The 555391-nt window shown below is 52.9% G+C and overlaps 30 protein-coding genes and 2 long non-coding RNA genes across 83 annotated transcripts; 13 read left to right on the forward strand and 19 right to left on the reverse strand.

Annotated features, from left to right (window-relative positions):
* Nucleotides 1-21439: 21439 nt before the first annotated feature.
* Nucleotides 21440-53272, reverse strand: C2CD2L (C2CD2 like). Of its 5 annotated transcripts, none has more exons than XM_041125334.1 (17): nucleotides 51499-51856; nucleotides 43517-43612; nucleotides 42906-43025; nucleotides 40920-41030; nucleotides 39917-40030; nucleotides 39165-39282; nucleotides 38876-38999; nucleotides 38266-38330; nucleotides 37535-37662; nucleotides 37067-37238; nucleotides 36206-36307; nucleotides 35462-35595; nucleotides 34676-34958; nucleotides 33014-33223; nucleotides 25071-25192; nucleotides 24765-24882; nucleotides 21440-22028 (listed from the first exon to the last, which is right to left on the reverse strand). In XM_041125334.1, the coding sequence occupies exons 1-15, from the start codon at nucleotides 51739-51741 to the stop codon at nucleotides 25188-25190; spliced, it is 2025 nt and encodes a 674-aa protein (XP_040981268.1). In that variant the 5' UTR covers nucleotides 51742-51856; the 3' UTR covers nucleotides 21440-22028; nucleotides 24765-24882; nucleotides 25071-25187. The 5 variants fall into 5 exon arrangements, with proteins under 5 accessions (XP_040981268.1, XP_040981267.1, XP_040981269.1 ...); XM_041125333.1 differs by having other exon boundaries at nucleotides 25011-25192; XM_041125335.1 differs by lacking the exon at nucleotides 33014-33223 and having other exon boundaries at nucleotides 25011-25192.
* On the forward strand, nucleotides 52626-58804 carry DPAGT1 (dolichyl-phosphate N-acetylglucosaminephosphotransferase 1). Of its 2 annotated transcripts, XR_005932997.1 has the most exons (10): nucleotides 52626-53731; nucleotides 53845-53965; nucleotides 54051-54264; nucleotides 54786-54932; nucleotides 55067-55151; nucleotides 55602-55790; nucleotides 56434-56521; nucleotides 56885-57075; nucleotides 57150-57878; nucleotides 58222-58804. XR_005932997.1 is itself a non-coding variant. In XM_030021921.2 (9 exons), the coding sequence occupies exons 1-9, from the start codon at nucleotides 53577-53579 to the stop codon at nucleotides 58285-58287; spliced, it is 1221 nt and encodes a 406-aa protein (XP_029877781.1). In that variant the 5' UTR covers nucleotides 52627-53576; the 3' UTR covers nucleotides 58288-58804. The 2 variants fall into 2 exon arrangements, 1 of the variants encoding a protein (XP_029877781.1); XM_030021921.2 differs by lacking the exon at nucleotides 57150-57878 and having other exon boundaries at nucleotides 52627-53731; nucleotides 56885-57040.
* A 2381-nt stretch (nucleotides 58805-61185) lies between these two features.
* LOC115344505 (histone H2A) lies at nucleotides 61186-62085 on the forward strand. Its single transcript, XM_030021924.1, has one exon. It carries the CDS (start codon nucleotides 61262-61264, stop codon nucleotides 61694-61696), a length of 435 nt encoding a protein of 144 aa, XP_029877784.1. The 5' UTR covers nucleotides 61186-61261; the 3' UTR covers nucleotides 61697-62085.
* HMBS (hydroxymethylbilane synthase) lies at nucleotides 62005-73339 on the reverse strand. 2 transcript variants are annotated; one of them, XM_030021920.2, is made up of 14 exons: nucleotides 72998-73339; nucleotides 72848-72901; nucleotides 70703-70775; nucleotides 69966-70015; nucleotides 69811-69866; nucleotides 68608-68685; nucleotides 68203-68280; nucleotides 66914-66989; nucleotides 66079-66192; nucleotides 65493-65531; nucleotides 64317-64436; nucleotides 64038-64091; nucleotides 63335-63421; nucleotides 62005-63113 (listed from the first exon to the last, which is right to left on the reverse strand). In XM_030021920.2, the coding sequence occupies exons 1-14, from the start codon at nucleotides 73337-73339 to the stop codon at nucleotides 62940-62942; spliced, it is 1395 nt and encodes a 464-aa protein (XP_029877780.1). In that variant the 3' UTR covers nucleotides 62005-62939. The 2 variants fall into 2 exon arrangements, with proteins under 2 accessions (XP_029877780.1, XP_029877779.1); XM_030021919.2 differs by having other exon boundaries at nucleotides 72848-73339.
* VPS11 (VPS11 core subunit of CORVET and HOPS complexes) lies at nucleotides 73202-82983 on the reverse strand. Its single transcript, XM_030021915.2, has 16 exons — nucleotides 82792-82983; nucleotides 82260-82408; nucleotides 81936-82071; nucleotides 80713-80876; nucleotides 80364-80611; nucleotides 79758-79959; nucleotides 79325-79476; nucleotides 78178-78364; nucleotides 77629-77772; nucleotides 76948-77136; nucleotides 76395-76556; nucleotides 75777-75916; nucleotides 75262-75464; nucleotides 74557-74728; nucleotides 74224-74446; nucleotides 73202-73484 (listed from the first exon to the last, which is right to left on the reverse strand). Exons 1-16 carry the CDS (start codon nucleotides 82943-82945, stop codon nucleotides 73320-73322), a joined length of 2790 nt encoding a protein of 929 aa, XP_029877775.1. The 5' UTR covers nucleotides 82946-82983; the 3' UTR covers nucleotides 73202-73319.
* Nucleotides 82984-86345: 3362 nt separating this feature from the next.
* Nucleotides 86346-104938, reverse strand: DDX6 (DEAD-box helicase 6). Its single transcript, XM_030022279.2, has 14 exons — nucleotides 104801-104938; nucleotides 102141-102604; nucleotides 100590-100653; nucleotides 100007-100111; nucleotides 98628-98757; nucleotides 98004-98150; nucleotides 97668-97762; nucleotides 96795-96917; nucleotides 96243-96371; nucleotides 95792-95908; nucleotides 94122-94185; nucleotides 93102-93203; nucleotides 92103-92282; nucleotides 86346-90758 (listed from the first exon to the last, which is right to left on the reverse strand). The coding sequence occupies exons 2-13, from the start codon at nucleotides 102338-102340 to the stop codon at nucleotides 92107-92109; spliced, it is 1452 nt and encodes a 483-aa protein (XP_029878139.1). The 5' UTR covers nucleotides 102341-102604; nucleotides 104801-104938; the 3' UTR covers nucleotides 86346-90758; nucleotides 92103-92106.
* A 2708-nt stretch (nucleotides 104939-107646) lies between these two features.
* Nucleotides 107647-117849, forward strand: CXCR5 (C-X-C motif chemokine receptor 5). The gene is made up of 2 exons (XM_030022614.2): nucleotides 107647-108979; nucleotides 114606-117849. Exons 1-2 carry the CDS (start codon nucleotides 108941-108943, stop codon nucleotides 115680-115682), a joined length of 1116 nt encoding a protein of 371 aa, XP_029878474.1. The 5' UTR covers nucleotides 107647-108940; the 3' UTR covers nucleotides 115683-117849.
* A 2665-nt stretch (nucleotides 117850-120514) lies between these two features.
* Nucleotides 120515-192387, reverse strand: BCL9L (BCL9 like). 3 transcript variants are annotated; one of them, XM_030023727.2, is made up of 10 exons: nucleotides 192204-192387; nucleotides 190859-190901; nucleotides 190068-190248; nucleotides 134456-134819; nucleotides 132619-132741; nucleotides 130906-131116; nucleotides 130072-130156; nucleotides 127258-129649; nucleotides 126510-126674; nucleotides 120515-125211 (listed from the first exon to the last, which is right to left on the reverse strand). In XM_030023727.2, exons 4-10 carry the CDS (start codon nucleotides 134754-134756, stop codon nucleotides 124052-124054), a joined length of 4437 nt encoding a protein of 1478 aa, XP_029879587.1. In that variant the 5' UTR covers nucleotides 134757-134819; nucleotides 190068-190248; nucleotides 190859-190901; nucleotides 192204-192387; the 3' UTR covers nucleotides 120515-124051. The 3 variants fall into 3 exon arrangements, with proteins under 3 accessions (XP_029879587.1, XP_029879585.1, XP_029879586.1); XM_030023725.2 differs by having other exon boundaries at nucleotides 126510-126770; XM_030023726.2 differs by lacking the exons at nucleotides 190068-190248; nucleotides 190859-190901; nucleotides 192204-192387 and adding an exon at nucleotides 170980-171019 and having other exon boundaries at nucleotides 126510-126770.
* Nucleotides 192388-193425: 1038 nt separating this feature from the next.
* Nucleotides 193426-196738, forward strand: FOXR1 (forkhead box R1). The gene is made up of 6 exons (XM_030021170.1): nucleotides 193426-193474; nucleotides 193752-193847; nucleotides 194377-194591; nucleotides 194909-195177; nucleotides 195565-195797; nucleotides 196674-196738. The coding sequence occupies exons 1-6, from the start codon at nucleotides 193426-193428 to the stop codon at nucleotides 196736-196738; spliced, it is 927 nt and encodes a 308-aa protein (XP_029877030.1).
* Nucleotides 196739-198109: 1371 nt separating this feature from the next.
* On the forward strand, nucleotides 198110-201943 carry CENATAC (centrosomal AT-AC splicing factor). Its single transcript, XM_030023730.2, has 9 exons — nucleotides 198110-198473; nucleotides 198549-198714; nucleotides 198794-198856; nucleotides 199024-199088; nucleotides 199520-199625; nucleotides 199980-200010; nucleotides 200421-200510; nucleotides 200619-200751; nucleotides 201243-201943. The coding sequence occupies exons 1-9, from the start codon at nucleotides 198151-198153 to the stop codon at nucleotides 201286-201288; spliced, it is 1023 nt and encodes a 340-aa protein (XP_029879590.1). The 5' UTR covers nucleotides 198110-198150; the 3' UTR covers nucleotides 201289-201943.
* A 378-nt stretch (nucleotides 201944-202321) lies between these two features.
* RPS25 (ribosomal protein S25) lies at nucleotides 202322-204393 on the reverse strand. Its single transcript, XM_030023732.2, has 5 exons — nucleotides 204283-204393; nucleotides 203997-204092; nucleotides 203267-203450; nucleotides 202781-202879; nucleotides 202322-202386 (listed from the first exon to the last, which is right to left on the reverse strand). The coding sequence occupies exons 1-4, from the start codon at nucleotides 204283-204285 to the stop codon at nucleotides 202785-202787; spliced, it is 378 nt and encodes a 125-aa protein (XP_029879592.1). The 5' UTR covers nucleotides 204286-204393; the 3' UTR covers nucleotides 202322-202386; nucleotides 202781-202784.
* Nucleotides 204393-206219, forward strand: TRAPPC4 (trafficking protein particle complex subunit 4). The gene is made up of 5 exons (XM_030023731.1): nucleotides 204393-204597; nucleotides 204695-204869; nucleotides 204952-205055; nucleotides 205150-205276; nucleotides 205744-206219. Exons 1-5 carry the CDS (start codon nucleotides 204423-204425, stop codon nucleotides 205820-205822), a joined length of 660 nt encoding a protein of 219 aa, XP_029879591.1. The 5' UTR covers nucleotides 204393-204422; the 3' UTR covers nucleotides 205823-206219.
* A 121-nt stretch (nucleotides 206220-206340) lies between these two features.
* SLC37A4 (solute carrier family 37 member 4) lies at nucleotides 206341-214943 on the reverse strand. 2 transcript variants are annotated; one of them, XM_030023728.2, is made up of 9 exons: nucleotides 214664-214943; nucleotides 214301-214533; nucleotides 212727-212970; nucleotides 211249-211407; nucleotides 210777-210862; nucleotides 209688-209801; nucleotides 209343-209408; nucleotides 208135-208273; nucleotides 206341-207843 (listed from the first exon to the last, which is right to left on the reverse strand). In XM_030023728.2, the coding sequence occupies exons 1-9, from the start codon at nucleotides 214809-214811 to the stop codon at nucleotides 207677-207679; spliced, it is 1356 nt and encodes a 451-aa protein (XP_029879588.1). In that variant the 5' UTR covers nucleotides 214812-214943; the 3' UTR covers nucleotides 206341-207676. The 2 variants fall into 2 exon arrangements, with proteins under 2 accessions (XP_029879588.1, XP_029879589.1); XM_030023729.2 differs by lacking the exon at nucleotides 209343-209408 and having other exon boundaries at nucleotides 214664-214942.
* Nucleotides 214944-215115: 172 nt separating this feature from the next.
* On the reverse strand, nucleotides 215116-230678 carry HYOU1 (hypoxia up-regulated 1). The gene is given in 25 exon segments (XM_030023013.1): nucleotides 215116-216187; nucleotides 216730-216813; nucleotides 217672-217924; nucleotides 218341-218425; nucleotides 218944-219077; nucleotides 219443-219565; nucleotides 220186-220273; nucleotides 220443-220642; nucleotides 220824-221012; nucleotides 221631-221713; nucleotides 222485-222545; nucleotides 222658-222796; nucleotides 223073-223260; nucleotides 223510-223642; nucleotides 223742-223824; nucleotides 224722-224856; nucleotides 225300-225483; nucleotides 226249-226364; nucleotides 226969-227150; nucleotides 228096-228172; nucleotides 228278-228432; nucleotides 228717-228795; nucleotides 230092-230185; nucleotides 230407-230549; nucleotides 230551-230678. Coding segments are annotated over 25 exon segments (3171 nt in total). The 5' UTR covers nucleotides 230652-230678; the 3' UTR covers nucleotides 215116-216125.
* Nucleotides 230679-231214: 536 nt separating this feature from the next.
* PHLDB1 (pleckstrin homology like domain family B member 1) lies at nucleotides 231215-253655 on the reverse strand. 22 transcript variants are annotated; one of them, XM_030023093.2, is made up of 26 exons: nucleotides 253592-253655; nucleotides 248889-248990; nucleotides 248308-248431; nucleotides 248059-248229; nucleotides 245936-246061; nucleotides 243411-244510; nucleotides 242385-242627; nucleotides 242170-242307; nucleotides 241906-242043; nucleotides 239770-239898; nucleotides 238359-238514; nucleotides 238136-238246; nucleotides 237866-237955; nucleotides 237055-237177; nucleotides 236088-236225; nucleotides 235406-235564; nucleotides 234791-234958; nucleotides 234329-234445; nucleotides 234113-234230; nucleotides 233865-233909; nucleotides 233159-233450; nucleotides 232966-233056; nucleotides 232738-232884; nucleotides 232372-232591; nucleotides 232181-232266; nucleotides 231215-231910 (listed from the first exon to the last, which is right to left on the reverse strand). In XM_030023093.2, the coding sequence occupies exons 2-26, from the start codon at nucleotides 248946-248948 to the stop codon at nucleotides 231770-231772; spliced, it is 4431 nt and encodes a 1476-aa protein (XP_029878953.1). In that variant the 5' UTR covers nucleotides 248949-248990; nucleotides 253592-253655; the 3' UTR covers nucleotides 231215-231769. The 22 variants fall into 22 exon arrangements, with proteins under 22 accessions (XP_029878953.1, XP_029878954.1, XP_029878962.1 ...); XM_030023094.2 differs by having other exon boundaries at nucleotides 248889-248987; nucleotides 253592-253650; XM_030023102.2 differs by lacking the exon at nucleotides 253592-253655 and adding an exon at nucleotides 250755-250999.
* Nucleotides 253656-253786: 131 nt separating this feature from the next.
* Nucleotides 253787-263320, reverse strand: ARCN1 (archain 1). 2 transcript variants are annotated; one of them, XM_030022935.2, is made up of 10 exons: nucleotides 263221-263320; nucleotides 261352-261615; nucleotides 260474-260653; nucleotides 260012-260217; nucleotides 259294-259455; nucleotides 258428-258593; nucleotides 256946-257093; nucleotides 256515-256623; nucleotides 256146-256350; nucleotides 253787-255558 (listed from the first exon to the last, which is right to left on the reverse strand). In XM_030022935.2, the coding sequence occupies exons 1-10, from the start codon at nucleotides 263221-263223 to the stop codon at nucleotides 255469-255471; spliced, it is 1533 nt and encodes a 510-aa protein (XP_029878795.1). In that variant the 5' UTR covers nucleotides 263224-263320; the 3' UTR covers nucleotides 253787-255468. The 2 variants fall into 2 exon arrangements, with proteins under 2 accessions (XP_029878795.1, XP_040981378.1); XM_041125444.1 differs by lacking the exon at nucleotides 263221-263320 and adding an exon at nucleotides 262862-262981.
* An 87-nt stretch (nucleotides 263321-263407) lies between these two features.
* On the forward strand, nucleotides 263408-268029 carry IFT46 (intraflagellar transport 46). The gene is given in 12 exon segments (XM_030022885.1): nucleotides 263408-263524; nucleotides 263598-263717; nucleotides 263719-263808; nucleotides 263882-264015; nucleotides 264738-264812; nucleotides 264924-265017; nucleotides 265444-265572; nucleotides 266001-266122; nucleotides 266547-266613; nucleotides 266896-266956; nucleotides 267239-267324; nucleotides 267696-268029. Coding segments are annotated over 12 exon segments (1131 nt in total). The 5' UTR covers nucleotides 263408-263467; the 3' UTR covers nucleotides 267792-268029.
* TMEM25 (transmembrane protein 25) lies at nucleotides 265687-270891 on the reverse strand. Of its 6 annotated transcripts, XR_003924671.1 has the most exons (8): nucleotides 270578-270891; nucleotides 270368-270471; nucleotides 270001-270285; nucleotides 269448-269738; nucleotides 269070-269170; nucleotides 268880-268966; nucleotides 268658-268773; nucleotides 265687-265897 (listed from the first exon to the last, which is right to left on the reverse strand). XR_003924671.1 is itself a non-coding variant. In XM_030022882.1 (7 exons), the coding sequence occupies exons 1-6, from the start codon at nucleotides 270655-270657 to the stop codon at nucleotides 268700-268702; spliced, it is 1119 nt and encodes a 372-aa protein (XP_029878742.1). In that variant the 5' UTR covers nucleotides 270658-270891; the 3' UTR covers nucleotides 265687-265897; nucleotides 268658-268699. The 6 variants fall into 6 exon arrangements, 5 of the variants coding, with proteins under 5 accessions (XP_029878742.1, XP_029878740.1, XP_029878744.1 ...); XM_030022882.1 differs by lacking the exon at nucleotides 268880-268966 and having other exon boundaries at nucleotides 269070-269354; XM_030022880.1 differs by lacking the exon at nucleotides 265687-265897 and having other exon boundaries at nucleotides 268271-268773; nucleotides 269070-269354; nucleotides 270040-270285.
* Nucleotides 270892-271010: 119 nt separating this feature from the next.
* On the reverse strand, nucleotides 271011-272143 carry TTC36 (tetratricopeptide repeat domain 36). Its single transcript, XM_030022889.1, has 3 exons — nucleotides 271977-272143; nucleotides 271627-271815; nucleotides 271011-271500 (listed from the first exon to the last, which is right to left on the reverse strand). The coding sequence occupies exons 1-3, from the start codon at nucleotides 272086-272088 to the stop codon at nucleotides 271232-271234; spliced, it is 570 nt and encodes a 189-aa protein (XP_029878749.1). The 5' UTR covers nucleotides 272089-272143; the 3' UTR covers nucleotides 271011-271231.
* A 1407-nt stretch (nucleotides 272144-273550) lies between these two features.
* On the reverse strand, nucleotides 273551-322207 carry KMT2A (lysine methyltransferase 2A). Of its 7 annotated transcripts, none has more exons than XM_030022872.2 (36): nucleotides 321576-322203; nucleotides 309757-309826; nucleotides 305815-308483; nucleotides 304334-304511; nucleotides 303698-303932; nucleotides 302302-302366; nucleotides 301125-301496; nucleotides 300435-300508; nucleotides 299633-299761; nucleotides 298659-298772; nucleotides 297315-297461; nucleotides 296944-297036; nucleotides 296031-296151; nucleotides 295111-295224; nucleotides 294581-294765; nucleotides 293829-294002; nucleotides 292896-293006; nucleotides 292574-292647; nucleotides 291860-292053; nucleotides 291361-291467; nucleotides 291079-291216; nucleotides 289690-289848; nucleotides 289287-289404; nucleotides 289124-289202; nucleotides 288708-288868; nucleotides 287738-287923; nucleotides 282762-287073; nucleotides 281308-281388; nucleotides 280713-280777; nucleotides 280160-280330; nucleotides 279444-279518; nucleotides 278957-279131; nucleotides 278448-278555; nucleotides 277932-278015; nucleotides 277416-277545; nucleotides 273551-277020 (listed from the first exon to the last, which is right to left on the reverse strand). In XM_030022872.2, the coding sequence occupies exons 1-36, from the start codon at nucleotides 322191-322193 to the stop codon at nucleotides 276745-276747; spliced, it is 12162 nt and encodes a 4053-aa protein (XP_029878732.2). In that variant the 5' UTR covers nucleotides 322194-322203; the 3' UTR covers nucleotides 273551-276744. The 7 variants fall into 7 exon arrangements, 6 of the variants coding, with proteins under 6 accessions (XP_029878732.2, XP_029878731.2, XP_029878730.2 ...); XM_030022871.2 differs by having other exon boundaries at nucleotides 291860-292050; nucleotides 296944-297039; XM_030022870.2 differs by having other exon boundaries at nucleotides 296944-297039.
* Nucleotides 322208-322246: 39 nt separating this feature from the next.
* On the forward strand, nucleotides 322247-324882 carry LOC115344891. The gene is made up of 2 exons (XR_003924672.2): nucleotides 322247-324084; nucleotides 324289-324882. It is a non-coding gene; the product is annotated as an uncharacterized LOC115344891 (long non-coding RNA).
* A 297-nt stretch (nucleotides 324883-325179) lies between these two features.
* Nucleotides 325180-327600, reverse strand: ATP5MG (ATP synthase membrane subunit g). Its single transcript, XM_030022886.2, has 3 exons — nucleotides 327179-327600; nucleotides 326890-327050; nucleotides 325180-325360 (listed from the first exon to the last, which is right to left on the reverse strand). The coding sequence occupies exons 1-3, from the start codon at nucleotides 327594-327596 to the stop codon at nucleotides 325262-325264; spliced, it is 678 nt and encodes a 225-aa protein (XP_029878746.1). The 5' UTR covers nucleotides 327597-327600; the 3' UTR covers nucleotides 325180-325261.
* UBE4A (ubiquitination factor E4A) lies at nucleotides 327588-340782 on the reverse strand. The gene is made up of 20 exons (XM_030022876.2): nucleotides 340663-340782; nucleotides 340346-340516; nucleotides 340083-340259; nucleotides 339721-339833; nucleotides 338920-339072; nucleotides 338630-338789; nucleotides 338230-338432; nucleotides 337818-338009; nucleotides 336579-336912; nucleotides 336185-336311; nucleotides 333736-334043; nucleotides 332686-332818; nucleotides 331577-331764; nucleotides 331055-331155; nucleotides 330823-330936; nucleotides 329780-329954; nucleotides 329457-329637; nucleotides 328857-329004; nucleotides 328429-328586; nucleotides 327588-328261 (listed from the first exon to the last, which is right to left on the reverse strand). Exons 2-20 carry the CDS (start codon nucleotides 340467-340469, stop codon nucleotides 328123-328125), a joined length of 3228 nt encoding a protein of 1075 aa, XP_029878736.1. The 5' UTR covers nucleotides 340470-340516; nucleotides 340663-340782; the 3' UTR covers nucleotides 327588-328122.
* A 1286-nt stretch (nucleotides 340783-342068) lies between these two features.
* LOC115344884 (G protein-activated inward rectifier potassium channel 4-like) lies at nucleotides 342069-346225 on the reverse strand. Of its 2 annotated transcripts, XM_030022877.1 has the most exons (4): nucleotides 346096-346225; nucleotides 345178-345396; nucleotides 343885-345070; nucleotides 342069-343637 (listed from the first exon to the last, which is right to left on the reverse strand). In XM_030022877.1, the coding sequence occupies exons 2-4, from the start codon at nucleotides 345349-345351 to the stop codon at nucleotides 343288-343290; spliced, it is 1710 nt and encodes a 569-aa protein (XP_029878737.1). In that variant the 5' UTR covers nucleotides 345352-345396; nucleotides 346096-346225; the 3' UTR covers nucleotides 342069-343287. The 2 variants fall into 2 exon arrangements, with proteins under 2 accessions (XP_029878737.1, XP_029878738.1); XM_030022878.1 differs by lacking the exon at nucleotides 345178-345396 and having other exon boundaries at nucleotides 346096-346204.
* A 1240-nt stretch (nucleotides 346226-347465) lies between these two features.
* CLDN25 (claudin 25) lies at nucleotides 347466-348319 on the forward strand. The gene has a single exon (XM_030022888.2). The coding sequence runs from the start codon at nucleotides 347487-347489 to the stop codon at nucleotides 348159-348161; it is 675 nt and encodes a 224-aa protein (XP_029878748.1). The 5' UTR covers nucleotides 347466-347486; the 3' UTR covers nucleotides 348162-348319.
* A 3273-nt stretch (nucleotides 348320-351592) lies between these two features.
* On the reverse strand, nucleotides 351593-382161 carry USP28 (ubiquitin specific peptidase 28). 8 transcript variants are annotated; one of them, XM_030023623.1, is made up of 27 exons: nucleotides 381889-382161; nucleotides 380856-380999; nucleotides 374691-374768; nucleotides 373220-373352; nucleotides 371854-371965; nucleotides 371013-371175; nucleotides 370022-370108; nucleotides 369044-369181; nucleotides 368529-368602; nucleotides 367916-367992; nucleotides 367388-367536; nucleotides 365120-365247; nucleotides 364854-364949; nucleotides 363796-363975; nucleotides 362894-363108; nucleotides 362581-362651; nucleotides 362030-362258; nucleotides 360397-360600; nucleotides 359702-359841; nucleotides 359330-359515; nucleotides 358300-358395; nucleotides 357112-357290; nucleotides 356939-357017; nucleotides 356486-356565; nucleotides 355333-355456; nucleotides 354296-354494; nucleotides 351593-352839 (listed from the first exon to the last, which is right to left on the reverse strand). In XM_030023623.1, the coding sequence occupies exons 1-27, from the start codon at nucleotides 382144-382146 to the stop codon at nucleotides 352664-352666; spliced, it is 3795 nt and encodes a 1264-aa protein (XP_029879483.1). In that variant the 5' UTR covers nucleotides 382147-382161; the 3' UTR covers nucleotides 351593-352663. The 8 variants fall into 8 exon arrangements, with proteins under 8 accessions (XP_029879483.1, XP_029879488.1, XP_029879486.1 ...); XM_030023628.1 differs by having other exon boundaries at nucleotides 380856-380994; nucleotides 381889-381973; XM_030023626.1 differs by lacking the exons at nucleotides 380856-380999; nucleotides 381889-382161 and adding exons at nucleotides 379201-379265; nucleotides 380151-380292.
* Nucleotides 382162-385284: 3123 nt separating this feature from the next.
* LOC115345204 (5-hydroxytryptamine receptor 3A-like) lies at nucleotides 385285-391061 on the forward strand. 2 transcript variants are annotated; one of them, XM_030023635.1, is made up of 9 exons: nucleotides 385285-385443; nucleotides 387446-387609; nucleotides 387793-387837; nucleotides 388192-388301; nucleotides 388888-389057; nucleotides 389284-389444; nucleotides 389694-389904; nucleotides 390084-390317; nucleotides 390482-391061. In XM_030023635.1, exons 1-9 carry the CDS (start codon nucleotides 385377-385379, stop codon nucleotides 390778-390780), a joined length of 1461 nt encoding a protein of 486 aa, XP_029879495.1. In that variant the 5' UTR covers nucleotides 385285-385376; the 3' UTR covers nucleotides 390781-391061. The 2 variants fall into 2 exon arrangements, with proteins under 2 accessions (XP_029879495.1, XP_029879496.1); XM_030023636.1 differs by lacking the exon at nucleotides 385285-385443 and adding an exon at nucleotides 387164-387327.
* Nucleotides 391062-393777: 2716 nt separating this feature from the next.
* On the reverse strand, nucleotides 393778-458618 carry ZBTB16 (zinc finger and BTB domain containing 16). The gene is given in 8 exon segments (XM_030023633.1): nucleotides 393778-396842; nucleotides 397131-397298; nucleotides 399431-399601; nucleotides 416969-417055; nucleotides 426165-426262; nucleotides 456672-457231; nucleotides 457233-458010; nucleotides 458493-458618. Coding segments are annotated over 7 exon segments (2022 nt in total). The 5' UTR covers nucleotides 457941-458010; nucleotides 458493-458618; the 3' UTR covers nucleotides 393778-396612.
* Nucleotides 420938-423022, reverse strand: LOC115345205. The gene is made up of 2 exons (XR_003924752.2): nucleotides 422745-423022; nucleotides 420938-422503 (listed from the first exon to the last, which is right to left on the reverse strand). It is a non-coding gene; the product is annotated as an uncharacterized LOC115345205 (long non-coding RNA).
* A 21907-nt stretch (nucleotides 458619-480525) lies between the features above and the next one.
* On the forward strand, nucleotides 480526-481849 carry NNMT (nicotinamide N-methyltransferase). The gene is given in 5 exon segments (XM_030021171.1): nucleotides 480526-480565; nucleotides 481089-481160; nucleotides 481163-481267; nucleotides 481389-481613; nucleotides 481616-481849. Coding segments are annotated over 5 exon segments (666 nt in total). The 3' UTR covers nucleotides 481840-481849.
* A 4504-nt stretch (nucleotides 481850-486353) lies between these two features.
* On the forward strand, nucleotides 486354-488966 carry RBM7 (RNA binding motif protein 7). The gene is made up of 5 exons (XM_030022630.2): nucleotides 486354-486516; nucleotides 486737-486899; nucleotides 487491-487593; nucleotides 487919-488012; nucleotides 488463-488966. Exons 1-5 carry the CDS (start codon nucleotides 486421-486423, stop codon nucleotides 488790-488792), a joined length of 786 nt encoding a protein of 261 aa, XP_029878490.1. The 5' UTR covers nucleotides 486354-486420; the 3' UTR covers nucleotides 488793-488966.
* A 695-nt stretch (nucleotides 488967-489661) lies between these two features.
* On the forward strand, nucleotides 489662-495692 carry REXO2 (RNA exonuclease 2). Its single transcript, XM_030022631.2, has 7 exons — nucleotides 489662-489828; nucleotides 489941-490024; nucleotides 490460-490537; nucleotides 492579-492690; nucleotides 493465-493573; nucleotides 493930-493983; nucleotides 495267-495692. Exons 1-7 carry the CDS (start codon nucleotides 489697-489699, stop codon nucleotides 495394-495396), a joined length of 699 nt encoding a protein of 232 aa, XP_029878491.1. The 5' UTR covers nucleotides 489662-489696; the 3' UTR covers nucleotides 495397-495692.
* The last annotated feature ends 59699 nt before the right edge of the window (nucleotides 495693-555391 follow it).

Genomic DNA, 555391 nt, shown 5'->3' on the forward strand with positions numbered 1-555391 from the left:
TGTGGATGCAGTAGATGTAGCTGTAGTACAAGAGAGGTGTGTGGATTGTCAGGCTCATAGTTCACAAACAAGTTTCACCATGTCTAGTGCACACAGACAACTCATGGGGGGTTACAAAAGCCACCCAGCCTTGGATTGCCTTGAGGCCTTGTCTCTCCGCAGAGACAACTCACAGGGAGCTCTGTAGACAGCTTAGCCCTGGGTTGTCTGATAAACCCTAAACTAAACAGGGCGGTGGCTGTGCCATTCAAAGAACCAAAACCTGAACTGAGCCTTGAAATCCCTTAACAAATAGTATGCCCTGATGCAGCGATGAAAGAGGCACTCGGGATGACAACGAGATGGTGATGAAGCAATGGCAAAAAGACCTCTTTATTGTATCTTACAGCATACTTCTATGTTACTAAAACAGGAGCGCATATATGGCTCGGCTGGGTTGTTTGCCAGTCCTCAGAACAGTTAAAGATAAAAACATTCCATACACATACTCGTGACTGTCTTCAGCCACATCTTCCCAGGCATACACCGTGCCATCCTCTGACCTGACCTTGTATAACTAGTTCTTCAAAGGCTTGGCAAACATGTAGCACAACAAATTCTAACATTCACTCTTGAAAACAAATGCCAGGTGTTCCGAGCTGCTCCCACATCTCCCCCTTTTTTGTTTAGGAACATCAGATTCACGAGGAAGGCAGCGAGGACTCTAGCTTCGAACCGATGCAATCCTCGTACTGCTCCTCAGATGATTCTGATGATTGGTGCAAACACACAAATGATTAATAACCCTCCAATAGCAATATAAATTTGGATACACAGATTTAAACCTTCAAACCATGTTTTTGGATTTAATCATTTAACACTACTAGACAATTCTTCAAAAAACATTTTGTTCTGCTAATTTTGTATATTTCCCATTTGATCTTGTGATATCTGTGCAAGATCTTAGATCTCTCCTGCAATATTAGTAGCAAACGCACCTTGTAAATGCACCTTCACCTGATTCCAATCACATACACTTTCATTGCATTGTAAAGGAGTTACATACAGCCCTTGTTTTTGAAATTCCCAATCACAATGTAATTTCATTCTATTTTGCAATGCACTTTTTGTCTATCTCCATGTGATGGGTTGACCCTGGCTGGACACCAGACACCCACCAAAGCTATTCTATCACTCCTCTCTCCTCAGCTGGACAGGGTGACGGGAAATGAGGTCTGCGGTCAGTTCATCACGTTATCTCTGTCGCTTCATCCTCCTCAGTGGCAGCACTCATCACACTCTTCCCCTACTCCAGCGTGGGATCTCTCCCATGGGAGACAGTCCTCTACGAACTTCTCCAGCATGGGTCCTTTCCGCGGCGTGCAGTCCTTTAGGAGCATACCACTTCAGTGTGCATCTCCCATGGGGTCATAGGTCCTGCCAGAAAACCCGCTCCGTAGGCTCCTCTCTCCACAGATCTGCAGGTCCTGCCAGGAGCCTGCTCCAGCACGGGCTTCCCATGGGGTCACAGCCTCCTTCGGGCACCCACCTGCTCCAGCGTGGGGTCCTCCCCGGGCTGCAGGTGGAGATCTGCTCCACCGTGGACCTCCCTGGGCTGCAGGGGGACAGCCTGCCTCACCATGGTCTTCCCCACGGGCTGCAGGGGAATCTCTGCTCCAGCACCTGGAGCATCTCCTCCCCCTCCTTCTGCACTGACCTTGGGGTCTGCAGGGTTGTTTCTCTTGCATGTTCTCACTCTTCTCTTCAGCTGCCGTTTCTGTGTGCCGCAACCCCTTTCCCCTTCCCCCTCTCCAGCTTTTTTTTTGTGTGTGTGTGTGTGTGTACACAGAGGCACTACCACTACCACTGATGGGCTCGGCTTTGGCCGGCGGTGGGTCCGTCTTAGAGCCGGCTGGCATTGGCTCCGTCGGACACAGGGGAAGCCTCCAGCAGCCCCCACAGAAGCCACCCCTGTAAGCCCCCGCTACCAAAACCTTGCCACACAAACCCAATACACTCCAAGCTAAATTACCACTGCTTCTAAAGCGTCCAGTCGTGCTAGTATTTGTTGATCAATTTGTACCTGGGTATTCATTTCAGCTGTAACATTTTCTAATACATTAGCTACTGTGTGAGCAGTCTGAATGGATTTCACAAGCGCTGTGGTAGCAACAGCAGCAGTAGTTGCAATAAGGATAGCTGATATTATAAAGGCAATTAGCCATCCTATAAATTGTTTTGGGCGACTAATTGTCTGCTTTAAAAGCCTTGATAATTGACTTAACCCTTATTCCCCTTCCCACAATTTGGTCATATTTATAGGGATCCACAATTCAGCACAATGTCTCATTGGCATGATTGCTGTAAGATTTAGTTCAGATATTTTCTTATGAGTAAAACAGCTAAAATACCAAGGTTAACTCAGATTAGTTTCAAAAGCATGGTTACTTAAAGTGATATGTATAGAGTGAGCTGCTACAAAAACATAAGGATGTGAAATATACATATCATCACCAAATCTTTGTGATTCTGTGTTAGGTTCAAACTTATACAAGGAATTGTTCTTTCGATAATCACCATAAGCTATTTGTCATTTTATAAATGGTATACCTATCACCCATGACTTCATGAAAAAAGGTCCGGTATTATTATTATACTGAGCTTGTAATACTGGCCAAGACAATCCTCCCTCGGACCATTTCAGGAAATACTAAGTATGTGTGTCATTGACATGGATCCATTCTTTCTTTTCTTCTAGTGGGCCAGGAGGTAGTAACCATACCCCTCCCGTCCACTTTTGTGTCATTACTAGAGACAAGAATCTCTGAATCCCACCATGTTACTGGCCTAAACAAGGGAGGGTCAGTAACATGGGCCCGATAAAAATGTTGCCTGAGCCATGGTGACTATTTAAAGAAAAAGGATCAGAATTCTTACAGGACTGTTGCTGGCCACTATTGCCAGGTATGCTAAAAAAGGTGGTCTTTGGAGCAGGATACACGTTGCATCATCACGCTAGCTTGTTGCTGCATTCTCTTCAAATCTCCCCACACGATAGCTTTTTCATTCTCGATGCGCCACTTCCTCCTGATTCATTTCTCCTCTTTCAAATTCAGAGTCTTCATCTGCGGGATTGGGTTGTTCGAGTGGTTTTGCCAGCTCATGATAGGGTTTGACGTGACGAGTGGGCAGCCACCTAGGTCCTGCTGGTAGAAGAACACACACATACCCTCTTCCCCAAGTTATTAGTTCAATAGGATCAAGCCATGAGTTACTTACTAATGGATCTCGATATAATACTTCTAGTCATTCTGTAAACTTCCCGTGTTCACCAGAATAATGCTTTTCCATGGGTGTGACAGATTGTTGAGAATTCACATTTTAAAAATTTAAGGTATAAATTGCATTGTCTAATTGTTCCTGTGGGCTCACATTCCCCCTTTTTTGTTTTAACAGCATATTTTTTAAGGTTGCATGGCTGCATTCAATTATACCTTGTCCTTGTGGGTTATAGGGTAGCCCTGTGACGTGAGCTATACCCCATTGTTGCAGAAACAATTGTGTGCTTTTAGCGGTGTAGCCAGGCCCGTTGTCTGTTTTTATCATTTTAGGAACCCTGAGAGTTGCAAAACAATGGATCCAATGTTTTTTAATATCTTTTACCTTCTCCCCTGTGTGTGCAGACGCACACAGTGCTCCAGAAAAGGTATCTACAGATATGTGTACATGCTTAAGACGGCCAAAAGAATTTACATGGGTAACATCTGTTCGCCATATTTCATTAGCTTGTAGGCCTCGAGGTGTAACACCACTAGGAAAACTGTGTGGTGTCAGTCACTGACAATCAGGGCAAGAGCGAATAATGTCCTTGGTTTGAAATAAAGAAATCTTAAATTGTTTGTGCAAGCCAGCAGCATTTTGGTGAAAAAAAGAATGAGATGCTCTTGCATAATCAAATTGTAATACAGCTACTGTCAATGAATCTGCTATTGCATTACCTTTTGTCAAGGGTCCTGGTAAATTGGCATGAGATCGAGAGTGAACAATAAATAATGGATGTTTTCGATGGGAAATCAAAGACTGAATTTGAAAAAGCAAATCAAACAACTCTCATTAATTTCTTTCAGAAAAGCACCATTAATACGTTGGACAATATTAACAGCATACTCAGGGTCGCATACTATATTTAGGGGCTTATGTGAAAACAATGTGAGGGCATGCAAAACTGACCGGAGTTCAATTTTCTGAGTAGATCCGTCATGTTTTGTTACTGAATGTTTCCACTCATTGCTGTCATGCCACACTACAGCTGCTTTTCCTGTCTTTCTGGAGCCATCTACAAAAACAGTTTTAGCATCATTAATAGGTTTCCATTGAACAATTACATCTTCAGCTAGAGGTAAATATATTAAGTTATGTAAGAATTTATGGGGTGGATAGGAAAATGTAATTCTGTCTACAAAATCAGCCAATGCAATCTGAAACTGTTCGGAATTTTCTAAAAGGAATTGATAATTAGAGGTAGTGAGTGGCAAATGAATTATTTCTGGATCATAACCTGTAATACTTTGCACCTGAGTACGACCTTTCATTATAAGAACAGCATACAGTTCAGCTGGAGTAGTGATTGTTTTCTTTAGCGTGTTGGGGAGAAAAATCTATTCCAAATAAAATACTTTGTTTGTAATTTCTAGCTGTCCTATTAATCCAATTGGTTGATGCTCTGTCCTGAGAACAAAGGAACAGACAGGCAAAGAACTCCTTATGCGATCTGCTTTCATCTTTGAAATGTGTTCCGTAACTAATTTCAGCTCTTGCTCTGCAGCAGAGGTCAATGTTCACTTCAAAGAGATCGGAATCACCCTTTAATAAATTAAAGAGATTACACAGTTGATGATTAGCTAATCCAAGCATAGGGCGAACCCAATTAATAGCTCCTAACAGTTTTTGTGCATCATTGAGGGTGCTGATTTGTACATTTAGTTTTAGTGTCTGAGGCTTAACATGTCGTTCAGATAAAACCCACCCTAGATACTCCCAGCACGGCATGGACTGAGTTTTCTCTTTTGCAATTTGCAATCCATGAGCTTGAAGTGCTATCAGTAATTGTTCTAAGGTTTGATCAATATATGTTTGTTCTTTAGCACTGATGAGAATATCATCCATATAGTGATAAATAATACTAGAAGGGAACTGTTGTCGAACGGGTGCCAGAACAGCAGCAACTTACAGTTGACAAATTGTAGGGCTATTCATCATTCCTTGTGGCAACACAGTCCCATGATATCTATCCATTGGCTGTGCATTATTTACAGGAGGCACAGAAAAAAGCAAAATGTTCACAATCTTCAGGATGGAGATAGTGAAAAAGCAATCTTTTAAATCAATTATAAAAGGTTCCAGGGGTAGGTAAAAGGGTAGGATTTGGGATCCCTTTTCCTGTGCTGGTAAAAGGGTAGGATTTGGGATTCCTGGTTGTAAAGATCCCATTGGTTGCATTACTGCATTAATAGCTCTCAAATAATGCAATAGTCTCCATTTCCCTGATTTTTTAGGAATAACAAAAATGGGTGTATTCCATGAGCTATTAGACCGAACAATGATGTGCCCTGTTTGAAGCTGTTCCTGGACTAGTTGTATGGCATGAGTTAATTCTTCACCTTTTAATGGCCACTGATCAACCCAAAGTGGTTTTTCTGTTAACCATTTCAGTTTGAGCAGGGGGTTTAATGTCAGTGACTGCTACAATAAATTTGACTTTTCTGTGGTTAAAGTCATGTCCCATTGCTGCAACAAGTCTCGTCCCCATAGATTCATGGATGTTTGTATTACATAAGGTTGAATCCATGTCCCCTTTTTTCAGGGCCTGTTACTGCTAACAAATGAACGCTCCAAAGTGGTATTTGCAATCCCCCTATTCCTGTGATGGTAGCATGTACTGGTTCTAAAGGCCAATCAGGTGGCCAAACATTTAGAGAAATAATGGAAACATTGGCTCCTGTATCTACTAGTCCCGAAAACGTTTTTCCCTGCATTTGAATTTCTAATGTGGGCTGTTTTGTAGTAATAGCTTTTGTCCAAAAGACAATTTCATTTGTGCTACCAAAGTTCCCTTCACCTCGGAGAACTTGTTTTAAATTTGGAACCCAATATGGAAATAAAAGAAGCTGAGCAACTTCTTGTCCTGGCTGCAGAACGTGATAGCCAAACAGGATGATAATCCTAATTTTTAAATCTCCTTGATAATCAGAATCAATAATGCCTGGTTGTACTAATATACCTTGTTTGGAAGTACTAGAGCGTCCTAATATTAAGCCAACCATGCCTTTTGGAAGGGGACCCCAAATTCCAGTACTAACTACTTTTATTTCTTTCAGTGTATTTAATACTACTTCTGTGGCAACTGCCAAGTCCAACCCAGCACTTGCTGAGGTTGCTGAGCATAGGTCTGTGACTCTGTATTGTTTAAGTTGGCTAACAACTGATTCGTCTGCACCATATGAGGCAGGGCCCTGTAATTTTGAGGGGCGCAGGACCGGATGCCCCTCCTCCCATTTCCCGAGAATGGGCGACCATGTTTATTAAATTTTGAGCAGCACTGATTGCTCCAATAATAACCCTTTTGGCATTTAGGACATAATTGAGTTGGCTTTTTGTCTCCTGATGTTTGTCGTTTTTTGGGACAGTTTTTACTGATATGTCCCTCTTTTCCACAATTGAAACATTTCGGAGAAGTCTTGTAATAGAAGTTGTGATATCGCAGCCGCTAATGTGGACGCACGGTGAATTTCTGTGCCTATATTTTGACATACCTTTATATATTCACCTACGTCAGTAGCCGTGCCTTTAATGGGCATTAGTGGCGCCTGATAATCGCTGTCAGCATTTTCAAATGCCAATGGGAGTAACAGTGCATTAGCAGCTTCAGCATTATCCACTTGTCTTTGAATTGCATTCTGCAATTTGTCAATAAAGGACACATAAGATTCTTGTGAACCCTGTCGAATTGTAGCAAAAGATCCTGCTCGGTTTCCTGTCTCAGGCACTCGCTTCCAGGATCGAGTGGCAATCTGGGAAGCTTGTGTAAAAAGTTGATGATCTCGTACGACTTGATTTTGGGGGGCAGTAAATTGCCTTGTTCCCATTAACATATCAATACCCACAGGAACACCATTTGCTAGATTTTTCCGTTGCCTGCACGGTACTTAGTTCTTGGTATTCTAATTTCCAGAGTACTGTGCCGAGGTAAGCACTGTTTTCATTAATGCAAACCAGTCCCAAGGTATCATTATATAAGAATTCGAGATAGCATCTACAATTCCAACTGTAAACATGCTCTGTAAACCATTTTCCTGTATGGACTCTCTTAATTCTTTAAAAACCTGATAAGGCAAGCCACCGTGAACAGGGTTTTGATTCTGGTGAAATATTACAGGGAAAGGGAAAGTAGCAAGATCTCCTTGTGACACAGCCTCTTCCCTGCACCGCTGTAAGGCAGAAGCGACAGGACTAGACAGGGGCATAGAGGCAGAGGGATTAGCAGGAGAAAGAGACACAGGCAATGCAGCAAAGCCAGGTTCTGGTTTAAGTTCTGCAAACCCTGCAGGGGGAGTACCGGGGGGTCGGGGTGGGGGGGGCAGCGGGGACCCGCATGCAGTGGTGGGGGGCCAGCAACCCCGTGAAGCTGGGTGGGCTGCCTGCCCACCGGCAGGGTGTGTGCGTTAACAGTGGTGGGAAAGGCAGCAGTGGAGGTAATGGGGGATATAAATCTGTTTCTTGTTCGGGGGTCCACTGGAGCCGATGGAATAACATCATTAGAGTCATGGTTATTACCACCATCAGCCTCAGGTTTTTGTTCCACATCAGTCTCAGAAGCCTTTAACAGTTGTGAAGCGGCAAAAAGGAATTTCCACATTATAATAGCTCAATCAGGAATTGCAAGCCCCACTCTTTCCCAAAGCGTTGCATCAAAGGTACCATTCTGTGGAAACCAATTACAATGTTCTTTTACCAAGAGCAGTAACTGCTCTAGTTGCTTTTCAGTAAGCTTATATCCCGCTGCACGTACTATTTGTTGCAAAACCCTTTTAAGTATAAACAATGCTCCTGTGATACAGCTTGTCCCATAGCGCTATCCTACACAACCCTGTAGCTTTTCCGTTCAACGGACGCTACTGTTCCTTATTTTTAAGGAATTGTGGCCACAATTACTCACCCATCAGGTTGCGGGTCGCTGGAAAGTTCGTCTGAGCTTTCTGCAGTCTGCTGGAGCCTCACACGGGGCACCAAAAATGTGGTGATGAAAGACGCACTCGAGATGACAAGAAGATGATTCCGAAGCAACGGCAAAAAGACCTCTCTATTGTCTCTTACCGCACATTTATATGTTACTAAAACAGGAGCGCATACCTGGCTCTGCTGGGATGTTTGCCAGTCCTCAGAACGCTTAAAGATAAACACACTCCACACACATACTCGTGACTGTCTTCAGCCACATCTTCCCAGGCACACACCAGGCAGTCCTCCGACCTGACCTTCTAAAACTAGTTCTTCAAAGGCTTGGTAAACATGCAGCACAAGAAGTTCTAACGTTCACTCTTGATTCAAATGCCAGGTGTTCCGAGCTGCTCCCACAATAGACAAAAAATTTAAAAAGCGAAGGCACTAAAGAAATGCAAGAAATAATAAAAAATAAAGACGGTGAACTGGATAAAAGCAGACATAGAAAGAAAATTTAAAGTGACATGCTAAACGACAGCCAGGAAAGAATTAAAAAGTAAGGATAGGCATGTTGATAAAAGTGGTCATGGAAAGAAAATTATAAAAGCAATGAGGTACAGTACAGACAGGAGAAAAATTAAAATAGGGACACCAAAGTAGGTAAAAGTAGATATAGAAACAAAATTTTAAAGGCCAAGGGATTAAGAGAAGAAAACATTAAAAAATAGGGACAGCAAACTAGAATGGAGACGTAGAAATAAAATCTAAAAAAAATGCGGCACTAAGGAAGGACAAGAAATAATTCAGAACTAAAGACATCAAACAGGATAAAAGCACACAGAACATTTTAAAATAAACAAGGACTAGGAGAAGTAAACAAAAAAATTAAAAATAGGGACAACAAACTAAATAAATGGAGACATACAAAGGACATTTTCAAAGCAATGGGCTACATGTCAGGCAGGAAAGAATTAAAAAATAGGGAGAGGGAGCTTGACAAAAGTAGGCATAGAAGGAAAATTTAAAAAGCAATAAGGTACAGAACAGACAGGAAAGAACTAAAAATAGGGAGAGCCAATTAGATAAAAGTACACATAGAAGCAACATTTAAAAAACCTAAAGGATTAAGAAAGGAAAGAATTAAACAATATTGATAGCAAATGAAAATGCAGAAATAGAAAGAAAATTTTAAAAGCGAGGGCACTGAGGAAAGACAAAAAATAATGAAGAAAAAACAGCAAACAGGATAAATGTAGGGGGGAAAAAAAAACTTAAAAAGCAACAGGGATTAAGGAAATAAGGAAAAAATTAAGAAATAGCCATGGTGAACTAAAACAGGTGCAGAATAAAAATTTTAAAAGGAAGGGCACTAAGGACAGACAAGAAATAATTAAAAGAAAACACACTGAAATAAAAGTGTAAAAGTGAACAGAATAAAAGTAGACAATTTAAGAAGTGAGGGGGATTAGGGAAAAATTCAAAAATAGGAACAGCGAACTAAACCAGAGACACAGAAAGAATATTTTAAAAGCAACGGCACTATGAAAAGACAAGATATAATTTTAAAAAGGCAGCAAAGGGAATAAACATAGGCATAGCGAGAACATACAAAAAGTGGTAGGCATTAGGGAAATAAGGAGAAAAATTAAATAATAGCCACATTGAACTAAAAAGAAATAGAAAACAAATTTTAAAAAGCAATGGCACTAAGGAAAACCAAGGGGAAAAATAAAAAACAAAGACCGTGAACAAGTTAAAAGTAGAAAATTTTAAAAGCCAAGGGATTAAGAGTGGAAAGAACTAAAAAAAATAGCATCAACAAACTAAAACACAGACATAGACAGAAAATTTTAAAAGCAAGGGCACTAAGGAAAGACAAGAAATAATTAAAAAATAAAGACAGTGAACAGAATAAAAGTAGTCAGAAAAATTTAAAAGCAATGGGGATTAAGGAAATAAGGAAAAAATGAAGAAACACCCACAGCAAACTAAAATGAGGCTACACGACAGGAAAAACTTAAAATATAAAGAAAGCGGATAGGTCAAAGTAGACATAGAAAGAAACTGTAAAAAGTGATAGAGTACAGGACAGACAGGAAAGAATTAAAAAATAAAGATAGCAAACTAAAACCGAGAAATAGAAAGGAAATTTTAGAAGCTATGTGGTACAGGACTGTTAAAGAATTTTCAAACGTGTGTTTCTCTAGGTTTGCTTTATTAACAACTGAGAGTTGGGTCACCACTGCAGTGAATGGCAACCTTCCAAAAATTTCCCAATCTTATATACCTTTTTACCACCCATTGTCCCAGTCCAAAGTCTTTGTGATTTTCCAGTTGATCTCTGTTCCCATGTCGTTATCATTCATCATCTTATCTCATCAGTTCTTGTGTCCCGGTTCTTCTGAAGTTAGTGGTCGTAGGCAGAAGGTCTTCGGTCACCACAATCACTTATCTTCTTACACATCAAAGATGACCTTTGAATTTCTGAAAATCACTCAGGCTGCTCTATTAATTTATCTTAGTCTAAAGTTAATCACTTACTCCCATGTTGAGGAGATTGAAGTAGACAGACGCCTGTAAAGTTGAAAGCAGACGACCCTTTATTGCTAAAACACACACATATTTATAGTCACATATTCTGCAAAGTCACTGTACACGCGCACAAGCATAAACTATGATTGGTTATATCAACTCTGTACACGCGCATAAACATAAGATATAATTGGTTATACCAACTCTGTACACGCGCATAAGCATAAGATATAATTGGTTATATCAACTTAAACATGCGAAGCTTGTCTCAGTCTAATCGGTCGAGATAAACTGCTGAATTGAGGTTTTTTGTGCCAAGTGCCCTTTACCGTGGAATGCACACCTGTGTTCTTCTAATTGGCTTTATTATCATCTTTCTTTTTTTGTCTTCTTGTTTATTCTGTTCAAGGTCTTCTAAAGGCATCTGCAATGCTCTTGCGACCGACATTAGCTAAATATGTGTGCACAATTCCCCCTTTTTGTTTTTTGACAATTAACACCTGCTGTATTGCCCTTTGCAAAGACCTATGAACACAATTAATTAAACACGGTAAAAGCAACATTATACCTAATAAAATACATAAAAATAAAAGCCCGATTTTTAACAAAGATACAAACCAACTCCCAAGTCCCCATCCTGCAGCTAAATGCTCTAAGCCAAAAAAACCATCATCTTCTTGCAATTTCTTTGTCTGATCCATTAACTTCTGAATACTTTTATGTATTGATTCTGAATGATCTGACAAATTCATACAACACATTACTTTGAAATCCTGACATCCATGCCCGTGAGCTAACAGCAAAAAATCAATAGCAGCCCAATTCTGTAAAGTGGCGTGTCTGATCGATTGAATGTCAGATGCCAAATCACTCGGTATTCTTGCAGTTTGATCTGTCTGTTTGCCTAACCAATATGACAGCTTTCTTAATTGCATTAAAGCTCCTGCGGCTGCTGCACCAGGGGTTAATAGGCTAGCTGCAGTGATCTCTCCCCTATTCCATAAATCCACATTATCATCACACTTGTTGGTTAAAATATGTCACTTATATCTATGTAAATGAGTATGATTTAAAATCATGCTAACATTTGGAGTAAGCAAAGTTAATCGTCCCAATGTACAAGGCCCTCCCCTCCCGCCAGAAGGGAGTCCAGGCCAAGCTCTATCTCCACATATCAAAAACACTCCCGGAGGCAGTTTTCGAGGTTCTGCAACTCCTAGGGGCTTATTAGTGGCTGTTTTGTTACACCAAAGAGATGCATTTTTAAACAAAGGCTTTTCAGGAGTTACATCTTGTCCTTCTGTTCCATAAGGAGGTTTAAAGTAAATACACTCTGGGGTTCCCAGACTTCCTAAAATGTTCAATTCCTGGTGTTCATTGGGCTGCCTTAGGCAGCAAGTCCTTCCATGTGTCCCAATTTTCTATGCATTGTTCTGTAGTGCTACAGAGGCACCCACATGACTCTGTAGTATTACAGGCCCGATTGCGGGTAGCTGATCTGGACCCATTGACACCCTGGAGCACCATTGCACTGTTCTTTAACGGTACTCCTACCAAACACGTATGAAAAGGCTGTTCAGGTAATGCCAATGACACACAAAAAGAGGTTTGGTTAATAGCTTTAGCCAGTGTCACCCAAACATTCTTACTGTCCCATGGCGTTAAACGATGTGGATCAATCACGTGTGTCACTGTCACGCTGCTTACTACAGTCAGTGTGTTCCATATCAATCTCAGCATAAGGTTTCGTCCATTTAGTTGGAATCCACTTTGGCCCATTTTCTGAGAGTTCCATAGTAGAATGGTTTCTATTGTTGAGACATCCACTCCGGCACTTCCAGCTGTTTGGGCTGGCAATTCTGCCAGACATCCTTCTTGGCGCCATTCTGGGATCCTTTCGGAGCTGTTGGGGTCATCGCACTCCTCCTCGCACTCTTCTTGTGGTTTCCTGGCGATGGGGTACCTCGAGGTGGCAGAGCTACACCTTTCTTTGTGAAACGAGATCTACATTGGTTAGCATAATGTCTCCCTTTATGACAACGAGGGCATATATTAGGCCCAACTTCCACTTTGTTTCGCCCCTCTTTACACTGAAATTGCAAATGTCCCGGTTGTCCACATTTATAGCATTTCTTAACATTTTTTGTATCCATTCGCATGGCTACAGCAAAAGCCTTGGCCATTAATGTAGTTTTATGCTCCAAAGACCCAACTTTGTTACAGGCCTCTATCATATCTACTAGCGTCACTCTTCCTGGCATCGATTGTAGTATTTTTCTACAGTCTGCATTTGCATTTTCCACGGCCAGTTTTATTATCAATGCTTCTTTGGCATCAGCATTATCTATTTGCTTTTCAATAGCATCTCGCAGACGATCAATAAAGGACATATAAGGTTCCGTATTACCCTGCCTTATACTTGTAAATGATTGTTCTGGCTTTCCAGCTTCAGGCAAGGTTAACATTGCCTTCAGAGCTAAGGAAGCTGATTCTTGTAATGCTTCCACTGGTAGCCTTGCTTGCCTATTAACATCTGCAAAGTCACCAGTCCCCATCATTTGTGCAGTAGTGATCATATACCGCGGATCTCCTTCTGGGCGGTCCAAATTTCTCAGTGCCGCTAAATCACATAATTCTGCCCATTTCACCTTCCATAATAGACGCTGAGTCGGGGTTAAAATCAGTGTAGCCAATTGTGTACAGTCAAAGCCCGTTAAAATTTGACCAGAAAATATATTCTCCAATAACACCTGACTAAATGGAGCAGACAGTCCATTAGCCATTACTGTTTTCTGTACTTCTTTTATTAAATCCCAATTGAAAGGTTGCCACACGTTTGGGGCATTCTGCCTGACTGTAACTGGAAAAGCCACAGGATTTAGACCTTCGGTTAACATTTTATCATTTATGTCCTTCCATCGCTTTTTTATAGCTTCTCCTGGGGCTGTATCTGCCTCATAGGGAGGTGCAGAGGGGATAGGTCCCTGCTTGAGAGGCAGATTACTTAAAGGTTGATCGTTGCCTCCATTAGTGACATCTCCCTCGGTGTTTAATTCCTCATCACTGTCCGAATTATTTACCACCTCGCCACACACGCTTTTCTTTTTTTCCGGGGCTTCTTCAATTGAAATTTTTGCAGCGGCAGCCACCTCCTCTTCTGCCTTAAGGGCTTTCAACGTTTCCAGCACCAATCTCCACATAGCGGAGATTTTCTGAGCCTTTGCATCCCCACGCGATACAAAGTCCCAAATTGTTTTTCCCATTTCTTCCCAATTTTTAACCTCAAAGACTTCTACATTCGACGTGGGGGCACCGTGGTCCTTAAGCCACTTCAGCATCATACATAAAGTATTTAAATCATACTTAATCCCTCTCACGGAGAGGATACGCAAAAGCATTCGTACAATTGCCCCTTCTTCCGCAGACATCTGGGCACCCATTTTAATCCTTCTAGCCGCTCACCTTACTTCCAAACGAACAGGGTGATTGATCTCCCGGGAGAAGGTTGTCCGCTCAGTCCGGCTGGCTAGACGATCATTCGGCTAGAGTCTCCTCCGGACGCACTTCCAGCAATTCCAGCGTTTTCTCGGCCCACAATCACGTCAGGGTCACCATTTGAGGAGATTGAAGTAGACAGACGCCTGTAAAGTTGAAAGCAGACGACCCTTTATTGCTAAAACACACACATATTTATAGTCACATATTCTGCAAAGTCACTGTACACGCGCACAAGCATAAACTATGATTGGTTATATCAACTCTGTACACGCGCATAAACATAAGATATAATTGGTTATACCAACTCTGTACACGCGCATAAGCATAAGATATAATTGGTTATATCAACTTAAACACGCGAAGCTTGTCTCAGTCTAATTGGTCGAGATAAACTGCCGAATTGAGGTTTTTTGTGCCAAGTGCCCTTTACCGTGGAATGCACACCTGTGTTCTTCTAATTGGCTTTATTATCATCTTTCTTTTTTTGTCTTCTTGTTTGTTCTGTTCAAGGTCTTCTAAAGGCATCTGCAATGCTCTTGCGACCGACGTTAGCTAAGTATGTGTCCACACCATGTCTTAGGTCTAAGATGTATGATCCTTCTTCTGTTGATTCAGCTTGACTGGGTTTTCAAGCCAGCCATGGAAGGGGAGACACATAGGATAAATAAGGAGCTTATGCATATTGTTTTATAAGCACCTGCATTCTATTAATCATATCTAAAACAATTTCTAATCATTAGTTATATGTCTAATATGAATAGTCTTAGAAACAATAAGGCTTAAGGCCTAGTTCCTTTTACAGGACAGAGAAGAAAAAAATTAAAAACAAAGACAGTGAACTAGATAAAAATAGACAGAATATTTTAAAAGCAACAGGGCAGAAGACAGGAAAACATTAAGAAGTAGGGACAGCAACACAATAAAAGTTGACACGGAAAAAAAAATTTAAGCGATGCCATTAAAGAAAGGCAAGAAAAAATTACAAACTAAGGACAGGGTGAAAAATAGACACACGTACAAAGTAAATTTTAAAAAGCAACAGGCTACATGACAGAGACAAAAGAATTAAAAAATAGGGACAGCAGACCAAAACAGAGGCATAGAAAGAAAATTTTAAAAACAATGGAGTGTAAGACAAAGGAAAAAGTTAAAAAATATTGATAGGCTGAAAAAGAGAGAGATACATAGAAAGTAAATTTTTAAAGTGATGTGGTATATGACAGACAGGAAAGAATTAAAAACCAGTAATATGCAGGTTCATAAAAGTAGACATAGAAGGAAAATTTTAAAAGTGATGGGGTACAGGACAGGAAAGAATTAAAAAAATAGGGACAGAGAACTGGTTAACAGAGATAGAAAGAAAATTTTAAAAAGTGATGGGAATAAGGAAAAATGGAAAAAAATGAAAAATAGGGACAGCGAACTAAAGAAATGAAGATGTAGAAACACAATCTAAAAAGCAACAGGCTACGGGACAGACAAAGTATTAAAAAATAGTGACAGCAAACTAAAACAGAGAAATAGAAAGGAAATTTAAAAATGATGAAGTGCAAGACAGGAAAAAATTAAAAAACAATGTGAACTGGATAAGAGGTGACATAGAAAGAAAATTTTAACAGCGACGGCATTAAAGAAAGGCTAGGGAAAAAAATTTAAAAATAAGGATAAGGTGAATAATAGAGAGACACATAGAAAGAAAATGTAAGAAGTGACAGGGTACACAGCAGCCAGGAAAGAATCAAAAATCTGGGATACACTGCTCGATAAAAGTAGACATAGAAGGAAAATATAAAAAATGATGGCATACAGGACAGACAAAAATTAAAAAATGGGGAGAGAAAACTAGATAAACAGATATGGAAAGAAAATTTAAAAAACGATGGGGTACAAGACAGAGATGAAAAAACCTAAAAATATATAGACAGTGAACTGGATAAAAGTAGCCATAGAAAGAAAATTTAAAAAGCAACAGGGTACACAACAGACAGGAGATAATTAAAAACAGCAATAGGCAGCTCCATAGAAGCAGATGTAGCATTGTGGTTTAACCCTGGCTGGCAACTAAGTACCATACAGCTGCTCACTTACTCCCCCACAGTGGGATGGGGGGAGAATTGGGAGCGTAAATGTGAGAAACTCATGGGTTGATACAAAAACTGTTTAATAATTAAAAGGACATTTTTTAAAAAGTTGTAAGACAAAAAAAAAAAAAAAAAAAAAAAAAAACAGAGAGAGAGGAAAAGAAAACCCAAGAAAAACAAGCAATGCAAACAAAAACAATTGCTCACCACCAACTGAGTGATGCCCAGCCAGTCCCAAGCAACTGGGTACAGGACAGAGAGGGAGGAATTAAAGTATAGGGTCAGGGAGACAGATAGGGGAAGACATAGAAATTAAATTTAAAAAGTAGCAGGGTATAAGCTGGTGCGGAAAAAATAAAAAACAGGGAGAAGCTGGTTAGAGAGAGACATACTAAAAATTTAAAAGGCAACAGGGTACTGGGCAGAGTTGGCAGAAGAATAACAAGTTTTGAGGAACCATACACGTAGGTGGGCAGGCAGACACCTGAAGAAGGGTGGCAGAGATGGGCCAGGACATAGAGGAGAGGACGTGCAACTCGCCACAGCTCCCGGCGCCGGCAGGAGACCTTCACCACCCCAACGCTTCTCTCTCTGCCTCTTCCTCCTCCCTAGCGCCAGCGGCCCGACCCTCACCCACTCGGCAGCACGCGGCGGACGCCTCAGCGCTGCAGGGGGACAGCCTGCCTCACCACGGTCTTCCCCACGGGCTGCAGGGGAATCTCTGCTCCAGCACCTGGATCACCTCCCCCCTCTCCTTCTGCACTGACCTGGGGGTCTGCAGGGCTGTGTCACACTCCCATTTTCTCTATCCCAGCTTCTGCACGGCATTTTTTCAGCCGTTCTTAAATATCACAGAGGGGCTACCAGCGTTGCCGGTTGGCTCAGCTTTGACCCGTAGCAGATCCATCTTGGAGCTGGAACTGGCTGTGCCCAACACGGGGGCGAGTCCCGGTGTCTCCTCACGGAACCCAGCCCTGCAGCCCCTGCCCGCTCCCCCGCCCCCGCTTGCCGCACAAACCCACTGCAACAGCGATCGGCTGCAGGGCAGAGAGGGGGGACTGAAAAACAGGGAAAGGGAGACAGAGAGAGGCAGGGCGGGGGGGGGGGAATAGCCATGGGCTACAGGACAGAGAGGAGGAACTAATAAAACAGGAGAGGGTGCCAGACAGAGAGATGGAGAAAAACAAAGATTAGTGATGGGCCACAGGGCAGAAGGAGGAATTAAAAAAGGGAACAGTGAAGTGGACAAGAAAGACTGAGAAATACCAAAACCATTGATGATCTAAAGGGGAGAGAGAGGGGAAATAAAGAATAGGGACTGGGAGCCAGACAGGGAGAGAATGATAAAGACAAAAGTGGGCTATGGGACAGTGAGGGAAGAAGTTAAAACATAGGGACAGGGACCTGGAACAAGAGAATCTGAGAAAGTAAAAGTGTATCGAGAATACAGGGCAGAGAAAGAGGAATTTAAAAATAGAGACACCACGTCAGACAGGTGAGAGCAGTGGGAATTGTGAAGGGCTAAAGGGCAGACAGGGAGGAATTAGCAAGATTGGGATAGGAAGACAGACAGATAGATGGAGAAAGACAAAGTAGTGATGGGCTGTAGGGCAGAGACAGAGGATGAAAAAAAAAAAGAGGGATGGGACAGGACAGAAGTGCAGAGAGGAAAAAGAAAACGGAGAGGCAGAACAACAGAGAAAGAGGGGGACTTGGAGAACAAGAGAAGAAGAGGTGCAGGAAGCAAAAAAACAAAAAGACAGCAGTGAGAGAAAGAGAAGGAAGGGGCAGGGAGGGACTGGGATGCAGAAGAGGGGTGACAGCCCCGGGGGTCCAGGACTCACTGCAGCTCCCGCTCTCGGAGCTGCTCGGAGAATTGGACAGTTCAGACACGTCTGTCTCTCCCCTTCTCCCTTCCTCCTCTATAGCTCCGGTCATTTGACCGTCTTCCACCTAAGAGAACAGATTGGTGTCTTACAGCTCTTGCAATATGAGGCTTCCTAGAAACGCAGCCTCACACGCGCACACACTACATGGCTGTACTGTGCTTTTGGTTATGTGTACAGACCCTGCCGTGCACGTCGGTGATGGGATCTGCCGAGGACTACGCCAAGAAGGATCCTTTCTCACCTGGAGAGGCAGGCTGTCTCCTGTCTGCAGCTGCTGGCTGGATCCCCTTTATTTTATTCTTCGGCAGCTTTACCTTTCTCTGGCCTCTCCAGCTTCAGCTGCAGCAGCTCCTGTCCACAGCCACTAATTGCTCTGCCTGTCCCCGCTGCAGCAGCAGCAAATGTGTGGGGAAAAAGGCTTCGGTGGGGAAAAACTCGCAGGGGGGGAACTTGCGGGGAGACGGGAAACACGGATGGGGGTCGGGGGGAAAGACATGGACCCGGGTGGAGAGGGGGGTGAAGGAGCGGGGAAGCCACGGAGCCTGGGCTGGGGAGGGGACGGGACAGTACACGGTCCCGGGGGGGTGCAGGGAGAGACAGACAGGGACCATGTATGTGTGGGTAAAAAGATGCATGGGGGCACATGTGTGGGGATGAGCTACACCAGGAAGTCCACCCAGGATAATCCACAGCGGAGAACTCACCTGGGATAACCCCCAACAGATAATCTGCTCCGGATAGCTGATCCACACTGGATAATCCACAGCAACACCTCTGAAACTGCCCGTGTTTCACTCCAAGATTTCCCCAAAGTGAGGGGTTTTTTGCTTTTACATATTGTAAACATTGGGGTTTTTTGCTCCTTCCATACATTCAATCTGGGGTTTTTTTATCGCTTTTCCACAACATAAAAACTCGTGATTTTTGCTTTTGTGCATGAAAATGGGGGGTTTTTTGCTTTCCAGCTGCACATATCCAGGCAGATTTGTCATTCCCGGGACTCCCAAATTGTTGGGTTTTTTTCCCGTTGCAGACCCAGAATTGGGGAGTTTGGGGTATTTTTGTGCCATGGCCCGGGCTCCCGCTATGTGTGCCTGGCTTCACAGGGGAAAGTCCCTGTTTGGGGGAATGGGCTCAAAATCAGAATGGAAAAAGGGGGAAAAGCAGAAGGAAGATGGGGCAGCTTTTGAAAGCACTTTTCTATCTTCAATAGAGAGATTTTTAGAGGGGGGGTCAAGGTTTTAAATCTTTTCTATAAACAGGGCTTCTTTACATTTTAAAAACTTCATATATCGTAGACATTTCCACTTACGTATCTGCTTACACATATATATTCCCTAATATATCTATGTTCTATATATATTATCTATTTCCACTTATAATGACATATTTACATATATATCTATCTTTTGACATGTATATAGTACCTGCATAGACTTAAATATATTATCTCTATTTACACTTATGATATATTTTGATGGTTACATGTATGTAGACTTAGATATCTATTTACAATTATATCTACTTGGACTTAGATATCTATTTACATTTATATATAATCTCTATTTATAAATATTATTTATAATCTCTAGATTACATATAATATCTATTTAGACTTACTGTGTAACACATATTAGATGTGGATAGCTCTATCCAGACTTTTTTCTATTTTAAATTCCTTCATATATAAAATATACCTTTTTTTTGGTTTAGTGTCCTTTTTTTTTATTTTATATATACACAGGAGCGATAGCTGAACAATGCTAGAGGTCTTGTTCCCATCTAGGAATACCATCTAGATCCCAACTGCAGCCTGCCATTAAACTAAAAAACGAAACAAAACAAAACAAAAACAAACCACAAAACCACCCTAACACTAAGCCCTACACATTCAAGCCTTAACAGCTTGGATACCCAATCTGCTCAACAACCGCTTGAGCAGCCTCTCCCAGAAGGCTCCAGCCACCCCTTCAGCACCTACAAATCACTATGGAAGTGACCACCCTTGCCCGCTGCAGAAAGCTACTTGACCTGAAATGCACCGCACGGTCAGTGCCTCAACAGTCATAGATTGCAGATCAAGGTTAAGCAGAGGCTCTCGTTGCTATTCTTCCCCTGGCCCCGCCATTGCTACGCCCCCCAGACAGAGGAGCTGCTACCCGGACACACACAAACACCACAAATGCTGCAACACAGAGATAAGAGAAAACTCTCAGCAAGAAAAATGACTCCCGGACTGCAGACGCTGTCAGGCAGCGAGACCTACCGGGCTGCAAGCACAAAATGGGGAGGCCCTAAGGCGGCCCCAGAGAAAGAGTCAAACGTCATGATCCATGACAAGATGTTATGGTCAAAACTGAGATGACAGATGTGCAAGAAGCATGGCTCTAAGACCTAAGAACACAAGGATGCAGGGAAGAAGGCTCAGAAAAAGGGCTCTGTGTAAAACAAACGGCTTGAGAGTGGAGCTGACAACGGACCGGAATGCCACCACGGAAGAGACGGTGAAAGACACGGGAAACTTCCGAGACGCAAGACCGATCCGTGCTTTGAGCTTGTAACACAAGTGAAGCGGCCCTTGATTGGTGCTATGCCGATGAGTCGACATGTGCAAGACCCTAGGGATGGCTAGCTACATGCCCGCCGGGCACAAAGAACAACAGGAACATCATGAATTGATAAAGGTATGGCATAGAACACAGGAGACAGACTACACAAACTACACAACAACAGAGACACAGGCAGGAACTGCCCTGCCCATCAGATGCACATATTTTGTGGAAAGGAACATGGACCCTCTCTCTGCCCAAGCGTGTCCTGTTCCAAACTGCCCTCTCCACTGCACTGAATGTAAAACCCCTTCCTGCCACCCCACGTGTGGATAGCGTTGGTACCTCAACTTAGCTTTGAGCGGCCTGGGAATCAGAATCCGTCCTCGACAAAGACCACCCAAGCTAACTAGGATGTCACTGCAATCGCACGGTTCCTCTTCCTCATCTGCAGACAGAGTGCTGGTCAGTCGATTTCACGCCAGTCGACACCGATGACAGCCCCCTCGGAAGCGCCGTGGCGCTCCGCTCACCTGCTCTGCTCCCAATTAACATTGGATGTTGCAGCCAACATCACGAGATGAAACAGGCTATACGCATCTGGATCTGGCTTAGCGTGTGGGCCTGCAGCGGAGCCCGGAGTCAGTGGGAAGACAGCCAACGCTGTACGTATCCAACAATCCAAAGAATGCGTCGATCTTGCAATTTTTTGCAAGAGATTGTACTAAGAATTACACCGCCCTAAAGCACATCCCTCTTACAGCGCAGGGCAAAGATGTAACAGGCAGTATCTCCATAGTATTTTAAAACCTGACAGTGGTTCACAATGAGTATTATGAAAAATAACGTTACAAACAGAAAAGAGACCAGAAATCTCAGTAAGATCTCTAAGTCAGTATAACTTTCCCAATTATACTGTTCGCTAGAGTAATTCACTAGACTATTTCCTTTTCAACATCAGTTTGAGAGGTGTACACTCTCCTATTTCCCAGTCCATATTTGACCTTGAGGGAAACGGTCTGCTTTGTACCATTCCCCGCTTCTGGCTCGGGGCTAGTTCCCGTCGCGACAATGTACTTCTTTTACAATGTGCCACCCGTATCCAGGCTTTCGTTCCTTCCACGTTCTCTGCCGTCTGTGAGGTTAACAGTACTTGAAATGGACCCTTCCACTGAGGTGCAAGAGGATTCTTCCTCTGGTGGTGTTTCACATGTACCCAGCCTCCGGCTTCCAGAGTGACATCGCTCCAGATACGGATGGGTCGAGAAGGCTTCTTTCATCTGCAAATGAGATTCTGCTGTAACTTTCATTGATGTTTGACAAAAGGTTACTGTAACAGTAACAGCAAGACCCGAGAGTCGATACCAATCTCCTTAGTCAGCCAGTAATTATTTGATAGGGACTTAAGTTACTGCTGCCAATACCCTCTGCCTCCATACCCTCCCCACATCTCTGTTGTCAACCGGGATGGCTCCAGCCCTGCCCAATCCCACTGCTCTCGGGAAACACCCTCTGCACCAAACCGGGGACACCGCGCGGCTCCTGGCGACTCATGGAGCTGGGTGTGAGCAGCACATGGTGGCAAGGAACAGACATGCGAAGGCTTCGTCATGGGGTGAGAAGACACTGGCACCCGAATAGAGTTCCAGGCGTGCCACAGAGCACTGCATACCGGATTGAAAACCTGGCAGAGAACTACACGTCCCAGCCTGCACTAGAAACTAATGTGGCATGCCACAGGCTGCAGCATTCTCAGAGTTCTGACCCTGTGGGGACGCCGTTCCCCCCCACCACGGAGCCCAGAGTCCCCAACATGGCCACAGGGCTCTACCGCGACCGCTCTGGTTCCGGTACGACATGTCATGCCCACCCCCATCCCCAGAACCTCTCCACGACCGCACTGCTACCCCCCACACACGCCGTGGCCTTCCCTGGGACCTGCTCTTCGCGCACAGCCCCCCCCCCCCCCCCCCGAGCTGACCCAGAGCCTTCCCCACCCTTCAGTGTCCTTCTGCTACACACCAAACCGCGACTCCCCAGTCCCATGCCACCCACACCCCCACACAGCCCCCACCCCCCCTTTCCCGGCCGCAGGATGCTTTTCCCTGAGCCTCGTGCCTGGGTGCCGCTCCTGTGGGGGGCAGGATGGGACAGGTAACGCGACAGAGAGATAAAGACAGAAAAGACAGGGGGAGGAAGCAGGGCAGAGGGATGACGAGAGGAAAAACAGACAGGGAGCAGGACAGAGATGGAGAAAGAAGCAGGAGGGACAAAGAGACAGAGAGAGAAAAAGACAGGAAGAAGGACAGAGTAAGAAAAAGAAGGGACGGGAAGCAGGACAGGGTGACAGATAAGAAAAAAGGAGAAGGAGCAGGAAAAAACTAGAGGGGGGAAGGATAGAGAACAGAGAAAGAGAGGGACAGGGAGGCAGACAAAGAAGCGGAGAACACAAAAACAGTAACACACAGCAGGACAGACATATGGAGCATGAAAAAATAAAGATGGGGAGCAGGAGAGAGAAATAGAGGGAGAAAGATGATGGAAGCAGGAGCATAGCTGCAGAAGGAAAAACTACTGATGCGGACTGGGATGGGGGGGAGGAGAGAGATGGGACATAGAGATGGAGAGAGAAACCAAAGAAAGGGAACAGGAGAAAAGGTTTGAAAACAGAGAGAAGGTATGCAGGACAGGACAAAAAGGCAGAGAAAGAAAAACTGCAGGGCTGCAACAGAGGAAGAGCAAAAAGGTCCAAGAAGCTGGACAGACAACAAGGAGGGGCGGGAGGGGTAGGGGGGGTGGTAAGGGGACAGCCAGCTGGACAGGGGATACAGCAAGAAACAATGGGACAGGCAGCGGGGCAAAGAAAGCTGGAAAAGATAGGGACAAGAAGATGGACAGAATGACAAAAAGAAAAAAGGGACACAGAGCAGGATAAAGATGAAGAAAGAAGCAGAAGGAACAAAGGAATAGTGAGAGAGAAAGGAAGAAGGAGAGTGGAAGAGAGACAGAAAGGGACAGGGACCGTGACAGAGAAAGAAGAAAAGACTTACAGGAAGCAGGACTGTCAGAGAAAGGGATCAGGATAGAGTAACAGAAAAAAACAGGGCTAGGGAACAGGACAGAAATGGATTTAAAAAACAGCAATGTGCAGCAGGACAGAGTAAGAAAAAAATAGGGACAGAGAGCAGAGCAGAGCGATATAGCAAGAAACAATGGGACTGGAAGCAGTACCAAGCGATGGAGAGAACAGAAAAAGAAACGGGGGGTGAGGGGAAAGAACAAGAAGAACAGAGAGAAAAAGAGGGACGGGGAGTAGGACACTGGGACAGAAAAAGAGGCACACTGACAGGACAGAGAAAATAAAAATACTGACAGGAGGCAGGACAGAATGATATTGAGAGAAAGAGAGGGACAGGCACAGGAACAGAGGAATAGCGAAAAAGGAGGACAAGACATATAAAAAAAGCTGAAGGACAGGCAGCAAGAAAATGAAATACAGAAAAAAGAGAGGGACAGTGAGCAGGACGGGCAGGGGAGAGATGGCAGCAGCAGGCAGGCAGGGAGAACAACAGAGAATTGGAGCGGGGGGGGAAGGACAGGGGCATAGAACAGCACAGAGACACAAAAAGAGGGACGGGGAGCAGGGAAAGAAAAATAGGGACGGGGAGAAGGACAGAGAGGTGGGGAGACAGAAAGAGCAACAGGGACCAGGACTGAGGGATAAAGAGAGGGACAGGGAGCTGGGCACAAGAATAGAGAGAACAGGAGTATGGGTAAGTGGAAAAAACTACAGAGAGGAAAAGAGAGAAGGTCAGGGAGCCAGACAGAGGGACAGGGAGCCAGGCGTACAGACCAAAAGAGAACAACAGAAGAATGAAGGACAGTGCAACAGAGAGACGGAGGCAGGGAAAAGCAAAGATGGGCAGGGACCTGGGAGGGGTGGGGGATGCAGAGAGGGCGGGGAGGAACCGGGACGTGGAAGAAGGGGGACGCATGCCCAAGGGCCTGGGACTCACCGCAGCTCCCACTTTTGGCACCACCTGGAGAAACATACAGTTCAGACACTTCTCTCTCTCCATCTCGCTCTCTCCCCCCTTCCTCTTCTGTAGCGCCGGTTACTCAACTGTCATCTGTCTAAGAGAGTACAGACAGTGTCTTACAGCTCTTTAAATGTGAGGGTTAATAGATACACAGCATCTCACTCACATACACACACACACAACACGTAGATGTACTGTATATATTTGGATACATATACAGACCCTGCGTTATACGTTAGTGATGTAATCTGCCGAGATCTATTAATTAGGAGCGTTCCTCACTCAAAGAGGCAGGGTTTCTCTATTCTGCAGATGGAGGCAGCTTCCAGCTGGATCTGCTTTGCTTCATTCTTCAGCTGGTTCGCCTTTTTCTGTTCTCTTCAGCTTCAGCAACAGCAGCTAGTCTAAAAAGACAAATATTAGACCCTTCCCTTTTCACCCACCCTGCTACAATAACAAAGCAAGCCAGGGACGACGCGAGCAAACCTAAGCCTGACGCAGTCAACGACACCCCCAGAGGAGGATCGGGCAACTCAGTCCTCGGGGCCGCCCCAAGAGACACCCCCGAGCCTGCGACCGCCGAAAGGTCTCCCTCGCCACACCGCTGGTCCCGGCCCTCGCCCGCCGCCGCAAGGAAGGGCGCCGCCATGCTGCTCCCGGCCACCGCGCATGCGCCGCCCGCCGCGCGGGAGGGGCCGGAGGCCGCTCGCGGGACAATGCGCATGCGCGAGCGCCGGGCTCATGCTCACGCTCCTCCTACCACTCCACGGGAGGCAGCAGGGAGGACGGCAGCGCTACTGCGCACGCGCAATCTGCACGCTGCGCTACCGCCCTTCGCCAAGGGGCGGCCGTACCACATTGGCGTCATAAGGCGGCGGCGGCAGCACCATAGTACGTCATAAGGCGGCAGCGACGGCAAAGCCGGTGCGCCACCAGGCCCGCAGTACCGACTGTCGGGACACCGGGGTGGCGGCAGCGAAGGCGGCGGCTCGATCGAGTTGCCGCGTTCCGCTGAACGGGGGCGGCGCGGGCCTCCCGCGAAAAAGCTGCAAAGCGACGGCAGGAAACCGCACCTCCCGCGCGGGCAGCGGCTGGAAGAAAGCCTACGCGTCGCCGCAAGCCCCAAAAACGACTGCTGCCGCCCGGAAGGCCGGTGCCGGAAGACTACCGCTCCCGGCTTGCTCCGCCGGCCGACGGCTCCAAGGCCGCGTTCTCCGTGTCCTGACGCCTCGATCCCCCCCTTTGCCGTGCCCCTGCCAGCGGCAGGCCGCAATTGTTCATTCACCCTCTTACACACAGCCCCACATCCGTCTCCCAGCCCCTCACAGCCCTTCTGCCGCTCAGAACGCGCGGATTACGGCTGTCGGACATCTCACGCTACAGAAACCGTGTGGGAGACGAGCCCCCCGCCCCAGGCAGCAAGGCCAGCGTCTTGGCCCGACTCCACTTCCTTCCCCGCAGGATGAGCCCTTCCTGGAACAGAAACGTGAAGCCACCGCCTCTCTGGCCTGCCTTGACTTTGCAGCTGGAACTATTGGCCCTGCAACAAAGCCAGGACAAGAAACAAAGGAAAGCAGGGCAGGCTAAGGGAGAAGAAAATACCAAAGCAGGCACTAATGAGGGAGAGGGCAGGGCTCTCCCCACTCCGCTAGGGTGCCCCGAGAAGCTGTAACTGACCCTCCCAGGGTACTGCCATATATCCAGGGTCAGCCAAAGGTTTCGGCACCACTCATGCCTTCCGGGGCTGATGTCGCTGTCTCGGTGCTTCTAGAAGGCAAGGGATTCCCACTAAGGCTACAGTCGTTGCCGTGGTCTTACAGACTGTAAACCCGTGTATCTGCATCTGGCAAAAAGGGCTGCTGCGAGATGACAGTGTTACAAAAGAGGGCTACAAATCACAGCTACCTCCCTGAACGTCTAGAAAGCCAAAGCCCAGCTCACCACACTCCAGCAGATATGAAGTCAGACTCAGGGTCAGGTTTTGATTTCCACGTGGTTTAATAAGTTAACAGGTTCAGCCATTACACAGCAATGGAATTCTTCTTCAACATTTACAAAGGTGCAAAAACTTCATTCATTTAGTCCGAATTAAGTAATTTTATTCTCATCTCTTAAATAGCTACAGTTCCTATTTTTTTCCTCTAAACAATCTGGGGTTAAAATAATCCACCCAGAGAGAAGGCATCAAAGTACAAAAGAGCACGCACAAGGAGGGGTGCTAATTCAAATTCAGCGTGGGTATTTGGTCCGTTACCTGTACGAGCAAGGAAAGGTGGTATAGATCAGTCATGCCTGTAGAAGGAGCTGTGATATCGCAAGTACACAAAGACCTTTTCCAGAAGTTTGACCACCACTGGGATTGTTACTCTACCATGACACTCACCGTGACGTAGGGGGGGGGGAGAGAAGAACAATGCAAAAGATCCCAAAACACGCAAATGCCAGCCACCCAGCATTCAAGCATCTCACCACCTACCCAGAAATGACTTCTCTGTAGGTTTAGCAAACAATGAACTGAGAGAAACCGTCACAGGGAGGAAACTGCATCGCTAAAGACAAAAAAGCGGAACGAAAACATTTCTAAGCGTATGCTTTGCTGTGCGCCTGCTTCTAGTCTAGAAACAGTGCATGCCTGTGGCCCTCATATTGGTTTGAAGAAGTTTTCATTACGCTCTCCTCCACTGAACTGTTTTCTGACTAGCTCTCTACCCTAGTAGTCTCCCCTCGCTCTCCCCCACTTCAGCCAATCTGCCTAAAAACCCATCCTCAACTACATAAGCAGCGTGAGGGTGCTTGCAGGGGCACAAGCTGGACTTGCTTGCTCAAGTCTGCCCCTGCGGAGGTCCATGTAAGAATATTTTGTGGATGCCACAGAAGCTAGTAAGGCGGCTCTCCCGACCCACCAATCGGCCCTGTTGTCCTCAGGCACTTTGCAGCATGACCACTACAGGCATTCAGAGAGCATGCAAACACACGTGCACGCGTGCAATCCCTCTGCCCTCAAATACGTGTGGCCTTTGAGCACCCTCTCCAAGTATCAGGCCTCAGTCAGACATCCATCATGCTACAGCCTACAGCACCCCCAAAACACTGAGGCTTTGCGGTTCCCTCCATTTCTTCCCACGCCCGTTTTCTCTCGCCACAAGAGGATACCCTTCACGGGCTGACACCGAGGGCTTTTTCAACAGGGAGGCTCTTAAACAGCCTTACCAAAACACAAGGAGAGGATGTATCCAGACAGAAATATACTTACAAGCAGACTTAGAGCTAGAGAAATCTATTTTCTTTGGAGAAGTAAAAATACACGGCATAGGAAAGTTCTAGTAACTCTGTTCAGCCAAAATAGGAAAAAAAAACCCCAAAAAACAACCCCCCCCCCCCCCAAACCCAAACAAACCCAAAACCCACAAAAAAAAAAAAAAAAAAAAACAACCCAAACCCAAAATGTATACTTTGGCTTCGTTTACCAGTCACTGTTTCTACTTCTGTAGCTGGCAGCAAAACACAGGATTTGGAACGCAGGCCCTCATAAGCAGGTTGAACTCCTTCAGAAGCCTCCGTGCATTCAAGCTTGCTGCTCTGCCGCTCCTCTTCCCCCATACATTCGGTCAAGGACCGATTTCACAAGGTGCAAATATTGAGCCTACCCTGAGACAGCAATCTGGCAACTGCAGACCATTCGAGTCCAAAAAGTTCAATGGCGGCCTGCGCCGCACACTGGGGTCGCTCTGTGGTCCCAGGCATTATGAAATGCCACAGACCCCGCAAGGGCACCGAGGTGAGGCTATGGGTATCCAGAAGAAGTTAAAGAGGGATTTCAAATAGCATTTCTTCTGTCATAAAGCCAGAAGCACAAGCAGGTATTAAATACAAAAGAGATTTCTTTAAGCAGCACTTCTATGGGGGGAAACCTCCCTGGAACTGTCTTTACAGTTTCTGGAGGCCAAACACCTGCGTGACTTTCCCTTTCTTTCTGAGGAGATTAGGATAGAAGAATTGTTTCTCACAGCAATAATCACACCTCCCCCACAAAGCGGATTCATTACCATTCTTAGCTTCCTGAAGCTGGGAGTCACCTGTGCTCGCATAGCTGGGACTAACAAAACCAGCCGCCTGCTACTTGGGGGATGAAAACAACTGTGCGTGTGAGAAAGGAAGCCATGTACGGATACAAAGAGAAAGGATCAACACGTTAATTGGGAGCGTATCAGAACTAAAAAACTCCCAGTGCACACAGCTGAGCCATTCCCCCCTACCCCTCTGTCCCTCAAAGAGCCGTTTACCCAAACACTCTGAAAAACATTCTGCACTTACCGAGAACGTTTAGAAGAAGATAAAAGGTTACGATCAGTCCTATGCTATAGGACTTTGAGAAGAAATGAAATGGCAGAAAGTACATCTCCGCTAGGAAACACAAGCGGGTGCAGGAATTAATGTTTGGGGATGCACTCTGTCAGCACTTCACAATATCCTTTTCCTTTGCAATCTGTCTAACCAGACACAAACTTCCATAGCAATTTACTGCCCCTGATAAAAAGCGCTGCCAGAAATTCAAGGGAAGATAGACACCAACTGCCATGCGTCCCATGTGCCGTTCGTTCCACAGGCCGCAGTGCAGGCGATTCCCAGATGAGACTTCTGCCAGGTCAAAGCTCAAAATCAAAAGCAGTACCTCCGCTGCAATTCATCAATAGCCCGGAGCCAACAAACTGGGAACAAATTCAGGAAAGCCCATGGACATGTGGCAGAAATTGCCCATTTAACACGGCCAGAAAGGGATCCTCGGTCCCCAGGGCCAGTGAGGAATGCAAGTTTTGGTTTTACTCCTAGCTTTCCTATCGCCTCCTTCCTCTGAGCCAGGCTGAAATATTCTGATTGAAATCTAGTATGTGTTTGTCAGACAAGAACCTCGCTCGCCTTTTCTGCCTCTGGTCTACAGCAACAAGGACAACACTCACTAGCCCTCACAGACCTCCTCATGTACATGAGCCCCAGACTCACGCTGCGGAAGCACGGGTGGGAGCCTCAGGCATTCGCCTCCAGCTGCTCTGCACTGAGACAGCTCGAGCTGCTCTTACTGTGTAGAGAAAAGAATACAGGACTCTTAAACGAGACTTGTGGAAGGTGATAAAGCCGCAACTGAAGAGCTGCTGGCTCTTCTCAAAGTTCCTTTCCATTCAAACCAGCGTTTCTGATGGAAGGTTTCACAGCCATCCCACTAGAGAAGAGGTGCTGTCTGGGCTCAGCCAGCACTTCTCATTCAAAGCAGCTGTGCTGGTTTTGGCTGGGGTAGAGTTAATTTTCTTCACAGTAGCTAGTACGAGGCTATGTTTTGGATTTGTGCTGAAAACAATGTTGATAACACAGGGATGTTTTAGTTATTGCTGAGCAGTGCTTACACAGCGTCAAGGCCTTTTTTGCTTCTCACCCCACCCCACCAGCGAGTACACTGGGGGTGCACACGAAGTTGGGAGAGGACAGAGCTGGGACAGCTGACCCCAACTGACCCAAGGGATATTCCAGACCATATGACATCATGCTCAGCATATAAACCTGTGGGAAGGAGAAGGAAGGGGGGATGTTCAGAGGGATGGCATTTGTCTTCCCGAGTAACCCTTACTCATGATGGAGCCCTGCTTTCCTGGAGATAGCTGAACACCTGCCTGCCGATGGGAAGGAGCAAATGAATTCCTTGTTTTGCTTCACTTGTGCACATGGCTTTTGCTTTACCTATTAAACCATCTTTATCTCAGCCCACAAGTTTTCTCATTTTTACTCTTCCGATTCTCTCCTCCATCCCACTGGAGGGAGTGAGCGAGCAGCCATGTGGTGCTTAGTTGCCAGCTGGGGTTAAACCACAACAGCAACCTTGACATTGTATTAAAAAAGAATAAACAAAAACTGAAAACAGAGCATCAAGTACTGTTAGCAACAGAGGCGGAGTCACAGCAGGGATGGTGCAAGAGAGAATGCCAAACTGGAACCAAACCCCAAGGCTCTGGGAGCAAGGCCGTGCCTGCAAAGGACAGCGCTGCATCAGACGCCGCACCAACCCAGCAAAGGAAGGCTACGTCAAACCGGTGGCCGGATTGTTAGAGGCGAGCCACAGATTGCCAACTTCCACCAGTGCTGCAGCACGAACCGGTCACTTCCATCAAGGAAAATGATTTTCAGTGAGAAACAGCTAGTGCTCCGACATCTGCAGCGCATGGAGCTGCAAACAAAGCCACAGAACCGTGCAGACGAGGAAAGAAACAAAGGATAAAAGACATGAAAGAGCTCGGGGATGACGGAAAGACTCCCGGACCAAAACAAACAGATGGAGAAGAGATTCCTGGTCAGCCAGCTGGACCAGTCCAATTTCTCACGCATGCCCAACCTCTCAGGGAATCAGCAGGAAAAACAGGAAATAGAGTCCCTCCTGCTGGCACACACTGGCATTTTCAATCCAAGCCCTGGGTGACTCTGGCCTTCGCTACCTCCGGACACTTTCAAGAGATGCCCCGAAATTCCCAGCTGCGAATCCTTCCACAGCGGCATACCAAACACATTCCAGTCTTTGGAAATGGCACACGACAGCCGTATCTGTAAGCCAGGATTTGTCCTTCTGAAGAACACAACATGTTGTTTTATGTGCACCATCAAGAGAACAACTGCTTTTTCAGTTGGTCGCATCCTGCGTAAAGCGGGGCGACAGCCCCCACCTCAGGAGGTACCGTAACAGGAGGGCAGAGCTAGCGAATCCAGTCAGGCCCAGACGACTGCTCTTCAGTGAGGTGTTTCCTCCCCTTTGCCCTATCTCCTTAATTCTACAACTCACAGGAGAGCAGGAGTTTCCATTGAAACCAGGCACGCTGACAGGGCATGAGTGTTTCTCCAAAGAGCATCATTACGCTATCCGAACCGGGCCTCTGGGGTTATTCACAATGCGTGCGCGTCAGGAGACCAGAAAGTGGTTCGTCTGGAAGAGCAGTCTCCTCCTGTGCAAGGAGTCGATTTTCCCCTGCGTGCCTCTCCCTCGGCAAATACCCGCTGTGGAAATGCCCACTGCTTGAACATGGTGGATCAGGTTTGCTAGAAGAAAGGAAATACCAGATGCAATCAAGAAAGGCTCCTTCTAGAAGCTACAGGAAACCCTTTCATCAAGTGAAAACATGTAAACTCTTGCCTCTTTCCATCACATGGATTCAGGCTCCACGTCGCTTCAGGCTCCATGTCAGACTCCCCTTTCGCTAGCATCACCACGTTCCTCGCCATCCATCCCCAGCATAGTGCCGGTCCTCAGCGCGAGAACCGCAAGAGGCCAGGTGCTCCGCAGGTCCGGAAGACAGCCTGATGCCCCATCGGGAATGCCCCCCAGGGAAACGGTTCCGCTCGTACAACGGCTGGTGCGCACATGCAGCAGGGACCCTTCCCCGTTCAAGAACATGGATGCAGAAGGAGAGCTGCGTCACAGCATGGCAGCACCGACCAGCCATTCTTGCAAGGGCCTGGGCTTCTACAAAAACTCGCCCAGTGGTTAAAACTTCCTTCTTCTTTGTGATTCCTTCTTTCATCAGCATAGCACAGAAAGCAGGCATCCGTCAGTGCTGTCCGACCCAGAGACTGTTCCAACGGCAGAGCCAGGTGGAGAACATGCAGCTTGCTCTCCCGCCAGCTCACAGCCCAGGAACGCATTGCCCCCCACCACGCCTCAGTCAGGTTACAGCCTCTGCACCAAGCAGAAGCAACAAGAGCATTTAGATGGCCAGTGACCACGTCACACTCTCTCGCTGGAAGAGCCAAGTGAGGCTACAGCCCACACTTCTTGGCAACGTAGCTAACCCAGTAGTTTCTCGATCTTTAACTCTGATGGTCGCCACCTGAGAGCTGCCCCCCACCCCTTTCCAGGACACACCAGCAATGCCAGACAGCTACACAGGCAGAGTCGCTCCTGCAGCTCCCAGGACCCCCGCGGGGATTAGCACGCCACCTGAATTTTTCTGGGAGAGCACGGTGGGGTACGACAGTCGGAGAAGGATAAGCCAAGGCAGACGAGCAGCCTAAGCCCCAGGTTCGCCACCTCCACTCCCCAAACGGCATAAAGCACTGGGGTGTCTTCCCTCAGCCAAGGTTGGAAGGAACTGGACAGCAGGTCACAGATACCGCGGAGTGGGAAGACAAGAGACTAGAAAAAGATCTCTGCGCAATCTTTCTGACGGGCTTCTCCTTCCTTCAGTTCTCACCTGCTGTTGTGCTGTCACTAGCTTTGGGTTTGGATTTAGACTTGAAGGAGAAGCGTTTGATGAGGCGGCGGGAGAAGCTGCCGGTTTTCTTCCTGGCGGCGGAGTTGGCGGTGACATTGGACAAGTCATCGTGTGACTGGCTCAGGCCCGCTTCCTTCTGCTTGCTCCTTCTCCGGAAGATGAGCTTGGTACCACTCCGAAGAAAGCTAACTGCAGAGACAGAAAGGAAGGAGACGGAAACCACGATAGTATCCTCCCCTGGCGAGTCTCCGGGGTGGCAATGCCCCCAGCCGCTCTCAAATGAGCTCTCAAAGACCTCTTCCGCCCCAAGTGGCGGAAGTGCACAGCAGGTCGGCAACCAACCGCAAGACAAAGTCTACGTTCAGGACAGACTCCAACACCAACAAGCTGCTTCACTAAGCACACCGTCACGCGTCCCCTCTGCGTAAACTTCCTTTTACAGAACAATGTCCTCCCTTCGCTGGAAGTGTGCAGAATTGTAATAGAAAGCTAAGACTTGTATGAATGGAAAACAAGTGAGAATGTCTCCACATGGAGACACCAGGAGGAAAACACACCAGGGAAGAGGCCTCTCAGACTAGCCTGTCTCAAGGGCACCCAGATTAGCCAGTCATCAAGCCCCCGGAACAACTGCCCGTGGTTTTCACATGATGCCCAAATCTGGAGACAAATAACGGCAATGACTCCGGAGCGGGCAAGACAGGATGGAGATGCCAATCGCCGTCAGCCCCAAACAGGTGCAAAAAGGCGTATCCAAAACCTGCACGCCATACAAAGCTACAACAGTATTACAGGGGGCTTGCTTTCTGTTTTCTTCCTTCTCTTCCCCACCCGCCATGTCTCTCAAGAATCTGGGCTACACACCTTTCTACCCACTGACGTGCAAACAGGGGGCCACCACAGTTCAAACCGTACCTGGTTGTACCAGGGTACAACCACCACAAAACTCGTCCCACTCCTGTATTCTGAGCAATTGAGATTTTGGCTTGCGCTTGTTTATATAAGTTTGTAGCTAACAGAAACCGTCATAGCTACAAGCAGACAAATCCAAGGTGCACCATCCTCGTAATTAATGCAAGCCTAGAAAGTCCAGAACAGCAGGTCCATCGGGGCAGGCCCACTCCATCATTTAGAAGCAGGGAATTTGTGTGGACATCCTACGATACGACAGGTCAGAGGCGCTAGCTGCTTTGATGCTAACAGACAAAGAGGGAGGACATCGAGGCCTGTACAATCCACACTGTCGGGCAGCCTCCCTTTCCACGCCAGAGGCAGCCAAATTCAGAGGAAGGATCATTATTTATGGACATGTGCCTGATCTGCGGACCCAGAGGCCAGGGAGAGAAAACAGGTTCTCGGGAACATGCAAGCTGCGCAGGGCTCCCATCTAAGAGAGCACAGAAACTGAAAAGGCCGCAGGAATCGGACACCTGCAAATAGAGGAGTTTGGAAACGCTCCAGTGGGAAGCATGGGAGAGAGACAGGCTCTTCCAGGCCCCAGCAGAAGCCACTCTTTGCCATGTCAAAAGCTAGCTGCAGCCCCCACGCTCAGGCAAGGAACTCAAACGTCCCTTTGTCCTCAAGCACCACAGGCTAACACCACAGGCTAACGTTAGCTACCGTTTAACAGTTCATCCTTACCTTTGTGATCTTTTAAGCTCCTCGTCTCAAGGGCTCCCGTGGAGCCAGTTTCAGACTCAACATCTTCCACTGATGGTCTCTCAGAGACATCTGATCGCGTCGTCTCATCCAGCTCCTGGCTGGCCCTTTGTCCTGATGGCAACGCTTCCAGCAGCTGTGACGATTCAGTAGAATCGTGCATCCGGTCAGTCACACCCTCTGCCGCAGAATCCCCATATGCCGTGGCCTCCAGAGATGCAGCATAACCCAGAGAAAGTGCCATTTCATCTTGAGCAATAGGTACCTGGAGGGGGGTCAGACACACAGGGTCTAAAGGATCACATTCATCTCCCGTCTTCCATCCATACCTACATATGGATGCTCCGGTTCCGATCATCAGTGCTAGACAGCACCGATGCGTGATCATCATGCTTTTGCTGAAACACACTGGAACGTGGCAGATTCCAAAGCATTCTGCAGCACCTCCCTCACTCCCGTAAGCAAGTCCAAGGAGAACTCCTTTAGATTCTCCACAAGGTTCCCAACCGGCTACGGCAGCAGCCTCCCTTTCTGTGGCTGCCCTTTGTGAACTCCCACTGGCAGCTGCCCTGCAGACTGGCAAGGTACCTTTGACACTCACTGGGAAGCAGCAACAAGCTGCAAGGAAGCAGCGAGAGCGTTCTGCCAAGCAAGTCGTCTGTGCTAGAACCTTCCCACACTGGTCCCTACGGGACAGGGTGTTTTCACGCACACATCCCTAGAAACAACCTCCCAGATTGGAAATGGAGCCCCCTAACTACCAGAGACCTTGGAAACTCCTGAGATGATCAGCGTGCTACGTTTTGTTGGGGTCTTCTTGGCGGTCTTGTTATTCGTCTCGGTTAGCTGCCTGATCGCCGTCTCAGCCACCGGATCCAAGCCATTGGGCATACGGCTATCCCCTGAGCACAAGAAAGATACCAATGCTTGAAGTAGCAACCTTCAGCACGGGCAAGAGGTCGCTTGCTGATCGTGATGCTTGTAATAGGCAACTACACACGCACAAAGGTAGAGAACAGAATTTATTATGGACTTGCCCGAATAAACCAAAGGAAGGAAGCTCCATATAGGTCTCGGCTCTTTTAGGCACCTGAAAAGTTTCGTTTCCCACCAGGCATAACATTAAAATGTCCTTCCCTCTCAACAAAGACTTCCAAAGACTCCCAAGAGTTTGGGCAGCCTTGGCCATAAACCGTCAACGCAGCTGCAGCACTCTGTCCTGGAGACAATGAGAGCCCCGAGTACATGGTGAGCGAAGCTCTTTGGGTCCGGATAGCCCAGAATGTTCTTGTCAAGCAAGGAAACACCCAGAGTCATGAACTGGATAGCCAAAGTGGAATTTCTTTTACCTGTCCCCACCCGCCACCACCCCTCCACCCCACCTTCACTTGGGCATTCTCTTCTGCAGCAAACGCAGATGAGTTCAGTGACCCACATTCAGACTCCTACTCTCCAAAAAAGGCTAAGGAACACAGTCGCTCCGGTAAGAGCCTCGGATTTCCAAGCACTTACGGCTACTGCTGGGCAAGGGGCTGCGAGGGCAGCCACTCTCCAAAAGCACTGTTGTCTTCTTTTCAGTCACTTCCACCTTGGAAGGAGACCTCGATGGTGAATCTTCATGGCAAAAGAAAGGCAAAGACACAGAGACACCAGTAAGCAGAGGCGAATCTTAGGCAACTTCGCTACCATATCGTGGCCCTCTACACGCACCCCCCAAAAAGCCTTGAGCGCACACTGAGAGCCTGCAGAGGCTGGCTCCATGAGGCTTTGCAGCAACAAAGTAGTAAGAAGCCTATTGGAAAAAGACACATGAAGCAGCCCCATCGCAAGACCCCGTTCATGCCATTTCCCAGCCCCACCTCGTGGAACATCCAGCACCACATTCATCAGGACATCAGACTGCAAGCAGCAACAACCGCTAGTAAGCAAGGTCAACATGCTTTCGGCTCCGCATTGAGAACATACAGCATAACTTCTTCAGCAGTGAAGAAAATAGAGGAAGAGCGGCACAACGCTTAGCTCGACACCATGCAGAGGTTACGCAGTGGCATACACGTTAGAGTTGGGACCTCCCACCACCAAAGGGTATCAGAGAGGCTCATCCCTCTCTCACCTCCCCCCAAACAGAGGGTTGTATCAATTCCCGCCCCCCAAGGCCACGCACAAGTCTCCAGCCAGCCACAAGACGCTAAGGGAACGGCGACAATGCCCACGTTCAGACCCAGAAGCCAAAAGCACCACACAAGGTGCAAGTCTGCAACAACCCCAACAGTTTTGCTACCACCAGCACAAGCGGCCTTGGGAATATCGCAGCTGAGTCTGCACCCCCATAGCGGCCACCCGTACAAGACGCCTGTTGCAGGGCAGCCTCACCCAGTTTGCAGTCTGCCTTGGGCCGGGACTGAATTGTGGTGACAGTAGTCACGATGGTGCCGTCGGGCATGATGGTCCGGTCCATCTCCACCTTCTTCGTGGGAGTAATGCTGGTTCGCAGAGATGTGGCGTGCTGAGCACTCAATGATGTGGGAGACTCCTGGAATAGCAGCTACAAAGAGTAAAGCACAGCTCAGAGAGGCTTTACTCCTCCCAGATGGAAAGGCAGGCATACGGGTGACAAAAGCTACTGCTCTGGGCACCGAGGAGCCATCCCCGCTACAACGTCAGTTGAACAGAGGGAGGGTCAGGGACCGAGGGCCTGGCGACACCCCTCCTTGGTCTAAGGGTCTGCCAGTCCCCTGTGATGAGCCCAGGCCCAATCAGGCTCGTCTCCAGCTAGAGGCTCACATCGTGAACGCTTTCAGAGCACACATTTGGGCCCAGCTTACAGAGTAGTGAGCTCACCTCCAATATAACAGTAGCTTCAGCTGCCAGTGACCGCCCAGCTCCTGGGGCCAGGGAGCAGACCTGTCTCCCAGACGGTTGTTTGGCCAAAGAATCAAGCAAAAGTGTGGCATGTGCCAGCAGCACATCTGCAAGAACGAACAGGAAAACAAAACACACCACATGACCTCGGCACCTCAGATGTCTCCCAGGCAACCTCTGCTTTTGGGAAGCAGCCCTGTGGGCCAACGAAGCAGATCCCCACAACTCCGGTAGCTCCCAGGTTTGAGGCAGGGAGGGGGCAGGCAGCGCTCCTCCGCTCCTCTTCACCAATCCAGAAATTGACTGCCTTAAAGAGGTGGCCATTGCGCAGCCTTCCTAAAACACAGGTGCTGTGCTTAGTCCCCAACTGAGGATAAACGAACAGAGTTAAGAGCCTTCTACAACATTCTTCCAATACACAGGGACAAATCCTCACATCCCTCTCCCCGTTTCAGAGTGGAGACAGGCGGGCCACAGGAACCTCCCGGCTACCAAAAAGGTCAGAGTAAGAGCGTTTCACTAAGGAGAACGGACTCCAGAGTTACTTCACGCAGTCAGAGGCTCACATAAAGACAGGTATGAAAAATCCCTTGCAGAGTTCATCATGCATTGTACTGACACAGAACTACCACAGGCTCAAAGCACAGAAAGTCCCTTAGGCATTTTTGTCTCCCCGTCTTACAATGCATCTTACGGTGGTCCGTACTCACTTCCCCCTCCATCACTGTTCCCCAGGACCTGTAGCTTCAGCTCTTTACTTCTAGGTCCCAACTCCCTGCAGAATCAGAAAAAGACAGGCTGGTATTAGGCAATCTTTGCAAAACGGCCCCAGAGCAAACAACCTCATTCTGTATCTTCCCTCTTTCAAATCTCACACGCTTCGTCACCTTTCCCAAAGCTCCGGCATATGCATGCTACTTTGGAGGACACGACAAGGGGCAGCAAACTACACAGAAGAGGAGAACTCTGGTTCATGTCCCCTGCAGGGCTGTGTAGGCTGCCAGGGGAAGCTGAGAGGGGAATCTGTCTGAAAGGCCAAGATTTACACTCCAGGCCTTCTGCACACACTGCCCACGATTGGTGCTTCTGCCCATCCAGTTAAAGGGGATGGCATCCCAAGGAGCGGGAAATACATATGCAAGCTGGGGCCAATCACCAGAATCGGTAGCCCGGCATGCAGGCAGCACAAACACATGATGCCCTGCAGCACAGACTTCACCTCTGCGCCATCCGCATCAGTTACTGTGGCACGGTAACAACACCCAGAGACCGTGCCAGTCTGCCTCTGCCATGCTGGTCAGAAAGATGGCAAACACTTACAGAAAGAGCTCCTCATTCCACTCCATCTCTGCTGCAGCACCCGCAGTGCCAGCTGTCACCGGCCTCGTCTGCTTCTGCTGTGGTGGGCTGTCCAGTTCTGCCACGCAGCGTATCTCCCCAACTCCTGCAACAGAGGGACAGAGCCCACACATGAGCTCATCAATACTAGGCAGCGGCTTGGTGGACACATGCCCCTCTTTTCCGTTCAAACCCACCCAAAACATACCCTGGCTCCAATCTCACCGCCTGCATGCTCGCCCCTGCAGATCAGCAAAGTTTTCACGCTTACCTTCCTTCTCCTGGCAGCCCAAGTTCAGCACTCGAAGATTCCGGAGCACCAGCTTAGAACCCAGAGGGGCTGCTGCTACTCCGGACGGGGACTCTCGAGTCAACTTATTGCTGGGTACCTGAGGAATGACGAGAGCGAGACAGATGCCTTTATTGTTCACTCGGCAGCACACAGCAGCAAGACATGTGACGTTTGTCCTTGCATCTACCAGGTAGCTCCTCACACAAACATACGTGAATACCCACAGAGCCATCAAGAGATGCTACAGGTTCCCCAAGCTATCAACCTCCAGTGGGCGCCCATGTTATTTCAGATGGAAAATTTAAGGCAGACGGGAAAAGAGACAGACAAGAACAAGCTTGCTGGCTGCCAGTCAGACAACTGAAGACAACAAACCACGGACCATTCCATGTCTGCAAAGGCTGCCCTGGGCGGAGCCTTGGCGTTCAGAGCAACAGAGAGACTGCCGAAACAGAGATGCGTCCCAGGCAGTCCAGCTCCACCTCAACACAAGCGGCACTCAGCATTCAGGAAACAAGATACAAACAGAGCTGCCCTTCGGAGCAGTTTCTAATTATCCCTACTCCCCACGCCACAATAACCCAACTCCTATGACAGCGCAAGCCAGGATGCGTCTGTCACCCAGAAGCGAGTAGTCTCAACCCTTGGACTCCTGCCTGAGCCTCAGCCCTCAGAAGAGCCCTGGGGCACAGTGTTTGAGGCACAAGAAGAACATGAGGAGAGAGCCTTACCGCACCAGCTCCAGTGGTGCAGGCCTTCAGATTCACCATCATGGCTGGCTGCGTGCTGACAATGGTATCCTCGATCAGATCCTTTATGGTGGACAGATCCACTCTCCCTTCATTCTTCTCTCCGCAAATCAAGAGAAAATGCAGGAAAGTCATAACGAGGCACACACATTCTCTCCTTATACAGCCCCAACTGCCTCTCGAACCTCTAAGATGCTACACAGTCTTCCTCCCAGTAATAATGTCCCAGGTACTCTTCCCATATCCTGTACTCGCTCTCCCCAGTGCTTAAAGTTTCCATGTAACAACTGCAGGCAAATGTAAGTTGTCTAAATGAAGCAAACTAAGCCTCCACATCTGTAGTCTGTCCATGGCAAATTTTGACAATACAGCTTTTACAGTTTGCCACCTCCTCACCACCTCGTGAGACAGTACTACCGCACTTTCAGGAGAACAGCCAAAATCCTACATCTACTCAGGGTAAAGCAACAAGGGTGTCAATAAAACAAACAAATCAACCAACCTATTTGGATCACAGAAGCACAAGCATGCCCACCTTCAGATCGTTAAACCTCTAATACCCACGGGTTCCCCACACTAACCTCTGAAAAAAAACCCAAACAAACAAAAGAAACAAACTAACAAACAAACAAAAAAAACCCCTAACCAACCCAGCTCATTTTGCAGCTCTACACCTGACACCGGCAGGAGGACCTACATAGACAGACGGCCTTTTTTGCTATGCAGACTCCCCTTCAGATATTATGCCAGACTCGGACAACAGACATGAGAACCTGCTTCAGCCCTCTTGAGGATGCACTGTTTTGACAGAGCTGAGCTAGTATCGATTCCAGGGCGAAAGAATCCCCTTCCTCGCCCTAAAGGGCCACAACAGTGAGTTGCCAACCTCTCCCCTCTGCATCAGCTTTCCTCCTGGCTCGGTGCTGTTTCTGCCCTTCCCGCCCTTCCTCCACTCGAGACCAGTCTCCCACTCTTTGCCGCTCACCTCGCGAAGCTGAAGTCTCGGAAGAACCGAAAGGTTCAAGTCTGGTCTGTCCTTGAACATCCACGACACCAGGAGACCTTCGTTCTGTATCTCCTCCAAGTGGATCTCCACCTGGCACAGAACAAATACCCATAGTCAAGAACAGTTTCCGTTTCCATTAGGTGCTTTTTGCTCTGCTTCAAATTCAGCAACTGAAAGGCCCTCACACCAGTGCAACAATAAGAGACAGAATGTAAGAACACAAGTGGTCCCGGGCCTACGGGAAGAAGCAGCTGCAGAAGCCTCATCGCTCTGTAGCAAGATCTGGCTTCCTCTCTGCCTTTGGATGCCCACGTGCCATCAGAGGGAAAAATAATAGGTTATTTCTACGGCTGAAGCAGCAGCCTGCAGGACAACCCAAAAGAACGAGCTGAGCACTGACACGGGGTGTTTACTGAGCTACGTCAATTAACCATCGGCAAACCTAAGTACGGCCATTTGTAAGTTAGCAATGAGTCTCTAGGAGATCATTCTCAGATTGAAAACTCATCCAGGCCACCAATAGTCTGCCACCAGCAACAAACCAGACTGTACACCATCCCGTAGTTCAGCTGAAAAGTTGCACACCCATACACCTGACAGGCATCGTTAACGCAACAGACAGAAACAGAACCACACAGAAAGATCTCCTGACCTGGTATCTCTAGTAAAAACAGGGGAGTTAAATTTAACATAGTTCTAAAGCAATTGACAGACTGACATTTATTTACCATGAACACAGAAGGTCGTCAGTCGAAAGTGACAGATCTGGGACACGGTAGCCAGGTAAGCAACCAACACGATGTGCATAAAAAAGACAAGGCACAACTGGGGATACAGCACTCAAAGCATTCCGACCAACAGGCATACGGTAACCTTAGCAGCATTTCACAATGCAGCAGCAAGACCTCAATTAGAATACCACATGCAATTCTCTACAAGAACAACCAACCCAAAACTTCAGCAGGCGCAGACAAGGAGACCTAGAAAATGGCAGTGAGTAGAGGAGCAACTTGATGAGATGTGACAAAGGCCACCTGGCTCCCAGAGACTACACAAAGATGAAAAGCGATGGCAGTTGCCACCCACAACTACATCGGCAGCAGGCATGCCAAATGCCGAGGAGAGAGAGAGAAGCTATTTAAATGACCGTGGAACAGAGGCACAAAACCAAACTGGGATGATCTGATAAACATTGGTTGAAAATTTCACTAAAGCTTCTGAGAGCAAAGGCATCCTAGGAACAACGTTCCGACTGCAATAGCATGGGATAGGCTTCTGCTACCACAGAGTTACTTCTAATTTTGCCATGTCTCCCTACAGCACAGACGAGCGCGTGGTCTCCAAGCGAGATACCGTCTCCAGCATCAAGCCCTTCTTCACAATGGGAACAAAATCACATTCCAGAGAAGCAAATCCAGCCACAAAGTGACTGCGGAGCTACCACCCATTGCAATTTCACAGAACTTCTGTTCTGGAAGAAGCATCTCACACAGAAAAAGTCTGTATCACACTCTTGTGAATGTACTAAGGGGAGCACTGACAAGCAAACCATTCCTCACTGTGGATTTCTTTTTCACACCAACAACCAGGACAACACCATAATCGTACATATGCACAGGACATATCTTTCCCTATCCATCACACCGCAAGGGGAATTGAAATCTGTGGACCTTTTGCTTCTCAAACACGCCCTTAAAAACACAGTATAGAACGCTGCCATGCCTCAAATCTCTCTGGATTTTGTTATGGCTACGTTACATGGCCAAGATCTGCAAAACAAGACTCAGAAAACGGGACTCGGCACAGAGATCAGGAATATTTGCCACCCCACCACACATTAGCGACAGCACACTCCTCCTTCTGGCACAACAAGGCCTTTATTTGCACTAAATCAGGTCCTCTTTCCTCGATCAGCATGGGGCCGGGTGAAAGAACAAGTTCAATGGCTAACTTTACAACTGTTACCTGAGCCTGCAGCACAGCCAAAGTGACATGATAGGTGTCCACAGAAACAGCAACCGGGGACTGCTGAGTAACAGAGACAGGGAATTTCACAGCTTCAGCTGACAGATGGCAGTACAGCACCTAGAGAGAAAAGGAAGATGAGTTTATATCCTCGGTGAGAGGCAGCCGTGCAATGGCAAAACCTCTAAAAGCAATGGGCAAGGTTGACCCATTGTGGCAGGAAAGAAACTTACTCCCAGACTCCCAGACCCAGTTCCACACTGCCAACCTGCCATTTCAGACTCAGTACATGAGGCAGTAAAGACCTATTGGTGACAGAAGCTCTCTCCTCCTCTCCACTGTAGGACCCCAATATTCAGGCTTGGCATCCATACGCCCCAGCTCCAGCAACACATCTGCCACCGGGGCTCTCCCAGAGCACACCGATGCGCAGTCCCAGAGCCGCAATCTCACGAGCTCGTCAACAGACCTCCGAAGTCTACAACAGACCTCGCCCAAAATTTCCCTGGTTCCACCATCCCCATTGCGCAGGCCTCCGCAATCTCCATAGAACACACCCTCAGTTGATGGAAAAACCCCACACCGTACAATTCAGAACAGCAAAGCCTTACCATGCTGTGGTCCGACTGTCCCTTGCATGTCACGCGACTTATATTTGCGGCTGGTGGTAACTGAGGACCCTCTTCAAATGTGATCTGCACTGAACTCTATGAAAAAAAGAAGTCTGTTAGTTCCCAGTGGTCAAGGTATTCCAGATCGTTTCAAAGAGGACAAATGATTCTTATGTGGGGCCCTAGAGACACTCCAGTCCATTTCCATGAACCCGGCCAGCACGCAGAACCATCACACACTGCAATTCTACCCACCTCGGCTTGTCCATACAGAGAAAGGAAACAAGGTCTCCAGTCAAGGCTTAGAGTCGCAAACACTAAGTTAATCTCAGACAGGCAAGCCCAAATGAGAATGGAAAATTGTTCTGGATAGCAGTCAGCTATAAGTCAAGTGTGTGAACCCTTCTTCATTGCAAAAGCTTTGCTGTTTCTTCTCTCTATATCTCTCTCTCTCTCCCCTCTCTGTGTTAATCCTGCCCCAACTCAAAAAAAAAAACCCCAAAACAACAACCCCACACACACACCACAATACCAATCAACAACAATAAAATCCACCCTCAGCTTATGGTACATCAGCTCCTGTGCTTGACCCGTTCCCTTTTTCCACCCTGTCCTGGTTTATTAGATTACAATCTCCACTGCAGAAGCATCCCTATTCTTCGTTTGAGGATTTCCCCATATAACAGGACCAGTTCTCTACAGAGAACCCTTCTCAAGAAATACAAGACCAAGATAAAGAGTTGAGAGCATGCTTGCAGAAAACCTACCCCCCAAAGATTCCCTCTGCTCACAAGGGGCAAGAAGAGAGAGACAGCAGGCAATCCGAGCACAAGGACACGACCGTTTGCCGAGCTGCTCTTGTTTTAGGGCCAGGGTGACCGAAAGGGAGAATAAAGGTGTGGGAAACCACACTCTTTTTCTCAAGTGAACGAGACTGTGCACTGTCACCTCTGCAACAGACTGACCCAGGTGACAGGCGGAAGGTGGGTGGAAAGGGCTCTCGGGCACTAATCTGATTGACATACATACTACAACCTGAAGAGCCGTTTGCCCACCAAAAACTAGTCTGGACGCCTGCCCTCCTCTCAACACAGACACGAGGCAGCTCTCCCAGTGACCAAACTTCAAAACTGAAAGACTCAATGGAGAAACAATGTCAGATCACTCCCTGCTCTTCATGCTATTAATGCTTGCTGTTTCTTCTTCTCGCAAGCCTCCTCCACCAGAGCTGTGCATTCACCCACCTGGGTCAGTCCAGATTATCAGGACAGCCCTTTCTCTCCACAGCCAGAACCTCTGCCCAATGACTCAAGTATATAATCATCAGCAGCAAGCTGTTGCCCTGTTCTTCCCAATACGTCACAGTCTCACCAAACTGGGCGGCATTGGCCAACTTCAAAAGATCTCATTACTCAGCCCACTCGGAATGAACTGCATGCACAAGGCAGCACAAATCTAGAATTACGCCAAGGCAGGGAAAAAACACAGAAGAAAAATAAAATGAGGAGCATAGCATGCACTTGAGAGGCAACTCAATTCTTTCCAAGTCTTTGCCGGTTTTAAGGCAAGTAACTTGAAATCCCAACAGGAAATATGAAATACCAGCTGCTAACATTTAAAGATCTACAGAAAAAAGTGAGACCTTGTGACCGAAGCCATTCTCTGGAGTACCAAACACGAGAATGAGACACATCCAGGAGGCAGACCGACCCTCACTTGCCCACTGCCAGCTCCCTCAGATCACGCTCCTAGCAGAATCTGCCCAAATTCAGATGCTGGCGTGCTCTGACCACAAACACGCTGCTATAAAGCTCCCACCGCGCGTATTACATTCTCACGTTCACCGTGATTCAGAAACACAAGGAAGCGTGGGCAAGTCTATACCTGAATGAGATTAGGACGTGTTCTTTTTAAATTCACCAAGGTGGAAGAACCCATGCAGAAACAACAAAACCACAGAAGGAAACAGACTATCAAGAGGGAAGCAACTGAACAGTGTTCCTCCAGGACTAGGACTCAGGAACGCTAGCCTCGCTCTATCATCCTTTTATGGAAAACCATGAGACTTCCACCCCATTTTCAGCATTTTCCTTTCCCTTTCTTGGGACTATGCACAAGGGAAAATGCGACAGCACACCCAGAGGATGGTAAAGACAGCTCTCGAACAGGCAATCAAGACAGGAATCTACGGTTCTTCCCCAGCCATACCAACAAGCCTGCGGAATCTGAGAGCCAAGACCCTCCGCTGTTCTGAGTTCACGCCGACAGCCTGACGTACTCACAACCATCGGCTCCTCCACAACAATTCCACTATTAAACCCAGCTTTGCAGAGCTGCATTTCCTTATGGCTTTTTGTCAGTTGATAAGCTAAAATGAAAAAAATGTGACAGCAAAAGGAGCTAAGAATAAGTCTACCTGGGGAGAAAGCGAGATCACTCGCTTCTAAGCGTAAATCTATCCGCAACTGCCCTCGGGACTTAAAAGGAGAGCAGGGGTGGAGTCAGACTGGGAGTGGGGAAGGAGGCACTGTCAATTGCAATGAGCCCCATCAGGCCTTATGTCCCTTCCGTTGACCGGATTCAAGAATAATTTCGTAGGAGACAGGGACTGGGGGGGGGCCAGGGCAGAGGGGGCCACAGGGGAATACAAGGCTAGCGCATTTTCAATGATGGAATTATTTTCAACAACGAAATTGCCATCAGTTCTAAACTGAGGTTTACCTGAGAACTACAATGCACCGCAAAAAAGGAGATGCAGCTTCTCCTTCAAGACCTCAGCAGACGGCAGAACTATCCTTTATGCAACATCATCACAACGACAAAACAAAGAATCCTAACACACACTGAGCCCAGAACAAGTCTGTTCTGCACTCTTCAGAAGGTGTGCATGGACTACATGGAGGAGACTGTAGTCAACCTGAGGCTGACTTCCCTTAATCGCATCAAACTTTTAAAAGACCAGAGGAGTATTGCTTAAAAAAAATTCTCAGTTACAGTTAGCACTTTCATATTATTAAGTCCCTACCCTCTTCTCATTCAGCAGCCCCCTAGATCACCTGAAAACATAATTCCTCAGGGCATGGCACGGCACGAAAAGTCACTCAGCCTTGCAATATGTTAGCGAAGTTGCAACGGAGACTAAAACGGTCTTACTTCTTCTTCTACTGGTACAGCCGCCCAGCACTACAGGCTGTAACATGAAAGTTCTCATATAAGTCAGCGAGGAGCTCCTCAGCAGAACGCATCTTGCAAAAACTCAACACCGAAGCGCCAGCTAAAAGACAAAATGCTAATTTTCAGTTGTTTTATTGCCTGACAAACAGATACCTCAAACATAACTGTGTTATACAGGACCGTTGTGAGTCTAGGCCAAACATTGCAACACCCTAACTTTCTATATGGATTGCAAAGTGACTGAAATCATTACGTAAGTAGTCATCTTGAGCAACAATTACATATCTCCGTGGCTTTGTCAGCATTACTTGGATTCATGGCCCACACTAACTCTTCCACCTCTATTCCTGATCGAAGTCTGTGCCATTTCTTCCACATGTCCAAAAGAATTTCCATGTCTTAATTCCAAGGCACAAGGAAGAAACACTAGCAAAAAGATCATTGTTATCTCTTTCCCAGTTACATGATCGGTCACTTTATCCCATTTTATGAGGACCAGGGGGCTGAGCACTGGACTTCTACGGCTCAAAAGCAAGGCATTGGCAGGAATGGGACACCTGAGGGGTGTGAGAAGAAAAGGGTCCGAGATGGAGTATTTTTCCCAGTTAAACACATGTAAGCAGCTCCAGGTAACTCCCGATCTTATCCAGAAACCCACATAAGACACAGCCCGCCAGGGTAACCACCAGGCCCCACTTCAGAGAACAGCTTTTAGACCCAGCAACTCACTACAGCAACGCCGCTTTCTGAGGAACGACTGCAGCTGAAACCGAAGCATGGCCCTCCAGGGGCCTCTGTGCCATTTCAGCCATCAGGTAATCTTCACCTTACAGGAGTTCTAAATTCTGGAACATAGAAATTCAGGTCATTTTGTGAGAATCTGAGGAATTCGGCACACAACGGAAGAGTGCAGCGCATCAGATACAGGTGACTGCTGACATTTGGCCACCATGGCCACAGCGTTCTGACAAGAGGGGCACGGGACGAGAGGGTGCGTTTCTACGGGGTGGGGTGGAGGGGGATTTCACAGATCTTCTCACTTCTGTTCGGTCCCTCTCTCCGAAGAGGGACGGCCTCTGCCTGTGCGTGCTCTGTCCCAGAGAAAGGCCCTCAACTTTCCTGTCAGGTCTTGAAAAGACAAGAAGCAGTTGCTGTGCACTGTACTGAGCCAACTGCAGGGGAGCCACTAAGTGTCACTCACAGCAGCGGATCCCCTCAATACAATATGCATCGTATCAGAACGAACTTACTTTCCATCACAAAATAAAGAGCTGGCTTTGAGGGTTCAACACGAGCAGGATCTGCAGGGTTTTGGCTTCCGTACGATAAATCGGCTGAGCGTATCCTGACACTCAGAAGTTTTCCGCAGCAAAAACGACAGCTTTTTCAGGATGCGGATCTCGGGTTCAATGCTGCAGCTGGCTATTTGCAAGACCAGGGGAAGGCGGGGAGGAGGAGGGAGGGAGAAAGGAATGGAGTCAGGCAGGCAGAAGAACTTTAGCAGCTGACATGTTAAACACCAGACCAAGTTTCTCACATCTTACCCAGTGTAACTATCAAGAGCATAATCTTACGCTACATAATCTAGTCTCGTTTAGTTCCAGACAAAAGATTCAGTTCCAACAGCCTGCAGCAGGTAGTAGTCCCACATCCGCCTTATACAGTGCCACCCTCTCAATCTTCTTGTACCTCATCGTGTAAAATCAAGAACATAGCCCGGTTAGGCTACTCGTTAGGCTACTACTCGTAATCAGTCCTACCATCTCTCAGAGGAGTCAGGCCCCCACTCTGGACTCCTCCTGCCCTTGGACTGTTTTCTAACTCTCTTTTAGAGTACGATGAAGGCTTCTGAACTCGTTCAAGTAACCAGTACAAGAAATGGGACTTGAACACAACAACAGGGCCAGTCGATTTTTCCCCCCACTGCCAGCTATGAAAACTTCTTACCCTATTTTGGAACGGGCACCTTACCGTTTTCTCAGTTGTTGACAACTAAGCACAAGCAATTCATGACATTAAAGGAAATTAAAAGACAAAGAATCACCAGAGAAGTAACAGCCAAATTCACAAAAGCAGGCACAGCTTACGGTTTGATGGTTAACCTGATCTTTATCCCCATATCTGGCAGACCAACTGCGCCTTTGTGGAAAGATCCATTTTTCCACCGACCTCTTGGGAACAGAGCACTCAGTCTCTTGAAAACCTGTCAGAGGATAAGCTCACGCTAAAACCAATGAACAACTTTGAATACCCTGTCCTTCGACACCATCAGAGCCTGCACGGGGATACAAACATCCATTCCCATTTTCTAATGCTAGCCAGCTAGATCTAAGGTGGGAAAGAGAGACCGGGTGCGGCTACATTTCTGTTAAAAAGGACAATTTCACTTATCGCAAGTAGCAATGAAGGAGAAACTGTGCCAACTTTTCCAAGTCAATCTAACGTTTGGTAAGTCAATCTAACAAGGCAAAGTAAGGAGGAGGTGAGAAGTCATGCCACGCATGGAGCAGAGAGAACTACAGGTGGGAAAGCAAAGGACTGAACACAATGGAACAAGGAACAAAAACTTAGTTTCTTCAAAAGGAAAACAATAAAAACTAGCTGGGGAGCATCAGTGAGGCAGGTCCAATGAACCAAATCTGTGCAAAACGGTGGCAATAAGCAACACCCAGCTTCACGAGCAGGGTCTCTGACACACCTCAACATCGGAAGACGAGACATACATAAGACAAGCATTAAGAAAGGTAAGGTTCGGAACAAGTCAATTCCCCCATCCATCTGTAATAGGCAGAAGATACAATTTAGCAGTTAAATCAGCCGGGGAACAGGGGTACACAATCGTACGCGGACAGCCCATCTGCATTCATACCTGCACAATACTTGTAAAGGCTGATTCTATGCATTTCTTACAAGTACAAAACTCGCCTTGAGACACGCTGCTCTTCCAAGTAGTAACACTCAACCATCTCGCCTCGTAGAAGCGACAGACAACAAAGTCTCTCAGAAAACTCACCGCTCCCCCACGGCCAACATACAGGGTACCAGCACCAAGCAGTACCGGCTATGGCTTTCTTTACAAAACCTGTGACAGTCTGTGCTCTAAATCCACGTTACCTGGTCTTATGTGACTTTGTACATCCTTTCAAAAGGAGTGGCGGACAACACTTTTAAATATTCTCTGCCCTACAATACTTGACACCGGTAAAACAAAAACATACCCAGTCTGAGGCCAGAAAAGGAATGCAAAAGGGGGCTCATCACGCACAAATATCCCAATTCTGGTCGTTTTGCACTTCCTAATGCCAGGAGGCAACCATCATCCAAAAATAATCACAGCTCTCGCTCTGCGCTTTGAAGGAGATTGTTTGATTAAATCCTTTCAAAAAGGGTTCTGCTCCGCTACCATTAAGGACTACGGAACTTCAAGAACACCGCGCTTGACCTACGTGATTAAGATTTGTTCTGTCTTGTGCAGTTACTTTCAAGTACAACTGCTTAACAAGCCTTATTAACCCTTCTGCTCTCAAGATGCCAGACAACGCTATCTAATTGAAGCAGGAAAACAAAAGGCCGAAACCGAACTGCCCTGTACTTGCCAATGAAGTTAAGCCCTCCTTCGGTCAAACCGCAGAGGACACTCATTCAGGTTCTGCAGCCTTTATGTAAATGGCTGTATCGCACGGGTGCAACTTCCACTCCTTGTAACTGAAAAGGACTTGCCCGAAAAAAGACAGGTACCATGCAGGCGACACATAACAAAACCAAGCATTTCTTCCTAAGTCACCTCCCTCAAAGATCCAATTTCTTCTCATCCCAGCGAGTTATTATCAAGGGATTACACTGAGGCAAACAAAAATACAGAGAAATGAAGAGCTACAGAAGGTATGCTGGAAAAACTGCTATGCAAACATTCCCAAAGGAGCCAAAGCCATGACAGTACCTACAGGGTTAGACTTTACAAAGCCTATTACGTTGATACACCTAACAACAGTCGGGGGCAGGGGGAGTAATAATTTCTCATTCCTCCCCGCCTTCATCAATCGCCTGACTTTTTCACGTGGTCGTGCTGCACTCAGAGATCTGCTTTTCTGTCCTGCCTCTAGTCCACAACTTAAGTCACTTTGTCAAAAGGGGAGAGACTTTTCCAGTCTCGTTGGAAAACTCAAACACAAGTTCGCATTGCATTCTTCAAGATTTTAACCTCATTTTCTTCAAACACATTAGCTTCACGCTAACCTTTTTCGGCTCTTGATCTTCCCGTGCAACTTAGCAGAAAGGCCCTTCCTTCCTGTTCACACGACAGAAAAAAAGGAGACTATGACAGACTCGGATCGTAGCTGTTGCAGGCAAAAGCACCTGCCTTGCAAGCAACGCGAGCTACCGTGGAATTATTTCCATACGGAATCAGCGAGGCATAGTCTCCTTCGCGAACCTCAAAACTACAGATCGATACAACGGTAACGCTAGGAGATTAAAGGGAATAAAGACCAGCGAAGTCGGAAGAGGTTGCTGTGGAAACCTCGAAGCGGCTACACCAGCCGGTTTCATCGACACCTACCTTCCCCCGCTTTTACAAGGCGGCATACTCACGTCGAGTTACGCTCCCGTCCCACCAGGCCGGCGCGAAGCTGCTCGAAAAGCGGCGCCGGCTTCCGTCGGCCAAGACCTCGCCGCCCCCGACAGCGCCCGGCGGCGGACGCTTCCCCGGAGCCCGAGAACAAAGGGCAGCCGGCACCGCCCGCCCAGAAGCCGCCGCCGCTCCCCCCACCTCACGGCGCCCGCCCCCGCCCGCCCGGGCCCCGCCGTACCCCGTGCCGGCGCGCCTGGCTGTTGAGGGCTCGCACCCAGGCCCGCTGCCACTGCTCTCGTAGGGACCGGAGGGCGAGCAGCGCGGCGAGCAGCGCCCGGGCCCCGGCCTCCTCCGCCGCCCCGCGCCGCCGCGGCGCCCGCAGGGCCGCGGACCGCCAGTACTGGAGCAGCCAGGCCGCGACGGTGAGCAGCGAGGCGGCGAAGAGCAGCACCAGCGCGGCCCAGCCCGGATCCGGCCCCATGGCGCCGCGCGCAGCGACTCACGGCGGGCCGGCAGGCATGACGGGCCGGCGCCGGCCCAGCCGCCGCCGCCGCCACCTCCCGCCGGGGGAGGGGAAGGCCGCGCCGCCGCCCTCCTCCCGGCCCCGCGGCGCACGTGGGCCCGGCCCGGCCCCCGCCGCGCGCCGCCGCAGCCCGGCCCCAGCGGCGCGCCCGCCTGCGCACAACCGCCGCCCCGGCCCGCGCACGGCGGCGGGGGCGGCGGCGGCCGCCTTCTTCCGGCGCTGGGGCGCCGCGGGGCGCGCGCCCCCGCGCGGCCTGGCGGGGCGGCCCGAAGGGGGCAGGGGGTCTGCCCCGCGGCCCGACCCCCCCCCCCCCCCCCCCCCCGGGCGCAGCTTACGGCCCGGTTCTCCGCGCCTTCCCCTCCCGAGGCCGCTCCCGTCGTTGTGGCCCCCCCCGTCCGGGTCTGCGCGTCGTCGACGGGCGGCCGCCCGTCCGGGCAACCTCGTAGCTGCTGCCGCCGCGAGCCTTCTCTTCCGGCGGTCTGAAGCAGCAGCGCGGCCGCGCCCTGGAAGCCGAGCTCCCCGCCGGCCTTCGGAGCCCCGATTAAGAAGGCTTTTCTCGTAACGCCGCCGTCTTTTTCGCCGACAGCGACTGCCCGCCCTACGCCAGGCACGCAGGACACACCAGCACGTGGAAGCCTGCCCTGCGCCCGCTGCCAGCTCGGGCCCCCTGCGCTGCGGAGGGCAGGTAAGAGGAGCTTCGACCACCTCTCCTCGCAACGGCCGCGACCCAAGGTAGCAGCGGCCGGCTGGTGCCGATTCCTGGCTCTGCCGGAGGGTCTCTGGCCACCTCCCCAGCCCCCCCCCCCCCCCCCCCCCGCCCGAGCAGCAGCACGGGAAAAGCCGTCTGAAGGCACCTCGGGTCACCACGGGCAAGCCCTGCTGGCTGCTACCGCACCCTCTGCCGCTTCTCGCCTCTGCCCGCCGACTCGCACCCAAACGCGACATCTGTGGAGAGAAACTGCGCCTATCCCGACTCCCTCCCCCCCCCAGGAATAATCCCCTGGGGCTCCAATAGCTGTTACAGATCGCCTGGCGACTGAAGAGCTCGAGTAAGACGTTTTATTGGGGTGGTTTTTTTTTCCCCAGCATCTGAGGAAACGCGTGGCGCGAGGAGACCGACGGTCGCTCCGTTTTTCACTCCCGCGCATCCCGCCAGCGCTAGACGCGGGAGGGCCACCCCCACCCCCCGTAACCCGGCTCCCCGCCCCGGAGGCTGGCAGTGCTGCCCTGCTCGGGGGTCGCCGGCAGCCGCCCGCAAGCGCCGCTTCCCAGACCTGGGCACAAAAGGCGGTGCCGGCCGCCGGGAGGGAGGCCGGCCGGGCGGGCGCCGCCGCTGCGCCGCGCACCCCTCAGCTGCGGCTTGCCCGCTCCCCGCCGGGAAGGAAGTGACGTACCTGGAGGCGGAATAGAGCCGGTTCGAGGGGCGCCGAGGCGGCCATGGCGGTTGCGGGCGCTGCGGGGCGGAGCCCGTCGCGGGGCCGCGCCCGGGCCGGGGCGAGCGCCGCTTCCCGCGCGGATCCACGCGGGCTCCAGCGCCGGGCACGGGGGCTTACGGACGCCCTCAGAGCAGCCGAAAGCGGTACCGGCCCCGGCCGGTCTCCGCGCAGAGCCCCACGCCGGCAGGCGGCTCGCGCCAGGGCCAAAGATGGCGCGCCCCTCGCCGGTGGGCCGGAGGGCGCATCCGGTGCCTCCTCAGTAGCCTCCGGCTGGAAACACGCGGCGGGAGGCGGCGAGCGGCGCTCCGCGCCCGGCCCCGCTCTTTGCCCTTGGCAGGGGCAGCGCCCGCCGCGGCCATGGCGGCCTGGCCCGCCGTGCCCCTCCTCATCAACCTCGGCGGGTCGCTGCTGGGCTTCGTGGCCACGCTCACGCTGATCCCGGCCTTCAAGGACCACTTCCTCGCCGCGCGGCTCTTCGGCCAAGACCTCAACAAGGCCTCGCGGCACCCCGTGTGAGTAGCGCTGCCCCGCTGAACTGTGCGCCGCGGGGCCGGACCGGCACCGGCCCCGAGACCGGGATCGGGATCGGCCGCCGGGCTGACTCCCCACCTTGCCTTCGTTTCAGCCCCGAAGCACAGGGTGTGATCAGCGGGGCCGTGTTCCTGATCACCCTCTTCTGCTTCATCCCCGTGCCCTTCCTGAGATGCTTCGTGGAGGAGCAGTGCGCGGCCTTTCCTTATGACGAGGTGAGGCTTGCCTGGCCTGGCGCTGGGCGCGTGGTGGGCACGGGCAGGGAGTGGCCGCTGGTAATCGGGGTCCTCTGTTCTGCAGTTCGTGGAGCTCATCGGTTCGCTCCTCGCCATCTGCTGCATGATTTTCCTGGGCTTTGCCGATGACGTTCTGAACCTGCGCTGGCGCCACAAGCTCCTTCTTCCTACCATGGCTTCCCTCCCGCTGCTCATGGTTTACTTCACCAACTTTGGGAACACGACCATTGTGGTGCCTAAGCCCTTCCGGGTGCTGCTGGGCATGCACTTGGACCTGGGTAAGTTATGAATCACCCGAAGCCATCATCCAAGCGGCGAGCAATCAGCAGAAAGGGTCACCTGATGGTACTCTGTGCTGCAGGGGGAACACACGAAGGATTTGCTTAAGTAACCAAAGAGAGGGCACAACCCCACCAAGTTTTAAGCTGGAAAGAACATCCAGAAACCCAGCACGCGTTCAACCACACATAGATAGGCACTGATCATTTTTCCAGGATTCTGGCAATAGTTGAGCACTCGGCTGCCAATACCAGAATGACCAAAGGACAGAAACGGAGCGCTACAGTCTGCTGCCGTGTCGAAACGGTTTGCTGCCATCACTGTGTTGTACATACGTGTACACATGAGGGCTGTTCACAGGACAGGGAGTGATTTATTAGTAAGCTACCGCTATCAAAACTCACTGAGAGCGCTAGGTAATGGATTGTTGTACAAAGCAGGAAGCGAGAGCTTTGGTGAACTGGACCGGGGCCTGCTTCGCCTATGAATACTAAAGCGCTTGGTTCACTCTGATCTGCAGGTATCCTCTACTATGTGTACATGGGCATGCTAGCAGTGTTCTGCACCAACGCCATCAACATTCTTGCTGGAATTAATGGAATTGAAGCAGGGCAGTCTCTGGTGATAGCTGCTTCCATCATCGTATTCAACATTGTAGAGTTAAATGGTAAGGAAGATAACATATATGTTTGCGTGTGCAAAAAGCAAAGGGAGATAGAATCCTAGATTTCAATATCTGGTATTACTAAAAATCAACCAGTCCTGTCTTATCACAAATGCATTTTTTTCTTGTTTCTATAGGGGATTATCGAGATGATCACATTTTTTCCCTCTACTTCATGATTCCCTTTTTTTTTACCACGCTGGGGCTGTTTTACCACAACTGGTAAGAGGACAGACATTCAGAGTTTCTTCAGAAGCATCCTTTCCCTTTACTTTCTTCCTTTTCAAACAAACCAAACCACTTACCAATGTGCAGGTGGGACACTGGAGCGTAGACAGGCTTCTTCCTAGAACCAAGAGTGCAAAGCATCAATGCACTGGTAGCTTTTGTTTCTATTAGAACAATTCCAGTCACGCCGGCTCACCAAAATGCACAGAATACGCTCCCCCAAATGTCTCGCTAGCTGTTTTTTCATACCATATTCTCTGAAAGTCAGGTTGTGTGTCCCAGTCCCGCAGTTCTTAGCGTAAATATCTGCAATTGTTTTTTACGGTGTAGATCCCCTCTTGGCCCCTAACCTGCCATGTGGGAATACATTCAGTGGTTATAAAGTCATTTTCATGGCAACAGCAATTGTGACAGACCTTTGCTTTTCTGCCCTGTGGATTGCAGGTACCCATCTCGAGTGTTTGTTGGGGACACCTTCTGCTACTTTGCTGGCATGACCTTTGCAGTGGTGGGGATCTTGGGGCACTTTAGCAAAACAATGCTGCTTTTTTTCATCCCACAAGTGCTCAACTTCCTCTACTCGTTGCCTCAACTGTTCCACATCATTCCTTGTCCCCGTCACCGGCTGCCGAGGTAATGTACCAGAGTGACCCATAACGGTACCACAGATTGTGCCTTTTATCTCCAACACCAGCTGAGAAAGGTGATGGTAGGTGCTCTTTTTAAAAGCCATCAAAGTAAATTTTATAGTTAAAAGTTAGCTGGCTCGCTCTGCCAGCTACAAGTGAGTCACACAGTAGAGGTTTCTCAAAGAAGTTAACTCTTCCGACTACGCCCCTCCCCCAGCTAAAGAAGAGTGATTTTTAACAATGTTAGAATGTGATTATTCTCAGCTACAAGATTGAGGGAAATTGATACAGGCCACTTTTAATGCTGTTGCAGTAGGATCTGCTAAGATTTCATAGTAGCAGACATTCTGTGGCACTATGCCATATCAACAATTGTCTCTGCAGCTGTTAGATTCTTCTATTTTATTTTTAAAACTATATAGCTTTATGCATATATTGGGGGTGCAGTGGGGAGGAACCTCCTCCTGACTCTGCCCAATCTGAGGGATGAGGTATCAGCAGCTGTTGTTAAGCATACCGGATTATTCCTGCTTTTTCCACCAGTGGATTTCTTCCTCAGCTACTCAGCTAGGGATCTAAGTCTGCTTACATAGGGATCTCTCTGTCTCCTTGCTCTATCCAGACTAAAATTTTAATGTTTCTTTTAGGCTCAATCCTAGTACAGGGAAGTTGGAGATGAGCTACTCCAAATTCAAAACTAAGAGCCTCTCTGCCCTGGGAACAAACATTCTGAAGGTAATACCTGGAAAACATTCAAAATCCAGACTCATTTTAAGGCAGTGATCAAATGTGAGAGGAACAGGATGGGAGGGAATGCCTAACTTCTGGGTTCACTAGTTATTTCCTGGCTCAAATCCAGAAGAAAATATTCTGCTTAGCATGTCACCCTCCCTAGCAGTCAGTCAAATGTGTTACTAATCAGTCTTTCAGAACAGCACGCGTAGCCATGTCCCAGGACCATCATAAGCCTGTCCTGTCTTTTCAGTAAGAGCATGAGCGAGACTTCAGGGATGGTACAGCAAAAGGGATCTAGAGCAAAACCAGCCGGTGAGCACCAAACATACCTGGTGAAATAGTGTGCAACATTTCTTTCCCCAGGCAGTCAAGATCTTGCACATAGTAGATGTGAGGAGTGGAACAGATGAAGATGGCGAATACACCGAGTGCAATAATATGACACTTATTAACTTTGTTATAAAGCTGATTGGACCCACCCACGAGCGAAATCTCACTCTCCTGTTGCTACTCATTCAGGTCAGACAAATGGTTCCTCCAGTAGAAAGACGTACTTTGCAATAGAAACAGATCCAAATTGGTCTCCAGAGTTGAAAGGGGGAAGTAGAGTATCATGCTCTTCACACAAGATGCAGTTGAGCTGTGCAAATTGAGGAGAATCAGAGGTTTACACAGCTCAAGGAGGAAACAGATTCCTCCCCCCTCCCCGCCCCATTCATTGGGAGCTAATAAATATAAAGTCCCTAAGTTAGCTTGAAAAGAGTCCCAAGGCACAAATCGCTGGCTGCTAGAAAAACATTAGGAAAGCAGAGTGCCTTGTCACTCTGATCCGATACAGCCTTTTTTCCACATTCGTTTTTCAGTCACACCAAATAATAGTCCCGGAGTTATCTCCAGTCAGCGGACTTGCGTAAGCGTGGCAGGCAGCTCAGCGGTATCTGAAATCTGAGTGGGGTGCAGGAGTGTTTTGAAGCAACTTGGAGCACAAGGATAACGTGCCTCTCAGATACTGCCGCTACCTCCATTCAGCACATGAACTCGCCTCCATAATATAGTAGAAACACTGCTTTTGGAAAGGCCTGCATTGTTTAGTTGCCCACAATAAAATTATTTTTTCATCCTCAGATCAAAGATAAGAGATTCTTACTAGGAAAGAGAAGAGACACTTAGCCAAATTCCCATTGGTGAGGAAGGACTTCCAGCAAACAAACCTGGAGACTGAGCAGGGCTTAGGCAGGCTACATCGGGGATGGGAGAGGACGGGAAGTACATACTGCTTGATCTTGAGCCCAGTCACAGCAGAGAAGTCTTGTCAGCACCTTCTTGTAAGGATGCTGAATTGCAGCTTTGACATGAGGTATTTTCTGTCACAAACCATAGGGTTTACGTTTCCTCCTTAAGGAGGAAAGAGTTGTTCCCAACCGTTCATCTCGTCCACTTGTTCTCACAATGCGACTGCGCGCAGGCACACGCAGAAGTCTCCTGCAGATAGCTACAGTTCTCGGACAAAGAACCGAGGACTTTGGCTAGACTTCTGCCTTTCGTCTTTCTATACCTAAAAAATGTAGCCTAAGTGGTGTTATTTAGTGAAATGAGGCACGCTCGGAAGCGCAGCAAATCCGTCTGGAAAGGAGGAATCTGCCAGCCTGTAAACTACTTAACACTATAACGTTTCTGTTGTCTGTCTCATTTTTACCTAGGTCCTGGGTAGCACAATTGCTTTTTCAATCCGGTACCAACTAGTGCGCTTGTTTTACGATGTATGACTGGGCTGTCGGGAGCAGGGGAAAGAGTTGTACCTGCCAGTCAATTTTCTCCAGTTGCTGACCAAATGATTCAACTGATCTTACTCCGGCCCTCCGAGAACCTCAGGACATCCGTCAGAATGCAAGCAACTACTCTGCGTGGGCCAGTCTTGAACTGTAATCATCTTTTTTTGTGCACAGAAGGCTTTTGTCCGATTCTGCTGACAGAAAAGATTCACTGCTACTTGGACATCATTGTTACTGGGAATACCTTTCAGAGGGGAAGTAAATGACCCAAATGTTTACTCACAGCAAAGTGGGAAGGATGAAATCTCTATACATCTAGCAACCATGTTACTGTTCCCCAAGAGAGGAAACGGGAACTTCCATTTCCATGAGACTCTGTACAGCAGAGCAAGTAAACCAGAATCCTCTCCTGGCTTCTCCAATCCTGCCTTTGGTCCATGGACATAGAGTGACATGTTATAAACCATACCCAAAACTCAAGAGCGCTCTGAGAATAAAATAACTCATGGTACCCTTTCCTCTTCGTGCTTTGCCTCGAGAATATTGACATGTAGTGAAACTAGGTTACACGATGCATCTCTGTGGCTTTCTACCCTGCTAGGGGGCTGATCGTTTCTGCAGCAGACTCCCTTCTCTTTCACAGCTACGGGGTATGTTCCCACCAAAGGCCTTTTATTTCTGAACATCTTTATCATCTGCCTTCCTACCTTGCTTCGTGGAATAGGACATGTCTGGACCAGGCTAGCAGAGTAAGGATGGCTGTGTCCTTGCGTAACAGAGGACTTCCATAAAAGCCTTAGATTAATGTGGAAGTAAGACCCTGCAGGCTGCAATTACCTCTTCCTCAAATACAAATCGTTATTTATATAGCAGTAGCTGGCACCGTAGTTCACCACAGAATTGCTGCCTTCCTGACAGATAAACACACACAGCCTTGGAGTACCAGGTTAAAGAGTCTGCACAAGATTAATGGGAGTGAAAAGCGAAATAATCCAACAGCAAAAACAGGGACGCTGAGATGGGTGACAGTAGAAGTTGCCGAGTCCAGTACCTTAATAGATGCAAGGCTGCCACACCTCCACACACCCAAGTCCAGCCAGTAGCGAGGCTGAGAACGTATTCCTGGTAGGCAGAAATGCATGTGTCCAGCAACACTGATCAACACAGAAAATACACAGCACTCAAACGTGAACGGTACAAGTGGCCAAATCTTCTTCCTCCTCTCCAGCTGATGAGTTTGGAAGTCTGCTAGTAGAGTGTATTCATATAAACATATACATGTACACACACAAATGTTAACAAATCCTTTCAGTAGCTGGCCGTAAACACTCAGTCTGTCCAGCAACTAGCCCCTGGATTTCCTGGCACCGGGGCATATGAACACCTGAGGTCCACGGTACTATACTACTTGCTCTTACTCAAATCTTCTCTCCTAGAGAGGGGGGGGAGAGAGAGGAATTAGTCTCTCTGCTAGCTGATCCAGACGTATGGCCTTCAAGTAGCCAACTCGCAGATGCCTACCCCGTTTTATCCAGTAAGCTGGCTCAGACCTACCTCCAGTAAGCAACCTGCTGACCCCAATGGCTCCCATATCTGGTCCTGGATACCTGGCGCCAAAGTCTGTTACCTTGCTCGCTAGTCTGGCTCATTCACTAGTGATCGCACACACTGGCATTCCACCGTAGCCCCGGCTCCCCTCTGCACATGCTCCAGTCTTCCCATTCGCCAGTACGACATATACACTGGCCCCTTTGACCTGTGGCCTGATGCCAGTTGCTGGCACTTAGACATCCAGACATTCACATGCACACAGAGTAGACAGTCCCCTCACGGTGGAAAAAAAAATCTAGAAATGGAGTTGAGCGAGACAGGACAGACTGCAGAGATAAAGGCTACCAATCAGCAATTTGTTCACACTCGACCACCTTCTTCACCCTGCTGCTCCTCCCATGTTTTTTTCCTCCTGGTCCTCTTTGACGCCTTCTCCACCTTTGGTGCTTCCCTTCACGCATTCCCAGAATCCCCTAAAAAGGATTTCACAGTAGGTTTTACACATCCCTGAACATTCTTCCCCCATATGCCACCGTAAGCCCAATACCCTCACGGGCAGGGATCCCGCTCAGTCTGCAGGGATCCTGGGAGCCCCCCTGCCTCAGTCTGGAGGGGAGCTGGGCCAAGACCAGGGCCCGGGGGCCGACCCCACTCCTCAAAAAGCTGTGGGAGCAGCCCAGCCGGGGTGGCATCTTGCCGGTGCGGTCATCGGAGTGCCCCATCGCCTCTGCCCCTTTGGGTTACCCCCACCAGCCCTCGCTCACGTAACCTAAGGGGTGACACAGGCAAAGCTCCTCACACAGAGCTGATCTCGAAGCGTTACCACCTCCTGTCAGGAGTACTAGCGCTCGCGCGGTGGGTGCTTTGCCTGCCCGCGGGTGGACGGGAAGCACGAGGGGCCCTCTGCGAGACGGTCAGCTCGTCCCGAGCGCAGCCGACACAGGTCCGCCGCTGCCAGCGCCCGGCTCCGCCGCTGCCAGCTGCGCCGGCAGCAGCTCCCTGACGAGCAGGCAGGCCCGCCACCGCGCAAGCCCTGCCGCGGGGGCCGGCGGCCGCAGTCCGGGCGGCGGCGGCGGCGGCGGCGCCGCGCTTCCCCTTCCCCTTCCCCTTCCCCCCCCGGCGGCGGCGCGCACCGGTATGCCTCAGCACGGTATGAATTTGGCGCCTTACCTTCTCATTGGCCGGCCTCCGTCGCCAATAGACTCGGGGCAAGCGCGGTGGTATCGCACAGGCGACCAGTCAGCAAAAAGCTTCTTCCGGCAGACGCACCAATAGCGAGGCGCGGCGGCCCCGTCCAATGAGCTGAGCCGTACTTCGCGGAAGGCTATAAAAAGGCTGGGTGCGGGGCCTCCCGCCCCACTTCGCCGCAGAGCTCCGGAGGGGGGAGGCGGCGGTGCCCAGAGCGTAGCGAGGCGCCATGTCTGGCCGTGGCAAGAGCGGCGGTAAGGCCCGAGCTAAGGCCAAGTCTCGCTCCTCCCGGGCTGGGCTGCAGTTCCCGGTCGGGCGCGTTCACCGGCTGCTGCGGCGCGGGCACTACGCGGAGCGGGTGGGGGCCGGCGCGCCCGTTTACCTGGCCGCCGTGCTGGAGTACCTGACGGCCGAGATCCTGGAGCTGGCGGGCAACGCGGCGCGCGACAACAAGAAGACGCGCATCATCCCCCGCCACCTGCAGCTGGCGGTGCGCAACGACGAGGAGCTCAACAAGCTGCTGGGCGGCGTCACCATCGCGCAGGGCGGCGTTCTGCCCAACATCCAGGCCGTGCTGCTGCCCAAGAAGACGGGCGGCGGCGGCGGCGCGGGCCCCGCCAAGGCCGGCAAGAAGGGCAGCGGGCAGCAGTCGCAGGAGTACTAGGCCGGCCGGCCACCCCCGGCACCACACAAAGGCCCTTTTCAGGGCCACCCCCATTGCTCACCGGGAGAGCTGCGATCCGCGGGGGGGAGGGGGCGCGTCTCTGTCCCGCCGGCGGGCCCGGAGGCGGCGCCGGGCCCCGCCCCGCCGGGGCTGGCGGCGGGCAGGCTGCCTGCCTGGCGGCTGGGCGGCGCTGCGGGGCCCCGGAGCGCCGGCTGTGAAGCGGCGGCGAGGAGCCTGCCCGCGCAAGTCCTGTCAGAACTGCGAACAGAAGAGCCGCTCCGCCGTAAAGACTTAGACTTACGCCGGGGTGCTTGTCATTCAGCTGTATTTATCGTCTGTTACATTCAGTGGACGTTGCATAGAGAATAAACGATGCTTCGTTTCCAAAACGGGACCCCTGCAAGGTGCCGTTTCAGTGTTTCTACAAGGCACTGTAACGCACGAGCCCCGCCGAGAGGCTGGCGACCCCACAGCGAGTGCAAGGAGCCTCAGTAAAAGGAAAGGGCTAGCAGTTACAGGGAAGGGCACGATAGCCCAAATCGGGGCTTCCTCTTCAGCTCCTGGCTGACAGGTTAGTGTAGGTGAATGACTGTCTCAGACTACCCTCGTAGACAAGCGTACAAGGGAAACCAGACTGGCTGTCCGCTTACTTCCTAATTTATTACTGGCCAACTGACAGATTTGCATCTGGTAACTGCAAACTTAATTCCTTACCTTAACTGAGCCCTACGAACATGGCATGTGTGTTACTTGACTAGGAGGAGCCCGGTATTAGGAACCTAACAGCAGTCTTCCTCTCCAGCGTTCTGATGAGTGAACAGTCCCAAATAATATTAATGACTACTGAAAGTACTTTGGTACTGTCAGCACAGTACAGCACTTCAGTACCATCCCAGCCGAGTCTCTGATGATAATGTCATGAGTGCCTTGTTCCTAAACGGAATAGGAATAGATCGGGGGGGGGGAGGGGGGTTAATTATTTTTTTAACCTTCCTAGCTACAAAAATTGTTGAAAAACCTTCACAGAGACACTTCGCAATTTAGAGAAATGCAGAGAGGGATGAAAACCCTGAACAGCGTAAACTACTCAAGTTAGTTAACTTAGTATTTCAAGTTTTTGTGCCCAAACATCGGGTAAGACCGGTCTGAGCATTTAAATAAATCTCTTCCTCCAAAGGAGGATGACAGCATAGCTGCAAAGACTTGCTAGAGTTCTAGCAGTCATGCAGAGCACACCACAGGTTTAGCGGGCATCATTGAGCTGCCTTGCCACGCTAAGGATATGCTTAGCTCCCTTGCTCAGAAGTAAACTAGCTAGTTCAACACCAAGGTTCTCTGCAGCTTCCTGGGCCTGACCAGGGACATTCTTGGCTGTGATGCCAACATGCTGCACGTCATCATTTGGTCCATCTTCATTCTGCAAATATAAACACCTCAACGTAAGGCAGCGGGAAGGAGCGGGCAATGAATAGTGTAAGCCACATGTGAAGCGGGGTAAAATCTGTGGTCTGAGGAGCCTTGAGAACAGTACGCTGTTACTGTTTCCAAGGAACCAGACCAAAAGTAACAGATTTCAAAAGATCTGGTTTTGTCATTCAGCTTCAGGTTTGGATTTTGAAGCCACTGTGGTTCACGTACCTTTTGGGGATAATTAACACTGGTCTGCATAGTCTCCTTCAGGCTATCAGATCCATCCAAACTGTAGACTGCTCCTGTCAAATACAACTTGGGAAGACATACAGAAGGGATTAATACCACGTTAACAAATAAACAGAAAGCCAGCTACCCCCTTTCTAAAACAAAACAAACAAACAAACAAAAAAAAAAACCCAAACAAACAAAAAAACCCAACCACACAACATATGAAACCAAGTCTGGAAGGGAAGGCTTTTGTAGTGCAGTGGGATCAGCAAGAACAGCAGTACAATAAAACTAAGAAAAATAATCCGTGTTAGGGAAGATGTGACTCCCCAAGAAGAAAGCTGAACTCTTTTCTTGCCTCCCACCTCCTTAATTGCACTCTGTTGTGTAAAACCACTGCTTTTCTGGGGTCAGAAGCGAGACTTTCCGATCTCAGGGCAACACTACCTTTAAAGAAGGGGGGGTGGAAATCTGGTCCTTATAATAAGGATTTTTCTAGAAGACTGAGCTTCGGTAGCCAGACCCACTCTCGTACTCCTGCTTTGAACACAAACCCAGAAGGCTCGAGTCAGGAGCCAACCTGCCCTAATTGGCTATACAAGTACCTGCTGGAGTTACCTTCAGGGTAGGGTCAGAGAACATGCACACACTGGAATAGGTTTTCAGAAATAATTCCAGATAAATACAAAGTACTCCTCACCTGGCCATCTTTCAGCATGGTGTTGACGGCAACAGGGACGCTACATCCACCCTCCTGAAACAGAAAGCAGCTGACACCGAGGCTCCTACCTGACACGTTCAAAGCAGAGGCCTCTGAAAAGTTTAGGCTGCACGCAACCCCGCCTATCGCTCAATTCAGAAGTAATCTCTACTTCACAGCTTTAGGAAAGCGTAACAGATTTCCCATACTATGGCGTCATGTCAACTAGCAGAGCAGTATTTACTGCTGCAGGTGGAAGAGCAAGAACACCACACCTACCAAACGTTTCATAAAGGCTCTCTCAGCAATGCAGCGTAACACGGTGTCTGCATCATGCAGGGCAGATACCATATTCAGTATCTCTTGGTCTTTGGCACGAACTTCCACTGCTAAGGCACCCTATAAGAAGAAGAAGAAAAAGAAACACACAACATAATAATCATAGTAATTTCTCAACTTCACGCATCTCTCTGTGCACTCAGCATTGGTCATGAAACACAAATCACGGGCTTAGATGCATTTCATAAGGGAGCAATGTTTACATTGACATTTACAGAAATGAATTACAAAACGATCCACTGGTTGCAGAAACATCCTATAACAGCTACTGTAAAGGGAAGATCAGAACTTACTTCAGCCAAGTGTTCAAGATCATGCTGTCACCTCAAACCGTTCTAGAACCTCAGTTATGACTGCATATATAGAAACACACACCCCAGTGTCCCTTCATGATGAGAAGCCTGGATAAATCCAAGCTTCCCAACATTTCTCAAGATAAAGATGAAGTGCTGAATGAGTAACAGCAACAAAATTCTTTCCTAAAAAACTGGAAATGTGACAGGGGGCTGGGGGGAGGGGAACCACACAGTACCTGACAAACGCATGATCAAAATCACTATTTCAGACTAAATTTGCAGATTGATCACTTGCAATCACTAATGTATTGCCAGCTCGGGTTTAGCAAGTTTGATACCCACTCTGCAACACTGTAAACTCAGCTGCATGGCCAGCATGGGCTGGAATGGTTTGCCTGCCTGGAAACAAGAGCACTAAGAATGTGCTCCAAGGCAGGTGTTTCAGCTCCACCCTACAGGCACGGTGCATAAGGGAGGAGGGAGCATCACAGGGCAAAGATACTGTGGTGGCTCTGCACGATCATCTTGGTACAGCACAACACTGACCCTCCCAGAGCCTGCCCCATATCTGCCGCATCACCCCACTGTAGTTGTGCCACACGCACACCTTTATTGTTTTTCCATTACTAGTGGCAACCACCCCCCACCACACCAGGTAACAGCTGACTACCTTTCTTCCCACAAGCTGTACCTAAAACAGCACAATGGCCAACAAACCAACACACAAGAAGTATTCGGCATAATTAACTACTCTGACAGACCGTACTGCTGCTGGCTTTCAATACACAGTACGGCTTAAGATACAAAAGTTGTAACGCACCTGTCCAACAGCATACAGACAATCTTCAGGGCTTAGGAGCTGGAAGAAAGTAAAATCAGAGTTAACTCAAGTTGCACCATTCGGAATACAGGAAGTGAGAGCCCAATTTTATGCTCACCTCTTAACCGCAGCTGATTTTGTGCCTGACCAAAGAACTATCACCTCCCCCTTCCCGTGCCTCAGTGTTTCCACCGCTAAAGTGAGATAATGCACCTTCCTTCACCTGGACTGTAACACTTCATAAATTAGCTGATCAGAAAAATCTTACTCATGCAGATTGCTGCATTGCTAGACAGAAGTATTGTGAAATGCTGGGAGACGATCAGATTACAAACTGTTACTGCACCATGGAAAGCTGAACAGTATAGATTTCTGTGTGAAGAAAACAAAACCAACCAACCAACCAACAAAAAAAAAAAAAAAAAAAAAAAAGAAAACAAGAAATCCTCCCCAAAGCGCATCAAATCACAAGCTAACATGGCAATGGATTCAGCAGACTGCATGCTTGTCTTTGACAGGACAACCGCAAGGTCTGAAAGGCAAGCAGTTGACAGTTTGGCAGAGAATGGTATTTGCTGCACCTCACCTGGCCAATGCGATTCTCCCAGCCCATTCTCTTCAGCCCAGCAGCAGCCAGGATGATGGCACTGAAGTCTTCCTTCTCATCTAGCTTCTTTAAGCGGGTATTTAAATTCCCTCTCTGTAGAAGTGATTAAGCAAGCATAGAAACAGCAGGCAAACAGTCCTATAACCGCTTAACATTCACTTGAGTGCATTTACAGAATGTACAGAATCCAACAGCCTCCAAATGAGAATCAGTCAGAGTACCGTCCTGAAAGAAGTGTTAAATATGGACAATTGTTTCTTTAAATAGAATTTTGCTGAGCATTATGGATTAATTCAAGCACTGACTCTCAAAAGATATGCATGTAATTAAAGTACATTATTAACACTCGACACCAACTCCTTTTGCATAGCAAAGAACTACTTTACTAGGACTGAAGTAACGGTGCCTTTTACCACTAGTTGACTGGCCCACATCGGAACCAGTGGCCCAGATCGCATCTGGGGTATTGGAAACCAATTGGGATTTGGGCACACCACCACAACAAACACACAGTAGGCACCCATCAAGCAGTTTTACAAACATTCCTTAACGTAAAATTCATCTGCATACCGAATCTCAGCTAGGTTAAGGCTGGCCACTTTTTTACAGCCTCGTCAAAAAGTAGAGGACAGAATGGGCTATGGTACACTATACACCCCTCTCAGAATAGGTTAGTGGAGGGCAGCCTTTGAGGAAGCAGTTTGTTCTTGTAGGTCAGGTGGTACAAATCAGCCCTGAATCTAGATTTCGCATTAAGTTATATTTTTCTGTTTGGAGCTTTACCCAGCTCCCACATTTTGCCAGGAAAGGATACGATATCCCTGAATTCTAACTGAGGGAACTTCTTTTTGAGCTGGGCTGCTCTCCGAAGTGAGCTGGTTCCAATCACACTGTGGGGAAAATAATATCAATGAAATCCAGAATACTCCTACACTTACCTCCAGCCAGAGATATGTGAGAACTTGCAAGGAAACAAATGATGACTTTTTTTTTTTTTTAATTGAAATGAAGATCCAAGAACCTGCCAATGATTTGTATCTCCTTAGAAGAAAGAAAACCATTCTTTGAGGTTTACTATAAAGCCTGGCTGAAGCTAGATGCAGGCAAGCCACTCCCAAGGAACCGATTTACAGGAGATGCTTCTGGAGGGCTGCCCCTAGCCACCGTCAAGGACTGATGAAACTGCATTTAAAGACCACAATACTTGTCACAGAAAAATAAAGACTCAGCTGCCCCAAACTGAACCAGACATAGCCAGATGACTGAAGTTACTAAAATGGAGGGACTTCATCAATGATAGAAAGGCAGTGGGAGGAGGACCTTTGGAAACAGTTGGATGCATAACTGGAAATGACAGAAAACTGCCAGTCTGCGCAGTAAGTATTTCCTTTCTGGAGATGTATACTATTCACTTTTCTCGGTACCCTGGAACCTAAACCAGATGCGATTTTCCTGCTATCCAGACGCACAGAAGCATGAGTCCACGTTTGTGTCACAGCTAGTTTGTTTCTTTTACTTTAACACAGGAAAAAAATAATCTTTCTAATAGTTACCTTAATCTGAGTAATTTCACTCAGCCGTCTCAGACAAAAGACTCCAATAACCTCTATGAAAAGGCAGGTAATTCAAAATGAAGAAACTGCTCATGCTCTCAGCAGAACCGTAAGAAAGCAATGCCAAAAAAACAACGAAGAATTTGGAACCAGCTGGGTGAGAACAAGAGCATAGTTCAGGCCCAAGCAAGCTAAAATACTGCACCGGACACCCTGTCTCCATTGTATGCATTCCCCTGCAGTAAGCTCAATACAAAGGAGCAGGAATTCACTCTGGAGACTGCGATAAGAAAGGGTCTAACTTGAGAAAACATTGCAACTCAAGAGTGGCTCGAGAGATCCAACCTCACTGAGTGTGCAGCGCTCCCATGAGACAGCATTGCTCTTCTCAGCAAGTGGGTTTGGTGTAATGTCTATGGAAAGCTAATGGAACGCAGCGTAAAACCACTACAGGATAAAGCAAGGAGCTCATTGACTTGCTGCTGGGAAGTATCAACTGACTGCTCCCTTTCATTTTTACACCTGTCTTCCCCTTCCTCTCCCCACTCACCTCTTTTCAGGAAGGAGGCTCAGTGTTTTCCCACAGTTTTTGGGATGAAAGACAACAGCATCGAGTGGGTTTTCCCTTCTGTAAAACAATGCAAGTGCAGAACAGCTGATACATCATTTAACGGAAGGCTGTTACGTTTAACAGTTCTGCTATCGGTCCCCAGAGGAACTGCCTCTGCCTCCAAAACACCCCATCATCGTTGTAAAAGCAACAATTGCCAGCAAACCTGCTGGCTATGGAACACTGGGACAGCTCTAGTGCTTCCACCGCTTCAGAGATTAATCAGAGGGTGGTCAAACTTTGAACACCTACCTAAAAGGCCCTGAGCTGACTTTGCTTTCCTACCACTACCAACACTGTAAAATGCAAGTCCCCTGGAGAATCGAGCCTTGCGTCCACACTTACTTGCAGACAGCGCCGATGGTAAAGCCAGGAGGAAGAGAAGTTGGCAGGTCCTTCAAGGAGTGAACCACGAGGTCAACTCTAAAAATTAGAGGACAGTAGTCACTGAACAGATGGTTGAGCTCACACGGTACCTACCAGAGGCCTGCAGGTCATCTACAGGAAAGTGTTGAATCCACCCTGGGAATTAATTTGGAGAAGAGGGAGGGATTTCAGGATTCTAGAGCCAGAATTACTATGCAATTCTAGTGTTACTCCAGAAAAGCCACTTCACCTTTCTCTGTCTCTCTTTTCCCACCTGTAAAATTAAGACAATGCCTTCCTCCCAGCAGTGATGCAAGACACATTACAACAATCAGGTTGAAGGAAGGGAAGATGCTGGAGATGTTCACACGGAGAGACTCATCGTATCAATATGCAACCAGTACGTTGTCTGGTATTACACTTCAAACTGAAAATAATAGCTAGCCAAAGTAAAAGCTATCTGCTTCTTTACAAAGCAAATGAACATCATCGTAAACGCTCGAGTCTCCGGTATTTTTTCACCAACTTTACTCGAAGATGCAGTATCACGTGCCTATGTGTCAGAGATGCAGAAGAATATCTTTGTTTTTAAACCTACTTTAACCAAGGCACAAGCACCACTGAAACCCTCCTCAGGATACTGAAAAAGAAAAAAAGATGGAAAAAAGCCCCACTAATCTCTCTCTGCCTCAGCCAGAGCCTGAACTGAGTTTTTCTGTAGAAAGAAGTTACCCAGAAAGCAGCACAACTTGCCCATGCCCAGTTCTCCTGCATAATTAGCAGGCAATATGTTAATACACATTAATGTGATAACACTAAATATGTTATGCAATATGTTAATGCCACCAAGCAAAGTATTTTTCAAAGAATGTACTTGTAAACAGGAATTTGATTAGATTACATCCTCTCTGATGCACGTGTAACACACAAATCACAGGAGAAAAAAACCTAACTGGGGCAGACCAAGTGACACAACTACTCCACTTCAAAATACATGGCCTAAACCCAGGGCAGAGAGGAGAAAGAAAAAAAGAAAAAGACAATGACTTATCAAAGGACTTCTTTCTTAGCCAGAGAGGTACCAGAACAGAATGAAACTAGATCATGTATGCAGTAAGCCAAAAATGTCCAAAGAGCACCACTAATGCCACAGGAGGGAGAGAGAAAACAACAAGCTCTTACTCATTTCTTTCAAGTGCGTTTTCCAGCTCTTTGGTGAAGAGGCTCTTCTCCCCGATCTACACAGGAATGGAGGAACATGAATCACAGAAGAAACATCTGTAAATGTACCGTCAAATACAATTACTTATTGCATAGAGCAAGAAGAGATCCTTTACCTTGGAAAGTGCTGTATCCAAGATCTTGTCTCCGGTTGTCGACATGGCAACTGCTCAGAGGGAGAGCACAGGTAAAAAAATGTGAGGCTCCATCAAAGCACCTACGCCTAGACTGGAAATATCTACATAACACCTAACGAGCAGTACAGCGTCACATGCTACTGCATGAACACAGACTCAAGGTAAATATAAGAGCAGCTCACTTCTAGAAATACACTGCGCTCAAGACAAGTGAAATTGAGACTTTCTTCACTGTCCTCAAAAAGTGAACAAGGGGAAAGAGGGCAGGTTTTGGGAAGAGCTGGCCCAACGGAAACTGCCACAGTCTTTCTCTGCAGTGCCAGTAAACAGGTACTCGGCAGCTCTCTTCAGTGCAAGGCTGGAATCCCATTACTCCTGTTGAATGCCTCAAGCCCCAGGCAGGAAAATGTCCCTAAGGCACAGTGGGATGCAGCCAGAGCGATACCAGGTTCTCAAATGGAGCAACAATAACACCATCTACATGACGTACTCAGAGCTTCAATCATCAAGAGCTTATGAAATCCATCTTTCTCCCCTAGAAGAAACCAGCGGCAGTTGCTCAGCCACACAACCTAACTAAATTCAGATGGTGCTCTTAGATAAGCGGGTCGAATCCTCCTCCTCGTGACAGCACCCTACACACACCTCTTGCACATAAAGATAAGCGGCTGGCTCCTGCTGCCGTCTACCTCAGGGCAGCATCCAAAAAAACTTACCAATCTCAAAGGAGAGGTCAGGGTATAGCTCACGGAGCATCTCGACTACGCTGTCGGTCTGAATCCGGGCCAGCTGCAACGAAGCAGAAAACATAGCCCTAAACAAAGAGCACATAGTCCATACAGTACCTAGAGAGGACTTTGCCATTCTTCAACAGTCAGGCATGCGTGACCGCTACATTCTCTAAATCAAAAGTATTAGAAATAAGTAGCCCCAAGTAAAATCTCTCATAGGTACAAACTCCTTCAACCATGTGAACTCCTATCATGACCACAGCATTTCACCAAATAACTTATTTTATCAACTAAGCAGCAGAATAACATCTCCCCGTGTCCAGCGCCATTGTGATCCAAGCACTGACAAGCCAAAACAAAGACTTTATCGAGTTAGGAAGAGCGACTAGAGCAGAAGCCTACATGTCAGGATCCGCATGCCCTACTTCCAGCTGTGTTACTAAGGTCATTAGCTGTCCCCCAGTCAGAAATTCCATTTCTCTATATCAGCTCGGCACCCTTATTCATAGACAGCATCTACCTACCTACCTTTGAGCCGCTTGGTTTCACCTCTGCAGAACACGACTGCTGAAAGATGCCCGCTCATCGGCAAGCAGGCAGAAAGGTAAGCAAAAACCATCCTCCTGTTGCTCAGTGATGAAAGGACAAGTCGTACCACACGCTTAGTACCCTCTGCTTTTTCTAAGAGCGTGAATTTTACCAATTATGCAAGTTCTGGGAGAAGCGAATAGGATTTCACCGTGCCACTGGAAAAATCTATAGTTACTGGCAAATATGAGTTATTTATACTCTGTAAGATCAGAGCTCTATTTAGAGGTTCTATGGACAAAAAAAAGTAACAGCTCAGGTCTGCATGCACAACAAGCAACAGATCTTAAAGCAGTAAAGGGTGAAAAGAACGTTCCCTTGCATAAGAATGGCCCATGCTAAAGATGAGTTGGGTTAGAAGGTTAAGTTAGACTTCCTGAAAGGAAGCCCATCTGCTGCTTTTGCACTTAGTTCAACTTTGAGGAAGAATTGATACTCTTCAAATATCAAATCCTTTTGGCTCTCCATAATCTTTCTTTTCGAGAATGTGTCAGATAATGGCAGTGAAATAGATATAAGCTCTTGCAAGTCAGACCCCGGTCCAGCTTCAGGACATGGTTTAGTGGGCATGGTTGATGGTTGGACTTGATGATCCTGAAGGTCTTTTCCAACCTAAATGATTCTATGATTCTATGGAGATTCACCCACCGCCTGGAGCTTCTCGCATGAGCATAAGCCGAAGCAAGCAAAATCAAACCAGAATTACACTAGCAGAGGATCATTCCACACATGCAAGCAGCAGCAGACTCAAGCAACCGCAGGTGAGTTTCAGCTTTTCTCCCACTGATGAGCTGTGTAGCCTGGGGCAATTAACTTTCTTCTCAGGACTGTACTTTCCCTACAGGTAAAACGAGTATAAGTAGCCGCTTCCCTTTGTAAAGGGCCACAAGAGCCTCAGGTTAGAAAAAGAGGTGGCAAGCACGCACAGCTATGCCCCTTGCCCCAATGTCTACGCCAAACGCCTCCTTGAAAGTACAGAATTCTTCCTAGAACGTGCTACCAGAACGAAGGAGATTATCTCTGAAGAAACAAAGGCCTGCAGGACGTTTATCTCCCTCGGCGAGTCTGCTCCTCCCTGCTGCTCGCAGCTGGCGAGAGATACCCACCGCCCCTCTAGAGGCGTCCCCTTCCCCGTCCTTCGCGCGGCCCGAAGCCACGAGTAGTTGGGGGTTTCGCCGGGCTGTGGCTTTCCCGCCTCCCTGGAAGAGCTGCACGAGCCGTGCGAGTCAAGAAGTCCCCAGAGAAAGCCCTTCCACCGCTGACCCTCGGAGTCCCGAGAACGGCAGCGGAACGCGGGCCCTCTCCCTCCCGCGGGCTCTCCCACCGGGCAGCTCGGCGCCTCTGAGCCGGAGCGCCGGCAGCGGCAGCCGCCGCGGTGCCCGACCCCCTCCCCTCCGACTCCCCACTCGAACGTGCCTCCCGGGCCGCGGAACTGCCGGGACCCCGAGGGACGAACGCCTTCGCTCCCGCCCGGCGCCGCCGCCTCGGGCTTCCCCCCGCACCTCCGCGGGCGCCGAGGACGGGAGCCCCGCCGCTGCCTACCTGGCTCCGGCGGGTGCCCACGCGGACCGCTCTGCCGCCCACGCCGTTCTCGCCCTGCGGCAACAACCGGGTCAGCGGCCGCCCCGTTACGCCGCGCCCGCCCCTGCCCCCGCCGCGCGCGCCCCCAGCCCCCGCGAGACCCCGACTCACGGCGGCCGCGCCCGGCTCGGCCATGACGCCGCCTCGCCCCTCAGCGCGCACCGCTCCGCGGCTCGGTCCGGCCCCGCCCCCGGACGTCACGTCCGGATGCCCACGTGACCCTCCGGCGCCGGTAACGGCCGCGGCGCTGCAGAAGGCCGCCCGCTCCCGGAGGCCCCGCCCTTCCCCGCGCGCCCGGTACTCTCGGCGCACTGCCCGGCTGCTAGTCCGGTTTATTGGGGGGGAGCGGAGGGACAGCAGAGGGCGAAGAAGCCCGAGCGCACACGGGGATGCCCGTACAACCCGAGAGGGCGCGCGGTGGCGCGGGCCGGCGTCAGGTGCTGCGCTTGGCATGGATGAGCAGCTCCCGCTGCAGGCCCGCCTCGATCGTCGTAGCCGCCTTTCCCGAGGGCAGGTCCGTGATGAGGGTGAGCTTATTGAAGACGCCTCGGCCAAAGTAGTCGGCGACAACGGAGAAGCCGTCGTTGGAACACTTGAGCTGCCGGAGACAAAGCAGCAGCATCAGGAAGAGCCTCCCGAGCCCCCGGCCCCCTTCCTTTCAGCCCCTGCCCCGCAGCCTCGTTCTTCGAGACACAGCAGCCCAAGCCTCTCCTTGACTATTCTGCTAGTTCGAGGCCAGTGCTGCCCCAGCAGCTTCCACCGCTAAGGTTTTCTGCCGCCGGCCCTTCCACCTCTTGTTCCAATCCTACGTTTTGAGCCACGCGCTCGAAAGGTAATGGACAATTATCTTAAGCAGGAAAGCGACTGCCTCAGCTACTCGAGCTTCCACCTACATTAACGTGTTCCAGCTGATGCCCCGCTCTCAACTTCGCCACTTCATCCTTGGGGAGCACGACGCAGACGCGACGCTTTTGGCGTACCCCGCCTGCACCATCCTGTCCCCGTTCCGATTCACGCTACTTTTTTTTTTTCTCCTTTCTCCTCAATTTGTTCTATGCAACTTGTGGACCAGCTGTCACACGGACCGGTACGTCTCGATCCGTTTCAGGGTCTGGTGAGAATAGTTTCTCTTTCACCTTTGGAGAGCATCAAGGACTCGTTATGCCCTATACCTAATGCAGTCAACCCAAGGGCTTAATGCCTCATTATTCGCAGTCAGCATAACCTCCTTTACAAAATACTTTCACCCTTACCCTTCTCTACCAGCCTCTGGGGATCTGTAAATGAATCTAAACCCTACTTATTTAAACTTGGTATGACGGGCCACGTTACCCTACCTGATGCTGAAACTGGTCGTGCAGATCTCTCTTCTGCTCCTGGGCTCGGATCATGTCCATCACTTTGCGATTTTCTGGCATGCAAGTAGGACATTCTGAATCGCTCTCGGAGTAGCTTTCAAAGCAATGCTGGTGGAAGGAATGGCCGCACAGGAAGTGGACTGAAGGCAGCTCCAGGGCACTGGTGCAAATGCTACACTTGGTCTTCTGAAAGATCTTGGGACTGAGAGAGAGAGGAGGCAGAAGGGTGAGAAAGACAAAGTATGTTTTTCCTTAATAAAAGAGAACAACGGTTCTATCCCCTATAAGACAAGACAGCACGCAGTCCTGCACCTTGCTTTTAGCTCTTCGATCTCCTGGCGGATCCTTGTAGTTTCTTCTCGGTATTTTTGAATTCTCTGCTCATCCTGCTCTATCTGGCGGCTCTGCTTCTGCAGCTTGTTGACAAGATAATCCTTAATCACAGACAGTGTGGCTGTGGAGTTATGAGCCAGCGTCTGCACAACTGAGAGCAACCGAGATGTTAGTTTAAACACAAGCAAAAAAACTGCAGCTACACTAGTCAGTCCTACCTGGACAGACCGGTTTCCTGTAAAAGGCCACTTACAGACAAAGGCAGTCAGCATTCTTACTGAATCGGAGAGCTCATTTAAATACTCGATTTCAGTTTGACCTCTTCCAGAAATGGGTGACTGGGAGCATGTTTGGATAGCTCAGACCAAAAAGGGCAAAGCAAGGATCTAGTGGATTGGATTCCATTTCAACTTCTCCACCAAGGCATAGCAGGAGTTTCAGCAAGCCCTTCACCTCCCCACACTGACAGAAGTCATGTACAGACATCTCTACGACTGATACTGCACATCTTTCTTCCTAATTAGGGACCTGTGACCGGCATCGCTTTTCCCTATAGAGCACGTTATTACTTCCAATGGTGGGCTCAAACTTCGTTGATACTTCTCTCAAATTTCTAATCTACAGAGAGTGCTATAAACTAGTTTGGTGGTTGGGGTTTTTTGGGGGTGCCCATGTTGTTATTACCAAGCAGCGGAGGCATAAGGTTCTTGCTCTCAATGTGTTTCAGCACCGCAGCAATATACTCTTTGCAGTCCTCCTCCTTCCGTGCAAAGTAGCCGAGAGCCTGTTCCCAGAGACAAGCCTCTTGGTCTCCATACAACTCGCACACCTCGATCACCTTCTTGTACTGCTCGTTCTGCATGTGGTAGTGCATGATCTGTTGGAAACTACGGGAGAAAGAGACCCATCAGCTGCAACAATCCATCTTTCCTTTGGAGTTGTTACAGGGACCTCTGTTTTTCACCCAGCCGTGCAATCCCGAGACATTCACACAGAAGCCAAGGCAGATCTGTCATTCACTCTCTACGTAACTGCCCTGCTCTATCAACAAGGTATTTTCAGCTGAGCAACAATCTACAGTTCCCATCTTGAGATACTAAAGAGGTCGTTACCATTGTAAGGCAGGGACATTTATGGCTCAGAAATCCCTGCAGTGGGGGCAGGGGGGACAGGACCCTACAGACAAGAGCAACACTCACAGTTTGCCCTGCTCATATAGGTAGAGGACACCATCCTTGAAATTGTGCATCTGACATAAGACCAAGGCCTTATCAAAGACTGTTTTGAACCTTCCACTCTTCAGGAGGGTGAGGGCTTCATTGTGCAGCTTCTCCTTGATCTACAGAGAAGGGTGAGAGGTCGGGGAGAGCAACACACGCGCAGAGAACATTTTGCACTAAGACCTGACAACAATTTGCAGGTCCCTTTCAAAGAGGAGGACAGTTTTGCTGTTTGCCCTCTATCTCTTTTAAGCAAACAGGACATGATTTCTTCCGCCCAAACAGCCAGCACCCTCAGAGATCTAGGCAAGCAAATAGAGCTACTCTTGTGGGAGAAGCATCTGCCCACAGAGGTTGTATTGTCTAGAATCTGTTCTTAAATGAGATTCATACAAAACAAGCTCAGCCTCACTGAAAGGCGTATTCTCCCAGCTAGCGGGCCACTTTCCCATTTATGTGCCATTTGTCCAGCACAGCATATGTATTGCCTCATGTTACCGAGGCCCATCTGGACAGGTTAAGGGCTGGCAAGAATGCAAATCGGATTCAAAGACACAAAATGTCCCTCTCAAAACACAAAGCTGGAGGAGCTCAAACCTGCTCATCTTGTTCATGTGCCCAGTTCTGGAGCCGAAGTTCCAGTAAAGTGTCATAGACACCCTGCGGAGAGTCAGCCTGCACCTCAGTCATGTGCTCCAGAAAAGCCTTCAGTTCTCGGGAGTTGTTCGCAAAGACCGGAATGAACTCCTCTGAATTAGCCTGTAACACAGCCAGAAAAAGTCAAGCACCCAGATCAGTCTTGGCCAGACTGGCGCTTCCTCCTCGCCGCACCAAGTGGTCATTCCCAGAGTCTATGACGTGATGGATACAGCACGATACGGGATGCCGATCACGGCAGGAATCAGTTCTGAGCAATAGCTTTAAGCAGTCTCTTATGTCTGGGACTACCAGTACACTAGGATGGGGCTTCTCATTATACCTAAAACATCAGGCCTGCACTGCAAGGCACGCAGGAGCACTCGCTTGCTGCAAAGTTGAGTTGCCTCATGTTATCAGTGCCCACCTGGAAAGGTTACGGGTTGGGAGGAATGCAAATGGGATTCAAAGACACCACTCAAGAGCAACAACTCTCAGTCAACGCAAACCGTACCTTTTTTCCTTCCAGCATCCCAGGGCCTTCGTTGTCTCCCGACGGCCGGTAATCAGTGCAAAGGATCTTCAGCAATTCTGTGGTTTCATTAGGGACATGGTGCATCAGGATTTTACCGTACCGCTTCATGTTACTCTCTGCCTGATCAAAAGGCAGTTTTCCAATGTAGCACAAAGCCTCTTGGTAGTTCTGTGGAGGCAGCCAGCAAAATAATCACATGACAATGGCCTCCGCTCTCCGCTTCGAGGTTAGGACAGAAAGCACTGAAGACACGCTGCGAGTATGCCACAAACACCGTTTGCTCTGAATTATCACCTGGTTCACTATTCCTGCTTGTTTTCTTCCTCAAAGAGGAAGACCGGCTGTGGCCCAGGGGAAAGAGAGCACGATTTAGATCAGTCTCTCACTAATGACCCTCCTTCCTTTTAAAGGGCACTGTAAAAAGCCACATCTGAAACAGAACAAGACGCTCTGATTTCCACCCCTAGTCTACCGCAGAAGCCAAAAGTGGAAAGCCAACACACAAGCAGCAGCAGCAGGTGTTGTTACTGCTGCCTCAGCAGTCCTGTCAGCACGCTAGCTGCAGGGAAGAGGTCAGTGAAATGGTATTCTCACTGAAGGGGAGGCTAGAGAAGTGGTATTCTCCCCAGTAAGAACATGGGAGCAATAACGTCTCCTCACCTTGATGTCCTCTAGCTGGATTTTGAGGTACCATTCATGATGCGCGTGCTTCTCTGCCAGGTATACAGCATGGGAGTAATAACCCGCTTGACGAAGCACCTTGATCGCCGTTTCCACATCAAAGCGGACCTCGCTCTCACTCGTCTACAAGAACAAAAGCAGAAATATGGTCCCTCAGCAACGTTCCCACAGTCCACAAGCAGCAATCGTTTATGGAAGAGGAGGAAAGCCGGAGCAGGGACAACTTAGTACCTCTCACACACGGGAAAGATCACACGTGCAGAAAGGAAGTGGTCTAACCGCCTCTCATTAGCTTGCCAGTCACACTGGCAAAAGCCAGCACGCTCCAGACTCAGAGAGCAAGCCAGTCAAACTGAGAACATAACCAAGAGCTTGGAAATACAGGAGCAAAGACAGGGGTACGGAGGGACAAATCCATGCTCTCTCTCTCAAATGCCCCACAGGAGCCAATTTATAATGTCACCGCTACCCCTTCTTAATTATGATGGTGACATAACTACTTTGCATGATTTCACCTTCCCCCAATACCTTAATGAACTCCTCCAGTTTGGAGCTGTCTTTGAGTTTGGTATAGCAATTCAGCAGAAGTGTAGTATGGTCTGCATTGGCCAGGGACTGCAGGTGGAGCGTCTGCAGATAAGCAGTGAGGTTGTGGATACGCTGAGCGTCCAGGAATTTCCGAATAACGTAAGACGGTTCCAACTTCCCTATAGTTCTGGGAGGGGAAGAGTCATGTTACAAGAGACCATATACTCAGGAAGTCAAAATAAATGGAGAAATTAACAGAGCACGGAGAAGCCTTAACTTCAGCAGGCGCTAACCCACTTGGGACCACTCAGCTACGCATCAGAAGTAACAGCTAGGTGTGGTATAAGACCACCCATTCATCTGCACGCACAGTGAAACAAACAACCCTCTACAAAAGCTGCCATTGGGACGACACTTGACAGCACACAGAGTTAAGCCTCCTTTAAAGGAGGCAGTGAGAAGATGGACTACGCTCTGACCACAGCTAACTGCGAAGCCCAAAAAAAGGGGAACAAAAGCTACATTTTCCTTCATTTCAGTCGCATAACTCAAAGTCAGCTTTAAACACTCATGCCCACACGGAGCAGTTTAGCCACAGTTATCCTGACACTTAATGCAAGTTGACAATAAAATACATGCCAACTCTCGCTAGATGTCCGGACTCCAAAGTTTCAGTTCTACAGGAACATAACACTTTGTGGCATTTTAAAAAGACCGAACATGAAGCCCCAAAACAAGCTGCTCCAAGTTTTAAAAAACCCAAGACATTTTAAAACTGACATTAAACTGTTTGAGCATTTTCCAAGAAGACTGCCATACACGGTCAAATCACACCACCCATCTCACCTAGAGCGATCCCTTGTTTATAATGATGTCATCAGGCCCCACTCCATCCCAATGTGCCTTCATTATTCATGTTAAAATATGATCAAAGAGGGGAACTTAAGGTGTACAGAGCAATTTTCAAGCAACTTTTTCAGAGACTTTTAATCTCACTGACATGTTTCTCTCTACTGTTAAAGTTTTCACCTCAAGCCATGCTTTTTTTGTCTTGGTTTGGTTTTATTCCTGGGCTGAAACAGAAACCAAGGCCTCCGTAGCTCCTATCTGGACTACACCGTCATGGCTCCGTGAGACCCCCGCTTACCGGATATACTGCTGGATGGCTCCATCGTGGTTCCCCTTGTTATACAGATGATCACCATACTGCCGGAAAATCTCTGACAGACCATCGCTGTCCAAGTGGTGGCTCTTGGCCAGGTTAATGGCCATTTCAAATAAGTTCTTTCTGAATAGCATCTGTTAAATACACGGCAAGAGCAGTGTGAGGGAAATAGCACCGCACAAAACAAGTTCAAACCCGCCTGGAAGACAACTCGTTTCTTCTTTTGGGTGCCGTACACACACACATGCTCGGGCTTTTAAATACCAAATGCCTTATAACACTGGTTACGCTGAAAAGCTGTCGGGTCACTTGCTATGTAACTCACTTACCTGAATGGTTCAACTTTTCAATCTGCACAGCCAGTACAATCTTGCAGACATAAGGCAGAGACTAATAACAAAACAGATTTACATGCCTCGAGTTTGGTTTGCGTGTCCTTCTCCTGCAGTACATGAATCTTCCCATCTCTGGTCAGTACATACAGAGAACCCCACTCTGCTAAGACATCCACTATATCATCGAAGATCGAGCTGTATGCAATGAACTTGTTGCACAAGTCATAGATATTCAGGACTTGTTTGTCCGAATTCTGTGCCTCATTCCCAGCAAACTCTGACCTGGAAAGCAGAAGAAAGTTTTGGAAAACAAGGAGACCGTAACTTGAATTCTTGATACCTATGCAAACTAGGGATGTCCAGAGAGCAAGACAAATGCAGGTCCATTTGGGCAATTAAACTAAGCGGACCTAGAGGCAAAACACCAGGTATTTATACACAAATTCCATCTATGCGTTAGACTGAGAAATTCATAGGACTGGGAAAAAATCCCACTCATTCAGCATGCTTAACTGCACTACTCTCACAACGCAAGTTAATCGATATATGGGTCCAGATGAATCTTAACAACCTCTGAGAAAGTTGCAGTCAGCCCCAAGAGCAAAGCTTCACAGGGAAGAAGGAAAGAGGGGGAAAGCAGGAAGCTGCAAGAGCAAAAAGAACTCGTCTGTTCCGAGGAGCCCTACTTTGGAGAAGTCTTTCGGTCCTTGGAGACAATGATGAGGTACCCCCGATACCAGTGAACAATCAGCTTTTGTCCCTCGAAGGCAAAGCAGGGGCCACGTTCGTCTGGCTGATAAAGGTACACACAGTCATTTCCCGCCACAATGAACTGGAGATCCTGGGAGGGGTCGCTGAGAGATGAACAGCGCAATCCACAACCATGAGTGTCCAGCTCCAGGTGAGGATAGTCTTTCACTGAAAGCATGTAAGACTAGAGAGGAAACGCAAGGTTTTGGGGATCGCTCTGAACTAGACTCTGACGCCAATGCAATTTGCAAGTTAGAGTCTCATTTTTTCCAATTAACTTCCCACCTGGATATTCTCCGTGGTCACCACAAATAGGTGTGTAGTTTTGCCAGACTGTCGGAAAGCCAGGCCAGTAACCGGGTAACTGCCTTCATGTAGGATCTGGGTCTTACTATGCCGGTCTCGAGTGATGTCTCCTTTTGTAAGTACAACACTCCCATCTGCAAAACCTGGTGAAGGGGACACACTAAACTGTTACTTATATGGTACACCTGAAATATTATCCAGCATAAGTTAGGGCAGCTCCAGTCAGTGACAACACCTTGCTCGCCAGCAAGTTATTACGTAAAAGGATTGCCGCAGGTTCTCGTGTCAAGAAGTAGGCGCCAAACAACCCCCGATTACTCCTGTTATGGTTCGGAGCTGTCATCCGACTGCACACAGGGTGTTGCGGTTCAGCAAGGTTCAACTTGCTTTCCACACGCAAACTTCACTGCGGGTTTTTTTTTTGTTTGAGTCTGTCTGTACTTTGTTTTACAAATAGCTTTCTCATCCACCAATGGTAACTATCGTTTTAATTCACTTGCTTGTTCGAAACATACTACACACCGTTACACTAGAGGAAGATTTCCTAAGAGCGAGTAAAACGTGCTGTTTTCACAGCTTGCCAGCAGCCCCAGTCCTGCAAGTTGTGCCAGGGTGGAAAGCCACAAGACACATACGGAAAGCTTTTGGATTTCAGTGCAGGGGTCAACTCACTGAAAGCGCTTGTAACCTCACAGCATTACTGCTCTCACTCTGTCAGAAGTTAAGCAAGAAATATTACAAAGGAATGGTTAAATCCAAAAAAGGAAATTGGCTTTTCTTTTAAAAAAGGTTTCTACACAGTGCTTGAAAAAAATATCTCTGTAACATTAGGTATCAGAAAACCTATGTTTTTTCCCCGTACTACAACAAAAGCTAAATTTCGTACAAAGTTTGATAAATGCATAATCTTACTGACTGGCGGGGAAAGATGACATCAACTAAAAATATGTGCTTCCCTTTTAAGTATCAAAGTTATTACTGTAATATACACAGACTCAGGCTAAATTTATGTATTTATCTTCTCAAGCTCTCCGACAGCACAAAATAGACTTATCTCCCTGTGAGGATAACACGAAAACTGCACGAGTATAAAAACTGTCAGGAGGTTCTGTGCTGGTTTTTGTGCTATCTATTCATTTTCCTTACATCTGAGTCAGGACCATAACATTTTTCTTAAGCTATTACAGTTTAGTTTTACTTACCAATAGCCATGAAATTAAGATTCTCATGGACAGTTAGGCAGGATACGACTGTGGGCTTGTTACCCGGTATCGCTGGAAAAATTCGTGTGCAAAGAGGATTGCCACCATCTCGTTTCTCCAGGTTCCAGACTTTAACCTACAAACGACCATGATCTGGCATAAGCGAAACGTGAGGTGTTAGGCGAGACCCAGCATCAAATGTAACAGTGGCCAGACTGAGCAAGCTACTTTAGGTAAGAAAGGCCAACCAAGGTAATCGCAGTAGTCTTAAGAAAGACCCCCCCCAATGCAAATGCATTTTCCTCTCTTGTTTGTTTGACTTACCAAGGGGTTAATACCCTCTTCGTCCTCACCAACAGAAACCAAGATACTGTGCTGCTTCAGCTGGTACAGATGTGTTACCCTTAGCTTGTAAGCTTGGAAGCTACTGAGTTGAAGGGAGCGAGGCAAAAACCAAATCTGACCTTCCATATGTAGATCACGGTTAAGGCACACAAAGGGGGGGGGCGGGGGGGAACCCAAACCCACCCCTCCAATCGCATCAAAAACCTTAACGCTTGCTTCTTGCTGACCTCTACAGTAAACCCACGTCTGCAGAGCAACCCGAGAGCACCAAAACACCCAGCGGCCGGGGTTTTTTTAACAGGCAAAGGACAGCCGAGTGCAGGAAGCCGCCGCACTCCCACGGCTGGAGAGGCCCCAAGCCCACGCGGGAGCCGTGCCAGCGCCAGGCACTCGCCTGCGGCGCAGACCCGACCCGACCCGACCCGACCGGCCGCGGCTCCCGGCCCCACCGAGCCCCACGCAGGCCAAAGCGCCGGGCGCCGCCGCCTCCCGCCGCCGCCGTGCAGGATATCCCCGAAGACGAGGCTTCCCCGGCCCGAGTCGCAGACCGCGATGCCCGGCGGCAGCGCGAAGGGCTTCCCACCGGCCCCATCCGGCCCCGGCGGCTCCTTCACCGTCTCTCTGTCAAAGAAGACGAAGCGGCGCCACTGCAGGTAGGCCGCCATGTTGGGGACGGGCCCAGCCCTCTCCCCCCGCCCTCGCTTCTCACGTGACCGCTTCCCCCGCCCCTTCGGGTCCCGACCGCGGGCCTCGGTGGCGGCGGGGCGCGTCTGCCGGTGCTGTCCCGCTTTCGGTACCGCGCCGGGCTCTCACCTGCGTGGGCGCGTCCGCACACGCAGGCCGCCGCCACCGAGGGGGCAGGGGGTGCTTCAAGAGGGGAATTACCGGCAAGCGCCTAGCACGGCACGGCCTTGTTGTGATTGCCGGTCCCGCGCCTGCGCCCCCGTTTGATTTTTCTGCCGCTGCAAAAGCCGCTGCTCGCGCGTGGCTTTGGCCGGCAGCTCTTCACTACCTGCGGGAAACCGCGCCGCGAACGGGTCTCCGGGCAGGACCGGTGCTGCCCAGGGCGGGGGAGTTTGGCCCTGGGACGTGGCGGGGGGCAAGGGCTCGTGCCTCGACGGCGCTTTGCACAGGCGGTGCCGCTCGGGACTCTGTAGGCTCTGACCCGGCATTGCCTACAGCCCCTGCTCCTCCCCTGCGTCAAGAGGTCCCCTGCCAAAGGACAAGCATTGACGCCAGCTTGGTTTCACAGCTGTGTCTGGCTTTACCGATGCCACGTGTGGCCCAGCGGCAAGGTCTGACCGCGTTCGTTTGCCTGTCGCCACCTCTACAAGCTCAGCAGAGGCGGCGGGGGAAAAGGAGGGGAGGCACGTGTCAAAACCCTGTGCTGTAGCGTCCAAGGAGCCTGAAGCAGCATCGGCCACAGGCCCTGCCTTGAGACACCCACCTCGCTCGTGTGCCTGCGTGGTAGGGTCACTCTGGCCAGCAGCTCAGCTCCCCCTACCCCACAGCAGAAGAGGGGAGATACTTGGAAGAGCAAAAGCTGAAAACTTGTGGATCAAAATAAAGACAGTTTAATAAGTGAAGCAAAGCTGCATGCACAAGCAAAGTAAGGAACTTGTTCGCTACCTCCCATTGGCAGGCTGCTTCCTGGAAAGCAGGGCCTCGGTACACATAACAGTTCCTTGGGAAGACACACAAACCGTAACTGCAAATGCCTTCCCCCCCTTCTCACAGCTTTTACTGATGAGCACGACATCATACAGTATAGAATATCCCTGTTGTCAGCTGAGGTCAGCTGTCCCAGCTGCATCCCGTCCCAAGTTCTCGTGCACCCCCAGCCTACTTGCTGATGGGAGGGGAAAAAAAAGAGACAAAAGAAAACGTCAGCACCGTGCAAGTGCAAGTGCTGCTTAGCAGCCGCCAAAGCACTGCTGTGTTACCAACAGTGTTTTAGTCCCAAATCCAAAACACAGTATGGGCTGCTATGGAGAACATTAACTGTTACAGCCAGACCCAGTACAGTGTGGCCCGTGTCTGCAGCCTGGCATAGCACAGCCCATCGGCCCTGTGGGCAGCCGGGCCTTGCAGTGGCCATGCACCTTGCAGAGGGCGGGTGGGAAGGGGGGGTTGCTGGCCACAGGGACACAACCCCACCGGGTACTACTAAAGAGGCACAGGATCACAGCACAGCATGCAATCCCCAACAGCACCTTCCCCCTGTCACTTGCAGGGAAGCAGCGGCCCCCCCTGGTCCCGCCAGCCCACAAGCAGTCCAGTCCCGCTGCAGGCACTGCTCCTCATTTTCCGGCAGCAGCGCCAGGCAGGGCTGACACACCGGGGTCCTGCACAGTCCCAGGCCTGTCCCAGGAGCGGGCTGCAGCAGGAAGGACAGAGGCTCCCAGGCCAGCAGCACCCTTCCTTGCTGCACATCATCGAGTCCCGCTTTCAGCCTCCGCTTCTAGCACTACCTGCTGTGCTGTCCTCTGCACAATGCCACATCTGGGGCCGGCCACAGCCTTCCCAATGATACTGGTACATCCCAGCCCTCCAGCAGCACTGGCTTTTTTTCTGCCACTGCCCAATACAGACATGTGAGCTCCTAAGATGGTGGAGATGTCAGTTTACGCTTCTAAACCAGACTAAAAGTACTTAATTTATCACTAGACTTTCATTTGGGCAGATTTCAAGGGCTCACCCATGCTTTGGTCTATGGAATTTTTGACTGAGAGCAGGTGACAGCAAAGCCACCTGAAACTAATACCTCACAGAAAAAGCCTGCAAAAGTCACTGTCCTTCATAATTACTTTATTTCCAGTGTTCATTCCCTTTTCTTCACTGACCAGCAGAGAAAATGTCTCGAGTTTTATGCAACCCTGCTTGCTGCTCAAGCACAGCATTGCTTGGCCTATGAGGCCAACTCTAGCTAAAGAATCCAATAGATGGAAGAACTCCAGGACCTACTGAATCAGAAACTCGGCATACACAATTACTGCTGGGTTTATGCTGGACAATTACCCGTGAGGTTTTCGGATAGCAGCCGTCAAGTTCCAGTCTCAGGAAGGTCTTGCACCATTCCCTGTCACATAGCCTTGGTCACAGCTTACAAACTCTTTTCAGAGCTTTCACAGCACTGCTGCGTTAAGGTTCAAGAAGTGCTCTGAACAGGACAACCCTCTTCCCTCCCCCAATGACTTCAAGAGCTCTCTGATGAAAAGCTGCAGCCTCGCTTTCTACATTTGCCATGAAATTTTCACACTGCGCTTCAGCTGTGTGCACCCTGTATGTTTTATAAGGCCTCTGCCACAAGGATACCCAAATAGTTTTTACCTTCCTCCTTGTTTTAACTGCTGATGGCGCTCAGCTACTCTGGCTGCAAGAAGAGAACTGACCATAGGTTGGGAACGTAGTATTAATATATATACTGAAGCGTGGCAGCAGCTTTCCCTCCCTTTCTAGCCAGCTCTCCCATCACTGCGAGAAAAAGCAGTACGCTTTTCACAGATACTTCAGCTGAGAACCACAAGTCACTCTGGTCACAAGAGCCCAGCACATCCCATGCCCTCTGTTTAGCCTTGGAAGAGAAACTCACACAGCTGCCCTGCCCCTGAACTAACGTGACCAGAGACACAGCACACACAAGAGGTTTCCTGCAGCACAAGCAGCCAGCGAGGCAGAGCTCAGGGGTGACTCTTGATGAAAGATGTAAAGACACAGGTCCAGCCAACTCTTGCAGCACTGCTCCAGCCCCTTACAGAAACTCTTGTTGCCAAAGTTGGCTAATTTGGCACTGCAAGCAGATCCCAGGTAAAGTCTACTAGTCTAGTTGAGATGAGCCTGCAGAGCATCAGACCCTGGAAGAGCATATGACACCTAGGCTGGAGGGTCTGTACAGCAAGAGAACGCCTCTTGTGGCTGCAGGTCACTCTGGAGGGCAGACAGCCTTTCCATTTATCAAGACTGGCTTCTCTCCAAAGCTCGTTGCGAGCGTCCAACATATGCCAAGGTTCTCTAGATCAGCACACTTTTTGCTCAGCAGTTAAAAGAAAAAAGACGAGACCAAACTGGAGGTCCAGGGAGCTTTTATTGAGTTTAATCAACAAAATCAGGATTTTACCATTCATCTTTTTTGCACTCGGAACTCATGAAACTCTTCACAAGTTAGTGCAGCAACGCACATACAGCCAGAGAAAATACACTCTCAACAAAATCTGAGCTCCACTGGAGAGTTTGCCAATTACCGATTTAACAGAAAGCCAATTTTCCCCTCCCTCCCCTGAATGTTTTCAAGGACTACTCCATGTTCTTTGCTGGTTAACAGTAAGAATACCAACCTCTTGACTAGGGACCAGTGGATTACGATATTCCACCTGAATTGCAAGTAATTTTTTTTCTTGAAATAAAAGTTCCAGTTTCTTTCAATAAAGGGAACAGTGACTATTTTCTTCTCCTGACACCCCTTCCCCGTAATTATTGGTTAAAATACAGCAAAGGCTGTATCTTAATAAACCCATCCCTCCCCCCACCCCTCCTTACCCTTCCCTAACTTGTCTACAGCAGAATTTAACAATGCTTCCACATAGGGACATTTTAGCAACACAACGGTGAACTGAGCAAAACCTATAAGATAATCTGCCAAAGCCTCATTTTGAAGATCAGATGCCTGCTCTTTGGTCCGGAGACCTGGTTTATTATGAAGATAAACTGCGATTCACAAAAGATGGACCAGAAGTTCACAGCAATCGGAAAACTCCCTGCGCGGACTGCTGTTGCCCACCCTTTACCATGGCAGCCATACCACTGGAGTTCCTGGGAACAAAATTCACTTCGTCCTCAGAAAGCAGCAGCTGCTCGGCCCCAGAGGCATTACAAAGTCCAGCACTGGGACAAGAACCACCGCAACAGCAGCTCGGGAGACATGGCAAGGCATCTCCGTAACCTCTAGAACAGAAACCGAGGCAGGACAGCCGTCTGCTCAGGTTTGTGTCCTATCAGTCATTTGGGGAAAAAAAAAAAAAAAAAAAAAAAAACAAAAAAAAAAAAAAACACCAAAAAACCAAAACAAAAAGCACCAAAAAAACCCCCACAACCCCCGCCAAACCACAAACAAACCCCCCCCAAAAAAGTGTGTGAAGCATTTTTAAATCCTGAGAGCAGACACCCTCCCCCATCCCAAGTAAAAATAAAGAACAAAAGATCAGAATGAGATGATTTGATACCAACATGTACACAACATGAATTCATGTTGAGCTTCCCTGTTCTTATCCACAAAAAAAGTCACAGAGGGCAAAGGAAAGATGCTCCCATCTCATTCTGGAAATTGAAACATGTATTTGCAACCAACCCACCCCCCTCCCTTGGGGAAAAGCCCTCCAGCAACTGTAGTGCACTCCTGACAGTGCACACCCAGAGACCAGCCTACAGTTTCTCTCGAGTACGCTGGCCAAAGATGCGCATCACCCTCTTCACAGCCACTTCACCCAGCTGTGAAGCTCCATTTCATCAGATTCACGGAGTGATGCTTCTAGACTTCTGAGGGGAAAAGTGCAGAATACATCAGATTCTCATTCACGTCACCTTTGTCAGAGGAAGTATTTGACCTAGGGCTCATGACTGAAGGCTCCAACTAACACATAAATGCACAGGCTGGTACGTGACCAGCAAAAACAGGAGCTCACAAGGAATCTCAGGAAACCAAGATTTATACACACTCCTTACTCCTGGGTAGGGAAAAAAACAACAGAAAACAAAACAATAATAAAAAACAAAAACAAAACAAACCCAAAAAAACAAAAAAACTAGGATTATCCTAGTCCTTTGGAGCATCTTTCCATTTGCAAGACTGCATCTGTTAGAGATAGCCTACTAGCACCAAAAATAGGCTGCTTCCTTCTTGACAAGAAGCCACCTAAAAATGGTGCCCCCGATAGTTTAGGTAAGTGCCAATCCTCAATTAGAGGCCAAGTTTAAAGTAATACTTTCAAAAATTCTGTGCTTCAAGAGGGACCATCAACACATGGCACCAGGCTAACCTACCACAAATCCAAGCAGAGCACACACGTCTGACTCGACATTGCTATCCTGTTCTTGTTACATGTGCATGCCCTGGTAAGATACAAAACTTTTATTTACATTTTTCATGTCTTTGTTGCACTAAAATGATCCCTCTTCTGTCTCTCTGGAAAAATCATAAGCTGGCTGCAGTACAAGAGCAAGATTTTACTTTTGGTCAAAGTTACCACCCACAAACTCCCACCCCCCACCCCCAAAAAGCACCCCAAAATTGTTTACATTTAGTACCTGCCAGTCAGATGTAAGCTGTGTGGCTCACAGAGTGTCTGTGACCAAGCTCTTGAGTTTGTACTCTAGTGCAGCATTTGCTACAATTACGGAGTCACTGCTGACAAAAGGAAAAAAAAAAAAAAAATCCCAAACACAAAAACCTTTCCATCTTGTAAAGTTGTTGTCAGGAGGCACCTGGCTTCTATTTATGATCCTCAAGGAAACGGATGGGTAAGTCCGCCTTGTAGTTCCAAACAATTTTACTCAAATTTAAAAAAAAGGGTCAAAATGGGGAGAAATTAAGACAATTAATTTCTGCCTCAAAGGTAAGCAAGCGTGGTGTGAGTGCAGCATCTGTATACGCAATAAACAACTGAGCAAAAGGGACTGCATTCATCCAGGTGCCTCCTGCCAGTGTTGGTGAACAGGCTAAAAGGGAATTTAAAAAGAGTACGGTTTTTGATTTGTCTCACTCCTTTTGCCTGTATATCAGGCCAAACATCAAGCATGTTGGGAGGGGCACAATTTAAAGCAACACTACTTGACCAGAAAGCACTTTTCAGCAATATACAATGCAAAATGACAGACAGCAATTCATGCCAAACAGAGGAGATGGCAAGCAGCTTTCTGCAGCTTCTGACATTAACAGGGGTTTGCCCTTACCTGCTCACAAGTCTGTATAGAGGCCACTCTGGGCAGAAAATGCACAATGCTGCAGGAAGTCAATCAATCCCACAAAGCTCCAGAACTGTCAGTTTATGCATGTAAATTGGTTTTCTATGGTCTCTCAAACCCAAATCCACGCCTTACGCATATACTGCTCAGCAACACTGACACGCACTGGATTTCCCTCATGCCATGGTGGAACACAGGTCATGGCCCCCTTCAGAGCTTGTCAAGTTCCTGAAGTTTCTAGGGGGGAAATCGAAGAGCATCTCCAAACAGGTTGAGCTACAGATTTTGAGGCCTTGCGGACCCAAAAGTGATCTCTTCTATACAAGCGGTACAGGACAGTGTTGCTAGCACCAGGGCAAACCCACCCTGACAAGGGACACTTGTAGAGGCCTGCTCTTCACAGAGGTCAGAGCCCTTCTCATTGTTTAGTGTTGCAGAAAACTGAGCCCCTCTCATCTTTAGCTGCTCCCATAATCAGTCTAATCCCTTTAACCCCAGCAACCTTCATCACAAAAGAAAAAGTTATATATGAACCCAAACAGAAAAAAAAAAATCATATTTACAAAGTTTGTACAATATACACATCTGATTTTCTATGGGACACACTGCACCAGAGGAAAGAGGGCCATGGCTCTGAAACAAGTCTACATATCAAGTGCTGTAACTACTAATGGAGACTCTTATGGAAACCAGTCTTTAGTGTTCTGCTAGAGCATAGGGCTTTTCTTATGGCTCCTGCAAAGGATGACAGGCTACTCTTTCCTTCTGGAGCTATGATGCTGCACCTAATCAGCCCAGACTTTAAGTTGGTTTCATTTTAAATACAGGTATTTACAGTGTGGGTGAACTGCAGATGCATATCAACTCCTCCAATTAAAAAAAAAAAAAAAAAAAAAAGTTGAAGAAAAAAGTAGTATTACCAATACGTTTCACCTCCCAGCCCTGGGCTTGAGTACTTGGGGAGGAGGAGAGGGGGAAGAAAGGGGAACTTTGACCTGAAACCAAAAACGGCTGTCGATTCCTTGGGCTGTGTCGGAAAGGTGATATTCTGAATGGTCTCATAGCATAAGGCACTTTGCACGAATAAGTAACAAGCTCTTTAGCTTAAAAACAGATGAGTAACCAGGGAGAAGTTGAAATGCACTCAGTCGATGGTTGAAGAATTTGAAATAGCAGACAAGCTCGTGTTCATCAAGATTCTTCTCTTTTCAGGGTTTCTCTTCTTCCCTTGCTGCCCCTCCCACCCAAAGAAAAAAAAATTTAAAACCAGCAGTTAGTGCAACTAATGTTCAATCAGCACACAGTGCAAACAAGTGGAAAAACAAAAAGACATTCCTCTTTTTATCTTCTTTCTTCCTTGCTGCCAAATTTAAAAAGAAAAAAAGGCCGAGCTCTTTAGTCTTCATAGTTCCGAAATGAAAAGACGAAGAAAAACCCACAAAGAGAAGGGTATCCCCAAAGAAACGATGTGTCACAGATCTGGATCAAAGGGCTTCACCTTCTGGCATGTGTAATCAAAGCCTGAAAAAAACAAACCAAAAAAACAACCACAACACCCACAGTTAAATCAATTCTATGCAAAACCAGAACGTAAGTAATGAATCACACTGACTGTGCAGCAGCTCTGGAAAAGCAAAGGGCATTTGGAACAGCTCAACCTCAACCACAGCTTCGCAGAAAGAGGTGCTGCAAACGCCTGACTATACCCATGGAGCACGACTACCTACTGGTTTCTTATCCTTTAGGAAGTGGCAAACAGTTCTCAGGCAAGGTCACAGCATTCCCCTTAAGGAAGCCACCCTAGAGCCTTTTTCAAGTTCATCACCTAGGGCAGGGAGGTATTTATTTAGAAAACATGGAGAAAGCTCAGCCAGCAAAGCAGAGGCTGCAAGTCAGCTTGGTGTGACTGGCTAGGGCCCTCCTTGCATAATTTCAAAGGGACATAGGTTCATCTTAATGCTATCTAGCACTCTGCTGCTATGGCCACTTTTCTTTTTTTTTTTTGTCACCCAAGAATAATTTCAGCAGCTTTGTTGGGATTCACTTTCTAATTCATGATCTCTGAGAAGAGCACACAAAAGAATGCATTTCCAACCCAAACTGTACGGTGTCTCATCTTGCACAATATAGCACCTTAACTAAAACCAGATCAAACATCATCCTGTAGCTGTCTTGCCTGACTCCAATCCAGGGCCAGTTTTCTTCTTACAAAAGGACTCGACTTAGCAGTTTTTCCTCAGACAACGATCAGAAAAAGCACACTTGGGAGTCTCCGACAGTGAAACCTCATCTTCTCTTAAAGCTATGCAGACGACCTCAAGTGGCAGCAAAGATGAATTACAGCTTTGTTACCAACTTTGTTTACTCGCAAGAGTTCTATGAACCAAAGGATGCACCTTTAGCTTGAACCTGTTCCTTCTTAACTGGTGAGGTGCTTTGGCTCTTCTGTTAGTGCTCTGTTCCCAAAGCTATCCGTTTTCTCTCCTCACCTTTTTGAGAGCCACCTTCCTCTCTGCCCCTCACAAATTTCTCATGTTAGCTAAGCAATACAGAAAGAATTCCTTAGGCTACTAGTAGCCACCCTGGCCTCTCCATACACCCTTCCCTGCTTCCTCTTTTACCCCGTTTTTGGTCTCCTTAACATGGTCAGCATTTCAATTAAAACAACTAAATATTACTCATCCTCCACTCCCAGCTTCAGCACATCCACAAAATTCCTTGCACTATCTATTTCAAACCCTTGTTCCCACATTCAGAGCCTCTTCAGCACATCAGTTTCCCTCTTCCCCTGGGATAACATTCACACATCAGCTCTTCTTTCATCCAACACAACTCCTCTATTTGGAAAGGCATTTACATACGCACATGTTTATTGTTTCTCATCTTCTACAGGTTCACTGTGGTATTCTGCCACATACAGGCTCTTGTCAATGTTGCTTGGTATGGGTTTAATTTCAGTTCCCAACTGCTCCTCAATACTTTTCAGGTTGAATCGATCATCATAGGTGATCAAGTTGATGGCCAGGCCAAGATGACCAAAGCGACCTTGATGATGAAAAAAAAACCAAACCAAACAAAAAAAAAAAAAAAAAAAAAAAAAAAAAAAACCCAAAAAAAAAAAAAAAAACAACCGAACTGAGTAATAGAAGGCTGATTGAAAAAGTCTGCAGACTGTGGAGTTATTAACATCAGTCTCTGATGATAAAAGCAAATCCAGAACCCGCCACAGGTCTCTACAACTTTCACATCACTTTTTGGTAAGGAGTTTCATACTGCTATAGGAACAAGAAAACCCAGGAGGTTCAAAATGCTCTGACCAAACCTCCTCATTAATTACCCATGAAAAGTCTTCCAGTACTGCATTATGCACATCCAGCCTTTCTTCAATAACAGAGTTCTTGAACAAGTCTAAACTACAAAGTTCAAGTACAGTGAGTTCCTTTGTTTACTGCCTTCCTTAAGGGTGTATTTTGCTGATGTCCAGACATTAGAAACATACCTTGGAACACACACAGAAGAAAACCACGCTTAAGACACCACGGAAGCCAAGTTTTCAGTAAATAATTTTCCCAAACTGCAAACAGGAGCATCTGTAAGTCTCCTGAGATTAAAGCAAAATATGCTTCCCCACCCCCCCACCCCCCCCCATTAGGCTGTTCAGGCCAGTTTCAAGAGAACAGCCCTTTATTCAGATATTTGTGAGGATAACCATCTGAGATGATACCCAAAAATAAATTTCTTAGAAAAATCAAAGCTACCTAAAGTAGTTCTCAGATACACTAATAAAAACCAGAAGCCAACTGAAGCCTAAGAAACATCACAGTCATCAGCAACGTTGTACCTAAAAGATGTTTTTCCTCTCACCTGATCTGCCAATACGATGGAGATAAGTCTCTGCCAGCTTTGGAAAATCAAAGTTTATCACCACATTCACAGCTTGGATATCAATACCTCGGGTAAACAGATCTGAAAGACAATCCAGGTCATGAAGAAAGTTAATTTCAATGAGATCAATTGCTGACAGTATTTAGGGTGAAAAGATTAACAATGATTAACATTGGCTTGCACTAGGTTCCACATATAAGCTCCCCTTGTATCAAGGACAGTTTACATACAATTCTGTTATGGCTGCTTCTTGCTCTTTATCCATTATAACCACGATTAATACAAGAAGAATGACCAAAACACCAGATCTGCACATCTATGCCGAAAAAGTAATTAGAACGAGCTAGTTTTTTCCACGTTAGACTACTTCTGAGCAGGTCGTCTCACACAAGCGTCTCCTCACACATGACTGTGCATTGCCAATGTCGCAACAGACTTGAGAGCTGAACTACATCCCACTAGCTCAACTATTTTTATTCCGCTTCTAGTGATTTTTGTTAAGAGGACCCAGACACATGTAGTGATCAGCAGACACTGCCACAATACTGCCCAAACAGGCCATACAATGGAGAACTCGGATCATACACAGGCCAATCGAAACTGTAAAAATATTTAGAAAAGGCAAGCTGTAAACATTTAAAGAATCGCCAAAACTCACTTGGGTGATCCTAGCCACAGTTCTACTGATATTTTGTAAAGCTTACAGCCCAACAACTCAGAGAGCACTCACATGAAAATATGCAGAAAACAGAACTAGTGCAGAAAATACTATCACGGTAAAACTATTTGTCAGCAAGCTGCACCTTCAGTTTGTCACAAAAGACAAAAATCTACATGCCTAAAGCAGTGCCGCACCCTGCTACATGCAGGCTTGACAAAGACATCTTATCAAAACATATGATTTTATTACAAATCACGCGATCTATTATACCGGGGCTAACAGCTAATCCGCTTTCTATCACAACCTTTAGAAACAGGAAGATGTTTAGGAACTCTTACCAGTGCAAACAAGATTGCGGCATAAGCCATTTCGGAAATCGTGGAACACACGATTGCGGTGCTCCTGGAAATAAATAAATAAATAAACAAACAAACAAACAAAGGGGGGAACCAAACAACAACACCCAAACCCCACCAAAACCAAACAACTGGCTGTGACTTTGAGGTATATTCAAGTTACAAACACTGAACTTCAATCATATGAATTCCTCCTCGTCATTAGAGAACAGCTGAGTCAAACAAAACTGCTAGTACATATTTTTTAGCACTTCTTACCCACATATTCTAAAGAACTTACCAGAGGGGCCCTTGGTGCCACTTTTAGATACTTAACTGACTGTGTTTTAAAGCCTCCTACAGTTGCATCAAAGCCACCTCAGAATAGGAGTATCTTGTTATAATTATGTGAAACACACATCAAGGAAGTTAAACTGGTAGCTTGACCATCGTCTTCCCCCAGCCCCCTGCCACATGCAATGCATGTTTTATTCATTCCCTTAAAAACTGACATCGGCAGTAACTTCATTCTCCAGTATAGAGTATTTTTCGCTACCAATTCAGAATTAGAGGTGGGATGAGACAATTCTCTGTGAAGACTCTCCTCTCAAACAATTCGCTTTGGGCCACACAAAGATCAAGGAATATCACTGTTAAGGAGCGAAATTAACAGCAGGAATGAACAAGTTGAAGGTTTCCACACAAACATACCTGCATCTCACCACAAAGATCGTCTATGGACTGGTCAAAAGCATATAAAATTCAGACTTCAAGGAACCCATTTGCATATCTCTGTTCTCAATACTGACACCACTTCTATTTCTGCTTAATTAATTACCGGTCTGCATATGGCCCAGCAAACATTACCATTACCTGTCAGTTCGATGAACAGCAAGCTAGGTTTCCTCTAAAGCTGTCATTTGAATTTATTCTAGCTTGCTTATAAAATTTAAAAAAAAAATTTCACAGTACTGCTGTTTTACATGCGTCACTTCAACCTTCTGATATCTTTTAGTACACTTACTGAAAACAAGGATATTACAAGCATGAAGCTCGAGGACATGTGAGCTAACATACAATTAACAGAAACCTCTGCACCAGCAAAGCTGCACTGGCATTTTTTTACCATCTACACCAAGACCACAGGTGCTCAGTCGCCGTACACCAGTCGCGGCTTTCACCAAGACGTTTGATCAAAGCCACCTCCCCAACTTCTCAGATTCCCCTGCAGTCACAGTGCAAGATTTACTGTTTGCAAAGCCACGCAGAGCGCTCAATCGGCTGAGTAGTGGGGGTTTTGTTGTTTGTTTTAAATCAGGCTTGTTTTCATCTCTGTCAGTTACACTGTGTGGTCTACCATGGCTCCCCATGCTGGCAAAAGCGAGGCAGCAAGCACTAAGAACTGTGCCTTCTGGCTGCAGTCTGTGCTTACACTGGACTAATTAACCTGACCTGAAGTACTCTTAAGTATCAACTGACCAGCTAACACTGAACAGTCTGGAAAGGGGGGGGGGGGGGGGGGGGGGGGCAGTCTAAAACCAAATCCACAGCAAAGCAAGACATGTTTCAGTTTTCAAAGAATATGCAACTTTAAAGCAAGCACAAGACTTAATTCAGCTATGCAGTAAAGCTTGGGGTGGTGTGGAATAAACCGCTGTAGACTTCATACTCACCTGCCTCATTTTAGCATGGATATAGAAGCAGGAATAGCCCAGCTGGGAGATCTTTTTGGCTAGCAATTCAACCCGTTGAGAGGAGTTGCAGAAAATGATCGACTGGTTAATCTGGAGCTGAACATATAAGTAGCATGCTCAGTAAATGCAGAATTTTACTAACAAATGATCCAAGACATTAAGTCTAAATCCCTTCCAGAAAGAAAGCAAAGCAGGTATGCTGCTGGTAAGTTACACAGTACATATTTTTGTACAAGAGGGGAAAAAAATTAACAAAGGTCTGTACCACAAAGGTGTGCAGGACAAGAAGCACGCTTTTTTAGCTTCAGCTAAAGAGCACTTTTTGACAAGCAAAAAGTGTTGTTACGCCATCTTTGCCACCCTCAGTCCTATTCTTGGTTCCGAAAGCAAAAAAGCTTCTGCATGTTCTTGACCCAGCCCTACTGCTTACCCTGGAAAACAGCGTATTGAGGCAGTGTACTTTCTGACGCTCAGTTACATAGGCATAGTACTGGGTAACTCCCTTCAAGGTCAGCTCCTCCATCAGATTAATCTCGTAGGGTTTCTGCAAATGGGAATTCTGAAAAATAAAGATAAGGATAAAGCAGGCATATCTACATGCAGAACAACATAAGTACTTCCCACCCTCCAGCACATTTAACTTCCTCCACTGCAAGGATGCACTACCTAGCCACTGGCTCTTCATGCTATACACAGAACAGACAGAGTGAGTAAAATTTCACAAAGGATTACTTATAAATCCAAGGTGACCAAGCAGGCCAAACAGGAGCACCTTCTGGAAGCAAATCAGTGCAGATGGCATATAGCTGATGTACAAAGTGGAAAACAGTACCTTATAGGCAAGAACTGTGCATACCTAGCTTTCCTATGAATGCTACTGTGGGTCAAAAATTATTTTCAAACTTCTGCCCTAGATTTAGGCTGATTTACTTCACATGCAATGTCACCACCATCATATGTATATGATTACATCTGCACTCACCATGAACTTCTGTACACTCAAAGGGAAAGTGGCTGAGTAGAGCAAAATCTGTCTGTTTTTAGGTAGCGTGAGAATAATGTCTTCCATTATTTGAACAAAATCTTGAGACAGCAACTTATCTGCCTGTAACAACAGAAGTAATAAAGAGTAAGTTAAATTAATGGGGCAAGATATCAGTCTTCTGGTAGTACCACATGGCAGGGGGCAGGGTTGGCGAACAACAAACAAAACACCAGGAGCATTCTCCCTGCCCTTATGATGGGACCGTCCCCTTTGGAGCACACACCACGCTCCAAAAGATATGCGATTTAGCTGCTGGAGACAGGATTGGTCAGTAAAAGGAAGTTTACTGTCTCCTGGTTTTCAAGACTTTGATTTAAACAGAATCAAATTCAGGAAAAATAAATGGAATCCAAATTGAAAAGTTATCAGGGTTCCTATCAGAGTCACCCAAGAGCTTTCACACAACAATTTTTCTCAACCTCTCACTCAGAAGCCTGTATGCTATTGGGATGTTCATAAACCAGTTTTATAGACAATTATGTGGTAAGCACAGCTCACTCATTATAAACTGAAACCAAATGAAATGCATTGCTTCATTTCAGAATAGACTGTTAATCTATTCTCCAGGAATTGCAAAGACAACAGGAAAGGCAAATCTTCCTAGGCTGTTTTCTTAAGAGATTCACGTGCAGAACAATTCTTCTGCCAAAGTACCTTCTCAAAAATACTGAGAAATGGATGAGCTATAACCTTATAGTGTCTCTAAGCAAAGTTTGATTTGTTGCTGTGCATAATGAGGAGACTCGCCAAAACACATCACTGCTTTAACCTAGTGTTAAAATCCCAAGACATTTAACAGGAGCAACTTGCCTCATCCAATACTATCATCTGGACATGCTCAACTTTTGCTACTCCTTTCTTGATGAGATCGAGAATTCTCCCAGGGGTAGCTATCACCACATGCACTGTAAGGTTAGAAGAGCAAAAAAAAAAAATGGTTAAGGCGACTAAACCAATGTTTCTGGCATTCACGGCCACATTTCATACGAACAGTTTTAGAGAACAACAACAGCATACAAACAGCAAACAAGACATACCACAGCCTGTCCTGTAACAGGCAAACAGTAACAACAAGCAGAAGTTCTACTGCCACACTGTAAAAGCCACGAACAAACAACAACTGTAGTGTAGCAGAAGTGCTCCAACCTGTATCATCAAGCCTCATTATGTCATCTCGCAAATTGGTTCCTCCCGTTGTTGCCATCACTTTGGCACCTCCCATGTGTTTGCTGACTTGGATACAGATTTGACTGACCTGCAGGGCTAGTTCACGGGTGGGAACGATCACCATTGCTGAAAGTTAAAAGTGTCAGCATGAGTTACTAGTAACACACTGTATCGTAAATAGTAATCCTTAGAGGAGACAGAGACTTTACGAAAGCTGTACTTCTATGGGGTTGGAGTTCCACTCTGGATATCCTGAACGAGACCTAGAAACTGCTTACAAGGCAAATTCTGTGAAAGGGTTCTCCGTCCCTTGATACTCCCTCTGTGCAAGTCCCCCAGCCAGCATGCTTCCTTATTACTCCAAATCCACTTTCCAGGGCAAGACGGTAAAGTCCAGAAGATGTCGTCCATTTCAGGCTTTCAAAAGTAACTCTGGGACTTTTAAAATTCCACCTCCCCTCCATCACTCCCCATTAACTTTCTTTGAAAGTAAAAGCAGATAACCTACGCTGCTCAAGTTCCTTGACCAGTTTTAGATTCAAGTCTGCAACGTAGTGACTGATACCATTACCCGGTATGCAACTGAGATCTCTTTCAACTAACCTTGTATATTGTCCTTCTTTAAGTCTAGCCGTTCAAGTAAAGGAATGAGGTAGGCTCCGCTCTTGCCTGTTCCATTTTTCGCTCTAGCCAAGATATCCCTACCAGATAAAGCAATGGGGATGCTCTCCTCCTGAAACGCAATGACAAACAGTACATGAGCAATCATAAGCCATGCTCGCTCAAGAGGCTGGCCAAATTTAACTCTCCTCACTAACAGTACCACGGGAAATCCGATTGTTTCATGAGCAGAATATCCTGCAACTGCAAGCAGCACAGACGCGCAGCAGGAAGGAGTTAAACCTATCATTAAAGAGTTCCCCAACAAAGCAATAGCTCTGCTCCTCATATCCCACTTAAAAGTCCTTAATTTGCCGGGTCATAAGAGAACCAGGGCTCAGGCACCACAGAACGGTAAATCCGTACTGACACATTAGGAAAAAAAGTGAAAAATTAGGGAAAAAAAGTGAAGAGACAATGACAGTTACTAGCAAACTCCTGCTACAGAAAAAGATACCCACGTATATCTTTAACATCAGAACCACGTCAGGCCGTGTAATTCAAACCTGCACGCTCTTGTGATATACTTTGCATAAAACCAGCAGGCTTTCCTTTTGAAACTTCAGCCATTCAAACACAGGCCCCAAGTATTTTTTGTTTCGCTGTCTTTTACAGCAACAGCTAAAGAACCCTCAGCCTTTTGGAAAGGCAGCACAGTTAGAATCTGTTTTAAAGCAGAAAAATTACCTAAAAGCCACAGTTTTCTCATGCAGAAAGGAGATACAGTGGCAGAGCTATGTCAACGATAATCCTCCAAAGAGCAATTAAATGAGGGTTCAACCTCCCCACCCCCCTGAAGTTTACACATCAACAGTTCTTAACAGAACAAGCCTTAAAAGCTAAAGCAAGATGGAGGGACAAAAAAGTAAACTTGCTAACATATTAATCTCTCTCCCATAATCTCCATTACACTCCTTCCAGATGCTTATGATAAAAAAAACAAGACTGCATAATAAAGCCATAGTTATCTTTGTAACAACTAAAGGCATGCAGCCTATGGTAACTCAGTTTTTGGGAAAATTTACAGAACAGCCCTGTTCTCACTAGGACTACTTATGTGAAGGGTGTTACTGAACAAAGGATTAACACACTAATGCCTCCAGAATGAAAAGGAAAATCCAAGTTAACTTCTCTAAAGCGTAAGTCAGTCCCATCTCTAAGTCACCCACTGCATGGCTTTGTGATTTATTCAGGTAATAGAAATTCTCAACCCCAGTTTTCCGAAATCCTGACATAAGTATCCGACATTTAAGCATGAATAAGAATTACAATAAATTTGTAAAAATTAAATACTGCTTGTAAGTAGTCTGTTTGTAAACAACCTGAATAGGAGATGGTTTTTCCCAGCCCATTTCAAAAATTCCCATCAGCAACTCCCGTTTCAAACAGTAATCTTCAAACTCGTTTCCTTTTGTGGAGGTCACGTCCTGAATAATCAAAAAAGCACATCCATAAGATTAGGTCATACAACCCGCAGCTGTAGATTGGTCTCACTCCATGAGAGACTGCCTATGCAGGAAGACCACAAAGTGCATTCCATTACTATACAGGAGTTCCCACTAATCTGTGCAATACCATTCAGTGGAGAAGGAAGCATTTGCTTTCGCATAACCAAATACAGTACTGTAAACATACACTGACATCTTTCAATCTGCCTTGCAAGAGACACTGACAATCAGTCCCATGCCATAACACGAATAAAGTAAGAAATTCACAGCAAACACTGTTTTTGAGCTTTCCAAGAGAAGCATCTCCGCCAAGCATTTGTAGAACAAATTAATTCTTCATTTAAAACAGCAGGAGCTGAACTGCTTTTGAATTGTTGTTTAGGACAAATATTTTGCCACTGCAGCTTCTCCTCCCTCTTTTATTTAATATTTATTCCTACAATTCAACCATCCTTACCGAAGTTTTGATTCTCAAATCCTTTGGAGGGAGTTTTAAAGTCTTCTTCCAGTCATCACCAGGTCTATAGCAAAAATAAAATAAATTTAAAAAGTTTAATAATTTTATTTTGCATTTTTAGCCTCTTAGATACAGATTACACGTCTCTCAGAACATGTAATATTTTCACCTCCTGAAAGCTAAAAGCGCCTACGCATACGAGCTCAAGTCTTCTCTGAGCTAAGCAGGATGCAACAGGCAGGAAACTGTAAACACAGAAAACCAGCAATCTGCCAAGCGCACAGAAAATTTGTGAAATCTTTATCCAGTCATAATTCAAGTCCCATTTTTAGGGCACTGAATCAATCCAGTAGAACACAGATTTAAAACTGAGCACTGACTTAGTCATATGACAGAAACTGGCTATAATAAATCCACATGAGAATATTTCATCACTTTAAAAAAAAACAAAAACAAAAAAACACCAAAAAAAATCTCTTGTCCAGGGAACATCCATTCTTAATCCGTGAGTAATATAAGATAAAAAACACTTTTGGGGAGAAAATTAAGCAAGCACACACTCCGCTTGTTGATCAAATGTTGTCTTTTGCTCTCAACGAGATTTAGACACCCATCCTCTCTTGAAAGCCACTGTACAGAGGAGAGTAAGGCCTTCTCTCCCCCAGTCCCAGGAAGTCACAAGTGAATTTTGATGAGTTTAACTCATCAGTTTCATTAGAGTAACTCATTAAAAAAAAAAGGGAGGGGGGAACAAGTTAGGCAAACTTTAAGAACCTGAGTACTCCATTACGCACTCTCTGACGACAGCTGGCATCTCCTTTGCAAATAATCAAGTAACAAAATAAAAGCGAATGTTGTTCAGGGGGAGGAGGAACCACAGGGAAAAAAAGAAAAGGAACACGTTACCATACCATCCAAGTCTTTTACATCTTTCAGAATTTCCAACCAGCCCACTCATGTTTTATTAGCACACTTCCAAAACCAGTTTGATGGTAGTAGAGTATCACAGTGGTACCACGTTATCTCAGCTCAGGCTTTCATGAATTAAAGCCAGAGTATCACACCGAGGAGAGCAAGGGCTACTGTTTAAGATCGATGACAGAAGATAACCGACTTCAAAGAATTTTCCACCATAAGAAAGAACTGCAACAAACAACTGAAAAGCATACACAACTGGACTGAGACTAGGTGGTGTTTCCTCCTCTGTCTTAAATTTCAGTTCAGATCCTTCCCACTCCCCAACTTCCCTCTCATACTACTTGCAATGAGCAAAGAAAACAGGATGCTGCTGCTGCTCAGTGCGCTACCTCTGACAAGCAGCTACACATTCTGAAAAGCAAAGCACCACATTCAATTTTCACAACAAACACTCTCAGAGAGAAACTCGCACAGGGAAATACAGCTTTCTTTTCATAATGCACGTCACAGGACACTTCTAACTGCCAGTGTCATCAAACAACAGAAGAAAACTTTTTAAAATGGGAACCCAAGAACGCTTTCCATACGTGACTTTTAAACATTACGTTTGTGGCAGCCGATACAAACACTTACTTAATAGCGGTGGTCATAGTCTGTGCTTGCTGTTGAGTGCCGTTATTGATTGTGTTGGCATTTTTCAGCTGGTTCATCTGTTGCTGAGTTTGTGTGCCTCCACCTCCTGGGCCCCCGCTGGGTTTTACAGGGCCTCTCAACTGCCCATTCTGACTGGATAGACCCATTATAACAGGGTTCTCTGTTCTGGCCGTGCTCATGTTTTTATTTTTAAAGATGTCTTTTTAGACTTCAAAACTTTGAAAGTCAGTACAGAAACTGTAATAACAGTTTATTAGACTCTCCAAAACGAAGAGATAAATAAGTCTTGCTCAATATATGAGTCCTTTATTGCAATGCAGGCAAGCACCTGTAAGTCACTCAAAAGTAAAGTAGTAACTTGCTCTGATGCACTGTGGATCAACTTTTTTTTAAAAAAAGCCCTCTAACAAAGTTGAGTTATATCAGAATTCACTTGCTTCAATCTGAAAGAGAAGCAGACGATAACAATTAGTATGTGGATTTTTATCTACATAAGTCACATCAGTTTACCTCTGCATTTTAAGAACCACTTCTTCACAGGCACTGTGCAACAACAGTACTTGCTTTTCTGTTTTCTCGGTGATTATTACCAAGACACGTGTCAAATTTTTTTCCCCTTTCTATAAAGCTGTGCCCACCACCTTCAGTCACCAAAGATAATTTTCTGAACAGCTGTATTTTCAGCAGCCTTCTAGTGAGTAACCACTTGAAATACACTACCTGTTCTTCCCCCCACCCTGTAAAGTAAGCATGAATTATATCAATTGCTTTGCCAGTTCTTGAGGTTCCCTCACTTCTGGGACACAGCAAAACAGCCCTAAAATGCTAAGCAACAACGTTATGCACAAGTTTGTGACAGGAAGCAAGACCACAATATCAAGTGGTCATTCCTGTTAGAACTGACAAAACCCTTAAATTACGCTGATCGCCCTTTGCACTTTGAAAGGGAAATAGAAACAATCTTTTTTTTATGGAAATAAACAAACAAAAAAAGCCCCCAAAAACCAGCTTACCCTCCTCCAACCCAAAAATTAGTTCAACCAGCTTACTCAAACTTTTAAATTGGGTATTGATTTAACACCATTCAGAATAGCGAAACTAATGATATCATCAAGCTGAACTGACAGTAGCTTCCTGTTTTGTTAAGTCTAAGTGACGGAGCCTAAACTGAAGCAGTGAGTAATATACATTTACACTAGATATCTAGCTTCCTGCTTAGGTCTTCCACATGACGTTACCTTCCAGCTGTCAGTAACAACCCCTATTGCGCTCACTCAAAGGATAACATTTGGTACACATGACCTAATGCTGACACCGTATTTAACACAAAGATGCACCTTACATAAAGCAAGCACGGACCATAGCCGAAGAACTCAATATTAGGGAGCCAAGACACTCCTAGTCTGAAACCTTTCAGAAGCAGCAGAAAATAGGCTTGCCTGTACAATTTCTCATCACGATGTGTCCATATCTTGGGAAAATGCAAAGGAAAAACTAGCAGACTACTGCTTCCTAACTTCAGCATCCACAAAAAACGTGCGCTTCCCCAGTGAATAAAAGGCACATTCAAGAGCATTTCAAGAGGACGGGGAAAAGGAATTCAGACTCTTTCCAGACCTCCCAGCTGTTTCCACGGGTGGCAATCCTAGCTTCACAGCAGAACTTCAAAGTTTGCGGAACTAGGATTTTCCTGCTAGTTATCCTCCTGACTGGAAACACTCTTTCAAGGCATTTTTGAAAGGAGACTGCTCCTGCCCACTGACTTTCTGAAAACCGGACGAGTCACACAAGTAACCAGGGCCGCCTAAAAGGCCTGGACACCAACGGCGAGGAGCTCCCCGATATTGTAGGAGATGGATCCTCTCAGTCCCTCGCTCCTAACTACCCCTTACGAGGAGAGAGATTAAAGGAGAACACGCACAGCCTCGCCGAACCCGACAAACCTCCCCGTTCCGAGACGAGAAGCGCCACCATTTCGCAAACCGGCGGTCCAACGGAAGAAAGCCCCCCCCCCCCCTCCGCCCCGCACCACGACTCTCCTCTCCAGGCGCAGACCAGGTCGGCGGGCGGCCGGGCTGGCGGTCAGGGCAGCCGCCGCTAGACCCTTCCCCTCTTCTGCCGGCAGCCGGCCCCGCCGCGCCTCAGCAGGGCCGGGCCGGGCCGAGCCGAGCCGGCCCCTGCACAAAGCGGCCGCGCAGCTCGCCCGGCCGCCGGAGCCCCCGCGGTGCCCATTGTTTCCGCCGAGCCCGGGCCGCACTGCGGCGTCGCCCCCGCCGCGGCAGAGGGCGGCGCGGCCGCCGGGGCCCTGCGGCGGGGCCGCCGCCGCCCGCGAAACGCAGCTGCGCCACACCGGCACCTCCCGCCCGCGAACAATGGAGCGGCCCCCGCCCGCCGCCCCGCCGCTCGGGCCGGCGGCGAGCGCCGCCGCGGCCCCGCCCCGCGGGCCAGCCGCTCACCGCCGCGGCCCGGCCCGGCCCGGCCGCCCCCGCCCCGCTCGCGGCTCCTCGGCGCCGCCAGGCCCCGCCGCTCCCGCGGCCCGCCGCAGGCCGCGAGGCTCGGCCGGGCGGCGGCGGCGACCCCCCCTCCCCGCCCCGCTCCCGCGGACCCGCGCCCGCCCCGGCGCCCTGGCCCGTCCTCACCGCCACCAGCCGCGCTCCCCCCCTCGCCCAGGTATAAAATCCTCTCGCTCCCCCTTGGTGCCTTGTTATGGCGACTCGACGCTCCAAGATGGCGGCTTCCTCCTTCCTCCCGTGCGCCCTCCCCCTCCCGGCAGGGCAGGCCGGCCCCGCCCCGCACGCACGCACGCACGCACGCACGCACGGCGCGCGCCACGCGCCACGCCCGGCCCCGGGTGGGATCCCCGGCCCCGCGCTCCGCCGGCCACGTGAGCGCGCCGGCGCCGTTCTTCCGCCCCTGCGCGCGGTCCCGGTTGAGCCCGCGGCCGGTCCTCCGGCGGCGACCGGGGCCGAAAAGCCCGAGGGCGGCGGCGGCGGGGGAAGCGGTCCCAGAAGGGCCGCAGAAGGAATAAAGGCTTCGGAGCGGGGGCAGCCCCGTCCTCCGTTGGCGGTGGGGCGGGCACCGCTCCCGCAGCTATGGAAGCGTTTTTGGCCATTTACGTCTCCCGAAGACAGAGGGGGACGCGTAGCGACAAAGGTACTGGCTCGGAAGCAGCACGTGGCGTGGACCTCGTCACAAAAGATACCGGGAACACTCCTGTTTCCCGAGAAGAAGCCTGCAAAGCTAACGCGACGTCGTTGCGTAGTCACTAAAACACAGCTGACACAAACATAAGAATAAAAGACTGACCCGCGGCCTGCAGGAGCCGTAACCGCCGATGGTGGCGGGGTGCAAGTCACCGTTTCCTTTTTCAGATAGCTGTGGCGTAGACGAGGATCTTGCCGAACTGAGGCACAACAGGGATGTAATCTTCAACACCGGCCTAAAAATGCTGGTAATTCCCAAACTGCTTTGCAGACAAATTTTTGTCCAAATGTTTTTTCCGAAATGGGCACAATGAAACAGGGAAGCCCGTTTGTTTCCTCTCACCTTGCCATTTTCTCCTAGTTCCTCCCATCTTACAGCCGTCCTGAGATCGCTCTTTATCCCTGCCCTCTGTGGCAAAACGCGCACCCGGGGCCAGCACTGCGGTGCGTGAGGTGCGCGTGCCCGCCCGTAGCGCCACGAGAGGTCCACGGGTCGCAGCCGGAGGAAGACGCCACGCCGTTCCCTCCTCTGCCAGCCACAGCCCCACCACCTCCATCAGGCCTGGCGACCCTTCCGCTGCAATAATTTCACATATTCCTGCCCGACTTTCATGGGAAATGAGATCGGCACAGCCTCGTCCTTAATTTCTTTCTTCCGTTCGCTCCCAGGCTACCTGTGGCTCCACTGTGGGGCTGCTGCCGTGTCCTGAAGTGGTCCCTGGCACCGAGCTCCCTTGTCAGCCTCTCGCCCGCCTGATGCGTCCCTCTTTCTTCTTAAAGCTTCTATTCCAAGTGTGGCAAGCAAAAAAGGAACCTGAAAAGACAGGCGTTGTGCCTTCAAATGCCAGGGGAGCGGAAAAGCTGCATCTCACCTGTTTCTTGCTCTGCCAGCTCAGTGTGCCGCTTGTTGGTGGGAGGGCGCAGCAGTTATGGCTGGAGAAGCTTCAACGCCCCCATTCCCGCAGTCAGAGGCACACGCTGGGCACGACCTTCGTTCTCCGGTGCCTGCTGCTGCTGCTCTGGCCCTGCTGTGTGGGGACCGGCGTTTCATCTCAACTCTTCACAGGCCTAAGCATCGCACTTCACACCGAGATGTACAGGAAATTGCATGCTCTAACCTTAAAAGAACAAATGACAACAGAAATTAACAGATTAGTAAATATGACTAACATCTGTAGGCAGCACATGCATCACAAAGCTTTAGTTATGGTAACAGCAAATAAGACAAACGGAAAACATTAGAGGTGAGAAGATTCAGGAGCCAGAAGTGATCTGGCTTTTCTCAAGCAGAGCTCAGAAAGTCAGTGCAGCGTCAAACTGGTCAGTAGTTGTGCTTGTTAGGCACACAGTTATATAGAACAGAGCAACTTCATACACAAGTAGCACATTTTTTCATCCTTACATAAAACTGATTAATTTCCTATTACCAGAATACTTTGCACAAGTTAACAAAATTTTATGTTCCTGACAAAACAAGAACGTATCTCCAGTGAGAGTGTGCACCCGTGGCAGAAAACCAGAGTTCAGCCAGGAATTCCCATATACAGACACCCAAACAATCCCCAAATATTTATCGTTGAATTTTGCGAAGATTTTCTTCCATAGTCGGTTCCTTACCTGCCTGTGAAGTGACATTCTTTTTCATTTAAATCTCTTTTCTCCCCATTTATTTTTCTCCCATGCTCGTCTCTCTCATTATCATCTTTCTCACATTTCACATTACAACAACTCATGGATCCCGTAGGTCATGTCTGTACAGTAGCAGTCATTTCCTCGGTGTAGTATGTGTTTGCAAGTGAACTCATTTGTGTGTATTGCTTTGGAGTGGGCTCCCTGAACCCCTGTCACTCCCATGCCACGTCTGAGGGCCAGGCTTGCAGCCTAGGAGGTGTTTCCAGCCTACAGTTCCCCGTAGCCGCATCCTGCAGACTGTCCCTCTGACCCGAGAGGTTCTGCGGCATCACCGTCACCCATGGACTCGCAGTACCTTACTTTGCACGGTACTTCTGCTTTGCTCACGGTGGGGCGGCGGGGGGGGCGGGGGGGAGCATTTGTTGAAGGTCACAAGCTGTCTCACAGACAGAGCTGGTCCCAAACGTGCCCTGCTGTGGGGAGCAGCACCCTCGTTGCCGGCCCTTAAAGGAAGTCCCCGATGCTGAGTGCTCCACCCTCCAGTTCTAGCTGAGTGAAAACATCCTTCCTAACCTCTCCCAGGCACAGCAGTACCCCACTTCTCACCTCACCCCACAGCCCTGGCAGCGCAGGGCCTCGGGACAGCCAAGCCGTGTGGGACAGGGCTTGCTCAGTTTGTACTCCCCCCATGAGGCAGGGGATGTGAGGCACAGCGCGAGCTCCCCATGCCCTCCCTCCGGCTTTGCTGCTCTCCGTCCTCTCACTTTTGGGAGCAGGGGTGCCCAGAGGCTGGTGTGTCAGGTGGGCACGTGCAGGTGCACATGAAGGTCCTCAGGGCAGGGGAGGACAGTGAACATCCTCAGGGCAGCAGGTCCAGGTCCCCGTCAAGCTGGGAGCACCAGGCTCCAGCTAAGAAGCATAAGGAGCAGATGAAATCGAACAGCGCTTATCAGAGTAACACCACCTCCTTCTTCGCCAGGCTGAGTCCCAACAGACTCCTTGCTGGTACGGAGGCTTTGGTGCAGCTGTGCCCAGAAAAGAGGAGGACAGGCACGGCGCTTGTCAAACCGCTGCTGCTCCTCACAGAGGAAAAGCTTTCTGCCAAAATGCCAGCTGCGATGCCGTCCTATCCTGCTGACCCAGCCTGGGGTTTTCACACCGTGAATCCGCTGCTGTGACATGACTGGACAAAACGCCCATTTCCCTGAGCAGAGGAAATCTTGATTTCCCATCTTTGTTACGGGCAAGGCAAGCACTGCAGGAAGGTGTCTAATCAAGGGGCCTCTCTGTGTGTTGTACAGCGGTCCAGCCTCTGCTAGCTAGCAACCTTGTGCTGAGGTTGTGCTTTCCCGTGCAAGCCACTGCACATGCCCCTGAGCCAAGGCAAGGGGCAAAGCAGCGGGAGAAAGAGCAGAAGATGTCCGCAGGTCACTGAGGTTAAAGTAGCCAGGAGGACCTCGAGGTGGAGGGCGATGATCATACAGACCGGACCCATGCATTTCATCTCAGGTGTCTTCACAGTCTTGTGCAGCTCCAGAGAGGCACCCGGATCCGGGGAGATTTCTGGTAATTGTGTCCCTTGGCACAGAGCTTTCCAAAGCCTTTTGGACCACCTGGGACGAAGATGGCCGCAGGCAAGAGCCCTGGAGGTTTCCAGGGAAGACCTACAGACGTTCTGGATCTTCTCTGGTACAGACCAAAGGAATGTGGATTTTTCAAACCGTACTTTAAAAATCAACTTACAGCACTGAAAAATAAGATGATAAAGCTAGATGCTAATCTTTACATCAACTAGGTCACTCTATGCCTGGAGCTCATTTGCCTTGCAAATACTCTATTGTTACATGATGGGTCCCTCCCTACTCACTTAAATGATTAACTCCACCCCAAAAAAGAACTTCTGCTGAAACTGCTGGAGGAGAGACGGATCCTGCCCCTGAAACTATGGGCCCTGTCAGCTACTCATCAGAGACCTATGACTTGGTGAGTCAGGCCTGGATTTGCTTGCTGATGGGGAGAGCAGGTAGAGCTGGGGTGGGCTGAAAGACCTGGTTTCTATGTGTCCATCTTCTCACCCTCTGGTTGGCTGAGGGAGAGCTTGAGCGATTTCTTACGCCAGCGCAATCAGCCCTCGCATCCCTTAAGTCCAGACTTGACCAACAAGGGGACTGCAGGTGACAGCGCTGTGCTTGCGGAGAGCCGGCGTAACATGGCTGTAGCCGTTGTGATCCAACGGTGCCAGGTATTCCCTTGGGGACAGCTGCTTAACTACCAGGACCTCGTGCGCTGATGTTCTGGCGAGCGCTGAGCCCGAGCACCGTCCTTGCACAGGGACCAACACCACAGCCGCTGCCAAAGGGCCAGGCGGCTCGCTGGGAGAGCCGGGCTGCTGCCGCAGCCCCGTCCCGCACTGCCAGCCTGTCCCAGTCTCTGCTCCCTGCTGCCCTGCTCTCTGCACAGCCATTGACTCAACGTGGGTGTAAAACACTTGTTCTGAGTCAGGGGCCTTTTGCACCAGCCTTCGGTGGTATAAATGACTGTGCGCACAGCGTGCAAAGCCCTGGAAATCTCATCTAGTAGCTTTACATAACAGGAATACCCAGGCAAACCCAATGCTGTCTCGCCACCTGTGAAAACCCTTGGTACCACCACACACGCTCCTACCCCTGCTTGCCTTCTCCACGAAGAAGCTGCCGTAGACTCTGCTGAAAGGGGAATACGCATTATATTTACAAGAGGGGAATTTTTAAAAGGGGAAGATGAATTGCAAGTACTTCTTCTAATAGGGAGTGATGACAGTATGTATTCTGCCCCGTAGTTCTCTCCCCTGCGTCTGCAAGTGAAAGATGGCAGCTGCACCTTTTAGAGTACGTTGTGCTATCCAAGAAGTCCACAGCAGCGCTATCATTAGCCTGGTTTTCAAATGTTGAAGCTCAGCATTTGTTTTTTAATACAGTGGCTCTCTGCAGCGGACCTCAGGGGTTGTTTAGTTTCTCTAAAGAGAGAAATGCTGGATTTAATTTTTACCAATTTTTCTGTCCCTCCTTTGTCCCGTACACCAGGGAAGAGAGGAGATGGGGGGCAAGCCCTACCCTCCTTATTTCTTCTGATTCATCCAGTATAAAAATCATTTGCGAGTGGTGGTTGTTCCTTTAGAACTTTTTTGCAGAAGACACTTCTCTCACTGACCTCTGCTGAAGTTCAGTGGCAGCACTGATGCTTGCTGAGAGGTTAAAACCAAACTCAAACCTTTTTCATCTCCATGCTGGTTCGTTCCTCCAGCTGAACTCTCCATTGGAAATCTGTCCCACCACCAGAAAACCAGCAAAGTTGAAGTGTGCCGTCCACCTGCCCGCAGCATGTCACGTGCTATCAGCAAGCGGCTGCTTGTGGCAAAACTGCGTTGTTTTTAATGCAAGGGGGATTAAGCAGCACTGGGATTTGTTCTTTGTATGCAATACTTTCCAGAACCTTAGCTTAGCAATTTTACCTCTGCTGTGAATTATTTTAAGTTATAAGGAGACCCCGTGTGGGGGGTGGGGGGAACTCAGCTAACATTGGGGCTGAGCGCCAACAGTCAGGTGCCACAGCAAGAACAGTTTTATACCTTTTCTCAGACTTCCCACAGTTGGGAGTTTGTGACACACGTTTCCCACCTCTGTCTCCTGGGAGCTTACCAGGTTTGGCTCCCTCCCTCGAACAGGCCACAGATCTCACACAAGCAATGCCACATTTGCTTTGGTGGTGCCATATGTTGCTTTACTTATACTTGCCGCTTGTTCGCAGCAACCTACCCACAGAGATTTGCAAAAAAGGCCTCAGTGGTGTCCTGTCAAAGCAGTGACAAACCTCGCCCTGTGCACTCACCAGTGAGGATCGCTTGACCGATTGAGCGAGCGTGGAAGTAAAAATTATGAGAACATTTGCACCAAAAGGGCATTTATCTCAGTATTGCCCACTGAGTGCAGCGAGGGCCTCACCTAAACTTTGATACCGTAGGAGACCACTCGTCTCTGTAACCTTGTGGCAAAGTAATGTGCCCAAAACAGTAACTCCGTTTCTCCATAGCAAGAAAGCTTTGCTCACTTAACCTTCCTCAGCTGCAGACTAGAGAAACAAAAACACGGCTGCAGAAAGACCACTGAGATCTCCACCAGGTCTCCTGAGGCGCTGCAGGCCAGTTTTCATTGTAATGGGACCAATGTGACTCAAGAGCCATAAAGGCAGCTGCGCTACAGTAATGTGGCATTTCCACAGGCTTTGTTTGCTCTTATTCATGGGTTTCCCTAGTTCAGCACCCAGAGAGAGGATGAGCAGAAGCTCTGTCAGTAACTTGCACTGATATGGGCAATTTCAGTTTTAAAGCTTTGGGAATGAAATGTGCTTCTCCCAGCCCTGGCATGGGCTAGAAGGGAATGACTCACGTGGAAAATCCCTAATAGTGCACAAGCTGCTTCTCTTCTGCAGCCAAATGTTTTGATCGCTGGCAGTTGTAGGGAACTGAGAAAAGCAGCTGACATGCGGAGACCAGAATAACTCTGAGATGTGGGTTAGAGGGGAAAAGGGATCCCTGAACAAAAGGCGCACAGGAACGGGCTTCCCAGCCATGCACTTGACTGCTCAGTTACAGAAAAAGACACCACTTAATCGCCCACCCCCAAATCTGGCTGCAATTGTATTGCAGGAGACCTCTACAAAGGTCTCCCTGTGCGCACACTGTTGACTTCTCCCATCCCAGATCAGGCAGCCACCTCCTTCCAGTCCTAGAAATGGGAATCGCAGCAGAGTCCCCAAAAGCCTCGGCTTGTGACATTCAGCGCATCTCCTGCAGCTCTGGTCCCTGCCCTTCCTGTCTCAGCCCGGACTCTGACTTTTCATCCTCTTCTATTTGTTTCCAACTCATCTCTGTCCGCTCCCACCCACACTCGCTGCTCTGCTCAGAGATGCACATGAGAGGACGCCTGAGACACAGCTCAGCGCACGCTTCCCCTGCCCGCGGCGAGTGGCTTACAGTAAGAGCCCTACCTGCCGTCTTATCAGCAATCAGATGGTGTCTGATAGTAGCACTCAGCCTCCGCACCTCCGGCTCCGAATGCAAGGTGATGCTGGAAACCGTTCAGCAGCCAAAGCTGTTGAACACCGCGCAGGCTGCCCATCCGCTGTCATCGATGGCGCTGGTGGGGCTCCAGGCAGTGCTCTGACACGCCGACCAGCAAACCCATCCATTTCCCATGTTTTCCTTTTTTCCTTTAGAGCTGGAACCCTCCAACCTGTCCCCAGTGAAGTTTCCCATTCCAACACATGTTCTCTTTGGAGTTTTCAGCATGGTCACCCATGCATCCTGAGCAGCCTGGTTTGGTTGCTGTACCAAATTGCAAAGGTTTTTGGTTTGGTTTTGTTTTTTTGGGGGAGATTGAAGGATCTGGCCCTGGCCAACACATCACAGGTTTCTGTGCACGTTGGTAACCCCCTGACACAGGGTCCAGGTATGGACTGGGCAGGAAATGTTTTCAAGCCAGGGAGAAAACAAACTGGGAGGGATTTTTAAAGGCTTTTGTCTTTAGCAGTAATCTCCAGTCTCCAGGATCATACCCTAAACAGGAAAAATAATTGTTCTTTGGGAATATGAATGCTTCTCACCAAAGGCTTGCAGCCCCACCATTACGCGAGGGGAAGACAGTTGCGTGCGTTTGAGGTTTTGGGCAGGGAGGAGGACTCCTGGCCCCCAAGAGGACTGGCTCTCACCCGTTCGGGAGGAAGCACCGTGGCATCACAGCACAGCGGCAGCACTGCTGGGTACAGAGCCGGTGGGGAACGGGACTGTGGCAAGACCAAGAGTAACTTGGGTCAGACCAAAGTCTGTCTGGCTCAACGCTCTTTCTGGCAGTAGCCAAAGGTAGAGGCCCAGGGAAGAGGGCAAGAGCTGGGCAAGCTTATTCCGCGCCTTCCCCAAGGGCTCGTTCGCCCTCCTGCTGTCCGCTGCTCGGGGACCACCTGCGCCAGCTGCCTGCTCCGCACATTCGATAATGCTCCGTGCACTTCTTCCCCATCAACATGCCCGGGCTCCCATTGGAGCCATGCAGATGGTTTCAGCAGCACAGCAGTTCAAGATGAGCGCTGCTGCTGCGAAGTCACCTCCTCACCCCAGACAGTCGTGTGTGGAGGCACCCCGTGCGTCGCCCAGGGAAGGCTGCCCGAGAGAGGAGAAACATAAATCACCCTTCTCTAGCTAGGCACAATGCAGGACTCAAGGCTGGTCACGGTCATTTGGCTTAGCGGCACATGGGGGGAGCAAAAACCCCAAAAATTAGCTCTAAAACTGTTTAAAGCAGGGCTAGTATTTTTAGATGGGAACTTCGGCTGACAAGGGAAGGAGCAGCAGGTGCAAACGGCTACAGCTGGCAGTGAAAGGTATGAAAGCAGCGAGCAGAGACTTCCGCTGTGGTTGACACTGAAGTCTCGGCACTGGTCTCCAGAGACGGTGTGGGTGGGGGAGCTCAGGGTAACTGCTGCCGAGCTCTTCCCAGTTGTCACTGATTTCTCAGCTTGCCACGAGCCTGCTGTGCCACTCTCTTTTTGCGCTTGTCTGCATCCGAGCCCTTTGTGTTTGTGAACGCCCAGCTTCTGCAAGGTGCCTGAGGCCAGCCGGAGCATGCCCACCGTCCAGGGGGCTCGTCCCGAGCACGGCTCCAGCTTCCTGGCAGTCGGGACTTGCCCGCAGTCTCAGCCCGAATATAGGCTGCTCACCTGGGCAGGACCTACAGCAGGCCAAGGACGAATCACACCTGCGGTGCCTCTATCACACTTTCTTTACCCGGGTATCAGCCTGGGGTCCGAGTGGTGTTTTCAGATTCCCTTTCCTGCTCTGACTGCAATTAATTCAGAACCGCAAGGTTTACCAACAGAACAGATTTCTCTCTCCAGCGTCCATCCCCATAGCTGTGGCACGGTGGCGCCTCAGAGGTGTTCCTCTGGTCGGTCGTGCTTGAACACCCGCCCCACACCTTTCTCTGAGCACATGGAAAGCCATCCCAAGCACAGCCGCTGCTGTCCCCACCTCACCTTGCTCTGCCCCGGGCAGCTCTGAGGTCTCCGAGGAGGAGAGGCAGAAAGGGACAGGATCAGTGCACATAAGTTGAGGTACAGATGTGCTGTGTGGTGAATCCCACCACCTTCATACCTGACAGCAGACAACACAGGGACAGTTTGTGTCAGAAATGGGTGGAAAAATTGGGAAAGCTGGTAGAGGAGGGGTCTGTGCTGTGTGAGAAAGCAAAAGCCACCAGCAGGTAACTCAACAAGAACCAGAAGATGAAACTGGTCATTTGCCTGGACACCAGAACATCCCCAAATACGCTAGTTAAAGATTACAGAGTGAGCAGCCCTCGCAATCGGAGACAGGACAACCTTCTCCCTGTGCTGCTGCACCTCCTGGCACCCGAGGGGCCTCCCAGGTCATCAGGCTGCAGACAGGCAGCACCTCCTCCTGACACAGGCGGGCTGTGGGACATGGGGATGCTCCGCTCCAGGTCTGCCAGGTGTGGCTGAGGGACTGGGTTCTAGTGTTCGGAAACTCCCCTCCGGTAACCAGACTCTCTCTGTTCCCCAGAGCCAGGTGGAGCTGAGCGGTTACTACGAAGACGAGAACACCACCCCTTCTTTGGAAGGCTACTTTTGCTTCAACCCAGCCTCATCTGTGGTTGGCAACCAGAGAGACCCCTTCAGAAAGGTCTTCATGCCCCTCATCTATCTGCTGATGTTCGTGTTGGGGACTGTGGGCAATGCCCTGGTCCTGGTCATTTTAGAGCGGTTCAAGCGGTCTCGCACTACCACTGAAAACTTCCTTTTCCACCTCACCCTGGCCAACCTGGCACTGTTGCTCACCTTCCCGTTCAGTGTGGTGGAGAGCTTGGCTGGGTGGGTATTTGGGAAGTTCCTCTGCAAGATCCTCAGTGCTGTCCACAAGATCAATTTCTACTGCAGTAGCATGCTGCTGGGGTGCATCGCGGTGGACCGATACCTGGCCATCGTCTATGCAATCCACACCTACCGCAAACGCAGAGCTCGCTCCATCCACCTCACCTGCACAGCTGTCTGGCTCTGCTCACTGCTTTTGACCTTACCCGATCTCATCTTCATGGAAGTCTGGACAGATGACAGCAACCGCAGCATTTGCTATTTTCCAGAGGTTGGGATCGATGGCAACAACGCCTGGCTGGCAACCCGCTTCCTCTACCACACCGTGGGCTTCTTTGTGCCCCTGCTAGTCATGTGTTACTGCTACACGGCCATTGTCCGGGCTCTGTGTCAGTCCCAGCGCCTGCAGAGGCAAAAAGCTGTCCGTGTGGCTATCCTGGTCACAGGCGTCTTCCTGCTCTGCTGGAGCCCATACCACATCGTCATCTTCCTGAACACACTTACCAAGCTAGAAGCCTTCACCAAGAACTGCCTCCTGGAAGACCAGCTGGACACGGCCATCATGGTGACAGAGGCCATCGGCTTCACGCACTGCTGCCTCAACCCCATCCTCTACGCCTTCATTGGAGTCAAGTTCCGTAACGACTTCTTCCGAATCCTGCAGGAGCTCGGCTGCATAAGCCAGGAGACCCTGCAGGAGATCCTGGAGGTGACGAGGAAGGGCAGCGGGATTGAGTCTGACAACACCACCTCTATCTCCACTTTCTAGCTAGGAAAGGCTGCCTGCAGGGCAGAACCGGTCTGGGGCTTGCCTTCCCAGTGGCACACGTGCTGTGGCCTCAGTCCCAAGTTTCACAAGTGTCCCCGCCACTTCCTTCACTTCTCAGGAAACTGAGGTCCGATAGCCACCGAACACCCAAATCCCACCAGATACCTTCCCTGGCTCCTCCTGGTTCTCATACCTGTAGAAATCCGCCTGGCAGCTGTTGGTGAACACTGGCTGGCTGATGGTCACTCTGGTGGGGCCGGATGAACCCGAGTGGGTTGAACCCGATGTTTCCACCTCTCCCTCGAAAAACTGACTGCAGGCATCCTGCGCACAGAGTCAGGCACGAGACTGGGGTGCCAGGGGCAAGGAAAAAAGTGCAGCCAAGTAAATGTGGAGTTGTGTCAGTGAGTGAGGACTGAGGACGAAAGCTAAGCAGGTCTCCATTTCACCGGTACAGGTTGGTAGAGACATGCCCGAAGGAAGCAGTGGGACTCACTGGCCACGGCAACTGGAACGAGAGATACAGATAAGACCGCTGGGGGATGCAGAGCTTGCTCCAATAGCAGGCGCACACGGTGCTGGACAGTCTCTGGCTGCAATATTACTCCTCCTGCTGTACAACGTAGCCCCGGCCAGCCACGGCAAGTTGATCTTCCCAAGACGGCTCGTGCCAGGAGGTCCTGCCACGGACTGAAAGATTTGACTGTCACAGATTCCTTTCCTGACACCAGCCGCATCCTTTCCAGCTCATTTGATCTGTTTTACTGCTGTTAAGAGTGCCAGCAAGTGACTGCCGAACTGAATGCCTGACTATGCAAAAGCTTTCCTTTAAGGAAGAAAGCTGTCTGTAGAGACGGCTTCTGCATAGTGACTGGGCACGGGGGAGATGAACCACACAGCTTTGTGAGGCTGAAGGTGTAACTTTTTTTTTTTTTTGCAGCTAGCTGTACAGCAATTTGTGGGTTCTGAGAGCAAGGAGAGCCACTGCCCCCAAGTAAGGAAAAGAGCTCATTTGCATAATTTCTGTTTGGTTTTAGCGGGCTGAAAGGGACCATAGTGTTTTGCTTCGCACTGTGCTTTCTGATATTTTTGCTCCACCTGCACCTATGGGTCTTTCAGAGGTTTAGAACATCTAGTTTTTACACAGAACAAACCGGGGCGCTGATCTTGCTCTGAACCACGAGTATCCAGCAACTGCTCGGATCAGGGCTGCTTGATAACAATTTGGCCCAAACTAAGAGCGGCGGCTTTCACCGTCATTAATGATTGCACCGCAAGCTGGCGTGCAGGGCAGCCCTAGCAGACTTAGGCAGCCCGCCTCCTCCCAGTGGGTTTTGTCATAGTATAACATTGCAGCGCATACACAGCATTGCTCCATTGCATCTCCCTCGCCAGCTAAGCAGTGCTGTGGCCTGAACTGTATGAGAGCCATACGTACCAACTGCCACAGGAGCACAACCTTAATCACGAGCACACTTTAAAATCCACTCTACTATTCACCTCGCTTTTTAAGTGAAGTCGGAACAACATCAGTTCTCCTGCTGCAGCAGGAATTTTGTGCTAAAGTCACTTCTGAAGTTCAACCCACTAACAAAGGGCTCGGTTGCAGCTGAACTTCACCGTACCCAAGGGCCCTGCTAAAAAGACCAGTCATTATGGAAGGGGTCACATTACATCAGTCCAGCTCAGGCAGAGATCTCAATAGCTTGTTCTCAAATTGTGACTCGAGGAGAAAACTCCCCAAGCATAAGGCTTTTATACAAAGAGCAGTCCACCATTTCCTGCAGTGCTGCATCTTCAAAGCTGAAACCTGCAGGTAATGGCGACCGTAGTTGTCCAAGCACGTATGTGCAGCAGAGGAAGAGCAGCTCTCTGAAGCCTGCCCTTGCTATCTCCACGGTTGTACTGGTGCGCAAACCCATCGCAGACGCATTGTAAACACCTCCCCAGCCCTGGTTCTGATGGAAGCTGTATTCCCCCACAAAAATGTTACTGAAGAAATGAACAGAGTGTAAAATTCCTACAGTGTTCACAATGTAAAAAGAAAATCTGCACGCAAAATAAGAGTGAACAGATTACGCATCTATAGTTACTATAGTTTTTAGTACCGGTATGTTGGTAAACTTTTAGAAAGTTTTGATGTGAGCTGTAATAAACAGTTAAAAAAAAGACCATCTTCCCGTGTATAGTGCTTGTAAGCAGTTGTCTGCAGTTGTGTCACTTTTGCAAGGGAAATGTATCAGAGAGGTCTATGTGGGTTGATGGCACCCTTCTGACAAGTGTTGCTGTTCGCACACGGAGGCCACAGGCTCGTAAGAGCGCCTTGCTCAGACTTCCCTTCACCAGTGCCGCAGAAGGCTCTGCTGTGTTCGGAGCCAATCCAGACTTACGTTAGCTCCCTGCTTTACAGGGCCTCTTCCACTGACAGCAGCACCTCCTACCCCAGCTTTACAGCAGCTGCTAACCCAAGCGGAAAGCCGCCCTTGCACCCGTGTTTGGCTCAGCCAGCCTGGGGAAGTCTTGGCTCAGAGCTGGCAGACCCTTCCCCAGAGAGCAGACATTGCTCCTCCTGCAGCTGCCTGCAGCCAGCCTGCTGAATGGTGACGAGAAGAAAGCAAGAGGAACTCTCCTTCACCGCAGAGGAAGCTGGGCTTTCCACTCTGTGAAATCCTCCCCATCTCCCTGAGGTTTGCATGGCCGTCACATGCCTTGGCCCAGAGCGGGCTTCCCTGCTAAGGGCTCACGCTGCTAGAGCCACCCCCGGACACTGCAGCCCTCGGGCAGACCTTCAGGCTCCCTGGGGAGCTCTGCTCGGCCCCCAGCCCACGGGCTCTGCCCCCCCACCCCGCGCTGCCGGGAAGGGGGACTGAGCCGAGGGGAGCTCCGAGGTCGCTCCTGCAGGGAGTGGGGAGGTGGCGTGCGGGCAGGCCACGTCACCACCCCCACGGCGCACGCTCTGCGCCCCTGGCCGTGGGCTGTGCTCTGCAAACAAGGCTGGAGCAGACACCCCAGAGAAAGCCGTGGTCCCCAACCCAAAGGCAATCCCAATGAAGGGGACACAAAGGCCCCCACCGCAGCATGCTGCTCTGCATTTCCTACGGGGCGACTGAGTCTCCCAGGAGACAGCGCTGGGCTTTTTCAGCAGAGCATCCTGCCCCACACACGCAGAGATCACGGGGCCGTGGCAGGCAGCGGAGCGTGCACGGACAAGTGCGAGCCAGCGAACGCATGAATGAACGCGTGCCTGGGAGTGCTGCAGAGAAGGGGCTCTCCCTACGCCCTCGCACCCCTCCTAGCAGCTCTAGCACCCCCTGCCCCGCTGTGACTCACACACAGGGTTTCATTTTCCTTATCAAGAAGACGACCTACTTCCTCACCCCGATCTCCCAGAACCAAACGGATGCTCAAGCGCTTCAGTGTCTGCACTGCTGCCTGCTGCATCTTTCTTATTTTGAGCGCAGGTGGCTCTGGACATATGACACCACGGCCACTGAGGCCCATGAACTTGGGTCCTGGGCAGCATGCCACGCGCACCACCCTGGCTCTGCGCACGGACGGCAGCACAACCCCTTTCTTTCTCTGAGCCCCCAGAACCGGCCTCTCGCCTTGCTGCCATCACAGCGTGCTCCGCATTGGCTCTGCCTCCCCACAACCACGCAGCAGCTATGGCACACGTGAGCTTTGCTAGGCCACAAGATGCCCAGAACAACAGGGAACCGTGGGGCTCCGGGCAAGTCCCTGCTCTAGGTCACCTTTCCACTCTGCAGTCTGCCCAAGGACTTGAGGCGTCCAGGGTGGCCCTGCCTGGCCCCCCCATCAGCCCTGTGCATGCTCCTCCACCTACCTGGGAGGATTGTCCTGTCCCACGTCCTGCAAAGGCAGCTCCCTGATCCCGGCCCGGCTCCCACCGCCCATAAGCAGCAGGTCGCAATCCCTGCCCGCTGCGGGCAGGGCGCAGCCTCGTGGCAGGGGCGCACGCAGGTCTGCACCAAGCGCAGGTGGTCCCAGCTCCACCAAGGAGCTCGCAGCCATCTCGCGAAGGGCAGGAGCTTCACTTCAGACGGAGGCATGCAGCGACTGCTTCAAAGTCGCGGGAGATGGGACCTGCAGCACTGGAAGCCGCGCTTGCAGCTCAGGCAGCAGGACCCTCTCCCTCACCTACCCCTGCCCGGGGGGCCTGCAGCTCTCCTGTCAGGCATGAGTGGCTGGGAGCAGTTGTGCTCAGGAACAGCCATGGAGGCAGGGGACCCACAGCAGGCAGGAGGGGAAAATGAGGCTGTTCACCTCGTGACTGTTACTTGTTTGCAGCAGCTAAAAAAGATGATACATTTCAAGCCACAGGAGCTAAAGGATGGGCTGGCACGGCAGAGGATGGGAGAGAACAGCCAGCACGGTGTGGACTAAGGCAGCAAAATCCACGCTACGGTAACGAACCGCTCCGAGCTGCGCGGTTGGGTCTCGTTCGATCACAGGGAGCCAGCACGCAAGCGGACAAGGAGGGCCAAATCATCCACCCCGCGCAGACTGTGGCAGGCACTAAACAGCTGACCCCGCTACGAGAGGGGGCTGCCCAAATTTCACAGGAAGAAAACTCCAACTGCAGCCATGTCTCAGCATACCTTAGGCACCGATGACCCCCACAACCCAGAAGAGCTTCTCTCCTCTCAGAGTCCCCACCTGACGTAAGGCATTTATAGCAGGGCCAGCTGAGCCCCTCAGAGTGGCCCCAGCCTGCCATGGGTGATGCTGGCTGAGCCCCCGGAGGCTGGGCTGAGCCCCCGTGCTTGCAGCCCTGCAGAAAATCACGCAGCCCACTGAAGACAGGTACAGGGTCAGGTTTTGAAATTTGTCTTTTTAATAAAAAGGCACCTATAAAACAGGTCAATACATTACAGGCAGCACAGATACCCAAAAACAAGCCTAAAAATTGTTTCAAATAAAAACCAATAAGATGTCTTCACATATTGTATTTATATATTTATATTTATATATATATTTATATAATGGTACAAAATGACTGGGGAAGTTTCTCCATGGGATGACAGAGAACAGGTCAGTCACCATTACCTCAACGTGAAAGCTAATTCCGGGTGTGTGATTATCTGACATACTGAAAGATGCGGTTTCCCAGCATTCGCTTTTTTGGAGCTGGAAAAACATGGCGAAGTCATGGCTAAAACATGGGCAAACCTTTTACTGTGATTAGGTGGAGTCAGTACACAGAACTCAAGCTGAGAAGCCGAGCAATAAACTACAAGACACGAGACTAGACACAGCTCACGGCAGTGGGCAACCGGCTGATGGCAAACCCTGCCCAGGTCTAACAAGGACTGGCTGTTACTGAGCTTCCAGAGAAGCTCCTGCCATATTGCTGTTCGCGGACACGGTTGGGAGCGGCGCCCGGGGCAGGGGGGTGTTAGGCAGCACTACTTCTCCCCGTTGGTCAGGCATCGCAGCGGTAGGGGTAGGGCTGGCTCCAGGGAGGTGGGATTTTGCGGAAGAGCGCCGACCGTTGCTCTAAAGTCCCTAGCTCTGACCTAGGGTCAGGATTTCCCTTTTGTATCCAGGGCTGCTGAGTCAAAAGGCTTTACTTCTTACTCATTTGTCACCGAAGGACAGGTCTTCCTCCTGCCACCAGGCAGAAATAGTATTGCGCTGCCCTGTCCCTGCGAGTGGGCAGCGCCAACCTCCCCAGCACTGCACTGCGGTGCGCCGCAGCCAGCGGGCTCCGGCTGACACAGGGACAAACGTGCTGCCGACAGAGCGAGGACCGCAAGCCCCAGGGAAGCCCTCAGTCGGGCTGGGCAAAAGGGATAACAGGGAAGGTACGGACATGTGAAGGTCTCAACTGGGCTAAAACAACAGCTGTCTACAGACAAACAAAAAAACTTCCGTATAGAAAATATTATGGCTTCAAATTAACTGAGACTAGCTGGTGGGTGATGAGCAAGGTTTGGGGCTGGCATTGGTATTTGGATGTTTACAAGAAACTACCAGCAGCCAACACCCCGAAGTGCAGCCAAGAGAAGCCACAGCCTTTCAGGCAAGTCAAGCTTAGAAAGAGCTACATCTGTTCAAGCCACATCCTCCCACGTGAAACGCACACTCTGAAAGGATGGAGAATCCAACCAGCTAACACGTCAGATCCAAAGCACTCTTCGTTAGCCTGGGCTGAAGATTATTCCTCTGCTCCCACTGCCAAGGCAGGGATGAACACTTCCCAGGATCAGTCCTGTTTTGCCATCTCCGAAAATGCTGCTCGCTCACATTGTACGCAACAAAACCACACAAAGCAGGAGACCAGAGTGAAATCCTTCCTCGAATCCAGACCTGTGCTTCCTGCCCAGTACTGCTCACTACAAAATGCCCCAAAGCTTCAAGGTATTCCTAACTGGACTTTGTTAGGACTGGCTCCACCTTCTCACAGATTGGATCAAGGCAGCTGCTGGGCTGACATTTCAGCACCTGCCGGCCTTTCCGAAGAGCTTGCAACGTGATAAAAAGCGTTGCTGTTCGCTCGCTACTTGACAATCTCCCTTTCCGAAAGCCCTCTCCTCCCTGCAGTAGCAAGTAGGGAAAGGTGAGCTCTGTTAGAAGAGAGGTAGTATGCTAAGTCTGGCTCTGCAGAGATAATCCTCCAACTGGTGTTCCTCCGGCAATCGCGTGCCCCGAGTTCACCGTTGGATACCCATAGGGTACACCATGCTGGAATGCGGTCCCCGCGGAGGTCCAGAGAAACTGCGGTGTGTGCGGAAGTGCATGCGCATCACCCCACAGTCCCCTCTGTGAACAAACACAGGAAAGACCCATCAGCACCGCGTGCAGGAAGACCTTACGGAGTGGAGGATGGGGAGGGTGGAGCGCATCCAGAAAAGCCCGAGATGTTCGAACTGCATGCTTCCGCCAGCCTAGGAATGAGGGGCTGCAACGCAACCTCAGCCTCTTCTGTCCGAAGCACAGGATGGCCGCACCGCTGACACCGTACAAGACAACTCTTATACCGAGGTGGAGTATCGCACGCAGGGACAGGTCCTTTTCAGCAGCTGGACCTCTATTGTGCAGTAGGGCAGGGCTGCTGCCAGTAGCTCAGGGCTAGATGGAGCAAAGACTGCCTGTGAAACTCCGGAGAAGGAGGACCAACAAGTGTGAGGAAGACCTGGGAGAGCGTTCAACGGCAGAGGTAGAGGGGGTGCAGCACAGTTGCGGAGGGCGATGGATGGGTAAAAGACTGGTGTAGGAAGGCTGCAAAAGAGCAGGGTTCCCAGGTAGCCTCTCCCGGAAGCACAGGAATGCATCGCCTCGCTCTTCTCGGAGCCCATCTACCCCTCCACACTGCACTACCCTGCCCACAGGTGACGCAGCGTGAAGGGAAGGGACTAGAGGTGACACGGCTGGTCGAGACCTTCGGGTCCAGCATGTTATCATCTGCGAAGCCCAGATCCTCGCCGCTTCTCCAGCCGAAGGGCCGGCATCCTCCCAGTCCCAGCCACGGCAGCTTCACCACGGAGCAGCGACAGCTGTATCCTGTGAAGCTGTGGCCCCTGCCCTGCTGGACGAGGACTGCTCCGGCAGCGTTTCACTGGGGCCACAGCTCTGACCTCCCCGACGGTCCTCGGTCGTTGGTTGTGTTCATGTACTCGGCACAGCCTCCACAGGGGCCTAAGATCTGCGTGAAACTATACACCCCGCACATGCAAACCGTTCAGACGCGTGAACAACACAGGTTTGACACAGAGTCACTCTACAATGGGATCTCTCAATGCCCTGTGCACCCTGGGGGATCCTCCTGCCTCCCCCAAGGAGAGTTTTCAATCCTTGTACACTGTTGCCTTTAGCATGTTTTTTGTTTCTGTTTTTTTAAAACATGTTTTGAGGCTTCTATTAAAACACAGAAATACAGAACAATTAAAAACCAGCACAAGTTTTGCCTTTCCCAGCGACCTATTTACAGCTAGTTCCAAAAACCCTCTTGCACATTTTGGTTGCTTAAAAAGAAAAAAAAAAAGAAAAAGGAAAAGAGAGGAAAAAAAAGGGAAAGAAAAACACTTGACGGAGGAAAACCATAAATGAAAACTTTACAAACTGCCGCAGGGTCTGGATGTCCCTGGTCACCACGCAGGGTTCAAAGTAACAGCCCCACTCCCAGCCCCTCCACCCTCCCCTTCCCCCAAAAAAGAAAGAAAAAAGAAACCCAATTCACATCAAGTTTACTGCACATCTGGTTTTCTGTGTAGAGGCGAATCCGATACGAAAAGCATCCCCCGTGGTGTCCTCCACCGGCGTTGCCCCCAACCCTCCCCCGAAGAAAGGTTTAAAAATGTTTGTACAGGCAGCCCCGTCCCCTCCCCACCCCTGAGCACCAGCCGGGGTTAGAAAGGCAGGTTCGCCATGTTCCCAGGCCCAGGGATGTAACTCATCTGGCTGTCCAGGGAGACACTCCTCTGCCTCATCTGGTGCGTGACCATGAGGTTCTGCTGAGGCGGGGGCCCCATGAGAGAGCCCTGAGGTGACATCATGTGTCCTGTCTGGGCATACATCTCCCCCGACACGGACATGCTCCTCTGCTTGGCCTGCATCAGCATGAAATTCTGCTGGGCCATCAGGCTCTGCTGTGGAGACATCATGCCCTGGTGCATGCTGTTGCCCATCATGCCTTGCTGGGGCGGTATGCCTGTCCTGCCCAGCATGGGCACTTGTCCGGGATGGCACATGGGCATGCTGAGTCCCCTCTGCACGCCCTGCTGCCCGGGGAGGCTGGGGGCATTCATACCTGGCCGCACCGGGGGCTGGTCAGCCATCATGTTCTGCAGGTTCATGAGGTGGAGGTTGGAAGGCTGCGATTTGGGCGCTTGGCTGTCACTCTTGGGGAAATACTGCAAGGTGCTACTTGGCTTCTCCGACGGGATGATCCTGGACAGGTCAAACTCGGGGATACCTGTGGGCGTGGGGCGGATGACCTCGCTGAGCTCGGGGTCGTTCAGCACCGACGCCACCCCGGGAAGCACGGGGGGGTAGGGCTCGCCAATCCGAGGTGGGATGTTCTTGCCCATCATGTGCTGCTGAGGGGGTATCTGGCCGGGCTGCTGGGAGGGAAGGTCCTCAGGCGGCAAGGGCATCCCCGGTGGGTAATGCTGCTGCATCCCAGGGCCACCTCCCCCACCGGGGGCCATGGGCATGCCTCCGGCAGGAGATGGCATGGCGTTGTGGGGCTGCTGCATGCGGGGGAACACGAGCTGGTTGGAAGGAATCATCTGCGAACTGTTGGGCACGGGGCCGCACTGCTGGTTCAACGAGTCCTGGGGCCCCGGGGGCAGCATCATGGGGTTCTGGGGGGGCACACCCGCCCCTGGCGCACTCGGGTGCATAGGAATGTTGGAGCCCAGAGGGTTCGGGGAGGACATCATGGAGGTGGGGGGTGGTTCGTGGGAGAGGGGTTGCTGACCGGGCAGGTTCATTCCCATGGGGCTCTGAGAAGATCCAGGTCCCACAGAGTTCAAGTGCAGTTGATTCGGCTGGTTCCCTGTCACGCCTATGGAGGGGAAAACAAAGGAAGGATTAATTCTGCCCACAGACCTCTCAGGGCTGCAAAATCCACACCCTGGAAGCCTGCTGAGCACTCCTGCTCAGAAAGCCCTGAGAACGGAGCGTGTTGCTCAGTAAGCAGCTGCAAGATGGGCTTGTAGAGCACCAACGTCAGGAAAAAGCGCCCCAGACTCCAGCTCCCCAAGCCCACAAGCAGCAGAGAACCATTCCAGCTTCATCCTGTCCCACGCCGGATTTGTAGTTCCTTACAGCCCACTGATTTTAGAGTTCCGGCTGGCTCTGCGTGTTGGGACAGCCCTACACCGTGATCTCAGCAGAGTGCTCAGCTGCCTGGAAGGCACCGACAGTGACCTTTCACCACTGCCTGCCTGCAGGGTTAGCCACCTGGCGAGCTCCCGTGACCACACGACCTTGGGCGGCGAGGAGAAAAAAAGCAAACGAGTCGACAGCCTGACACGACACAGGTGCTGTCCGGGGAGGGAGGGAGGACTGTGCTCATCAGTACAGCAGAGCTATCAGTGCCTGTGGAGGGGTTCGGGTTAGGAGGGAGCCAATGCATTTGCATGCCTGTGGTCAACCTAAGTGACTACTCAGCAGTAAAAGAGTCAAAAAATTGATTTTTCATTTTGAAAACTGCCAAAAATATTTATCAGACAGCTTTAAACCCCTAAATCAAGTGGCACTGCGTGCTGGAATTCCCCTTCGGGCTGGTCATCAAGTGACAAAAAACACTCATTTGCCTAGCTGTCCCCACCAGTGCCACTGGCTAGTGGAGCGTATCTGGCTGTCGCCTGCTGAAATCAGAACTATGCTACGACATAGCCTTGCCTGTGCAGGCACCTGGGCTCCACTCAAAACACCAGACTCCCAAACCCTGTTCAGAGCGTCCCTGTCCCGCTGCACAAGAACACAAGGGCTCCAAGCAGCAGACCTCTGCCTGCAAGTCCTGGGCCTGAGACAACTCCAGGAGCCATGAAAATCCATGCCACGCAGGGTAAAGGTAGTTCCAAAAACTCACAGAGCTCGTGGAAGAAGGCTGCCTCAAATGCCAGACTGGCTCACGTCCTTCCAGACAGCACACCCAAGCCAAAAGCTGACGGACAGCCTGGGCACAGGGTGGCGCAGTGAGCAGACTGTTACAAACCAGGGCAAATTTAAGCTATTTGACATGGCAGCCGGTGGGAGAACAGTTTCTAATGCCTCCTCCACCACCTAGTGCCTCAGGCCTGCTGGCAGCCACCAGATGGTCTGACCCCTTGCAAGCCCAGCCCCAGAAATATGTACCTGACATGCTTCCAGGCGGGAGCATAGGCCTGTCCGGCAGCAGCTCATCATCAGAGGTGGCGATGGTTTTGATGGCATTGTGGTAAAGCGGTGTGGAGCTGGGCATGGCATACTTGGACATCTGGGACATCATCAGCGAGAGGGGGTTCTGGGAGGGGGATGGATCTGGAGAGGAAGTAAAAGGCATGTTGGGATTCATGGTGCTGGAGGTGTTACTGGCTGGTGCGGAAGAGCTGCTCCGAGGCCCAGAAGGGAGAGAACCTGCAAGCAAGAGAGAGACCAGCTTAGTACCACCCGCACACCATGGCTTGCTCCCATCAGACAGCAGCCCCATCCCCTCCTTCCAACAGCAGCAACCAGAGGAGGCTGCAAAACGCAAAGCTGGCGCAGCCCAGCACCCTCCGGACCCTGAGGAGGCTCATGCAGACACCCTGCTCCAGAACGGTGATGGACTTCCAATTCAAACTGCCCCTGACTGCCCACCACAGACACATCTTTTGCTGCCTGTATCACAGAGCGTGAGCCAGGGCTGAAGTAAAAGCTGCTCTGTTCGCCCTCCCATCACCCTGAAAAGGCCCTGTTTGGACTCCCGGGAAAAAAAAGACTTGCTCCATGAGATCTAAGGGCACACACAGGCACGACTGTCTCCCCACTCCTGCGAGAGCACGCGGGCTGGAGAGCAACACTGTCCACACACGCACCAAAACCGAGCACACGCACGCACTCGCACACAAGATACCCGGCATACCCTGATCCAGTCCTCCCATGGAAGCAGACGAGTTCATGCTGAGAGTCTGCTTGCTCTGGTTGACTCCTGGGCTGGGCATGGTGGCTTTGGGAGACGGCACCCAGCCGGGGGAAGGAACAGCCATAGAAGGGGACTTCAGGCGGCTTGGTGAGCCAGTTGGAGACCGGACGTTAAGCGAGGAGCTCATCACCTGGGGGGACTTGAGGGGTCCAGACTGGTTTGAAGGTGGCATGCTGACCATCTGCGAGGGCGTCTGTGGGGACTTGAGGTTGGCAGAGGGGGAGGTGACCAGTGGCGAGTGCACCTGGCTGAGGGTGGGAGACTTGAGGTGACCCATGCTGGGGGAGTTCATCTGGCTGATGTTGATGGTGAGGTCAGAGGGCCGGCGGCCCAGCCCCCGGGAAGGTGCTGGGTGCATGTTGGCCAGGTTGCCCCCTTGTGTGGGAGTGGGATTGGAGGCCGGCGGCAGAGGGATGTGGCTGAGCCTGGTGGTGCCACTGATGCTCCCAACAGGCAGGGTGCCCTGCTCAGGGCTGAACATGTCCGAGCTGCTGCCCATCTCCTGGGGCATGTTGGGGTAAGGCCCTTGCCCGCTCGAGAAGCCTTGCTGTCCTTGGTTGGGGAACTGGGAGGGAATCATCATTTTCTGGGGTCCCCCCAGCATTGCACTGCCATTGCCATTCTGAGCCCTCGCCCTGGCCAGCTCCTCAGGGCTCACGCCCTGGTGGGCCATCATATCAGGGCCCCTCATCTTCTGTGACATCATCATCTGCTGCTGCGGGGTCATCTGGACATTGAGGTTCATGTTCATGTTCATGTTGACATTCATGTTCATGTTGAGGTTGCCAGGGCCCATAGGTGCGTCCATGTCCCGAAGGCCCGACTGACTCATAGGGGGGCTCAGCATCCCCCGGGTGCCTGCAAAATCCATTCCCATTGGGGCACTGCTCAGGCTGTCCCCCGTTATCTGCCCAGCAAACATGGATGGATCCATCTGCCTGTGAGCCTGTATCATCCTCTCCATTTCCATGCCCTGGCTCATGGAGTTGCCGGACATCCCCATGGGCCTCTGCATTGCCACTGGGCGTTTCTCCATCAGCTGATGCCGCAGGATCTCCTCCCTGGCACGGGGATTCATGAACCTTTCGGGGTCCCCTTGCCCTGACGGGTAGGGCAGGGTGCCTTGCGGAAAGTTCCCAGGGCCTCCCATAGGAGGCATATCATCGCTCCATCCCATGCCAGGCCTGACTGGCCTCTGCATGGCATTCATGGGCCCAAGAGCATCCAAGGGCATGTTCTGCATCCCTCCAAAGCCAGAGACTCTCTGCATTTGATTCCCAGGGAACCGCGGCCCTGGGAAGGGTGGCCCTCCCCGCAGCTGCATAGGGTCCTGCACATCTATGGGTCCCCGCAGCTGGCTGCCCATCCCTGGCGGCCACTGCTCTCCAGGCTTGCTGTGGTAGGGTGGTGGGGGCCCACGCATCATCATGCTCCCCATCGACTGCGGGATCATGATCTCCTGCATGGGCCGGCCGTGGATGCTGATCTGCTCCTCTTTCCGTCGCTTTTCCTCATAGTACTCTTCCTGCAACTTCCTCCAGGCCACTTGCTCAGGTGTCAGGCTGTCCTGGTTCAGCCGCTGCATCATCATGTTCATCTGCTGCCCCATGTCAGCACCTGGGTGGTGGGGCACTTCGTGTTCCAGGCTGGGCCCACCAAGACTCTGGGTCTGGGAGATCATGGACTGCAGAGGCTCTTCATACTTCTTCATGCTGGCGGGGGGCACGGGGGGCTGGGCAGGGGGAGCCTGCGGCTGAGGGGCAGTCCCGCCCTCACCTGCGTTTTGGCTGGACTTCATGAAGGGCTCGGCCTCCCCGCTGCGCAGCAGCAGACGCTCAATGTCCCGCAGGGTCTGCAGAGAGCGCTCTCGGTGCTCCAGCTGCTCCTTCGAGAGCCCTTCTGAGTTCATGGGGTTCCTGGGGCCCAGGCCTGCCTGCCCGTTCCCCGGCATCCCTGGGCCCGGGCCCTCTGCGAGGAGGCTGGAGCTGGACGTGGCGGAAGAGTCCACTTGCCCAGGTTGCATGGTGTTGGCAGATGCGGTGGGCGTATTTGGGTGGTTACTTCCAGGCTGGTTGCTGCCGCTGTTGTTCCCCAAAGAGTTAGGAGTCAGATCTCTCCGGACATCTTCACTTGTCCCTTCCTGGGGCAGGCTGCTGGGCGCAGGCAAAGGTGTTTGACTGATGGGCTGAGGTGGGGGTGGAGGCTGCGGCGGGGGAGGCTGCGGCTGTGGCTGACTCGCTTGAGGGGCCGGTGGCTGGGACTGTGGAGTGTTGGCAGCAGGAGGGTTAATCGGAAGCGGCTCAGCGACCCCCAGCACTTTAGGAGCTGGCGCCTGGCAGAGAAAAGGGAAATAAACCTGAGCAGGAAAAACCCTAGGTAGGTATTCTTCCCAGCACCCTGCAGGAGACCCCTCTGTCCCCAAAACATGCCCCGTGGCAGTTCACCTTCACTCCTTGTGGGGAAGACGCAGGCCCTATTACACACCCTGGAAACGCACAGCCGGGTACTCTGCCCACATGGCTGCAGGACCACGTGCTGTGCCCCATCCCAAACTTTTCACAGGTGACAGCAGCCAGGACTCACTCCCAGGAGGTTCCACAGCAAAGCAGCTTCCCACCCCACTGGAAGGGCATTCTGACAACCCCTTCCTCCACAGCTGAGCCAGGAGCTGGGGGAGAATGGCCACGTCGGAAGGGAAGGGTCAGCAGTCCGCAGCACGTGCCGACAGGAGCATTTGGTTCATAGCTGGTATACCTGGTCTAGCTTTGCCCGTGGGACGTTCTGCTGATGGTAGGCCAGAATGGAGTCAGCTCGGCCCTGCAGCACAGCTTCTGCAGCTCTGGGGAGAGAGCACAAACCGCTTGAGAACAGGCATTGTGCCCCATCCCACCCATACCAGGCCCCAGGTGCCACCTCCTCTCTTCAGTTCTGCGGGAAGAGGGAAATCTCTGGAGGTCACCAAGAAGTGGGGATATTCTCAGAGTCCTCCCACCTGTCCTACACAGGCCCCAGTGAGGTTCCCCAACTGATCATCACTTGCCCTGGATCTTCCCTCTTCCCATGTCCTGTGATGGGCACTCGGCTCTGCCTTTTGCCAGCTACCCTAAGCTCACCAAGATGCTCTGGGATCTGCTGCACCGAACCTGTGCTACAGCAGAGCTCTAAAACTAAATGGCCTCGCTAAGAGTCCACGGCTGAGACAATGCAGGACAGAAAGGAAGAATTGAGTGGAGAACACCAAGCATTACATGGCACTCCCCAGGACACCCAGCCCCTTAGAAACTTCCAAATCAGACCAGCAGTCCACACTGCTTTGGGTCAATCTTTTCATTGGATGCTGACCAAACGTACTCTACGTCGCAGAACGCAGCGCTGGGCATCGCTGGGAGGAAGCGTGCATTTCAGACCAAGTTTGCCCACCAGCAGTAGCTGCCAGCAAACTTCCTGAACCTCGGGGGGGGACCCGCTCTGTGCAACCTAAGAGACGCAGGTCTGTCCGGCTCTCATGTACTCAAGTGCAGCCTGCAGCAGGCAGGTGTGACAAGCCGGCCCTATACCAGCGGAGGACGGACAGGGTTTGCTGCTTACGTGTTAGCAAGGTGCGTTGTAAAGACGTAAACGAACTGCGAAGGCTGCTTTCCCGTTCCGCCGCCTCCGCCTCCTGCAGCATCTGACCGTAAGCCGGGGGCAGCACCATGAGGCACGCTGGAGGAACTGGTCTCATTCAGGTTCGGCAGCGGGTTGGACCCTGGGCCAAGCTGTGAGGCCGTGGACATCGCAGGATCTGCTACATTACAATCTGCGGCAGCACGGGAGACAAGCTCCTGAAGCCGGCGCGGCAGGAGACCCCGAGAGGCGGCTGCGGCCTGCGCCACGGGAAGGAACGGGCCGGAGAGCGGGAGGGAGCCGGGGGCCGGGGCAGAGACCGGCGGGGCTGGGCACGGCTGGGCACGGCCCCGGGGCAGGGGAAGAGCCGCCGCCCGCCCGCGCCACCGGCAGGTGGCAGCACCCGCCCGGCCGTCTCCGCCGCCTGGGTGGCCACTGGCCCGGGGCGGCGCGGCCGCCTCCTCCCGGTCCCCCGGCACCGGGGCCTCTCCCGGGCCGCGGCCGCGGGACGGGCACCGCGGGAGCCGGGGGGGAAGGAGGGATGCCGTCCACGGGAGCGGTGCCTGTCAATCGTCAGCCTTTACGAAATAATATTCCTAATTAACGTTAGTAAGCATTGCCATTACCAGGAGCACGCGGTGCCCTTCTCTTGCCTAGCTCCTCACCTGCGCACCCACGCACACGCGTGCACACACGGACACGCACCCCCCACACTGCATCCCCCAAGGCAGGCTCACCTGCTCTCCTCCCGGCAGACCCACTGAACACCAGCCCCAGCAGCCCAACCCCGGCACAGCAGTGTTTAAAGAGAAGAGACATCACTGGCGATCTGGCATCACACGACGACGACGTCCTGCCTCGCTTGCCAGCCCTTGCCCCTGGACAGCCCCACCCTGACCTGCTCTAATTAGGCAGATCTTGGCCCGGGCTGCGACAGGGAGGTGGCACTATCCCTTCCCACCACGGCTGTGGACTGCGCAGAGGAGCACAAGGGAACGTCCTGGAGAGGATGGCTACAGTGCACTGGCAGGTACAAAGGCTGCCCTCTACTTGGTTTTATACACTTCCATGCTCTCCATCAGCTGCGGCCCTTGGGCCCCACAGGACCTTGTCCTGTTCTCTCAGATATTCTCCCTGTTGCAACCTGAAACTGAATTCTAGATGCCAAAACTCAAAGAGTTTTGATGCTTTTGGAAAACAGGAGAGACCTACAGTTTGTTGCCCCAAATGGTGCACACCTTGGCCAGCTCAGCCCTGCCTGACCCACTGTCAAGACCCTGAGAGCCTCTTTAGACTCAGTTGCCTTTAAAGCACAGCTGCGGAGAGCCAGGTGGATGGCCTGGCACAGACTTAGCTGCTGCAACAAGGGCAACGCGTGTTGTATGGTCTGGCTGCCTGGTAATTCTGGTGCTAGTGTGGCCAGAGCAAAGTACAGCAGGAACGTTCAACCTCAACGCCTTCTCCTCCAGCATCTCGGCAGCATCTCCTCAAAGCAGGTCCCACACCTCACTGCGTGGCCGCAAACATTCTCCCAGCACAATGACCGCCAACTGCAATGGCCCACCACGCCACACACCCAGCTAAGTCAGCACACAAAGGCAAAGCGAGAGGTGCCAGTGCCATCTGCCCTGCTGAGCTGCAGGAAGGACCTGGCTTTATTCAAGCTTCTGAGCTGGTAAGGAGGTAGACACTCACTGTGTGCACTGCTGATGGGCTTGTCGTCTTCCTCGCTGTCTGGCCCAGAGCACCATTCGTCCCCACTGTACGGCTGCTTCCTTTCCAGCACGCACCGTCGCTTGCTACGAGGAGCCACCTCACCTGCAAAGGGACAGAGCCATCAGAAGAGCTGAGGAGACCTGGCAGGGGCTGGGAACACTGGGGCCGTGCTCAGCTGCGTGCTGCACGCTGGCACTGCCAACCCAGCCAGGATGCACTGGGCAAGAAGCCTTACACCGACATCTGCCCAACCCTGGTAAAGATCCTGAAGCATCTGCTCAGTCTGGGCTCCTTGACTTTGCAGCCAGACCTGGTGAGACTCCCCTGTGAGAGCTAGCCATTCAGAATGAGATGTATTTCTTACCATCTGAAAGGAGTCTGCAAACACAGGACATGTCCAACTGCTGTTCCAAACTGGAGAGCTTTGGACATTAACCCTAAATTTAAGGGGTCTGTGATTTAGCAATTAAAACCTGAAAATAGAACGGGAGGGCATGTTCACATCCTTTGTAGGACAAGAGACAGAGAGCCTCTGCCCCTGGCAGATATCAATCAGGCAGGGGCCTTTAGGCCCTCTGTAAACTCGGACGCTCCCTCTGTTTCTCAGATGGGGCTGATGCAGCTCAGAGAGGAGGTGGCTTGCCTAAAGGCACCCAGGGACTCAGGGAAAGGAATCAGACACAGGGTGGGTATCTTCCAGTCCTGTGCTTTAACTCTAATATAATGCTGTCTGGCCTCCCTTTTTTACATCATCTAGTAGTTTCCAGGCCACATTCACAAGATCTATCAGTGCACTGCAGCAGGAACATAGGAGATTTGGGCATTCCTGATGAAGCTGTTTTAATAATTTTCCTGCGGAAGTCTGGGCTACAAGACAGTACTGGGATAAAGCTACAAATGCTCATGATCGGTGGCATACAGTAACCTCCCAAGACAATGGGGAGAAAGCTTTCCTGGGGACAGGAGGTCTGTTCAGGTATGTTCTACCCATTCTTCCCAGGCACGGCTCTGGCCTAAGCCAGTCTGGCAACAAAGCTTTGGCTGTGAAACTAAACGCTTAGGGGCACGAGCCAGAACAGTGTCTCTGTGTTTGGGGACCAGGTGCGAGTCTTGGTTGGAACCAAGGGCACAGCCGGGATTTCTCCTTTGACAACCCCCTGCAAGATGCTCAAGCATCCCATGCAGCCGTTGAACATGGAGCTCAGTGGAACGCAAGAGGCTACAGGGAAGGCTGGTGAGGACAGGGAAGCCAGAGGGTTTGGAAGCACTGACTCAGCCCTTTTCCAGAAGCCACGTGCTGTAACACAAGAGTCATCCATTGCTGACGAAACCACAGAACTGTTCAGACAGCAAGCCTCGCAGCACCTCCTCGCTAACCACGACTGAGTCGTCGGGCAGCTGCAAGAACACCACAAAGGCAGCTCTTTGCCAACAGCAAGGAGACGGAAAACAACTCAACTTGGTCCCAAGTTGAAAGTCTGCACATTGCAAAGCAGAGCTATTTGGTGCAGTTTCAGCGAGCCACGCTCTTGCTTAGCTGGCCTCACTAGCCCGTGGAAACCAGAGTCCCAGAATCTCAGTGCAGCACACAGGTTAGGGGATGAAATGTAAAGACAATGCTCATCCACTCCGGTCTCAAAACCACGGATGTGACAAGCAGTGATGCAAAGACGCACAGGCAGCCAGGACAAGCCCAGACAGAAGCCACAGCACAGAAAACCAAGATGCTCACAGCTGCTCCCATCCCAGGTCCCGCCAGGACGCTTGGAGCAACTGCGAGGAGGACGTGCTGAGGCAAGGTTTAGGAGAGTATTACCTTTTGATTCTGCGTCCTGTGAAGGGGTGCTGGCTTCTCGCTGTTCTCCGGAGTCCACCGAGATGCTTCGTTCCCGTTTCACCTTGCCCTTCAAGGAGCTGAAGTTTGGGACAGTGTTCTGGCTGTTTTTCAGTCCAGAGTTGCCAGGGGAGATCTGAGTGGCCTTGCTGCCATGGCTGCCCACCCCCACACCCTTAGAGCCCAGGTTGCAGGTGGGTGCTTGGCTCACGTTGTGGTGCTGGGCCGGGGCACCGCTGCTGCCTGCCTTGCCATGGCTGGGCAGTTTGTTGTCAGGGTGCATTGGATTGGCTAAAGCTTCCCACAGCGCCAGTGGAGGGAGCTCCCAGGCCCTTCGGTCAGAAACCTGCAAGAGAAGAGGGCAGGGAGTGAGCACGGTGCCCCTTGCACGGGCACAGCTGCCAGGGGCACTGCCCAGGACCAGGGCGCTGGGGTTGCTGCTTGGTCGCAGGGCCAGACAAAACCTGCGGCAGGGCACAACCCTGAGCTGCTCGTGCTGGGAATTAGCCCTGGCCCCTTCGAGCAAAGGATCCTGCTCCACAGTTAGCTGCGTGCGGAGAAGCGGCAAACTCCCACCCAGGCCTGGCAGGCTTGCCAGCGCTCCAAGGCACAGGCACGGACATGAGAGCCCTCGTTTCCGAGGCCATGACGAGAATGGGGTGCCCCATGCCAGCCGGGCCCTTTGGTGAGCGGAAGGACCCTTAGAGCTATTTTGCAGGTGTTCCCAGAGCTCAGACAACTTTGCGACTATGAACAGAAATCTGGGGCCCTACTGGTTTCGGGGATCCCTTCTGCTGCTAAGTTTCCTCTGCTCTGCAAAACAGGCAGGAGACAACTGAGCAGACAGAAAATGGTCCCGATGCAAGCCTATAAGGAGAAAGCTGGGATGGGGCAGGGGAGGACTAAGAAGGTAGAGGCAGATGAGGAGAAGGAGGGAGTGGGTTGCAGGGCAAGGGCAGAGCTGGGAAGTGCAGGCACTCATCAGCTAAGCGGTATCCCCGTCTCTCCCAGGGGCCTGAGGGACAGTTCCGGCTCCTGCTCCAAGGCCCTGAGTGAGGGAACGTCCAATTCAGTGGCAGCTTCCAGCCCAGCAGGATGATGCAACGTGCCACGGGCTTGCCGGGATAGCAGGGTGAGGCTCTCCTGCTCCAGACCCAACCCAGCTTCCTGAATAGCCCCGCAGGCTGAGGCAGAGCGTTTCAGGGAAGAGGCTGTTAGGGCAGAGCGCGCAGGCTTCTGGGCCGGAGGACGTGCACACAGCTGAGCAATGCTGCAGCAGCCCTCCTTGCAGGATCTATTTGCCTTGGCAGAGTCTCTTAGGCTCGCGCTGGGATTCTTCCCCTCGGAGCTCTGCATGGACATTAGAGATGACTGGGATGCAGCTCCACAGTACCTGAGCACATTGCGTGTTCTGGAAGGCTGCTACCAACCCTCAGTTCAACAGACAAGCCTGGTAACTGCGGGGTTCATCCCTCCTGGCCTACAAGTACCTCCTACTTGCAGCAAGTAGCCTTCTTCAGCATGGCACAGGCAGTGTGTGACATCAGCCAGCCTCACCTCAGGGGCTACCGGAGCAGGCAGAGGACGTCCCTGACCTTCGGACACGGACAGCTCTTACACACCGACTTCCTGGCCTGAACCACATTCACTGCTAAGCCCTCAGAGGCAGTCCCAGCTCAGAAAGATGCACGCCCCCATGAGAACTACTCCTGGCTTGCTTTCGTCTAGAGCACGTAACTCTTCCTGCATCAGGGGCCCCACATTCCTCTGCTACAGCCTCCTCACTACCCCCAGCCAGTGCCCCCAAAGCTGCAGAGACCCCCACTGCCTGTCACAGCCTGCTCTACTTCTCAGGGAGCAGGGGGGAAGAAGAGTAAACCACGTGTCCATGGAAGTTGAGGTATTACTCTCTGTTTGCTTACATCTGCTATGTGGTTTGCATGACACCCCCACAACGCACTCAAGAACCTTTCCTGTGTGCAGGCAAATAAATTTCCCAGCACACGGGGGTTCTGGGCCTGTGGTCTGCTTCTCCCATCTGGACCGTGCAGGCCAGATGCTGCGCACAGATTTCTTCTGCCACCCAGGGACAGGAAGCACCGGCTCCAGACCAAACCCCGCATCTCTAAATAGCGCCGCAAGAGCTCAGCAGCAGTACGCACGCTGCTCCTGGCTTGCCGAAGGCGGGCCTGAAGACATACCACTGGCAAAAGCCAAGCGCTCGCTCCGCTAGGGTGAAACACCGCACCCAGAACAGCACGCAAGCAAAGAGCAAAGCACACTTGGCAGACCCGTAATCCCCCAAAGACGGCGATCGCCACAAGGCGCAGGCTGCAGCTTGCCATCCACCGCCAGCGAGTGCCCTGCCTGCAAGAAGGACTTCTCGGCACCTGCCTCCCTGCAAGGCAAGGCTGAGCCGGTGGCTGGCTGGCACGCCACAGCGGCCGACCAAGGGCAGCCTGCACAAACAGCACTATCGCACAGCCCGCCCAGGCATTCCTAGTTAGTTAGTGGGATCATTCGTGCACAGCTTGGCCTATCACCGTTTCCTAACTAGCGAGTCGTTAGTTGCTCCCTCCTCCTCCTCCGCCTCCTCCCCACGCACCTCGGCGAGGGCTCTGCTCTAGCCTGGAGGAAGATGGTGAGCCACAGCGCTGATTAATTTTCACAGCGCATAAGGGAGTTGCTAGCCCTTTAAGTGTCAGCCAGTCTCGCTCGCTCGCTCTTGTTCTCCAGGGACCTATTAATAGCAGCTGGAAAGATCACATCACTCTCTGGATATTTATACCCCTCATTCCACACCAGGAGAGATTTATGTCAGAGCTGCCGTCCCAGTGCCTGCCCAATTGCTCTGTCAAACCACTCGCAGGGGGAGGGGAGCAGAGCGGGGAAGGAGACACGGAGAGGGCAAGCGGGGAGGAGGAGAAGGTCCATATGGCACAAGCTGCAGCGTTAAGCACACACGCTGCCTGCAGCCGCTGGCTGGCCAGCCGCAGGGAGCCTTCAGCCCTGCTGGAAGAGGCTGCTGCCAGACAGCATTCCAGAAAGCAAGCCCTGCAGCAGCTCCCGCTGCTGGTGGCCCAGAGCCCCCGCCTGCTGCGCCGCACTCAGCGAGCTTTGCAACACATCGCACCGCAATCCTGAGGGTCACAAACCCACTGACACCAGGGCTCGGCTAGAGCAGCCGAGGAGGTGCTACCGCCGCCATCCATAACGACGATAGGCTGGGAGATGCAGGTCTGCCTGTGGCACGTCCGCACCGACACGATACTGCATTCAAAAGAGATCCCAAGGTGCTTCACCGAAAATGTGAACGCTCAGCAGCATTGCAGCACAACCCTAGTACAGCACAGCATGGGCATGCAAATACCCTGGGGAGGGAGGAAGGAAACCTGGGCCCCGCTAAGACCATGCCTGCAGAGTCCAGAGACTAACGCTTGAGATGCACCCCCTACCCCTCTAGTTCTCAGGTCAGATTGCAGGGAACACACGCATCGATCCCAAAGGACCTGGCAGCCACCACGACGAAACCTTCAGATGCTGCCTGCAGCATGGATAAGTCTCACTGGCTGCGAGGTCCCTCCAGAACGTTACATTTTTGGGGCATCTTGATCTTCCTTCCTTTCGGGAGTAGGCTGGTGCTCCAGGGAGGACATCCAATGCCTTGCCTCGGCTAGCCACAGGGTGGAAAGCCACCCTGGGCTGGTGGGAGGCCCTGGCTCAACCTTAGGAAGCCCTCCTCTTCCAGTCTTCACTGAGACCGACCTCGCAGTTCCTAATGGGAGAAATGCCAGAAGCAGCTGCCTGCGGATTCTGCTCTGCTTTCGGGGGTAGCAACAGTTGGATCCTGTTGCAGATGCATAGTGGGGATCCACCCTGGCCTCCCATCTGTCTGGTTGCAGCATGCCGATAGGCATCTCGATTGCTGTAAACTCCTTGCACACGCCCCTAGATTCAAACTAGATTCCAGCAGGCATGCCACACATCTGGGCCACAGAAGAGAATTAATTAGAAAGTAGATACACTGACACGGGGAGACAAACGATCCAAAACATCTTGAAAAGAACATGACAAAAAGGAGATTGCACAGCAATCTGGCTCCCTCTGCAATTTAGCAACACACCCACTCCAGCCCAGTAGTTTTAAAGACAATAGCAAAGTTCATTCACAGTGGTTAAAGCAAGGAGCCGAGACTCCTGGCTTCTATCCCCCCCCCCCGCTGCCACTGATTCCACGGGTGACCCTGAGCAAGATGTACTGTTTCTGGGTGCCTCGATTCCCCCGTCATTAAATGGGGGAACAACCCAGCCTACCTCGCGCAGGGAGGGAGGCTTACAAGGCCCAATAAATAGCTCTGTTGAACGAAGCGCTACATCTAAATGCAGAGAGTATTTGCGCCCCGCACATCTGAAAAGCCACAGCTTTAAATCAAAGACTGGGACCTTAGCAGACAAGAAACCTCAAAACAAAACAACAGAAACTGCTTTCAGTAAGTCTCCTCCGGTATGGTCTGAACAGCAGCAGAGGGGGAAGGAGGAAGCTCCGGGTGAGGAGAGACTGGGCTGACATATTCCCAATCCCGGAATTGCTAGCTGATAGTTCAAGAAACCTGAAACCCCACTGCGTTCCCAGAGGACTTTCTGGTGAATCATGCTCCCGCTCGCTCCGAAGGACGATAACACAGATTCCCAACACTCCCGCAAGAATGCGGAGCCCGTGCCTGCCTCCCGATGGGGCAGGAAAGCCTCCCAGCCGCCAGCCTGCCTGCCCTGCAGCTTCCACATCTCGGTGTTGGCTGACATTGCTGCCGTGCTATCCCTATCAGGAGAAAGGGCAAGAGAGGAAGCTGGGAAACCAGAGTCACCATGATTCAAAAAGGAAGGAGCTTCGCCGCACCTCCCTCCTATCAGATGCTGGGGAGAGCTCTTGCGAAACTCAGACGGCTACCGACTTGCACATACACAGCGAAGACCAGAACCCAGGCCACCCGAGCTGCGCTGACATGCCCCGCAGCTCACAAACACCCAATGTACAAGACGGGTCGTGACAGAGTGACACAATGAGCAGAAAGTCACCCAGCCCCTCTCTACTGGCCAGTCCAGGAAGTAACGAGACCAGGTTGCCATTGCAAATACCCTCTAAGTTCATCACCTAGGCTGATACCACCCACCGGCTCACTACAAACAGCAATCCGGGGACAAGTTCGATCCAAAACATCCTGTGGACACCACCACAAAGTCAAGCGGAACACCCTGGCTTTGGAAATGAGAGGTCCTAAGCAAGCTCAAGGGCTTCTTGAAGAACGGCATTAGGCAGAGAACAGCAAAAGCAGAGATGCCAAAGACCCGCCACCCCCTCCCGAAATACCTCTCACCCCAAGTCTGGATGAGATCACAGGCACACTGCCTGACACCACTCCTAGATTACCAGTCCTCCCAGGGTTAACAGCAGAAGGGGTTGGAACACCTCCAGAGAAATACCATACTACTTCATTAAAGTCAGAGTATTTCACAGAGGCAAAGACTACGACAGACTTTCCAGAAACAAGATTTCTGAAGTCCGAGACTCTCGGACCATTTCTGATGTGAGAAAAAGACCAGACTCAGAAACTTGACCTTTTCCATGCAAAAATGGTTGTTCCAAAACAATCCTTTTCGCAAGACCATTCAATGGGTTTTGAGTCTGTTCCAGTGAGAAACAAAACCCTCAAAACCAGTAGCGAAACAGCATTGCTGTTGCCCAGCCAGCTCCAGCCAAGAGTCAGCGATGGGCTCTAACAGCCAGACGAGCCCTGGAACCCACCCGAGCCCGACAAGCACAGCTCCGAGGCAGCACGCTATTTAGCAACCAATGATTGCAGGAGCGTCTCCCTAACCCCTGTACGGGAGCACTCGCCTGAGCGCATTTATCACCAGCGAGAACAGCCTTAACCCAGGCTGCTACCGCTAAAGGTGTTCTCATGTGAGCCTTGCTTCGGCCGGCCAGGCTTGGAGACATCAGTCGGGAGGCAGGGAGTTCCACAGGGCAACGCTCCGCCGACAAAGAGTTATCTGTTTTGAATGCGTCACGGAATTATCTTGCTCTTATGCCACCAGACCGATAGCCCGGAGAAGCCCGTTTTCATCTTCTCTTCATTTCTTGGATCCTTCTCATGCCCTTTTAAATGGCAGAAAAGGTGGTACCCTCACAAGCTGTACGGAAGGGTTCTAAAAGACCTGTAGAGAGAACCTAATGCCTTGTTGAATCCTAGCAGTTCTCAGTCATTTCGGCAGGCCCTGCTGATCTCCTGCCATTTGGAGCTGCCTTGGGAATGATGCATTTCAGCGGGGCTGCTTGGCCACGAGTCTCAAAGGTCTTTAGTAGGACAAATCCTCAGATTCACGTTCTCTTCCACCTAGGGACAGACATTCCCACACAACACGGGTGGAAACTGAGGCTCGGAGAGAGCAAGGTGAATCGGGAATGCCTTCTGCCCCACACCCTACTACCTTTCTCCTGTCGCAGCTTCAATCCATCTTGTCAGAAGAGCTTTTCTTAGCATTTCCTTGCCCCAAGCTCAACAGTTTCTCCCACTCTTCTGCTGCTTACTGCACACCCAGGCAGAGCCTGGCTTCCTGTCCTGTGCTCAGGGAGTCTCCAGGTCTATCACCAAATTTGCAGATCCTTCCAGCTTCCGAGTCCAACTGGCACGTTCCCTACAGAAACCCTGCATGTGCCAGACGTTACTCGACAGTCACATGCGGCTCTATTGGGATGATAATGACGAATTATTTCATACACCAGCTTGTGTGACCTGCCAGGGACGGGTCAGCGAGAGATCTGCAGGAAACTCCGGGTGCCCCACGTGCAGGCTAGCACAGCCACCTGCACGTTGCAGCTCGGCAGGCTGCAGTGGTGTGACAGCATCTAGTAGGTCAGGGAGCAAAGCCAGAAATCTCTTCCAAAGGTACTGCTGCTGCTGCTGCTGCTGCTCAGGGAGCTTCGATTTCTTCCGAGGCAGGATCTCTTCCCGCAGTATGTGAAATCTGGCCAGAGTCACGGACCGCTGTGACAGCTGGACACCCCCATGCAGCCTTTGGTAAATGCCTCGAGGATCTTAGCCTGTAGATGCCAGCGGCATGGCTCAGGCAGGTAGCAACCCTGGGATACACAAAACTTCTACAGCAGGCACCTTGTACCCGACCCCCTCAACCGCTCATTGCCAGCTGTCCCATCATAGGCAGCTCAGGGCAGGAGACCATCCCCGACCACAACAGCACAGCTGTGCTGGGGTGCACAAAGACAAGCTCACCTATACGTGAAGGGGGCGGTTTACCTGTGAAAACACTTCTGGCAGATAACACTGCAGGCTGCAATGCAGGGCCATAGCACAGACTTCCCTGTGCAGTTGCTACATGCACTGCATCCTCGGGCAATTCCCACTGTGTTTGTGTACCGGGGTTACTGGGATTGGGTGAGTAATGCTAAAAAGCCCACCTGGTGAGCTGTGCCTCACACTGCCCTCTGCTACACCAGCTCTCCTGAGCAGCAGGGCTCGTATCTGAGACCTTGAAAACCCACCTTTCCCACAAGAATCACAAGGGAGCCAAGTCTTGCCTAGAGTCACGCGTGTTGGGTAAATGCCTGATGCAGCTAAGTCTACGAGGACAGCCTTTCAGCTGTGTCTAGAGTTCAGTAACTGCTTTAGGATCCTTTGGCAATAACTAAAGAAGCCCAAGAGACGCCAGCAGCATGCAGAATTGGAACCTAGCAATGCCAGAGCTTCATGAGGAGCTCCCAAGCTTGAACACAATAGTTCCTGCTCTTCTTTTTAGCAGGAAGTCTCTCTGCAGGGCCCTGTGACGGACTAGCCATCGTCAACAAGGACATCACACTTGGTCCCTTCCCTGCCCACTCTCTGCAAGCCAGAGACTTCAGGGTTCCTGAGCACCACGGGGTCTGTTGCCTGCGGCTGGTCCAGCTTCATGCCAGGTGTCCGGAAGCACCAGGAGGTTTTCCAGGGTGTCGCACCCAGCGCCCCATCTCTGGGCCTGAGGTGGAGACTGTGGGACGAAGCCACTAGGTGTCACCGTCACCCAGGGCGTCCACAGCCTCGCCAGGGCTGAGCACGGCCAAACTCGCTGCACCTCCTGCCAGCGCCAAGGCACCCGGGCTGTCACAGGGGCCTTGCACCCAGACCACGGCCTTCATCTGCACCCCAGCTCTCACACCGGGGACTCCGCAGGGTGCGGAGGGGTGTGCTGGAGGGCAGAGCCACGCACCATATCCCTGCAGCAGACGCTTAGCCCGCTTCCTCAGATAAAGGCAGCACAGAGATGCCTGTTGCACCCGCTGCAAGTGAGGTTGAGACATCCTATACTGCCTTGCAGAAAATCTCCCCCAAAACAACAGCTCTCCCTTTGAGCCCGACAATGCAAGCCCAGGCCACTTTCCAGCCTGAAGAAGGGCACAATCTTTGCAGACAGAGTCACGGCAGGAAACCTGTGTGGCAGGGACACCCCTGCCACCTCTCAACACCGTGTACCCCAGCGGCACCGCACGGTACAATCAGCAGTGCAACAAGCAGGTTTGCCTTTGAGGAAGCTCATGGCAGAGGAAATAAGACATTTTAAGCCACGCACAGGAAGGCTTGGTCTGACAGTCCTACTTTGACCGGACTATACGCACTTTTCAGATCACTGAGTGTCCCAGGGTTCTCGGCCCGCTCTCAAAATAAGACATGAGTTGGGGAAGAGTTGGGCTCGCTTCCTGCGCCCAGTCCTGGCACTAAATGCACCGTACAAAGGACACACCTGCACCAAAAGCAGAGGCTGGAGCACCTGCGGGCCAGCAAACCGCCCAGGTCGCAGCACTGCGTCTACGCACGGGAGCACACGAAGGTACCCCAGCTCACCTGGGGAGGGGGAGCCGACAGAGAAATGCAGGGAAGAGGGGGGGGAAAGCAAGGCCGGCTGCCCCGGCACCTTGCCCCTACGCTGCCCTCTGCCAGCCCGGACCGCAGAAGAGATGCAGAGAGTCGCCGACCGCTCCTCCAGGATTATAAATACCAGGCCCAGCACGCAGCCGAGCCTGGGCTCTATATTTAAACCCCGGCTGAGGTCACTTCCTTTTCCCAGCAGCTCCCTCCAGCCCCCACCCCGTCGCCTCGTATTTGCATGCCATCATGACTAAGGCACATCGGGGTTTAAGGTCAGAGGGGAAGCGGCCGCGCATCTGCCTCGCAGGAAATTCCACCCTGGGAAACCCTTCACCTTCCCCAGCGCGAATGGGATCGGATCGGTGCGGGCAGCAGAGATCTTGCCGCGGAGCGGTGGCAGCTGCCTGTGGCTGGTACGGGGACTCCGGCACTGGGCTGGAGAAGGAGGGAGAGACCTCGAGGAGAGGGGACCCCATGCTCCCCACCTGGCTTTACCGGCAGAGTCTGGGCTTGCACCATTCTGGAAAGGGGTTTCCCCACTGCGCGCCCCGAAAGGGCACCTACTCCACCTCCTCGCCACGCTTCACCTCCCAGAAGCCTCCTCCGCACCTCGGGCTGAAACTCCCCAGCTTCTCCCGCTCGGGAGGGGGTGCAAAAAGGCACGGCCTTCCCCACAGACCCAGCCCCAACTCCCAGGGACTATTTTGCCCTTATACAAACCCTCCCACAGCTCACTGAGCTCCTTCAGACACAGTGATCTGACCCTGACCCAGGCCTCCAACCACCCCAAGAGAAACGGGCAGAAAGAGCCAGAAATCACCCCATCTCACTAACCGCAGCCCTCGGGGGGGGGGGGGGGGGGGGGCAGCGAGACCCCTGTTTAACAGCAGCCATGCACCCACAGACAGCAAGGAGGGACCACACAGCAATCTGTCCTGGGGGCTGCCCCCAGAAAGCCCCTCTTCTCCGCCAGGACAGAGAGGTCTCATTAACTTACGATGCGCAGAGTAGGCACGGGCTTCTGACGCTCCTCCAGCCTTCATGCCTGAGGCTCACAGGAGGCTTTGGGGTTTGCAGTGGTCTCTGTGGCCAGAGCCCAGCTGCCCGGACTCGGCCACATCAAGCTCTGCAGCAGTTTCGTCTGCACTTGGTACAGTAACGGGCCGTCAAGCGCTCCCAGCTCAGTCCTTGGCCCCTCCGCACCCTCCTCTAGTTACGCCGTCATTTAAAAATCAGAACATACCGAAAAGAAAAGTTATTGCATCAACAAAGACCGGGGTACAAAGGAGGGGGGAAGAGCACAAAGGCTACCTAGCGGGAGAAGCAGAGATAACAGATCTTTCGGAAGCAGGGTAGCTGTTTAGGTTATGATGGACGCGAATTAGCTGCGTGGTTTGCAGTGGAACTAATTGGTGACGCTCATACGGTATCTATAAGGTTTCAAAGTTCTCGGCCGTCAGCATTACTGAGCCAATTCACAAGTCTCTGAGCTAGCACAAGACACGCTGGGACTGACATCCCTGAAGACCGACAGCCAGAAAGTTTCCCGTACGCAGTCTTGGCATGCCAGCCAAATGCCTCTTCCTCTCCCTCATCCCACGGATTCTGGAGAGGAAATCTGCGACAGAGCAGGGGTGCTGCCGAGGCAGCCCTATAATCCCTGGAGTCAGCTGACAGGGAAGCAAGCATAGCAGAAAGCTGCGGGGAAGCATCACTGCTACCAAAAGACGGGCAGTGCAGAGCCGGGCAGCAGAGAGGGCCATGGGTGTCCAGCTCCTCTGGCCGGCGACAGGGCACTTAGTGTCCTCGTAGGCACACGGACATCACGCTCTGGCTCCGAGCCTACACCCCAGCAGCGCGAGCACACCGGCAAGGCATGCCTGTGCCCTCCAAGGCTGCGCCTCTACAACAACAGGAACCAGAAGCCACAGCAGACCACGAGCAGCTCGTTGGCCCATGATCACGTTACAGGACAGGAAGGAAGAAGGCACTTTGATCAGGCTGGAATCGCTTTAAACAGCTTCCACACCGATACCTCAGCCACTGGAATTAGCACTCCAACACCCCAAACGTCCCGTTCCTAAAGACACGTCCTGCTCTGGCATGCGCGTCTGGGCCAAGGCAACACAGCCACTGGCGGGGCTGGGCAGGGGCTGCTCCCAAAGCAAGGTCACAGCAGCAAGCAGCCTGAAAGAAGGCAGAGAGCCTCCCTACACCTTGTCAGAGGAAATCAAGGCTCAGCGGGGCCCTGCCTCGCTGTGTATGTCTTCACCACAGGCGTGTGCTACCTGTCCTCAAAACGGCAGCAACCGGTAGGTTTGGAGGCAGCTGGCAGAGAGAGGCTGGTGCTCCCCTGCAGCTCCCCACCTTCTACTCAAGGGTGGTGGGAGCTCCTCCACCCGCCCTCCACCCACCCACGGGACCTCCTGCTCCACGCAGGCCCTGCAGCCTGCTGCTGGCAGGCAGAGGGTTAACGATGCCCAGGATGCTGCAGGCAGCCTCCTCCTTGCCCTCTCGGGAACAATGGGGCCATTGTGGGAGGCCAGGCAAGTGTGGGCAGATCCTGGGACTGGCAGTTACCCACTGGGTGGGTCGTTACCGCCACGCACTCTCCTCCTCCACTCAGGTAGGAGGAGAGTGGTGGCTGCCGGCCCTTCCCACGGGCCCTGGAAGAAAACAGGGCCAGCCCAGCCGCAGGAACACCATGCCAGCGTGGCCGGTGGCCCTGCCGAGCAACCTCGCTCCTACCAATTTGTCTGGGTACAAAATGAAGTCAGACAGCCACAGGCGCAAAGCTGCCAGCCGACACCAGCGTGCAGCAGACCAGACTGCGAGCTGGCTGCTGAGCACTGCCAGCACTGCCAGTACCGCACCTGGGTCTCCAGCAGGATCAGCTGCGCTCTCAGGATGTGCTACGGGTGGACTGGAGCCGGAGGAACCAGGTTTTTCTCACCCCAAAGTCACATTTCAATGGTGGGTGCAAGTGCTGACCTGGGACCAAGAGCCTCTGGGGAACCTGAGAACTCCTCAACTTGACACACTCACGTGAGCAGTGAGAACACAACCACGTATGGGGGGGATGACAGTGACTGCTTTCCAAGCCTCCACAGTCTGAAACTGGGATGAATAAGCAAGGGAGCAAGCAGCTCCAACATACTCCCACTCCACTACAGATTTGCATCTCCTGGCCCCAGCGCATCAGTGCAAAGAGAACTTGGGATGCTCCAAATTCACACCCCCAAGACACAGAGCTGATCCCTGACATAGTGGCAGCACCGCTGGGAAGTCCTACGCCAAGGCAAGGCTGGCACTCTGTCACGCTTCCAGACTTTCCAGCAGAGCCTCACGCCCCCTCGGGCATGGGACCAGGGTACACAACAACAAACTCGGCTCATTGAAGTGTACACTGAGCATCTGTGAGAAACCCTTGCCCAGGAACCTGACTGTGGACTAACAGCCCGACTTACAGCCGCTGCGTACTGCCTCCAACATCAGAAGCAGCTCCGGCTGGTCCACAGGAGCGTAGCGGTGCAAAGAGAAATGGAAAGCAGCCCTATACTGCTCGGCACTGCCTCCCTGGGACCCCTGTGCTGGGCACGAGCCTGCAGGCGATGCTGCAGAGTGCAGCTCCAAACATCTGGATTAGTCCAAGTCCCAACAGACGGAAGGCACAGCTCAGGTGCACGCCATGCGTGCTGCTGTGCACAACCACTGCAGCTTGAACCCTATGGGACTGACTGCCTATCCGTGTGGGAGATGTGTCCTTTTCCACTTGATGCTGCAGCTGCTTCCCCCATCTCACAACTAGACTCAATCTCCCCATTTTCAGGAGCACAAACACAGGCCAGCACAGTTCTCTGACCTGGCAGCAGCAACTCTGCCAGCAGTCCCCGTCTCCGTTTCTTTTTTATCCAGCCTCCTGGTGTCCCACACTGGCTGGGGGGTGCCACTGCTCCCTGATTTTCCCAGAGCCGGGCTGACAAGCAGCCTGAGTGGACTCACGCAGCTTCCCAGCTCTGCACCCTGGTTCATGCTTTCAGAGACGAAGCCTTCTCCCCTGCAAATCCCAGATAACTATTCTGTCACTTCTTTACATTTCCCACCTGAGGGCATCACTTTCTTCCTTGCCCCCAGATCCCACTCTCCTGCTGCTGTTACTCAGCTCTGCCAAGCCCACTTCAAGACACGCCATACAAGTTAAATACAACACTACTTCAGGTCCCAAACAAGAGGCTGGCTGCTGTCAAAGAAAGGGCTGCAAATAGATCTGTCAATGTAAACGTGCTGTGCTCCCCACTTTGCAGCTAGCTCTGTTCAACAAACCAGGGCAGCCTGCAGATGGATTCTGCTCTTCCCTACATACTCAAGCAAGAGGGCCCAAGACGAAGGCAGGTAAAAACATCTGACGGATCTGACAGGGCAGGGTTTAATCTGTGTTTCTTTACAAGACAGTATGCCTGAAAGAAAACACAATCTCTCCTTCCAACAAGGAAAAGGAATAATCTGGGTAACCTCTGGGAAAAAGAGGGGGGGGAAAAAAAAAAAAAAAAAGGAAAAAAAAAGGGAAAAAAAATCAGGGCAAGAGGGACAAAACAATCTTTGTCCTCGTTTTGCTGGTCACGCAAGCACGGGGCAGCCGCAGTACCCACTGCCCCAGCTCGGACAGCAAGTAATAAGCATGACCGGCCCAGTTTCACCAAGGCTTATAGAAACCAGGCTCCATGGTCTAGGGGAAGCTGCGTCCCTGCACTCAAGAAAGAGGTAGAGCATAGACGGGATTTCCAGACTACACTGATAATCGGCTCACAGAAACCAGATAGGACAGCACACCCTCAGAGGTCACCGCTCGGCTCCACAATGTTCGCTTCAGACGCTGTTCCTTTAAACGTGGCTCTGGAGACCACACAAGGGTTAAATCTGCCTATAAATATCTGTTCTCAGCAGGGCTGCTGCTCTGAACCCTCCAGCCATCTGTTCTAGCTTTCCCCCATCTAAGACTCTAACATCTGAAACACGCTCGCAATTCTTAGGAGTGCTCCCAAAAATAGCCCAGCGCTGTGGCTTAGCTCTGTCGCCTGTGTGTGAGCGCAGGAGCATGTATGCATGCGCCTGTGCCGGCACAAGCCTGGAGCTGTGCGAATACGAACACGTCTGCCTCTGTGATGGCGAGCAGGCCCGCACCAGCATGGGTCTATTTGCATCCATGTTGGCGTGGGTGTGCCTGCTTAACCGCAGATCCATGTGAATCCGCACGAGCATGTTCACGCCGGTACGAACCTGCATCTGTACGCGTGTGCACGCCTATACCAGCGCGTGGGCGTGAGAGAACGTGGAAGCCTCTCTGCCAGTGGATGCGACAGCAGTCCAGCCGTGCCCTCTTCCCTGGCGGGACGGCAGCGCTGCGGGGCACGGCCAGGCACCTTTCCCGCTGCAGCCCGGCCCTGCCTGGCCTCAGTGTGAGCCAGGCTGTCCTGTGAGGTCCCGCTATCCCCAGTCCCTGGCACCGCAATCCGGACAGTGAGCCTACCCTACAGCACAGCAGGGAAGGGAAGATGCCGGTTCTCTCGTTCAATGCTTGGCTCAGCAAATTCAGCAACCCCACCTCCGGGCACCAGAACCTTACTGTGAAAGCAAGTAAAGCCTGATCTGTGTGAGGCCGGAGACACACCACCCTGCTCACATCCAGCTGGGGCTTGCAAGATTTCCTCAAGCACTCCACAGAGAGAGCTGGGGCAAGGCTCCTACTGCAGGCACGACAGCTTTCCCTTGGAGCAGAGAGGGCTCTAAGTCTCTCATAGCTCTTTCCAAATATCAAAGACATCGGTAAGGTTCACCTTTCCAACTGCCAAGCCCATTAGCCTCAATCCACGTGGGTGAATCCAGGAGACAGCAATCATCTTCACGCTCACAAGGCAAAATGGGAAACGAGCTGTCAGCTCCCAAATCTGGCCATATCGTCCAGTAGCAGACTGTCCTCCTGAGCATCCTCAGGGCACAGTGCTGTCCACCTGCTCTGTGCCAAGCACAGCTCATACTCAAACACCCATTATTCAGTGGGGACCATCACAAAGCAGCTCAGCCCTGGCTGCTGGCCCTGCTGACACACCACATCACAGGGCGATGTGCACATACAGCCACAGGGAGGGGACAACCGGTGTCCATCCTCCACGTAGTGATGACAGCCCCAGGATCAGACAGCAGCTAGGTTTTCATCTCTAACTACTTCCACAAGAGTGATTTTCCCTTCCAGACTGAGTAAAACTACAGACGAAGCCTCAAACACAAAGGTGTCTGGCTGCAGTACAGGATGGGGCTGTCTCAGGGCGCTCCATTTCTGCCAGTCGCTGACCCCCACGGCGTCATGGTGGGGAATGCCTGCCGCAACGCAGCACATGCAGGGCTAAGCTCCTTATCCAACACACACACACAGAGCCCACTGGTGAGAAACACTGCAGGGGGCTGCCTCAAGACTGTACCCGCACACGTGGGCTGGTGGAAGGGACCAAGCCTGCCGTACTGGAGTGCTGCACTACTGAAGCATCATTTGGCTTTTCCTGGAGTGCATTCAAAAGGGAACCTGACAGGTAGGAAGGGCAGAGGGCAGAAAGTACATACCACCATAGTTTTGCTCAGAGTTTGCCAAGGTGCCCAGTCTCTTTCACCCCTCTGACGTACTTGAGATAGCCAGCTAGCTCCGAGAACTATCTATCAGCAAGACTTTCCAAGAAGTGTAAAATGCAGGTACACCTTAAACTCAGGTGACAATGTAAATGGCAAGAGCTTGAAATTCCAGCTCTTCATTTCAGGCTTTGGTGGGGAGATGTACTGGGAAACAACCTCAGCAGACTGAATCAACACAGCTATACGCTATTTCTGACAGAGGGGAAAAAAAACCCCATTGATCCAGGTATTGATTTGATGCAGGAGTTTGTGTTTGGTTAAAAGTTTGCCCACGGGTCAGATCTTGTTACAAGCATCTTTCCTGGTGATGAGGTTAGAAACAGACTGTGCCAAACTTCGGTCACCTGCCTGGAGAGCAGAATGTAAGCAGGTGTGGAAGTTAAGTAGTCCCTCGGGGATGCTTCCCTCCTCCACTCGCCCAACATTAAAAACCTTGTTGTTGGGTGGAGGAACACCACAGGCAGCTGTAAGGCAGCACTGGGATTTCGAGGAGTACAGCACAGCTAGGGTGTAAATGGGGGGCTGATGGCCAGGCAGTTTGTCAGAGGTTTCAGATCATGAGGTGGAAAGGATTTAAACAGCAGACCCATTTCAGGATTATTTCCCCCCCAGCTTTCTCTCGGAAAGAGCAATGGGATTTCAAGATCCCCACAGGTTTGCAATCCAACCCAGGCAAGGGCCTGAGAACCAGCAAACACCACTGACCAGGACAAAATGGAACTGACAAGTCTTGTTTCCTTCTCTCCAGCAAACCAAAAGCAAACAGGTAAGTACCAGGATCAAGGAGGTACCCATTAACATAGACAAGTTCCAAAAGCACTGTACACAAATAGCTCCTGTACCAGCTCAGGCCCCCAGTGGGCTCCACGTTCAGTGGAGAATAACAGTCTCCACTTCAGCACCCAGCCACACGTGCCAGTGATCTGCAAGTTGGTCCGAGTTACAATATTCCCTTCCAAACTGTTCCCTGCTCTTCTGTCCCGGACATTTGCTGAGTGAATGACTGCAAAGAAGTTTAGGGAAAAGCGTGGCTACATCAGGCGCGGTTATTCCATCAGAGAGGCACTCAGCTATTGCCACAGAGCTCTCCTCTTCCCACACCTCCTCAACCCTACAGGCACAAGCTCTTAAGAGACGGAGAAGGGAGGAGAAATGAGGACAGGCTGAGGACTAGGCACAAATGAATGCAGGAGATGCATCCCCAGCAGCTACCTCCTGACCTCAAAGCTCCTTCCCTTAGTGCCCAGCAAACGTGCAGCATCCATTGTCCTCTACTCATTTCCAGCCCCAGAAATCTCTGCCAACGAACGCCAGACTCCAGCAGCACTTCTCCCTCTTCCTCACCACTTCTGTCCTGCTATCACAGTTCCTGCGTGAACCACAGATGCACGCATACTGCAGTGTTTTCATAGCAACCTCCAGCTGTATAGTATAGGCAGGGCCACCGACCCTCACACAAGAGGTGGGGCACAACTACGTGTGCAGAGAGACATCTTTTAGGGATAGCTACCATTCCCCTCACATCTGCATTCCCCACGTGACGTGTGGCAAAGAGGCTCAGCCTTACCAGGAGCTCACAGGCACCTTTCCCCACTTGTGTTCTCAAGCTTCCTTGTGCACCTTTAAGTTCCCTTCATTTCAACGGAGCAAAATATTCTGGAGGATTTATTTTGCCTTTTACATTTCTTAGCCCATCACATCCTTTCCTGCCAAAATCAAAACCAGTAAATCGGTTTCTCCCCTTCCCTGCTTTTGCTGCCTTGGAAGTATGTCTTGCAATTGAGCAGTGATATATGACGGAGGAAGCAGCAAACTAGTTCAGACCAGTGCGGGTATCCTCAGATACCCGCATGGCTTACAGCAGCCAACCGGCTGCTTGCTCTCATGCAGCCCAATTGCTGAAGTACACAGAAGCCAGAGTCAGGCTGGAGCATTTGCTGTGATTTATGCATTTGAAATAGCAAAAATCAACATACAAATTAAGAAAATCTGTTTCTGAAACCAACCAGCCAATTTGCATATGAAAACTCCTCTCGCCCAGAGGAACCTCCTTTGTTTGCTCAGTTAAGTTTTACTCCTGTGAGGTGCCACACGCTCCGGTGCCCAGTGACCCCCGGGGAGCTGGGACACACAGTGAGATCCCACGACCTGTCACGCAGTTCAGGCTGGGACGCAGGCTTGCCACAAGCGACGACCCAGGTTGGCAGTTCTCGGATCACACCTGCCTCACCCCCTGCACTATCTCCCCTCCACCCTGGGAACAGGTCACAGGGCTGCCCACAGATGGGCTACAGAAGTTGGATGTATAGGGAGTAAAGATGTCGATGGCCAAACCACAGGCCACGGCGCAGAAAACCACCCCTTGTGCACGCAGCCTGCTTCTACCCAAGCCCAGCCACCTCCAGGTGCAGGGATATGTGCGGTGGGAGCATGAGGTGGGACAGCGATGGGTGCCTTCCCTGAAAGCCTAGAGGAAAGCTGAGCTCCCAAGCTGGGATGCTGATTCCTGGGAATTAACAGACCAAAGTGGAGGTCCAGGAACGCTGCCAGTGGCAAGCAGGGGCTCTCAAACCTTTCGTGTCCACATCCGAGTCCCCGTGCTCCAGTGTACCTGTTTCACCCTAGCACTTGGTGCAGCAGGCAGGGAGAGAGCCGTGCAATCCCCTAGCCGTGGGGAGCAATATTACTGCTTACCAGTGACGACTTCCAGCGTAGCAGAAGCAGACAACTCCTGTACCACCCTGCCGCAGCAGTGCCCGCAGGAGATGCCTGTGCCCCTGTCCCCAGGATACACGTGTCGTGCACGGCCCGACAGCACGAGGCGCCTGAAACCCAGCCAGCTGCTCACACAGCCTGCCGGCGGAGAGGCTGAACATCCCTGCTCCCCACTTGACAACACAGTGTCTGGCTGCCCCTCGACTAGATGTCAGGCTGTTACACAGGAGGGTTGTTGGCTCCCATCTTCCCAGTGGAAGAGCTGACTCCAGTATGCATTTCAACCAGCCACACCTGTGCCACGGCAGCCGGGAGCATTTGTAAACACTCGGGAACAAAGCTTCACCTCTCACCTCCTCCTCCTGCCCCTGAAAGCCAGCCCACTGCCAGCATGGCTCCTGGGTGGCAGCGGCCGAGGGAGACTCACTCCTCAGCTCCCATCCTCCCAGGCCTGGCCTGTCCGGCCTTGGGCAAGACGCTTCACCTCTCTGTCCCTCCATCTAATTGTCCATACGAGAGCAGACGCTGCCATCAGCCTGCGAAGGCCTGGGCGCAGCGGGCAGCTCCCCCTCCTCCCAGGCAGCATCACTGCAGGCAGAAGCAAGAAGGCAAAACCAGGCTGCCATCCTGCACATTCTCCCCCTAGACCGATTCTGAAAATAAAAACCAGCTTCCACTTGTCCCGGCCCTGAGAGAGAAAGAGGCAGAAAGAGGTTTGTTGTCAATACATGAAACTGTCGCTAAGTGAAGGAGAAAAAAAATCCAGGGGGGTGCGGGGGGGGAACAAGGGAGGGGACAAAACCACATTTTTACTTCTGGTGGCCAGCCAGCTGCCTGACTCAGCCAGTTTGGTCGCCTGCCATATAGATTTAAAAACAAAACCAAGCTCTCGGAGAGGGGAGAGAAGGGGATTCGGATGAATGTGCTTTTTTGTTGCGTGTCGAGCAGATCCTAGACCGGCCCAAGACGTGTTTAGGAAAATGGCTTCCCTGCCACATTGTGCCCAGGGGCTCGGCGCAGAGTAAGGCGCAGCACAGGCCTGCCGCTGCCGCGCTACCGGTGCCACGCACAGCGCGAGCCTCCCGCCACAGCACTGCTCCCGGCAAACCGCTGGGTCTGAAAAGAAGCACAGCGAAAGCCTACAAGGCTCTAGGGCTGCCCCCAGAGCTGGTTCTCTCCAGCCAACTCGAGAGCTAGAGACAGCGGTCTGGGTCCCCAGGCAGGTGCCATCTACACTGCCGGGCGGCACGGCCAAGCCCAGGGCGACCCGCTGCATCCGAGGTGTCCTGCATCTGGTGGGAAGGGAGCTGTGCAGCAGGCTGCCTGCCGCTGCGGCCGCTCTCGGGCCGTGGGCTAGGGCTGCGTGCTGCAGGCAGCTCCCCACCTTCGCCTGCTCCCTGCCGAAGGAATGTGCACAGGAGGTGGGAGGAGCAGGGAAGAGGTTGTTTTGAAATACCAGCTCCCGTTTTATTTATCTGGATCCCACAGTGACCATGGCACGGTAGCCACTCGTAACAAGCGCTTTCTGTTCCCAAAGCGCTGTACAAACACGAACACGCGCTCCCCACGCCCTTTACGGCAACACAACACGCTGGCATGCTCAGCACGGCACCAGACACGCAGAGCTCACCGCCCCACGCCGACTCGGCGCTTCCACACAACTGGATGGTCATGAAATTGTATGTGAATAAGCAGTACTTGGCACTTTGCAGCTGCAGCAGGCATTACAAACACTAGCTGGTGAAGCCTCGTGAGCCTCCCACGCAGTGATCTCCCATAGAAACTGGCCAGCCTCCCTGGAGATTAATCCCTCACTCACTGCAGGGAGCGCAGACAGACTAAGTTACCTAAGGAGCTGACGACAGGTAAGTGCAAACCCTGTGGCTCTTATTCCCGTTTCAAGACAGCAGAACGGAGGCACAGAAAAACCAAGGCCTTGCCCCAAGCTGCCCCAGCAAAGCCGAGAAGAAAACCTTTGCCCTTTGGCTCCCAGTCCCCAGCACGGACACTAAGACAATACTGAAACGTGCTCTGCCAGCTGCCCCGGACAAGGTATCATCTCCAGCAGCCAGCCTCGTGAAGGCTCAGAAGAGAGGTGCGGATGCGCACCCCGCGGGCGGGGGGAGCAGGTGCAGGCCCCCCCAAGGGATTGCTGCAGAGAGGCACCCGGGGAGCCTGCTGCTGCCAGCACCGGTTCACGCAGGAAGCAGGCAGACAGACGCAAGGACAGCTGCCAAGCCGGACGGGTCCCACCGCTGCGGGGCGAGGAGCAGCGCTCACGGACTGGCAGCTCGAGCTCTCCCCAGCCTTCAGCCCGGGGGGAACAGGCTGGCCTCACCTTCGGAGATGTTTCTGATTTCAGCAGAAGGAGCAGGACACGGGGCTGGGGGCAGGGGAGGGGAGCGACGGGTAGAGGTTTGCAGCGGAGCTAAAAGGGGAGATTTAGTAACTGTCGGAAAAAATGGCTGCTTTATTGCAGGCAGCTTGTAAACCCTGGAGCCTGAAGGTCTGGGAGTAATTTCTCCCTCCCACGTGCTGGGCTCAGTTTGTACTGGGGGTCAGAGGTCAGTGCTTTTCCAAAGCATTCTGGGAAAGACGCCAACTGGAGCAAGCTGCTAAACACCGCTCCTGCAGCAGGGCCCAAGCTGCCGAGAGCAGCGGGCTGGAGCGCACCGTTAACCCTTCGCAGGGCGATTCCTCCCCTCCGTCTCTCCTGGAGTGTGGGGAGAGTGGGGAGGATGGCTGCTGGGGACCCGCACAGGGCCGGGCTGGGCTGCGGAGGCAACTCACCTCCCTGGAGCACCAGCTGATGCCTTGGCATCGCCCGGGGTCTGGGCTCAGCCGCCTGCGTGCAAGCTCAGCCTGCTGCTTGGCTCGCCAGTAACCAAGTCCTGCCGGCGGGCTAGGTCCAGGAGCCAGACTCCTAGCAGGGGAAAACAAGAGCCCAGCAGAGCGAGAGACGAGTGCCCAGGCTAAAGCCCTGCACTAGCCTTGGTGTGGAGGGAAAGGCAGCTCACAGGAACGCACCCAGCACCCCTGTAGAAGGGGGAAGAGCCAGGTACCGCTCTCCTTGAGTGGTCCAACACCAGTCCCTGTAGCCCACACACCTGTCTCCACCACGCCACTGCCCTCTGAGAAGCCTGTGGGCACAAAGTCACAACCAGGGGCACTAACTGGGGCACCCGCAGGAGATAACGCTCCCGCGGGCTGGGTCCTGCCAGACCCGTGGCACCCCTTCGCCGCTCAGGAGAAGGACGTCCTCCCCAGCGACCTCCTGGGCCCTGGCGCTCCCCTCTGCCTCCACTCAGCAGCGCTTTCGTCCCAGGGGAGCGTCATGCCCCGCTACCTTCCCTCTCTCCCCCACTGATGTCCTGGGGGGTGCAGCAACTGGCGTTCACATGGCACCTTCTGCTTCTCCTCAGCATTGGGTGAACACCAGGACCTACCAGTCTTGCCTCCAGCTGCTGGTGATGCTCCCATTCGCCAGGGGGGCTTTAAAGGCTGCCTGCCAGGGCTCTCTTATCTCCTTAGCCACCTCCTCCTAGGCTCTGGGACAGGGTCTGCCTGGCTGGGGGAGGCATGGCTTTGCTGTCTCACCCCTGCGACACAGCGGCTCTGGATCACCTGTGCAGGCGAGAGCATGGCTTCCTGCAGCATTTCAGCTTCCTCTCCCGGGGATGTGTGCGAGCGTTTCTGGCCTGCAGCCCAGTCCCGCTGCCCCCACCCCACCGAGTATCCGCCAGCACACAAAGAGGAAGGGAGCTCAATTCTGTTTCTCAGTGGCATCTCTCATCTTCCTCTCAGACGCATGCCCCATCTTTCCCTCGCTTCATCTCCGTCGTGCTCAGCGCCGTGCCAATGAGGAGGAGGGGCCTGTGGTTACTGCCCAGGCAAACAGGAGACCCAAGCGCTCGACTGGGGTCTGGCTGCCGGATCTGCTCTAGGCTCTTCCCCTCCGCACAGCAGCACCAGTCCCGGTTGCCACAGACTGGCACCCGAACGCGTGCCGACGGGCGCGCCAGGGCCCTTCGCTGGCGGCGATGCAGAGCCTTGGCCCTGCTCGCCAGGCAGCCCCTGGCCTCACCGTTCGCCGTCAGCCAGACGCTCTGCCCCAGCCTGGCCCCACAACTCCCATCTCTATGCCACATCCTTCACAGGCACTCAGATGATTTCACCGGCTCCTCCAGTGCCAGTCACCCAGCTCTCCTGCTTACCACTCCTTCGACGCCTGGCACGGGCATGGACCGCAGCCTTACTAACCAAACGGGGGGGCCAGAACCTACTGCCAATGAACCGCGTGCCAAGCAATGCTCCTCCGTAACACTGCACTTCCTCCAAGCTGGCAGGGGGGACCTGGCTGTGCCGCCGCACCCCTCCACCGCAAAGACGGTCGGTCACAGTGAAGATGATCCCTCTCCCTCCAAACACAGACTTGTGCCTTCTTGTCTAAATCCCTTTGAATCATGCTTGCATCTTTCTGATCCAGGTACAAAACGGCAAATTTCCCCACCGGCTTCGTTTATTCCATCTTTCCAAGCTCCTGTTTTCATGTCCCACCTGCAATCCCTCCAGCTCCTTCTTCCAAACCTGCCTTTGCAGTCAGAGCTCCTGAATCCTCTTTCATCCTCTACCATTCTCTTCTGACTAATCCACATACCTCAGCCCTCCTTCTGGGCTTTCCCTGAGATCACAGCCCAGCGTTGCCTTCATGCTCCCAGCTACTGCTTCACTAGTTTCAGGAGAAAGGAGTTTGCTACGCCTCCCGTGCCCTCTTCGTTAAATCCTTACGCTCTATCCCTTCCAGCTCCTCCACTCTCATCTCTGGAGAAGCCCTCGGGCTAGACTGGTGACTGTCGTGTTGGGGCAAAGATCTCCTCTCAGGCTACCGCCACACCTTCTGGTGCCAAACTCATACCCACAGATGGGAACCTGGTGTAGCAGCGCCGGGAGGCTGAAGCCACAGAAATGCCACTTTGCAGGGTACTTCCTGCTGCTAAGACGGCAGGACTACCGAGCCTGGGGGTTACTCTCAGGAGCCAGAAATCCACAGCCCTGCTGCCCTCTGCACCCAAGGAGCACATCATCCCAGCGCTCGGCCACAGCAGAAAGAAACAAACCTCCCTTCTCCCAGAAGGGGCCAGGTGATTACCTGCAATAGCGAACTTTGCCCCCCACAGCTGCACAGGACAGACCCACGCCAGACATCGGACCAAACCATCCAGCTCTGGCACCAGGGCTGCAGCTCACAGCTGACCTTGCCGCATCTGCTCCAGTCAAATGGCTCCGAGCTTTTTGCCCCAGACTCAGCGCCTGCCTCAGGCCCCAGGCGCTGGCTGGAAACCTGCCAAGGAGAGGGCTGCCTGTTTGAATCACGAGCCAGAACCGGGTAAGCATCACCTTTAATAAGCCTTTCCCCTCCATCAGGCACCCTGATTTTTTTCAGCTACAGTCTTGTGAGACGGAAGGCTGCTTGGAGCTGAGCCAACACCGGGGAAACCACCATTTCAAGGTCCTGCGAAGGAGCCTGTAAGAGCAGAAGGGAGCTTTGGTCGGGCGTGCGGGGGGGGGGCGGTGAGGGGGGGGGGGGGGTGATGCAAAGAGCAGGCTGTTCACTGGGAAGCTGCTGCCGCTTGCCAGGAGGCAGTGGGGGAGGAGGCAGCAGATGTCCGCAGACAGCATTTGCCGAGAGCCTGCAGCGCTCCAGCCCAGCGAGGGGAGGAAGGCGGCGGCTGGTGCCACTGCTGCTGCATTGTAATTGAACAGGACAAACACGACAGAGTCCGCCGAAAAAGCTTACGCTGCCTCTCCCTCCGATAACCGCTACTTTAGCGATGGGAAGCGGGAGTCCCAGGACCCCAGCTAGGGGTCAGAGAAGGACCTCAGGATGACTGTCGAGGGACCTCGAATACAGGAGGAAAAAGCCCTGCCATGAAAACTGCAAGACCCTTCTTCCCCGGGAAGCAGTGGCTGCTGCAAACCCCAGCCCAGCCGTCGCGCGGGGGCCGAGTCTGGCTACGGGGGCCTGGGCGAAGGCAGCATGCTACAGCCCACGAGCTGCCTTTATTCCTGGCGTACGTGACAGCCGGGCACTGACAGCCAGAGCCCGGGCCAGTGCCTGAGGATGGATGCATAGCAGATTCCCGGCAGAAAGAGGAAGAGCGCAGGAGCTCTGGCTGCAGCCTCCCCCTTTGCCCACTGGAGCACCTGTGCAGCGGAGCCAAAAGGGGAGACACCCCCCTCCCCCCCCGCCAGTGAGGGAGGTCTGCATTCCCCCTCAGAGGACACAGAACAGGGCCACCGGTGCCGTGAGCCCAAACCCAGCCACGCTGCTTTCGGGGCGAGCGCGAGGTGCCGGCGGGGCTCCGAGGCAGCCCACGTGGTTCTCGTTTCCTGCCTTTGGGCAGGGGAGGTTGGCTTCCTCCCCAGCCCACAGCAGTGGGCCCGACCAGGGGAGCTCTGCATATCCAGCCGCTACCCTGCGACCACCCTTCTCCCATTGGTTTTGTCCCACACCTGGGATGCGGCGAGCCAGGCAGTGTCGGTCTGACGAGACGTACGGTGGCGGGGAGCAGCACCTTAGAGAATTGCTCCCGTGGCACTGGGATGCCCGAGGGCAGCGGCAGGTCCTAGGCGAGCCATCCTCCCATCAGACAGCATCCTGACCATCGCCAGGGTCTACACGACCCTGTCTCACTCACTCACTGCCTGGACTGTTCAAAAGGACCTTAAAACCCCCAGAAAAATCAGCGCTTGCCCATTTTGGACGGAAAGGAACTGACTTCAGCCAGAGGGGTCTTTGGCTCATTAAGCGATACCACCCTCAGGCTTGTTGTTCAGATCAAATCAAGCAGTTCCTGGGCTCCTCCTACAGCATACTGAGATGCAGTCTGGCACTTGGGTCCACTTGAGTCCTCTTAAAATAAAAATGAATTGATATGCAAATCAGATGAGGCATTAGGCTAGTCTACTGGCCAAGGGCGATGCATAGATTCCCTGCTGCTTGACACTAGGATCCCAACTCCCCCACACCTTTCCTCCTTCCCAAGCCCAGGGTCAGCTGTTAGCCACGGCTCTCCAGAGCAGGGAAGACCCCATGGACACACACCTTGCATGCAAATGGGAGCCTGGATGGCCTTCACCTCAAGCTGAGCCACTGGCCCACAATCTGAGTTTGAGTCTGCTAAGTAGGACAAGAGAGCTGCTCCGGGCATGTCAACATCTGTGCCCAGTGGGGAGGCAAGAAGCTAGCAAGAGAAGTAAAGAGCCTGGCCTCCTGGCATGTTTGCTATTGGGATTCTTCTATCAATTTCCAAGAGAGATCAATTCCTTGCATACCCCGGATAGCTTTTCCAAATATACTGCAAACAGCAACCACAGCCCCAGCCATTGCACCACCCACAGCCAGGAACAACCACGATCAAACACCGAAACCATCCAACATGCTCAGGGTCAGGTCTTGGAGGAAAGGTAATGCCAAAACACAGCGTTGCTCTTGGACATGCTCACTTCTCCTCTCTCCCCTTCCAACGAACCGACCATCAACTACAGCTACCCTCTTCTGCAATCTTCTTTCAGCCTGAGGTTGGGCAAAGCAATTAACCTCTCCATCTGGTTGCAGTGAGACGAATACAAAGCTCAGCATCGCCCAGACAGGGATCAGCAGCCCTGAGGGATGCCAACATCGTCCCTTTCCACTGAAAGGGCTCGGAGCACAGCACTGCCAGCATCAGCCTGAGAACTACGAAATCCTAGGGCGGCTGGTTTGCTTCACTGGTGTTAAACCTACCCGCTGTGGACCGCCAAGGGCCTGTAGGCTACTGCTGGGAGTTGTGGGGAAAGTACTTATGAAAGGCAGCCTAGTACTGCAATAGCCTTAAATTTGTTGCGCAGGGGTCCATATCAGCATCAGAAAAATACCCAGAGCCCTAAAACTAAGGAGAAAAAAAAAAAAAATACTAAACCCTACTAATACTAGTAATACATTTTAATTAGAGTAGGACTTTGTGAAATTACATTTGATTACAAAGCATAATAATAAACTACATGATAAACATTTGCCACCAGTAGCTGTGAATATTCTCTGAATATTTCGAAACCGCTGTGCAGGGTGCAGAGCAGTTGCTTACAGTTAAGGTCCTGACCGCACAAACGCTCAGGTGGGTCAATCACTCGTCTCACTAAAATAACGTATGCACCTGCAATATCAGGGCTAAAATTACACTTATATCAAAATATTTGTTAAGTGGCAGGACACTTCTTTGCTGAAGTTCTGCTTAAGGCAAATTAACTCCTTTCTTATCAACAAAACATTTACAACTTCAGCTCATGAAACTGACTTTCAGTGAGTGAAACCAGGTTTGGGTTTTGAGAGGGTTTTTTGTTTGCTTGGTTTTGTTTTTTGAAACAGGCTCCAAAGCACAGATTCAAACACCGAATACTGTGATTTTTTCTTTTTTTTTTTTTTTTTTAAAAAGGAGCTTTAAAGGAGATTGAGGAGCAAAACTCAGACTGAATTACCCAATGGAGGTGGGCAGCCTAGGCAGATCATTACTGAATCGCTGACCTGTGGAAATGTTTTAGAAGGAAAGGTGCTACTGACTGAAGTACAGCCATGCCCCTGCGCCTACCTGTTCTTCCTTTAGGTTTGTACTGTTAAAGTAAAAAGGCGGCAAACGGGGCTCAGGACTTTCCTTTTGCAGTGTCAAGCTCATGTGAAACAGGATTCCCCACTGAAAATTAGGAAACTAATTAAAGAGTGTACAAAATATCCACTTCAGCCATTCTAAACCAGATACACGCAGATGGCATCACAGAAGTAAATAACAATAACAAAAAGGTATTCAACTATTTTTTGAATACTTTTCCCAGCAGCTCCCCATGTGTTTTGAGCTCTGAGAACGAGCTGGGATGGAGAAGCTCATCCCTGTGAGAAGCCAACAGGAGGGCCGCACTCGTACTCCCCAGCAGCAGAGCGAAGGCACTTGGCCTCTGCTGTCAAACGCAATCTCAGCTTCTGTCCATGAGCCCCAAGAAAGGAAAGGGGACATACCACTCGTTTTCCAGGTGGAGGAGGGGACGCAGCCCCGGGGAGGTGCTTTCTCCTGCCCAACACAGCAGAAAGCTGGGGATGGTTGGAGCGACAAAAAAAAAAAAAAGGGAGAGGAGGGCACGGTCCTGGTGCCCGCATCCCACTCTTAGGGCTGCCAGGCCTGCACAGGCTGCCAAATCAAATAGCTATCCAGAGCCGCGCTCCTGACAGGCGTAACAGTCAAAGCCCTCAAAGCAGGACGGGCGCGAGGCTCCTTCCACCCAGAGCCATCGCTGCCCACGTCTGACGCTCATCCACCACGACTGGCAGCAGCTGATGCCTATGGATCGCACAGAAACCTCGATCCTTCCCGCTGGAGAAGCCCCACAACTCCCCAGGCTGCTGCAGTTTTACAGGCTCCAACCAACACCCCCATTCTTGTCCCCGCAGATGCCTTTTTACCATTGGAAAGGGATCTGGGACACTGTGAGGACACGCGAGGAGGATGGCGAGGACCAGCCTGTACCTCCCAGTGCCGCTCCAGACCGAAGTGCTTGTCGGGAGATCAGTGCCACGATCAGTGGGCTCTGCTGAAGGAAACCAGACAAATGCAAGGGCAGACCTTCAGCACCTCAGCGAGGTGGAGTTTTTCCAAAACTGAGGGCTCCTGGCTCCCTTCTCAGTGCCATCTTACCCAGGGAAGGCAGGCAAGTCACAGCTTATCTTGTGTCCCGGTTTCCCCTGCTGTAACATGGTTGCTCAGCCAAAGGGACAAATTACACAAGACTGTCCCTTTCAGGTCCAACGTTGTGCTGGCGGCACCTGCGTTCCTACATCCCTGTGCCCACCAGCACCCTGCCCAGGCACTCTGCTGTTCCCCATGATGGGGAGACCACCAGCCCAGCATCTGGTGGTGGTCCTTCCCAGGAGCGTTGCAGACCGACACGCAGCGCATCCTTGCGGGAGCCTCCGCCTGCGACCACAGTAGAAATAAAACCACGGCCATTCAGGAAAAGGATAATGAGTAAAGATTGAACAGGCAGTAGCTACACTGGCAGCTGGGAGGGAAGACGCAGACCACCACTTCCCTGTAGAAGAGGAGTCGCTGCTTCCCTGTGCCCATCGCGCACCCTCCGGGAGCCCTGCAGGTCTCGCCCCCATTGTGCCCGGCTCCGGCAGGAGGCACCAAGCCCGCTCACCCCCATCACTAGAAAGCATATGTGCCACAGTATACAAAATCCTTCCTGTCTTCTCTTCCAAACCCATCTCGCCCCCTCTCAACTGGGACCCCCTCATAAAAGTAAGAAGAGACAGGCCTTTCCTGGCATTTCCTTTTTCTGAAAAGGCTGTAAAATTTTCCAAGCGTAGCCAGAGCCAGAGCAAAGTTTGTCAGGAGCTCAGCTCGTTAGGCGGCTGCTCAAGGAGCCCCGCGGGAGGCGCAGGCTGCATAATTCAAAACAGCTTGGACCCTGGAAAAGAAAATAGAAACCAGGCTGCGAGAGCGAGGGGGGCAGCTCCAGCTCCAGCGTAACCCCTGCTCTGGGAGCGCCCCATCCGCGGGGCTCGAGAGGAGCCCCGGCCCCAGCAGAGGTGCTGCGGCCAGCCCAAGAGGAGCTGGCACCAGGCGGAGGAAATTCCAAGCCTGTTGCTTCTGGCAGCCGCGCCAGGCCCTGGCTAGGACCTCGGCAACCTGGAAACCGGCTACTCAGCAATTTTCTTGCCATCCAGAGGGCTTGTTCTGAACCACAGTTTCACTTCCCCCTCCCTGCGCCGCAGCCCAAGAGGCAGGGAACACCAGAGGCAACAAAGTGTTTGCTCAAAAGCTGTTGTGACCAAGGCCCCCCCAAACTGCTCCGCTCAGGGACAGCAGTCTGGAGCTGCTGCCGTTCCCCCTGTTGCATCTGGGGGCGGGGAGAGCAGAGGAAACTTGCTTGGACCAGCCCTAGGTCTCCCCGGTTCCTTTTGCTCCTTGCCAGAGAAAAGTTCAAACAAGGCTGCACAGAGGCAGGACACAGGCAGCTTTCAGCCCAGCCTAACTGCCGTGCTTGAGGCTCGCCTGTGGCTGGACCCACTCCGTTCAGGCCCTGTCTGGCCCAATCCTCCGCTTGCAGACCGGTGCTGGAACAAATCCTGCCGAGGAAGTGGTGAAAGCTCCAGTGCTGCAGGGGTTTCCAGAGCCTCGGCCAGCTTGCTGTCGGGAAGAGTCACCCAGAGATGCGGCCCTTGCTCTCAGTTACTGCCCTTCGGAGCTCCCCATATCCAGCTCCTCGCTGTCCTGAGCATGGAGACCTACAGCGTGGCTGCTCAGGACCCTTGCAACCACCTTTTTATAAGCCAGCATCCTCCAGCGATTGCAGCCTCATGCTGTGCCTTTCCCAAGAAGCCATGAGCCCAGCACTGCGTAACAACAGAACGAAGCAACAGTCATTGCACCCACTGCTGAAACCCCTTCCCATCTAAAGGGGAGCACAACTGTTCACTGAAACACAGCTGTTCAGCAGGATCTTTCTTCCAAAGAGGGTATTAAGACTGTATTTTCTATTAGGAGGGCTGCAATGCTCCACAGAGTCTCTGCCTGCAGGACCAGGCAAGCAATGCACACCTGATCAGACAGTTACCAAGGCCTGGGTGGCAAGTCAAGAGAGACCGTCCATAAAGCCAACTGCAGGAGGGGACACGTCGCAAGCAGAGAGAAACAGCTTCCTTTAACTTACACCCTTAAGAGAAACCTGGGTATGGCCCTCCAAACAAGGGTACAGCATTCTGGGAGAGTAGCATTTCTCTGCAGAACACACATCGGACAGGGACCACGGTGCTCTTTCGAGAACCAGACGCTCGACTCCCTAGCCGAGGACACAGTTTGCGACTTCTGCTGTAGCCACACCAGCCGTAGCTTTCTAACTTACAGTTTTTTCAGCTGGACAAATCCTGGAGATGAGACACTCGGGGACTGGAAAGCTCACAGACACACCGAGCATTGCAGACACTTCACGAGAAAAGCTCCTGACCTCCAGTTTGTCAGCGGGCTGGAAAAGCCCCCTTATGCCTGGACTCGAACAGGAGGCCGAGACCCAGAGAGGCAGCTGAGTAGGAGCAGAGCGATGAGCGGGAATTGGGAATCCTGGCTTCTGTCCCTAGCTCTGCCCCATATTCCCTTCCTGTCTTTGGTTAAGTCATTTCCGTTCACTTTTCCTCCCAGTCTCTATCTCGGAGGTGAAAAAACCCAAGCCCTTACTTCTGCAGAGCACTCGAAAACCTCCTCTGGCCTGTGACAGTGCAGAACACCACTACCGCCAAAGGCTGCAAGACACCCAGCCTGCAGAAGCCACGCTGCTCACGCAGACCCCAGCAGAGCCTGGCATTTCCTGTGCTTACATTTTGAGAAGCACAGAGTCTGTAAACAGTCAGTGCTGCAGAGCACCTTCTACACAAACCATATCCTGGCCCGTTCCTCTCCTCGGCCACTGCAGTAAGCAGCCGAGCAAAGAAAAGGAAAGCTGCTCAGCTGAGCTGTGACAGAAGGAGCAGCACAACTGCACGCAGCATTACTCTGGACAGCCCGCCTGCAAGGTGGTGGCCCTCAAATCAGTAGCGGCAAGGGTGAGGATGGGGAAGATACAGCAATAGGAGAGGCAGGGTTAAAAGGGGAAAAAAACCAAACCCCAAAAATAAAAGAAGAGGGGGTGCCTCCGGAAGAGGCAGGATGGAGCAGAGGTGCCTGAGGAGCGCAGCCCTCCTGCTCCCTAGCAGATCCGTCCTGTGGCCTCCCACATACTTCAGGGAGAGGGAAGACCAGTGGGCATAGGCAGGAACAAGGAGCACTCTGTGGTTTTGCTCGGTATTTCAGGCCATCTCTCACACAGGAGGAGCTCTGCTTCGCTTTCCAAGTCTCGCCCTCTCTGGCACGGATCACAAACCTGGCTTCTGGCCCAGGACTTGGCTCCAGCAGAGCTCCTCACCAAACAGGGTGACGCCCCACCTCTGGGCACAGCGCACAGCCCAGTCTTAAAGCCATCTTGAGGCTATTACCCCAGCATCAGGAGAGGCTCCCCATCATCCCCTAGCTGGGATTCAAGGCATCTTGAGTCACAGCTGCATAAAACCAAACCCCAAACCTAGCAGCTCCTACTCTTGGTGAAAGTAAAAACCCAGCGACAAAGTGCCGTTTCCTCTAGCAGCTCCGGCCGAAGCTGGCAGACCATCTGCCCGCATCGGGGAAGCGCAGTCTCCCAAAGACACCCAGGCACAGCTAGCATGTTCCTCTGCCTGCAGCTGCCCAGAAAGACGCAGCAGGACAAGATGCCAGGTGAAGGCCCTGCCCTCCCATCACTGGCAGGGCGGCGGGCTGGAAACCACAGCCTGATGCACCTGCCTGGCAATCCAGCAAGGACACTGGGATTACAGGGAAGCCACTCGTGCCCAGACACCAGCAGCCACCAAAGAACCGGCTGCACCCAGCCTGGACATGCACCCAGTGACAGCAGAACAGGTTCCCACTTGGCTCTTCAGGGTGCCACAGACCATTTTCCTCACGCCACTTTCTCCAGCAGAGGGTCGCAGCCGGCACCAAGGCAAGCCTGCCAGTTGGGAAGCTGCCTGTCTCCAACGGCCCGTCCCACTTGGGAGAGGGGCGGCAGGAACGCAAGGTGGGAAGGGAGGTCTGGGCCCAAGCAAGCGGGACTCAGAGCCAGTCGGGACGCCCAACGGCAGCACGCCCATTTCCAAGGCTTGGTGCAGGCTTCGGATAGCCAAGCCGAGGCATCCCGTGCTCCTCTCCTGCCGCACCAGGGACCAGGCTGCCCAGGGCACCGACAAGCACAGCTCTGCTCGCCAAGAACGCGGGGAGTGCACAGGGCTCCTGGCAAGCCGCCCCTCCGTAGTGTGGCTCTCCCTTAAATCAAAAGCAGGTGCCAGTGACACTAACTGCTTCCTCCACGCTGGCTCCTGCTGAGTACAGCCCTGTGGCGACTGCAAACGCCACCGTGAATTGGTCCCCATTAGAACAAAATCCATCATCCTCTCCACCTTTGAGTTTCAACGAAAATCAGGTAGGGAGAAAACAAAACCAGCTCTCCATTCCCAGGAAGGGCCTGGTGCCAAGCAGATGACCTGGAACAGGCACCAAGGAAGGAGGAAGGGTGCCTCTCATCCACTCCACGTGGTTTGGCTGGTGCTGCCTCCCGGGGAGAGGCCGAGGAGGGGCAAAATACAGCAACAGAAACCATCCCCACCAACCTCCGGTAACAGTTCCTGGGTACCTTCCACTCGGGGCTGCCAGGGGTGGTGCTTGCAGAAGGGAAGCCAAACCAGAGGAGCAAAGACTGACCTGCCAGGAAGCAGCACACAACTTTGAAACAGGAGTCAGGAAGAACTGAGGAATATCATTTCGGCCATCCTCACCCATCACGCCGCACAGAGCTGCTGGAAACGCACAACTGAGAAGCAAAGCAGCTGCCGTGCTTCCTAGGCCCCTTGCTCCTAGATGGGTGTATTTTTGCACAGCTTCAGTGCTACAAGAAACCTCGTAGGGTAGTTTTAATCTCATGGAGATCAATGACACAAAGTCAGTATCCAAAGCTCCCGCACCCCCCAGAAACAGAGCCACACGTGAGATCACCAGAAGACACATTTGCCAGTCAACATCTTCCGGGAGGAAAAGAGAGCTGAGTGACACCGAGTCCTGACCTGCATTAGATTTTGATTTGCCAGAAGAGCCAGGCTGGCAATCCTCCTAGCACTTCGCTGATGCAGCTTAAATAACACTGACAAAATATTGCTGCATCCGTACGTCGTATCGCTACGACATCTCTATCCTTCATTATATCATATATCCACACATCTACGTACCACGTTTCCTGTTAAAAATGCCAACAAAAGTAGTCACAAATGCAGCACAACTCTCCTACGCTCCCCCTCGTCCAGGGCACTGGCACAACACTGGGCCTTTGCCAAGAGAACAACAGCACAAGGAAAATGACATTTGCGGGGCAAGCTCGGGGCTTCTGCTCAGCTAAGGCTATGGGGGACAGCCAGCATCCCTGGGAGGAGGCAGCAACAGCAGCTCAGGAGCAGGTTCACAGGTGGAACAGCCTCCGATGCATTTTCAGACAGGAACAGCAAACTTGTGCTTTTCCACAGGGGCCTTACTGGCCCAGAAGAGGCCTGCTTGGGAGATCCAGTCAGTCAGGGTATTTAAAACTGGATGGAGCCCTAAGGAATTAAGAGCTGGAAGCCAGCCTGTGCCATCCCCAGGAAATGGCTAGACCCAAGCAGATTAAAACCCACCGTAGCAGCTGCAGTACACAACGAGTGCCAGCAAGAGCACGTCTGGACCTCGGGGGGACACAGACACATCCTCGAGCGCTCCAACGGCTAAAAACTTTCACTCTTAGCAGCAGCCGATCACCTGAGACGGTACAAAGCAGCAAAGGCTGCCCTGACGTCAATGCTGAACCAGACACTGTACCGACAAGAGATGGGTCACGGAAAACAATCCCAGGACCCATCTTTTGCTCAGGACTCTGCAACCAGCTGAAGATGACTGGGGTAGGCTGCGAAGAGTAACGCCTCTACAGCAGTAAGAAACAGCCACCAGTTGGGACATAGCTGGTGCTCCCCACAGAGGGAACCAAGAGCCTCCTCTCTAGCTACCACTCCCTTCCGCACCGCTCCACACAGTGAGCGCTGCTGAGAGGGAGAGGGCTCACAACATTTCAGCAGGGAAGAACCACAGCGGTGAGAAGGAAAAGGAAAGGTTTTCCCCCCCCAAAACAGAAAGCAGGGAGGACGTGATGCCAGCTGGGTCGACAACTCGACAGAAAAGTCAAAGGCTGAGTTGAGCTTGGACCTTAGGGACCCCAAGCCAGCACAAGCAAGGTCCACAGCTCTACGGGCTTGAGTTAGCCTGGCAACTCCAGCACATCCTCAGCAGCTGCCCCGGAGCAGTGCAGCCCAGCGAGCTCAGTACTTCCAGCTTTGTGATGGCCCAGTCACTTCACGCAGCGGTCTGTCCCCTCTGTCACACAGTGGCCAGAGGGCCACCTTCCAACAGCAACCCGGCGAGATGCAAAAGGCGAAGGAGGGCTTTAAAGCACAAAACACAACTATTTTATTTTCTTCAGCTGAACAGCAACCGGGGTTTCAAGTTTCTGAGTAAGCTTTCCTGTAGCTGCTGCCTTTTTTTTTTTTTTTTTTTTTTTTTTTTTTTTTTCCCAGCGGGGGTGTCTGGAAAGAGGAAAGGGACTTTCGGGGCAGGGAGACGTAGTAACACCTACAACATTGCACCGCAGAAAATACCAACCACCACGAAATGGATTTTCTAGGTAATGAAGATACAGGTCAGGGTGGCGGGGAGGCACCGATCACACCATCTGCCCAGCTAAAATGGCAAAACACATGCTACAAAACAGACAAAAAGGTTCTAGAGTGTTTAGGGTGTGAATGCTCTGGAAAAAGTCCCCCCCTACAATGGAGTAGACCATTGCTGTAGAGACAGCACACCAATATGCTCATCTTTCTACCAAGGAGAGAGAGAATCAGGCAACAATGTCGACCTGGTGATTTTTGCACTAGTACCGGCCTTGGGCATGTATTATATCCCCACGTGCGGCAGCAGCCAGCGTTAACGCAGGCACCGGAGTCAAAGCAGGTCTTGCTTCAGCACTGACACAGACTCGCCATGCGACCTTGGGCAAATCACTTCCTCCATGACTCACTTTTCTTATCCCTCCTGCCGCCAAAGTAGCAAAACAAGGCACGCATACATCCCTTTGCGGAGAGACCTGGCGACTGACGGATGGAAGGAGCTGCACGTCGTTACTGCGTGCCCGGCATGAAACAGCGTTTGGGCAGGGCAACGAGCGGTAGCCACGTTCGCAGCACGGATCCCGCAGGTCGAGAGCGCGCAGCTAAGTCTCCCGTAGCACCACTCCGTGGGGACGCACCGCAGCCAAAGGTGCGCGGCGGTCCTCCACGCCATGCTGTCGGCAGCCCTTTGCCTCGCGCAGCCAGGACGCAACCGTATGACACCGCAGCCCGACGCCCTGTCAAACAGCGCTGCCCCCAAGGCGCGCAGACGCCGCACACAACGCCACAACAGCCTGCCCTGTCATGTAGCATTACTTATGTGTTCAGATATGCATCCTTCTCACATTTCTACTCCGGCAAGTGGTTGCTAGCAGAGCGGGCCTAGGACAAGTTCACCACCTGCCAAAGACACGTCCCTAAATGCAAGGCAGGGAAGGTTTTGTTACATCGGTTCCTTTCTGCGCGCGAGGAAAGCACGTACGTATGGTGTTTCCCCCCTTTTTCCTCCGAGCCGACCACATGCTCGGTTTACCTCAAGAGGGAACGTAGGACGCCGCAAAGAGAGGGGAGAGGTCTCCCCTGACGCTTAGGATGGGCTCCGACAGGAGCGTTTATTTAAACCCCACGTGAAACGCGGCGAGTCCAGATCCAGGAATCCCAGTTCCAATTCTCCCGGGGGCTTTAACAGCACCGACAAGGTCTTGCAAAATCCAGAGCAGCCCGGGTAAAACCGGGCGCGACGCAACTAAGTTCTCTGCATCTAGAGCGGAGCCCCTGCTTGAGGCTCCTTGGTCCTCGAGGAATCGCCGGCGGCCACGGGGATGGGTGACAAGGACCCGGGGAAAGCAGTCCCCGAAACGCAAGAGCAAAGTGGGAAGTGCCAGGGGGAGCGGGGGCGATGGCCAAGACCTGCCCGAGGAGAGCGGGAGCGTTGCCAGCGCATCCCCAGCCAGCGCCCGCGGCCGGCCAGTCCCGCCGGCTCGGCCAGTCCCCGCCAACAGCGGGCTGCGGCACCAGGCGCGGGGACCGCCGGGCCGGCCGAGCCGGGGCCAGCGCCGTCTCCCCGCCAAGTTCTCGCCCCCCTCCCGCCCCCCCGGTCCCCACCGACCACGCCGCCCCCTGGGAGTTGTAGTACGGCGGCTCACCGCTCCCCGGGGCGGGCTCGGGCCGCGGCTCCCGGCGGCCCCCCGCGCACCGGGATGCGCCCGGATGACAGCCCCGCGGCGGGCCCGGCCACCGCCGGCTGCGCGGGGCCGGGGGAGGCGGGGGGGGGGGGGGAGCGGGGGTTGCGGCGCAGAGCCCCGGCCCCCCGGGGCGAAACAATGGGGCGGCGGCCGCCCGCGCCGGCGGGGCACTCACCTCGGCGGCGGCGGCGCGGCTCAGGGCAGGCCGGGCGAGCCCGCCGGGGCGGCGCGGCGCGGCTCCCGGGCTGCTGAGGGCCGGCCGGCGGCGGGGGGGGGCGCGGGCCGCGCTCATGGCTCGGCCGCCCGCGCGGGGCGCGGGGCCGGGGCCGGGGCGGTGGAGCCCCCCGCCCCGCCGCGCCGCTCTTCCGCCGGCGCCGCCGGCGGCTCCAGCCCGCGCCCCGCCGGCGGGGGGTGGGCGTCCGGCCGCGGCGGGCCCCGGCTGCCCGCCCGGCCCGGGCCGCGGGCGGCTTCCCCGCGCTGCGGCGGGCGGCCGGGCGCGGGCGGCGGGCTGCGGTGCCGGCGGGCGCGGCGGCCCGGGCGCGGGCGGGGACGCCGTGGCGAGGGGCGAGGCGCTGCGTGCCGAGTGCTCCTTTCTCCGCCGGAGCCTGAATAATCATTTGGAGAAACAGGATCATTCACTTTCCTCCGAGCGCGGAGCCAGGCGCTGCCCTGTCAAAATAAAAGCCCCGCGCGCTGATTAACCGCTTCCTCGTCACGGGCGCTCCGCCGGCCGCCCAGCGGCCTGCCGGGGACCAGCACCGCGCCGGGACGCGGCGCCCGGCACCGGGTCTGGGGTCGCCTGCGGCCTCCGGTGGGGCCGGGAGGGGGGAGCGAGGCACCGTCTCCCCGCGAGCGGCCGTCCGGGTGCAGGAGACGTCGCGCACGGCGGGGCCCGGAATCGCCGGTACACAGGGGTGCCGGAGCTCCCCGCGACAGCAGCGGCCCCTCTCCTACCCAGGGCCTGCTCCGCCCTGCTTTTACCACCCCAAACATCAGCCTGCCAGCCTCCGATCCCGGTCGTGCTGATGGCCTGTGGGTCCCACGCCAGCACCCTGCGGCGTCGGGGAGATCCCCCCCACCTGAGCCCTGCTCTGGGGCCTAGGCAGTGATGCCGGAGGGCCAGCCCCAGCACCCGGGAAGGGCAGCACGCTACTGTCTTTACCGGCTAGTTTTCCACGCGTTAACCACCCTCTTCCCCTGAGTGACAGCCTCCATCGACAGCTACCCTGGGGTGGGGGCAACAGGAGCGAGGAGAGGCAGGTGAGACCCAAGGAGCAGAGGGACGCGGGAGGCGAGGTGGCTGGGGATAGCCGGGTGCAGGCTCGGGTGGAAGCAGCGTCCATCTCCAACACACCATTTGCTTTGGCCGGGCGGCAGGAGCGCAGCCCCCCGCCGACCTCGGGAGCTGTGGCCCGACTGGGGGCGGCTGCTGCTGCTACAGGCCCGCAGGATGCAGCTGAGAGAGGACACAGCTGGCTCGGCGGCTGCCTGTGCTCTTGGCCTGCTCCCTCCCCCCTCGCAGGCAGAAGGGAGCCGCACAAGTGCACACGCACATCAGGCCATTAAGCCAGTCCACCCGCTTCTGGATGATGCCAGCAGCATCCTAACCAGGATGTGTCACCTTCCTGCCTGCAGCGCACTCACTGCTCGGGGGTGGGCTGGGCAGAGAGGGCTGGAGGCTGGGACGGCTTGGCAGCATCTCCGAGCGTTGCAGCGCTAAAGGGGATCCAGGGACAAGCGATCCATCTCCGCCGACGGGAAGCAGCAGCAGCCCCGCGGCAAAACGGCACCACCACCTTGCCCTCCCGCTCTGCCCGCGCGCACGGCCGCAGCCGCCACCGGAGCCGGGCCCCCGGTCCCCCGCCCTCCCCCGGCTCGGTAGCAGAGGCAGGAGAAGAGGCGGCAAGAACGGGGCGGAGGGGGGGGTGGGGGTGTACCGCCCCCCCCCCCCGCCCGCCAAACCCGGGGCGCCGCGGCGGGAGCGCGGGCAGGGCGTGCGGCAGCGCCCCCTGCCGAGGCGCGGGGCGGGCTCCCGGCGGGGCGGGGCAGGGCAGAGCGCGCGCCTCGCCCCGCCCCGCGCCGGCAGCGCGCGGGCAGGGGAGGCAGGCGGGGGCGGGCAGCTGAGCTCCCCCTGCAGGGTCAGCGCCGCTGCCCGCCCCCGTCCCCCAGCGGCAGGGCCAAGCGGAGAGCAGCGACGGCCGCCAAGAGAGGCCGGAGGGTGGGCAGGCGGGCGGGCCAAAACCCAAACCGAAAGGATGGGACGTAGGCCGCTGAGGGCGCCTCTTTGCCCCTGGCCCCGGGGTGGCTTCGCCCATCTGCAGAAGCACCCTGGGAAAAGCAGCTGAGGCTGGAGCAGGCAGAAGGCACACCGTGCATATGCCCTGGGTTTTCCCCTCAGGGGACTGCAGGCCACGCGGGTGGGCAGTCATTGGGGGCCCCTTTGCAAAAAGCAGCATCGAGCATCATTTGCTTGTACCAGCCACCCGACCGTACCCTGATGAACCCCTCCCAGGGACCGGGAGCAGCGAGGCCGTACATCTCCCTGCCTCTCTGGTGAGCTCCCAAGCGCCTCATCGGCAAACAGTGACGTATTTTCACGCTTTCATCCTTCCCAGTAGCAGCACTGGGCTCGTGTCCCTGCAGGCTGCACGCACAGGCGCAGTGGGTTAAAGACAGTGCCCGACCACCGCTGTCTGGCACAACAGCTCGGTGCCAAGGGGCAGACCTGCAGCTCTTTCCCTCCAGCCACGTCTGGTGCGGAGGGGACGTGCGGAGGCACCTGTCCTCCAGGCCCTCCGGCTGCCTCTCCCTCCCGCTCCTTCCCTGTGGCCTCCCGGGCTTTCTACATCACAGCCCCTCGCATCTCTCCCAGCCTGTGCACATGAAAGTGGCAGAGCGAGACTGGGAAAGGTCAGCGGGAGGACCAGCCGCTGCCGGCTCAGCGCTGAGCCTCTGTCTTTAATTAACATCTGCCGGGCTAGCTGCCCTCCCTACACTTGACTCCGACTCCCAGTCTCCCCTTCCCTCCTCTATCATTACGCCCACGCTAGGAGAGACAGGGAGGGGAGGAGATGGGGAAGCAGAGTCCTTGGAGCTCCTCAAAGCCTCCCTCTGCCAACACCACCACAGCAGCAGCTCATCCCAGGAGCTGCCTGGTACATCAGCACGTTAGCGAGCCCCTGGCCGAGATGCCCAGAACTGGCCGTTACCTGCCCCTCCCTTGCACGGGGCTTTCCTGCCTTTGGGCTGCAAAACATACACCCGGGAAATCAAATGTCACCCTTCCAAACTAGTCAAGGACCAAGAGAGAGCCATCTGTGCCCGTGACTCCGGCCTTCCCTGGGAAGAATTGGGACCAGCAACCCAGAACCTCCTGATACGTTCTACCTCTGTGGGAGGCAGAGGATACTGGGCTACAGGGTCAGAAGGATCGGCCTCATCCTGTCGTGTTTTTGCCGATGAGGATGTCGGGAGTACACAGAAGCTGGGTCCCAAGCCTCCTCCGAGGCTCTGGGACTTGTTCATTCCCATTGCCTCTCCACAACACCAGCCCCAAGCTCAGACCTTCGCAAGACCCCTGTGGGCGAGGCCCTCATTACACTTATGAATATGATTAATTAGGCCCCAATTAACTATACTGGAATTAATGATGTGACTCACAGTTAGCTGGAGCTGCCTCTCTGCAAAGCACTTCCCCAGTGGCTCACTCCAGTCCCAGACCAACCCCCAGCAGAGGCCCCAGAGATGGAAGAGCACAGATGAATTGGGATGAAGGAAATGAGTCTGGGGCTGCAAAATGCCTGTGTTAGGAGCAGCCCTCTGCTATGCCGATCCACGTAGGTACAGAGCAGGGAGCCGGGGGCAGCTCCAGCGTTAAATCCACAGACCTGGCACACAGGCTCATCCCGTGTTCCCCCAGAAAGGCAAAGGTCCAGCGAGGAGGTGGAAGAGGCTTCGTTACTGCTGCGGAGGTAGACTCTGGCCTAAAAACGTCTTTTCAGCTCTCCCTGTGCAGGACCCTGGGTCTTGCCCATTCCTAAACAGACTCCTGGCCACAGTGCCCTCTTCTCCCCTCAGACACTGGCACGGATCCTACCCCACAGCCTCGCAAGTCCCTGCTGCACCTCCATCTCCTGTGGGCTGCATTGCAAGGTCTCAATCCCACTTCGGTTTTGATGGCACCACAAAGCCGTTGCTCAGGGAAAGGGGGAAAAAAGCCAACCCAGGAGAGGCCCCAGGTTTGCACCCAGCCCTGCAGCCAGCCGGGGAAGAATGGGCTCCCTCATTTCACGCACATTGGGAGCTTGAGCCAGACAGCCGCCAGCAGCAGGCAGCTGCAAGGAGCCTGTGCTACCTCTGCCACCTCTGCAGCTGCCTAGGCAGCCAGACTGACCTGGACAGAATCAGGGGTGCCCAGCTTGGCTTCTCTGCTCCTTTCAAACGGGATCCCAGCCTGCTTCCTTTGCACTAACTTATTAACCATCACATCTCCAGCAGGCCAAGGCCATTCACCCACGGCAGCCAGAAGAAACTGGGAAGCGCAAAGACAACACGTGAAGTGATGCAGCCAGCCAGCCACAATCTCCTGCTCAGCATCCTCATGCCAGAGCCGGGCCCTGGCCCCCCTCCATATGCTGGGATTTTCCTATGCTGCAGTCCTAAAGGCAAAAGACAGCCTGCGCTGGAGTACCAGAGGAGAATTTAATCAAGCTGAGCTGTCCTCTTCCCAAATGGAAGTAGGCTGCTGCAGCCACAGCACGGCTGACACACCATCGTCTAGCAAAGACAAACTCCTGACACGGTTCCAGGATCACAAAGACACCGAGGCTTAGGATCCTGCGTGCCTTGCTATTCCTGCAAGTCAGATGCACTCATAACGCCTATATGGGTGCGAGCACGACACAGCTCTTCAAGCCTTCTTCCCCTTCTTGTGACTCCCGCATGCTCTGAACGCCAGCCTCATCCTCCCACCGCCTCAGGTGCTTGGTGCAGCCCAGGGGAAGTCATCGAGTCATCCCGGGTCTGCCGCCGCACGGTGCGCAAAGTCCTGATGCCGCTGGGATACTGGCACGGGAGATGAGCTTAACTCCTACCACAGCAGCCTGGCCTCAGGTGGCCTCTGCTACATGCTCTAGCTGTATTTGAGCCGCTCCTCGCATGGGGTCCTGCAGCACCATTTGCTTGGCCGTCCCCGGTCTCGGGACACTCGCCGCTTGGCGAGCGGCAAACCGAGAAAAGGCTGAGGTTTGCTGGCGCAGGAGCTAGGAGCGAGCTTCTGCCACCTGGTCGAGGCAGGAGAGCCAGAGCCGGTCAGGCAGGCTGCGGGGCTGGGCAGCTGCCAGCAGGGCAGGCCACCCAGCCTGCTGCCAGCAGCGCCCGCGGGGCGCAAAGGGTTAAAGCATTTACCGAGGCCACCAGCGTGATAAATGCAGCCATCGGCAAAGCCGGCGCCTCCCACCGCCACCCAGGGCTCGGGCTGGCTGGGGAGCGGGAAGGTGGCTGGCAGCGGGGCGGGTAGGGAGAGGAGGGGGGGACTCTTATCCTGATACGGCGCCTTCCTCCCAAGTGCGGGTTTGGAAAAACTGAGCAGGCAGGGCTGGCTCTGGAATCGCAGCGCCTCGGTGACACAAAGCCAGCAGCTCCCTCGCCGAAAGGACGGGCGGGCAGGCGGGCTCGGCCCAGCGCCCCGGGCCGCAGGGGGCGAGCCTGGCAGGGGGCGGGCAGGAGGGAGCCGGGGGTCCGGGCAGGAACGCGGCGCTCCCCCTGCAGCAGCCAGGTTTCCCTTCCCTGTGGCATTCCTGGCCGGCCGGGCCAGGCAGAAGCGGGCCCTGCGGGGGATTTCGGGTCTGGGCAAAACAGGCGGGCGGCTCTCGGCTGCTGCCGTCGCATTCCTCAGCTTCCCCCTCCGCGCCGAGGCCACGCTCTGCTCCGCCAGCCTGCCCGCTGACCGCACCGCTCTGGTCCCCGCCCGCCAAAGCGGACCCCCGGAGCAGCCTCGGCACATACGGCGCACGCCGTGCACACGTGCGCAGGCAAACGCACGTCGCGGACGGGCAAATCTTCACACGTGTACGCCAGCGACGGGTGTCAGAGACGGTGCTGGGGCAGACACGGTTTCTGCAGGCGTGCAGGAGCATGTGCAACCACAAACAGCAGGAAGGGAGCACAGCACACGGGTGCCAGCTCCGCTGCAGACAGAGCACCGGCGAGTCTACGGTGCATCGTACCGGGGGATAACGAGACAGTCAAGGAAGGTGCAGGAACAGCTTTTGCTGTCCCTGCTACTACAACCTTACAGTAAGGCAGAACTAGGAACAGAGTAATCCCTCCCTTTGATTTATTTACTCAGTGCCTTCATCTCCAGAGGGCTCCTGGAAGCTTGGTCACTGCAGACACTCTAGCCCTGTGTCAGCAAGATCAGGAGAGTTTTCAGGGAGGTCACAAGCCTGACACAAATTCAATTTTATTCAATGTCTCTATTAGTATTTGGGGTCACTCGAAATCACCGCTCTGTAAATGGGGTCATAACAGGAAAAGTTAGCGAGCTGCTGCCTTGCGCCACCTGCCAGCACAACAAGGACTTGTGTTGCTGGTAACCTGGACTAGCGCTTGCTACCCCCATTCCCACACACGCAGTCACCATTCCCGAGAGAGTCCTGCACACCTTGGTGTGTGCAACGCCTCAAGCACACAAATCTCTAGCTGGGTGAAACGCCTCTCCCCCAGCATCTCAGGGACAGACCTGTTTTGCAAAGAACCAGGGCACATACCCTGGCACGCGGGGCCAACGCAGCCAGACTCACCTGCATCAACACCCAGCTGCCTGGCTAGACCCATCTGTCCCATGTGCTCCAGGGAGGGCAACCGCCTGAGTAAAGCCACAGGCTCTACTTGTGCGTTCAGGCTCTGCTCCGATTTCTGCTCCCTGGGTTTTCACCCAGCCCTTGCTCATCCACACCCCAGTCTCCCAAAACACGCGTGCATTTATGCAGGTCTGATGGTACTTTCCTGCCAGAGGTACAAGCACCTCAGCCGACTGCCAGGGGGACGCTACAGAATTTGGGATGAGGAAAAGGTCCTCCTTGCCGGCACCACCCCACCCCTGCCCAACTACTTGTTGCTTGCACTGCAGTTTCCTCTCGTGCTCCAGATTTCTCCACCTCCGTGCCCCCTGCATCCACCACGGACACGGAGCCACTATCAAACCCCAGCCTGCCTTCTCCACAGCGCCCAGCAAGGTGAGCGCGGTGCTGGAGGCCGGCTGTCTCTCCCCGGGTGTCAGCGTTGCTAAATGCTCACGCTACTGCCTGCCGCGGGCAGACGGCTACAGCGGAACGCACGCAGAGGGCCCGCTTCTCCAGCCTTGGGAGCGCTCGAGCATCCCCCCGCTGCCTGGCCAGAGGGGCGAGGAGGACACAGGAGTGGACAGAGGAAGGTGTGTGTGTCCCCCGGCGAAGGGGGCTGCTCTGCGCGCACAAGCCGGCCTCACGCCACCTCCGACCCGCGGCCCGGGACACGCTGGCGTGCGCAGGAGGCTGCGGGCATCTCCTGCCCGCAGCTGGTGCGGGGCTGCTCGGGCGCAGCTCCTCGGGCGGAGCCCGCCGACTCCGGCGGAGAGAACCGGGCGGCGGGCCCCGGCCCGGCCCGGGGTGGCGGAGGTGGGGACGGCCGCGGCGGAGGGCAGCGGGCTCCATCCCCGGCGCTGGCAGCGCAGCCCGGGCCGGCTGCCCGCACAGGCCGGAAGGGCGGGGCGGGGCGGGGAGGGGCGGGGCGCCCACCGGCAGCGCGCGGGGCTGGCGCCGGGGCCCGGCGGCGCCACCTGGCGGGCGCGGGCGGCGCAGCGGCTGTGCCACCGCTCCCGGGAGCCGCCGCCGCGGGCAGCAGCCCGGGGGGGGGCCGGCGGGCAGAGCAGGGCAGAGCAGACTGGGGGAGAGCAGGGCACGGCGGGGACGGCCCGGCACGGCCCCTCCCGGGGCACCCAGGGGCTCCCGCCGCGGCGGCGCAGGCGTCCCGCTCTCCTCCTCCAGCCAGGGAGAGCAGGGCTGCGCCAACGGCGGCCAGATTCTCCCTCTGTACGCCCCACGCCGAGATGCAGCACCAGAGCAGGGACGAGAAACACTAGAAAACACGTTGCCTTGTTGTATTTACCCTGTTTTCGCTCTCAGACGATGCAAAGGAGATGCAGCTATCTCCAGGGCGATGCACGGCAGAATAGCAGCATGTGCGCACAGCAGAAGGGGATGTTTTAATTAAGAGGAAAAGAAGAAACCGTGGCTCCAGCGAAAGATGCCAAACGGAGCTTTAACATCTAGGCGCAGAAGCGAGGAAATGGATTTCCGCAGCAGGCAATACATCCTCACCCCTGCGCTAGAATACGAAGAGCTAAACGAACCCTCCGTCCCCGCCAGCAGCAGCAGCTTACAGCTGGCACCTGAACCATTAAATCACGCCTTCCTGCACAAACGGCCCTTCCTGAATATCTGTGTAACAGGTACCTTCACGCACTTCACAACTGCCCTATTTATATGGCATAGACGCTGAGAGCCAAGCATCAAAATCCTCTCCCACAGGTGGAAGGCAACACAAGGGGTTGCAGGAATGTTGCGGGTCTGGCAGCGAAGGCTGGCAGAGCCCGAGCACCAAATACAGAGGTTGGCCTGGCCATGGCTAATGAGGTCAGCCAGGTGCCGAGGTGCTTGGCCAGGACAAAAGCAGAGGCAGGAACTGGGTTTAGATGGGCAGAGATGGAGGGAGGCTGCCAAAGCCCTGTTGGCTCTCCAGCAGCGTGACTAGACAGGCTGAGGAAGAGCAGAGGCCAGAGTGGTAAGGCTGAAGCAGCCTAGCTGCTAGCCCCACTACATATGGGGCTGAGTAACAGGAGAACCCTCCTAAGAAGGGGCTTGGGAAACATCTTCGCCACTGCCCCTTCCTCCTTCAAATGCAACCTCTCAGAAAACACCAAGGCACAGTTACTTAAGGAACAAAGAAGCCGACAAATGATAATTCATTAAGATGTAGTATCGCAATTGTTTGCGACTTTCTGCGCGCACTCTTAATCTACCAGGCCAAAGCACAATTTTCTCGGACAAAGCAAAAGGCAGCAAGAAGGTGATAGCGCAAGAGCCTGGAGCAGTGTCTCCCCCCTTATTGTCTCTCAACCATACAGCAGTCACAACACCAGCTTGGTCTTTGCAGAAACAGGCAGGAAAATCCCTTAGCTATAACAAAGAGCACAGTATGTACCACCCTGGTGCTGGCTTCCCAGGCCACCAGAGACAACAGTGGACTCGAAGCAGGAGAGACCCTTGGGGTAAGCGAGCAGCCTCGTGGACAGTAGGTGTCCAGGACTCCCTTTCATAGCTGCAGGACACAGAAAAGACCAAGCTAAAGACCACATAAGCAGAATTACTTCATCCCTCACGGTCTTGCCATATTTCCCCAATTCCTCCCTCCAACCACTGCCTTCATTCCAGTTATCAGAAGCCTTGCAAGCTTCCCCATCCTCTGACAGCCACAGCTCCCTGTCCAAGCTGGAAAAGGGGAATGAGACAGGGGGAAAGGGAGAAAGGAGTTTTTCCAGAAGCCAATGAAACGCAACTGTGAACACAGTTCCCATGGTAACAGCAGGATCCAGGGGAAGAAAAGGGAATGCAAATCGGATTATCAAGGGGATGAACAGGCAGGGACTAACGAACCAGTTGCATCCGCCGGCCAAGCCAGGCCGCTCAAACACCACCTGCACTGCGTGCCCGAGTACCTGATGCCCTCCTCACCTTAATGCCTGCCCAGAGAGCTCCCTTTGCAGCAGTTCGCTCTGCTCCAGAGTCACCCAGCGAGGCAAGGTCCCCGCAGCACAACAGGGCTCATGGAGGTCACTGAGGGAGTCCTACCGCTACCACTCCCAGCCCAGCAACTTTCCCGAGTGGAGCAGTCTCCCTATAATTGATGCAATATATTACTTTCACTGTCTGACATCTTAACCGTAAATGAGGAGGAGGCTCAAAAATGCCCTGAACATAAAAAAAACAAAGAGAAGTAACTCACGAGACCCAAGATTTATGCTCTTCCACCCATAGGGGAAACAGGGTACTCCTCCGTGACATTCTAGCAAGGACTTGCGCTTTGCGGAGCGCTTACAGTGAAATCAAGGCGGCTTTCAATAAAGCCAGGAGAAGCACAGCACCTTGCATCAGATGGATTTAGACCAGCACATCCAAGAGCAGCAGAGCCTGTTCCAGCAGGGTTCCCAGGCTTAGGAACAATCTTCCCAGCCTGCAAAAGGACTACAGCACCTCAGCTGCTCTCTAGATCCAGCTGTCCCTGCACTGCTCATGCTGTTCACTGCACGCTTTCTCTGCCGGTGCTTCCCAGCCTGGAAAGGGTTAAGTCTCAAAAGCACCTCCTGGGGTTTTGCTACTTCTTTCCTTCTCTGTTTTATTTCCTCAAAGGCAGAGATCAGCTGCCTGGATCTGGCTTGACCTCACAGCAGAGCCCACAGCCACCCCCTCTGCAGCACAGATTGCCTGTGTGCGGGGAGGGGGGGGGGCGGGCACGGGAGGGACGCATAGATTTGCCGTGCTGGAGCCCTTTTGGAGACGGGCATGAATATTTCATGACAGGGAGACGATGCTTCATCGGCATCATGCAGATGTGGATTTGCGCTGTGCTGTCGGGGACACAAAAGGACAGAGCCCAGGTCAGCAGCACTCTCCAGCTCCCAGGGAGCCCACCGAGAAGAAAAGCCTCACAAGGGTAAAGGAGCCTCCTCTGCCCACGTTTGCTCTGCAGGGCCAGCAGTATGAGGAGCCACAGGTGGTGCCAGCAGCTCCCGCACAAACCTGCCATCCTCTACCTGGCAGCAATATCCCAGCAGAGAAAGCTGCATGTTGGCCTGATCTGGGGAGGGGCAGAGGGACAGCCCTGTCAGTCCCCAGCACATCCCCAGTACCATAGTGCCCTGCCAGAAGGCTGCACCAGCCCCAAAATACAAGATGTAACCAGATGGTCATTCCTAACTGGAGCCCAGGTTTCAAGAAAGGCATGCTATCCAATTGGAACCAGAAAAGACATCTCTAGGGGGGCTGGACTGCATTTGGCACAACCTGTATAGACACCCTTTGATTCAGGCACTCGTTACAGCTTCTCCCATTCAAAAAGCAGACTGAGGTTTGAGATGCCTGTTTGGACTCATTGCAATATGTAGAGTGGCTCCTGCCTAAGAGTCTCTGAAAGTCTGGCACAGAAGGAGCACTTGTGTCTCCGGAGCACGTGTACAGGGCAGAAAGAAAATGGACCGAACAGCATGAGGCAGGACTGCCTAGAGCGGGGCTAAGCTCATCTCTGAAACTCTCAAGCATGACCTAGCAGCAAAATTATCAGGGGTCTAGTACCAAAGTGTATTCCTATTGGCAATCCTGTGTGGAAGAAACGACCAGCTGCCCTGGTTCAAGTCTCCCAAAATCCAGCCATGCAGCAGCAATGCCAACAGGAGGAAGGAGCGAGATTTCGGCAAGGGGAGCCTGTGGAGGACCACATCTCCGGAAGTTAATTGAGACAAAGCTGCTACACTTTTCTTGGACGTGAATCCGAGTGGGAGGTGTTTGTTACTGCCAATACATTTTCTCCTCATACACAGTTCTTCCACATGAGGTTGAACCGTTAAGCGTTGACAGTGCATCTGTTAAAATTGGCTCTAGAAACCAAATGTTCTTGAAAATAAAGAGAGAAACATGCCGTGCTCGCCCTTCATCTTCCCAGCCATCCAGCTCCCAGTACCAAGGAGAAAAGCCATGTGGAGCAGCCCACGTGCACACGGGTGGCTCAAGAGCGGCCATGTTTCAAGTACCCCTCTGCGTGAAAGGTGCAGCAGGCTGAGGAACAAGAAGATCCCCAAGGATGGCAAGACTCGGCAAAAGGGCAGCACAACAACGTCAGGTTTGTTGCTACTGACAATATAAGGCTTCAAGGAGAGGACCCGCAGAAGATCTGGGAGAAGGGGTCTTCCCAATATTTCAAATTCCTCTCCCGCTTTCTGTTTTCTTTTAAAAACTGCATTTCTGTCCTACCTCCCATGGCAGCTACCTTGGGCTTAGAGAAACAGTGAGCCTGCGTCTTCAGAAAGATCCTGCACCCAGCAGATAGCACTGGGATCACCACTGACTACAAGCACTGGAAGAGGACATCCCTGCAAAGAGAGGAAGATGATCTTCCTCCAAGGTCATGAAATCTTTTCTTCAGATGAAGAAGAAGAAAAAAAAAAAAAATAGAAAGGCCAATGCAGCCTCCTCACTTGACTCCTTTTAATTAGTAACCATCTGGTTTTGAGAAGAGCTGTCAACCAATGTAGAGCATTTGGCAAGCTTCCTCAGCTGCTGCTCTCCCAACTTCAGTTCTTCTTGGAAACACTTTAAGCGCTGAGATGCCAAAAGGAAATGAAAAGAAAAGCGAGAAAGAGCACGTGAGAGTGAAGCAGAAGAGCAAGGATGCAGTATAACCTAGCAGACAGAGCGAGACATTCCCCAGTTCCACTTGCAGGTCAGGGAGCAAACTGCAAACGCTGCTGGCCATCCGATAGCCGGGAAACCTCCCACCCACCCACCCAGCCACGCGGGAGGAACTGCAATACCTCAAGCACCATATTTCAAACAAGCCGTTACAAATCCCTTGACATTTTCCGGAAGTTGGGCTGCTCAATTCAGCATCCTGGCCAAATTCCAACTTCGGAAGTGACTTTCCATCTTCGTGAATTCCCTCCCTCACTTCAATTTCTTCTTTGTCCCAACCACTGTGCGACAGCACTGTGTGCCTGCAGTTACGTGTGCTTCACCAGCAGTGTTCATCCACCAGGATAGACACGGACAATCTTACAAACAAAACGCATCCTGCTCCATGGACAAGAGCTGTGATGCTCTTCCTCAAGTGCTGCCCCGGTTCTGCCTGTTGCCACACTCTGCTCAAATAGAGGGGTGCCATTCTCCACTGAGTAAACCTGCAGGTGCAAAGAGAGCTTTTCACCTATCTTGTGGACGGAGCGAGGAGGCAGGCAAACTGTTCTGCTCTGCAAAGCTCCCAGGCTGCCTCGCTCTCCAAGCCACAGACGCTCAAGTCCGCAGGCATGCTCTGCCAGCACAAGCCCTTTTGCTCTTTTCAGGGAAGCAGCCGCACTGGTAGCAAAGCTGGGCGGCAGGAGCTGGGCTGCAGCATTTTTGTGAGCCCTGCCTGTCTCATTAACATTCAGCACATGGCTCAAGCAGCTTTTAGATTACTCCTTCCTGACTCTGGGACCTCGTGCGTGAGTCAGAGGCTGGCACATTTGCTTCCCCCGATCCCTGCGAGCCCCCAACACATGGCAAACTACATTTTGAACAGTTCCCTTAATTTCTGTGCGCAGACAACCTTCTTCTCATTTCTGCAAAGAAGCAGAGTCATCCTCTACTACCCCAAACAGCACCACATGCACACAGACCACCACCTTCTTTCCTCACAGACCCATTCAGATGTTGCAGTACCCTCTTGTAAGCAGGTACATCAGACTCCCCTACACTCACACCCCCTCCACTCATTTCCACCCTGGTTCCCATATGGTGCTTCAGCTTCCCATGAAGCACATGTAGAAGCCAGCTCCTTTTCCCTTCTTCAGACCCATGGTAATGGGGTACAGGCACAGCTGAAGGAGCGGAGGATCCCCATGTTAAATACGTTAATGCCTTACTATGAACAGGGCAGATATCGTTTCCCAATGCACTTCTGCAGTTCTGTCTTACACAGAAAGAGTCCGAGATCCAAACCTACGAGATCCTCCCGTTATGCCTGCCCTGACATTCACCAGCCTGTCAAAGCAGCAGAGCTGTAATCTTGTTGACTCCTGACCCACGAGAAAAAAGCAAGCACTAAATTCCTTATTAGAGCATCCGAAACCACCAGAGACCTGCACCTGATTAGCATTCTCGTACATTTCCAGAGGGGCAGATGAGCAGGTTTCAGCTGCCCTGATCTGCACACAGCTACGAGATATTCTCACTTTCCGTCTCAGGAGCTGCACGAGACTTGGGCTCAGCTGGGATGCCCACTGTCGACGGGGCAGTGGGAGCTCAGGAACTTTCTCACATCCACTTCAAGAGGATGAGTGTGCTGGTCTAACACTCTTGGGACTGAAAAGCCCCACGCAGGGAACAGGGACAAGCCCAGGCAGGCCAGAGAGAAACACATGTGGGTCATCCAGCCTGGACCATCTCCCCGTGAGCCTCGGCAGGGCCAATTTACACCAAAGGACTGAAAGTGAAAGGCTGTGGACGCCGTTCCTTTTTTCAGTTTCCCAACCTCGGCTGGAGAGAACAAAGTTTTTCCTTTACACTGTTCGCCTCGCTCCAAGCCACAGGAACCTCTGCGCAATACTTCCATCTTCCATGCTTCTCCTCCAACGCCTTTCTTCCTTGTCTATTAGCATTATGCAAAGCGCCCAACTGCCAATGCCAATGAGACTTCAGGCAGAAATCCATCTATTTCTCCCCTCCAGCTCTTAATTAACATGTGGGCTTTAATTACATTTCCCATATTCATGACAAAATATGTCTCTCTCTTCCACCTGTCCTCCCCGAGACCATTACAAGAGCCCTAATAATAATAATCATCAGCAGCAGCAGTCTACCCTGAGAGCAAGACAGGGGGCACCTGCTTCATCTTCCCAAGTTACCCCATCCCACCTAGCCCTCCCGATCACTCGGAGAGCTGCAGGCCCTGGTCCCTTGCCAATGGAGAGGGGCGGAAGCACTGCTAACAGGTTGGCACAACATATTGCCAGGGCTGGATAGTGCCTGCAGGCTTTGGCTGCAGCGAAAGACATTACAGTTCAAGGGTGGACACAGAAACAACCGCAATTTGGAGAGGTATTAGGGATTCTCTTGTTTTCAAAGGTAAGGATGGGCCACCCTCCTGCTGAAGAAGCTCTGTCCTCACTATTTATACAATCACTGCCAGGCAGCTTTGCAGTAACACTCAGCTGGTTCACAGACCTATGCAGTAAAAAAAAAAAAAAAAAAAAAAAATCCCCCAAAAACAGGGGGGGGGACTTTCTAACCAACCTCCCCATCCTCAGTGATCCAGCTGCTAGAAAGCAATCACCTTAGTAAATCACAAAGCATCCATTTCCCGGGAGAAAGTGAAAACTGAGAAATTCTTCCCTACCCAGCCAGATGCGAGCAGGCAAGAAGCTGATACAATTCACTCAAGCACGGACCTCGGTGCAGTCAGTTTTTCGTAAAGCTCAGGCATTTGTCTAAAGGTAACTCAAACTGCTACCATTCTCCTCCGAACTCCGTGAACCTCACTCAGATGCAGTCTATCACGGTGGGGAGACCGAGTCCTGCGTAACATTGACCTTGGATTTGCAAACTCAAAATCAGAATCAGCTCTCAGACAGACTACTTCATCTGAATGTTCAAAATTCACCAGTCAGCTGGTGGCTTTGTCCACTTAGAGAGGTCTGGGAAATGCTTTCCTTAGTTGCTACTTTACGCCTCAGACTTTCAGTGCTCCTCGAAGACAACCTCTAGCCCTCCCAGCAGCAAACGGTAAGGCAATACTGAACTGAATATCAAGCTATGCAACGTTTGTTTTAGTTTGCAGACAGACCGAAGACAGCGAGCTGCCCACCTCTTCCATTGCCGAGTTCTGGAAAATTAGCAATACTTCACAGAGCAGACATGACATCAGGCTCTTGGGACAGAGACAATAACATAAGTGCAGCATTGAGGTGATGGTAACACAAAGGAGACATACGGAGGACTAAAAGTACGGCCCGGACAGAGTCCGCAAGGCAAGGACTGCGTGATCCAAACATACAGCTAAGTGCACCCTACGTAACTTGGACAGAAAGAAGAGCTCCCAGCAGAGCTCCACATGCACATGCCATGAGCACAGACGGGGTCTCTGCTGCCTGCAGAAACCCGTATCCCTCCTCGTAGTCCAATGATGCAAGGAAACCAAGTAATTGCCCAAGAAAGAGAGTGTCGTTAAGTGTGGCAGAAGGGAGACGATGTCCCTTTAAATGTGACTAAAGTGTTGTCAATGGATCTGCCATGGTAGAGGAGTTAATCCCCCCCCCAGCCCCTCTCAGCCACTGTGATGGGATAATTAGATGCGAGGGCTCAGCACAGATGATGCTCCAGTTGCTTAGCAACTAATGGTTTCCATGGAAATGGCAAAGCACAGCCTTCAGAGCAGTAAGTGAGCAGTGCAGCAGGGCAGGGAAAGATGCCTTAAACTCCTGCACTGATCCTCTTCTCCAGAATCACTCGGAGGCCTTGAGGTATTAGGGGAATGAGAAGGGGGTGCCTTAAAGACACAACATCCCTGTTCCAAGCGGCAATAACAAAAAAAAAAAAAAACAAAAACCCAAAACCTTTTCAAGACTAAACTTTCAGTGACATGGTCCTCCTGAACTCAGTGACTCTCCACTAGCAAGACAAGTGAGGCTGAATCACACAGAGTGGTCTCACGCAAAGGCTCATGCCCCGATACACGGGTCAGTCTGCTATAAGCAGCTGAATGTGATTCCAGCATCAGTTCTCATACCCAGGGGATGAGGGGTGAACACACACACACGTATTTAGATTTTCAGCACTGTCCCATAAGAAGCCACGTAAAGGCATCCAGCCTGGCCATGAACCAGCAGGCAAGAGGAGGTTTCCTCTCAGTTCTGCAGCTCCGCAACACATACAAGAGCGACACCGGCTATAAAACATGACGAGTCTCTCCAGCATAACAGAGATCAGATTTATTAACCTTAGCCCTAATCTGTCATCTGGTACTTCCTTCAACACAACCAATTGCTACTGCTTTATTACTGCGCTCCCTGCACAGAGTCAGCATCCCACTGTTTCTGAGCATCGCAGCCATGACCTGCATCACTTTTCACTAAATACTGCACGTGCTGGCCGTGCAGCTGCACTGCTGCAAGCCACAATCTTGTCATCTCGCGAGCTGAGCGGAGACAAGCTCTGTTTGTATTTCGATAAGAGAGCTCTGGGACACTTAGGTGGGGTTGTTGGTTCAGTACTAGGTGGTCTTCACCCCCTTCACATGACACGGGCATGGCCTGCATCACCGCCTGCTTGCAAACAGCCACCTTACGTGTTAAAGCTCTGCAAACATCTCAAGCTCTCAAGCCCAGAAGGAGGCCTGGAAACTCACATCACAAAGACAAGCCCTGCTCTCCCACACTCCCCTCCATCCAGCCCCGCACTTGTGACAAGAAGCGTCCCTTGCAGAGACAGTGACCAGACTGTGCCTTGGGCACTGGCTGCAGCACACGCACTCACTGGTTTTCCCCTTCCCACCTGGGAGGGGACTGGCAGCACGTGCTCTGCTCTCTTCTTGGCAGAAAGCAGGCAAAATGGAGAATAGGGCAGACTCCTCCCTTGGGCAGCAGCTGAGCCGGGAGGTGGCACCTACTGCAGGTGAGGGTCAGCCAGGCTGGGCTCTGGGACCCCAGCATGCATTGGTCGAAGCCACCGACTCTGAGATGCTGTGTGGCTCCTTCCTCCCCTTGCTGCATGCATTAGCTCACCCTCCCTGCCAAGCTGGGGGGGGATTCCAGCTGCGACACCCAGGAGGGATGAAGCATCCCGTCGGCCAGCCTGCACTGACGGCTAGTTTAACCGCAAGCAAGGTCTCCTCCCTGGAGCCCTGTCCTGATACACCCAGCGCTTCAGGAAGGTACAGGAGCAGAGTCGCCAAAAAAGTTGCAGAGCGTTTCAGACTCTGTCCCCTATGGCTTTCAAAGGGGGAAATCAAAGGGAAGCGCTGCGCTTTGTTCCGTGGGGGAGCGGCACGAAAGGTGAGTGGCAGCGAGCCCGGCAGAACCAGTCGCTTCAATCGTCCGCCAGCTCACCTTTGAAGTGGTTTTAAAAATCAGGGAGGAGGGGCAGAGACCCGAGTTCAGCTCTTTTACTGCAACTTCACAGAATTTGAGGACGTGGGGGGTAAGAGGCTGCCTTTCCCCCACCAGAAAAATAGTGTATCTGTTCAGAGAGAACAGAATACAGCTAATAAAAAAGGCTGTGATGCTCATCAAGTACGTCTGTTGTGTTCTCGTGTCCTGAGGAGGCTATGAACAGCTACAATGGCAGCAGCAACTACCCATAGTACCGATGGAGACACACCAGGCATCCACAGGATTAACCAGGCACTCTGACACAGCCCCCGATCCAGTGCTGACGGAGCAACCACCTCTCACCAGCCACAGCCTTCTCTCTGCCTTGTGCTCCCGTGCTCCCTGCTTGTCCGTACTTTCCCCACTGCCTCTCTTTAACAGAGGACCGTTTTTAACCCTGGCCCACGCAAATCCTGGGAGCTCTTTCTACATTACAGTCACAGCGTCAGCCACTTGCTGTGGCATGGGGAATTGAAGCAATGCCAACACAGCAGGAGCGGCACTGTGTGAGGACAAGGCAGGCACCTACTGTACACCCCGTACTAGGAAGATGGGGAAAAGTACCAATTACTTAATTGGAAATTAATCTCTGTTCTACCACCAGAAAAAAAAAAAAATATATACACACACACACATAAAAACCACAGTTGATTGGCATGACCAGTATCCACGAGCCCAGAGCCCCTGCCAAGTCCACTGAGCTTGCTTCTATACAAACACCATCAGCTGGGCAAAGCTGAGACAAGAGATGATACCCTCATATCACCACAGACAAGCAGATGTCACACTGTACCAATTCAAAGCTTTCAGGAGGTGTGGAATACAAGAGCCATTTGAGCCAGACTTGAATAACAACTCTGGGTCAGAAGCCAAGTTACAGAGCTCCCCTGTCTCGAGGGGAGAGAGCGAGCTCGGATCCAACATCTTTCAGAAACAGGAGCAAATCTAGTTTCTCTGGCTTGCCAAGAAGACCTCGCACAGCACGTTCACATTAAGCCGTAAGCCTGGCCAAAGACACCTACCCAAACCTTCCACGCACACACAGAAACACACATGCAAAAGTCAGACACCCTGAGAAGCAGCAGAGCACGCTTGCAGTTACGCCTCGAATCTGAAATGTCTTTTCTCTCTATTTGCAAACAAGTCTTAATCTGAAAGGCCAGGAGATGGGAATCAGCAAGGAAAGAGAACTGCGCTTGCCCCCTGACCCCAACCCGTGTGCTTACAAAGCTTCCCTGTAGTTCTTGTGGTTATGAGGTGTGCGGGAGTAGGTGAGACTGGTTTTCTGTAAAACTAACCCATCAATTGGCTTCCGTGCAGGTAACGCTCACCTGAGAAGAGCTGGCTTTGCAGAATCCAGACGTCCTGAGCCAAGACACCTCCAGCTTGTCACCTCTTTACATTTTCAGCTCCTTTCATGATGCAGATAGAGATGCTGGCTACTTTGGCCTTCTGCTCGTGTCAGCAGGTTCTCTTCTAACTTCTGTTTCACCTTCCGAAGCTAAAGGGGGACTGAAAGAAAAATGAAATGGCTTTAGGATGCAAGCGTGAGCTTCTGGTTAAACCGTAGGGCATAAGGAATCTGCAGTCTTAGATTTTTACTTGCCCTAAATTGGCTCTATCAGGGGTAGCAAGACAGAGCTCAGGGGTTATGATGCTTCCACCCAGAACACACAGTATACAAACCAATGGGATTGGGATTCAGCAACTGAATGGCCAAAGGCAAAATTAAGGTGCTTTAGCCTTTTCCTAGACTTAAGGGAAACATCCGTGGTTGCAACCATATGTATTTAAAACATTCTTAGGCTTTAAGATGGAAACCAACGCTTCTGTCTGCAGTTTTGCTAGCTTCATTACACGGACTGGGCAGACCACAGGGCTCATTTCCCTGCTTTACCTGTTTGTGTTAGAGCAGTGCCTCAAATCTCTACCAGTAAGAGGTAAACGTTATCACATAGGGGAATGCTTCCCATCCCTGCAGCAAAGGCAGGAAATATTAGCAAGCTCTTTTTGCATCTTTGTTTGGGGAGGGTCTGAGTGCAACTGTTCAGGGCTTCTCAGGGTGGAGCACTAGACCATATTATGTTATATCCTACCCCTTCCCTCCCCTCGTGTTACTTACCAGTTCCACAGACCAGTACAGCCTTCTCTGAGGATACAGAAACCTGGGGAAGACGGGAGAAAGCAATCTCTGATCAGCTGCAGCCAGCTGCTGCTAGCAGCCCTAGAAAGACTGCAGCTGTTTCTCATCTCCTTTATTGCTCTGTAGTAGCTTTTGCTGGATAGCCCCCACCTAACTCCGGGGGCACCGGCTCTGAACCGGCTACAGGTGAATTCAATTGCTCCCTGCAAAATGCCAGCTCACACGGCCTCTTGTGGCCAAGCCACAGAGGCTGGTTATCCTCCTCCAGCTCTGCCAGGCTGTTCTTTCCCAGGATGGATCCTGGAAAGCAGCACTGAGAACGAAGTCCTTCCCGCGGACAAGTCCACCCCCAAATATTATTCTTTTATCCATATCGGTGCCTCAGACGTTGCCCAGCTTGCTTTTCAAAAGCCATGCCTGGCTGAAGGGCAAGCAGGTCAAGATACTTCATCTGCACATAAGGTCTAGCTATTGCAGGACTTCTTTCCCCCCCAGAAATACTCACGTTGGTCTAAGGTTATTAACATAACTGCATCCAGTCTAGCACTCTTGTGCGAGTTTACTGTTGAAGTACCAAAGGTTATGTGGGTAGGTGAGGCATCAATTGAGGGTGCACGTAGACAATCACAGGCTTAATGAATTACTATGCCTCAGCTGATGCTATTCACTCTGGATAGAAAGGGGAAAGCAACTTTGTGGTGCGACAGGTCGAGCGATATGTGGTAAATTATTAATCTATAGTAGCTGGATTGTTTGCAACACATCCCAAGTCAAATACCAGGCTCCAGTTTCAGGACAGGGAAAGGGTTTTGATTGGAGCATGCTCAGACTTTTTTGAGGAAAGCAGCCAACCAAGCAGGTTCTGCTCACACCTGAGGAATCTGACAGGGAGCATGTCATCTCTGCTAACAACCGAACTTTGTCACACGAGGGTGGAAAAAGCTAGGTGACTGTAGTCTCTTGCATCTAGCAAAAGCAAAGCCATACTGACTTGATGTCTGTGGAATGCCTAATAAGAACTAAGCAAACCTTAACACAGTACCAACTATCGTGCCTGCTTTTATTGAAGAGGCAAAACTGAGCATGCCAGATCCTTCTCTGCCCTTTGAAGGTTACCTTTCCAAGAAAATCTTGGTTTGGTGTTTGACTTATTTTTCAACAGCCCATCTCAAAAGACGCAAGTACACAAAGGGTGAGAACAGTGACAGCAAACAGTGCAGGAACATTTGGCCCAAAGGACTGCAGAGCAAGCCTGCAGTGGGGAAAAGCACCTTATCCTTTTCTTTCATCACGCAGAGAAAAACCAAACAACTCGAAGCCAAACCTTTGGTGCAAGGGTCATGGAATTCACTTTTAAGCCGAGATTCTCCCAACACCATGACGCTAATGTTACAGTGCAATCTCTTCCAGCAATTGCCAAAACCAGCCTCTTTCTGTCCATCTCCCTGCAACAGACTGGTAGCAAGTCCCTGATGTACTCCTCCGCTACGAGCATAACCTGCGTCCTCCTACAAAATGGTCAACATATGTAGAGAGTCTGAAATCTAATTGCCTGCTGGTACTAAGCCAAGGTTTGGATTTTGATTTGTAGCTACTCCATTTCCACCCATGCCACCTACCTCCCCTGCCCCCCAAGCAGAAGAGTGATGGAGAGTGGGCGAATAGGATGAGCATGTGTTACAACCACCCCTGAACAGCACAAACCACATCGCTTCCTTTGTAATACCTGGGGCAGACTAGGCAGGGGCCCTGTGTGAAAGGTATAGTCGAACAAACAAAGGCGATCCAGGAAGGCACAGAATTTAGATTGCGTCTTCAAGCTGCACAAAAAGTTTCTAAGAAAGAGACACACTGGGAAAGCACGCCCAGCATCTGCTTAACCTGGCTCCTTTTCCCCCATTGTGGTACCCCCTCAGCATTTTGCCTGGGCTGATCTAAAGCAGTTTTCAGTCTTAAAACCGGCTACTTCCAGGCAAGCAGGATGAGGGAGCTCCCCAGTACCTGCAAACACATCCTGAGCACACTGTGCATCCCTCAGAGATCCATCCTGCTTCCAGAGATGTTTGGGTTGTCAGGGAAGTCTGCTACAGAGTGTAGGTAATGCTGCAATTTTATCAGAAGTGGAAAAAAAAATATGTTAGCCTAATGAACACAGGAATAGCTCATTTACCAAGGCTCTAGCAAAGTAAATGGGCAGAAAACAGAGCCTACATGTTGCCACCTATCTTATTCTCAATCAGCTCGCTTACTCCCCCAATATGGACCATTTACTCACAGGAGGGGGCTTTAATAGGTATTTAGAAGTGTGAAACAGAGACCAGCCTTTCACCCACCTGTCTGGTATCCTTTATAAAAAAAATACGAAATCAACTCTCTCAGCACACAGACCACTTCAAGCTCGGTGGATTCTTTGTGCCACCCTTGCAGATCCCGCTACGCTCAGCACCCGGAGATTACTTTGCCATACAAAGAGAATGTACTTGAGTTTTCAAAACAAGTCATTTTGGGAAAGCCTGCACTTACAAAATGGCCTTGAGGACTGGGATATGGCAGAGGAGCTCAAACTCACTGTCACTGCTGAAGAGTTTCTGCAAGGTAAGGGCCTCAGAGGTCTTGCTTGATTGACTTGGCTTCCTTTTAAAAAGATTCCCATCTCCAAAACTCAGGTGAAAATTGTAAAATCTGGTAAATAGTAAGTTCCTGTCTGGAAGTTAACAAAAAGCCCATTTTCTTTATGTTTAAATGGGATCAGATCACCTTAGAAGTGTCTGCAATTACGTATAAAGTAAGTATGCAGCTTATAGCAAATGAGGCTAATGCAAAAAACACAAGCTAGCCACAGTGTCTCTGGGCTCCCCATGTCCACCACCAGCTCCTGACCAGACCATGCACCATCGCACGCTGAAGTGGCAAGCTGACCCCTCAGCACACAGGTGCTTGCTGCCGGGGGCACTGCCAGATGCCAGGGGTAAGTCTGGGACCTGGTATTACCTACAGAGGCCAGCAGTGTTTCAGGGAATGGCCTGGGAAAGGGGCTTTTCTTTTGCCAGCCAGAACATCTGTGTCCAGACTGGAATTTTTCTATGCTTATTTAGGAAAAGCTGAAGCCCATTGCTCAAGGACAAGGATATAATCCCATGGCTGTGCCTGCGGACATACTTCCCTCCAAACGCAACCTTTTGGGTAGATAAACTTGGGAAAGGAGGACTGAAGGGAGTGATTTACACTCTTCTGGCTTTACAGGGGAAAACGAAAGTAAAATTTCAGAGCTGATCACCGTTGTTAGGGCTGGCTGCAGCAGTGCAAGAATGCACAGACATGCACGCTGTATGCAGAAAAGGAAATAAAACACTCTTTAGAGGGATGAGAAGGTAACTGGGGACCTCTGCCTTGGGATCTGTGTTGCATTAGAGCTTCCCCAGCCTGCCTCTGGACAGCAGGGTCTAGAAATGGTCCTCACGTAGGACCCCCAGGGTGACATTTCTCTTTCTCCTTAGAACCTGGTGTTCAGCCCCACCTGTGGATGTGGGTAAACCCCAGCCTGGTCTGCCCTATCCCCGGGACTCCTGGCGTAGACCCGGCCAGATCCAACAGCCTGATGGCCTCAATTGGTGGTGCCACAGAACCCTCCTCTCCAAACACATCCTGCGACTACTCCGACTTGGACTGCTCTGAGGAGGATGTGCTGTCATCCTCCAGCGAGGCTGGAAAGGTACAAAAAAGGGAACTGCTTGGGCAGTCCTAGGCACTGTGCACGCTTAACGATCCTGCAAGAACAAATGAGCTCACTCAACAGCTCTGTGAGCTCTTGCCTCCCATTTCAGCAGGGGTCAGTCAATGCACGGAGCCTGTCTGAGGAACAGGCTGAGAGTACAAAGTGCGGGGATGGAGGCTGAAATTTAAAGTACATGAGCTTTCCATACACACTCCCCCAGACCCACCCTCCCCCAGAACAAAGCAGTGTATCCCTGTCCCTCATTCCACGCAGGGCTAATATATCCACATCCTTTTTCTCCTTCCTCTCCCCAGCTTACTGAGGATGAAGACACTTTGTGTGTGGAGGTCCCAGTTCCTCGGGAGATGCCGGAAACTCCTGAACTCAAGACGATGCCGATGCCTTGGAAATCCACAGTCCTCAGATCTCAGAGTGTGAAGCTCAAGTCCCCCAGGCAGATGAGCACCGAAACAGAGGGAGGCTGGCCCCGTCCCCCCCTTAATTACTGCATCCTCATCACCCTCGCCCTGTGCAACAGCACAAGCGGCAGTCTGACCGTGCAGCAGATCTACCAGTTCATGCGGTACCCACTCTTCTCCCAGCTCCTAGTGCAGAATGAGGGGAAGAGGTGCAATGAGGGGTACAGGAGTCTCTGATCATCTACTGGGGAGCAGGGATGTGGCAGCCGGGACTTGCATTTGGGTCTTAGCTCTGCCTTTGGCTTGAGATGCCGCTGAGAAAACTGCTCCCCCTCTTTGTCAACACCCAAACCCATGAGTCTCGAGAGCTGGCATTTTAGTTTTGTCTTACCCTCCTTAGGAAAACACAATGCTCGACTGCGCCAGCCATCCTTACACCACAGGGGTCAGGGAGGACCCTCTCCTCCTTCCCTTGCTCGGATGCGATGTATTCTCTCATTTGTCACAGCCTCTAAGTGCTTCAGCTCAGGACAAATCTTTTCCCTCCGCAGGCAGCACTTCCCATTTTTTCAAACAGCCCCAGAGGGCTGGAAAAACACAATCCGACACAACCTGTGCTTCAGCAGCTGCTTTGAGAAAACCACCGGCTTCGTGTGCGGCGAGGGAAACCGCAAGTCCTGCCTGTGGAAACTGACTCCAGAAGGACGCAGAAAGTTTCAGGAGGAAGCACAGGCCCTGCCCAAAGAGGCTCTTGACTTGGTGCGCCAAAGCATGAGCAAACCAGGTACGTTTCAGAGGGCCAGAGCCCTGCAAAATGCAGAGCAAGTCAAACTTTACAAGATTCCCATAGCAGGAGGGATACGGGCGGGCACCCAAGCCAGTACGCAGCCACCAGCGCTGCAGGGCTCTAGGTCTGGGAGATGATGCCAGACACTCAGAGATCCCTGTAGAGATACCCCCACAAACAGGGCTTGATCACCAGACCGGCCAAGAACCCTTCTTTAATGAAACCAGCACAGGGAGAGAAACAAACCAGGCTACGGTAAAACACGGAGCCTTCGGTTCAGTATCACACTGCTCAGCAATACAATACCTATCAGCTTAATATGGGTAAGAACTGGGGCTGTAGCATCAGTTCCCGAGCAGTCGTTACACTCCAAGTAACTATCACGACTTCCTCTCTCTCGCTCTCTCTTTTGCAGATCTCCTGAGAACTCTGTTTGGCCTATGATTCCTTCCGGCTCCCTGCTTCTGAAACACGTACCATGTGTTTTCAAACCAAGCCTGTTTTCTCAGGTGCTGTTGCAGGTAGCTTCCCAAGAATCACATGTGGAAATTACAAGCATCATGACATAAGGACTCAAATTTAGAAGGTGTGGAGGAGAAAGATGACCAATCTCATTTCCTTCGGTAAGGCAAGTTTTTGCTCCAGCTGCACACATCTCAAGTTGCAGAGGCATTTTGACATGTGGCACCTGCTACAACTTTAACACAAAGTCCTCCACACAAGCTGCTGCCTCTCGCAGTGTTCTTGCAGTGCAGAGGGTTAAGCTGCAGGAGAAGGTTGATCTGTCCCGTAACAAAGGGTCTCGGCCCACAGGTCAGAGGCTGAGCAGAGAACGCTTTAGCTGGCTGTGTTAGAAGAGCCCCTACCACACAGATGTTATTCCAAGCTGTTGCATGTGCCTGCCCAGCTGTAAAACCAGCAGGCAAGGATCCACATAACTGCTGGGCAGGCTGTTTGGAATTTCTGCAACGCTCACTTGGCAGAAATCAGGGAGCGCTGCAGAGTGCGAGGAGGGAGAGAGGTATCTTTGGAGAGGCAAGGGTGCAACAAATTAAAAAACCACACAGTCAGAGCTTGCTGTTGTGTTGTTGACTTACTTGCTTCTCCAGGAAGGGGCAGGAAAATCACGTCCCCAGGCCAGAATTCAGGCAGGTAGCAGGTGTCTAGCATTCGGGAAGAGCAGATTTTTCATACCTTCTTCCTGGCTGCTGCGGCAGTTGCTCGAGTCGAAGCATGATCAGTCCAGTTATGTCCAGTATCAGTCCCGTGTGCAGCAGGAGCCGGGGCACCCTGTCGGCGGGACAAACAGCACACAATCATGATGCAAGTTCTGGAGTTCACTTCGGTCGGGTATCCTAGACCTGACCCACAGGGAGAGGATGCCGGGGACAGCCCATCCGAACCCGCTCGACAGGGCAGGCTGGGTGCACCCTGGAGATCAGCTCCTTTAACCCATGTGCTCACGAGAGCGTAAAAGAACTGATGTGTTACAAGTGAGTTGATCCCTCGGCTCAAGGCTAAACGCACGTGCTCGGACAGTAGCGTGCAAACCACCACACTGGGTGGGTGTGCACAGCTGGGCACTAACACCACCTGAGCTGCTGCAGAGGTCAGAGGGAGGGAGATTGGTGGCTGTCAGTCCCACACATGACAGCACAGACTGTCCGTCTGTCTGTCTGTGAGCAGGACCTGCTTTAAGGTGAACAGTCTCTGAAGGCCTGGCTGCACAGGATGGCAGCACTGAGGCAACCTTGGGGCTGCGGTTCAGATACTCTCCTTCAACCAGGCCAGACGAGGCCACGAGCACCCTCTGCTCTTACTAAACGTGAAAAAAAATGACAAACCACTTAAAACTTTGGTAGAGCTGTGGATGGGCAGGGAAACAAAGGTGGACGTCCGACCGGTGCTACCAGATGGGCCGTGTCGAAAGGCGGGAGGTCGGCGCGTCTCAGGGACGCAGGACGCGCCTCCAGAGAGCGTTCGTAATAACTAATGAGAAAAGTCCGACACCGGGCCACGTTTCAGACCGGCCGGGGGGAGAACGCTGCTCACGCCTCCCCCCGAGCGCGAGGCCAGCCGGCCGCCAGGGAAAAGCCAGCGTTTCTCCGGCGAGCCTCAAGCCTGAACCTCCTGCAGCGGGGCTGGGACTGCGGGCCGAGCCCTACGGCCGACCCCGGCGGGCCCGCGGCTCGCCGCGCTGCCGCCTGAGGGCCCTCAGCCCCGGAGGGGCAGCTCCCGTCCCCCGCCCCTCCCGCCCCGCCGGATCGGGGCCGGCGCCCGTCACCGCCGCGCCCGCCTGCCGCGCCTGCGCCCTGCGCGGCCGGGCCGGGCCGGGCCGGGCCGCGCCGCCATGGCGGTGCACTACTGCGGGCTCTGCCGCCGCACCTCCTTCTCCGGCCGCCGGCACCTGTACAGCGCCGCGCACCGGCGGCGGCTGCGGGAGGCGCTGGCCCGGCTGCAGGAGGAGGTGGCGGCGGCACGGGCGGCGGCGGCCGCGACGGCGGCGGAGGACGAGGACGAGGAGGGCGATGGCGGCGGGGCCGTGCGGCCCTACGACCCGGCGGAGCACGATCGGCGCGTCTGGTGCCTGTGCTGCGGGCGCGGCGTGCGGCGGGACGGGCGGCGGGGCGGGCTGGCGCTGCCGCAGGCCGGCCTGCTCCAGCACCTGGCCGGGTAGGCGACCGGGGGGGAGCGGCGGAGCGAGGCGAGGCGAGGCGAGGCGGAGCGCGGCTGACGGATGTCCCGCAGGGCCGAGCACCGCCGGGAGACGACGCGGTTCTGGCGAGAGAACAGGGCGGAGGCGGCGCTGCGGGAGCGGTTCCTGGTGCCGGCCGAGGAGTACGAGCGCTTCGCCCGGGCGCTGGAACGGGCGCTGGCCGCGCACCAGCGGCGGGAGGAGGAGCGCATCCGCCAGGTACCGCGGGCACCGCCCCGGCCCCGGCCCCGGCCCCGGCCCCGCAGCGGCCCCGGCTTCACCCGCTCCCTCCCCGCAGATGGCGGCCGGCATCCGCGAAGCTGAGCGCAGACAGCGGGAGACGGTGCAGGCTGCCCTCCAGGTCGGTGAGCCGTATCCTGCCCTGGCTGCGCCCCGGCGGGGAGCGGGGACGGGGCTGCGCGCTCCCACCGGCACCGGGTGCGCTCGGGGTGCGGGGTGGAGGGGGGCTGGGGGGGGGGCTCTGCTCAATACGAGAAACACTGTCCCTTTTTCCTGAATCGTACTCAGCTTCAAACAGAGCCAGAGCTTTGTGTGGGACCTTCGGTCTGCAGCCCCCCAGCAGGACCCGAAAGGTGAGAACTGGTTTTTTTCTTTTTTTTTTCCCTTAAACTGCTGCTAACCCGCACCCTGCTCAAAACGCCAGACCATGCCACAGCCACAGCCTTGCTCGCCTGCTGCTGCCGGAGCTGGTGCTCTCATGCCCAGGATCTCGCGCTCACTCAGATCCATCGCGAACTTTTATCTAGACTATAGTAAGCACCGCAGCCGCAGAAAGATTACTCCCCCGTCCACACGCTCGTAGGTAAGCACTAATGGCCATAAAGAGCGAGCACGGCGATAACATACAAGCATTTAACGTTATTGTGCCCCGAGAACATTTCTCCTTTTCCGTCTTACTGCAAAGCTCTCCGAACACAACTGCAAACTCTGCTCCAGAAACCTCTGGACACTTGTTGCCTGCCCAGCTTGGACTGTCACTCACCTCTCAGCCTCTCTATTCCAGGGACTTCTCTCACGGTGCAGAGCAGCCTGGCCCGAGTGGGATGCAAATGGGACCTGACTTAAACTGGATGGAATCAGGCCAGGCTTTGACCTTCATCGGCCACCAGGTAGGGGTGACTTGCTGAGGAGCGTGACTTAAATTCAACTGCAAGTTACATACAGCACACGTTACAATGCAAAACAAGGAGTTGCAATCTCCGTCGCGGAAAAAGGCAGCTTTGCAGATTCAGGTGAGCAACTAGCTGAGAGTTTCGGTCATCCAGTGTTAACTTGTGTTTCATTAAGCAAACGTTCTTTTAAGTGCCCTGCAAAAACAAAATGCTCCTTAAAGGAGAGAAGAGCCTCCCTCTGTCTTTTGGTAACAGAACTCGATTCTGAAAGGGAACGTACCCGATACTGTTCTATTTAGAGACTCTTAAAAGCATCAGTTTCTCATTAGCGTTTTATGTTTCTGTTAACAGGAAACAGAAGGGAAAGGAAATGTTCACACAGGTAATCACACCTGCTTCGTGACTCGGTTGGCTGCTGCCTTACTGAAAACTCTTGGCTTGCAAGTGGGACGGGGGTAATGTAAAGCAATTTTGAAGCAGTCAGAGCATAACCAGGAGGTGCTCGCTCTTTTGCTAATATTTGAGATACTACAGGAGGAGAAAACACTTCTGTATTGTGAAAACTCTGCTGGCGCTGCTGCTGTGTGGAGTGCGTGGTTTGGGGTGTGATCTACCATGGCCTTAGCCGAGGCAAGCCAGCTTTCGGTTCTCACAAAGCCCAAAGTTTACTTTTCCTTCACTGCTTACTTCAGTAGGGCGAGCTGCTGGGACGGCGGCAGAGGGGATGCTTTTCCCCCATCTCGAGCTTAGGATAACTTCAGTGGCTAAACACATTTTCCCCGTGACTTCTAGGAGCAAAACCCCCATGGCTAACAGAGGAAGAGGAAGAGGGTGGAAGTAAACAACAAATTGGACCTTCGTACGAGGAATTTCTCAAACAAAGTGAGCAGCTTGTATACATTTCAGTTAACCTTACATTCACTTTACCACAGTAAAGAATCAAAAGCCATTTGACTGAAAAAACTTACGCTGAACAAAATATTTGTTTAGAGGAGAAGCAGAAGCTGAGAAAGCTCCCAGTGGAGCGCGTTGGTGCCAATTTTGACCATACCTCTCAGACGGGCGACAGCTGGCTCCCTTCCTTCGGGCGAGTTTGGAATCACGGCAGGAGGTGGCAGTCCAGGTAAGCTTCAGGGCAGCATGGACTGATGTCGAGCGGAGGGTTTGCAGCTTCCTTCCATGCAAGCTCCTCATGGAGCGGGCTTTGTGGCAGCAGCAAGCGTAAGGAGATGTCTTGCCACATGAAAGAGTTAGACCATGCAGTGCTCAATCTGGGCAGAGCGTTGTGCTCGTCCCAGAGCAGCAGACACATGACTTGTGAGGTGAAGCATGGCGGTGGCTGTAGAGGCCATGTGTGCAAAGGTGTCCGCCTCCTTGAGCTCGGCTCACCTTTTAGACCCATGTGCTGTCCCACTGGCGCCTTTTAATGTGCTAGAAATCTGCGTCGGCTAGCTGAAGAGACTGCTCCAGCTCACCAAGATAACAACAACAAAAAAAAGACTGAGCTGCTGTTCTAAAACACTATGCACAGCACTATCTTACGTGTTAGATGAGGCAGCGTTCATTACCTCTTTCTAAAGACTGTTGCATTCTGACTTTTATGCTCTCTTTCAGGCATCAGTTTAGAACTGAATCGGGGGAAAAGAAGAGGAAAAGATGATCAGAAGAGGAGCACCGAGGAAACCAAACTCCAACCATTGCAGAAAGGTGGACTGTAGGTAGCTGCAGCTTTGTCAGTGCTGCTGCTGCTGCTGCCAAGTTTACCGCTCTTATTTAATACATATGTCTAGATGTGTTTGGTTCCCTGGGAGGCAGGGTGACCACAGCATAGTACCAAGTTGAGCACCGTTACTGAAAGCTGCTCTGCCAGGGGCTGTTGCAGCAGGTCCGGGCCCCCTGTGATGGACACGCAGTGTAAATCCAGGCATCGATTTCTGAAGTCTTAAGCTACACAAAGGCAGATCTTGCCGTATCTTCATAATCAGAAGGCCTAGCTTACACAGCATGTGCTGCCAGTGACCTACGCTGACATGTAGCATGAGATCCCATTGAAGAAATACATTTTTGAGAAATGTTTTTTTTTTTTTTTTTGTTTTAAATATTACACCAACTGAAACTTGTTTCAGGTGCAGGGCCTGCTCTGGGGGCAACATATGCCACATGCTTGATGTTTTCATTCTATTTTATATTACTTTCAGTCCTTCTGCCTCATCTAAAGGATGACTAATTAGTCCTCAGTAGAAGAAAGGAGGCCTTAAAGACCTTTGCTGTGAGCAGTTCTTACTTTTAATTTAAATAAAATACTTACAGCCTTATTTACAGCTGTGTATCTACGCTCCTCCACCCAACACTGGCCTGACAGATGCTGTTGCCTTGTACACAGAGGTCCGTGGGCACAGCTTGGTTAGAGGGAGTTTAAATAAATAATGAAAAGACCCCACTAGCACCTTCCCTAGCTACGATGCAAGAAATGGGCTTTGATTTTCCTCGTCCTAGAACTGAATGTAGTTTAACATCATTGGCTGCTGCAGGCGACGCAAAAGTTCCTTCCCTTTTCACAATACAAAGGCACGTTCACGATACCTCTGTAACACTGTATAAATACAAAAATGGGCTGGTCGAGAAAGTCGTGATGTGTGCCAGAATCCGCTAGCAATAATGCAACATACACATTCTTGAAAAAGAAGGAAAAATTATTTCAATAATTTTATTGTGTGCATCTACACAAGACGCATTGTTGACAAGGTCATTGGCGAACCTGCAAAGCAAGAAGTCCCGAATCAGACAACCAGGTCAAAGCATGCTAGCAGAAAGCAAACAGTCTGAAAGCTGTGTTCCAACAAGAACACTTGGTCATGGTGCCCTGCGACAGCAGGGAGGACATGTGCCCAGGTACTCTGCAGCCCTCAGAGACCAGAGAGCACACACAGCTTTCCTCCTCCGAGGGGCAACAGGGGCAAAATTGCAAATCACTCTAAATCTGGAGAGCTGGTGTTTCCAGTAACGCCACCCAGAAAGTCGCTTGGAGTGCAAGCAACATCCTCTGAAGCCCATCCAAAGCAACATGGGAGTTGTCCCTTACACAGCGTGTAGCCATTTTTTAGCTCCTGACAAAGCACAACCCCGCTCCTTCACAGAGCCCACTGCCTCACCTCCCTATGCATCCTCCCCTGCGGCAGGTGCATCTCCACCTTTTGTGTTTCTAGTGTAGATCACTTGGGCTCGGTGCTTGGACACCAGCTTGATCAAACCTATGAAAAGAAATTATGTGAGTACTGGAGGATGCCAGGGATGTTGTGCGCCGTTCTAGAGCGGCAGACCAGACAACGTGCGATCGGAAACACCAGGGTACCCAATACTACACATGCTTATACAAAGCTTTTGTTGAGGTGTGGCAGCAGTTAAGTCACAGACTGTACTTCTAGCAGCATCTTCTTCTTGTAGCAATGCCACTGAATGCAGCAGAGCCTCTACTCCTTGCTTTGGAGCGCTTCTGAAATGCAGGCTAAGGCAGTGGCTCATCAAAACCATGCCAATTTGCGTACTTCACACACCGCAAGAAGTTGTCTAGCCGAGCAAGGAGAATAAAACATCCAATTCAAGCAGCTTTCTGTTCTTCCCCAGTTTTGAGCACTTACCTTTGCTGAGCAGCTCCTGGAGGGCAGCCCTAGCCAGAGAACCTCGAATCTTCAGTCTCTCTGAGACAACTGCAGGTGTGATGAGCTTGTAGTTGGGCACTTCTTTGCAGAGTTTGTCGTAGGTAGCCTTGTCAAACAGGACAAGGTTGTTCAACTTGTCCCTCACTTTCCCTTTGGACCACTTCTACTTGAAAAGAGAAAAAAAACCCAACCCACTAAGCCATATTCTAAGCAATGACAAAAGATCGAGCTTTAGGATGCCCCAAGTACTACACCATTCAATGTCTCCCTATCACATCCCTGATTAAAGGACTAATGAGGCGCCCCAAACTGCCTTTGTAAATGTACCTGTTGCAGATAATACCTACAGTATCTCCAAATAAAGGGAGCAAAGCCTTTGGTTACTCAGATTTAACACCGTCACGCGCAACTTGCTGCCAGATGAAGAAACAGCCCCTCTAACAACACTACTGCACCCACCCGACCCCGATCCCCGCTCTTTAGGTCCGGCCACGCCGCACGCCTGGGGAGCCCAACAGTGTCCTCCGAGCCACCGGGCTCCCGCACCCCTTTGCTCTGCTCAGCGTGTGAGCCCGGCCGCCATCGCCCCCGCCCCAGCTTCGGGTTTTCACGGCAGGCTCCGGGGCAGGGGTGGGGGCCGCGGCTCGGGGCCTGCCAACAGCGAGGCCGCCTCAGCAGGCACGTTGGCGCAGGCTCCGCCGGCTCCTACCTTCTTCTTGGCTTTGCCACCGGACTTGTTGACCGGGTCCTTGTCCTTTTTGGCGGACTTGCCCGCGTCCTTCTTCTTCTTGTCGTCTTTGGGCGGCTGCGGGTGGGTGGGGGGGGAAGGATGAGACGGTCAGCGCAGCGGCGGGGAGCAGGGAGGGATCCTCCCCCCCCCCGGGCACTCCGCAAGGTCCTCCCGCCCTCAGGGAGCCGCTCCCGCCACCCGGCGGGTCCGCCCGCCCGCCCCCCCGAGCCCCGCCGTCCAGCCCGGCCGGCGGTGGCGCGCTCACCATGCTGCGGCGGCGGCTGCTCCCCCAAGATGTCGGCCGAGAAAGGAAGCGGCGAGCGCGAGGCGTGGGGAAGCCCCGTGCTCTCGGGAGGCTTCCGGGGCACGCCGTGACGCCACTTCCGGGTCAGGGCGGCCGGCGCCATGGCGATCTTCAGCGTCTACGTGGTGAACAAGGCGGGCGGCCTCATCTACCAGCTGGACCACTACGCGCCCCGCGCCGACACCGAGAAGACGTTCAGCTTCCCGCTTGACCTCGTCCTGCGCCCACACGACGAGCGCGTCGTCGTCGCCTTCGGGCAGCGCGACGGCATCCGCGGTGAGGCGGCGGGCGGGGTGCGGCGGGCCAGGCCGGGCCGGGCCGGGCCGGCCGACGACCGACCGACCGACCGACTGACGCCGCGCTGTCCCCGCAGTGGGCCACGCCGTGCTGGCCATCAACGGCGCCGAGGTCAACGGGCGCTTCACGGCGGACGGGAAGGACGTGCTCGAGTTCCTGGGCAACCCCGCTAACTACCCGGTGTCCATCCGCTTCGGCCGCCACCGCCTCTCCTCCAACGAGAAGCTGATGCTGGCCTCCATGTTCCACTCGTGAGCCGGGGCGGGACGCGACGGGAAGCGGGTGGCGGGGCGGCAGAGGAGGTGGGGGGCGCTGAGGGCCCTCTCCCCGCAGGCTGTTCGCCATCGGGTCGCAGCTGTCCCCCGAGGTCGGGAGCTCCGGGATCGAGATGTTGGAGACTGACACCTTCAAGCTGCACTGCTTCCAGACGCTGACAGGTACCGTCCAGCCCTGGGCACCCGGCACCGCTCTGCTTCGCTGGGGCTGTCCCAGAGCTTGGCCTTCCTCACGCTCCTGTCACCATGGCTCCAGGGATCAAATTTGTGGTTCTTGCTGACCCAAGGCAGGCGGGAATCGACTCCCTTCTCCGCAAGATCTACGAGATTTACTCTGACTACGCTCTGAAGAATCCTTTCTACTCCTTGGAGATGCCCATCAGGTAGGAAAAGCCTACTTTTAATAACATGGCTGCAGCCCCTCCCCACTTTCTGCCCATGCAGTAACAAATGCTGACTGCCCTTAAGGTAAGTGGCAAAGCAGAGCCAGAGGTTGAGTGAAGACACAGCACACTGCTGCAGGGACAGGACGCTGACCTGTGTTTTTTCCAGCGCTGTTCTGCTGGGGAAGTGGGAGGTGCTATTCCTTCGTACGATCACCGCTGTCCTAACGTAATCCTGTGTGCTGGTTTTGGCTGGGATAGAGTTAATCATGATACCCTGGAGCCAATACAAGAAGCTTTAATCTTAATTAACAGCCAGGCCAAAGTTTGACAGCGGTCAGCCTGCCATCTCGTGACTTACAGAATCTCTCCTTGGAGGATGCAGAGCCAAAGGATGTGGAGATCCCACCTTCCTTAGCCAGTTCCGCAGGTAAAGTAATCCCCCTCTGCTTTTCTGACTGTTTCAGATGCGAGTTGTTTGATCAGAACTTGAAACTTGCTCTGGAGGTGGCGGAGAAAGCTGGACCCTTCGGACCTGGATCGTAGAGAAAGCCTTGCCGGTTGCACGGACTCCTTTCTCCGAAGAGCAGGACCTCTCTCTTCCCTGGCTGGCCTCTCCCAGAGTTCTCTTCCCCCACAGCAGAGACTGTGTATCCCCAAAACACGCTTCATTATCTCCCAAAATACTATTTTATCGCCTTTGTTGTGAAATTTACCCTAAACAGACTCGTTACTACTGTTTACACTGGGCCACAGAGGTTTATTCTGCTGTTGTGGCTCCACTGCCCTCGAGTGAAGAAAGATACGGTGCGGGTCCGTGGCCTGGCCGCAGTCGATTGTTTTCTTTCGTTTCATAACTGTACATATGTATTTTTCCTGTATAGCTCTAACTTATGGTTTTGCAGAGGATTTCTGTGTAGAAGTAATAAACGTTCCTTCAAGAGGTGGATGGCCCTTTGTTTGCTGTTGGCAGGGTCAATTTGTGGCAGTGGCGACTCAAGAGAATAAGTGGGTTTGGGTGGTTCTGCTTGTGCCGCTCTCTGTAAGACAACCAGAGCCCTTTGGACACTGCTCCATTTTTATTTCACAGATAGAAGAAGATCATATCATTAAGTACAAAATGTAATTCACTTGCATTGTTTCAATTAAGGCTGGCTACCTACTCTTGCAACCAAGCTGTTCAGCAAAGTACCTGCATGCAGGTTCTTCACGAGTTGAACTTGCCTCTTCCAGGACCCTAAAGCATTAAATTCTTCCAGGCAAAACCAAGAATATTCAACAAAATCCCCGTTAAAAACCTGAGTCTACTTATTGCAGAGTGCTGGGCCTGACTGCTCAAGGCTGCTGGCTGTAAGCGGCGGCTCTGCTAAGGCCGACTCACAGAGGTAGCCCGACCCCCTACCCACAGCCGTGTGAGATGCAGCTCTTGACCAAAAACATCCTAGACTGTACCGAAAAAATATGAGCCAATGCTAGAAACGGGTTTTCGTGAAACCCAGCTGCAGAAGCTGTGGGCCAGTGGTAGCTGTTGTCGCAATACCTGCTGCTGGGTCAGTTTTCCTGGCTGATTTGCAGAGCGCTCGCTACAAGCTACCTTGGCAGCAGCTGCCGCCCTTGCAAATCATTAACACTGTACACAGAAATCGTGCTGGGCAGGATCAGTTCAACAGAAGGAGCTTCTCTAAATGCTCTCCCCTGAAGCACCAAGAATTTCTTGGAAACGTGCCTGTTTCTAAGTGCTACGGAGAGCCCTGCCACAGCACCGCATCGGCGTTCCATTTGTCCAGAGCAAAACACCTCCCTCGCTTCTTGCAGCTCATCCCAGGTAAAGCTAAAGCCACGCTGCTCTCAAATCAGCCGTGAGGCTGAACTGGAATAATCATCTTTCACTGCCCTGTCACCATTCCAGGCGGTGAGCACGCAGGGAGTTCACGCCTAAGTAAACTGAGACGGCTGCGCTTACAGCAGCTGGATGGGATGAACAAATGCAGTGAAGGCTCGCTTCAGCAGCCCCGGACAACGAGGCTGAATTGACGGTTAATGGCTGAGACAAACAGTAAGGACAAAACTAAATGTGACAGCACCTGAAGCCAGTTGTTTTAGAGCATGTTTAGTGGAGAAGCTCGGGCTGCAAAGCCTGCCTGCCTCACCAACAGTGCTGTGAGAAGGAGGTACAGTAAAATCATTGCAAATGTAAACTAGCTGAATTATCACATCTCAAGGGAAAAAGTGATCGGTAGCAGGAACCTTGTGCCCTCAGGCACGTGACAGTGGATGAGAAATCGAGACATTTTTATCTAGGTTGCAACAATAGGTAAACTCACTCCTAGGCCAGTTTAACAAAAAATGAGCATCATTCACGTCGGCGCGGGAGCATCCTTTTCACCCAGCAGCTTATCCTCAGTCAGCCTTCCTGGGAATCCGGCCCATCTTGGTGCGGATGTTCCGCAGGAAGAAGAAAGCCACCGTGCTACCAGTACAGGTGATTTCGGCTACCCAGAAGGCTGTGGCCCAGCTGTAGTGCTTGGCAATGGTACTGAAGGGTAGTCCAGCCAGAAAACCCCCAACTGTAAGCAAAACCAAACAGAAAACTAGCAACGCTTGTGCATCTCCATTTTATCTGCCAGTACTTGCTTTTGCACATGTAAAAATTCCTCAGGCCTGGTTTGAACTTAAAGCACAAGGCAAAAACCTGTCGGGTGCAGCAGGAAGCATCTCTGAGGCTTCCAGGTCTGTTATCTCTGCTTCTCGGGTGGCTTCCTGTGATCAGTAACTTGGCAGTAACAGGGGCTAGACCACGCTTCAGCAAGAACACACATGGGTTTTGTTTGTTTTTCAGGGAAATGGGTGTTACTCACCGTTGGCCATGAGGGCCACTATGGCGTGGGAGGTGCCGCACAGGTTGGCAGGTGCGCTTTCGTTGGCTATAACCCCAAACAGGGCGATTGGCCCATATGACGAGAATCCAAACACAGCTCCCAGAGTCAGAATCCACAGCTGTCAAAATGAGTTAAGATCAGAAACAGGATCTGTGCATCTTACCACTGTCAATCAGCAGCTGCTGACAAATCTCAGATCCCATGCACGGTATGAGGGGGTTTTGACATTTTCGGGCTGACACCAGCTCCCTGGCTGCAGACAGAAGAGCTCGAGCCTGCAACAGACCCCGCATACGCGCAGCCCAGGTGCATCTCCGCCACACCATCTTGTTGGCCAGCACGAGCTCTCCTCTCTCCCACAGTTTTGCCCCCTACACCACGTACCCATGACATGCACCGTTTTGTGAGAAAGAACCAGACCATCGAAGAGAGATGGGCGATGAACCCCTGTGAAATCACAGGAGAGCGCTGTGAACCGAGTCACTTTTAAAAACGATCCTGGAGACACCAACTAAAAGCTTTTCTCCTTTTAGATGCAAGCGATCGATCAGAGCATCTTTATTTGCAAGAAGCCACTATCTGATAACCTCTATGTGACTAAACAAACACAGAAACAAAACCAAAAAAACCCAACAGTTTGAACTTCAGTGTTAGCTTACGCTCTACGAAAAACTACCTGGCTCAGCGTTTATCAGTCAGTTGTGAAAGGACAATGAAGGATAAGTAACTGGACCACCTCAAGATTACAGCATGCTTTTTGAACAATAAACACCATTTCAAGCTGCCCAGAAGGAAGTAAGTGCCATCTTATTTTCCAGATGGGAAACAGAAACAAAGAGTTAGGAAAACACTTGCCAAAAACTAAGCAGGAAGGCATCTGCAGGAGCAGAATCATTCCTCCTGACCTCACTCACAAAACCCCTTAACTGGCTACATTTTACCTGATGAACAAACGTCCTCAGAACCTTCTACAGGAGAACTTAAAAGTTTTATGTTCAGACTTTTTAAAGTCAGTTAGTGTAATCAAATGATTACAAGAAAATCGTTTCTTTTACAAAACTTACAGTAATCTCTTCTCAATGCCCTGGTTCTAAGCTCTGTAGTGCTAACCAACCTCCCAGGACAGGAAAAAGGCAGATCAGCGAAAGCAGAAACGGGCAGAGGGAGAAAAAATGCAAGGCAGAAACCTCGTGCTCTTTTAGGCCTGTAAGATCAGCTAGAGGTTGCAAGGCTACAGTCCAGAAGTGATTCTCCTGAAGAAGAAAAAAAGGAAAGGAGAAAAGAGGTTTCATTTATTTAGCAATCATGAGGGCAGATGCAAGTCACATCTACACTATAGCTGGTAATGCAGGCAGCAGAAGCAGTCCAAACCAGACTAAGTTAGCCTGCTTCTCTGTAGCACAAACAAAGAAAATGCAAACTTACAGTTCTTGGAAAGGCTGAAGAGAACAGTCACACTCCCTATCATCAAACTCCTCACCGTTAAAGGGCCATCCCTACAACCAATGGCCAGCTCCTCGCGCATGGATTACCTTGGGAGAATCGCCTGTGACTGTGACCCGGAAGAGAAACATGGACACGCACATCCCGGCCATCATGGAAAGCAGCAGCGCGTGCCGAGGATTCCCGTAGCTTGACAGACCCACCTGTAACACAGGAAGGGAAACTGAGGGTCAGAAACTGGAAGGACTCCTTCCCTTTTATACTCGTAGTGACTAATGCTGTCCACACAGCCCCATCAGAAACAGGGATGGCGCATCAAAAGCACACCTTTTAGCAAGATGTCTTGGTCTGGCGTAAGGACTGCCCGCAGTCAAACTGTGCTAAACAAGCAGCTCTTAGCGATGAACGATACTTCTCTGTTATCAGCTGCGCCCTATTTCCACCCTGAATTTGGCTTCAGATCCCACCACTGGATTTTAAAGTAGCATTTTGTTCAGCCAGAAGACAACTGTCAATAACCAGCTCTCTTTCAACACAGAAATCCAGAGAGCACAGTAAAGCCGACGAATCAAACAGATCAAACATCTTCAGCCCGACAGGCGTATCGCAATCGCTAACATTGGCGTACGTATTTCCCAACACCTTCTAAGGTGTTCAGCGGTCATTCCCATGCACATGGCAGATCTGGGTACAGGCCCATTTCTCTCAGTTGTACCGCACAGTGGCAACACCACCTGACTGAGCACCCTAGTTAAGCTGCTGAGATGGGTCATGTCCCTCCCAACCTACCTCTGCAGGAAGGGAAAGAGATGGGTTAAGATCAAGAATGGTCTGATTTTCAAAAGTCCCATTTCAAAGCAGGGCAGTTTAGACACAGAACTGCATCCACAAGAAGAGCTTGGAAAGACAGAAGAAAGAAACATGGTACTGAGAATGGCTGTTTTCTTGTGTGAGGCAGCAGCTCCCTACCTCTGCGTTCCGGGTATCCCGAATCTCCAGAGCAACACAGACAAGGGGAGCATTCTGCTCCGCTACTGGTGCAGGTATAAGAGGGAGGGGGGGAGAAATCATCTTCAAGCACTCACAAAGGAAGCCAAAACAAACTGTAAAAGTTCTGAAGCAGCTCAAATTGACGCAGCGTCAACTGCCCAGCACGTCTGAGGGCACAGATTACTTACTTTCGCTACTGCTCTGTCAGAAAGGTATCCAGCAGCAATGCTTCCCACCAGACCCCCAATCTCCAAGGCACTCATGTAGGAACTACCTAGAATGGAGGTGAAGCAAAGCGCAGGCCATCAGGTTCAGTCACGACAGCAAAGCTGATGCGTGCTTTAGACCAAGCTCAGCTGTTGTCAGCTCACAGTAAGCTCAGAGCAGCTCTGCTGGACAAGACCCTCCAGCTCATCCTTGTACAGGAATGCCTGTCTGCCAGTCCCGGGAGGACCCTGGCACGGAGGCACTTGGTGCACGCAGTAACTTCATTACTGAGTTATTTCAGTGCCTACATGCATCTAGGTAGACAGTTAGGAGGCAGGCAAACAAGTCCCTCAGATGGAGGTGCCTGTGTCCTTTTGCTGTACCCAGTCGAGCTCTGGGCAATACCTCCCAGACTGCAGCCGCAAAGCTTAATAATGCAGCTTTGCATCTTACCCACGAGCATGGATTGTCCCCTCTCCTGGATCAGGAAGAGCTGTCCCCAGTCAGTACAGCACGTTTTCACGCCAAAAACGACCAGATAGCCTGTTGAGAGCACCCAGAGGTACGGGGAGAGCAATAGCTCTGTCAAAGTGCTGTTGTCACTGGAGGAACCTGTAAGGAAGATCAGGAGGCGCGTTACTACTGCTTGAGCACAGCTACTGAGCCACACCGACTCAGCAGCACTACAGACAGATCTGCAAGCAGGATTCACGCACAAGGACATCCTTACAGAGGGAGATATTCATGGCTATGGGTAGTGAATGGCTTTACCTCCCCCTTGTTCTGGGTTTGCTGTGATTTCAGAATCTTTTCTGTCAATTGATTCCACGTTCATTAAAGATTTTAAAAGGATAATCAAAAACACTACGTCCAGTAATTTTCTGTATTGCTGTCGCCAATAAACCCTTCACAAAGGTTGTTAGAAAAATTATCTGCTTCTCCAGACGCTGTGCTAACGTTTCTAAGCTGTTCCTGTGAAAGCCACTACACAGACCCAAGTAAAGATGCTGACTTTCAGGTGCTACCTTGATTTTTGCATCAGTCTTCCAGGAACACCTACTAACCTACCCTCTCCCCAGGAATGCTCTGGGGAAGCAATATTGTTTTCTTACACGAAGAGGTCAAGTCTAGCAGCACTGGCATCGCAGGACAGTGTGGAAGATAGGCTGAGTTTCCACTGGCCTTTAAAATCCTGCAGCAAACCTGTGTTGCAATTCCCCTCTACCTGTTCTGCTTTCAGAGAAGCACCATACTCAGTGGTCTGAACAAACATTTACTAACTAGATGTCCTAGGTTAGGACAGAAAACACTGAGCAGAGTCCACCGCCAGCCAGGGGTCAAGAGGACCCACAGCGGGGTGAGGGGAGAACTGCCTGTCCTCTGCCAACATGGAGGACAGGGAGGTCAGGCTTAAGGAAGCATTCTCTGCTGTTGCGTTTCTTCTCTCTCCAGCACCCCCACAGAAACTCAGCTCACAATCTGAGCAAACGAAGTCCCAAGAAAACCGGGGCACTGTTGGTAGGAAGATGTTACACAGACAAGGAGATGAAAGAGCTAGCCACGAGCGTCTCGACGACACACAGGCGGCTGCTGGCAGGCCAAGGAGCAGGACTAATTGGTGGTCAGGCTCTTCCTCTGCTCTGCTGCATTTTGCTCTGACAGTCTCAGAAGCCCGTACACTGGCCCCTTCCCACAAAATTTACCCAGGGCTTGGTTTATATGATTTGTAACTTCAATGCAGCAGCTTGACAGTTACCAGAATAAAGCTGCTAGAAACAGCCACTAACATGTGCCCGCCAAGCAGTGATTTTGGAACTGGGAAGGATGGAGGTCTCAGTACACCAAGAGCGACACATCTGTACCAGAATACAGACAGAAGGCACCACACCTTCTCCCGCAGCCACCCGCTTACAGTGAAGGCTCACGCTCACCTTTCTTCCCTTTCTTGGCTCCTTGTTCAATATTAGGTAGCCCGACATCCGACGGCTCATTTTTAATCAGAAGAAGGCAAACAAAAGAGACAACCACACAGATGAAGCCAGAGATGGACAAAGTCGTGCGCCAGTCGTAGTTCAGAGACATGAGAGCAGCGACAATGGGGCCTAAGCCTCCGGCCAAGTTCATGCTTGTAGACAGGATTGCCCACCAAGTCCCAAACTGGGAAGGCTCAAACCACTGTGCAACAACAAGAAAAACGGCATGAGGTCTGAGAAAGAGAGTGATGCTGCACCCGAAAATCCTTAATCAAGGCCCACACTGTGGGTTCAGGGCAATTCAGACCCAGATCTACAAAAACAGGTAAAGGGAGTGCCCACTCTTCGCTACCTCAGTCGTGCAGGGAACGCCAAACGTTACGCAAATGTCAGCCACAGGAGCCCGACAGGTGCTCACACAGCGAGCCAGCTCAGAGTTATTTCCATTTACGGACCATGAAACTGAGACGTGGGCTGGGAGAGGCAAATTTAAGAGCACACGGTTCTGCGTATTCACTTGCTAGGAAGAGTGTCCTCCTGGAGAGGCCTGCTGGCACAGGACCGTGCACGGATATGCAGAGAGTCACAGGGTATCTTTAGGACTCACTGTTGCATTAAGTGTCAGGCACGATCAGCTCTGCATCGCAACCTCCCCTCAGAGCCAGAACCACTTGGGTGGTTGTCGTTGGCAGGACAATGTCCAAGAGCTACGTTCACTAACATCTTCAGAAACGCTGCGTCTATTGTTTCTGTTATTTGGGCCCTTCCTTTCCGTGCAAGCAACCACCCTGGATGGTCCTTTTCTAGCCAGCTAGATGAGGCTAGATGCCTCATGGAAGGGCAATGCAGCTATTTATCTTCCTCCCCATCCCGCAAGTACATGCATTCCTAGATTTTACGTCTTTCAAGAGAGGCTAGCACACAGCTGACCTCCCTTCCTTCTGTCCTCAGGCAGAAATCAACCTGTTCCATTTAGATTGTCACGAAACCCAAGCACACGCAGCTGAGAGGCTTGACTCCCGCTGCTCCTCCGTATGTTACCTGGTTTTCTACCTGAGCAGCCTGCAATTTGCAATTCCTGAGTTCCCTGGGCGTGCAGGTGGAATTCTGCTCATCGCCCCTTGCCCAGCAGTGAACCACCGTGACGGCAAAGAGACAAGCAGACCTCTGCCTTCACGCTTAAAATACCGGAATCCAACAAATTATGACTCTTCCAGTGGAGAAGGTCAGCTAGAGGAGATGCTACGTCCCAAGCCGAGCTAGAATCGAGGCACCTAAACGCAAGGGCTAACAGACTTTTGGAATCTTTCCTAGAACAAGCAGAACCTTGCACACGGAAGCTCGCTCCGCAGGCAGAAGAGAGCGCAGGTAGCGGTTTTGACCTCCTTGGCTTGAAGGAGGCAGGAATGGGTGCGAGCTCCTCTGGACTGGGAGCAAGCGCTCCCGCAAGGCGGCCCGCCCAGACCCGCTGCCGGGACAGCCGAAAAGAGCCGCACGAAGCGTCCCCCTCGCCTCTTCCAGCAAACACTTACTTTGCGCAGGATCTTCCCGCAGGGCGGCCAGCCCAGCCCCTGGGCCAAGCCGTTGAGGAACCAGAGCCCGGCAAAGGCGGTGACGGTGGAGCTCCAGGAGAAGACCACGTTGACCAAGCCCACCATCAGGAGGCCGGAGGAGAAGAGCCAGCGGGCGCTCAGCTGGTCGGAGAGGACGCCGCTGACGAACTTGCTGATGGCGTACGCGGCGGACTGGCTGCTGGTGACGAGACCTGCGGCGGGGCAGAGCCCGAGAGGCGCCTCAGCCGGGTGGCACGGCCACCTGCCCGCCCGTTAACGCCGGCACCGAGCGGGCAGGGCGGCTGGGGGGAGCGGGGGGGGGCCGCCGGCACCGGCACTCACCCAGCTCGTCCTTCCCCAGCGGCACCTCGGCCATGACGGCGGGCATGACGAAGGAGAAGGTTTTGCGGTTGAAGTAGTACAGCGTGTACCCGACGAACATGGCCGCGAAGATGACGGCCCGGTAGCGGCCGTACCCGCCGCCCGCCATCCCGCCGCGCTCCTCGGGGGCCAGGCGGGGACGGGACGGAACGGGACGGGGCAGGCGAGGCGAGGCGAGGCGGCCGACGGCCCGGCCCCGCGAGCCCGGCGGGCGGCGACGCCGGAGGAGGGAGCGGGCGGAGGGAGCGGCGAGCAGAGCGCCGCCGCCTCCTGCCGCAGCCCCGCCCCGCTCCGCGCGCCCTCCCCCCGCACCGCCCGCCGCCGCCGCTCCGTTCCGCCGCCGAGCACGTCGCCCGGCCGCAGCCCTGCCGCCCGGCGAGCTGTCCGTACGGCCCGAAAGGAAGGAAACCGGGTTTTGAGAGACTGGCAGGAAGTGTACTTTTTATTTTTGGTTGAAGAGGCCAAAATGGAGAACGAGATTCAGATGCACATTCACAGGCGTCCGCGCCGGCTGGTCGGAGACTCCACTCGTGTTTTGCAGCAGCGGGAGCGTCCCACGGCCAAGGAGATGGAGGTTCACGATAAAGCCAGGCCGAGCACACAAGATACCGAGGAAGGAGGACAGTTACGACTAGATTCGCCCGTTTCGTTTTCGCCCAACCCTGTGCCACCTCTGTGGTCCCTCAGTGGTTGTCGCTCTGACTACCAGATGCGCTAACACCTTCCCCGTCTCCTTTGCCATCACTGTTGCCACGTCTGAACTTTTTATTTTATAGCAAACTATATACAGCATCTTTTTGTCAAGTCTCAATTCACGATTTTCAGACTCTGCTACAGAGCACGGAGAGAGATGGTGTTAACAACAGTCTACGGAAAACAGACACGTTCGTAGCTCCAAGCACGGAGCGTCCGCCTCCCCAAGTCCGTTCCACCTTCCCACGAATCCAAATGAGAACATACCTCTCGTCAGCTGAACTCACACCATTTCTTTAAGCTAGGGCCTCGTATGCAAAGACAACACCATCTCGGCTACATACGCTTCTGCATTAATCCCATTTATCTTCACCAGAGGTGTCGCACAGAGTTTGTGTTCCGAGTTACTTCCTAAAGCTTACGATGTTTCTTTACTGCTTTCTCTCCACAGAAAAGTCACTTTGGTGACTTTTGTATTCAAACAGAGACAATTTGCGGTGGGCATACTGCCACCTTTAAACACGTAAGAAAAGAAAAACAAGAACCAATTCACTAAGTTAGTAGCGGCAAAATCCCCAGACAGGAAAAAAAAAATTTACATCTCTATCCCATTTTGTTGTCAGACTGTTTGTTGTGTTCCATTTACATCATGACTAACCAGGTCCATTATAAAAACAAGAAAGTAACCATGAAATAAATAGATGTTGACACTAGTGGGATTGCAGGGGTGTTATAACTCATCGTTTTTCCTGCTTTCTCCTCCAGCTTCTGTTGTCTTCTCTTTTTTGGACCCTGCGTAATGAAGTAAACTCAGTCACACACTGAAACAGTTTTTACAGTGTACAAAGCAGCGTTGACAGTCCCTGACATTCATTAAGTATTCCAGCAAATGCTCGGTCTATGGTACAGAAGTTGGGGGAATGTGTTGGGTACTGATACTCGGCTCCAAAGAGCTGAAGACATTACTGCCCTCCACCTCTTTAACACTGCTGTGCTCACAATAGGAGTGGCAGAATAAACACGGGCTAGCACATCAGTTCTTTAACAAAGACAGGCTGACAGCTACAGGACTGGCTGTAAACTGCAGCGATGGAGGCATAAAGCAGCTGCTGAGGCAGGAGGCAGCGGTACATTAGAACGTCATGCTGAACAATGAAAATGTAGGAACAGCAAGGAACCAAAATTTTTGTCTTTCTCTTTGCAGAATTAACAATTGATCTGCAGTTGGAGGTTCTACCATCTTACTACCTCCTACAGCTACAAAGATGCAAAGAAGCACACAGCTTGCTCTTGTAGCTACCAAGTTCCAGACCATTCGTCAAGGATTTACCCACCGGAATCTGATCCAGGCTCATCATCTATTGCTACTTTCTCAGCTGTAGGAGGTTCCTTGGCTGGACCAATATCCTCAGGTTTGTCTGTGTTTAAAGCAGAAAGAAACAAAAGTTAAGGGAGAATACACAGGAGACTAGGCACAGGGAGATGAGGTGACTAGTGGCAAGGTTTACCAACAAGCCAGCTGTGGTGCCTCAGCAGGATTGTAATAATTCACTCCCACGGTGGATCTCTCTACAACCCTCAGAAAAGCATTGCAGAACTGCTCCTTATTTCTCACTGCCTTTGTCTGCCAGGCTTTACGTCCCTAGAAGCCCTGGAGATTCACTGGTTGCACGGGCAAGTCACCTTTGGAGCTGTGACTATAAGCAGAATCTCTTACTCAGGCCAGAGGAAGCGGCAGGGAACTCTGCTGACAAACAGCCGTCTAGATTTAAAAGGACCAGGGCACGCAGAACCAGAGGATCTTAAGAACTTCAGAAAACTGCAGGTCTTAGTGTCCCAAGAGTTGTGTTTTTTTCCTGGCATCCATCTAAGCCACAAACCTTTCTCCTTAACAGCTCATTCTACTCCTTGATATAGGACACGACCTTGAATACTTGGCTCTGGACACGTGGAACTCATTGATGGCTTACCTTCCTTCTAAGGCAGGCAGCCAGCCAAAGAGACAGATACTGACTAACCATCCTAGGAAGTTTATAAATACTTTCTGTTCCTTCACAGAAAAAAAACCCAAACCAATGGTGGGGGGAAAAGGACACGGCTATCCGTAGATTTTCCCAGCTGACTTTGAAAATTAAGAGGAGGATCATTTAATTTTACAGTTAAGTACTGTCTTCATGTATTTAGCTCCCTGTCACTCAAGGCAGAGAGAGATGAGTGTGTGACACACAGTAATGAGATACTAGGAATTACACACACGCTCCCCATCTGCTCCTTACCTTCTTGTTTCCCCTCCGTGGGAGGGATAGTGTTCTCAGTCTCGGAGGTTGCTGTAGCATTCTTGCCTGAATCGGTTTTTGTGGTGTTCTTCTCCTTTTTGGGTTTGGGTTTTGCAAACTTGGCCTTATTCAGGAGATACTGCACTTCCCTGTCCAGGGCTGCTATCTTCAGCTCTACATCTTTTGACAGCAGGACAGGTTTCTCGGTAGGAGAGAGCTTGTTCTGTTCAGCCAGCGTCTCATTTTTCCAGATCTGTGGGATGGGAGGGAAGAGGTGCTTTTTGAATGCTTCTGGGTTCCAGGAACCACTGCTCCCTGCTACATTTCCACCAGCTTCTTAGTTACCAGACACAGGACAAAACAAAGGAACGAAATCCTCAAAACCCAGTGGCTGCTTCTAAAAACTGCATGCAGCCAGATTACTGGGGTACACCACCACTCCTGGAGACAACTCTCCACATGCAACACAAGAAGCATCGTCCCCCACAAAGCAGTCTGGGGTCAAGGTGGGCATTAGAAAACACTGAAACACACAAAAGGTCTGCTGGTGGCATGGAAAACAAAACAGGCACACTCTATTCCATGACCTTGAGCGAAAGTACGCAACAGGAAACGCAACCCAAAACTGCCACCCTCACCCTCCCCCAGAATCATTTGATCCTTTATTACCGTTGTTTCATTGATGGCTTTTTCCAGCGTACCCAGTTCCACTTCCGTGAATATCTGGTCAGACTCTGGAATCATTCGGGCTCCCCTTAAAGATAAGAAGAAAGTTTATTTTTGTTAAACCAAACAGACTATACATGGGCAACTCGGTGTTTACCACTCCAGTAATCGCAATAATAAATGGTCACTGCACATCACCAACCACTTAGTACATTTTGCACCCATGTCTCTTACCTCTGCAGGAAACAGAGTCCTAAATCAACCTCTGGATGCTAAGAATGGAATACAGAGCCAACAAATGCAGCTATCAAGAGAACAGAAAAACATGGAAGATAGGAAAAGCTGAGGCCATAGGAGCACGAGGGAGAAATCTGCTTGAAAATGGTGTGTACAGTGTTGGACACGTCCTGTCCCCCCAGTTTAAACAGAGCTTGCATGCTTCTGTTACTGTGTTCTGCAGAACCAAGCACAAGGAAGCAGGGTTTTGGTCATCTTTCCTCAAGAAGTGCTAGTCGCTTTCAGACCACAATGCAATTTGGTCAAGTTCTGTTGACACCTCTTTCGTTACTGGCTGCACAACTCTCCTTCCCAACAGCTTGCTCTTACTTGAGAAAGATGGTTGAGTGGTTGAGCAGACTCTCCAGGGCAGCCAGGCGTTCCGGCCACTTTCTCCTTTCCTCAACACGGAAGAAGAGGTTTCTACAAAGCTTTTTCAGCTCTGAAAGCTTGTCTTTCAGCTCCTGCGAACGGGGAAAAGGCAAAAGGAGACAATTAGTTTGCCCACTATCTAACATTGTAAGCCTCAGAAGTTAAACCTGCGTTTTTTGTCATTTTCTCTATCAAATAGGCTATTTCCGTACAGCAAAAAGAGCCACATGACTAAACTTTATGTGGAATCAACAGGTTACTGCTGGAGCTGTTGAAGACACACCCGTGGCTGGAAGAACAACTTCATACTATGTTCTGTGCACAGTGCACCAAGGAAGCAAGGAACTTTTGAGAGCCAGGTTATAAAGGATCAGGATGGATCAATACTCTATCAGCCTGTGTGGCAATTTCTATGGCAGTTACAGCAAACTGGTATCCTGACTACACACAGCAGTACCTTAGTTGTGGCTGCATAGCCCTCCTCCTCCATCCAACTGGAAGCCTCGCTAAGCTTTCTGGAAATTTCTTCTCTCTGCTCCTCCGTTGAGACAAACTGATACTCCTCTTGGTAAAGCTTGTCCTGAAAAGAACAAAGCAAGCACTCCTGTCAAACACCACTGAGCATGGAAGCATAAAACAACCAGGCCACCCACCTGCAACCGGGCTGGACTGTGAACTCCTGGGGTGCTGCCTGCACTGGCCAGGAGATTCTCATTCAACCCTCCCGAATCTGAGCTCCTGCTGCTAGCATTACCAGGAGCATGATGGTAATACACCAGGTATATAGACACACGCGCACACCAGGTGTATGATGGTAAAGCTGCAACAACCAGAATCTCGCACACACTTAACATTAATTGCCTCTTCTGTACAAGATTACTTGAGAAGCTGTAGCTACTTTCCAGCCCGAGTGCAATTGTTCCAAAACACATGGGTAAGTGCACATAAGGGATACTGGAAACCCAAAGTTTAGTGTGTTAGACACGCTGAAGGAAAGCATTCATTCTGTGTCGAGAAAACCTCCCAAGTCCACGTGGCCTTGGGAGGCCTAATGGTAGCAGAAACAGTGACTGAAAGATGAGACCTGGGCTCTTCAAATCAGCTTCCCCCAGCTCAAGCAACTCCCCTGCATTCAGATCAGCCAAGCTGCACTTCTACCTGCCTTCCAGGAATTCTCTTTTCTTTATATCCCTCTCTTACCTGGGTCTCAAAGATGAATGACTCCAAGCTGTTGGCTGACTTTTCTCTTTCCTGTTTCTCTAGATCTCTGACCGTCAAGTCTTGGAGTCTAAAGTGCAAAGAGAACAGAAATCAAAGGTAGCAAGTGCCTTTAGATGAGCACCACATCACATACATCACCTTCTGAGGATAGCAGCACTACGTGAGCTATCACCATTCCAAAGCAATTCACTTCCTTTATTTAGAGCTTTACCCCAGCAGAGCCATTTCAAACATACTTTTTCATTGAGCTCTTCAGTTCATCCTCCAGCAAGTCAGGCACATCGTTTACATCCAGTTCCATGGTGATCTCATGGACAAGCTTCTGCTTCTTGGGTGCTTTGATCTTCTTCTCTTCCTCTGTTTTGGTAACTGTGCTGTCACCAGAACTTTTAGACGGTTCTTCCTCTTTCACAGTTTCTCTGTTTTCTTTGGGATCCTGTAACAGACAACGTATATTCTCAGGCAAGGGAACTTATTTGCAGATTTTGCAACTTTTCCAAGGCAGGGCACTCACAGGGAAAGAAGAATTCCACTGAGCACTGTGGGAATTTTATTAGTTTCAGAAATACTCCTCAGACACCAAAATCACAGTCCCATTCCTTCAATCTGATGCTCACCCGAGACTCTAATTTCTCGCCTTCTTCCTTCTTCTGTGACTCTGCTTTTGGAGGGGCAGTTTCTTCCTGACCTGGAGACTGCTCTTTCTCTTCTCCCTGCTCGTCACCGGCATCTTCTGCACTGCTTTTGTGGTCTTGCTTCTCCCCCTGCTCTTCTTTACCCATTTCTGCTAGGCTCTCTTCTTCTTCCTGGTCACCACAGGAAAGTAAAGGGGAAACCAAAATGGTGTTTTTAACACAGGAATTCCATGCAAATCTTTTACAGAACAGATAATCCTCTGCAAAAAATGTACACGTGAAAAACAGCACTCACAGGGACTGCAGCCATTAGTGAGGGACTGTGCTGAGCTAGAATAGGAATTAAGAGTTACTTCAGTGCAGAACATGACTCCGTGACCAGGAGCTTTCATCTCACTAGAAAGAAACCTCGTCACTACTGCCAGCGTAACAGCAGCTGTGCCTATATGGCCCAGGAGGAAGCAAGGAGCCTGCCAGACAGCTGCACAGACAACACACAGGCAGAAGCCTACTCACAGAGCACACAGGACAATTTAGAAACAAAAGACTTCCCCACAAACAAGTCCTTTAACACTAGTCTACCACTGCTGAACTTGCCAGCAAAAGAGCACAAGTTTCTTCAAACGCACACCACATGAAACTCAAAGGAATAAAGCACTTTGTGACAATATTTAAAATCCTGACATGCTGCCAGACACCTTTAATTCTGCTCATACAAATCACTGCCTCTTTAGCAGCCATAGCAAGACCCAGGGGCTCCCACCCACTAGCAATTACCCTTGGGCTCACCTGGACCGAGTCTGTCAGGTTCTCTCCAGTCTCTGGCGCAGGACCACCACCCCCAAACAGGCTTGAGATGGTATTACCAAGTTCTGTTGATAGGAGACAAAAAAATCCAGAATATTGTGTATCCAAGTGAGGGAGAAAGTAATCTTCAGCTCTCAATTCTTCCCCTCACAACCATAATGATCCCCAAGGAGGTCCCTTTGCGGTGTAGGTTAGCTACGTACACTGCAGGAAAACTCTTCTTTCCCTGACCTCACGTTGTTATTTTTGCATGCACAGACAAGCTGGGGCCTCTACCCCTACTGGAATATGACTTGAAATTTGTAACTTTAACTAAAAAGCTTCAAGTTTCAACCCGTGGCTGCACTAGCTGTCCCTGCATCTCCCCTTCACCTCTACACATACAGATTTCCAGCTGCTCTCTGTAGGAAAGTCTGTGCTCTAAAACCTGAGCAATGCAAAGCACAGATCAGGGCATCCCAACCCAGACAACCAGACAGGAGAACACTGCAGGGCTGTGGATGCAGGACTTCCCTTCAGGGCAGACCTCCGGAACTGATCTGCTGTGGCTGAACAACCAGAAAGCTACTTTTATTTTTCAAGTTGCAACACATGCCATAGTCACCTTAGGAGCGTATGACATTTCAGAGCTCCTTGCAGCACCCAGAAGCCACTCGCAAAAGGCTTTTGGGTATTTTGGAGCCGTATGCACAATCACAGGCTATAGCTAACCGTTTAACTTCCATACCCCAAAACAAGGGTGCTTGCTCTGCTCAAGGCAATGATATGTTTTAGTCATCCCAGCTACTGCAGGTAAAACACAACCACCAGTATGAATATCAAAGCTCAGCATTTACTTGTCAGTGTTGACTCCTCCTCCAGCTTGTCTTCCACCAAGGTCTCAAACACAGATTCCACCTTGGAGAGGGGAGCACAGGATTAGTTTTAAGTAGGGACCATCCATAACAGAGAGACGGACAGAACTGGAAAATACATAGGCTGACAAACTTCACAACAGGGTGGTGCTTACCCGGTCAAGACTTAGTACTCCACTCTCATCCATATTGAAGTGAGCTTTGATGCCTTTGGATTCATAATCTGAGTGCTTCTTGAAACTGTCCCCAACTCCCTTTAGCCTCACAGTAGTGAGATTGAGAGAACCAAAAATCCTGATGACACAGCAACAAAAGCAGAGAGAAAACTTAAGATAACAATGCTGCAGAACAGCTAACCACTTCTCACAGTCATGTTTACAGCAATGGACAACTGCACAGAGCAAAGAACCAGCATGGTTTGGTTTGCCTAAGCGCATAAAACTGAGAACAGATCTGCAAATATGCACTGGTGGCCAGTCAGATTTGTAGGCCTGCCTGCCAATAAAATTTTCCAGCTAGGCATACTGCAACGCCATGGAGCTGTCTGCTCAGACGCTGGGCTCAACTCACCGCATGTCATCCTGGTTCAGGAAAGACAGATCTCCATAGTTGACATAGAACTCAAAGTCATCTGTGTAGCGGTTGAAAGTGATAACTTTGCGCTGTGGGTAGGGTGCCATGCGCTGGAACAAAATCCTCTTGTTATGCTTTAAACTCTTGGATTTATCATCCTCCTCAACTTCACGAGTAAACTCCACCTGCATCACAAACGGAACATATGACTCGGCAACTGCAAACTCCCTCTACAGCATTTCATGTCACGTTTCTGCAATGTTTGGCTGCTCTACCTTGTGCAAAACTTGGGGGTCAGGTAAGTATTTCTCAACAGATGTTTCTATGTGCCTGGCTTCTTAGATATAATAGCACTTCTACAATACGGAAGATTTTCTCCCAGCGCAGCCCCATTTGCCTGTACCTTGCACAAGAGGAAGAAAGCCAAGGATTACCTGGATAGGAAACACAGCGGCATCGCGAACAACGAAAGGCTTCACCTTAAAGGCTTTGCTCAGAGCAGCTGCCTGGTAGACTGCACCCATAGCAGCAGCCTCGTCGGCATTGATATTCTTGCCCAGTTCTTCTCTATGAAGTGAAAAGCAACAGATGTCAGCTTTGCAGCCGCTGCCATAAACAGCAACTTGTCAATAGGAGACAGACTAGAAGGGGGCCTCACATACTCACTTGCCCACAGCTTTCAGCAAAACCTCCTGCACTTTGGGGACCCGTGTGGCACCTCCAACTAGAATCACCTGGTCAATTCCATCCTAGGGATTGGAAACAGTCACCTTGTCTTGAGAAAGCAATTTTGGAAAGCTAAGTTCAGGGCTTCCTTAAGCTCCTTCCCCGGTCACCACGCACTGGTGTGGTGCTCCGAGAACACCCATGCTACATCCTGCCATCCCAGTGCAGGTCAGTGCCTGACAGATCTCAGACAGGCTGACACAAGGCTTGCCAACATGAGGAACCTGGAGTCAGGTTTGTCAAAGAGGGGCAACGTGACCGCTGCTTCAAGCCACCTGAAACATGGGACTCGATTCAAAATTAGACAGACTACAGTTTAATGTCAGAGGAGCCAGGACAGCAAGGTGGACCAGAACAGATGGAAACACAGACTCTGAGAGGTGACTCAGTGTCTTGCATTGAATACCAGAGCCAAAAGATGCTCAAGAGTGTCCTAGCACCCTGGCGAGCGAGCATTTAACAGTGCAGTAAGTCTCTCCAAAGGACTGCATCACGTTTGGTCCAACTGTGGTCCACAACAGGGCTTCTAAAGGGAGCACTCAAAGGAGAAGCCTGAACAGCAATAATGCTGTTTCCAGGCTCTGAGATAAAACTTCAGAAGAGCAATCAGAACCACCATCCAAGACAAAGAAAGGAAAGATCAGTGTTTCAAACCTCCAGCCCAAGAGTAAAGTTTTTTAAGAGCAAGAAACGCCTCCTCCAAGTCCTTTGTTTCTGGTGGATAGCGCAGGGAGCCATGACAGGCTCCTGCTTGACACCGCAGCGAGTAACCTCACTGCAGCAGCAACACCACTCTTACGACAGCAGGCATCTGTACCTCTCAGCAGTGCCAGTAACGCAACCACCAATGCTTTGATCGTGACACAACAGCAACTCTGTACATAAAAACTTCAGGCTTGTTAACGCATTCCTAAACCTACCATGTTCATCTCTGCGCTGCTCAGAGCCTGTTGCACAGGTCCTGGGACTCGCTGGAACAAGTCAGAGCACAAATCCTCAAATTCTTGCCTCGACACCTTGGCCTTGAAGTCAACGTCATCTAGTAGCCCCTCAATCTGTCCAGAAAAAAAAACCCGCCAGAATTAAATTATTTGTGGAGCATTCTCCAAGCAAAATCTTTGCCTGACTTGCCACAGTGTGCAAAATGTTCCAGCTTTCTCAACGCACTAGGACCTGACTGTGCTCATCTGAACCCTGCCATTGCTAAGGTGACGAGAAGATGGAATGCAGCTAAAACAGACAGCTTCTCTCAGCAAAAGTTTATTTACCAAGCTTCACGTGACTAGCTGTCATCCAATCCACTCATTTAATCGCCAGCGGTACTAAGTGGGCACAAGTTGAGAGGAACCACCAGTGCCGCCACCACCTCTGGAACACCAGGAGCAATGCTCTTCAGCATGCTGACGCTGCAGAGGGACAGTGCTTCTACGCAGCTGTCCTTAACCCACCCTGCCCTCAGACCTAGAAAAGCTGGAAAGCCTGTGACAGAAGGTCAGACCTGTGCCATGTGGTCAGCATTTGCGCTCAGGACAGTTTTCAGGCGGTTGGCCTCCTTCAGTAGTTTGGCCATGGCCCGGGGATTCTTTCGGACATCTTTGGAAGGGTGCTGATCATTAAACAGTTTTGCCAAATAGTCCCGGAGACGAAGCTCCATCTCTAAACCTCCAAGAGTACGGTCAAACCTGAGCAAAAGAACAAACAGAGATGTAACAACTTAAAATGAGTTGAAATACAAACAAACTTCATGTATTATTTCACAAATGTGCAGAGCGGCAAGTGGTCAAAAGTAGCTGCAGTATTACAAGCTGTGATTGACTGTGAAAGAACAGTTGTTCCAAAAATAACACATTATAATGAAACAAAGAGGAGAAATATTCATCACCACAATAGCCTCTGAGTAGGAAACTTCATTATGTTTACGGTAAAGGCCTTATTGCCAAGCATGTCAAACTGCTGAGAAGCCAAAGGATAACTGTCTCAGCTCCCAGGTATTTTCTTGGAAACAGGAGTATAAGTGTTTTGGATTTAAAATTGCTGGGCTGGCAATTCACAGCACCCCCCTCCTTATTTGGCAAACATGCTGCATTTTCATTGCTCTCTAGAAGGGTATTCTGCTTTTTCAAGCTGACACGCTCTACTTCTGTAAGATTATAGGAAATGGAATTACGCTAAAATGGCTTGAAGCTATAAAAAAGCAAGCCCGAAGCAAATTAAGTATACCGGTTGCCTCCTGGGCTCCTGGACGTTCTCAGTTACCTTCTGCACAAGACGGTGACACCAGAATTATTACTAATCAGAGCCTTTTTGCTCCAAACGTTTCCCACTCTGCCATCCAAATTACTGTGCTGAAGCCTCACTGCAGAATTCCACATTTAGGAGAGACTGTGAAACAAATGGTTTCTTTCCTGAGACCTGTGGGTTTTGTGCAACTCATGTTGAATTCTTACCCAATGCCCTGGATCTGCAATTGAGGTTGGGTTCCCGAGTCCTTAGTTTTCACTGTCTGATACGTAACAATAGTACAAACGGTGCTTCCTGCTCCCATGTCGTAAAACATGATATTCTGAAAAGAGAAGCTGGGACAGTGAAGCAGAAACACCTGGATATCCCCCACGAGTAAGGAAAGAACCCACTGCTGTCTGAGCTTGATACAGGCCAAGACTATCTGCTCCCTAGCCTGGCTTTATACTGTAATGACAGGACTCGTACTTTGATCAAACACAGGACATGTTCAGGGTCACGCTTGACACAAGCGGACAAGAAAACTTTTTTCATCCATTTCATAGATCAGAAAAAAAAGCTTTCCTCTTTAAAAGTTTCTTCAACTTCAGGAAAATGAAGTATTTCGGAGTCTGGCTTCCAATACCTTAGGAAATCACTGCTGTTATTCCCCCCCCACTGTTGATGGGCAAGAAACAAACACGGGTTAACAAAATGGGAACTCCCAGCCACCTGCCCTCACTCCAGAAGCTTTCTGGCTTCACCCCATATTCACATAGGGGTTTCGTCTCTTCCTCTTTTTGATGAACACATGAGAACAGAGAAGACTGGTTGACTAGCAGAGTCCAATTCCTCACAGTTAAGTCCTTGTGATTTTATCTGCAGCACTTTCTCCCCCACATGCAGGCACTTGCACGAGACTCTCCACGTCTCACAGCTGCACCTACCTGTGCGGTGGCATTGATGTCTTTCCTCCTAAAAACTCCATAGTTCAATGCTACAGCAGTGTTGTCATTGATCAGCTGCAGCACCTTCAAGTCGGCCATGCGAGCGGCATGCAGAACTGCTCTCCTCTCCGCCTGGTTGAAGTAGGCAGGAACGGTGATCACCGCGTCCTTGATGGGCTGCTCTGAAAGAGTTGCAGGGAACATGTTTTTCCATCAGTGTAGCCATGTGCAAAGACTCGTTATAACAGGGTGATGGTAGCAAAGCCAGAGAATCCATGATAAAGACTCATATAGAATGCAATCCTGAAGCAGCATCAGCAGCCAGAATCATTAGGGATGAATCTCGCTGTGTCCCACTGAAACCAAGCAGATTTTCCAGATTCTGGCAAAGCCACGTGTCTACCGACCTCTCTTTCACATGTTAGGATGCCTTAGATTTCAACAAATATTATCTTCGTGGAGCCTTACTTTCTCACTGGATTATGTTCACTCTCCAGAGTCAAAAGTCTTTTGACTGGCTTTAGTATTACTAACCAAACAACACACAGCCTCCTAGTTATGATCCAAGTCAAACACATCAATGAAATTCACCCAATTTTCATTACTGTGGTATTTCACTAGCAACACAGCATAGCAAATGCATGACAGTCTCTTATCTGTTAGCAAGTTTCACAACAGAGGGCAGTTTTTGCTCTTTCCTCGTAGTTCAGCTCCAGCAGCAAGTCTCCATCTAGACCAGTTACAATGCAGACTTTAACAGAGCTACTTCCACCTTCCCCTGCAGTTACCCACCAACGTGCTTCTGCTCTAGTCACACGTGTCACTGAGAAAATGCTTTACTCTCTTCCTCCAGAGATTGCCCATAAGGCTCCTTCACTGCAAGGTTGGGTGGGATCTGGGTGCCTGCCCCCAAGAATAGGATTAAGAACCCAAACTCGCATCATATTAGAAACAAATGACAACTTGATAGTCGCTAAGTCTTGCTTAAAACCTACAGCCGAAAAGACCCAATGTCCTGTTTCTAAAAATCCGTAGGTTTTCAAACACCTTTAGTCTCTGCTCAAATCCTATAATATACACACACACGCACGCACAGACACTGTAAGAAACAGCTAAATCCTTCCAACCTGCAAATTCCTCAGCCAGACCACGTGAATAGTTCAGGACCATCCCCAGCATCTCCTCTGGAGAATACTGTATCGTTCTACAAGAAACAGACAGGAAAGAAAATTACAGCAACAACAGAGTCAGCTGTAGAAGCCTGGTAGCCAAAGTCCCATCCACAAGGAACCCAGAAGCAGCCACTTACTGGGATAGCTTGAAGATAACGGTCTGCCTCTTCTCATCCTTCACCAGTTCATGCTCTGGGAATCGGGCCTGGTACAGCGCCACGTGGGGGTTATCGATACGCTTACCCAGCAGATCCTGAAAGTATCTGAATGCCACCTTGGGGGTCCTTATGGACTGCAGAAAGAAAAAGCACATCATCCAGCTGCATTTCTTTGGCTTCACTGTTGTCAAACAAACCTATCCTGAGCTACGTGGTGAACAACTTTTGCTATGGGAGGTAGGAGCACAAGACCGGCACACAAAGAGCCAGTACAGAAAGCCAGTAATGCACCAAGGAGATAAGAAGAAAGAAATAAAGCTTCCTAGCTCGGACATTTATCATAAAGGACCCAGCAGCGGGAACATGTATCTTGTGCACAGAAACTGCAGTTGGCGCGGCGAGTAACAAGAACTCTTACCATTCCTAGTGCGCTGTCACCAAAGAGACGCTCGTTCTCCTTCAAAGAAACAGCCACAGGTGTTTTTCTTCGTGACTCCCTGTGTAGAAAGAGAGGAATAAACCAGTCGAAACAGGTGAACGTTCAGTACAGAGTCCCTAGCGAGGAAAGGCGTTGTTTCCATTCCAGAGAGACTAAGGGAAGGTGCTTGGATACCACCTACGGAGATGAAGGCCAGCCTCCCCTCCATTCATCTGAAGGGCTGTGATAGCAGCACCTCCTTTCAGAGCTTTCATACCTCCTGATGCTCCTCGTGACACAGGCAAATAACGGGCTTTACCGAAACACGGACAGACATCTTTCAAATTCACAGTTGAACCTGTGGTGAGCGGATTGTTATTTTTCCCATAAGACAAGAGAACTTAACAAGAGGTGACGCATTTCTGCTCCAATTCACGCATTAGCACACCAAGGTGAGTACTTCAGTACGATAACTACGAAATGGCTTAAAGCTGTCCACTATGCTCAGTGCATGCTACCCACATCCCAATGTCTTGTAACACATTGTCAATTCTCGACCATAAGGCTACAATAAAATGAATTGCCATGAAGAAGAAAGGCTCACAAATAGCCTTCTGGAACGTGCTGCTTCGTACTTAGACAAGACTTGCTTTACTTTTGCTTTCCTCCACTAGCGAGCAAGGTGAGACAGTTCCCTCATTCTACCAATGACTGCCAAGTTTCAGGGAGCTGGGTGAAAAATCCAGTCTCTCAGTCTAGACTCCCAGAAAATGAAGATGGTCCTGACTGTACATCCTCTCCCAACTGCAAGTTTTTCATTCAGTGTCTCGGGGACGGGCCGCAGCCACAGCAGCCAAGTGAAAGGAGAGCTTGGTTTGCTTCACAAGCAAGTATAGGTTTCTGAACAGTTGCAGGAAAACAAACCTGCCTCTGGGGTCCCTCTGGAGAACTGAGAATCTTACTTCTTCTTACCTGGATAGGCAAGAACGCGCTACTGTGGCCTTTCACATTTGAACCGCAACGTGCCCTTAATCACACAGGCTTTCGGTTGCTTGCTCGCAAGGCCCCCAAAGCGCACCCAAGCACCCCTAAGGCAGGGTTCGAAGCTGGACTGCTGGACTGCTGCCCTGCGCGGTGCTCAGCAGCTGCTCACCCGTGGCAGGAAGCAAGGCGTAAAACGCCGAGTTAGAGGATGGGCGCGTTCGTTCCCCTCACGACGGGGGAACAGCGTTCGTTCAGCCCTGGGCACCCCAAAGCCCTGCCTCCGGACGGCACTTGCGGCGATGTTCCAAGGCGCGATAAGAGGGAGGGAAGCCCCCCGCGGTACGTCTGCGGTATCAGAGCGGGGACGGGCTCTGGAGGGGCAGCCGCTTACTTGTTTAAGACGATCTCCATCGGCACCCCGGGTTTCACGATGGCGATCTTCATCGACTCGCTGCCCACGTCCACCGACATCACCGCCACGGACCCTGCAGCACGGGAGGGGAGAGAAAAAAGCCGCCGGTGAGAAGCCAGGCGGCACCAGGCCAAGCTTCTTCCCGGCACCGGGCGGCCCGGGGCGGCCCATAAAGCCGGCCGGGCCGTGGGGAGGGAAGGGCGGCGGGAGGGGGGGCAGGGCGGCCCGCTCACCCCCCCGCGCCTTCCCCGACAGCCGCCGGCACCGGGCCCGGGGGCCCCGCCGCCCACGTACCTGCGCCGGGCAGGCGGCAGGAGAGCAGCAGCCAGGCCAGCAGCCAGCAGGGCACCAGCGCCATCCCCGCCGCCATCTCGTCCCGGCCCGGCCCGGCGCGGCGCGGCCCGGCCCGCCGGCAGGTGCTGCAAGCGGCGGCCCCGGCGTCTCGCGCAACCCCCGGCCCGGACGCGGCGCCAGCTCATTGGCGCGGCCGCCGGCGCCGGGACCCCGCGCGCCAATCCCGGCGGCCCGCGCGACCCCATTGGGCCACGTCGGGGGAAGCCGGAAGTGGCCACGACGGGAGCTTCGGTCCCATTGGCCGGGAGCACCGGGGCGGGGCAGCGGGAGAAGGGCGGAGGGGCGCGCGCCGTGGGGCGTCATGCGCGCGCGTGCGCGGTGGCGGCGCGCGCGAGCGGGCGCCCGCCCGGCAACAGAGCCACGTGCGGCCCGACTGTTTGGCGCGGGCGCCCCCTGGCGGCTGAGAGGCACCTCGCCGCCAGCGGGCCCCGCCTCTGCTCCCGGCCCCGCCCCCCCCCCCCGGCCCCGCCTCTGCCCCCGGCCCCGCCCCACCCCCTGGAGCCCCTCGGAGCCCCCCAGTCCCGTCCCCGTGTCCCCAGTTCCCTTCCCTCCGGCCCATCAGGTGCCTCCTGCACCTTCTCGGGGCCCTGCCGGCTCCCCCCGCCCGATTCCGTGCCCCTCCACGCATCCCAGTGCCCCCGCCCCAGCCCAGTACACCCACCCTGTCCCAGTACCGCCCCCTCCCCAGCCCAGAGGCAGCACTGGGCTGTCTGCGACACGCTGCCAGGCCAGACGCCACACCGAGGGGCACGACTTCACGAAATGCTTTATGGCAGGGCAGCCCCCCCACTCCCTGCCCTCACCGCCCGGCCGCGGCACAGGGAGGCACGATACAGGGTTACAAAAGATTTACAAAGAGGAGGTCTAGGGCTACCAAAGTCGGGGGGGAGGTGGTCCTGGCCACCTGGGGCCAGTTGGCATCTGTCGCTTGTGGCAGCAAGTGACAGCGTCAGTCTCACATCCAGCACCTCCCCGACAGCAGAAAGCTCCGGGCACCGGCAGGTCTTTGGCAGCTTTTTTACGTTTCAGCACTTCGATACATTTCCAATAAATTTTGTTTTTAAAAAGTCAACATAAAAAAAAAAAAAAAAAAAAAAAAGAAAATTATTCCCTTGGCTGAGCAGGCGATGCTCAGTGCCGTCTGGTGCGGGGCACAGTGTGGCTCCACCGCCACGGCACGCATGGCCCTTGGCACGGGGCGCAGCAGGGACCGCGGCCCCCTCAGGAGATCCTCTCTGCTTGGGATGCTCAGGAGTCTGTCAAGCTGGTGGATCTGGGGTGCACAGCACCCCCCCCACCACCCTCAGTTCATGAACTGGGTGTACCCCTCTGCCCCGGTGACGATGACGTCCATCCAGATGCGCATGGCCTCGGCTGAGGGTGCCACCATGTAGTAGAGGCGGTCATGGGTCTTGACGCAGAAGGTGAGCGCAGGGTTGGGGCTCTGGGGAGGAGGAGGAGGATGAGGATGGGGTGAGCACTCTGGTCCCCTCCAAGCAGCAGCGTGCCCCCCGCCTTGCCCGCCGCGTAGCCCAGCACCAGGGTCCTGCCGTCAGTACCCTGAGGAGCTGGTGCCATTAGGGGCCACGGACCACTCTGGGAGCATCCCCGGCACGAGGTGCCCTGCTGCGTGACGGAGGGTGATGCGGGGGGTACAGCGATGCCAGGGGGGCTCCCGGCGCACACCGGGGCAGCAGCGGTGCCCAGCTCTCACCTTTGCAGCACTGCGGAGGTGGTCGTAGTAAACCTCCTCGATGGCTTGGAAGTAGATGACGCCCTTCAGCTTTGTCTCGTGTTTATCTGCCCGAGAGAGGGAATCAGTGTTGACTGCGGCACTGCGCGCAATGGCATGGGGAGGGGGCGATGCCGCGGGCCGGGGGGGCGTGGGGCAGCACAGGGACTCACCCACGTAGTAGGAGAGGGTGCGCTTCATGCGGTCGAAGACGAACCAGCGCTTCTTCCAAGACTTGATCTTGCCGCCCATCTTGACCAGGTAGCCCTTGCACATCTTCTCCATCAGGATGACGTGGTAGCAGGTGTCCACGCTGTGGCCCGAGGACTCGATGTGCAGCCGCAGGTCAAAATCCTCCTTGCGGATGGGGAGGTACCGCGTCAGGGGACGAGCCTGGAAAAGCAACGCAGCCCTGCCTGCAAAGCCTGCCGGTGGAAGCCAGAGCCGCATCCCCCCGCGACGACACCGGCGGGGAGCTGGGTCTGCCTCATCGGCCGGGCTGGGAGAGGTGACCCCAGAGGGGGCAGCCCGCCCCGCACCTGCGAGAAGTGCTTCTCCCGCAGCTTGACCTCCTTCTCTACCAGCTTCTGCCGCCGCGCGGTCTCGTCCTGCAGCCGGCGTTCCAGCTGCTCCCGGCGCCGGCGCTCGTCCTCCAGCGCCTGCCGCCGCAGCTCCATCTCCCGCTCCTGCCGGCAAGCGCAGGCACTCAGCCCCGGGGATTGGGAACCCGCTCCGCGGCCGGCCGCGGCACCAGTGCCCCCGCTCACCCGGGATTCCATCAGCCGCGACTTCTCCGCATGCGCCTCCTTCAGCATCTTCTCCATCTCCTCGATCTTTCCCGCCTCCATCCCGCTGGCACTACAAGACACGCAGCTGTCCCAGTGGGAAGGACCTCGAGCCAGCGGCGTGGCCAGGAGAGCGGGCTGTCCCTCTGGCTGTCGGAGCTGGCCCCGGGCTTACCTGGAGATGTTGTCAGGCGAGCAGGCAGAGTTGTTGCCGGTGGAGATGCTGGTCTCCATGCTGTCTGAGCTCTCCAGGCTGAGGGTGTCGTACGCATGGTCCAGATCCTCGGCCCGGGGCCCAACGCCGTGGGGACGGTGGTGGTGGAGGATGGAGTGATGCACGAGCGGGGGGAAGGCAGCAGGGAAGTGGGGCTGCCCGTGCAAGGCTTCCCACTGGGACTGAGCCTCGGCAGCCGCTTTCTGCTTCAGCTCCGCGAGCCGCCGCTTCTGCTCCTCGATCACCTGCTGACCTGCGCCATGGGAAGAAGACGACGACAACTGAGCGCGCCGTGGCGGGCGAGGGGACGGTGCGGGCAGGAGAAGACACCGCAGGCACTGCTGGAGCCAGCCGGGTAGGGATGGTGGGTGCAGAGGTGGGAGCCGCCGTCACAACTCCCTGGCGAGCATGGCAGGCAGCATCCGTCCGGGCAGGAGGAGGGGGCCCGGGCAGCCAAGGGGGGCACATGCGCCAGGCTGGCAGGAGCAGGCTGGGCAAAGCATTAGCGGGTTAGGGATGCACAGGGTTGTCCCTAAGCGGATGCTGAGAGGCACCTGGGGTCCTGGGCTGGTCATGCCCCTCCTATGCATGGCGGAAGATGCCAGCAAACAGCCATGCTGCTGCCTCTGGGCTGCTCTAGGCAGTCCAAGCCGCCCCACGTCACTACCTGGTAGATCGCCCGGCTGCAAGGGCTCTGCTGGGAGCAGCTCGGCTGGAGACACGCCATCGGGCAGAGGGGTTGTGGGGGAGAGAGGAGGGGGGGGGAAGCGAGAGACCATGAGAGAGGCACTGCGTCCCGCTGGAGCGCCGCCGCCCTCGGCCGGGCTCCCTTCTCCGTCGCCCGAGCGGCAGTGGGGCAAGCGTCTCCCAAAGTCCCGCCACCCCGCAGAGCCAGGACGTGGAGCTGGAGCTTACCCTTCTGCTGCAGGGCCAGCTGGCGCTTGGTCTCGATGTCCTGCAGTGTGGCCGCCAGGTTGCGGGGCAGGCTGCCTGCCGGGCTTGGGGGGCCCTGGGCAGGACGACAGGCAGTCAGCTGTGGGGACGGGGACAGGGGCTGGCACCGGGTGCTCAGGAGTCGCGACCGGGGTGCCCGCAGCTGCGTGACACCCAGCTCCCCGCTGGCAGCCGTACCTTAGGCGAGGGGCTGCGCCCCAGCACGGAGAGGTTGAGCTGTGAGGACGAGGGGGTCCCGCTCTTCATCCGAGGGGCGAGGGCACTAGCGTCACCCTCTGTTTTGGCACGATAGACCTGGGCACAGAGACAGGGACGTGAGAGGAGCACAGGGGGGGCCGCAAAAGCCCTCCCTGGATGGACAGCTCAGCCGTTGACGGGGCTGAGCATCCCCTCCCCAAACCCTGCCCCAGTGCCGTCTTGGCAGGGGTGCAGGCAAGAGGAGGCAGTGGCTGCCCGCCCCAGGCACGCTGCCTGCCGCGGGCCGGCTCTGCCCCTGCCCGCTGCGGCACCTGGGTGCCTGGCAGAGCCCAGGGTGCGGAGCCGGCGGGAACATCCCCGCGCTGCCCCGCTCCCGCTGCGGCTGGCAGCCCCGAAGCCTCAGCCCCAGCCTCAGCCCCAGCAGCAGGGAGCCAGGATTACCTGGAGAGGCTTGTGACAGGAGTGAGCTTTAGCTGGAAGCGGAGGAGGGGAAGAAGGAGGAGAGACAGAGGAGGAGGAGGTCTCAAAGCCAGCCATGACCTCCTGGTACCACTTCTCTAAATCAAGAGCCGGGAGCCACACGGGGCCCCCCAGCAGCTGCTGCTCCATCTGGAGAGAGATGCCTCGTAAGAAAGGAGGGAGGGCGAGACGCAGCGAGAGGGACAGACACGCAGAGTGAGAGAGAGCAGAGCATCCCTGCCTGCTCCTGCACCATCCAGCCCAGCCCCGGGACCTGCAGACCACCAGGGACCCCAGGCACTCCCTGGCTGAGTCCTGGCAGCTCCAGGACCCCCCTGCTGTTCATGGGGCCGGCGAGAGCCGACACAACCACTTGGAAGGCACAGAGCCCCCCTGCCCTGCCCCACGGGATGGGCAGGGCTCAGGCAGGCAGCAGGGTGCCAGGCAGCGGAGCAGCGGGCAGGGCAGCGACAGGGGTGTGGGCTGGCAAGAGCCCGAGCTGCCGCTCAGCCTCTTCTGCAGCTCACCCCTTCCCGTGCATCCCCATCACCTCCCCAGGAGAGCACAAGGGCAGAGGGAGGGGACCAGGACACGAACCTCTGCAGAGATGGAGGGAGAAGAGAGAGACGGAAGAGGAGGAGGAGGAGGAGCAGCGCAGCCTGAGGATGAAGGAGACGGAGGGGCGCAGCCCAGCGGGGAAGCGGCAGGGGCACGGAGGCTGCCCAGGATGCCTGAGAGCTGCTCAACGGTCACGTACTGGGCAGAAAGAAGCAGATTAAACTGGGAGAAGAGGCTCCGAGCAAGGGCAAGCAGGCACAGGGGAACGAGCAGGCGGCTCCAGCCCCTAAAAGAGGGTGCCATGTCCCCAGGAAGAAGGGCAGCTGGTGCTGCCCACCGCCCCGGTGCTGGGCACTGGGTCAGGTCCCCCCCTGCTCTGCGTCCTCCTCACCTGGGACCGGCGGCCAGGAAGGGGTCCAACAGGCAAGGGGCCGCCCTCCCGCCCTGCTGGACGCCCGCTCTGCTCCCCTGCCCCACTGCTGCCGCCCCAGAGGGCAAAGCCCATCCAGAGCAGGCGAGAAGCGCTCCCCAGTGAGACCGGGCGGCTCCAGCCTCTGCTCCCTGCTCAGCTGCAGCCAGACAAGTCCCCCAGCCCAAAGAGAGAGGTGGGCTCTGAGCACCAGGGCGCACGGGGAGGCCACGTGGTCTGCAGCATCCTCGCTGCCCGGGATGCAGTGGGTGACCCAAGGGAGCAAACCCGAGCATGCTCTGGAGCGGGTACCTCGTCGGCTGCGGGAGGTACAGCAAGCAAGAAAGAGCGCTGAGTGGCAGCAGGGGCAGCAGCAGAAGCTTTAGTGTCCAGGCTGGGGCCGTGCGCATTGCTGCAGAACCTGAAAACGTCAGACAGCCTCATGTACTCCTAGAAATCCACGGCGGAGGAGAAGGAGGAGAGTTAGACGCATGCGCTGGCATCATGGTGCTGACTGCAAAGTGGGAGCAAATCTCCCCGCGCCCATGTGCCCCACTGCCGCCTGCCCAACCCTTCCCTGCCGTGTTGCCCTCCCTGCCTGCGGCTGCCCCGGTGCACGGCACCGTGCAGGGAGCGGGGTGCCCCAGCTGGGCTGGGCGTCCCAGCATGCCGCTTCGCTCCTGCCTTAGGTGTGGCTTTGCTGGGTGCAGGCTGGGGATGGAGGGCTGCAGCCTGCCCTGCCGCGGTCCCAGCCGCCTTCAGCTGTTCCCATCACCCAGATCTCAGGGTCCCGCAAGGGTCCCCGGCCACAAGCCCTCCCCACTGCGACAGCGCCGGATGAGGCACCTCGAGCTGCTCCGAGACAGCTTAAAATCCACTTCCTCACCCTTTCTGAACCAAACATGCTAAAGCTGGGGATTTGCTCTCAGGACCCTAAAGGATGCTGTCAGGAGGGGCCCAGCGAGCAGGTAAGTGGCAGGTAAGGGGGAAGCGCAGGGATGCCTGTGCCAAACGGCACCATGCTGGGGTTAAAACCGAGGGCAGCAGTGGGAGCCGGGATGCCCAGCAGGCTCAGAAGAGCGCCTGAAATCGGGGTCTGAGTGTTAATGAGCGCAGCTGCTGGAGAGCTAAATGAGAGATGCTCCAGCCATGCCATCGCAGCACACTGCTGTGGGGATGCCCTGCTGCCCGAAGGCGACGTTAGTCCACGTAAGGGGTCTGGCGGCGGCTCGGCCAAGGGGGGGACAAGCGAGCAAGTACGTGCAGTTAGTCCCGTTACCTCTTGTGCCTTGGGGTAGGAGCGGGCGGCAGGAGAAGCTAAGGAGGCAGCTGCTGCCGGCGGGGGGCTCAGGGGCTTAGTTCCCTCCAACAGCTCGTAAGGCTCTGAGATATGGAGGGTCTCCTGTTGGAGGGTAAAGATCAAGTAGGCAAGGCGGGCACAGGCAGCAAGGTGGCAGCAGCAGGAGCCCCACTGCGGGCAGGCGCAAGGGGACTCTGCCATCCCACCCCTCTCCCCAGCAGCCAACGGGCGGCACTGCGGTCCCTGAGGACATCGTGGCTCTGGCTCCCCGTTCAGAGCCATGAGCCGGGCAACGGGGCGAGCCACTCCCACCTAAAAGCCTCTGGACATGAACTGGAAGGAGTCCCACTGTACTGGCACCAAGACAGCCCCACGCTTGCTCTCTGGCAGGGACGGGACCCCAGGCAGTGCCTGCCCCAGGTGCCCAGCAGCCGTGCCGAGCCCTTCCCTCGTGGGCACTCGCAGCCCTCGCCGAGCCGCCTGCTAAAAGCCTGGACTGCTCTGGGGCTCCTGCAGCATCTGGGCAGCCCGGCAGGGGAGATGCTGCTGCTCCCAAGCCTGGCTCTGTTGCATTTCCCTCCCTCCCTCCCAACCTGGCGATGGTCTCTGCAGCCCATGGAGAGGCTCTGAGCAGCCGGGAGCACCCGGCTCCGGCCAGAAGGCACGTGGGAGCACAGGAGCCGCTGCAAAGCAGAGCTTGCGGTGCACCAGGCTCATCCCTGCTGGCGACAGTGGCTCAGGGCGGCAGGAGAGCAGCCCTAGAGACCGTACCCCGTCTCTCCCTGCTTACCTCTCTGAGAGCTGAGGACATTTTGGGGAAGCTCCTGCCACCTGTGACGAGCTGGTATCGCCTCTCCAGAGACACAAGCTTCTCCTTCTCCTGAGCCAGGGGCGACAGCAAGAGCAGAGGCAGCTGATGGTTACTGGCACCCCATGGCCGGTCCCCCCCAGGCTCACCCCAAGTGCCAGCACCCCGGCAAGAGCCGGCGCGATCTTGTCGCCTGCCTTGGACACCCCCAGGGTTGGGGAGTGCATGTGGACCCCGCTACCGCTGCATTACCTTCTGCAGGAGCTGCAGGACGCTGTTCCTCTCCCTGGCCAGGCGCTCGGCCTCCTGGGCGCTCTGCAGCCGGATCTGGGCAGCCTGGGCATCCAGCGCGGCCACCCGCTCCTGGGGAGCAGGCAGCAGGGATGAGCTGGCTGCCGGTGAGCCGCGGGGCTCAGCCGGGGCCGTGGGGTGCAGCCCGGCCATGCCGGACCCGCTGCACCCCGTCTGCCCCTACCTTCCTGCGGGCAATGCTGCGGTGGCACTCGGCCCGGCTCTGCAGGAGCTGCTGGCCCCGTGCTTCACGCTCCTCCTCGAGGCGGCTCTCCCGTTCCAGCTGCTGGAACTCCAGGTCTTCAAACAGCTTGGCCTCCGTCTCCAGCGCCTCCGCCTCCTTCGGACACACAAGGGCACAGCAGATCACTCCCTCTGGACGGGCACCTCCGCATCCCGCTGGCAGGTCTCCCGCAGCGAAATCTCCTGCTGTGCCCCCATGTCCTGCTGGTGCTGGCCGGGAACGGGAACCCATGGCAAAGCCTGTCCCCGGTGCCCGGTGTGGACAGGCAGGCAGCTTTCCCTCCTGCTCGGCACCAGCAACATGGGAGACAGCGGCAACCTCTGCCTGGCTGGAGAAGGCGATGGAAGCACTGGGCGCCGGCCAGGTCAGAGCCATCACCCCCGTGAGATGACGAGCTCGCCGCGGCCGGGGGGCTTCACCCACCCCTTGGAGACTAGCTGCCCCTCTTGAACTGCGTCTGGGCCAGTGCCGTGCCCTGCTGGGTGGCAAAACACCATGTGCTGGTGCAACCACCAACACGTGGCCCCGCGTCACCAAGCTGATGGGCGGCAGAGCCCCCTCAGACCAGCACCGTGCCGGACAAACGCCTGCGCGTCCTCCCAGCCTTCAAGCACCGACAGCACACGGTAGCGCTCAGCTCAGGGTCTGCCGGTGCCGCCCCGGCAGCAATTGCACCGCGCTCCCTGTGGGGATGCATTCCACCCTGCTCTGGGAGCAGGGCGGCCGTCGCTCTCGTGGCATGGCACGGCACCAGCGGCGCGGTGGCTACCGAGGGCTCCCGTGCGCCGAGACGACCCCATCGCCGTCCCTGCCCGCCGCGCACCGGGACCCGCATCCAACGTGGGGGTGCCTGCTCTGAGCAGGCTGTGGCAAGGCGGGTTTATCTGCGCGGTGAGGGCTGGGTAGGCGCCGGCCACGGGCTGGGGAAGGTCAGCCGCCACCAGAAAATACCAGATAATGGGAAAAAATGCTGCGGACCGGCGGTAATGTAAACCGACGGCACCATGTAAATAAACGCTCTCAGGAAATAGCTGGAAGCAGACAGACGGGGACCCAGCGGTCCCCAAGGCTCCCCAGCCTTCGCAGGGCAGGATCCGTGCTCGTGCCCTGCCCGGTCCAGAGGAGCACGGCAGCTCCGCAGCGGGGGGCAGCCCCGCGCTCTGTCGAGCCAGCACCGCGCCCCGGGCCCGGGCGAGCGGCAAGCTTACCAGGACGGCGGTGCCCGGCGCCAGCCGCCTCCAGCCCGGGTGTGACGCTCCCAGTGCGGCCCCGGCTGGCGGGGAAGAGCTGGCCTAAGCTGGAGCGGAGGGAGGTGGGCCATGGTCCGGGAGGGGTGGGGGGAGACACTGACCCTTCGCATCTGCTCCCGCAACTGCTCCCGCATTGACTCAGGGCACTTATCAAGGTGGCTCTTCGACTCATGGTAAAGCGCCCGGAGTTGCTCTAGCTCCTTCCTTTCAGCATCAACCTTTGCCCTTTCCTGAATCGAGGGAGAATGAGACAAAAAAAAAAAAAAAGAAGAGAAAGGGGGGGAAAAAAAAAAAGAGAGAGAAAACACACTTCTCAAATCTACGCCATGCAGAAGCTGCAGAGTTATAGAGGGACTCAGCTGGAAAAAGAGGAGGCTCGCAGGGAGGAGCATCACGGCATCTACAGAGTGGTCGAGAGAGCAACAGACATGGGGATCTGGGCTGGGCAGTGTTAGAGGGGTTATGGCCAGCCCTGGACCTCAGCCTCGTGTTTCCATGCCGAAAGCCCACTTAGGGGCAGTGAAAAGATCGATGCTGACAGCACGGATAAAGTCATCCTTGCAAACAGCTGCACCACACGGACCTTCTAAACAACCGCTAACTAGCTGTGTTAATTGATGCTCACCATCTGGGATGCTGCCAATTAAGCACAGCAAGTCCCATACGCAGGCTGAGGGACCATGGACCACCCCCATCCATCGGAAGAAGAGGTTGCCCGGCGGACGGCAGTGAAAATGGGAGACCGAGGTCCAACCCTGCTGCCGGAGATGCTCAGGCTATGCCAAGTAGCGGCAGAGCAGACACTTGCTCCTGGCCCCGGGCGGAGGGAGACGGGTCCCCAACCCTCCCTCCCACGGCCACAGGAGCAGTATGATGGAGGCCAGTAACACGGGGCTGGCGCAGGGAATCACCTCCTGCAGGTCTGGCAGCACCGTACGGGGGCTAGGCATTGGGAAATGCACGCTGCAAGAAACCCCGTTCCATGCTGCAGCAGCATGGAGACATGGGGCATCCATGAAAAGGGATATGGGGCGGACACGCTGTGGGGGAAACAGGGCTGGCACAGCTGGTATAGGGGCTGCAGGGTGCCCAGGAGGCTCCCAGTTATGCAGAGATGTCAGAGGTGATGTCAGACTTCAGAGCAGGCACCGTTAGTGCAATTAGCACAGGCTGGTTAGGAAAGCGGGTGGTTAGGTCAGCGGAGAGTTTGGGAGGGGGATTTCCCTGTGCTCTTCTCCTGGCTCTGCACGAGCACCTGGCTAGAGAAGATGCCTGCAAAGGGCTGGAAGACCAAAACCAGAACAAAAAACCTAGATGCCACGGGGGCACTACCGGCAGCTGCCAATGGCAGCTCTGCCCAGCCAGGGGCAACCGAACAGCCCAGGCACCTCCTTCCATGGGGCCAGCCAGACCCCCAGGGACGCCAGCGCCACATCACGGTGGCACAGAGCCACCAGTGGGACCCACGCATAGGCTGTGCTGGGACACCGGCCTTGGGCAGTGGGGAGCCGGGTCTCGGCGGCCCTCCTGCCACGGAGCAGCTCACTCAAGGCCGTGCCATGCTGCCCACAAGGCTGCAGCATGGCCAGCAACCAGCAGCCAGGACGAGCGTGCCATGCACGCAGTGGCACAGGCGCCTTCAGACACGGCTGGCAAATCACGGCAGCAACTGCACCAAAGACGACTCCAGGGGAAGGGGGCCAGGACCGCCTCCTCAGCCACCGAGCCCAGTGAAACATCCACAGTGATTTCCCAGCCACCTCCAGCGAGCTGAACGCTACAGCGGTAGCCACCACCACGCGTGAAGATGCCCCAAGGGGCAGCAGAGCGGGGGGACTTGCCACGAGACACAGCCCCCCAGCAAGGGCAGGCAATGGGGAGTGCTGAGGCCCCCACTCCAGGTCGGTGCTGCCCACCGCAGGCAGCAGCCATCCGGGAAAGCCCCATGCCACAGAGCCTCCCTGCAAGACCCCGCTGGCACAACAGACGGCGGCCGAAACGCACCCCCGGCATCAGCCCTGCCGGGCTGTTAGACCAGTCCCAGGCAGACGGATGGACAGATTCCCCCCCCACGATGCAAACCCAGAGGGGATGCTCCTCGATGCCTCCACGGAGCGCAGGGACAGGAGAGGAGAATGTGTCCGCAGGGGAACGCCGCAGCACGGGGCACCGGCTGCAAGCACCGGGGAGGGCACGGCACAGCCGGTGCCGGGGCGGAGCCCTGCCCCGGAGCTCACCTTGTCCCGCTCCTTCCGGATGCTGGCGTCCAGGCTGGAGAGCTTCTCCTGCAGCTGCTGCACCGCCTCCTGCTCCTGCCGCAGCCGTGCCGCCTCCGACTCCCGCTCGCCCTGCAGCAGCGCCCGTTCCATCTCCGCCTGGACAGGCACGGCCACATCAGGACAGCTGCCCTGGCTGGATCCGGCTCACACCCACGGGATCGGGTGCTGGCTGGCGAGGGCTGCGAGCGGTGGGGGAGCCGGCAGGGCTCCCCATCCCCTCACCTCTCGCGATGTCTCCTGCAGCTGCTGCTCCAGCTCCTTGATGCGGCCCTTCAGCTGGTCCAGGCGGCCGAGCACGCTGGCACGCTCCTCCTCCAGCCGCTGTGCCTCCTTGGCCCGCGGGCCCGCCAGCTCCTCGTGCTGCAGAGAGGGCGGGTTGGCACGGCGCGGCACGGCATGGCGCGGCACGGCGCGGCGCGGCACGGCCGTCCCCTCACCTCGTGGTGGGTGCTCTCAGTGCTGCTGCACTCCTCCTTCAGGTTCTCCTCGTCTGACCTCTCCAGGCTCTCCCTCTGCCGCAGTTCCTCGGCAGCACGGCCCAGAGCCACGGCACCCCTGGGCACCCGCCGGCCAGCATCCGCGTCACCAGCCAGGAGTCGGTGCACGTCGCCCGGCTCGGTGCCGTCCGTCTTGGTGTACTCGGCACAGAGGTTCAGGATGGTCTCCAGGCGCTGCCGCTCCTGTGGGGAAGAACGGTCAGCGCGACACCCATCCCGGCACGCGCCGCCGCCAGAGAGCCTGCAGGACCCCGTGCCGATGGCAGGCACCGGGATGCGGGCTCACTCCTTGCCCTGCCCGCACGCTGGGACGGGCTGAGGACATTGCAAAGCCCGATGCAGCCCGCCCCAACCCCACGCCGGAGCCACGCACGCAATGTGCCGGAGCTGGAGACGGACTAATTACAGGCGGCAGCACCGGCCGCCGAGCGCCTCCGCTATTTCCAGGCAGTGACTCAGGCCGCCCGCACCAGCCATGAGTCAGGGCTGAGCAAACAGGGCTCCGGCAGCACGGCCCCCAGGACCGGCAGATGCACAGGGCAAACCCCACCCAGGCAGCTGCTGGCTCTATAAAAACTCCATCTACCCTAAATATAGACGCAGTGCCCACAAAGGCACAGCACCGTTGCCGGCAGACATGGCCCTGGCGGGGCTGGACCAGACGTGCACGGTTTTGCCAAGCCGGGGGCACCACGATCTCAGCCGGCAGACCCCGCAGCCACGCCGACCCCGCGGGTTTCCCCAGGCTGCTGTGAGCCGGGGGGCTTTGTGCTCCTGAAGAGCTGCCGCGCATCGATGGCCGCTCCTGGCCGTAATCCCCCCCAGATAAGCCGGCAGCCTGGCAGCTGCGACAAATCCCCGAGAGGCAAGGGCCAGGTTTTAAAGCAGCAAAAGCCAAAAGGTGTTTGCAAAGAGGGCGTCCCACGCTCGAACACATCCCCGCGCCCCGCTGGCCCCAGGGCTCACCAGGCGCTCCATCTCCTGCTCCCGCACCCGCTCCTGCCGCTGACGCCGGTGGTACTCCAGCAGCTCGTCCTCGTTGTCGCTGATCTCAGTGATGCTGTTCTTGCGTTCCCGCGGCCCCGCCGGTGGCCGTGGGTCCCCCAAGGGCTTCCTGGGGGCGCGGGGGCTCTGCCGGGGCGAGGGCACGGCCGGGGAGCCCAGCCCGTACGCCGGGCTCAGGCTGGCGCCGAAGCTGGGGCGGCGCGGGGGGGTCTCCGCTGGCAGCGGGGGCGAGGGGCTCCCAGTGCCCCTCGGCTCCTCCAGACCCTTGCGCCTGGCACGGGGGCTGCCGAGCACCTCCCTGCCCAGCCGGGGCTGTGGGGAGGGGGCGTCGGGGGCTGCCCGGGGGCTGACAGCCCGGCGCGACAAGGAGGGGCTCAGTGGGGGCAGCTCCCGCATGCTCTCCACGTTCCTCCGGGCCGCCCGCGGGCTCTCGGGGGGCTGCAGCCGGGCCTCTGGGACCGCCCGGCCAGCAGGCTGCCGGCTGGGGGCCAGGGGGTCCCGCGGCTCCCGGAAGGGGCTGGGGGGCCGCTCCTGCAGGGCCGCCCGCGGCCGCGGCGCCGCCCTGGGGGTCAGCCGGGGGCTGCCCGTCTGGCTGTCCCCGAGCCTCTCGGCCGGCCAAGGCTCGCCGGGACCCCCGCCGGGTGTGGGGGGCGGGCGCTGGGCGGGTGGCTGCACAGCGTGGTTGTAGCTGGAGGAGCGGAGAGGGACGAGGGGGGGCATGGCCGGACCCTGCTCCTGGCTGCTGGGCGAGGGGCTGGTGTAGCCGCCGCTGCTGGCCGGGGAGGAGAGGGGGGAGAAGTTCTCGTAGCTGGAGCCTCCCGAGGTGGCCCCGGGGCTGGGTGGGGGGGACAGGAGGCAGCGGCCACCCCCATTCACCATGGGGGAGAGGGGGGACCGGCCGTGGGCGGGCGGCTTCTTGCCACCGGGGGACGCCGGCTCCTCCAGCACCAGTGAGTCCATGATGTCCTGTAGGTCCTTCTCAATGGAGCTGACGAGGGAGCTGTGGCTGGGACACCCACGCTCTGACGGCTGGCGGCCACCGTTCACCAGGGCCTCAGGCTCTGCGGGGAGACACAGGAGCAGGCGTCAACGTGGCGGGACCCCCCCGCGGCCCCTGCCTGGCCCGGGGTCCCACGGAGCAGCCCGGCATCACCCCTCCACACAGCCTTGCAGAGCCAGCACGGGGCCGCAGCTCCTCTCCCCCCAACCCCAAGCCGCCTGCGCCCCGCTGCCACCGTTTCCCGTGCCGGCTGGGGAGCCGGGCCAGGGAGGAGGCCGGCATCCCGCTGGCCCCATCACCAGGGAGACAGAAACCCGATAACGCAGCCCAGCCGCCCGCTCCCGACATCCCTGCGCTGCTGGCAGCTCCCGGCCCCGCTCCCTGGGGAGCAGCTGCCCGTGCCAGCCACCGGCGCCTGCCGCTCGTCCCCGGCACGCTCCGGCACGCCGGCGAGGGGACAGAGATGCGACGGCCAAAAGCCGCCGAGCACAGACCCGCAGCGCGTCCAGACCCACCGCCACGTTGCCCGCAGCCTCCCCGCGCCTCCGCCTGGGCTGCCCCCTCGCCCCGGCTGCCCCGTCCTCCCAGCGCAGCACCGATGTGCCTGTCACTCAGGGGACGAGCTAATAGCGGCAGGCGCGGAGCCCGGCCAGGACAGCGTGCCACCCGGGCTGCGTCACCCCCTGGCACCCAGCGGCTCCCCCGCGGCTGCCGGCAGCGCCTCGGCGCCCAGAGAGATGTGCCGCGGCCCCACCCGTGTCATCCCGCCTGGTCCCACGGGGCACCGAGAGACTGTGCGGGCCCCACGCGGGATGCTCTGCGGGATGCTCCGCAGCCACGGCACCTCCCCGCATCCCTCCTCCCGTCCCCCAGCTGCGGGGCATGCTGCCTTCCCAACACACACGTGGCACGGGGAGGCTGCCAAGCTCCTCTCCTCGTGCCAGGGTGTGCCGGTCGGGGCAGGGAGAAGGGCTACCAGCCCAGGGATCGCTGCCGGGGATTCAGACATCCCCGGGAACCAGGCCCGGCGCCGGACCTCGGCGCAGGCGCTCCTCCCGTCAGCCCCGCAGACAGGCAGACAGAGTAAGATAAGCAGCTGGCGAGATGGAGGACTGCAGCCGGGGAAACGGCCTTCGCAGCCTCCGCGCGGTCGCCCGGGCATGTAAACAGCCCCTCCAAGGCAGCCGAGGGGGGCCCAGCGCAGGCCAACGGGTGATGGCTCCGCCACCACCAGGCTGGGCAGACGCGAGAGCCGTGCCTCACTGCCCTTGCAATTACCCTCCTCCAAGGCGACGTTAATCATTAACAAACGCCAGCACAGCTGCCATGCCGAGTCAATGGCCGGCACATCCGCAGCTGGGTGTCAGCCCCGCTCCCGAGCGTGGCAGGACCGGGCCGGGAAAGCATCTTGCGCCAGGAAGGCTGGGTCAGGGAGCACCCCAGTGTCCCCAACCGCCCTGCCCGGGACGAGGCGACGGTCACCTACTTGCTGGCAGCCCGTAGAGAGCCGCTGGGCTCCTGCCCCCCGCTGGGATCATGCTCTTCATCCACTTGGCCTCGGCAGGGTGGTTGAAGCGGAGGAAGGTGGCCTGGCCCAGGCAGATGGTGCAGCCTGGGGAGAGAGGGGAGAGGGCTCAGCCCCACGCCGGAGCGGTACCGGAGAGAGGCAAGGCGGCAGCCGGCGCAGGCAGGCAGCCGGGAGCGGCCCGTCCCGAAGACGCGTCCCCGGGAGGGGAGCGGGCTCCTGCCGTCAGCAGAGGCTTAGGGGGAGGCTGAAATCCAGGTCACTCCCGGCAGCTGCAGGCAGCGCGTCGCAGGCGCAGGCACAGCTGGGGTCCCTGCCGGGGGCCGCGCTGCCGCGGGGGAGCTGGCAGGGCTCCAGGGCCTGCGTGGCTGCCAGCTGCAGACAAGACAGCTCCTGTCCCCGGCCGCAAAGCGCCTCTTCTTGGCCCAAAGCGGCAGCCCTCTCGGGGGGGGAAGGCTGCGGAGCAGCCACCGGCGAGGAAGGCGGCCGGGGAAGGGGAGCGGGGCCGCGTGCTGCCTGCTCCCCTGCCGCCCGCGGTGCCGGGGGAGCCGCGTGCTGGCAGCGGGGAGCGGCGGGCGGCTGCGAGGCTCCGTGCTGCAGACACACCCCGCTTTGAAGCGCCTGCCAGGGCCCCGGGGAGAGGCTCACTCTGCACCGACAGCCACAGCCCAAAATCCCTCGCCGGAGGGGACGTGTTTTTGGGAGCATCCGGCAGCCCAGGCTGGCGGCAAGGCGAGCGAGAGGCCGTACGGATTAACCGCCGTCGCCAGCACGGGGGGCCCGGCTTCCTCGAGGGAAGGAGTCCTGCTCCCCGGCAGGAGCTGCTGCAGCATCCCAGCTCGGCGAGAGCATCCTGCCTGCCCGGCGGCAACGCCAGCACCCGGCCCGGCATCGGCTCCTCCGGCTCGACGCGTCGCCGACCAGAGCCTTCCCCGCGCTCCGGCGCTGGCGGAGCCGTGCATCACCCCGACGCAGCGGGGTACCCCCTACCCTGCGCCGCCCCCCGAGCGGCCGGCCTCGCAGCCCCACGCCTCGTCCTGCCCTGCGGGGTCGCTGCCCGCTCGCCCTGCCTGCAGCCCGCAGGCAGGAGAACCGGGGGCTCGGCCGATCCCTGCCTGTGCCCCCCCCCGCAGCCCACGGCAGATGCGGCGGGACCCCGCGGTCCGTCGCGCCGGAGCCGTCGCGCCCCTTCGCCGGCGGCCACGTGGCTCCCATTGTCCCCCCGAGGGGACGCCGGCGGCAGCGCCCACGCGGGTGGGGTCCCCCCTCCCCGGGGAGAGGCAAGGCAAGGCACGGGGGGGGGGGGGGGGGCTGCAGCGCGGCCGCCCGGGGCGTGGGGGTTGGGGGTGGGCGAGGAGGTTTTGCAACCCGTGGAGGGACGGGGAGCCCTCATCCCCCCCCCCCCCCCCCCACCGGCGCGGACACGCGTGGCCCCCCCCTCCCAACGCGCCGCACTCACCGCGCCGCCGCCGCCGCCGCCTCCCGGGCAGGGCCGCGCACCGCCCCCGGGGAGGGGCGGCGGGAGGGCGGGCGGGGAGGGACGGCGGGGGCCGGGCCTCACCCTGCCCCGCCAGCCGGGCGAGGGTCCTCCCCGGGGAGCGGGGCAGCGACGGACAGGGTGACACGGGCCGTGCGGGGAGAGGGGACGCCGTGGGGAGGGACCCCGGCGGCGGGGGAGGGAGGGGACGGACAGCAGGGTCCGAGGCCTTCCGGCCACGCAGGAACACCGGCGGGTCCCCGCAGCGGTGCCCCGGGACACCCGAGTTGTTTTCGTCCTTCACCTCCCCTTCCCAAACCCGGCTCAGCATCTGTACTCTCGCCCGGGAAACGGGTGCGACGGCGGGGCCAAACCCTGCCCGGCACCGGCCAGCCGGCCTCGCATTCTCCCTCCCGATCTCGCACGCGGCAAAGCCGGTTCCCAAACGGTGCCAGCATCCCGCACGTCCCCACCCCTGGGCGAAGAGGCAGGAGCGTCCCAGCAGGGATGTGCACTTGCAGGATGGATCCGCAAACACCCCGATACCCGACGGCACAAGTCGGCCCGCCGGCGCCGGGTCCCGCTCTGGAGACCAGACCATCCCTACCTTGGGTGAGGCGCGTGGGCCGCCGCAGCGGCACGCCGTCGATGGCGCAGGCGTTGCCGCAGGGGTGCAGGGTGAGCGTCCCCCGCACGTTCTCGATGTAGCAGTGCTGGGGCGCCAGCCCGGGGCCCTGCAGGACGATGTCCCTCGCGGCCGTGCCGATGGTGGTCCTCCCTGCCGGCAGAGAGGGCGGCTCAGCGTCCCCTCCGCCGACGGCGTGCCTGCGGGGACTCCCCGGCCGCTGGCACTCACCTTCCTCCAGGGGCAGGAGCGTGATGGCGGTGCTGAGCCGGCCGCTGCCCAGGCTCACCAAGTGCGGCTTCTCCGTCTGCACCTTCAGCCCCTTGCCCGTGTCGATCAGGTCCAGGGGGCTGTTCTGCAGGAGGAGAAGGAGGGACGCTCACAGCTCCCGCGGCTGCAGCCCGCTCCCCTGCGCTGCCCACCCGGCCGCACCGCCGGGCTGCTCAACAACGGCCACGCGTGCGGGCAGGGAGCGATTCGCAGGCACGGCCGCTTGTGGGCAGGACAGTCTGGCAGCGGGATGCAGGAGCCGAGAGCTCCCTCCTGCCTGTGCTGCCTGCCCCGGGGGGCAGAGGTGAGCTGCTGTGGGAGCAGAAGAGCCCCGGGGCTTGGGCTGTGTCTAAGAGGATCCGAGCTGCCAGCCACTTAGCTCAATTGGCTTTGCCGCCGATCCTGTAATAGGATGTGGGGCAAAGCGGAGGCCAGAGGGCAGCGCTGGCCACCCGTGGTAGGGCTGGCTGCAGAGCAGAAGGGCTCCTGGCCGGATCCCCGCGCTCCTGCAGGGCAGAGGTCCTGTGGCCCTGCGTGCTCACCTGGATGATGGTCTGGACTCTGCGGGTCGGGCTGGCGGGGGTCCTGCCGGATGCCTCCATGGTGCCCGCTTGGAGATGCCGGGCGTTCTCGCGCACAGGCTGCTGCCAGAAGAAACAGAGGACATCAGCAGGTGACCACACTGGGCACAGCTCTGCCGTATTCCTCCCGCACATCCCTGCCGGCAGCTTGCACGCCTGGCAGCCTGAGCGCAAGCCTCGCAAACTCTACCCCATCCCAAACTGGCATTTGCCACCCAGAGGATTCCCCTCCTGAGCTCCTGACTCCAGCCCAGCAGCAGCTGCCCGAAGCCGGCGAGCATCCCCGCCCGGCAAGGCACGCGCCCCGGTCCGCCCAGGGAAAACCCCAGGCGCCGGTACGGGACACGGCACCAGAAGGAGCCGGCACGCCCCCACTTGGGGAGGTGGTGTCAGAAACGCACACCCTAAACGCCGAGAGCGATGGGCAGCTGGAGGTCGATGGCCGCTGCTGGACAAGGACACGTGAGCACAGCATCCAGTTGTCCCCAGCAACATCTGCCCACCCGTGCCACCAGCGCCCATCCCCGGCACCCAGGCACACACCTTGGCTCCCGCACAGCCCGGCGGCAGCAGCAGCACCTCGGGGTGCACAGGCCCAGCTGAGCGCGCCACGTCCCTGCCTGCGCCCTGCCTGCCTGGCACACGCGGCAGGCCGCCAGGGCTGCTGCCCACGGGAGCAGTCACCGGCTGCCGTTCTCGGCGCGGGCAGGAGGCAGCTCGGGGAGGAACGATTTCCGTCACACGGCACTCACGCCACCATCGCAGCCCGGGACGCTCCGGGGTTACTAAATTTACCGTCTGCTGCTCCCCACGTCCCTCCCTTCCGCCTGGGCCCAGCCAAGTGCGGCTTAACCCTTCCCGGGCAGGCTGGGGCAGCTGAACGGGCGAGTGCTCCCGCTTAGGGACCCCCGTTGCAGGGCAGCCAGGGGCACTGGGAGGAGCCCCGGGCCTGGCTCCCCGCAACATCGCCCGCTCTCCCGCCAGCCCTCTGGTCCCGTGGGGCAAGGGACCCCCCCCCCCCCCCAGCTCGGCCAGCGCCCGGCTCAGCTGCGGGGGCGAGCGGGCGGCTATTACACACTGCGGAAAAAATGAAACGCTGGAAAACACCAGGCGTGGGATCCAGGGCTGGGACGGAGCCCAGGCGGCTCTGTGCGACACCAGGGCCGGCCGCCCCACAGCGAGGGCTCCGTGGGGACCGTGGCTGCCCCACGCGGCATGGGGACAACTCGGCTGGGGCAGGGGGAAGCAGAGGTGCGCTAGCCTAGGAGCAGCTCCCCGGTCCCACCAGTTGCTGAGGCGGGACCCCCGCTTTCCCTTACCTGCCACCTGGTCCTGGCCCGGGCGCCGAGCGGGATGCTCCGCGGCAGGGTGCCCATGTCCCCTGGGCGCCGGGGGGCTGCGCTTCCCAGCATCCGGAGACCCCGCAGCCCAGCCGAGCCCCTGCCCCTCGCCTGTACCCAGGCCCCAGCAAAACGTCCAGGAAGGAGGAAAAGCCAGGAGGGGCCAGGCTGCTGCATAGGAAGGGAGCGGGGCCAGGGTGGGATCCTGCACCAGCATTAACTCCTTCCCAGCACGGCTGTGCCGGTGGGGCCATGTGAGCATCATGCATCCTGGGGGACCCCCAGCCCTGCCACCTGGGGAATCGTTCCCGCTCCTGCCCGTCTCCTGCTGCCCAAACTCGCTCCACCTGGCACCCCCCGCTCCACGGGCAACCCTGCCTGCCCATGAGCCAGATGGTGACCCTGGCATCTGGCTGCTCCCTGACGCCCACCCTGCTGGCTGACAGCCCCCGGCCCCCCAGCATCGCCCTCCATCAGAGCCCCTCACCTGGCTCCTCACCGCCCAGGAGACGGCTGCCGTCCCCCTTGTCCCATCCCTCGGGGGGGGCTGCAGCCCCTCTCCAGCCGGCTCTGCCGTAGGAATGTGGGGCGGGATCGTGGCCGCCCCGGCCGGCGCCCCACCGCTGGGGAGGACAAGGCGGCCTTTCTTCTCCCGCCGCCGCCTGCAGAACGCGCCGCTTGTTCCCGCCGTGGGAAGCGGCGAAGGCAGCAAATGCCAAGGGGTCGGGCTCGGTTACCGCTAAACAGCCCACGGCCCCCGTGCCCCCCGTGCGCAGAGCTGCCCGCTCGGCCCCGGCCTCCAGGAGGACAAAAGCCCCTTTATTCTCCCGGCGCAGGCAGAGGCCTCACCTGGGAGGACGCCCAGCCCCGCCGACGCGGGGCCCCCACCGACCCTGGGCGGGCTGCACGTGGACACGCTGCCCCACCACCACCGTGCTTCTGGGGAGCCCCTGCACCCCACTGCCCGCAGGCTGCGACCCCCCCGCCTGCCCCGAGCCCACACGGGCAGGGTCGTTCGGGGGGTCCGCTCCTGCCTGACCTGCTGCTGCCCACTGAGACCCAGCCCGGGCACGGCACGACCTGCCTCGCACCCCATCAGCGGGGCTGGGTGCCAGCAGACCCCGGAGCCGCACTGTGTGCTGCTGGCCGGGGCACAACCGGGGCACGGCCAGCCAGCCCACATTTGCGAAGGGCCGTGCCGATGTGCCGGAGCACGGCCTGGCACACCCGGCCGTGCACCCCCTCGTGGTGCCAGCCGTGCCCGGGATGCAGCGTGCAAGGGGCAGGCACACGGCATCCCACAGCATGGCCTTTCCTCCCCGTCCGTGGCCGGGTGAGTCACGGGAGGAAGCCAGAGCGGCCGAGCTAACGGGTGCACACCACGCAGCATCACAGCCTCCGTCCAACTTGGCTGCCGGCTTGCTCCCCATCTGCTAACGCGCTTAGGGTGCGCTTACCCCTTCCCACACCCTCCACCCCTGTAAACAACCGGCCCTTCCACCGGCAGCTGGGAAGGGGGAGCCCGTCTCCTGCACAAAGCCAGTGGGGAGCGAGGAGCTTGACCCCAGCCGCTGCCTCCGAGCCTGGGGCTGCCCCACACCGAGCAGAGGAGACCCAGCCGGCCCCATCCCACCCGGGCGAGGGGCGGCGGGGGCTGCATCGCCGTTGCTGGGACGACGCAACGCTCCTGGCAATAACATCACCATAAATCAGCCGCCAGAGAGCTCCGGTGGGAGCCGAGGAATCCCGGCCGCACCCGCTGATCTCAGCGCTCCCGGGAAGCGCTCCCGCACCGCCGCGGCGCAGCTGTGCTCCGGCCGAGGCTGCAGCCCTGCCGGCATCGCGCCTCAGGCTCTCTGTGGGCTGGGGGATGCCCACCACGTGCTCAGGTCGGTGAGGGTGCGCAGCCCAGCTTTCCTGCACTCGACGATGCTCCCCCAGATGAGCCAGTTCCGAGGGCCGGTGATGCTGTACACGGTCCCGACCGCTTCTGGAGCTCAAGCACCGAGCCCAGCGTCAGCACATGCCTCCGGCCACTGCGGCATGGACAGGGAAACCACCACCACTGAGCTCCAGGACCCCTCGTAAGGTTGCACGATGGAGACTTATTCCTCAAAGGCCTCTCATAGCAAACGATGGCTTCTTGTCTGCCAGTCAGATGCTCGGCTCGGCTCAGCTCAGCGGGGAGCATCCGCGGCTCCTGCTAATGACAACTCGGGGACCATGGCAGGGGACGAGTTTGGTGGGTCTTGGATCTGGTCCCTGGCACGAGCCCATCACCCAGCCCTGCAGTCGCTGGGAGAGGGACAGGGGTAAACTGCACCTCTCCGAAACAGGCATCGCTCTCTCCTTTCTGGCGTCTGGCCATCGGCAAGCGCCACCTCGTCACGCAAACCCACGGCTCCATCACCCTGGGTGGCACCCTGCCAGCTGCAGCCCCGCGCACGCCAACACGCGGCATTGCGCGGCAAACCCAAACATAGGAGGAATTGCCATAAAAAGCACCTGGGCAGCGCTGCCCTGCTGCTGCCTGGTCTCTGTGCTGCCTGCGGTGCTCGGCTGGGGGACCTGCCCTGCCGCAGCCCCTGCCTGGTGCCTGGGGAGGGCTGGGGGCTCACGGCGCAGCTGGAGGGGTGGGAGAGCGGGCGGCCCTTCGCCACAGCAGCTGGATACCTTCCGGGGCTGCCAAATTCCTCGGGTTTTCTGGCAGCAGCCAAAGGGGCCGTGGTGAGAGCGTGTCAGGAAGCCGGAGTAAACAAGGTCCCGCCGCGGAGCGGGGTCCAGCCAGGCCAGCGCCATTCCCAGGCTCCCCGAGAGGCGTCAGGGACAGCGAGGGCAACCTCGGGCCAAGCGCCGTCTCCCCCTGCGACCGCCTACGAAGCGCAGCAGGATTTGGGGATGAGAGCGCCTGGTCTGGCCTCCCATGTGGTGCCGGCTGCTCTCAGGGCTCCCGCACCACCAAACCCTCCACCACCGAGGCCGACCACCAGCTCTGGCTCCCGGCCCACTCACGCACCCCTAAAGCCTTGCACAACGACGGGTTTTAGGGCCGAAGGGGTTTTCCTGCAGCACAGCCTCTTCCCCCCGAAGCCGCCCCCGAGGCGCTGCCGCCTGGGGTGGGGGGGTCCCTGCGGGACGGGACAACCCCGGCTCCAGCCCCATGCGCCTCCTAAGGACGTGGGCTGCCCGGGGCAGGAGCTGGGGGTCCCACAGCCCGTCCCCCCCCCCCCCCCCCCAGCCCTGCCCGGCTCCGGGCTGGACGAGCTGCTCCCGGCACTGGATGCTCCCGTCCGAGGCCCCGACCCCATCCCCGCCGCCGCTCACCTCCGCTCCGCCGCTCCGGCAGCCCCGTCCCGGTCTCCGCCGCCGCCGCCGCTCCGCTGCCCGCCGGCGGTCGCATCTCCGCCCCGCCCCGGTCCCGTCCCGCCCCCGCGGGGCCGAGGGACGGGCCTGAGCCGGCCGCAGTCCCGCTCCGCCCGTCGGCCCGTCCCCCGAAAGACCCCAAGACTCGCAGCCAGCTCCTTCGACAATACTCTTTATTTGATTAAAGACTTGGTATTCTCCACGTACGCGTACACTGGAATGTGCTCTATTCCCTAGGCCAGTATCGTACAGGGTTACAAAAGTGGGGCGATCTCAGTGCGGTGGAAGTATTACCGTCCAACGAATTTAAGAGGAAAAAAAGCTCCTTGGATGCTTGAACCAACCTCGACTCCATTTTAAAATCATACAGACAAGCAACTCTCGCACAGGACCCCATTAATGGGATTTATCGCCTACTTCACTAGGGAACAGGGTTTGCTCTCCCGCCCGCCCAGGACAGGGTCAGGGTTGATTTCCTCTCGGGTGCTGCTGACAGAGGAGAGACCACGAACTTCTTTGGCAGAGGACCCCAGGGGAAGCGAGAGACACTCGCTCTCACAGCTACGCTCTCTGGGGAGCGCAGCACACGTGCTTTTAGGGCATTTGCTCTCTGTCTGCGTGCTCGGGCCCTCTGGCAGCAGCTGGCATGCTCCCCTGCAGACTTTGCCAGGGCCAGTTCAGCTCTTGGTGACAGACCCCGAGTCAAGCAGGCGAGATGAGTTTTGAGGGGAGCACAGGTCTGTGAGATGAGGCAAATGACACTTGTGAGGCGGCAGGAGGAGGAACAGCTCTGGGATGGCCAACACCACACTGGGGTGCTGCTCGCACTCACATCAGCGCCCCCCCCCCCCCCCGGTTTTTGGGAAGCCTGCATTTCCTTCCTCCTCCATCTGCAAGCGCTGTGAAAGAATGCTACTTTGAGACATCCTGACACCCAGGCTGGCTGAGTAACCCACTCTCCACATCTGCTTGCACTGAGGCAGGCAAAGCCATCAACCTCCCACGACACCAAGAGGGCACCAGGAAGGACAAGCAGCTGGTCCTAACCTAATGAAACTGCCTCCAAAGCCTGGCCCAAAAGCAGCTGCAGCAGACAGCGAGCCTGTGCGCAGGACAGTCCCCTCCGGACGCTCTCCCCCCACGGCAGGAGCCAGAGCATCCGGAGCCACAGCCTGTGCCACCTCAGAGCCCTCTCCGAGCCAGAGAGGCGAGCCCAGGTGTGCAGCAGGGCCAGAGAGACAGCAGTAACCATGCAGGGCAAAAGGACCCCAGCGCCAAGTCCCTCCCACGTCCCTGCCACAACCCCCCCGCCTTTGAAACCGAGGCCAGCTTGCTACACTTCTACCAGATGGAGGGGTCTGGAGAAGCAAGGCGCCCCCGCGCCCGTTATCTTAATGCCTGCTTTCATCATCGGAAACGAGAGTTGAAGGCCGAGGAGAAATTAAAATGGCAGCACCAACAATGGAACAGCGTGTGACGCTTCAGAAAGGAAGAGAACGATGTCTGGTAGGCTCTGGGACTGAGCTCTGGTCGTCTTCAGGGGAGAAGGGGACGTGTCAAAGCCAGGTTCTCTGCTGAGATCTTGCTTTTCTGCCGGCTGGTAAAAATCTGCCAAAGAAATTTGTAGCCTTTCCCCCCCGTGAGCATGTCAATTCTCTGCCAAAAATGTCTGTGACCCAGGAGTGCTGCAGATGGCAGGCAGAGCCACGCGTCTTAGCAGAGAGGGGGCTGCGGCATTCCCAACATTCAGAATAAACTTCGGCCTCTTTTTTTTTTTTTTTTTTTTTTTTTTTTTTAAATTTAAAAATTTCTTCCTTTGCGATTCCCCATGGCTGGCTTTACAGGATTTCATATTTGTCCACCAGGAAGGTGGTTTCAGTAGAAAACCTTACAGGGCTGTTCCCGTCTACCTGGGTCACTTTGGTAACCTGCAGAGACAATGGGCAGAGTTAGCTAAGCATTGAACGCCGCTCGCCACCACAGCTCCGCAGCGCTTTCCAACGCCAGGACAGTCACGAGGACAGAATCAACCCAGCACTTTCAAACCACAAGACAGCCCTGAAAGAAAGATCTTTGTTCTCAGGAAACCTGAAAACAGGGGAATGATTTCCTGCTGTAGCTGTGTCTCTGCTGAAAGCTGCCCACGAGGAGTTAAGCAGCAGTCGCTAGCTACAGTTCAGCGGGGACAGAGTCATATGCCGAAAAGTGTTTTGGCTCGGAAGGCTGATGAATTCTCTGACAAAGTCTGAGGGGAATTAAGGATTACTCAGAGGCACGAAGGCACAACCGAAACTGCAGGTGAGCTCCGGGAAGCTGAAGTTGCCAGTGCTGTCCACTGGCACTCCTGAATCCAGCTAACACAGAGGCAACCTAATGCCGACGCCTAAGCCTTTGCCAAGCAGGACAGCAGGGCCCACATGCCACAGCACAGCCATTTTTAGCCAGCAGGTGACTGAGGCAGCTCGAAACAGGCAAGAGTGACATCACGCCTGCAGCGTGCCAGCAGCGACCGTACCTGTATGTTGCAATAGTTCTTTTTGGAGACGAAGGAGACTTGGACTGGGAAGAAGTCGTTTGGCTGCCCTGCTATGCTGAACTCCAGGCTGCCACTCTTGTTTTTGGCATCTATCACTGGCAGGCACCACTCGAGGAGATTCCTCCGGCTGTCGTGGCGATACTCACCATCAATCTCCCCAATCACTGGGGCACCAACACCAGACCTAGGGCAGGCAACGAGAAGTTACAATAGCTTGCCTCCACAGAGCTAAGAAAATGCTTGTCAAGCCCATCGGCTTGGCCAGACCTGCAAACCAGAGAGGGGAAGGAACCAATGGGATCCAGGATGGCTCTTGTTAGCGCTGCCTGGACAAGGAGTGTTACTTACGGCAAGGGGATGGTGATGATCACATCATTCAGCTCTAGGCTCTCCTCTTGCAACTCATATTCAATGTTAACATCGCAACTGTTCCCACTTTCTGATGGCCAGCAGTTAACTGAGGGCACAGAAACACTATGCTGAACCACACCAGCTTTCTACACAGAACAGGCTTCCAAAAAGTGAACTCCAAAAAGCGCAGCAAAGAAATTCTGACTTGAAGAAAAGCCTTGTGTTTTCTTCAAGAGTATTACAGAAAACGGATGCTGCCAAGAACAACAGCTGCTATCCAATGGAAGACGCACAGTTATCTCTGACATCTCACAAGGTGTCACACTCCGGAGGCAGCCCAGCTGCTGCAAGGCAGGCTACAAGCCTGCAGCCTGTGGATGAACATCAGCCTCTTCTGCCCAAGCCCCCAGAGGCACCCTTGCACTCACTTGTCAATGGAATGAAGGACTCTTCCGTGGTCTGCAACCTCCACTTCAGCACACCCACATCACTGTTAATAGGGAATGACTTCTCCGGGTTCTTCAAACCAATCTGCGATTCTGCGGTGAAGAGCTTCTTGTCCACGTTTGGATGAGTCTGAAAGAGGAACATACGCCCAGGCTGTAACTCTCAAGCCTAAGGAGAGAACCCTATGCAGGTAACGCGGGTTCTAGGAAGACAGGCCTACGCATCCCAGAGTATCTTCCCTGACAAAATACGCATCAGTTTTGCTCCTGGCTCAGAAGCCCAACTGGAGCACATCTGCTTATCGATCTGGGATTCCTTCCAGAAACTGCTGATCCACTAAGAAGAATCCACACCACTGCCGTTTTTACATGCCGCTGCGCCAGAGACTCTAGCAATGCATCTCCTGGGCTGATACCTACAGAACAACTATAACAACTCTTAAAAATCTTAAAGACCATCCTGAAGACCCACAATGGACACTTTTCTTGAAGAAAAAACAACCTAGTGCTGCTGGGAAGAACACCCTGAAACCGCAAAAAGACTACTTCCCCCAGCAACCTCAGCGTGTATAGATGTCAGCAGCCAAACTCAACTTAAGTATTCTCTCTTCACAACAGCAACCGTAAGCAGCTTTTTAGAGGCAGAGGATTTTTGCAAGTCAACATTCAAGTTGCACTAGAAAGACAGGAGTCAGCACTGGGGTTGATCTTGTCTTCCACCTGAAGCAGCACATGTGGCAGCATTGTTAGGAACTCGCTCGTGAGATGCGCCAATAAAGAACCTGCTACCGTCTGAGCAGACCTGCAGCCACCTAGCTACGTACAGACAAGCTTTTGGCGAGGAGGAGGAGGAGGGAGCAAAAGAGTGTATCAAAGCAGCGCAATCTCCAGACCAAGAAGGTCACAGAAGCAGACAGGGAGAAAGGGGAAGGCACGTCTCTTCAGAATCTTCTGAGCTGCTGTCGCTGGCTGCAATCAAGGGCTCCAGCAATCGTCTCTGACACAGCAGTGACAGGACACAAGTGACCCCGAGAAGAAATGGCTTTCTAGATAATAAATTAATTCTTCATTGGGACAGTTAAGTTTATTCTAACACTCCCACTCCACAACTAAAGCTCGCATCATATGAGCGAGCAGCAGGCAACACACCAGGCTGCTGCAAAGTCCAGGTGAGATCAGATGGCATGCCAATGTGCGTTACTTGACAGATAAGGCTCTGAGGGCAGGAAGGTAAGCGCGTGCATGAGACCGGATTTCTCAAGTGAACTTCAGTCTTTCGGGCATGAGCTGGCCCTGCATTTATGCTGCAGTAACGCCTGCTGTGACTACTCCCATTTTCAATGCATTCACTGAGGTGGCTTGAGCAAGAACATAGGACAGTAACACGCTCGAGTATTTTCAATGTTTTGCCCCAGAGAGCAGCAAAAGCACGTTCAACAGCACGGGACGCCAAACAGGCTTTACCTGTAGCTGCACTCCCCTCTTGTCTTCGTTTTCTACATGCAGGCGAATCCGTGCAAACTTTTCATCGGAAATGTGCAGCATGATCATGCCATGCAGCTCCATGTTCTGCAACCCTCCGTCACGGCCACAAGTCAAGGAAATTTTCTCCTCTATTTTCATGTGCACACTAGACAGACAGAAAAAAAGCAGGTATCTCAAGCCCACTGCTTGACATCTAACAGGCAAGATCAGAGATTAGTGCTCAGCAAGGACAGGCTACGTGTAACGTGCAGGTGCTTCCAAGAATGTGATGGCCCCGAACGGAATACTGTGGACGGCACAGCGGATGCTAATGCTGCTCTGACAGGTTAACTCAGGGGCAGGCAGGTCTGCAACGGATGGAAGCCCAGATAAACAGCAAAGATACAGCATCTCGATGTGCTGTTCACTCAAGATCCTTCTGCCGTACAGCAGCATAGCTCACGGCACTAAAAGGTTCTGAATTGCTACTTGTAAAACAAACCGCGAACGATTCCATCCTAAGCCGCAATAAGGCAGGAACTCTTTCTGTCTGGGGAACAGGAAAAACAGCAGCTATTTTAAGGGAAAAAGGCATAGGAAAATTCCCAACCTCAGCTAAACAATGGATGTACATCCCACGTTAGTTAAGGTGATGCCTCATCAAACTAGCTATCTGCTTTTTTGCTGCTGTGCTTTCCGAGATTTTGCTCGCCAGCTTTTAAAATTAACAGGCTGCGTGAGCACACAGAACTGAACAGCAGGAAAAAGCCTGTTCTGAAAATGAAAAAGGAAGCTAACTCACGAAGCAACACGTGCATCGCAGAGAGCTGTGAGGAGACCGCTTTCAACACAAGGACAGTACCTACCTCTCCATGTTAACGGGAGGAGCAAGAACTTTGGCTGCTTCCGTAGAGCGCTTGCCTACTGAAGTCATGATATTTTCTCCTTCCGATTTCAGCTTGTCCACAAAGTTGTCCACCTCCTTCCCCTTAGCACCAAGTTTCAAGGCTTTGCTGGGACCTGAAGGCCTAAACAGAAGGTGTAAGAATCTCCAAGTCAGCCCATGGCAACAGATTCCTCCTTCCTCAGTTACCTTCCAGTGTTGCAGCTCAACTACCCCAACAATACAGTGTTCACCTCAGCAGCCTTTTTCTAGGGGAGAATGCACACGGAATCAACAATCTTACGCGTAGGGTGCTACAGTGTAATTTAGATCTGGACCCAGTCCCACGTATTACGAGCAGCTGGGACCTCTTTCTCACACAAAATGAGAATCCAATTGCTCATCAAAGACTCCAGAGAGACTAGGGGATGCGACTGTGGTACACAGCACCAAACACTTCTTTGTAATAAAAGGGGGGTCTCGAGAACATGCAACATATACTGGCCTACAAGCAGCCACATCAAAGGCTCACAGGTCAAAGCTAAGGGGAGGCTTTACAAAGGCATGACGATCTCTACCTGCCCAGTGACCAAATGGAGGGCCACACAGACAAAGAACCCATGTTAGAGAGCCTTTATTTGGGCACGTGGTTTCAGCCACAGCCAGCTCCAAGGAACACTTGCTCCCTACTGCACACCTACCTGGCAGGCGCTGGTGCCACTTTGGGCTTCTCCGTCTCAATGATGGTCTCTGTGATCATCGCCGCTGTCGTGCCTCCAGACACGGCTGAGCTACCAAAGCCGCCGAAACCCGGTGCCTTTTTGCCCTGTCTCTCCGCGTCCCTCCTGGCCTGCTGCAATTCCTTCGCTTTACGGCGCATCTCAGCTTTCGCTTCGCGTTCCTGAGTCTGAAGCAAAAGACAAAGAGGCTGATAGAGCTTTGCAATCTCAATCTTATTCTGCACAGCAACTAAGTGCACTTGCCCCTAAACTCTTTGCAAAGAACAAGGAAACAAGAGATGGGCATTTAGTTTACAGGAAAGCTAAATAACTTTAGGACTCCCAACAAAGTGGAGTAACACCTTTGTATAAAAAAAAAAAAAAAAAAGGCAGCGTTTCCCAGACAGGGTACCTCATACCAGGCTTGCAGTTATTCTCACTCACCTCTCGGACAGCTCGGAACACCTTTTCTTCATGCGAGTCCATCTCAGTGAAGGTCCGAATTTGTGCCAGGTTTACGTTCTCACGGTAGCCCAGGGCAACAATTTCATCAAAGGCAAAAATCAGGTCGAAGCAGTGTTCGGAGATCTCGTTCTCCTCCAGAGCTCGACAATATTCAGGGATCTAGTTAGGGGAAAACATTTTAAAGGAGTGTCCGTAGACAATACCACACAAGCGTTTTCTCTCTACTATCCCCAGACCTCACAGCTGTGCTAGACCCTCCAGGAGAGCAGCGCTCCACTAAGCTGCTCTTTGTGACTTGACATCGTCGATAAACAACAAGATGAAGTTTTGCCGTTATTAGTTTTTCTCCACTAAGATACTTATAATACAACCTCTTAGCTTAATTCTAACACTAACTCGGAGGAACCCAAACACACACTGGGGCCAGTGAATTTCCTGAAGGTCCTTTGCTTGCATGAAGACAGCTGCACAAACTCGCTGCTTAGAAACGCATTTAGAGCAGCGCTGTACTTCTAACAATCCCGTACTGTAAGGTCATGTTATTTTTCAGAGCAATATGGATGTTATCTTAAGAATACAGGGAACATTTAATGCTAAATTTACAACATCTCCCCTTTGGTCTCACTAGTTGAAACCTAACCGAGGTTTGTTTTTTTTTTTTTTTTTTTCCACGTGTAGTTCAAAAATATCACCGAAATGTCAAAGCTTACTTCCAGGTCAGGAAGAGGCCCTGGAAAATCAAGTTGCCAGGTGGAGGCAGACAGCGCTTCAGCACCGGCTCACCAATGGGTTCCCTTACAATGGCACTGTTTCAGGCTACACACATGCAAACTCTGTATTAAGCGACACATCCTTACCACTCTAGAGAAGAGTCGGAGTGTTTCTAGGTCTTCTAGGATGTTGCTGTTCTTGGTGGTGATCAGCACCATGTAGAGCTTCTCCATCGGCTGATAGACATACCGCACGCTCTCCGTTTCCACAAAAGTGTGCTGCTTCCCCGTGTTCATCAGCTTTGGGAAAGCCGCCAGCAGCCCCTCGATGCGGGTCCGAGTCATCTCCACGAACTGCCGGGAGACGATGGCCTTCCCCGCCTTTGTGCAGACGGCTGCTGCCAACAGCACCTGTGGAGAAGGCAAGTGCTGGTTAGCTGGGCCTCCGACACCGCGCAGCGTTGGCAAGCCCGGCGCAGCACGACTCGCTCAAAGAAAGGATTGCTTCCAACTACGTTTCACCTCCACGTGAACCATGCAGCCAGCTGATTCTCCCTAAACATGATTCAAAGTCTTTTTCTGTGACCAGCACCAGGAACTGAACGATGCTAAGAGCAGAGCTACCTCTGCTTTTCTCTCTCTCCGGTCGGTTTTGTGTTTCTGTGTTATCCTGAATGAGGGCTCTCAGTACTCCCATCGGGCAGACGCGGCGCATCAGCCCATTCCTACACACACGGACGTGTAACACTGCTGCCCCCCCCCCCCCCAACCACTTTAGGGGAGGCTCTAGGTTACTGAGTTTTCTGTCAGTCTGGCCCTAGCTTACAACTAAATACAAGAGTGTTGTAAAATGCGACGTTTCCTCCCAATGCCACATTTACAGTAAAGCCAGGTTAATAAAATATTGGCAGCTATATTAATCACAGCCCATGGATGACTCTCCTGGGCATTTCAGGGATGTTACCACACCAACAATAAAAAGGTAGTAAGGCAATTGCCAGCCTACGTTTTCTCATTCTCTCAGACTACCGAGGCTTCCTCCACACATTTCTCTCTTGTAGATCTGTAGCTTCTTAATTAACTTTGTCAGGATGAGGCAGTTTCTGCACTGAAGATCTTTTAAATCCCCAACCGCTGTTATTAACAGGCAAGTACCAGAAACTCTCAGACACGGACCGACTTCAAGTCCCACCTCAGCCCCAGGTCGACAGCACCTGGGATGTGTGCCTCGAGAAGGCTGCCAGGCTCTTTCTGGACTGCCCTGGGGCCCTGCAGCTCGACAGCTCGGGGACAAACATGTCCTGAAGTACTTGGAGATCAGAAATAAGCTTCCTCTCTCTAAGTACTCCCCCAAAGCACTCGGGCCGCGGTGTGAGAGAACCGGACAGCACCAAGGATCCCCACTGCAGCGTGAGCGCGCAGCTCTACTCTTTAACGGAGCACCGTGTCAGCCTTTGCTGACCCAGACCGCCGTCAAGCGACGCTGTGGATGGCCAACAAGGAGCAGGGCTGGCTCTGAGAGAGAAAAAGCTCACAGGGTTACACTCTGCACCACTACGGAAGCTGCTGGCCATCCCCCGCGCCCGGCTGCACCCGGCGACGAGGGGACGCCCCTAATACCCCAAACGACCTTTAGAACAAGCGTAATGCCGCGTACCTAAGGCTGCGGCCACCGACTCCTCTGCCGAAGGGGCACCGCGGCTCTGTAAGCGCTGCTCCGCCGCTGTGCGCGTCCTGCTCGCCCCGCAGGCGGGCAGGGACGGCGTGCCTGCGCCCCCGCCGCCCCCCGAGGGCTGCCGGCCCCAACTCCGACTCCCCGGGGTGGCAGAAGAACCCGCCGCAGCGCCCTGCTCTGCCCCGCCAGGCCACGGGGCTCCAGCGCCGGCCTGCGCCCAGGCCTGAGCGAGTGGCGGGCCTAGGGGCCGCGGCGGGAAGGGGCCGGCCCCCGCCTCGCTGCTTCCCCGAGCCCCGCTGTGCCCCGCGGCGGCGAGCGGCAGGCCGCGGGCGGGCCCTTACCATGGCGGCGGCGGCGCTGGGCTCGGCGCTCGCTCCCTCGGCGCTCCGCGTCCCCTCGGGCAGCCCCACAAGATGGCGGCGCCGAGCCACGTCCCCAGCCGGAAGCACCGTCACGCACGGCGGGGCGGGGCGGGGCGGGGCGGGGCGGTGTCCCGGCGGGCGGCGACCCCCACCCCGCCCGCGAGGGGGCGCGGCGGAGGCCGGGCCGCTCTAGCCGGCTGAGGGCCAGCGAGGCGGGCGGGTCGCCATGGCGACAGCGGCGGGGCGGCGGCGGGGCGGCATGGCGGAGCGGCGGGCCCTGGAGGTGAGCGGGCCGGGGGGCGGCGGGCCGGGCCGGGCCGGGCCGGGCCGTCGCCTCACCGCCTCCCTCTGCCTAGACCCGCCCGGTCGAGAACCAGCCGTACGACGAGAGCCTGGACCTGCCGGAGGCCGAGGAGGCGGGCGGCGCGGCGGGGAGGCCGGCCGGGGCCCGCTCGCCGCGGGCGGGGGGCGCGGGCCCCCCCCCGGGGTTCCCGCCGGCCGGGGCTGCCCGGGGCAGGGGGCGGCGCGGCCGATCGCAGCAGCGACGAGGAGGGCAGCGGCGGCAAGGTAGGAGCGGGGCCGGCGGCGGGAGGGGCGGCCCGGTAAGGCGGCCCGGTGAGTCCCGGCCCTTTTCGCCTAGGAGGAGGCGGCGGCCCGCTCGGGCCCTGCCGCCGCCCTCAGCGAGGACGAGGACGACTCGGAGGAAGAGGAGGAGGATTCCTCCGAGACCGACTCGGAGGACGACTCCGAGGAGCACGGGGCTGCGCTGGAGGGGTAAGTGGCGCTACCGGCCGGAGCCCGGGGCCGGGGCCCGATGGCAGAGTCTGGTGCTGTAGGGGCCCTTTTGGCTCCGCTGGGGTGCTCGTGATCCCGCGAGGGCGAGCGTGGCCGTAGGCAGCGGGACAGGCAGCTCTTTCCTCCTGGCACCCGGGAAAAAGAGGTACCTTCGTGTGACAAACGGCAGCCACCCGGGGCGGCTCCTCGGTCAGTCCCCGGGCCCCGCCTTGCTGTGCCAAGGCGAGGCACAGCTGGGAACGACCGAGGGCGTCAGCTAGCCTCCTGTCTCAGCTTCAGCCCTGCCTGACAGTGGGTGCAGGCCCAAGAAAGAGGACGCACGTCTCAGACACATCATCCATCTCCTGATAATCCTCCTCCTTTTCCACTGGTATCAATGCTGAAACCATTACTAAATCCCCGAGTTGCTGTCCTAACGCCTGCCTTTGTGTGGAGCTCTCATCCACTTTTTGGCAGCTGCTGTACAAGTCTTTCTGAGCACAAGCAACGGTCCATCGCTCAATGGCTTTTTCTGGCTAGGAGGCCTAAGGCAAAACATGGCCCAGTAGTGGTTTTCCTGTGCTGGAAGTCTTTAAGAGAGGACTGACTACCTGGTGTTTCAGGTTCCTTCATGATTGCCTTTCACACTTGGGTCCCCCTTCTTGCTTGTACAGAACCTACCACACATTCATCTTTGCCCACGTTTCTCTTCTTTTCTTTAGTGACTTCAATCTAGCGGATTATGACTACCTGCCAGTGTCTTCTGAAATCAAAGAACTCTTTGAGTACATCAAGAGGTGAGTGGGAGGGGTTTTAGCCCACTCTTGGCTCTCCCTTGTGTCAATTATCGTGGCAAGCTTGGCAGGACAGTTCAGAGTCACCCACGCTGTGGTGCTGTTTTTTTCCAGGTACACTCCCAAAACAATAGAGATCGAGCACAAACTGCAGCCTTTTATTCCAGACTTTATTCCCGCAGTTGGAGACATTGACGCGTTCCTAAAGGTACAGTCGCTTCAGGTTCCTCTATACGTCCTGCCGCACAAGTCAAAACAGAATGTGGCATCGGTGCGAGAGGGGCAGTTGGGCTGTACAGCCCAGAGGTGGCCCGTCTGCCCCCGCAGTGGTGCATACCCTTGCCCTGTGGTGTCAGAGGTAATGTTCTAGAGACCTGGGAAACTATGCTCAGTGAGTGGTTCAGTCACCCTCTCAAACAGCACATATGTCATTTGGGGTGAGGCCTGCCTTCTCCCTTGTCCAACACCTTGTGCTTTTCGGGTAGCACTGTACTAACACCTTGTATTCAAGAGAGCATGCCTACCGCTTCCTTTTAGGGTCTGATTTTTCAACGGCAGGGAGGTTCTGTACAAAATACCCCAACTTCCCCTGCTCTGGACTCCTGTAGAAGACAGGGTGTCTGTTTATCTGCAGGTTCCTCGTCCCGATGGCAAGCCTGATAACCTTGGCCTGCTGGTCCTGGACGAGCCATCGACCAAGCAGTCGGATCCCACCGTGCTCTCCCTTTGGCTGACGGAGAACTCCAAGCAGCACAACATCACCGTGAGTCGCAGAGAGGGAGGGGGCACTTGCTGCACACTGGCTGCAGCAGAACCGTTGCATTTTGCTTTTGCCTCTGTGACTACAACGTTACAGCACAACTGGTAACTTGGCTTTAAAAGCAGAAAAACCTAACCTTTTTCTTTAACCCATAGCTTTAAACTGCAATGGATCTAAGCCTTGCTTCAGGCAAGTCTTGGTACAGACTTCGGTTCCCTTTCCTTCAGGTGAAGCTTTGTCTCCTTTTGGTTGTCAATACCTGAGTTTACTTGGGTGTTTTGTTCACCAGCTGCTCTTCTGTCTGCAGAAATCAGTCGGTATAGTGCAACTAGGAGAGAAAAAATGCATGGTTAATCAGGAGCGAACACACGGTTCGCAAAAAAGCCCCAAAACACCGCGAAATGCTTCCAGGTTTATATTTCTGTTTTTAGCAGCAGATAAAAGTGAAGAGTTTGGAGAACGCAGAGAAGAACCCCAAAGCCATCGACAGCTGGATCGAAAGTATCAGTGAACTGCACCGCTGCAAACCTCCTGCCACGGTCCACTACACCAGGTGAGCCGTTACGTCAGCTTGCCTTCAGACACACTCGTAGAGCGTAAGCTCAGGTCAGTGGGAGGCTGGTAGCAAAGTCTCGGAGCGCTGAGTAAAACTATCAAAATATCTCTGTGAGGCAGAAGACGTGCTGACTCTCAGGATAGCCTTACCATGCACGTGTGCAGGACACATTGTTTCCTGCTCTGCACTTCTCTTGCCCTGTGTAACTTGGGTTAGTTTAACAGCTAGCACACAGAACTTGTGACTTGGCAAGCTTAGGCTTGTTTTGATACATAAAAATGCCCACGTGGACCCTCAGCAGGCGTGCAGTGCTCTCTCAGCTGGTTAGAACGGAGCCTGTCCCGTTTACAGCTGTCTGGCAGTAGAAAGCTGTTTCAGTTCTGTGTGATCCTGAAGTTCATGTTCTTTTCTTTCCTGGCAGGCCAATGCCTGACATCGAGACCCTGATGCAGGAATGGTCGCCGGAATTTGAGGAGCTCTTGGGAAAGGTACGTTGTCCGAGCAATAAGCAGTTAGCTCAGTGCATGGTGTTAGACACCATCTTCCATGAAAGCTGGGTTCCTGCTCTGTTTTGAGCTCTTTGCCCGCAGCCCGGCCCGTTCAGGTTTCTTCCTCGCTTCCTGTTTCTCCCTTGCCAGAAGACAGGGGAGCAGTCCAGTACCTGAATTCCCGTCTGCTGCCCTGCTGGCCTCTGTGCTCGGCCTGAGATCAGCACGTGCTCTCGGGCTCTTGCCATACAGGAGCAGAGCTGACAGCCTCATCTATTCCAGGTGGGCCTCCCGACTGCAGAGATGAACTGTGACCTGGCTGAATACGTCGACATGATATGTGGTAAGTGGGGGAGGCTGTGCTGAAGATGCAAGTGTGCTGCTGGCCTGGCGCTGTCTCACTTAAAGCAAGAGACCTCTAGGTGCAGGCTCAGCCCCGACTAGTTGAGATCATTCTCTGTTGCCTTCAGTAGGAAGCAGAATCCTGTACTGCAGGCGCCTGCGGTCTTTGATGAGCGAAGGCCTAAGTGATCGTGGGCAGTGGGAAGCTGAGCCTTTACTTGCAGCACTCTGTGCAGGGCGATGCAGCCCAGATGCTCTCACATGCTTCTGTTCTTCCTTGTAGCCATTCTGGACATCCCTGTGTACAAGAGTCGGATCCAGCCTCTGCATGTCCTCTTCTCCCTCTACTCGGAGTTCAAGAACTCACAGGTATGCAGCTCCAGACAGGCACTGCTCACCTGGCTGGAAGCATTGCAGAGCTCTTCTTACATTTGGCTTCCCTGTGCTGTGGGTGTCTGTAAAGGGCTGGTAGGCCACGATAAATGGGTCCAAAGAAAGTTTTCTAAGCTTTTCCTTTCACTAGTTACCTCAACATTACACAAGGAGCCTCTGATGTGCTGCAAGGCACATAGCATTAAGTTTAGCAGTCCAGCGTAAGCCCAGAATGCTTTTCGTGCCGAAGTTGGGGCGACTGCTGAGCACGCAGCTCAGAGCAGAAGTGACTTGCGTTTTCAGATGCACACCTGTAGGCTTATTCACGAGAGTCGAGCCTTTGCACTAATGCATTCCTTCCCTTGCAGCATTTCAAGGCCCTGGCTGACGGGAAGAAGAGCAGGAGCCCACCATCCAACCCGCCTTCACAAGCAGCAGACGCAGAAGTGTTAAGCTTTACTTGAAGCTTCACGTTAAACCCTCGTCTCCTGGATCAATGTCTGCCGCTGGACATCAACCTTGGACCGCAGCAGCCTGTGAAGCAGCGCAGGGCACTTCAGAAGCCTTCTTGGTTTTATAGATACTGCTGAGCTGTCCTGCATTCACGGAGTAGGATGTTACTCGTCAGATTACACAAGCTGCCTGACCACTCCATTTTTGACTTGTTCCCAAAGAGTTCTGTATTAAACCAGCTCTTCCCAATGGCAGGCTCCCTGTGCTGTAGATGCTGCAGAGCAGAGGCTCCTCGAGCGCATGCTATGAGTGCTAGAGCAAGTAGGAATGAATTCCACACTCAGACACACCACGCGGATCTGCCCAGTGCGTTCCAAGGTCTGATCTGGGGATCTGGAATCTCCTCTGCCCTGTATTGTTGAGCCCTTTTTTTCTATTCTCAAGCCCCTTAGCTGCTGCCAAGCAGAAATAACCAGCGCGGCACCACACAGACGCTTGAGTTTAGTTTATTGCTGTTGGGACGGCTCTTTCCAGCCCCCGCCACGCTGCTTGCCCACGCGTCTGCCACAGCTCTGGCAGGGGCGGGGAGGATCACGCAGCAAGCAGGCCACAAACCTGCTAAAGCAAGGCTGGTGCTGGGCCTTACCCCAGGGGGAATCACAGCGCTAGCAGTTTGGCAGAGCCTGGCTATAAACAGCTTGGATGAGTTTTGATTATAATAGTCTATTCGTAAAGCGCACGGGTTGCATAAATCATGCCTTGGCTAATGGCGCAGCTGCCATGACCTTCACATATAGCTGGGGGCTGGTCAGTGCCTGCCACCCAGCACGGCCTCCCTGGCACCCTCGGCTGCGCTCCTCCAGATGCTGGTACGTACCTAGGGCCGGGCAGCCCTGGCTCACGGGCACCACGCTGCGTCTCACAGCCAGATCTCGTCGCTGCTCATGCTGGGCACTTTGTAGATGCGCCCGGACATCGGGAGCTGGACAAAACCTACAGGACAAAGACAGCTCGTTGCCATCACCTTTTGGAGCAGCTGTGGAGGCCGGGGTCCCCGTAGCATGGCTTTCGGACTCCTTGCCCGCCTACGCCCCCTCACCGAGCTTGCTGAGGACCAGGAAGTTCTCTGGCCCCGGCAGCGCGCCCTCCTCTCCCCTGGCACCGGTTCCTGCATCCGCGGGGGCAGCTGCGGGGAAGGAAAGCGGTGAGAGCTGGGACGTTTAGCCCTTGCCTGGGCAGGGCCTGTGGCCTCACATGTCCCTTTGCACCGGCACCTCAGGGGGTCTTACCTCTGGCCTGCTGCGCGAGGTCACCAAGGCGCAGGTCAGGTGGCAGGGACCGGGTCTGGCGGGGCAAGCGCGTGCCCCAGGGCTGCGGGTGCTCGGAGCTGCTGCAACGGGAGCACCGGCTGAGCGGGCTGCTCCCTTCTGCTCGCCCCTCACCTGGCACCGTCTTGGGCCAGCGGCATGCTAGGCAGGCGGCGCAGGAGCCCAGGCTAAGCAGGGCGCCCAGGGCCAGGGCTGCTCCGACAGTGACGCCCAGGAGGGGCAGCTCCACACGGGCATCCAGCAGACCTGTATAGGCAGCGCAGCCCCCGTCAGCACCCCTCTGCAGGGCTGCTGCTCCTCTGCATCCCTCCTCCCCCCCACCCCGCCCCCAACACCTACCTGGGGGTAGGAGGGAAGTGGTGGTGATGCCGACACTGTTGGCAGCGCTGACGGAAATGTTGCCGGCCGCACGGCTGAGGTGAATGCGAAGCGAGTGGTTGGCCAGCCCCGGATAGCGCGTGGCACCCAAGAGGAGGAACTCAGAGGCGTTGGCCATCACCCGCCCGTCCTGGTCAATCCAGGTGATGCTGGCGGGTGGGTTGGCTTGCACCAGCACAAAGAGTACCAGAAGGAGCCCAGCGCCCTCGACCTCCTGGTAGCGGGCATCTGCCCGCAGGATCTCCGGCTTGTCTGGGCGACAAACACAGGCAATGAGATGGGCAGGAGGGATGGGGAGGGGGCAGCGGGGATGGGGGCAGCACAGCCAGGAGCAGGATTTTCCTCGCCCAAGGCCAGGAGCGCTCATCAGCCGTGTTTGTGCAGGACTGATGAGATGCTGCCCTGCGACGGCTGCGATGGATGCAGGTCATGGTACTGATCCGGCTGGGCAGCAACCCCCCACGCGCCCTCCCCGCACCTCCGGCTGGAGCGGGGCCGGTGCTGCGGACCTTACACTGCACGTCGAGGAGGACGGAGGCGTTGTAGGTCTCACCGGAGGCCGGGTCCGTCAGGGAGCAGTTGAGCTCGCGGTCGGTGCGCCGGGCGGTGAGGGTGAGGGTGCTGGCAGTGCCCGCGGCTGAGCAGTTTGCCTCCTGCTTCCGGCCGTCGAGGTACCACGCCAGCGTGGCACCGGGGGCCGGCCGGGGGGCCCGGCAGGTGAAGGCATGGCTCTCCTCCTCCAGAAGCGTGCACACTGCCAGCGGCTGCCCGTCGATGGTGGGGCCCAGCTCCCCCAGCCCTGCCGGAGAGCCCATGGCACGTCAGAGCCGCAGTGGGGTCCTGGTGCCAGGGCCATATGCCAGACCCCACCACAGCCTCACCTGCTGAGCAGAGCACCGGGAGGCCGAGCAGCAGCAGGCGGCAGGCAAGGGCAGCCCCCGGCCACCCCCTGGGACGCCCCATGGTGTGCTGACTGCGCTCAGCGCTAGGAGAGAGGCAGGTGGAGCAGGCATACGGGGCCATCCCAGCGTTGGGCCCCCGGCGTGGCGGCATGCGGCAGGGCCAGAGGATGCAGCCGGGCTGCACCTTACCTGGAGCATCGCTGCTGCCGCGTCCAGCCTAGCCCGCAGTGCGGCTCTGCGCCTGGGCCCCGGCACGCAGGGCCGAGCATGCGGCATGGGGGCGGTCCCCAGCAAGGCTGCCAGCATCCCTCTAGCTGGGCCCCCGCAGCCGCCTTCCCGGAGTGGGGCTGGTGCGGCGTGCAGCTGCTGCAGCGGCGGCGGGGTCTGTCCTGCCACCTGGGTGGCCACGAGCACGGCCCTGGCGCACGTGAGAGTGGCTGGAGACCACCCAGCCAGGGCAGGGGACGAACGCTGCCGTGCCCCCCCTCTCCCCCTTCAATGGAGGGGGCTCAGCGCCCTGCTCAGCCCAGCCTCGCACCCACGGGGAGACCCATGGCAGCGGGGCTGTGCGTGCACAGGAATAAGGCCACAACTACCTCCAATGCTGCAAGGAGAGCTCAAGTGCCAGGGACACAGGGAGGTTTATTGGGGGTGGAGCAGAGTCGAGACAAAGCAATGCACTTCGGGAATTCCTGGCCCCAGCTGTCAGCCAGGAGGAGGAGGAACAGGATCTTGGGCACCGGCGATGGATCTGCTCCGGCGGCCAGGATGCGCCTGCCTGGGCCACCCTGGGAGCACGGCTCTGCCCGGCCCACGCGCCACCTCGCCCATCTCCTGCCCGTCTCACTCGTTCACCGTGCCGCCAGGGTTGCGCAGCCGCCCCAGCATCTCGCAGAGCATCTGGTTGCAGAGCGCCGAGTAGGGGTTCAGCAGCACCAGCTGCCGCCGGGCAAAGGCGCTGCCCAGTCGCGCTGCTCGCTCGAAGTCCCGCCGGGCGTCCTCCTGGCGGGCTTGCAGCTGGTGGATCAGGCCGCGTTGCACGAAGCTTTGGCAGGCAGCGTGGCCGCAGCCCCGGCTCAGGCGAATGGCCACGTCCAGGTCCCGCAGGGCACCTGCCCAGGGCAAGAGAGGCGTCGGGGTGGGCCTGATGTACCGGGGGGCTGCCCTGAGGTACCGGGGGGCTGCCCTGAGGTACCGGGGGGCCCCTCGCGACCCGGCTGCAGCAGCACTGTGCTCACCTGCCACATCCCCCCGCAGCCGCAGGGCCTGGGCCCTGTTGTTGTAGCCCGAGGCGCGCTCGGGCAGCAGGCGTATGGCCTCACTGAACCGCTCCAGGGCCGTGCTCACGTCTCCCGACTCGGCGGCAGAGACCCCCTGCAGCTCCAGGTCCCGGACCTGCTCCAGCAGCTCCGGCGCGAAGGCTTCCCCTGCGGTGACGCGAAGGGGAGGCCTTGGCTGGGGAAGCGGCCAGCACCAGGACACCCCGGGGGTCGCAGCCCCGCTGCCCATCCCACAGCCCCCGTCCCAGCGCACACGGTCTGGCCTCGGGCAGGGGCTGCTCCCAGCTGGCAGAGCCGCCTCACCTCACCTTCCTCATGGGCCGCCTCCTCCTCCTCCTCGTCCAGCCCAGGGATATCCCCAAAAGGGGTGCTGGGGTTAAAGATGGTCTGCAGGACAGCCCTGTCATTTGCCGTGGCCATGGTGCCCTCTGTACTGAGACCCCGTGTCCAGGAGCCGGCGGGCGGCCTCCGGCAGGTTAATGTTCACACCGCCGGCACCGCGTCACCCTTCCCCGTCCTATCCCAGCCCCGGCGTGAGGTCCCGCCGCCTGGCCGCTTACTGGAGGCAGCGGCCCAGCTGGAAGACCCGCAGCTTCCCACGGTGACCTGCGCATGCCGCGGTGGCGAGCCAGAGCCGAGCACCTTTCTGCTGAAAACCCACCGCTGGCACCGGCCGGGGTAGTTTCCAGGAGGAGCATCAGCGACACGGGGGAAGTGGCTTCTCACCCCTCAAGAAGAAATCGAGAGCAACCCTCTGCAGCAATAAACTTGACATGTTTATTAATTAAACTATCACTTAAATAAAAAAAAGTGCATAGAAAATAAACATGTTTAAAAACTCCTTTTTTTGTTTTTTACAACTATGTACACATTTTTATTTTTACATTCAGTCTTTTGCAGAGCTTTCAGCATTTTTTTTAAACTATTAAAGTATTTCCTTCTTCCCTGTGACAGGGAGTTAACACTGATGTACTTTAGACACGTTTCCTCTTTTTTTTTTTTTTTTTTAAAAAAAAAAATAACAACCAGAAGCTTGGAAGAACACAAGAAAAAAAAAAAACAGAAGAGATTTGTTATACATGATAAGTTGTCAAGAAATGTATTTCTAGAACATAACCTTGCCTTTGCAGAGCTTTTTTTTTTCTTTTTTTTTTTTTTGAAACAATTATTCACCTACCTGTATTTACTAAAGAGACTGTTAAGTTCAATAAAAGAAACACCACAAGTATAGTTCTCGGTTGATAGACAAAGCTACTGTACCTCGTTAAAAAGATACCAGGAAAGCACAGAGCACATTTTTTTTCCCTATATGCAGGTGGTACCCCAACATTCATAACCAAAACAAGAGGAAGAAAAAGAAGAAACCAAGTTGTACAAGTACTGACTGGTAACAAGAAGGGCCGGGAAAGGCCGAGCCGCCCGCTCCCGGCTCCCCGGCCCTGGCAGCCCTCGCCCCAGGAGCTGCCTCCCGGTGGGGAACGCCCAGTGTGGCTTTCCCGGCCGTTGTTAGCAACTGTAACACAATCCTTATCTATAGTGTTAAGAGAATTAAAAGCCATGGACCGATACTGAACTAGGCTTTGTTACACGGTGCATTACTATATTAGTTCCTATATATATCGTATTTATAGTTATAAAAAAAACTTGCGAGTGTCGCGAGTGGACCAGTAGTATGGGTTTGAATGGCATGATTCTGCACAAAGACCGTCTCGCTGAAGAACCTGGTATTGCTTTGAAATGAAAGAAAACCAGAAAGAAAAGATACCCAGCCCTTTGCAATGACCCGCTTTTCCTTTAAAAAAAAAAAAAAAACAAAAACCACGTCGGTTTGTACGAAGAAAAATAAACGCCCTAAGGTTCTTTTTTTTTTTTTTTTTTTTCCTCAGTATTTCCAGATACCGTGATCTGCGTCAGTCCTTATAAAATATACATTCATACACGGGGAAGCTGTGCCATGCTCGCCGCCAGCCCGGGCGGGACAGGGTCGGGGGGTGGATGGCAGCGAGCCCACGCACTCGCTGCCACAGCTTCTCCCCACCGCCTCTGCTGCCACTCATCCCAAAGGGCCCAGGCTCACTGCGAGGCACAGCGCAGCTTCCCGGGGGTACAGACAGTTTCACTGGCCACAGCGGCTCCCGCCGAGGCAGCCGCGACGGGTATAGCAGCAAAGCGGACAGGCAGCCGGACCCGCAGGCTCGACCGGCCCTCGCAGGAGGAGAGATGCCGGGCGCTCGGTTCTCAGGGGGCTCCCGCGGCATGCCACTTGCCCCCAACCCTCCTCCCTGCTTTTCCCTACGCCGGGTGGCTTTGGGCAGAGCTTCCCAGCCACAGCCTCCTCCTGCACGCAGCCAGGCAGAGGGAACGGATCCGCTTGCTGGGGAAGACGCTCCTCCTCCCCGTCATCGGGACGCAGCTGCAGCGCGGGCAAGAGAAAACGTGGCGGAGCTGAGCTACTCCGGCAAATTCATGGGCTTCGCCAAGGCGAGGGCTGGCCCCCAGCACTGCCATCAGAAACAGGAAAGGAAAAGGACCGAGAGCGGCTGCGCTCGGGGACGCGGGGCTGAGGTCCCCCGGGCACAGGCTCTTTGGCCTCCTCAAGGTATGTGCGTTCCCACCAAACTGTCAGTGCATCAAATCATCTCAGTAACAAATGCAGCGTCAATTTGACTTTTCTTTCAACAGTTATCACCAAATAATCATCACACAGTGCAATAACGAAAGGAAACCGGCAGTTCCCGACCCTCCCAGCGCCGTGTTTCGTTCTCAGGTCAGAGGAAGAGGTCTCGGGCCCAAAGCGTGCGGATTCAGGGCGCCCCACTGCAAGCACTGGGGAGTCAGCAGGCGGCTCCCATCCCTTTCCCACCGACTGCTGAAGCCAATTCAGAGCAGCCCTCCAACCCACCGGCTCCCGGAATGGCCGCTGATCTACCCGCAGGAACAGCTTGGAAAAGCGAGGGTGCTTCCTGTGTTCCCTTCTCCATGGAAAGACTCCTCTGCCTTCAAGAGAGAGACTGCGGGACGAGGCATGTGGCCTGGACCAGCCCCCCAACAGAAGAGGTATTGAGGGTCACGTCTCTCTCTATCTCATTTTTCCTTCTAAAATACACAGAGGATGCTGGCGTGGGGCCAGGCAGCATTGGGCCTCCTGCCTGGGTGCACGGACAGTCGTTCAGACAGAGTCAAACTCCTGCTAAGCTGGGCAGTTCTCCCTCCCGCCCCCATCTTGACGGGGAAACAAAGTTTAAGGTCCAGCCAAACCTCCTGGAAACAGTTACTGAAGTTGAAAAGGCAGAACAAGAGTAAAAAATAAAAATAAAGTGTACCCCCTCCCACTCTGGAGAAAGGATCAGACTATGTCCAGCCAGGTATTTCCTATAACCGTCCTATGAAAATAAAAAAAATCATTAAAAAGAGATTCTCTTAAATTAGGATAATACCACTGTTTAAAAAGCCTCGTCATAAGTGCTTTCCCCTATGAAGTGCTTCTCATAGAAAAATATACAAAATATATTTACATTTATAAAACCTTAAATACTAAACTGTAAACAGAACAGAGTAAAATCCAATGTCATTGTTTGTTAGGCTTGGGGCTTTTTATGTCTTTGTGGTTTGTTTTGGAGGCGCACAGCGGACCCAGACGGGAGGAGGACTGACGCTGCTTTAACCAGGACAACAGCATCTTTCGATTGGCTTGAAACAAGCTTGGTTCCTCAGCTACAGCGATTTCCACCACGCCAGTCACTCAGTTATTCCCTGTGCGCTTCTGGATGCTGCGTGGCACAGACGAGGCTGGTTAGCGTTTGGCCTTGCCTTTGCAGAGCACTTACGCGCTGTTTTGGTGCCTCTTCCCCTGCCTTTCGGGGAAGGTGACGTGACTACACCCGGAAGACGCACCACGACAGGTGCCTGCCTACAGGATCGCTCCTTTGTCTCCCCACCCAGCCCTAGGACACTGCAGCGAGGCTGAGCAGAGTGAATCCTGTGGGAGCCTCCACGCAAGTCCTCCCTAGATCCTGCTCTACAGAGGTACGCGGCCAACCCCAGAGCTGGCTCACACTCCCCGTCTCTCCCTAGAGACGTCTGTCCCTTGGACCAGCTCCACGGTGGCAGAGAGGCCGCCGGCTGGAAGCACCTTCACCTTGCTGGGCAGAGGAGGAAGCCAGCTGCTGGAGACAGGACTGGGGAAAGGGCCACTTCCCCCTGACAGAGCCAGAGATGGAGGGCACTATTGAAAGGAAGCCTTCGCTCACAAAGATTGACAGCGCCGTTAACTGTTGGCACAAGCCCCCTCTCCACCAACGAACGCCAGGAATTCCCCTGGGCTTGGGCAGGCATTTCGGAGCCAAGCGCTAGCCAAACCCTCTTCAGTCTAGTCGCAGGCTGCTCTGTTCTGCTCCCCCCGGTTCGCCCTTCCTAGATGAAACCAGCCGAGTCAGACCCGTGCAACGCACCAGCTCCACCAGCTCCCCCCGCGCTGTGCAGGACGCCAGCTGGCTCACCAATAGTGTTTTGGGGACGCAGAGCATAAGGAACCACAGACATGCGCACAGTCCTCAGGGTAGCTGGTTGGCGGGGTGCAGTCTCTCTCCCTGGGCAGTAAGCTCACTCAAACACCATGCTACCGAACTTCTGACCCAGCCCTTGAACGAGGCGGAGGAGCAGAACTCCGCGTTCGCCACTCTGAGCCAAGGGACGGAGAGGGATAGAGGGACAGGACCCACGATCGCTCCCCCGCGCTTGGGCCTGGGCCGACCTCCCCTCCCCTCTCCCACTCATTAGGCCCATGCTGAGAAACAAATACCGGGGGCGGGGGGAAATGAGAATAGCAAAAACATAATCACGCTGAGGATCTTCTCCGGTCACCCGTGTCTTTCACAAGGGTAAGTGTGCGCATGCGAGACATGAAGATGTGGACTCTTGACAGAGAAACTCAGCCGCCAGTCAGGTCCCTGAGCCCAGCCGATCTTCGTTCCTGCCTCTGGCCTCCCCGTCCCGTCTGAATGGCCAGGGAGGGATTCACGTGAAGCTTTGGTTCGCCCCAGGCCCTTCAGGGCTCACTTGCAGCTGATGGAAGTCCTAGTTTAAAAACTTCCTGCACTTCTTGGCGCCGCAGTTGCAGGGCAGTTTGTTGCTGGCGTCTTCAATGGGGAACTTGTAGTCGTACGTGAGCTCTTCCCCCCTGTAGATTTTGCGCATGGCGAAGATGACGATGTGTTTCTGGCCATCAATGTTGATGACCCGGGAGTAGCAGTTGGGCTCGCAGGAGTGATTGATGAAGCGGGCCGCGTTCCCGTGCATGGTGGCATCCACCACTTCAGAGTCGTCAATGCGGAACATGTAGCAACCGATCCCCTAAGCAGGGAGGACAGAAGGAGGGTTACCTCAGGGAAGTGAAGACAGAGCCACCCTAGCAGACAGCCTAGCTCGTGATGGCAACCAAAAGTCAAGCCTTTGAGAGTATCTGCAACCTCTCTTCACTTGCCTTCATAAGCTCACGCTTGAACCTTTTCGTCCCCGTGCTCTTTGGCTGTGCAATGCTAAGACTGGACTGAGGCCCTTCCCAGCCCACAGCAGAAACCAAGAAGTGCCTCTAGAGCTCCAGCAAGAATGGAAATACCCTGAGAAGTCTGTAATCCCAGTTCATGATGTTCCAAACGCCGTTTTCACGTAAGCCTGTCCTACCTTCACAGCCACTTTCTAGCTCTCCCAAACTCTTTTAAGAACTTCTACAAAAGCCCATAACTCACCTTACTGTCGTAGTATTTCTCTCGTTTGTCAGTGAGGATGGAGCGAATGACATTGCCTGAATATTCGATCACCATCTCACCTGCATCGATGTTCCTTTTGCAGAACAGACCCCGGCCATGGATGGGAGACCTAAAAAGGCAACACGATAAGCGAGTATTTCAAACGATACAAGCGAAGCTCAGAAACCTAAAATTGCAAACACTGCAGAAAACAGCTTATTTGTTACGAGGATTGCTGTGGTATCATTACTCTTCTATAATGTAATGCTAACAAGAACAATACTAGGTCTCTCCCGCTCACTCCTGAGCACGTGCCTTCGTTATCACCAAGGTAAGCCAGCAAGGAGTAAGTAGTTCGCGCTGACTTTTCAAATACATAACTCGGGCGGGGGGAAGGAGGAGAGAAAAACCCCAAACATGCTTCTTCCCCTCAACTTTGCAGCCTGACTTCACAGAAGGCTTCCAGTTTTCACCTTTCCCTGTCCCAGAGGCAGCGGTACCAGAGCAAAACCATACCTGTAGACACCAACTGCCTCCTTGGAGGTCTTCTTCAAGTGTCGGAAGCGCATGGGCATTGGCAGATCCATACTAGTCGCCCTCCTAGAACACAGAGACGCTGCTAAGTGATGACCTTTATTTGAGAGTCTGTGCCATGTATTATCTGGGATACTTTCCAAGAGATAATAATTTAGATACTGTGACACTGCAGCCCACTGAGAACACAATCAAAATTAATTCAGTGTTTGTATACACAGGTAAAAGATAATTTCCTCCCTTTTCTGCTCAAATGCTCATCAGATTGTTTTACATTAGCAAGGAAAAGAAACGTTCAAAGGAAGACTGGTCTGGTGGTCACCCTCAGCTGTCAGTTCTCTTGCTGTTGTAGGTGTCTCCTCTATATTTGTTAGTGCTTGGTAGCTTTCAAGATTTAAACAGCACCTCAGAGAACACAGCACATAACTAAGCCTGATCAGCTTGTTGTAACAGCACAGCGTTATTTTCCCCTTTGAACCTTTCAATCCTGCTGCATACCGGGCTGATTTCAGCTGTACTTCTTCCTCTTCCTCATCATTTGGGTTGTATTCTGGTGGCTGTCGGTGCTTAGAAGCCAAGAAATTAAACATATCAAATGCAGATTTCCTGCAATTTAAAGAGAGGAAAGGAAGTTTGGTTTACTGACTGAAAAGAAACACATGGTTGCCACAACAGTTTGACATGTTTACTGCTTTACACCTTCTCTGGTCTGTCCTCTCCTAAAGCCTTCTATGCATCAGGGTAACACACGACAGTTTCTGAGAACCGTGAATGAAAGCACCAGCCAGGAAAGCTTTGTTAAACAACGCAACGGTCAACAAAGTGGCACAGAAAAACGTGCAGACTCAGAAGATGCAATATAGTCGATTTACATGCAGAACTTGCTAACATTGCTTTTTAACTAAGAGCTTTAGTGCTGTAGAGATTTGTTGCTTATGCCCTGCCACGGTGTCAGTTAATCAAGCAAACGGGCTGTTAACCTTACCAATGACAAAGCTCACACTTGCCTCAGGTGGACTTCAGCCCTAGCAGAGCCATGTGGATTCAGAGGAGGTTCGTTGGCCTCCTCTGGCTTATGAAATCTGAACTTGTAGTTGTGGCAGTGCTTTGCTCCGTACAGCTGCTCAATCAGGAACACGACAGTATCATGGATAATCCCCAGCATCCTCAAACCATTCACACCTGGAACAAGAAATAGAGCACAAAAAAAAAAAAATCCCAACTGACAATGCAGACTTGGAGAAGGAGGACACAGCAGCGTGTTAAATACAGCTTGTGTGCTAGCCTGCAATTTTCACAGGAGCACTGTGTTAGCTAGTTCATTCCCCATAAGAGTTTTCAATTATTTAATTGGGAAGAAATTACCCTCCATAAAGCAGTTAGGAGCTGAACTAAAACTCTTAAGACTCTGAACCCTAAGACGCTCACAAGAAGATCTGTTTGCTCTCACACCTTCAAAGGCACAGTAGAAATGAGTTTGGCACTGGATATTACCTGCAAAAGACAGCTGTTTCAGGCGGGCATTAGAACGGGCTTCTTGAACTTTGTCAGTCAGTGACTTCCAGGCATCTGCAGTCACACAAACAGAAGACGAGATAGTGAAGGAGTATCCGAGCGCTGGGCACTGAGGATTGCCAAAACAGGGGCCTTGCTACGCCTCTTATTTTGCCGCTTCTTATCAGATTTCCAGTGAAACAACATACCATCGGTAGACTGCTATGTACGTGTGCAGTATGCTGTTTTCCAACAAAATGCTCATATTTAAATAAGCTAATTGCAGAATACAAAGTTTGCATCCTTTCATGGGCCATAAATTAAGAACCTTGGATCCCATTGCTTCCATCCTCTCCAAAATTCACTTTGGCATAAAGGGAAGTAAGCGTCTTCAGCAAATGGTCTGGAGGAAAAGTCTAGATACCCTACTGCCTGACCCACACTGACTATTTCTTGACAAAATATGGTTCAACTCCACTGGTCAATTGATAAGCCTAAATGGGACAATGATAAAAAAAAAAACCCAACACCAAACTTTTTCAATACAATCCAGACATTGCTAGGAACTAGGATTGTTCCAGGGCCATAAATCAAGAAATAGGTTTTCAGTATTTTTTAGATCTATAAAAAAGCAAGTAAGAGATCCTCAGAAGTCATAATTTTACTTCTAGCAAGGAAAGCTAAACCCAGTACAACCAAAACCACACAGTTCTCACCTTCAATGCTTTCTGCGCAGATCTGAAAACCATCATCACTAGAGATCTCAAAAACCAAACCTTTCTTTGGTTTCTTCTCACCAAGACACTCTTTCCTCTTTTGTTCTTGCTGAAGCCAAAACATAAGCGGGGAGCTGAAAGTGCTCTCTTCTTCCTCGAGAGCTTTTGAGCCTAGAAACGACAGAAGCCAGCATGAAGATGGAAATTGGTTAGAATGGTGTTTTTTCCACTGGTTGTTCCACAACTGAAAATTACTTACTAACTTGCTTTTTGACCAGTAAATCAGTCCAAGAAAAAAATCTAGACAGTGTTGTAGTAAGAGTGTGAAATCTCAAGTGCTGGAATTTCCACAGACTAAAAATAGAGACATAACTATTTGTCCAATACCTATTAATAGCAAACAAACCTTTCCTTCCTTCAAAGCAAGAATAACATGACTTAGCTCTGAGATCTTTCTTGAGAGAACGAGACTCACAAAAATCAAAACTTCAAGGTACTAATTTCCCAGTCCTGGAGAATCCCAAGACTCGGTGCTTTTGAAATAGTGACATACCTGCATTTTCTTGCTCATCTGTTGAGTTTTGTGTTGATTGAGATTCTGGGAGGACTGCCGTTTGCCTTCGGAGGGAAGGAAGTGAACGTGAAGAAAAATATTTAACCACCTACCTAATTTCCTCACCAGCCCTGAACACTCACCTACAAAATCTGAGAACTAGACAGAGGTAGAAGAACCTTTTTCTAGATGGCATGTTCTAACATCAGTTCAATTGGAAACAAACAAGTAAAAAGATTCTACTCAGTAGCATTTGTTTTTGAGGCATCTATTGGTCTGTGGGTAGCAGCCTAATTTAAGACAATCTGTGACTTTTCTTTGTATTAGCCCTACTCAGTAATAAGGCGTATGCTAACATATGATCAGCCAACACTGTATGAGTAGCTGTCTTCTCAGCAAGCAGTAAGCTTCCCAGAGCTATATGCAACTTAATTTAAAAAAAGGCTCTATATTGCAACTAAATGTGACCGCTCATTCCAAACTGAAAGCTCCCAAGATATTTTAACTAGCAAAGTAAGACTTCTCACATTCTCTGTATAAATTTCCTTAAGCTCAAGCAAGCACAATCTGATGGAATGGTGTGTTTAATGCTTACCCTGCAGACTGGCCACATTGTTTCTGTGATGGCTGATCGACGCTTGCTGCATCCTGTGTATCTGCCTTCATAGCGGGACTCCTGGAACAGAAAGGTTTAGGAACATTCAGAATACCTGCCAAGCCGTATGTGCCATAAACGTGACTGGAAAGCGCTAAGAGATCCACTGGGAGCTGCCATGAGCAAATTCAGCAGTTCAGCAGAACTAGAGAAGTAGGAACAACTGCTCCTAAGATACGAGGAACCAGATCACGCTTCCAACATCACATCAGAATCAAGACTTGCACTTCAAGAGGAAGGAGGAGAAGGAATCTGGGTGCAAGAGAAACATGCCTGAGCAACCATAAGCAATGAGCTCAGGAGTCAAGAGATGCGTGGTGGAAGGTGGACAGACACAGAAAACTTTCACAAACTAAAACAAATTGGCAAGTGTCAGCAACACAAAAGAAACTATTTTAAAAGATTAAGCTGTCTAAAGAGTTTTGGATCAACGTTTTACGAATCAGACTTATTACAAGACATTAAGATGATCAGGTAATTACACAAGTGATGTGCAGTATTTCTCAGTTACTAAAAGCTGGATGTTACTGTCTTTTAGTACCAGCAGTCATTTTGGAGAGTTCTCTCAGGCAGCCAGGATCGAAAGTCAGCGGTGCAACTTCTTTGGTGAAATGCATAATTGTTGGCACTGTCATACTAAGACACGGCTATGGACTACATCGATAAAACTGTCTAGTTCTGCATGTAAAACACAGACCCAGACCAGCAGCTCTTATTCTCTCTACAGATCTGTATTTCAAAGAGTCAATTCAAGTGACATTTTAATTTAAGGTCTGGAAAGTAATCCTCTACTGCGAGAGACAAGTTCATACTCTGCTGTCCTGACAAAGTAGAGTGCAAGATTCTCCCAGTTCCTCCCCAGTTCCTCTTGCCTATAGGGACTGAAGAGGAGGAGAAGAGGGGCAGGAAGAATAAACCGCATGTTGGAGAGGCACTATGCTCACAGAAAGGCATGCAGTTTAAATTCTGTAATCAGAATGACCAAGGCAACACCATAACACTGCGTCGTTTTGGTGCCTTGGCACACTGCTGATAGAACAATTAAAACTTCTAGAGCACTTATGCACATTAACAACATAAAGGAATAGAACCCATCACCCTTTTGAGTGTCATTTTCTCTACTGATACCTCTAAAACACTCTTGAATTTGCCAGAACTGTCAATGATGAATAATGTCCTCATAACCCGGATCCTCAAAGCCTTAAGTTTTTAATCCTCCCCTTTCCAGGGGTAAAAGTTCTGTCAACTCCTTTAGATACCTGCTTTCTGCTGGCGGCTGAGGTTTTTACCTTAGAAATTATCAGAAGGAAAATTTGCTGTAGAAACTAGTGCGAGATTCTTTCTTATAGTGTTACAAAATCTCAGGGATGAGCAAAACCAAACACTTCTCTTACCCTGTAGCCGAGACCTGGGGTACAGCAATGGCCCCTCTGTCGGGAATGTGTGCTTCAGAAGAACTGGTCCACACGTGAGAAGTTTTGTGCTTCTTTCCATTCCCTTTGTCTAATGATGGCTGAATGCGTTTGATTTTCGGCTTCATTTTTGTAGGACCCAGCACGGAGCTACTTGCAGACTGCTGACCAGATGACGGGGAGCCTCCAGGGGATGCTGAACTGGCATGCATCACTGACGAGGAAGCCTTGTTTTGTTCAAGTCCGGTATTATTGGGAACATCAACCAGCTGTGGAAAGCTCGACAACTGTGTCGTTGCCGAAGCTGTGCCAAGGTCCAGCTGGGAGGAAGCAACCCCGGTTTTGCTGGCTAGGAGTTGTGTCATATGCTGAAGCTGGTAAGAGCCTTCTGGGTCAGTAGACGACGGAGCAACTGTCATGCCCATTGTCTGTGCTGAAGGCAGAACACATATGCTCGATGCAGCTGTCATTGCTGCCGTAGACGGAGTTTGGGACGCTCCCAGTTGCGAAAACATCCCAGAACTTGGTGGTAAAGTCATGTGCTGCTCCTGAAGACCAAGGCTTTGCTGACTTGCTTTGATCAGGAGGTTGCTTATCGAACCAAGGTCCCCTAATAACCCAGGGCTAGTTAACGTCACTGAACTTTGTCCCAAAACATGACCAGGAACTGACCCACCAGTAGAAGGGGCTGCTGTGGCCTGCATGGATACGACGTTCAGCACCGAAGAACTCGATGCTAGGCCTGATACAGGCCCTGCTGGGAGGTGACTGGCATCTGGCCCGATGACACTGGGAGACGTGCCAACTGCAGTAGCGGTCCCACCTTGCGGGAGCAAAGATGTTTGCTCAAAATACATGACCCCAGACTTAGACCTTTTGATAATATTGGGGACAGTTCTATGGGATGTTGAATTTGCAATGGTTCCCAAATCCAATGGGTGGTTGGAAATTTGGGAAGGAGCAAAATTAATTAAGGTCATGTTAGAGACCATATCAGGAGGAGCTATAGCAGAAGGGGTTCCAGAGGGAGCCAGCTTCTTATTCTTCCGTGACTGCAGGCGAGATATGGGCCGTTTCTTGCCCAGGGCAGCAGCTGGTGTAGTAGCAGTGGTACCAAGGTCTGTCCTCTGATTAGCTTCAGACACTAAGAGCTGAGGATCAGGGGGTGGCTGCACACCGATCAGAAGACCTGGCGAAGGACTGCTGATGTTTGGTGGGAAGCCAGTCTGAGTGGCTGTGGAGAAGGGATGTATATGCTGGTGATGGGACATGGGCAGCAACCCCTTGCTCGTGGGAGGGAATAACGACTGAGACGAGGGCAAGCTTGGGTTTAATCCGGTGGTCAGCGTGAGCCCGCTCCCCATGGGCCCCAGCACCGAAGTGTTGGTCTCCATCACACTCTGTGCAGAACTAACAGAAGGTGTTAACTGTATCTTTTGAGTAACACCGTTGGGAAGAGTTTGGAGGACATACAGTGGCTGCATGTTTTGATTGACTACCAGAAGTTTTTCTGCGGCTGGCTTGAGGTGGGGTGGCGTTGTCTGCACTGCAGCATTGGAGATCTGCGAAGGGCCAGGACTGTCCGTGGAGTTTGGCACGTACTTCTGGCTCTGGAGGGGAACAGTGGGCGATACCGGCACCTGGATACCTGGAGTCCCGCTGTTTCTCGTTAAATCCTGGTTGCTGCTGTGCCCTTGCTCGACGGGGCCGCAGGGCGGGCTGGCTATGTGCTCGGCATCTATGTGACCCTGGATGAAGTGATCAGGAGTCATGTGTCCTTCGGGGCTTGGGTCTACTCCTGGACTCAGGAGAGCCGTGTCACCTTCCCCCGAGGCAGATTTTTCTGTGACCGTCACTCTCTTTTCCCCAGACTCCGTGGAAGGCAAGGCTAGCATCGACCTCTCTCCCGAGGAGGACAGCGAAGACTCTGAGATGACAGCGAGCCTGTTGTGATTTTGGCTGGGCACCGTAGGGCTGCGAGTGGTCAGAACAGAGAGATCAGAAGGAAGCTCTAGTGGCAATTCAAACTGCTCCTCTGCTGATATGGAGGAAGAGACGCTGCTATCCACCGGCTCGGCGGTTGGCAGCTGCTGGGAGAACACCTCAAACAAACCCATATCCTTGCCACGGTTGCTGTCGAGACCTAGACCTTCTCCAAGTGTTAGAAGTTCAGATGATGAGGACTCCGGGCTTTCTCCCAACGCCTGCATAGACGGTGTGTTCTTTAGTACAAAGTCCATGATGTCGGAAGGGAGGATGTTCCCACAGTCATCGCTGTTGTTATTGTCTGAGTCGGATTTCAGAAGTTCTGTGTTAAAAGTGTCCAGTAAGTTCTTGTCAGAAGGCGTGCTTGCATGAGCCCTGCGGCCCGTTTCCAACGAGCTCAGCTGAGCTTCTAGCGAATCCTGACCTTGTGCTTTAACCCTGCTCACAGGATGGCAGTTATCAATCTTTGGGTCAGTTTTGTGGACAGTGGAGCTCTTGGTGACTTGTAGTTTCTCACCAGCTTCTTCAGTTCTATCTAGCTTTAAGTTCTCTGTTCCGTTTTCTTTACCACTCCTTTTAGTTACTTGACTGACTTTTCTTGTTGTTGCCGTGACACTTGTATCACTTTCAGTTCCATCATCCACGCCGTCTAGCTGTGAGATTTTTGGGAGATCGCACTGCTCCTCCTCCCTGAATAAGTTATGGGATGCAAGCCTCTCCTCCGTGTTCGAGGAAACCACTGTTCTAGTGAAATTATAGTAGTATAAGTCATCTTCATCTGACGTGCTCAAGTCATCCGCGCCATCCACTTGTCCTTCTGCAGACCGCTTGCCTCGCTTCTTCCCAGTTGAGTTACTGTAGAAGGGAATGTCTTCCTCTCCGTAAGACCTCACGCCATACAGAGGAGTCAATCCAAAGAACATATTGGATCTGGCCCGAGCACTTCTCCGTGGATACCTCCGCTTGTACGAGCCTTCTTCTTGAGCTTTACTTCCATCCTGAAGCATCAAGTTGTTATCTTGCACGGGCAAATTTTCATATGCACTGTTTTGAGATTCCTGTGCTGGCGCTTCATTTGGACTTCCCTGAACTACAGGGTTATCTTCTGGGCTTTCTGAAGTTGAGGAGGGCTCTGCTAAAGGGGCCAGTTCTGCCCCTGCAGACTGAGGTTCAGCATCACTTTCCTGCTGTGCATTTTTAGACTGGTTTTCGCTTTCCATCTTGAGAGGAGTCAGGGTGACTTTAACGGTGCGTTTTCTAGGTGCCTGAGGTTCCTTCGAGGCCACTTCGATCTGCACTGCAGAACCTTTAGATGGCCCTTGTGAAGGTGGAGACTTCTCACCAGCTTTTTCAGCAGGAATATTATTACATAACCTCTGGCTAATTTGCTCAGTTGCCAAACCCTGATTACCAAATTCTGGTTTCGTGTTTCCTTCATCACTGCCTACTGCTTGACTTGAATCTGTAAGAGATTTCAGGGAATGCTTCTCTTTAAAACTATCTTTCATTAACTTTTTCCCCTTCTGACGCCTGTCTCTAGGGGCAGAAACTACCTGCTCACTTGCTGCAGGAGATCTGCTGTTTACTCCAGCAGACTTCAAGGTTTTCGCATCCATCTCATCAACCACAGTCGTCTTCTCTGGCTGTACAGGTTCCACGTGCTGATCTCTGTCTTTTCTTGGGCCCCTCTGATGCAAAGGTGGAAAGGGTACTGCTTCTTTGGAAGAAAACGATCCTGAACATTCTTGAAAGGTTCCTATTTTAACATTCATTTCTGCACCCGATGAACTGGTTGGTTGAGCGGACATTTTGGAGTTTCCTCCAGAAGTAAAACTATGAGCTGAATGATCTGGGTCCTTTGAAGTTGGCGTTTTCATCTTCTCTCCCTTAGAAGGCGCACCTTTGGCTATCAAATCTGAACTGCTAGAGTGTTTTCCTTCTGTAGACTGAGATGCATCCAGCTGGTAAATTTTACTTCCACTTGTAGCTGCTGTTTTCTGGGAGCCTGAACCAGTGGAGCAACTTTGAACAGGAGCACTTGGAGCACCTGCATTTATGGATCCCACAAAGCGGTCAGTACTTTTGATGCTCGGTTCATGTTCTGAAGATGACCCCATGCTGGAAACTGAAGATACGCTGTGCCTGGAGTAAGTGTTTCCGCCTCGTGTAGGAGAAGTCATCCGGAGTTTTGATTGCTGCTGTGACAAAGAGGAGGTGCTATGTCTCCTAGAACCAATGCTCTTAAGTCCAGAGGATAGCAAAGGATCTCCTACTGTCACTATTTCATGGGTCACTGGGGTAGGACTTCCTGAGAAAATAAGGCAAGAAAAACTGTCAAGTGATCTGAAACCTTCACAATCAATGCATACCCAATTCCTTCATACAAAACACAAGAAATTAAAAACCAGCAAAACCTTTCAGCCAAGTAGCATTAACATCATGATGATACTTGAGATAGGTATTGAAAATCTGATACCGTCAATCAGTATTCACCACACAGAGTTGACAAGTTTGTGTCTCAGGGTTCTGTATCTCAACTTTAGACATGAATTTTCAACATCAGTTTGAAACAAAACGTGACTCATTCATACAGAAATAGTAGCTGAATCACAATACCAGATTTCCGATTCTCTCTGGAAAAATACCAACTGAGGTGATAAAGTCACTAACTTACACTATAGCTCTTCTGTATTACTGCTCTAATATTGCCCAAACACTGCTTTCTTCATCCTAGGGGAATTTTTGTTTCAGTCCAGCAGTTTGTGACAGGCCATCTCTACTGTGTATTTTCAGAACTTTCCTCCCCTCAAACCTATTGCCATTTCACTATTTTCCCTAGAAACAGAAAACTAAACACCATATTCTGAACGAAGCCAAAAAAGACACGAACCAAACAAAAAATATTTCGAAAATGAACAAAAAAAACCCCTCCCCAAAACCCAAAAATCGAAGTCAACAGCACTTGGCAATACCTGCAGAGGGTAACGGCCTAGAGCCGGGAGACCTCTGGGTGGATGGGTAACTTGGCGTCCTGATCCTGGGACCCTTTGAGACCACTGGATAGTAACAGGAACTAGAGGTCTGAGAATGCAAGGGACGATCCGGTGATGGTGGGTTTACAATTTCAGGTGTATTTCGGCTGTCTTTAGGTAGAGTTTCTGTTGGTGTATAGAAGAGAAACAACAGTGTAAGCCATCACTGAATCCTAAAAGTGATGATCTGATAGGGCATATATACTATCAGGTTTCACTTGGAGAATCAGGGTATTTGTTAAATAAACACAAAGATTACCGCTTCCTTGCCATCAGATAATGTCTGTTTTCTTCCCCTAAGAACATTTTAAAATACTTGCAGCAATACAGTAACCCTCAGCTTACACATGAAATTCCATTACATTTTAATAAAGTTTAAGATTCTATGTTTACAATGAAAACTATTATAAACATTTTAAAAATCTTCCACAGCCTCACCTTCTGGGAACTGAAGAGGATAGGGTTGAGATTTTTTAATTTTTTTTTAACTCATCTATGGATCCAGAGAAAGCAATTTGGAAATACAGAAGCAGTGTAGTACTACTATTCAACATGGTGTTTAACAACCCCCATATTACAGACTGACACTGACATCTGAATTACAATTTGAAGTTTTAGGTCACTAGAAAAATCTCAGATCTGTAGACTAGAAAGCATTACTACAGTAGTTTTCCTTTGCCTCAAGTTTTCAAAGTTACCAGTACTCTCAGGAGCTTAGCTGGTTTTTTTTTTTTTTTTTTTTTTTTTAAAGTCTTAAGGCACTGTAACATAATTTGGAAGCCTGAAGTGGGTTCTAGTCCAAATCCACTGAAGAGACACAGGTCCTAGCCACTACCTGGCTTTCTGGGAAGGATACACTACAGCAAAAACATATAGAGAATATACTTTTAAAAAGTCCTTAAAAGATTACCTGTAAGAGGAACTGGGCTATGGGCAATTGTTCTGTTATCATCATGCTCTACAGTGCTGTTGATGTCAGGTTCTACGACTGGAGGTCGGCACTCCATGATCTTGCAGGTATACACACAGCGCTTCCTGGCATCTGTTGTGCTCCAGTACACCCTGGAGCACCTGGAAGATAATTCAAACATAAACCAATTTACTCAACAGTCGAGTAAACCTCAGCATTCCTATTTTAGATTTTCAGTTTCTCAAAATTGCAGGGGACAAAGGCTTCCTGGCACAACATGCTGCACACCTGGCATAATCACAAGACTCCTGAACAGTGCATGAAAGCTACAGTCATTTTTGACGTATGTTACTTCAGTGCTGGTTTGGCATCTAATACACTAAAAGACATCTAATCATGAAACAGCTTATACTCACTGATAGCCGATGGGAAACAACTTATCTTCACAGTCTGAGAGGTCATTCAGAATTCCTAAACAGTCTATCGTCATTGAACCTGAGCAGAAAGTGGAACAGAACAGTTCTGTGAACCAGATTCCAGCATGAAAGGTGCACAAAGTGTCCAGAGACTAGATCTTACCAATCATCATGTGGATATTCTCTGGTTCCAAGCCACTAAGAAATTTTCTTCTCAAACTGATCCCTTCAAAGTCCACAAAAACTCTCCTAAGAACTTCAAACCCATTCTCGGGAACCACCTGGAACAAGAATCCACAAAACTACTCGTTAATTTTAAAGGAACCACCATGGGTGCGCTATGCAGTCTAACTCAATCCTCACTTGGTCTTTTGGTTTTCAAACCGCCACATGGTACCACTTGCCAAACTTCCCCATGTCAGTTGTATCACTGACTTCTTTTTAACAGCACTGCAGTCCAGTCCTTGCTAGCAAGGAACACGTTCAACCTTAACTTCTAAAAAGCGCTCATAGTTGCAGGCTAACCCCACCTTCAGACAAGGCAGGGTGCGAAAGAAGAGTCTCACCTCTCCTTTGATCAAGTCACGATGCCTCTGGCAGTAAACTTTCTTATCGTCCAGAAAGACACAGTTCTTGGCTCGCGAGCACATAAAATGATAGTTACTTGTACAGGAAGTGAGGCAGCAGCCTACTGTGGCACCTGACTTCTGGCAGAACTCACATCTCTACAAAACAAAACAAAAAAGTTAAAAATTAATCCCTTCTAAAACTGGGCTACCATTACTGTTGTCAGTTGGTTTTTTTCAGCACAGGCAGAGTTTAGAGTAATGCCTGACCTCCCACTTCATTGCTGTAACATTTCACTACCGTGACTCAAGTGCACAAGTGAGACATGGAGGAGGAAGTGAGATGAAGAAGGATCCCTCACACACAACAACAACTGCATTTGCAGCTGGTTCCTCCAGGCCTCAGACTTTCTTGCTTGTACTCCATATCCAAGTGTCATATTTGCAAGTTTCACTGATTAATATGTCACTATTTCTCCCGCACAGAGTATTCCCCATGTGGGCAGCTTACTACTGGCTAAGAGCAGTCCCATTCCACTGATTCTGCTGTTTTTAGTAAGTATTTAGGATGACGTGATGCAATATTAAAACAAAACTTGGACAAACTAATTTCTAGTCAAGCTTCCAGTCTCATTACATTCTTCTGGAAAGTAAGCAACAACCAACTCACAATAGGAAGATTATTTTGTTTTCTAAGACTGCTTGGGAGTTCAGAAAAAAGACACCACCATCATCTTTTTGCAGTATTTAACAGAGTAGCTATGTACAAGCTAGATGTCAAGATCCTTCATCTATACTCAAACATGAAAATCCTCCTCAATCAACACCTTGAAATGGACAATACTTGCTTTCCATTTTTATTTCTTGTACACATACGTAAAATTTAACCTAGGTCAAAATACTAGGTACAAACTTGCTCGCTCTCCTTTGAGTTCCTCTGCTGTCATCACTTCAGACTGCAACAGAAGATCTGGCAAGTCCTTGTACTAGAGAGATAAGTGTTGAGCTTTAACACAGTATTTGGCCATGCTTTAGATATTCCACATTATTTTTAAAAACAGGTTGTGACTACAGATATGGCATCAACTGCGTAAGGTATAGCACTGGCAACTGAAGACCTTCTGAGAAAAACACGACTCCAATTCTCCCGTTACAAGCTCCTTTTTGTTGCCACAATATTTCTCAACTGAGCAAGGATAAAATAGATTTTCAAGTATCTTCAGTCAGTTCTATCATATATAGTGTCAAAAAAAAAAAAATTTAAAAAAAAATTGCAGGGAGGGGACAGAGCAGAAAAAGCCCCCACAAGGAATCTTTTAGCTGCGTTCCTGCCTTGGTTCTGTGTAAATCAGCGTGAAGTTTAACAAAGTATTCTTTACTTATACCCACCAGCTGCTTTCCCCTGATCACAGCCATGTGCACATTTTTCAGAGAACCATCATCATCTTCAAATACTTCTGCTGACCATAAAGCACAGTTCACATGTGTCCATTCGTTTTGGCCAATATAGAGAAGACGTCCAGCATCCTAAAGAACAGAAGGAAACGTTCTTTTTCAAATGTTCCACGAGACACAGCAATGCACAAAAAGCATCCAGCCTATCCACAGTACCGAGTCTACAGTACTGCTTAAATCAGCTCCTATCAAAATGGGCACGTGCCAGACACTCACATTAGCGCTGTCATCACCGTATTTCAGGCACAATGCGCACTGCCTGTTGTCTTCTACATCTGGAGGTGGGTTAAGTTCAGGACTATCCTCTCTGCTTCTGTCAGAGCCTTTTAGTTAAAAGAGAGAACACACTTTATTCTTGAAAGTCAAGGAGGCAAAAATTCATCTGGAAAGACTGTCAGTAAGTGAACAGGGTAGAGGAGCCAAACAGCAGCCTAGTGTTTTCCATAGCCAGCTCGTAAAGCAAGGAAAAGCACACATCAGCCTCTACGCAGCCCTTGTTCTGGGGGAAAAGAGGTAGGTGCAAATGTATTTCTGGGCCCAGGCTCAGCTCAGAAACATCTCATATGTTACAGCTTCCAAACGATTTCAGGTCACAGAGGTCTCCAAAATTCTTCAGTCGCATACAGAACCAATACCACCCTCTCTTTATTACTAGGAGGTTTGGAATGGAGCACTCTGGGTTTGGGACCAATAGTGCTGCAATCTGTTTTCTTACTAGAGATAGGTGGTGTAGGAGGATGTAGAGGAGTTGGTGAATCTGGCTCTCCAGGCCCTTTGGGTTTTGGAGCTGGAATGATTTTCTTCATCAGAGGGGGTTGTTCAGTGCGGTTGTTCTCTTCACGCTCCTGCCACTGAGCATAATTATGGTCAAGCGAAGGGGGCAGCACTGCATTCGGCAACATACCACTGCTGAAATGCAACAAGGAGTCAGCTGTGAGACCTGACTGCACCAGAGGACCTTCTGCCCTGTCTACCAGCGCTATGGACATTCAACATACAATAACAACTCATTTAATTACTTACAGTCCACACATGCTCTCAACAAAGGCTATGACCGGTCACTTACTTTGCAAGGTTTGTGACGTGACTGTTTCTTTTGAGGGTGACAGATGCAGGAGGGCCACACCAAATGGGGGTGAGGAAGAGGAGGGGGAAGGAAGGACAGGACTGACAAACCAACACACAATATACCGAGTTCTAAATAATGTTTTTGGTTACTCTGCTTTAGAACAAGGAAGTGTGTACAAAACCTGGGAGTGGGATTACTGTTTAACTTCTGAAAACAAAACAAAACAAAACAGAGAGAGAAAAGAAAAGAAAAAAAGAAAAACAGAAAACCCAACCCCACAAACATGCTCTCTTGATACTTTTTGCTTGGACAGCTGGCAAACTGCAGGGTGTCGCAGTCGGACACAGAACAATTACTTACTTGCTTGTTACTTTATTTGGCTCCCAAAATCTGGACTTTTTTACACTAAACCATGGAAAAACACGCTCCATTTGCTGAAGGAAAACAACACTCCATTAGAAATGTTATACAACATACCCAAAAATTCAAAGACATTCAGCCAAGATCTACTGTAAATGCACAACTAGTAAGATTTCATTAACATCAACAACTCTGACAATGCATTACTTTATTCCTGGAAATACCCAAGCAATGGTAAGTGTGACGGACCCTTTGGATTGCAACAGCAACAAGCAGTGGTATGATACCAAGCAGATTTCAAAATAACTGTAGTCCAGCTCACCCGAATAAAGAAGGACTTGACCATGCTATTGGCTTTCTTAACTTCTGGCTGCCCTCCATCGGAATTAATGGCTGCTTGAATTATCTTCACAATATCATCGCTAAAATCCAACTACAAGAAAACCACAAAATTTCACATTAACAGGATTGTCTCTTGTACAGCTACACCATCCACTAATTTTTTAAGGCATCAAGTGAGCATGCAGATGACTAGAAGACTGAACCAGAGCATCGACTTAAAAGCAGAAAAATAACTTGGCTGTAAAGAAACAAGCAGCCCTGTGCATTTGCAAACTGGCTGGTAGAACTACTATGCCCATAACTGTTCACTTCTTCCTTCTACCAGGAGCTGACTGCCAACCGATTTTAAATCAGCTAAGCTAGCTACCTCACAAGGATTTGGCCAAACTCTGGCAACAGCATGTTTGTCTAGCACTTTGCAATATACAGTCTTCCTCAAGATTACAGGCTCCGTAGGTAAAAAAGAGGAAAAGGCTTCTCCCTACAAAGAAAACTGACTTGGTCAGCATTCACATTTCATATAAATGACCCCTAAAGACATCATCCCTCCACACGTGAATTATTAGTTTCCAGATAACTGACTACCATCAGTGTCATCTGGCTAGGCCTTCAGTTAGAATTTGCACGTGAAGGATGACCTATCCTGTTTCCATCAACATAAACGTCTGACTAAGAGCAAAAGAGGTTTAACCAAGTATCACTGCTGGTTGCAGAGCACCATACAACAGTGTAAATTACATGTCTTTGAGCCAACATTAACATGAGCACCCGCCAGAATTATTTTTAGGAGAACGCTAACTTGTTTCCTTGTTCATAACGAAAAGGCTTAAGCACACTCACTTATAAACACCACGGGTCATAAAGCCATTCATAGGATCTATTATTAGAGCAGAACACTAAAACTTTGACATACCACAGAAGTGTAACCTCCTTGATCCATTTTTCTTTTCACTCCTTCCAGATCCAGAGGTTGCTGCTCCTCCTGCTTACTGACTTCTGTTAGGACAGGTGGATCGGGACCTTCAGGAGAGCTTCTGGATGGGATACTCTCTTCTGTCTCAGGATTTAAATCAGGTGGTTTTGCTGCCTGTTAACATCAGCAACCAGACAGAGCGACATTGGCTATTGAAGTGTGGCTGCTACTCATGACATACTCCCACGCACATTTATCAGCCCAGAGATTCTTGCTAACATGAAAGAAATGAGACTGAAGTTCTGAATTCCTGTCCAAAATGTAGGGACAAAAATGAAAAGCTCTTAACCAGCTTTCTGCTGCTGACCTGTAAGGCACACAGCAGAGCAGAGTGATCACCTATAAGGATCAAACTCATTTTTCAGAAGTCTCATTTCTGAATATATATTTCAAGACTAAGATCCTGTTCTGTCAAAAAAGCACCTTCACCAACACAGAGCTAAATCCTCCCACTCCTTGAAGAATGTTACCGTATTTTTTTCTTTTAGCCTCACAAGTCATATCATATATATCCACCACTTTGTTTCCGTAGGAAAGAACAAAAGAAAGAAAACAAAAATCACAGTACATGTTGCTCTAAGTATGATAAAGACATTTTTGCAGTATGATGCATAGCAACACCAGAATTCAACTGAATGCCAGGCAACACTTCAGGCCAGAATATATTAACAGGATGCGAGGCTCCAGCTTACCTGTCGATACCGCAGCAAGTGGCTAGTAGTTCTAGAATTCAACAGGGCTGTTAAAACCTGCTTTAAGGAAACTTGCAGCTCCTTTTCCAGTGCCAGGCGCCACTCTGCAGGATGCTGCTCTGTACAGTTAATGCAGGTGTATGCTACGCTCTCAGGCAAGTTAGAGAGTATCTCATACATTTCATCTGGAGACAAAAAAAATAAAGTAACAATCTGAACTGCTTTACTGAAGGATGAACATAGGGAAAAACACCTACTCTGCACTTACTATCTAACAGAAACACTTTTCATGTAACAAAAGCATCTTGTGCTACTAACTGAGTGATACTGCAGTTGAGGCAAGTCCTGCGCTTTCAGGATGTCACTGACATTTGTACTGGTTTACCTGTAGCCACTCTATAGGTATTTTTCAGGTTGGTCACAACAGGTGAGGGTGTTAATGTTAACACAGTAGAAAGTTCCAGAACTGGATTGCTTTGGTCTACTCACTGACCCACGTTAAGTACTGAGGAGACAAGGATTTGCCTTACCAGAAAGGTTTTCACATTTGGAGTGGACCCAGCGGTCGCATTTCCCACACTGCATCATCTTGCTCTCATAGTCGTCATCATCGTAGCATTTGTCACAGAGAGGACAAAAATTTCCTGCAAACGAGATGTGATTTTTATCAGAAGTTCAGCTTCCACACACAGATGTCAAAGGCTAGGTGGTTACCTACTAGTGCGCTAAGGAAGCGGCTCTCTGAAAAACCCCACCAATAAGCTGCCAATACAGTTACATCTAACTTTTACAACACTGCAAACAACGGCCACAAAAATAACCTGCTTGGAAGACCACTGGCTACTCCAGAATTCCACTACTGGGTACCCATTTTATGGGCGGTAGTGAGGCTAACAAAATACTATATGCAATTAGCTTTACAGAGTAAAACAAAAGGACAAAGATGACATACAGGCAAGAAATTAGGTGGAATAGTCAAGACTTTCTATACTGAGATTTTTCCCCAGAGTGCCACTCATAGATTCAAAGGTGTCACATACAGTAACTATCACAAGAAGGAACAACCACTTGACAATAGGGACCTTGCTGCTTTTAAGTCAGGAGTCCTTTAAAATGTCATTTTCTCAACTGCTGCTTGAAACCCCAGGCCAACATGTGTGTAATGATCGCTTTATGTGGTGTAGTGTTTAAATTCTGGAAGCCTCAAACTCTGACAATACCACAGTGGTGACTTTTGTTAGCCACTGCAAAATTTAAGAGCCTGGCTTTCCTACAGAAAGGTATTACACGTGCTTTCATGCTTGACCCTAACACCAGCTTTCACTCCTGTTTGTACCAAGACAAGCTCACCTGCCCTGCAGGCCCTCTGTTCGCTCTACACTGACACTGCCTAATGCAAAACTGAGCATCTGAAGAGGCTCCTGCTGTAAAGAATCACAACTTTATGTACCTTTAGCAAAGAGTTTGGCACAATCATGACACAGCGAGAAGTCATGAGACCATTGCGCATCCCACCCTTTGCCTGGTGTTGTCGATCCACAGCTCTTGCAGCGAACACATTTGGTACATATCTGGAAAAGGAACATGTTTGGCAAGAGTTACTTGCTTTTATATCCAGTAGTTTCTGTTCTTCAGTCCTAACGACACATTTTATAGTGTTTATTATTTAATGAATGCAGAATAAGGAGTTTCAAATACCAGAACTTTCACTAAAATACCACAACTTTCACTCCCTTCACGGTAGGATGGTGATGATGCAACAAGAAAAAAATGAAAATAAATCACAGTATAGTTATTCAGTCCTTCATATTTGCACTGAAGAAACTATCACCTTTCCCTTCACGTAAAACAACAGCATACATAGTTGTGGCATTTCTTCTGACCTAAAATATGAAGTCTTATTTTAACAGTTTTCCAACTCTGAGGATATCGTAGTAGAACACACCTAAAAACTGTTAGTAACAAATACACTGTAGGTGAAGCTTTCACACTTGTTTAGAACAAAAACTTGAAAGCCACAAAATAGCGCATTAATCCAAACTCAATACCTGTATCAACTGGTAAGTTTGTTAACAAAGTAAACGCTTCCATTCTAAAGAGCTGCTTCTGTGTTCTGGGACTATAATCAGAAGAATTAAGACAACTAAAAAAGGTGTAATCCCTTTAAAAATCCTGCTTGTTCAGAGCCTTATCAACAACCTGCCTCATTATCTATTTCCAAATGTACCTTCCAACTCAACAGGCACCCTGCGTTAAAAGGCTAAACGATTGCATCAGAGCAAGCAATCTGCAGAGTTCTGGCCTGTGGCGTTACGATCGGTCAACAAGCAAATTACCCAAAAAAAGAAATCAAAATCCCTCACCCAAACTTTCTTTTTCTTGGTGGGTTTTGTTGGGTAGTTTGGGCCCAGGCACTCAGGGTGATAGCTGTTTCGGCACTTGTTACACTCCAGCAACTGCTACGAGAATAAGAGGAAAAAGCATTGGAACAGAGACCCTTTGAAGGGATGCAAAGTCCTGGACATTTTCATTTTATGTTGGATCCCCCATTTGGGGCAACAGGAAGAAGAATGGAATGAAGCGACGCGAGAGGCATTCTCCCCAGCGCACAGCGGCGCTCGCGCAGAGACCCTGCACTTCCCTGCTCCCCGGTGCATGCTCACTAGCTGAGCTCTGAGCGGGAGGAGCTCCGGGAGCAGCGCAGGGGGGTGCCTGCCGGGCGGTTTGGGGGTACCTTGGTGGCCTGGTGCTGTCTCCCACACACGTGGCAGAACTTGCAGCGACGGCAGCACCAGTTTTCCAGCTGGTCCTCCAGGGGCCGCTCGCTCTCCTCTAAGCAGAACTTGTGGAAAGGCTCACAACAGACCTGACAATACACAAACTGCAAGGGGGGAGAGGGAGGTTTTAGCAAGTCAGAAGCTGCTCTGAAGTCCCAAACAAGCCCCCTCGCGCTCCGAACTACTTTGAATTCTGCTTTACAACTGACAGAACAAGGACTTCTACTGGCATATTTTAGGAGGGAAACTGTGTGCGTACTTCAGACAACCCAAACACATGCTCGTCCACCCAGACTAGGCATCTAGCAGCAAAGGGGAGTCTGGTATCTGTTACTTAAGTGTTCTGAGTACTGGCAAAGGCCTATAGGGTTCTTCGGGCTCTCCCTCCCTCGCTGTAACACAAGCCGACCGCACCAGAAGAAACACTCAGTGCAAAAGGAAGGGACATGCAGAGCAGAGAGACACATCTCTCCCCCTGTTCAGCTTAGGTGACCCATGTGAAAGCTCTTCTAATTTCTACGTATCCCCTACAAGGCTGGCCATACTAGAAAAAGAACCATCCTCAGGGCACAAACACCACAGGCTCACAGGGGACATTTGAATTGTTTGTCCCCTTGAGCAACCTGACTGAGAATGGGATGGCTCCATGCCCCACTGGACCTTCATGGTCCTTCAAGCGCACTGATGTCCACATACAGAACTTAACAACCCCCCTTTCCCCAAGTATTGTTCACTCATCGTAACCAAGCCTTTTCTAGAGTGCTAGCATCACCTTCCCAGGACAGCTGGTCTGAAGATGTTGAGAAGGCACCTATCTATACCTGGAAACGCATTAAACACATCTTAATCCAGCTCTTTATGCAGCACCAGAATCTCTCTCCAGTCACGTTTCAGTAATGGTTTGCAGCTCTCAGCAGATACAGACATACCTGGGAAAGTCAATGCTGCCTAAAGCCCTTTAACATTATCAGGCAGTCTTTTTTATTTCAAGTTAAAAGAAAGCAAAGCCCCTGCTTTACATCAAATGTAGGATTCCAAATTAAGAGGAGACATGGGTGCTCTCAGATATGCTATTCTTTACGCCTAATACAGTTCACCTCCAAAGTAAGCACCGCAGAAGTTTCCAAACCGATTTTAAATACCTTGCATTTTAGTATCTTGGGACCAAGTTTAGCAAGGACAGATTTACAGGTATTATTTTAGTTTCTTCTGGATTAAGGTCACGATATTTTTTATTTATTTATTTTTGTAACAACATGGTGCTGTAACTAAGTCATCAACAGCAGAACACAATGCTTTACCTCCACATGTCCACTGCTGGCACAGAGAAAACAGACCACCCTGGGAGTAATAGGTACTGAGGTGACGATGCCTAACCCACCCATCTCCCAAACATTCTCCACTTCACAGTCCTCCTGAAAGTACAAAAGGATACATCACCATGCAGAATAAGGCAATACAACATCAGTATAAAGTGCTCACATTGACTGCTGCTTTATACGCTCTGTGCCTGTGATTAAGTGGTCTCAAACTGAAATCATTTCAACTTCTATCTTGGTCTACTTTATAGTGTATATTGGAATAGTCACATCTCAGCGCTGTTCTTGCCAAGAGAGCTCAATAATACACTAGCCTTCCTTCTACGGAAAGCAAGCCTAAGGAACCAGACAAAGTTTTTCACGATTGCACAATTATTACTAAAAGTGAAATTTCAGAAGAATTATACTTTATTAAAGCTCCATATTTGTATAAAACACTTATGAGATCTCACTATAATCTCCAGTATCAACACTTATAGATGGACTGAAAAATTATTAGGAAAATATTATCTTTTATTATTTCAACACTGTTGTTCAAAAAAGTACATGATTTATCACTTTAAAACCCCAGATATACCCCAAATGTTGTGAATTACAAGTTACTAACATTTTCCCCAAATCTTGTTGGCTCAAGTTGTGGTAAGGTTTTATAGTTCCATCTTAATGGAATAATTCTTCATAAACCTCAAATTCTTGCTCATCCTCACACATTGACAGTTAAGGTTTTAAAGCTTTAAGTGTCTCTTCATCCAGTACTCTAATTATAAGACAAAAAAGGCATAACAAGCTTCTAAAAATCAACCGAGTGACTTGTCAGGAAGGATCCTATTTGCAGTTCTCTCTGAATGGTACCAGACCCACAAACTTAGAAGTCACTGCCAGCACTCTTGAGGGACTCTAGTTCCAGTGTTTAGAGCCAGGTAACATTCAAATACTTAAAACATTTTGTCCTCTACCTTGAAATCCACTCGGATTCTGTGGACTCCATCTGTAGGTGGCTTTTGCTTGGAACTGCTTCCGTTAGTCAGAGTGCTGAGCAAATTCAGCGTGCTGCTTTCTGGCTTGCTTATAGGAGGGGGCTTTTCCTAGTCAAGTAAAGGAGCCTGCATTAATCCCAACCCCGAACGTTAAAACTTAACCAGTAATTATATTAAATGCCATAGATAATTCACAGACAAAACCCCCAAACCATCACAGAATTAACGAGTGTGTGAAAGTTGCAAGAAAGTAACCATTCTGCCAACCATTTCTTAAGAGCATTCCACACGCAATTACATTTCTAATTCATTTTGCTGCATTTTCCTCCAACATCATGTTGTTCTCTCTCATCAGAGCGCTGGTTTTTATTTTGCTGCAGTGGGGCAACTCTGGGTGTAATTAGTCCCTGTGCACTTCTCCCTCAGATTTAAATAAGACAATTTTTTTTTTTTTGGGGGGGGGTGGGGGTGGTTTGGGTTTTGGTTTTGCTTTTTTTTTTTTCCCATAACGGAGTTGTTTCCGAGATGAAGGTAGTTCCATTTTTTATGGAAAAGCTAGCCTCCACCCCACAACGTACAAGCCTTAGAGACAAAGTTAACATCTGCCAGGTACTTTGGTATCCACATACTGCCACAAGGAAAAACCTAACATCTTTAAGTACAAAAAACCAAAAAAACCCCAAACAAATCTGCAAAAGGGTTAAGTAATACAGTTCTACTTTCTAGACAGAAGTTCCAGGTTCTTGAAATTTACTGACTGTGTACAAAAAACAGTATTCACCTTTTCTTTTGGTTTCTGTTTCACAGGAAAAGTTGGACGGGGAGCAATTTTTTTCTGTTTGCTTTGTTCTGTGCCTAGGAAGGGGGGAAAAATTATGAGTATTTCAAGTAACTAACAGCCACCTGTAGAGAAGAAAAGGGAAAAAAAATCAGCTGGGTACCGTGCGATGAATTTTAGACTAGAATTTTTCCACTGTCTTCTTTGACTGCACCTCATCAACTATGACTTGAGCAGTCTCCTCAAGGTGTGACCAGGAGAGTTTGCTCTGCTAAAAATCTGAACCGTTCTGGGTGCAAAGCCACAGCAGTCCCGGAGCGGCCTTGTTAGTCACTGTTCATGCTGTTCTGTACTATGTGCAATAGCAGACTATGTTTTTGTAGTAAAAGATTACATCCTTGTTTCACATTCAGACTCCGAACAGTCAACAGACTTAACAATACTGAAAACATACTTCAAGACTGCCAAGACTACGTGACTACAACTCACAATAAAAATGGCCATCTTTCTCCCCACCCCAATATACAGTGTAGTTCAATAAAAATGAAGCCAGTTCTAAGCAAAATTTCCAAAATAATCTGCTGTGATTTCACTGGATCATAAAGCATTCATCAGTTTTAAAATCCAACAGCTTTTAGCGGTATTGTTACTTAACGTGACTCAAACATATTGAGGATAAACGGTCCCATTTACCTATTTCTGGCTGGGGAGTCTGCTTTTTCTTAGGCTCAGAAGTGGCAAGTTTAGGTGCTTCTTTTTTCAAAGGTCCTGAGCTTGGTGGCTGAGAAGGAGGGAGCTGTACTGGCTGGGATGTCTGCTTGCCAGTCTTTCTGGTACCAGATGCAGGGACCTGTTTTGGCTCCGACACTGGAACGGAGGAATTCCCATCCTCATGCTTTTCCTCAACCGGCTTACGAGCAGGCTCACTACTCTTCTTTACAGCATTGTCTTCTCTTGATACGATAGTCTGAGGAGTTTGCTTTTGTCCAGAGTCCAACTGGTTCTTTCCAGAATGGCTTTCTTTCTTTTCATTTGTCTTTGATTTCTTCTCTTTCTTTTTTGCAGCTAGGAAGAAGAAGCATCAATAAAGCAACACAGACAAAATGGTGTGACTTCAAAAGATTTGCTGCTTTTTTAAAACAAGGAAACAGACACTTTGATGTCAAAATTTTGTCACTCTGTCGTACAAAAGGGTACTAAAAATAATAAAGCATTTTGTCGGTAAAATTAATGCACTTGGCTTATGTTGCAATCCGTGTTCTAATACCTTGGGCCTCTATTCTGACAGAGCAGTAAGCAAAACCCTTCTGTAGTAAAGCTGATTCAGAGCTTAACTGTGCAAAGGAGGAACCAGACTGTGTGGCGAAGTTCAGGGAGTTCAAGGCAGCTGCCTGACCGTTGTCACACTAACATGCAGACCTCCAGAGGTCCAGTACCAAGAATGTGGGGATTTAACAAAACACATATGACAGCTCATTTAAGCCTTATGTCAGAGACAAGGAGGCTCCAACAGACTCATCAGTCCCCATGTCACTCAGGAGCAGGCAAACTTCTGAGAAATGCTTCACCTGAAGGACACAGGGGAGACTAACCAGCCATCATCAGCAGCTCCCTACAAAAGGAAGGAAAAACTACAAGTCCAGTGCTGAAAGAGACAGCCACTGTCAGGGAGTACATATGCTGCCTGCACTCACATCTCTCCTGCAACTTTCACCTGACATCAGCAGAACAGTCAGGCTCCTTCTCAACATTTGGTTGCAGACTAACCCTTTATAAGCTTAGTGTAGCCACAACAACAGCACAAAGAGCAAAATCTAAGAGATGAAAATTTCTCTGTTGTGCTGTACTCAAGCCAAGTCTTTTAGCCTACCTTTAGCTTGCTTCTGGAGATATGCTTTTGAAGGCATCCATTGTAGATTCTGACATTTCCTCATTCTACAAAGAAAGAACATGTCATGAAATGAGAAGAAATATGCAGACATTAAGAGGGCAGTGTGCAAATATTCAACATGAAAAATTGAAAAAAACCATTATCAATACACCCACTACCTTTTTCCAAGCAAACTTTTTTTTTTCCCCATCCCCCTCCTCTGTTCTTCAGAGACATGTGAAAGAAACTTCTTATTTTCCTCTGTACTTTCCTTTTGGTTTTCTACACTCTCAACACAGTTTTGAGGTCAATAAAACTGCTTACGTAACAACACTTTCACTGGTAAATCCCCCATCAGTTCCATTTCCTAGATTTGAGAAGTATCACCATACTTCCAAGAGCTCTAAGAAACCTCATCAAACTCTCTCAACTGTAGGTTTTACGTAGTCCGAACTGAGGCCATTTCAGACAAAAGCAGTTACTTTTGGAGTGGTATCGGATTAGGTGACCAAGCCTTTTTTCAAGCGTTCAACTTGATTTCCTATTTTTCTTATGTTTAGCATATGATGTCCTCTGTAAGCTGGGCTAGGCTTTGTTTCTGCCTTCATTCTTGTAGCAGGGCCTGTGGTTTTGATCCCTAGCCCAAGGCCTGGGCAAAGCTACTAAGAGCAAGACTACTTACAGATTGTAGCCTGCAGAGTGTTTTCACATAGATGAGCACTACACAGCAATTCGCACAGCTATGCTTTATAAATAGCTTTCATACCACAACAGTCTTTATTGGTACCTTTCAACTTCAGTTGCTGTCTTTTCAGACAGATTATCTAGTCTGGTGAAGTCAAGTTAATGCAGCAATTTAAAAAAGCAAAAGGTTCAGGCTGAGTGATAAGTATAAAAAATGATACGAAAAATCAAGGAAGAGCCGTATTTCTTAACAACATATCCAGAGACATCTTTGTTATATGAAGTATATATACACCAGATAAACATCATCTTGAAAACACAAGCTCTTAATAAACACAATTTGGGAGAATAACAGATCAATATTTATGTACACATTGCCTTCCTTGCAAAAACCCATACTGCCTAATGACAGCCACTGGTCTCATACCAAATGCTTTTCAATGCTATGCCAGTTTTGTCAAACAGGGGAGAACAAACCAGAAGTGAACTTTCTTCAGAGAAAGAGCTCGTAACAAGCACACCTTCAGTCACCATCTTGACTTTTCAGTTAAACTGTTTTCAATCCCCTGCCGCCATCCAGCCTCAACCCAGGGCAAATTCACTCAAAGCCTGTGCTACAGGGTTAATCTGCCATTCCCTGTCCCCAAGCGTGGGTGTGCTTATCCCACTCAGTGTAGGGATTAGCTGAACAGTTTCTCAGACACACACTTACTTGCAGCACTGCTTCTTTATATTGCGCCCACCAAACTTGGGTTTGTCTAGACAGTTAGTACAGACACCACAGTCCTCTGGAACTTGACAGCCAGAACACTGCCCACAGCGCCTTGAGCGTCGGCCCTTCTTCACTGGAGGTTCTTGCTGTGCCTTGTTTCTGGTAACCGGCTTAATTGGCTTGATAGGTGGAGCAAGGGGTTCAGCCTCTTCTGAGCCAGCTATCGATGACTTATCTATCAAAACAAATTTCTAATGTGAATTCACTGATGTCAAAGAATGTTTCAGGAACATCTAATTTGCTAATGGGATTTATTCCATTAAGCATAAGTTCATCTGCAGAGCCACACAATACGCATGCATGTAAGCGTGTATGTATACGCACATATGTACATGTACAGATGTATATGTACACACACACCCACCTCAGCAGAACAAAAGTTTAGTGCAGAACACGTGTTTATAACAATTACCAATGGTTAAGAGGATTAACCCTGTTTGAGAGCCATTGTAACGGAGAGCCCAGAGCTGTTTAACATACTTTCCCTTGTTAATCACTTGAAGTCCTCATTTTAAGCAGTCAACAAAAGCTGACTTTGTATGAATCCACAGACGAAAATTAAAAATCTTAACGCACCATCATTCCCCATGGAAGACAGTATCTTCTCCCGTTCTTCCCATGGTAAGGCACTCAGAGTGGGCATGTCATCAGGAAACACTGCTCGCTTGCGGCCCAGTGCAACAGCTGCTCTCCTGCAAACATGTTTTATTCGTGGTCCTCGGACTGACGTTTCTGACGAATCGCTCTCTTGTCCCTAGATTTCAGAACGTGAGAACAGACAGTATTCCTAAGAAAGATACCAAAATGAGGCTGGGAAGCATGCAATGGAAACTTCTAAACAACCTAATAAGAGTTAAATTGTATCTTAGCCTGCACATTGTAAGAATTGGGATAAAAATAAAGACTCTCAGCCTTCTAAGCCTCGGTTACCTGAGAGGATAAACTCAAATGAACAAGACGTTTTACTCATTCGGAATTACAAGCTAAGTTTCTCCCTGCTACTGGAAAGCAAACTTACTCATGAAGCTGTGTTATCAAGAAATAAGTATCACAAAAATCAGAGGTGACTGGAATTAGACTAACACTCAGTGCTAACTGATCCAGCAGAAGCCAGATGTAAATCCAGCTATTTGATAGCTTTGTAGCTGCTGGCCTTTAAGATGAGGGGCTAAAAGACATGTAGCATTTTAGTGCAGTTTTCCATGTTTCCATCATAGAATTCTGAAACATTTCTGACTAAAAGAACTCCTCCAAGCAGGTAATTGTGAGGGCCTGGGCTTCTTCTATAACCAGGCCAGACATACAGAAGCACGCACTTCTTCATTTCAGAGACAAAGGCTTCAGCCTTTTCTATTTAAAATATGCACTAGTGACCTTCAACACTAGTGCCATTAAGGAAAGTAAAAGTTCAAATAAAAAGGAAGTAGTCTCTGAAAGTGTATTTCACCTACCTTTCTGGCAGCTAAAGAAGACTGCAGAAAAGGGTGGTTTTGGGGTGGGGGAGAGGGAAGAGAGGAAAGCGGTAGGAAGCAGTCCCCCAATCAGATGCAAAATCCCAATGGATTTTACTCCTGCCCATAAGTGACAGACCATCACTGTGTAAAGTTAAAAAAACAGAGAGACCAAGACCAACTTTATCTTCAGAAGCCAGCTTTATGCTCAAGAAGGGCCTACAAGAAACATCGAGGCCGAGACAGACTACTGCGGTTTGCTGGAACCGTGCTTTTAAGAGTGAGTACTACTACTCTAGATGATCACTTTGCTTAGATTTATTCAGAGAAACCCAATAAGCAGCTATGCCATACTGATCTCTCAAAATGCACACAGCTCCACCCTGAGCTGACTACACAGCAGCTCCCTCTCCCCCTCAGCTTCTGCCCAGGGCTTCTCGTTTTTTGGATCGTTTGCCATCTGTTGCACTAACAGCTGCTTAGCTTGGCATGTTAATTCTTTACGCTTAGGATATGAAAGCTACTTGTGACTCTCAACGCAAGTTCAAAATAAGATGCACTCTACAAAAAAACCCCAAACAAAACCAAATTCGGAAAAAGGAATACCTGTGCTTTTGGCTGATCTGCTTGTTTGAGGGACTTGCTCTTCTCAATCTTGTACAGCTGGGCTTTTGCCTTTTTCAGAAGACTGGCCACCCTCTTGTCAGTCATTGGCAGTTTGTCTGCTTGAGCCAACATAGAGCTGATGGAGGAAGCGGAATGTTTAACAGTGCTTGACGAAGGAGCAGAAAGACGCAGGGCTTTTTCCTTCTCCAAAGACGGCACAGCAGGGCTGAGGTCCAGATCTGATTTGTCTAACCCCCCTCTACCTTTCTTGGACGTTTTGGTTTTGATGGCTGCCGTCTCTACCAGAGCAGCAGTGGAAACGTCTGCCGCGGGATCTACTGCTATAGCCTTCTTCCGCCCGGCAGTTTTTTTGGCAGATGATGATGCTGCAACGTCTTCGCTGACAACTTTTTCTTTGGGCATTTTACCTACAGGAAACAAAGCAGAGCTACTCTGAATTTCTGACCCTTTTCTCCTTTTCTCTTTCCTTGACTCTCGTTTGTTCTCCTTTTCTCTCTCTCTGTCTTTCTCTCTGCTCTTGTCTTTCTCCAGGCTTTTATCAGCGTCTTTATCTTTGGAGGGTTCCTCTGCTGCCCTGTCCTTGTTTCTGCCTCTCTCTGTCTGGGGACTCGATGTGAACCAGGGGAAGAGAGGAGTAGGGCTACTAGATGAGAAAGGCTCTGCCGGAGTGCTAGTCTGCTTCCTCGGTCTCTGGCTTCTTTCTGCTGATTCCCCAGACTGTGTTAGGGAATGGGAAGGAAAAGTAAAAGTTGAATTTAAGGCACTAGTGGCAAGAGAACTAACAGAAATGCTAGTTAATGAGGAAGAGACAGAAGACTGTGGGGTGAGAGTTGTCAGGTCAGAGGTACTAAGTCTCCCGCTTCTTGTCCTCATGGAGTGCGAAGGAGATCTGGGTTCCGATCGGATGGGGCTAAACACTCTCCTCTTCCGCTTCCGAGAGGAGACACCCGTTGCAGAGGTCCCTGTAGTGGTGCGACCAACTGACGAGGGCAGAGTTACAGATTCAAAGATCCTAGAGTGGGCCTCGCTTGGTGTGAATCTGGGAGCTCTCAGCAGAGGACTTCTCTTGTGCATATCAAACCTTGTTCCAGAGTGAAGAGAAAACAGACGTGCTGGAGCTGTCGCACCCGGCGTTGAGAAGCCAGAAGCAAAGCCAACGTCCTCTGGTGTCAGCGGTGGGGGTCTAAAGTTATCGAATATTGGTTTGCGAATAAGACCCTCTTTGGCATATTTTGCTGATGAGAAGTACTGTGGTTCTGACCTGGAATGCTTCAGGGAGGTCCACCTAAACGTCGGCTCTCGCAGTATCGACTTACGTTTCTCTTGCATTGGCGCAGCAGAAGCAGGAAGAAAGGGTGAGGCTAATGGTATGGTAGGCGGCATAAGCCAAGGGGTATGGTCCGAGATGCTGGAAGCAGGCTGCAGCGGTGGTGGGGGAGTGAGCAAAGGGGGAGGAGGAGAGGAGGAGGACTGCTGCTGTGGCACGCTTGGTAAGGCCGACAGCTTTTTAGCTGTCCTCTGGCCAAAACTTCTTTCTGTTATCGAAAATCTTCTGTTTCTCCTATCGCCGTTATCATTTTCAGGGGACTGAGAAACAGGCAATGGTGCATGAACTTCTGGAGTATTGCTTCGCTCCTCAGAAAGAGCCTGCATCTCCTCAGAAGCCTGGGAGTCTGTAGACGTATCCACGCTGGGGCTACTGGACCGCGAGGAGTCCGAAGACATCTGAGACGAATGCTGAGAAGCGGCGCTGGACTTTTCACTGGAGCCACAAGATGTAGCACTGAACCTGCTGTTTGGTGTGGATTCTAGTCTGGATATTTTAATAGGAGGATCATAGTCTTCATCCTCAATGAACCGTTTGGGTGTTTTAATAATCCGTGAAGAGATAGCACTCACAACCGGCATGATGAACTGTCGGATATTTTTGAGCTGGGTTCTCCCCTTCCTGCCCTGCAGTTTGGCGGCTTCTTTCTCAATCTTTTTTTGTGCTCCCTTTTTAGCCCTCTGCAAGAGTTGCTTAGCAATTGCGGCGTCTGTCCTTTTGGTGGAAGGTATAATCCTAACAGGCTTAATCCTGCGCGGACTCTGTCTGACAGCAGTCTTCTCTTCTTTCGTAAGAGGTGGCGTGCCATCCTTTTCTTTGCGAATCCTTTGGGGTTTCTCCAGCTGTGAGTTTATGACTAAGGTCGAGGAAGTCTTTAAACGCTCAGAGGATGGTGGCCTACCTCTCCTGCGCACGATCTGAACGCTCTTCCTCCCAATCTGAAGTTTCGCCCCAGGCTTAAATTTAGATTTCAGTGGGGAGAGCTTACTGGTTCTTAATTTCTTGATTTTAGTTGCTTGCTGAAATGTAGTGGATGGTGACCTTTTGATTTTTTTCAGACTCTCTTTTTCTTCTTTACTGCCCTTCTGAATGTCCGATGCATCCTTTACTTGCGACAATTTGAACTTCACGCTCGTAAGCGCTGGAGGTCTTCCTCGTCTTTTTTCTCCACTCTTCAACTCCTTCTTCTTTACTTTCTCCATGGCTGTGGTTTCAGACTTGCTCGAGGGGGAACACACTGATGAAGAGTCTGACAGTACAGCTGAGCTTCGGTCAGAACTGCTCCGGGGCCTCCCGCGAGGTTTCCGTGGACTAGATTTAACTGAGAGGGAAATAGAGAATGCAGAGCACACATTAAATTTCTCCGAGTGTTGGATCAGCACTACCCGGGTCACATAAGTATTTACTCATTATCAGTCACACTGCCCATACAAGTTGCCAAGACATTTCAGTTAATTGACAAATAAATATAAAGTTTTACCAATACATGTAAACAGTACCTTCCCAACAAAACTCTTCTCCCATATAAAATATGAAGCAGATAATTTTTTTTTTAAAACGCAAGCTTGCCTCTTCACAACAACTATATATGCAATGGCACAAAACCACTATCAACCTAATGTTGAGAGGGAATGGTAATTCTTAAGGGCATATGCCACCTTTCAAACACATTAAAAGATTTTTAGTATTTTTTTTAAAGCAGACCACAGCTATTTGATGGGGGGCGGGGGGAAATCCTTCTTCTCTAGTACCATCCATCCACACTGCTAAGGGATAGGTCAGTAAGGCAAGAACAACATACAGGGAGAGGTTGAAACAAGGTAATTTACTACAGAAACTGTTTTTAGCTTTGAAACACAGTTAGCACTTGGCATTACACTTTGAATCGTCAAGCAGACGTGCAAGACTTGATTACTCGCCTCTACCAATGCATTTCAATGCATACCCACCAAACCCAGCTATTCCAGTTCTGGGTCTTCACACAGCTCTGACAATGCACCTCATTCTTTGCTTGAAACACCCTATTAGCAAGGGTCTCCACAGCAGAATTTGCTGGCAAGGCCAAGCTGAGTAGATCATTGTGGTGAAGGAGCAGAGAGCTGTGGTGAGAGCATTTATCAACAAGAATCTAAATCAAAGCTGAACTCATTCACTGGCAGTCCCATCACGACTTGATCCTACATCTTGAAAGTTGAGAATGCAACAACTTAGCTACGGCTTATCCTCAAGTGTTCTATATTTGTTTTGTTTCCAAAAAAGTGAAGGTTCCAGTTATAGGCGATAATGAGCCTATTGAAAGATACTGAAATATTCCAACCAGTTTTAGATCCTTACTATTAAAATGACTGCCTCTCCAAAACACTAACGTGAGGTTTCAAATGCTGGTTTCATCAGCATAACTCTTTTACTCAAAGTTTCCCTGATCCGTAACAGATCAGGTGTAAAGAGTCCAAAACTAACTGAGTTGAATCCAAAGACTGGGGTGGCTTTTATGGTGGATGAGATTTGATGGAACAAACAAATAGGAGAGGCACAGCAAAACCATCACAAAGCAGAATACAAAGTCAACATCCAATGCTGTGACTTGAACATACCTGTGGGGGACCTGGTGGGACTTCGTACTTTGACTTCTTCATCTGAACCAAAACCTAAAAACTGTTCATCCTGCAATGAGAAAGTGGATGGAAATTTCAAGACGTGGGTATTAACATTAAAATGAACTTCACTATGATCAAAGCATGAAAGGGCTCTAGAGGATTTTCCCTCCCCAAGTAACATACTGGCATTTATTCTTCTAGCAAACAATTGCTAAAAAGGAAATACAACTTTTACATATACATATAAAGCAGCTATAGTTTACAGCTGCGGAACGATCAAAAAGAGTTATGGGGAAACAAAGGACAAGTATATATGGAAACAAACCCTGAACGCATAAAATCTGCTGCTCATATCAAACCACAAAGGTCTACTCTTAGAAGCTATTATTCAAACTACCCTAAAGACATACTCCAGCAAAAGAAGTGCTTCCGTGTTTATTTTTCTAGTACAAATGTAGACTAACTTCCTCCAAACTCATGCAAAAGCCTCTCTGGATGAGCAGAAGCCTCTGAGGTCTGTAATTCTGCCTGAGCATCCTGGAGCTCGAACAAGACCTCAAGGCTCACTCTGGTCCCTTTCCGACAGCTTCCTTGAGGGAGGTCTCGCCACCTGCTCCCACAAGGCCCAACAGTGACGCTTACGGCCTCTGGAAGGAAAAGACATGATTTCAGGGCCTTTTTGGACCAACAGAGATCGGCATGCCTTCAGATGAAACCCATCCCAACAGCTCCGTCACGCAACAACCTCCAAGCCTGGCTAAGGAACAAGTAAAAGTAGACTAAAGCTAGTGATGGGAAGACAGAGTCATCCCTAAGACGCAGGCATCATTCATATACTCCACGAGCCACAGCCTGTCATAGCACTAAATATCTAGAAACACTGCAAACTAGTAAGGTGGCAGAACAAGCTTTCTCTCAGAGGCACCAAAGCTTGTTTCCTCTCCCATGGTTCCCAGCAAAGTCACCACCAAAAAAGCATTTCTTGCTAGGGGACCACAACCTTTACTAATTGTTACATTTCAAAGAACAATCAAATTAGTAGCCGTGTAGGTAACATTATGAAACATCAAGGACAATTCTCTGAAAAACTGACTTTTGCTTACAGTAAAGGTGGTTTTTGTTGTTGGTTTGGGTTGTTTTTTGATTGTTTGGTTTTTTTTTTTTTTTTATTCACTTCAGACTTTGTCTTTAGGAGAGATGAAAACCTGACTTCCATTGTAAAGCTTTTCCCTCTGACAGAGGCATGATGTTCAAGGCACTCTGTTCACGTTAAGACAGTTTTTTCAGGGAGTATGCAAAAATGTCAATCCTATTCGTCTGCCACCAAAATTTCCGACACATTTTTGGTTTTACGTTGTTCCATCTTTCCTAGTCCGATTTCACCTCAAGTATTTCTGTTTGCCAGTCCTAAGTTTCCCCCAAACTTTGAAAACGGAGATGTCGCTTGTGTCTTGCTTCTTTGAACTGCTGTGCAGTGTGGCTGCATGCTAGAAAGTAACTATGCCGCTTCGGTAACTACTTGAGTCCACAAAGAGCTTTGAAAAGAGCAAGCACTACAAGAACGGTATCCTGAAAGTACAAAGGTGCAACACTGTGAATAGAGGAAGGTAAGCTGCACAAAGAAATCACACCATTTCCTGATGTAGCTTGGGCCGGATAAAAGACCTTGTCGAAACACTGCCTTTTTTCTGCCTTGCGCTTTCCACGTGAAATTTCTAATTCATCTATTTACAGGACAGACCATGAAGAAAGTCTCAGCTAATCTAGTTTTAATGAAATTAAACCAGGCGCACCGAGACCCGTACCTGCGTCTACAGGAAAGTCATGATGTGATAAAAAGCAGCAAGGCTTAAGACAAACTATTTCTCAAAATTTTCCACTTGGTTTCTGTTTGATGAGCCTCAGTGTTGAACAATTAAAACAGAGTAAATATTCTGAAGCGAAGGCCATTCAAGTTTTCAACACAGATAATGGTCTACCGAGCCAAACACAATACATACAAACTTAGGCTGCAGTTCATAATCACTGTAAGCAATTATCAGCGCACGCTGCTGGAGAAGGGGACAGTCCTGCCCTTCCTCACATCCCTGCTGCCTATCTGCTCTTTGCAGTTGCAGTGGTGATGCCAAGAAAACCAGAAAAAGCAATGATAAAGTGATGTAAAAGAAATAAAATTACGCCCAAACACGTTATTTCTACCCGAGAAGCCTTGCGTCATGCAGAAGCCCCTGAGACCTTTCCCTGAAAGGGAAAAGCTACCACTTCTCAACTTTCATCCTACAGTAATAAAAGTGGAGTGAGAAAGGCTACGGAAGTGCCCGGCTGCCCGCTCCCAGCACTGCGGATCAGTGGCCCCGTCACGCCTGCCTGCCGCTCCCCGAGCACGTGGGCTCGCTGCAAGATGTAAACACCGCTGTGCAGGCACTGCCTTCGCAGGCACATGCGCCTGGGGAAAAGGGTCCCCGGCACCAACAAAGGGAGAGGCTGTTAACAGAGACAAATTCAGGCTGAAACGGTCTAAACACTGAGAATGCAAGCAGGAAAATAACAAGCTACCTACGAACAGTTAGGTTCAGAAACGTAAAGGGAACAGCCGCTCACCCCACGCAATTTCTTCTTTGTTAGCCTACCAAAAATCGAGATCGTGCAGCATTTTCAAACACAATCGTGGCCTATAGCATACGCTGGGTACAGAGAGAGGCTGAATAATGCTGACTTTTGTGTGTCTGAGCACATCTCCCCCAAGGAAACAGAACTTACTGCCACAAGCAGAAGACTCTTAAGGCATGTATACAGCCCCTTACAGGAAACCCTATAGCGTGCTTGGTGAAAAAAAAGAGATAGCAGTGATTTCTTTCCATGAAACATTTCACTCCCAAGTCTCCCAGCTCCTAATTAAACAGCTCCCCAGCACTTCATTCGTTTGCTGCGTGGGAATGGCTCTGAGCAAGGGGCAGCTCACAGCTGTACCTCCAGAACGAACCATAACGCTGCAGCCTGAGAAGCACAGCCCGACAAACACGAAGCCCTCACTAAGGCCCTGCCAATGCACTCGGCTCTATGTACTAGTCACATTTCCAATGGACCACTTCAAACACTAAATAGACAAACAAATTATTTTCAGGAAGAGTAACAGACACAAAGACTTACTTACAAGATTGAATTAGAGACCATCCCTGCCCAGAGAGGCAAGTAAGTTCAGTGTAATCTAAAATAGATTTACACTACAATCAGTTACCAGCGCTTGACTTAAATGCGCATGAAATGCCCGCTGTTGGCCAACGACTGCAAACGTCCAGTAACAAAGAGATGCATCTAATACTAAATGCAGTCTCACACAGTTGCAAATAAAAATAACCTCCCATGTAACAACAAAGTTGTAACAGGGCTGAGTGTGTGCAGTTAGACCTTAGGAACAGAGAACAAGTATGCATTTAAAGTTATGACTTGACAGTTTGGTGTTCAAAGGCACCAGTGTCCCATGACAGAAGCCTATTTTCTACTAACTGCTCTTCTGCCCAGAACAAAACACTGGTCCTGAAGACACACAAGAACCCGTAGCATGGCTTTCTAACGCTCCAGCCACCCCTCCACCTTTTTGCACTCTTTATGAAAAGAAAGAGGTATTTGACTTTTACTTTCCCCAAGAAGTTTGTTCCCATCTGCCTTCCCACTGCCTGGCCTGGATGAGGATTTCCTTACAAGCACATGGTGAAGATGGTTGGAGAGATGAGGAAACAATGCATGATTTCTGCAGGAGGAATTCCCCATTCCTGCTACACCGAAATGCCTAGCCCCACCCCAGCTATCACCAAACCACTCTGACAGATACGCCTTCTCTACAAATATTTGGGGGCTGGGACCATGAAGCAAGTAACAAAACACAGCTAACAGTCTTGACTTGCATCTGCCTCCAAGTTCATGTGGCTGCTACAAATGTTTTCTTCATTTTGTTCCTCGGGGTCCTACAATCCTTATTATTTTATCTGCGGCTACTAAATCAGTACCTTCTGTATTTTTGACAATCGCCTGTCATAATCCACAACTGGAACCTGCATTATTTTTAAACCAAGCGCCATTACCTTGTTCTTCCAATGGGACACATTAATTCTGGCTCTGGCCCGATATCCTGGGAATTATAATTTTTTCTCATTTCCTACCAAGCAGTCACCAGAAGTGTCTACTGTAAAAAGGCTCTCTCCATAAAATGATCACTCTGGCCTCATTTACAACTACAAATAGCATGGCCAACACATCATTTGTGTTTGTTTGGTGACATTTGTGAGTGCATCAGTGACCTCAAAACGGTCGTTCTCACCATCTGAGAAGGCAGCCCTGTAACTTATCAGAGAAGATCGAGAAGGCCACTAAGCACCAAGCACGCATTTGCCAGGCTAAACCATCCAGTCAGCCTCCATACATCAAAATGCAGTTTTGAGGCAATTTAAGCAGGAACAACTTCCCTCCAGTTTTTCAGAAGTGACTGTAAAGCATGACAGATGGAGAGTGATTAAAAACCATAATGGTTTTGAAAGTGACCTCGTTTACCTGAGAAAGAATAATGCAACACAGAAAAGGTCACTCAGGATTATAAATAAAAGGATGAGGGAACGCTTGCCTCACGTGCAAGACATGAAGCCTCTCTAAGCAGGCAAGGGGCAATCTCTCCATGGGCAGCAGAGCTTCCATGTACATCTCCCACTCAAACACTACGCTACCTCAGCTGGTTGAAACCTCAAAGTTGTGAGCAGATGAAGAAAGGCTTTTCCTGAAGTAACCCAGCTACTACAAGAGCAGAAAAGTCACAAGCAAATCTCTATTACAACATTCTTGAGCAACATTACTTTTCAGAGAATTTCTGACGAACGATCTTGGAGGAAAATCCGCCTTCAAATGAGAATTTATCCTGAAGGTACTAACTGATGTTCCGATCACTCTCTGAGAAATAATAGTATAACCCGTACCACTACGGATCGATGAAATCGCGCGGGGACTGTCATCAAAGCTGTCAGAAGCACTACACCAGCAATGCAGCTGTTCCAATAAGCTCCTGAAAAGGTGTATTTAATTTTACAAGGGAGACATCTGAACAGTGCTTTACATCTCTTCCCGTTCACCATCTTGGTTTTGGCCCCAATCATACAGCACCTCATCCTCTTGGAGAGAAGCTATTTTTAGAAGCTCATTCAGAAGCCTGCTTAGTAACTATGGCACAATACCTAACAGACTCCTCTTCTTTCACCAGAGTAAACATCCTCGGAGGTTGGCAATAAGTAACCCCGAGATAAACGCCGGGTGCACTCTGCGCTCGTGTCAGGAGCGGAGTCATCTGGGAGTTCAGGAAGGTGCTTCCCAAGTGATTGCTTGCGATGCAATGTCGCTAAGAAGCAGCAGAGCACTTGGGGTTACTGTTATGTACTGACTCAGCTGAGGGTCCACTTGTCCCTTCGTTCTTTAATTAGATGAAAGCTCTGAATGGGAGTGACGCACAGACTCTGCTGGGGCTTCGCCTCGAAACAGCACCGATGGACACAGCGTGTCCTGAGAGCACTGAACAGCTATTGGCTGGGTCACCTCCACACCACAACCCCCAAACAAGAACAACAAGAAGATACACCCCTGTGACTACGTTGCAGCTGTACCCTCTGCAATCAACCACGACAATACAACCATGATTAGGACTGCAGCTTCCAGAGTCCCTCAGACGACACCTGATTTTAGAATTAGGAAGAGCAAGTTGCTCTTTAGGGGGCTCATGCGCAGAGCGCCTGTTCCGACAGCATTACTGAGCGTGCGGATCAGTCTTGCCAGCTTGCTAGAAGGAAAACGGGAATACCCAGCGTTAGGAGGTAACAATACAGACAGCCTCTCTCTGTCTGGCCAAACCGCGAGCAGCGGAACAGACTAACTTAGAGCAGCAGCCCACTAACAAAACACAATTGGTCCCCGCTTTCCACAGTCCCGGTTCCATCCTGGATGAGAAATTCTGATTTACAATTTCCACTCTGAACAAAGAGGGATGCTTTTTAGAGCACCTGAAACAGACTCATTCTGGTTGCAACAAGCTTTCCATACCACCTCCGAGGAAGAGGGTCAGCCAAACTATTACCTAGAAAGATTTAGCTTGCACACAGTGAGAGAGAAGCAAGACCAAAGCCTGCTGGACCACATCTAAGAGACCACTGGCAACACACCACTTCTGGCAAGCGAAATCTCTCTCTCTCTCTCTCTCTCTCTCTCTCTCTCTCTCTCCTGGTTCCATAATGGATGTTTAGAAAGCAATGCTTCAGCTGGACTTGCACGACTGAGGAAAGGAAAGAATTCTAGAGCTTGCTGTAAATAAAAGTAGACATAACTAACAAAGCTGCCCAACGCATGAAAGCAGCAGGTTGCAAAACTTCAGAGGCTTCTGCGCACACACAGCTATGTTCTAAAGTTGCCATATCGATGCATTAAAAAAAACTTTAGCAGTGGCAAACTCACCTTTCGCTCCTAAAGAAATGTACGCCACCCAGCAAAGCACGAAAGTGCTGTTAAAGTCAAACTATGCTTTATAGCCTGGCTCAGGGGAGAACAGCTCAGCCCTCTCTGGCAGTTTAGGGGTATCCCTTTACCTCAGGGTCTGAGAACTCACTTGCTGTTGGTGCACAAGACTGAACTGAGGGGACTGACCATAATGAACTGCAATACACTCTCAGTAAAAAACAAGATCATCAAAACCCCAGAGGCTTATGTTGCGCAGCCACCTGGCTAAAAGGATTTCATTGCCGGAGAAGCATTACATTTGAGTAGTTTGCAAGAATTCTTTGCCAGTCATCCACAGCGGCCACCAGTGCCGGAGAGAGATGCGAGACGCAGCATTGCATTGGTGACTCCCTTTGCCTTTTACCAATACTTCATTGCAAAACAGCCCGGACTTCGTAAGAGATTGGAGGGGACGAGGACGTCTTCCAATAAATGCCAGATACAGTTTCCTCAGCTAGTCTACAGCACAGGTCAAGAAGAGGAGACAACCTCTGCTGGAATGACAAACTTTTGCTGGTTTAGGACCTGAATCAAGAAAACAAAGTCCCTCTACCGGAAGGCTCCCTCTGAACACAGGTTACCCGTGTTTCTGTTCACTGAAACCAAATACAACTGAAACCTGAACAAAACGCCTCCCTGTTGCAGTTTTACTTCATGTAAGGCAGCGCCTGTTCCCACTTAATTCTCGCTGCTTAAAAGTGGTGCGGGCAGCAAGCTTTGGCACCACAGCTGGAACACCTGCAGCAAGCGTGTTCCCCCGCACACGTCTGCAGGAGAAAAGCGCTGGCACATACCGTTCCCCACTAGTTGGTGGAAGCCATCGGCACCATTCCTCATGCACTCAACGGGTCAGGAGGATGCAGCCTCGGCAGGGACGCACTCGGAAGCCAGTTAAAAGAGGCTGAGACGTGAACTACTGACTCAAAGAGTGACCCAGTCTCTTCCCTCATTTGCTCCAAATGCGGTACAGTAAAATCTGTAGTTCAGCACTTTGATGACAGTACAGAAGCACACAGTGAAACACTGCTGCAGGAGTCTGTCCCGTGAGTTTTCCAGCCGAAGGCAGCACAACGTTGAAAAGCCCAGGAGCAAGCTGGTCAGCGCGCATTGCTGCTGCTTCTGAAACTGCCTTCCCTACCCACCACCGCTGTCAGCGAGACGAGTGACGGTACCTTCCATCGAAAACAGCTTCTCACGGGGAACCCCAAATTCCTTTCCGCCAAAAAGCTTCACAAACCTGCTCCTCTGAGGGTTTCGAGTACTGTGTAACACTGACCGAATTGCCGAAACGGAAAACTCACCAGGATGGTTAAAACATGTACTTTTATTTTCATACTTCTGACAAAGGAGCGCCTGAGTCTCAGAAAGGAGAAAAAGCATGAAGGAGCCCTCCATCTCTCAGGTCGTGATCTGTATCATCTTCACCACGTGTCTCTTGCTTTACATCAACACCTATGAGCAGCTGTCTCCCCCTGCATGTGCAGTAATCACGTTACCAGTAACAGGCAGGGCTCTACGCCTCTACCTCACAGGTTAAACACCCAGGCAGTTTTATGGTGACCATTCAACATCATGCTAGGAGAGGAAATTTTGAGGTGGACAGAATTTTAATGCCCGTGGAGGAAAGAAATTATCTGTACTTCCAGCTCATGCATGACTGTGGCGGCAGTATGGACACCACTCCTTCCTCCCAGCACATGGATCTAGTACCATTTCAGAACAAGCCAGCCATCGGTGAACATCCAGGACTCTCACATTTACCTTGTAAAAAATTACGATCCACGTATAATTACAGCAGCACTACTAAAGACACCATCATCACCACTGCGTTCCATTTCAAATCTCAAGTTTCTGCAACTTTCAAGCTGATGCAAATTTATGGAGTAAACTGTCAATGTGCATCTAACACGCCCTCAACTTCTATGTCTCAAAGTTTCAATTAAATGTTGGGGACAGGGAGGGAGCTCTGAACTGACAGGCACAGAGATATTTAACAACTACGTGCAAGCTTCTTTCACATCAAACATCAACGTAACGAATCAAGAAAACACAACTAAATTTCCCTTATTACTGAAGTGCCATTCAGGTCAAGCAGAAAGGATAACACGCAGTACAAATACCACCGTTTTCAACCAGTTATAGCTTTACTGTGCAAAAAGTCCCCCCCCCCAACTCTGGCGGTGCCAAAGCCAAGTATCATAACATTGTTCCCTTAAAGCGAGCTGGTTTCAAGATAACTCAGTGAAACACCGAGCTCCTGCAAAAGTCAAGGATTTGTACAAAGTGACCAGAAACCCGGGGAGTACGCGATGACACCCCAGCATTCAGGTACCTTTTAGGTGAGAAATAAAGTCTCCTACGTACCACAAAATGGCCAAGGAGACAAGGGAAAGACCGGAGCATAATACTTGCTCTAGACTGCTACTTTTTTGTTACGCCAAATTTTGATGGTAACACACAACTTCAACAGGTACTTACATAAGTGAACACCAGAATGCAGCATGCCACCAAGAGGTCAAAAAAATAAGCACGCAGAGCAGAAGTCGTACATAAAAAGCTAACACAGCTTCTTCACCTAATCGCTGTGGGCTCCTGAACTCAAAACGACATCTCGGAGCTTATTCCCGATGCAGAATGCCAACTCAGCTGAAGATCGTAACTGGCTTGGTTCAGGGAAGACCCTCAACCTTGTGGAAGAGAAGGGTGTGAGCACCAGGCAGTTATTCAAAGGACATGGTGAGCCCTAGTAAGCAGGGGTCTTCTGGAAGTCCCCTTCTAGAAGAACAGCAGCCAAAGCAGGGTACCACACGGGCCCCAGAACTTCACCGTTTCAGCACCAACACACAGCTGCCCTCTCCTCTAGAGAGACCACAGGCAGCACCCACCACACGCTGATTTCTAGATGTGCTCGAGCTCTTTTCACATCCTCCGCTCCCAACCTGCAGAGAAACCGCACCGCAGGAGAGAAGAGCTTGTCCTACAGCTTCTGGTGATGGGCAGTGCTGGCGTGATCTTCACTATGACTATAACATCTGCAGAATAAGTCACCGGTCAGGAGAACTAGGTCCTTCAATGCAAACACGCTTTGTTTCTTGAGCATCACCGAAGGAAAGAAACCAACTCGGTGAGCCACCTAAATCTGACTACCTGGGAGTATCCCCTCTCTGAGTACACTAGCACATGCTGCAAATTTAGAGTGAGGGAAAGCGTCCGGGGTCTACCCCTTCCCTGCTTGTGAGTGGTCAGGTGAAGGTCAACCTACAGACACCAAGCCACAAAGATCTTTTATCATTACTTTCCACTGTACATAATGTTATTAGACAAAAGTTTTTAGTAGCTAAATAGAAGAGCGACGCAATAAGTAAAATGCTTAAGAACCAAGAGACCCTGTCTTCATCAGCTGCTAGCACCAAGAACATATTCAACCTATTTTATTTTAAAGCAAAGATGCCCTAAAGGCCAAACTCACAGAGATCTTCCAAAGATGTTTTAGAGGTTTTTTTGAGATGCAAAACCATACTTTAAGACAATTGGAATTAAAAAAAAACCAAAACAAAAAAACCCCCAGAAAATCAACCCTGTATCAACTCTGAAAAAAAGAAAAAAAGAAAAGAAACATAGCAACTCGCCTCCCCCCCCGCATAAAAACCTCCCGAGTTGTTAACTCTGCGGTCAGGTTGGTTAGCCAGATTTCAGTCATTTCTGCCACTGAAGTAGCGCTTGTGAGACATTAACTTCTTTCAAGTAGACCCGGTAAATTCCATTGAACCTAGTCTATTGCAAACAGAAAAATGTGCAAGTCTCCTAAACCAGAGCCTTTAAGATACAGGTATTAAGTAAAAGGGATGCCGGTGGGCTGTCCAAGTTAAAACCCAAAGCGCTGTACTGGTGAGCTTGAAAGTGTTTCCACAATCAGCTCTGCGCGTGCAAACGCGACCCCCTTCCTCCCCGCACCGCAGCCTGCTAGAGCTGGAACTCTGCAGCCCAGGAATTACTCCAGCTCAGCCGCGACTGACTAGCTCCGCTTCACGGCACCCAGCAGAAAACACCAAAACCAAGCCGGAAAGACAGGAGAAAACTATATTTTTATGTGTGTTTTAATAAACTCTGATACCGCCAGCGATGGAAAAGAAAAGCAAATGCTCTTTAAAGGGGCAAAATACAGGCAAAGATACGCTCACCCGCTCCACAGCTGACAATCTGCCTGCAGAAGAAGAGACAGAACCGGCCTTTCAAAAAACAATAAGGCACTCCTGCTGCAAAGGACCCGGGGAATTTTCTTGCTGGCGCAAGGACGCAGCTAACAAGTGATGCAAAACAAGAATTGGGGGAAAGGAACGCTGCAGCTTGTAGTAAGTAACACACCCCCATCATGTCTTCCCTGTTCTGTCAATAGGTGGGCTGCTGTCAGACTCTTGCTCTGGCTGCCTTAGAAAAGCTTAAAAAAAAAAAAAATTAAAAAAAAATGAAGGCAGGAAGAAGAGCAACTCAAAAAAAAAAAAAAAAAGAAAAAAAAAAAAAACAGCGCTTTGGGTGCCAGCGAACAGCGCTCGCACCGGGCCCCGCTGCCCCGGGGGTCTGGCCGGGCGTCCAGGGCAGCGAAGGGGAGGGCCGGTGCGCGGCACTCCCCGCGGGGCACACGCAGGAGAGGCCAACACCCCCCCCCCAAGCCCCCTACCCGGCGAAGGACGCGTTACCCCGCGGAGCATCCTCCGCAACGGGCAGAAACGAGAGCCCGGCCCCGCGCCCCGCGTCGCCACCCCCGCGGGGAGAGGAGCCGCCGCCCCCCCCCTGCCCCATCCTACCTCCCGGTGGCGGGGAGCGCGCTCCTCACCCCGGCGGAGGGCGCGGGAGAGGGAGCGGCGGGAGGAGGATAATGGAGGCGGCGGCAGCGGGGAGGACACACCGGCGGCAAGTCGCGTGCGCGGGGAGGGACCGCGCGGCGCGGAGGCGGAGGGCGGCCGGCGGCACCCACCCGCCCCGCCGGGCTCTCCCCCCCGCCCTCCCACCCCCCCGCCCCCCGCCGCGGGGAGGCGGCGGCGGCAGCCCGGCGGCGGGGCGCGCCCTTTGTGCGGGGAGCGGGAGCGGCGGCGCGGGCCCCGCGGGCGCGGTAGGTGTGTCCGGGCGGCGCGGGCAAGGGGTGTGCGGGCAGGGGGTGTGCCGCCCGCCGGGGCGGAGCGGGGATGCTGCGGGCCGGGACCCGCGGGCCGCGCCGCGCCCTCCCTCCCTCCCCCCCCGCCGCCGCCGTCGTCCGCCCCCCCCCCCCCCCCCGCCCCGCCGCCCCTCCTCACCTCTCCGCTGCCCGCCTCGGCGCCGCAGGCCGCGCGGAACCGCCGCAGGTTGATGCCGATGGCGGCCGAGACCTGGAGCGCCGCGTCGAAGCCGGGTCCCACCCCGGCCGCGGGGCCCCCGGAGCCGCCGGAGCCCGGCGCTGCCCCGCCTCCCCCGCTTCCCGCCGCCCCGCCGGAGCACGGGCCGCCGCGCTCCCCCTCGCCCGCCGCCGCCGGCGCCGCCGCCGGCTCGGCGGCTCGCAGGCTCCGCACGGCCGGCACCCGCAGCCGGGACCCCCCCAGCCCCCGGCGGCCCCAGCCGCCGCTGCCGGGCCGGGCAGGGAAGCGCCACCGACCGCTGTGCGCCATCTTTACTGTGAGGCGACGAGCCAGAGAGCGGGGCCGGGCCGCGCCCCGCGCCCTGGATAGCGCTTCGCCGGCCCGCAGAGGTACTGCATAACAGCGGGTGCCATGCAGGTTGCGGGGCCTCGCCATCCCGCTGCCCGGGCGCCTGGGTAAGCCATGCGCGACGGGTGCTAGCCCGGCATAACGCTGGGCGATATGCAGGGTCCCGGGCCCGAGCCCCAGCGCAGCCCCCCGTCCTGGATAGCGCAGCCTCCCGCCGCCGTGGTCCCTCATAGCGCGGAGGGCCATGCAGGCGTGGGGCACGGCCCGAGCCGGCCCCAGACCCTGGTTGCCGTATAACTGCGCCGCAAGCAGCCTGCATAACCGCGACGGCAATGCCGAGCCAGAGCGCGAGCCGCCGGCACCCGGGACCGCGCATACGGCATAGGCCTCGCCGCCAGCCCCCTCCATAGCGCCAGGCCGTATGCGGGGCGCGGGGCGCCGGTCGGCGCGGCCCCGGGCCCGGCATGCGGCGGGAGGCGCGGGCGGGCGCTACCCATACCGGCGGGGCGCAGCCAGGGCGCGGGGCCAGCGGAGAAGCGGGAGGGCGGCGGGCCGGGCCTCCCGGGACCCCCTGACAGGGCCCCTAAGCCCCCGCACAGGGACACCTCCTGCTGCAGCCGCCCTTCTCCCGGGCTGGTGCGGAGCTGAGGGCCTGCCCGGGACAGGGGGGCGGCCTGGCTGGCGAGCGAGCCCCTCTCTGTGGGGGGAGAAAAGAGCCACCTGGGTAGGGGCGAGGGGTACCGGCGCTGAGGTACCGTGAGCTGCTGGTTGCAGCCCATCCCCTCCGCGTCCCCGTCTGCCTCCCACCCCCCCGTCCTGCTTGCCTGTCGGGCCGGGTCAGTGTCCCGCCAGGTGCCACCTCCAGGAAGAAGGTAATGGCGATGGCACCAGGCTGGCAGCTCCCTCTGGTCCCCGGTGTCAGACCGCCGGCTCGCCTCCATCTTGTACAGCACAGCAAGAATGGGGTTAACATCCAACAAGTGTCCGCTGTGTTCCCTGAGAAAGACAACACTGCAAACACACGGTTGTAAAACCCCTCTATCTGGGGAACGTAAAATACCCGTTTCCTTCAGAGCTCATCAGCTGAAGGGAGAGAGTGGCTGAGGGGGAAAGAAAGGATGTTTGCCCCATCCAGAAGCAACCAAACAACATCTGCGGTGTTAAAGATGACAGAAAAGCTTCTGGAGCCCATGGGGTTTACTGATGCCGCTTCTGCTTATTTCACACTTGATGTGCTGCTAGGGTTCTGCTTTGGGAGCAGGGCTGGGGTGGCTTCTGATGAGGACTTCCCGGGAGGAAAATCAAAACGAGATGGTTCCTGTCTCTCTCAGGAGTGTGAAAGGGACTGGAACGTTTCCAGGCTCTCCCGTGCTTGGCTCGTCCAGTTTAATCCAATCCTCCCCGAGGCCAGTTTGCCAGCCCCTGTGACCCAGCGTGGGTGTGTGAACCACAGCACAGGGCTCTCTCGTGAGCCCCTGCAACCTTCAGCCCCGAGAGAGCAGCACGCTCAGGTAGGAACAAGTCGCAGGGCACAGGCAGGCCTTTGAGCGAGATCAGGCAGACTTGCTCTCAGGGAAGTTCTCTTGGGTCTAGAAACCTTCTGCAAGTTAAGATCACCCTTTAGATCCCACGTGTGACCTCTCTTGTCTATCTCTTGTTAAGGAATATGGGCTGCAGATGCCCACTGAGGGGCCCCGGCAGGTTTCCCTCACCACTGTCTATCTGTGGGGCAATGGATTTGTGAAGACAGGAGCTAAGAGCTCCTGGGGAGGGCCAGTTTTCGGGGCTGTCGTTCACCCTCGCCGGTGCCTGCAGCTGCCGCTCAGCCAGGGCGTTTGGCTGCAGGCCTGGTGAGATTTGCCAGTGCCCTTTGCGAGAAAGCATCGCCTCCTCCGAGGGGAGCGAGGAATCGCAAAGTCCTTGGCAGCAAAGGAAGCAGCAGGAGCACCCAGCAATAAAAGAGGTTTTCCGGGAGCACTGCTGCTTGGCCACATCCAGCAGAAATGGCGATCTCCTGGACAGACGTGTGGGGAGAAGTGAGTGCAGGACACCAACTCTGGGCAGGGAGCTGGAAGCCCAGGTCCCGTTGCTGCTCCTGTCGCAGACTTACCTGGGGAAGCTGGTGAGTACACCTAGCCTCGGTTTCCCCATCTGTCATGTGGAGGTGACCTATGACCAGTTGTGACCCACAGCTGCTGGGTCAGGAACCCTTCTTTTTAACGGGGGGGGGGGGGGGGGGGGGGGGGGGGAGTTTTCCATTGCTGTCAGCAATGACCTTCTGGTCACTAAATATGAAGCGTGTGAGCTCACCTGTGCTACCTGTCAGGAGTCCAAGAGGCTTCTTGCTGCGATGAAGCATTGAGAAAGTCAGCTCTGCTGCACGGAGAAGAGAAATGGCTGTGCTACTGGTGCAGCCACCCCAGAGATGTTTGGGTCACTCGGGGCAGCCAAGCTGGGGGACTGCGGGTTCACCAGGGAGCCAAAAACGAGGCCCAGAGGAACAAAGGAGCAGCCGATACAACAACAGTATCGACAAGAAGCAATGCTGACTGGGAACCATCTTCTAAGACAACAGAAACAGTTAAGTCCTACCCCAACACAACTGCTGGCTTCAGAGGACTCCTTCTAGAAATTATTTTTTGAAAACGCATTACAGTGCAGGGGACTCACCAGGTTTTTGGATACACCTCTCCACAAGCTGATTGAAAATGAGCCAGCTTGTGGATTTCCGGACAGCTTACACCTCCAGCCGGCGGTGAGCTAAGATGACACGTACAGTAAAGCTCTGTTTACCTTCAGAGGCTTCCACTCAACAAGTCGCACCCCAAACCAGCAGAACGGTGTGGAATAGTGCTACGTACCCTATGATATAAGCCACAGCAGATAGCTTTTGATACTGTAAATAAAATACTGGCGCTTTCTTTCTGGTTCCCGCTAGCTGATGTGACATATATTCAGAAACATAATGAAAGCGTTTGCACTCTCAGTTTGAAACCCAGGCTCTCACGCCTTCCCTCACACTGTAGCTGAGGCATAGCGGTTGTCCAAAGGGGTGGTAACGAACAGCAGTGTCACCAAGCCAGCTTTAGTGCCATCTCAGGCGACCGGCCTCCAGGCAGCCACCCCTCTGAGGAGCCAATCTCCGCTGCCGGCAGTGCGACCGGGTTGGGGAGAGGCTCACACCCCAACTGCCACAAAAGACCACGACAGCTCGACATCGCTTCCTGGCTTTATTGTCACAGACCCCGTTACAGACTTGGGACCACGGCACCAAAGACAGCGTTGCTGAGGATGAGTCTTCAGACATTGTACCCGATCAGGCCGCCCTTGCCTATGATCTCCCCAATGTAAAACCACATCAGCACCTCCGTGGCCACCAGACCGTTCCTCAGCGCTTCCTGAAAGAAAAAAAAAAAAGCAAGCCACTGGTTAGATCACTGGCTCCTGTGACAGCTTCCTTCCTCACTCCTGTAGTCAAGCTCCACGTATGACTAGCAAAGCTGTCAACCAATTCACAAGGCAACTGTTTAAGCAAAAAAACAAAAGTGCAACCAAGCGTGTATCGTGTTCAGCCACCCCTCAACACTGCATGGTTAAGGTGGTTCTAAAATGTTCAGCACACTGTCAGTTGTCATTCCTGTTTTTGGGTTTTTTTTGGTTGTTTTTTTTTTGTTTTTGTTTTTTGGGTTTTTTACAGCTGTTTCAAGAGATCACTTCCCAAGCCATCTATGTGGGAAACACTTCAATTTCAAGGCCAGCCAATGACACAGCTGTTCCCAGCAGTTGGGCTACATCAGCCGCCTACTCATACTCTCTTCCCTGAGACAGATAACAACAGGGGCCCGAGGAGCACAAGCACAGCCTAGTCCAGGTGTGGAAGAATTAAGACAAAGCCGACACAGTAAAACACTTTCAGTTCTCGACCCCTAAATTTCTTGGGCTTCAGGTCTCCTTGACAGCAGCCCCATTGCTTCCCGTGGCACAAGCAGAGCATTTCAAGCTAGCGTGCTAGCGGTTAAGCCAGTTCTTGGAAAATACTGCTCTGAACACCTATGGCTCATAGAATACAACTGGCAGAGTCTGAAGCACCTGCAGAATGCATCTATTCCCCAGCTTATCCAGAAAAAAAAAAAAAAAAAAAAGATGATACTTTTTTGTAAATATAATTTTTTGGAAGTCTGGCACCAGACAAAGCACATCTTTGGAGTGTCAGGTGTAACAGCAGCCCAGGTGGCAGAAACCCACTGCGGCACGCATCGACTCCAGTGGGGACCAGTCTCACAGTGGGCAGGTTTGCAGGGAGCACCGCGTGGACTCATTGCTACACGGTGGTTGCACAGGAGAGGAGGAGGAGGAAGGCAGGCAGGCTGAGCTGGGTCCTCTGCGGGAGCAGGTAGGGGAGAGAGGAAGCAGAAAAGCCTCAGGAAAGAAATCAGAGCACTGAGGCGACAGGACGGCTCTTGGGAGAAACAAAGGAAAGGTCCATCGTGAAAGAGACCCCGATCTGCAGGGGATGGCCCCTCCTAACAGCCAAAACCCACAGAGCGAGCTGCCCAGGGGCAGGGAGTAAGATGGTCACAGCCAAGAACATGGGCCTCCACTGGCCAAGAAGGCTCCAAGCCATAGGGCAAGCCTCGGCTAGAGCCTCGGCTGGAGCTGGAGCAAAGGCAAACCCTCTCGACGCCCACTCCCTTCCCATCCCGTCGCCCTTCAACAGCCACCAAAGGCCGCTTTTGGCCTTCGGGCGCAGACACCTTTCAGGGGACGGATCCCAAAGGTCCCGCGCAGCCGGTTCCGGGCGGCAGAAGACGCCCGGGAACCGAGCCGCAGCAGGAGTGCTTTGAGGGCGGCAGGAAGGCCGCCGCTCCTGAAAGCCGGCCCTCGGTACCGCCACAGCCCTACCCTGCTCCCCCGCTCCCGCCGTTACCTTGACGGTGAGCTGCGCCAGCCGGCCGGTCTGGAAGCTCCTGACCATGGCCTTCATGCCGTCGATGGCCCGGGGGATCTCGGCGGGGGTCGGCGGGGCCAGCTCCACCTTGGCGTAGTACCAGAACGTGGCCAAGCGCGGCTTCGAGTACGCCACGGCAGCTGCCGGTAGAAGGAAGGGGAGGGAAAGGCGTTTTCCCAACGGCGGCAGATGTCGGCGGAGGCACCCCACGCCGCCGCCGCCCGGATAGACCCCCCCGCTCCCCGCCGCCCAGCCCCCGCTCGCTCACCGCTGAGGAGCTGCGGCCCGCGGGCGGCAACGCGCTGCGCCAGCCTCTGCGCGGCCTGCGCCATGTTGCGGGCTCCCGGCTGAATGTCACCCCGCCGCCGCCGCCGCCTGCGCGCGCCGCAAGGCCCCCCCCGCCGCCGCCGCGGCTGCCCGGGCGCCGCCTGCCCGCCTCCCGCCCGCCCGGCAGGCGCCCGCCGCCGGCAGCCCGCAGCCAGGACCCCGGGCCACGTGCGCGGGGCGGGGCTCGCCGCAGCCGCGGGTTTGAGACCCGGGCGGAGCGGGCGGCACCTCGGTCCACGGCGGACGGACCCACTCGCGCCCGGAGGCGGGGAAAGGCGGCCTCCGCGCTCCGTCCGAGAGGCTTTTCTACGGCTAGGGCCTCCCCGCTGCCAGACCTCCACCGCCAGCTGTAAGATCATCTCTGTATTTAATTTCCACGGCCCCTCTGTTCCCGACGCCCTTTTGGAAAAGAAAGCCTGCGAGGCAGCCGGCCCGTACAAGTAGTGTCACCGTCCCTCTCCAGTCCAGGCCCACACCCAACCCCGCGAGCGGCCACGCTCTCACGTGGAAGGTACGGTTACAGAGTTTAAACACGGCAACAGAACAGAGGGAGGTTTTTGGCGTCGCTGGGAAAGAACGGGGCCAACAGACACAGAGCGAGGAAGAGCGGGCCGGGTGCCAGGCCACGCAGAAGAGACTGTGGGCTGCCCCCGAGGCAGAGGCTCAAAGCTGTAGTGCAGTGGAAAGTCTTAAAGAGTAAGTCCTGAAAGGAAGAGACAGAACAAGGGATAGAAGGGAAGGTCCTAGGAGAGATGCCAGTGGCAGTGGCAATGCGCTCAATGCCGCCTCGATGAAGGTGCACAGACGCTCTGGAGCTCCAGCCGCTAACCCTGCAAGGCTTTGATTGTGCCAGTGAGGGTAGGTCTATGGATGAGACCCTGGTTATCAGTCCAGCCTGTCCTCCAGCTCCTCCTTCTGCTTTTTCCTCTCTGCAAGCCACCGCTGGATCTTCTCTTTAAGCTCTGTGTTTGGTCTGATCTGGTCCATAGTGAGGGGGCTCCGATTGAAAGGATCCGTCTGGTCACTGAAAGACAAAGCATCGAGGAGATTACTGGGAGAGTCCGGCACTAGAAATAAAAAAAAAAAAAAAAAAAAAAAAAAAAAAAAAGAGGAAGACAGGCCAGGAAGAGTCATCAGACAAGAGAAACAGATCCCCAAAAAGTATCAAGGTACAGGGCCCGCGCTTCGTACCTGAGGAGGTGCCGGGCTATAGTCGACCGGTCCACGGTAACACGGGAGGAGGGCAGTATCACCGGGTCTGACATCAGAGTGCTCATGATCGGATCCAGGAATTCATCACAGGCATCCGCATACGTCTCTTCCTCCTGCTGCTGGCGGTCTGCAAGAGACTGGTGGGCACGCACAGCTTTTAGAGACTCGGTCTCTCACTTCTTTCAAAAGCAGGTTTGCTCCTAACCTGTAGCTAAAGCATTTACAGGTCCCTGCTGGTAGGGAGCCCTCTCAGCTGCCCCACCTGAGCCTCAGATGAAGTCCCACTCCCAGAAATCCAGCTCCACGGCAAAGATGCAGTGACACACAGATGGAAAAGGACGCCAGGAACCAGTTCCACCTTCCCCCCCCCCCCCCCGCCCTGAGCTTAAATTCACTCTGGTTCTCACCTTGATCCTCTCAGCCAGGTTACTGAAAGACACTATCATGTTGCCAGGCTTGTTGATTTTCTTCAGAACCCGAACAGTCTGGGCAAAGAGCATCGGTGAATAGGAGCGGCCGTCCTTGGGCACCGTGGCACAGAAATTTTCTTCATCCCTGGACCACAGGTTGAAAGAGAGGAAAGGTTTAAGAACCCGCATTTATCGGGCTGCAAAACACAGTCCCCACAACAGCGGCACTTGCTTTACCACAGCAAAGAACTCAAAGCTAGAGAAAAGCTTGACCATAATTAGGCATTTTTCCTGGGTCCTCTCCAGAGTGACCCATGGTATGAATGTAACTGCTATCATGCTTAACCTCCATCCCTGCTAGCTGGGTTGTGGCTGACGTCCCTGGGTAATTTAAGTTACAATTGCTACAAAAGAGCACAGCATGCTTCCAAAAGGCCCACTGAGGACTGTGGAAAGCATGCAGAGCGATTCTGTTAGCACTGTTCCTGGAGGGGAGGCTCCCCCGCCACGAGGCAGGGGGCCACGGGGCTCTGCTAGCCAGGATGTCCCCAGGATGGCTGCCACCACCCCACACGCCAGCTCTCCCTTGTCACCTACCCAAGGTTTAGGTAGATGGTACAGATGTCAGACACGAGCTGCTGGGGCTTGAAGTCAAACTCACTGAAATCCTTGACCTTCAGAGCTCCCATTTTAGGGCCAACAAGGTGTTGCAGGAAATAGTTGAGCATGGAGATGATGCGCTCAGCAAGGAAAGGATGCACAAACAGGGACTTAATTTCTGGAACAGAGACCAACCGTTCCCTCAGCTCCACAGCAATCCTGTCCCACTCCAACCACCCTGAGACCAAGCTCGCGCCTGCCCACTCCCAGGCAGGGCCCTTCTCCGGATCCTGGCGGGCAGGAGGGGTTGCTCTCCCTACCTGAGGTCAGGAAGGCCAGAGTGCCAATGGTTTCGTTGGACATGATGTTGTGGAAGCGCGCCAGCTGACCAAACATCTGCAGGCTTGACTCCTTCTCGCGGCGAGCCTCCTGAGACAGGCTGTCCCATTCGCCACGGTCCTTCTCGATCTGCTGAACTTTAATCTTACTGAGGTACTGCAAAGACACAGCAGGAAAGCGTCTGGGAGAACAGGCAGGTAAATGGGCAATGGCGGCTAAGCCAGACCTGTTCTGCTGTGCTCCGGGCTGACAGAGGCCAGGTCGGGATGCGAAAGGTACAACACGAGTGCTTGAAAAGGCCTCTCAACAACCACACACGTTTCGCAAACCCCACAACATTCGTTTGGGCAGCAAACCATAGAAAGTCCATAAACATGCACAACCAGGTGGGCGATAGCCACATCACCCGTCTTATGTGCCAGCCTCCCGACAATCAAAGCTCCCCCCAAAAGCCCTTCCTAGCAGCAACAGGCAGCTCCGAAACGTGTGGAGAGACAGTCATCGCGCACCAAGGACATCAGTTCACCTGGCACTATCCTTGTAAACCCAAAGGAGAACTGCCTGGAGACAAAAGGCCTTTGTTAGGATAAAGCACCCGTGCAAAGGCCAAGGGGGTTTAATAATCAAAAACTGCAGAAGTTGTTTAAAGCCCGGCTGCGTCCAGATTAGCAGTGGGCAGATTTCCTCGCAACTCCCCCAGCAAGCTTCATGCTCAATCTGAGAAAAGCCCGTTTGCTCCTCTTTGTTCTGACCTGTCTCCAGAGACCGAAGGGAAGGAAACGAGCACCCTGCCTGTGGGTCCCCAGACCCCGCCACCCCTTGGCCTTCACCCTTTCTCCCAGGGCATTGGCCACACTAGCCCGGAATTGTTTCCTGCAAGTATCCACCACACAGATTCATCAGGCAGGAGCAGAGCAAGCTGATACTGTTCTAGGGATAGGAGGTCAGTATTGCACCTAGCCATCTTCAGGGGAGTGAAAACTGTTGCTTACGTGACGCTGACTACATGTGCACTCAGCCCTACCTGTATGGCTTCATCCAACAGGAAAATGGCATCATTCATGAGCAAATTAAGGAAGCGCAAGAAGAGAGGGGGGTTCATTGCCTCCAGGTTCTCTGAGGCGTAATCAGCCAGAGCCTGCAAGGAATGAGGGAACGGTGAATGCTGTGGCACAGTCGCAATGGCAGGGGACAGATCTGCATGCTCCATACAGAGCTGCACACGCACACGCCTATGTATGCGCCTCTTGCCTCACCTTTATGCTCTGCCGGTACGAATCTGTGCCCCACATGTACCTCAGGATGGGATACATGGGACGGCGGTAGTTAAACTTCTGTTCAAACTGGTGCGGGTCACCTAGACGTCAGCAAAAGTAAGAGCATTTCAGGGGGGCAGTGGGCACAGGCAGGGGCTGCCAGTTCCTTTTCACAGTTTGTTTGGAATAAAACCAGTGCTCCCGTACAGGTCAGTGAAATCTGTCACCGATTTCAAAGCAGTGCAACCGATCCTGTGTTAGAAGAGGGCGGCTGAGGACCCACTATAAGCACTGCTGAGCTGAAAAAACCTTGAGTTCTGGAGGTTATCCTTTCTAGCTACGCAGTTCTGCATAAGCCAGAAGTTTGGAAAGACGGATGCTTTGCCGGAACGCCGCCTGCCTAACACAGCCGAGCAGCTTAACAAGTTGTTTTCACTGACGTACTTCAAACCCTGGAGACAACCCCCCCCCCCCCCCGCCGATGTTACAGAAGGAAGACAACTCTTCCCCTTTTGAGCTTACCAGTAAACTCGATATCCACAAAGACTTTGATAAGCGCCTCGGCAAGGTGGGCAGCGTTTTGGTAAGAACAGAACACTCGCTTACGATGAAACACACTCGAGACGAGTGGGTTCTGGGCCTGATCTAAGTGAGGCATCACAGCTTCCAACACTTCTGCCAGCTTAGCTCGCAGATGAGGATTTTTCATCCTGCAAGAGAAAACAACAAAGCAAATCCAGAATGGCAGGAGAGCCAGAGTCTGGGACTGAGCTGCTCAGGAAACGCTCCAGGAGCTGCACCCATCCGTGCAGGAGCACCTGCTTGTTGCAGACCATCTGTAAAGCTAACGCCCATATCCAGTGGCTCACTCCCAATAAACCTGACTTGTCCCAGCTGTTTACTTACTGCCCAGTGACTTGCTTCCTATTTATCCTGCAAGTCCAAAGCGCTTTTGCCTACTGAGCCTACTGTCCAGTACAAATTACTGAGGTGAGGGTATAACTTTCCTCTGCTGCAGGTGTGGGGCAGAAGCCAAGCCACGTACCCAAGGTCACACCATAGGGCGCTGCCAAGAAGAACTACAGCCTTCATCTCCCTGGGGTCAGCCCAGGGACAGTGGGAGCAGCGAGAGCTGCCTACCACATGAAATCACCTGCTCCTGCAGCCGCCGTGAGCTCGCTGTATTTACACATGCGAGTACAAACAAACGAACAGCAGAAATGTGGCGTGTGCGGTGATGTCTTATCAGGAAGATCGATAGAACAACTCAATTTTGTTCAGTGCTCAGTTACCATAGTAGACTTCATACAGATACTCCAAACAGATCAATCCCAATAGCTTCCTTTAACAAGTACCAAAATGACCCTAGCTGACGAGGCTCCTGCATACTGTGACCAAACAAGTATTTAGACACCGAATCCCCTTTGTACCTCACGCGAAACCTGCGTGCTTCTGGCAGGGCCTTGTTCGCTGTGTCTCCTGCTGGCAGAATTTAGCTTTTCCCAAAGAGATCAACCCACTCATGGCTATGTAAACCAAGCCTCAAGACACCTCTGAATTTCCACTTGCTTGTTCCCCTCTGGGTGCTCTGCAGATAAGCGCACGGGGCTCACACCCGGGGCTGCACGTACCTCTCCACATCACCCATGAAAACAGTAACAAAGTGAAGGATGTGCTCCAGAGAATCGGCGGAAGTCTCCAAGATGTCATCAGCGAAACGCCGCAGGAAAATGAAGAAGTCACCCAAATTATCGGCAAAGAATTCTGCAAACAGAGATAGTATGTGAACTCCTCCTTGGGTGGCTCACTTTGCCCTTTTCTAGCCTCCCGTCTACCCTCCCCTCATCGCCGCGATTCCCATCAAAGTTTCGGGAACTAACTAGCTATATCAGAACACCGCAGTCATGAAGGATGCCTGGCCTGATGAAATTAGTAACGCACAGGATTTGCTTCACCTCTCTCAGCAGTCAGGTCACTTACAGGGCAGGACCCAGCAGCTGTCTGCTGACTGTACACGCTGTTACACAAAAAAAGAAAGCCTCTAGACAACACGGCAAGAAAGCCTCTAGACAACAGAAACCACAAGGAGGATTTTGCGCATAGAGAGACTAGTAAATCAGCATAGTATTTGGCAAAACTTTGCAACTTGGCTGTGAGTGGGATCTTTAAAAGGTCAGCAGCGTCAATACCCTAACTATGCCCCCCTCAAAACCCCCAAATTTTCCCAGAGCAACCCTCTTCAAAGGGAATATTCTGCACAAAGAAAGATGCCACTGGTTGTAGCACTGCGTCCTGCCCTGGACAGAAACGTGCTTCCTCAGACAGCTCTCCCAGTGCTCATACGAATGGTACCAGGATTATAGCCTGTAAGGTGAGCTCGGAGGTCCCAGGTTTCTTTGGAATTTCTGACCTCGCTGCTGACAGTTTGATGTTGCGACTGACCTTCCCTACACTTCCTTACGTGCTCTGGAACCCTTCTTTTCAAAGGCAGAATACCCTTTCAGCACCTCAGTGAAGACGAAACCCAGGTGCTATGAACATCTTAAGGAATTGGGCCATGTACACTTAGCTACTCTAAATGCAGTATTATACGAGTAGCTCTAGACTTGGATGGTTAATTGCGGGAGGCACACAGACAGACTGCCAGCAGGACAGGCAGCCAGCAGGTCAGGCAGCTTCACCTGGCACATAGGCCAACGCGCTGTTTTCCACCTCTGGCAGCGGGAAGGTCAGCTCTAGCGGCTCCGTCCCATGGTTTCCCATGGCCAGCTGCACCAGCAGAACCGCCATAGACACTTGCAGATTCAGGCAGTTCTGCAGCATCTGTGGCTCTGTCATCGCTGTCTTGGTGGAGAGATAGATGGTCATCAGGCGCTCGAACTGCTCCCTGAGGCTGTCAGCAGCAGGGCTGGAGCTCTGCTGAGCTTCTCGCCACGCTACTTGCAGGCGATGAAGGCTTTGGTTTATCTTTACCATGTGGTCGTGCAACCTACCCGGAAAACAAGGCAAGAAGGAGATGACACGAGATGTACAGACTGCTTTAGCGATATGTAAGCCAGCACATGCTTTTATCCTGTTCATGGTGATAAGAGTTCTGCACAATCGAGCTCAAACCGTTTCATGGGGATAAATCTGTCTGGGGCACCAGCAACAGGAAAGCCTTTAGAGAAAGGCAAGCCAGGGCTTGGGAGGATAGAATCATAGAATAATTTAGGTTGAAAAAGACCTTTAAGATCATCGAGTCCAACCATCATCCATGCCCACTAAACCATGTCCCCAAATGCCTTGTCTACACACTTTTTGAATACCTCCAGGGATGGTGACTCAACCACTTCCCTGGGCAGCCTATTCCAATGTCTGACAACCCTTTCAGTAAAGACATTTTTCCAAATATCCAACCTAAGCCTCCCTTGCCACAACTTGAGGCCATTTCCTCTCGTCCTATCTCCAGCCACCTGACAGAAGAGACCAGCACCCATCTCACTACAACCCCCCTTCAGGTAGTTGTAGAGAGCGATAAGGTCTCCCCTCAGCCTCCTTTTCTCCAGACTAAACAGCCCCAGTTCCCTCAGCCGCTCCTCATAAGACTTATGCTCCAGGCCCCTCACCGACTCGGCTGCCCTTCTCTGGGCACGCGCCAGCACCTCAATGTCTTTCCTGTAGTGAGGGGCCCAAAACTGAACACAGTACTCAAGGTGCGGCCTCACCAGCGCCAAGTACAGGGGAAAAATCACCTCCCTGCTCCTGCTGGCCACACTATTTCTGATACAGGTCAGGACACCATTGGCCTTCTTGGCCACCTGGGCACACTGCTGGCTCATATTCAGCCAGCTGTCAACCAGCACCCCCAGGTCTTTCTCTGCCGGGCAGCTTTCCAGCCCCTCTTTCCCAAGGCCGTAGCGCTGCATGGGGTCGCCGTGACCGTAGTGCAGGACCCGGCACTCGGCCTTGTTGAACTTCATGTAATTGGCCTCGGCCCATCGATCCAGCCTGTCCAGATCTCTCTGTAGAGCCTTCCTACCCTCAAGCAGATCAACCCTGCCTTCCAACTTGGTGTTGTCTGCAAACTTGCTGACAGTGCACTCGATCCCCCCGTCTAGATCATTGATAAAGATATTAAACAGAACTGGCCCCAACACCGAGCCCTGGGGAACACCACTTGTGACCCGCTGCCAACTGGATTTAAATTCATTCGCCACAACCCTCTGGGCTCGTTCATCCAGCCAGTTTTTCACCCACCGAGGACTACACTTGTCTAAACCATGAGACGCCAGCTTCTCAAGGAGTACGCCATGAGAGACAGTGTCAAAGGCTTTGCTGAAGTCGAGGTAGGTAACATCCACAGATGCCAGATACCAGGGATACCAGACCCTGCTGAGGAACTGCAGCGGTCTGCAGAGTGGTTGGGAAAACCGACGACCACTGTGAAGCCCTCTGCAGGTGTGCAGACAGCAAGCCAGCACAGCTGCAAACCCCCTTAGGTTACCAAGGTCAGGGATCCAGCAAGCCCGAGATGCCGGCAAGGTGACATTTTCAGTTTCCCAGCAACAAGCCACTTGTATAACTTTTTCATTGAACTCTATATTTAGAGAATAGACCAGAAGGGGACGGTGCTTGGATCAGCAGTGACCTCACAGTATCCAGGCAACGATTTGCAGAGGGAAGCTGAGAAAAATAGTGCGTTCTGGTGTCCAGAAAATCCCTTCCTGGAAACAGAGAGCTACCTCGCTTTTCTGCTTCACATACAATCCGTTTACTGGGGCAGTTTGGAGAGCTGGCAGCAGGCAGGTGCTCTGCCGCCAAAACACTTTCTAGTAGAGAAGCGAGATGCCAGCGGCCTGCTCCCCCGCAGACAGAGAGGAAACCAAACAACCCATGGACACCCCGCACTTGGCTGTTAAGTTTCTCTAAATAACGCGGAACCTGTAAGACTGTTAGCATTGACCATGAGCCCCAGTGAACAAAATTCCTTTCCGAAATCAGTCAGCCTGAGGCTCCCAACGTCAGTCAAAGCACGCAGTGAAAGGTACTCGCTCAACTGGCCTGCTCTGTGTTCTGAGTATTTACTAAAAATTTACGTAGCCATACACAGGTGGAAGACAGCACTGGTGGCAATCTGAGAGCAGTTACCTGTGAAATCCCAAGTGAAGGGTGTACTGTGTGAGGACCAGGTTTTCTGTCACCAGATTGTAGCTATTTGCAAACTCTGGCTCTTGCTCGCTCAGAGCGGGTATCAAGCATGTTTCTTTTTCCAAACCTGGAACAAAAAGCATCTCTGCGTCAAGCCTGGCCCAGCAGCATTGGTGAGGAGAGGGCTCAAGAGGGCCCCTGCCGAAGACAGAAAACAACTGCTGAGGATGCTAGGCAGCCTTTTCTTTGTATTCCGCTCTCCCCTTGCTCCTCTCTAGTCACACCTCTGACTCTCCCTTTACTGGCACACGTCGGGAGGGTGCTACTGGGAGAGATAAGGACATGAGGAGATCCCCTTTCTCATTCCCTTGCTCCCCCACAGTGTGGGGCCTACCTTTCATATGTACGTTCTTGCTCCTCCTCTCCTCTTCATTCAGCTCCTTCAGGGCACAGTAAGTGGGGTTGAAGGTTAGCAGCCTCGGAGATTTTGGTTTGCAGAAGGGCTGGCACAGCTTCAGGAGGGCAGCTCCCAAGTTGAGGAAGAAGGCATCTGAGGCATACATCTGGAAGAAGATCTCTGGCATCTGGTTAGCCCAAATCTTGGTGCGACCCGCGTTCGCGTGCAGGCAGTTTCCCAGCCAGGAGAGAATCCTGTGCTTTGTCTCTGGAGACAACTGCAACAGGTTCTTCAGCATCTGGTAGATCTTCTCGTGGAACTGGGACATAAACTGTTAGGGGGAAATAGAACACGGTTGAGGGTGGTGGGATGGCTCTTTTGCCTCTCCCATCGTTAAGACTCTCGGAGCTCTCCTTGCTCCAGACCACACCCTGCTCTTTAATGGCAGGGCTTTCAAAGTCAATCACAGCCCAGATGCCTCAATCACAGCCCAGACACCTCTGTTAATCGCTGCAGACCCACACGTTTGGAGTGAGTCAAATCCTGAGGCTGGCAGCAAAGAATAATTGGGGATGTACTCAAGAGCAAGTTGTTTCAGTGGGGAGTAAAACCCAAATTCTTGACGAGTTTTTGGCAGCAACAACAACCCTGAAAGAATACGTGACTGGGAAAGCCCCCCTCTGTGACCACTTCTGCACCCGAGTCTCCTCCTGTATTTATATCCTGCATTCTGTGGCTTCCCTCCTTCTGAAACATTCCTGAAGACCCTCCTAGCACCATTCCCCTGAGGAGGGAGGCTATTTACTTTCATAACGAGAGAGCGTGTTGCCTATCCGTTTCTCCACCAGGGAGTCAAATAGCATTTTAATTACAGGACAGGTACTACAACCTGTTTCCCGGTGATTACAACACCTAAGGCAGATTACCTTCATGTAGCATCTCAAGTTACAGTGCCTGTATCTGTTCCATGAATACCACCCTACCCTTGTCCCAATACTTGGACAACTGCTTTGATAAAACAGGACTTGCTCATCACAACAACCCGAGGAAGGGGGCTAAACTGTTCATGTGTTACAACTGGAGGATCCAAAGCAGTTTTATGACTTGCTTAGTCACGAGCCAGATTATTAAAGAGCCAGCGGCAGAACTCAAGGCCTGACATCATGTCTTTAATCCTCAGGCAATGAGAGGCCACTAAAACACACAGGGAAGCAGTACTGCCATGCTTCAGCCCACCTGGTGGATGTTGGATTCCTGCACTTTGATCTCTTGTGGGCTGGATCGGGATGGATTCAGAAAATAGCCGTGGTTCTCCACTACGCCGGGGGTCTTTAACAAGCAGGAGATGTTTAAAATGGCACCTAGCAAAGTCTTCTGGTACATCTGTCCATTGCTGGGATCCTTGGGCTGGATGTAGCCTGCAAAAACCTAGGGAACACAGCAGGACACGCTGACAGTTGTATAAAATCCCAGTAAAAAACCCCCACAAACTGAGGGGTTTGGGACAGGTTATCAGAAAGGAGAGGAGGGGTAAGAGTACACGAACAAGGTGGTGTTAATGCTGCACTGTCGGTTTGACCTCTACCGATATGTGCCCCTCCTGCAAGTAGAACCTGCGAGGAGCTCTTGATCAGGCCACCGCACCCACCTTTGCTATGTCCTTCTGCTTTGTGAAGTAGAGGAGCACATCGAGGTACGTGTACAGCAGGATCTGGCAGAGGTCCAGGTCCTTGATTCTGCCCAAGAGGATGTCAAACACGGGAACCATGACCTCCCCGAACGTCCGCACCTCCTCATCCATTGTTAAGGCTTCTATGACCTCCTCAAGAAACTCGGTCACGTCTTCGAAGTCTAGCGAGGGAAGCAAGGGTGTTACTCACGATACTCCAAACAGCTGAACCTCAGTGCGTGTATACCTAAACATGGCCCTCCCTTTTAGCAAGGAGGGGAGCCAAAGCTTCACCCTACTCCACGACGCTCTTCCCGCAGCTTAAGCTAAAGGGCGGCCTCACAGCATGAAGCTAGCGGCGCAATCCAGCTGGACTTACGCGCCCCTCTCAGTGCCTCCAGCATCAGGTCCACCAGCTGCTCGTACACGTTCTGGTTGACGTAAATCTCCGGGGTGAGGAGGACAGTGCGAGTGTTTGACACGGTCAGGTTCCGGCAGCGCACGGCGAAGGGCAGCAGGTTCTCTGGGACCTTGGTTATCTGCGCAAGGAGAACGAGACAGAGTTGGGGCCCTGGCACCCGCTTCTGGCCATTAAAACCTCAGCTCCATCACTTCGGACCAGAAAGCCAGGTGACAAAGCTGCCTTCTTCCTCAGGAGCCCCTGCTCACCTCTTCTCTTGCCCTCTGGAAGCAGGCGTAGAGGTAGCGCAGAATCTGCCTCTCCCCTGCATCCCGGTCGGCAGAGAGGTTCTGTGTGCTGGTGGAGGTCATGTAAATCAGGTGGTTTCCAGGCTCCGGCAGCAGCAAGCGGGTGAAGAGGGCCTAGGGACCAGCAAAGACAGACAAAGTGAAACGGCCCCGGCAGAGACAATCCCTCCAGAAAAAGAAGCACCATGTCACTGCAGGCTAGGTTACTTCTGCCTGGAAAAGTACTTGCTATTCCTCATTAATTATCAGAACGCTAGACCAAGAACTCTCAGGCTTGCTCCTTTGCCAAACAAACGATTTCTCCTTTAAGAGCGACGGAAGTCCTAACAGAAGTTATTTTCACTGGAAAACCCACCAAAAAGTCACCATTGTGTCTACAGACGGAGCTGAGTGCACGCACGACACCGGTCAAAGTTTATTCAGTAGCACAAGAGACCGCACGCTGCAACATTTGCCTTCCATGACCACACGCAAGTCTTCCCTCGCGCCCTGTCCAGGCCAAATCTGTTCCCCTCCCTGTCCCCAGCCAATCTGTACGGCAGCAAACTCCTGCAGCCTCCAGGAGGAGGTGCTCCAAGCAGTGAATTCTAAACCTTTCTCAACCTCGTGCCCCAAAAACCCCATGGCCGTTTCCAGCAAAGCCATGACTGGCAGCTCCACGCTGGACTTTGGCAAACAGACCGCATTCAGGATGCGTTGTGAGGAAGTAAATTCAGTTCCTGTTGCCCAGGTAGGCAGAGTGCCCGAGGCAGGGGGTCCTACCTGCTCGACATTGTCCATGTCCAGCCAGTCCTGGTCGTCCAGGTCCGCGGCCATTTCTTCCAGATAGACGCAGCGCGCTGGGATCCCGTTCCCGCTCTTCATGCTGGGGTCGCCTGAGGAAGCCGCAGAATGACCCGTTTCACCCAAACTGATGGAAAACGTGCCGGCAGGCAGCAGAACGTGCAGGCAGGGCCCTGCCCGTGGCACAGCCGCCCGCTGCAAATTGCTGCGCCGAGGCAGGCTCCCGCTCCCAGCGTTCCCCTTCCGATAGATCTGGGGGGGCTCTGCCCTGCGTGAGAGAGTTTCCCCAGCCTGCGATGCCCCCGCCCCCAGCTGCAATAAGGAGGGTTCCCAGCGCTCACTGTTGTCGAGGGTGATGAGGAATATCCTCTGGATCATGTGGTTGATGTTGAGCTGCTCGCACAGCTCCCGCTGCGAGCGGAAGGAGCGGCTGATCTCAGCCACCGAGTAGTCGCAGTCGTCCAGGCTCTCGGTGACGCTGTTGTCGGAGTCATCTTGGCTGACCGAAGTCTCATCGCCTGCAAAACACGGCTCCTCAGCCTCCCGGCGGGGGAGGTCTCGCCTCTGCCGGAGGGGCCGGCGCCCGCCCCCTGCCCCGCCAAACCTGTCAGCTGCCGCAGCTGCTGCTGCTTCTGGACGGCGGCGAACTGCTTGGCGTCGGCGATGGAGCCGAAGAGGGCGGCGAAGGGGTTGCTGGAGATGCTGTTGTTGTTCTCCTGGTCGGTCATCTCCCCTCAGGGCCACGCCATGCGGGGGAGGGGGGGCCGGGGCCGGGCTGCGGGGAGAGCCGCCGTCAGGGCCCGGACCCGCCGGGCAGCGCTGCCCGCGCCCCGAGCCGCTCCCCCGGGCGCGGCGGGCCCGGCCCGCTCGGTGTGAGGCCGCCGGTCGGTACCGCGGCCCGCTCGGCCCTGCCGCGCTTACCTCCGCCGCCGCCGGACAGTACTGCGCGTCACGCCGTCGCGGCACAACGGACGTCACCGCGGTGCGCCGGAAGCCGGAGGGAGGGGGGAGGCGGGCCCTTTGGGAGAACGTCTCGGGGCGGGGCAGAGAGTGGGCGGGCGGCAGCGCCCCCTGGCGGCGCGGAGGAGCGAGCGCCCGCCTCCGGCCCCCGGGCACGGACACGGGCACGGACACGGACACGGACACGGACACGGACACGGACACGGACACGGGGGGGAGACGGACGCGTAACCGCGCCTGTTTGCGTGCGGCGAAACGCAAACCTCTGCGTAATACCCGCGTCGGCGTTTGCTATTGGCCCAGCGACCTGCATTTTAATATTCATGGCATGCAAATTGAAAAATTATGCAGAATGCATAAGCATTACGTGTATGAGCTCATTAACATGCAGGTTGTCCATTTGCATACATAAGTACCTGTTCGCAGTTGCACAAAGGTACCAAAACATGGTTTTGGTTTTTCATTTGGGTTTTTTTAATTTTCTTTTTTTAAATTTTTGGGGCTTTTTTGTTTGTTTTTTTTTAACATTTTGTGCGTGTGTGAGGTCTTTGGCCCGTGCCTGTAATTAGCGCCTTGCAGTGCGTGTGGCTCTGTACGCGTGTGCGCGCAGGACGCGCGGTCATGGCCCCACGGGGGACCCGACCCACCCTGCCAGGATGGCCCCCCCCGGCCCCCCGCCCCAAGCACAGCTGTGGGGCCTGGGTGCTATTGGGGGGGGGGCAACATGTGGGGCTGGAGTACCAGCAGGCAGAGGTACATATCGGGCGGGGGGGGCTGCAGAGCCCCACGGGGGGGTGCTGGGGGGGGGGGGCAACAGGTGCAATAGGAGCCAGCCAAGAGGGCCCACCGCATCCCAGGGCGCATCAAACACAGCAGGACCAAAAAAAAGACGTTAATTACCCCACTGTAATTAGCGGTGGTGTGCCCCGCCCCCCCCCCCCCCCCCCCCCCCGTGACACCTGCCTGCAGGCCTGGCCCCCGCCCTTGGGGTGTGCAGACCCCCCACGCCGGGGGGTGTTTGAGGGGTTTTGGACAATGGCCTTAATTACATGATTTAGGGTTGGGTCGGCCCTGAGGTGGTCAGTAGGGTGTGCGAGAGGAGCCCGCGGGGGCTCTGCCAGCTGAAATGTCTGCTGTCCTCCTCTTCAGGGTATGAAAGTGTATCAACTTTTAGGGGTTTTTGTGTATATATATATATATATATATATACACATATACATAAAACCCCCATACTTATATACACATATACACTGTCGTGGGTGGCCCCACGTGCCCACCAGGCTGCTTCATCACTCCCCTCCTCAGCAGGACGGTGGGGGAGAAGCAGAAAATAAGCCAAACAAAAAAAAGCCGAACAACCCATGGGGTGAGATAAAGGCAGTTTAATTAAAGAAAAAGCAAAGGCGGCACACGGCAGCAAAGGAAACCAAAAGGATTTTATATTCTCCTTCACCTCAAGCGATGGCCACAAAGCACAGCGCTGGAGGGGGGGAAGGTGATGCCATCCCAGCCAGACCTGCTACATAAGAACTTTTATACGGATTTATAGATATAAAAGGGGACATTAAGCACCGCGATGTGGCGCAGCGGTGGCATTTCACTGCCGCCTCTGGTATATTTTGCGCTGCAGTGACACACGCCAGAGGCGCGAGCTGGCCGTGGCGACGCGAGGTGCCCCTGGACAGCCAAGTACAACCAGACCCCCCCCCCCAACCCAATCCCTCGCTGAGCCCCTCCTCGCTCCAGCGAGACTCCCCCAGGATGGCGGTGCAGCAGCCAGGTGGTGAGAACGGTGCAGAAACGCGGCTGCTCTGTGGGGTTTTACTGTGATTAGTAATTAGTGGCGTGGGCGGGAGTGATGAGTTACGTACGTCGTGCTGTGCTGGGGGGGAGGGGGGATGGGAGGGTGGGACACCCCCTCACTGGGTAACGCCACCCTTGCAGGGCACCCCCTGTGCAGGAATGAATACTGACCCACCTAACGCCATTCATCTATTTCTATCAGCATACTTAATTTAATTATATTGGTTTAACTCCATTAAACTCTGTCCCAGCCTCTCGCAGCACCGGCCAGCTGTGATAGTTCTGTGATGGGGGGGGGTCCTGGGGCAATGCGTGGGGCTGGGGGGGCAGCTTGGGGGTGTCGGGGGGAGGCTGTGGGGTGATGTCTGGGTCTGTGGGGTGCTGCGGGGGGGCCCCTGGAGTGACGTGGGGGCAGTGGGGGGGGGGGCCTGGAGCCTTGTGTGGGGTCACAGCCCCTCCCCACGCATGCTGTGCAGCAGCCATCCCATTCAGGGGGTCTGAGCAACCCCTGTCAAGTGTCGTGCAAGCAGAACAAACACTGCTGATTTATTTGTGTGGGGTTTTTTTTTAATTAAGAGACTTTAATCACCCACTGCAAAAATAACGCCACGTGGCTGCAGCCGGGGCTGTGGGGTGGGGGGGCGAGGGCTGGGGAGCAGGAGGGCTCAGCCCCACGGAGGGAGGGTGGGCTATGGCACTGTCGGCACGGGACCCTCTGCCAGGCACCCGCCGTGCACGGAGGGCACGGCCGGGCGTCCCATCCCGTGGCCCCCTGGGAGCGGCTCAGGCAGCGACCCCCCGCTCCAGCGGCTCGTCCCGGCTGCCCTCGGCCACGCTGCCGGGACCGCTCAGCCCGGTGAGAGCATCCTTGCTGGGCCCGGTCCCTGGTGGGGCGCAGGGCTGCAGGAGGTGGTCCCAGTAGAGGCTGAGCATGGAGTGCTCCTGCTGCTCCAGCTCCTTCAGCTCGTGCAGCTCCTTGGCGCTGGCCGCCGGCGTCTGCACCTCGAAGGTCATCTCGAAGCGGCTGTAGTCCACCCGGAAGGCGCCTTTCTCCAGGGACATGCAGGGCTCGAAGCGGTACCCCCAGAGGATCTCATCCTCCGTGTACGAGGTGCGGGCTTGGCACGTCATTCCTGCAGCGAGAGAACGGCTCAGCTGCCACCGCCGCTGCTGGTGGGCAGAGCGCCGGGGCGCCGCGACAAACCACCCACTGCCTAACGCGGGGCTTCCAGCCCCGGGTCACCCGTTTCCTGGGGGGCAGCCGGTTTCGGCCCCAGGCATCTCTTCCCAAGATGCCAGCCCCGAGCCCGGGTTCGCCCGGCATCTCCGGGACACCAGGGGAGACGCCCATCCCCACCCCGACCCCTGCGGACCACTCGCCTGTGGCTTCCACAATGCCCTCGAGGATGATGATGATTTCGAACTGCTCCCGGCGCAGCGACTCGGCCGACATGTCCCAGAAGGGGCTGCGGCGGTTGATGATGTGGCAGATGATCTGGGGCTCCACCAGAAACAGGCGGTCCTCCCCTGTGTCGTAGCCCAGGTTCAGCTCTGACTGCTCCAGGGGGATGAACTCCCCCTCAGCCGTCTGCCGGGACTTGATCAGCTTGGCCCGGATCTTGGCGTCTACCATGTGGCTCTCCCGCAGGTCTCCCACACGAAACATCAGGCAGAGTTTCTCATCCCGGCGGGAGACAACACAGTTCTTGCTGAAGATGAGGGTCTGGGCGCGCTTCTTGGGCCGGGAGATCTTGACAAACATGCAGCCCACCATCAGGGCGTCGATCATGGAGCCGACAATGGACTGCGCCATCAGCAGGATGACACCCTCGGCGCAGTTGGCCGTCACCATCCGGGAGCCATAGCCGATGGTCCGCTGGCTTTCCACTGAGAAGAGCAAGGCAGAGACGAAGTCGTCCACGTTCTCGATGCACGCCCGCCACTCAGGATCACCCCGGTGCCCGATGTCGCCCCGCACCCAGGCGTCGAAGAAGTAGACGGTGCCGAAGACCACCCAGGTGACGATGTAGCACATCATGAAGACAAAGAGGAACCAGCGGTACTTGAGGTCCACGATGGTGGTGAAGATGTCCGAGAGGAACCGCTTCTTCTCCTGGATGTTGCCCAGGTTCACCTGGCACTTGCCCACCTTCGTCACGTAGCGCTGCCGCTGCCGTTTGCTGGCCTGGACCACGGGGCCATCGTCCTCCAGCAGCTTGCGGCGCCGGGTCTGCAGCCCCTCTGGGGTGGCGGCGGCGGCGCTGCGGGTGGGGGTCTTGCTGCGCGCCGAGCTGGGGATGTTGGGCACGCTCAGCGCGTGCAGCGCGTAACAGTGGGTGCCCGCCTCCTGCGGGGCGGCCAGCAGGCACCGGGACAGATCACTGGGATGGTGCTGGGCGGCCATGCTGCCACGGCTGGGCGGCAGGGATGGCTCGTCGGGGACGGTGCCACCGCTGCAGGGTGGGGACAGGTAGTTTGGCATCAGGGCGCTTCTCTTGGCAGCGGCGGCGCTGGCTTGCTGCCTGCTGTCCTCCGCCAGAGCCCCAGGGGCGGCCGGGAGTTCGGGCTGCAGCGCAGAAAGGAGGCCGCCGGTAAGAAATCACCTCTGACAACCACGACCGCCCGGTGGCATCCTGTCCAAAGGATGCCCGAGAGCCCCGGCACAAGCCATACCTTCTGGGGGAAAGTGCCGTACCAGCTGGTGTCGGTGGGTGGCCGGGGCAGGTAAGCCAGCATGTGCTTGGCGGTGGGGGTCTGCGCCGGGGGGATAGAGTTGCTGCGGCCGCGGGGCTCCTCGGGCACCAGCCAGCCGCCACCGCCGCTGTTGCGGGCGCAGGGGAGCACCATGGCAGTGCCGGGACGGGGGCTCAGCCCCGGGCTGTGTGCAGGGTCCTGCCATGGGGGACACAAAGCGGGGCATTATTTTGGACGCGGAGGGTGGCGTGGGGCTCCGGCCCCTCTCCGCATCCCCACGGGCCAGGGTCTGGTGGGGCTGCCCTCGCCCAGCAGTGCATGTGCCAGCCATGGGGCCGTGCTGGGGCGGCAACGGGCTGGCACCAGATGGCTAAGCCCATTAGGGGCCATAATTGCATTGCAGAGGCCGGGGAAGGAGGTGTTCACCTCCGGCGTGGAGCAGCCCCGGCAGCGGCCAAGCTCCAGGTGAGCGCCCGCAGCTGCGCTCCACACTTGTCCCAGGCTGTGGCCATAATTGCCAGTTCTCTGACGAGCTCTGAGCAGAAACGGGCAGCCCCTGGGTGAGGGAGGAAGGACAGCCCATGATAGAGGTGCAGACCCACAGCTGGGCAGCTCGGGACGGGCCGAGTCCAGCCAAGTCCCCGCAGGGAGATGCGATGGGAGGTCACGTTCCTGAAAATGCAACCCAGAAAGCAGTGACCCGTACTGACAGGGATGGGGAGGGGGGGGGCGCAGGCACTCTGCCTCCTCCGAGCATCCCCAGCCAGTGCCCTGGGGCAGGACCACTCCCACTCCCGTGGCACCTCCTGCCACTGCCCTGGTGGGACCGGCGGTCCTCAGGGCTGACCTCCCAGCCCCCCAGCCCTGCAGAGACCCCCAGGTGAGAGAGGCACCCACCTCATGTCCAGGCGGAGCAGCTGCCGGACCAGCAGACGTCGTCCTCGGCTCCCGCTCCGCCCTGGCCGCCACCGGGCATCTTCCCACCGGTTGTGGATGGGGTGCCGCTGCGGCCGGTGGGAGGGAAGGACGGGGAGCTTGTCGGCGGCTGCCAATCCGGCTCCAGCAGCAGAAGGTCGCCTGTTAATCTGTCTCAATGACAGGCGCAATTACCTTGAGACGATTTAATCGGAAGGAGCGGGCGCCCTGACGCCCGGGGGAAGGAGCAGGAGGGGTTTCCCAGCAGATTTCCCTGCTCTCGCCCTCAGGATGATGCTCCCCATCTGCTCTTGGGGATGGGACCGTCAACAAGGGCTGGAAAACGTCCCCCCTCTCCCGCCTTGGCTGTGCTCCAGGTTGAACGCGGTCCATCCTCCCTCGCCCTCTCCTTTTAGGAGCCCTCTGCGAAGATCCCCCCCAACGCTCACTGGGGCCGGACCCCCGGCGCCAGGAGGACTGAGGAATTTCCAGCCTGGCCCCCGATACCGCTGTTGATAAGAAAGATGGCAGATGAAGGAGAGATTAGTCGCTAATCTCCCAGGGAAGATGAATCTGCAAGCTGGACCCCGCGGAGGGGACGCGCGCGGGGGTGGATGGGAGCCGAGCACCAGCACAAAGTTGGGATTTTCCTGACGATGCGGCCCAACCTTTTCCCCCATCTTTTTTTCTGCAGCAGGATATCTTCTTCCAGGCAAGAGTTTGCTCACGTCAAGCACCAAGAACCGTGTCCCCTGGTGAGGCGCTAGGTGCAGGACAGGGTGATCAGTGCCCACCTGCGAGCGGCGGGCAAAGGCACACCCTCCCTTGGACGTCCTCATCCTTGACGCAGCTCTCGAGGGCTCCTTTGCAGATTTATTTAACGACTGAATGAGGGTCGATGCCTCAAACCCTCCTGAGAAGAGCCTGACTCCGGCTCTCCGCTGCCTGCATCCCACCTCGGGGTCCCCTCCCCGTCCCACCATGGCCAGAGCCGTTGCTGCTGAGAGACGCTTTCCCTGCCAAGGCTCTCGCTTCAGGGTGGCCGAGGCTCGGAGGATTTGCATGCTTTGGCTTAACCCTCCCGGGCGCGGTGAGGCAGCGGTGGGACCCCAGCCAGAGTCACGGCGGGGATGCACCCGGCTTTTTCTGCCGAGCCGGGCGCGCTTTCCTTTTAGCTTGGAAAAACCAACAACGGCTGGAAAATGACCGTGGCCACACCCCGGCGTTGGAGGAACAAGCTTGAATTCACTGCCCCGGGCGCCAGACGCGGCCGGCGGCGGGGCGGACGCTGCTCCACAAGTGTTAATGCCCGCGGCCGCCACTCAGGGCGGCTTATCTCGGCCCGTCGTGCAGGTTAGCAGGGCGGCGTTAGCATGGCCGGGAGCTGGCGGGCGAAGGCGCAGGCAGGGGGGATGTTGCTGGCCATCCTCGGGTGGGTCTCCTCCTGCGTCACCACCTTCGTGCCACTCTGGAAGAGCCTCAACCTGGACCTGAACGAGCTGGAGGTCTGGACCATGGGGCTCTGGCAGGTCTGCATCGCCCGGGAGGAAGGGGCTGTCGAGTGCCGAGCCCACGGCTCCTTCCTGGCGCTGCCCCCCGAGCTGCGCATCTCCCGCCTCCTGATGTGCCTATCCAACGGGCTGGGGCTGCTGGGGTGCCTCCTCGCCGCCCCGGGGCTGGAGGGCTGGAGAGCCTGCGAGGACAAACCTGGACTAAAGCGGTGGCTCCTGCTCGCCGGGGGAGCGGCGTTTGGCACGGCGGGGATGGCCACCCTGGCGCCCATCTCCTGGGTCGCCTACAACACCGTCCTCGACTTCTGGGACGACACCGTCCCCGACATCGTCCCCCGGTGGGAATTCGGGGAGGCCACCTTCCTGGGCTGGTTTGCTGGAGCCTTCCTCGCCACCGGTGGGCTGCTCCTCGCTTGCAGCGCCCGCTCCACGAGGACCGCAATGCTGCCGGCCCCTGCCTGCCGCCAGCCCCCCGCCACGCGGGGTGCAGCTGGGGGCCACCACCCACACCCCAAAACCACAGACCTGGTCATCTAGAGACTCGGGGTGCCGTGCCCTGCCCGCCTCCCAGCTCTTCCCATTGCAGGGACGGCTCCTGCGTGTTTTACAGGATGATTTGCTAATTCCTACGGCAACCCTGCAGATTTTTTTCCTTCCTCCGTGTGCCTGCTTCACTTTTTTCTTTTTTAGGGAGCAACAGCTTTCCCCGCAGCACTTGCCGAGCGAGCGTGGGAAGGCAACAAGGCAGAGGCAGAGCGGTGGGCAGCACTTTGTACTCCTTGTGACATTTGCGATAGCGTCGCTTATGGATGACGCTGTGTTAGCATCCCCTGTAGCCGAGTCTGTCATGGCTAGCAGCCATGCCTCTGTAGCAGCTCATTCCTTGCCTGTCCGCATCACTCTGCTGTATTCACAATAAATTATCGCGGTCATCGGCAGCGTGTTTCTGTGCTCTGAACGTACAGCTGCACCTTACATGAGGCGCGGCACGAGTGGGGATGAAGGGTGGGAGCTGCAAGGGTCGGCGCTGCCGCTCCAACAATGCGTTGGTCTGTCCAGAAAAGAGGTGGGGGGGGGGAAGGAGAGAAAGGTGGAAAACAAGGGGGAGAAGGAAAATGAGAGACGAGGCGGTACCAAAGAGTGCTCCTGCTGCAAAGACAGGATGCCAGCGGCCGTATCCCCTGCAGTAGCCTCATCTTCTCATGGCTAAAATGATAATGCTGTAAGCATGCCACTGACCTTCGTGTAGAAAGTTTCTCAACTGCATCATTTACCTGTGCAGAAGATGCAAGAGTGGGGTTTTGCCGGTCTCCTTAACCATTTCTTCCACATTTTCCTGATTCAGCTGTAAAAATAAAGTCTGCTTGCACGCCTCTGTGCAACCAACAGCACGGAACATCAGGCTGGATTAACACCCAGAGTCCCGACAGAAGCCAGCCCGCTGCTACAGCACTGGTTAAAAACCGAGTTCACCGCGGGTTTAATCCCCACAGGCTAAAAGCCATGGGCGCGTGACCGAACTCAAGGAAGCCCCCAGCCGACACCAGCATTCCTGGGGAAGCAAAGTCCGCCGTCCTCCAGAAGTCCCCTTTTGAAACCTGTACTTTGCTCAGCTGCAGGGGAGAGAAAGGAGTGGGTAGGCAGGGAGAGAGAAAAAAGATTCTCCCCAGGCATTTCTCATGCTGCCTGGACTTGGGGGACAGCCAGTTGTGCAGAGAGTTAAGGGGGGAGAGGCAGGTGCTCAGTCCTTCCTAACGAAGATCAAGGGAGGTAGAACAGAGGGGCCAAGAGGGCAGAATTCTTGGCTGGTGAGCATGCTTTCCAAAGACATGCACGTGCCGCTAGCTGCCCTGGAGAGGTCTGAGCAACCCAGGCAGCAAAGAGAGTCCGTTTTGGCCATCACTCGTCACCCACGCCCTTGGGAAAGGGCAGGACCAGACACCAAGCAAAGGTTTCCAGCTTGGGGACGCTCCTCCCTTCCTCCCTTCCAGCCCGACCCAAATATCACGACTTTCCAGGCAACGACCTGCACTTGTGAGAAGCCTTTGCTTTTTTTTTTTTTTTTTTTTTTTAAAGCCGGCTTTGGACATCAGCTGGGTATTTCACTTTCTGGCAGCAACCCAAAGAACGGGGCAAAGCTACTGTCTCGTGACAGTCAGAATAACCAGCTGCTCCTAGTTCAGGATTCTCTCCCCAAATCACATCCTACTGCCTACGAGTCGGAATGAAGCAACAGCATTGCAAAAGCTGTCTAGAAATTGCAAGTTGTCTGCTGGCTGCGAGGAGTGAGCGCAGTTGTTGAGTATGCGGTGTCGCGGCCCCAGGGTCTCTGTTCAAAAGTTCAACATTTTCATTCATTGGAGTCAAACTACCCTGAGAAGGAAGTTGGAGGTCTCATCCTTCCACTAGCTGTTGCCCTGGTTTCGGCTGGGATAGAGTTAATTTTCTTTCTAGTAGCTGGTATAGTGGTATGTTTTGGATTTAGTATGAGAAGGATGTTGATAACACATTGATGGTTTCAGTTGTTGCTAAGTACTGTTTATACCAAGTCAAGGATTTTTCAGCTCCTTATGCCCAGCCAGCAAGAAGGCTGGAGGCGCACAAGAAATTGGGAGGTAACACAGCCAGGACAGCCGACCCAAACTGGCCAAAGGGATATTCCATACCACGTGATGTCATGTCCTGTATATAAACTGGGGGGAGTGGGGCTGGGGGGAAGAAATCGCCGATTGGGAACTGACTGGGCATTGGTTGGCAAGTGGTGAGCAATTGCATCGTGCATCGCTTGTTTTGTGTATTCCAATTATTTTACTATTATTATTGTCATTATAGTTATTAGTTCCTTCCTTCCTGTCCTATTAAACTGTTCTTATCTCAACCCATGAGTTTTACTTTTTTTCTTCCCCGATTCTCTCCCCCATCCCACTGGGTAGGGGGGAAGCGAGTGAGCGGCAGCGTGGTGCTTAGCTGCTGGCTGGGGTTAAACCACGACAGCCGTCACGACGACAGGGAAAAAAACCCTGAAAAAGCAGCAGTCCCAGCTCTGCAGCATCCCGTTACTGGGAAAAGGCACGGCTCACTGTCTGGGCATGGGCAGCTTGAGTCTCTATAGACAACGGCACTTCTACTTTATCCTAAAATAACTGGGAGAACGCAGGATTCTCCCATGGGAGCTGTTTATTCCTAAATAACGGAGAAATGCACACCGACAGGATGGTGGGACCGTGCTGACAATTTCCATTCAAAGATAGCTCTGCTAATTACAACAAATTTTGCACTAGGAACAAGTCCTAGAAACATCTGCCTAATGTGTTGGAAAAAACCCTCACCCGTGTGCGTGTGTCTCCCCTCTTCCTACACTGCTGACAAGAAATCTGTATTTTGTCAGAGTGATGCCAGCAGCAGCCGGTAAAAGGGTGCCATTATAACATAGGGTCATGTTAGCAGCTCAATATGTAATTAAATGTTTCAATTCCCCGATTAAGAAAGAAAATAGAGTGTTTGGCTACAGGAAGAGAGCCGTTTTTCCTCCTCTTCACTGACTTAATGTGAATGCTTACCTACTGCTGCTTGCTTGGGAACGGCAGACTCCCTCTTCCAAAACCCCATGAGTTAACACAGAGCGGCTTGCAATGGGAAAGGGCTCCAGGACAGATTCTTCACTCTGAAGAAGGAGACTCGAAAGAAACCTCCCAGCATCGAAAGCAAACAAAGCGAACATGCTAAAGCATGTGAAATTCGTGTCCCGGTGGCTTCCAAGTGCCCTGCTGCCTTCACAGGAGACCCAAGAGGAGCTTGCGAGCCGGCACACTGTGCTGCCTGTCTGGGAGCTTCATCGAGCCGCAGAAATTTCTGCGTTACTTTGCCAGCATTTTTTTTTTTTTTTTTTCTGCTTCCCTTTCTTCATATTGAAGCCAGGAGGAAACTAAAGGCATAACACTGGAGCAAAATAAAAACACGGAGGGAGCTTTTTCATTCTAACGTAGAACAAATGCTTTTATTGCACTTTTAGAAAAATCTGCATAGTCCTAACAAACAGGATCCGCCCCTCCACTTACTCAGAACATTTGGTTTAAAACAACTGCCGCAGCTCAAACGCAAGTACAGGCTGCCCGCAAAAGGAAATCCAAATGGGCACATTTTTTACAGAAAGTCAATAAAAAAACAACCCAACCCACCACCAACATAAAAGGAACCGATTCTATAGCCCTCACAAGTTGTCATCAACAATAATCCAGCACTGAAAATCCAACAGAGGAGAAGGAAGTTTGCCTTCTGATCCGAGAGGGGAATACCCTTCGGGGAGCGTGATCTCCCTTAACCGGCAAGCTATTGCTGTAGCATGAGTGTGTGGAGACAATCCTTACAGTCCCGTCCTGTCTCTTGTCACTGCCACTGTTTGCTTGTGCCTTTCTCAGAGGCAGACTCCTGCATATTTCCTTTTGCCAGTTAAAATACAAAAGGCAAACGCCCGCTTGACTTGACCAAAATATGCAGCGGCACGCGTGACTGCCCACACGATAGAAAGCATGAGCCACCGTTCCCTCTCTGCCTCCTAATCACACAACTCGGACTCCTGCTAGCAGGAGCTTGGCAAGAACTGGATGTATAATCTCTGGTCGCTAATCATTCAGGAAGATGTAAATGCGTCTGACAGATCAACGATGGCTCATAGCCCAGCTCACCAGAGGAGCCAGTCTCTTGCTCCGCTACCGTCACGGGCCCAGGGATCTGTGGCTAGAAAGGTGCCCAAGAGCAGAACCTCCCGAGATGGCCCAGGGAGCCCTTGGCAGACGGCACTGCCAGGGACCTGGCGTGTCAGGCTAGAACAGTGGTTCAGGTCCTTTGCACTACTGCTGAACGTTTTCTCTCAAAAGTGCAATACTGCTTTGTATTCGTTCGTATTTACAAAGAACACAGCTCTGAATGCGAATCACCCCTCCTCTTCCCTCTCCCTTTCCAACATTGCCCGGCAGGAGGACCCCGGCAGGCGGGCGGTCTGCAGTGCGTGTACCGTGCCACGGCGGGGAGTCCGCAGTCTATTTCACAGTCACGGTCGAGGCCCCGTGAATGGACTCCATCACGGCTGCAAACCGACTGCAGAGGTCGTAGGGGGAGTTGGGCCGGATCTTCGGGGGCTCTTTCAGAACAATGACCTCGGTGGAGCAGTCGAGGAGCCGGGGCAGTAATTCGCCCAGCTTCATCTGCAGTTTTGCTGTCAAGGGGGAGAGGATGAAACAGTCAGTGGCACAGCAACAGCAAAAGACCAGATGGCAGAGGGCCCCAGGGCCACGAGCTAAAAAGCTATGACGCCTTTTAGAGAATCGTCTTCCAGCACTGAAAACCGCCCATCTCCTGCAGGCGGGGATGAGCAGCGTCTGCTGACGCAGAGAAGGCGTCGCACCAGCTGCCGGCTTGGGTCTTGTTTGGTCCTCAGGTCTCACCCGCCTACCCGGGGCTCCATAAAGAGGGCAGCTCCGCTGCCACCTGGCTGCCCCGGGGACAACCCCATGGCCCACCAGGGTATTGCGCTTTCCCCGCAAAGGTGTTGTAGTTACTTCTGGCTGGCTGGCCAGTACATGTTTCAAGGCAACACTCAAGTACTGACTGCATCTGAAGGAAACGAAGCGCACCTGACAGCCTGTAACATCTCAGGCCTTGGCAGGTCAGCCCGTACTGTGCAGGCATCGTCCAGTCCCGGTAAAGGACTGTCCCACAGGAGCAGGCCACGCAAACGCTGCCAGACGGCACATTAGAGGATGCAGCAGGCAGAAAGGGGTGACATTTGAGCTAGCTCACATGATGCGGGAGGCGCAAGCAGCCTACTTCTGCTTCTTTAAAACCTTCTGTGTAAGTAAATGCCATCGTGGCAAGCCCAAGAATGGGAAACTTGCGTATTAGCATAGACGTATCCGATTTTTTTACAACAGTAGTTTGAGAAGAAACCTCTGTGGTTTTGCATTATTTTCCTTCAGCAAGTTTACCCTCTGCTAATGACAAAAACTCCTGCAACGACTCCCCCAACCTTCACACACAGATGAAGGAGTGTTGGAATCAATTTCTCTTAAGAAAAATGACCTGAGGGTACTCACAGGAGCCCGACTCCGGACCACAGAAGGCAATACAGAACAAGAATGGCTACCCAGGACCAAAATTCAGCTCTGAAACAACAACTCCCTCTTCAGAACGCAGAGATCCCCTGAGTCTGCTCCCCCATCCAGTCTTCTGCAACTCTGGCCATGTTTCTGGCCACTGATAAAACCTGTTCCTCCCTCCTGAAGAGGAGCCTGCCTATGCCTCTAAGCCTGCCAGCAGTCACCTGCCATCTAGGGGTAACCCCCCATTCAGTAAGACAACAGAAAACCAAAGCACATCTAGATACCGCTAAGCCATTCTTTTGAAAGTAGCTTTTCACATTTCAGGGAAGATGAATCCTTCTCCAGCAGCTTTAGTGCACAAGAAGATTAAATTCTTCTATCATACAATTCAATGGATGCTTCAAATCCCTTTCTCCTCTAACAATCAGAAACACCAAAACGTGCTACAGTGCAAACGCCAGGAATTTAAGGTAGTGTTTTAAACGGTCCTTTAATCCCTCTCTAGTTCAGATCTAGACACTGCCCTGCCCACAAACAGCATGAAAAAGGTTAAGGCCAGCAGCCGTCCCCTACCATCCATGTCTTCTCGTCCCAAATAGGAGCACCAGCGGTTTCTCATGACCTCAATGGCATCCAGGTCCTCTTTGGAGATCTCAAAGTTGTTCATGAGGTGCATGCAGGGGATGATCAGCTCGTTCAGGATGTTAATGCCCTCTGCAACACGAGCTTCTTCACGGCTGACGAACAGAGATGCTGCCACCTCGTTCAGCTTCTAGGGGAGAAGGGAAAACCGGGGGACAGACTTTTAAAATGCAAGCACAGACCTCAGATTCTCAGCATGCTGTCTGGAAAGGCAAACAGCTCCTTCACCGACGGCCACACAGAGATGCAAAGACTTAACAGAACCAAGCACCAGGTTCTGGTGGAATAACCACCTTTAATCACAGGAATCACACTATAGAAAACAAACGGATATATATATTTGTATACATATGTGTAATTTACTGTAGGAGAGTACATATAGCTTATTTATAATTCCGGTTTTAAGATGCCAAGGTCCAGATCTGCCTTTACCCAGATTCCCTGGGAGCCGTAGGGCACATTCTTTCACTGAATTATTATTTCCTGGATTTCCACACTACTGCTGGCACTCAGTAAGGGGCAGAAGCCACAGCAATAGGCACGAGAGAGACAGTGACACTGGTCTTGGCAACCATGGAGCGTGAACTAAAAACAAACCTCATTTTTATGCTGTTTTTTCACCCCCCTATGGAAAAGGACATCATCTTTTACTCAGAGAGAGGAAGCCATTAATATTAAAAACAAATATTGGGGCAGGAAGCGAACGGACAGAAAACAACGCAACCACCAAGTTAACGACACAAGCGCCAAGCTAAAACCCAAGAGTGTGATCAGCAGCATCTGAGCCTGCCCTGAAAATGCAGGACGTTAATTAAGCGTGCTCCTACAAGGGGATGTGGTACGGCCTGATTCTGTGGGCAATGCACACGGAGCAGCCAGTAAGCGAACTGCACCACAGGAGCCGATGTCACCCAGTCTGCTCCCTCCCCTCTGCTCCAAGGATGAGTGTAGAGCTTCTCAGTACAAACCAGGAGACACTTCCTTCTGTACAAGGCAATCAACGATTCATTCACTCCTCTGTTGGTTCCTTTCATCAGCAGCTTGGTGTTGCTTTGGTAGGCGTAGACCAGGTAGGTGAGCGACTCCTGGTACCTAGGAGAAGAGCGTCAGCTCGCCAGCCCACAGGCCCTGCCAAGGTCACAACTGCAGCGCAGTTAGGCTTGTCAGCTCAGGAAATATTTTTCACTTGGCCTGAACGGTAACTAGCATCAGGCCCAACGGCAAAAACTTTATTTCCTTGCCAAAGCATAAATGAACAGATGCCCTACATCAAGTAATTCATGTTCCTTTTTGCCCAGTATGCCAAATGAGCATCTTTGGAAGAGCCCTTTAAAGCCACGTTTGTCTACAACTTAGCCTGAGCGTGAATGCCAGTGTCAACGTTTTCTGTATGGCTCTGGGATCTTTGCACTTTGAGAGAACGCTCGAGGAAGCGCAGAAGGTAATGTTTTCAGTTCCTTTACACATTTCTAGCTTCTAAACCCCGTGATGAGAAAACAGAACAGCTGACAGGGATTAGGTCAATTCAGGGAAGCTCTAACAGGCTCTCGCCCAGCCTCTGGTCAATTTGCCCACCTGCATTTGGTGGCTCATCCCTGCTAATCACCTCAAAATTCAATTCTGTTTCCATCCATGAATCATTTCTGAAAGCCAGTTTATTTTCCAGATTGGAAAAATCACTTTTCAGATTACAAACCCTTCCTAAAATGGCATCGTCCTTCTCCACACTGCACTACTAATGTAAAATTTGGGTTCTAAAACAGCAAGGAGGAAAAAAAAAAAAAGGCCCTTTTAAACTTCTTAAGAGTCTAGAGCACTGCAAAGCATGTGTTTACACAAAGTATAATGTCCAATTCAAGACGGTTTAATTTTGGTACAGGAGGCCAATGGAAAAAAACAAAAAAGTGATGGCAACCATTCCCGTAAACCCATCTCTGGAAATGAGAATATAAAGCTCTACTTCACAGAGGGGAAAATTCAGGGAAGCTCTAAGAAACTGTCAGACAGCTAGCTGGTACCCCAGCATAATATACAGGTCAGAAAGAAGTTGTTCTGTCAAAGTGGCATTTACTTTTAGGCTATCGCTCATCTTGTCCAAACACACAATTAAAAGTAACTTACTTTCTATTCTGGTACAGCTCCAACCCTGTAAGCAGGTAAACCGACACCTTGCGAAAAAGACTGTAGTCTTCGTGCCATCTCTGTTGAGGAGCAGCAAGAAAGCAGAGCGTCAGCTTCACCCGTCACACACATGTTTTACATTCCTTTGTACCTCAAAAGCGCATCAGATTTTACCCTTTGAAGGGTTTAAACATCTCTCATAAGTGACACGTAAATCAATTTAGTCAACTGCACAGACACTCCTCAGGAGACTCCCAGCGTATGCATTCTCCCTTTCAGCATCCTTCTGCAGACACACACTTCAGACAGCAAGGACGCTGCTGACAGGTGGGTCAGCGACTGCTGCGTTTGCTGGCGCGGCTCTGCGCCGTGCTCCCCGTTTCCCACGCGCGGCTTTGGACAGCACCAGTTCTGACGGCGTGAAGGATCAAAGGCAGCGCTCCAATCCCTCACCTTGTACTCCTCCATATCGACATCATCAGGACCAATTTCTCTCAGCTTCGCTCGTGCTACCTTCATAATGCTAATTGACCTGCTCCGTGTAAGCAGAGATGAAAAAAATCAGAACGATGGCCCCAGCTGCTTCCAGATGAGAAAAGCCTCATCTCGGAATCCACGGCACAAACCTTTCATCATAGCTGAGGTTTTTGTCTGCAAACTGCTCAAGAAGGGTCCGTTCCACCACCTGCTGGGGAGCATTGTTTTGCAGGAAGTAAATGAGCACGTGTTGCAACCGGGCGTCGTTCTGAGGGGTCGGGGTCTCTTTGGCAAGCAGGTAGAGCCGGGAGTACTCCTCGTGGAACGCCTGCCAATGAAACACACGTACTAACACACCCACTTGTCTGTCCATGGCAATTCCACAGCAGCTGATACAAAGCTTAAACCTGCCCTGTAACAAAGGGATTCCCATGGGTGATACCTAGCCTCCACTGCTTGGTTGTATTCTAGTGGTGAACAGAAGCCTACAAACACTGGGAACTATAAACAAAAGGCATCCACACCAAGGCAAACTCCAAGCATCAAGCGTGCGATTTTCAAAAGCATTGAGGTGTCTGAACGCCTTTCAGAGCAGGAGGCATATAGCTGCCTTAGACAGTTTTGGTAATCCTCTTGCAAGTGCCGAGGTTGTAAAAATCGATTGCAGAACGCCTGTATCTGTAGTAAGGTGCAAGAGTATCTTGTGATTTATATTCCTGTAGATTAATAGCACAGGTGATCTGTCCCATGCGGCATTTTAGTTAAATCTACCAGCCTGTAAAATCTAACACCAGCTTCAATATTCAGTGCTTATTCTTTCAAATCCCTCTGTTCAACGCACACATTTCTCGAGGACACATTTTACAGGAGAGGCCACAGCAAGCATGCATGTTCAGGACCAAAAAAAAAAAAAAAAAATTTCACGAGTGCTGGTTTATTTTCTGACGATCACGCTGAGGACCCAGACAACAGATTCCGAAAGGCACGCAACGAAAGTCTACTTTTTACTGTATGGATTGAAAGAACTGCCAATACTAAAAGAATCAGCAGAAAACATAGTGAAAAGTAAAAAAAAAAAGAAAACAAACAAAAAGGCTGTTGTTTCTCCTGGGAGGAGGGAGTTCTTTCTTACAAACTCTAAAAACTGTTTAGAACCCACTGATACGTTGTCACAGTAAGAGAGCAGAAGCAGAAATGCAGGACAGAAAGGCCATTAACTAGAAGAAAAACCGCACAAATCGTTCCCTTCACATTCTTGATATGTCAATGTAGCATAGCTTCTTCATTCTGTGAAAACATATATCCATACTATTGGATTTAGCAAACAAATGAGATACCTTAACAAGCCCTGCTTCAGACCCATCTCGATCAAAGGTCTGACGGGCTTTTGCAATAGCCAGGATGACACCTTGCATGGCTGGACTCAGCATCACCTACCACGAAAGCAGGGAAACAAACAGAAACAAGAACAAGGAAAACGGTAACAGACAGGGGAAGAAGAGAAGGCATGGTGAAGAGTGAGAAAAACTGTCAAAAGATAAGGTGTAAAGGAGATCATATGAATATAAGTGGAATAAGCCAGAGCTGTGGTTTACTTGTATACTACTTACTCCATCTATCACGTGCATTTTACATGCAGGGGTCTTTTTTAAGCAGTTCAAGGTCTACAGGCTGGTCACTCCAAGCCTTGAATTTGTAAATTCAACACGTGAGAACGTGAAGCATGCCAGCCATATCACCTCTGCATCCCATTCAATCTTCTTAAGCAATATAAATAAGAGAGCAGTGCCTATGGCGAAGCAGTTCATTGTGCCAACTTCATACAAACATATATTAAACATATTGAAGGGGTAACGGTCTCAGTATTTGTGTGAAATCCAATTGCACTTGTGAGACAGACTGAGCTTCCAAAACGCTGCTTGAGTATGTACAAGTGCGGTTAAATAGTCAGATTCAAAGAATTGGTAGCTAGGCTACGGTAAGTTATGCTATTAGCAGTTAATGTCTTTGAGAGGGGGGACTAAACTGTAACTGAAGACAGTAAAGAGGCTTGTAAAGAAATTAATACAGCTGGGATCAATTTTGATATAGTTCTGCCAGAAAGAAGACTAAAAGGAACACCGTGCAGATCTAGCAACTGAGTGCTTTTACAGAGCTGTGTTTCTGATGGCATTTAGAAATGAAATTACTAAACGATTTGGTCTGGCCACCTTCATTTCCACAGTGGGAAAATGCACTCTGTAAACAGCACTGTTTCCAGGACAGACTACTATCATACCCAATCTTAGGAAAAGCTCAAAGCCAACTAACTACAAAGTTACAGGTTAATGACCAGCAGTAATTAATCCCCTGCACTGGGATCTGTACCTCCTCATTATATCCGTCTGCATCAGATCTAACAGGAATCTTCCCCACACTGGGGATTTCCACTTCAGAGACCTGTGAGCTACTTTGGGCAGCAGACTCTGTTTCCTTAGCGTCCTGTGGTTGTTCTGCCTGAACTGTAAGGGCTGTCTCTCCCGGCTGGGCCTTCATTGGCTCTACCTCCTTGGGCTGTGGCCAAGAAGAAAAAGAAAAAGAGTGAGAAAAACCAAAGCAAAATACAGGAAAGCAAAGGGGACCGAGTTAAACGTGGCACAGCTACAGAATTACACAGAAATGGAAAAGGCAAAGGTCCATCAAGAAGAATAATACAAAGACAAGAACAGGTTGCTTCCTGGGCCAGGGCTTGGCTCCTACCTCGCAGAGAGCTGCCTCAACGCCATTCTTTTCATAGGCATCAGCGGTGTTTGCAATGGCCTTGGCAGTCTGCTCCTTGGCAATCATGGCGTGTTCAGAGGACAGAGAGCGCACGCTCTGCTCACAGACTGAAGACTGATCTGTCAGGACAGAGGTGTGGTATTAGTTAGCACGAACTGCAAGACTTCTTCTGCTTTCTTGTTCTAAAATGTTTTGTAGCTTGTCTACGCAGGATTAAACAGCTGCGGCGTTCATCCCAGAGATCAAGGCATCTCACCGTGAGCTCGTGCATACCCTTTTTCAGTGGGTAAGGCACACACCATCAGGTATTGCCAAGTAACCCCTTCCCACTCCAGAGAAGAGCACTTGAACAGTTTCTACTCGGTATTTATGACAAAAAACAACAAACAAACAAACAAACAAAAGCCTGGAAGTGAAATGAGATCAGCCCATTATGATTAAATAAATGGAAAACAGCATTTCTGGTGACAAGCCTGGAAGGATGCACATGCAAAAATAGTAGACTAGCCTTTCGTACTGCCAGGACAGAGCCTCCACCAGCTGCCTTTGTTACTTCATCAACAGTTTCTCCTAAATATCTAGAAATTTATGCAAGGCTCCAACATAGTGGTATTTTTTGACCAGCTGGCTGTTATCGGTTTCAACACGGTTTGCAAATTCAGACGTGGTGCTACCTGGTCCTGATTCAGAAGAGAGGTCCTGCGATTCAGAAGCAGGTGAAGGCTCCATCTGAGGAATCTTGCAGGACTGCTCCTCCTCCCACTCCTCTGCCTCCTGCTCGAGTCGCCAGTTGTCCTCCTGGATGTAGTGTCTCAGCTCTGGGGGCAAGGCCTCGACTTCCTTCTGAAACTGTCCAGCCTCAGAGCAGTCATCCTCGTCTGGAAGAAACGCAGGACTGGCATTTAACAAAATGCATCGTAGCAGGACACCACCATCAAAGACTAAACAAATATACGACATTATGAAAAGCCACAATCCATTTGGCTGAGGGATAAATGGGAGAAAATCCCAACTGTCTACTAGCTTTGTAATTTAAGATGATTCATAAGCAAAAGTGCAAAAATAAAGACAAGTCTACAGAGTTATCTGAAACAAAATCCAGTGTTGTTCTACCACTGGATGGCATTTATCGCAGAGCAGTTCCAGAAACGGCGCCTGCTGATGCAGTAGGTCAGAAAAGCATCCTTATTCAAGGGCTACCATTGTACAGAGAACGGTATTTAAACTGCTAATAGATGGAAAATTCACAATTCAGCTGGAGACATACCTGTAACGCTACATAGCCTATAAAGGTAGAGAACCACATGGATTCCATAGCAGGAGTGTCATGCTGGTATTTCTCAGCACTTTTTAGATCTACTTCAGTATTCAGGTATAAAATAGCACAAACCCCGAGTTGTATCAGCTTTAGACAAGTCCTAAAATTTATCAAAAGCAAATGGCAATTCCCTACACCAGGTATTTCTTATGCACCCATTGTAAAAGCAAAGCACCTTTAAAAAACAACAAAAATTTGCATTAAATAGGAGGAAAAAAAAAAATCATGGGTTCACTTCAGAAACAGAACTGTCATAGGAAGACAAAGAACAACCTCCAGATCCTCATCAGCCATATTTAGCAGCGAACAGAATGACAGTTCTCCATTGTTTCTATTTATTACATCAAAATGAACCACGCGTGAAATTATTAGGTTCTTCTACAGCTGTTTGCCATGTATAGTGCCACGTGCACAACAATTTCTCCACATAACTATTTATATATTGGCACTGCAAACATACTTGCAAGTCTAAGCCACTGTTACCAATAACTTGTGCACTAGGAAAGGCCGCATAAAAAAAAAAACCTGAACTGTTTAGGTTCAGTATAACAATATCACTAAAAAACAAGGCAACAAGTCAGAAAGCATGATAAAAGTAGGAGAAATAAAGTAGGAGGCGTTTCACATGCTCTTATAAAAGAACCACTGTCACATAAACTGTATAAAGAGTTAAAGTGAAAAAAACCAGCACTGGGTGCATGTTGAAAATGGCACACGGGGAGCTTGAACATTTATACACATTAATAATACATAAAGTACTGTACCTAATCTCACCAGTATGGTTCTTTCTTCCGTTTTCAAGCCTATCAGGGATTTAGAAATGAATCGAGTATGGAACAAATTATTTCTCTTCTATCTGGGGTGAAGTTTTTTGCATTGTCAAATGACAACTGTGCCAAAGAGAAGCTGAGGAACGTAACGATCATGCAGGCTAGAGAGACCTGACAATACACAAATGTCTAATTAAGCAGCAGTTTTGGCTCCAGTACCTGCAATGAAGCGGGACACCTTATCACTTATGTACATCAGGCAGTAGGCACTGGCATTCTTCGAGCCTCCAAATGAATCTCTCTCCAATTCTTCCCACGATGATTCTGTCACCGAGATGTCGTTGTATTTGAGCCAGCTTTTTCGAGGCTGGTCGTATATGAAGGCCCAGTAGTGACCAGCATTTGCTTGCCCTTCGTGTACCAAGACTGCATGCAAACGATAGGGAACCTGCAAGGTCACACGGACACAGCGTTCAGACGTACTTTTAGTAAATTATTTTTTCTGACCTCTCTATGAAAATTGCAAGTAAGTTCATAGCTGCAGCCTGGCATGAGACTCTTGATTCATACGGTAAATTTCCTACCAAGCGAGAACTGACTTTTAAGGGAAAAAAGCAACAAGATTCTCATAAAGAATCCTTCCTCTGCTTCATCACTGGGATTTTTTAAGTACAATAAAGTGGACGGTTTAAACTGACAGCTACTAATAAAAAGCAGTATCAGCAATATCAGTTTAATATTTACCCAACAGAAGGAGCTGCATTTCTTACCTGCTGGAGGAGAGGGTCGCAGTACATTTGTTCAATGGACAGGTCGATTCTGGCAATAGACTCCTTCAGATCTGCCAAGAACATCACGAATGAGAGAAATACATAAAAATTAATGACTGCTTGTCAGGCTATTCCAGCCCCTTTCACTTCAAAAAAGTTTAAAGCCATGTAGTAACTATCCAATACACTTAACACCAGGGCTGAAACATGTGCAAGATCATTTGTAGTTCAGGATGTATCCAGCTGAAGGAACAGAGGGGAAATCAGGCTGGCATTCAACAGAAAAATCACAACGAATATATTTGGGGCCAACCTTGCACGTCTTGTTCAATCTCATTTCTCCATCGCTGCAGACACGTCCGAACAAGGTTCAGCTCTTCCTCGGACACCACGTGAGGAGCTGGACGTTCAGACGTTTCTGCTGGTGAACCAGAAGGCTGGAGCAGTGCACTCGGTTTTTGCTGCGGCGAAGAATTTGCCAGAAAGAAAGCTCCATCTTCAGTCCTAGCATCTTTCCTTTCCAGTATGCTGTGAAGCAAAATCCGTGAGTAGCGGACAGGTTTTTCAATCTTTCTCTTGTTTTTTTTTTTTCTCGTTTTGGAAAAGAATATGAAATAAACCAAACTGCTCCAGAGCCAGAGCAGGATTTCCCTTCCGGGACAGTACAAATGTAAAGAGAACAAGTACATCGAAACGTACTTACGCCTTAACAGACCAAATTAAAATGTAGGACAAATAAAAGCGAAAATTCTTACAGAACTCTGTAAGCACAGATCCACAGTGAGCGACTCTAAAAATTCCTTCTCTTACTACTAAGAAACTCATGTGTTTACTCAGCTTAATTTAAGAGAGTGTAAGCCAACCATGCTGGCCAGGTTTGTAATAATCCCATATTGCAGTAATTTACTGGTTGATGAAGCAAAAAGACTAGTAGCCTAAGCACATCATTTAACTCAGAACTGCTGCTTAGACAAGGAATATGGTGATGCTTTTGGAAAATGAAAAAGAACAGATTAGATGCAGTGTTATATTTACACAAACAGAACTAAATTACGAGCAAAGTAGTGACTGACTGCTTGCACAGGCATTCATACATTACAGCATCACGCTCACAGGTGCCCAGATAAATAATCCACTTCTAGAATGCAAACCAGCAGCATTTAGCTGAAAGGCAAAGTGTTCTTCTATGAATTATTTTTATTTCCATTTACCAACCCATTTGGCTGTGAAAGCACGTCCAAAACATGAGGCTCGGCCTGGGACTGCAGGAGGGTAGTCTGAGAGCCCTGAGCAGAAGAAACAGCTACAGCTGGCTTTGTAGCGATGAATTCGAGAACATACTGGAGCATGTCGGGCAGTGGAAAGCGGGCTGGGCCGGAGCCATATTTCATGTAGCTACAGAAAAATGCAAGATGTTGCATGAATGTGCAAGGAATGTGACTGTTTGGTTAAACCCGAGGGGAAGAGCAACAGGGAAGAAAACTCTGGGGTCGGGAGGGAGACAGTTTAAGCAGTGAAGGAAGGAGGGAAAAAACCCAGGTGATGCAAAGGCATGCAAGTCACCACCTCCCTCCCACCTGCAGGGCGCAGCAGCCAAAACATTGGTGTGCTATCAGAACTGTTTTAGTCAGAAAAAAAAAGTGGCTGCTGTGGAGACCATTAACTCCATCCCAACCAGGCCCCGTAGGATGCTACATGTAAACTGTTTGCACAACGCCCACCAGAACCCCAGTGAGCACAGACACCACCACGGCTACTGCGACACGGCACACCTCTTTGCCTGGCACTTGTTCACAGAACTGTCATTTGAAAAAATACAAACTGCAAGCAAGTTTAATGCCAATTAAAAGGACCTGTACACAAAGCACCTGGAACATGAAATCTTCTGGTTGTCCGCAAATCACACCTTTCCTATCGATCTCCTTCCTTCCCCAATAAATAATGCCAAATTCTAAGCTGGAGGGGACCTCTAATATAAAAAACAACATAGATTCTTTTTAATGTATTACTGGGCTTCCTCACTGAAACTTGGCAATGCAGCTGACAGTGACAATTGTACTGTTTAAAGAATTTATCATTGTAACAGGATCAGTGATATTCAGAAACCATCAAAGCCACGAGTTTGTTTTTAAAAACACACTTTCTCACTCCACACTTCTCAGCACAAACCCAGTTCTGTTTCTCCTTCCCCTACAAGTTTCTCTTCTACTGGAAAGCTCATTTAAAAGGAATGCTTGCAGAGGGCACAAAAATAAAGCCAGCTGACTACTTACCTTTCCAGTTTCTGCTGCAGAATCACCATTTTCTCCTTCAATCTCTTCATTTCTTCTCTCTTCATCTGAATAAGCTCTTTACTGCCATAGAGGTACCTAAACAGAGAAATACAGAGCCCCGCCACGTGAGGTTTGTTTACTTCCAACATCCACAATCTTTCATAAATGTTTCAGAATCCTTCCTTGCTCACCCATATGCCCTTTTTAATCTCTTTAATTACAATGAAGCAATACCTTTAAATGTACCGTACAACAGAACAACTCACCTGTCCATATAAACAGTCTGGGGAAATTCTAGCTTGGTGTGAATTTTCTCTGGCTGTCCTAGTGACTGATTGAACTCAAATCGGGAGAGTTCAAAGGTCAGTACTGGTGGGAGTTTTGTAAACCAGCGCTGTAACAGAAGCAGAAATGCCCCCAAAGGGACTTGTTTTAAGATGACTGCTAAATGGCACCTTTTAGACTGATCCTAAATGATTTTAGACCCATCCTAAATGCCTGTCTGTCTTTAAATACTGAATTAGTATATATTTTATTTACGGAGTGACTAGTCAGAAAGCCAAATTTTACGAGATTAAAATCTCCGCTCCCGTTGTACATCTATACCGTGAAAAAGCCTCATAATAGCTTTCAGAAAGTTACTTTTCATTGCCTGATGCATCCAGCTTGATGGATTATTAATGGGTCCAGCACTGAGTTTTACAAAAGTAGCAGACACTACACAAACTCTGCATGTCAGCTGAGAGCTCCAGGAAGAGTTCTTTTCCAATGTAGATCACATGCAATGATGAACAAAACAGAAGTCCTTAAGCAGTACCTGATTCCTTATCCTCTCTCAGTCTATTTCCAAACTATTCAATTTAGGAGATTCACAGAAGACACCCACTTTCTGTACGTTTCATACACTGTTTCAAAGAGCCATGCGGAAAGGAAAATTTTCGATTGAATTTACACTTCCTCTCTCTCTCTCTCTCTCCCTGGGTTCACAAATACTTCCAGCATCCACTGCCAGAAGCTTCCTTCACCTACCTTAGCATGGCACCACCCAGCCACGGCTCCCTGCATGGACTCAGGATGAGCATGCTAAGCTCGTTTTCCTTTGCAGGATTCATGTCAGATGTCCTGCCACAATAAATCTGCCCCATGCCAAAGTGCAACAGCACATTTTTAGATCTAAAATATTTCCAGTTAAAGTGATTTTTTAAAATTATTTTTTAAAGGAAGGAAATGGCTGGGTAGCAGAGCTTTATGAGAAGCCGCCCAACCTTCAGAACAAGAGAACATAAACACAGAGAAGGAACGATTTACACACCTATTATCTAGGAGAAACATAAGTCCTCGTTAATCCCACTGATGCTTTGCACTTCAGTACACTCACCTACGTTCTCAAAAGACAAAATGCACCTTATCCCCTATCATGCAGTCCTCTAGCCACGACATCCTAGGAAGTGAAATTAAGATGCACAGTTTTTCCAGTCGGATTTCTCAGAAATAAAACCAGAGCCTTTTCCTTCTATCCGTACAGACAGAGAACGATTAAAACATCTTGACGATCAGTCCAATTTCCCTTATTTTTCAGAAAAGGATTTGGAGGAACTAAAAGGCTTGGAGTGAAAGGAACCTGACTGATTAGCTCCCTACGTCCCTTTGTCTCTGGCACCAGCCTACATCAGTTCCACCTCCATCTGCTGTAAATGCATCTGAACAGCTTCAGGCAGGAACTAGGAAAAGCAGAAACAAGCATCTGAGTCCAGAGTCAGACAGGACTTATGTGCCCAAGACTTCATTTCTCCTTTGCTAGTTTAAACCACAGCAACAGTTTTCAGACATTCTCACAGAACTGAAATACCTTTCACTGCCCCCTCTATGACAGACACATTTGCAAATTTCTTAGTGTTATTTCCCAGTCTTTCCATAAGCTAACTTCTCAGCTGCGCTTGCACACGTAGGATGCTGAATGTAATGGTACACCTTCACTTTCTGCTTTGCTGCAACCAAGTATTTTATGATTGATTTGTGATTCGCGAGATTTACAAAAAAAAAGAAAAGAAAAAAAATCAGCACAGTCAGAAGGTAAGAGTGAAAATGAGAAGAAAAAAAACACACACTATAATAGGGAGAAAGATACAAATTCCAAATGGCATACCATAGAGTTAAGCACTGTACTTTTACCCTCCGAAAATATGGAGGCAGTGGTTCTCCCCCTACTCAGGTACAGGTAGGCTTCAACAGAAAGAGAGAGACTTTATCACACTTGCATCAGAAGCAGATGTTTACCTTTTTAATTTAAAACAAACTCCTCAAACCAGTTATATAGGACAACACATCTTTACAAATAAGCAAAGACTTAGTGTCTCACCATGTAACTCTAACATACATTTACATGAGATTCCAGGTATCCAGAAAATATTTTGTATTCAATTCTTAGGGAACATTTACAATTGCCATTTAAAGTTATCGGAATATACTGAGACACCCCTGCACTGTGTGTTGCATTTTTCCGCAGCAGGCAACCAAAAAAACATAAAACTAACCTCCTGTCCATACTTCACTGACTGAGATGCTGTCGCCTCATCCATCTCTCCCTCCACCATGGCTCCTTCCAAGCACTCATTCAAGTTTCGATAACCATTTACCTGAAGGGGATACTGACCAAAGGTTTCGATCTTGGAAAAAGTATTGCCTGGATGATGGAAATGATACAAAAACTGTGAACTAACTTAAGAGAACAAAAAACTCTGGTTAACTCAAGAGTTTGTTGTCAGCACCAGTCAGAGGAGCTACTTGCAAGAATTGAACCGCATATAGCTGTATACACGTCTATCAGGGTAAGTGTCCTTATAAACAAGTGCTTTCAATACATCAGCACTTGCGAGCATTCAACGTTTTCAGAAGACAGACTTTAGAAATGTTACAGACGATTTTATCAAGACGACTATTTGCAAGTTTAAAGAACTAGTCAATTTCATCAGGAACGTGCAACAAAATCCTGTGTCATCACTGCTATAAATCAAAACAACGCAAAGGAGTGAAAAAGTGGATCTACCAAACCCTTAACTCACCCTCATGGACACCCTCAGTCAAGAAAGTCCCGTAGAAAAGCTGTACCATTGGGTTTTCAGATTTGTCCCCAGGGCTCCTGTTTTAGAAGAAAAAGCACACATCTGTTTGCAGCTGTAGGCTGCAAAAAAGACCCAAGTCATAAACTAAGCCTTTGCTTGGGAATCTTCCTGCAGTCAAAAGTAAAGTCTTCCATCCAAGCACAGAATAGAGAGGAAGCTTCTCATCTGTTTACATACTCAAAAGCGCATTATAGCGCCTACATTGGCAAGGGAGAAAAAAAACAAACCCCAAAGTTAAGGCGCTACCTTTTGAAACGCAGTTCCAAAAAACCAGATCTTTCATGTACACCGGTTCTGTTAGGTTCCCCTAAAAAGCTTATTTACTCTGCAGGCCATACCAGCATTGAATAAAGTCCTATGCTTATGCACAGGAAACGCAGATATAACACTTCATAAGCATATTTTGAGCTTAAGGAGCATCATCCTCAGGAAACAAAGAACTCTCATTTATTCAAAATTTTCACGTAAAGCCCTCTCATTTATTAGGGCTTCGCATTTAAAATCTGTTTCTCCTCAGTGTCAGGTCGAACTCCTGAGATCACAGAAAACTCACTTGACATTCACAGCAAGCTGGAACGCATCCTCCAGCCAGTCCAGTAGTTTGTGTGTAAATTCACTCACATCTTGCTAGAAGAGAGACAAAAGTTGAGAGTCAAACATAATACCAACCAGAAAGCGTTTTCACAGTCTGCTGGTTTCACAAACCTACTGGAATACAACCCGACTGGTATTGCCGTACCTACCCAGCTGAAAGAAGTGTGCAACTGAAATGCTGTGCTGATTTAGACCGATAATGAACAACACTCTGCTCATCTGAAAACTAGATCAGAGGAAATTATTGTGATCGCTACCCAACTACCCAGATGGCACTGGGTAGAGCACTGTTACGCTGGCTGTTTAATTAGCAAGCACGTACATTTTGCCTAAATGACACAGGGACAGCTGCTTGTCAGTTGACAAACATGGGAAGAGGCCTCTGAAAGTAACAGCAGGATGAAGCAAAATAGGATTGCCGTGGCTGCAAGTACTGTTTTGAAGAAAGCAAAAGGCTTTTTAACGCGGTTTTACCTGCTGTTCTTCAGCAGATCTAAACGCATCCCTCAAGAGTTCCAGCGCTGCAGAAGGGTCTACAAACTTACGACGCGTCCCCAGCATTAAAGCAAACAGACACTGAAGTTCTTGCATGAATGCAATATTTCTTTTTCCCTGCATTGCAAAACAGAAGAAAAGCCAAACCATTCCTGCAACTCAAAAAAGCAGCATCTTAAAACGAAGTGCTGCAGAATACCACACGCACATACCTCGAGAGGTACACTAACAACTGAGGAAAGAGGTGACATTAAAAAGGACAAAAGCAGAAAGACATGCAGTGTCACTTCTTGGAAGCAATCTGGTCTCCCAATGGATGCATGGGAGAAAAAATTTAACCAAAACAAAACCTTTAGAGAAAGGAGGGCCAGAAGTGATAGCTGCTAAAACAGAAGGCAAAAGCCCGTGAATTTATGGATCTATTCTGTCTGCATTTGAGGCCTTTTTAAAGTATCAAAAGCACACATGAAAGCAAGTAAAGCAAAGTCTCTTAAATGGCGGTGGCCACAAGCTAGCAGGATATAACAAGTGAAGGATTATTCTATGTATTCCTTTTCCTCCAAATATGTTCTAAGCACCTTCTGCTGACCGCTCTCGGAAGGTACCGGGGCTAGAGGGACCTTCCAACTGGCTCAAATACCAGTTCTCCTATGGTGCACGCGAACAAACGAGCAATCTGAAGCTACCAAAGAAGTTTTACAGGGCAAGTCTCTCCCCACACCACAATCAGAAGCTCTAGAGTAAAGCTTTATGAGAAGCATCTGATTTTTTTCTACAGCGATTCTGTCTTGGAAAAGTATTTCCCAGATTCGTCTTTAACGTAGCCAGACAATTTGAAAGCCATTAACGTAGGCACCGGAATCTCAGATGGACCCAGATTAAATCTGCTTAGAGAAAGAGCAGAACAGTATACCACAAAAGAGGGAAACCTCACAGTGTTACTTGATGAAAACTTACAGTGCGACTACGACAACTTTCAAGCACATTTTGTGGGAGGGAGTACCCAAGGACCAGCCTCCGAAATTCTGGCAACTGAAACAGAGACTGAAAGGAAAGGAGAGGTAAAGACCAGTCAGGACTTGCAAGGATTTGACTCACTGCAATTTGATGCCCCGTTGTCATGCTTTTACTCGACAGCTTTTTTCTTAACTTCTAATTCTTCAATGGCCTTGTGTTACTAAATAAACATTTACGAACTGAGCAGTCCACATGCTGGACCAGCACATTCATACCCACCAAAGAACCAGATCCCATCCTGCCATTTCTAGGATATGTGTAACCATTTTAGGAAAGAGTATTCCATCCTGCACAGGCACGCTTAGAAAAAGCATCCAGGAACAAGTCACAGTGAGAAACGAGCCCATCTGAAGCTTGCTTTCTTCCTCTCAAAGCTGGAGACGTATGGTTAACGTCTGTCTGCTGACGTGAAATGGTTAGAAGAGACAAATCTGCTCAGTTCCGTTTATTGTTGTCTCCTCTTGTTTAGGTTATCACTAATAATATATGCTGCCTAGCTGCTTATTCGTTCAAGCATCTACGCCTGCGTATTCCATTAACTGGAACATGATACACCATGTATTAGGGAGCCAACAATAACTGCAGTAAAATTAAATTATCAGTACACTTTGCCAGTCAAGCTTCTGTCATTCAGTAAGCATCTGGACATCGCTGCACCAAAAAAACCCCTGCATACGTACACACAGATTATATGTATCTGTGTCTATTTTTATGCAAAGTCTATTTAACTGCTCTTTGGCTCCTTCTGTGCACACCCAGAATAAATCACAATCATATCAAATAAAACCAGAAGTCTCATCTAAGCATGGTTGCATTCACTCATCTGCATATGATGACCACTTCACAGAGCTGCTGCATATGTAATTCTAACTGATAAACATTTTGACTCCAAGACTGCAGCAACTCCAGAAGAACTTTTCTATCAGATTACCTGTATGACAGCGCTAAACCAACACGTATTTCCAATGTTTTTCATTCCAACGGGCCAGTCACCCACTCTTCTCCAGTCATTGTGCTTGGGGTTCTCCCCCCAGACTTCACAGCGTTTCCTTTTGGAGCGATTTTTGTTTTCAGCAGAATGCGCTTCCTGTGGTCTGTCACAAAAGATGCACACCGTGCTGTAAAACACCATCTCACAAAGATTCTCGTGAACTACGGGAATGTAACTCCCCTCTAGTCTCAAGCAGGACCCTAGAGCCAGGCGCTGTCAGGTGATACCCAGCACAACAGGCAACAGATGTCTCATCTGACTCCAGGGAGGTGTCCACTCTCAAACGAGGTGGATGGAAAACAGGACTGCAAGACAATTTGGAACGATGGAGGAAGGTAGTAAGGTATGCATGTTTTTCTTCCTGAACTAGCTGCACGCAAAATTGGTGCCCTTAGTCACTATTGGAGGCAAATCCCACCCACGGTAAAAAGGAAACAGCTACTTAGCAACGAGGTGAGGTGAATTGATACATGAGCTTTCAAGGTGCTTCTTCAACAGGTGCCGTAATGCCAGTACAGCATCCTTTTGTGTGGCCTGCCAGCGACAGCAGCAGGGACTGAATAAGCCACAACTAAACCTGCTGCTTCTATTTCAACCACCACATTGCAGCGTTGCCCCAGAAGTAAACGTCAACCACCCAGAAGGCAGTAATGACCCAAGCACCTTCTAAAAGCAGTAGGTATACATCTGGTAGCTGATTTATGTCTGGTTTGCAGTTACCGGCTTAACAATCCACTTAAGACACCTGGGAACACCAAAACCAATTTACGAACCCACTGACCTTTCAGCAGCATCTCTTTCTGCAGCCTGAGCTTTCGGTGATTCCAGTGGTCTGAAGGCATCGACTGCACGGAGATCATCTTTGTTGTTAGGGGTAAGTGCAGTAGTAATATCTAGAAGTGGAGGCAGCATTCTGATCAGTTTTCCACCAGGAGGATGCAAACATTCTCTTTAAAAGGAGCTTCTAGAACATGTTACACCTCACAAATATGATTTTTTTTTCCAATGATAGAGCATAATTTTCTAGCTGAAGCCTTAAATACACATCCCTGTAGCTTGGACCACGCTAGGAAACCTAAAAAGTGATCGAGTGGGCTGGACGAGAACAGGACAGACTGTGCAGCTGTGTCCTGGCCAGCTTTCCTGATGCCCAGATTCAGAGCTTGAGGGAACATTTCAAACTTCTTGAAATAATGAAACAGGAACATCAGCTGCTGCTTGTATTTGCTATGCCTTAACATCAGTGTTGACAAGAGACACTGTTTTGAGAAAAAAAGGATTTCAATAAAATCGGCACAATCACCCAGAAGTGCCTTCCTTCACTTGTGTCAGGATGCTCAGCTATGAGTCATTTCACGTCCTAGCTACGTAGGAAAGAAAAAGGAAAACGAGTAGTTCTGGAAGAGGTGGAAGCCTTACACTGTGGAACAAGGGGCAGCCGTGCTGTTCTGGATGTTGCTTCAAAGCTCCCAGCACAGATTTTTGGCCCTGTGAACCTGTCCGGTGATAAACTCACTTGGGAAAGCTCCAGTTAATAGATGTGTTGTTAGCAAAAAGGGTTAAAGAAACTATTCGCAACTACCTCAGACTACAATTACACTTTTTACATCTAAATGTGCCAAGCTGATGGCCTGCTTTTGCCAATACCCATAACATTTCTAAAAACACGTTTCACATAGTCAAATTGCTAGCTCAAGTAACACTTTAAGTTTTCACGGAGATATGATACGAAAGCAGTCAATTTGTCTCCTCTGCCAGCAGAGGCTGTAGAAAGAAATGTATGACCCTTGACAGGGATTCAGTTGTCTATTCTGCTTGCTCTGCTTTAGGAGCTTTCTGGGTTTTCTGTGTTAGCTAAGACCAACTGTTCAAAACAATGACAGCTGTGTAACTATACTGTGTCACCTACAAATGCTATTAAAACTCTATTAAGTCACTGTCCTTTTGGACGCAGCTCTCCTTCACCAGGAAGGTTTAATTCCCTGAACTGTCCCATGGCAAGTGACCAGTACCGGCAAAATCAGATCAGGGCCAGGACAGGAGCCGGATGGTTTCAATGGCAGAAGCCAGGCGGACCAATATTTCCCCTTTCAACTCAGCCTGAAACACATGAAACTGTTAAGGGCGAGCAAAGACGAACGACTTACTTTGTGGGAGCTGTTTGCCCACAGCACTCCCTTCCCAAGCAGACGGCTCTGCAGCAGCTGTGTCCTGAGCCGGCTCCTGAGCGTGCTCCTCTGTCAGGAAGGTGACTGCTTCCATTAGGTCTCCATTAGCAGCCTAGTAGAATGATAGGGGGAAAAAAATCCATAGTGCCAAGGTTACTTCACCTACATTTGCGTGACATTAATGCATCCGTGGTAGAGACAAGCGCACTGCCACCACTTTGCTTTCCCTGGCCAGGGGAGAGAGCTATCTGTTGGTGACAAGCAGTAGGAAAAAATGAAAATAACGAAGGCTAGAATTTCTCTGACGGAAAGCACTTTGGCTTTATTACTAGGACAATATAGGCTCCATTAACTAATTTCATTTCTCTCACAAGAGACTCGAGTAGTCGCAGGAGGCCTGAAGCGCGACGGTACTTGGCCACCGGGAGAGACTCGCAGGAATCAAACTCTCTGTGGATTTTAAGACACATGTCTCTTACCGAGCTAGGGCTTCCTTCAGACCATTGCTACTGGCTAAACTCTTTTACATTTATTCTAATGTTTTCTGGATGTTACTTCTTAACGAAACATTTAAGGATTTTTTTAAACAAGCCTCTTTGTACATTATCAGCACACCTGCGTCCTGCTGCTACATCTCAAGAGCATGGACAGCATCTGATGATTCCGGACTGACGCGGCTGCAACCAGTTTAAGACTACAATTTATAAATACCAAAACAGGCACTATGAGGAGGAATCTTTCCAGGTAAATGTTGCTTTTCCAAGTGCCTGAGATTCCTGTGTCCCTTCCCTTTGGAGCAGACAACTGTTCTGGTAATGGACAATACAACCACCAGCCACAAAGCTACCGACATTACTGCAGCTGTCCAGAACTCCTGAAGCAGTTTACATGGAGGAAAACCTACTCTGACCCGATCAGTTTGTGTTCACCATAATGCGTGGATGACGGCCCTGTAGGAGCAGAACTTCTAGGAAACATTCACAATGTTTTACCATAGCATGCACTGCTGCAGCACAGATTTTAAGGTCTACTGTTAGAAAAAACAAACCATTCCCAACTTAGTGTGGGGTTTTCATTTCAGAGGTGAATGAATGAATACCTGTGAACCCCAAAACTGCACATTCCTTGCTGACGCCAACAAATGCTGGCCTCATGTGCCTGTCTGCCTCATGGGTACACCTGAATGAAGCACAAGTGAGGGGCAGAAAAGCAGCGGAGGACTTACCCTTCACCTCTCAAACGAACCACATTATTCCACACAGCACACACTGTATCGCTTTCACAGGCCACACACCTGCTATTGTAGTGAGGACTTGCTCGTTAACAGCCCATAGAAAGGCCAGTGAATGTCCGACCCCTGCATTATGTTTCCAGAGAGCCTGAACTTGCCTGACTTTTGGGACAAATTCAGAGGTCTCCTTTCCACAGAACAATGACAACAGGCACAAACCTTTAGAGCAGCGTGAAGGAAAGCCGAATCTTGAATTCCTGTGATCTCTTTCAGCTGGTTTAAAAGCATCTGGCAATCCTATACATGCAAGAAATAAAGAAAGCTCATGTGAAAAGGTGACTGTAACAGACAACAGGCTGTTTCTGCAAGGCCAGGGGCTCACCGGCGTACTGTTTCTGTCTTTCCTTTTTACTGATGGATTGATGCAAAAACCCAGTGACACCTGCTTGATGGTAATACCAACATCAGCTTGAACATCGCACTCAAACTTTCTTCTCCTGAATCTATAGGATAACGTTCAATCCATCGTATCCTCACAAGGATGTTAGCAGGCCTGAGAGGAAACGCTATCCCCGCTGTCGGATGCACAGCATCTGTGGTGGGAACGACGGGCACCCCCTCCCCCAGACAGCAGCGGCATGTGCAGCAGGACATATAAGGAGAGCGCATGTTCTCAGGGCATCAGCGAGGGGCTATTTTAAGTCTGGCCGCACATGCCATTTGTGCATGTCATTTCTCATTGACAATAAGGTGTCAGAATAAGGGCCTGAGAGGCTGCTATCGCTTCTCCTTCCACCACCACACAGGCCACTCGAGCTTTGGCGAGACACTCGCTCTAGGCCCTAAGCCATGGTCAACAACCTATTTGTTGACTGGTTCCACCACTTAAAAAAAACCCAAAAGATTACAGGAATTTTCTTTACCAGACTTAGCAAATCTTTGCAGCCTTGGCTTACCACAGAAGCAGTCACTGTGCTTACCAAGCCATGAATAACTTCGGTCAACCGGCCGCCAGGAGAGGCAGCTCTACACAAGGAGCCCCTTCCAGCAGCGAGCCCCAACGCCTGGGTCCCACCACCCCCCTTTTGCGGCCACAGTTCAGCTGCTGTCACCAATGGCTCCGTCCGGGTGAAATCTGATGCCGCGAGATATGGCTCCGTAGCGCATAGTATGGGAGGGACATTACAGCAGGGATAACAACCGGGACTGTATTGCATATGCCTGACTTATAAAGGCTATCTAGGGTCCTGCTATCAGCACGGTCCAATGAATCTCAGCTTCTTAAGATCACATGTTTAATTAATCTTAACCAGCAACTTTGCAGACAGACAAATTCAAGTTTCTACTTACTCTCATTGTTGGGAAAAAATTTAAGATGCTTTTGTGCCATTGGAACACAAGTTCCACTCAGCGAGTAGTATGGCAACTGCTTTTTTGAGCCATCCATCCATACCACTGATGGATGCTACTCCGCGCACAAATACCGTAAAGATAGCGCGCATACCTATCAGTGGATAAAACAAAAAAAACCAGTCCTAGCTTATTTTCTGATGGGAATTCCCTCAACAAATTATTTGTGATATTCCCACCTAAAATACTACTTTTGCTCAACTTTTACGAGAAAAAGTGTGTGCGCGCGCACACCTCCCAACCTGTCCTGTGCACTCTTTTAGACCTGAGAAAAGCCTCAGGCCCAGCCAGCAGCACGATGAGGAACCGCATGATAAAGAGCCAAGGGTATGAGGCTCAGGACGGACATACTTTCACAAAGGCAAACTGCTTATATCATGTTGCTAATTTTGCTACCTTAGCGAGCGGCGTGCTCGTCGGCTAACCCCACCTAACGCTGTAGGGCATATTTTTCCGTTGGAGAAAAAAACCCAACCCACACTAATAAACTGCATTACAATAAAGAAATCCAAGGCAGGATGGGGCATGATTTTCCAGGGTTTTTCTGCTTCACCAAAAGGAGGACTCACAAAGGCTGCCACAACCATAAAAGCTAATTACCAATCCACTGCCCTGAGTTACCGCTTAATATTCTAATGATTTCCAACACAATTTTACTCAGCGTTTGAGAAGAGAGCTTTGTATTAACAATGGAGAGCTTGTCCCATACAACGAGGTTCGAGAGGCTTGCGGCCGACTGGCAGCCCACCAAAGCCACCGGGAGCCACACTCTGTGCAACAGTTTTCTTAAGTTTTTGGGGAGTGTGCATGGTTTTGTTGCTGTAACTAGTCTGGTCGATTGTTTTTTTGAGGTTATGCGCTGCGGTGCTTTAAAACAAGCTGGTAATTAATACCAGTGTGCTGCCGCTATTAACACACGCTGCACTTGAAAAACCAAACCAAACCAAAGTCCTACCTGCTGGAAAAAATAACAACCCAACCCAAAAAGCTATTAGTATTACGTTACAGCAACAGGAGAAGAGTACAGAACCAAGAGGCTGAGAGGAAGGAGAGTACTGGAGATAAAAATTACACAGTCGGCCAGCGAGCGAGGAAACTGAAAGGTTTTGCCATTTTCCTTGCTACAAGGTGACTCACTGTGCTCAGAAGTAGTTTGTTTTGATGAGAAACTGCAAGCAGGGAAGAGTGCAAGCACAGTGCGGGAGTTCAAGGGGGTTCCAGAAATAATAGCTTGTGAGGAGGAGGAAGGTGGCGGCATGTAAGAGGCACGCAGAGGCTCGGCCTTCAGCCTCCGCACCTTGGCTGCGCTTTTATCACAGTGGGAAAACGGATACGAAGAGGGCTAAAAACCCACAGGCAGCAGCAGGAACAATGCCTGCATTCCTGACTGAGGCTTTTACAAACCAATATCCATCACGGGAAGAAGCGGCAGCCAGTGACCTCCTCCTCCATTGACGTGCGCTCCTGTACGCCGGGCGCTGTCCTCGCGCCGTCCCTGTGCACGCGAGAAACTGCTGCCGCGCAAATGCAGTTTCTAAGCTCACAATGGAACGGTCAATACCCTCTTTCTGCTCACGCCTTTAACGCCGGCTGCTCAGAAGTGTTTCTCTTGCATTCCAAGAGCACAAAGATGCTATGAAGAAGCGCAGGTGCCTGTGCCAACTGGGGACACGCTGGGCTGCGGTGCCTCATGCATGGGCACCGACCTTGTGAGCAGAGAGGAGTGTGGAGCAGCCGTGAGCCAGGTGTCCTTTCCAGCGCTCAAGGCCGGGTCCTTTCAGAGACAATTTACGCGGAGCCCTGAAGTTTAAGAGCAACAGTTTTTCTTAACGGGTATCAGAACATGCTGGTTTGGCGAGAGGGCAAGGAGAGAACCAATTCCCGCTCTTTGGGAGGAGGACGCTGTCGTGAAAAGACCCTCCTGACTGACCCACGCCCTTTCCCTGCAGAGCAAACCGCGGTCGACGCCACGCTTTGTCCACCACAGCTCTCAAGAAAAACGCCGCCCGAAATCCGGTGGGCACCTAAAAGGCTCTTTTAAACGACACAGCTGAAACGCAACGGCTGCTACCGGACGTGAACCCTCGACTCCCAGGACAGGCCACGGAGAGGGGCCCGCGGGGACGGGAGAACGCTGGAAAGCCGCGGGCACCGGGCGGGGGGCGCGGCCCCCCCCCCCCGCCTCCGGCGCAGGGCCGCAAGCCTGAGGAGAAGCGGGGCCGCCAAGGCGGGAGGACCGGGCCGGGCCGGCAGCAGCCCCGGCCCCGTTACAGCCCCCCTCCCCTCCCGTACCGGCCCCCTCCGCCATCATCGCCCCGCGGTCTCACCCCACCGCCGCCGCCGCCGCCCGGGGCCTGCAGCTCGGCCGTCATGCCGGCGCGGGCCGCTCCGCCCCCCGCTCATGCGCTCCTCGCCTTCCGGCCCCCCCCTGGCTGGCCGCTCGCGTTCGCTCCTTGGTCCCTGGGCCCCGCCCCCCCCCGCGGTCATCCCTCGCGCCGCGGGGCCTTTTCTCCCCGTTTCTTCACCCAGCAGCGGGAGAAACCCGCCCCGCGGGGCCGAGGGAGCTCCCTGAGCCCCGCAGCGCTCCTCTGTGAGCGTTAAAAAAGTAAAATCAATTAAAAAACAAATTAAACCCCCCCCCCCCCCCCCCCCCCCCAAACCCCAGCATTTTTACACCTGTTTTGGTGCCGGCCGCTCTCCACCGGCCAGGGTCGGTCCGGCACCGCCAGGGCCGGGGCAGCACGGCTAACGAAGGAGGGCCAAAGTGTCTGTCGTTGGCAAGCAGCTGCCGGCGGCGGGGGGGTGCTCCGGGGGTGGGCGCATCCCGGGGGAAAACCGTGAGGAAAAGGGTCGTGGCAATAGAGACGGGGCCAGTCCCCCGCCTTCTGCTTTCTCCAAGCCTGTGCTTTTCGGGGTCTGGCTAAAATTAGCCGAAATAGGCGTATTGTGGGGTTTGCCGAGCCAAAGGGCCTCAAGCGCCGTGCCCTTCGCCTCCTCCTGCCGACACAGCCGAGATTTCGCTGTTCTCTTCAAAAAACAACTTAACACCTGAAACGGAGACATCCCAGGTGAGGGACCGGGGTCCCTGCAGGATCCGGGCGAGTCCGTGCCGATCCGATGCTGTCAGCAGCTCATCAGCGCGGCCGTCAAAGACGGCGAGCGCCGGCAACCCACAGATGAGATGTGGCTCACGCGCTCGGGCAATTTGGCTCAGCCCGACGAGCCGGCGGGGCCGAGCTCCCCCGGGGCCCGGCGAGCAAAATACCCTTCTGCATCGTCAGAAACGCGTCGCTTACAATTGCCGATGCGCATTTCTCACCGGCCGGGTACCGAAGCCGCTGCGGTGGCGATGCTGGAGGCGGCGTTCCCGACGGAGCTGCGGCACTGCAGGAGGAAGGGGGTAAAAGGGTCAGATGATGCCACCGCCATCCCCCCGTTTACCAATTCCCAAGCCCAAATGCCCTTTCCCGGCTCGGTGGGCATCTCCTGCACGTGGATTTTCCCCAGGCAGCCCCAGAGCATCCCTTGCCTTTTGTCTGGGAAGAGGTCTGGGAATTTCAACGGGGCCCTTTCCGGGATTGTCTCAGCTCCCATGCTCTCACAGCTGCTCCAGCTCGGGAATTTGGGAGGCAAGAGGGAGGAGGAGGAGGAGTTAGCCAGGTTGATAAAGTAAAACTGAGCAAGCTGGCGACATTATCCAGTTTCCCTGATATGCAACGGAAAAACAAGACACCCAGTAAAGTTTAAATGCAACAAAAGAAATTCTGCCCATTTCAGGAGCCTGTGAGGCTATCAGTAGTGAGAGATAAGGAGGTGATATTGGTCACTGTAATTTTTGCTATGGGATGCTCACATGCTGCTGCGGGCATGCTGCTTCGCCGGAGCTGTTCCCAGCCCCGGCTTCATCACCACCTCCATTCTCTGCCTCCTGCTTGGCATCCATAAAGGACTAGTCCTGCCTAGGAATATCCCGCTGTTGCGGGGATCCGGGGGGAAACCTGAGCAGGGGGATGATCTCGTCAGGGGATAGGATTTCCAATGTGCTTATATTGAGGTTGGCCAACTGCAAGTTGCAGATACGGTTGTGCCTGGGCTGGAGCATCCCTGACTGACACTGCAGCACCTGCCTGCCAAGACGGGGGAGAGAAATCGAAGGGCCTGCTCACTAACCACCCGCTTTGCTCTAAGCCGGCTCCCTTGGTTAGGAAGAGTAACGAACCCCCCTTCTGCGAAGCACCCTTTCCTTTTAACAAGCGAGATGGAAGGTACCTGGGAAAGGCAGAGGGAAGAGCCAGGAATGATGCCAGAGGAGAGGCAACGCCGGCAGCCAGCTGGCACCGCGAGGCTCCTCGTCAGTCAAGGAGGAAGAGCTGGGTGTTCGCTGTGGCTCGGCCATGAGCTGCCTGGATGGCTGCGCTCTGATGAGGATGCTCCAGGCCGGCACAGCTCGTGGTCAGAGCTCCCCGCCCGGGGAAAGGTCCCCAGGGATCTCCCTACCTTAAAAAGAGTATTAACCGTAAAAATTCTGAAAGTCCCAGTTACAAAGATAAACCCAGCCTTGTATTTTTAGCTCCGGCTTTGCCGAGGGCGTGTATTATGTTTAGCAGCCTGATCAATGCCACGGTGACTACTTAGGGTGCAGGACAGATACTGGCAATCTGTTTGCAGCGTCAAGTGCGGTCAAAGCGCCATTACGTCAAAGATAATTTACTAAAGGGGGATTGTACACCCTCAGACAAGGAACGAGCTGAAGGCCTGCCCTTAACCCACTCCTTCCATGTCCCGAGATCTTTCCGTACAGCTTTGTCTTAGCAGAAGGAAGCAACTTGCACTGTAGGTGCTTTAAAAAAATGTAAAAAAATCCCTAGAATGGTGTATTAGCACTAGGGGAACATGAGTTGCAGGGAATTGCGGTGGGTACCAAACACTTGCGCTGGAGATGGCAAATGATCCGGGGAAGGAGGAATTTCTCACCTGGAGTTCCAGCCTCCACGGCGGGATGAGGGAGATTTTGCTGCCCCTCGGTCGCATCCCAGCTCCAGGTTGCATCACCCACGACTTGTGAGCTTGCCAGGCGCGGCGTCTTTGTGGTTTCCTCGCAAGGCTGCCATTCCTGTTCTTAAACAGAAACAGTGGAAAGTTTTCATCTCCCCTTTGGCACGAAACCCACCCCCCAACACAAAAGTCTCGTGCTGGGCTCTGTCTCCAGCTCAGCACCCAGAAACCTTTTGGCGACGTTCCCCTCGACACCCAGAGCGGCAACCCGGCCATCGGCAGCATCCTGCACACAGCTGAGCACCACGTGCTCCCAGCCCATCTCCAGCCACCGTCCCCCCCCGGGCCGTCCCCACGTGTTGTGCAACAGCAGCCGACCTCTCCAGCACTGCTGCAGCCCTCCCTGCCTTGCTCTGCATCTGTCTCTCCCTTCCCTCTCTGGCCTGAGAGCATCCCCTGGCCTGGAGCATCCCTCGCCCGGAGGATCCCCTGGACCAGCCATCTTGCCCCACCACCCTGCAAGACCAGCTCCCCCATCCGTGCCACTTGTGGAAGAAGGATGGCTCCATTTGCAGGAGCTTCTTGACTAGGACTAGGACTTCTCGAGGTGACCCAGCAGGGCTGGGACCCCGGGCCCTGGGACAGAGCCCAGCTGCTGCTGCTCTGGCTGTGCGTTGGACTCCGACAGGAACAAGAGGGAGGAGGCTTTTCTGCAAGACTTTTTCAGGTGTTTTACATCAAAAGCTAACAGCCTTTTCAGCCCAAATTAACCTTTCCAATTTGCTTGAAATCTTTCTCATTTTCTCCAGAAAATGAAGGGAAAAATACCCAGCTGTTATGGCCTACGTGGCTTTATTAAAATCCAGGCTGGAAGTGCTGTGGTTTCTGATTGGAAATACTTCTTAAAAACAACAGCTGCAGCAGAAGAGCTGGGATGAAAGGTGAGGAAGGCAGCCACGAGGTTTTTACAGCAAGGTAGCTGGTGCATGCACAATCCCCACTGCAGACCTACCTTTGGGATGGGGTCTCTGCCGAGAAGGCGGCACGCAGCCACAACAGTGCTGGAGCCCAGCTTCCCTCTCCTGCCCAGCGAGCCTCCAGCACAGGTCTCCTTAAAGAAAATAAAAACAAAAAGGAAAAGATGGTCACACAAGACCAAACGCCAGTCAGGTCCGCTCTCAGCAAGGCAATTCCTACCTAACCTTGGGTGATATCGTGCCTGCGACGCGTGGCTGCCGTCCCCACTTGGGATGAGCTGGATCTCCTTCATTAACAGCAATGGGCTCCAAATACCTTTGCGTGCTTATTATTACCTGGCTTTAATGGATAATGAAACGGTGGCAGAATATTGCTAACACCTGAAGGGTGTCTAATGGAGAAAAGGACCGAAGGAAAGTGGTCCCCTCCCTTCGCCAGGGGATTTAAAGGCGTCGGGCTCCTTTGCTGGTGGGGTGACGACAGGCTCGGTACCTGCCAAGGGTGATTTTTAGCCACTCCGTGGGCAACCTGTCCCCTCCGCTGCCGGTGGTCAGCTGAGACCCCCCCGGCACACACCCCCATCCTCCTCCTCCTCCTCCTCACCATGGATCTAGCCGGTGAGCAGCGCTCAGCCCCCACGTTCACAGTCCAGCACCGCAGACCCAAAATAAAGCACCACTGCCTTTGAGTGCGGCGCAAGTCACCCGGTGGCTGTTTCAGCTTGCGTATGTTAAGCAGATGAGTAAAGGCAGCAGTGGGGACAGGAGGACCCCTCCTTCCTGGGCTCCCAGACAGGCTGCGGCAGCTGCCCTTGGGCTGCTGGGCTCCCCAAAACACCCTTCTGCCCTGCCAGCAAGCCACCCAGCTGCTCTCCAGCCCGGAGCCCACCTCTGTTTACGCAGAGTTATTTACTTTACGGGTGCGTAATTAGCCAGGCAGCGAGCCCGAGCATTCCCGAGGACCACTGCCCCACAGGAGGGTCCTGCATCCCCCGGTGCCAGTGTGGGGGGCTGCCACGAGTCCGCCCGTGCCAGTGCCAGCAGCCCTGCCTGCGCGCGGTGTTTATTTCATGTCTTGCAGCGTTAAATCATAGCAGACATGCAATTCGGGGGAGCGTGAGGCTCCGTAATGGGCGGCCTCGGGCGTGTGATGGGGCTGGGGCCGGCAGGCAGCCGTGCTGCCAGGGCTCCTCCACGATGCTTTATTGCTTTTGACGCTCCAAACATGCTCTGAAAGGCGAGTCCTGGCAGCCCAGAGGAGGGCTGCTTCCCTCTCCAGCCTGCTCTGCGCAGGCAGGCACCACAGCTGAGACCTCTCTCCCCATGCCCACCGCGGTCCCCGGCCTGGCTGCAGCATCCCCGTCCTGCACAGAGCTCAGCCACACACCTGCCAAAGCCCCCACGGCCCCCAGTGACTCTGGCGGCATGGGGTGGGAGCTGCCGAGGCTAACGCTGCCGTGGGAATACAGTGTGCAATGCTGCGGGCACGGGGCTTGGTTTCAGTCCCGGTAAGGGCAGGTTGGGGTGATGGAGGGATGCGGAGCATCACTCGTCCCGTTGCATTGCAGGGACCCTGAGCCTGCGCCCCTGTGCTCTCCCCAACCTCCAAGATCACTGCAGCTCTTGGCCAAGCCCTGGCTTAAGAAGTCTGCTGCTTGCCTAGCCGATGTACCTGCTCTCAGTGTGGCTGCCCTAGAAAAAATCCCTTGGTCTCCGTCCCAGTACAGAGACGCTGCTGCACCCAGCTGCAGGCAAAGCCTGGGCAGGACAGTGGGGGCTGAGCCACGGGAGGCCCTGAACGCCAAGCGCTTCGATTCCCAGAAAAGCAATTACAGCGCAGTGGATTACAGGGCTAATAAAATCCTATTACGCCATTTCGGAAAGTAAATCTGATCTGGGCGCTGCCGATTGATATCGGCCGTCCCGCAAAAAGTCCCGCAAGAGCCCCCCGGCGCACGCGCGTAATACGAGGCTGTAATAGATCATGCTAATTAGATATCCGATAACAGGAGGGCTGATAGGAACTACATTAAAATCTCTTTAAGATGAAGACGTCAAACCCAAGGGAGAAAATTCAGAGTTAATGATGCTGCAGCAGAGGCTCCGCTTGAGCGGTCCTCACCCCCTTGTCCGCATCCTGCCTGCTGTGGACGCGGGGGGCCGGAGGAGAGGGGGCAGAGCGGGGCACGGTCCCCGGCGCTGCCACGGCACTGCCCGTGATTTTCATTACCCAGATTCAATAAGGGGAAAGAGCTCTGAGCTGCCTGCGCTCCCCGGGAGGTGACTTGCCAGCCACTAACGGAGCCGAGAAATCAAATTAGCCCCAGCTCTGCTCTCGCTCTCTCCCTGACACCGCTGTTGGCAGCCGAGGGGGAGTTCATCAGGGCCGCGCACTAATTCTTATCTCGTTTAAGTGACTCCACGCTGCCATCTGATGCGATTTGCTCTGCGCCACCGCCGCAGGCTCCCCTCTCTGCCCGCCGCTTCCCGAGCACTTCCAGCAGCTGGCAGCTTCGCAGGGGCACAGGCACCTACAACACACAGAAACGCAGACATACATACACGAATATACGCGAATATAGGGAACGGGGGGTGGGGGTGAGGCTCCCTTGCGGGGCAGAGGGACATTGCCTAATGCCAAGGACACGATGCTCTAACACGGAGGGAAGGATACTGCAGCCTGAGCGGGTACCAGTGCGCAGGCAAGGGCTGAACAGAGTTTTGCTCTCAATCATACGAGACCAAGCCTTGCTTACAGTCTCGTTTGCCCAAAGGTGTTGAATATGTGGGGAAATGAAAAGGGGTAAGAAGTGCTTTCATTTGCTGAAATTTGCACGCGCCCACAAATCGCTGCAATGAAAATAGACCCTTGCCTTGGCCCTGGTTGGAGGTGGTCGGGGCAAGCTTGCTGCCCCCAGGCAGGGGTGTGAAGGGCCAGCAGGCAGCATGTGCTGCCTGCAACCTGCATCTGTCAGCGCACCCGCCTCCAGGGTGAATGGTGTGAAGGGGAGCCCGATACCTCCAGAGCCCACTGGTCCTCTGCTGAGGGAAACCCACCCCGTGCCAGTGCCAAGTCTTTGTAACCTCTGGGACAGACCACCCCCGTCTCAGAGGTTTTCCTCCTGACTTTCTGACCGGTGAGGACCTTATGGTGCAGCCCCAGTGCCTGCAGCATCCTCTCCCCTCCCAGCCATGCCCCCCGCTCCTGCTGCATGCCGGCGCAACGCTTGCACCCCTGAAACCCGCTTTTCCATGGCCAGGCGCCCAGGCAGGGGACGGGGGAGCCCCAGGGGAGCTAGCAGGGTTGGGGGTGGTGGCTGGGTGGGCTCCTCTTGCACCCTCCCAGCCTGAAACTTGATGCAGCGGGAGAGGCCGATTGCGAGATTAATTGGGCGTTCTCAAAAACCCGACGGTGGGGGGAAAGTGAGCCAGGAGTGCCGCCTGCCTCCCTGCTTGGGTTCACTCCTCCACAGAGCCGGCAGGCTGGGCAGGAGGAAGCCACCGGCGTGGCGGCACGAGAGCCATGATGCCGGCTGCTCTCGGGGTGCTTCTGGCCCTGCTGCCTCTTGCCTCGACGCTGCAGAGCCAAGGTAAGTTGAGGGACCCATGGGCAGGGCTGGAGAGCTGGGGCAGAGCAGGGCGCTGCCCGCACCATAGGGCATGGTACAATACCTGCCTAAAACCCGAACGGCACTGCACAGCATGCAAAGTCTGCTTTTTAGAGAGACCTTAAGGCTGTTGAAAAGCAACGTACCTGGGAAAAGCCCGAGTGTGGGAAAGCTGTAGTGCGAGAGCCTGGAGGTGCTGCCTGCCTGGGCAACGCAGGCTGAACGCCCGCAGCGGCGTTTGAACCCAGCTCCGCGTCGTGGGCTCATCGATACGGGGCTTCCAAGTACTCTGGAAGCGCGCAGGGTCTGAGCCCTGAGGATAGATATAGAGAGAAACAGGGTTATCTCCTGCCTGCCTGCCTGGCTCTGCCTGGAAGCTGCTGCCTGAGTCCTCCACCCAGTAAAGGGATTTCTCTAATACAATGCTTCATCCCGCAGAACGCAGAGCTGGGTTTTGGGGATGACAGCATGCAGAAGCGCTGCTGTGCCTATGGTTTGTAATCTCAGCTCTGCACGGCGCAAAACCGACTGCCAAAATGTTCACCAGCTATCGTTACTGTTTTCTCATTTAACCTCCCTGGGAAACAGCAGAAAAATCATTGTGCTGTTTTGCACCAAGGCAGCTGAAAGCTTTCAGCAGGTTTGTCGCTCGGATCTTTGGACCGGTCGGATACCCCTCTCATCAGGGCATCATGCCCAACTCCCAAACCTCCCAGAGTTAGCCTGGCAGAGGTGGCAGAAGAAGAGCGGGAAAAATGACTCTCTCACCTTAGCGATGCTGGAGGCAAGGGGTTAGGAAGAAGATCCATGCAGACGCGCCCGCGTGCCCCAGGGCTGTGCCGAGTTGCACCAGGCCAAGTTGCCAGCATGGGTTTGGGGCCGGGCAGACTGGCACAGTGTCTGTGGCAGACACACAGAGCGGCCGGGACAAACCCAGCCCAGTCCTCCCCTTGCAAAGCCATTTCTTGGCTGCCAGAGCATCCTGACCCGGAGCTCAGTGGCACAGGCGCAAGGAGGAGGAGCACTGGCGCGAGCCAGCTGCTACCAGCTGCAGCAGGAAGGGCCGCTTGGCCCCAGCCACGATGTCAGCAGTGCCTGTTTTCCTCCCCTTGCCCTAATTGCTGCCTCTCACCCCCCCCCACCGCCTCCGTTGGCGCACACCTGCCTGGGCGAGGGTCGTGCGCCCGGCCGGCTCCCCGGCATTACCGATCGCGTGCAGCGTTGGAGGGGCTGAGACTGCTGGTTGGTTTTTTTTTTTTTCAGCTTCAAAGACAGATTAAAGTTCCCTTCCCAGCAGCTTTTCCCAAGTTCCCGCAGATCTATTCCAATTAGTCCCTTTCATTAGGCGGGAATTGGACTCTGGGGCTGGGCGTGCTGCAGAGCAAAACCACGAGCGTGGCTCTGCCGCCCTGGCTTGGCTGCGGCATCGCCAGCTGCCTTGCAGCGAGGACGCGGGTGCCGAGAGCAATTTGCTCTGCGATTAATGCTGCCGGCACCAGCCGAGGGATCGTTTCCTCAGGAAACAAATGCCGAGATACCTAATAAATGCATTTAGCATCCCAGTTCATCTCTAACCTTCGCCGCCTCCACCTGCACAGCAAAGAAGAAATACCCCTGGAAGCAGTGAGCGGTAGGAAACTTACCCGGGGGCAGTGAGTCCCTCGTTGTCCCCCGCTGCCTCGGTCCTGGCATCCGTCCGGCAGGGGGGGAAGATGGCAGCCCTGCCTTCCAAGGCTTCGGGAAGGTCACAGCCCCGTCTACCTACGCAGCAGAAGATATTAATAAGACGTTACGTGATGGTTCTGGTGGGCAGCCTTGTTTCCCATCAGGATGCTCCCATTCAACTTTGATGGGAAACCCCAACTGGTAAGTGAGGGATGGCAGCCAGCAGCATCCTGTGGTTCGTGGCACGCCCCCAGGCAATTGCAGTCACTGCCCCCCTGCGAGCGGCCCTCCATCCCTCCTTCCTTCCCTCTGCTGGCAGGTACCCGGAGGGGAGGCTGGATGCCAGAGCCCACCGAGCCTGCCCTGCACCGGCTGTCACACTACCTGCTGGCCCACTACCAGAAGGGCACCCGGCCTGTGCGGGACTGGCGGACGACCACCAATGTGGCCATCGACCTCATGGTCTACGCCATCCTCAGCGTGGTGAGTCCTCTGCTGCCATCCTGCGTGGGGTGGGGACAGCTGCCTTTGGCGCGGGCAGCTTCTGCCTGTCCACAGCAAGGAGAATGGTACCTGGTGTGCGGCATCCTCCTGGCATGCTCTGCCCGTCTTCCAGAGTGCCAATACCCCCCCCCCCCGTGCTGACACCGTGTCCTCTTCCTGCAGGATGAGAAGAACCAGGTGCTGACCACCTACATCTGGTACAGGCAGGTGAGCAGATGAGACCATGCAACCTCACCCCTCCCTTGCTGGGGCACTCCCCGGAGCTGAGCACCCCTGCAAACACAGGTTTTTCCGTTGGGAGAGGCGTGCAGCCCTGCAGGAATGCAGCAAGGCTGAACCCATCCCAGGGGATGACAAGACCTCCGTAGGGCCTGAGGGCACAGCTTTCATGTTCCGTGCTTCAGCCCGTTCGGTGGTGTGATAGCCAGAGGACAAGCCCTTCCTCCTCCCCAGGGATGGCGTTGAAGATTGGTTCCCGTGGCAGGGTGCTGGTCTGGGCTTTGTCGTCCTGGCAGGGCAGGAGGGACCTCCCCCTCCGAGCCCCCTCTCTCTTGTCCCCAGCACTGGACAGACGAATTCCTCAGGTGGGACCCGGCACGCTTCGACAACCTGACGCAGATCTCCCTCCCCGCGGAGAGCATCTGGGTGCCTGACATCCTCATCAATGAGTTGTGAGTGTGGCCAAAATCTGTGGGGGGAGATGGCCTGGGGCTTAACCCCTCTTGCCCACTGTGGGCACGTGCCGCCCCGCGCTTTGTATTCCCGGCACAGAGCTGGCAGCCTCCCTGCATCGGGCGAGCTGCAGATGGGGAACGGCTTGGCAGTTGGGCCGTTTCCAATGCTGGCTAACTGCAACCATCGGTAATTACCCGCGCCGTGCCGGGGGTGGGATCCAGATAGCTGGAGAAAGGCTTTGTGAAGGCAGCACAATGCCAGGGCAGCTGCGGAGCTGCCGGCCCTTCCTGTGAAGCCAGCCAGTGTCCTTCCTGCTCCGTGGGGATTTAAGGTGTTCCCGCCAGCTCCAGAAAGCCCCAGGGCAAGGACACAGAAGCTCCTCGGGCTGGGAGAGGCAGCAGCCCGGGCAGCGCAGAGGAGGTGCCGGGCAGGAATGCCTGCACGGGTATTGCCAAAAACGCAGATGGTGGGGTGGGCAAAGCCCTGGTGCCCAGGCAGTTGCCCTCCTAAACGCAGCTCGGTAGGAGTCCCTCCTGCCCAGAGTACTCCCCAGCCCTACTCTCTGTCCCTTGTGCCCCCCAGCGTGGATGTCGGAAAGTCCCCCCATGTCCCCTACGTCTACGTTGGCCACCACGGGGAGGTGCAGAACCTCAAACCGATCCAGGTGATGACCGCCTGCAGCCTGGACATCTACAACTTCCCCTTCGACGTTCAGAACTGCTCGCTCACTTTCACCAGCTGGCTGCACCACAGTGAGTGCCGAGACCCCCCACGGCCGAGGGGGACTCGGGGGGAGCGGGCGGGACCTCCGCCGGGCTGGAGCTCCGTGCAGAAGGCGACTCGTCCCTCTAGATGGCCCCAGCGGATCGGGGATGCGTGCGGGGAGGGCAGGCACCCAGCCCGGCGTGGAGGTGCCGGCATCTGCCGGCGTTTCGGGCCGGGCACCCCTGGTCCTCACCTCTCCTCTGCCCCCCCCAGTCCGCGACATCAACCTCTCGCTGTGGCGGCAGCCGGAGCTGGTCAAGTTCGACCGGAGTGTCTTCATGAACCAGGGCGAGTGGGAGCTGCTCTACGTCCTCAGCCGCTTCCAGGAGTTCAGTGTCAAGAGCAGTGACAGCTACGCCGAGATGAAGTTCTACGTAAGGGCCTTCGGGGATGGGGCACTAGGAAATGGCTTTGCCACCGTCCCTGTCGCTCGATCGCCCGGCCGCTCGGTGCTGCGGTGCTCCTGCCTGTGGGCAGGAGGCTCCCGGTGTGCTGAGCCCTTCCTTTCCTCTGGCTTACGTTAGCGCATCCCACCATCCTCGCCTGCCTTGGCAGAGAGCCGCACCAGCTCCAGCCCTCATTTCCACCCTTCACTGAGCCTTCCCTGTCTCTCTGTCCCGCAGGTGGTCATCCGGAGACGCCCCCTCTTCTACACTGTCAGCCTGCTGCTCCCCAGCATCTTCCTGATGGTTATGGACATTGTGGGCTTCTACCTACCTCCCAACAGTGGCGAGAGGGTCTCTTTCAAGATCACCCTCCTGCTGGGCTACTCGGTTTTCCTCATCATCGTATCCGACACGCTGCCAGCTACTGCCGTTGGCACCCCATTGATAGGTACGGCGGCACTACCTGCCAAGCCAACGGCCACAGCAGTCCTGGGCCTGGAGCAGCAGGAGCTGCTGCTCTGGACAGAGACCACAGGTCCCTCGCAAGGTGGGCGGGCAGGACTTGCTCAGGACCATGCTCCATGTGGGAGCCTTTGCAGGCCACTCACCTCGCTGATGTCTCCACAGGCATTTACTTTGTGGTGTGCATGGCACTGCTCGTCATCAGCCTGACGGAGACCATCCTGATCGTGCGCCTGGTGCACAAGCAGGACCTGCAGCCCCACGTCCCTGAGTGGGTGAAGCGCCTGCTGCTGGAACGAGCCACTGTCCTGCTCTGCATCCAGGATGGGAGGACATTGAGCCCAAGCAGGACGCGGAGCTCGGACATCTCCAGGGAGGTGGAGAACAACGACAGTGCAGGTAAGGGCTGCACAGAGAGGGCTCATGGGAACCGAAGGGGACTAGGCCCTATGTAGCCGTCTGTGTCTATGTTTGCACGGTGATCTGGACGCCCAGGTCACCCACAGAAGCGCCAGCTTCCCCTCTAAAGAGATTTTTTGCACTTGCCTCTCTCGACCCCGCAGCCAAGCTGAGCCACCACGGCTGCGAGGACCCCCGGGAGTGTGAGGCAGCGGGGGCCATGAGGCCCGCACCGGCCTTTGCTGGCCAGGCGGAGGGCTCCCCGCTGATGCACAGCGTCCTGCGTGAGATCACTGCCATCCGCCAGTTCCTGGAGAAACGCGAGGAGTTTCGTGACGTTGCCCGCGAATGGCTGCAAGTAGGCTACGTGTTGGATGTCCTGCTCTTCCGGGCGTACCTGGCGGCCGTCCTGGCCTACAGCATCACCCTGGGCACCCTCTGGTCGGTGTGGCGGGACGCCTGAGCGGTGCCCGCCTCGGGGGGCAGGCGAGGCGGGGACCCCAGACGCTGCCCCTCGCCTCCGGGCCTCGCCGCTCTTCGCTGACCCGGGCTGGCGCGTCCGCCGCCAGCCCCGCCAGCCCCCCAGCAGCCGCATCTGAGCACGATGGCGGAGCTGAGGAGGAACCACCCAGCACCGCCGACCCCTGCCCCAGCCTTCCACCGCGCTTCCCTCCCGACCCGGCCCCGCCAGCGGCCCGACCAGCGGCCGCCGCCGCCTTCAGCACCGCGGACAGCGGCCCCGCCGCTGCCGCCCGCCGGGGGGGGGTCCCCGCCGCCCCCGGGGGTCCCCTACCCCTCAGCCCCGCTGCCCTGGGGAAGCCCCCGCCACCGTGCACAAAGCACCGGGGTGCGGGGGGCCCACACGCCTGTGTCCCCTTCTCCGCTACTCGCCCCGCTCGCTGGGCTCCGCAGGGCTCTGTGTTTCCCCTACCCCGGGCTGGCCCCCGGGCATGCTTGCCCAGCACTACAGTCAACCGGGAGAGAAGCAGAGCCTGACAGCGGCAAACGAAGCGGGGTGCGAGGGGGGACTGGTTCCGTGGGCACGCGGTGCTGGAAGAGACATGCGGGGTCACCGGTGACTGCCGCGGCTTTGCTTGATCCCCCCTTGCTCCCTCTGGGGGCCCCTGCCAGGGCAGAGGCAGGAGGCTAAGAGGAGAGGAGAGAACCGCCGGCTCGAACCCGGAGCAGAGAACCGCTGGCTCCAACCCAGAGCAGGGACCCCAGCCCAAACTGCAAGGAGTGGATCTGCCCAACGCAGTGCCTGCTCTCGTTTCAGAGCTGGGGGCGTCAGAGGCTTGTGACAAGAAAGACCAATGGTGTTCTCAGGGTAGCCCCCAGCCCTGACATGCTTGCCCAAGACCCCGTAAAGGCACAGCTCACTCTTCATGCCGGTAACATACCTGAGCAACCGGCGCTGTCCTCAAAAGCGCTGGAGATGGCGGGAGGGCCCATCCTGTGCTCTAGGAGCATCTCTGCCTATGGTCGGGCTGTGGGTGGTGGCAGAAAGGCGGGTTGGTGGCACCCAGCTCTCCTACATCCACCCCCAAGACCACCGACCCCAGACCAAGGGCCCCGCTCGCTGTCCCGGAGCCGTCACCTGCAGGAAAACTCCCTGCCGAGTGACAGGGGTGCTGAGGACGGGTGGAGCGGGCTCCTGCTGGCGCCGGCCCACGCTAATGCGCTGATGGTCTGTAAGTGGCTGCCTATTGATGAGGTGTCCAGTTAAAGAGTTCGTGAGACACTAAATCAGCCCATTGATCCTGCCGAGATCGATGGTGCTACAGACCTGATCACTGCAGCGGGCAATTAACACCCTCTGGAATGAGCCGCCTTCGTGTAACATCAAACGCTCCAGCAGACAAATCCAATGGGCCCATTGACCCGGGCGCGCGATGCCGCCCAGCCTGCGCTGTCGAGGACGGGACGGGGCGGCAGGACCCCCGAGCCAACCTCACCATCCCTCTCCTGCCCGCCGGGACCCCAGATGCCCCTCAGGGAGGACCCGCCACGAGATGCTCACCTGTGCCGTCGCATCCCGTGGACCACGTCAGTGGCCGCGTGGCCGCTCGGTCCTCGTCCTTCCCTGTGCTAGGAAGCCGTCCCGCACCCAACCTAACCCCCTCAGCCAGCCGAGCGGTCCTTTCCCCCTGGAAGAAGAGGCTGCCCGTGCCGGAGGAAGGATCTGGGTTCTCCCTTTGCCCTCTCGCTGCTTTGGGAAGCGCCGCGTGCAGGGAAAAGTTCCAGGCATCTCTCTGAGAGGAGCCTGGATTTTCCTCTTTAAAAAAAAAAAATAAAGAAAAATCAATAAATCTGAATCTAATCTCCTAATAAAGGTTTAATGAGGACATAATGTTGATGGAACAGAACATTGTTGCAGCATAATCGCTCCCAGCTGCTGCGCGAGTGTGCAGACAAAGGCCCGGTCCTATGACAATTTCCCCGTTATCATAATAACGCCTTTGTACCAGGCCAAACGCCGGAGAAGGGTTCCATCCCCCCTTCTCCTGCGGATGCTGCAGCCGGCAGGTCGCTTGCAGCAGGGCCACCTCTGCTTGCCTGAACCACGAGCAAAGCTCTTCCCCGCTTGCCCAAGGCCTCCCCAGAAGAGCCGTGCTGGGGGGAGCGCTGGGAGGCAGGGACCACAACCAGGACCTCAGGGCGGGCGCGCAGCCCCCCCAAACCCACCAGGAAGCCCCCGGGGCATGGGAGGACCCCGGCCTCGATGCCAGTGCACGCAGCAGCCCGGCCCACGTCATCCGGCCCTGGAAAAAAATAAGCGATGCTTGGCATCCAGCGACTCCAACCGTGCCGTAATTAACATTTAATGGCACTGCGACACCCAGGCGGGTGGCAGGCAGCACCCGTGGGGCGCGGGCAGCACCCATGGGGCACAGGCAGGGCCGGACGATGCCGGCAGCACCCGCCTGGCCCCGCCGCAGCGCGCCATACAGTGTGCCGCAGCACAAAAGGAGTGCAGGCGCTGCTGTTAATGTAGTCAGTAAATAAATAAAGGAGGGCTTAAGCTTAGTGTACAGCAATCAGTCGAGAACTACAGGATAATTAACGCAGCGGGGGGCCAGACTACTCTGCAGTCAGGTTTAAATGAACGAGTTCACTTTCATTGAGGCAAACTTGCTCAGCTCCCTGGTGAGCCGTGCAGGCAGGCAGGCAGCGGCGCAGGCCGCAGGCAGCGTGCCGGGGCACGGGGAGGCACGCGTCCCGGGACAAGGGACGCGGGTTTGCTCCCCGTCCGCGGGGACGTCGGCATCCCCGGGGCACCCCCCACCCATCGGGGTTGGTTTAGGGATGGGACCCCCTGCCGCAGCCCCCAGGGAGCCGAGCAGGCACCCCCGAACTCACCACCACGGGTCCCCCTGCGGCTTGCCCCGAGCCGGGGGGCTGCGTCCTTCCTCCTCCTCCTCCTCCCGGCAGGCACGGGCACAGGAACAGGAGACGGCAGGCCGAGACAACGGAATTAACTTTATTGGTTGTTTTTTTGCTTTCTAACTGCAGATTCAAGGTATACAACTGAACATTGCTATTTTCCTTATGAGACTTATAAATAAAAATACAAAAAATGTTCACTACAAAAAAATCTACCGTTAGTAGGATGTAAAAAATATTCTCTTTGCTATAGAAGGCACGAACTTCACTTAGTGACACATGGAGAGAAAAAAACCTGCAGCAGTATATTCTTCTTTTTTTTTTTTGTCTTTTTTTTTTTTTTTTTCCTCTGTCAGAAACACTGAAGTCTTACAAAGAAATGCATCTGAATCTACACAGGACGAAGGCAGATGCGGAGAGCTGCAACTAGGAGACACCACAACTGGTTTTTTTTTTTTTTTTTTTTTTTTTCTTTTTCTTTATTTTTCAGGAAACTTTTAGCTAACGGCATCTGTGGCTAGAGGACAGAGAGGACTCGCAAGCAGAACCGCAAGGGAGCGAACGGTGAGGGGAGAGGGAGAAAGTCGTACAAAAAATAGGAGCCGATAGATACTCTGAGAAAACCAAAGGGGAACTTGGGCACCTTCTGCGCCCGGGCTCAGAGAGGTGCTGAGGTAGACGGAACGAGGACAGCGACGGACCCGAACCACGAGCGGCAACACAGAGCAACGGGACGGGCAGGCGGGCGCTCACGACACCGACGACAAGCCAGGGGAGAGGGAGCCCGGGGCCGCGGGGCCCTGCGGGGCGCTTGGTCCTCACTGCTATGATACACATATATATACTTATATATATATGGAAGGGCGGCGGGGGCTGTGCCACGGCTCGCCACGCCACAGCAAACAGATGCGGGGCCGCACGCCCGGGGCACCGCGGCGCAGCGTGGCGGCATCGCTCTGACACCGATCCCAACGCCGTCGCAGCCGGGAGGCTGCGGCACTGAGGGAAGGAGGGAGGGAAGGAGGGAGGGGGACGGTGGGATGGGAGGAGAGGTTAAAGCAAAAAAAGCCACACGAGCTCGGCCGTGTGCTCCGTGGCGCCCAGGGCCGGCATCGCCGGTGCACCGCAGGGAGCTACCATGCGCGCGCGCCAGAAATTGCAGCAACTTTCCGTGTGAAAGAACCAGGTTTTTTTTTTTTTTTATATTTTTTTTTTCTTTTTTTTTTTTTTTTCTTAGGCACAACAATTAAACGAGCCATTCTCCGCAGTCACATCCCGGATGGTACAACAGCGGCATCCACCCTGCGCGGAGCAGCAAAGGTCACACGTGCACACAAGGCCAGACCGGGCTGTGAGGGAGGGTGCTGCTCCCGCAGCAGCATCCCTGCTCGGCACCAGGAGAGGTGGGATGGGCACCCCAAACCAAGAGAGGCCATCAGCATCCCTCCAAACCGCGTCCAGAGTCCGTCCCACTCCTCCTGACTCTTTTTACCCCCCTTTTCCCCCCCCGAACGCAGCAAAATGACAAAAAAAAGCCGCGGCTGCGAGCACCGCGCGGGATGGAAACCGCAGAGCCCACTTCTGCAACCGCAAAGGAGAAACACAACAAAAACGAACACAAGAGGTAGCTTCAGAACCGACGCCCCCGGCCCCATGGGGCCGGGCAAAAAATACCAGTTTTGGTAAGGATAATGCACAACGGGAGGCCGGCAGGGATGACGCCGCCGCGCCGCCCCTCCACCGTCAGCGCCGGGCACGCGGCTCGCGCCTTCCCAGCCACGCCGCCCCCCGTCCCCCCCAAATCAATAAAAGCTCATGAGGTCACAAAAAAACGAGGTAATTTCAAGTAAAACGTGCTAAACGCGGAAATATTCCAAAAGAAAGTTCAGAGAAACCGAACGAAAAGCAAAAAAAAGCGGCGAGCGAGGCCGCCTGCCACCGGGCACCCCTTGCTGGCGGGCTCCTGCAGCTGAGGCTGGGCAAAAAAAACCACACTCGGCACCTTCCAGGCGCTCCAAATTAGCAGGAAAAAGAGGATCCCCCCCATCCGGAGCAATGCCGCGCACCGGCGGCACCCACGCTGGCACTGGCGTCGACCGTGCGTCACCAAACCGGCTGCGTCTCACTGCGGGGGGCTTCACCCTCGCCCCCTGGGAAGGCGGGGAAGGAAGGGGAAATGCATAGAGAGGTCTTTGGTCAGGGGGAGGGCGGCAGCCGCCAGGCGCCCCTCGCGCCCGCCCGGACCCCAGGCAGCCCGGCAAGGCAGCCCGGCTCACAGCCGGTTCCCTACCCCAAACACCCTCCTCCGGCCGGGATCCCCCCCAGGGATGCCCTCGCCAAAGCGCTTACAGCTCGCCGGACGCCGGCATTCTCCCACCCGGGATGCCGCAGCCTGGGAGGGCGGGAACCCTCCCAAAATGGGGGCTGAGCCCCGCTTGGAGCCGTGCCCCACGCGTGAGCTCGGGCTCTCAGCAGGGCATCCACAGCGGGGCCTACGCAGTGATAGAGGACACCGGAAATGAAAGCCTTCCCAAAGCACTGGCCATACGCACGCTTTCGGGGCAGCGCGTCGTTCCCGCACGGTCTTCCCGGCAGCGCCGGTGGCCGGCACCAGTGGTGACGGAGGGGCCGGTCGGGGAGCGAATTCCCTGGGGGCCACGAGGGGCGAAAGCTGCCCCGCAGTGAGGGTGCAAGGGCAGCGGGCGCACGAGCAGCCGGGGAGGGGGGCGCGGATGGAGCTGGGGAAGGGGCCGGCGCATCCCCCCGCCCCGGCGCAAGCCGCAGGATCCTTCCGGCGAGAAGCAACGAACGAGAACCAAAAACAAACAAGGCCGTGGACGCTGCGGGTTCGGTGTTTTTTTTTTTGCCCAGTCCTCCGCCACTCGGCCCCGCCGCCCCTGCGCCTCCTCCCTCAGACGTAGCAGAGGTAAAGATAGGTCTTCTCTATCCGCCAGTCGGTGGGGATCTCCTCCGGCTTGTGGCCCTTCATGTGCTTCTGCATGGCGGAGAGGCTGGGGCAATACTCCAGGCAAATGGTGCACTGGTAGGGGGAAGCGCCGTTGTGGGTCCGAAGGTGTTTGATCATGGCCGAGTAGTCCCGGGAGCGCTGGTGGCACAGCTTGCACTCGAAGGGCTTCTCGCCTGCGGGAGACGGGGAGATGGGGGCGTCAGCGGGGGCTCAGGGCCTCCAGGTGGTAATTAACTGCCCGGCATCGACGCTGCCGCGGCGGGCACAGCCGATAACCGAGTAATGAACAGCAAAACCGATCTGACTATTGATCCCCTATTTACAATAGTTACACGCCGGCGCATCTGATGATTCGCTATCCCCGGCCGCCGCCCTGGTCCGCGCTGCCGGTGTCTCCGCCGGGGGACTGGTCCGGCACGGCCGGCCTCACCGGAGACACTCCCCCCCCCCACAGCACGTACCCGTGTGGACCCGGTAGTGGGTCTCCAGCTGGTGCTTGAGGCTGAACTTCTTGCCGCAGCCGTTGCACTCGTAGGGCTTCTCGCCGGTGTGGATGCGCTTGTGGCCCTTCAGCGTGCTCTCGTCCCGGAAGCAGCTGCCGCAGAACTCACACTCGTAGGGGTGGTCACCTGCAAGCACGCGCGCGCGTCAGACACACCGCCACGGCCACCGTGCCATGCCAAAACTAGCCCCCCGGCCTGGATTTAGCCCTAGCACCCGCCGCCGCCACGCCGGGGGGATGGAGCATCCCAGCCACCCCAGCACGGCGCACCGGTCCCTGCAACCCCGTGCGGTGGGGATGCTCAGGTCCGCAGCAGGCTAACGAGACCGGAGGGCGCCGTGACCCTCCCGCCACCGATTCCCAGGCTTTTCACCCGGCATCGCCAGCACAGACCTGGCCCCGGGCGTCTCCCGCGCTCCAGACCAGGCGGCTGATAAATGAACTCTGGTTCGGCACCAAAGGCAGAATGATTTGAAGGAAAGGTGAGGGCTCCAGCTACTTATTTATTACAGCCGCGAAGGCAAGGACAATAAAGATAGATTGATCGTCCGAGACTTTGTTCATGAATATTTAAATATTACTGATTTGTCTTGTCACTGTAATTACAATTTCTCTGTGCCGCATATCCTACAAGCACAGTTTATGGTAAAGAATGGCGAACTGTATTTCACTTGTCCTGCTGCAGATGTGCGGAGCTGCCAAGCGTGTAATGTTCCCCGCATTTCATACATTTTCTTCAGCTGTGAAGGCTTAAGTCATCCACAATGACCTACGTTTTTTTCATTATCCCCGTGTCAAACTGCACTCGTGCCTGGGCATAAATTGTCCTTCTTGTTATATACTCACATGCCTGTGCTTTCGCTTCCCCTTTAAAATGATATTTTACTCTCTCCCCGTGTGCCGCAGCCAAGACCTGCGGCCCCTCGCCCCCTCCCGCAGCTGCTGGCTGGGCACTGGAGGAGGAGGATGCTCGGGATGCGTTCCGGATCCCCCCTCCAAAGGCAAGGCAGGCGGCGCATGTTGGCAGCTGCCTTTCCCCTCCCCAGGCCTGATTCCCAATTATCACCTTGGTTTTCCATCCTCTGGGCAGAGATAGTGACTGTGCAGCCAGAGGCAGATGGCCTTTCCAGGTCCTCGATTGCGAGGAGAAGCCGTGTAAATGGGAGCCAGGGCTCCCAGAGCGCTCCAGCCCCGGGAGGAACGCTCGCATCCTGCACCCGTGCAGGATGAAACCATGCCGCATGATTAAACGCCCATGATCCCAGCATTTTTTCACAGCCAGGAGCTGCTAAAGCAGCAGAGGTTGGGGTGGGACACGCGCGGCCCGACCCGCAGCCCAGGTCACCGGATTACCGGCTATAAATAGCTCCAGCGCTCGGCATTAACGCGCTTATCATCAGCGCGCGACTCCCATTTCCCACATCGGGACCCCAAGCCCAAGCACACGTGTGGGTCTGGCAGCTGCCAGCCACAGCCCGGACAGAGCGACCCTCCCTGCGCGTCCCCCCAGCAGCTGCTTTGATGTCCCCTTCTGAGGCTGTATGCACGCACGGTGCTTCACAGGAGAAAGGAGAAGGGCTATCCCAGCTTGGCAGACGTTTTCCTCCCTGCCAGCCATAAAAGCGCAGACGAGGAGGGCGCACGAGCCTCTAACTTGTGTGGGCAAAGGAAGGCTGAGGAGCGCTTCACCCACGCAGCTGCAGAGACCCGTGACGAAGCTCGTCGCGTGGCTGGGACCTCTCCCCCTGCCGTCCCCTGGTCCTGCCTGGGGATGCGGGCAGAGGAGCCGAGGACACGGCGCGGGCTCTTTGAGGACACAGCGTAAGGCGGTCAAAGCCCCGCTCTCCCAGCCGGCTCTCCCGAAGCCAAGCCCTGCCCCGGTGGGCTGCGCCACTGAAGCACCAGCTACACGTCGCGCAGGTCACCCTAATCCCATTAGGGCCGAGCACCGGCTGATTATGTGCATCTACCGCCCATAAGCTGATGAAGCGGGTATGATCGCACATCCCCTAAGAAGGTCACATGTCACCTTATACCGGATCAACTTATTACACGCAGCTTTTTTTTTTTCCGTTTCGTTTTTTAAATCCCAACAACCTCAACTGCAGTTGCCTCGACACTTTTATGACAATGTCACCTTTCTTTTCCCTTTTTTTTTTTTTTTTTGGTTTGTTTTTTTGTTTTTTTTTTTTGTTACGAATGGGAAAGAAGCCTGCCCTCACCCCGAGTGGTGAGCACCCGTTGGCAGCGCCGTCATACCTGTGTGGGAGCGGAGGTGCCTCTTGAGCGCGGTGTGGCTGGGGAAGGTGCGGTTGCACTCACTGCAGATGTAGCTGCGCACCCCGGCGTGCACCTCCATGTGCTGCTGCAAGGCGCTCTGCGTCTGGAACCGCTTGCCGCACAGCAGGCAGAAAACGGCCATGTCCGTACCTGCGGGAGAGGGAGAGAGCCGACTTAGGCGCTGCCCGGCACCCCCATCCCACTGGACCACCACCCCACCAGGCGTTCGGGGTCCCCTCACTCCCACCCAGCAGCAGGGATGCTCCTGCAGCAGGAGGGACCCCAAGAGCTGCGAGGCTCTGGGTGTTGTTGGGGTCCCGGCGGCGCCACCCTGACCCTGCTGCTGGCCGAGCCGGAGGGCACGGGGGTTTTTATTGCATTGGAGGCAGCTGGAAGCCCCAACCCTGCAACGCCTAGGGCTGCCCAAATGCAAGGCAGCTGTTGGGCCATCACCACCTCCCCATGCACCTGCGAGAGCTGTCGAGCTCTCGTAAGGCCCAGGGGGAAGGGGACCCCAAGAAACACCCCAGAAAGCCGCCCCGGGGAGCAGGGGGTTGGATGCAAGAGGGTAACATGCCCACCCCTGCGATCCACAGCCCTAATACAACTGCCAGCTCCATCCTACCGACCATGGGTATAAAACCGGCTGCATCAACACAACAGCAAAAGCAGGAAAAAACCCCTAACCCCAGATGCTTATACAGCATCAATAAAAATATCAGACCTTTGTGTTATTAAACAATTTGTTTTCGTTTATGCATAGCTGATTGTTCAGAACCTATGAGTCAGTGCAAATTGTATTATGCGGGGAAATTAAGCAAATAAATGCTAGCTTTTTGGAGACATTAAAATGTGGGGACTATGGAAATAAAATTATCTAGGAAATTGTATTAGCAATTCATTAGCAGCGGCAAGATGTTCAAGGTAACCAACGGATCTGGGCTGTCTTTAGGAAGTGCAGGGGTGGGGGGGCTGCGCGACATGCTGCCAAAACCAGCCCAGGGGAACCCAGCGGCGAGGCAGAGTTGCTGGAGGGGAGCCCACCGGGACCACCGTGCCACGGGGCAGGGAAGCAGCGGGCGGCAGGCACCCGCGGCGATGGCGGCATCATGGTCCTGCCTGGCGTGCAGGCAGGTGCCAGCTAAGGATGCTCCCAGTGCAGGATGCTGGCAGCATCCTCCCGGCCAGCCCCACTCCTCCAGCCCGGGGAGCAGCCAGGTGATGGGCATCCCAGAGAGCATCTCAGGGCGCGCTGTCACCCGCCCTGGCATCGCGTGGTGGCACATGGCGGCCAGCTCTGCCCTGCGGCTCCGGGGATGCAGGAGCCGCCAGGAGGGATGCTCAGTCCCAGCCTTGGCGAGGCTGCCCAGAAACGCTCCGAAATCTGCAAAACACCCCTAGTGAAATGAGAATAAAAGCAGCAAGAGAGGCGGCTCCGCATGGGAGCTGCCTTTCTCCCTTCGCAGGGATTTATCCCGGGGGTGCATGGGCTCACGCACCCCCCACGCAGCTGCGGACAAAACGCTCCCGAGACAAAAAAAAAAAAAAAAAAAATTAGGAAAAAAAAAAAAAAAAAAGGCAGCCAGCCCCAAACGGGCCGTGCGAAGCAAATCCCAAGAGGTATGCGGCCCCACGGCCCTCGGCGGCCCCGGCGGTGACAGCAGGACGGGTCAAAGGTCCCCGGGGCTGAGCCCCCAGCGCCGTGGCCAGCTGCGGAGCGGAGGCCCCGACCGGCGGGACGCCGGCCCCGATAAATCTGCCGCCAGCAGCCCCCGCTGGGGCCGGGGACAATGGGCTCCCGTGGGGGCGGAGGGCAGGACAATGCCGCCGGGCCGGCGCGCGGGGCCGTAACAAATCCTCCCTGGCACCGTAGGGCCCTCATTTGTGAAACTAATTGGCCCCCGCTTGAAAAAAAAAAAAAAGGGCCGACTCTGGCAGCCGTGGCGATGGGGACGAGCCGCCTCGTGTGCGCACAGGGGGATACACCGGCCGGTCCATGGGGACAGTGCTGGTCCCCCCAGAGCTGGCCAGGACCCCCAAAGGGCGTTTTTTACTTTTTTTTTTTTTTTTTTAGGAAATAAATCAACACCCCAAACTGGGAGGTTGACGTGCACTGGCCCAGCTTGCGGAGGCACCTGGTGCTAGCTGCCCTCCAAGAGCAGAGCATCTGCGGGGTCTGAAGGCTGACGCCAGCCTGGCGCGGAGGCGGAGGATGCAGGAGATGGCCCTGCATCCCCGCATCGAGGCCAGTGCCCAGCAGCAGGACACGGAGGACCGAGGTCAGGCACCGCTTGTTTGCAGCCCCGTGGCTCCGCCGACATGGGTCTCCAGCAGCCGAGGACGGTGGCACCAAGCAGGGGCTCTGCCGGGCTCCATCCTGCTGTGGGTGTGCAATTAAGTTGATTTTTTTGGATTTTTTTTTAAAGCTGTACGTGCAGCCATGTCCCACCTTTGCAGAGAGGATGGGAGGTGCGAAAAAATGGGAAAGCTCACGAGAGGGTGCCTGGGGTCGCTGCCGTCCCTGCCGTAGCCAGGCTTTGGCAGCACCGGTCTTGCCACAAGGAGAGCCCCACTGGGCGACGCGGGGACACGGCCCTGGGCTCCCAGCCGGAGCAGCCCCGAGCCAGCCCTCAGCCATCGGAAGAAAAATCACCCCCGATAAAGAAACGCCGCCGCCCCAAACCAGTGAGAGACGGATTTATTCATTTCCCTGACATTTTAATGGTTTCTCCCCTTTTTGCGGGAAGATGATTACAAATTAAGCGGCATTTAAACGCTTTTTACTGTCAACAATTAAAAGGGGCGAAGGCGGGCGAGCAATTCATTCCCCGGGAAACGCGGCGGCTCTCGGCGGGCGCCGCTGGCCCTTCCCTCTACTGTACGCCGCACAATGGCCCCGAGCGCGCCATTAATTTTGCAGGACGTTCAAAAGCAAATTAAAATAAAAAAAGCCCCCGGGCACAAAGATAGATACCGAGGGAGGGGGCGGCGTAGGTCAAGCTCACGGAATTAAAGTCTTAGCAACCGGGGAGGTTTAAGTGCAGACCGTTACACCGCGTTCGGCAGCCACCTTCGCCCATCTTCCCCGCTTTTACGTATCTCTGCCAGACCCGGCGCCGTTTGCCGGCAGCCGTAAACCATTAACGGGGCGGCCATCGGTGCTGCCGTGGGGTTCAGAGGCAGAAGCCAGAGCAGACTGGGTTTCCAATGCTGTTTGGGCAAGCGCGCCGGCCCCGTCTTGCAGGGTGGTTTTAAATAGCCGGAGGTCCAAAATCTTGTTTTTAGGGGACGGATGGTTGCTGGAGGGAGGAAAAACCCTACGGCCGCGAGCCTGGAGACGCACGTCCCGGTCCTCCAGCGGCTCGATCCCAAATAAGTGCAATCGCCGGAGATGTAAAGACAAGCGAGACGCACTGCACGATAGTGAGGGGCTTTTCCGCCCCGGCCGGAGTCACGGCAAGGGATGCTGCAGGCATCACAGTGCCGAGCACGGCGCCGTCTCCCGCCCGCCGCCTCTGCGAGAGGGGGAATTACAGTAAAAACCCGCGTGGCGAGGGGCGAGGGAGGCAGGGTGGTTCGCCCCTGGGCGCCGCGAAGGAGCTGGGTGGGTTTCAGTGAAGTTCAGGATGCGGGAGGTGCGCCGGCGGGAGAAAGGCGACACGTCCCCTTTAAAAGGAAATATAATTTACAGTGTGCAGCCAGGCGGCCCATAGTTTCAATCTCGTTTACTATAGAGAAAACTCTGCTAGCTGTTCTCTATCCCACAAATCCGATTTAATCAGACAAGCCAGCCAGCGTGGCTTGAAGTAAAAACGGATAATTAGTAAACAGAGAGCTACTTCAGTGCTTCATTGGCATTCGAGCCGGGCTAGTGTGTCGCATTTAAAATGCAGTCTGATGAAGTTTACAAAATCAAACCATTTGTTACTCCTATTGAAGAGGCTTCAGGCCACTTGCAATTAAATTGGAATTAGTGCTCAGAATGAGATACAGCAAATTCATACTAAAAAGGGATCTGACTTTCAGACATTTGACTTCAAGTTTTTCCCCCCGTGCGTGTGCACGCGTGCGTGCGCGCTCCCGCCGGCCCCCCAGACCCGACTGAGCCTGGACCCCTGACGCAGGCGGGTGTAGGGCGGCCCAGGGACGCTCCGGCAGCAAGGGAGGGGGGACCAAAGGGCACCGATGCCACCGTGCCGGTGAAGCATCCTCTGTGGAGCCTCAGCTGCGGCAGCACGGCTCTGGCGGTCCCCAGGCACGCGGAGCCGACGTCGGGATGCGCAAACCAAACCCTCCCCGAATCCTCCTCTAGACGCTGCCATCTTTTCCCCGTCTCTCCTCAGAGCAGTGTTACGAGACTCGAAAAAAGAGGCAGATCTGGCTGTCCCTTGCAGCTCTAATCGACAGCATCAGAAACCTGTAATCAAAGGCTGCGGAGGGGCACACCAGGAAGGTTCTGGCGTTACAGCAGGCACGAGGGTGCGCTCGTCAAAGGATGCCGACGGAGCCTGTCGCTGCCTCTTGCTCCCACTTTAAAACCTCCAAACCCTCGCCTCGTGTCCTGCAAATTCGGGGTCTTCAACGAGACTCACTCCTCCTTCAATCTTCGTATTTAACGTCATTTCTTACGTGCTGCACGTGCCAAAGAGGCACACTAACATCACCTCTGTCAGCGAGGCAGACAGCTCTGAAACGTTCTGGCCGCGCGAAGCAGGAGCCCAAGGCCCGTTGGCTCTCCCGAGATGAGATTTCAGGGACGTTTGACGTTTTTTTGTCAGCGTGTCAAGGGCTCCCTACCAGCCTCCACCTCCCGGACAATGCTGCTGGCTGCAGCTGCAGGGGAGGCTGCAGGCTGCTGGCGTGCATGAAAAGCAGCTTTAGGGGAGGGCAGCATTTTTAGCATCCTTGGGGCCGCCGAGGCAAGCGGATAGAAGCGTTGGCGACTGCAGCCCAGGAGCTGCAGGTAGCCATCCTTTCCAGCCCTGCCTGCGGGAAAGCAGGCAGAGAGGCGGCAGCAGCGCCGGCAAGGGGTGCATCGCCTGGAGCATCCACCCCCGGAGCATCTCCACGCCCAGGCGGCAGCGCTCGGCCCATCACTGCCGTTACACATCTCTGCCGGCTTCAGCAGAGGCGTGGGATGCCCACTGCGGAGGGTGCAGGCTGGGCCCCTCGCTGCCCGGCAGCAGATGCCCCTGACGGAGGCAGCGGCTGGGCAGGCGATGGCCGCCCTGCTCGGACGATGCGTGTAAGGATAGGACTGAGAACCATCAGAGCCGGCGGGACTTAAGCACGTACTTAAGGTGCCGGGCTCAGCTCGATGCCGAGGGTTCCCCGGGGCTGCGTAGGGAGGAAAGGCAGCCGCCACGCACGTCCTGCTGGCATCAAGCCGAGGAGGAGGATGGGTGATGAAGGACAGGCAGAAGCAGCGGGCACCGGCAGGGTCCTGGGGGTGCCAGACCACAGCACCGGCACCGAGGTTGCATTTTGCCCTGGTGGATGTGCGCTGCTTGGGGTAAGAAGATTAACCCAGTTTCAGGGTCTGTTTTCGGGATTGTTACGAAACCAAAAGCAGTGTTTTTGGTGGCAGCACCCAAGCAAACCCGCAGGGCGGAGCGACGGAGCCCTTCCCTGAATGCTGCTGTTGGGCTACACGACGCCTGCACACATACACGTGGACGCACGGGTTTTTAAGGGTGTCACGCTGGGATGGCAGAGTCAGCCCTTCTCAACTCGCCGGCCGCTCTGGTGTGGCACCGGAGCAAAAGTGCTATTGAGGGGTTACGGTGGCACCCGTTACCATGCTGGCTGCTCGGTTGGAGCCCAACAGCCCCTACAACCTTCACGGTTAAGTAGAAAGAGGGGGGAAAAAGCCCCGGATGATAAACGCACGAGATGTGCGCATTTTGTGCCGGAGTCACCAAATCATCCTGGTTTCAAAGGCTGCCTCCGGACTCCACGGCTCGGCTTCCACGCTAATTAACATCTTTATGGAAGGCAACTTCTCCCAAGGGGGCATTTGTTTGATTATTATTATTATTTACTCAGAGATAGCACAGCTTTCTTCCCAACTTTAACCGACTACGGGAAATTAATTCTTAAAAAGCAGCCGGCGCCGCCTGCTCTTCTGCTGCTGGTTTTCCTCCAGGGGTGGCTGGATGCGGCCGCCCCGGCTGCAACAGGAGGGCAGGGCATGCCCCCTCCCCAGCACTGCCCGCTGCCTCAGCACCCGCTCGCCTTTCCACCAACGCCTAGAAAAACTCAAGCGTTTCAGAGCAGATGTACCACATTGACCTTGCAAACACAGGGGATTAAACCCCCCCCCCCCCCCCTCAAAGCTCAGTGCTTCATTTTGTGCTCCGGTAGCGATGCACAGGGCTGCTTCCCCACCCGGCCGCAGCTCTCCCCATCGCCCAGGGCGGGATGCACGTGGAGGATGCTCGAAACGTGGGCACCCGCAGCGAGCCGGGGGAGTGGGCAGCAAGCCCTGAGCTGCGGCTCTGGCACGGGTAGCTCGCGCCCGCCAGGGGTGATTTATTCCGGGGGCCATCTGGACCCGGGGGACAATGCGGTCCCGCGTCCCAGTGACCCGGCGCATTAGTCACACCCTCCCCACTCGACCTCTCCATCTCCCTTTGAGCGCATTGGGACGAGAGCATCCCCTTCTCGCCTCCCTTTCGGGGGGCCCTTTGCTCCCCCCGGTCCCATCAGCAGCACCTCGCCCCTTTCCCTGCCGCCCCGCATCTCCATCACCGTCACCACCACCACCACCACCACCACCACCATCATCATCACCTTCCTTCATTGCGCTTTTCTGCGATTGCTCAGGCAAGAACGATTACGAGGGAGAGCGAGCGGGGAGGGAAAGAGCCCAGTGACTATTAGCGGCGGCGGCTTTATGGCAACAGGCACACAACTCATTCGTTTCATGTTTCGTGGAATATAAAAGCGCCGAAACATTTTAATTTTAAATTCTTATCATTGAATTTACTGCTTTTCTCTCGCAATGATTTGTGTTGCTTTTTAATTTTTACAGTCTCTACAGAAGCCAGATGCTACCGCCTAGGGCCAAAATAATAAAAACCCGCCGCAGTCGCGAGTTACAGAACAAAAAGGAAACGCGCGGCTGACAGAAGTTAATATCTCAATTTAACAGTGCTGCTCTGCTAATGATCCTTTGATATGTGTTTATTTAGAAAGGTCTGATCTTGACCTTGAAAGCAAACTAAACCGCAAAGTCTTTATGAGAGGAGAGAAAGACTTTATTTATAGACTGGCTTTGCGTCAATCACGGCGGCAGCTGGACCCGCGCTGGGTGAAGCGCTGCCAGGCAGCCCACGGGTCCAAACAGGGCGTTGATCGAGGGACGCATTTTGGTGGGGGGGGAGGATCGGCCGCTGAGGAGGACTGCGGCACGTCCCCCCATCTCCAGGGTAGGATGCTGAGCCCACGCACGGAGACCTGCCTGCAAACCGAGGGATGCGGGCAGCTCCTTGCCCGCGAGGGATGCTCCCCGGGGGACAGCACTGGTCCAGGCGTGCCCCTGTCACCAGCGCAGGGGACAAGCCACCCCGGAGCATCTCCTGCCCAAGCTCTCTTCCCCAGCATGTGGGGAGAGCCGCCTTCGCCCTCCGGCTGCTGCAGCATCCAGCCACATCCTGCCCTCCCTGAACGTGGTCCCCAGGCTTTGGCAGGAAGGGGCACGCTCAGCATCACCCAAACCTGCACCGACAGGGTATGAACAGGTTTTCCTCTTGCAGAAACTGAGTGTTGCGCAAACCTCGTGTTTGGAAACGAGAATCAGATGAAGTTTGTTGGGGCCAATCCCATTATACTGCATTTCCACCTCCCGGCTGGGGGAGGTGAGAGTTTCCCAAGCTCCTAACACCGCGTGAGCCTGGGAACGCGCTGCGGAGGCCTCGCACCTACGGTGCGCTGCGCTTCCGAGCCCGATTTCTGTTTTTTTAGGCCAAACAGTTGAAGATGTTTGCTAACCCTAAAACCTTCTGGCCGAAGCCGGAGGCATGCCCTCCTTGCAGAGCTGTGCTCCCCAAAGCCTTTTGTTGTACTGAATATCTATGAAAATAGATCAATATATATCAAAAACGTTCAGGCAGCCAAAAATGCAGCGCACCCATGGGGACAATCTTCCCTTTTCAGCACCCATGACGCATTTTGGTACCAATGAGCTTACGGTCACGGTAAGGCCGGTAATACCAGGAATGTGATGACCTGCTCCGGGGAGCTGGGATGGGAGGGTGCGGGTCGGCGGTGCTTGCATCCTGCTGCCGCTGAACAAAGCCAGCGGGAGACAGAGGCCGTCACAAAAGGCCTCTCTGCACGTCGGCAGGAGGGATAAACGCCACCGTCGAGCCCCGTCTGCCCATGCAGCTGAGAGGGGAGAGCTGGGCGATATCGCACCCTTGCAAACGCGTCTACATTTAGATCCCCGAAGGAGCCAGTGACAGTAATTCAGCCTTAAGACAGGTGTGAAAAACAGTACACTCGGAGCCGGAAGAAACTCCTCCCGGGAAGGGAAAAAGTAAGTAGGAGTGGGGGGATGCAGTTTTCCTCAGCAGCGACAAAGTGGGCCCTGGAGACGGCATGGTGCTGGCAGGCAGGGATGACGCTCGGGGATGCTGGCACTGCTGAACTAAGTGCGTCCGGACGTTCCTCGTGCACCTGAACTCCCTCGCTCCCCATCATCCTTGGGAAAAACAGATGTTCAGCTCCTTCAGCCCCTAAAGGTATGGATGGAAAAGCTGCCTGCCCTCCTGGCAAAACAAACATTGCTTGACCAAAACGCATTAATCTGTTCGGTATCAGGGTATCTCTGTGCAGCACCTCCCCCGGGTGCCACTTTACCCTAAGCCTGTCCCATGGCTCTCCATCATGGAGAATGCCAGATCCACCCCTGCCATTCCCAAGGAAGCCGCATGTTGCAGAACCATCCCTGCCCTTCCCGAGGACAAGCATTTCCCTAGGGCAACCGGAGGCAAATTGTGGCGGTGTTTCTGGCCACCACATCAGAAAGGAAGCTGTCATCTACCCGCTTAGTCGTCGTCACTGTGCCGGCTTCCCAGCTTTCCTCTTCCTGGTCGGAATTTGGAGTGAAACCAGCTGAAAAAATAATGACTTTCTGTCGAAAACCTAGCGTATTTTTCCCACTGTGTTCCAAACGATAGTTAAACTACTGTGTTAGAAACCGCTCCGCCTTTAAACAAAGAGCTTCAGCAAGGAGATAAAACCCTCACCCAGTGTTTCTGGTCCTCTGAGAGCCACCCCCAGGGTCTTTTTGGCCAACGATCCTCCACCATGAGTGTTTGCCAACCAGCACATCGTGGTGGGTGTGTGCTTTGCCCTGCCAGGAGGGTTTTAGGGGACAGCAGACGACGTCCGTGGTCAGGGGTGTTACGAACTGCCCTCCGTGGTGCCCCTGCACTCGCCTACGGGGCTGCAGCATCCCACCCCACGGGAGACCGCTGTGACCACGGCCACCATCAGCATCACCACCGCCCTCAGCACCATCGCCGTCATCCCACCCGGCACAGAGCAGCGCCTGCCTGTCGCCCACCCGTGCCGCTCCTGGATCTCTCCCGGCTGGGGTGGTACCACCCTGGCATCCTCCGGCCCCGTGGAGATGCTGGGGAGCCCCGGTTCGGGTCCTGGCCGACGAAACGACCCTTTTGGTGGTGTGGGCAGCCATCCCCGGCAGAGTACGGCCAGTGGAGCGACCGGCTGCCACGAGGCACAAAGCCGGGATTCGCAGCATCCGCTTATTATTCCTGCACCCCCATCATTAAAAAAAAAAAAGAGAAAAGATGAAAAGGCCCTCTTGGTAAACCCGTGGAGACGCAAAAGGGTACCGAGAGCAGCCTCTCCCCCATTTCTTGTGGGTTTTTTTTTTTTTTGTAAAGCGGGGAGACGCGAATCCCGGGGGACAAAAGTAACTGCTAAGGTAAGTTAAACCTTGTCGAGATGAACTTTCCTGCTACTTTTAATTAAAAGTTCTTTGGAATTAAAAAGGACACTATTCAGGAAAGGCTGAAAAAAAAAATTCATTGACACCAGCCCGCCCCCCTCCCCTTTTTCCCAAGGAAAAGAAAAAGCTGTTTTTGTGTGTCTGCTCACCCAGCCCGCACTGTACAAAAGGAAGCGGATTTGCAGCAAGACACATGAGATGACCCCCTGACCCCGAGCCGCTGAAAAGTCCTCAATGGCATAAATACCAGATAATCAATCACATACCAGGAGGGCCGGTCCCCCTGCCCTCGCCCCCGCCGCCGGGTTTATGAGAGATGCACTGTAAACGGACACCGGCTCCTGACGGGAGGCCCCTCTCGGCATTCCTCCACCGGACCAGGAGAGCCCGGCCGCCTCCTCGCCCACGTTTCATCCCTATTTTATAAAGCCCCGGCACGGCAGCGCCGAGCATCCCCAGGCTCGCCCGAGAGCGCGATAGCCAGGAGTGCATTTTCTTGCCTGCTCCAGAGCAAAATGAGGAGCAAAGGGGTACAGAGGCATCTCTTTGTGCTCCAGAGCGACGGCCGAGCATCCTCCAAGCCATCACAGGCGGGTGCGTGGCTGGGGCCGAGGCGGGTGTGCAGAAACCGGGAAGAAACCAGCCCCATCTAGAGAAAGCTCAGCTTTTTTTGGGGGGGGTTCACTTGCTTTTTGAAGCCTTCGCAGGTTCTAGCAGAGACCGTACCACGCTGGTTTCCCTTACGGGGGCTCTGACAAGCATCTTGAAGGCGAGCAGAGGGCTGCCAAGTCCCCCCGTGCTCCAGGGGCAACAATGGCTGTTAGAGCTTTCAAGGGAGGAAAGAAAAAAAAAAAATTTGCTGAGATACTGCGCTGGTTCGGTTAAATGGGGAGCCACTCGGCAACTAAATTTGATAATGCTTTTGTCCGCGGGTCAGAGGTTAAATATGTTCACACTAATCCCCTTCATCTAGAATTAAAGGACAAGAAAGATTTCTCCGTAGCTTAGCGAGAGGGCTTTTCTCATCGCGCTTTAAATAGTATTTGCACAGGAAAATTAAAGGCCGACCATTGGCCGCTGGTTTTGGCCGCGGCCGCGTGCGTCTGCCACGTTTCCATCTCCGGGCTTGTTTTTGGCGAATCTGCCTGTTCGCACGAAGCCTGACCTCATTGCGCTTCCCGACTGAGCCCACCTTGAAGTGCGGGGAATTCTTCCTGCCGCTTGCTGTAAAGGTGGAAAAAGCAGCCACGGCTCGGGAGGCAGGGAGATTCCCGGTTCCAGGAATGCGCGCCGGGACTCAGATTTCAAGTGCTGTCACAGGACATTACTGTCAGACAAAGGGGCTCTGTGCTGAGCCCCCCAGGACCTGCCGCCCCGAGACCCTGCCGAAGCCGGGGCCGGCGGCACACACCGCCTGGCCAGGGCCGGTGCTAACGAGCCGCCGCCCCCACTCCGCGCGCTTGCCGGTGAGCTCCCGGCACGCTGCGGCCGCACGCCGTGCTCGGAGGTGGCAGGGGGCAACCCGGCAGAGGCAGCACGGCTGCCTGCACCATGAATTACACTCCCAAACGACGGAGGCTTCCGAAAGGAAGCGTGAACTGTCCCAGCCCTCGTTTTTATAGAAAGAAACCCACTTTCCTTTGAAGATGCCGGCTTGCATGGGAAGAGCGCTCGGGCTACAAGCTGGGAAGCACAGGAGAGGCGACGGGCGCTAGCTGAACACGCCTGCTTGTCCTTCCCTCCGGTTGTACCGTGTTCAGGCCTTCAAGTCCAAACTTGGCCACGAGGCTATTTAAAAAACTCAAGGCTTTGCATTTTGCATGTGTTCGGATTGCTGTTTCGCCCTTCCTCAGCTCATCATTTTTGTTTCGTTCTGCCACAGCCAAAGGTCGGAGGGACCGAGTCCCGCTCCCTGTCAAGCAGCCAAAATTAAGCACGGAGTTATGTTTTCCAAGGTTCTTTTAAATATGTTTATGGGCGATGCCGCACAAAAGATGCTGTGCCTGCGCATGGCACAGCTGGCTCCAGTCGGATGCCTGTACCCAAAAATGTCACAGCAGCCACGAAAGCATCTTTGCCGTCGGCTTTTTGCATTTTCAGTTGCTACTGAAGCCATAAAGCCCCGGAGGTGCCTCTGGCAGCAGCTCCCCCAACCCCAAATCCAATTCTCCCAGCTTGGCTAAGGATTCCCACTGGGCACTGCCAGCATTTGAAGGTGCCAGAAAAAATGTCTTTACACTCTCCTTGTGCAACGGTTAACCAGATTTGCTTCCTAAGCTCAGGAGTCATGGTTTGAAGCCAGCACCGATTTCCTCTGTTCTGGTGCATCACGGGGCACTCCTGCCTCCTCAAGATGAACGGTGATCCCAGCACCCGAACCAAAGCCCATCTCAGCCCCGCATCTGCTGCTCACAGCCTCTGGCAGAAGCGTTAGGGCACGGCACCATGCCGGAGGAGCGCACAGGGGCTTTCCCAGCACTTCCATACCTGAGCATCCAAAATTCACACTCGAATCCAACAGAAAATCTGCAAAGCATCATCTGGGCGTCACCGCACAGCGTCGCCTGTGCTCCCTCCCCCAGCCAGGACCGTGGAACCGAAGCGAGAACTGGGGGAGTGATAATTACCTCTAAGCGTACTTAATACTACAGTGCATTATCTCTAGCTATGGAGAAAAATGCTATCCGGCAGTATTTCCCCCAGAAGCCTCATCGAGCTGCTCTCTGAAAACTCTCAGGAGTCCCGTGAAACGGTAATAGAAAGTCACAGGCAGCCTGGGAAGACGTCGGGTTGGATTCGGTGAGGAAGCGTGCTGGCGGCTCGCAGCTGGGCAGCGCTCCGATCAAGCCGTGGGAGAGGATGCAGCGAGATGAGTCAAGAATTGCAACCCCCGAAACCAAGTCGCCCGCTGCCGAAGCATGGACGTTGCAGACAGCTGTTGGCGGCAAGTGCCACCACCAAGGCAACCCCCAGCTGTCGGCGGAGTCAGAGAAGCATTCTGGCGGAGAGCCGGCTCGCCCTTGGCTCGTGGCACCGCACTGAGCGTAAGGCAAACTTGCGTGTTATGTTCCGCTTGCTCAAAATCCTTCATTTCCAACACCGAAAAAAATCGCATGACGTACGTCTATAGCGTCACTGGTATTTTTTAGATGGGTACCATTTTGAGGCAGAGAAAGTGAAGCGAAGAAAAGGAGATAAGACAAATTGGTAATCAAGTGGACTAAATGTATATTTGCCAAGAGCAGAGACGGCGCGTGCCCGTGTGACAGCGCAGCTCTGGTGCGGTCCCCCCCTGCACCTCCTCCAGGCTCCCATGCATCCCCCTTGCAAACCCAAGCCAATAACGGGGTCGCTGGGATGCTCTTCCACAGAAAAATGCCAAGTGCTCTGGCATTTTAAAAAAAAAAGTAAGAAAAAAAAAATCACTGTGTACCTCAGTGTGCGTTTAGAACGGGAGCAGAAATTTTTATGGGGGGAAAAAAGTGGTTAAAGCCCTGCCAAGACAGAGAGGAAGGCTGAGCTTCCCGAGCAGCCACTGAGCGACACTTTCCATAGGACCCAGCGTGGGGGCATCCCACCGCCACCAACGCCTCGTCTCCCGGGTTCTTGCTCTCATGCGCCGGATTTTTCTCCCTTTGTACCTCTGGTTATACCGCACGACTGTTTTGAATCTCTAAAATAATGTGACAAGTTAATGATGGCACAATTATCTAAATGTTTAACAGACATGTTATCTAAGTGAATCGGATTGAGATTCCATCCCGCTGACAATAAACATCAATGGGAGAGCAGAAAGTGATAGGCAAATTATCGCCAACCCTGCAATTTCAATGCTATTAAATTTGGAGGAATAACAGCCCTGAGGCCTGTAAACTCTGAATAAAATAGACCCTTGTGTTTGGCCAACTATTAAATCAAAACGCTACCAACATCCCAGCAACAACAAAAAAAAGACAAAAAAAAGGGGGGGGGGGGTGAAGATTTATAGCTTTTCAATTTTCAGTTACACATTGGTTTTATGAACTCTTTTCTGCTCCTTGTGTCCCAGTGCCGGCATCCCCAGCCGGGGGGATGCGAGGGATGTAGGCAGGGGGTGCGGGCAGGCAACACGGGCAGGGGAGGGCGAAGGCTCCCAGGCATCCTCCACAGAGCGGCCGGGGGCACGCTGACCCCACAAATCAAAGAGCCAACTACGTGCCAAAGCAAATACATTCTATATTAGGTGTCGAGCATGCCCACGTGAAATTGGGTCAGGAGTAAGTCTGTGCTGGCCCGCTGACTGACACCGGCCGCCCAGCGCGTACAACCTCGCGCGCGTTAATTGCCTTGGCACACGGGAGGAAACTTTAGACGAGTCACCTCTGATATTTATAAAAGTCGGCGGTGAGCCCGAACCCCATTAGCACGAACACCAGCCGTGCGAGCATCCCGAGCCCCACTGGCGCTTGCTGGGGGTACTCAGGCTGTCTTCTCAATGCATTTTGTTTTTTCCTCTACATTTTAGGAGAAGGGTAAGGAATTTTCCACGCTCTCCCCCTGGTGTGGCACCAAGCTTGTGCTGCTGGAAGATGAGCCAAAACAGTTGCTGCTTTTCCTATTGCCGCGGGACGGGGGCCAAGGACAGCGAACACCCGGAGAGGGCGTCTCAGTCCCGCGTCGATGGGGCTGTACGCAGCACATAGCCAGCTCTGTGCTTACAAGCAGAAACTATTTTTCCTTTCTTGATCCTTATTTTTTGCCTTGCCTCAGAAAGCAGGGCGTAGGTTTTCTGCTGTAGGACACGGACAGCGTTTGTTGCAGCACATGTACAACAGGCTGGCTTCCTATTTCGCACTGCCATTCGGAGGGGCAGTGAGGGCAATGGGAAAAAAAAATAAGTGAGATAAAGGGGATCCTGGATCCTGACTGTTCACCCGAGAAAACAGGCCCCTATGCTGAAAAGAAACCCTGAGAACCCTTTATCTTGGCCATCCGCTGCAAAAAAAAAGCGCTCTGCAGCTGCAGGTCATCTGGACAAGCAGCGACTGTTTGCAGATAGGTCCCGCATCCTCTCCTAAACACCGTGTTTTTGAGCAAAGTGGGTACATTTGGCCGGCCTCTACCAGATGCACCCTGCTTGGTTTTTGATGCCGTCCTTGAAGGAATCTACCCGCATCTCTACCAAAAAGGGCTATTTTTTTGCCTGGGAGGTTGGAAGGTCTTTTGCCAACTAACGTGCCGTTAAGGGCAAAGGGAGGACGCCCCCAAGAAAAACCCGCTCTGGGAGATGCCGTTATTTGGGAACGGGGTTAATTATAGCGAGGTCGAGGGAGGGATGCTTTCCGTGCCAAGACAGAGCTCTCTGCGTGCCACCCGAGGAGAGGAAGCGATTCATTTCGTCCGCCCTGGCCATCCAGCCCCTCTCCGCCACGTAACCGAGCTGCCTGTGTTTACAGCTGGAGGTGGCGATGATAAACCCGCTCCGCTTGGGTCACCGCGTCCCCTGCGCTCCGTTTTCCTGTTGCCCTTTGAGCTTTGGCATGGTCCAGCCCCCAGGTTTCAGCAACCAAAGGGGCTTTAATCCCCGCAGAAGCATCAAGGTCGTTAGCAAAACCATGTAGCTGCTCTGCATCTGTGGGACGGTTTTGGGTGCGGGCGTCATTAAAGAGCTGCTCAACAGCACCCGCTCCCCATGTCACACCCAGGGTTCTGGAGCCCTGGGTACTGAGGGGAGCCGGGCTCCCTCTGACCGGCCCAGGATGTTCAACAGCTCCGGGAAATATAAGGAAATGGGGAGCTAGCTGCTGTTTGCTCGGCCGCCTTTAACTCCCTGCCTGGGCTTGGGTCGCTCATCCCTGAGCAAAGTCAGTCCCTTTGGCTTGCTGGCTGCCCCATCATAGCCTTTTCCTCCTCCTTAACCTACAGCACACATGGTTTTTAAAAAGACCCTGAACTGCAAAGCGCAGCCTCCAGCCGTATGACTCTGGATAAGGGGGGCAATTACTTTACAATTTACGAACTGGTGCTCGGCCAGCACAGCTCCCAGATCAGATGACGGCCGGAGCTATTCCCGCCCGGTGACACAGCACTTTGCATCGCCAGTCGGTCCCCAAACCCCCGGTGTGAAGCCGGCTGGGCTCTCTGTGCCAGCCCAGCCGCCTTACCACTTCTGAGTGCAAACTCAGCCATCAGTGGCATTTATGAGGGTTTTCAGCACTGAAAGACGAGCCTGTGCTCAGTTAAACTGCTCCCGATATAGCACGGGGAGGAGCGGGTGCTTTGCCCTGCTCCAGCCTGGTTTTGGGGGTTTGAAAGGCTCCACCTGGGACCGCCCGGCCGTGAATTCCCCCATGCCCCGTAGCAAACCCTTCCTGGGCAAGGCGGCCTTTGCAAGATGCATAAAGAGCTCCTTGTGCTCCCTGACGGCGGCTACGCCGAAGGACTGGGAAGCGCAGTAGCAGAAACGTGGCAGAAGCCAACTGCTGAGAGCTGTTTGGAAAGGGCCGATGTTTTGCTCGCACAGGGAACAAATTACCTCGCATTTGCTGCGCCATCGTTTCCCACGTGCATACGTTAACGCTGAGCAATAAACGCCACGGCGCTGTGTGAACCAGTGCCTCATACCCACGTTTAGTGGAAGAGGAGCTGGGGCTACCTTGCTCCTGCAAAGCACGGGCACCAAGCCACTGAATTAATTGGCTGAGCAGCAGAGCCAGGCAAGGCTCGCCCATGGCACCCACTCCAGTCGGGGTTTTAAACCTGTATGAGCACAGGGGAAAGAGGTTTTCCGTGCACAGCTGGGTCCAGCCCTCCCCGAAGCCCCATCCTCAGGTCCTGGGTCCCGGAGCATCCTTTCCTACGAGCAGCTGCACATCCGCTGCACAGCCCTATCATCCAGCAGACGCTCGCAGCCGTGCACCCACCTTGCGGGAGCGCGACAAAACCTCCCCAGTGCTCCAGACGCAACGTGTTTGTTCCTATTAATGGTCTGAAAAACGGCAACAGACCTATCAGCATGGGCTGATTCGTAACTCATCACTCGTAGGCTCCCGAGCAGCCGAACGCTCCTGAGAAGAGTATTTATCCATTGGGAAGCTTCTCTTAAACCCGAACGGTAGCCAAGTGCCGTCACGCTGGTCAAACTTTGTTGCCTGTGGCTTGAGAAACCAAGGGTGACCAGTGAGCGGTGCAAGGATGCTCGGTTTAACCACAGAGACAGGTTGTGCTCCTCCTTCCACCAACAGCACCGTTACAAGCTCAGCAAAACCAGACCAAACTAAGTCAGCAGCAAATACCCAAAACCAAAAGCCATTTGGGGAGGTTTCCCTTGCAAACGCCACACGCAGATTTCAACACAAGTACAAAACCGTTTCCAATTAAGAGTTCAGCAGAAAATGCAGCCAACTTACCTTAATCAAATTAAAGTCAAGAAATGGACCTGGGCAGGCCGGAAGCAGGAACCACAAAGGGTTAAGCTCTCCATTGGGCAAAAGGTTACAAAGGCAGCCGAAATATTAAACTCACGCCTAAGTGAAGGACGAAAAGGGAGGGCCACATACCGGTGTGCGTCTGCCTGTGCGTCTCCAGGGCGTCTTCCTTCGAGAACTGGGCGCCGCACTGATCGCACACCAGGGCTTTGGCGCCCGCTGGGGAGAGAAAGGGGAGAGGAGGGTTATTTGAGGGATGCCCGCCCAAACCTGCGTGGGGGATGTGGCTGGGGCCACTGCCATCGTTCAAACTGCCGGGCCTGTGCAATGGAGGGGTTTCGTATTTTAAATCCCCAGCAGAGCCGCAAAAAGCAGCGCCTTGCTTAACCCCGTGGTCCCACTCCTTGCACATAACAGCACAATGCACAATAAAGAGTTGCTTGCCAGGAAGAAATTAAATATTTGGGTTTTTTTTTTACAAAAAAAAAAATCATTAAACGTCAATGCGTTTCATTAGCGTTGTAACCGATCTAATTGTAATTGGTTTCCTGCCCCTTCCCGTCGCAGCCGCCGTTGCCGGTACCCGAGGATGCATCTGGTCAGAGATGTGGCCGAAACGGTGCGATTGAGCGAGAAGCTCAGAGGCGTCTTCGACTTTTGGAGATAGATGTCGTATTGGGGGGGAATTCTTAGAAAATCACTATCAACGTGTGCCGCTAGTTCGGGACGAGAAGAAAAACAGGATGCCCAGCAGCAGCTAAGTAACTTCCAGATACAAAGAGATTAGCGATACACACCACGTCTGAAGCGTTGCTGCTGGGACAAAGCTGCGGACCCATTTCTTAGATTTCGAGGTTTGATTCATCTGTTGTGAGGAGCTGAGCGCAACAGAGCAGCCTTCGAGGCGGGGGGTATCGCTCCGCAGCATGCCGTGCCGCCCGTTTCCAGGGGTCCAGGCAGCATCTCCCATCCCCTTCCCGCCCTTCCCTGAGCCCCCCGCCCCCCAACACGATGAGATTTGGAGAAAGGTGCGCAGAAAAGGTGACGGGGAAAGAGGGAGGCATCACGAGATGCATTAAAAAGAGAATTCCTTCGCCTTTAAATTGTCTCAGTAACGGCTGGCTCGCAGGCAGAAATATTTGGCAGCGGCGAAATTAAAAGTGATAAATTTTCTCGCCAAGCGTTGATCGATAATAGAGGTCTCATCTGTTAATCAATACGACAGTCTGCCTGTTTACTGTGCATACGTTGTTCTCCGCCACCCTCGCCATGATGTCAAGTTTGCATTCAAAACAACCCCAGTGTGCACGGGCCACACGGCCGCTCGCGAAGGGATCAGTACAAAAACCAGGGCTTTGGGGCACTGGGGCAGCTCCCCCTGCACATGCTGCTGGCCGAAAGGGCGCATGCCCGGGGCGCTTTCGGGGATGCGGAGTATCTCACGGGCGCGGATGCTGCCGGCGGTCCCCTCCTGTCACCCAGGGCGGGGAGAGGAGCGCGGCGTAAAGGGCGCCAAGAGCGCCCGGGACGGGAAGAAGCTGCCGGAGCGGCGGGGGGACGGGGATCGATAGGGCAGCAGCCGCGGGCTGCCCTCCGCTCGGCATGCCGGCGCGGGTGATGCGCAGCCGGCAGTTGCCAAGGCAATGACTCTCCGTCTCCACTCGAAGCTTTTCTGGCCCCACCGCTGCGAACCGCGATCCACGAGGATACAGCAGCCCACCGCCGCAACAGGTCCTTCCCAGGCAGAGCAGCCTGCCGGCGCTTGCCCCCTCCCCGCTGCGATGCACCGGTGACGCCGGGGGGAATGCTGTGCTTGGAGCGGGGGGCTCACCCCATCCACGGGCTGGGGCGTGCCAGGGTCGTGCCAAACACGGGCTTTGCTTTTTCTTCCCCCGTTTCTGCACGGGGCAAGGGGGGATGACGCACGGGCCGGTGCCCCACGCCCCCCGAGAGGCAAGTGTGGGCCCGGCCGGGGCCGGAGGGGCAGCGGGGGCCCGCAGAGCGGCCCTGCGGAGACACAGCGAGGAAAGGCGAAGGCGGCCAGCATCTGGCCGGGGGGCGGGCGGAGAGGGGGGGGGGGGGGGGACAGAAAAAATTCCTGGCGAGGCGAAAATAAACAGGGCGAACGCCGGGAGGAGCTGGGCGCGCTCGCTTACATAAGGAAGCACAGCGTGTACCAAAACAGCGGACCCAAAAAAAGCCGGAGCTGTCAGAACAATGAGTACAGACGAGGGGCATTTTACAGCAGGCGCTGCCGTACAGTTTTATTTACAGTACCTCTTATCAGCGCGGGAACAGCACGCCGCCTGCCAATTTCCAAAGGCCAGGACTGCGTGTTCTTTCCCTCAAGTAGATGTGTACTCCAGGCGGGGGAATTTTTTTCTTTTTTTTTTTTTCTCATCAGCAAAACAAAAACTGATACGGAGCCAGGATTCCTGTAATGTACACACGCTCGCGGAGAGGGGAGGAGGGAGGAGGAGGAGGAGGAGGAGGGAGGGCGGCGATTGAATATGTAAATAGTTCAAGGTTAATTTTACTATGTGAGTCACCGGGAAAAATGTCATCCAACATCTGAGCTTATTATAACAGGGCTCAGAAAAAAACCACCACGGCTCCATGTTTGTTATTAAAGGGAGCAGGACGAATTTGAAAGCAGCCCATCCAGAGCCTGTGTCAGGGCTTTCTTCGCCACCTCTCACTTTTTTTCCGTGCTTTAAACGACAGCCATAGAAACGATTAGCCTCTCCGAAGGTACGCACAAGTTTGGGGAGGGTATTTTTAGCGAGCACCTCGTATCGCCTACAGCATATAGATATCTCCGGATGATCTTCCCGACGGGACGGGACTCCGCGTGCTGCCAAGTATCAGCTGCGTTTCGGCGCGAGCCTCGCAGTTGGCATCAACCTCCCCGCCGTACATTTATATCCGTGCGAGCAAATTTATAGCTCCTGCCTAATAAAGGTCCCTGCAGCGAGAGGCTGGCGCGAACGGGCGAGGAGCCGCCGCTTTTTCCGTCCAGCGCTATCTGCACAGTCATCGCCACCCGACATCCCCCCCTCGGCAAGGTCAGCGCTGCCCGGGACTGCGGTGCCCCCGAAGCGAAGCAATAAGGAGGGGCAGGGCTAAGCTTATTGAATTTCCCCTAAAAGAAATGCGAGGGAACGGCCCAATGCCGGCCAGGACGGGCAGCACTGTCGGGGTTTAAAGCAGGTCTCGGAAAGGGGATGCCCGAAAGGCTCACGGCGAGCATCCCCGTGGGCTCAGCTCGGGCGGGCGCAGGCGCGGGCTGCCAGCTCCCTCCCCTCAAGCCAGGCTTAGCTAGGCGGCTCTGAAGACAGAGCTCGTCTAGTTTTAGCCGCTACCATCCCAATAGTACCTCCCAACGCCCATTCACTTTAATTACTTTACTGGGGACGAGGAACAGGCTCTCCAGCTTTAGCACTTCGGATGATAGGAAGTAGTAAAACATCCCAAAGCGGCTGCGAGCGCCGCTCCTTGGCCTGCCTGCCTGCGCTGCTGCCCTGCCCTTAATTGCGGGGCTGCAGCCCCTCGGCCGCTTGACGGCTCCGCTTTCCCACCCCTCTGCCTGCAGAGGCACGCGGTGGAGGGGACCGGCACAGCAGATGCCTCCTTCCCCTTCCCGACTCAATTTACAATGTACTAAACCACCATGTCCCTGTCCCCAGCTGCGAGAGAAACTCTCATGGGGCTGGGGGCCAAGAGGCTGCGGGGAGAGGTGCTCCGAAAATACAGGCTGTAGCCCAGGAACAAATAAGGGAAAAGGAAAAAGAGGCGCCGTGAGCATCCTCTGGAGGAGGAGGATGGGGAAAGGAGAAGAAAGATGGGAAACGGGTGATTTCCCGCGGCCACGCGGGGAGGAGGGTGGTGGGGGAGGACGGGCTGGCGGCAGCAACGCCGTGGCCCTTCCCCACTGCGGTTTCGGCACGGCGGCCCCACCGGTACGATGCAACATCTATTCCCCTCCCTCCCCCAGCACAGGAGATTAATAAAAATTTGGGATTATATATTATTAACAGGCTGTAATTGGCGAGAAGGTGGAGAGAGGGGGTGAAAAATATGGATTAAAAAAAAATTGCCGAGTAAATTTATGCACTGTCGTCGCTTTACTACCTAATTAATTCAGTAATTTCAAAAACAATTTTATTTATGTTCCATTTACCACATCAAAAGTGCAAAGAAAAAAAAAGCACCAAACCACAGTGATGCTAAAATAATACCTCAAGGCATCTATTTTTAATCAGGGAAAAAAAAAAAAGGGAAAAAAAAAAGAGCCGGCCCTGCTTTCTATACAATCTCTGTCGGGCAGACCACCAACTCGGGGAGAGCGAAGCAGCCGAGCCCTCCGCGAGTGCCTTCCTGGCTGCCGAAAACAGAGCTTGTCAAAAAAAAACAAATCCATAATGGCCTGAGGCTCCTCTCCAATCTATTTTCTGCTCAGCTGGTTTTAAATGAAGTTATTATGAGTCATTAAAACACCCGCAAGCCTGTGGAAGTCAGCCAATTACAATTTTAAATTTAGCCTGTTCTCTACCCCATTCTCTTGTTTTCTTCTTTTGCCCACATCAAGCTGCTTTTTGATTTTTATTATTGCTGTTATTATTGTCATTATTTCCCTTCTCCCCTGTTTCACCCAAGTGGAAGAGACAGTTGTGAAAATCTCTGCACTAAAAAAATATCTCGGAGAAACCCAAGAAAGGCCAAAAAAAAGACGGAGCTGCAGAGCAGGCTTGGATTTAGAGAGGCAAACGGCTTTGCCTCCTTTTTTCCCCAAAGTGCCAGCAAAAGGCAATAATTGAATATAAGAAAAAAAGCGAGGCGCAGGCTTTAGAAGGTAAGGAGGGACTGCTGAGCCGAACGCCAGCCTAAGCCAGCAGATAGGACGAGCCCAGCCCGTGCCCTCCCCTTCGCCATCACCCCCTGCCTTCCTCCCCAGCTCGGAGGGGGGAACAGCTGCGGGGGCAGTGCCGGGGGGACCCGGGGGGGTTTCGGCGGTTCTCCCGGCCGAGTGCCACGAGTGTCACCCGAGCGTGCCTGGACGACGGGCGGCTCTCGCGGGAAGGATGCTCCGGCGGCATCTCACGGGCCACCCTGGAGAGGCTTGGGAAAGCACCTGGAATGATGGAGTGGCGGCTTGGGGGTGGGCAAGGTGGGAGCCACCGGCAACATCGTCGCCCAACCTTCGCCAGCTGGCGCCACCGACTCCCACGCCGCATGGCGACGGGTGGAGCAGCGGGTATTTTCATACAAAAAAATAAAATAAAATAAAAAAAAAAATCCAGATTTTTAGCTCAGGAGCAAAAAAAGGCAGGTTCTTACATAATTCCCCCTTTTCCTCCACCCTGCGAGTGCTGCTCTCTCCGGCAGCCTCCTCTCGGCGGGGAAAAAACGACAAACCCCATCCAAAGCCCCGGCAGCCCCGCGCGGCGAGCGAGCACGGAGCGTACTGCACAGCCCATAAAACTCCAAACAGCCTCCAGACACTCCTGCAATCGTCCTCCATCAAAACACTTTGTCTTGCATACAGAAATGCGGCGGGGCGCCGCGCGGAATACCAAATCAGCCCGTGACGGTGCGGGGAGGCGGCTCCTTGGCAACCGGGGGGGCTTCACAGCCGTGCCGCTCGACAGGAAACAAAATCTGTCAAGCCTGTTGGGCAAATGATAAACATTAGCGGTATTAAAAAAAAAACAACACAAAAGCCGCATAAATGGCTGGCGAGCGCGCGGGGAGGGATGGGGAAGGATGGAGGGGCTCTTGCCCCATTTACCCCTGCCCCTCCGCCCTGGGAGAGGGGGTCTCCAGCACCACGACCTCGAGGGAAGTTTGGGAAGTTTCCCCCATCCAGCAGAAAGCTGGGGGAAGCGGGTGGGTAGCGATGGGCACGTACATTTAGCGGTAACAAGACGGACGCACATTGGATGCTTTTGGTAGGGGGAGCGCCGTGGGGCGAGGGGTCCTGGCACCTCGCTCCGCACCCCACCTTCAATCACAAGGGGTGGCTGAAGGAGGGGAGCGGGGAGAGGCGGTGGCGGGTGAAAAATTGATATATTTCATCAGGTAAGGGTGGGGGGGAGAAAGCAGCTGGCTCTGACCCAGCGGCTGGGTCCAGGAACTCAGCCAAAACAGGAGCTAAAAAGCAAACCATATTCTTCTGGTCTCAGCTCAGGCTCTCCAGGCAGAGAGGATGGGGGGGGGGGGGCGGTGAGAGAAATGTATTTTTCATCAGCCAGTGTATAATTTATAAACAGCATTAAACAGTTTTTGTTTTCTTTCTTCCTCTCCCCCGTGTGCGCGGCTTGGCCGGCAGTCAAGCCTGCATTAATTTCTGCTGTGGGTACAGTGTGTTCTTGGATGCACATCTGCGGATGATCATAAACGCGGGAACGCTGGCAGAACATCCAGACCTGCCGGCAGGCCGCTGACATCACCCGGGACCGAGCGCGGGATGCCGGCCAGCCGGGGCGGGGGGGGGGCGGAGGCCTCCCCGGGGAGCCGCCGCGGGTACTGGCCGGGGGCAAGGGGGCCAGAGCCGCCGTCACCCCCGCCTCCGGTGCATCACCTCCCGGCGCCCGCGGGAGATAACGTTGAACACGCTGGGGGAGAAGGGGTGACGCTCGTTAGAGAGGCGGATGGCAGTGGAAGGAGCCCCCTCCCCTGAAAACAGGCCGGGGGGAGGCGAGGGGTGGGATGTACCCTTCCCTCCTGCCCACGGTACCACCCCCAGGTCTGCGTTGGATCCTGCTCCCCGAGCACCCCCTGCTCCCCCAGCACAGCCCGTCCCGTCACCCAAGGGGACCCGGGTGCTTCCCCGTCCCCGGTGGCACAGGATGAACTGAGCGCGTTTGGGTGGGGAGGGAAGCCGCTGGCCAGCAGGGCAGGGGGCTGCGGCCGTGCTGCCTGCGTGCTGCCCACGAGCATCGCCGTGTGCCATCGGTGCTCGCCCCCGTTCACAGCCCCGAGCGGAGAAGGGCCACGGCAGCCATCTCGACGGCAGACGTTTCTGCCGGGCGGAGAGGCAAAGCAAGCGGGGGGGAAAGGCAGAAATCCGCTTTCCTTCCTCTCCTGGGGAATAAACCCAACTCAGAGCAGGTGATTCGGTCACTGGCACCCCAGGACGCGAACGAGGGCACCCGCCGAGTGTCAGCTGCGGCGCGGGTGCCCAACCAGCCTCCCCGGGTTGAACTGATGGCGCCCCTCAACCGTCCCACCGACGAGCTGGGTTTCCCACTTCGCTTTCCCTGGCAATTCGTTTTTCCGGAAGAGGGGCAACTCTTAAGAGATCGTCTTTACCGGTTTTTGAGAGATCGTCTGCAGCTGGGAGCGGGCGGCGCCAGGCAGCACGTAGGGAAAGGCTTTGCACGGCATTAAAGGCTTTATATTTACGCTTTATATTGGAGTGTAAACATTTAGCCGAGTATTTACCTTGCACCTGCAAGGCTGCTGCGATAACATGGCCGAGTGCCCGCCGCGTCGCGGGGGCACCGTAACCCCCCCAGGGCCGGTCCCCACTTTGTTCCTTAATTTAAATGCACCTTTACCATCAGGTATCTCCCATAAACGCTTGGATGGGGAATTTTGAGGTGCGAACCTCCATTAAACCCAGCGTTTGCTGCCTTTGGCATTGAGGGCTGCTGGAGGGGGGCTTGCTGGAGGTGCACGAGCCGTCCCACCGTGATGCTCTCCCACAGGGCAAACTCCCGATTAAACACGTCGTCCATCGGCGTGGAGGCAAGCCGCCTTTGGAGAGCCGCCGTGCCGAAAACAAGCCCTCGCGCCGCTGCCCCGGCACTACCTCACTGCATCCCGGGCTGGCGGAGGGGGGAGGCGAGGGGAGAGGTGCAAAGGTCTCCTGCTTTAATAAATAACAGCGCTGGAATTCGCGGCGGCTGTTTGCGAGCGCCGGGCAGAGCTCTCCCCCCCCCCCCCCCGCCCTCGCCGGATTTAAAAAAAAAAAAAAAAAAAAAAATTAATCCCGCGCGATGACAAGCTTGGCTCGGCGTTCACTGTACATACTGTACCCACAAAGCTGGCCGCCTGCCAGGGACGGGCTGCGAGCCAAAGCGACCATAATAAACATGAGCCGCGCGCGCCAGCGCTGGAGCAGGGGGGGCCAGCACCCCGGGGACCAGCATCCCGTGTCCCAGTGCCGGGGGCGGACCAGCATCTTGCACCCCAGCACCGGGGGGTACCAGCATCCCGGGGACCAGCATCCTGCGTCCCAGCGCCGGAGCGGGGACCAGCATCCGACACCCCAGGGTCAGGGGGGACGCCAGCATCCCGGGGACCAGACCCGGCAACCTGCCACTGCGTGCCAGCACCCTGGGGAGCCAGTGCCCATCCTGAAAAGTGGTGGGGCGCGGATGGGGTCGGTCAGGGCCAGCTCCAATGCCCTGAAAAGCAGAACCTGCCGCCTGGCCAGAAGGAGCGTGGGGAAGGCAGCCCTGCGCTGCTCCCTCGGGTACGGGCAAGGTATATCTCTGCCCTGTGCCCCTTGGCGCGGACGAGGGGCGGTGGGAAAAAAGGAATACGACAATAGGGGAAAAGAATAGATAAAAATATATAAAAAAATATAAACTATAATACAGCTTCCTTGCAAAGCTACCTGCAAGCACAGCTTTGGCTGTGGTACCTGCCAGCCCAAGAGATTTGTCCTCAAAGGAGTGGGACGAGGGCTCCCACCTGCGTTCGAGCAAGGGGCTCTGGTGGCCGCCTGAATTTTTTTCTATTAAACCCCCAGCTGTATAAGGGGCTGCACGCCCCAACAGGAACATCAGCCTACGTTGACTTGCAGAGCACAAGCCTTCCCACCAGCGCAGCGTTCCAGCCCTTCCCTATCTATTTAATTAAAGGGCCTGCATCATGTGAACCTGCTGGTTAGATTCATTAGGCGGAGAACGCCTAATTCCGCAGCAGTTTTGCTAACGAAACTGCGGCGGGCGCCTGTGCATGAGGAACACGGTGCCGGGACGCGCGCAGGAGCCGAAGCGGAGGCGATGCTCACGCTACAGGCAGGGCTGGACAACAAGCAGCCGCATGGTACGTAGAGTTTGTTATTCCGAGCTGCTTAGCCTGGAAAATATTTCCCCAATTAAGGAACTGAAAACAACCTCCAAAAAAGCAAATTTAAATAAATCAAATTACTGGGCACTGGAGAACAAGTTTGCAATGTGCTGTCCTAGGAAGGGTACAGCCAGCTCCACACGCATCTCCTCTAGATGAGACGCGCGAGCCAGGCGGCCGCAGCGTCTCTGGGTGGGCACGGAGAGCATCCCCCCGGCCCGCCCTGAGCATCCCCCTCCCAACCCACCTGAGTGAGCCAGTAAGTGCATTCGCAGCCGCAAGCTGTCCAGGAACCGCTTCCCGCACAGCTCGCATCCGTAAGTCTTCATCCCGCTGTGCAGCTTCCTAGGGGAGAACAGAGAGGGGTTAGTCCTCCTGCGTGCGGGGGGAAGGTCGTCCAAAAAAAGGCCGAGAAACTTCCCGATATTTCACGCAACGTACACATCGCTCGAAATTGGTTCTGGTTTGAGAAGCCCCACAGGAAGGACATGGACGGGAGGTCCCGGGTGACTCCCCAGGACTGATGAGGTTGCCTTCTCCCGTGTCATGTTTGTCATTGTTACTAGTTAGAATCTTTTAATAAACCCGATAAATCTGAACTCTAGAGTTAATGCAAAGTATGTGTTGGCAAACTCCTACCCTACGCACCGAGCGCTTTTGAAAAAGGTACTGTACTCCAAAAAAAAAAAAAAAAAAAAATTTAAGAGGTTGTTTGTATGCATTTCTAACCAAATCCCAACTTCCATCCAGAGTCAGCCTGACACAAATCACAAGCAGAAAACCTAACCACCAGCTAGCAAACAGGAAACATGCCACTCACCATTTCCTGGCACCACGAGGCACAAACTAAGCTACGCCCGGGCAGCATTGCACAACCTCCCGACTGCAGCAGCTGAGCCGCATCGCCTATCCTGTACCACGCCAAGGGGCTGAGCATCCCCCAGCATCCCGGGGAGCAGGGGTGGGGCTCGGGTACCGGTCACAGCATCTCCCCCTTTGCCGCGGTGGGCAGCGGACATGGGGCTCGGCCGCAACGGCCAGACCCCACGTTATTTCCCTCTCTTCGCTGTGAAGACGTCGATGCTCCGTCTTTGGGTAGCAAACAACCCACGGCAGGTTGGAGCTCTCCATCAAATGCAATAACCTTGAACAGACAGCGTTTGCACGGACCTGGGCAGAAGTATCGTCCAAGTCTATGACAACCAACCGACCTTCATCTTCCTCCACGAGCTATCGTTGCCACACAAGGGCAACCCCTCCCAAACCCGTTCCCCGCACTGCCCAGCCCCACAGCACTGGCCCGCCCTGCTGCGGAGGGGCATCCCGAGGCTCGCTCCTCCCAAACAGCTACGGTTCCTCCAAGCACGTGGGGGGACATCACGCAGCACCCGAAACGCCTGGAACGGCTGCTCGTTGCTTTGTTTCACCATGTCAGCTGGTGATAAATGGATGCTTTTGCAAAGCAACCCGGCTCTGCGCTCGACAGCAGCATTGATAAAAAGCCCCCAAGTCCCAAACGCTTCCAGCCAAGCGTGCTGGCTCCTGCCTGCGAGCCACACCTCAGTTAAGGCGAGCCGTTCGCACCGATGGCCGGGGAGGGCTCGCGACAGGAGCACGTGCAAAGTTTCAAAATCGGATGCTGTAAACAGAGAAGTATTTGTATGTGTTTGAGGAGTAACACGGCAAATCGCTGCATGCCGACCTCTGCTCACATCCGCCATTTATCATCGCTCTGCAACAAGACGAGCGTATTTTTATTGCCTTTTTGCCAAAGACAAAACAGAAACGGTCTTGCCCAGGGCTGGATGCCGAACCCTCGCTCTGCCGCTCCCACAGGAGGGCTCAGCCCCGGCCGTGCGGGGCTGCAAGGACGCTCGCCTTCTGCGCACGGCCTGGGGTGGGGGGAAATTTAGCTCTGCGTGAGCTTTATTTCCCCCCGGCCCGGAGTAAGTTTTACTGGTGTGAGGCTGTTGCTGCACCGAGCTCTAGCGGGATCATCCCTTGCAGCTGCAGAGAGCCCAGAGCCCCCAGCCTTCCCCTGCCCCAGGGCGCATAGGGTCCAATTCCCCTGCAAGCGTGCAAACGTGCAAAGCAGCCGGCGCTCCATCCCGCCCTGCAATCCTGCTTTCCAGGGATGCCGAACGGCAACGCTGGAAGTGCCAGACCACAGGAGGAGACCCGGTGATGTTCCGCACTGAGCAAATGCTGCGGAGCCGAAAGGGAGCAGAGAGGAAAAGAGCAGGAGTTGGTTTCAACTCTCAACTTTGCTGTATAATGTAATTATTAATCAGGCTTGTCCTGAATTCACTGTGTCATAGCGGAGGATTAAGAGTCATGCACGAATTCAGGCCAAGAAGGTTTACAATCCAAAGGATTTATCTGCCTTGCAAAAATAAATAAAACACCAGCCTCCTGACAGACTTCTGCTGCCAACAAGTCAGCTAAATAAGTGACAACCTTCTCGTTTTGCATTTTTAATTAGGGACATGCCTGTCACACTTCCCCGGCTCGGGCTGAGCTCGCTGCTGCACTTAACGCCGGGTTTAAACCACTTGGTTAGGAAGAGCGCAGCATCCCCCGTGCCAACATTGCAGCGCTCGCCTCTTTGAGGCTAGAACGCCTTTTCAGTGAATTAAAGTGAAATTGGTTAATTAGTTTGAGTAAAACTTGGAGGTTCGTTTTTTTTTTTTTTTTAAAGTGAGCCTCAAGAAACAGAGCAGAAACAAAAGGACAAGTTTCCTTTCTCTGCATCACCCGAGCCTATAGAAAGAACAGCAAAGCCAACTTGCTCCCAGCAGGGACCCCCAAAAGCCAGGGCAGCCCAGGTCAAATTGAGACCACCTTCCCGGGTGCAGCAATTTATTCTCACCCCTGTAATGGCGAGACGGACAACAGCGCTCGATGCCAAGCACAGTCCAAGAAAAGGGCGTGCGGGTTCGACCCCCTCTGCCCCCTTCCCCACCAAGGAGAGGGAAAAATATGGGAGCAAGGTAGTCACCGATCTTGCCGGTGCCAGGGCTCCCTGGAAGTCTGCATCTGCCATCCAACTCGGGCACTGCAATTTCCCCCAGTCTCGTAACCTCCTCGTTGTTTTAACGCACCGGGGTGCTCGCCAAGTGATTTATTTGCAATATCTCTATCAACAAATTTCAGCGTCAACAAAAGTTTTCCATTCGGCGCCTGCTTATAGAACGATCTTATCACTCACCATCTTGCACGGTCCCTTTCAACAAGGTCTTAAAGCGCTTTATCTGCTCGGTTTCCCGGTAGCAAAATATGATTGAAATGTTCTATTTCTGCTTGCTGGATTAAGGAGATGTTGCAAAACTGCACAAAAACCTGGCAGATGTAAGCAAGGTATTACGGCTGCTCGGGCTGTTAAGATCTGAGGGGAAAGATCAATATGTGCTTCTAAAGTTGTGCCTCCAGAAAGGGGGAGAGGGGGGGAAGTTAAGGGCGTTAAAATACATCACTGCTAGGCAATGCTGCCCAAACTCAAGTGCAAAAAGATAAACTGTGCTTTATTATTCCAATCTGATGCTGAAATTATGCTCCACGTAATCCCTTTCTCCTGCAGGGTCCCTACAAGCAAACCAGCCAAGATGCAGCCCATGGGATGGAGAGCAGTGGCCATCGGGAAAAGCACCTTTTCTGTAAAAAGACAGTTTTCCTCTGTAATTCCTGCTCGATGCAACACTCGAGGCGCACAGAACCACGAAGCTGGCTGAAGCCTCCAGGTCACAAGCTATTGCTGGAGGACGCTCCGGCGCAGAGGTTTGCCCAGGGTGGCGAGGATGCTGGCAGCAGGGCATCCCAGGGCCGGGACTGACCTTCGCGAGCGAGCCCTGGCGCGGGGGTTTGGCAAAGGGCTCTCCAGGCGGGATATAAACTGACCGTGGAGCGATACCCCCTCCCCACCCAGTGCCGGCAAACAAAAGCTGGGCGGGAGGCTGGCCCCTCGCAAGCTGCCGGTAATTAAAAAGGCCTGTAAATGCCCCGCAAAAAGCACTTCAAAGGGACGGCGACTCCAGTGAGACCGCGCGGTGTAAAAATTATGAGTTTTCCCCACAGGGTGCTTTGTGTGAAAAGGCCGGGATCGGTGGCAAACGCCGCTGCCCGCTCCCAGGGGACGCCAGGGCTCGGCAGAGCATCCCAAGGACGTGGGTACCGGCGCAGCCCTGGTACCTGAAGACCACTACAAGTGGCCCACCACCATGGCAAGCAAAGTCCTGCTCTGCCTGCTTAAAAATCTGCATAAAAATGCCTTCTGCTATTTTTATGGAAGGAGCTCTCGTTGCCAGGCCCCTCCCCGCCACCCCTTTTGGGAAGCGGCGAGGAGACCCCCTCCCCTCCCCTCCTCTCCCATCCCCTCCCCTCCCCACCCAACAAGACACATGGCTTTTGGCCGTTTGATTACTTTTAAGTGTATATTTTTCCCCTCAAACAGAGTGAATACAATGGTTAGGAAATTTGACAGAAAACTATTCCGAGCCATTTATTGCCTTAATGCGCACCTTTGTCCAACAGGCAGTTTTGACAGGAGCGATAAATTCCAAATTTATGTCAACAGAGCATATGTTGAACACCTCATTTCTGAGCTAAAGCGGCATGCTGCCCCATAAATCACCCTTCTGTTTGAAATGAAAGTAGATTACGGGCCCGTGTTATTGAGCAGTTAGAGCCATAGTCGTATAAATCAGAACTTTTAACTCCAGGCGATCCGTTCTGCAATTAACTAAAGGGCACTTTGTCATCTCCGGGCTGGGGCGCAGCTTGGCAGGGCACACGGCTACCAGGGAAAGGCAAAACCACCCCTTATGGCCACGGAAAGGCTCTAGCGTGGCAGAGTTTTGCTCGATACCTGTTGAAGCAGTGAACCCCGAGGCAAAGCCTGCAGCAGAGTGCTGCTGCAACCAGCCTGGCCTCGGGAGATCAACGCCAAGGGGCTTCAAGGGGTTTGCACATCACTGCCCACATCCCTCCCGATCCACATTTTGGCAGCCAGTTCAAACACAGTGGGGGAATCGTAAGGCTGGCATGACGCAAGCAAAACTGCAGAGTGCTAATAAGTTAAGAGCAGGACAAAAATACGCATTAGTGCAACGTTAAGAGCCTTGCGCCGACCTGAAAGTGGAAAGGCATGGACAGAAGCAATCTGTCCTCGTGAATTTTGCAGTGGTTTTGCTTGCATCTCCTGATGCCCGTGCAACAGGTCGAGACCCTCGTCCCGCCGCGTTTCACCCTGTCCCGCTGCGTCTCCCGGGGCCGCGGAGCCGGGAGGACGCCACAGGGGCTCAGCCCCGTGAGCGTCGGTGCGGAGCCGCGAAGGGCAAGGGGGCTGCGGCAGGCGCGTGGGCGAGGGGGCAGGTTACCGCCCGCGGGAGCAGCAGCGCTATAAAAAGATTCAGACGCTAAGTATTTCCTTCCCTATAAAATATTCATTGCCGCGTGCGAGAGCCAGGGAGCAGAAACCTCAAGCGGATCTAACTTTGTGCCGCAGCAATAACAGAGTTTTATAGGAGCCTTCGGATTTTATTTATACGGAGCTATAACTGCGGTGCCCCGTCAGAGGGGCGGCCGCCGGCCGGTACGTCCCCGCCGCAGGGCGCGTGATGCACAGCCCCGAACACCGGGCAGGCAAACCGGGACCGGCGCAGCTTCGCACCCCTGCTGCAACCGGGTTAAATAACTCCCCAAAAACCCTGCCCGCCGCCTGATTTCCACCCGCGCCTCCCTCGCCCGGGTAAATCGATACGAAAATCAATTCGTCCCCTGATCTATTTTATCAAGATAGAGGCGGCGGTGCCACGTCTCATTTGCAGCGGGGATCTCGCAGAAAGCCAAGGTCAGCGGGCAGCAAGCCGTCTGCAAAAACCACGTTATACATCCTCCGATAAGAGTTTTACATCCGCGTGGCGGAGAGGATGATTTTCCCCTCGACACGGTTATTTATGAGGCTTGGTGACATCGGACTGCTCGAGCCGGCCGCGGGACGTGGTGCTGGGGAGGCTCGGCTCCTGCACAGTCACCGCTCTGCCCTCATCTCCCAGCCTGGCGGATTAAAATAGCAGGGAGAGCTATTAAGGGCATGGGGAAGGGGGAAGGGAGCCGAGACCTTCCTTTCGGTTTAATAAATTAAGGAGGGGAAAAAAAAAAAACCTGCCCTCAAACCACCACTGCTGCTAAAAAAAAATAAATAAACGTTACAGGAGCTGGAAAGAAAGATTTTACTATTTCTGAAGTTTAAAAAGGAAGAAAAAAAAGGGGGGGGGAGGGGATAGCTATCAATAGAGAGCACTAAAACTCCCTGCCCGTATAATATTTATATTTACCATGAGCGAATTTACAAGCTTAAACCAGATGCTGTGGCGTGACATCATTTCAGCATGATGCCAATGCTCCCCCTCCGCAAAAAAGCTGAGGAAAAGATCCCTCCTGTTTTGCCTCACCTTACGGAAAAAACAAGCAATGAACACCAAAAGCACGATTTAAATCTCTTTTTAGACCCTGCCCACAAACAAATGCTAATGAATGCTGCGAAAGGGCAGCAACTCTCCCATTTTTACCATCTGCCCGGGCAGAGCACGTGCGGGCAGCATCTCCCACCGGCTGCTCCAACCAGCCCCCCCCGGCACAGCGTGCTCCTTCAGGCCCATGGGCTGGGAAAAGACGAACTGGCCGCAGCAAACAGGGCAGCAGCATAAAGAACATTATTATTTTTTGTAATTTATTCCAACGCCCTGGTCTCAGATCAGCGTTCAATACTCATTATTGAACAGGACTTCTCAGGATGGAGTTTTATCCCCACCAGCACTCCCTTTGTGCATCCTGGCCCGCCCAAGCGAGGGGCTCCACGGGCTCGTGCCCAGATGGGCGAGTGTGGATGGGAAGCCATCGGTTGTACCCGAGATGGTGCGGCCGGTGGCGGGAAACGTCTCTTGTCCATCGCAGCTGGACCACGTGGGCACAGATGCTGCCTCAGCTCCAGACCCAGGCGGATCTGCCTGCCTCGCCTTTCAGAAGGGGATTTGGAACGCAGCCGCGGCACGGTGCTGTCTGTACCAAAGGTCCATTGAGCAATGGCACCGGGTGGCAGCAGCTCCTGCTGGCCCACGGCATGGCCCCTGTGTCCCTGCGGCACCACCACCGATACTCGGGACCGATGCAAAAAGTTCCAAAATTTCACGCTGTCATTGGCGGGCCAGAGCGTGGGCAGCGAGGGGTTAACGCGTCGCGACGCATGCAGCCCCGCTCAGAATAACCGGCGCTAATTCGGCCGTCCAAAATCATCAACCCCATTCTTTGGGCATCTGGTGACAGTGACGTACCGAACACGAAGAGGAGAGCGTTCGCTTCCCTGGGTGGCATTGACCCTGCGGGGCCGTGCTTGGCATCACACCCGCTGCGACTGGTACGCTGAGCAAACATGACATGGGTGTCAGAGGCGTCAAGCAGAGCACTGGGGGAGCTTATTCTTAAAAATAATACAAAATTTCGACAAAAAAGCAAAGTGACCTTAGCGCCGAGTACATCTGCCGCAGCAGCAGCGTGATTATGCAGATGTTTTGATTCCTAATTCAGAAATAATAAGCGGTTCACAGATTCCAAGTTTAAAAATATATTCATCATCTGGTTTCCTTAGCAGCACGTGTGCTGCTGGAGCACCAGCGCAGTCCACAAATGGTGAAGCGCTGGCCTCGGCCGCTAATTCCTCCTGACCTTAAGGGACACTTAGGACATGGGGAAAGCGTTTGGCAGGGCACATCGGACGCTTTCCGGGGAGGTGCCGGGAAGGGTCCCAGGATGGTCCTGGCAGCATCGTCCTGGTGCTCCCTGGCACAAAGGGAGCCTGCAGCTCCTGCAGCCCCGAGGAGATAGCAAAAGTCCCCAGGGAGCCAAAAGCGGGGAGATAGGGGAGAGTGGAGATGCTAACGGGATGCTGGAGCAAAGAACAACTTAAATAAGGGGGAGATTTTTAGCGTAGGGGGATTTTTTTTTTTTTTACAATTTCCACCCTCTTCAATGACCTGACGGCAGGGGCGAGGCTGGACATGCGTCAGAAACAGGTTGGTAGCCACGGGGCTGCCACAGGGATGAGCTAGCATGAGCCCAGGAGCCGCTTCCCTGTGCTGAGCTCATGTTCAGGGAGCGGGAAGAGCCTCCACTGGGCAGCAGGGCAGGAGCGGACATCCCCGTGTCCCTCTCTGGTGACTTTACGGCAGCACTGGGCTCAGTTTTATTTTCCCAGTGAGCTTTGCACGGCATCCTCTTCTCCCAGCCCCGTTTCTCCTCCCACGTCTAGTCCTAGGAGGGTGCACATATTTCCACACCTGCCTCCTGTCCCTGCCTGCTGTTTTGGGTCCCTCGTGCTGGATGAAATAAACCCACAGCAGAAGCTCTGCTCTGCTCTGTCCCATCAGGGAGATGGGTCCTTCCCACCCCTCGCCTCATTACGGAGATGGTGACGATGCTGATGCCCCGCTCCTTTGTGCATCCCTGTTTTCTTCCCCCTGCTCCCCTCCCTTTGCACCAGCCCGGCTGGGAACTGCAGCCACAACGGGCAGAAATTACAGGCAAATGTCGGCTTTCCAACAAGCGGCCCAGATCCCGAGGAGTTTTATAAGGTAATCAAATATGCAAGAGATTCAACAAACTAATTTCAAGCACACACCTGGGGTCCTCTGATAATGTCAGTTGTGCCTCTACAGCGCAAGGATTAAAATTTCATAGAGTCATGATTTCATCAGTCGCTAAACTACAAAGGATTAATTAACAGCCAGGGAAGAGCTCACGGCTTGGAAATACAGTCTTAAGGAAAATATCTATCTCCGCTCTCCAGATGTCAGCACACAGACGAATAAAGCGCTTTGATGAAAACACTTTCTTATTATTAGCAACTCCAAAATATTGTGGTTTTGCAGCTAGAATTAAGGATGCCCAACTCCAATCTGCCGCCAGCCGGCTCTGCGTGTTGCCGCGTGCCCTCCTGCAGGCTCCCGGGACGCGACCGTCGGGTGCACAACCGGGTTTTACGCCCGTATTTTGGGCATTGGCAGAGACGCTGCCCTGGGCCAGGGGACGGGAAGAACCCCAAGCGTTCCCTCTGCAGCGGCGCATGCACGAGCCCGGCCAGGGGTCTCGCCTTTGCTGCCATGCAAACTGCCTGCCCTGGGTTCACCGACTCCCAGACAGCCTCCCAAAGCCTTCCCCCCGTCAGCTCTGCTTGAAAAGCTCGGGAAGGACGCAAAGGGACCGACCTTCCAGAGCCACGGCGAGAGCCACTCAAAGTCCCCCCTTTAAGTACATATTCGCGCATGCCACAATACAGATTTCTGTTTTCCACCCTCCCTGCCTCCGGACGAAGGCTGGCAACTGCCAAAATCTCCCCCTGCAAACAAGCCGACCCTACGTTTCTTGTTCACGTGTTTTGCAGGTGTGGGAGCCAAGGGATGACACTTGCCTCCACGTACAACCCTGCTGAGCGCTGGGGCTGAACCTCTCCGAGACACGCGTCTGTGGCACCGAAAACAGGCGACGGCTGCAGCTTCCGCGGCGCGAGTGGAGAGCAGCAGCAGGTCCCCCCTCCTCCCCCGGGAAGATGAATTAGGGAGCTGTCAGCGAGGGACAGCCGCAGCAGTTGTGTTGCTGTAAAGGGGCAGTGGAAGTGTCTTTGATTAATGAAACCGTAATACTCGGCTGTTACGCAGCCCTTCTTCGGCAGAGAGGTGCCCTCAGACAGGCTGAAAACACTGCGCTCCGCAAGGATTCCCCAGAAAGACTTCTCCCGGCCACAGGCCGCTCTCCTCCTGCCCTCCACCAGCGCCGCTGCCTTCGCCCAGGTCCGCGCCACCTCCTCAGGAGTTCCCAGGGCTGACAAAGAACTAATTATTTCCAATTAGAAGCCGGGAGATGAACATTATGCGCCTTGTCAAGCCAGTGAATTAACGTGTCCGAACTGCGCTGGGCTTTGGTGAGAGCCCAAAGTGCCCAGGGCAAGGTGGCAGCAAGAGGAGCGACTCAGAGATGCCGCAGCCCAGGGATAGCGAGCCGGGCGCACCAAGCCCCGGCACGGCTGGGTTTTTGTCTGCTGTCGGCCTTGATAACCGGCATCCAGCTGGGGAGCATCGCTGCAGGGCTCCTGCACAAGGTCCCGCACCGGGCAGAGGGGGTACAGGTGCTATTGCCGGTGATGCAAGGCTGCCGGTCAGCGTGACGGTACCGATGCCTCTGCCTGATTTTTGGTTTGCGTGGGCTGGGGTTACGAGGCAGGAGCGGGAGCCTGGGTGTCAGGTGCAACCGGCACCCCAAAGCCCCAAGGTATCAGCTGTACCCCCTGCAAATGCACAAGCGAGAAACATATTCCAAAACCAGAAGCACCACACAGCAACGGTTGTTTCTCCCCACCCCTTCCCTCCTCTTGAAAATGCCAAGGGCCCCTCCGGGACGCTCCGACGATGGCAAAGACCAGGATACCCGGGAACGTGGGGACGGCCGTCCCAGAGAACCGACGAGCGCTTTCACCCAGGCGGTTTCCGCAAACCGCCCAGTTTTCCAACCAAGTTCCCAAGGTGGAGACACAAAATGCTTACTGTCAGCAATTCAGAGGCACAATTTGCTACGACAAGCGGCGTGGGGGAGAACGGAGCGCGGTCGGAGGAGGGCAGCTTCCATGGGGACAGCTGGGATGGAGGGGGGAGCCAGGGCTCGGACCAAGGTCATCGCCATCGATCCAACAGCGAAACCGTCCTTTGGAAAATGTATTTTTTGGGAAGGGCTATGGAATCAGGAGGTGTCAAAAGAGCTCACGCAGCCTGAGTCCCGGTGGAGCTGTCGGTGCGGCACAGCACGCGGGGCTGCCTGCGTCGTGTTCGCGGCGTCCGAGTTGGCTTCGCTCCCGAAACCGCACAAACATCTGCGCGGAGGGGAGCGAGCAGGCCACTGGCTGAAATCATACTGGAAACTTGTCATCTCATGGAAGAACAATGCGGGCAGATGTCGCTGGCTGCAGGCAGGCTGCGGGCAGTCCCGTGTCCCAGGGCCCCACACTGGGGGACAGGGATGAGGGGCATGAGACTGGCAACCTTCTCCTTTATTTTTTTTTTACTTTCTGCATGGGTTCAAACACTGGTGTGTTAATAGGAAGAGCACTGCCTTCAGCTCTCCATAATCAGTTTTGCTCAGCCTACAACATGTTTTGCTGAAAAATAAATAAATACCTTCCGGGTGAGCCAAGTTACGAGCAGGACGCCAGCCCTGACAGCACGCTCTGCTCCCCCCAGCCCCGGCCAAAAGTACGCGGCGTCCTGAACCGAGGAGCCCGGGTGTTGCTGAACCGTCCTGGCGCTTCCGGACCTCCCCAAGGAGGTTTGCTCACGATTAATTAATTTATGAGCAGCGTCACCCCCCTCCCCAACGTGCACAACAGGTTCCATGCAAATTCAGGAGCTTTTAAATTATACCCTTAATGAAAGCAAATAAAAGCAGTTAAAAGGCAATTTACTCAATTGGTGTTAATATTTAGGCACAGCATGTGCAAAAACAAGAGCGCAGAATTCGGTTTTTTCCCCGAGAAAACTTTTGGTCCCGACTTTCCCGTGGAAAGGGTCGAGCGCACCCAGCGAATGCTGCGCGCGGGATCAGGTCTCAAGCCCCCTCGGCCGCAGCCAACGAGGCTTCTTCTTAAGGAAATGTCCCACATTCACCCCAGCAGCTCCCCAATAGCTGGTGAGACCAGCAATTCCTCCTCTGCCAAGGGGTGCAATTGCAGTCCCCCAAAATCCCCCATGATGCTAGGAGCAGGGGAGGCTTCCCGGGGTCTTCCTACCTTTGCTGCATTATCAGGCACCAAAGCCTTTTAATCCCGCGTGCTGGCTGGGGAGCAGGCAGGAGCTGCTGGCTGAAGCCCCCTTTTGCTGGGTGGGAGGAGGATGTTTATGTTAGCCGGGTTTCCTGGCCATATCCCATCCCAGGGGTGAAGCGTTCCTCGCCACAGCCGGGGCGTGAGCCATGCGAGCCATCCAGCCGGGCGGGGGGCTGCGCTCGGGCCACCCAGCACCCAGGGAGATGCTCCTGCGCACGGGGTGCATCTCTGCACACCGGCATCCCCGCATCCCCCAGCGCCTCCCTGCAAACCGCAGCGGGGGAAAGCACGGGGACGATGCGAGCCCTCAGCATGCCCTGCTCCCATGGGACTCGATTCACCCACGGCAATTCAGGCACATGCAGGCAGAGGAGCTGCCAGCGTTGCTCCGAGCACCTCCAGCACGTCCCCGGCTCGGCACATCACTGCAACCACATGTAAAACCAACACCGAAACACATTGGGAACATGGCAGCCGCTGTGCAAACGGAAAGCAAGGAGAAAATCTCTGGCCAGCACAAGCTACCGTGGGATGCCCGAACTACGGCACCCCTGCGAAGCTCGCTCCGGGTCATCATTTCCCGCGCAGGGACGCGGTGTGGTGCCCGGGGGTGCCCTAACGGTAACAAATTCCTAAAGAAAAATGGTAACGGTGATCTGGCATCAAAATAATGCAGACAAAAAAGCGATCTTCGTTCCCCTTCATCGCATGGGGAGCTGGTCCGTCAGCAGAGAAAGCAGAGTTTTATGTTACGCAACACAAAGGCAAGGACACAGCTAAAGAAACGCTGCTGCTCCTCCAATTTCTAACGTGCAATTACGGCCAGTAGAACCGTGGCTAACGCTTGCCCCTCAATTAAGCCCGACTCTTGGCAATGCCCCGTTTGGCAGGTTATGATGCTCTCGCATAAATTCGCTTTCAAAACAGGAGCTGCCGGTGAATGAGACCTCGATTTCTAATGGTTGGAAATATTTTGTACACTCTGCTGCTCCCTCTGTACCCCTTTGTCGGGGCCAAGGTCTGCAGGCTAAAGCGGGTACCAAAAGACCATCTGTAGCTCCCGTCTTTACAGAGAAGTTTAAATAGGGGGATGAATGAGCACAGGAATTAATGAATGATAAAGCCGTATGGTCTCAGTCAGCCTCCTACGCCTGTATGTGGTATTCAAACCCTCCCAGCCTTCTGCCACAAAGAGAGGTTTCTAAGCTACATAAAAAAAGGGGGGGGGGGGGTGTGCGTGCAGGTTTTTAACAACAAACCCAGTGACTCGCCTCAAAGTTCCCACCAGGTTTCCCTGCTCCAATCTAGGGGAAAGGCACGCGTTAATGCAGCAGGGAGGGAAAAATGGGGGTTTTCCCCACAGCCGGCTGCAAAACCCGCTTTGATAGCAAGAGAAGCCCAGAAGAATCAGCTCTGGGGCTCATCAGTGCTAATGGGCTGCCCGCACGCAGAGGCAGGGGTCCCAGCAAGGGTGCCCTAGGGGTTTCATCCCAGCAAGGGCAGGCAGGTTTCGGATAAGCCGCCTGGACTGACCATGCTGCCATCCACTTCACCAGCCTTTGGTGTGTGTGTCCGCTGCCACCCCATCCATTTGGTACAGATTAAAGATGCCTGGTAAAAGCTAACAAACCTTGAAAGGCCCTAAGGGGTGTTTTCAGTGAGGGGTCGTGGCGAGGGTGTGCTCTGTGCCTGGAAGCGCATCCATCATAAAGCAGCTCCATTTAAAAAAGAAGGGTAAAAAAGAGAAACTGAAGGCTAGCGTGGGTTTGAGAACCTCTTGCAGAAATGAAACTTGCTTGCCAGTGCTGCAGAAAAGCGAGCCCCCATCCCTCCACCCCTGCTCGCCAAGCCGCGCAGCATCCCCAAGCACCCAGGGCAGACCCCGGCCGGCACCCACGCTGCACTGGCCGCGTGCCGGGCTGTCCCTGGGCAGCGAGCCACGCTGACCTGCTCACTCCGGCCACCGGCGAGAAGATGCTACGGCTCACGGTGCCATCGGCTGGAGATTAACAGGTGAGATCCAGGGAAAGACAAGGACACGGATGGAATCGCCGACTTTGCGAAAGGAAGGCTCCCGCCAGCCCCACAATGCTAACAGCGTGAACCCAGGTTCAAACACCCCAAATCTTTTCGACTCTTCTTCAAGAATTGGGGGCTGCCAGGGGGGATCGTTTCTCTCCAAAATAACCCGTGAGAGGCCAACACAGAGGCGAAGGAAGCACGGCGCGAAACTGGAACGCTACTTTTATTTTAAGAGCCGTCATGTGTAAAGCATTAGCGCTTTTGAAATTGCATTCTCGAGTTAATTAAATGGACAATCTTTTCTACATAAAAAGTGAAAGCAAGCAATTAAAAGCTAGGCGAAGAGAAAGTGCCTTTTCGGAGTGGGGTGCTAGCCCTCTGCGCTCGCTCCTCCTGATCCGAGCATCTCAAGGGAGCCGCTGTCCAGGCATGCTGGTACAGTACCCAGGGAGGCAGTTTGCACCGCGTTGGAGTTCACCTACAGGATTCGGCATCACAAAGCCCCATGCTCGGGCGATGCGCTGAACCATCCCGTGGGTCCCTTTTCCCCCTCCCGAAGTGCCCATGGAAACCATACGCGCTCAATTAATGGATTTCCTACGTAGAGGGATGTTGACTGGCTCACGATGGTGTGAAAAGCCGCAGCAGTTATCTTTGCTGCAGTAAAACGCCGACCTTCAGTTTTAGGCAGGAGGTAAAGTTCACTATCGATTGGACCCACCGTAATCTGTTTATAATTACTATTATCTCTATGTTAATCTTGCGAGAGGTCAACAGTTTTACAAAAATCTTGCGAGCCATGTCTTTTACCTCTCAACTTCATATCTGGGTCAAAAGGTCAATTACTGCAGCTTGCTGACTTGAGATTTAAGTAAAAAATGTACACTCCCATCCCAAAGCCCCGCCGGTGCGGTGGGGGGATGTGGGCAGGCGCCGACCCTCGGCGCAGGCAAGGCACCCAAACCTTTGGAGAGTCTGAGCTCTGAAGTCAAGGGGAAGAGTTTTCTCAACTTGGGACTAGTCCCAGTCCATAAGCTGAACTGGGGTTGGCTGCTCGCACGGTGGAAGCCTCTGCTGCTGAGGCGTTGGGGCATCTCCTGCGCACCGGGATGCAGCCGACGGGTCCTCGGCATCGCGCCGGCGACTGCCCGGGCACTCAGTCCCTGCACCGCCGGCTCGCGTGGCACAGCGCTCCGAAGGTGCCGACCCCCACCCGTAAAGAGTCGTGTGTTTAGGCAGCCGCCTTCCTTCCCAGGCACACAAAGTGAGTATTTAAACCCCCAGGCTCCACTCCCGTACCTGCTCTGGGGAGGTGACAAATGGAAGTGGAGCAGAAACCCACAGGGGGGCCGAGAGAAGCCCTGAAGACGGATGAAGATGCGACCCGATCTCTCATCCTGCCAGCATCCCCATAGTCCGTATTGTCAAATATCATTGCCTGCGTTATTTTACCCCCTGTGATGGGATGCTGCTGGGTGGCTTTGGGCAGCGTCACTGTGCAACACTGTGCTTGGGGAGGGGAAAAAAAAAATAAAAAAAAAAAATCAACGGGTGCTGTTGCACCCTCTCCTGTGAGAGGCGGCTGGGTTTTGGGAGGAGGTGAGCCTGCGAAGCACAGCCGGGGCACGCGGAGCATTGCTCAACTGCTCTGCAGGCAGGTGTCATAAACAAGCAGGCACATGGCAAACATATCGATTTCCCGGAGCTTATCGCGCAGCAACCGGTGCTCAGTTACCAGGCTACTTTAATATGTAATTTACTGCGAGAAGGGAGAGCGGGGCTGAGGGCGGCTGAAATATTTACCGTGGGATGGACGGGGAGGTTGAAGGTGCGCGCCGTGCTGCAGGCGAGCAGGAGGGGAGGTACGGTGTCTCTTGCCTCTAGCCGTCCTTAGTATTTTCCAACTATTAAAAAAAACCCCAAAAAACCTTGCCGCTGCGACGGAGTGTTTACACAGATGCTATTAATCTTCTTCTGCAACTGTTTACGCTATGAAAATACAGTCTCAGCTGCCCGGGCTCTCCGTCTCCTTAATTTAAATTCAGATGCTTAATTTCTGTCAAAACAGAGCCCACCGAAATTACCTCCATCCATTTCTGGTGCCTGACTTGCCTTGTCATCAGAGATCCCGCCCGGCAGAGCAGGGAGGGAAACCGGGCGGGAGCCTGGAAAAGAAGGGGAAAGGCTGCATTTGGAAGGCTTTTCTCCTCCAGCCCATCTGGGACCAGCCATGAAAGCAAAGACCAAAGCCAGGCTGTTTTATACGCCCAGCCTGAGATAACGCTCCCGTCCTGCACCCGGTTACCTCCCTTAGACCGGCAAAGCCCATTGGGATGGAGGGGATGCTCATCCCCATTCAGCCCCTGCAGCCCAAGAGCAAAACCAGGAGGCAATCGCCCTCCCGGAGGCACGGTACCACGCAAACCATCGCCACCTGCCCCGTGTTCGCCCTGACAAACAAAATCCAGTCACTGTCTCTCAGGTGATGAGAGTACATCCATTTCTGTATGTATTTCACCAGCAAGCCAGCTTCCTACCCACAAGCAGAGTTTTAGCAGTGGAAGGAGCCGTCCTCTCCCCCCCGGCACCTCCAGCCATGTCCCAGGTGTAAGGGCATTTTGCAGATGCGACGCTCAAGGGAATCCTGGGACCGATGGGAGGCTTGCATTTTCAGAGCATAAAATTTTTAAAATCCTCTTTATACAGTGCCTCTCAGTAGGTCTTTTGGAATTTACAAGATAAATACTGGTAATTTGATTCTTATCTTCTTCAAATCCAATTCTAAGGCAATTCTGTGTAAAGGACACTAATTATAGCCCGAGGGGAAAGAAAAGGTAACCCATCAGTGAGAACACACTTGCAACGTTTAAAGGGGTATGGGACACTGAAAAGTTAAATAGATTTCAAATCTGCTCTTGCAAGAACATTCATTTGTTGGGTGGAAATTATCCTCTGCACTGTTCCCGCTCCCTAGCATGTACTTTTGGCGATTGGCTCAGAGCTGCACTGGAAATAACGGCAGCCGGGTTTGCATCCAGTTTGCTGGCACTTTGGCTCTCTGCAGATCTTTTAAAGGCTGCCCAGTCGTCCGAGAGCAAGGCTGAGAGAGACAGCAATACCAGGGATAACAGAATCTTTACGCACAGACAGACATGTTACTTTTTACCCTTGCCTCCCTGGCATTATTTACTAATGAAAAGGCACAAGTTAATACGCACAGGGGAATGTGATCGGCAACATACGCTGAGCATGGTAAAAACATTAAGCCTTAGCCGAAATATTATGTATTTTCCAAAACACATGCCTAAACTTGGGCCATTCTGGCTCTGAAACGTGACCAGGGGCCAAGAGCCCCTACACGTGCTCCGGCCACCCAACGGCTGCCTGTTTACTGCTGAAGAGCATCCGGAGGAGGACAGCGGGAAGACCGCGCCGGCCACCGCCGCACAACACAGTCCGAACGTTACGGCACCTATAAAATAATAAAACCCGACCCTGGGACGCGGAGCCAGCATGTGGCAGAAGACGATGCAGGAAGAATCAAAGGGATTTGGCAATCCAACAGGGTCTTGTTTAATGAGTGCCGCGGCGGGCCGTCGCTCTACAGAGCCCAGGGGAAAAGCCCCTGGGCCCAGAGAGGGGTTGGTACCCTGGGCACGAGCATCCACGGCTGCAGCATCTCGACAGGCAAGAGCTGAGTCGTTAGTTGGGCTGAACAACCAGGACCGGCATAGCTCACGATTTATTCATTCTGGGGGAGGGAGGAGAGATGCTGTTTCTAAACCGTCGGGAGGCTGGCATTAACATCCATCGTTAGCGTCCCTCTGAAGACGATACGATTATTTCTTTTAACACGGTGACACTTGCAGCTAACTCATGTCTGACCCCACCAGCGCAGGGCAGACGCTGTACGAGAGGTGACCAAAGGTAATTGAAAATACAAGCACCGTGGATCGGAGCAGAAGAGCTGTCTCAGCAGCGACCCTCGTCGCAACAGGTGAGAGCGATGGCATCCAGAGGACAACCGGCACGCACCCACCCGGGGCGCATGGTAAATCAGCGCTTCGCCGAGGCTGCGTGCCGGGGACGGCCGGGTGGACCGGGGGCACGCGAAGCAGCAGAGCCATGGTCCCAGGAGGCACCACTGCCGTGCATCTGAGTCCGACCCCAGCCTGGCACCGGGAACCAAGACGCATCCCGCGGCACAGACTCCATGCAACATCATAGCGAAAGGGGAAAAAGCACCCCAGCCCGCTACAACAGCTTGCAAAATAGCCCTTTTTCCCAACATCATGTACGCAAACATTTCCTATTAGCCCGCTTCCATGATTCAGCAATTCAAGTCCTGGTAATAAAAAGTGTGGTAATCCACACATTTGTGCGGAAGAATGGCAAATTCATGCCTTCAATGACTTTTGAGAGCTGTGCTATTAAGAAAAGACATTTTCCCTTTCTCGCATTGAAGGAAAAATACAGTTATTTAAAAATGGCAAAAGAATCAGCTCATTAGTTAATAACAGCGACAAAAACCCTACCACGGGAAAAGCGAGTGGCTGCAGACCAAAGCAAGAATTAAGCCGTTGTACGTAAAGAAGGAAAAAAACGCCTGGCCCCGAACCTTAAATTAGCTGGAAGAGAGGAAGGAAAACTTCCAAACACACACAAGACCCTGCAGTAGCCCCTACCATCGCCACTACAGCCCAGCACAACGCCCTGACGGAGCAAACCCAGTGCCCTCACAGCCCGGCCGTGGTCCCCCAGCACCGGTGGCACCGCTGGCCCCAGCCAGCACCCACCTGCCTGTGGAGCCGTCCCCTGCTGAGCCCCCCAAGGACCAGGTTGCTGGGGGGGGGGGTCCACAGCATCCTGGGTGAACCAAGGCTCAGCACCACAGGGCGAGCTGGGCATCATAGGGAGGATGCCAGGCGTATTGCAGGGGCTGGAGCATCACGGGGGGATGTAGGGCATCGTGGGGACATGATGGGGGGCACCGGGGCTCGGCTCAGGGCTGCGGCTGACCCGGGACGCGCCTGGGCTGGGGGACGCCTTGCGGCATCCGGCTGCTCTTTGTCTGCTTGCCTCTGCCTGGGCTCTCGCGTTGTCACCGCTGTCATTTCTCTCGCCCTCCGCTTACTTATGCGGAAAACGTGGTTTCCGCGTGAGCCGTCGCAGCACAAAGGAGCCCATACAAAGACGCACTTGCCGCACGTTACACCCAAAGAGGAAGAACTGAAATGCCCCACAACACCACCGGCCGCAAAAGGCGATGGTGCGCGGCACGGATGGGAGCGCAGGTGAAGCACCAGGAGCATCCCTTCCCACGGCGGCTCACGGCAAAGCAAATCCTGGCGCAGCACGGCTTTCCACGAGAAATCCCGCTCGCGCACACAGGCGCCATCTTTTTGGTCGTGTGGAAAATCCTTACCCCGCACCACAGCCCAGAGACTCGATCTCGCGGACCGCGTTTGATGCCAGGGACTAAAATGGCTCATCCACGAGAGCACCGAGGATGCAAACCCCACTCATGGCACATCCACGCAAGAAGCCGCAGCGCTGAGGACCGGCGGCTGGGCACGTCCAACCCAGGAGACCCCCAGCCCAGCCGTACAAACACAATGCAACACGGTTTGCTTTTAATGTTGGCAGGAAGAAAGTCCCCATCGCTTGCTCTAGGTCAGCGATCCTTATCAGCCCCCACCAACTGTATTTGCGGGTGGCACCAAACGCCCAAGCAAACGAAGTTGGGGGGCGGGAAGAGGAAAGCAAATGAAGCAGAGGGGGGAGGAGAGGAAAGCCAATGGTGTTTGCCTCCTGGCCTTAGCCCATGATGCCCGCCTGCGGCGGGGCGGTGAGCAAACAGGCTCCGGCACATCGGTACCTGCGGCTGCATGACACGGCATTGTGTGCAGCGTTTGATGGCCCCCTCCCCGACACACGTATCACTAGCGGGAAGCTTGCCGCGCACGGCCGCTTCGTTCACTTAGCAACAAAGGTGCTAATTAGGGAGCTGCTTTCCACCTCCAGCCGGAGGAGGATGCGGCGCAGCTGCCCGTGCCGGCAGCGGCCGAGCCTTCGGCGCTTGGCCGGCAGAGCAGACCCCGCCGTGCATCGCTTGCGCTACGGGATAAGGAGAAGGAAAGCATGCCAAGTGCCTTCCTCGGGAGATGCCCATTTCTGCTCCTCTGTGGGACACCCCCTGCTCAGCTGACCGTCACCAGGGTCCCCTCTTTTGCCATCTTCTTCCCATCTACTTCTGGAGGGGCACAGCCGGACGAGTCCCTCTCCCAATGGCGAGGTCTGACGTGAGCTCTCCTCCCTGCTCGGCCTTGCAGCCACCCCGATGTGCTGGAGCAGCACCGGCCGGCCGGCATCCCCAGGCTCATGCAGAGCGATGCCCGCATCGATGGCACACGACCTGCCAGAGCCCCCCACTCCCCCCATCCATGTGCTGGCTGGTCACGACACCCACTCCAGGGCAGCCCGCAGCAGCTCCCACCCCGCTAAATAATGCATTGACCAGCCCTAATTAACGCAAGGGAAGGATGATATACATTTCTGGGCTGCTTTAAGTTACACTTGGTTAGACGCCGAGGGAAGAGCCGCCTCCAGCGAAAGGGTCAGATAAGCCAGAAATCAATACAAGCGATTGCCTCCGCATCCCGAGACCCTGGCGCCTCTCCCCAGCTCCTACGGGCAGAGCTGCGGGCATCCCACGGGCAGGGCCGCGGGCAGCCCCGGTGCTGCCCCACTCTTGCCTGGGCTCGGGTACTGCTGACTCAGCACCCTGCGGGCTGGGAGCTGCCGGTGGCCCGGTTCCCACCACAGCACCCATTGGCCTACACACCATCTTCCCGGCAGCCGCCCAGAAACGTAAAGCCCAAACCCTCCCAAAAAAACCCCAACGAAATGCTGCCCTTTGGCCAGGGTGACAATGAACTGAAAGGCTGGGGGAAGGCAAGGCAAAGCCAGAACAGCGTTTCCCCATCCCTCCCCCGGGAGCAAGAGGAGACAGGGACCCGGAAAGCAAGAACAGCAACTCCTTTTCATTTTTTTTCCACGGGAAAGGTTTTCAACCAAGTTAAAATTTTCCCGAGAAAGATTCCTGCTGGAGGGAAGCGGGCTTTCTGCCAGCTTCATCGCACACCGCACTCCTGTGCAAGGCAACCCACGTGCAAGACAAGCGGGAGCTGGGCTCCAAGCGCCCACCGCCTGAACCCCAGTGAGACGGGGCAGCTGCGGGAGCCCACCCCCGCCGCCCCCCAAAAGGCGAGGGCAGTGCGGACAGAGCTTGCACGCTACGAGTGCCTCCGGCCACCGCTCTCATTCGCAGAAGCGTCCCCGTCCTCCCCCGCCTTGGTGCTTGGGGTATTTTCTACGAACGGGGGGAAGGAAGAAAGAGAAGAGGAAATCACCGCATTACTGGTAAAAATAGCAGAACACCCAGTAGGGAGGTACAGAGGGTTTCGGTTCTGAGCGCTGCGCCGTTTCGCAGAAAGGGGCCCCGGCGTGCAAGCCAGCGGGCGCCCTGCCGTGCCCCGACCACCCCGTGCCGCCGTGCACCGGGCTTGCCACGTGCCACCGGCAGAGAGGACCTGCCGCGGCACTGGTGATGCACGCGGCGCCCGTGCCCTCCAGCTGACCGCAACATCGTACGAGCGGGACGGCGTGCCGGTGCCGTGCCGATGCGGTGCGGGCAGAGGGGGACCGGCGAGGCGTGGGCGTTGCACAATGCCTGCGCCTTATCTCTCCCACGCAAAGGCAGTTTGTGTGTGTTGCGCAGCAGGCTGAGACCGCAGCCCGTGCCCAGCCGGAGATAAGATATCCGTCACCGGCGCTCGCTGCACCGTGCTGCCGGCAGTGAGCTCCCGCGGCCAGCCTGAATTCGTGCCATTTGTGAGCCGTTTGCTGGCTCGCTCTGCACCGAGCATCCCCGCTAGGCACCCCCTCACTGCTTCCCTGCTGGCTTGCCCCCATCGGGTAGCCCTTTTCTGGACCAACTCGAGCAGCTCGTTCCAGACCTGTGATACACCCAAGCAACTAGAATGCCCAAGCTCACAGCCATCCCCGCTCCTGGGCCAGAGCAAGTCCCAGCAAACCCCCGAGAAGCCAATGGACCAGGCAAAGACATGCAGTAAAATCTGGACACCCATGAGATGTCCCGAAAGCCTCGTGCTGCCACATGTGCACGCTTCTAAGAAGACCGGCTGGGTTTTGGTTGGACTTTTTTAAGGTGCAGTCCGTGCTGCGGTTAAATTGAATTTCTTGGAGCCGTAGCCTTCACAGGTTTAGTCTGTGCATGCCAAAATTAGTACAACCTGTCCCTAAATACCATAACAAAAAACACGTAGTAAGCGCTTTGCCTTTATTTATGTCAGTGCTGGTTGCAAGGAGGATGAATCACACTTCCTCCTTAGCACTCCTTTCTAATATGATTTACTATAAATAATGCGTGGAGAAAAGAACGAGGGAAGGCGACAAAGGGCAAAGCGCACGGAGCCCAGCACCGTCCCCAGACTCGGTGGCAAGACGATAAAAGCACCTCCAACAGTCGTGATGGAGCTGCAAACAGCATGTGGGTTGTAACTGGGGTAGCACCTGGTGCATAAATGCAAATCTGAGACAAAATTAAATGACAGGCAATAGTAATATATTTTTTTATATATATACACACACACACTCACGTATATTAATTGCATTGTGCCTTTAAAATATAGTTACTCAAAAAGCAACGCAGGTCCTCACCAACGGCAGAACCCCTTTTTCACCTTCGCGAAGCCCAAGCTTTGGGCACGGGGACATCTGCCATGCCAGGGGTTGGCTCTGCCAGCCAAAGGGCACGATGCCGGGAGCCGCGCGGGTGTTTCGGCGTGCGGACGGCTTTCTGCTGCCTTTCTGCAGGCAAAGTGACTCGGACCTTGTGGCGTTGCACGGTTATTTCACAGGGAAATAAGAGCCCTGTGCTCCCAACAGCGGTGCCAGCAGGGACCACGAGCCCACTGCCCTGGGTACCTGCCTCCCACGGGGTATTTGTGCTTTTTCCGACCTTGCGAGCACACCAGCGATGGAAACGGTCTCGTGTTTGGGGGTTTTTTAGTTTCTCTTTGTCTTTCCGCTCGGTCGACGTCTGCCTTCTTTATAGGTCACCAAGGCAAAAACAGGCGTCCTCCTCCCTGCCGCAAGTCGCCTTTGCAGACGGATGGAGGTGTATTTTTTCGAGAGGGGGGTGCAGAGGTCCCCTCCGCGGCATGCGAGGCAAGTACCGTGGCATCACCTGTGCTGGCATCCTCCGCTCGCCCCCGTGCCGGCGTCCAGCGGCGCTCCCCCCGGCACTCTGCCTTTGCGCACGGGAGATGCCGGCGCGCGGCAAGCCAGCCGCTCCTCGTACAGCACTAAACAGAGCACGGGGTTATCAGCCCGGCTGATACACGCAGATAAACAGCCCATCTCCCGCGCTGACGCCGGTAACAAAGCAGGGTGTTTAACGCCGATTTATGGCGGGCGGCTCTAGCGAGGCTCAGTACGCCTTCCAGCGCTCGTGCCTACGTGGAGAAGTATTTCCTCAATAGCGTATCGCTGACTCGTTTGCTAAACAACGTGCCAATAAAACAGCAACGAGACGACGAAGGCCGATGGAAAACTAAACCAGCACAGCGGGGCGTGTATCCAACCATAATCTACTTAAAATCAGTTAAGAACACTACAGCGAAAATGATACGGGCGGCCTTGGCCCTCGGCCAGAGCGCAGAGCCTCGCGCCTACAACCCGAATTTTACGGTGATGCTCTCTTCTTCTTCAGCTGCAAAACGCCTGAGCCGGCGGATGCTCTTGTCAAAAAGAGGAATCCGCCTTTATTTGTGAAAGCACATGGTCCAGCAGTGCTTAATACTCTCACAAAGGTATCTGCTGCTCCCCACGTCAGCCGCAGAAGTTATCCAAAGTGCTGCGAGCGCAAACCGGTGTTCAAAAGCGATACCAAGCATTTCAGGCATGCTTCAGCCTAGCTAAAGATTATCCAGAACGAACCCACGCCCAATGCTCCTGAACGCCCCGCAGCAGGTCTCTGCAACCAGGCCCGAGCCCGGGAATAAGAGTAGATGTCATGACCGCATCGAAAGCTCATAAGCCCGTATTAAAAGGCTTCTAACCACACGCAGATTCACCCGCCTTCTTTGCCTTTATTCAAAAGGACGCATAAACGTTTCTCTGTGGCTCGTGTTTCACGAATCTCCTCCATCTGAATTTCCCTGCGTGCCACACTTCTCGTTTCAGCTGGTACCCGTCACACAGCCGCTTTGCAACCGCCCGTCTCTACCGGGGCCGGCGAGCGAGCCGACCCCCAGAAAGCCCGACGAGACCCGTGAGGTGCGAAGAACGCTGCCGTCGACAGGGGCATGTTGCTGGCACCCGTGGGCGCCGGGCTCCCATCGCTCATCGGCTGCAGGCGTCTGTGCATCCTGACAGTGCCTGCCCGGGACGGCAAAGGAGGGAGCGATGCCCAGCGAAGGACTAAATGCGACCATAAAGCCCTGAGCTGCCTAACACCGGGCCGGGGTTGGGGGGGGGGAACCTTGCAGGCAGAGTGACACAAGCCAGGACTGCCGGGCGAGGAGGAATGAATGGAATAGGCTAATTTACACAGGAAGTGAGCACTTACCAGACCCTTCATCCCAACACACAAAACCCTCTGCCATATCTGGAAGCAATTACACCCAGTTAACATGATCTGCCTGCCACTAAAATTAACTGCAAACAGAAATATTTTTCACTTTTGCAACAGGAGATGCCATGGCCCCGTGTTTGGCTGCCGGGAAATATTTAGTAATTACTCATTTAAAGCCTCTCTTGAAACTGTCAAGGGGTGGGGGGGGTGGGGAGTACAAGAAAAATCTTGCTAATTGCGAGCAAAAAGGAAAACGCAGATCCTTTTACTCTATCCAAGGAAAACAGACTTACGCACCGGCGTAACTACAGAGCCAACGTCGTGCAGAAGCAGGGACGGCTGCAGGGACGCTCCATCGCGAACTGCCCGGGCTGCTCTGCACCATTCCCACGTGCCACGGGGAAAACAAAAAAAGAGTCGATAGCGTCACCCCTGAAACAGCACAGGCTCACCGAGGGTCCCTCGGCGCAACCAATAAATACATTTTTAACCAACATCACTCTACGAGCCGTAACGAGAACTGAAAAGGCTGTGCAAAGCCGATCGAACTGCTGCAAGCGACATCAAGCGAGAGTGCTTTGGGGAAAAAGCCACCCCAAGTGTCCTCAATCAGGCAGGTTTTACACATCGGGGTCCCAACCCTGCAGGCCACGGGGATCAGCTGGCACAGATCCACCCGCCCTGGTCCCTGGGGAAACGAGCGACGCTGGGGACGGTGGACGCACCCGGTCAGAGGGCAGGCAGCATCCCCATCGCCACCGTGGAAGCCCCTTTGCCATTGGCAAAGTGTCAAAAGTGCCGGACACCACCGCCAGCCTCGCCTTCGGTAGGGAAGATGCAAAAGTTATTCCCGGGCAAGGGGAAAAAAGAAAGACGATTTTTAAAAAATTTTAAAATTGGTCTTTTCTGATGGGAATCTCAGAGTTTTGCTTTAAAAGGCATCACCCACACAACTAAAATGATGCAGAATAACTGATGGAATAACACAGAAGCCAAAGGGGGCTTTTCCCCCCTCCGCGCTAGGAGCCGAGTATGGAAACGGTTAAGTTCCCCCACTGAATAAATCAAAAGTTCAAGGCTGCAACATACCACGCCGTATTCCCCCTCTGCCTATGACAAGAACCAGAGAGCCCCCGAAATCCCAAGCATCCTGAGCGGGGTCTCCGCCGGCGCTCACAGGTTACACGCTCGGGGTCAGCGCCGCGGACCTTAGCTGCAACATTCATTTCCTGAGCGGGGCACGTCCCCCTGCCCATAAAGCTAATAAGAGCTTCCTCGCCCGGCCGCCCCGCGCCGTGCGGCAGTGGCCAGGCGGCCGGGAACGCTGGTTTCCATTAGCCCCTTATGATGCCAGGTGCCGCTAATAAGGCCCATCAGCAAGAAACAAGAGCTGCCAAGTCGTCTTCGGACTCTGGAAGTAATCACGGGCAGAGTTTGGGGGGCTGCTGGCTTTTTTTTTTTCTTCCCTCCCCCCTTGTTTTCTATTTTTCCTCCCTTTTTTAAAGTTTCAGTGGCAGCGGAACAGAAATTGCCGAACGCTTGAAATAAAATAAAAAACAACTACTGTATCGGGCTACCAAAATTAACGCTAATAACATCTCACAAAGCACTTGGGATCCAATTTATCACGTTTATTGCTTTAATGGTATCCTGCATCTGTTTCTCACTGTGACATGTTGAGCAGTGCCAACGTGCCTAATGGCATCAGTAGTACAACGCTCAGCTAATCCAGGCGGAAACAAACAGAGGTGAGGCTGGCAAAGAAAGAGGCGAACGCCAGAATACTTCCCTACGCAGCTACCTAAAGTTTGCTACGGCACTAACATTATGGCTCCATGCAGACAGCGGACCAATAGGCTACACGTGACGGGGATTGCCGGGCGTTGCAACCGGGGCCTGGAGCCCCACGGGAAGCTGCCGTTTCCCTGAGTGGGAGCATTTTGGGTCAGCGGGAGCACCGATGCCTGGTCCTGCACGCCAGATGGGTGACAGCACCAATGCCTGGTCCTGCACGCCAGCGCTGCTGCTAGCGGCCAGGTAGATCTGCCGCCCCTCTGCGCTGCAGAAGGGGGAAAAGAGGGCAAAACTCTGCAGTTTAGGGCACTGTGGCCAGTCACCAGCCAAGGTAGAAGAGCAAGCCTCCTTATTCCTACCCCAAAAATACTCCACCGGAGCACATGTCTTTTAGGTGACGGCTCAGCCACGAAACCTCAAAATGCCAAACTCGGACACGAAAACTGGGATGGAGGCTTTCCCCAAGGTGCACTCCGTTGTACGACAGCGAGGATGGGCACCTTCCAGCCAAAACCGCTCCCAGGGGAGCAATTGCCTGCTGCCAGCCTCCGCTAGCCTGCCGACACCATCGCCACGAAGCACTTTCGTTTTCCAGCCGAGCATCTCCACCTTGCACAGACACACACATGGCAAATGCTGCCAGCAAGCCGCATCGCTACGGTGGGCGAATTCCTGGACAGCATCGGGGTTCAGATGCTCGGCCGTGCCACCAGTGAACTGTATTGAATCGCATCCCCACCCGCAGCCTTCACTGTTGCTATCGACGTGAAAAAAATGAAACCGTGCCTTTTATGAGTTTTAAGGTATTTAACTTCTCGATGACACATTACTCCAGGCTCAGCACAGCACTCGCGTCGCAGCTCGGGAGGTTTTTCTTCATACCAACAACCCCAAAAAGGGCCACTGAACTATGGCTTTTTTTTTGTCTGCAATTAGAAGCGACAATCGATACTAACATTAGATTAAGTTTGAACTTTGCTGAACCTAGGAGGAAATCTTTTATAAAAAAAATTGAAGAGTTGCCAACTCGATATACACTCAATTAGTCAAAATCGTAAGCTTGGTAAAGAAGAAAAAAAAAACAAACCGGATTGTGCAGCAGCTGGTGGGTTCGGGGACCCAAAAACCCCGGTCAGGGCCAGTGCTGAGGCTTGCAGCCGCTTGGCCACCAAAAGGTCACGGCTCAGCGCTCTCAACTCGCCGGTGTTATGACAGGGCACAGGCGATGCTGCCACAGGGCCGAGGGTGGCGGCGGAGCCACGCTCCCGCACGGGGCCGGGGCAGACGACCATCCCTCAGGCACCCTCCATCACCTGGAGCGAGTGGCCCCCCCCACGCCCTTGCCGAAGCCCAGCGAAAAGCCAGCCCGGCCCTTCCCTCTCCTTTTTTCCTGCGTGCATTTCCCATACTACCGAAGATAGGACCAACACTCAGAAGGCTCCGAGACTATAAACTTATATATATTTATACTTATACAGGCATGTGTGCATGTAAACAAACATACCCGCCATATGTATACACTCGTTTGTGCAACGTAAACAGGCACAGCACCCGTTGGCTCGCTGAGCTCCTTGCAGAAAGAGCGGCGTCAGCTCTGGATGGGTTCGGGCTCCGTCTGTCACCTGCTGGGGCTTGGCACGTGCAAGCCATCGTGCCGGGCGGCCGAGCAGCCCGCGGTACTGTTACGTACCCCTCCCCGGCAGCTGCCCCCTGGCCCCCAGCGCGCTGCAGCTCGAGCACCTCCACATTCACTTCAAGGTCGGAAAGCAAAACCACAGCAGCAAATGCACAGCAGAAAGGGGTCAGCGAAAGCCGCCGGTTTACCGAAACACCGCGGTACCCCCGGCACACCCTGCCCCCACCGCCAGCCAGCTCGGGGAGGTGGTGCCAGGACCTCAGCACGGGGCGCAGACTCCCCCAGACCACCTCTCCAGCAGGCACTGGAGAGGAGAGGAGCCTGTAGCCGGTATGGTGCAGCTGCCACCACCGCCAGAACTGCTCCAGCAGAGAGCTACGGATCCCAATCTAGCGTGGATCCTCTTTAACAGCTCCACGAATACAATAGGATCCCACAAATCCTCCCCAAACGGTAATTTTCACAAGGTATTAGAAAGCAAATGCTATAAAAAAGCCACATGAGACCATGTCTACACACACACACAGCCCTGGATTTAGACCCTGGGGGGGGCTGGGGGGGCAGTAAGTTCATTTGACTGTTACCCAATGCCTTTCAACATGGACGGTCTCACGGATCAGTTTAAAAATGGCTCAAAGGATTTGGCTCACCCTGCAAAGTTTGCCAGCGCCAGGTAATCTGTCAGAAAGCAAGAACAGGCTAACAGAGTTTGGCGCTGGCTTAAGCAATTGCCTGCGAGGCTTCGCTTGCAAGGGACGACACTTGGCTCGGTGCTTCAGTCAGAGCCGGCGAGCCCATCGGAGCACGGCGTGTACCCAGCCTCCCGATAAGGATCGCGAATAATTAAGAAATAAGCTACGACCCCGCAGCCGTGGTTGCCAAAATAAGCCAAGCCCGGGAAGGCACTGTGAGATACAGGCTGCTGCATTGGACAAGCTGGGCGACGCTCCCCCACCTCCCGACCGCTCGGGTGCGCGGGGAAGGATCCGACCTCACAGCCCGCCCTGCCTCGGGGCAGATCCTTGGCCAGCGGCAGGAGCAGCCGGGCAGCCCCAGCGTCTCCGTCTCCTGCGGCCGCACTGGTTGCTGCTCTTGGGCTCGGAGGGAGAAAGGGAGATGCTCGAGACCGCAGCAGAAAGGCACGTTAAAATTCTCTCTGAGCCTTCACTGCAGCTCTCCTCCGGTGACGTTCGGTCTGCATCACCGCACGGCCGGGGAAGAGCCGCACCGAGGTGGCTTCGGGCACGCTAACCACCACAAGCTCCAGCTCTCCCGCCTCTGAGACGGGGGAACAAAGCAGAAAGCGGCTGAGCACCCGCACAGAGCCGGGAAACCCCTCCGAGGGGCGAGGGCTGCTCTCAGCGGGGTCTGCGCGGCAGCTCCGAGTCGCTGGCCGGACCGAGAGGTGACGCTGCCAACGCTCGCAGACCTGTGCGGGGCCAAGAACCCCGGAGTGGCGGCTGTCGCCCCGCGCTGGAAACGTTCATGGGCTGAACGTGCGGGGAACTGCCACTCGGGCACCCGACGCCGGCTCCGGCGCATCCCGCACCGCTCGTGGGCGGCAGCCTCCACAGGCGGCGAGCGTGCTGGCAGCACTGGCTCCCCCACCAGAGGCGTGCGCCGGCACGGCCACCGTCCCTGGAGCGCGTTCTGTGCGTCGGGACTAATTAACCTGTTGATTCATTAAAAATCCGAGACGGTGCGCAGCCCGAGGAGGCTGCGAGCAGCTCCAGCACTGCACCGGTCCTGCCTTCCCCCAGGCCGGACGCTGCCGTCCTGCCGCGGGGCTGCAGCCGCACCGGGGGCCAGTGCGGCGCAGCGCTCGCCGAAGCACGCCCAGCACCAAGGGGTTTGACCGGCGCTGCCGACTTAGGTGCGGTAATTAAAGCCACTCTGCTTCCCGGCCAAATCGGGGAACGAGCTCTGGTCCCCGCTCCCCCGATCGGGAGACGGTAAATGGGGGAGCACCGAACTCACGTGCCCGTCACAGCCACCATGCTCCCACCCCGCAGCAGCTCCCCAAGGTGCGGGGCTCGGCGCGGGCACAAAGATCCACCCCCACCCCGAGCAGGGGAGCCCCAAAATTGCAGCCGCAGGAGGTTCAACTCCAAACCCGTCCTCGCAGGGATGGACCTGCGGCTCTGCGGCAGCACGAGCCCTCCACGCTCGCCTCGGTGTTAGCCAGCCTGACCTACGTGTTACTTTGTGCAAAGTGCAAGCATTTCATAAACCGGGAAGCTGAGCGGCAGAAAACTACCAGGCTAGCAAGGCACTGCACGCAGCAATCTCAAGCATTGCTGCTGCGGCCGGGCGCGGGGATCCCGCAGGTCTCTTCTCCCGCCCTTTGCCCCGCACAGGCGTGCCCGGGTGCTGGTGCGGGCGGGATCGGCTTTTGGCAGAGGGTGGGCGAGGGCTGCCTGACCCCACGGCCTCCCTTCACGTGCGGATCCCTAGCTCAAAGGGTAGCGACCGTGAGCAGTTCGGCAGACGCCAGTCAGGGAAACCGGCGGGGTTTGTGCTAGCAGGAAACACCTATGGCCCGAGCTCCGTCCGGGCTGTCCTCCCCAGCCAGCGCTCGCTGGAAGGAACCTTCTGGCACGGCTGCCAGACCTGGAAAAGTTGTGACAGCCATCCCTTCGTGCGTACCGCTGTGGGTCCCGGTTTTGGGCTACGCGGTGGGAACTTCGCGCTGGCAGGCGCGGTGCCCGTCCGGAAACCGAAATCCTCCAGCGAGATCCCGCCCGCCTGGTGCGGAACGCAGCGGCACGCCGTCGGCACTCACCTGTGCTGCTCGAGGGTCTCGTTGTCCGGCAGCTCTGCCCCGCACACGCTGCACTGCTCGCCCAGGGCTCTGCTCTCCGTCTTCATGCCGGCCGCCAGCTCCCCCAGCTTGCTGAACAGCTCCCGCTGGATGAAGCCCTGGGGCAGCAGCCCCCCATAGGCGCTGAAGTCCATAGAGACGGCCAGGGCCGGCTGCACGTGCAGGGCGGACGCCACGGAGGGCGGCACGCCGAGCACCGGCTCAGTCTTGTGGTTCGGCAGCAAGGAGTAGATGCCCAGGGGCTTGTCGCCCTGGGCAGCGGCGGCGGCGGACGGCTCCGGCCCCAGCGGCAGCCCCTGGCCGGGCTCGGGCGGCGGCTCGGCGCCCTCCTCGCGGGCGTAGTGCAGTTCGCGGGCGCTGGTGATGACGCTGCCGCGGGTCGGGGTGCCGGGCCCTTCCTTGCCCTTCTCGTCGGGTTTCTCCCCGCCGGAGGCGCTGGGCTCGGCCGTCTGGGGGCTGTTGCGGCTGGAGGCGTCGTCCACCTGCATCGCTTCGGTTTTGACCTCGGCGAGGCCGGGGGGGGCGGTGGGCGGCGGCGGGGCGCGAGTCCTCGGGGGCGCCAGGCGGCAGGGCACCCTGCAACAGCGACTGCCCGATGGTCATCAAGCTGTCCACCGCCGCCTTGGTGGGGCTCATGGCGGAGAGGGGGCCAAAAGAAGCGGAGGCGGAGGGGCTCTGGTCCGCCGCGGCCGCCGGCAGGCTCTGGCCAGCCGCACCGGCATAGCCGCTCTCCTCGCCGGCGGGCTTGGAGACGAAGAGGCCCTTGATGTACCTCGACTTCCTCTCCTCCTCTTCCTCGGCGGCGGCGCCTCCGTCGGCCATGGTGACCTCGGCGTCATTGTCCTCGGAGGCCTGGATGGTCTCCAGGATCTTCAGGCACTGCTCCTCCAGGTACTCGATCTCCAGGATCTCGGCGGCGTAGAGCAGGTCGTCCAAGTCTTCGACCTTGGCCTGCAGGGTGGCGGTGTACGCGTACTCCAGGATCTGCTGGAACGTCTTTGGCGAGAGGAAGTCCAGGGTGTAATGCTGGCTGTTGCGGTGGAAGAGGATCTCGAACATCTTGCTGGTGCAGGCCAGCACCGTCCGGTGCGCGTGGAACTCCTGGCTGTCCACCATGATGACCACGTCGCACAGCGTCCCCGCCAGGCGCATCTGGTTGGCTTTGTGCAGCAGCCCGGTGGGGTGGCAGGGGTTCTGCAGCTGGATCATGCCCATCTTAGTCAAATCCATTGCGCTCCCGAGGCTCACTCATCAGGGTGCCTCGCCGTCGCTCAAATCTGGGACTAGCTTTGTGTGCCGACTATCTGCGAAAACAAAAGGCGGAGGGGGGGGAGAGGAGCGGGGGGGGGGAGAGAGCGGGGAGGGGAGGGGGGGGGGAAAGGGAGAGAAAGGGCAAAAAAGAGAGGAGGGCCGGGGGAGGAGGGGAAGGGAGGGGAGGGGAGGGGAGGAGAGGGAGGTTAGCCCGCAGCCCGGCGGCGACTCGCCGAAAAGTTTCTGCGCTGGGCTCGGCGGAGCCGCGTCCCCGCCGCTGCCGCCCGGGGAAGGGGGCGCGTCCCCCGCCACCGCCCGCCCGGCTCCGGCTCCGGCTCCGGCTCCGGCGCGTCCCGTCCCGCCCGCGGGGCTCCGCCGAGCAGCGGAGACCCATCAGGTGCGCGGCGGGAGCCGACGGAGCCCCGTCCCCGCGGGCGGGCGGGCGGCGGGGGTGGTGGTGGGGGGGGGGGGGGTGGCCGGGGGGGGGGGGGGCCCGGGGCAGCCCGCCGCCCGCCCCCTGCCCGCACTCACGGCGGCCGGCGGCTGCTCCGGCAGTTCGCACTGCCCGCTCTCATCGCCGCCGCCGCCGCTCGCCGCGCCGCGCAGCAAATCACCGCGGCGCCGGCCCACGGGCCGCCCCGCGCCCACGTCAGGCCGCCCCCACCCACCCCCCCACCCCCCCGCACCCCACCCACCCCCCACCTCCCCCCCCGCAGCCGCCGCCGCCGCCCGCTCCATCTTGAGTGCGGGCGCCCCCCCCCCGCGCATCCCCGGCCCCGGCGCGGCACCTTGCGGGGCGGCGAGCGGAGCGGAGCGGAGCGGGGCCGGGGCGGCGGCTGGACAGCGCTGCCAACAACAAACATGGAGGAGCCGAGGCACCGGGGAACCGGCGGCGGCAGCGCCGGGCTGCGAGCGGGGGCCGCCCGCCCCGACGGGCTGCGCCCACCGCCCCACCCGCGCCCTCACCCACGCGAGACAAAAGCGACCCCGGGGGTGGGGGACGGACGGGGGGGGTGGAACACGGGGACACCGGCCCCCCGTGCGCCGAGCCTCCCCGCCTCGCCGCAGTCCGGATTTAAGAGCCCGGCCCCGGGTCACCCGGCGCTACGGGGAGGCGGGCGCCCAGATTTAAGAGGGGGAGGAAGGTAAAAATCGCCCAGAACGCCAAGGTTCGGGTTCGGCGACAGATTTTGGCCGGGTGCCGTTCCGGGCGTGACGCGACACCGAGGACGCGTCGCCCCGATAAAGCTTATTTTGCCCGGATTAAACCCCCACCCCGCGTCGGCCCTGCTCGCAGGTAGGGACGTGGCGGGTCCCCAACGCCCGAGGATGGGCGACGGAGGTCTGCCAGCAAAGATCGGCGACGGCAGCCCGGGAAAGGGAGCAAACCCAAACGGGCAGGGGAAAGGCCGGCAGCTCTGTAATACCGACGACGACAGAAAACGGCAGCGGCAGAGCGTGGGCCGCGCAATGCCCCGCGCCGAGGCGGCTGCTCCCCGGGCGGAGCGTGCTCGGCCGGGGTCAGCGGTGCCCGCACTCGGGGCATCCAAAGGCCCGCGTCGTCTTCAGGGGCCGGCGGGGCAGGAGCAACGCAGACCTCTCCCTCCCCGGCACTACCCCCGGCACACCGCAGCCAGCGCAGGGCCCGGCGTCGTCAGCTAAAACAACAAATACGGACGGTATTAGTACAAAGATACCCTTGGGGTAAAGCAGCGCAAATGTAATCTAAGGAGAACGTTATGGGGAAGTGTGTTTATAATTATAATGGGATTTAATGTACTTTGGGACCAGATGATAGCAGTCATTTAACGAGAACAGCCTAATAACAGAGGCCTCACAATGAAAGGCGGTGCTGCTCGGGTTATTAGACGCGTACGATAACGCAGCGCTCGCGGTAGTATACTTAAGGGTAAGGCATCAGCCACCCCTATTTTTTCGGGGGTTATAACTCTGCCGTTTTAACTGGCGGAGAGCGAAAACGCGGAGCGCAGGCAGCCAGCGTGCCTGCAGTATGGTTTTTTTAATTGCCTGATACTGCTCGAGTTCCTCCCCCTCCCCGACTTTTAAATCCAAATGACTGAAAGGGGGGAAATAGCGAGACAGTGTGGTTTCAGGTGTTTGTTTACCCTCCTCTAACTTTTAAAAGGCTTGATTTCGGGACTGAAATTTTGCAGACGGTTAGGGGTATGTTTTTAGCGTAGCTCGCATGAAATTAAGCTGCGTGAGTCCCATTAGCAATAATGGAAATCCCACGGCTAAATTCCCAGGCAGCATCCTGAAAATTAACCCCCCAGTCCTTCCCGTCAACTGGTGCGTTGCGCTTTTTGTTGCTCCTCTAACACATATAGTAAAAGCTACTGACTTGTTTAAGAGACTAACTTCCCGCAGCTGCCTTGCCCAAAAGGTACCGGCCGGCCTGTCGACCCCGAGCAGGGAAACCCCCCGCGCCCCGAAGGCCTCCCCAGACCCCCAGCATGCCGCCGCGTTGGTGTTATGGCTGGAGTGGGCTGGTGTCTTTGGAGACCTCCCTGGGCAGCGGAGGCTTTGAATGCGATGGTTGTGTTGCCTTCAGAGGCAAAGCAAGATGGGAGAGCTGGTTAGACGACTCTGGCCAGAGCATCCTTCTGCAAGCCACGTTTGCCAGCCAAAACCTACAAGATCCCCCTTCACTCAGGGATTTCTTCCCTTGCCCACCTCTCTGTCGGAGCGGGCCATGCCAAAGCAAGCTCTGGAAACCCCAGACCTCCCCCAGGCACCGCGGAGCTCTTTCTCCCGAGCCCTCTGGCCAGCCCACGCTGCCTCTGCCTGTACCCAAGCCCTGTTTTCTCCCAAAGTCTTATAGTCCGTTCCCCCCGCGTGCCCGTGCACACATGGAGCTGGCAGATCCCTTGCTGGCAAGAAGACAGAGGGAAGACAGAGTGATTGTAACACGCATAAAACGGGAAAAAGCCAGCAACTCTTGTCCGTGACCTCCAGCAGCAACTCCCTTTCTCCCAGCAATGCCCCCCACATGCTGCACAGGGGAAATACCAAAGAAACGCCAACTCCTTCCTGCAGAGCCTTGGCAACGGCGCCCATCACCTCGCTTATGTCGGGTGCCTCGCTCCGGAACGGAAAGGGGCGATCTGGATGCATTTGCAAGCCAAAGCGGAAAAGCAAAAGCAGTCCCTTGCCTTCATGCCCTGGAGAAGGGAAGGAAAACCATCTCCCAAGTTCCAGCACCAGACCTGCCTGCATGCTGCGAGCCCGGGAGGTTCCTGGCGGAGCAGGAGCAGCCCCAGTGGCCCTGCAGGGTGGGGGGGGGCAGTCACAGGGCTGCCCAGCACCTGCAGCCCCCCAGGTGCAGCACACAGAGATGCCGAAACAAAGCTCGGGAAGCCACCCCCGTGGCCTTGGGGGTCGTTTCCCCGCGCCCTGGCGCGGGAGTTAATCGCTCGTCACTTCCCCCCCCCCCCCCCCAGTACCTTCCCTTTTCCTCCCATCTCTCCCCATCAGTTTCCAATTTATTTACTTTTCTGATCTTAATCCCCACCTTGTAGTGTAACGTGTTTATTAGAAAAGAACCAGCACGTTAAATGAAGCCAAGCTGGGCTCTCATGTTAAATAGCAGTCACGCCCAAGTGCCTCTCCATGTGCCATTACTCCAAGTGATTGAGGCAATTTCTTCCTCCGCCACGAGTTTTAGTTGTAAATCTCTCAACCAGATACGGGGGCAATGATGTGCTGCCTGGTGCGATTATTATTAACCTCCAGCATTAAGCTCGTGAGACGTCCGTGGTTTCTCGGGAAGGTCTTCCCGTCAAAGGGCCAGGTGGAGCACGGGCGTCCTTCCTGGGAAACCTAGGGATCCCTTCAGATCCACTTGTAGCCCCCAGGCCTGCGTTTATTTTGGATGGGGAGATGTGAATGTTGGCTTGCCTGACAGAAATAGCCCAGTAAGCATCAGCAGGCCTGCAAGAAGAAAAGCTCCACAAAGCATGGATAGGGCAAAGTCATGGCCTGGAAGTATTTGAGGGATGCCAGCAAGAGCACCTTCAGGCTGCTCCTCCGGGACTCAGCTAGGCAACCAGAGCAGGAAAATAAAACAGAAGTCTCCAAAGTTACAGTAAGAGAGGAAATCCCTTGTTCAGGGGGATTAGCCCACAAAAAACCATGGCCGAAGACAACTTTTTGGCAAGCAGGTCCCCCAGCATCATCCGTCCTGCGCCAACAGGACCGAAGGAGGACTCCCCCCAGCTGGCTCCCCCCCGTCACCGCCCGAAACCCGCACACAGGCAGCTGCTCCTTTCCCTCTCCCCCGGCTAAACGCCCTTTTCCATCACCTGCACTCCCCCAGCAACATTAGACAGACTCCTCATGCCCCGCTTTCCACCCCAGAGAGGGACGCAACGAAATGGCTTCCACTTCTCCAGCTTGCTGGGCCCTGAATTCGGTTGCCCCCAGCTCTGCCCCCCGGACCTCTTCTCCCCGCTGCTTCGGAGAACCGACTGGCACACACCCGAGCTGCGCACAGGGCGAGGGGACGGAACTTTCCTACGGTGCAACTCATGCGTTTTCTGATGAATAGTTTTGTTTCACTTTTGGCGTCTTTGGACGGTTCTCTGGTCTTGCTGGTGCGGAGCTGAATTCTGAAACGCTGGAACAAGGATTTTGTGCAAAGTAAGATCTGTTTTAACGGAAATCAACAATCCATAGCTTCTAAGAACTGGTTTTTGCTACCGCTCCAGGCTTCCAGAGAAGTTTACAGCATCCAAGCTCTCGCGTGCACATGCACGGGACCAGGATTTTGTCAGGCACGGTAGCTTCGCTCAGAGACGGGGTAGAGCACGGTGCTCCACTGTCGCACGCGGCAAGCTGACAGCTTATGAAAAGATGATTAAATGTGTTAGACTTTATTTAAAAAAAACCAAACCTAAACGCACAAAGCTGTTTGCAAGGGGGAGGGAGGAAAGCCGCGGCAGGCCCCTGGAAGGCCGCGCAGCGTGCAGCCACGGCACGTTAAGCTCCCTGTGAAACCCATTGATTAGCACCAGGATCCGTCCAAGCCGTGCGGATATCAGACCCAAGCGCATTGTGGCGGCACGGGGGAGCGGAGGAGTCGGGAACAGGCCCTTTATTGTGCCCCTGCTCGCCGCACAAAGGGAAGCCGAGAGTCACTCTGAGGATGCAGCTGGTTGGGGGGCTGCGGCGTGGGGCGCAAGTGGCGCGGCTTTGCGCTTCTCTGCAAGTTACCCACGTTGCAATTGAGGCCAAAGTAAATAGTTGCAGGAGCACGGCTGTGGCCAAACCCGACGGAGCTGCATAGGAGCTCTCCCGTTGTCGCGGGGAAGGTGAACGCGTAAAGTCGAATAATTCAGACGGAGCTAACTAGACACGCCTGGACCGTCATGGGGCGAGCACGCTGCAGAAACCCTTGTCTGCCCTTCCCCACGCGCCTGCCTTTTCCCTTCAACCTACCGGCCCTGGCTCGGCAAGGGACACAATCCAGCCAATGCTCGAGCATGCGAAAAAGGCATGGCAGCAGCCATGAGGATAACTGCGTCACCCGCCTCGTGACCCAAACAGCCTGGTGTGTCACCGTGCACATCTGCGTGGCTCCGCCGGGCTGAACGGGGCCGCTGCACGCGTGCGTCTGCGTGCGACCGGTGGCTTCCCAGCCTGAAAAAATCCTCCTTTTCCTCTGGGTTGGTGGTTTTTGTTTTTTTTTTTTCGGCTGGGCTCCTTTAAGGGATACCGCATCCGAGCAACAAATGGGGGACACTAAAATCCTTACGGCTCCACATTTCTGCTCCTAAGCACTGCTCCGAGTCCCAACTTTGCTCATCCAAGCAGCGGCTCACAGCCATAGGTTTGCGCTGCGGCGAGGACGACCGAATCGATGCCGTTAGAGCAAAGGAGCGGATTAGCATCCCTCTGGGTCTTACAAGGGGCTGGGTTGCGATGCACAAAACACCAGTGAAAGGAGATAAGAGCTGCTCGTGGGCTTCCAGGAGCGCGTCCCTCCATTCCTCCCCCTTTGTCCAGGTTATAGATGCCGCGCAGCCCCTAAGACAATGAGGCTAATTAGCGGCTTAGGGCCCTGAGCCGGCAAAGGCTGGGAGGCTGAGTGGGAGCTCTGACTCAGGAGGGTGGCAGCCCTGGCCAGCCTTCCCGCATTCCTCCCCTAAATCCCCCACACAAAAGGGAATTTAGCCACAGTGACTCAGCGAAGGAGCACAAACTTTACAGCCGGGCTTTGAACCGCCCTGTTTGTGTATTCCCCCCCCAGCAACGCGCTGCCGGGTTAGTAATTAAATAAAAATGTCTCCCTCTAGCAGGCTATGACCTAATCATTTGTACAGTACCTATTTTTAGCGTTACCCTTTGTACGTATTTGAGAGAGCTCGAGCCAGAGGCAGCAACTTTTGAAGTCCTAATAAGCGGGAAGGGGGTTGTCTTTGTTTAAGTTACTGTGTAATTATTTTTCCTCTTTCCCCCTTCTCTTAACCTAAAATATTTGACGTCCCGCGTGGGACAAGAAGAGAGATGTGCCGAGGCTTTAAATGTCAGCCCCAACCGTACAGCACTGAGGAGGCTGCACGCGTGCTCGGTAAAGTTCATCCCGGAAAAAAACTCCTTTTAAATAGAGCAGAATCTACACTGGGGCCTCAGCAACGTGCTTTGGGGGGAGTGGGGGGCTCACTCTGCCCGCCGAAATAGGGGATGCTCTAGCCAGGTTCATTTCCGAGTTTCAGCCTGCTTTTCCCCCGTCTACCAACCTCCCTTTGATTTTTGCTTCTCCTCAGGATTAATTTGGCGCCGGGGAAGGCAATGGTTTCAATGCAGCAAGACATCATTAACACTGGCTGGTGTCCCCCCTGCCGGCACAGGGTGCAGGACCGCACCTCCACCCAGGAGCCCCCTCTTAGGGGGAACGTTCCTTCTCCAGAAGGATCATGCCCAAGTTTAGCCACTAACAAGAATTCCAGACGAGTTAAATACCCATCGCATGCTTTTCTGAGCACGAGATTAACGTATCATTAATATATCCCTTAAACCTCTTCCTGCCTTTAAACAGGACAGTTTTCAAGAGCCCCCGAATCACTCTGGAGTTTAAAAAACCTGCAAGTCACTCAGGCCCACGAGCAGCATCGGCCAGCCCGTTGAAAGCAGCCAGTTTTCATGCCCTCGCGATACTCAAGTTCATTTACGGTGGGGAGTGAGCCAAATCCTGCATCGCAACTGCCGGGCGAACACCTTTACCCCTGATTTCATCTTTCCTCTCTAGCAAGTGCAAAGCTCCATGTCCCGTTTCCAGTTGCATGAGTCATCTGTTCCCCTTTCCAAAAGGAGAGAGATATAGATATGGATATATATATGTGCCTCTGTGTGCATGCGCACAGAAAATGCATTACTGTTTTTGACAGTGCAAACAAAAGCCCCACGCTTGTGGAAGCCTTTTCCCCTCTTCCCTTCACGTATCTGTGCATTAAATGTTCACACAAAATGCCTTCACAGCTGGGAAAACTTCTGCCAAAAGGGGCTCCTCCTTCTTCCCTTTCTTGCACCAGGAAAAAAAAAAAAAAATCTAGTGGCTGAATCACACATCATACAGATCCTGTTTCTGAGATGATCTAGCTGCATAATGAAGGTATTTTAGTCCCAGATTAAATTCCCGTTCATCTCTTCCATCATTCCTAACACCCCTCTAAACTGTACAGCTCCAGAACGTACGCAAGAGTGAGAATAAAGTCTGAGGCCAAACGTTACAGTCTAGGTTCAAGGTTAGATATTAACTGATTTTATTTTCTTAATAATTGCCAGAAGATACAATAAACCCCCGGTATCTTATCTGGTCGCAGATTCCTAAGTGACTGAAACCTCAGATAACATTCGTGCCTCAAGACAGCTTGCAAACCACCCTTTTCAGGGGAGAGATTTATGAATCCCTCGTGAAGGTCGGGAGAAATCGGCGCGTTCCAGCTCGGTCACAACGTACGCGTCCACTGCCACGAATCCCATGGACAAGGGCTTTGCAGCCCAGTTGCGCGATGGGGCCGGCACCGGGACTGGGAGGCAAGCGTGAAGGAGCCACGGTGCCCTTGGATCGTGCGACGTTCATGCTGGAGGGATCTTGGCACAGTCCACCTTCGGCCACAACACATTCCCTGCTGGAACGGCTCGATCGGCCTCCCAAGAATGAAAGTAAACACTCCTGCAAAGCCGTTCCTGGATAAGGCCGATCTGCCCAGGGCCAGAGGTTCACACGTGCTTCTGCAAGCGGCTGGGGATGCAAACAGGGGGAGACGGCAAGGCTCGCGATGCAGGCAGCTGACACGGCTGTCACTGGGTGTGTGGCTGCTTCCAAAATCCCCCTGCCTCCTCTCAAGGTGTAGAGTCCCTTTTGAAAGCCAGCCCGCTGTTTCTCACCGGCATGCTCTCACCCACCACTTCTGCTGCTTCAGGTACTTCATCCTTAGGCTGGGAAATACCAATTCCACCACAAGTGGACCAGAATTCCATTTCTCTGCCATTTGAGGAAAATTTCTCCATTCAGAAAAAGTTCTCCATCAAACGCTCAATGTCAGAGCATTTGTATTGCCGCTCTCACTATGGAAAGGGATACGGCATCACCAGATTACTGTGGGTCCTTGGTGCTGTGCAAAGGGATCAACGGGGCAGGCAGGGAGCCTGCTCGTGGATTCACAAAGTGAAATGGCTTTGCAGGGGGGGATTCCAGCCCCAGAGGCTTTTGAAGGGGCACATTTTGGAAACATCCCTTCAAGGTATCAGAAGGGATTAAAAAAAACCCAAAAATAAAAAAAATTGCAACTCTCATGGAAGAAGGAATTATTTCCAAGGAGGGTGAAATGGAATAAGAAAAAAAAAGTTTGAAAAGCCTAAAAGCAGATAGGAGTTCAGAGCCTCTGAGGGGTTCTCTCAGCACTAACAGCTCATTTCCTATCCCTCTCCCCAGCCTTAGGGAGGCAACGCTGTCACTGCCTTAATCCTCCCCAAGGGCTGCAGGACCCATACCCCTGTAGCAAACAAGCCGCACACCTTTCCTCCCCCTGGGTACCTCGCTCATTACAAATGCTTCCCAATGGCCCGTGGGTGACACACAGGGCATATCACACAGCGGCAGCAGTAGCACTGGGACCACAGGTGCTGGATGGAAGAGAAATTTGCAGCCTCTACAGAGGGGCACTGAGGCTGGCAGGAAGGGGATGTTGCAGTGACTGTCTGGCAGGGAGAGCTTAAACCCGGTGGCAGGTCAGTTGTCAGGGGAACAACTCACGGTTTTAGAAATAGGGTATGGAAAAGCAGGTTTAACTCCCAGCCCGCTCATCGGTGGACACTGTACAATGGTGCTGAGCAAGGGGAGTTACTTAAATACAGTTTTTCAGGCGAGAAATGCCTGACTTCAAATGTGTTCTGCAAGGGTGGAAGCAACGTAGATCTCATGTGCTCACCGTGCCCAGCTCTGGGGCCCAATCGTTGGCCACACTTATACTCTGAGCGAGCGCTTTCACTCCCAGGACCTGGCTTTGCATACAGTACTGCATGCCATCAGCTGCGATAGAAAACAAAGCTTGTGGGCTCCTGAAAAAAATGGCTTGCTTTCAGACATGAAGCAGTGCTGCCTTAACTGGCAGGTGAAATACTTCACGGGTGTTGCTCAAGAGTTCAGCTGAGGTGAAGAGAAATAATCCTCGCTGGCTTTAAAGCCTGCAAGTTTTGCAGTAATACCGCTCCTCATCGCACCCCTCCCTGGGAAGAGGGTTTCCAGCAGGACATGGGCGGCTCCAGAGCGTGCACCAACAGATCAGCCACGCAGCGAAGCTGCTGTGGCCGCCGCATACAGACCGAGCCCAGCGCTGGACTGAGCGCTCTCATTTCTGCTGCCGACCACGGGAAGAGCAGTTATTGTGTACACCGAAGGTGGTTTTGAAGTGGTCATCGCCATGGCAATTATCTGAGAGCATCCTGCCCCACATCCCGGGGCACCGAGCTGCTCTGGCCTCACCGCTGGCTGCTGTCGGCAGGAGGGTACTGCGTCCCCCAGCCCAGTGGCAGCGGCCACGGGGCTGCCTCGACCCCTGCGACTGTTGGCAGGGGAATTACAAAGCTGATGCTGCGCTGCTGCAGTTAGCTGCATAAAGACAAGGGGACCCCGCTTGCAGGACTCCAGCCGCTGTATGTCAGCTAATGCATGCGGCGAAAGAGTTGTTTTCTTCTTGTTTTTGCATCTCCTTCAGGCTTCTGACAGGGACCGCAATTGCCAAAGATGTAATATGCACCTCCGGTCTGCTGGGCTTCATGCACTTGCAGCAGCAGCTGCTCAGGGCATCCCTTCCCTCCCGGTGAGCCTGGGCAAGGCTGGACCCGCAGGGAGAGCAGGACACTGCTCCCAGGACTTGCTGCCTCCCTCCCGACCAGCCGCACTCACGGCAAGGGGCAGTGGCACCAGGCATCTGCCAGTGACTCTTGAAAATCGGAAAGCTGACGGCAGGAATCAGCTTGGGGCAGGCTGGGAGGGAAACCACCTCGCTTAGGCATAAGCGTGAGCATTGTCCAGGAAACTCGGCAGTGTTACTTGTGCCTCAAGCCCATGCTTTTTGACCAATTGCTGGAAATTGGGAGGCTGCCATGGGATACTGTAATAGGATCAGAAAGTCTGGGTTAATCTGTGCTTTCATTACTACTCAGATTTAAATTGCACTTTGTCAGAATCACCTTTTGGACGTGTTTATTCTTAGGGGGACCCAGTCACAGAACAGGAATGGAAAAGTACATTTTCCTCACATGTTGGCCACACGGTGACTGAGATGAGACAATTCAAGTGACCTGTGACCTGAAATGCTGTCCCTGTCTCTCATAATCCTAATCCTGCTGAAAAGAGGAACCAAGTGCAAGCGTACTCTGCCTAACACTCACAGCCTGGGCTGCAGGCAGGTTGTACTCTCCTCCAAAGACCACTAAACAAGCATACAACTAAGATTTTTCTCTTTTCAGGGTCAGAATGCCTAACTTTATGTTCCACGACCAGGCTCCTGATTTGCTCTTTCCACCGGCACAACGTCCCCCCTTATAGGTCCTTCTGCGGCATAGAAATCAATGGCGTGTGCACACGTCGGCACCCAGAGCGCCGCGATGCGGTGCCCAGAACTGCTTCTGCAGGGATGAAGTTTGGACGGTAATAAAGGACAGTGTGTGCTAATCAATCTCAGCACCAAGAGTGGCAGACACCAGAAAGCTAGCGCCCTCGCAAACCCCATAAAAATCAAGAGGTATAAGATGACGCACACTTACATGGAGGTGGGTCCTTCTCCGTCGGTGCTCCCAACAAGGTCCGTGCTCAGAGGGAGGAGAGGGGGGAAGGAAAGGAGATGAGTGAGAGCGCTGCCTGCTGCAAATATTGACATAACCATTATGGGCATGTATAAAACTCCCATTTGCGTGATGCGAGCGTGATATTCTTTGAATACTTCTGTCTCGAGGAATTCTTTATTTTGCCATAGAAGAAAAATGTTTTCATATTCTCTCCTGCCGTTCAGACCTGCAACCCAGCGAGCCCTTTTGCCCTTGAGAGCCATAACATTATTTGTTAACATTTTTATGATGCCAAATGGTCTGTGCTAGAACGGGTGCCATTCTTTAGCTGGGAAACCATATGGCATGCCGAGTAATAAATAAGGTATTGTGATAGTTAATGAACCTAATTGCTAGCAAAGGCTTTAATACAGAGAATGTGCTGCTGAGAATTTAGCACCACATTAGAGATGCAGCAGAGCTCCTCTGACTTCTGAGGCTTAATTTAAGTTCTATATTGCAAACTCCAGAAAATAATTCCAAACCCTCCTGCTGGAAAAGCAACCTGCTGGTAGACTGTGATTATACTGAATTACTAAAATCGCAATCAATTTTATACACTCAGTTAACCCTTGCTAGGGAACTCGCCTCCCCATGATTTGAGGGGAAGCCACTTCGAAGAGGTGCCGGAGCCAAGCGAGTGGCAGCATCGTGGTCATCGTCCTCACCACAACCTGTCCTCTCTCTGGCATCTCCCTCTTCTGGGAGCAACCCCTTTTCCCGGCCTCTCCACCTACCAGCCAAGCTGACGGTAGGCAAAGCAGAGAATAAAAGCCATGATTAGGAACGGTCACCGCTATTTTGCTCCATGACTAACTTATTAACCGCTGTCCTCACATCACGGCAACCAGACATGGCAGAAAGCGCAGGTGCTGCCTCTGCCTCATAGCGCATGGGCTCCCGGGAAGGGCTCACACGCTTGGAGCGCGCAGCGGAAGCAAACTTAGAGAGTTTAACTTTATTTTTGACTTTCTCATCCCTGGAGGGCAGATCAGCTCTTCTGGCCCAATGAAATCCCCGGCATTGCTACGGATTTTAAATTTTAAAAGGTGAGCCCTTTCAGCCCAGAAAACCCTCTGACAACTCACACCTGCAGAGGGGCACCAGCGCTCGCCAAGATGCTGCCCCTGCATCTCAGGTGGATACAGCCACTGCTCCCACCCTCTTGCACAGCGCCTTTTTAGAGCAGCAAACGGAGCTGCAGGACACCGAATGTTCCCCGTTTGGCTGATGTATAGCACACCACAATCCACAGGCAGGTAAGGAGGGACTGGTTTCAGAAAGGCTATTCTAGAAGAGCTGCAGTTCTCCCAGTTGCAAACACGGACCCACTGCCCCGTGGGGAAGGGACATCCCCTGCCATGGACAATGGCCACCCTGCAGCGGGCCCACAACCTCCTCCGAGGACTGCTCCTGAACGCTCACCAGCATTGGAAAGCATCGCTCAGACTCTGCACATCATCCCCTTAAATCACTTGTCTTTATGTATAAAAAGCCACCCTCTGGCTGGCAAGCCCTTTTTAGAGATGCAGCCTTCCCCAAGAGGCCATCCGCCGAGCCAGCTGCCCAGGGAGACCCGACAAGTCCTCGGAGAAGAGCAGCGCTGCTGCTCTTTCAGTCCCTCTGGCAGGGCAGGGCGGGAAAGAGGTTATTGGTTTCTTCCCTGCTCTGATTGCACTCGGCCATCCTGCAGTCACGTCCTTCTGCTGACAGCGGGCAACTCGGCCCTGTAAGGCAGCGACATCCTGGCTCGAAGTACGAGGGAGGGAGACGAGAAGGTTCCCCGGTGGGTCTGCCCTTCTCCATCCCTCCACACCAGCCCGCTGCCTTGACCTTGGCCACCGGCAGACCTCTCCTGCCCCTGGCTTCGGGCAAGTGAGACAGGCTTGGTGCGTGCCCTGGTGATGCAGGGTGTCGAGGCAGGAGGTGGCTGGGGCGAGCACCCGACGGTAGCATCAGATGAGGAAAGTGCCGAGATAAAGAGCAGCGCAGGGCGGATTTAATACTGTACATAAATACACTTTACAATCTGGGGAAGGCTCGGTGCTAAGAGGAAACCATTGGAATATTTTATCGTGATGCAGATCGAGTGAAAAGACTGTGAATAAATAAAAGGGAAGATAATTATTTGATGGAGTTCTCTTAGGATATGCCACAGCGGGGAATACTTACGGAGAATACATATTACTAGAGAGACACAGCTATTCAAGCATCAAACTAACCTATAAATTGTCAGAGGAGAAAATTGGAGGAGAGGAATGGATGGGGTTTTGGGCACCGCTCTCATCAGTAACGCCGGGTTACGCTTTCCACCTTCCCCATCGCAATTCCCCCTGCCCGAGGAGTCACAGTCCCTGAAAAAGGGAAGGCTGCCTCTAATAAACGTCTTCCAGAAATTACGGCCGAGTCACTACAGTACGGAGATGGCGTCATTTATCTCCCCACCATCTGCGCGGGCTCGTTGGGCCGGGTGGGAGCAGCCTGCTCCCAGGAAGCCTCATCTCTCCTGCACTCTTGCAGGGTGAGAAGGTTCATCAGCAGCACCCAACGTGCCTCGTTAACGATTCCTCCCTGGGCCCCACGCTCCTGTCTCTAACCACAGCCTCTCAGACTGGCTTTCAGCTCATCCCATGCACCCCCGTTTTGGAGGGGAACCCCCCACACAGGAGAGGGTTTCCAGCTCTGGGACCAGGCACATGCATCCCCTACGGCGCATTTCCCAGCATCTTCTCCCTTGAGCTGGAAGCTAACTGCCGAGTCCCAAGCTTTTCTGCAATAGGGTACGTCCCCCGACTACACTTCTTGCCCACTCCCTAGCCAAGGGTCTCCAAGAAAGCGCTTTGCAAGCGCTAGAAGCCGTGCACGCTCGGCAGCATTACTCAAGAGCGGTTTTCCCCATTTTGGGGAGCATGGCAGCGATTTACCTGAGGTCAGAGTGCTTCCTTGAGGCAGAGCTGGAGGGAGCCCAACGCTCCGTGCCTCCTGCTAGCATGGCTCTGACCAGCCCTGGCCCCCTCCAAGCCAGTTACCGGTTCACATCTCCCAGTTAATAATTATGTATTAATCCAAACGACTTCACCCACCGACGTTCTTAACGGCCAGCTGCAGCTGTAAATAACCCACAAAATCTCATTTGTGCAATGCAGAAATGCGAGCTGTTGTGATGCTTACTGCACGTTAATTTATCGGTTATCGAGCCATCGATCCGGATGGGCTCCAGAGCCGCGCCAGGGACCCGGCATGCCGCCCCGGTACGGGGCCGGCCGCTGCCACTGTAAATGCCGGTGATAATTGTAGGCAGGCATGCAATTAATAAAACAGCTGGTCTGCTTTTCACACTCTGAATTGTGCCCTTGCTGCAGCATGGGGACCCCAAACTTTGCTTATGGGCATGCATCGCTTTCCCCAGAGAGGGTGATTTCAACATCAGGGAGACCTGACATTGCCTGGAGCAGAATTGCACCCATGAACTTTCCAAGCAAGTTTAATGAATGTAAGAGTAACACAGCAGGTGTCCATTAACCTTTCCCCTCCCAGGCAAGTCGCAGGTTGAACATATAATCCCTGTAGTGTGGCTGCTATAGGAAAATCTTCACCAGACGTCAAAAATACTATATTGCTTTTCCAAAGGCTACCTCGGGAATCCGATAAAGACAGCACAGACAAAATCGAAACCATGCCGATACAGAGTCTGTGGGTAACGACAGTTTGTTATACAGCTTGTTTAATAAAGTGCCACTCCTGGGTTTTTCCCTTTTCCCAGGATTTTTGGCCCTGTTCCTTACCAAAGCACCCCTTTCACCCGTACCTTCCCTCCTGCATGGCACCGACTCTCATTCCTGGAGGTAGGTGGGATGCACGTGGATGATGGGAGGGGACCGAGGAAGACCTCCCTCCCTGCTGGGGTCTGCTCCTGCCCTGCCGAGCAAGCTTCCACCCCACGCCTGGGACAAAGGCTGGGGACCAGGTCTGTGCGGGTGTAAGCTTTACGCTATTTACTGACGGGGCTGATGTCATTAGATCTGAACATCTCCCATCTCTCTGGGAGTGAAGGAAACCTTTGGTTCCTTTATGGGGAAGATGCGAGAGACGGCCTGTGTTGCATATAGACAGCCTCGTGTAATTAGTGGAGGCGCTCGTTATTTTAGGCGAGACTCGCCACCGCTTCCAAAACCCCGAGCAAGAGCAAAGTCAGCGCCGAATGCAGGATACCTTTAAGGCTGGCTCAGACAATAAAATCAAAGGCAGTCTGCTGATGACAGGTCTCCCTCCCTCCCTCTGGCTGCCAGAAGGGAATTGCTCAGTCACCTGCACCCAGAATAGGGCTTTGTCCCCATTCCCGTCATTAATTTATTGCCTGTGAATTAGTGGGGCCCCGGAGATACACACAGCCCACCTGTTCCCCTCGCCTGCCTCCCCGCGCCCAGCTCTGACATTTGGAGGCTCGGCGGCAGGTACCGGCACCAGCAAATGGTCCCATAAACCATCCGCTAATGTGGTGACTGCCAGCACGCATCCACCCCGGTCCCTCCCGGAGCCAGGGAAGCCGAGGTGCTGCCAGTGTGCACAGGGAGCCGAGAGGAGCGCCGTGCCCGGCTGGCAGGATGGACACATGCAACCAATGCATTTTTAAATAGGTCTTATTTTTCCCTGGTAAAATAGCTTTTAATAATGCAATAGCGGGGATGTTCAGAGGCACGATGTAAGGTACCCTGTTTTCGGGGACTTGCAGCATGGTACCCTGTGCTGCTAATCTACAGAAATCTCCCCGCCTGGTTTCATCCTTTCGGCAGAGGTTATGCTTACGCGAGTATTACTCCATTTATTCCAAATGCACAACACTAATTGCTGCCATTCTGGACTCAAAACAAATTGGCCCTAAATGCATTTTTGCAAAACGAGACGTACTTTGTTAAAAGGGGACAGGAGGAGGGCGATTTTTAAAACCGCTACTGCCGTAATGCGATGAAATTACCATGTAGCACGCAGGGGTCTGAAAGCTGCAATTAATATCCCACACCTTTCCGAATCCTTTGTGTCATGACAGTCCCAGGAAAATAGTGGCTGGTCTGGGTCTGCAGCAGGGACCGGTCCCCCCTGCTCCTCCCCTTGGACCCACCACAAAAGCCGGGATGCCGAGTGCCTCATCCCCTTCCCAGAGACACAGGCAGAACCAGCAGTGCATAAAAACCCAGCGGGCCTCCATTTGCACACTGTGGCTTTTGGCTTGTCTGCTGAGGAACGAAGGCACCAGCAAGCATGGCGCCCACTCACCTGGTTGGCTCGATTTTCGGACATCTGAGCCAATGTCAGCCACATTCAGGGATGTCAAGCACAGCACATCTCTATGAGTTGCAGAAAAATAGGCAGCAGGGTAAAAGAGAGCCCCTCTTGGTGTTCCCATCGAAAGAAAAGCTACAGGGTGGTCGTCAGACACCAGCACGTCCACATCAGACCTAAACCCGTAGGGACCTCGACTTCATCAGTTCTACCTCTTCATCTGTTCCCTCACACCATGGGAGCTGGGAGCAGCCAGATTCATTGCTAATCACAGGAAAACAAAGAGGTTTTTTAAAATAACCTGTAAACAATCCCTATTGAAGAGGGAAATCTCTCCACCTAAAGCAGCCTACCAAGTACAAGCAGCCGCATAGAGGCAGTTCAGCTCTGCTGACTGAAGCTGCTGCTACTCTGCCGACTCTGGGGTTGATTTGCGCCCACAAGGGACGTGGCCCTAGGAGCAAGTATTTGAGCAAACACTTCTCCCTTCGCAGGTATCAGCCCCCCCAAGTAGCTTTTTATTGCGATGCAACCCAGGTCTGCAGTCAGAGGTTAATGCCACCACTGGCAACAAGCGCTTCTTGGCTGGGCTGCCAGCAAAAGGGAAGCAAGACACGGATGCACTCCAGAGCTCTCCACAACTCCCACTGCCAAATCCAGCCACTCTGCCCGGACAGCAGGCTGCGGCACAGCTCCCTCTCGGCTTCCTGCGCTGCAAGGGGGCGAGAGCGTCTCGCCTCACAGCACAGAAAAGGGCAGTTGGACAACTCATCCCACCTGCCTAAGAAGCTGAAGAACTATTTCTCCCCCAGCTCAACACGCTCGGGGAGAGCAACAATCGTGGCGAGGCTGGAGAGCACCCCCGGCACCTATGACACGACGAGGAAAGGTTTGCAGCGCGGCCCGTTTTCACGAGCCATAGTGCAGAGCGCTTGCACCACGTGCCACGGGTACCTTCACCCCTCGGACGTGCCTCCGTTTGCTCTTATCGCACAAGGTGTGGGACAAGCAGCGGGAGAGGTCCTGAGCCAGCCCAGCTCTGGGGATTTGCAGGGCAGGCATGTTCACGTTTCTCCTTGCTCTGGGGCTCCACTGCCTTGGTACCCAAAGCAACCCCAGCGCAGAGACCCAGCTCGCGCCAAACTTTCCGGAGCCATCTGCTGCATCTCCTAGAGCTATAGGGATTTGCTGGCTGAGGCATGAATAACCTGGCTGAGCGACCCACTGCCACCACAGCTCTCGTGCAGAGCTCTGCACTGTCAGGTAAAGGAAAGACAGAGGTTGGAGATGAATCACGCTGTGATTTCTAGGCAAAGTCCCATTAATGAAACTGCTCAGAGGCATTGCGGTTCTTAGGCAAGTACTGTAGAGATGAAAGCCTTATTTATGAGTAAGCTATATCTGCAGAGGGAGCAATAAACTGCAAAGCAAAGTATGCAGGTTTGCAGCAAATGCTGTAAAGTTTTACACTCCCGAAAACTAGGAATAAAAGATATACCCATTTAAACCAAAGTGGATGGAAAGGGTTTCCACAGGACTGTAAAACAGCTTTATAATAGTTAATTGCTAGCTTCTTGTTGCAGCACAGAGAAATTTAAACCAGAAAAAGGACTGTTTACATCCCCATCGAAGAGCAGTAGAAAAGAAAGGAGAGTGAGAGACAGAAAGAGAAGAGCGCGGGGGAACGTGAACCTTTTGTTCAGGATCCTCTGCACCATGCGGAGGAAGAGGCGTCTTTTGTTCCCGGCGCTGTGCCGCCCAGCCCCGGCTGCTCCCACTCCCCACCATGGGCAGGAGCCGCTCAGGGAGCCAAAGCCACGGGGTGAGACCCGGGGCAAGACCCCGGCAGCGTGCCTGTTTATTAATTATATATAATTTATCCAAGATCACATCAATGCACGTGCAACAGAGAAAATCAGGTGAACATCTGCACTTGCTTCTGCCCCCAGGAGCAAGAAGGTAGAGGGAAAGACGTAGCAGCAGGGGGGTATCCCTCCAAGCCCAACTGGAAACTTGAAGTGTAATACTTTTGACCAAGTAAAACACAGGAAAAAGCTCAAAATGCTTTCTGCAACAATTGAAACAACCAACCACCACGCTTCCAACCAACTCCACCAAAAGCACCAGTTCCCCAGCAGGCACCCTTCAGGAATTACTAGCACCGTCTCTCCAGATCTGCCATCCTGCTGCACACCCACCCACCCCAGGAACTTCCACCCAGAGAAGCCTAACCAGGCTTGCGAGAGAAAGCTGCGGAGCTTGCAAAAAGCCCCCGAGGAGCTGTGGCATTTCAGAAAATGAGTGCATTTCATCCCTGAAAGGCACAATTGTCTCCGCTTGTTTCAAATAACCAGTGTTTTCAACAAAAGGAACTTTTGCTTCCCTTCTCCAAAAAGTATCAGAGACCAGAAACATTTGCTTTTTGGGTGCTTTCGTTACACATATTCCTGCAAACAGGAAGAAGGGGAGCATCTAAAACTCAGTCCAGTAAGAAGCACGTAAAATAGAGAAAACGGTGCTTTTGTTCTCACCCTCAAAGCACGCCTCCCTTCCCTGGGCACCCCAGCTCACCTCTGTGCCATGCGACGGTGCCCGCATGTCTCACCGCTCTTCTGGGGCGAGGGCACAGGAGGAGGGTGGGAAGGGTACCCGGGTGGGCTGAAGCAGGCTGGGGAGCTCTGGTGCTGCCGGCTGCAGAGCCCAGGACCAGCCCTGGGGCTGCTAAGGCTTAAACCCCGGTTGAGCCTGGGGCCGATCCTGCACACAAGGCATGAGCTAGCTGCTTTCAAACCAGCTCTCGGACACCAGCACGAGCCTTACTTGCAGCAGACACCAGGTAGAGCCCAAAGAATACATGCCTTGAGAGGCTGCAGGTGGGGAAGCCCACCCCCTGCCCTTTTTAACTTCCCCAGGTGATGGGACAGGGCCAAGGTGCTCCTCCTTAGGCTGATGGGGCACAGTCCCATCCCATCAGGGGGGCTCCGCTCCAGTCCTCCTCTCCCCGCCCGGCAGCTTGCTGCAGGGACTGCTTGATTTTGCCTTGTTTTTCTTCCCTGGAATGGCAGATTTTGTGCATCATCCAGGAAAGTGAGCAGAGCAATACCTTCCACAGTGTAAATATCAAAATGCTGTTTGTATCAGTCAGAGAAGCACTTAGGTAGAGATGACAATGGAGCCCACAGAGCCCTAATCACACACTTTGATTGAACTAAAAGTACAGGGAAAAATGGAAATCAGACGTCTACAGCCAGGATTTCAATAAAGACGGAAAGCTGGAGCGGGAGAGGCATTCGGGGGGCTGCTCCTGGCTCGGAGGCCACAAAGGCAGGCTCCACATCCAATTTCCAGGAGCAGGGGAGTGCCGGGCTGGCAGCGTGGGCAACAAGGTGTGCTGAGTGGGGGCTTGCTAGCCCCGAGATGCTTTGGTGCTCCCACTCATAAAGACCCTGAGGCACTCTGGGTGCTGACAGTTTATACTTTTATCCCCAAGTCATGTCATGCAATGAGCAAAAACAGGCTCTATGGACTGAAATGTGAGCACTGCACTGGCAAAGAGCACCAGCAACAAGCCAAAGCCCCCACGCTGCAGCCGGCTACTGGGCTATGCTTTTATACACCTCAGCCGGGTATCTTAAAAAAAAAAAATAAGTTCAGAGCCCGGCAAAGGCATGCATGTTCAGGCTTGGCTTTGGGGCTCAGAATGCTCTCTGAGCCATGCTGCGAACTTGGTGATGCTCAGCGCAGAGCTGACCCCAGCGGAGCACTGGGCGATTACTCTGATTTTATCGGCGGCTCTCATCGGTCACCCTGATGTCTCCTTGGTCCTTTGGGAGGCAGGTGAGGAGCAGGGCGCGTGCGCCCGCCACTCCTTTTGCCCCCTTCTCTCTGTGTCCCCCTGCAGAAAGCAGACCCCTCTCCTCCTCCTGGCAGCCCCACCGGCCCCAGGTGGCTTCCTCAGGAATGGCCCTACAGAATGTCCGGCCCTGCTGAGCCAGGAGGGAAAAGCAAGTGAGCCAAGCAACCTTCAGGAAAAACGTACACATGCCACAAGGAGTGAGAACAGAGGCCCCTCGGGAGCGAGATTTTGGGCTGGCAGGGTAGCCTTGCTGCTCACTCCCACTCCCAGCACTTTCCTTGGGGGCACAGACGAAAGCATCGCTGCGTTTTAGTTTTCAGTATCAGCTTTGCTGCCGGCATATTCCCTTTTGTGAGAGCATCCCCTTGCAGCCTGGCACGCGTGACAGGTGTGGTAGGGGGTGAGCCTGGGTGGGCACAGCTTGGTATAGCATGCAGGACCTCAAACTTGAGCTCCAAGGATTTAACAGGGGGGTAAATTCACCTCTCCTCCACCTCCCGTTCCTGTTGCGGTGCTGAGATTTCAGGCGGCAGGGACAAAACCCCTGGCATCAATAGGATTTATCTCAGGGCTTCCAGCTGCAAGGTCGGGAGTGCCTGTGGTCTGCTTCGGGGGCCGACAGCCCGTGGCAAAGACGTCTCTGGGGCCGCTTGTGGAGTCCGGGGGAGCTCTGGCGGGGCCGGTGGCTTTAGAGACCGTTTTAGCCCAGGGTCTCAGCGCCAGAGTAGCGGGGAGCGCTTGTTGTTGGCTTTGCTTTCAGAAGAAAACCTCTTTAACGTGTTCATCTTTCAAGCTGACATCCTTTTTACGCTTCATATCTTCGGCAGCTGGTTTCGCAGGAGCAGGTCTGGCCGTGCATGCGGTATGGCGAGCAGGGTTTGTTAAGCAAAGTCACCTCGGGATCTAAAATAGCGCTTATTAGTTTGAGGATGACACGGTGGCTCCTCCGCCCGTTGCTCCTAATGACCGATCTTTAAAAAAGCAAAGGCCAATTATATAGATTCGGAGTCGGTAACGAGCCTAAAACTGTTTGATCATTTCGGCTCCCGCTGGGCGAGCGGGAAGAGGACGAGATGCTGCGGGCACCCGCCGCTGCGAGAAGCGCAGGGCTCTGCTGCCTCTTCGTGGCGGCGATGGCAAAGGAGGCTGCCGCCACCGCGTCCCCTCCTCGCCGCCCCGCTGCTCCCCGTTCCCCGGGCCGGCGGGTGAGGGGCTGCGGGGTCCACGCTGCAGGCGGGGACCTCCCGTCGGGCACGGTGCAGGCAGGGGCGCAGGGTCTGGGGCCGGCTCTGGAGGCAAAAGCCGGGCGCCAAGGCTGGGAATATTCTGGCTTTCGGGGCGAGGAGGTGAAATTGCAGTTTTCCAAGGGAAGCCTGAAAAAAATAAAAGCAACAAAATCACTGAGACGGAATGGAAATTTTGACAGGCGCTTCTCGTGGACTGGCAGCGATTCCTCCTTCCTGCGGGAGAGACACTGACAGTCCTCTGCCAGGGCATCTAATGGCCTTAAAACTTCCTTGCCACGTTATATTACCAAACACGCCGACTTCAATCTGCTATTAAGAAGTAAATGTGTCGGATGCCCCAAGACTGTTTACAGAACTGTTGGGCTGCGACTGCTGGCGATACTGGCTCACACTGTATGGGGTCATCGCTGTCAATTACTGTAAAGCCAGGGACATGTAATGTAATCCCAGGGATTGCCATTAATTATGGTCATTCGTGCAGGGGATTGTGCGGCTCAGGGGCTGCTGGGGGGATTTCAATAGCAAGTTATTATGGAAAAAGTAAAGCTCGGTGCAAAAACAGAGAGCAAGAGAAAGCCCTGCTCATGAAAAGGAGTGTGTCCGGCTGGCACCTGGAGCAGAGGACGCGGGAGGGAGGTTAAAACCGAAAGTACAACAGGGACTGCACAACGCCGTGGCGGGAGGAGCAGCAGAGCTCATTCTCAGCAGGATGGACGCTCCAGCGGTCTTCACGGACGCAGACATTTACCAGCATTGTTTCGACCCTCAGAAGCGTTTGAAATAATTTTACAGCCTGAGCGACAGCTAGGGATGGCCCAACACATTTCTGATGCAAAACCTGAGGGGCCTGTTTAAAATGTTCTCCTTGGGCAAGTACCCACCCCGACGTGCTGGGTGACATCGTACAGCACTGTTTGCAGGGCTGCCCTCGGGCTGCACGCTGCTTGGTGTGTGCCCCAGTGCACAGCAAGCTGTGTGCTATACAAATGCACACGCACACACTTCAAAAAAAAAAAAATATATATATAGGCATGTTGTCTATCTATGCACACGGGGTACTGCCAGCTGGAGTTGCTCCACAGTTTCTGGGAACACCGTCAAGTCCGGGTTGGTAGGGGGCCAGTGCCTCTGCTCCAGAAGCAGGCATTGCCCCTGCCCACGGGCAGGGCTGGGGGGCTCTGTGGTGGCTGCAGGAGCTGCCCCTGGGCTGGGCTGCTGCCAGAGAGCCCCAGGCATCGGGGAGCCCTGCCCAGGGCTGCACTGTGGGTCCATGGCAATTGGGATTGCGTTTCTGGTTAGGGGAAGCACAGCCTGACAGGGCTGCTGGACGCTTCTGTCCCGGGGCACGGTCTCCATCCTCACCAGGATGGTCTTCCCCCCACTCCTCACCAGATGGGCTGAGGGGTGATACCCTGATAGACGTTGGCCGTGGCCCCACCATCTACCAGTTTCTGACCGCTTGTGAGCGGAGAACATCACCTTGGACTATGCGGACCAGAACCGCCGGGAGCTGGAGAAGTGGCTGAGGAACGAAGCAGAAGCCTTCGACTGGAGGCCAGTGGTGAAATACGTTTGAGCTGGAAGGGGACAGGCAAGGCTGACTTCCTACTGCCCTGCCACTGACCACGGCATACATGAAGTTGCAGGCACAGATGCTAAAGAAGCACATAAGGACCCTTCATATATTTATTTTTTGTCTACTTGCTGGGGAGAAGTGGGCTGCGAAAGAGGAGAAACTGAGAAAGAAGGTGAGGCAGGTTCTGAAGTGCGATGTGACCACAGCCAACCCCGCAGACCCCGTGTCCCTGCCTCTTGCCGACTGCCTCCTCTCCACCCTCCACTTGGAGGCCACCTGCAAGGACCTGGCCACCTTCCGCAGCGGCCTGAGAAACGTCAGTGCCCTTGTGAAGCCGGGGGGCACCTGGTGATGGTGACTGTCCTCCAGGAAACCTACTACGCCTTCAACAAGCAGGTTTTCTCGTGCCTCTGCCTGGAGAGAAACGTGGTGGAAGAAGCTGTGGAGGGCACTGGCTTTGACGTGAAGTTCAGCAAGGTCCAGTCGTACCTGCCCAGCGATGTCCACGTGGACCGTGAAGCCCCATTGAGCCTCGTGGCAGGCAGGTGCGCCTCCATCACCAGATAGCACATGGGCACTGGGGAGGAAAACAGCAGCATGTCTGGTTTCAAAAAGCCCTGCTGATGTAACCCACAGCCTCTTAGCCCTTTATTTGAAAGCAAATCAACTCACGAGTGCTATACGTGTCTGTGGGCTGGGATTTATGCAGTGCGCACAGCACCAGCCCTCGAAGCCCCAGCTGCGCATCAGCAGCCCAGGCTCGGGGTAACCCCACCAGCTTGCCCCAGCCCAGAAACAGGAATTGCACCCAAGCCCCTTCCCTCCCATCCTCCCACATTGGAGCAGAGCTTCTGAGAAGCTTCCCTCTTTCAGCCACAATGCCCTTTTTTTGAGGCCAAAATCCATTCTTAGGGGGAAAAAAGTTTGGCTGCAAAGGCAGTGAGATTGTCCAAACCCAGATCTGTTTCTGATTTCTGTGCAAAACCTGCGTGCTCTGTCTGAAAAGTGCAGGGGCTGGGGGGGGGGGGAAGAAAAGGATGCTGTCAAGGGGAGCAGCATGCCTTGCACCCAGATGATCCCCAGCACTCCCAGAACCAAGAGCACCTGCTGACCTTTTCAGTAAACTGTAAAAATTGTTCAACAAAATGCTGCCACCCCAGCAATACGTACCTGCCGGGTGCTGGCACGCACACAGGAACAGGGCAGAAAGGGTTGACAGATGGAAATAATGCTCCCCCCAAAGCAACCTCCCCCGGTTCACAGCACCCCTGGCCATACTCAGTTGTTCTCCCACGCTTACAGCCAGCCAGACCTGCGACACACCAGAGATTCGTTTTAGAGATACTCGAGCCTAGACATTTTTAATAATAATATCAGCACACTCAGCATGCCTCAGTTCTCAGCAGTTTTTTAGAAGAAATGTTTGGGATTTGTTGCTGAAGCTTCTCCTTCCCTCTCTCATACTGATCTTCTTTTAGGGTAGTTTTGGTTCAAGAGTGAGAAGAAATAGGGACATACGAAATTTTCTCACTGGATATACACAGATCAAGTCCCGTCACAAATCTTACTGCTTCTGACAGAAGAGGCTGGCATAAAGTAAGAGGGAGAGCGAGCGATACAGCCCAGGAGGGAGACGAAAGGTTGAAAGGAGTCACGGTCCCCAAACACCACATAAACTCCACAGCACCCAGCAAGCCCAGGTAGGCACCAGAGAGGTTCAGCCTCCTCTCTGTCCAGCCGCCTTTTAGTTTCTTGGTAAGAACCCAATAAAAAAAACCAACCCACTAAAGTCTTTAGGGCTGTAGGGTAATGTCAGCACCAGTTACAGACTTACCAAGGTCATTAGATGTAATTGTATGCGACCCCTGAAGTGCAGACTGGAGATGCCACGTCAGCAAGACGAGGATCACGTCGGTGACACCGCCAGCTCGGGCTCTGCTTGGTGCGACTGTCCCCAGAGCCACCAGGACGCCCTGTGCAAGCAGTGCAGGTTTCTGGCACTGCCACAAGTGCCTGGAATGGCCTCGTTGCCCAGCTCCACGAAAGGGAGCTGAAAACCAGAGGATGCTCGGAGGCAGCTCAGGACCCCTGACGCTCGCTACTTAACGCCAAATGTAAGACCACCGTTTCCATAAAGACCTCCGCGCCTGCCAGCGCAGCGCAGTAAAGGCAGGAATGCAGCAGCTGCTGACATGTTCTCTGGAAATAACATGCCCAGGTCTTGTAGCGCTGGCGTCTTTAATCGCTGTTTAACTGTTCGAACATCGGCATCGCTGGGGATTTTTATGGTCTGTTTAAAAAGCACAATGATTCCCTTCACGGAGACGTTTGTAGCTACAATTACCCTTCTGTCGCAACCTGCCAGGAGTCATTGAAAGCCTTTCCCAGCTAAGAGGCCAGGCGGTGTTCCGCCTGCCACTCGCTGACAGCAATCATGGCAGCACCTAAGGAAGCAAGGTGGGCACAGGTCAGACTGGTGCCGGGAAGACACTGACCCAGGCGATGACTGGCTCAGCTCTCCCCTCGCCTGTGCAAGCTTTGGGAACAGGAGGATGCAGCCCACACGACGGAGAGGGTATAAAAAGATGGCAGCCTGCCTTCCCGGACCCTGCCTTTCCTTCCCCACCTCGCCCTCCTCCTCTTGTAGGGGGTGACTTGCCCCCACTCACCCTACGCCTGAACATGCAGCCAAAGCAGTGAATCAAAACCGGCGACTGAAGCTCGGTTCATTCGGCAGTAACCGCAGCTGCTATCTTTGTCGGCTCATCTCCCTCTCCGTACAGCTGTCAATCAGCCCCCGGATGTTCGACGGCCATGATGACAATGGCATGTGGGGATCAGGAGTGCTGTTTTTGCATTAGCTGACACGACCCCTCCTTCCAGGCTCTCGGGAGAAAGGACCATCATTTGCAATGGCTTTGTCTGACAGATCTCGCTATCGTGGGGTGTAATTACGGGTACCCGCTTTCTGGCTGCAGGGAATTTTCAAGCATCTGCTTTTGATCGAGCTGCCCCATCACCACAGTGCCTTCAGCCGCTCGGAGAAGCCAGGGAGGTGGCCAAGCCACCAGAGGAGTGGGAGCGCAGTCAGGTGAGAGGGAAGGCGCGGCTGATGCCTGCAACCGGTGCTGGGGACAGAGGCTGCATGGCAGGCACGTGATGGGCAAGACGACTGAGTGGCCGCTGGGCTCCTGCACCGCACAGGAGAGCTGAGCCAGAGCCCCGAGCTGGGAGATGTGGGTAATCTACAGCTTAAGGGCAGTAACCCAGAAGGCAGGCCAAGAAAGAGGTGCGAGGCACGAGCGCAAGCAGTGATCTGAGGAGGACTAGTCGCTTGTTTTGTCTCCGGCGTGGAACTGGTCGAAGCTCCCGCAATATTTAAGAGCACCGGTGTATTAAGAGTGAAAATAGGCAGCCGAAGAACGCATTTCGCCCCCCCCAAAGCAAAAAAGCTTTCTGGTTTTCCATTTTGCTTCTTTGAAGAGCAGAAAGGGCATAAAATAGTAACACAAAAAGGGAAAAAAGCACAACAGAATTACAAGAGCATGCCTGTGAAAAACCTGAAATAGTTCCCCGTTCTCTCATTGCGCATTTTTTCAGGTCTGGCCTGTGCAAGGCTGCGATGGGCAGCACCTGAGCCTGTCGGCACCTCATGTGGGTCTCTGAACGTGGCTGCCTATGGCCCACTGCGCAGGGCCACAGTGCCTGCTGGAAGCTGCCTGGCACACAGGGAGCAAGCCGACGGCGGTGCGAACGCTACACACACTTCCAGCCAAGCCCAAGGGGACCCAGAGAGGAAAAAAAAGAAAAAGCAGAGGGAAGTAAACGAGGCTCCAGGGAAATTAAGGCAAAGTGGAAGTCCTGGCAGAGCGAGGTAATAATTTCCTTTCTGAATGAGTAACTGTTTAGAACGTAACCAGGCGAACACGATTAAACCAAATGAATATAAATTCTAGGTGCGGTAGCAAGTAATGAAGTGAAGAAAATGAACAGCACCTAATTAACAAGAAAATAGGATCTGCCATAACGCATTGGAATCTAATGAAAAATGAAGGCTCGACTTCCCCTTTCAAAATTTTCCCAGATGGAAAATACCCCTGTGCTACATCCAGCATCTTCTGAAATAGCCAGGCGATTACAGTCGCTGGGAAGAACTGTCCTGGATCAAGCACCAGGGGCAGGGGAGCTGTTTTGCAAAATACTTGCAGAAGCGAAGTAGCTGGGAGACGATTGTCTAGCGCTCTGCCCAAACACGAACCCAAGAGCAGCCCCTTCACCTAAAAGTCTAACGGAGGAGGGCCAAGCCACCCTCCCCAGTTAGCACGGCTGCGGGAGGCAGCCCTCGGGACAGAGGCGGCCATCGGAGTATGGTGGCAATAAAACCAGGCAGTGGCACAAAACACACCGTTCTCTGGCTGGCTTCACCTAGGCTTCTTCTCCCGCTGTTACTTTGACGATGCAAAGTGAGGTCCACGCTCCGTTCCGGAGGCCTGGCGTCAGCACAGCTAAGCGCACTCGCGGCGCGTGGGTGTCCGGCCCTACAGGGCGCGGCTGGGCTCCCTAAGTATCAACTCATAAGAGAGAACAGGGTTAGGAGCCCATAGCAACGACGTCCCCAGCTTTCCACCACAAGCCTCCGGGAACCGAGAGCCTTTGCAGGCTTCCCTACCTGCAAACAACTAACTTGGGAAGTTTTGAAATTTCTGTCACCGTTTTGGAAAGGTTGCCTTTGACCAGAACGGCCACTCGGCTGAGGCTGGGGCAGCCACGCCTGCTGCAGCGAACAACTCTGCTCCGATACGCAGGGCTAACGGTAAGTTATGACTTCAGCACCGAGGGCCTGGAGGGAACGGGCCAGCGCCCCGCCGCAGGCACCGGGCCCACCGAGCCCCCAGCTGCCCGCCGCTTCGCTCAAGAGACGGGCGGGCCGGTTCCCACGGCCCCGGGCTCTCCCCAACCCCCGTCTCCCGCCGCCGAACACCGGCTCCGCCATCGCCGCCGCCGCCCGCCCCGGTCCGGTCCGGTCCCCCTCGGCCAGGCCCAGCGGAAGGGGCGGGGCGCGGACGCTGACGCGGCGACGTCACGCCGCAGGCGCCTGCGCAGAGGCGTGCGTTGGCGCCGCTGAGCGCGAGCTGCCCGGCCGCGGCTATGGGGGCGGCGGCGGCCGAGGCGGATCGGACCCTTTTCGTGGGGAACCTGGACCCCAAGGTCACCGAGGAGCTCATCTTCGAGCTGTTCCACCAGGTACCGGCCGGCAGCCGAACCCCCTTCCCCCGCCCGGCCGCGCTTTATAGCGGGGGAGGCCGCGGCCGCCATGGCGGTGCCTGCCCCGGCGAGGGAGGGTACGGCGGCCGGCGGAGGACAAACTTCCGCGCGGCGCCCGCCGGGCCCAGGCCGCCCGGCCCCAGCTTTTCGGGGAGCTGCTCCGTTTCTCCTCTCACGCCTTTCGTTCCTTGCCTCGCAGGCGGGTCCGGTGATTAAGGTGAAGATCCCGAAGGACAGAGACGGCAGACCCAAGCAGTTCGCGTTCGTGAATTTCAAACACGAGGAGTCGGTCCCCTACGGGTTGAGCCTGCTGAATGGCATCAAGCTGTACGGGAGGCCCATCAAAATCCAGTTCCGATCAGGTACCCGCCAAAAGAAGCACTAAGTAACCTGCTTATGAGAGAGAGAGAAAGCAAAACTGCCGTCGGCTGCCCCTTCCCAAAGCCCGGCAGACTGACACGGGATGGGGTAAATTGCACTGGCTTCTCATCCAACGGTCACTCACCTAACAGCTGGCGCTGGTTTCGTAGCACGCTGGTGTCAAGCAGGCGCGTGCTCTTGTCCCTGTACTTCCCCCCGAGCACCTTTCCGTCAGTTACGGCCGGGTGCAGTCCAGGAGCTGAGCCTTCTGTTGGGTTAGTTTTCTGGTGCTTCACTGGTACCCTTGAAGGCCATTCTAAATCGTCACGCGGGCAGTGAAGGCCGTCCCTGATGTCATTTGAATGAGGCATGTGGGCCAGAGCATCGCTGCCCGATTGCATCCTTCCCTGCGGGTGTTAAGAGAGTTGCGGCATCTTGTTTTGGGGACTAGATGACGTGCTTTTGCAGGCCACTGAGGAAACTCGAGAGCTAATTAAGCACGTGGCAACTGCTAGCGCCTTCCAAGTTCACTTCATACCCAAGTTCCTCTAATTCACGTTTGTCAGTCTTGCGAAATGTTTCTTTCTCTTCAGGGAGCAGTCATGCATCTCAGGACGGCAATCCATCTTTGTCCCCGCACGGAGCCGCCAACACCAGCCCCTCTGGCGCGCCGCATCCAGCATCAAACTGCAGCAGGTACGAGTCCCGTCAGCACGCACCGTAGGTACCTGCACGTAGTTCGAAGCAGAAAAGAGCATTTGCGCATTTCGCTGCGTTCCTGGCTCTCTTCCCCAGCGCAGTTTGCTTGCTCTTCCCTATGGAGAAAATCCTTGAGTTCCTAGTGCCCTTGGTACCCTTTTTAGTGCCTGAAATCTGAACACCAGAAGAAGAGCGTTGCGTTTTAATGCAAGCGCGGAAAAGGTCCATTGAGGTGAAGTGGGGAGGGCGCTGCCAAGCGCGCAACGCAAGTGCTAGTCTTGAGTTTAAGGCTGAAGCTCCTGATATTTTTTTTTTTCTGCAGATACGACAGGAGTCCTGATGGTGTGGTAGCAGCGGGATTCTCGTCAGCGCAGCGGTCTCTGCCGTCGGCCGATAACCTTCAGAGACAAGCGGTGGTAGGCTGCTTGCTTGTGCTAACAGCATCTGACCCTGCAGTGGCCCATGGCTGACAGATGACACGTGACAAAGTTGTCTCTGATTTTGAGTACTTGTTTCTTGTAACGATTGTGAGAGGTTGTGGGAGTGTACTTCTGGAGTGTTGAAATGACAGTTCCAGAAGGTTTAGGGCTTCTGCCGCCAAGGTGGTTAACGACGGGGAGAGCTTTGAGCTTCGGCTGTAGGTGAAGCAGTCAGTAATAGCTGCTCTGTAGGTTAGCGTCTAGTCTCGTTTCCAAACCAGCAACTTTTGTTTTTCTCCTGTGTTTACGGCGTGGTTAATGTGTGATTCAGAGGCCGGTGTGGGGGTTAGCGTTTCTCTGGCCCCCATCCCCCGGAAAGGTTCAAGCACGCTGCTGGGAAGCGAGTGCCCCAAATCCACTGATCCTTTTCCTCTCTTCTCTTTCCAGATGAACAGCACCATGTGGCAGCAACCTCAGTTTGGGGGGAAGTATGAGCAGCCCAGCTTCCCCCTGCCTGCCTACCAGCACGCTCCCCACGCTTTTCACCCCTCGCCGGCCTCCCAAATGCCGCGGCGCCCAGAGGTGCCGGCCCAGCGCAAGGGCAGGCTGAGCGCCCACCCCTACCACCCGGACAGCAGGCACTTCGGCCGCGAGCAGCGCTTCGGGGAGCGGGGACCCGACTACGGCAGGGGCAAGAGGGAGGAGTATGGCTTTGAGGAGAGGGGGCACGACGCTGAGCATCACTACCGGGGGGGGCAGAGAGGAGCCTGCCTATGAAGACAGGCACCGGGATGGCTGGAGCCATGACTATGACTACCGGAGGGAGACCTACAGAGAGGCCAAGTGGCACCCGTCGCGGCATTAACGCCCGTTCAGTGGGCTCGTAAAGAACTTGATGGCAAAGCTCAATCTGTTTCTTACCGTGTATATGTATAAAAAAACCCAAACCTAGCCCACCCAATCCATCAAAGCTACCTTTTAATGTTTGTAAAGCGACTAGCGGCAAGCCCCCCCCCCCGCCACAGCCAGTGCCTCAATTTTAAACGTGTTTGTTAACCTGACACCTCAGGGCTTCTTGCGGGGTGGGGGGTGGACAGGGACCCCCAAAGTGCCAGAATTTCAGAGAAACGGTCGCTGCAGAGAAGCCGGTGTTTTGGTGGGGTGGGGTGGGAGGGGTCCATCTGTGCGCTGGATGCAGGGTGCATTCTCTGAGAGGGACTCAAGGCGGGAGGGATGCTTTCTGGCCTCTTTGATATTTTGGGCGGCGTTTTGGGGGGCAGAATAGCGGGGCATTCCTTGTTGGGAAGAGGAGCGTTAAAAGCCTGCGTGGAAAGAACCCGGGCCAGAGTGAACCGTCCTCGTTTCAGCCCTGTGCAGCAAAACTGGCTCCGTTTAGCCGGAGTCGCTCGGCGGCCAGGGCATCCCCTGGATCTCTCCGGGTTTATCCGGGGTGGGGGGGAGGCCTCGGCCGCTTCGCCGTCCGCGGAGCATCTTCCCGGGATCCCCCCGCCCTCCTCCTCTTCCTCCTCCGCCACGCCGCCGCCGTCCCTGGAGGCTGCGGCCGCGCCTACATCTCCCATCAGCCTCCGCGCCCGCCGCCCGCGCCCGCCCTGGGGGCGCCGGCGCCGCGGGGCCTGCCGGGAGTTGTAGTGCGGCGGCGGCGCTTTGCGGCCCGGCGGCGATGCTGGGCGGCGGCCGCGCTGGCCTGGGTCGCCTGCGGAGCTGCGGCGGGCGGCTGTGGCGGGGCCGGCGGCGGGCGGCGGCCATGGCCGGCGGCGGAATGGGGCAGCGGATGGTCTGGGTGGATCTGGAGGTGCGGGGCGAGGGGAGGGGAGGCGGAGCGGGGCGGGGGGCGCGGGCGGGCGGGCGGGCGGCCGGCGGCCGCGCTGACGGTGCCGCTCGCATCCCTCCCCTCTCCGCGGCAGATGACGGGCCTGGACGTGGAGAAGGACCAGATCCTGGAGATGGCCTGCCTCATCACCGACTCCGACCTCAACGTCCTGGCCGAGGTGAGGAGGAGCAGCCGCCGGGCCGGGCCGGGCCGGGCCGGGCCGGGCCTCGCCCCCGGGGCCCTGCGGGCTCCCCGGCCTTGCCCGGCCGGCACCCGGGGCGCACTCGGCCCTCGCTTCCCGGGGGAAGCTGGAGAAAACAACAGCCGGGCAGCGGCCCTTGGGCCCCGCTGCTGGGGGGCGGGTGGCGCCTTGCTCCGGCCGCCTGGGCATCTGCTGCTCCGAAGCGGGCGCCTCGGGCCCAGAGGCGAGTGGGGGGACGGGGCGGATGCTGCTCTGCCCCCCCCGAGCTGCCGCTGCGTACCTACCCTCCAAGCAGCTGCTTCCCCGGCTCCCTAAATGGCGGGGGGCCGCTGTGCGTGGCAGCGTCGCCTGTGGAGACTGCGAGTGCTTGATGCTAAGCTGTGTTTCGTTACCTTTCTCTCTTCCCGACAGGGCCCTAACCTTATCATTAATCAGCCCGACGAGCTGCTGGACAGCATGTCCGAGTGGTGCAAGGAGCATCACGGGAAGGTAACCCTTCTAGAGCGGTCATGCTACAATTTCTCTTGTCTTTGCCTTGGTGAGAGTGACGTATAATTCAGAATTATTAGTTGCGGTACAGTCACCTAAAAAGAGACAGCTCCTGTGCTGAACAGTTTGCAGTCAAACAGAGGAGATAAAGAATGGGAGACAGTAAGTATCATCATTTCGTAGTGAGGAGCTGATGCGTAACGTTTTGCCCAAGGTCTCGCAAGTCATCTGTGGCACGGCTGCAGATTGCTTTCCTGTATCTTTAGTCGTCCTCCTGTATCTCAGCTGCAAGATGGCCCCGAAGCAGCCTGTGCTTTGTAGCCTGGTTTTTAATAAGTTTGAATAGTGCTGGAAGCGACTTTCTGACTCGAGAGCCAGAAGCATCAGCAAAGGCCAGCAGCTAGCGAGTGCTCCCCTGAGATGGCTGGAGCAACGGCACACAGGAGAGCTGCAGGCAGGGCGAGGCAAGCATCGGTGGGCCTGGGAACGGGATCCCTCTCTCGGATATGTGGCACTGGCTCCCGTCTTCAAAGGCGGAAGGCTCAGCGCGTGCCTCTCGGCATGAGGTTAAGAAGTCGGGTTCAGCTCCCCAGTCTGCTTGCTGAGCTGTCGGCTGTGGCCTGCCTCTGCCGGAGTCCCAGCTGTAGGCTGGGTTGGATGGTCTCCTCTGACAGCTCCTCCCGGTGAAGCCTGTTCGGTGTTGCGTAAAATAGTTCAAAGAATAATTCCGATGGGAAAGGGGAAGAGGTGGCTTGAAGTCCCAAGTAAGAACAGGCGCAAGGTCGGTGTAGAACAGTCCAGAGCTGACAAGATGCAGATTTATCGCTGCAAAGTTAGGTACTTGTAGAATGCGACAGGCCCATTTACTGTAAACGCTGGATGGTTATTTTTGGCCGTCCCCTCGGTGCCGTAAGCGTGGTGTATTTTTTGGCCGAAAGCTTAACTTCTGGAGCGAGAGATTACTTTTAGTTCTTTTAGCCACCAAAGAAAGCTTCCTCCTTGCTGGTAGCAAGAAAACGAATGGATTTTCCAATCCCTGATTATGAATTGAAATTCAAGTTAGTTTTCAATTAAAGGCTGAAGTTTTAAGACACCCATAACCCCTCCCCTCCTCCCCCCTTCGGCATCTCACTCTCCCCAGGAAGGATTAGCAAGAGTTTGGAAAATGAATATTAATTTACCGTGATGGGTGCTTTTCCCCTTCTCCAGTCGAGGACTCAAACTCGGCTTCAGTTCACGAGTGAATTGAAGATGGTAGCATACGTTATCGCTGCTCCTGAGGAGCTACTTATTTTTAATTGACTAAGAAAAGAGAAGCAATTAGAATATAGATGAAAATGCAGCCACATAATGAATTTTTTAACCACCACTTGGATCTGTCAAGTAGATTTTTGCGGCACAGTCGTGGAAATATATAGCGTAGCCAGATGGAAATAAATCACTGAGAACACTTGGAGCAGATTTGACATTTAACTATTGAAAAAAAAAGAAAGAACGAACTTTTCTGATTTATAGGAATCTTGATAAACACTTAAGCCACGACTCCTGATTATTTCTCTTTATTTATACCTACTGCTTTGCGCTGGGGAGGTGAATGCGTCTCCTTCAACAAAGAGAAATCTAATACTTTCCTGGGTCACGTATGTACAGGTGCATAAACAAGACTTGCGTAACATCTCGGTAGTTGAGAACCACCCCTGGAAAGTACAGCGACCGGGAAAGAAAAAAAAATCCAAACCACCAAAACCCATGGGAACATCAGGGTTGTTAGGACTACGCTATGGTCGCCTTTACTTGTGCTAATTTTTACTTGCTGAGCGGCGCCCTACACATCAGTCGGATCTGCTTGTGGCAATGCCCGGAGAGGAAAAAAGGCAAGGGGACGTCCCAGAATATTGAAACACATATTTCAGTTGGTACTTCTGGGCACGCTGGGGAACAACCAATGCTTGAAGGGTTGACCTTTTGCTGTTGAGCATTTCTGGAAGTATCTTTCCTGGCAGTGTATTTCTGATTTATGATGGATGGCTCTTTTTTGCAGTCTGGCCTTACTAAGGCTGTGAAGGAGAGTAAAATTTCATTGCAGCAAGCAGAGTATGAGTTTCTCTCCTTTGTACGACAACAGACACCCCCCGGTCTCTGTCCTCTCGCAGGTAAAGTATGTTCTTTCTTAACAGTAACAATACCATCCCTCCTGCGACTCCCGGCCGGATGCCGAAAGGCCCGCTGATGCACGTGGCGGGGATGCTTTAGTTTTTCTAAGCCGAGATCTAGCATGCAAATCAAAACCTTTTTAGTAAGGAGAGGTTCAGTAATGGCATCATCCGTTCTGCAGCTTCCCTAAAGCAAATACTGCACGTCATTGCTGCGGAAAACTTCAGTTCTTCTTTGCATTAATGTTTCCGTGTATGGTTATAATTGGGGCGGGCCACTTAACTGCTGACAGCAATCTGTGACCATAAAATCTGAGCAGCAAACCCAGCGGCATCCTTTCCTCCCTGTGTATCAACCCAAACGCCAAATATGAGTCCGCCGAACGTCCTGCTACCTGGAACTACATTCAGGACGTTCACGTACGGTCTTGGGACTGATGCTAAGTGAAATGAATAGCAATGCCCGTTGTCACTTTGCGGAAAACCCGATGCTTGCATACTTTGATAGGTATCTGTGCGACAGAAATTGTAGGAGTAGTCACTGGAGAATTAACAGAGGGATTACGTTTTTAAACAGCGTGTGATCCTGCAATGAAAATCTGACAAACCTTTGCAATCATATTTACTAGAAAATGGGATAAACGAGCTGCTTGCGAATAGCTTTTCATACCCTATGATCTTTCCCCAGCTCGCTTAGCCTGCTTCTCGTTTAGATGTCGTTCGCAGTAGCTTTGTAACATCTTTGAAGAAACACCTTGTTTTGTGTCTTTGTAGGTAACTCTGTTCATGCAGATAAGAAATTTCTTGACAAATACATGCCTCAGTTCATGAGGCATCTTCATTACAGGATCATTGATGTGAGCACTGTCAAAGAACTTTGCAGGTAAACGTTCCCCAAATTAAGTAGTCCTTACGAAAGGTAATCTAGGGAAGCCTGTTAAGTGGCACTAACGCGCGCTCTTCTAAAACAAGGTTAAAGGCTGCTGGGAGAGGGCTGCCTGCCACCGCCACCTCGTTCTTTCATCTGTTCTGTTCGGGCGGATGCGCAGAATGAGCCCTGGAGTACTCTGTGAGTGGCGCGCTCTGGAGTTTGCAGCGCGTTAACTCCCAGGGTTGTGGCTTCTCTGGACGCCAGGGAAGCCGAAATTCTTTCACCGATTGTAACAAACCTGCACAGCCACCGGACATGTTTTTGAACCCCAATTTCCTTTTTTAAGTGGCACTTTTTTCCACTTGCAGACGCTGGTATCCAGAGGAATACGAGTTTGCACCAAAGAAAGCGGCTTCTCACAGGTGAGGTTTCTACTTTTGTCAATACCAGAGCAGGGCTTGTTGGGCAGACACTGTGCTCTTCACAAGCAGAGTGTGAAGCTTCCTCTGAATTCCCGGCCTGCCGCTTCTAATGCAGATGATGGCAGAGGCCGTGTGCTTCTGCTCCCTGACGATTGTATCCTCCTGTCTGAAGCCTGGTTAGCGTAGGGAAAGGGATTATTAAAACACAGAGAATCAGAAGTTTCCTTATCTGCTGTGATTCACTCTGTTTACTATTCAAGCCAAGACACTTGTTTGGCAACGTAGATACATCTGTCACTTCTTAGACGTCATGGTGAGAAGGCACATGAAAATGGTAGCCTAACAATGGGCTTTATCTGTCCTTCTTTGGGGCAGAGTTGTTCGCAGAGACACTAAAATTGAAAGACTGCAAATGGGGAGATGAGAGTTCTGTTCCTGGCTGTTTTCCCGAGGTCGTCATGTGTCAAAGAGCTCATTCTCCTTCCTGTGGAAGGGTTTAATTTTGAGTTACTCTCCTGCCAGCATCTGAGGCATTCCTAAAAGTTGCAGTTGCCTCGAGGTTTTGCAAGAAAAGATCCTGCACAATATTAACATGTATTTCTAGAAAGCCACATTTTCTGCTTCTTCTGAACAGAGGAGACAGTGGGTCCTGTGGGATCCACAGGTTTTGATAAGTCCATATATACCATGTAAGCACATCCATTTTGCTCTTTCATCTGCGCAGACTAAACGTAGAAAAAAGCACAAGACACCCGGGTGTTAAAGCGTCTGCAGTGGACTTTCTGTAGGTGCTGTTTGGTACTTAGAGCTATGACTGTCCTAAATGACAGTGAAAAGGAGCCACTGAACCTTTACTTCTCTGCTTCGATGTGGCCATGCTTGGCAGGAGAGGCGGCTCTGGTATGAAAAGAAGGCAGGGGTGACTGTCGCAGAGGTCAGAAACAGGCCAAGGCAGGAGCTGAAAGCAGGTCTCTGGAGCCCTCACCTCTGTTGTCTTGGGTTGAATTGGTTTTAGTACTCGAAGCTGTTGAACCTGTTGGCTTTCAGGAGCTTCCATGTCCCATGGTGACATAAACTAATAAGCTGTGTGTTACTCCCTGGCGTGCCAGTGCTGGTGGACTTCTATTGCTTTCCACATACCCGAGACTAGCGAGGGTGGGTTTTATTTCTGTGCATATCAGACCTTGATTTCTTACAGCCTGGAATTTTTCAGAAGCGTTAGAATCCAGATGTAGCTGAAGATGTGCGCAAGCGTTTTGAAACCCTCCTTAATTCTCTTTCAGAGCACTTGATGACATCAGGGAAAGCATCAAAGAACTTCAGTTCTACAGAGATAGCATCTTCAAGAGGAAAACGGATGAAAAGAAAAGGAAACTAATAGAGAATGGAGAAAGCGATAAAACTGCCAGCTGATTTCTCATCTTACCGTGCCATCCCGCAGCACATACTAGATGCGTCTCCTGGTTCTTTTCTGTTTGCCAGTCTCTCGAGAAGCTGCACCCTTCGGTTACCTTGTTTCTTAACAGCTGTTAAAATGCAGATGGAAGCCTGAGTTACTGCTTCTTTGTGGTTTGAGCAAGGATCGACACGCTCGAGCCTCAGCAGCGTCTGTCTTTGTACGTACTAGGTAAAACATGCTGTTTGATACTCCTCTTCATCCAGTTTTAGATGCAGTCTTTCACTACACAATAAAAACAGTTCTGTTGAAAGATGGTGTTTTCATACAGCCTTTCTTTTGTGCTCGTCATAGGCTGCTAGGTGAACCAGCCTCTCGCGGGTTTGTGAAATAAAAACTACCATGTGGGTAGCATCTGCGTGCAAGGGAACAGCGTGAGCCACTTGATTTGTGAGCGGGCAGGTGACATTTCCATTAGCGCAAACCCTAAAGTGCTGCGGGTCCTTCAGGTCAGGACGGAGTGTATTGGTTTGGCAGCTATATTGGCCTTTGGTAATCACTTTGGAAGTGTCTAGCCTATAACACTTCCTGTTTTCACAACACACTCGTGAGAATAGGAAATGTGATGAGCTGCTTCCATCACCTAAACTGGCCCGTGGGTCAGGTGTACGGAGAAAGCGTTACTACTTTTTATATGTGCAACCTGGGAAAAGTGACATATAAAAGGAATGTGTGTCAGTTGAGGGGCCTGAACTTTCCTCTGCAAGTAGCTTGCTCTGGTCAGCAGCACACTTCAGAAGGCTGGAGTTAAACCAAAAGCATTCTTAAAACATTTTGTTTACTAACAGAAATGGTGACATTACTTGATACTGAACAGCTACATGCAAATCACATAGCAGAGCAGGTAAGAACATGTATAGCAGGGACAACCGTGATATCCCAGAAATCAACAGCACAAGCGTTCAGACTGAAAAAATGAAATGTGTTACCGATTATCAGACAAAACCACACAAGGAATTGAATTGGTTCTGTGTCTGTGCATCCCCGGTGTTTGCTGCCCTAGTAATTACTTCAGCGTAGCAGCTTCTAAGGAGAAGGTACTGCAGAGCTTTACAAACATTAAGCTCTTTGCTAATGAAAATATCAGTGGGGAAGGGTCTGAAGTGCTGGCCCAGAACCACAGCAATGAGTGAAGCTGTCCCCTGTCAGCTTGTCAGTTCATGAGGGATGTATTCGTTTCCTTCAGTCTCATAAATGCAGCAGCTAACTACAGAGGCGACTCACGAATACAAGGGGAGGAATCTGGGAGCCCTCGCAACCCTGCCTTTCCTTTTACTTCCGAGAAAACAGGTCTTGGCAGCACCTACCCGGGATGGGAAGAGATGCCACTAGAGGGAGATGCCTGGGTGTTCACTGCAAAAAATCCCTGGGCACAAGCGGCTGAGAGGGACCAGCTGGGAAAGGCTGCAGCCTTGCAGCAGGGGTTTTCTTCCAACGTGGGTGAAAGCACTGGCAGCATCTCTGCGAGCTCCATTAGAGGGAAGGCCAAAACGTGGCTGGATGTCCTTTCTTATTGTTAATTGCTGAAGGACATTGGACACCCCCCCCCCCCCCCCCAAATTCCCTCCTTTTTTCCCCTTTTCAATTCCATTTACGGTGTCCGATATTTCCATTGCACCCTTGGCAGCGTGAGTGAATAGGCTAAAAGCTCTCTAAACGCCATACAGGCTTTACTTGAAGTGTACGAGGAGTCATGTCGATTTAATGGGAGTATTTACGTGCTCACTGAACCTTTTCACGTGTGTGGTATTTTAGGATGGAGCCTGTGGCAGTGGGTTCACACTCTGCTTGACAGGGAGGAGCACCCACGGTACAACGTGTTACAACGTTAAGCAGCGTGAGTGCTGGGTGATGTGAGCACGCCAGCAGAGCCAATTTCCTTTCTAAATAGATGCACCTTGCCACTTTTCCTTGGCCACGTTAAAAAACAAGTTACCTGTTCTACATGAATTCATCACAAACGGAAAGAGCGGGCAACGAAAGAGATGCAGCCAGCCGCTCAGCTTCCGGCATCTTCAAACAACAAAGAATTGCATTTGGAAGGTTGGTCGTGTCTTCCTACATACATTACTACATACGTGACTATGCATATGACGAGGGGCTCTGGAGGTGCTGCACAGGTTGCGACCCATCCCAGGTAGGACACCAACAGGCTTTTACTCCCATTACCGGTATCAGTGCAGCTTATCACATCGCCAAAGCTGCCAGCTAAATTCTAATTGAAGAATCATCGTCATCAGCGATAAGCAAGTGAGTCTTGTAAAGCCCAGAGTCAGCTCGTGGGTCTGGCCATAAAAAAATATCCTGCGCCTTGTAAACAGAGCAAGTTTTAGCTAAAGGCATGGTGGACAGAAGGCAGCATGTAGGCCTGCGTGGCTTTCGGGGAGCTGTTTTTCAGAGACCTCTCTTTCCCTCCTGCGGCGTGCCCTCGTACAACAGTACACACTGATACGCTGCTACCAAAATAGCACTGGGGGAAAGGAAAGATTATCACGTTTACCTTCCCACACAGAATGAAAACCTGTTGCTTTTCCACTCGGGCCGTGTCAGTAGCGTATGTTTTACATGTTGGCCTTTTACAAGATCACGTCTTGAGCCATCTGAATAGAAAGATGCCCTTTCACACACTGCAGACCTACTTGTAACACCACCAATATATTACCTCCCACACACGTGAAAAAACCTCCTGATTGCCGCCGAGACGTACTCTGCATTTTAGTTAAATATGACTATCTGCTGAGTCCCCACCGATGCCTACTCTGGACCCATTAATATTAATGTGCCCTTGCTCCTTTGTGGTTCTCACCCAAAAGGCTCTCTCTGTAGGGGTCCAAGGTCTGGACCTGCTTCCAAAAGCCCCCCCGAGCTGCTGGAGGGGCTCTCCCCTCCCCAACCGGGTACTGCTGGGCAAGCCCCTGCACCTGAAAACCTGGAAGCCACAGGAGCATCCTGCGCGGCAGCCCTTCTCCTGCCCCATGTCGGGATGCGAGGAGTAGAGTATGAGGGGTAGAGGACCGATGGTAGGCGAGGGGCTTATCTATATATGAAAACAAGTGCTGATGCAGATGAGACCGAAGGCGGGGAAACCTCAATTTACGGAGTGAAGGGCAAAGGACTAAACAGCTACGCTTGCCATTTTCCAAAGTTGGACACTCGACGATTTGCCTGAGTTTTCCTTTCTCCACTTCTTCCTCCACGAACTTATTTGCTCCACTCATTGAAAAAAAACCCACCAAACCCAGCTATTTCTGCCATTTTTCCTGCAGGGACTCCAGTCCAGCTCCTGGAGCCAACGGGCCACAGCAAATGCTGGTTCTCAGAAAAGAGAAAGGTCTCTCCTGACATCCAACACCTCCGCAGCTTTGAGGGGTGGCTGCTGCTGCCAGCTTCAACCGAGAAGAATGTAACCTGGAGCTACTGTTCCAAAATAAACCACATTAATAAACAGCACGAACGTCCTCTGAAAACCACAATCCATAGTGCTCACTCTTGCCTGGAGAGGTGTTTCACACCAGGACTGAGCTGGTTACTGGGAGCTGTGGCGCCAGGAGCCAGCCTGGGATGGAGGAGCAGGACTCGGCAGCCAGAAAATACTGGAAATCAGTATTCATACTCAGTTGGATTTCAACAACAAAATGCTTCTGAGCCCTGAATGCACTGGAGGATCCCGTGCTGCCGGGGTCCCTGTGTCCGCCGCTCATTCCCGCAGCATCCCAGGTGGGGAGCAGCAGCCCTGCTCTGCCTCCTGAGGGATGGCGAAGGACTAGCTACGTGCCCCTCACCGTCACCTGAAACCTCTGCCAGCCTTGGAAACCGGGTTCCCTTCTAACAGAAACCGCTGCTAAAGGGCTCTTTCTTTTCCAACACCACAGCACACTTTAGACCTTAAGCCCCCAAGCTTAAGTGGGGATGAATAAATAGCAGCTTTAGAGCAGCAGCTTCCATGTTCTCTGCAAAGCCTGGGGGTGAGAAGAGATTGAAGTCCGTGGGAAGCATCGTTACGTCTGGCTTACCTGCTGTTGCTGTACGAGCGGGGAGCAGCGCATCCCCAGCGTGGGGCAGGTACCCAAGCAGGGGGTCTGCACCGCTGGTCCCCACTCCAGCCCATGCCAAACCAAATCCATGCGGACTCCAGCGGCAGTGAGATTTGCTTCAGAGTGCTTCCATGTTTTTACCTGAGTGCGAGCAGTAACAGAAATAATTACAAGGAGGGTGAATATTTATAGGCTTCGGGGCCGAGAGGGGCCACCACGATAGTCTCCTCTGATCTGCTGCTGAACACAGGTCAGGGTATTTCACCCTCTCAGTTCGCCGGTGGAGGGAGTTACTCATCCTACGGCGTCCTTGAACACTACAGAGTCCAATAAGATCCTTGAATTAAAGCTTGTCTTCCAGGAACCTGTCCAACCTCCACTCGAGGACAGCAACCAATGGTGAATTTATTGTTTCCTTTGTCAGAGAGCTCCAGTGTTTCACTAGCCCCGCTGTTATGAAGGCACGTGTTGTTTCAGATATACATTTCTCCGGCTCAGTTTCCCACTCTCTGCCCAGCATTATGTCCCCCTCTCTCATTAGGAGATCCCCTCCATAACAGGTAGGGTCCCCAAAAGCAGATATGCAGAGGCTGTACCGGCTCACCTTGCCAGAGGAGTAAGAATGCTGTAGTTCCATCGCTGCTTTTACAAAGCACACACGTGTTTCTTCCTCCCTGAGACGTAGCGATAGTTTTAAAGTTACACCAGCAAAATGAACTTTTATGTGGCTGGAATCAATGAAGTTCTTGCTGCGGAGGTTTCACTGTGAGATAATTCACTGCCTCGCGTGGTATTTATTCCGCATGGAAAGTGAAGGCACAATCACCTTCAGCTCAGTTTTCACACGGAAACTTCACTCCTGTGAGGAGGAGTTGTCATCCAAGCACATCCTTTGAACGTTTAAGCCGTTTTCCCATACTTTTGGAGTCCTAAAAACATTTTCCTGGAGTGCAGATTTCCTGCCAAGTAGCATGTGGGGAAACACAAGCTTGAACCCCGAGCGCTCCTGGAAGCTCCCAGTGCATCAGCCTTGACTTGTGTGGGCTTCCAGTAGAGCTACAGCGCCCCAAACCCTGCAGAGCCCCAGGGACCAGCAAGACGAGGCAGTGCAGGCCAGCGCGGGCATGGGCAGCACGCTGCCTGGCTTAGAACAGAATAGACTGTTTTCATTTGGAAGGGACCTACAATGGTCACCTCGTCCAATTGCCCGGACGGCTCTGGTTATTCCAGCACAACAATAGGTACAGCTAATTCTGGTCTGGCAAGCCAAAGCGAGCAATACCACGTAGGGTGCACATGCCCCACGTCACAGCTTTTATGGACGCTGCCTGGTGAACTAAATGCTCAAGTCTGGACCAAGAAACGTACTTTCGTAACTGTTGAGTGCTTTCAGCTGCCAGCACTGCCCCTCGCTGAGCAGAGCTTGCTCAGGGTGCTGGCATGGCACGATGCACGAGGAGCCTGTGCACACTTGACCCAGGCTGCGCGGTACGAGCGGAAAACAACCAGGACAAAACCAACTAAAAAGCGGCTCTTATTCCCCGTAGGGCCAGCTGGAAGGTACCCGTGTGTGCTGCAGGCACGGTCTAGTCTCTGTGATGCTTTTAACAACATCCCTTCACAGCCAGCATCGTGGCCACTGCTACTGCCCAACCTCCCGCGAGGTGTCCCAGAGGAAAGAGCTACCAGTCTAGAAACCAGAAGGGCATAAAAGAGCACACGGGGTGTACCTCTCCCTGGTTCATTTTTATTATGGGTATTAATAATAATGACCATCCAAGGCTTCTCAATCGCTCTCATTATTTGAACACCTGCTCTTCTAACCGTGGGAACGGTTGTTATTGGAGAGAGACCGTTAAAACAGTTAATGGTGCAAATAAATGAGTCTTTCAAACGCCTCTCTCCTTTGTCACTGATTCCTGGGTAAGTAGGCCATTTAAATGTGTTGTTTTTATTTCTTGTGCCCCGGTACCTGCAGGTAGGTTGGTTCGGCAGCGTGGTTCCAAGGGGCATCTCCACCCTCTGCTTTGCCTTTGCAGCCAGGCAGCCTCTGGCTCTCCTCACCCTGAAACACGGCACGGGATTCTTTGCTGTAGCCGGTGCCTGTCAAAACGCCCAAGGTGCATCACCCACAGCGCTGCTGGCTGTCCGCCTGCCGGGACCCTGGGACAGCGCTGGATCAGAACCGAGGATGCGCAGCTCATCATCACCCCAGCAGAGGCTCGCAGAAAGCTGCCTGGACCCACGCCACAGCCACGCCACAGCGGAATCTGCTTTATTTTTGATTTCCGTTTTGTTAGTTTTCTCCCCTTCCTTTGACTTCTTATTTCTGACCTACTTCTCCTCCTTTTCATATTTTATTCCTTTTTAAGAGGCTTTTATTTTTCTCGAAACATTTTTTTAAGGAAAATATGCCATCTGTGTTTATACATTTTTAAATATTGTTTATTCTTGCTTCTGAAGCAACTGTGCCGTATGAAGGATTTTTATCTCATTTTCCTGTATTATGCAATAGCTTTCCTGTTTTTATGTGCTGGCATCGTTTGAGGTTCTGATTTAGTACAAATTTGTCACACGTCTTGGCAAAGCGCAGATAAAACCCACCAAAGCAGGCGTTATTTTTACACTGGAAACAAAGCTCTCTCCTGCGCAACTCGCTCAGAGGCTGGGGAGGGGGAAAGAGTGTAGACTCCCCCCTCCAAGTGCCGGCCCCCCAGCAGCTTCGCACCATTCACTTGTCCGGGGCTATTTACACGAGTCGTCATTTCTGTGCATGACGCTCTGAAAGCTCGATCAATATCGCGGTTACGATCGTGAAGGTTTTGAATAGTAAAATAACATTTTGCGCTCGCAGTCTCAATATTTATTTAATCAAAGCGCTTTACAAAAAATTACCAGCTGATTGAAACAGCCTCGCTCGTAAACGACCAACAAACAAGAAACAACAAAATCTTGTATGCACTGCCATCGAAACATCTCTACCAGAGGAAAGCTTGCTAGGCTGTCCTGCGTTGCGCATCCATCCTGGCATCTATGTTGGTGTTAAATATTCTGGCGTAAGGGGAGGTGTGAGATGAGCTTGGGCGAGACCATGCGCTGTCTCTGCCCTTCTCCTGCTCTTTCCTGGCATATACAACCATAGTCGGGTGGCGAAGCCCCACGCTTCGGCAGAGAGACCCTTCTGCAGAGATGGCAGGCAGCGCCATCGAACAAACATTCCTCCTTTTTGTCTCCCTCTCTCCTTTCTTTAAAAGGCAAACGGAACGCAAATGACATAACATGCAGCGCATCCCCCTTGCTTCCTGCCAAGGTGCCTGGGGTGTAAAAAACGATAAGGAGCTCTGTTTGCTTGCTTTCCAATGAACTAAGAAAAGTACGTCTGTGCCCTTGCCTGGAGACGTGAAACGCAGAACTGGGACCTTGCCCAGCAACGTGGTCCCCAGGCTGCGGGCTCTGGGTGCTGCCGCATCGGCATTCCAGCCCATCTGCAGCCTCTGGATACAGCGATGTGAATAACAGTGTATTTTTGGACGCGGTAGTTAAAAAAAAAATTACTCAGAGGCAAATATAGAGTGTGCCTGGGTTTTTCAATTCAATTTAATAAATTATCTTGGCTCCAGTAATTATTTATTTGAAATAGGAATTTGCTGAGAGGCCTCAAGTCCTTTTAATACTACATTAATAATGTAACCACGGATTACTGATACAATTCTAAAGCAAGTTAAAAAACCACATCACTTATTCCGTCCAGGTTTTGAAGCTGTTCTTGCCCTGAATGTGCAATTGCTCCGGTCGGAAACGCCCACCCTCGGCACCACCGCAAAGCGCAGCAGAAGCATTATCCCATAGTTAAACCAGAGAAAATAACCCTGATGTCCCCAGTGAGCAGCAGAGAGACCCTAGAGCCCTTCCATCAGAAGGCAAGGTGCAGGCAGCACAGGCAGCCCCTCCAGCTGAGCTATTCCCAGCGCCCACAGCCTGCCCCAGCAGAGGAGGTTCACCGATAAATAACCTGCTTTGTTTAGAAATATTTTGTGCTTCCCTTTTCCAGCGATAAGCCAATATTTTTCCCCATGCTCTGTCAAGCTCTAATTATTTATATCTGGCAAAAAAACCCTCACCCCACCTAGGAAACAGAACAGCTGTCGGCTTGCTCCAGATCCTCCGAGAGGTTTTCAGCGCAGCTTGGAGCTGCAGCGATCCCACTTAAAAATCCCACGCTAGCTTTCTGTCGGCTTTAATAACAGCATCCTCTCCCTTCTCACGCACAACCACTCCTGAGCATCATCGGACACCGGGATGGAGTATTTTCCTCCACGGCTTTCTCGGCAAGGAAACGGGGGCAGCGGCGCAGGCTCTGTTCAGTGGGTTCAGCGGGAAGCCCCCGCCGACAGTCGGACAAGGTCTTTGCCTGCCTCCTGGTTACTCTCCAGCTTTTCCCGTGCAGCTCTTCCACACGGCGAAGCTGCAGGGGGAAGCGCCTCCAGCGCATCCCGGGGCGGGAGGGCAGCGGCAGCCTGGATGTGCCCCACGGGGACGACATCCTCTCCCTCTGCCAGGGGCTGCTGCAAACAGTCACTGTTCCTGTTGCAAAAAGCACGTGCAAAGCGAAGAGCCTCACGTTGCCGTTCAGAGCTATTGTGGTGGCGGGAAGGACACAGATCGATATACGCCGGGTGGCCAAAGCCCTCAGACCGAGGGGGAGCCACAGGAGCCCTGATCAGACAGAAAGAAAAACTATTTTCATTTTGACTACAAGTCACAAATAGCACTTGTGCGATTTCCCCTCGATTCCCCTTGCTCAACGTGCCCCCAGGCTCCCAATCCATCTCATCAACTCTTTTATTTGCTTCTGTGCTTGGAACAAATCTTTTATGCATGTTTATACAACATCTTTTTATGATCCAGTCTGCCACTGGATTTCCAAAGTAAATGAAATACAGCACGGCGGTCATGTACCAGGGTGAAAGCCATTTAACGCGTATGTAAATCCACCTCCTTGGACAGAAAGCCATATAAAGATGGTTAACAGCACATTAAAACCTGTTTACTGCACAAGGTGAGTTTGTTTTCTGGTTCACTGTTCAGAACAAGAGTCCCTGCAGCTCCCGGCACTGCCAGGCTGGTGGCTTTTCCATGTGGAAGCTCCTTTCCAGACGTGAGGCGTTTGAGCTTCCCACGACGGCAGAGGGAGCAACCAGTTAGCCATCCATTCATCCATCCATTCATCCGGGTGAAACCATCTTTTCCCTGCCCTCCCCTGCGCCTCTCACTCTATTCCTCTGTCCACACTGCACTGCTTGGGGGTGAACCGTGGAAATAGAGGAAAAATACCAGCTTGTGCTACACCGAAGCAAAGGAAGGGAGAACTAGACCCTTACACTTCTCGCTTTTGCTTGGCATCAGTGGCCCACTCGAAGTCCCACTTTTCCCAGAGAAATCACTGTGCCCTTTCCCCCTCTATTCCCAAGCACAGCCACTGCCTCCACCGCAACGGTCCAGAAGAGCGGCTGCACGCCTGCAGCCTGCAGCACGGGCACGACATTGCCCTTAGGAAGGCAGGCGAGGAAACGGCAAACCCCCGAGCAAAATCCGCCCCCCCCCGCCCGGTTCATTTAGGCAGAGCTGGATGGAGGCGGTGAGGATGCTGCGGGCGGCCCAGCCCCGGGCGCCGCTCCCAGCTGTGGGAGATGATGGGGTGCAGCTGCATGGGCTCAAGGTCAGCTGCAGACAGCCTGGAATACATGAACTTCAGATATGTCTTTTTTTGTGTCCTTTTTTTTTTCCCCTCCTGCTGCTGTTGATGATACCCTTTTACTGGAATAACTCACTGATGCCGACAGATAAGCTTTTAGGATAGTGAAATCTCCGTGACACTTTAAGTGCCCTAAATGACAAAACAAGGACGTGCAAAATTACCCTGCGAGTATTCTATAAAACACAACTTGTCAGAAACTTGCATGCCTCTTCAGCCACCTGGGCCCCGGCACGGACGGGCCACCCCCACCCTTCCCGTGGGCTGTCCTTGCGGCGGATGAGAAAACAGAATATCGCGGGCAGAGGGAAAAGAGAGGAAAAGGGCAAACCTTGGGGCGTGGTGAGGCAGAGCTTCCCGAGGAAGACGCTCCTTCTGGCATCAGGAACCCAGCGCTTACGGCGGGTAGGGCTGCCTCTCCCCACCGCCTCCCGAGTGATGGATGAGAACCAAATGGCTGTAAATTGCCGGGTGCTGAAGAAATGTCTTATCCGTTGTGCCGAAGGAGCCACGAACAGCCACGTAGCTCCGTGCTACGCGTGGGGCACCGACTGTCAGTCAAGTGCCAAACGACATGGGGAGGGAGAGGTGACAGTCAGCGAGAGATCCGCTGCCTGGCAGTAGCGGGGAAAGGGGATAAATGGGCATGATTAGCCAGACGTGATAATGGGTGTGATAGAGCCTAAGAGAGAGTATTTTGAAAAAGAAAACAATTAGCCGGTGAGCTAAGCGGCCCCTAATTATCCCTGCAGTGCCGAGGGAAGGTTACGCTAAAGGGCCAGGAGAGCGAACAAATAACTCGTGTAAAAATCCTTTTGCTGCCCTAAGACGAAGCTTGCGCTGTTCCCCATGGAACCCCCTTTCCTGGGCAGCCTGGGGAGAACCACGCGCTGGGGTGAATTCTCCAGGCCCTGCTCTTCCTGCGCTTGCTCCCAGCCTTTTTCTCCCATCCTCTGGGATTAAAGATGATTGAGGATGCTCTTGTACACCGCACGGCACAGCCGGGTCCCAGCCCCCGCAGTACCATAAATACCAGCCCTGGTTAACTGGCCGGCCTCGTGCAGGCATGTAATTAAGCAAAGCAAATGAAGAAGCACAAGGCTGAGGGGAAGGAGCCACCTTCCTGCCTGTGCTGGCCCCCGGGGGTGGCAGCGGGGACCCCCCCTGCAGTGGCTGCAGTGGCGAGCACCCCACCGGCGGGGGAGCTGCGAGACCGGCGGAGAGCCTCGGCCCGCCGCCCCGGGGCCCTCTCCCTGCCCACCCCCGGGGCAAGCTCCTTTCTTTCTCCGCTTTTCTGCTGAAAGATGGTTTGTATTGCTCCCAAAAGGCAATGGCGAGGCAAAGCGTGTGAACGGCAGTCCCCAAACCTTACTGGCGCTCAGAAGGACGCGGTGAAAGGTGGGCTTCTGCTCCTTTCATAGAGGGTTTGGGTTGCATTTTATCATGGAAGTTACTTTTATTTGCTTGATAAAGTAATACCGCTGCAAAGACAACCGGTCAACCCACCCACCCCAACCCTCCTCCCCCTCCTCAATCAAAAATTTCAGTATGGGCAGAATTTTGCAAGTTGGAGATGTTCTCCCTCCCAACGGATCCGAAAGCGGTGCCTGGGCTGAGGACGTGAATCCCGGCTGCTTCTGAGCAGGCCAGGTGCCTGAAGGGCATTGCACCCTGGGGCCTCCAGTGCCCCCCCAGCCGGGCAGCTCCCTGCAGGCAAGCCGGGGATGTGGTCCCTTCCCAGGGTCAGCCACAGCACATCTCAGGATAAAAACTCGCCAAGCACTTCTAACAGCATCACGTGCTGAGGCAGTATTCAGCATGGCTGAGAGTCTCTCTTTTCCTCTAAAGCCAATGTTTGCAGAGCGAACAGACCGACAGATAAAGGAGAGGGAACAACAAAAGAGATGGTCTCTGCAAATCAGGCTGCAAGAAGCACAGTCATTCTACACCTGCTTGAATCCAGTGCAATGATTTAATGATTTAAAAAGAAAATCTTTCCTCCGTGCAACTGTATTCTGAAACAAGCACGCACCCTGCGTGAAGGCGCAACCGGAGAAGTCGCCCTGCAACTTCCCCTGGCCACCGCTCTGCTCCTGCACTGTGCCAGCTCCATGCACTGCACTGGAGTAAAATAAAATAAACGTGTGCTCCCAACCCAGGCAGACAAGACCGGAGGGAGGATCACGCTCTCCAAACTTTGCGGAAGGGAAATGAAGCGCAGAGAGATGAAGTGACCTGCTTAAGGTCGCGTGGGGAATTTGTAGCAGAGCCAAGAACAGAGCTGAGATCTCCAGGGTCCTCATCTACTTCTTCCACCATAAGATTTTCCTTCCTCTTTCCCTCTAGATAGCCAAGTTAAAAATAAAACCATGTTTCGTTTCCCTTTGGCAGCAATGTGACTTCAGTGCAAAAGTCCAGCCTGCGAACTGCCTGGGTCACAGCATCACCGGATGCTGCCTGTTTCACTGCATCGCTCTTGTGCTCTGCGTGTTTTAGGAGATGTGTACATGCGTGTGTGTATATACATATATTTGTGTGCATACATCAACAGGTTACGTGGCACTTTCCTCCCATAATTAAAGTGGAACCTCTTCACAGGCGCCTTTGAAGTGAACCTCTGTCAGTTCACAGAAAGTTTTTGTCGCAAGCCAGCGCTCCACGGCACCGCTTCGCACGGTTCCCTTCAAGTCAGAATAAAACTCCTTCTGATAACAATGGAGAAAAAGGCTTTTGCTTCCCAGTGCTGTCACACACGCGAAGCCTGCCCGCGCTAGGACGTGAAGGAGCTGGCTGCCATCCTCCTGGCAACTCAGGGGGGAGAATAAGGTGATGAAAGCTTTGATCGCTGGGTGTAACCCGTGCCGCGTGAGCTGGACAGGAGCTCCCTTTGGGGACGGCTTGCGGCGAGTCGCAGCTTCACGTTGACATTGTTTGTTGGGGAAACAATCGGCCATGATTGCTGTGGGCCCAATTAAGCACTCTCCGACGCGCACGGGTAGGCGTGTGTTACGTGCACCACCGGCTCCCACGGGCTGAGTACTCCTCGCACACAAATCCCTTCCGGGGGCTCTGGGTTTTGGCTGCGTACCCCCTCCCTGAGCTGCGCCTGTGCCAGCTCTCCTCACAGACAGGCTCTCCTGGACACCGGTGCGTTTGCCGGATGGGTGCCAAGCCCTTTTTCTGAAGGGGAAACGTCTGCGTTGATATCCGCAGCAAGCCTTCGCCAGCACCCGGAGGGCTGGAGAACAGCTGGTGGAAGGCTCCCCTGCTTCGCCTGCCGCTGACTCCGACAGTTTGTATCTGCTCGTCCTCCCCCTGAGTCTTCCAACCTGTTGTGTCCTCCTGTTTTCTCTCGTCTACTCGCGAACATCTCTGGGGCAGGAGCTGCCTTTTTTACCAGGGAGGTGTACAGGCTGTAAGATTTTATCTGCCAGACGTATCTGCCTTGCCCCCGTGGTTCCCCCACACGAGTTTCGATGCTCGAACCGCTGCTTACGAACACAACCCCAACACAACCACCAAAGCCATTCTCCCGAGCGCCCCGATGGCATCGCTGCTGTTGCTGCAGTTGGTCTTGTGGTGTCTCCCAAATACAGAGAGCTGCAGAGCTGTGAGTGGAGGGAGAGGGAAGAAAAGCAGCTCTTTTTAGGGAGCACAGTGATGAAGCCAGGACAAAAACGCTGCTCAGAGCCCATGGGTTTCCCTTGGGCAGCTATTTTAAGGCAGAACAGCTCCTGCGTCAAAGGGAGGCACTAAAGCTACATATTATCTTTCCAGGTATAATCCCCTTGTTTCAAAACGGAACGAGATTCTCCTGCAGAAATGAAGATTGTTTTGTTCCTCGTTTGCAAAGGGGAGGAGGAGAGAGAAGCCCTGGCTGCATTCCCCGTACTGTGTAGGTGTCTGCACGAGCCTGGGACTTGCGGCACGTGTCAGCGGAGAAGGCAAGCGTCCCACCTCTCCAGTTCCCATATGATCGGCATCAGATGCTTGGCATTCTCACTCCTGCCTTCTCCCCCACCTTGGGCCCGTATCCAAGGCAGCAGTGCAGTTTTGGATTATATTTTTGGTCTGCGAGCCTCTGCAGAGGATGGGCTGCCCGGGCACCAGAGGCGCCCCGGGGCTCCCCGGCATTCCCGCAGCTCTCCTGGGAGGTGACAGGCTGGGGAAGGCTTGGCAAGAGAAAGGGCCATGCTTGCACTGTTTGTTTAAGGGACTGGTCATCCCAGAACCCGGTGATTTGTCTCCCACGGTTTTTCAAATAAATGTATCATCCCTGACTTCTCAGCTCTATCCTCCACTATAGCGTCGAACTGACGCCTGATGCCTCTTCTTCTTACTGCTCTCCCTGCAGGGAACTGGCCTGGGAACACAAGGACCACACGTTTTCCTGATAAAAGGGGATTCCCTCTTTTCGCAGAGCTGCAGCTCTCCTCACAGCAGACATGGGCAAGGTTTGGCATTGCTCGCTGGGTTTCTTCTCTCCCCTCGTTCTGCACTCCACGGAGCAGCCTAACTGACCAGGTGCCGACCAGGTACACCCAGCACCTCTCCACGCACACCCTTTTGTCACCAAAGCTACCTTCATGCTCCCAAGCAAGGCTAGACCTCCGCTGTTCCTGGCTCGCCCCAGGAGTAGGGCATCGACAGCATCCCACGGGAATTTAAACATCCGGATACAGTGCCCAGGTGGAAGGTACTTGCTGAGAAGCCAAGCCTATGGCTCTGCAGCCATGCCCCCTGGAGAAATGCGCTTCACGTGTAATCCTATTTGCACCTCACGCTCATGAGAGCTCACCCAGTCAAATATCGCAGGCAGCTTTTAAAAGATCTGAGTAAGTTTTTAATCATCAATAAAATGAGTAGATAAACTAGGGCTAACCAAATCACTCCCTTCAGACCAAAACGTTGTCAGTAAAAAAGATGAGGGGAAACGTGTTCCTGTCATGAACAGCCTCACAGACCTCGCCAGGAGCACTACGTGTGTTTGACAGAGGCACCGAGGTGCGCATCAGCCTCCGTGAAAGAAGGATGCTGCCCTGCTCTGCCCGGCTGCACCAACATCCCCCAGTGCTTTGTGTGGTTCCATTACCCGTCGGCAAAGGGGGGCTGGCTGGGGGCGGGGGGCTGACCCCTGTGTGGGGTTCCCAGCACAACGATGGAAGCGCAGCTGGAATTTTCCACGTTGGCACGGGCTCTTCCCCCCGTCTTGCCGTGGCAACGGCAGAGCTGGAGCCAGCGGAAGAGCTTTTAGATAAGCTCAGATGAGGTCTTTCTAGAAAATCAGCTCTCTCTAATAGATCCACTTTAATTTTAGGCAGCAAAAAATGCAAACAATATGTTTTGGAATGATTATTTCCCTTTCCAGAGGGACAAAGTCACTTGAACTGGGGTCTTTGTCATGTCCTCTGCTGTGTGCTCTAATTGCCCCGAGATGCTCTACCTGGAGAGCGCCTTAATACATAATTGTATACCATCAGCGGTGAGAATAACATGACAACGGCTTTGGATAATCACGCAGAGCACAATTTCTGCCAGTCTCCTAGATACCACAGACACATAAGTATTGGTCTCATTTTGTACGAGAGAGTGTTTTGGAAGAATTATTTAAAGCCGGTAATGAAAACTGCAGACACACAATCCCCGCTTCATGGGGCTCAGATGAAAACCAAAGGGAAAATTCACCACAAAGGCCAATCAACTGGTAGGGTGATTTTTTTTTTTTTTTTTTTTTTAAACCTAATTAACAGCAGCGTTAATGTAGCAAAAAGGAAGCCAGTCTTCTAAAAATTCACTTGTGCACTCTCCGCCTAGAGATTGCGTGGATATCTGGTGTTGATTTAAAGACTTCCAAGAAGCTGTGCTGCCATCCCTAGGTAAACTGTTCTCATGTTTTATGATGCTGCCGCTAAGAATTTGTCCCATATTTCTCGCCTGAATTTGTCCGACTTCCATTTCTAACCACTAGGTATAATTTTGCCTTTCCCTATTCCGCTCAAGAGCCGTCTGCTGTCAGAAAGCTCCCTCTCCGCTGGGTAGCCACAGAGAAGGCAAGTGCTCCCTTTGCTGATCCTTACAGCACACTTCGCCTGTTTTCTTCCCTCTTCCCCGTCATTTTTCAACAGGGAGACTCCAATGAGTCCAGACTTTCCCAGAGCTGTTTTTACCTGCTTTCTTGAAACTACCCTTACAATTTCGCCCCACGAGTCCCACTTAATCGCAGGTGGGGACACGCCAAGACCTTTCTCCTAAAACCATGGCTCTGCCTGAAAATGTCTGTCTTGGTGAAGCACCACAGCAGCTCCTGGCTCCAGGACCCTCTCCTTCCTCCTCTCAACAACATCACCAGGTTTTAATCTGCCACGACAGCAAGAGCAGTGGCACGCACAATGCCCCAAGACGTTTAAAGAGCGCCAGAAGGATGGTCCCCCCTTCACCATGGGTACGATGCTGCTGACCGCTATGGGACCTCATGGTCCTCGCTTGGCGATATGCCTCGGTGCCAGCGCTTCCCTGCGACACACAGCTGTGCAAGAAGAACAGGGCACACCAGCAATGGGCTGCTGGCATCCCCTCTGTACCCTGTGCTTTTAGCACCCTTTACAGCATGGTCCAGCCTGCCCCACGTGCGCTTCGGGACTTCACCTGTTCCGTCACGCTCCTCCAGCTCTTTCCCTTTGAAGAGTTTTTCAACCTGAAGGATGGCACTGTCAGCCCGTCCCTGGTGAGTTAAGAAAAGCAAACAGGAACCTTCAGAGGTGCTCTGAGTCCCAAGGACAAGGCTGGCTGCTGCCAAGGTCACAGGCGCGATGATATTCATCTTCATTCCTCACCATCACCATACAGTCTTAGCCTAAGAGAACCGAGCCGTTTCCGGGCTGCGCGTTTTTAAAGGATGAGGGAGCACAGGATGGTTCAAGAGGAGATTGCTTCGTAAGACAATGGCTGAGCTGATAATGCCAGCTAAAGTCAGGCCACCGGGGACCTCTTACAATTTTAAGATCCAATCAACTTTAAAAATATTACTGTCTCAGGCAGGCAGTGAGTCTTGGAATAGAAAACAAGCGATCCTGTTTTATTTACAGGGAGGGGGGAAAAAAAGAAGCATGTTCTCCCTGTCCTCACCCACATATTGAAATATTAATGGTGTTTGTGTGCGTTGCTGTGTTAACATCACATTTCCAGAACTCAATCTATAAAACCTCTGGTCAAAACACTTAATGCTATGCTACCAGCTGCGCGGGAGAAGGGAATGGCAGAGCTGCAGAGGGCAGGGGCAGCAAGGACAAGAAGAAATGCCTCAGGGAGAGACTACAACCAGGGTGATCTACATCTTATTTCCCCTCTCCTCTAAGTGAAACTTTCTCTGACTCTGCTGACTTTCTGGTGGCCAGATGTCACCGCTCCAGAGCGGCTCGTCCGGCATCAGTGGGTGCACAGCCTGCCTTGCCATGGCTGAGCCAACGAGAGGAGAGCAGCTGCAGAGACCACAATCTTGGGTTAGTGAGTCTATTTGGAAACTCCAAAATCTTCAGGTGCATCCGACGTTCTTCACTCCTCATAATTACCATTTTGCAATTACACCCCTCTTAGTTACAAATTTCTACAAGATTCAAGCCTCGCTTGCATAAATTTGGCTTGGGAATAACCACACAACAGCAGCCCCACTCCTGTGTCTCAGTTGTGTCATACTGAAATCCCCCATATGTTGCCTATCTGTTGGGATGCCGTTACACAGCACGACAGGCTCTTTGGAACGAGCCCGTGCGCTATCTACCTCTGTTACTGTCTTGGAAGCGCTTATATGACACATCATTATTTTGCCTTAGCCGGTAGCCACAGTGGGATGGCGGTGGTGATGACTGCATTATATATTTTATCATAAAAACAAAAGCAACGACTACAACAGATTCTTAATAAAAATGTGTCTCTCTTGCCGGTGCAGAGCGCGAGTTAAACACTGTGTAACATCAAGCAATTTGTAGCGCCTGCACATGCTATCATGCAAACGTCCCCAAAGTGCCCCATGAAAAAGTCAATAACATCAATAAAATCAACAACAAATAAAAAGCAGCCTGGCTCGGCAGCAAGCTCTGTTCAAGGGGAAACATCTCAGCTGCCTTTTAAACAGGCTTAGTGTGAGAAGCATCCCCACGCGCTGGGGAGGACGAGCGCTCTCCTCCCCAAGAAGCACGCTGCCATGAAAATTAACAAACGAGGGCATGCAAAGGGGCATCACCCCACGCCCACTCTCTGAATCAACACCAGCCTTCAGATTGCAAGCAACACGCTGCCTCCCGCGGGGCTGGCTGTCCTCATGGGACTTGGAGCATCCCTGGCACCTCTAAAGGCACCAACTCAGCCGAGGCGCCTCTGGAAACTATCGCGATACAAGCAACAGGTCACAGCTGTCCTTGTGATCTACTGCTTTTTGCTGGGGTTTAAAGAATGGCTCCTAAAACTCTTATTCGCTTCTCCGTTGTCCAATGCTGCCATACTCTTCCCACCTGCCAGGACCCAAGTGCTCTAAGTTATGCTGCTTCTTTTATTATGTACCCATTCATCCATCCCCGAGATTCAAATTCATCCTCCTTTATGAAGAATTAACTTGTTGGAGCTGATTTATGAAGACTGGCAGGCACCTGTGCTGAAGCAGTGCTCTAACACGTTCATCATGAAGTCCTGTAGTTATTCCTAAAAGAGCTCATGTTAATGCCTCACATTAAAATTCATATTTTATTTCTACATAACTAGATGTCTCTCCGCAATCTTTAAGATATGCCCTTCAGAACCTGGATTTTTTTTTTTTTTTTTTTTTTTTTTTTTGGACAGGGATTGAAGCTGCGAGGGTGACAGTTTCCCATAAACAAGGGGTGGCATTAGCACAGGGTGGCAGGTCGTGCGTTCACTGTGCATTATGTGCTTCGGGTCTGACTGACAGCTAGGACTCGTCAAATTACATCCTCCGTCAAACGTGACTCACTTTTGTTAACGCAGGTAACAGAACCATTTTCCTTAAGAATATAACCTTTTCTAATTTTCCTTTTACTAACAGGAGCCAGATTGCACTGAAAAAACAGGTTTTAGCTTTGCATTCTTCCAGGAGACTTTTCAATTTGCGAGGGGCGAATGGAGTACGAGCCTGGGCGTGCGCTGGAGGAGCAGCTCCAAGGGAGCTCGCAGAGGAAGCGATGGGCACGAAAGCAGAGCTATGGGGGGTAAAGTCCTGAATAGTTTGGTGTGAATATTTTTTCCTCTTTCAATCCAGGCATATTTCATTCCCCGAAGTCCCCAGCTGCAGAGGAGTCCACCAGCCTCGGCTGGGCAGTCCCAACGCCTGGGCTGTCCCCTAGCCTCCAGACTCCTCATCTCCCCTCCCTTTCTCACTCCTCCCCTACCCCCTGCATCTTTTCCAATTTGACGTCTTTACTCTTGACCCAGGTCTTTGCAGCCTGCTTCCCACAGCAGGACAAAACAGCCTGTGAGCAGCCGCGAAATAAAAATTAAAAACCTGAGGGAGCTGGGCGAGCACTGCTGGCTGTAGGGAAGAGGTCGAGGGGCTCTGCCGCAGCGCACAGAGCCCCGGCCCAGCTGCTGGGATCCTCAGCATCGCTGGGGCAGGCGCTCCCCACTGCTGCCCGCGTGATTCAGAGCAGGCCCCCGCAGGAAAGCGTCGGTGGAAGCAAAGCGCCATGAGCTAACGACCGATTCCAGCATTCCACTGCTGATCATAATTGACCACTTAAAGCCTGAGCTACGGTACTAATTTGATAGGACTGTAATCAATTGTGTTTCTCACTCTCAGATGTAGGGAAAGAAAGAAAAAGAGTGGGAAAGTTAATCTGAATTTTTTTTGCCCACCACTGCAGCAAAAAAACCTTGTCCCTCATTATTATTTATGTTAGGAGCAGGCTGCTTTGTTGGAAACGCTTGAAAGCGGATAACCCCTGCTCCAAAGAAGGTCCATCCTCAGCAAGGCAGACATGGAGGCTGTCTGCAGCAGAGCCACTGCATGGCTTTTAGCTTTCTACATGGGACCCGGTGCTTGCAGGAGCCGAGAAGCCAGGATGGATTTGAGCAGGAGAGGCAGCGACGGGCCGGGCTTTGAGTGCCACTGGTGATGGCCATCACCCAGGCCATCCAGGGAGCGAGTGGATGTCTTAATCCCGCTCCCACCCCTGGATCTGATCCAAGCCAGATTGAAGTCAGCGGAAATCTTCCCGTCAGCTCCCCCGGGCTTTCAGCCAGGCGGTTAGCGGCGTATTGAGTTCCTAGGACGCGAGACAGAAAGACAGACGGAAAGCCCGAGCAGAGCTGCTGCACGACTCCCATGCGAATGCACAAGCCATTTTTGCTGCAAAGAGGACACAAATACAGCCCTTAACAACGCTGCCGCCCGGGGAAGCGCTCGAGACTTTCCCATGGAAATCTGGCATTGCTTGGCACGGCGAGCCCCCTCCAAGCATTGTCGGTGGCATGCCCGGACCGCTCCTGCCCGCATCCCCGTCTGCTCAGCCGTGATGCCCAGCTCAGCACCGTGGGACGGGATGAGCCGTGCACTGCCTGCGCCCGCGGCCGTCAGAGCTGCAGAGGACGAATCCATTCTTGCTTATTTATTTGTTTTTGCTGGGCGGTACAGAAAATGACAGCTAATAAACTGCCTGCCAGCGACCTCCCTTCCCCCTGTCCTTTGAAGCTAAGCTAACCACTGGCTTTGAACCCCCTCTGTTTATTATGTGCAGCAAAGCTTACACGCTTCTTGGCTGACATAAATTATAGAGCATTAGTAGAAAGAAAAGGAGGAAGATAATGCAAAATGCCCTCCCAACTAACTTTGCTAATTAAACCACCTCTGAAGCCTTCCCAAACATCCCTGTGTTATGACAATGTGAATAGCACATTCCAGTGAAACTATTAAATTTATATTGTGCAGATAAAATTCAAATGAGGCCATTATTACTCTGTAATAGTGCCTGAGCCACCGTGTTGCACCAAGCCCGAACAAGGTTTTATTCACAGCCCAGGGACGGACTTCTCTGGCCTCCCCCATCAGTCCCTGTGAAAGTGCTAACAAAGGACACTCAAACTAGTTTTTCCAGTTATTGAGGCTTTTAATTGCTTCAAGTAAATATCTGAAAGGACTGGCTGCTCAGAGGGTTGCTTATGGAAACCTCTCCTGGCAAGTGTCCTCCATTCACTTTCTGTCACCCTTATGGCAAAGGGAGCAATCCTTTAGGACATCCTGAAGGAAGAGGGATCCCTCAGAGCCTAGGCAATTTCTCCTCCTGCCGTGCTCTCACCAAAACACCCACCACAAGGAGCAAACGCATCCCCGCTGCATCTTCCCATGGGGTTAGAGTGGATGGCAGCAAATCTTCAGGCCTTGACATTACAGCGCGTGAAACAGGAATTGATCGTCCTAACAAGAATAACACTCATTGTGGAGGTTCACGCGCTTCCGCAATTAAGTTATGAAACGCCACGAGGATTAGGGGGACTTGGCAAGAGCCGCTCTTTTTGTGGAGCTTTTTTTATTGCCTTTAGCTAAAATAACCTTTCAGAAACTGGGAGCAGCATCCTCACCCTCAAGCCTCCAGTCACTTCTGTCTTCCGCTGAACATTGATTTTTGCAATACTCCTCATTTTTCCTGTGCTAGAAATGAACCTGACTCTGTATTTCTGCGGAGATGGTAAGAAAAGAGACAGCAAAGGTAGAGACGTCTGTGTGTCCGTGAGGTCAAACTGGTCCAGCTTTTGGAAGACCTTAGAAGAGGCTTCAAGCTGCAGTATCTTAGGCACTTTAAATTCAAGACACTAATAGTTGGGCGGGGGGGGGGTGGGGGGTGGGGAAATCAGCTTCACTGTTACCTTCTAAATACTGAAGGAGAATAAGGAAGCCCCCGTGCCAAGGAGCATGTTGTCCGAAGAGACCTGCCCTGGGATGACAAGTGAGCGGTTATTCCCCAGGGAGGGACGGGATTCGGACTGGGGAGGTGAAGCCGCCTCGGGAAAGCAACCCGGCCAGTCTCTGACAGTCACAGGCTCAGCACAGTCAGCCAGATCTCAGCCGTGGCATCTCCTACACCTCCTCCAAACCACAACAAAGGCCAGCACCAGCATCACAGAGCAAACCTGATTTCTCCGACAACAATCAATGTCGCACCTCTGTAGCTATTGGCATTTTACAGGAAAAGAGATAACTTTTCTCTGATTTCTTGTGGTCTCTGGGTGGTGTGTTTGGGAAGACTCCCTCTCTGGTTCACAGGAAGAAGATGCTTTTGTTGCTAACAAAAACACATAGTGAAACCTGCAATTAGCTCTGGGGTTATTTCTGCAGAGTGGATCTCACCTCCGAAAGGTGAACAAGAATCATCTGACACATCAATGCCACAGCTAAAAACAGAGGAGCCAAGCCTTTCCCCACTCCGTCTCCATCGCCTGGCTGTTATTAGGGGAACCGAGACAGCACAGGAGCCCTTTGATCCTCGCTCCTCCGCTGCTTGGGGGTAGTTGCTGCACTTATTGCAGAGAAGGGATGCCAGGGAGGAGAATGCACCTTGTGGAACAGCCTCATCAACCTGGTGCTGAGCACTGGGGAGGCATCTTCACAGGGTCCATCGGTTACCTGTAAGCGACGCCCCCAGCACCATGACCATTCCCATGGGACGTTGGTTCGGGGCTCAGATTAGAGCCCCCAGCTCCATGACTTGGCCCTGTACATCTAAGTTAGGGACCTCCTTGGGCTGGGAGGGAATGGGCAGCTGCCGCTGGCAAACACAGACCGCAGATCACCAAACACGCATGATTTATGCGGCACCGGACAGAGGCAATGCTTTGTAGCATCCCTCCAAAGAGCAGCCATCCCGTATGGAGAAAGCCTCGCCGAGCGGAACACGGCCCATCTGTGTGGCCCTTCCAGGTGACCTATTCCCCTAAAAAACAGACAAGCACTGTACAGCGTAGTTATACCGTCCTGCGGGAAGCAGCCCCGGAGCACCACGTTCCCTGCTAAATGCTGCTTTCAGATCATCCCATCCCCCCCCCCGAGATAAATGGTGCCACGCAGATTAATTCCCACCTGCAGACAGCGCCGCACGTTCTTCTTCTCCCTCGAGATACTTGGGACTTTCTGCCTTGCAGATAATGTAAGCCAGCTACAGCCTTTTCACACTGTCCCTCTAGGACGTACAGACCCATAAAGGGAGTTTCCCCACTGCCTTTCTTACAGAAACACCCTGCTGAGGCAGTGGAAAAGGTCCAGGGGATTAAGGCTCGGGCTGGCACAGCATGATGGGCTGCTGCCCCCGCGTGCTGGGGAAGATTTGCATGCAAAGGGGCCGAGATAGCAAATACCCTGCTGCAAATATTTCGGTTGGCCTTGGGAAGGAGGAGACCTTGCTCCCCACGCCAAAGCTCAATGCTGCAAAGCCTGCTGCCCGAGTTAATTCATTATTTGTGGGTGATTATATTTTACTGATGGGTGGTCATCGTTTGCCACCACAAGACTAATTAGCTATCAGGCCCCTGGAGCTTTTTGTCTGCCTGCTTTTTTTAAATCGTTATTCCCTCTAAGCAAACAGCAGATAGAAGCAACTTTCATTCCTGAAATAAGGCATGGCAAGAGTTTTCACTCAAAGCAGAAATGAAAGGCTGAGCTGGAGACAACTTTTTACGAGGCTCAGAGATGTTTGGATAACTCTGTGTACGTGTCAGTGCACACACGTGTGGCTGTGCTTATACCTGTGTGTGTTTACAGCAGCCTCTCTGCCTGCAGATCCCAGGTGATGGCAGGAGCGAGCACGCCAAAACGTGATAAGCGACTCTATAAAGAAGAAACTCTAAAGAAAAAAGCAACTGTTGCCTCCAGGTCTGGATCTTGCAAGCCTTGAACGTATGATAAATTCTGCTAGGGGAAAACATTTCTGTACAGCCGCTATATTTATAGGCATGGGCAGGTTGGAAAGGCATTGGATGGAACTCAGGATGTTTACTATTATTTATCCTTTGTATTTTCATGGTGCCAAGAGGCCCTTGTGCAAGGTACCGTACACACATGAGAAGGCACGCTTCCCCCCAAACCCATAAAAGTAAAAAAAAAAAAAAAAAAAAAGAGACTATAGATATATTATGACCAGATGAGATCTCACCCCCAAAAGTTATATATAACTGTACAGCAATTTAATTCCAGACCTGACTGACAAATTTCATGGCCCAGTTTATATTCTCAAGCTGTCCCTCCCCCTTGCGTGGCTCCTTTTGGGTGGTGGGGGAGGCATATCTGGAGGAAAACAAGTGCTTTCCCTTCAGATCTCCCTGGGTAACGTTCACACGGATGCAATTGTTTGCGAGCAGCATCGATGATGCAGAAGTACAAACCGTGACATTTCTGAATATCAAACGGGGAGCAGAGGGGAGTTGCTGAGATCAGGCTCTGCTCTGATCTGACTTACATCTCTCCAGTTTAAAATCTTAATTGAAATGCTACTTGAAAGCCCCCTGCTCTCTTCCAAATGCAAGGATGGGAGATAGACCTGAGCATTCGCCCAGAATGCCAAAGCAAACGGAAAGAAAACCAATGCGCTGTTTTTTTCTGAAAATATCATTTTCTGAAAACAAAAACATACGTTTCTGCTCCCCCTGCCTTGCCTGCAGCACTGCCTGTCGCTGGCAGAGGTATGGATGTGTTCCTTCTCTGGAGGGGGACAGGAGGGAGAGGAAAATCACCTACCGACCAAGGTGTGAGCAGCGAGCATCAGCTCCAGACACATCAGCCGGGCAGCAGCACTGCCATCCCTTCTCTAACTGCTGTCTCCCTCTTGGGTTTGGGAATAGGGAGGGGAAGAAGAGGGGAAGAAGGGAGACTGCCACGTGTGTGAAAAGCTAGGATGTGAACCCCTGCAGCACTGCTTGCTGTGACGGTGCATCGTGATATCCCGATCCACAAACATGAAGGATTGGTCCAAGCACCCCAGCTATCCTGTAGTGGGCTCACCGCTCCCGTACACCATGTGGTATTTTGTCCCGCTCCCTCTAGAGCTTCTAAAACAAGTTTAAACAAAAGAAACCAAACGCAGAAAGAGGGTTTCGAGGATCTGCCAGCCTCTAGCAAATGTAAACACAGAGCATATATATATTTAATAAGGAGCGATCCCGTATCGCGCTGCTCAGCCTCACAGCAAACAGAGGCAGCAATTTGCTGAGCCCCTCTGAATGCCACTCGCTCCGCTCTCCTCTGATCCATCACACAGCTCATTTCAGGAGAACAGAAGAGACTGAAGATAAGTATTGATTTTGGGGAGCATGAAGCTTCCAGGACTCATTTTCCACATGCATCTGGGAATCACAGCAAAGTCGGGGTGTGCATTGGCCAGGGGTATTTATACCAAGGCGTGGGTGATGGGCAGCCCCAGCTTCACCCCTGAATCGCTCCCTCTGCTCGGAGACACACGGCCGCTCCAGCTGTCCCCAGGATCGGCTCCCTGAGTGCCTGCGTTGTGCCCCAGGCTCTTCCCTCTGCCTACACCAGCTTTCTCCAAACCCTGCAGCTTAGCCAGGCAGCTATTTTACATGGGAGAGAGGGGGAGAAAACCCAAACTGGCCAGAAACCGATTAGCTGGTAATTACATTTTGCAACATCTGCTACCTGCTACCATTTGTTTTATTATTTCTATTTTAAAAATTAGAATACACTGAATTTTTGCTGTCTGGAACCGCTGAACTGCCTGGAAAAATGTGACGAGCTCCTGCTCGACAGTGGCGGCAGAGCAAGCGCGGCAGGAGACACTGCGGCATGTAGGTACCGTGTCAAAGACCGCTCCGAATCAACGCCAGCCTGGCAGCTAGTTATTTAGTTATTTTGGGCACAGCAGAAAAACAGTTTGTTCGTTTAGGAGCAACGGAGCTTAAAAACAAACAAGGTGTTAAAAGGAGGGAACTAAAAAGCAGGGCTTTCATCTGAAGGATGTGGCGTGGCTTTGATAGGGTTCGGAGAAAAGCTCTTTTCTCAGGGGGATAATAATTATTTTTTTTGGCTTTGAGAAGTCCGGTTGGTTGGATCTTCACAGGCTTTCGGTGCTCCCCTCCCCACCTCCTCGCATTTCTACTTCAAAGCCAAAGGGAAGAAGTCCCAAATAGCATCATTTTGTTGATCAAAACCCCGCGCTAAATGCTGGCCCAGATGAAGAAACCGGATAGGAGCTTTTCATTATCGCCAGATGAAAACAACACCTCACTTAGCCTCGGCAAGCAGAAGATGGCTACAGCGGGCTTCTCCCCTACCCAAGCAGCTATATTTTATAAGCAAAGGAGCTGCACGCACATCTCCGGCTGTACGCGTAGTCAGAGAAAACCAGATTATCTTGCTCTGGGCACTGGCATTTAGAAGAAAATGGTTTTCTTTCATCTGTCCAAATAAACCTCTTCCCAACACTCGTGAGTCTGATTGCTGCCAATTTCCGCTGCAGAAATGCAGCCGTTTGGAGGGGAAGGCATTAGTAACTAAAAGATACTCATAACATTTCAAGTGAAGCACTTTTTTCCCTGTTTTTCCCCCATCCCACCTCAGGCTGTGTGTGTCTCAGTGTTTTGTTATCTGTTCTTTGAAAAAAAAAAAAAAACAAAAAAAACCCCCAAAAAACCAAACCAAAACAAACCCTTTTGAGCTCCATCCTTTGGAGTCCCCTGCCCAGACATGAAGGCGTTTCTGCTTAGAGGGATGAGCCCCCTTTGCAGCTGGGGCACTATATATACATGTATATATGGCAGAGAACTTAAAACATCCCCCCCTCAGGTCTACGCAGAGCCACAGTCTTTCAGGGTGCGTACGGGTGCCAGGCTACAACCGTTTTCCACTCATCCTTATGCGCCTGAATATTGCCACACATATGTTATGAAAAATTACCCGCTGCTTGGAGAGCTCGGCGATACAATAAGCTCCACATCAACATTAATGAACCCCTGTCTCTCCTGCGAGAGAAAGCTAATGTAATAACAGCGTTATATTCGGCAAACAAATGCTTGAGACAATTTTTTTTAAGCACCAGACAGTAAACAGGACCTAAAATATCCTCATGAATTACAAGAGTCTAAAATCCTCTACTGAGAAATTAATTTAATAGCAGTAAATACTGGAGCAATTTCCCCCATGTGAAATGCCACCACAACGTTCAGTTAAAAAGGTTCATTTAAACGGCACGTGGGCACTTGCATGGGGATGGAAATATATTTCATCACATAATGGTATTTTGGCTGCACAGGAGAAGAAAAGCCTTTGTCCCTCCTGTGCTGGCGCCGGGGCAAGGGATGTGCTTTACCCTGTGGAAGGAGCAGTGTCAAGAAAAGGGAGAGAAAGCTGTCAGAGAATTGGAAGAGGAAAAAACCAAAACCCTAAAAAAAAAAAAAATAAAAAATTTGGGAACAAACTGCAGGTTTAGGGAATTTCCTAAGATTTATCCTCCCTGGCCGCAAAATGGACATTGCTGCTCAGCCCCAACTTTCGTCCAGCTGCAGAAGGAGGGGAACGCGGTGCTAGGGCTGGTAATTCCCATCGATTTTTTGGATAAGGTTTCATACCCTGGAGGGGCCTCATCTCCAAAAAGTGACATCTGCCGAGATCACCGATCGGCGCCGGCATTCTCCGGATGTAATGAGATCTGGGAGACGATGGAGGAGCCGGCGCGCCGGCCTTCAGGGAGGAAAGGGTCTTTGAAAAGAATTATGTTAATCAGAGTAGCCTTCTCCCCGCATCTGTTCGGCTGTAATTCTGGGCAAAATTAATAGGTCTAAGGAAAGATCCGATCATAATGACAATCTGGTCTGCGCAGCGGGAGATTTTATAAAGGAGTTGAACTGTGGCTCATCGAAAACACTTAAAGTAATTAGTTACAGGGCTACTCGCTTTCTTCCCTTTTTAATAGTAATAATGGTTATTAATGTTTACAAATTACAGAGGCTCATTGGAAATGAAAGGATGGCTGGAGCAGTTACCCAGGGAAAGCGGGCACTCCAAAATTCAGCATCCACGCTCCCTTGGAAACAGGTTTTCTCTCCCCCAGCTCAAGCAGCCACTGGAAACAGCCTCTTCCAGCAAGGCTGTGGACACGTTGAGACCGAGTGCTCGCAGATATGAATCGGTTCCGAGTCTAAAACAGCGGTCTGGCACCCAGGAGCGACGGTGCAGCCGCTGCCTTGCAGGTGGACGCCGTGTTCTCACCCGCACACGACACGCAGGAAAGGTGAGGAGAGAATTGCTCTGTTGATAAATATGTAGGAGAAGCCCAAATCAACCTGAACTTTAGGAAAGAAGAAAGATAATTAAAATATAAATAGACATGTTTGTTTCAAAGATTTATGGCAAGCACTAGACTCAGCCTGAAGATTAATCAGGGAAGTATAATTATGTCTTTGCACAAAAAAATTATCAAACCCCCTCCCCCAAAAGTGGGGGAAGGAGGCAGCCGATGCTGCCAAACCATGCACGAGGCCGAAGGTTGGAGGAAAGCCACCAGCTGTGGGGATGCTGCTGTGCAAAGACCAGGTCATGCAGGGGCTTGGCGGGCTTTGATCGGCTCCACGGGTTTCACAGCACCTTCCCTCCTTTCCCCTGGAAACACTTCGTTTCACCCCAAAACCTGCACACTTTTATTCTTGGATTTTGCTGGCGTGCTACATGGCATGCAGAGACAATGGGGAGCAGCTGGGGCTGTGTCCCCTTCCCTTCTCCACCAGCCCTGGGTCCCCATCTCGGATGGTGAGGGGGAAAACTCATCTGGAATCGTTTTCACTGGGCACCTGGTGCAGAAAATGAGGGGAGGAGTGGCTGGGGTGCTTGGGAGGCTGCACTGCTGACCGGTGCCTCGCTATCCGGTAATAAAACCCTCACAGCTTCTCCCAAAAGGAAAAGCTGCAGATTCCCCTGCTTGAATCAGTCCAGGAACGGACAAAGACTTTCTTCCTGTTTCCTTTTAATTAACCTCTTTCTGTTCCCAAGAGAAAAAACCCATTTTATCCTTGTACATTTGACACTATTCTAATTTCATCGTTTGCTGAAAATAGCCTGGACGCATCCCAGTAAAGGAAATATCGCAGCTGAAGCTGGTGGGACTGCCTGGTGTCAAAGCAGCTCATCGCTCCCCATTACAAGCCCATTTCCCATCACTTAACGACATCGCCAAGCAAACTGTCTGGGCTGAGATGGGACACAGGAGGGCCAAGTTCAGCTTAAGAAAAGCACTTGCATTTGCAGAGCGCTCAATTTTGCCACATTTCTGTGGCACGGGGCTACGGCGATGCATGTTTATGGTACAACGCATATATTTAAAGTAATTTCCCCCCCCCCCCCCCGCGTGTCCAGTCTGAAGCCTGAGACAGCAGCTTGGGGAGGATTTGAACCCAAACGCAGATGACTCTAGTTGAAGAGCAGGGCTTGGTTTCTTGCCCTTCGTTTATGTACGATTTGGCAGCACCACAAATAACAACTGCTGAGGAGTGCTTTGCCATAGCTGTTCCGCGTGGAGCCGAGAGATCTTCACCACGCTTGGCTGCCTGTTGTGAGCCCATCCTTTCCCCTCTGTGTGGGGTTTTGGGGCCAAAGCTTGCTGAGCAGGGACTGCTCTCCATCCCTGCAGCCTCCATCCTGGCCAGGAACTCCTGACCAGCACTGCAAGCCACTGACACCGTATTCGGGCAGCGTGTTCCAGCCCCACGAGCGATGGGCTGGGTGAGACTGCACGGGGTGATTTCCCCTGCACGCCTCCGCACCGCATCACCTGCAGACCCCTGAGGATGCACGTTTTCCTCACTGCATCCCAGCCTAGTACAGCAGCACAGACACCTGGCTGGGGACCTGAACTGCTGTAACACCAAATAGTAAATAATCAACAGCAGCTAGGCACCTTGGCCATTCATTAAAAAAAGGCAATGCCCTGAAATCAACATGCCATCCAAACAACTGCACTTTTCACCTCCGCACATACAGGCCATCCTAAGTCAGCTTTCCTCCCCGAATATCCCCCTGCCACCAGTGGGTCCCCTCCAGCCCTGGCTCCTCTTGCATCTCACCTCCTGGCTGCATAATTCCGAGTCAGAAGCGTTTCTGCAGCCTTTCGGACCCAGGTTAGAGCAACTTGGTAAGAAAGATGTTAACAAGGGGGTCGGGAGAGGTCAGGTAAGCAGAGCGGCTGGCGCGTTGCCATGGAGTTTGTCGAATTAGACACTGAACACGGGGAAGCGGTTAAACGAGCTGACCCTGGCGAGCCCTGCTGCGCCTGCCCGGAGGGGGGGACACGCTGGGAAACTAATGTGCCAGGATTTCCTTGCTTCCCTGTCCCCCCCTCACACGTCCAAAGCCATTTCTGGGGATGCAAGGCATTATCCCAGCAAGGAGCCACTTTCTCCACTCTTCTCCTTTTCTTGTAGCCCCTGAAGACTCTCCAAGGACATTTCAAGGCATAATTATGGTGCTAAATATTATTGCCTGAGCTCGTACGACCAGCTCATCATCCTGGGGGTGCTGCTCAGTGAAGCTTCTCCATAACCCCATTATAACTCAGGACTCTCAGGACGGAGGGGAGGAGGTGGGAGGTGGATGTAGCACCATCAGCCTGACGTTCCTCCCGAGAAAGGGATCAAGCGGCCAGGCCAACACAAGAGATTGATTTGCGGGGAACCGTGCACGCGCATGTGTGTGTGTGTCAAACCATGTGTGACGAGCACAAAGATTTGTTTGATATCTCTTTCCACGCAAGGTCAAGCTGTACTCTGCGGCTGCTGACTCAGGCGGTTGGGGTGCTGCGGAGCTCTCCTCCCCGGCTCTCGAGAGGGTGGGATGCTGTCCCAGCACACCTGTTATCACGCCCAGTGACCAAAGACATGAAATTTCCCTCCCTGCCACTTCCAGCTGGGCACCACCACCCCAGCTGCATCCCACCAGCTGGGTGCCTTGGCAGTAACAGCGCAAGACATACCCGCTTTGACAGGCACACCTCTTCACCAAACCTTTCAGTGCTTCCTCCCCCTCCATCATTTATTCATGCAGCAGCGTTTGCTCAGAGTTGGGGAAGTTTTCCGTACGGAGCCCTTCGGAATAAGACATCAGAGAGCTGTTTGCCAACTGGAAACATAAAAGGAGGAAATACTGCGCAAGCTGCAAACATCTTTACAGCCGTTACAGTCGTTCCCTGTTAGCGGTTCCCTACACCGAGACTGTCTCACTGCCCCAGGCTGTGCACAGGAGAGCCTCGCCCCAAGGGTCTCTTATTTACTGGCGGGTCCAAGGCCCCGAGGGAGCTCTCCATCACAAGGCAGAGCACGTTCTCCACTCATCGCGTGTGCCACCCGGGAGATGGGTCTCTGCTCTTCACATTATTTACTCTTTATAGACAAAGCTGTGACCCTGGACTCCTTTTTAAAGCTTATCCATCATGCACTCCTCTCCTCTCCCGCTCATCGTCAAGATGAAAGGAGGACAGCGTGTGGGGAGGGAGGCAGGATTTATTCTGCAGCCTCAGTGTCGGGGACACAGCCAGCGGCGGGGAATCCCTCCCTGACCTTCCTGGTGGAGGGATGGCTGACCCAGCCTGGAAGCATCATGTCCTGCAGAGCCCGTTTGACATTCACCGAGCCAGACCGGTGGGAGAACACCCACCCACACCCGTCTCCGCAAAATTCAGGAGATGAGCAAACAGAAAGCAAGGAATAGTGGAAATTTTTGCATGGGAAGCAAAAAGAACATGCTGTCACCTTGTACCGAGCTAAGCCAGAAAGCCTTGAGTATGGCACGTTGAGTGCTTTATCTAGTGTATCTGGGGAGAGGACAGGTAAAATAACTGAATTCAGGGACGAGGACACGATTCCTATGGCTTCGGAGAGCTGAGACTATCAATATGAGAGGTCAGAGTGCTTTTCATGAATCAGACTAGCGATGCCAGATCCTTTCCTCTCAGCTGGAAAAGGAGGACTGAGAAAGCATTTTTCCCCTTTCTTTAAATGACTCTCCATCTCCAAGAGAGCCCATGTCATCCCTGGGCATTTAGCAATCGTGCTGCACCTCAGCAGCCTGATGAGAAACCAGAGGCACCCTCCAGCCTCCGGCACAGCAGGGCCTGACCGGCCCGCAGCCCCTGCCTGCCAAAACCCACAAGGGGCTGCTGTCGAAAAGAGGGGGAGCTGTGGTGCTCCCCCTCCTCTCCAGTTGCCTCTGTGGTGCCAGCGACTGTCCGTGATGGAGCATCACTATAGATATACGCACACACACACACACATATATATATACTGGCCATATGATGGCCAGGCTCGACACCAAAGGCAGAGGAAAGGCAGTTCCCCCTCCGTCCGCATCCCACACCGGGACACAAGCACACAGGATGGCAAGTGAAGATGCACAGCCACTGGTCCTGCAGCAGGCAGCCATGCTGCCCGCACATCTGGGCAAAGGCATTGGCATCGCCTTGCTGTAGCCCAGCACTAACTTTCAGACGTGCTAATCTACTGTCGCCTTCTCTTCTTTCATCTCCAAGCAAACCTCAGAGCCGCTATGTCTTTGCAAGGAAAGGAACAGAAACGCTCCAGGCTACCAAGGCAGATTTCTGCTTTGTTTGGTTTCTTCTTCTCTGTGCGCAAGGATGTTGGAAAACAAAGTTAGATATAAAATCCCCCAAATTATTTGAAGAAGAAAAAGGCCTCAGTGCATGCTAGGCAGGCTTTAGGGGAGCAGGGGGGGGAGAGCCAGCCAAAAAGCTACTGCTGAGCATATTAAAGAATGGCATTATCAAGTGGAACAGACAAGACATGTATATAATGCATAAGTAGTGTTTGCTGCTTCTCCAAACAACTCATAGATCACCAGGACACAAGCTCCTAGGAAGAGCAAAAAGAAAAGAGAGGGGAATGCATGATAGCATCAGAAGAGATGCGTCTGCTGCCAAGAAACACAAAAAGCCTTATCGAAGCCTGGGATCTGGATGGGCTTGGCATTGCCTGCGGACTTTGGGAACAACCAAAGGGACCCTGCATACCAGACCTGAGAAGCAAAGCCCTGCACTCATCCGAGCTCTCTCCCACCTACCAGCGTGGTTGTCCCCAGTCCCAGCCAGCGCTTTTTAATATGCGGTGCCATCGGCAGCACTGACCCCAGACAGTGAACAGGACCTGATAGTTCGGCATTAATCTGCCAAAAGAGTGACCTTCAACCGCTAAAGACGATATGTTTTTAAAAACTCATAAGCGTAAAGAAGGTTCATTTGCTTTCTCATTTAGCATATTAAAAGGGTATTATTGCTACAAACAAGAAATCTAAATGAGCCCCCAGTTGCAGCTTTGGATAACGCTGTAGACTAAAGGTGCAAGGTAATGATTAACACATGGCATATAAACCATTTATCGTTCGTAAACAAGGCGAGACACGCTTTCTCTTACAATAAGCGATGGAAGGTCCATGATGAAGCTGCATGGAGACAAAGAAGTAGAAAGCATTGGGAACACACACAGGTCTGGTGGGCTGCGGTGGCTCTGAATAGGGTCCCCCTCCTTCCCGCGCTCCAGCTGTTCCAGAGGAGAAGCTGCTGTTTGCAGCCTCAGCAGCTCAGAGTAAACCCCAGACCCACTCCACATATATTGGCAGCCCTGAAAGGCCATCCTGCTCCTTCTACCTTTACCAGGGTCTTCTTTCTTCCTTGCAGATTTGCAAAACCCTCTTTGCTGGAAAGTCCGAGTTGCGCAATATTCATGTCTCACCTCCTAAATAGGTTTGTCAGCCCTGCTATGGCCATGATAGCTCCCGACTCCCATGCTCCACGTTTTGGAGAGCATGAAAACAGCTCAGGACAAAAGCCTTCAAGCCAGCTTAGAGCTGTGGCCCTTTCCTGTGCACTGTTCTTGTGACAGAGAAGGGGAAAAAGGAAATGGAAAAGGTCTCACCTATACGACCTGGCAGGGAAATGAGATTGTTATTATTTGTGGGTTTAGATGGCTGTTTGCAGACCTCCTGGGCTTTCTAAGCACCTCTGATGAGAGGTGACCGGAGACACGAGGTCCCCTTAGAGGTGGCTGTCCCCGACTCATGCTGCTCTGAAACATGCTGGTGCCGCTCTCTCCTCTCCCTGCTTGAATGCAAGGACGCTGGGGGAAGCGGAGCCTTGAAAAGCTCCTGCCACGGGGAAATCAGTCACTTTAATTACCCCCTTGCACTGTATTTATCTCCATGAAAGGTCCCTTGCTCCTTTGTCACTGACTGGCAGGGTTAGCAAAAAGAAGCAGGAATGATCTATATGTTTGTTTATTTATTTCAACACCACCACCACAGAAAACAGAGCCTCCCCTCCCTAAGCTTTTCCTACGGCTCATGAGCTTACAGACTGCTCAGACCCGACAGACAGGGGACATGAGGAGGGAAAGTGGAGCAAAAGGGCGTGCGCTCTGGTTTCCAGGGTGCTGCAGGGCTCCTGCCTGGCTGTTAGCTTCAGCGTTCACAGGGCAGGTACAAGAGGCAAGGAGGCTGCTCGTGCATTGGGCACATCACTGCCCAATTTTTGTCGTTCCTTGGAAGGTGTCTGGGCATGGGTCCCACGCGTGGTGGCTTGGGAAGGTGAGAGGGACAGCCCAGCTCAGACGGCTGCACATCCTCAGCAGCGGGCACTACGCACTGGGTACCAAGGTGGGCTCCATGCGCTGAAACCCATCCATCAGCTGCATTTTTGTTGCATTTTTTGCAATAAGAACCAGTTGCCACTGGTACGTAGCCCCCAGCGCAATCCACCAACCCATGGCAGATGCAGGAGGGTGTTCTGCTGAACGCCACAAGTCAGGGGCTGTACAATAATGTGTCAGAGGAGCTAATCCAAGAGGACCTTCAGAGATGCTAGTGATGCAGGGAGAAAGGATACCTTCTCCTCCCACTTTGGGGGCACAGGGATCTCGCTGGTGCTTGTGGGGGAGTGAGGCTCCTCCCTTGCTGCGCGACTGGGCAAAGGCAACCGGAGACATGGTTACGGCTCTTCTCATGGAGAAGAGGCAGCAAGAGCCCTCGGAACAGCCTGGGGGGCTGCTCCGGGAGCCCAGCTGGGAGGGAAGGCGAGGATGGTAGCAGATCTGGCAACCGGCACCAGGGCAAGCACTTTCCCCACTTTGCAGGGCAGAGAGGGTGCAAAGAGGAGCTACGTGCAGAGAAATCAGGCAAGGAGAGGCAGAGAGAGGGCAGGGAGGGCAGCGTGGCTCTTTCCCTGTCCCTGGAGTGCCACTGTCTGTAGCAGCCCCGGCAGCCGAGAAGCACTTTCTGCTGTGACAGGGTTTTTTCTGTGATTGACCCCAATTACAGGAGTCAGCCCACACGGGCTGAGCGCGTCACTCGTGTCAGCCGGGCAGCTGCTCAGCGCCTGAAAACTCAGCTACCCAAATACATACAAAATGAAGGGCACTACCACCGGCTGGAGCCAGGGGTAAGGGCAGCCAGCACAGCAGCGGATGCCGACTGCGGTGAACATCCCCGGGAGAGCCCGGTACCTGCAGAGAGCAGTGCGCATCGCCTGTGGGGACCCCAGGCACACCCCAACGCTGCCCCGTCTGCCCAGGCTTGCCAGGCGCCAGGAGCTGCCTGCAATGCCTATCTGTTTAAAGCTTTTTCATTACGTCAGTGCAGTTTGATCATTTGCATGGTAACATCACAAAAGCAGAAAATAAGAAAGTAAGTCCTCAGGGGAATAAAGACCCTGCACCCAGCAGCATGGTCAAATCCAGCTGCCCGACGCCCACCACAACCTGGTTTGCACCGTGCGTTGCAAGGGACCTCGGAAATAGCCACCACACACATGCATGCACGGGGAAAAACCAGCCCTGCTTCCCAGTTTTTGGCCGTTGCCAGAAGCGCCCCAGGCCAGGCTGGGTCAGGAGCAAGGTGCCTGCAGAGAACCTGCCGCTCCTGTGCGGTGCACAGGCAGGGACACGTCTGCCTGCTCCTTGCCAGAGCTGCATGGTGCAAGAAGTAGGCAGAGGGATCAATTGCTTTAGTCCTTTAGGGTTTTCAATGCACCCGAGTCATTTAGGAGCACAGGTTACACAAGATCAGTGAACGCGTTCCCCAGAGACCTTGCTTATAAACACAGAAGGGTTGTTTGTGTGCCAACAGTTTCAAGACCACCAAAACGCGCCTCTCCAAACCAACACCTGAAGCAGCCACCAGCCTGGAGAATATTTATAAGCAATGCTAAACCAGCTGCTCTGTCTCAAACTGTAACACTGTAGTATGCCAAACCCAGCAAGTTAATCTGTTTTCCCTAACAGCTAAGTGCAATAACAAGGCAGTCTGTGTAGGGCAAACGGCTCAATAAACATCTAGGTGTAAATAAGCTTTCCCAGCTTCCACCCCGTTGCTTCTCAGCAGTGACCTTGCCTTTGACGGACATAGAGCATATCATAAACCACAGAGACATGGAAAACTGAACAACACCCGCACAACCAACTTCTGCAGTGCCATAGGACTTACCTGCACATCTAGCTGGAGCAAGAGCTCCTGGACACAGGGAGACAGGCAAAAACCATCTCAGCTCTACATCCAACATCTTCTCTACCTTATTTCTGCTACAGTCACTCCTGGAGCTTCTAAGCAAGGTCAACAATAGACAGTGCCAGGGGCTGCATGCACACGGACTAAAGGCATGCACCAAATAACCAAGAAAATAACATTCCTGCCGCATAAATAGAGAAATAAAGACCAAGAGACTCACCCAGGGTCCCAGAAGAAAGCTCTGGAAGATCACCGCATCGCACCTAGCTCTGGTGAGTTGGGTTGCTCTCTGCTGCCGGAACATAAGTTACTTCACCTGCCTCTGAGTAAGGCAGCCTCATCACTCACCTCGTTAGCTGCACCTCGTTACTCACCTGCGAGTACCTACGAGGGCCCTGTTGCCTTCCCCACAATGGTCCGGGAGTTAACACAACTTCAGCATCCGCATCTCCCTCGTCCTGCTCACATCTCCCAGTTGGTAATACTTCTCTGTCTCACACTGCTCCACCTGTGTTTTCTGTAAAACAGAAATTGTGCTCTGCTAAAAGACACACTTTTGTTTTTATTTCATTCTGCTGTTATTAGTACCCGATTTGATTCCATTTGTTCCATTTTACAGCTTGTCTCCTGCAATTGCCTGGCTTGAGAAACAGTTTTATCTGAGCAGGTGAGGCAGATTATAAATAACTTTTGTACTGCACCTTGTATTTTAAGCAAATTTGAGACTTTCCTGATTAGGTGCCTTCCACTGGAGAACCTTGTTCAGTCGGATAATTGCAACCTCCATTCTTTATCCTTCCCTTTTGTTCTCTTCCCCCCTTGGCAAAGCTGCAATCTTGCACGAGAACATCAGCAGACAAAACCCTTGAAAATAACTCTCCAGAAGAAATCTAATTTACTTTTTAATCTGGGTCGGAAATTTGCCAGCAAAATTTCCACCAACAAGCAGAGCCATTTATTGCTACTTATCGTGCCGGCTGGATCCTCACTCCTGATTTGGGTAATGCAGCAGGGACGGAGGAGCGTGCGTGTGTGCAAAGAGATGAAGAGAGAAATCTTTTGATATGTTATTTATTTGATACAATCTTCCCCCGATAAGATCAGTAAGCAGAGGACAAAGTGGCGACCTTATCCATTTCAACTGCTTATATTATGAAATACCAAGCATATATATATAGTTTCATTTCACTGATTTTCTTTGCTGGGTTCTTTTTTATTTATTTATATATAGACACACGCACCCATGCGTATGTATATAACATTCCTGCTGGGGAAAGAGCTTATTACAGTGGTTTCCTCATGGATGAGGAGGATTTGATTGCATTTGTGACTCAAGGATCCTCTTTCGAGTGACAGATACGGGAAAACGTTGCTCGCTGAAGCCATTACAGGGTTTGTTTAACGATGTGGCTAATGAGCGTCCACCACAAAGGCTGCGAATATGTTCCACAAATCATCTTTTGGGGCGAAGCGGAGAGAAGGCAAACATATGCCAGAATATGTAATGGCCCTGGTTTGCAGTTAAATCGTTAGACTGAAGTTTGTGAGACCTGGAGTGACGCTGGCTCTGCCGTCAAATTTCTTTTATCGAATTAGACAAGTAGCGTTAATGCCCTGCACTCCTACTCCTGCTCTGTACACCAAAATAATCCTTTTCCCCCCCTTTTTCCTTACAGCCTGGTGTAATCCGACTGCAGGGACTGGGGGGCTTTGCTGGGCGGGCTGTCCTTTCCCAGCCGTCTCTCCGCGCACTGCCAGCTGCCGCCCCCTCTCAGCCTGGGGATTGCCCTGGCTTACGGCTTTTCTTAATTAGGTGGAATCCCTGGCTGAGCCTGGCTCAGCCGCTGAAGTTTCTGCATAAAAGTTTCTGTCTCTCACTTTTCCTTCTCAGAATGATGCCTCCTGTGGGAAGTGTAAATACAGAAAGATGACAACATGTGCATTAGCGCTCGTTAGAATGTCATCATTATATCCTGCAAAGTGTCTGCTGAAGGGATCCCTAAAGGACACTTAGAGATGGAGCAGCTGCTCCGGATTTGTTCCAGCTCACATCTCGAAGAAAATGACATTGAGATAAATACGGCGTCATGAGCATCTTTGGAGCAGAGCAGGGGAAAAAGAGAGGGGGTGGTTGCCTTTGGTCGCAGGTCCAAGGCGGGACCTCAGCAAGCTCCCAGCCTGCCTGCCCTCTGCCTCTGTAATGCTCCTTACCCGCTGCAACATGCGCAATGGTACCAGTGGGGCCACACAGCAGAACGCTGCGACGGAGAGATGCGTGCCTCAGCCGCCCCTCATCCAGCCAGCTCTGATGCTGGTGGCAGTTTCACTGCAGCAGGTGGAGGTTAGTATGGATTCTTTGGGGGAAAAAAACCCCAAACCAACACCCAAACATCTAGAAGATAACATACATGTGACCAAACTCTCAGATGTACTTTAAGCCAGATTGTCATCTGGTGTACAGCAGAACAATCGCACATATCACTTCAGTGGAGCAAGCAGATTTTTACAACAAAAACTTTCACACCACCAGATCCCAGGATGGTACCACTTTCTAACCTGCCTTTGTCCGTATGATGCCAGGAGAGAGGGGAGTTCAGGAACGGTTATGTGTCTGCATGACAATCTCCCCCTCCGCCTGTTTGCATTCAGAGAGAAAGCCTCAAAATCAAAACGCAAACAGTCCGAAGGGCACTCACAGCAGAAAAGAGAGAGGTTAAGGACTGTGACTGACCATGAGAAGACCCAGAGTCTTACATTACCTGGAGACCTTGCATGCTTTCCCTGTATCATTGCCCAGCAAATAAAGAAAAAAAAGCATTATCTTCAATTTTCCCATCTCCTAAGAGCCCCTATCATGTCAAGTAGCAAAGTCACTAAGCAGAGTTTCTCTATTTGACAGTAATAAAGAGATCATTTTCTGGGAGCAGTGTTACTGTGGCTGGCGGACGGAGAGGCACCCCCTCTTTCACAGCTGGCTGAGAGCCTTTTCCACTGCCAGACAATACCGAGACACCCGGAGAGCCGGGAGAGATCAAGTCACACAAGAAGCATCCTCACTCAGCTAACCGTCAGGAACTGTTCCTTGTTCTCTGCTGGTATTGAAACAATGCTCCAGGTATTCAGAGGGGTTGCATACGGGCCGCAGAAATGAGAAACAGAGCGCCAGGGTCCCCACAGCAGCAGATGATCCTACTGTCCTTTTTTTAGAAGAAACTAATGCTGATCCTGAACATGTGGTGCTATTCCAGTTGGTTGAATTATCTCCCAAGCCTCCAGATTTTTTTTGCTATCCGTACAAAGAGGAAACCCAATTCTTTGTCGCTTCTTCAAAATTGCCACACGGAGGTGTTGGACATAGATGAAGCAGCCAATGAGTTTCCTGCCACAGGTGGCTGCATTTCAGTAATAGCTTCACTGGGTTTCTATAGGAGCTGCACTTTATTTTCGACTTTTAATTGCAAAATATCAGCGTAAGGTTGCCATATGACAGGATCTATTAAGATTGCAAAGTGCCCAGGAAAGTCCTTTCGCTGAATGAGAAGCCGGCACGTTGACTTCCACCATCATTTACTGCTGGAGCCCGGAAACCGCATCCTACGTCCTGTACGACTGCGTTTGGATTCGGCACTTTCTCACCTGCAAAATCTTTTGCTGGCAGATCCTATTAGCAATATGCCTGCTTTGGGGACATTTGTTTCTCAAAATAGCATTTTGAGATTTTTGGTTTTGAGAAGTTCTGTTTCCTGCTGCTTCACCTTGTGCTGGAAGAGAGGCTCCCCCAAACAGAAAGAAATCGGCTGGGAGCGGAGGACGGCTCTCACAAGTGGCATTTGCGGAGGCGGAGGGAGGGACGACAAGGGCTGCCAGGAGCCGGAGTGGGGACGGTGCCAAGCGACTGCGGTGACGATGGATTTGCTGTGAAATTGCATCGCTCTGGGAGAAGGCAAAGGGTGAGAGCCAGCTAAAAATTTTTCAGAAAACCAGAAAATTTCCATTTGATCAAAACACAAACACTCAGAAACACATCAGTTCAGATTCTGCTTTGGAGAAGCAAAGGAGTGGGGACCAATGCATGTCGCTGGTGCCGGCACAGGATGCTCGGGGATTGTGCTCTTGGAGCAGGACCCTCGGGTGCTACCACAACACAGATACCTGCAGCCGCTGCAAACGCTTCCTCCACACGTGGCACGCTGGAGCAGTACTGGCTGTCCAGGAGGAAGGGCTCGGGGCTTGCTCCACTGGTATCAGCATTTCATCCATCCCTGAGACAAGCTGGAAGCCATGAAAAGCTCAGTCTTTCTCGATTATAGACTGCGCCCTTCAAATCCAGGCTGTGGGTAGCCCCCTTCATTGCTAAAAGAGCTAAGTTCACAGGGAAAATATTTTATATATACATAAGTATGTGTATTATATATTACATATGCTACATATATATCTATTTTTATTTACGTGTATATATATACACACACCTATAGTAACACCTCATCCAGCAAAGATGGATTTATCATAAGTAGCACCAGCATTTCCTTACAAATGAATGACATCTCATTCGGCTGTTCAGGAACCAGAGAAATTCAACATGATTTCACAACCCTTAAAGTGTGAGGGGGTAAAAAGGCCCCCTGCCTTTGGCACAATTTTAGTACGGACAGGCATTGGGAGTAATGCCCCCACACTGAAACGTGTCTTTGTTCCGAGCTGGAAATCGGACGCTTCAAAATTTGCTGTGGAAAAACTTCCCCTTCCAACAGGCGCCTGCCGGTGATCAAAACATGGAGCTTCCCAGCTGACACCCATCATTTAACAAATTTCAAGTGAAAAGTCTATTTCAGAATGAAATACTGCCACGCTGCAACCCAGTAGCGCTGAAACATTTCAATACTGCTGCAACACTTCTTCTTCCTCTCTTGTTTTTTGCTTAATGTGAAACGATCAAAGAAACAGAGGAATGCAGCAAGTGCCAGAGGGGCTCAGACCTGAGGTCCATGTCCATCTACTCCAGCACACTGTCTCCAAGGGTGGCCAGCATCAGCTACTTCAGAGACAGACAAGGAAGCCGTCCGTGCGAGAGGCACAGCTGATGCTGCCAGCGGCAGGAGGGCTGGCGCAAGGGTACCACGAGCCGTACCGTGAGATGAAGGACGCAACTCCAGGCAAAGCTGTCTGACAGCTAAAAGAGCAGAGGAGCTGGCTGGCAGAGCACTGACAATCAGGCTGGGGAGCAAGAGTCAGGCAAGGGGGTGATGAAACAGTCGGATAGGACAGGAATACCTGCAAACGCTGCAGTTGCGGTTTACCTCCCGAGGTTGTTTGCGCAGATCGATGGACGACCAGGTTAGCTCATGCAGGGACAGGGGTGGAGATGATACGAATGCCAAGCCCCATCATTATTAGCAGCAAGACCCACATTTCTAACCCCTCGAGCCATAGGACGTCATAGACATGTCGGATGCATTGCTATTATCATTATGTCTGTTGTACTGGGGCTGCCTTTGTTCAGGCAACCTGCGGGCTCTCTCCTCTCCGCATTGTCTCCCCACCATGTCTGCATGGTCCGGCATCTCGCCAAAGCAGTCAGGCAGGACCGCAGGAGGGATATCCAAAAATGACGTGCCATATCCAAGGAATCACCAGTCAGCTTGACTTAAAGTATGACTTGGTGAAGATGCAAGAACACTCTGTATGGACAGCTATTTTGCTGGAAACTAGCCTCGTTTGGGTTTTCTTTAACGATTAGGAACTAGTTTGAGCTAAAAGCGCAGACATGAGGGTAGATGAAAGGTGTAATCTGCTGTGGTTTATGCCATCCCTATGCTGGGTTATGAGCACGCCCACTGTTACTTACAGCACAGCTGACAAACAGCGACTTGTTAAGCTGCGGTAACTGGCTGATACATCTGAGACTTAAAAGCATAAACAGAGATTCACACCAGCTTGCCTGAACCAAACGCAATTCCCCGTCCAGGAGAGGCCTCGTTTTCCGTCCTCTTTGCCTTTATGTAACGCTGACAAACCGGATCTCCCTCCACGGGGGTAGCCGTGCAGTGACTGGCTCCTGCTTGCTCCTACCTTAAATGACTGTGCCAACAAAAGGAGAATCCACCAAAAATCCTTCCAGCACCAAAACCAGTGCATTGTTCTTTTTTAAAGTGCACATTTGAGTCAGTGCCTGTGACCTCACCTCTACAAAGCAGAGTTGCCACCTCCCCAAATAGCTGTAATTTCTTTTTAGTTCAATTATTTCTGCACCATACTGTTTGCAACAGCTGAAGCCAACAGTGCTGTTCAGCATATTATGTACTCTGTGTCAATGCAGCATGAAATATTAAGACTACAATAGGTCTGAAGTCACAGAATCATAATCCTTTAATAGCTTGCTTCATTTTTTGCTGCTGGAAGATGGCAGAATATTTCTATCTTTAAACAAATGGCATTCATTCTAATGAAGCCAGGGCTCATTTAGATACAGTTGCAGCTGCAGACCTTTTTTTCCACTGTGGCTTTGAAACTCAGAGTTCATTTAGGGGGGAGCTGCTGACAACTTTTGATAGCATTTAACTATGGCGATAAACCTGTGTTTATCTATTTGTTTACAAATGACCAGTTTACTTGCAGGAAAAATATTTTCTTCTGCATTTTTCCAAACCACTGCATTGACCAGACTGAAGACTGAAAACAGACGCATCTCCAACTCCCAATTCTCAGCATTTCTCTGCAGTGCCTTGGACCGCAGTATGTGTTGAAGCAGGAGAAGATGCTACTTCATCTCCAGGAGAAGCTATGGGAGGCGTGCAGGGCAGCAGCTCCTGCTGCCGCATCTGCCCCACAGGCATGCCGGGCTCCTGCCTTCCCTGGCTTCTGGGGGGACCTGTGGTAGCGTTTTTGCATCTCACACCAAGAATCGCCCTGGGCCGGAGCTCCTGTAAAAACAGAGGTTGAGAGGAGCGAGAATGGCGTAGTTTCCCAGGGAGAGTCCCGCTCCTTGCATCCCCATTAAATCCCTTTTTACGGACAGCCATTCGGTGGCTCGACAGATGCACGTTTTTTTCTTAATAAAGAGGAGACTTTTTTTTAATGCTTTCTTGCAAATTTGCATATCCCTCCTCCTCTCCTTCCATGGTTAAGCTCCTGAAATATAATAAATAGTTCACTTCCAAATCTAGATTCATTAAAGGATGCCCAGGAGGGAGAAATAATAAGGTGTCGCTTTACGGCCCAAATAAAACACAGAAAGATACAGCCTATAATGTATATTTCAGGCTTTAGGTTGAGATAATTCATACATCACTCCCAGTTACGAAAAAAAGAGGGTGCTGTGTCAGCACATTGGCTGAAAAAATATCTTCTTGTAATATATTATGCCTTTTGGTCATGTAACCCGGTTACCCTATGCTGCCGCAAGTGGGAAACGAGGCAGTCCAGAGCAGCAGTCACCTCTGCTCGGTAAAGAGCTGGGATGTTCCCCTCCTTCCCTCCCTCCCGTGCAGTGCCAAGGAAAAGAGAAAGCAGAGAAACGCTATTTTTCTGCCGTGTTTTCTGCCCGAAGGCATAGTTTTTTGCTAAGGCTGCAGAGCTGAGTGGCAGCAGGGCTGCACGGGACGGGCGAGCGCCCGTGACAGGCTGCAGAGCACTCATTTATCATAAGAGCGATTTCCCTACTAATAAAGTGACCTTGTGTAAATAGCTCAACTTTTCACAGCTATCACATCATTAGGATAGGACACACGTTGATAGATAGAGACCACACGGACTGCTGATCCAGGATGAACTGCCGCAGCCAGGGAGTTATTTTTGACGGGGCTGAAGCACTCCATCATTTCACAACAGAAGGTGCTGGTGAGCAACACGCCTGGGGACACGATCATTTCTGCCCGCTGTCGATGCCGCGGGGGAGCCTGGGCTCCCTTCCTTTGTCCTCTCCACTAGCCGACGCTCTGCCCAAAGCAGTCGACATCTCCATGTCACTGCCGCCTCGGCAAGTCAAGACCCGTGGCAGAAATCACATCTGCTGGAGACCTGCTAGGCTGTCCAGGACGCCGCACGATGAGGGCCCACGGGGGTCTGGTGGAAGCAAACGAGATCTTTGCATGAGGCCCAAAGGGTCTCCTTGGGCGCTAGCCGCAAAGCCTCCTGCCTTTCTCAAGACTTGCCATAGACATCGCTGTGGCTGAACTTCAAATCAACGAGCCCCAGAGCAGCAGGACACATCGCAGGACCCAAGGGAACAGCACGGTGCTTCCACCTCGCCTCTCCTGCTGGCACGGCTGCAGGACTGGCCACTGCCACTTCTCTATGCAATCTGTCCTCCCGTTGCTCTACAACGCTCAGATCTTTCCCACAGTTTTGCAAGTGAGCAAATGAGATGCGCAGGGTGCGAAGGGACAGGGGAGAGGGATGATCTGCAGGGTTACACTGCAAGGAAAACACTGGTGGTGGGATTTTTTGTTGTTATTATTACTCTCCCATGTATACTCCTGGCTAATCCGGTAATCTGTTATTTATGTGTAGCCTAATTAAGGTTGTGAGTAGCTTGATCTTTGTTTACTTAAGTATATAGCAGAAGATTGCCAAGATGAAATAAAATTATCTCCAGGCAGGCAGGCAGGCAGGCAGGGCTGGCTGTGCGCGCTCAGAAGGATGGCTGCGGGGCTGGGGACCTGCCCTCCTGCCTTTTCGGATGGAGATCACGTAGGCTATTGCATCAAACACCCTGTTGCCAATTCAAGCTTATCTAATAAAGATTCAGATAAACCAGACCAAACAAAACCCAGTGAAGTCTGAAACCAGCTAATGGGATGTGATTAGCGCTCGTCAGCCTCCGCTTTTACCTGCTACCTGCAGGACCTCAGCACCCATCCAGCCTTGCTTAGTCGCTGGGGCTGCGCACATAACAAAACGCACAAGGGGTGGGGGAGAGAATAACATGGTTTTAAATCACATTCCTATAAAATAAACCTACAGCTGGACCAACAGCACCACTGAAATCACGGCGCAGATGTCCGTGACTCCACTTTTCCTGCGGCCGAGCGGTGAGATCAGCCGCCACTCTCCTTTTCACCGGCTTCACTCCCGTGCCAACTCCAGGCGAGCTGCTCCGGGCTTGCGCCAGACATTCTGGGCAATGCAGAGGGGCTGGATCCAGCACCTGCACCCGGCTCCCACTTTCACCCCTCGGGATTGATCTGTTTGGGCCAGCCCATGAATCATGACTTCCATGAGTTATTGCAAGGAAGTCGATGGGACTATCCGCATGAGTAACTGCGCTCCGACAAGAACGAGGGGTTTGCAAGCTGCCTCTCGTGATTTACACCAACACAAAGGAAACAGATGAAGTATCCAGTGGTGTCGATTCCCATTGACTCAGCTACTCTATCTTAGAGGGGACCATGGATAATACCGCCTTTTCTGAGCTTCATGGATGAAATATGCTCATAACATTGCATACGTTATGATTTTTATACTTAACAAGCTAGATAGCTTCCTCTCCTCCCATCAAACCTACGGTGCGAGCAGATCCCACAAGCTGAGCTAGCTAACGAGACTATTACATTCGCAATGTGTGCTGCCACCCTACATCTTTCAAACGCTCGCCAAATGGATCTGTTTGGACCCATTTTAAATATAAATATTGCTAGGTTCTGTGTTAAATGTGTATGCAATGCGTTTTACGAAACCTTTAACAAATTCTGTGCAGAAGAATATGTTTTCCCATATGGGCTGCTTAAAGAAAGGCAGATGTGAGGCAATCCAAATCCCTCATATGCTTCTCCTCCTTCTCCCTTTCCCTTTGGCAAACTAGCTCAGGCAAAGACAAATATTGTATCAAAGAGTCGTGGAAATAAACACGAATATAGCTCAAGGGCGTAAGTAAGTTTCTGGAATATTTTCTCTGTGCAATTAATAGGTGACTTTGCGGGGGGAGCACGAGTACCCAAAATCTGCCCGAGGAAGCTAATTTTATTGTGCAGACGGTGCTCTGGGAACCACGGAGCGGGAGCCATGTTAAGCAACATTAGTCAGGATACTCTTAATAGGTTGCCGAGAAGGACAATGAAACCCAAGTTGGAAGTTCGAGGGAGAGCACATAATGCTGAGCTGAGGCAAGCCGGGGTGAGCCAGGAACCGGGGGACAGGGCTTGCTCCAAGGCAGAGGGAAAGAGGCGAGAGCCACGTCTCGGGCTCAGGCGCTACGGCGGGTGCGAGGGGCCGGTCGGCCACCTCTCGAAGGGACTGAAACGTCTGGAGGCGGCACCGCTCATCCCGGACCCCGCTTGCGTGAAGGATGCGCCGAGGCAATTGTCTGCCTTATCATAAATTCTGCAGATGCAGGAACTCTACAGTCTGTGAAGCGCGCGCTATATGGGAACTACTCATCTTGTGCTGAGAGCGATATAAAAACAGATGGCAAAGATTGCACCCAGAGATAAATCAACGGCGCTTCCACCGCTGCATCCACGGACGTGCCTGATACGGCAGGGCTGCCCAGCACCTGATTCCCTCGGGGGATGAGCGGACGGGGTCCCCGTGGCTGAACCTGCAGCTGGAAAACACCGAGCCAAAAGCAGGAGGCAAAACACAAGCACCCAAGCAGTATTTCACTACAAGACGTATGTTCTTACAAGAAGAAAAGGGAATAAATATATCGTTCTTCTGCCAGGTTCCTCAGTTCATGAAAAAATCCACAAACATTAAACCAGATGTTGTGTTTTATCGCTTGACTCAGATCATTATGACTTTATTTCTGATGGGCCCGGAATAAACGAAACGCAGTTATAAAGGTTATTTAACTATTAAAACAACTATTAATTAAGGTTTGCCACGTCTTGGGGGCTCTGAGGACAAGAAGCAGCTAGGTAAATGTCAGTTATTATTTCATAAGTCATTGTTATTGAAATATGTGGCACGTGAGCTGCATTCCCAGAAGGAGCTGGGATCTAGCTGGTCCCCGCTATAAATATTTTGCCTGGTGTTCGCAATGTGGAAGAAAGGTGGGAGGGTGATTTAGTGTCAGAGCTGATACCGCCAGGGACCGAGGGCTCAGTTAGCAGAGGAAGAGGAGCAGCCGCAGGGTGGGCGTCCAGCAGACCCCAGCTCCCCTGCTGAAGGGCTCTCCAGGAAAGGGGGACACTTGGAGGCTTGCAGAGTCCCGGTCCCTGTCCTATGATGACCGCCTACGTGGATGTGACGGGCAGCTGCAATGATCATTGGTCGCGTCCGACCTGCACACCCGTGCAAGTATTTAGCATTTTGGTCTGCCCTTACCTCTCACCCTCCGGGCCGGCTCCTACCTCGTCCCAGCGCAGGGACGCTGTGGATCGGGGCTATCTCATGTTTTCTGCCTACGAAGCAACAGCCGTGAGACCGGACGTGGGCTGGAGCCCTGGGAGGGTGAAAGAAGGCAATAAATTGTAAAATAGTAACAGCTCTGAGCTCATCCAGGATTTCCAGAAATTGTTCTAATGCCAATAATTAACAGAAATAATGCTGAATAAGCCTCCCATGTGTCAGAGCTCGAGGAGTAAAGGACTTCACTGAGCTGGAACCCAGGAGAAAGAAATATGGAGCTGCTCTTGCATGTTATTCCGTAATTAGGGCTTGCTGCAGCTTTGTCCCCGTCCCCTGCGTGACAGAGTGCACCCATTTTCCCCCCAGTGATACGAATCGAGGGGAACAGCCACCTCCCAAGTAGTCCCTGCTTTATAGATATAAACAAAAATAAAACAATAACTTGATTCTTTTAAGCATGAGGGGGGGAAAGAAGGGAGAGAGAAATGAATATGAAACAGAGAGCCCAAGCATTAAATCAGGGGATGAAATGCCTGCCAATGTTTTTTTAAAAACAAACCAAGGAAATGAAAGGGCTGCAAGCAACCACCATACCGAGACAATAATCGCTAATCAAGTCAAAGTTTCACTCTAATCAGTTCAGTTGTTAAGGGGAAAAAATAGAGCAATGCTGGGCTTGGAGAATTACCATTCATTACTGTCTCATGCCTGAGGATTTCATCATCAGCAGAGCTGAGCCGCCAGGCTCGGGAGGAGCCCTGCTCAACCGGGCTGGACCTTCCCAGACCTCCTCCCACTGTGCTGGGCTCGGGACGAGGTCCTGGAAGGAAGCTGTGACCACCAAGGGACATTTCCAACCAGGAGGAGATGACCAGGCGTTGCCACTAAAAAGCAAGTGATCTTGCCTGGTTTTGCCAATGCCTCGGTGAGGGGCCAGACCTTGGCCGCCACATACTGGGCTGTGCAGAAGAATGAGGGGTGTAGGTGCCATGGCTTTCCCAATCGCTGCCTGACCCAACCTTTGAAAAATCCCATTTAAGGTCTTTTCTGGAGTAAATCCACATTGATTTAATAAGAGATGCAGATGCTTTCACTGCTGAATCCCACAATCTTGGGAATTCAAGCAGCTGTTTTGAGAGATCAGCTGGAAACTTGCAAAGACCAGCTTGTACTTTCTTTTTTTTCAAATGGCCATGACCAGCACAGATGGGCACAGGAAAGGGCTCTGTCAGACGGAAAGACTTTTTTTCCTACAACAGAGAGGAGCATAGGCCGAGGGAGAAGACGTGAATACCAGTGGCAAAGATGCAGGCTCCCAGCTCGCTCCAAACACCAGCCAAGCACTGTGCAGGCAGCAAGGGCATGCTTTTCAAAACCACTTTGGCAGCGTGACTGCCTCTGTGGAAGGCAATGCAAGCTTTGTCATCAGTTCGAAGGGAAGGAAAGCTAATCCAACAGAGAGTGCTTTTCAACATCCTAATCCTGTCCTGTCCCATGAGCAACATCCCAACAATTATCTTCGTGGCAGAGACGGTGATGGGGCAGGGAGACTTGCCTGCACCAGAAGGGGAATAATTTTCAGAGCTGTAATTTCAGCATACATAGTTTCAACCCCCAGCCCCGTGCTTGGAGCAGCATCTGTGCTGTGCTCAACTGCAAAACTGCTAAGCGCGAGGCTCTCTTGGAAGCAGCACCCTCAGCTCTACTGCCAACTTACTGCACGTCCCTAGAGCAAGTCACCCAGCGTTCCTGTGTCTCTGGGTCCCTCTTTGCAACCTGGGGTACAAGGGACCAGAGACTGCAAAACATGATTGCTGCGAGGCAGGGAAAAAGTAAATCGCACAGACCGTGCCGGGAACTGGAGCATTAGGCCTGCTGCAGAGTGGCCAAAGGGCTCGGGAAGCACGTTAAAATTCAGCTAGCCCCCGAGCAGGTTTGCCCTGCCTCCAGCTGCCAGCAGGTCCTCGCGTGTGCACACACGAAAGTTCACCCCTTTCCTTTCCCGCCCGCCCCCAAGATGAAACAGTCCATCTGGGAAGGTGGAAGACAAGTTTTTTAGATGTGGCTTGATTTATAAGAAAGAAAAGAAATTATTATACTCTCAGTGATTTACCTTCCCTGTGTTTTACAACCGGAATAAATCGCAATGCTGAATGTTGCTCTGGAGTTATTAGTTATCAGGGGGAGCAGCAGTGCCATGAATCTTGCCAGCTGGTAACTCATCCCCGTGGCACGTTGCAGAGACACTGTGCCGGAGGTTTAATTGGGGGCACGGTGGCTTGTTGGGGGAGGAAGGGGCAATGTCACAGGTTGGGAGCGTCAAGGGAATTGGAGGGTACGGCAGGCAGACTGAGACTTTGTTCACCTGTTGCAATTCTCTAGTTTGCCAGTCTCCTTTCTAGCTTTCTCTCCCCATTTCTCAACACCAGAATTGAGATTCCAGGCTGCAAAGTTTGCAGTCAGGCAAAACGTGATGACCCAGGGCTAGGTTTTGTAACTTACTGAACCAACACCAGAGGAAAGAACGAACCTGGCCTAAAGAGGAGCCTTGTACCAGAAGTTGTCCTGGAATTGCCACATTATCCAGCAGCCTCTGGAGTGGTTTTTCACCTACCCTACTGAGCACATTAGCTAGAGGAAGGCACGCGTTGGGGAAGCCAAAGCCAGTTCCAAGCAGCCCACGCCCCAGTTCAACACCCCCCCCCAACATTACAGCCACCCTCCAGCCTGCGATGCGCAGTCACAAGCCTCCTGCTTGTTCCAGCATCCCGGCTGCAACAACCGCCACCGCCAGCTGCTTTAGCAGCACAATGCACCAAGTCTTGAAATGGATATTTATGAAATCAGGGAAACTTCTTCTGGAGTCCCGTAAGCACGAGGTTAGCATTTTAGCCTGATGAACAAAGGTTCGTATCCTTTATGCAATTTATCTTAAGCAGAGACTCTCAACACCGGGCAGAAAAAACCCACAAAAGCTATTGTAACAAAGGTGCTGGGGAGTGCAGCAGACTGAACTGTGAGCCCAAGAAGGTATCTTCTCATCTGTTTTTCTATGAATTCTGCCAAGTACTTTGAAATCAGTAATAACTCGTTGCAGAGAATTTCACGGAGCGATTATATCTTATTCAGAAAAGTATTACTATCCTTTTTTATTTCTCCTGCATCTTTTTTGAGGTCTCTCAGTCAGAACTCACCGCACATTTCTGGGTGACAATGAGCTGTTGCATTAAAACATTCTATTTCCAGGGTTAGGTTTTTTCCCTGCCATATGCTTTAAAGAGTGCTATATTTCCTGGCTTTTTGGATTATTGGTACAGGGGTTTCCTTTAACATAGATGTATCTAAGCTTCCTGAGCTGATAGGGTTAACTCAGAACACAGAAATGCGTGCAAATAGCTCAGGTAATTGCAATCTCCGTTCATCATTTCGCATTGGGCAAACCAAACATCGTCTCCAAGCCAGGTGCTTCTTCACCAGGCTTTGGTAGACACCCTTAAAATTTCTGTATCTTCTTTAAAGTTGCCTATTCTAAGCAGCCGTGTGTCATCTGCCAATTTTGTTCCTTCACAGCTTATTGCTTTTCTAGATCATTAATGACTGTATGGCATAGTCCTGGATCTGGTACAAATCCCAGAGGCACGCTACCCTTAATTGTCTCCAGCCACAATTTATCTACTATTCTCTTTGATGCCACGGCCAGCAAAGCAGCAATAAAAGCAGTGTCCCAACAGAGAGCCCTTCCTCCAGGCTCGCAGGGAGCTGCAAAAACAATGCAAAGGCAAAGAGCCGCATTCCCGACAAAACCCTTCAGCGAGACAGATGAGCGGCTGCTTTCAGAGAGCTCAGCAGAAGGAGGCAGGACTTTGAAAGACAAGAAACAACACGAAGAGTCAAAGGCTGCTATGAACCGATGGTGGTGGCATCGGTACCCCAACTTCAGGGGGGCAGACCAGGCTCAGCAAATGCAGCTGGGGTTTGATGCTGGAGGCGGATGGGCAGTTGAAAGCTGCAGCCTGTGCCCCTGTTAGCGAGGGTGAAGAAAGGGAGGGAGGCGAGGACTGGTGATAGCAGCAGGACAACTGGCACAACAAGGTCAAGGGATCTAGCCTGCGCACAAAACCCCAGGAGGAAAGCTCTGCGGCTGGACGAGATGAGCGAGAGACATCAGAGAGCTAACTGAAGAGCCCATAAAAATCAGAGAACTGTGCACAAATATTCCCCGACTTCCCAAGGTTTTGCTTTTTTGCTTGCGGTCTGCAGACGAGAGCAAAAGTTCTCTGATAAAGTGATAATTTCCAGCCTAGAATTGGCTTACCAAGTTCTCCGTCTCAGTGCTGGAGCAGCTGCGCGCAGAGCACGGCGTCCTCTGCCAGTTAGCCCCTTGCCATCGCTGCTGGCTCTGCAGACCCTTTCCAAGCCATCATCAGCCCCGAACGGTGTGTTTAATTGTGCTGACCGGTCGCACGACATCGCTCTTCTTTCTTGACTGGTTCTGCAAAAACCGAGATTCAGTTTCCAATGTGGTTAATGCCAGACTACATTTTTATATGGATTTTTAATGGCTTTTCCATAGAGTGGCCTTCAGCACAAGCTGGAGCTCCTGCTTGCAAAGGCAGCAGGAGCAGGGCTCCCTGGGCAGCCGCAGGCTGGGAGACGGCAAGGAAGGAGCCCTCTCATTCCTTGAGCTAAGGGACTTTCAAGGTTTCCCTCATAAATCCTTTCTTAGAAGTTCCCTATAAACACAACTTTGCCAGATGGGTCTTTAGCCCAGGGGAGACTCTTTTTGTGAAAACAGAATGGAGGTGGGGGGGGGGGAGGGGAGAAATTCCTTTCACCTCTATTTTTGGCTTTGGCAAAAACAGCAGCGAGCAATATGGTGCAATGATTATTTATTTTTTTTAAACCTTGTTTTCTGGCAGGAGTAATACCTTGTGTCTCTTGCTCTAGTTTAGATTATTGACCTGCTCTGTGCCTGCTGTCCAGCGCAGGTGACATGACAGCTCTGGAGGAATTGCTGTCTCGGTTAGAAATGCTTTGGCAAAACCCTAGCGTCTCCTTTCCTCATGGGCTGAGTTTTGCCTGCAGAATAAAGCACGTTCAGCACAGGAAGGCCTGCAGAGCTTCTCTAGAACAGCAGAAAGAAAACCAGTCAGAGAGTAAGAAAGCGGAGGAGAGATTAGGATATGCTCTGGGATAAAACGAAGGCAACTGGCTTGGGACAGCACCAGAGACAGCCGGTACCCATCCGGCGACCCCATCCTCCGCTGCGCCCACTCCACCTGCCTTGGAGAAGAACCAGTTACCAGTCCCTTCCCTGCTGGGGTACATCCTGACCTCCGGGGAGTGAGGCCGTCCTTGGCCACGTTCGTCTTCGGCACCAGCATTTCTGCGGCAGCTCAGATGTGGCGTTGTTCCTCCTGGCTCCAACCCTTTCCTGCTGCAGACACCCCTCCATCACTGCGGAGGGCACGCTGCGACAGACGATACGGGTGCGCGGCGCAGCCAGAGGTTACGATGTCAAGATTGCATGTGCTGCAGGTATCTTCGCTAGCAATTGAATTGGGAGCTGAAAGTCATCGGAGGAGGGAGTAATTAATGCAAATCCCCAGGGCTGGATCAATGCAGATACCGAGGCTTTTACAGTCACCCCAGAAGGTAAAAGCACTTACTGGCTTGCTTATTTCAAGAGTTCACGCCACAGAAAAGATCCTGAAATGCTATAAATACCTCCTGAGATGCTGGAGAGGCAAATGATGCTGTCAGCGCGACACGGAAAAGCCTGCAACAGGAATTGAGACCTGCAGAGCCTCTGCTCAGGGACGGGGGACAGGTTTTCTCTGCATTTGTTTTGGTCTAGATTAAAAAACCCAACCAAACAAAAACAAACAAACAAATGTGTTTCTTCAGAACCAACCGTACTGTCAGTTTCTGTTAGATCCAGGCTATAGGCTACTGAGCTAAAACGAATCTCACGAAGAGCTTGTGGTGAATGGCTGGAGCTGTCGCCCAGGCTGGGTACAGAAGGAGGATGCATGTGTGTCCTAAGAAGGTGATGGATACGGACGCAAGACCCAGCTGAGGACCATTTAAGGGCCATAAAGCAGCCAGCGGTGTAGCTGACCTTGGAACTAGGACATGCAGGACAGGTCGGCGCATGCGACAGGAGGCAATTTTAAAGCCACAGCAAAGCAGTGAGAAGGAAGAAGTCCTGTAGGCAAGGACACATTTGATTGCTATTATTATTATTATTATCGCTTACTAAAGGCAAACAATAGGCAAATGCAGCAAAGAGATGAAAGCACAGGGAAGAGGCAGGTTTCCCAAAACAAGGGTTCCTTGTGTGGCAGGGACCAATACAACGCCCATTTGCTATCTTCGTGCCTCTGGCTTTGCAAGGCTCTGCTATCAGTTCATAGCCTTCCTCCCGTCTTGATGTACCGCACCCGCAGAAACCATTGCGCGTGAGGTGCCACTGAACTCGAGCGGTGACTCACACACAACGATTGGGAAAAAAACCCATTTTTTTTTCCTTTTGAGTGATGATTAATGTCAAGAGAGTGACTCAGAAGTGACAGGCCAGCTTGTGTGCCTACTGTCTTTCGATACCTTCCAGGCTAAGAGTGGCCAGTTCACACATCAGAGAACAGAAAGATTCTCCAAAAACCAACACATGAGTTAGTGGAGGTCTGGAAAATCAGGTTGCTTTCTGTACATTTTTCCACATCGTCACCAGAAGGAAGGGTTATAGTGAGAGTATCCGGCCTGTCTTGATCTGATAATGTCCACTAAACTCAATAATACCAGGGTGGAGAAATAGTTTGAGTTGCACAGCAATGTTAGCTATGGCAGCGAAGCACGATGAGTGGTAAAATCTCTCACCAGCATCACTGATGTGGTTGGAATAGGGGCAAGCTTTCAAGCACAAGATGGTCTTGCGTACCCAAAAGTCTGTCTGCTTTTTCCCGTAATTTCATCCACTAGACAACTTTAGTTTTTCCTATGTGTTCCTAAACTTGCCTGTACTTACTTTCCGAGTCCATCGTGGTTACAGCAACATGACTGCTCTTCCCCCAGCAGCAGTGCAGACAGGTCTGGTCTTGGCCATCCTGCAGGTCAGGGTGTCTCCTTGGGATTGAGCTTTGCATCCACACAGACGCTGGAGCGGGTCAAGGCAGGTGCTGGGATGCGCACACCAGTTGCTGGTTAATGGGACTGCCAAAAGAAGATGATCCCCGCAGCTCACCTTGAGGATCTCCTCTAGGTGCAGGGAAGGAGATCATGGTGCTCTCTGAGGAGATCAGCACTTCGCCATCTGCTCAGGAGGAGACTGTGCATCCACCTGAAAGCATACCATGTTCCTCTTCTGTCAAAGTCAAGTGTGTTTAATTAAGGCAATCCAATTCAGGCTGGGACTGGTCAAGTTCTCCCCAAAGGTGCACAACAGTTACCAATGTTTTCATGGGATTTAAACTTATAACACAATAGCCAAAAACAAAGCAAGCTTTGTACGTGCCGTTACCGCTACCTTTTTTGCATACAATTGAATAAATTACCTTTTGTTATGAAACATTAATCCTCTTTGCTAAATGGAATAATTCCCACCTCGGATGCAGTGCAAAGGCTGGAGCGCCCTCGGAGCAGACCCGGGGGCATCCTCTCATGCAGCGCAATTACCGAAGGATCAGGGGAGCTCATGCGCCCCGGGAGGAGAGCAGGAGAGCATGGACCTCGCGGGAAGGTCAAGATGTTCCCTGGTGCATCCTCACCTAGGGCGGACAGAGTGATTACGGGGGGGGGCATAGATCAACCTTCAGAGGAAACAGAGACAGGAGAGCGAGAGGGCAAGTCTGCGTGGAAAGCGATTTATCGCTGCTAATCACTATTAGTGTTACCAGAGTACTGAGAGCCACTGGCCTAAGGGTCCCCCAGCACCATGCACCACAAGAGGAGGTCCCTGCTCTGCAGAGCTCACGGTTCAGGTAGGTGGCACATGCAAAGGAAGAGCCATTCCATCGCTGCACGGGGGCTGGAGCGCAGCGATGAGCCTGTGGTGCGGGCAGGGTCCACCGATCCCAGCTAAGCACCTTAGCCTCAGCCACCCTTCTCTGGGAGCGGAGCGTTTCTTCTTCCTGTGTAATTACACGTCGGAGTTAATAATTACCCGTCTAGAGAGGAGGTTTTCCCGTGTCTCCCTTTCCCTGGGATTTACAGGTTTGCTCTCCCCCAACACAAACCCACACACGCCAGGGTCCGGCGCCGGAGCCGAGTGGGATCCATCAGAAGGCAAACTCTGCAAATCTCTGTGCGAAGCGACAGCTCCTGACAAAATGAAAGCAAGTATCTGTTCAGATCTGCACTTAAAACAATCCAGAGGGCCATTAGTATTCATCCCGCGTGATCCAGATGGAGTAATAGCGGCTCTATGAATAAAATTAAAATCAGAGAGCCAATGCTGCCTCGCACTTAGGAAGATGCTGCAGAGTGAAGGCCACATTACAGTTGGTAATGCCCAATGCTTCAGCAGGGGCTGGGCCCTCTACCCAGTTCCTTTGAACAGCCCTTTGTTTTAGGAATGTGCCTCTGCTTGCCGCCTTTCAAGGCAAGCAGCAAGTTTGGCTTGAATCCGAGCCTGCCAGGGCATCACACGGCTTAACAACTCACAGCAAATGGCGAATCTATGATTTTTAAGGTATAACTGAGTTTTTAGGAGCTGGCTGCGGTGCAGGGACGGGTTGGCTGCTCGCGGCACTGTGCCGTGCCATGCAGACAGAGCGGCAGCCTGGCAGACTGTGCCGTGCCGGAGTGGTCTAAGGGGCTCCAGGACAAGGGGGTGAGGAGCACTTTCCGAGGAAGATGCCTTCCTCACCTTGCACCTCTCGGTGAAGCTCTAGGGGCTTCCTCAAGCCTCCCCCTTCGTGCAGCAGCATGCACGAAACCCAGCTGCCCAGCTCTACCAGGCAGAGGAAGGGATGCTCCTCCTGATGCTTGCAGACTGCAGAGAAGGGCAGGGCTACAGCAAGCCCAGAGGCCTGCAGAGAGCGTGCACGGCGTAAGAGAAATCCTCTTTGAGCGGCAAGTGGGTGAAATCTATAATGTTTTTAACCAGGCTGCAAGTTTCAGACTATAGTTCATTAATTCAAAGAGATAGAATTGATATCCTTCCCCTTCCCATCAATGGAGTCGAAGGGTCTCTCCACGTCTCTTAATGTGGCCATCGTATTCCGATAGCTCCGACTGCCTCTGCAGAACCAGATCGTTGCTTCCTCCAGGGACTCCTTGGAGATGCCTGTAACCAAACCGCCTAAACTGCCACATGCGAACCCTATAGGCACCTGAGCGTTACTCCTGCGGCCGTTCCATCTCCCTGCCTGACAGCTCACAGCCGTACCAGCCTGTCTGCCGAGGAAACGGATCGGGGAGGAAAGTGCTGTGCAAGGAGTATCCACTTTGATTTTAATGACACGGGGGGTGTGTGATTCAAAACACCGTTTTTTGCCAAGAGTCCCTGAGCACTATTATTCATGGTTGCTTATGAAACCCCTCATTAGCTCAAGAAGCTAATTGTTATTGTTGAAAAAATGAGCGGTGAATCTTCAGGCCTGGCGCTCTGCCACCCCAGGAACCCGGGCTTATTTACTGCAAGGCATGGCATCCTTTTCTTCTGCAATCAGAAGAATGTTCCCTAACAAACCCACGTTTCTCCACCCCACCACCCCCCCCAACCGTTTTTCCTTTTTTCTTGCCTAATTTCGATACACAGAAATATGTAGGGTTGCTAGTGGATGCAAACCAGTACTTTGTGACTCGTTTCAGACAAACTCTTCTGGACAATGGCAAAATTACCTCTAAAGTGCCAATGCTGGGGAGACAAACCATCCTACATCAGAGCTTCTTGCCCATCTACGAGAGCGACTCAGGGTGGATCTCCCTTACCTTCCCCTATCAGCTAAGCCATCAGCCTGAAGAAGGTGGCATCACTCTGGGGTCAGAAGCGGCAGCCAGCACGACCACCGGTTAATAAATTTTCCCTCCCATCTGGCTGCTGGGAGAAATGAGGCTTCGGTCAGGAGGAAATTATTTTGCAGGTATTGTTTTGCTAACAATAGCAATTCCTGCTTCTGAGAATGCTATTTTGCTTAACACCACCTTTCTGCAGAGTGGCGACATGATGGAGTAATAGCCCTGGGATCAGTACGAAGGGGTCTGGCTGGTGACAAGAAAAACAGACAGCTGTATCCATCAGAAAAGAAAAAGAAAATACGTGCAAGGAAAATAAGTGCTCTGCATAAGAATCCCTCGACAACATGAGGTTTTAATCTTCAGGATTAAATGGTGTTTTGATTCCTTACTGCACAATAAACGTATTTGCAGGGGAAAAGGTGCCTATTTTCTTCTCTGGAAAGAGAAAAGGTAGCTGGGCCTAAGCAATGCATTGCTTATTTGAAATAAAACACAAGCATGTTTTGAAAAGTTATCTGGCAGAGGAGAAATCAAACACAAATCTCGCAATCCAGTGCGGAGTGCGACTGGCTGGAGCACCCCTCCCCTGGTTATCTGTCCTATATCTGCTTTCTACTCAGGTGAGGGACAGTGGAGATCGCTCAGCCGCTGCACAAATACCGAAAAATTAACTACTGATAAAAAAGTGGCAAGCCCAGCACAGGCAGCTCTCCCTGCACAGGGGATGGAGGGGCTGATCTTGCCCGAAGGACAGTGCCAGCTCTGCCCCTCCAGTCCCCCCCAGCTGCTGCTGGCTACCCCTGCCTGTCACCAGCCTGAAGCCTTTAGAAACGACTTCCTAAAATTGTCCAGCGACCCGAGAAATCTAATTATTCGTTAACATTTTTCTGGGTTTGTTTCCATTTTACAGAGATGGCCGTCGTATGCTGGGCACAAAGTGTTTATGCTGATGAATTATTCAAGTTCTGTAAAACTAGACATCATTATTCTCATGTGAGATAAAGGAGCTCTTGCCCATATACATGGATGTAGATATAATACCGGCTTTAAAAAGAATTACAGTTCTTGGTATTCTCCTCCCTAACAGAAAAACCCAAGATACAATGCTTTTTTCTATTTTCTTTTTTTTTAAAGCAAACACCAAGCCCTGCCAAGCACGCTCATAAGACGCCACTGTGCCCCGCATAGTCAGCCGATAGTAACTAAACCCTCATCCACCCGCATCGCTCATCAGCAACCCTCCATAACAAACCAGCGTGAACAACCACAGAGAGAAACGCAACCCTATGGAAGCTACGGAGGAGCTGCCTAAGGCTTTCTGGCTGCTTCTAGCTCTTTCACTGAGCTCTACGCTGATGCTTTATCTCCCTCCTCGTTCACGAGCCAGCCCACAAGCAGCAGCAGCTCACCTGCAGGTCTGCAGCAGCCTTAGCAACCTGACAAACGAGCAGTAGGCATCTGCAGCACCACGAGCAGACCCCCTGGGATAACAAAGCAGCAGAGCATGGCTGCAGCCCTCCGCAACCCTACAAAAACAAGCCGATACATGCCGTCGCAGTGGCACCGGCGATGTCGATCCAGCAAACCGCAGCTGACAGCCACAGTACCCAGAGCACCCCATCAAAGCAAAGCTGCATGGCAGCGGGGACCACGGCACCCACCCAACGCCCCCCGCCGCTCGCAGCCTCCCACTCGAACCTCTCAATAAGCCAGGCTGCCTGTCAGAGGGCTAAGCTTCATTACAAAAAAAAAAAAAAAAAGAAAAAACAAAATACTTCTAGAAGAGCACGGTAAATGAGAGCATAAGGGAAAGAGCTTATTTTAAAAAATGGTAAGAAATCCTTCAGCTGCTGTCCTTTTCCCCTCTCCTCAGGGGTGATGGAGGGGGCCTGCGTTCTTATTGATCTGACCTGCGACACCCCTAGCAGAGCTTGTTAAAAAAACAGAAAGAGAAAAACAATGTTTAGCAACACAACATCTTGTTAACTTTGTAAGTCGGGGGAGCCTTCCCGCTTCTCAGCAATCATTCGGGCATCGCCTGCTTAAATAGAGCCAAACAGTATTGCTCTTAATAGGGTTATTAATAACTGTCACATTCCAAGAAGGTGAAATAATGTGCTTGCTTTCTTTCACAGATTAAAATAAACCTGCAGGGAATTGTCCGAGTCCTCCTACCCCCACCCTTTGTATCCCGAAGCCAGCGCAGAGGAAGGGCAAAGTGAGCGCACCATCGACCTGACGGTCATTTGGGATGGCCAAGCCCAACTGCCTTCACCAGAACCTGCCTTTCCAGAAGAGACAGGACTTGCTCTCTGCCAACAAACGCTGTATAACAATGCCTCCATTTTTGCTCTAAAAAAATGTATTTGCTGCTTTGTTGTAGTCATGCTTTTAGACCTAAATATAACTAAAAGCCAGAGAGA

This window comes from Aquila chrysaetos, chromosome 8 (genome assembly GCF_900496995.4).
Source record: "Aquila chrysaetos chrysaetos chromosome 8, bAquChr1.4, whole genome shotgun sequence".
Lineage (NCBI taxonomy): Eukaryota > Metazoa > Chordata > Aves > Accipitriformes > Accipitridae > Aquila > Aquila chrysaetos.

Coding starts and splice junctions, on each gene's coding strand:
- PHLDB1 (XM_030023084.2), bottom strand. CDS start 250,339: ATGCTGGGAAGCGCAGCCCCCCGGCGCCCAGGGGACATGGGCACCCTG. Junction 244,511..245,935: donor TCTCTACGGGCTGCCAGCAA/GTAGGTGACCGT, acceptor GTCTCCCCGCAG/AGCCTGAGGCCCTGGTGAAC. Junction 238,247..238,358: donor GCAGCATTGCCCGCAGGAAG/GTAGGGGCAGAC, acceptor CCTGCTCCCCAG/GAGCGGGTGGCCGCGCTGGA.
- CXCR5 (XM_030022614.2), top strand. CDS start 108,941: ATGGGCCCTGTCAGCTACTCATCAGAGACCTATGACTTG. Junction 108,980..114,605: donor CATCAGAGACCTATGACTTG/GTGAGTCAGGCC, acceptor TCTGTTCCCCAG/AGCCAGGTGGAGCTGAGCGG.
- TRAPPC4 (XM_030023731.1), top strand. CDS start 204,423: ATGGCGATCTTCAGCGTCTACGTGGTGAACAAGGCGGGCGGCCTCATC. Junction 204,598..204,694: donor GCAGCGCGACGGCATCCGCG/GTGAGGCGGCGG, acceptor CTGTCCCCGCAG/TGGGCCACGCCGTGCTGGCC. Junction 205,277..205,743: donor TCCTTGGAGATGCCCATCAG/GTAGGAAAAGCC, acceptor TGACTGTTTCAG/ATGCGAGTTGTTTGATCAGA.
- ARCN1 (XM_030022935.2), bottom strand. Junction 256,351..256,514: donor ATCATCACCATCCCCTTGCC/GTAAGTAACACT, acceptor TGCCTGCCCTAG/GTCTGGTGTTGGTGCCCCAG. Junction 255,559..256,145: donor AGAACTATTGCAACATACAG/GTACGGTCGCTG, acceptor TTGTCTCTGCAG/GTTACCAAAGTGACCCAGGT.
- CENATAC (XM_030023730.2), top strand. CDS start 198,151: ATGGCGGTGCACTACTGCGGGCTCTGCCGCCGCACCTCCTTCTCCGGC. Junction 198,474..198,548: donor CTGCTCCAGCACCTGGCCGG/GTAGGCGACCGG, acceptor GATGTCCCGCAG/GGCCGAGCACCGCCGGGAGA. Junction 199,626..199,979: donor TGACCTTCATCGGCCACCAG/GTAGGGGTGACT, acceptor TTCTGTTAACAG/GAAACAGAAGGGAAAGGAAA.
- SLC37A4 (XM_030023728.2), bottom strand. CDS start 214,811: ATGGCGGGCGGCGGGTACGGCCGCTACCGGGCCGTCATCTTCGCGGCC. Junction 209,802..210,776: donor CTGACAGAGCAGTAGCGAAA/GTAAGTAATCTG, acceptor CCTGTGTTACAG/GTGGGTCTGTCAAGCTACGG. Junction 209,409..209,687: donor TCACAGGCGATTCTCCCAAG/GTAATCCATGCG, acceptor TTTCTTCTTCAG/GAGAATCACTTCTGGACTGT.
- LOC115344884 (XM_030022877.1), bottom strand. CDS start 345,351: ATGGTGCTCCCCTGCGCCCGCAACAGCGGCGGTGGCGGCTGGCTGGTG. Junction 345,071..345,177: donor ACGGCACTTTCCCCCAGAAG/GTATGGCTTGTG, acceptor TCTGCGCTGCAG/CCCGAACTCCCGGCCGCCCC. Junction 343,638..343,884: donor GGGCATTGTGGAAGCCACAG/GCGAGTGGTCCG, acceptor CTCTCGCTGCAG/GAATGACGTGCCAAGCCCGC.
- RPS25 (XM_030023732.2), bottom strand. Junction 203,451..203,996: donor GTGGCAAAGCCAAGAAGAAG/GTAGGAGCCGGC, acceptor CTTTTCAAGTAG/AAGTGGTCCAAAGGGAAAGT. Junction 202,880..203,266: donor CCAGGAGCTGCTCAGCAAAG/GTAAGTGCTCAA, acceptor TTCTTTTCATAG/GTTTGATCAAGCTGGTGTCC.
- FOXR1 (XM_030021170.1), top strand. CDS start 193,426: ATGGCAGAGGAGCTCAAACTCACTGTCACTGCTGAAGAGTTTCTGCAA. Junction 193,848..194,376: donor GGCACTGCCAGATGCCAGGG/GTAAGTCTGGGA, acceptor CTTTCTCCTTAG/AACCTGGTGTTCAGCCCCAC. Junction 194,592..194,908: donor CCTCCAGCGAGGCTGGAAAG/GTACAAAAAAGG, acceptor TCCTCTCCCCAG/CTTACTGAGGATGAAGACAC.
- RBM7 (XM_030022630.2), top strand. CDS start 486,421: ATGGGGGCGGCGGCGGCCGAGGCGGATCGGACCCTTTTCGTGGGGAAC. Junction 486,517..486,736: donor TCTTCGAGCTGTTCCACCAG/GTACCGGCCGGC, acceptor CTTGCCTCGCAG/GCGGGTCCGGTGATTAAGGT. Junction 487,594..487,918: donor CCAGCATCAAACTGCAGCAG/GTACGAGTCCCG, acceptor TTTTTTCTGCAG/ATACGACAGGAGTCCTGATG.
- KMT2A (XM_030022870.2), bottom strand. CDS start 322,193: ATGAGGGACCACGGCGGCGGGAGGCTGCGCTATCCAGGACGGGGGGCT. Junction 308,484..309,756: donor TCCCACCAGGTCCCCCACAG/GTATGTTCAAGT, acceptor TTTCCCTCTCAG/TTAAATCTAGTCCACGGAAA. Junction 299,762..300,434: donor AACAGAAACCAAAAGAAAAG/GTGAATACTGTT, acceptor TTACTTGACTAG/GAAAAGCCCCCTCCTATAAG.
- C2CD2L (XM_030021916.2), bottom strand. CDS start 51,741: ATGGGGCCGGATCCGGGCTGGGCCGCGCTGGTGCTGCTCTTCGCCGCC. Junction 37,239..37,534: donor AAGCTACTGTTATATTGGAG/GTGAGCTCACTA, acceptor TACTCTTTGTAG/CTGCTATTCCAGGAGTCTCC. Junction 35,596..36,205: donor CCCCTTGCCCAGCAGTAGCC/GTAAGTGCTTGG, acceptor TCTTGTGCTCAG/GGGATAGCCGTATGCCCAAT.
- CLDN25 (XM_030022888.2), top strand. CDS start 347,487: ATGGCCGGGAGCTGGCGGGCGAAGGCGCAGGCAGGGGGGATGTTGCTG.
- DPAGT1 (XM_030021921.2), top strand. CDS start 53,577: ATGGCGGCCTGGCCCGCCGTGCCCCTCCTCATCAACCTCGGCGGGTCG. Junction 53,966..54,050: donor CGGCCTTTCCTTATGACGAG/GTGAGGCTTGCC, acceptor TCTGTTCTGCAG/TTCGTGGAGCTCATCGGTTC. Junction 55,152..55,601: donor GGGCTGTTTTACCACAACTG/GTAAGAGGACAG, acceptor TGTGGATTGCAG/GTACCCATCTCGAGTGTTTG.
- REXO2 (XM_030022631.2), top strand. CDS start 489,697: ATGCTGGGCGGCGGCCGCGCTGGCCTGGGTCGCCTGCGGAGCTGCGGC. Junction 489,829..489,940: donor TGGTCTGGGTGGATCTGGAG/GTGCGGGGCGAG, acceptor TCTCCGCGGCAG/ATGACGGGCCTGGACGTGGA. Junction 493,984..495,266: donor AAGAAAGCGGCTTCTCACAG/GTGAGGTTTCTA, acceptor ATTCTCTTTCAG/AGCACTTGATGACATCAGGG.
- USP28 (XM_030023623.1), bottom strand. CDS start 382,146: ATGAAGGAGATCCAGCTCATCCCAAGTGGGGACGGCAGCCACGCGTCG. Junction 381,000..381,888: donor GCAGAGACCCCATCCCAAAG/GTAGGTCTGCAG, acceptor TTTCTGTTTAAG/AACAGGAATGGCAGCCTTGC. Junction 357,018..357,111: donor AACCTCAGCTATGATGAAAG/GTTTGTGCCGTG, acceptor TACACGGAGCAG/GTCAATTAGCATTATGAAGG.
- LOC115344505 (XM_030021924.1), top strand. CDS start 61,262: ATGTCTGGCCGTGGCAAGAGCGGCGGTAAGGCCCGAGCTAAGGCCAAG.
- UBE4A (XM_030022876.2), bottom strand. CDS start 340,469: ATGACCGACCAGGAGAACAACAACAGCATCTCCAGCAACCCCTTCGCC. Junction 338,010..338,229: donor AGCAGAAGGACATAGCAAAG/GTGGGTGCGGTG, acceptor TGTGTTCCCTAG/GTTTTTGCAGGCTACATCCA. Junction 328,262..328,428: donor ATAGCCCGGCACCTCCTCAG/GTACGAAGCGCG, acceptor TTTGTCTTTCAG/TGACCAGACGGATCCTTTCA.
- TMEM25 (XM_030022879.1), bottom strand. CDS start 270,657: ATGCTCGGCCCTGCGTGCCGGGGCCCAGGCGCAGAGCCGCACTGCGGG. Junction 269,739..270,000: donor CGTCCTCCTCGACGTGCAGT/GTAAGGTCCGCA, acceptor TTTGTCGCCCAG/ACAAGCCGGAGATCCTGCGG. Junction 268,967..269,069: donor CCTCGCGCAGCAGGCCAGAG/GTAAGACCCCCT, acceptor CCTTCCCCGCAG/CTGCCCCCGCGGATGCAGGA.
- LOC115345204 (XM_030023635.1), top strand. CDS start 385,377: ATGATGCCGGCTGCTCTCGGGGTGCTTCTGGCCCTGCTGCCTCTTGCC. Junction 389,058..389,283: donor CACCAGCTGGCTGCACCACA/GTGAGTGCCGAG, acceptor TGCCCCCCCCAG/TCCGCGACATCAACCTCTCG. Junction 390,318..390,481: donor GGAGAACAACGACAGTGCAG/GTAAGGGCTGCA, acceptor TCGACCCCGCAG/CCAAGCTGAGCCACCACGGC.
- ATP5MG (XM_030022886.2), bottom strand. CDS start 327,596: ATGATCTTACAGCTGGCGGTGGAGGTCTGGCAGCGGGGAGGCCCTAGC. Junction 327,051..327,178: donor CGGGCCGCAGCTCCTCAGCG/GTGAGCGAGCGG, acceptor TTCTACCGGCAG/CTGCCGTGGCGTACTCGAAG. Junction 325,361..326,889: donor TGGCGCAGCTCACCGTCAAG/GTAACGGCGGGA, acceptor TTTTTCTTTCAG/GAAGCGCTGAGGAACGGTCT.
- VPS11 (XM_030021915.2), bottom strand. CDS start 82,945: ATGGCGGCCTACCTGCAGTGGCGCCGCTTCGTCTTCTTTGACAGAGAG. Junction 80,612..80,712: donor TGACCACGGAGAATATCCAG/GTGGGAAGTTAA, acceptor TTTCCTCTCTAG/TCTTACATGCTTTCAGTGAA. Junction 79,960..80,363: donor GACCGAAAGACTTCTCCAAA/GTAGGGCTCCTC, acceptor TCTGCTTTCCAG/GTCAGAGTTTGCTGGGAATG.
- DDX6 (XM_030022279.2), bottom strand. CDS start 102,340: ATGAGCACGGCCAGAACAGAGAACCCTGTTATAATGGGTCTATCCAGT. Junction 98,758..100,006: donor AAAAACCATCTCCTATTCAG/GTTGTTTACAAA, acceptor ATTGCGTTTCAG/GAGGAGAGCATCCCCATTGC. Junction 98,151..98,627: donor AAAGAAGGACAATATACAAG/GTTAGTTGAAAG, acceptor TTTAACTTTCAG/CAATGGTGATCGTTCCCACC.
- TTC36 (XM_030022889.1), bottom strand. CDS start 272,088: ATGGCCACGGCAAATGACAGGGCTGTCCTGCAGACCATCTTTAACCCC. Junction 271,816..271,976: donor GGAGGCGGCCCATGAGGAAG/GTGAGGTGAGGC, acceptor GCGTCACCGCAG/GGGAAGCCTTCGCGCCGGAG. Junction 271,501..271,626: donor GCTGCGGGGGGATGTGGCAG/GTGAGCACAGTG, acceptor TGCCCTGGGCAG/GTGCCCTGCGGGACCTGGAC.
- BCL9L (XM_030023725.2), bottom strand. CDS start 134,756: ATGCACCCTGACAACAAACTGCCCAGCCATGGCAAGGCAGGCAGCAGC. Junction 131,117..132,618: donor GCCCATCAGCAGTGCACACA/GTGAGTGTCTAC, acceptor GTGCTGCCGCAG/ATTGTAATGTAGCAGATCCT. Junction 126,771..127,257: donor CATGGGAGGACTGGATCAGG/GTATGCCGGGTA, acceptor TCTTGCTTGCAG/GTTCTCTCCCTTCTGGGCCT.
- HMBS (XM_030021919.2), bottom strand. CDS start 73,339: ATGCCAAGCGCAGCACCTGACGCCGGCCCGCGCCACCGCGCGCCCTCT. Junction 70,776..72,847: donor TGGGCACCCGCCGGAGCCAG/GTAGGCAGCGGC, acceptor GCTTCGTTGCAG/CTGGCCCGGATTCAGACCGA. Junction 69,867..69,965: donor TGGATACAGCACTTTCCAAG/GTAAAGGATCTC, acceptor ATTCCTGTGTAG/ATCGGGGAGAAGAGCCTCTT.